Below are 576716 nucleotides of genomic sequence, written 5' to 3'. Positions count from 1 at the left end.
GGTTATTACTTTTCAAAATTTGTTCAAGAAATAATTCCTTGCCTGAAGATTTCTTCTGTTTTCCTCTAAGAGCTTTCTAGTTTCATCTTTCACGTTTAGTTTTATAATTCTCCTGGAGTTGATTTTTACATATGGTGTGAGTTAGGGATCCACTGGCATTTTTTTTTTTTTTCTCCATGAATACCCCATTGTCCCACTACAGTGGGACAGACCATCCTTTCCCCCACTGGTCACCATATGTGCGTGTGTCTGTTTCTGAGTTCTACTGTTTTATTTTTCCTTCTTTGAGCCAAGACCACACTGTCTTAGATCTACAGCTCCACTTGATCTTAGCCAAAAGGCCGAGAAGCGATTGGATCTACAGCTCTAAAATAAGGTGTGGTGTCTGGTAGAGCGAATTCTCTCACCTTGTTTTTCTTCTTCAAGAGCGTTTTTGCTCTTCTTTCTCCTTTGCATTTCCATATACATTTTAGAATCAGCGGGTCAAACACCAGAAAAAGAACTTGTTGCGATTTTGATTGTAGTGACAATGACTTTTAGAGTAATGGGGGAACTGACGTTTTTGCAATGCTAAGTTTTCCATTCATGAACACGGAATATCTTTTCTTTAATGCTTCTCAATAAGGATTTCTAGTTTTTCACATAGTAGTCTTAGTATATGTGCTACCGAAGTGAGCACTTTCTTTTTTTTTTTTTTAAAGATTTTATTTATTTACTTGAGAGACAGAGAATGGGAGATAGAGAGCATGAGAGGGAAGAGGGTCAGAAGGAGAAGCAGACTCCCTGCTGAGCAGGGAGCCCGATGTGGGACTCGATCCCGGGACTCCAGGATCATGACCTGAGCCAAAGGCAGTCGCTTAACCAACTGAGCCACCCAGGCACCCCCGAAGTGAGCACTTTCTTGTAGTAGTCTTACACATCTTATGCTGGATTTATCCTTCAGAGATTGATGTTTTTGATGCTGTTGTAAGTGGTATCTTTTAAAATTTTTCATTTTTTAGTTTTTTTTAACTGGTAGACTATAATAGCACAATTGATTTTTGTATATTGATTTTGTATCCTGTTATTAATTCTAATGATTTAAATGCAGTTTCTTTTAGGTTTTCTATGTTCAAAATTATATCATAGGTTATTTTCATACCTTGGCTATTGTGAATAATGCTGCAACAAACATGAGAGTGCAGGTATCTCTTTGAGATGGTGATTTCCTTTTCTTTGGATATATATCCAGTAGAGGTTTTGCTGGATCACATGGTAGCTCCATTTTTAATTTTTTTGAGGAGCCTCCATACTGTTTTCCATAGTGGAATTTACATTCCGCTGACAAATACAAGGGAGGCTCCACACTTTGACTTTTATCTACGTCCCACAAAACCATCACAGTCTCAGTTTGGATTTATAGATTTTACTTTCTCTTGGCACACGCCCCAAGGATGAAGGAACTTTGAATGTTGGGCTTATCTCTCTGGGCTCTGCCTTCCCCTAAATGTTGTCCTAGGGCTTCCTTACTATTGTCTTTGTTCTTTAATACTTCCAACTGAAAGGTCTGTTTCAATATCCTATCCAGTTTTAAATATTGTTCTCAAGAGGAAGTTCGTTTCATTGTAATGGCTTTCGTCTAGTATTTAAAAAAATTTTTTTTTCAGCAGTGGAAATAATTCTTCAAATGAAATCTTAGGCAGATTCACAGTAGACGTAAAACATGACAGAGAGAGAGAGAGAGAGAGAGAGAGCGCCAGGCTTAGAATTACACAGGCCTCAGTGGATCATGTCTCCCCAAGATTCCTTTTCCTTCTGGGATCAGGAACTGCTTCCTGCTTCCTATTTGGATCTGGAATGACCTGTATCTGTTTGGTACTATTATACTCCCAACTTCTACCCTAATGACCTTAACCAGGACCCCCGCGAGGTCCTGATATCTTAAAATATTAACAAGCAATTGTCAAAGGGCATCACAAATATCATGATTTGTTGAAATTGCTTATCTAACAATTAACACTTTGGTGAAAATGTGGACTGTTGACTCCCCCTCCCTGAGCACAAGGTCTGGGCCTAATGTTCCCCCCCCCCAACACTTTTCTTTTGATCACCTACAATATCCTTTGGCTGCTCTGAACCCTGCTCATTGCCCATTGCCTTCAGAAAGATGGATTCACACACCTGGCCAGCCACGTGGCCCTTGTGGCCTCCTGCACTCCCTCCCTCCCTTCCTTCTAGTAAGTTACTGATTTTTGCCATTAGTCTCATGAACTAGTTTTAAACCACTAGAGCATCCGACCTCCCCCGAGACTCTGCTCTAAAGGAACTCGTGAATATAATTTTTAAAAGACGATGAGGTGACCAATTAAACTCTTCTTCCGTGATGAAGGGGGATGGAGAGTGGTGGGGGGCATCACATGCTCCCTGACCCAGGGTTCTCTGATGGCCAGGACCTCTGTTCAGTGACATGAAGCCAGAGCTGGGCTTAGGGACATTCTTGCTTTAGGAAGTGGGTAAGCCCTATGCTTCCTGCTTCCCAAGCCGAGTGGAACCCAGGTGGATGTGTAGGAGTCTCCAACGACCCATTAGGACATAATTTATTCATACATTTCTCCCTCCCAGGCCGTTTAGGGAGAAGAAAACCGTGGTTTGTTTTTCCTTTCAGTGAAGAAGATGAAAAACCAAACAAGCAAAACTAAACAAACATCTGAAATCCAGTTCCTAAAATGACAGCTTAGAGTTTTGCCAACAAAACAATGTTGTGAGGGGACTTGGCTACAGAATTAAGGCTGCAGGGGAAACCGGTGTACCCCCAGTTCTCAGCCCGGTGTTTTGATGTCAGTGACCCCTAGCAAAGAGGTTGTCAAGCATTATTTTCTAAAGTTTATTATGAAAACAATGCATTTCATTTTCTAAATGTCACAATGTATTATGATATTGAATGTGCTTTTTAAAAATATGGTTCCTTGCCCCCCCACCGCCCCCATATTGTCCCCTTCTACCCCTCACCCCCTGCTTGAGGATCAGTGAACAACAGAGGTCAGCTGCCCCGCTCATCACACCAGAACCCACAGCCAATTCTGGTGAAGGTTCTCCGGGTATGTTCCACAGGAATTCCAACAACAATCTTCACGATGTTAAATAAGTAAAGCAGGGGAAGTTTGGTGTTTCTCTAAAAATATAATGCACAGACCGTGGTCTAAGTTTCTCGAGACACTTAAAAATCATCACTCGGACATGAATTATGCTCTATGGGATCTATGACATTCTAATGGGCTATTAGTATCCTTATGATTGTTTCCTGAATGAGATTTGTCATTTCAGCTCTCCCTAAGCCTTAGAAAGAAGCTTCTCATTTTTGTATCTTGTCCTGTGGCTAGAGAAATAGATCACTGGCTAATGAGGGAACAAGACACAAAGAGGCAAATTTGTCTCAAGTCAAGAAATAAGTCCAAACCAAGAATTCTTCACAATTCCTCGTGCCTAATATAGTGCTGGGTGTGTAGGCGATAATCAGTAAATATGTTTAGACAAACAATTTCCTGCCGAGACACACATACTTGAGGGCTAGTCTTGCTGATTTTGGCGGAAAATGTTGGATGTGGTAGCAGAGGTATAGAGAGAGAGAAGAAGAAGAAGACAGAGATCTTGGTTTCAAGTGCATCTCTGCCTCTTAACTACATGACCTTGGAGAAATTACTTAGCCTTCTGAGCCTCGATTGTATCCTCTGAGAAATAGGAATTATAATAGTTTGCAGGATTATTATTTATAGGGATTATAAATAAAGTATGGGAAGCGCTGGACACAGACTCGTTTCTCATTAAGTGGTAGCTATTTTTATGGCGGGTAATAAAAGAATAACAATATTACCTTCAGCATTCTTCTTTTAGGGACAATTTCCCCAAGCTAACTCCCTCTTAAATCCCTATAGCAGAGTCTGGCTTTACCCCAAATTTCTGAAACATGTAGCCTTGGTGTGAACTCTGCTCCCAGTCCCTTTTCTGTAATCCTCAGAGACCCCCAAGTTCAGCTGACCCCAAAGGGCCTTAGTCAGAAGGGAATTAATGGGATATTTGGCCAAAAACTCTAAATGGAGATCTCCAAGGACAGAACATTCTGGAACCCATAGAGTTTTATATCTTCTTCTTACAGTGGCTGGGGTCAGAGCAAAGCTAGAGGAAAACTGGTCTAAGGAGATCCAGACCTAAAAAAGGCTAAGAGGTTTTTTTGAATTCATGTGTTGTAAATAATATGGATCGGCATCATGTTTAGGTTCCTTTCGGCACACTGGCCGATCTTGTTAACGGTGATGTTAATTTGGAGAAGTGAAACAACTTTTAGCAGTTGAAAAGTAATACTTTTATAAAGAAATTCACTTTAATGATGTAAATATCATTTTAATGTTATTATGTTAATTTTATAAGCTATGGCTCCAGTGAGAGTCATTGTCCCATTTAAAATTTGATCATCTAATATTGAGAGTCAAATAGCTGATAAAAGTATTCTCTTAAAAATTCCCTGGGGTTGGCGGGGTGGGGGGGGGGCGGCTTGTTGGGGGGGAAGGAATGTTTTCTTAAACTGTCTTGGTTAGAAGACAAGTACTTTCTTTTATTCATCTTCGGATCAGCAGAACCTACTTAGCTTCGCGACGGACATACAAAAGGTAAAAAATAAATGTTTGTGGGATAAATGGAAGACCAAACTGTGAAGATACAGCATGAGGACAGTAGGATAGACACTCTAGGATAGACACTCAACCGGAAGACCTCCGTTTTGGCCTTCGCTCTATCACTCATTTGCTGTGTGACCTAGACAGGTGACTTAACCTCTCTGAGGCAGACTCTTCTGATGGTGAGGCAAAGCAGTAGTAACACCCAAGGGTTGTTCTGTTCCCGTCACCAGACTGACGTTGGGGTGCAATTGAAATCCTGGACGTGCTTTGTAAACCAGAATGATGATAAAAAAAAAAATATATATATATATATATATAGGACTCCATGCTGTTTTCTTTCTTTTTTAAGATTTTATTTATTTATTTGACAGAAAGAGAGCACAAGCAAGGGGAGCGGCAGGCTGATGCGGGGCTCGATCCCAGGACCCTGGGATCATGACCTGAGCAAAAGGCAGACGCTTAACCGGCGGAGCCACCCAGGCGCCCCATCTTTGCTGTTTCTTAAGTTTTTAGTCAAGTTGCCTATTTGTTTCTGAGAGGCCAACCAAGTTGGGAGTAGCTAATATTCTCACTTAGGCCAGGCTGTATAATGACTTAAATAAGGATAACAATATTAATATTATCATTTGTTGAGCAAGTATCATAAGCTAAATATTGTGCTAACCACAGTCCATTATTTTTAATCTGCACAACAGCCCTATAGTGCAGGAATTATCATTATTTTACAGACAATAAAATGGGGGCTCAAGTTGCAGCCATCATTTGGTCAGTCTGACTCCAGAATTCATATTCTTTCCACAATGTCATAATGTCCCTCACAGAAAGTGTTAGCAGGTTTAGTGGTCCAACGTGATAGAGCTTCTGCTACCTAGGAGATTCCGCTGGGGTCCCCACCACAACCAGTGAGGTAAGGTGTACTATGATCACCCCCCTTTTATAGATAAGAACACCAAGGCACAGAGAAGCTAGGTAACCAGTTCTGGCTGATCCTAAAGCACCCTGGGTTTATGCACAGTGCCCGAATTAGTGACTCCTTTTGCGGTGGGATTATATAGAAAGAGTAGGATTTACTTACCTCTCTGTTGCCTGCAAAGACAGGAACTTTGTCGTACTGTGTAATATTCCTCTCCTAGCAGGTGACATTTTTATCTGTAGGAAGAAGTTAAGGCATAGCATACGCTCCAGAAGAAATCTTTCTGTCCAAGACAGAAAGAGACCTAACGGTAATTGTAGCGGGATTTGTGGGTAATGCTTGCCCTCCGAATTTCATCCAGTCTTTCTGATTGGGGAAAATGTTTGTGTTGTGAGTCGTAACACCCCGGGCGCCACAAGAGTCTATACCCGGGCTCCGGTGAGGCTGGGAGGTAGGCACGGACCTAGGACCTACGTCCTGCCGGTTGCAGGCTCCTGGTAAGGCATGTGTTTGGAGGGGAGGGAGCACAGGGGAACGGGCTCCCTGGGCGGCGGAGATGGATCTTTGCTTTATCCTGGGGTGCTGCCGGCTACCTGGCCCAGAAGGAACAGACCCTGCCACGGGGATGTAGGGGAGCTCCTCCCAGTTACTACTTGCATATTCTCATCCTGCTCTGGGACACGCTGCTAGCAGCCTCAACCTCACCTGCTTTTCTAACCCCACAAATCGGGGAGCCTGTCATAAAATGAAGTTCAAAACAGCCCCCTCCTGAGTAACCTAGCCACGGTGCATTGGGTGTCTGGCAAAGAAAAACCGCCCGAGATCCGTTGTCATGAAGTTTGGTCGGTAGAAAGTCTCGGCCACTGCAAACAAGACTTCTGCCCCAGGCGGGCTCTGAGCATGACCAGTCCCTTCCACGGTCCTGTGGCCCGAGCAAGGGGGACGGGAGCCCCGTGTTTCTCAGACTGCTCCTGACATCGTGGTGTGCCAGAACCTGCTTGCAGCCATTTCTGAGAGCCAGCTAGTTAATTTATTATTAATTGCATTTTCAGGAATTTTTTGAGGCCACTGCTATCAGTGGTAGAAATCAGCGATGGGGTATTTATATCACAAGCAGGCAAATGCTACCAATCAGGCCTCTCTTACCTTCTGGAAGGTTGAACATGTACCAGCCCATCGCTGTCCCCATACCTTGTCATTTTGTACTTTCTGCTACAAGGTACTTTGTGAAATGCGCTGCTAAGTTTCATTCAGTGCCCAGAGCTTCCTAAGACTTTCGCTACGAATCCACCTCAAATTCGAAAAACATGCCGTGTAAGAACTCTGCCAGTTTTATTTCCTAACCCTAGAAGCCCCTCTCATTGCCCTTTGTCTCTGAAACTTCAGGATCCAGAACGAACGTCACCTTCTTGGGCCTTGAGGGACTCCTCAGACAGAATCAATTACTCCACGTTCGGAGCACCCGCAGTGCCGGGCATGAACGCACTCACCTCCTTACCGCTCTTTGTAAACAGATCCTCCATGCTTAACGCGTGCTCTGCTCTCTTCTAGAGGCTCACTCGGTCCTCATAGCTGCCCAAGAAGGCAAGTGCCATCATCAGGCCCATTCTACAGGTGAGGAGACAGAAGCACCGAGTTTAAGTAACTTGTACATGGTCGCGAGGGTTCGCGCTTGCCTGGTCTGGCTCAGAGTCTGTGTTCTCAATGCTCTTGTTCCTGTATCCGTCTCCCCTGCAGATGCTGAAGGTGTAGGGTTTGTCCTCTTGTTTTGTGTGTTTTGAGGCCACGGTCTGGGTCGTGCTGACTTTGGGGTCTGCGCATACCTACCACGCTCTGTGCACTTAACCCTATGCGGTAGAGGGGTGAATGGTTCCATAGTTTCTTGGCCGTCTCCTTTTGCAAATCCTTGCACGGAAGTACTGTAAACAAGAGAACCGGGAGCGGAGCTGCTCTGGAAGAGAAATGGGGCCCCTTGGACTTTGCCATGCCCCTCGAGGCAGCCCCTCAGCATCTCCCCAGACCCTCTGGCTCCCACAGCACCGTTTTGTGGACTGCCCACTTGGAGCACAGCTTCCAAGTTTCTCCGTAGGAAATAGGGTCTCCGTTTCAGCTGTTATGGCTGAAGTTTTAGTGCCGTCGAGCTCGTGGCACGCCCGTGACTTAGGGGGGTTGGGCCAGCAAGGAACTGTGAGGGAAAGCCGTTTGCCAACAATGAGGTCCTCCCGTGGAGACAGCCAGTGACTCCCTGCGGCGGGACAGAACCGCAAGAAGGTCATCTGGGAGGAGGGGAGACGGAGACAGGATTTGGAAGGAGGGCACCCCCCGCCCCCACTCCGTAGGAATACTGGATTTGCTGGGCTGCGTGAGCAGCAGAGCCCACTTGCATCCTCGAATGAACGGGCCTCCCGAGGTTAGGCCTTTGCGCAAGTGGTCCCCTTCCCTCTGACTGGTGGGAACATCTTACTGATCGTCCAGGTTCCTGCGCACACGTCGGTGTCTCTGGGACGCCTTCTCTTTTCCTTGTGCCGCAGCTACTGGGTAGATCATCAGCATCTTTGTGGAATCCATGAGTATCTAGGACGATTGCGGCTACAGCAGCACTCAGTAGTTGCTTGCCGAATACCCGAGCCAACGCCAAGGCCTGGGGGTACCCTTCATGTAGTGGTCTAGAGGAAGCCACGCTCTCTGCTCGCACAACCAGCTCAGCTCTCCACCCGGTGATGTCCCTGGGGACATGGCCACAGGTGCTGCTTGGAAAGCCTGCACCCAACACCCTTCCACCACCTTCTTTCCTGGCAGATGGTGGGACTGGGATTGTGGGAGTCATGCTTGGCTCCCGTGGTGGGGGTATGGGAGAGCGTGTTGGGGGGTTGACCCGTCCTTCCTGCTGACGTCCCGCCTCACCAGACAGCTCTCTCTATGTCACACGACAATGTCTCTGTTTGTATACATGACCAGGGCAATGTTTGCCATCCAGCAAGCTGTGGAGAAGAGCCTATCCTCCAGAACGCACTAAGCCCAGGTGAAGCATGCCAAGAGATGACCAGTGATAAGCCCAGGAGCAAAGTTCTGATCAGTTTGATCTGTAATCAGGCAAAATTCTTTCCACCTTCCACCTCTGGGATTCCTCTGGGAACCAGTGGTTGCTTCCCATGGGTCCGTTGGGGAAGCACGGGCGTGCAGATCAGGAAGGAACCCAGGGTGGACACAGCATGCACAAGTGCTTGGCTTACTGTTGGGCTCGGTAATAGCAACCACATGGTGCTGCAGAGGCCTTGCCATGCCTGGAGGGCTTGGGTCCTGTTCTTATCCAACAAGATCTCTGACTACAGCCAGGCTGAAAGTGACATGGCCTGCTTAGTAACGCTCGATATCCTCTTACGGGATTCTCTGACTCAGAACTCAGACAGGATGTGATCTCAGCCTCTTGCAAATCTTCATGCACATGGGCACGGCCGTGTGCTTCCTCCAGTTTTAACTGGGGTGGGAAGAAACAGTAAGCATGTGGGTGTAGAAGACCAAGAGGAATGGCTCAGGGAGGGTCTTGGGGAGCCTTGGGGAGCTCCAGAGGACAGTTTCTTCTTCCTGACTGCTTGCCCTGTCACCGAGCCCTCAGGACTTTATGCAGGGGTGACCACCCAGCGGGCACCTGGCTGGCCTCCCTTTCTTTAGTCTCTCCACCTCAACACATCATCTGCACAGGTGCCAGAACCTCCATACTCAAGCATTGCTTCATCGCATCCAGCACTTTCTGTCACACCAAGCCCTCCCTTCCCCATCCGTTCTGGTCAACAAAGTTGTCCACCAACCTGCCCACATCCCCACCTTCCCTACTTCCTAGCATCCCTCTCTCTTGCTTCTCTGCTGCCAGCTTGACAGTTTTCTTGTGGTTGAAACCATCTATCCTGTTAGCTCCTCCAACTAAGACTTGAAGCTTATCCTTACTGGAAAAGCCTGTGTGCTCCACAAAGACCTTCCTGAAATTACCACCACCATCGTCATCGACACATCACCATGATTATGTAGCACTTCCTTCACATCAGGCCCCGGGGTAAGGACTTTTCAGGAATGATTTCGTCTTCAGAATTATCCTACGAGGTACGCACTATTATTACACCCACTTTACACACGAGACGACCAAGGGTCAAAGAGATGAGATGATCTGTCAAGGGCCTCAGGGTATTAAGCTTACACCAGATCAGGGATGTGAACTTAGATTTGTCTGTTGTCAAAACCAGAGCTCCTAATCATGATATAAGACACAGTCTCCCTAACCAACCCCGTGCGTTTCTTACCTTGAACCCCCTCAGGGTTTAGTTCAGGGTCCACCCTTAGGCACTTGGGTTGTTAGAAACGGAGGAGAGATTTTTTTTAAAGATTTATTTATTCCTTCTTTTTTTTTTTTTCTTAATTTGAGAGAGAGAGTGTGAGCGGGGGGGGGGGCGGAGGGAGAGAGAGAGAGAATCTCAAGCAGACTCCCTGAGCCCAGAGCCCGACACGGGGCTCGATCTCACGACCCTGAGATCACGACCTGAGCCGAAATCAAGAGTTGTATGCTTAACTGACTGAGCCACCCAGCCGCCCCAACAAGGAAGGATTTTTGAGATCAGATGGTACAGAACAATTTTTACATTTTTTAATTTAATTTTTTTTTTTTTTTTTTTTAGTATTTGAGAACATTGAGGGGCAAATGGACTGGAGGGGCAAAGAGACTTGTCTAAGTGGGTTAATGGAGGAAGCAGAATCTTACTGACTGAACCTCCTGACTCATTGCACAATCCAGTGCTTGTACCGGTTGAGCAGGTGTCATTCTTTCGTAGTCTTGAAAATTTGTTCTTCACCCACTTAAAAGTGATAGAGCCTGCCTTTTCAACTACAGTATTAGTTCTTTAAGGAGAGAGGTTATGTTTTCTACTTTAAAAATATGTTTCCAGTTTCACGTAAGAAGTTGAAAGTAAGACTTGAAGGAAAGCAAGCAAGCAAGCAAGCTGTTCGGTTGAGAAAGGGCGCAAAAGTTTACACGGTGGTTGTTGAATGGAAAATGCGGGAGAGGCTGGTAGGGCCTGGCGCATAGTAAACACTCGGTAAGTACTTGTCAAGCGAGTGAGTGAATGAATTAAATCACGTCAAGGACTAGAGTTGAATTTGGTGTGGGTGGTGGTGGTGGTGGTGGGGGGGGTGTTTCCAGGAATATGGATGAAGTTTTGCAACAAAGGACAAATAACCAGTTTTGAACGCTGCTGACAAGCTAGTCTTTAAAGAAAATTGCAACACATGTGTATGAAGAGATGAGTCAGTGGAGAAGAGTTATAGAACCTGACAGGCATGGCGAAGAGATCAGCAGTGGTTTCGGATTGCTCAGTGAACATGGTGAGCATCTGTACAGCATCCCCAGAACCATCTCTGCCTACTGGCCAGGCAGATGCGCCTGTGTGTCACATGGTGGCCTTTCGAGTTTGGCATTGCTCATCCCAGGGCTCTGAGAGATGTGATTACTGCAAAGGGTAAAGTGCCAGGTGTTTTAGCCACGCTGCTATACTGTATTCTCCAGCTCAGTGCTTTTCAAACTTTAATGAGCATATGAGTCACCCGAGCATCTTTTTAAAAGGCTAACCCTAATTTAATAGGTTTTACGTGGAGCCTGAGATTCCGTATGTCTGACGAGCTATCAGGTGATGTGGAGGCTGCTGGTCCATACTTGGAGTCACGCGGTTCTAAATGAGGCGTGGAGAAGCATGTGAGAATTCGTCTGAAGGTGGCTCTCTGTTCTGTTCATGGCACCCTCCACTGACCAAGGATTGCCACTCCATGGGCCAGCTCTCCAGCAAAAGGACGGCCTCCCACTCGGCTGGTTATGAGCCTTCCCTGGGGACTCTGGATCCGGGGGCCATGGGGTTATTATGGGAACACCCATCGAGGAAGCCTCAAAACTCCTACTTCCTAGAGATGCGCACCAAACATCCACCCAAGGAAGACCTTAGTTACTCAGAAATTCGTGTTTATATCCAGGGCCTGGTGCATCGGAGACCATCCCCAAATGCCAAATGAATGAACAAAGGGTATGGGAGGAGCCTTTTGACAAAGAATGTACAGTCACACTACATCTTATTAAAAGTAACTCAATGACAGGATTAAGAACTAAGCCAGAAAGTCACCTAAGTAAGCAAAAAGAGATGTCCTAAAGACCATACGTTAACTCTTGGGCATCTGACTTATGGGGGCATCCTATGTCCTCACTCAAAGCCTTATTTGTGCTTTCATATTTGTTAGTGAGAGTGAAATAGTTTGTTATCAACGTAAACAAAATGATGTGGCATGTCACCTTTTGTAAGATTTCATAGTCTGCAATTTGCTTAAAAATAGTTTTATCGAGATCTAATTCCCATATCAGAGAACTTACCCTTAAAAAGTGTTGTTTGTACTTATGTTACAACTGATTTTACAAAGCCTGGCTGTCTATAATAGAGGAGGAAAAGCAGCTGAACATGAGACAGGATAGGCAGGCGTGACTCCGAGAGAAAAGCTAGTGCTCATGGCGAGAGATAAGACAAAAATAATACTAAAAGAAACACAGAGAAGCCCTAAGAAAGCCCAGTAATCTGGAACAGTTTAGTTCAGTGGAAAACCCTTTCTAATGTGCTTCAAAATGTCCCAAGAGGATGACGGTATACAACCCAGTAAATAATGGATGTTCACGATGATGTCCTCAGGAGATCCTGAGTTACACTCCGTGTCCTCTGCTTAAAAAGGCAGAGATGTCTGTGATCCATTAACACATTTGCATTAGAGTGGTAATAGTAATATATTTTTTTAAGTTTTGGGTGCTTTAGGAGTAAGTCCTCAACTCCGTCCACAATGAGTCAATCCACGGGGCTTTCAGAAAGTTGGTATTTTACAGTGTGAGGGGAGAGATGTGACCAGAAGGGCCGTCACGCACACTGGGCCCTGCGGGCTCATGGAAGGGAGTTCCTACCATCACTGTGTGCGTGAGCAAGAATGCCCGCGCGTCTGGGGCGTGTCTTTCTCCCCCAGATGACCCCCTGCCCTGCCCTTTTTGGACCCGGCTGTCTCCTGAGACCCTCCTGACCGTAAAACTGAAAACTTTCTGGGTGGGAATCAGAATGATCCCAGCTCTTAGCTGCAAAGTGAAGAGCGGAAGATATTCTCTCCAATTTTCCTTTGGTTTAAAAATCTGAAACTCATTTGCTCCCCTGAGCCTTCCGCAGCCGTGACGGGGTACAAACATGGACACGCGACGCCGGGACGCCACCGTTCAGAGCTCCCTTACTCTGATTGTGCAATGCATTTTCTGGTCTTCTGAGGGTCTGCGCCCTTGCACTATGAGACAAACCACTTTCTGACCCTTAATTTCTTCACCTATAACACGGGGATGAGAGTACCTGCCCTGGGCACCTCGCAGGGTCTGTCTGAGATTTGTTAATAATTTTAAACAGTAGATACAATGTAATGAGCACTTAGTATTTTTCCAGGCACCCTGTGAAGGGCGTGGCCTATGTTACCTCATTTAATCCCTCCGTGAATGCTTGCAAGTCAATAGTCTCATTGTCCCCATTTTACAGAAGAGGATGATCCCACGGGGGGAGGTGCCGGCTCAAGATGACCACAGTTGAGACTTGGGTTTGAAGGCAGGGCCTCTGAGCCCAGAAATTAAATACGATAACGGCTACAAAAGTGTGTTGGAAGCTGTAAGCGTCTCAACACTGTCTAGGGTTATCCGACGGGACCCCATTAGAGTCTGCTTCCCACATCCGCCTTCCTAACCTGCCTTTCTGGCTGGCCCCTTTTGAGGCCACAGTGGATGCTAGGACCCTACCAGCCTCTCATGTTGCTTCTGATAGCTCTGGGCCGTGGGCCTCTCTGACTCCGGGATCTTGGGGATCATCACTAGGATCTGAGCCTTTGACATCACTGTTTTTGACATATCACCGGTTTTGGCCTGATCCTCACCAGGGAGAAATGCTGCCTCCAAATCTTCGGTAAGGAAGCATCCATACTATCTCTCCTTTATTTCTCATCACTGGGGAAGTGATAAGAAATATCACTGTTTCCCCGGGTGCTTGCTCTGCACGGAAGCAAGGGAACGATCTTCAGCTTCCTTCCAACGGTCGATTCTACTCATCTTTGCCCGGCTGTGTGACTCGGTCTGAGAGTATCTCAGTTTTATCCAAGTTCATGCAGCTTGTAAGCATAAGTTACTTCTTTTCCTACTATATAATATATTATACTAATGTTGCAAACACTCAGCATGGCTTCCTCTCTAGGCTCACAGCCACACATTTATAGTGAAACGTGCTCAATGCTACTTGCACTGTCTTCTGACTTCCATTGGTCAAAACCTCTGATGACCCCAATCCTTTACCAGCGCCATCATGCAAACCTCTGACGTGCGAGGATCCTTCTGACTGTGGTGGCCAGTTCCTCGTGCAACACCGTCTTGACAGGACGCCGTGAGCTCTCCACCTTCACCATCCCCGTCCAGGACCACCAAGTTCTGCTCCTTCCCGCCCTTGCCCTGGATCCTGTTGCTCCTCAGACCAGGGTTGGGAGGAGCTGGTGTGTGCACAGAGCCCACAGCTGGAATCAGGGAAGCAAACGAGACATCCAGATGATAGCATGACTTTTCCTCAATTCAGTAATTCACTGTGAACCAGGAGGTTTGAAGAAATTGAGACTCGGCCCGACGCTGTTCTTTATAGACAAAAGAAAATGAACAGAGGTCTAAAACAAAATATGGTTTGGGACCTGGACCAAACAAAATGAAAACAGCTCGCAAAGTGATGAAGACTGTATAAACTTCTTTATGTTTCAATGGGATTGCTTTTGCAAAACGCAAGGGCACGGCTTATATGTTGTTTCGAAACCTATCTGTGTTACATAACACAGTAACTGTGCCTTTCACCTTCTCCCTGCATGAACGCAAGTACCCTAAAATCATACATAATGTTCACGCTGCAGTTTAATGGAAATCAGAGGCTTAAGGCACTTTATCACAGCAAATAAAATGCCCGGCAAAGGAGGTTATTGTCCATACACATGAAGATAGGTCCTATCTTCCTCCAGATGTGGTCACCAGGATCAGGAATTTGGGGAATGGCTAACCAGCTTCCAATGCCCGGGCAGCCAGAAGTGAGCACAACTTGGGCCCCTTTCCTGCAAATGCGCCCTCCCCGCCAGGCCTATTTCCTGCTTGTCCTGCTTTCTCTTTCTCTTCTCTTAGTCCCCTCGTGCTCACGGGAGCTCATGGTTACTTGCGACCCCTTGGCCCTTGCCACAGTGCCCCTCCCCGGACAGGTGAATATCTCAGCAGGCTGCCTGGGTCACTCCCAGGAGAGTTTATGGGTTTGTCTACGGAGCAGAACCTCTGCTGGCCCCCATTTCCCCAACATGGCTCCCGTGTTCTGCATCATCATGGCCAAAGCCTGGTCTCAGAGCCCCGGGGTCTGAGGGATTCGTGCCAAGTTCCTCCTCGCCAAACCCGCTCTCAGCTTTGCTGTCACGAGCCCCTGATTTTCTTTTTTAATTTAGAAGATTTTGCCAGAGTATTGGCAGGTTTTCTTGCCCTGCTTCCTCTCTCTTTGTTCTTCTCCCTGTCTGCATCGCCCTGTCAAAGTTCCATACACGCGCCGATGTTACATGGAATATCTGCTATCGAGTAGTATTGTCACTTTATAGTAAATTCAAAATAATTCTTTTTCTATAAATGGGAGGGGACCAGAGCTTGAAGTCCAGGAGACATCTAGAATCTGAGACTGTAACCTGAATGGAGAAGGGGATGTGGAAGAACAGGGCACATGGTTTGGACTTAATCCCCCCACCCCTTCTTTTCCTCTTCTGGGTTCTCTCCTCTTTTACAGCTATTATTCCAATGTCTAGCTTTTGTTTTTGTTTGTTTATTTATTTATTTATTTACTTATTTTTAGAAAGCGAGCACAAGCAGGGGGAGGGGCAGAGGGCGAGGGAGAAGCAGGCTTCCCACGGAGCGGGGAGCCCGATGCGGGGCTCCATCCCAGGACCCTGGGACCATGACCTGAGCCGAAGGCAGACGCTTAACCCACTGAGCCACCCAGGCGCCCCCCCCCCAACCTCTAGCTTTTAAAGAGTCACCACCTCCATGCCTCTATGCAGTGCATACTCTGTTCCAGCCCGGGGCAAAATCAAAGCCCTTTCTAAAAAGCAAATGTGGACTCATTTTCACAGCAGGGGAAAGGAATTTAAGAAATTAATTCATTATGCTGCTTTTGACATCTCTACTTTCAAGGATAAACATTTCTTTAATTACGGCCTCTCGAGAAAGTATTTTGTTAAGACAGGCTCCTGTTTATGAAATAGAAGGTTCACAGACCACCACGGCCAACAGTCCTTTAGTGATGACGATGAGAATTTAAGGAACACACAAAAAAAATCTAAGGAGCGCCACACAAAAATCTTGAAACTTGTTTGGAGGGAGAGATGTACATTGAGAGCGTTTGTTACTTGTTTCCATTGAAGATGCGCCAGAATTTAATCTCAAATGTGTTTACATGCAAACCTGCGCAAAGCAGTTTGCGGCCCCTGGGCTCACCGGGCTTGGGTTCTGCCTATTGGACACTCATTGCTGATTTAGTTTGGGGGCAGGGGATTGTGGTATTTTTCTTGCAGGGAGAAAAGAATCTGATATCAAAGACTGCATGTCCTGAGTTTGACCTTGTCTTTAAAGAACTTCGGCAAGGCTGCTATAAATACATTTGTAGTCACCTTCATCATGAAGATTCCCATCCCTAGAAATAGGTTTGAAACCAAGAAAAGCATTTTGTCATGAACTGGCCTGAGCAGCACTCACTCTCTATTCTTGACCAAATGTGTCTACGTCATACGTATGTCTTAACGCTTTGGCCTTGGTTTTCCTTTGTGTCTAGATTTAGCTGTTGGCTCTGCAGATCCTCATGATATTTTAGATCAATTTTTAGTCTATTTCTTTATTGTTATTTAGAAACTGCTAAGAAAAGAGCCCATCAGGGCCAGATCTGCCCGCAAGATTACATATCTATATAGCATTTGATTTGCCACCTACTTCTCTCTATCTAAGGACACCGCGGCTTATGCCAGGCACAGATACCTTTTCAAACTCTAATTTGACAAAGAAGTCTCTCTCTTTTTTTGAAATATAAAAGCAACAGAACCCATAAAATCGATAGCTCAGTGCTAATTCCTACAGTGCTATCGTTTAGAAGTGACTGAACAGATATTGTTCAAATTGAGGTTATTTGATTTATTTCCTGCCTCGGATCTTCTGTCAGTCATTACTGAATTTCTTTTTGGCTTTATTTGGCTTGGTTCTATGGTCCGTCCAAAGAGAAACCTAACGTCAAAATAATGCTGAAGTTTTAGGAAGATATTTCATTGTATCTCTTACAATGAGGAAAAAAAAAAAGATTTCAGTGTTACAGACGATGAAGCAAGAAAATTAGCAAGGCAAAAAAACAGCCAAGTGATCCCCAAATGGAAGATTATGGTATAGATGCATACCTGAGTAGAATTTTTGACTATCTTGGGAAAGACTCAGGGTTCTGTACTGAAAGCCACAGCCGTGGATAACCTGGTTGTGGCTGCTCTGAATAAAGAATGGATTTTACCCAAGGCGGTGGCCCGCTCTCCCAGCATTAACCAAATGAATCTGCACAATAAGTAAGTAACGTTTCTATGGCCAAAGGTATTTGAGACACAAATTCACAAACACATTCGCAGCCAGAAATCACTTAAAACACTGCTTAATGCAGCCTTTCTCAAGGCTCTTCCCCTGTTCCCGTTCCCTTGTATCATACCTACTTCTGTCCCGTGGATGTCCCATGGAAGGAGAGCCTCACCGATCACACAGCGGCAAACAGCCATGACATTTTCTTCCTTGTGTCCTGAGAACCACATCATTGTCAGGTTGTGTTTAGGAAGAGGGAGGGGTTCTCCTCCTAAAAGTCCAGACCACTTTCTTACAAATCGATTCTTACAGTCTCAATTCTTCGACTCTTGGCAAATGGCATTTATGATTTCTCACTGAGAAAAAGGGGGGAAGGAAAGTTGAAGACGTCCTGATTCTACTGTAGAACTGTGGGATTCTCATCCATTCACCCAGCCCTCTGTTTGTTTTCTTCAGCAGTGACTATAGTCACTGGACGCTGGGCTCCAGATTCCCTCCCATCCCCAAGGATTCCCCCAGCTCTGGTCTTCTGTGATTCTGAGATATTGTTCTAGGTTCCTTCTCCCCCGTGTCCTCATATCTGCGAGTCATTTCCCTGTGGCTTTACAGTCTGGTCAATCCCTTTCTCCTCTTCGGCATGGCCAGTAACTGGTTAGAGGGGGTCAATGGACCCTTGTCATGACTTCAGAGAGCCTGGACTGAATGTATTCTTGTTGGATTTCTAGTCCTTCCCCTGCAAACTTCTGAGCCTCTCTCTTCCTAGAGATTGAGGCTGGAAGTTCGTTTCCATGGTGTAAGTGGGCAGGTGCGGTGCCATGATCCAGGTGCGGCGCCATGATCCAGGTGCAGTGTCATCAGGTGTTACGGTCTGTGTGTCTTCCAGGCAGGCGTTGAGATGGCTGTGAGCTTTTCTCTCTTTTCTTTCCTTTTTTTGTTTTATTTGAAATATAACCCTGAACAATTACTTTTCTTTTCCAGTTTGATTTCAATGATATTACCTATTTATAGAAAATATGGGAAATCACACACACACACACACACACACACACACACACACACACACATTTCCATGTATTCATGGAAGAATGTAGAAATCATCCCTAATTTTACCACCCAGGAAGAACAACTCTTGACCTCGGGTCTTTGTCTGTCATGTAGCTCTGTCTCTGTCGTCAGGGGGAGTTTTTTTTCCTGTTTCTGCTGTTTCTTTCCGTGTTGACGGATGCTCTCTAGTCATGACACTGGTTCTTCTGCCACCCCTGCCTTGACTCCTGGGGAGGTGGGGTGTTCCCAGACAGGGAAGTTTGGGAGAGCACCTGGGTTTGAACAGCTCAGCTCCTCCTTCTCTTTGCATATTCGAGGGTGCTATTGCCAAGGACACGTGGGCCACTTGCTCTCCATCATGCAGCAAGCTCAGTGGTAGGTTTGTGGGAGATCTGGGGGAGGCCAGGTGGTTCAATCTGGCTGACCAGGAGTTCGGGACTAGGAAGTTCCTTCACATGAAGATGTATGCCCCAGTATATGAGAACTAGTTGTTGATCAGCCCTTGCAGCAGTGAAGGTGATACCTGAGTCTTCATCTGCTCTCCTCTTCTGGATTGTCTGGAACCTAGGGCAGAACTCAGCAGGAGCGAGAATTGTTGGTTACGGGCCCCCTGGAGTACCAACATCTCACTCTCTAGCTCACCTTGAGGTTTGTTGGATGGGCTGAGCTGAGGACCAGGCGCAGCTGGTGCTAAAAGCAGACCCCCCGCCTCTCCCATCCCTGGGAATCTGTTTGCACATTATGGCACAGAGGGAGTTTTGTTTTACCATTGGTGAAGGAGGGGAGAGTTTGGATTAATGGAGAAAAGCAGAAAAGCTGGTGTGAACAGCAGGGTGTCTCACCCTTGCTCAAGCCTTTGTTGGGACTTGAACTTCTGTGGTCAGAGGGATGAGGGCCCCAGATCAGAGAACTATTCAATAGAAAGTGCCAGTCTTTGAGCCAAGCAGAGCTGCTTTGGGCCCTAGTGACAAAATATGGTACAGTATTGGAGAGGGGAAATTTTTCCAACCTCTGAATCAAACTCAGTGGTACTTGGGTTCTCCGAGGATTGGAAGTGAGCCGCTGGTGCAGATGACAGCATTTTGACTGTAGGCAACAATGTCACCGATGTTTCCTGGGTCGGAGGGTGTGGCCAGGTGGACTGGCACAAGGAGAGTTGGGAAGATGCTGAGCCTGATCCACGGTGGGGATACATAGGACATTCTTTCAGAGAGACCCCCAAATTACTGGGGAATATTTTGAGAGGGCCCACTTTCTAGAAAGAATTCTGACAGGAGTCTGGGTTTTGATGGCTCTCCGTTTACCTGATAAAATGCATACCATGAGCCAAATATTCTTTTAGGTTCTAAGAATATCAAGGTGAACAAGATAGATAAAGCTCTAACCGGAGAGACAGGGAGACAAACTTAATGATGACGATAATGGTAATGAAGATGGTTACTTCGGTTTGGTGAGGTCTGGGACATTTGTGTGTGTCTACATGTGTAATACTTGTGTATGGTATATACATACAGACATAAGCATTGCCAAATTTTTAATGCACTTAATATATCGTTATCATTTTTTGTAATTAAATATGTACCAGCACACCATTTTTATTTTATTTTTTTCAAAAGATTTTATTTATTTATTTGAGAGAGAGAGAGAGCACATGGGAGCGAGGGGCAGAGGGAGAAGCAGACTCCCTGCTGAGCAGGGAGCCCGACATGCCACTCAATCCCAGGACCCGGAGATCGTGACCTGACTGAGCCACCCAGGCGCCCCCCAAGCACATCATTTTTAATGCCAACATGATATTTCCTGCAATGGCTGTGTCCGCCCTGCTATAAACCCTCTCTTTGTACGGTTGGTACATCACACTATAAATTAGGATGTTTCATCCCGATGACCCGACTCCAGCCCCACCCCTTAATGGGCCTGAGATTTTCTCCGCATCCCTGGCAGCTGACCTCATCTGTGCCCACACGGTGCCCCTCCCTGTCTCTTCTGATGCTCAGCGGCTTTGGCCATCCAGGCGACCCCTCTGCGTGGCTTGAGCAGAAGTGCAGCCTCTCTCACTGCTCAGGGCACAGTCTCTGCCCAGCCAGCGGCTGCCGGACCCCTCGCCCTACCCAAACTGTGCAGCCTCCTGAGGCAGAGGGGGAGGAACAACCCTTTCGTTCACCTCACTTACCCTCTCCCAAAAGTATTCACGGCAGTGTCCCGTGGGCCCCCGAGTGTGGCACAGTTCGGTGACATGACTCGGTTGTCCCTCCTAGCCCTCTCTCCTCCTAGGCCTCGGACAGGCCTCGAGGTCCTGGGTGGTGGCCGATGCTAAGGAATCACCTTCTCCTGCTTTAGCCTCTAAGGTCCAAGTCTTTACGCCAAGGCCTGGTTCACTCCCTCTGGCTGAGCTGTTTCCCGGGATGCTTTTCAGCCCCTCCTGCCTGCCCCCCGGCACCCCGCCCCAGGCGTGGACTTCTGTGCCACCCCACCAGTGTCCCTGACAAACCCTGACAGCTCCTTCTCCACCCCAGTGGTGAGCCCCGCTCAGCTCAGGCTCTCTTGCGGGACGTCCAGCCAATGCTCCAAACATACTCAGACCTTCCTGAACCCCCAGCAATAAATGTAGCATGGCAAGAGGCTATCCCTGCTGTGATGGACTTAGTAAGATTATTTACCTATATATCCCTGATTGTTTCTTTTTTCTCATTTATTTATTTATTTGAGGGAGAGAGGGAGAGAGAGAGAGAGAGAGAGAACGGAAGCAGGAGGGAGGGGCAAAGGTAGAGGGAGAAGCAGGCTCCCCGCCGAGCAGGGAGCCCGATGTGGGACTCGACCCCGGGACCCTGAGACCGTGACCTGAGCCCAAGGCAGATGCTTAACTGACTGAGTCATCCAGGCACGCCATCCCTGATTGTTCCTTATGCTAAAATTCCCCGAAGTAGAATTTCTGGGCCCAAGAATGTGACCCATTTTAAGGATTTTGGTCCGCGCTGCCACATTCGGCCTGATGTACTGTGAGTGGACCAGGCCGGCTCCGGCATCAGACGCCAAATGAATAGAGGCCCCGTTCTGTTTTGAGCAGGAGGGCGTCCGGGGCACAGACCTTATGTAAAAGCATCCACATCAGACCTCTTTTTGGCAGAGTGACACAAGCATCAAAACAAAGCTCAATGGGGGGAGAAGTCACAAACAAGTCCCTCATTTTCTCCTTCCCACTCAAGGCGCCTGTGCCTCCCTACCCCCCCGCCCCCCAGCCCCGTGGTCACACGGTTTCCCAGGGCTTCTGTCCAGCCAGGTGGGAGGGCTGGGCTCTGACCGCCAGACAGATGGTTCCAGAGGCATCTGAGGAACAAAGCCACTGCTCCCTTAATCAGCCTGGGACCAGTGCCTTCGCTGGACGGGGCTGCTGAGGAATTCCTGTGCAGGTCATCAAAAGATCAGGCCCTTTGAATTCCTTCATCTTTCTTTTTCTTTTCTTTTCTTTTCAAGATTTATTTATTCATTTATTTGAGAGAGAGAGAGAAAGAGGGTGGGGACCTGAGCCGGGGGCGGGGGGAGGGGAGAAGCAGACTCCCCGCTGAGCAGGGAGCCTGATGCAGGACTCGATCCCAGGACCTTGAGATCATGACTTGAGCTGAAGGCAGGTGCTTAACCCACTGAGCCACCCAGGCGCCTCAAGGATTCTTCCATCTTTCTGAAAACATTTGCTAGTGGTTCTCTGGCAGTAATGCCCAGCACCTGAGGATGCTGTTTGCTGACTGTAGGGGGGGAGGGCTGAGGTGGACACCCACCCCCGCCCCCCGCTCTGAAGTCCCACCTGCGGCTGTGGCATTGAGCGTCCCAGGCAAAAGGGGACAGTTGGTCTCCCTGTTCCCACATAAGCGCTGGACCGAAAATCCCCCCGTTCGGGATACTAACCAGTTAGGCAATCAGAGGTTGAAGATGCTTTCTCCGGGGGGGGGGGGTGGGGGGCTAGTTACAATGCGGTTGAAATAACTAGGGGCTGAAAACCGGAGGCCCTGGGCTGAGGTCCTCTCTTCCTCTCAGGACGAGCTCAGCCCGGAGACCTTGGGGAGCTAAGCTTCCTCCCCATGTTCCATTTTTCTCATCCGGCAAGCCCGGGGAATGAAATCGCCCTGCCTACCTCCCGGAATAACTGCAAGGATCAGACGTGATGTTGCCCGAGAAAGCCCTTTGTAAACACCAAGAGCTCGGTCAGCACAACGTGGTTTTATTGTTTTAAGGTATTTATGGTCAATGACACGTGAGTTTCGGTGGTGATTTATCCTATTTACTCTGAATTCCATTTCTCCGCCTCACATTGGGCTCAGGGTAAATAAACACACACGTCCGATGCCGCAGTCTGTGACTGGGGCAGAATCCAGACAGGGGACCAGGGGCTGGGTTCCTAGCAGAGCAAGAAGGAACCTCAGGGAGCTGCTCGGAGGCCATCCCGGTGACAAGGCTGCGTGTTTACTTCTGGGGCCCACAGACACCCCCACCATCTGTGGCCTTCTCCCCGCTGCTGTCTCAAAGGAGAGAGGATGAGTTTGGAGTGAAGGTGGACAACGATTAATTCAATTCTGGCCGTCACAGGACAAGCTTCTCCCAAGAGCAGTCATGACTCGAGAATGACAGAAAGGGGATGCGTTGCCCTTTTTTCCTCCTCTTCCTTATTTTTCCCATTTTGTAAGAGCCCAATTTAGTAAAATGGGCCTTTTAGCGGGATGCGTTTTAAAGGAGACACTCTGTGGAGCACAAAGCATGATGTGCAATGTGAATTGCTTTTTGTGCTCGGCGTTTCTGGTGCCCACATTCGCCTGACTGTAGCTCACTACTTGAGAGAGACGAAGAGAAAGGAAAATGCTGTAGGCACTACAGAGGGCCCATTATCTCAAAATAATTCTTCCCTTTTAGAAAGTCACCGCAGCAAGGCTGGGGGCAGAGAACAGATGTGGCTCCTAGTCAAGAATACTTAGAACCCAAACCAGAAGGCAGACTATGGGGAGAGTTGACGTCCAGCACCACGAAAAGGCCATCCTCGGTTCTTACCGAGCAATAGTGTCTAGCCCCTCGAAATGCAAATGCTCTTGTTTGCAGCACAAAAGCCCTGATTTTCCCTTCAACAGAGCTTGTACTATTAAAATAGCATGTCTTGTGTGTAGTTCCCGCACATTCTTTCCATTTTTTTTTTCTGTGTGAGTCAGAGTGCAGATTCTCGACAAGGCCGAAAAGAAAGAAAGCCATCTAATTTACATGGGCACAGAGTATCCACATCTGGACGGAGTTAGCGTGAGCGGGAATTACTCGCAGCATTTAAATATAGGCGTGCAGAGCTTCCTGCTCTTGACCATATGAGGCATTCCCATATAATTCCATGAAAGCAAAACCTAAAAGTCTACTTCTTATTAAAAGGGGCTGTCACCAGGGTGATTCAACCATTACAGGAACTGACCCCAACTCCCAGGAACTGACCCAAACCTGAAGGCTGACAATGAATGGCACACGGCCACTGGCCTCTCAGCACCCGTCTGATGCCCCGAGTTACCCAAGATGCTAGATACCCGCCATGTCCATGCCAGGATGCTGGCGTGATCTGAGAGCTGTCCCACTCGGCACTTCCAAGCATGGTAGTGAGCTGCAGCTGCCGGGAAAGCCGGATGGAAACCATTGATAACATCAGACCCCATGCTGGAGGGATCTTGTGCATATTCATGCCAGCTCTGACCGACATGTTTTCAGTTCCAGTTAAATGTGGAGGAAGGGAATATGAGCAGCAGATCCCTAGGCACCAGGGAAGAGACTCTCTGAAGAGCTGGTGTCGGCACTAGGAAGACGAGGGAAAGAGAAATTGAGGACACTGGTAGGCAAATATAGAAGATGATTTTGCCAGAGGGCTAACAGTGCAGCAAATAAATACCATTTTATGGACTTGTTCTCGAACCAACTCACAGAGTGTTAAGATGATGCTCAGCTCTACGGATTTGCTGCATCCCCCTTTCTCTGCGTTGGATTTGTGTCAGGTGACATCTGGCGGGATTTTAGGCATCTGGCCTTGATTTCTCTATCTTTCCTTGGGTCCCCTGACAGCTTCCTGAAGCAGCATAATAATATTACTGCCTTTGCAGTTGGCTCTGCCAGAGTTCCTTCTAAGGAGGGTATCGATCTTCATTTAGGAGAAGTTCTTGTTTGTGTTAAAAGTGAAATTCTGAGGCATGGGTTCACAGGGTTGGAGGGCAGGGGAAAGAGAAAGAGCCTGCTTTACACTGGATGTGGGCTGACACATAAGTGAGTGAGAGGGAGAAGGTATGCAGAGAGGGGGCGAGGCGAGAAAAGACAGCGAGTGGAGACTGGACGAGGCCCCAGCACCGTGGCTGTCGGTGGGGCAAGGAAGGCAAGAACAGAGACGTCCGCCATTCGATTTGAGGTCGAATCTACTGTTGGGATGGAAATCTTGCTTCCCCAGGCCATGGCTTCAGTAAACCAACTTGTACAAATGTAAACTGCCCGAGCACGTGGATTTGGGGGATCAGGGAACTGGTCTGGTGTGCAGAAATAATGAGTGCGAAGGTAACACATTAGCTGAGGAAGCAGGACTGTGGAGGCAGAGGCGTGGTAAAGGCTGTTGGCCGAATCTTAATATCCACTCCTTTTTCCTATCTTAAAAAAACTTCAGCTAATGCTGAGTTTTAGCTAGGAACATCCCTTTCTGGCTAGAGAATACGTTTCTAAGCCTTTCTTGGTGTTGCGTGCATGTGTGACATAGGGGGCCTGTGGACAGGGTAGAAATGCTAGGGATGACTTCTAGGTTGTGTCTTTGCAGGGAATGAACGTGCACTTCCCTGACTCTTTCCCCATTTTTACTGGCTAGTAAGTGATGGAGCAGCTACCTTGGACCCAAGTAGGGCAGTCACGTGTTCAGGATGAAGCAGTTGTCCTACCAGTCCTGGGTTGTCAATGTCTGGACTGTGGTATGAGTGAGAAACCCCATCTGAGATGTCATAAATTGCAGAGCACTATTATTTTATATAATCTTAAGAAGAAGGACACACATAACCAATTAAGCTATGATGCAATGCTAAGATGCTATTGATTATAAAACACATTCCCTTTTTAGAATTGTTCAAAAGTAAAAAAAAAAAATGTATTTTAAAATCACTAAAATGTAATATATCTGTCTTGTTTAAGCCACTGCACTGTGGGGTCACTGTGACAGCAGCTTAGGCCGTATCCTACCTAACAAAGAATTGGCTATCAGAAGTGGGGTGTTGCAGTAACATAACCAAAATTTAAATGACTTAGTGCTGGGTAGCAGGAAGCAAAGAAAAACACTGCAAACTGGAAATCTGGTGATTCTTGTTATGCCATGGCAAAATATTTGGAAAAATTGTCTGTAATGAAATCTTGGAAGGCAAAATGTATGGTGCGAGATCCAGAAACTTTAGTGAAACTGGTTGGGAAAACTGGAATGAGCATGTGTTCTAGAAGCTTCTTGATGCTTTTAGATTGATGACTTCAGGCAAATGACAAAAGGTGACTCATATTCTAAAGGGGCTGCTTTAGCAGACGATAATGTTATAGACCCAAGATCTCCCCAGTCACTTCCCACTGACACTTGTGGTTCAGATAGTGGGAGCTAAGTTGGAAGCAAAAATCAGATTAAGAACACCGTCTTCCTACTCAAACCTATTGTTTCAGATAGTGAAATATCTGAAATATCTGAAACCTATTGTTTCAGATAGCTCATCCCAAGTGAGCTACAATGAATCAGAAAGAGGGAAAGAGAGAGAAAGAGAGAGGGGAAGAGATAGAGAGAAAGAGGGGGGGAGGGAGGGAGGGAAGGAAGGAGGGGGGAGAAAGGAGGGAAGGAGAGAGAGGTGGAAAATAAAGAGGAGTAAATATAAGATCAGTTAAAAAAAAACCCTATTTTGATAAGCTCTTCGGCTGTAGTTACATCCACATGGAACCAACTGGAACCAAATAGCCAGAAGTCTGTAATTCTTCCATCCCTAAAACCCTAATCCCCCAAATATGTCCCAAGCAGGAAACGCACTGCAAAAGCTGTATGGCTTCCAAGGAAGGTCTGCTCCTCAACACTCACTGCAGATGTGACAAGTGAGAAGAATGGAGAAGGAAGAGTGTCCCCATGGGCAGAGGCAGGATCGAATCAAGGAAATTTATTCGATCAGAGGAGGGGAACTTTGGTCATCGCTATGGACAAGTGAGTGCTGTGTTTTCCCATCTTCCCTTTTCTACTGGGAGTTTTACCCGGCAGTTCCTCTGCAGGTTGGGCCCCATCATTGTGCCAAGGGTGTGTGCATGGGCAAGGGGCAAGGAGTGCTCCACTAGACCCCAGACTATGGAGAATCCTGGTCCTCTCTGGAGAACCCAGACTTAGAGCTGGATACAGTGCCCCAAAGGGATGTGGGCTCGAACCCCACACGTTCCATGCCGTTGTGGGAAGAAGGTGTGAGTGGATATTCAAGGGGCTGGAGAGGCGTGTGGTGGTGGAGACTGTGGGTGCTCTCCATCCTCTGTCCTTTCCCTAACTTTACAGATGGAATTTCCCTTTTGTGGATGGCCCAGCTAATGACTCCAAGGTCAAGCGTCTTTTGCGGCTGGTTGTGCAGTGTGGTAAGTTCCAGGCCACGAGAGAGATGCATGTTGCTCTCGGCATGTGACTTTGTCAGGTGAGGGCACACGCTCTGTGCCACTCTTCTCTCTCTGTGGTCCGGGAAGCAGGTGTGGTGGCCGGGGCTGCACCAGTCGCCTGGTCTACCAGCCTCTGCAGCATTACTGAGAGAGAATAAACTCTGATTTTGTTGAACTCAAGTAACAAAAGCAGTAACCCAAAGCATGCCTAACCCATGAATTCACAGAGATCTCATGGAGGGCTTCTGAATTAAGGATTCAAGCCACATCTTACCTACATCTCAAGGGGCTGATGAGGAGAGAAGATAAGATCCAGATCTGTGAGCCATCTACTTCCCAGAACAGGACAGAAAACCTAGACAGGAAGTGGAAATGCTAATATTTCCCCCACAGCCAAAAGCTGATTCTCTCTCCACCCAAAGATGGGGTGAATTTTAGATGGCCCCTCTCCGACACTATGGCTTATAGGCCAATATTTTACATCTGTCAGGGCAAGGAAGAGAGGCGAAAACACATTTATTTCTACCCCCCCCCAAACAGGAAAATGAATCCGATCACTTTTAAACCAAGAGAAATGCAAAAGATACTTATTTCTCAATTTGTCAGTCACTGGACTAAACTGGGAAAATTCTGCTATGGGTTTCTTGAGAGATGTTATGCAAGGACAAATACTTACAGAGCATCAGCTACACGTCAGGGGCTACTGAAGTGCAGAGGATGTAGCAGGAAGGAACAGACAGAATCTCTGTCTTTCTGGGACTTACAAAACAGTAAACACAATAAATACATTATACAGAATGTTAAAAATGCAGTAGAAGAAAAGAAAACAGGCGAGGGGCTTGGGGAGGGCTGGATTGGGGGCGGTGTAGAATTTTAAATGGGATGATCGGGGTGGGCTGCATGGAGAAGTAATTACTGCAAAGTTCTAAATGGGGTAAGAGAAAGGACTACGCAGGTGTTTCAGGGAGGAAGCACCCGGTGGGGCAGGGGGTGGGGGAAGCCAATTCAAAAGTCCTGGGGCAAAGGGGAGCCTGGCTAGTTAGCAGAATTTTAGCTTCTTACACTGTTTGTACATGGTCTCGATTCTCTTGAAGATCCTTCCTTCCTTCCTTCCTTCCTTCCTTCCTTCCTTCCTTCCTTCCTTCCTTCCTTCCCTCCTTCCTTCCTTCCTTCCTTCCTCTTTCTCTCTCTCTTATGAATGATCAATAACATTCAAGATACTGCTGTCTCCTTACATGCCTCTGCGGCAAGTGCTATTGATCACATGGACCTGGCGGTGCTCTGAGTACTTTATATGTTTAATTCATTTAAACTTCATAACAGTTCTAGAATGGACACAGTATTGTTACATTCACTGTATAAATCAGAGCATGCGGAGGTTGAATAACCAGCCCCTGGTAACACAGCTGGTAAAGGCCAGAGACAAGATTCAGGCCCAAGAAGGTTGTCGCCTCAAGGATTTTGGTAGGAAAGAGAGCCCACACTTTCAACCATCACGCTCAAAGCTGCGCCACTGATCTGCTAGGACACTGTCCGCTGTCTCATCTTAGGTAGGGGTCAAAGTCTTTGCCAGGTCTTCTAAGAATGAAGCCCACACTTGGAGGCTGATTCTAAGTATGATCCCCAGGGTGCAAGCGGATCTTCCATAAACAGGAATGGTTGCTGAAGGGGATAAAACACCCTCTGTTTTCTTTAGAACAGAACATCCAAGTAACATGGGAATGCACCACATGATTTTTGTGAATTGAAGTCAATTTGGCACCAGCAGAAATAACCTTAGGAACAAAGTTTGTATACAGTATGTTCTTACGGAAACCACATTGGAACGTAGAGTAAACTGTTAAAGATAGACCCTTCTTTCTGGGGCTGCATTAGCTGTCTCTGGGTGGGGATAGCAAATTGTTTCGTTTATAAGCTTTGTACATCAAAAACTAGATCTGCTTACACTTTAAAACCAAAAGGAGGAGAAAGACTTATTTTTAGCTATCTGAAATTTAAACCAAACCCAACGTTGACATATGGATGTTTCAGGCGGCACCATGTCAGAAGATTTCTCAGAGATGACATGAGACAATATATTATTGCAGCTGAAGAGAGTCAGAGAGGTTCTTTTCTTGTAACTTGGTTTAATAGCTACTGGGCCACTGGGCTAAAGATACTGGATTTCTCAGAATTAGGGCAGGCTGCCAGGGATTGGGGTTGTCATGTGGGAACCCAGTTCAGTCCCATGAGAATGAGAATATCACTGGAAGAAACAGATTTTGGTGTTGTGGGTGGGTCCATTGTGTGACCAAAGGGCTCTATACTTCTAAGAGAAAGGTTTAATTTTAGTAATTTTATGTGTGTGTGTTATAGAAGCGATACTTAATCATCTACGTAAATTCAAAAAAAGATCTTAATCTAAAGAAACTCACCCCCACCTCAAATAACCACTCCACATTTTGGAGTAGACCTTTCCACCTTGATAGATTTGTAAATATTGAATAGATGAATAGATTTAGAGATACAGATTGATATTTAGACATATCCAATTATAGATTATTTTTACTCTATAAAAAATGGGCTGAAACCATCCATACAATCGGGGAGCCTGCATTTCTTCTATTTCAATGTTTTTCAATGTGGTATTTCACTTAGCATTTGTCCATGCCATTGAATATTTCTCAACACCATTACTTTTATTTATATTCCATTTTGGTTCATGCACGTCCCGCGCTGTACTCAACTGAGACCTATCGTGGTAGAGACCCCCAAAGATTGACATGCTCTGATCCCTGGGATCTGTGACTGTGACATGACACCACAAAAGGAATTTTTACAGATGGAATTAGGGTTGCCAACTTTCAGATAGGGAGATTATCTTGGGTTGTCTGCTGGCCCAGTGTAATCACATGGGTACTTCCCAGGGCAAGAGGGAGGCAGAAGCCCAGGTCACAGAGATGTGGGGCATGGACTGGCCCCATAGTTGCTGGCTCGGAACACGGAAGATGGGAGCCATGGACCAGCAGATGTGAGTGGTTTCTAGAGTCTGGGACTGCCCTTAGCTGAGAGCCAGCAAGAAAATGAGGAGCTCAGTTTTGCTATGGCCAGGAAACTGGGACCGATGCTCCCCTACAACCCCCAGGAGAGAGTACAGCCCAGGTGACACCTTGACCTTAGCTCTGTGAGACTCAAAGCAGAGAACCCGCCAAGCCTGCTGTGAGATAATGAGCTTGGGTTGTTGCAGTTCCTGAGCCGGTTGTGTTAATTACAACAGCAGTGGGAAGATTATACACCTATTGTTGGGTTTCTATGACTTTTTCAATGTTTCACTAAGAAAATAATGCCATAATGAACATCTTTGGGCTACACCTTGATGTGTATCTTTGGCTATTTCTCTAAGATAAGTTTATTTAAGGGGAACTCCTGGGTCAGTGTATATGAAAATTTCAGGCTTTTGATGTGCGGTGCATTGTCAAATTTAAAGAGCATGATCTTCAGATTGGGAGTGGGACAAAGGACTAAGGAAGGCCACCATATCTTTTTTTCAGCTCTTGGTTCTGGCCATTGGTTTCCATAGTGTGTACAGGGTAACTCTTTCTTTCTCTTAGCTGGCCACAGTGCCTTTGTGTTTTCTATGTAGATTGAAATATTCTTATATTAGTGGAATAATGGCCAACTCGAGAGCTGTTTGAGAAAATCTCCATGGTGCAGCTGCTCTCTAAAATTTGGAACATTAGTCAAAGTGCATCAGACGATGCTTTGAATCAAAATGGAATTTGCTTTCTCTTCAAACACCACTTGTGCTGGCGTTAGGGAAGGGTGGGGGTAGGTTAAATACCCATTACTGGGCAAACAACTGAAAGTGTGTTTGTTTTACGGGTTCTCTCCACACATATTAGTCTGAGTTGGTCAGAGTTGGTCAGAGTTGGTCAGAAGCTAACTAACCCTTTTAAAAGCCTCAAGGGTGGCTGTGCTCAAATATATTTAAACACATCAAAACTTAGAATTGCTGCTTGAGGGGCGCCTGGGTGGCTCAGTTGGTGAGGCGTCTGCCTCCGGGTCAGGTCATGGTCCCGGGGTCTTGGGATCAAGCTCCGAGTCGGGCTCCAAGCTCAGTGAGGAGTCTGCTTCTCCCTCTCCCTCTGCCCCCCATGCTCTCTCTCTCTCTCTCTCAAATAAATAAATAAAATCTTAAAAAAAAATTGTCTTTTGGGAGGCTGCTGATAAAGGTGAAGCATTTAGGAAAAAGTGTCACCCTGGGTGACTTGGGTGTCACTTTAGCTGTGTCCCCAGCTCTAGGCCAGCAACCCATCTTTCATGTTTAGGATGGCTTACAGTTCGAAGCAACATTAGGTTTCAGATGATGTATTTCACATTTTTGCTGTTTATTCTTCTCTGGAGCTACACACTGATCACACTGTTTTTGATTCAAAATGCACGGGTCTAAAGCCTGAGGACTACTCAGTGATATTCATGTCTGAAATAATGAACGATAAATCATTAAGTAGCCACATTAAGAAATTTCACTTTATGGAGGAGCCAATTCAGTGTTTTTATTTTTTTTTTTTTGATGATTTTATTTATTTGTTTAACAGAGAGAGAGAGCACAAGCAGGGGGAGGGGCAGAGGGAAAGGGAGAAGCAGACTCCCCGCTGAGCAGGGAGCCCTACTTAGGGCTCCATCCCAGGACCCTGAGACCGTGACCTGAGCCGAAGGCAGACACGTAAAGACTGAGCCACCCAGGCACCCCTCTGTTCTTTTAAATGCTGGAAGTCTCCAGGGCATCTAAAATCACACTTAGTTTTCGGAACTCAGAAGTATACATAAGTAATGTACAGTAGGGGTACGTCTCTCTTCTTCTCTGTCTTTATTTCTGTCTGTCTCTGCCAGTGTTTCTCTCTCTGTGTGTGCGTGTGCGTGATTTTTAAGTTCCCACGACTTAGACCAGCTATCGCTTTTTGCCAGTCAGAAACTCCTCCCTGGCAGATAACTTCGTCAATGGTGAATCTCTCTCTTTTTTTTTTTAAACCGGGACTCTAGTCAGTGACTGTGGAGACGATACCATTAGCAAGTTGAGATGTGGAAAGGTACAGGCTGATTTTGAATTCTACGTCCCTGACATTTACCAGGTGTTTTTCTTAGGGGTATTTTCTTTAAACTCTTCGAGCCTCAGTTTACTGCTCTCTGAAATGGAGACAATATTCACCTTGCAGAGTATATTTATTGTTTAGCTCACTGCTTGCTACAGATTTGGGGTTTGGTGAAGATGTACGTGTTAGTTTTCTGTTATTCCATAGTAATATTCAGGTGCAGGGGGCCAAATCCATATTTTTCTTTGGATCCAAGCAATGATGGTTGGAACGCCTTGCATGTAGAAGGAAGACTATAATAAAGGAATGGATGAGTTATAAAAGAAATGTGGGGCTTAGGGCGCCTGGGTGCCTCAGTAGGTTAAGCGTCTGCCTTCGGCTCAGGTCATGACCTCAGGGTCCTGGGATGGAGCCCCGAATCGGACTTCCTGCTCAGCAGGGAGTCTGTTTCTTCCTCTCTGCCTGCTGCTCACCCTGCTTTGTGCTCTCTCTCTCTGACAAACAAATAAATAAAATCTTTAAAAAAAAAAGAAATGTGGGGCTTCTCTTTACTTCATCTTACATTCATTTCAACCAATGTGTGAAGTTACTCTAATAGAATTCATTTATCAGACAGATCAAGCCTTCTTTTACACTTTTCTGTAACTTCATGAATATTTAGAAAACTTTACTTGTGGGGTGTCTGGGTGGCTCAGTCATTAAGCATCCGACTCTTGGTTGCAGCTTAGGTCATGATCTCAGGGTCAGGAGATTGAGTCCTGCATTGGGATCCACACTCAGTGGGGAGTTTGCTTGAGATTCTCCCTCTCTCTGCCCCGCCCCCACACCCACTCTCTCTTTCTAAATAAATAAATAAAATAAATTCTTAAAAAAAAACCCATACTTGTTTACTTGTTTGTATATGAATACTCTCAAACACACTACTTTCCCATAAATATATAATCTTAATGCAGCTAATAAACTTTCTTCCCCCGAAAGAGCATTTTTAATCGGGTATTTGAAATTAGAGTGTCATTTGAACCCAAACAGTTCAAAAGTCTTCAGTGATCTCCCATGTTTTGCAGCAAAAATCCATACCATTTATTTGCTGATCTTACCTCAGTACTTAACTCCTACCATATTTTTCATAATTCTAATAAGCTGTCTTTTGTTGATCTCAAGTTGGTCTATACAACATCCAGGTGAGTTAATACTATAGTGAACATCTCTTATTATGTCTTTTCAATAATATCCAACAATAGCCAGTTACATTTGGCCCCATTCCCTGGATCCATAGTAGGCACATAGCCCAGACTTGACTGATCAGTGTATCTTATTTTCCTGACCACAGGGATAGTTTGGGCATGGGTAGGTAACCGAGATGGTCCAATCAGAGGCAATCTTGAGATGGATGTGCTAGAAAGAAGTGGTATTTCCCGCTGCTCTGCTGGGTCCATGGAGGAGAGAGAGAGTGTGAGCCTACAGCCGATGTCAGCTATTTTTTTGCAACATTTCAGAGCCTCCCTGAATATAAAGTCAACACAGAGAAAAGCAGAACTGACAGATGGAGAGAGATCACGTTCTGGTGGTGACACGTAAGTCCCTAAAGAGGGAACCCTGTACTTTTCAGGGACATGAGCCAAAGAGCTCCCTCCCTATCTTGAGCCAATCTGAGTTAGATGTTCTGTCTGATCAACACAAATGCTTTCTTGCTTGGGACCATGCTTCTCACTTCCCAGATACTCTATCTTTTGACTTCTTTACTTGCTAAGGATCTACTTTTCCTTGAAGGCCTCATTTAAGTTCCAGCTCCTTCATGATGCCTTAGTCAACAACCCAGGGGCACTCTCCTTGTAACCTATTGAGAATTAGCACATATTTCCTTGAACAGTCATTCAGCTCTTTGAGCGTATGTTCTGCTTTCTGATCTCTCCAGTGTCTTGCATGATTTTCAGTGAGTGTTGAATGGGATGACAGTGGAATGGAATCATCCATATATGTCTTTCCTTAAAGCCTGGCTTGAATAGTCATGCTAGAGAACACAGACAGGTCCGTTCTTTTCTTTCCTTTTCTTTTATCTCGGCCAAATGCCCGAGAAAAAAACAGAGTTTAGTTACAGAGTCCTTCTACACATTCTTGAGAACCATTATTATGACTGTGGGCTCAGTCCACTGAGATGAGATAACCCCCCTTTTTAGTTCAATAGGCCATCTAAGCAGTAGCCCAAGATTGTTCAGACACTGCAATTAGTTGAGGACAAACTGTAAAGTTCTTATTCTTTATGAATGTCATGCCGAGACCATCTAGTGATACATGGATTCAAATAGAAATTAATAATATATTCCAGTTTATCTCTAAAGCTCAGCTCTCTAGAACGCTCTGTTGCAACCATGCTTCTGCCCCGAGGAGCATCTCTGTGGTCCTGAGGCACTGCAGGTCTGAAGTGGTCAGATAGTTCTTTGGTCACCAAGGTACCGATGCTCAGAGCTATGGAGAAAAATCAGAGTTTTCAGTAACCCCATTTTTTGTATATGGATGCCCTGCCCTTGTTCTATGTGCAGGCTATTGAGATAAGGGAGGAACTAGTTTTTTTTTAAATCTCCTGTTGCTTTGCCTTCCCTTTAGCATCAGCTGATCGAAAAAATACAGATCCTAGGGCCATGGTTACTGGCTTCAGAGACTGTCATACGTAAAATACAGACAGAGGCGGTCAGTGATCCAGTAAATACGGACTGGGCGTGCCATCAAAAAGAAGTATGGGAGCGGGAGGGGATTTAGAAGTATTGGTTTTGCCTGTTACCATCAATACGATACACATTTGTTCGTTAATCATTTGCCTCTATGATTGTCACTTTTCAGTCCCTATCACCTCTACCCCATTGGTTACTAAGATCTGATCATGTTATCTGTGAGACATCGCTCCGTCTGTCTCCCTGTCCTTCTTTTCATTGTCACTGGACTAGCTTTGGTCTCACTTAAACTACTGTCCCCTTAACTGGCCTTCTTTCCTTCATGTTCTTTTTTCAATCCATTCTTCATACTGGCAAACTTACTTTGTTAAAACAAAATATGGCCTCAAACCCTCTAAAGGATCTTCATCTTCTACTTAACACATTCTAAACTCCTGGTCATGGTCCTCAGCATTTTCCATGATGTGGTTCCAAGCTAAATTTCACATTTTATTTGGTTCCTTTTGTCACGTAAGGACATGGTGTAGAGTGAGCATTGTTTTCTTTACTCAGTGGACATGTTCTTTGACTAATCAATGAAATATTTTGAGTCAGTGCTATCCTAGATTTTTCGAGAACTCTTATGTGATGAGGTGTTAGAGAAAAAAAGAAATGTCAGGCTTAATATAATAAAGAAATGTAATTCTTAAAAATACACTATTAAATCTACATCATTGGGCTACAAAAATAATACAAATTTAATCAATATCCTTTGAAATAAAATGTTAGCACATTGAAAAACATTGCCAAAAGCATCTTCTGGTCTTGATTTTACTAATCAATTTTAATGGAAAAGTCTTTTCTCACCAAGGGTCTGTTAATATTTCCAGGAAGTAGGTCCCCAAACTCTTCTTTCCTGGAAAGTGTTGCTCAACTGTGCCTTTCTAATGTAATGAGCCCAGAGATTGTAAGTGAAGACCAGCGGAGATAAGGAAAGTCATAGTCTGAGCAATCTCAAAGTAAATAAATAAAATCAAATCAGCTGTTAAAATGAAAAAAAAAAAAAAAAGATTTTCCAGCTTGGTTAGCAGACACAAAGGCGGAAGGTTTAAGCAGACTTGAAACAAACCCATCACTTTTTGATAACGGAACAGTGACCAGGAAGTTGAACACGGGATTCTGGGGTTTGAGGGTAAGAGAAGAAGTTATCTTAGAAGACCAGTCTTGTTAAATAGATCTCAGCAGAACAAAGTAAAATCTGTTAATCCCGTCTTTTTTTAAAACCACAAGGATGGAGTTAACATCTCCCATAAAAGATACATATCGTGTATGTGCATAGCCAAGTCCTCACGCCTTGCTATTAAAATCACATAACACCCTCCCTTTCCTCAAAGAACATATATTTACACATGTCATCTCTGTTCATCTCTTGCCTCTCTGTAGAAACCCAGCAGAGCAATGTTGAGTGACTCAGTCAAGGTCACAGCACGATGAAAGTGCTTGGGAGCTGGAAGGGAACCCAGGACACCCATCCGGTACCACCCGCATGAGTTCACACGGCTGGGTAAGGCTCATTGCAATTGCATGTATGTTTAAGTGATATATCAGTGTTAAATGGTAACACATGTAGTGTTTCCCACTGAAGATATGTTCTTGGCTAACTCTGTTGGAAAATATTATATGGAGATTTCTCCATGGTAAAAAAAAAAAAAAAAATTTTTTTTTGAGCAAAGTTTAAACAAAAAAGAATAAGATCTGAAGCCCAGAATATTCCCACCCCCATTTTTCCACGAATGGTAGTGGCCCTTGCAACCTCACTTTACTGAGGATGTTAAGTAGGAAGGTAGAATTGCACAGTTCAGGTATTCTTTCTAGAGAAAATCATCAAATTAATGTAAGCAAAACCAAGTCCTGAAGTAGAAAGTAATGTAACAAAGCAAATTCTGCATGGAAAGAAACAAAAACCTTTGACAACGTTGTGCACTCAGGAATCATAAATGCCCTACCAGGGTGTCCCCGGGGCTGGGAGCTGTGTAGGTACCGCAGGAGCTGACAGTCAGTCAGCGCCTAGGAGCCCAATCCTCTTGCAGGTTGAGAAACACTGATGTCTGCTCAGAAGGCTCTTCAAAAATGTGATAGGACTAAAGCATTTCAAAGCTGAGGTGCTAGGGCTGACTCAGTCAGTAGAACATGTGACTCTTGATCTCAGGATGGTGAGTTCAAGCCCCCCATTGGGTAGAGAGATTACCTAAAAAAATAAAATTAAAAAAAATAAAAAAAAAAAGCCAATGTGCTACCTTGAGCTTTCTCTTCTTTTGCCATGGTGACCTTGAAACTATGCACCCCAGATTTCATAGCTATTACATGCAAGCAGATTGAGTCGTGAGCTGCCTGGAAGGACCTCTGCGTAGGCAGAGATTTTGTGGGGCTGAGAAATAGGTAAACCAGTGAGATTTAGGAAAGGGTTTGTTACTACAGCACAACCTAGCTTATTCAGACCAATACACACAGGATTGAAATCACTGTTGTCGTAGGGAAACTTGAATCATTGTCATTAACATCTCACTTTTTTTTGGATTTAACGCCTATCTGACTTTCTCACTCTTAGGACACAGGGTTATAATTATAAAATCTCAGTCAATCCTTTCACATGGACAGTAAGACCCTACATTTGGTATTAAATTTACATAAAAACAAATACACACTCTTGCAATATTGGCCCTGAAATATTTGTCTGTCTCTACTGGACACATGCCTTGTTCTTTATTCGAAAATAAATCCTCAGCTGTGTCTTTGCCTTGAAGTTTTTTCAAATGCACTGATCGATTTGACATTCAGTGGATTTCATTCTTTTTTTGGTATTCATCTACAATCTCTTTGAAAACATCCCTTCTTACCATAGCATTAGGGATTTTTTTTTTTTTTTACTCAGCTGTTAATATGACATTTCTGATGTGAGACATACTCCATTACAACAGATATTTTATAAAATCAGGCTTTACGAGCGGAGTGTTCAGCCATAGGTCATTGTCAAACAGATAGTGGTCACGTGGCTTGTCCCTTTGGACCACACCCCATGAGGGCCAGAGCTACAAGGATGCACCTTGTCAAGGGTCCACACAATGCCCCAGTGGCTGAACTTTCACAGGGTCACAGGCCAAACACGAATTTGCATGGCTTTTTGGGTTTACTTCAAAATGAATTATTTAGCTTTTGAGAAAGCCAGCTTCGATATCTAGGAAATCCGCAATAGAGACAGTTATTACTACAGTCACCAGCTGAAGAATATAAGTAAATAGAATATGTGAGGATTCATTGTTCATTTGATCTCTATTTTGCTAATTGAAATTATCACACTTTCGCAGGCTCTTTTTAAAAAAAATTTTTTTGAGTGTAGTTGACACACGTGATGTTAGTTTCAAGTATACAACAGAGTGGTTCAACCATCCCGTGTGTTATGTTGTGCTCACCACAAGTGCCGGAACCATCTATCACCACACCACACCAGTGCGGTAGCGTTGACGATATTCGCTATGCTGTGCCTTCATCCCAGTGACTGACTCACTCATTCCATAACCGGAAGCCTGTGTCCCTCACCCCCCTTCACCCATTTTGCCCATCCCCCCACGCCACTTCCCTCTGGCAACCATCAGTTTGTTTTTCTGTATGACTAGGTCTGATTCTGCTTTTTGTTTATTTGTTTGTTTTGCTTTTTCGATTCCACATATAAGTGAAATCATATGGTGTTTGTCTGTGTCTGACTGACTTATCTCACTTAGCATAATGCCTTCTAGGTCCATCCGTGTCATCGCAAATGGCAAGATCTCATTCTTTTTTATGGCCGAGTAATATTCCATTGTATATATAAGCCACATCTTCTTTACCCATTCATCTATCGATGGACACTGGGGCTGCTTCCATAATTTGGCTATTGTACATAATGCTGCAGTAAACATAGAGGTGAATTAGTGTTTGAATTAGCGTTTTCGTTTTCTGTGGGTAAATACCCCGTAGCAGAATTGCTCGATCATATGGTATTTCTATTTTTAATTTTTTGAGGAAACTCCGTACTGCCTTCCACAGTGCCTGTTTTGTTTTGTTTTTTTTTTTAATTACTCATCTCTTAACAAATCTTTGATCAGGCACACAATGCAGCAAAGCACTAGGAGATAGAAGTTCATGGCACTGACGTTGTCCTCGGTGTAAGAAATGTTTTTGTCCATTCATTGCATCTTTATAGGTATCCCAATTAAGAGTGGTGGGCAGATTTCTAACCCTGACTCACTGCCCCTTCAACACTGCCCAACCCCCCTTCAAAATATCATAACCACACCTGTGTCTGTCTCCTTCTGGGCCAGGGATGACTAACTGGTAGCAGGAAGTGTGATCACAAACAAAGGCTGAGGGCTGAGGGCATTCGCCGGGGGTCTGCCCTAAGTTTGGTGTTCCCGCTCTTTGGCACTTTTCCTTTAACTTATCTGACCTGCTGGGCTCTGGATCTTTCCTGTCTTCATCCTAGATTCCTGTTTAACTCCTCAGGATGTATTTGTCTCCCTAGATTTTCAGCTGATCATAGAGGCAAGCGCTTATTCTTTCTCTTTCTCGGACCTGGACTTCTCATCCACCATCTGTTCTGATCTTGGCGACTCGACTGAGATTTGGAGCCAGGTCTGAATCCTTGGCTGTACACTCTTCTGCTGTCTACACCCTGACCTGACCCATGGAGACAAGACAAACATAGGCGATGCAACTGGAGACCGTGGCACAGAAAGGGGAGGTCCGTGTGGATATCAGAGACCAGAGGAGATTTTTCAGGGGAGGTGGGATTTAAAGGGTGGATTAACTCTGTCTTCCCTCTTCTCATCGGGGAGAAATGTTGCATGAGCCCACGTGTAGTCAAATGGAATTTCTTCAGTATGCTGAACTATTGAGCCTCTTTGAATTACCACCAATTCCCTTCCTAGTTTCTGCTTATTGTAGGATTTTTCTGCTATAAACTTCTTGTGCTTTGAGTTGGTTGGGCATAGGATTCCGTTCGTGTGTTCTCCCCTTCCATCTCCCTCACTTGCTCACGCACATCTGTGCTTGTTTATTTTTCATCTTTTCAGGTCATGGTTCGTGGCCCAGAAAGCTCATCTCAGAGTTGGAGCAATCCAGTCAGCCGTGTCTGCCATATTGTGTGCAGCCATCCACGTTACATACCGAACAGTGAGGTCCAGGGTGGGTCTGGTCCAGGGCAGAGGAACGCTTGCAGGGCCAAGTGGCAGGCCTGCCCTGGCTCTGTCTGGTCTGATTCAGGGCTTGGAAGGGGAGGCAGAGAACCGTGCCAGGAGCTTTCTCTAAGAGCTCCTGTTCTTAGACCTGGCAGGCCTGGCTCGGGGACAGTGACATGTGTGGGGGCAGGACATGTACTCCTTTACCAAGGACTTTGGCAGCTCCTACAGCTTGGGGGGGGTGGCTCCCTAGTCTTCCCACCCATGCCAGCTTCACGGGGGCTCATCTCTTACCTCTCATGGACTCAGCAGCTCCCTTGTCCCAGTGAGCTTTGCCTAGTGTGTCTACCTCGTGTAGCGAGTAGGAGATTTTTGGAGAAATTAAGACATTGCAGCCTGTCTTGTGCTTTGGAATCATAGTCACAGGGAATTCCATAGGGTGAAAAGTACTTTGCTCTTAGGAAAAGTATGCCAGTTCTTTTGATTTTGTTCCTCATTTTAAGGAAACCAGATGCAGCGGTTGGGGGGCCAGGAGGTAAGTGAGCTGGGCCGTGCTTTCGGGCTGAGGCATCCTGTGCTGGTTCTGTGGCAGCAGAGACCAACTTTTGACGGCTTCTGACAGCAGAGTGACTCAGTCTAAGCTACTCTCCATCTTTAAAATTAGCAGCGATGGAGTGACGGGTAGGAGAAAGTCTGAGACCAGGAAACAGGTGCCCAGCGATAACTGTGAACCAGGTCCAGGTTCTGCACTTGGGTGTAAAATGAGAGGCATGGATGATGCTCCTAAAGTCCCGTCTGAGGGACCAGTCTGGGATTTAAGATGCTGACTCTGACTATAGTCCACACTGTCCCTTGCTTTGTACACCCTGTTGGCAGGTGTTCCCTAGTCCTCTCAGCCTGGGCTGGCTAATAGGTCTTCTCTACCTTTGCCTTTGGCCCATTACGACAGAGAGCTTTTGTTCAACCAGAGCATAGATACCAATGGGGTCCCTGGAGATTTCACAAGTAGATAAGGGAACTCCTCAAATAAAGCAGCCAGATTCCCCCATGTTCTTGACCGAACCCTTAGGACACTGTATTTTTCACACCACGTTCCAGGTATCGGTTTAAAAACTTCAACTGTGGAGCCTTGATGCTCGGATGACACGGGCAAAATAACCTCTCTGGCCCCCTGTGCCCCTGCCTCATACCTCGGTTTTCTTATCTGTAAAATAAACCAATACTGTCTACCTCGTATGTACAGTAGGAGGATCACACGGGCTAATATTTTGTAAAGGGTTTAGAACAAGACCTGCTCCACCTCTGGATCCATGAAACGTAGCAGGTATGCTACTTAAAAAAAAAAAAATCAATGAATAGGTCCCCAAATAAAATAAGTTTATCTGGAAAATCTGGGTTGATCAAAGTCAAATACATTTTTTTTTCCTTTTTTAGTACTCAAAACACTTAGTGTGATGCTCTACGGGGGAATTTTGAAACTTCACTGGAGATTGTGGAATTTTTTGAAATTTCCCAAGTTTTCTTAACTATGGAGTTGTTTTTATGGAACACTTAATAGTGCCTCAGGGAACTCAAGTGTGTCGCATGGAACACAGTTTGAGAAATGCAGCTCCAGGCACCTAGAACCTGCTTCCAGGCCTGTGCAACTTTCATCAAAGGTCTCTTCTGCCGGCCCATTGTATTGTCTTCTATTTATACCTTTCATAGTTGCATGAAAGCTGCCTTTCATGTTATACCTTTACTTGAGCAATTACTTCCGAATTTTAAAGAGTGAGGATAGCTTAGATGGAGCCACTCTGTTTAAAGAAGCAACCAAAGATTAGTCTCGAGGGACATGGAGTTAGCCCGAGTGGCCCCAGCCCAAGGTCATGGCCCAGCTCACCTCTCTCTGCCTGTCCCTGAGCTGACAGCCAGGTGCTGGCTCTGTTAAGAAGGAGAGGTGGTCTCTCAGCTCCTGGGGTTAATGAGAGCCATGCACCTGTCTCCATGGTGTTTAGGCTAGTGTTGTTTTTGTATAAGCTGGAAATCCTTCTTCTTATACTTCTGCTGTGGCTTCTCAACAGCCGAATGCTTTTACCTGTCACTTGGCTCAGTATTCCGCAGGCCTTCTAGAGAGCCCAGTGAGCAGCTGAAGGTGTGGGGGCTACACCTCCGGGGGAAGTACGCGCCCCCGTGTGCCTGTGGACTCTGCCCGAGGACTGTGGGAACCGTAAGGATTGCATTAGTAATTAGAGCCTCTTGGGACAAGGACCAGGGTGGCCCCTTATTACCCGCAGAACGAAGCCCGAACACATCGGCCCGGGAGGCCGACCCTTCCCAAACCAGACCAACTCACTTCTTTCCCTCACCTGTCGGTGACACCTTACTGCTCACTTGCTGGGACCCCCTCCCCAATGCCACCCTGAGCTGTTTTGCCTCTGAATCTTGGCTTGAATAACCTTGTTCTCATGCCTTCTGTCAAAATCACACGGTCTTTAGACCAAACTCAAAATGATCACACATGCTTCTCCAATGTCCACCCCTTCTCCGTCCATCAGGAGATTTGGGGTTCCCCTCTTCTCTTTACACAGGTCTTATATGCTCTGTATTCAGTCCATCCCTCCCTCTGTCTGTTCTACATCCTGGCTCTTGGGGTAGACATGATCTCCACTCATAGAAAATAACGTCTTTGAGGGCAGGGACTGTGCTGTTTTTATCCATGTCCCCAGCCACATCTTAATGGGTTTGTTCCAAAAGAAAATTTTGCTAAGACAATTAGAGTCCATAATGTGGTTTCCTCACTGTGTCGCATGCAACATACATACGTCTGCTAAGGGCTATTGAATTTGTACTGTTGATCAGGACTTAGTCTCCTCTGGGCTAATTGTTTTGCAAACACAGGTGATTTTTCTTAGTCTTCTAAGCTCACTAACTATGGAACAGTGTGTACATGCATGAGAATGGCATTCAAGATTCTCCACTTCCTGGCTCATTATACCTTTAAGCACATGGAGGAGCGGGGTAAGCTCTCCAAATACTCTTTGAAGGATAGCTGGGTCTAAAGTGGGGTTTCTCAACCTCCACGTGATTCACATTCTGCGCTGGGTCATTCTTTGCTGTGGATAGCTGTCCTGGGCGGGACGTTTAGGAGCTGCCCCATCTCTACCCACCAGAATCAGTAGCACCCTTCCTCACTCCCCACCCCTGCCCCGCCGGGAGAATAGTAACCGGAAATGTCTCCAAACATTGTTAGACGTGGAGGGCAAAATCACTCCTGGTTGAGAACCAGTAATCTAGAGGGCTGCAGTGTTTTTCTAACAACTCAGGAGATACCTCCGTCATCTGGAACCCACAGCAAATGAACATGGCCAGGGTTAGGCAAATGCTTTCTCAAAAGCAGGAATAGGCAGTGCGCTGTCTACAGCTCACTGGTGGAGTCAGAAATAGATCACAGTACGAGGGACGTCAGGGTAAACCAAAGAAAACCAAGAGGTAGTTAGATCGGTGCTTTCCAAAGTTGTCCCTGAACCACATCCTTCAGAGGAAGGATTAAACCTGGAGATTCCTGGGCTGTTCTCTGGGTCCGCTATACTGAAATGTAGATTTTTAACAACTTCCCACGGGATCCTTATGTACCCCCAATTTAAGAACCACTGCATTAGACAACGGTGCTTATTTATTTCTTCATCTTTTAAAACATTATTTTTGAATAAACAGAGACAGTGTATTAAGAGCACACACACACAAATGGCGCTTGGCTTTGCTATAATAAAAAGTAGTGTACCTTAACTTTGTTTTCTCTTTTCCTTTTTAAACTTAACTGCCTCCTAAACACTAACACAATCCATATGTTCGTGGAAAGAAAAAAAAAAAAACCCTCCCTCGAATGCGAGGCTGGTCAGGCACACTTGAAGGAGGCTGTCCAACCCCGAGATCTGGCAAAAGTTGGATCCACGTTGCTTCTTCAGGGCCGTGGGGGCACCCAGAGCATGCATCACCCCCTTTCCCAGTCTGCTCGTTCTGTGCTTCTTCTTCCTGACCCAGGAGGAGGTATTTTGGAGACTTAAAAGGAAACATAAAAAGGAAAGCGAGCCCAGATAAGGTGCTTTTTTTGGCAAAAGAATAGGATAAAATGCATTGTAATTGCTTCTAAATTAGTTATCTGATTTGGGTCTGTGTTTTTATAAGCAAAGGCCTAAACTCTTAACCCCCAGCTCCCCAGCAATTAAAGTTACCTCAGCTCTGAAGCTAATGAATGCATTTCTGTGCCGAGAGTATGTATTGTTGGCATCCTTCGCTACCCTTCCACTGTCCAGCAACAGGGCTTGGACATCAGGAGATCTCTAACGTTTTGCTGTTTGCAATTCCGGGCTGCACCGCTTCGTGGGCCCTACAGTTTGGCACCAAAATGCATCTGGATATCGATCTGTGCGCTAAGCTACATGGAAGATTTTCCTAGGGCTCATGACAGATTGGGAACAGGAGGGTACTCGGACATGGCCTGGACCCCTAGAAAGAGTTCATTCAGCGTCCTTGCTTCCTGGAATCAAAATAATTAGTATCCTGGAGCTTGTGGGCCTAAGAGAGGAAACAGACAATGATGCCAGGGGAGATCTTTATTGAAAAGACAGACCAACCCGGTGTTGCATTGGAAGCATGTCTCTGGTTCAAAAACAGCCCCATCATCACGACTGCTGAGCCAACACTTCGAAATGTAAACACAGCTCTATTCAGTAATGTGCTCCCTTGGAGGCCGTCCCCGGCTTTCTGGCCACAGTCTCCTCCGATTTATGTTTCTAGGGCTTTCCTTTCTTGTTATTAGCACACTTATTCTTATTTGTCGAGCAGTTAGGCTGGTGTCTGTGTGTTTGCAGATTACAGGGGCGTAGATAGAATACCAAATGGAGACTCAGAGACCCAAAGGCAAAGGGATGCATTTTTCACAGACATTTGCTAAACGCTCCTCTTATTGATGCTTGAGACTAGAGACTGGAGCGATCGCTCCTGCTAGTCAGGCTCCCCGAGTATTCCGGCATCCTACAATTTTGTAGCCTTCTTAAGGAAAAGGGAAAGGAAAGTGGCAGGGTGGAGTTGGGGGTGCTGGTTTGTCTTTCAGTCTTTTGGCTGGGGAAACAGGGAGATGTGGTGTTTTACTCATAGGCAAATTCTTCCGGCAAACCTTTTGGAAGCTGGAGGGATTTTATAGATCTTCTCTACCACTCCATCCCCTCTATGTTAGCGACCCCCCCAAGTCAGAAAATGTCTTTGGTGGATGGAATGGTGAGCTTCGATTCTTTATCCACACCCTTTGCCATGTGGCTTGGTCGCCCCTCCCACAAAAGCAGAGTAAACTTTCCCGTGGGCTTGTGACCTGCTTTGGCCAATGGGGTGTGACCCTCAATGACCGTGCCTAGGTTCTGTACTTGGGCCTTAAGAGGCATCACTTCTCCCCTCTCTAGGAGAAGAGCTTTCCCCAGATAGCTGCATCCTGTCTGCCTGGGGCCCAGATGGATACATAGGGAATCTGTAAAATGGAGCCAAGTGCAGAGCCACCCTCAGCAGAACCCAGCCTCAGTGAGCAATACCTGGCTCACCCGTGGACCTTTGAGCAAGAATAAATGATTATTGTCTTAATCCATTTGGATTTAGAGTGAACCACGTGTTTTGCAGTAACAAATTATAACCAACCAATGCAATGTCCTTAATCCTTCTATCTCCCAAGTTCACACAATATACTCCCAGCTCACTATGTTTAGGGGCAAATGGACAAATTTTCTAGCCCCTTCAAAACGCTGCAAGAGCTGATTCTACGCATCGGCTTGGGTGACAACACTTTGCTAGAGACCAGCTCCTCTTTCTAATTAAAAATGATTTCTGGGGAAGGGATAATGTCTTCCGATCTCTGTGTCCTAAGCACGGAGCTTGCACACGAGACAGTTGAGCCCAGGGGAAAAGGCGTGGGTTGGGATCCAACAGTCTTGGAATTAAGTCAAGCTTTTGCCACTTAACAAGGGTGTAGCTTTGGCAAGGTGACATAACTCCTCTGAATCTTTTTCCCCATCCGGTGAGGTCACTGGGAGAGAGTTAGCAGAAAGAATGTACATGAAGTGCCCAGCACATAGTCAGTGGTAAAGAAATGGTGTGCAGAATCTATGCGTGTGGGTTTCTGGCTGTGCTGGGGACCTGGTTCCCACCTCTTCCTTCCTGCCACATTCGGCACCTGCCCTGGGCTCTTTCCAGCGCCTGGCCCGTCTGTAGTCTCTTCCGTCTCTAGTCCCCACTCAGTAAACTCCTCTGCGCTTGGCTGTTCCGGGCAGATGGTGCTGACCATTCCGTGGAGGATCTCATTTTATTTTTAGAGAGATCCTATGCTATGGACTGAGTTCTGTCTTCTCTCTGCCCCCCAGTTTCTACGCTGAAGACTGCACCTCCGATGTGAGGATATTTGGAGACTGGGCCTTTAGAAAGTATTTAAGCTCATGAGGTCATAAGGGTGGGGCTCTGATCCCAGGGGTTGGTGTCCTTCTAAAGGGAGGAGGGGACACAAACTCATTCTCTCTCCTTTTCACTCTCGTGCTCTGTCGGCATGTGCCCAGAGGAGAGGCCAAGTGAGGACACAGCAGGAAGGAGGCTGTCTGTCTGCAAGCCCAGGAGAGGGTCCTCATCAGAAACCAGCCATACTGGCACCTAATTTTGGGCGTCCAGCTTCCAGAGCTTCCAGAAAATAAAGTTCTGTTGTTTCGGCCACCCAGTCTGCAGTGTTTTGTTACGGGAACCCCAGGCGGACTAACACTCCCTGTGTGGTTGATACTGTCTCCGATGCATTTTGCAGTGAAAGAATCCGAGGTTCAGCGAGATGCCGTAACTTGCCCCACTTCTACCTCCCCAGCCGTGAGAGCTGCATATTCCCACTCCCAGCCTCGCTCCAGAGCCTGTGCAGGGACACTCTGCGGTTCTGGGTCCCACCTGCTCGGGCCCAGGGCAGGGAACGCACAGCCAGCCGCCCGTGGAAGGCCCGATGCCAAGGGGGCCGAGCCCCGGCCCTTAGCTCCTCTTTCAGAGGTGGAGAGAGGCCAGAATGTGCTCTGGGTTGGAGTGGGACTTCGAGAACAGCCCAACAATACTAGACAGGAATCCACCTAGAAAAGAAGACACTCCTCCAAGAAACTTCCCTTTTTCTGTTTTTTTGTTTTTTGTTTTTTTAGGGTAGTAATAAATTCTTTATAGTGTAAGTAATTCCATTTGATGCATATTTTATCAAGTCTCTGCCTGGCATAAGAAAAGTAGCTGGTTATATAATATTTATAAATATTAATAAAAGTACAATAGAGAATTTTTGCAGTACCTCTCAGTTTATCTTCCCTCAGCGATAAGTTGGTTTCTCTCCCTGCACTTTTTTCACCATGGAGTCCCCAGAGGCGGCCCCAAGGGCAAAAAGCATCTTGGAAAGGAGGAGCAGAAAATGTCAGGGAAATTTCTGTCACACAAGAGAGGCTGGGGAAAGTTCACCGTTTTGCCTCCAGTGAGGTGTGGGGACAGGAGAGCCAGGCAGACCCAGGTGGGGAGGTGCCCATATCCCTACCTCCCTGCTCACTCCAGTCCCAGATAAAACCCTGGGTTAGTGGGCAGGAGAGGGAGCTGGTGCTGTGTGGGAGAAACATCTAGAAGGCTTGCGGTGACTGAGATTCTTGCATCTTGTGGCCGGCTTTCCTCAGCATGGAGCAGGGTGCTGTGAACCCCTGGGATAGATTTTTCTCAACCTCAGCCCTCTGGACACTTTGGGCAGGCTTATTTTTGTTGCTGGGGGGCTGTCCAGTGCGTTGTCAAATGGTTAGCAGTATCTCTGGCCTCTACCTACTAGATGCCGATAGTGTTTCTCCAATTGTGACAACAAAAACTGTCTCCAGATATTTTTCAGTGTGTCCTGGAGGCAAAATTGTGCCACCCTCCCCATAGGGACCACTGTCCTGGGGACACCCAGTCACTGACTCCAGGCTCCCATGACAGTAATGCAGCAGCTCAGGTGGGAGGAGGTCCATGGGTAGATGAACTGAGGGGGTTTCTGACTCCCTAGGATGCACACATGGTGAGCAGGGAACCCAGAAGTTCCAGTTGGCCCTGACAAGGGGACCCAGAGGGGCCGGGATGGCCAGGGGCAGCAGGGAGAGCTGAAGTGATGGCTGGATCCACAGTGGGCAGCATAGCCGATGGCGGTCCGGAACCCCCCACCCCCACTGCCAAGACAGCCAGGACCAAAACAGGGCTGTGGGTCCCAGGCCCTCATCGTGCATTCATGTTGGCTCCATTCTTGGTGAGAGGCACCGGCAAGGGGAAGCGCTCTATTACTCTTATTACTTGAAAGCGCAACATCAACACGATTGAGCCATCCCTCCCCCCCAAGTATTGAGCCAACTCCCCCCGCAAGTATTCAAACGAGAGAGAGCGAGGTACCTTTAACTAACAAATTTAAAAATCCCTCCCGTTCTTGAGGGAGGGGGGGTGGGGGGATGGGTTAGCCTGGTGATGGGTATTAAGGAGGGCACGTTCTGCGTGGAGCACTGGGTGTTATGCACAAACAATGAATCATGGAACACTACATCAAGAACTAATGATGTAATGTATGGTGATTAACATAACAATAAAAAACCCTGGAAAAAAAATAAAAAAATAAAAATCCCTCCCCAACTACCCGGTGCAGTGGGGGAGCTCCTGAGGAATATTAGATCAGATCAGTAAGGAAACAATTAAAAAACTACATTTTCTGGGGCGCCTGGGTGGTTCCGTCAGTGAAGCATCCAACTCTTGGTCTCAGCTCAGGTCTTGATCTCAGGGTCGTGAGTTCAGGCCCCAAGTTGGGCTCTGCGCTGGGCATTGATTCTACTTAAAAACAAAGCAAAGCAAAGCAAAACAAAACAAAACAAAACGCCAAACACTACATTTTCTTTGCACACCTGAAGAGCAATGTGAGTGTGTGTGATTCCATGATGTGGTAATAATAGTAATAAGAACAGCAACACGAGCATACATCAAGTGCCTACTGCATGTTGAGCACCTTGTGAGGATCAACCCGTTGAGCCCCCAGCGAGCAGCTCTGGGAGGTAGATGTTTCTGCGGGTCTTTTTCTTCCTTCTGAAGAAAGGGAGGTGCAGCTGAGCTCAATTCTTGGTCCAAGGTGTGGTGGCTATGAAGCGACTGATGGAGCTTGGACCCAAACCCAAAGCAGGTGACTCCAGAGCCCACGTGCCTCTCTGCTCCGCCATGCTGCCGCTTTATTGCCGTGGTGTTTTGTGTCAATGTCCCGAATTCATATATTTGTTAATATTCCTGAACCTTTAGGATGAATGTTGTCATTCCATTTCTTTTCCTTAGGCATGCTTAAAGAGAGCATTTCTAGCATTCGGTTCCTATTGAGCACTGATTTCTTTTCTCCCAGCAGCTCACATACTCTCAAGACGGAGAAGGAACTGAAGGGAATGCTTGTTGCACTGGATTATTCCTGGTAAAGAATTTGCTGCCCCCAGAGCAACAAAGATCTGTTTGTGTGTAGGCTGCACGGGTGTGTGTCACACTGAGTCACGCTGAGTACCATAAGCAGAGCGCCGGGCGTTGAGCTTAGCCTGTGGCCCCATGAAGGGGCCTCACCAACAGTGCTTTGTAGCTAGAGTTACTAGATGCTTCTTAGCACTTCCCTTGCCCTTCTTTCTAAAATAGCCAAGGACTCCATGTTTTCAAAGCTAAGCATTAACTACAAGAAAATGAGTCTTTTGTTTGTTTTTAATAGCTATCATTTAAATGGTCACCATAACAGGGACCTTCCTCAGCCATCCCAGCTCCTTGTCTGGGTATGAAAAGTCTGTAGAACAATCCTTGGATAGCCACAACAGCCTTTTCGTTTGAAGAAGGCTAAATCTTTAGGGTTTTGTGAAAAAAAAAATTTTTTTTTTGACTCATTGGTGTCGGGTAGATTTAATGATGTTGGGAATTAATTTTTTTTTCCATTTAAATGTGGACTGTGGTAGGTTAAGGACGGCTGGAAGTTTTCTAGTACTCCTCCCATTGAGCGGTGGATTCTAGTTCTCTGCCCACATCTGGGTTGGCTTGGGACGTTTGACCAATAGGATCCAGTGAAAGTGATGCTGTACCAACGCTGGGCCTCGCCTTCAAAAGGACTAGCAGCTTCTCCCTTGGCCCACAGGAACGCCGCAGAGGCTCCATGTGGGAAGTCCGACTCCCCTGAGGCTGCCATGCTGTTAGAAACAGGAGCCACGTGGGGGGCCCTGGAGCATGAGTTGCCAAGTATGCAGACAGAGAGAGTGGGGGGAGAGAGGATGGGGGGGGAGGTAGGCAGACACAGCTGAGTGAAGAACCCATCCCAGAATCCTGGAAGTGGAGCCTCAGCCCCAGCTGGAATCTGAGATGAGTCACCCCGCTGAGCTCTTCCCCAATTCTTCACCCACAAGATGGCGAGCAAAATACAATGGTTGCTTTAAGCCCCCAAGTTCGGGTGTAGTCTGTTACACAGTAATACACAACCGACTTTTCAACTACTAAAGATCATCATCGAAGCGAATTCTAAGAAACTTGTCAGGCACAGCCTGGGCAAAACATTCGTTTTTTAGGATGGGAGAGGTGGAAAGGGTCGTAGAAAGCATTGCGTCCAACATGGTTATTTCACAGAGGAGGAAACTGACATCCAGACACGTGAAAAACAGCAGGGCTCAGCCACTTAGTCGCAGAGCTAGGGGCTTAACTTTCCAGATAAGAGCGTTTCTTGGTCTTCAAATGTCTTACGAGGATATTCACTGAGTTCAGAATCTCTCCTCACCCCCTGCACTCTGTGGTTGGCTCCTTCTGAGGGTCCACGGTCTCCTCCTGCTGCCCAGGGCCCTTCCTCCTACTTTCCACCGCCTCATCCGTGAGCAGAATGTGTTCAACTTCAAATGCAGGGAAGGCACAAAGGACACTGATTCCTGTTAGGAAGTTTCTTCCTGCAGGGTAGGCACCAGGGCCACTCAACTGGAGGCCAGGGAAGGGCAAATCCCAGGACAGCAGGATCGGGAAGCTCCTGGGTTACCCGCCCCTTGACTGGCTGCCTGGGTCTCTCTGGTCCCTCTGGTCCCTTTGGTCGCTCTGATCCAAGTCGCAATTATACGCAGCTGCTAACCCATGACCAACTGAATTCTCAGAACCCCCCTACCCTCGACACACACTGCTCTTTCCGCACCCGTGTGGTCTATGCGGAAGTTGACCATGTGGCTTTCCCACTAACAGGGAAGGGCAACTTGGAGAAGACCCAGCTCAGCTGACTTCCTCAGCTTTAAGTGCTTTTGGTGGGGAAACCTCTCTGATACTCTATGACGTCTAGCTGAGGTCCAGGATAAAGTATTCTCCACCACATAGGCCCCAGCCCTAATCCATAAAAAGTCACTTTAGCTTTCAGAGAGTAAATAGTTTCCAAAAATGGGGGCCGGGAATCCACCTGTGCCACTGATGGGAATTTTATGCGTAGTGAGAAGACTGGGGGAAGTGGTTAAAAGTCATCCCCAAATGAATACAAGGACAGAAAAAAACGGAAAGAGAGACAAACATAAACCTTAGCCTAGCACTTTTCAGAGCCATTCAAGGACCATTTGCATCACAATGACATAGGACGCTTGTTAAAAATAAAGATTCCAGAGCTCCATTCTGGACCTACTGAATCAGGCTCCGTGGGGGTGTAAATATATATTTTCACCAGCTCTCCAGGTGGTTCTCATGCTCACTGAAGTCTGAGAATGGCTGCCTTAGATTTGTTTTACAAACAAATTTCATGAAACATTTTCTGGGGAGTCAATGCAAATTTCAGCTTTGATTTATTGCATCCGTCCTAATGCCTGCATGTGCACACGAGCATGTGTATTCACACACACACACACACACACACACACACACACACGAGTTTTGTAAGCTTCTAATGGGAATGGGAAGAAAAGGTTGGAAGTGGGCTAATTGAAATCTTCATGTGTGGTTTTTAGACCTCAAGACCCATCCCCCCCTCCACTTTGGCTTATCTTCTCCCCTTTAGCATTTCTTTTATGCATGAAGCATCACCCGCCCCCCCCCCCCTTCAGGTTTTCTGGCCACAAGGGAAATTCCCAGGTGCAAGAACATTCAGTCCTCAGCCTCAGGAAAGACTCTGATGTGAATCTTTGAAGATGGAGGAATTGAAATATTAAAGGATCCACCAGGTGCCAATAGAGTGGAGCTGGAATCCCAAAGGGGAATTTGTTTTCAACATAAATACTAATAATACAGTAATTGTGAAGTGAATATTTATAGTGTGTTGAGTGCTCTGATCAGCAGGGCCCTTGTTCTCTTGGGGGATGTCAGGGTGGGTAAGTCAGGCCAAATAGGGGAAAAGTGGTGACCTGGGGAATTTGTGCTGAACGTGCATTCCTTTGTCTCCTTTAGCCCTGACAGTTTTTGGTTCCAGGCCTCAACCTCATTAACCCTTCGGTAATGGAGCCTTCTGCAAGAGGTCTTACCCACTGGAGGATGTAAAACTTAGAAACGATTAGAAGCTTGGAAAAGCAGGTTTAAAACACCTGTTTTCATTCCTTAGACACCAAATAGCCCAATGGTGCTCAAATGCTACCCAGTCTTCAAGATTTAGCTCAAATGCCAAATTCTCCACGAAGCACTGACCGTGTTACAAATAGTATTATTATAGTCTTGGTTTTATCCTGATTAATGTTACAATATTAGCTACAACAATACAGAGATATGTATAATATCCTAATTTTAAGATGCTTGCAGTGTTACCATACTATATATTAATACCTATAATAATACTACTGCTATCCAGTTAAAATAATACTAGCCAGATAAGAGTAACAGTCACAGGGGCGCCTGGGTGGCTCAGTTGGTGGAGTGTCTGCCTTCGGCTCAGGTCATGATCTCAGGGTCCTGGGATCGAGTCCCGAGTCGGGTTCCCTGCCCAGCGGGGAGTCTGCTGCTCCCTCCCCCCTGCTTATGCTGTCTCTCTCTCTCTCTCTCTCTCAAATAAATAAATAAAATCTTAAAAAAAAAAAGAGTAACTGCCACAACAGCAATGGCTGACATTTATTGAGCACTTACTAGGTGTGATGTCCAGCCTGCCACAAGCATCATTTAAAGCTTACCACCATTCTGTAAGGTGGATACTTAAGGTGCTCTCACTGCAAATGAGACAAAGCTTCTGTCAGCCACTAAATGATGAGACCACAGTTTGCACCCACAGCCCCTTCTCCTAATCATCAGGTGACCCTCCTCACCCCCTCGGGTCCAGACCAGCATCCGCACTTTGGTGGGAGCACTTTGATGTTCTGCCTTTCCTTATCGTGATTTAGGAGCTGCCAGCACCTGGAGGACAGAATATGGTTTACCTCTGAGAGCCTTAGCCTTGTGCCTTTCCAATGTCTGTTGAATAGGTTAAAATTCCTCACTCCAACAGGGTCCAGGCTTGCAGATGGCAGTGGCCACCCATCCTCTCCTGCATACAGCTCCAGGATAGCACTGATCATTTACAACTTATTTCTAGTGACAGCAGAAGGTAATTCCTACATGATTTCCATGCCAGTTTCTTCCCGCAAGGACCAAGGCAAGTATTATCCAAATATTTGCACAGTGTCAATCAGATTTATGATGAGTCCTATTGAACTATATAATAATATAATATGGTATGATACGATATAGAATAATGTACAGCGAGCACCTACCACATGCTGAGCATTCTGCTAAAGCCTTTACAAAATAATCTCATACCTCTTACCACAACTCTTTGAGGCAGATTATTATCTTTTCCCTATTGATGAAAGTAAAAAATCTTGCCCAAAGTTACTCAGCCAGTGAGTCACAGGGTTTGGACTTGAAATCCAGTTTGACTCCAAAGTCTGTGCTTTTAATCAATTAATCACTATTCTAACAACCGATTTTACCCTTCCTTCCTCCTTGCTTTCTTTCCAAGAACACTTAATTGAATGCTTCCTCTGTACGAGGTGTGTCCGGTGAATACTGTAAAGGTGAGCAAGCAAGACATGGTCCTTGCCCTGACAAGATATTGGGCAGAGTCAGGAGATGAAAGAAGCTATTATGAAACTCTGTGAGGAAGGCTATGGTAGAGTCTGCAGGGCAGACTGAGAATAGAGGCGGCTAGCCACGAAGCCCGGGTACCTCGCTTGGCTCTCGAAATGCAGGTGAATCTTCTCGGCTACCCTGTGGGCTCCCTGTCAGCAGCCCCCCTTGTGTGTGATGATGCTGAGTTTCAGAGAGATCCGAACACTGGCTCAAGGCCACACAGACGGCAAGTGGCAGGGCTGCTCTTCAAACCCCCATCTGTAATACCCAAGGCTGGTGCTTTCCTTAGTAGACCAAGTCACCGGGGACTGATAGAAAGTAAGCTAAAATGGAATGGCCGCTTTTTTCTATGGTAGACAATGTGTTTTCTACTAAATAAAATGGAGTTAAATTTTTCCTAGCCAAACCCTCATCCCTCTACATACTTTGGTGGGGGGGAGGGAAGTTCCCAAGCCCTGTGTTTTGATGATTCTCTCTGTGAGGGCCATGGAGGAAACCCTTAAGATAATCAACAGACCCCCTGATAGTTATTTCAAGTTCTGCTCTCATGGAGTTTGCTAAGCTAGTTATTTCTCGGTTCATAATTTAGATATCAAGCCTACCCACGTTGGATTAATAGCAAGAATCAGCTTCATTTCGGGCTGTGATGAACTGATCAAGGACTTGCACTCGATGCAGAAAGAAACGCCAAGGAGCTGCTGTACTTCATTGCTGGTTCCAGGGTCTTCAGGCCATCGCTGTGGGCTCACCACAAGTCTCGAGGCATCTAACTTCTTGCTGGTCCTCTGAATTTTCTCTATTTTTTGAAAAATAAACACAATGGCATAGACTGGCTTCAGAAGAAGGGTAAACTATCCTGCTGATTTGAGAATATTACGTATGCCCTGGAAGAGCATATGAAAGTGGTTCAGAAGCAAGATTCTTTAATGGTAATGGAAAACTTCCACTTCTCTGAAAATGCATTTTACAGGAATCCAGTCCTGCTTCTGAACCATTGTGGCGACGATCAACAGAGCAGCAGATTCTGCTGCTCCTTGTAATTCGTAATTCTGTGCTCCTTGATCCAAACCAGCATCTCTGCCCTCAGAGCCGTTGTATGAGTTCACAGAGCTGTCTTTACTCCTTTTGAGTTCCTGAAGTGGGTGGCAGAGGGTCCAGCAAAGCTTTTCCCCAATAAAAGTCTCTGTTAAACTCCTGCCGTCCCTTGTCTTCAGACTGCTCCATCTACCCGGTGACATTCTCAAGCGTCTAAGTTCTTTGCACACATCTCATATTCTGAACTGCACCCTGCATTTTCCTAGTGTCTGATTACATTTTTAAAAACTGTCCTTGTGAACAGAGTTTGGACATGAGACAACTAATTTCCTGCGTCATGTGTGGATTTTCAGAACAATGCCAGAGGGGCTAAGAATACTGCTTCTCTGTTGACTACAAAAAATGTTTTCAACATCTGCCCAGGGCCAGAGTTTTATCTCTCCCAGTGTATTAAAACTCTTATGCTGGAGAGTCAGTGTTAAAGGAAGGATATTTAATTAGCCAAGTGCTTTTGAAATCATCTTTTTGAGTTCTGAGATAGTGCCGAAGAAAAAAGGCTCCAGCTGGCGCCGACCCTACTTACCTGAAAGTGATATTCAAACAGAAAAGTCTGGTTTCCCTCTGCCCTTTCCTCTTCACCCCATCCCATCTACAATTGTCTCATTTGTTGAAGCTCAGCAGCAGTTGGCCGAGGTGGTAGGCTGCCAATTCATTGGACTAGTGAAAGTTACTCTCATCAGACCAGAGTCCAAGTAAGTTCAAGCTCAGCAGAGCTAAACCATCAGCTCTTCTTCTTAGTACTCAATAAAAACATTCAGTCCTCCCAATAGGTCTTTAAAAAAAAATTACATTGATCTTCTGTATAAGGAAAAGATGACTCTGAGCAAGACTTATCACAGTTTCTTGTGAAAGACGCTACCTTGTAGAAGAGTTAAGCAAGGGCCTTGTTAGCCTTACATGATACAAAATTAAGGATACGAGGGGTTATGCTGCAAGTAAAAGGCTATAAACAGGTGACTCCCGGGCTACATGGAGCCCTAAATGTGTCTTGTTTGACTTCCACTGAACTAACATTTAAAATAATCTCCAGCTTCTGAAAGGAGGGAGGCAAGAAAACAGGAGAACATCTTCACGATCTTGGGTTAAGCAAAACTTCCTTAGACGGAACACCAAGATCATGATCCATGAAAGGAAAAAAAAAAAGAAAAGCTACACTTTGGCAAGATTAAAAACTTATGTTTTTGAAAGGCACTCTTAGAGCAATGAAAGACAAGTCACAGACTGGGAGAAGTACTTGAAAATCCCATATCTGGTAAAGGATGTATATTCGGATTAATAAGGAAACCTCAACACTCAACAATAAAAAATAAACAAATAACCCCATAAAAAGAGGCAGAAGATGTAAATAGACACTTCACCAAAGATGTATGGACAGCAAATCAATACACAGAAAGATGCCCAACTGAATTAGTCGTTAGGGGAATGCATATTAAAAACCATGGTGAGACCATTGCGCATCTCTGAAAATGACTAAAACTAAAAAGGCTGACCGTACCAAGTGTTAGCAGGCATGCAGAGCAAATGAAATCTCACACCTTGTGGGATGGGTGGGGAATGTAAGGTGGTACAGCCATTCTGGAAATTGTTTGTTTCCTAAAAGGTTAACTATTTAGCTATTACATGACCCCGCTGTTCTGCCCCTAGGTGTTTATCCAAGAGAAACAAAAGCATATGTCCAAAGACTTACTTTATTCTAGCCGCCCCCAAACTAGAAACAACCCAAATATCCGTCAACGGACGAATGGATAAACAAATTGTGGCATATGCCTATAATAGAATACTACTCGGCCGTAAGAGGGAATGAACTACTGATACACACACATTATAAAGGGTCACAAAATAACTCTCAGGCGCGGTGGATATGTTCACTATCTCCAGTATGGTTCTGATTCACAAGTGAATGTACTTATTAAGTTGCACATTTTAAATATGTATAATTTATCGTATGTCAATTACATTGCAATTCAACGGCTAAAAATGGAGAGATCCATCTGAATTTTGTGGATGCTACATTTCTCTTAAAAATCCCGCAGCTGTGGGCCTGCATTCATGTAGGACACCAACTGGCTGGAGCCGGGAGCCCTGCTAGCATTCAACATGGCGTCCCTCCGTGCCCACTGCTCTCTTAAACTAGCTCGGCTTCTCCTCTTGAATGAAGGTGCCTGTTTGGCCTTTGCGGGCCCTGAGTTTAGACCCCTCAGGCTTGCTCTGCCTCTTGCAGCCATTTCAGTCTTTAAATGTTGTCTTTGCTTCCCAGATTAAGTTCCCCTTAGATAAGTTTTTCTAGAGTGAGCCTGGTGTCAAAGATCACTATGACAGAAGGGAATCTGAGAACTTCAGGAGGGCGACACACTTCTCTGGGTTCCCACAATTGTTCCCTTGCCTGCTTGGGAGGCTGATTTCAACTCTTCAACTTCCATGAATAACCCTGGCTAGCATGAATCAAAAGAATGCTTTATTGAAAGAGAAGAGTTGATAAGGCTTCTATAATCTTCTATAGCTAAAATCACAGGGTTTGAAAGTTGAGCAGGGCATTCCCCCACATGACAATCAGCCTGTCCTTGGTTGAAGATTTTTTACAAGCTGGGACTTGGCTGGCCTGACTCTGTCCCACAGTTTCCTGTGGCTGCTTCAAGAATACCTACCTGCTTCACGAGGGCCTCCGGCAAAGTGTCCTTGGACTGTCTAGATTTTGGCAGGGGGAGGCCAGGAATACCTGTGCTGATCTGGGCAATAATTATAATACTTCCTGCTACCAAGGGGCAGATTAGGACTTCCCTTCTTTTGAGATCTATGCCTTTTGGTTATGGCATGGAGGCATGGGCATAAACAGCAGACCGTGGAGACCCTAGCATGGGGTCACTGTGTCTGCTCGCCTTGACACAGCCCAGTCCTTTGAAGCTCAGAGCTCTGTCTACACTACAGGCTAGCAGCATACCAAGTGGCCGAAAACTCTCCTCCAACCCTCCTGTGCTTCTACAAGGGAATTCTATGGCTTTTCCTCAAGAGACCACTCCCCATTCACAGCAGTGCAAATTTGCTGTTGGCTTTCTCTTTCAGAAGAGTCTCGGAGCCCCTGCCGTCTTCAGGTACTCCTGCCTTCAAGTCCCTAAGTCCTTAGATTTCGTTTTTAAGAGCTGGTCTGGCTGTGTGGGCTACAGGGAAATGCCCCACCATTTTGAAAGTCAAAGCTCCGTAGTCATCTCAGTCTTCCAGAACTTGTCTCCCCCTAGAATCTGCCTTCTTCATTGGAAGAGCTTCACCTGAGGCTGGAGAACCTCTTCAACTTTCTGTTTGCATCGAAAGAAACTAAGTGCTGCCTATCTATAGAAATTTATGCTATTTCTGCAATTGCAAACTGCATGACTACACAGAGCTTGGACACTGGGGTTGGGAAAGGAGTTACTCAGCTTGAATCTCTTTTTGGCCAGATCAAATTTAGGGGAAGAACGCCACGTTCATTATCATTGTGATGGTGATTCCTTTTTGAGGGAGTTACTCTGTTAGTGCCTTGAGGTGAGTGTCACTTGGCAGCGCAAGCGTGCACGAGTACATTCTCCGTTCTACATTTTTTGGGGGGACAAAAGGGTGGTTTAAGGAGAGTTTTAAAATCCTACAGATACACACAAAAAGTCAGAGGTGATGACTTCAAATTAATCCCAGTTGTGGCCAAGCCATATTTTCCAACAAAGTTGCCAACTGACGCTGTCTTTAATGTATCTGGAACTCTTCTTTTTACTATCTTTTTTTTTTTTTAAAGATTTATTTATTTATTTTAGAGAGAGAGAGACAAAGAGAGAGAGACAGATTGAGAGAGAGAAGGGAGAGCATGAGCAGGAGGGGCAGAGGGAGAGAGAATCTCAAGCAGACTCCATGCTGAGTGCAGAGCCTGACAGGGCTCAACCCCATGACCTTGAGATCATGACCTGAGCCAAAACCAAGAGTTGGACTCTCAACCGACTGAGTCACTCAGGAGCCCCCTTTTTCCTACCTTTTATGAAAAACCTGCATTAGATTACTTCGAATGTCCTCAAGAATGTAAAGATCTTTGGTTTTTGTATTTTGATTTTGGGGACTGTTCTAGGTTGAATAGTGAACCCCCAAAATTCACATCCACCTGGAACCTCAGAATATGGCCTAATGTGGAAAGAGTCTTTGCAGAGATGTTAAGATGAGGTCATACTGGCTTTAGGTGGAGCCTACATCCTATATAACTGGTACCCTTATGAAGAAGAGAGAAGGGAAGAGATGCAGAGACAGAGGCATAAGGGAGAAGGCCATGGGTGAGGAAAACAGAGATCAGAGTGCTGTGTTTACCAACCAAGGAATGTCAAAGGATTGCTAGGGACCACCAGAGCTAGGAAGAGGCAAGGAAGGATCCACCCCTAGAGCCTTTAGGGAGAAACATGGCCTTGCCGGTACCTTGATTTTGGACTTCTAGCCCCCACAACTATGAGAGAAAACATTTCTGTGGTTTAAACCACTCAGTATGTGGTATGTGGCATGGCAGCCCTAGGAAGCTAATACAAGAGCTGAGCTGGATGACTGAAGGAGTAATCAAGCTCAGTAGCTCTGCTGCTGATCAAAAAACACTATGATTGGGCATGTGGGTGGCGCAGTCGGTTGAGTGTCCGACTCTTGGTATGGGCTCAGGTCATGGTCCCAGGGTCGTGAGATTGAGCTCCACATCGTGCCCTGCACTGGGCATGAAGCCTGCTTCAGATTCTCTCTCTCCCTCTCCTTCCGCCCCTTTCCCCCCTAACAAACAAACAAAGAAACACGCTGTCATTAACCAAACACGACAGATTTTATATTGTAGATCTGACACTGATCTTAAATGATGCAATAGGTAATGGTTGGCTCTGGTGGCCAGCACTCCAAGACTAGTATCTTTAGCATTATCTCACTGGTTCTCAAAAAACTGTGGTGTGGTATCTTATTTCCTCTTCACAAGAGAAAGAGTCTGAGGAGTTTATAGATTAAGAAACTCGTCTGTGATTATGCAGCTGGTAATGGTCAGAATTCAAAGTTTATGTCTCTTTCCCTACACCACACTGTGTCTCCATGTCTGAGGGTGGCTTCCAAAAATGTTTGAGCAACAGACCTATCTCCGAACTAATTGTACCATGCCCCAAGGTGACGGATTTGCAGAAAAGTTCTCTTGAACAGTAAGCTCTGGTTTTTGTTGGTTTGTTTAAAAAATTCTCTGTTACTACTTTGCAGCCACACCTCGTCCATATTATGTTGGATGCTTTGCTTGCCTAACTTATATTACCACTCCTTTAGGAGAGGCTGGGACTTCTTTTCCATCGTATACAGAACTGAAGAAGCTGTCAGCGCTTCATAAATAATCAGTATCCGAGCCAGCACAGTGATCCCTACAAATTATGACCCTCAGGCTCTGAAGACGAAGAAAAATGTTCAATTGTGCAATTTTCCACTCTTTTAATAATCTTAACAGTGTGGGTCATGTTAGTCCTAGTTTAATATTATAATCCAAACAATATTTGACTCTGAATGCAGAACGAGGCTCAGGAACCACCCAGGCCAATGTATTCTAAGACGACTCATGGTAACTGATCAAGCTGTTTTGACCTTTTCCAGTATGTGCAGAATGGCTGGGCTTTTGTCCCTCCACTGCCTACATGCACTCACCACGCACATAATAATAGAACAATGGTGCCATTTTCCATTCTCTTCTTCTTAACATCTTGTTAAGAAGGACCAGCTCAGCCTTGTAGGTTAGGTAGGTGGGGGACCACCTTGTGTGTTTGCTGACACTCCACTTTGAGTGACTCAAGCTTGAGAGGGTCCATCTCCTCTACTCAACTGTGACTTTTTATCATTCTCGGCCCCCAGTCAAAGAAATGGTGTGCACCTTAGGTGGATAGGGTGATCTACAAACTGTCCTTGGGACGTTGCGTGGCTCTCTCTCTACCCGTGGTGTGTCTGGGGGAGGCATGTACTAGGGTTTACAACATGGCAGTAAGGGAGGATGGCCTGGGTTTGATTCTGAGGACCAGCTTTGGTTTGCACCTAATCTCAAAAGTCCCCACATGGTAGTAAATTCTGTAAGAAGCATTTCTAGACCATACGCTTGATTTCCTGCCTCCTTCTTCGAAGACCTTTCTTTTTGTGAAATAAAATCTTTGACTTCTTTCATTTTCCAGTCTTCCTTTTCGATAAAGTCAGTTATATCTGTTTTTTCTTTTGAATATCAATTCCATCATCTCTTGTTTTGTCACACTTTGTGTTAAAAATTGGTTAATAGGTAGGTGCTTTCAAGGTAGACTTCAGAATCCCGGACCTATCGTTCAAGGCCCACCTGCTCCTCAATCCCTTCCCAGTTTGTGTGACATTCATGGATTCAATGAGAGGCTCATGTGCTGTGAGAGAATGTAGGTGGGACACGTGACGAAGACTCTGAGGCCAAGAGACACTTTACAGAGGAAGTGATGTCTACGCTGAAACCCGACTGTGAGTCAGAGTTACCCGGGTGAAAGACAGGGAAAGGTGTTCTTGGTGGGTGGAATACCATGTATGAAGCCCAGAGGGGAGACAGCATAGCACACTTAGGAGCTAAAGTCAATGTGGCATAGCTGGAGGGCAGAGTGGGGTCGGCCAGAGGCTGGGAAGGTGAGGACCCGAGGCAGAAAGCAGGGACCAGATCCTGTAGGACTTGAAAGCCTGGTGCGTTAGACTTTGTTCTAAGGTCAGTGAGGAACCGTTGTGGGGGGTGAGGGAACTGTTAAGACTGACCTTTTAAAAAGATCATTCTTGCTTCCTTGAAGATGGGAGATCAGAAGACAGCAAGATAAACAGACTGAAAACCCAACTGGAAGCTGTAATTCAGACAAGGGATGAAGTAGGAATGTGGAGAGTAAAGAAATATGAAGAGACTAGCGATATTTAGGGTTCAGGCTGGTTCCAAATATGTCACCTGATAGCATTCATATCATCCACTCCTCTGCCAAGCCACCCTTGCTCCTATCCACGGATACAAATCCTACCCACACCGATGCTCTCTCTAGGTGAAGCCTTCTCCGACCTTCAGCCCCCAGAACCCGTATATGTGCTCATAAGCTTTTGCCCCCTGTGCCCCTTATTTCACTAAGAGAACTAATTTACAAAGCTAGTTCTTGTTTCCATCATGTATTTCTTTTCTCCAGTGGATGGCAAGCATCAGGAGTAGAAACCGTGTCGGTACATCGTCCTATGCCCTCCTCCTTAGTAATTCCCACTTCACCTCGTGCAATGTAGAGAGACCGTCACGATCTGTCCTGCTGAACACCTGTGATCTTGCTCCGCTTCCAAACATTCTGCAGGTTGTTCTCGTGCAGGTCTCATTTTAAAGGGCACAGCCAATGGGTCAGTCTAATGATCCATCCATCCATCCATCCATCCATTCAGTCATTTGTTATGTTATTCTTCATTCACCCAACATATCCTTACTAGGTGTCTGCTATGTCCCAGGCACCATTCTAGGGCTGATTCTCTGCCTTTGACTGAACCCTCCATTTCATCTCGGACACTGCGTTTCTCAGCACAAAGCCAGGCCCCTTCTCCCATGTGCCACATTAAATGTCTTTCTGCTATAAGCACTGCTTAGCACGTGGTACCCAGATGAGTCACAGCAGGGGAAGGAGCTAAGGTGTGGAAAGTTCCTTTGGCTCCCCAGGTGGAGCACTAACCTTCCTGTAGTTGGCAAATGTCCTGCCCACGGGACTCAAACCTTGGTATTTGAATGTGTACTAGGCTGAGTTAATCCCATCCTTTTTTAAAAAAATTTTTTTAAATAGTTCCTGATGTCTACCCAGTTGAAAGAGAATTAAAGAGTGCCAGATACTCCCTGAATGCGTGAATCAGAAGAATGTGGGAGTCCTAATGCAAAGTTCTTAATGTCAAGAACAATCTTGGCTTTTGCCCATGTCACTGTCCCAGTTCTGAGGCTGCCATTACCCTGCCTCCGCCCTACCAAGAATGGGCACTGGACTAACTGTGGTTTGGGAGGGAAGCTTCTGAGTTCCCAGATTCTTCTGAACTTCACTTGCTTTAAGTGATTTTCACTGTAGCGTTGCATCAAAGCTCTGTTTTTGGCAAAGAAGTTGCCATATACGATTAAAAATAATTTGGGGGGCAGGATCTCTACCAGGAATTGAACAAACAATGTACTGTCTGAAGCTGGTTCCAAATTCCTAATGCATCTGTTTTGTACAGTCCCCATTTCATAAAACTACAATTCCTCATTTGTCTGAGTTCTTTCTGCTTGTGCGTTACAAGGGTCACACCCCTTTATTTCTGGCCCCAGAGGCACCTTCCCAAGTTTGGAAAAGCCTCTCATTTGAAGTCACAGTAGCCCTAAATAATGCAGTTGTTGCAAGCATCCCAGTTCAGCATTTAGCAAGCTACCCTACTGCTTTTCTTGACCAGGGCAGATGTTGGAAAACGTCTGACTCCTCAGTTGATTTCCTGGAGAGACTTCCCAGCCCTGATCCATTTTCTGGCCAAAGCCCCATCTTGGATTCTGATACTTCCCCGAGTTTCTCTCTTGAAACTGTCCAACTGAGCAGATATGGTCGCACAACCAACATCAGATGTTTTGTGTAAATATTTTATCTCAAGGTGAATTGCGAGTCTATGGATCAGAAGTTCAGCTGTTGTCCTGGGTTTTAATCTCCACTGTGACCATAGAAATTTTCCTGATGTAAACTTAGAGTTTGATTTTGTTTGTTTGCTTTTGATCCTGACTCTATATTGTTAGGTGACATTAATTTGCAAGTAACAAAATCCTAGTCTAAACTGGCTTATACACAAAAAGGAATTCATTGACTTACAGAAACTGGAGCATTCAGGGGGCGTGTTTAGGCACAGCAGGATTCAGAGTTCCGAGGGGGATTTTTGGGACTCAGTTTCTCCCCATTTCTTGGCTCTGCTGTCTGTGAGTGTGGGCGTCAGGCTTGTGTTTCATGAGTGGGAGTTGTAGGCCTTTGCAGCAATAATGAGCACAACCTCTTTTCAGGCCGGTGGAGAAAGGTGGCTTTCTCTGCCGTCGATGTTCAGTGGAATCCTGAACCTGACTCTTGTTGACCCATAACCATCCCTGAACCAGTCACTCTGGGTAGGGGTAGGCTGATGAGCATAGGACATCCCTGACGGAAGGAGATCAGACTAGAGCCCGGGCAGAGAGCCCTGAACGCAACAGAAAGAAGAGACACCCACTTGGGCTCCTAAGTCAGGTGGGAACCGGGACCCCCTTTCTCTCCCCTTTTCGCCTGCCCCAGGCTCCAGGGGTGGGTTTAAAGAAGAGCCCACACTGTAAAACCATTTAAAACTCAGTCAGCAGGGTCTGAAGGAACCGTAATCATACACATGTGTATGTCATGTTTACATTCGTTGACGTGACTCCAGTTTCTGTTTGGTGGTTATTGTGACTTTTTCCCTCCGGTTTTGATCTTCAGTTTTCTTTCCCTTTTATGCCATATTTTAAAAGTGGGGTATTCTAGAGTACATTTTCAAAATTCTTCCTTTAAAAAGTTAATATGCCGCTTTGGATGCCATTTGTAGAGGCTGAACAAATAAATGGGATGTGGTAGCTTTTATAAAGTTTATATAATTCAACTGTTAGAAGAGATCTGGTAGCATTATCTGAAACGTGACAGAATTGAAAGTAAGCAGAGATTAGTGTACAAGATCCTGTGAGGGTTTGAGAAATTTGGCTTAGTCAAGTACTTTGTACTGGCCTCAACAAAATTGACCAAAATGACCTTCATCCCCCTAAACGCTGCATGCGAGGTGAGGAGAACACCAAGGCCTATCTGTGCTGATTATTCTTAATGCTCTTTGGTAGGCCTGAATTACACACGTGAAATTTAAATAGAAGTCAGCGAACTCCTACTGCCTCTGTGATTATTAGTATTATAATTACTATTACTAATACATGTACTAATGATGCCGCCCAATTATTGAGTGCTGTATATACTGACTAGAGGAAGTACTTAGACTTATCCCTGAGTGGTTCTGGAGCGGGCCTCACTTGGCTGGTGTGTAATGTGTCCATGGTCACCCTTTGGGGATCAGGCATAGTTTTGTGCATCAGCGAGGTCCTATGTTGTTGTTCCTCACATTTAGACCTTCATTATCTGTCAGTCCTCACACAGGTAAACCATCTGTAAACGCTGCTACTTGATCACTATCTTGTCATGTTTGGGACAGAAAAGCTTAAGGATATTGATTAAGATGGGTTGGTGATGGGTATTGAGGAGGGCACGTTCTGCGTGGAGCACCGGGTGTTATGCACAAACAACGGATCATGGAACACTACATCCAAAACTAATGATGTGATGTATGGTGATTCACATAACAATAAAAATTATTAAAAAAAAGATGGGTTGGAAATGATAGCTGTCTTCATAAAAGCTGTTATTTCTTCTATGCTGTGTCTTGATCACTGGAAAAAGAAGCAGGAACCAATCCATTCCTGGGCATTAACATATCAAGAAGAATAGGAGGCTCTCTCTGAAGAGTAGGCTCAAAGTTCCAAGGTATCAGCAGGAGAGGCTGCAGCCTCGCTCAAACTGGCTTGAGCAAGAGAGGGAATTTGTTGGCTAACATCATTGGAAAGTTCAGGCATAATTAGCTTCAGGCACAACCAGGGTTACAGGCTTAAATGCAGTCATCAGACATCCGTGTCTCTCTCCCTTTCATCTCTGCTTTTCTCCCTTGGCGCGGTACTCCAGAAGGGTCTCCTCTTCCGGTGACAGAATGGCCACCAGAAGCTTCAGGCTTACTGTCTATCAGCTTTCAAGCCCAGTGGAAAGACAGTATCTCTTTCTTAAGACTTCTAGCACAAATCCCGAGAATGACACATTGGCTTGGTTTGAGTCACACACACACCTCCTGAATCCATTCCTGAAAGCAGGAAAGAGAACTAGCCAGACCTAGATCGTGTGCTGTCCTCTGGAGCGTAGGAGTGGGATGAACCCTTCCACGGAAATGCCGGAAACGTGTAGAAAGGTGGTTTTCCACAAGAAAGTCAGGAAGAAGGAGGATCAAGAGAACAAACCAGCAAACAGACAAACCCAAGCGTCCACCATGCTTTCTCCAGAACTCACTTTCTCCATCTGGAAGTGAATCCAACTCCCGAATACCGCACTCCCGCTACCCAGTGAGGTGGCGAAGCCGGCGAAGAACATGTGGGCTGCTACCAGGCGCTGGTTAGGGGGCCAGAGGAGCGCTCTGGGCACTCTTGGGATCCAGGAGGTCTGGAGGCTCCCATAGCAGAGAAGAGAGTGGGGTCCTAATTAGAGGGATGGGTAGAAGAGAGTGAGATTAGTCCTGAGGAAAACCAGATTGATTCTCAGACATCCATTTGGGGTGGTTATTAAGTAAGCTTTCTAGAACCCCTGAAAGGCCAGCATTGTGCTATGCCCCCGCGGGGCTGCATTCTCAAGATGTGACATTGAGAAATCGCACCCACTGTCACCAGTGACTAGTGAATGGGGACGAGGCAACAAACGACAGCAGCGCTAAGGACAGTCGGGAACAGGAGTGACATGGGTGGCACTGAGGTAATTAGAGGTCTTCTGGAAGGACGTGCATTCATACGCTTTGCAGAAATCACTTTTTTGTCAGTGGGGTAAAAATATTAAAAAGATCTGTGGTTTAGGTTTCAACATTTTTAACAAAAAGGAAAGATACTAAAATCCAAAGAAATATCTTGTATTCCCAGTGGCCGAAAAGTGATCCTCACTCCTTGAGTGTTATTTGGTATAGAAATCCAAGAAACCTTTGGTTTGAAGCAGGGAATCCTGGGTACAGGGTAATAGAATAAATTATAGGCCATCCAGGAAAATAAAATAGAGGACCTTGGATGCAAAGAAAAACCCACGTTGTGGAGCCGCTCTACATAAAATTCTTATAACTTGTAGCAAAATAAAAATTCTTATGACTCCTCTAAACTCAGAAACTCAATTCAGTTTGATGGGTAGAGAAAAACTCTTGTTGCTTTCAAATTAAAAAAAAAAAAAACAGAAAAGAGAAACAATGAAAAGACACCCTATTTTTTTTTTTTTTCTTTCCTGCGCTGTGATTAGCACCAGAGAGCCGGGCTTTGGGGGCTAACTGATGCCACCAGGCGGGAATGGGTCCCCAGCCAGGGCGGCTGGCCTTCGGCGTGGACTGGGGGCAGCACCTTCATCCTCAAGTGGAGGTTGGCCAAAGCAGCCAGCCCCAGGCCTGTCAAAATATAAGCTAAGTATGGCATATGGGATTAGAGAGGGATCATGGAACCCCAGACATTTCCAAGAAAAATGAATAATATAAGCCCAGGCCTTGGCCAATCTGCAGCTCATTAATCCCCCCCTTTCCACAATGGTGGGCGGGCTGCCGGGGATGTGGGCTGCAGATGGGAAGCACACTTTCCTGGGGTTTTGTTCTATTCTCTAGGCTCCTCTTAGGCACCAGAAGTATCCATTTCCTGGCACGAGCAGGGATTTGGAGTACAGGGGTCCAATTCACTCTCTGCGTTACTCGCACGGCCGTCTGGACCCTGAAATACTCGAACGGGCCAATGGGAACCCACGGTTCTGCCTCTGGATCACTAGAGGGGGCCTCTGCTGACCTGTCGCTCTTCCACTCTCAACTTCGGACCCACTTCGAATGTTGCCGCTGGGTTCACAGTCCTAGAACGATGCATTCTGTCTTAGGAGTCAGCAAGGACGCCCCTTTGCTTCCAGGAGAGCCCTGGAATGCCTTCCGCCCCGACAGGCCCACGTTCCCTCCCTGGTATCCTTCAAACATTTTGCTTCTGCCTCTCTTCAGATCTTTGCCACTCTCTTCCCTGGGCCTGGAATGTTCCCTTTGCACCAGCCCTAATCCCCCAATCACCCGCCCTATTCGGACGGTCCCAACTCCCAGGGATTGTCCTTTGACAGATTGCTTGGGTCACTGGTCCTTGGGACATCAATTGCGTCCTATTTTCTATTTCTTTTTTAACACATTTTTATATACTTATGTTGGCAAGACTATCAATTTCTTCCTCTCTTGTATCTCCCAGAAGGGTGAACACACAGGAGATATTTACAATTATTTATCGAGTAGATGAATATGTAACTAAATGGTATCGGAGAGCACTAAAAACATTCTTGTTATTTGAGGAAAATAGAGGTCAGGAAAATGGTAACCTACCCCCATTTTGGCTACTTCCAGATCTGCACTTGATGTGCTCATGGTCAGTGTGCCTGCCCACCCCCCACCCCCTTGTTCGAATCTGCAGCAAGAGAAGATACTAGAAGTATCTGCCATCAGAATATTCCCGCTGTCCATTCCCTGCTTACAGACCTACAGTGCTTTCCTATTGGCACAATGTCAAGAGCAAACCAGCCCCTCAGCTTCTCGGGGTGGGGGGGGGGCGCGTCTCATGGCTGCTTGTTTTTATCAGCTCCCGGCAAGCTTAGTGGCCTGGTTCCCACCTTATTCGATTTCCTGGTTCTGACCTCCTTTGAGGGGAGGGCTGCTCAGCCAGTCTTTGCCACCTCCCTCCCCGAGGCAGTGGGCTGCCCCCCCCCCACCTCCAGGGCACAGAGCTGGGGCCTTCTGAAGTTTTGGGGTTTTTTTTTGCCCCATATTACATTTTATTTATTTACTTCTTTTTATTATGTTCAGTTAGCCACTGTATCTTTAAAGCCGAGTAAAATCGCCTTTTCAGCTGGAGTACCAAGCCGGCGGGGGAGGGGGCAGAAATCTGATTTACCATTCAGGGTCTGTGACTTGCTGAGATTAAAAAATAAACAAAAGCAGGCATATTTGAAGCATTAAAGACACATCAATGACTTTCAACTCGTGCTCTTTTCTTTTGAACTCTCATCTTGTGAATGATATTGTCTCCCAGCTCCTGAGCGCCTTTGTTTGCCCCCTTCTGGGGTCTGAGCCCACCCTTCTAGGGATTCTCTGCCGGGGACGGGAAGCCGGGAAAAGCACCGCTGTCCCCGAGCTGAGCTGGCACCCTTATGGCTCAGCAAACCCGTCTGCCCGTCCCCTTCCAGCCCAATGAGCTGGCACCCTACCTGCAGGCTGCAGATTGGGGTCTAGGGTGGCTGGAGCACCCAGCAGCATGCCCCCCCCACCACCTGGCAGCCCCTGATTCACAGGTGAGGGGGCTGACAGCCTTGAAAGACAAGCACTGCCTTCTCTGAACTTCCCTGGGACTTCAGGGTCACGGGCAGGACAGAGCCCCGCTCACGGTGGCATCTCATAGATATGAGAAATGCAGAGGCCAAAAGAACATTCCCGTGAAAGGGATCAAAGAAGTCCGTCTTCCGTCTTAGATGGATGAGAAAACTGGGGCCCAACTCTTCCTGTAGAATCATTCTTGGGGTTGCTCATTCACTCATTCATCCCTTCTGCAAATATTTCTTTAACGCTTGCAAGGTGCAAGGCAGAGGGTCCAAGGGCGTGTGCCGGTTTGAAGCAGAGCTGGGGACCAGAACTCGGAGGCTCTCATTCCTGGCAGTACTGTGTCCCCCCCGACATAGAACAAGGCTGTATGTTCATTAATTACTTGACTTGACCATCTGCTCCCCACCTACCCGATTCCAGGCGCTGCATGCCGCTGTTGGATGTAATTATACCATCCTGATGGATACAGGGGGCGTGAGGGCACGGAATCCCAGGGAGCTTGCACAGTGTGTGGGATCCCACCCCTAGGAAGGGGAGGACCTAGGACTGAGCTGGAGGTCCGTTGGACTGAGACGTCCCCTGTCCTCTCCTGGTCCCTTTGCTTCTCCCCAGACTCCATGCCACCTGCCCCCCGCAAGGGCTGCCCCACTTTTCATGACCACGCCTTGGCAAATGCAGATCCCCCACTTGGTGGCCCCTCTTTTCTCCCTGTCTACCTGTGCGTCCTCATTTGTCCCCTGGGACTCCCATCGTGATTGGCTCAGACGTCGGGACTGCTTAGGGATGATGAAATCCGGCCACCAAGGCTTAACGGGGCTGAGCTGGCTGTTCAGGGAGACATCATTCTTTCCGATGCGTTTTCGTTTGTCAGGCTCTACTGACAAGCCTGGTCAGCCCAGCAAGCAGGCACGAACGAACACGTGTCACTGGCCCTTTAGGAAAAGAAGGAAGACCTTGACCTGTTCTTTCCTCTAGTCTGGAATAAATTGCTACTTGCCTGGGGCGGGGGCGGTTATAGGCTATTATGCGGCCGAGTCAGGGAAGACTGAACAATCAGATATTCCAATGACTAGACTTAACATTTCGTGGGTCATCAGCTTTCAAGGAATTAGAAGAAACACGCTTAACACCAATACTGTACTAAGCATAATGTGATTTGCTTGCTGGTTTTTTGCTGCTGGTCCTGTGATCACCAATTACCCCTTGACAGGAGTTGAGGTGCTACAGAAAGCACTGGAAGCCAGGCGATTCTGCCACTAACCTGCTAAGTGAGTTTGAGGCATTCAGCCTTTCACTTCAGAGTTCCATTTCCTCTTCTGTAAAACAAACACGTTGGATGAGATTCGGTTGGGTATGCGTATTGCATGCCTGCCACCACTCTCTACCCCTGGGCCCATCGCAGACATCACTAATCGATTGTGGCACTTTTTCCTTTGATCTCTGACAGCCGCTGGATCCTTCTAAACCCAAGACTCCAGCGGCGGCCCTCAGAAGATTGGAGTTGGCACAGGAACGAAAATCTATTTGCTAGATGACCTCCAGCGCGTCAGCTCTCAAGAGTTGCCTCGGGCGAATCGTGCTGGATGGGAAGCTGGATGGTGTGTAGTTTGTTGGTATTATCAAGCACTAAGTATTTGACCACTCGGCCAACATGGCTGCTAAAAACGATGGCAGGAATATATCTAAAATCCTGGGTGGGTAGGCCCACGTGAATGGTGACAAGGGAGGTTGGGTCGGCAGGCTCTACGCCTAAGACTTCAGCTTCTCTCTGAAGCCCTCTTTCCTAGTGGGAAGAGGCAGAAATCGGCAAGCCCAGGTCCAAATCCCCCCAGCCCACAGCGGTAGGCTGGGACGTGTCATTCTGTTATGGTGAGTGGGATGTGAGATAGGACCCTCCTAGCAGATTCTAAGCCCCTTGGAATCAGGGAGGAGGTTCTAGTTCTCTTTTGGATTCACAGCCTGATTCCACCACTAATAGGTTGTTTGACCTCCGATAAGCTACTTGACTCATTCCTGCCCCAGTTCTTCATTCATTAAATGGAAATAATAACAGTCTATAGGTTAGGGGTTTGTCCTGAGCATCAGGTGAGATCATGGACTCAAGGATTTGGAAGATGGCCTGCTATCTAGCTGTTTTTGTCCTTGTAAAAGCATAGCCTAGCACAATACCTGATGACATAGGGTGCTAACATATGGGGACGAATTTCGTTTTTCAGTGACCATCAGAGGTGAGCATCCACCCTTGAAGACTGACCCAAGAACCATTAGGAAGACAAACAAGACAGGATCTGTCCACAGGCTGGTGGGGAACCGAATGGCGCAGAGTCAGAGCCAAGGGTCTGACTCCATCTGCCTCTAAGGCCATCAGAAAATGCTGAGGGGAGTCACGTGGCAAGGGAAGAAGCTCTAGTCAGTTTTCTGGGCTCAGGAAGTTTTTATTCTTATAATTAGAGTCTTCCATTTGTTGACGCATATTCAAAAATCCCGAAAACGCTTGTGTGGGCACACAGCACTTTTATCTCATTGGGTCCTCAAACAGCCTTGTGAGCTCAAGCTCAAGGCAGTATTACCCCTGTATGACTAATGAGGGGAGGCTGAGGCCCAGAGAAGGTATGCAACTTGCCCAAGGACACACAGCTCGTGAGGGACAGAGCCTGGGCTCAGACTCCCGGCTCTGCTGTCTCCTCCACTCGTCCTGGTTCCTGTTCTCTCTAGGAACATATTTCAGTTGTGGGTTTCCCAACAGTTTTTTTTCTAAATGGCATCAAGAAAAAGCAATTTTATCAATTGATTAACATAAACAATGTGTCAGTAAGGGACTTTTATCTTCCTCAAATTCTCCAACCCATGTCAAATGTCAGATTTATTTTGTGGCTTCAAGAAACCATAAATGTAGAAATGATCAAAACTAGTCCTGCAAAAGGAGTCTGCAAAGCATGCCTGGGCGTGATCGTGGAAAGAGGACAGGAACAGCATATAATGCTTAATGAAACGTGTTAAGGGACGGAACTGGGCTTTTATTCGAAACACGATCTTCATTTTGCTGCCAAATAAAATAAAACAAGTATGAAACAGGCACGGACCACTGTTGGGCGTGTTTCCCAAAAGACTTGGACACAGTGTGAAACCAGGAGTTTGCATGTTGCCCTTTTACAAAAGAATACAAGGATACGTACCTTCTAAGCAGACACAACTTTCGGTTTTCTCTTCTAGGCTGGGGGGAAAATTGCAAGGGACCATCCACGATTCATCCCTCGTTCCTCCTGGGGACCAGGACTTGCAAGAGACCCATTTTCCAAAGCTATACCCCACCACGACTTGTGATGAGTGGGTCTGGGTCACCAGATGCCCCCATGTCTTGGCAGAGTGCAGGCACGCTGTTTGTTAGATAAATTATTGATTAAGTAACCCTCCTTCTCCGAGCTACTTTGAGTGGATGTTTGCTCCTGATATCCAAAGAGGTTTTGATTGGCATGATCCGGCTTTCTCTAACGGACACACAGGTTGGCGGCTCAGTCCGATGATCAGGCAAGTGCTCTTTATTTTAATTTTTAACGTGATGATTTATGGTGGGTTTAGCATGCTCCAGAATTGGTGCAAAATATTTTCCTGCAGGATCTCATTGAAGCCACATGACAATTTGGGTCAGTACATACCATTTAGCACACACAACCATCAGCGATGAACACCACTTTAACCGAAGCTTACAGAGTAGAAACTAAGCGTGAGAGTCGGGACAGGTGATCTGACCCAAGTTCATGCACGCAGTACCTGACAGAGCTGCTGTCAGAACCTAGAACTGGGAGCATCATTTAACCTTTTTTAGCTTTGGTTTCCTAACTGCAAAATGGGACAATAGTATCTGTGAAGAAGAAATGTTTTCAGACCTAAGGACACACACATGTTAAAGTGCCTAACACAGTGTCTGATACTCAGCACTTGCTAAATATTTGTTTAAAATGACAGTAAGGCAAGGATTCTTTTTAAGATATTTTATTTATTTATCTGACAGAGAGAAAGAGAGAACGAGCACAAGCAGGGGGAGTGGCAGAGGGAGAGGGAGAAGCAGACTCCCCACTGAGCGGGGAGCCCGATATGGAGCTCGATTCTAGGACCCTGGGATCATGACCCGAGCTGAAGGCAGATGCTTAACCTACTGAGCCACCCAGGTGCCCCAAGGCACGGATTCTTAATTGGGGTTCATGCATGGGCTCCAGGAGATCTGATTACTCCCTCAAATTACACACAACATTTTATGTATATATCAATGTCCATTTGGGGGCGGGGTAGGGGGGAGTGTTTGCTTCCAACGGTTTTCACACAGGTCTGTGCTCTCTCCCACCGCCCCCTGCAAAATGTGAAAAATATATACTTTAAAGGAAACCTAAGTTTCTCCCTTGCCCCAATTCATTGCTCTCTCAGTTCCGAAAATGAAGAGTTTTGCTGAGTTGCGAGCGAGGTGGAGATTTCACGTGATTGGTAAAGAAGAGAAAGCCCTGATTTCTGCCCGGGGGACCTGGCCCTCTGGGCTGTGGCCCGTGTCGGTTCTTTCACCCGGGGATCTGTGTGACTGATACTGTTAACACCGGGCCCTTCCCTCCTGGGGAGATATTGGGAGAGGTGGGGCCTTTTAGGTCCCCCTGTCCCAGGTGAGCAAATCCTCCCAGGTACACGGGTCTGGGCCTCACTGGTCAGGGATGGGGGCCAAAACTTCGGGTGTGATCAAGTGTTTCTTTGCCAGATTTCCTTATCTGGATCTCACTGGTGGTGGCTTTTAAGCAGGAGAGAATTTGGAGATCGAGATTCCATCTGATGTCTCTCTGTCTCTCAACAGAATAGTTTAGCATTTTTTTTTAACCATCCTTTGTGATTACACACACGCGCGCACACACACACACATGCGCGCGCGCGAGCAAAGTCTCAGATGGAAGGTTTCCAACCGTTCAACTGCCTTTAATTGATAAAGATCTAGGCAATTTTATTTCCTATTTTAGCTTCAAAATTTGGGAAACAATTTCATGAATAAAATCAGCCATTTTTGTCTCTTTTTAACATATAATCCAAATAATAGTACAAAATGTTTTTTGAGCACTTACTTTATGTTCACAACTGAGCTCGTGTGTTACATACATTATTATTATTCCCCCAAGTACCGCCATGAGATTGCACATGCTATTATCCCCATTCATAGATTAAGAAGTCTTGGAGAGGATAAAGAACACATCCAAAGTCTCTTGATGGGTGTCTTATTGGAAACTTCAATTGCTAAATTGTCACTGATTCGCCTCATGCAACAGTAGGAAGTGTGTGGTGAGGGCGTGGAGTGCCATCGGTGAGGACACTTGGGTTTAATTTTCATCTCTCCCCCAGCAGGAAATACCAATTCTCAGTGTTTCCACCCAACAAAGCAGGTATCCTGATAGCTGCCTCCCACCACATCAATGATGTGACCTCTTCCTGAGTATACACACACACCCCCAAAAGACAAAGGGTCATTCAGCTCAGTTCATACATTCTAGATTCTTAGAGGTCGGCCAGCGATGACCTACCCTCTGAACTCTGTGCAGAAGAAAATCCAGATTTGTTATTCTCTATTGAGCCAGCAAGTGCTGGAAATTAAAGTTTCAATAACGCCCTCTATCTTCTCACTTCCCTACTCATTACATAGTAGAATTATTGTATTGGTCAGCTTGGGTTGCCATAACAAAGTAGCATGGGCTGGGAGGCTGAGACAACACACATTAATGTCTCGCCGTTCTGGGAAGTCCAAGATCAAGATCCGGGCCAGTCTGGTTCCTGGTGAGGACCTTCTTCCTGGCTTACCAATGCCACCTTCTTGCTGTGTGGTTTATCTTTTCTCCTCTTCTTTGAGACCATCATGAGGGTCCCCCACCCACCGTGAGCCCATCTAACTCCCGTTGTCTCCCAAAGGCCTGATATCTCAGGACACCTGGATGGCTCAGTCGGTTAAGTGGCCGGTTCTCAATTCCAGCTCATGTCGCGATCTCACGGTCATGAGATTGAGCCCCACGTTGGGCTCCATGCTCAGTGTAGGGTTTGCTTGAGGATTCTCTCTCTCTCTCTCTTTCTTTCCCTCTCTGCCCCTCCTCTGTCATGCTCTCTCTCTTTCTCTAAATAAATAAATCTTTTAAAAACAAAACAAAACAAAGACCTAATATCTCTAAGAACCATCACACAGATGGTTGGACGGGACCCAACTCAGTCCATAGCTATTGTGGTTTAAGACAACTCAGGACCAATGTAGGGCTGTTGACATTATTTTACTGAGTAACTAATTCTTTAATTAAAGTTAATTAAATTTGATTGATTAACATGGGAATAGACTGGAGGAAGGCCTTAAAATGAAATGCATCTGGCTCTATAAAATATCTATGCCAGTGTCCTAAATTTTTCACCTCACTGTGGACTCAATAAACTTTGTCACAACATGAATTTTGTGAACCACTGCTGTTGAAAGGTTTCGTGTGAGTTTACAATTAAAGAGCTAGGAAGTTTGCTTTGTTTTTCAACAAATGTATTTCGAGTTGGACTAATTTGTGCACACAGTTTTCCTAATTTTTGAACTGTTGGGGTTCTGCTCTGAGGGGAAGATATTGGGAACAGTCACCGATGGACATTCCAAGCTAAGACGGGTTTATTCAGCCCCTTCCAGGACATCCAAGTGGACAACTTTAGCTCTTTATCTATTCATGGTTCGTACTATCCTTGATTATTCAGTGTAAAATGGTAATTTCAATCTTCGATGAACAACTAGACTCAGAGGTATTAACCCCTGCAACTAACTTCTATCCCAACGAACCATAGGCCTCTGGATATCGTTGGAAAAGAATTTCAGTTAAGACTCATGACGTCTCAGCTCCAGCTGGGACTTCAAATCTTATTTCCAGAACACAAAGAACACTTGATAAAGCTGGAGAGAAATATTTTTTGAAAATGTGTCACCAGGCAGCTTGGGAGTGATTTAACAGAACCATCCTACAGGGTATGAATTTAACCTTTGATCTCTGAAATGAAGGTCAGCAAATTTGTTTTTACTTTACATCTCTTATAATCAACTCAATGCCTGGGTGAATCAGTTTCTGAAGAAGAGGCTATGTTTTCGGATAAGTGATACATTTGCCCTACAATTTTTAGCTATTTAACCCCCTCTTCGCTGAATTAAATTCTACTGTTTCCCTCAACCTTTTTTGTGCATGAGAGAGAAATCTAAAATCTTAAGATGTAATATATTAGAAGGGGGGGTGTCATACTGTTGTCTGCAAAAGAAATAAAGTGTCCAACAAAATGTTGTAGTTACTTTTTTCTCTTCGGAGACAAACACATGAAAAGATACTGGTGTTTATCTACCAGTTCACCTGATGCCTTCTTGCTAATCCATACTTTCAGTCAGGGTTGGCAACCTATCGCCCATGGGCTAAATCCAACCTGCTTTTTTGTAAATAAAGTATTATTGGAACACAACCAGGCTTATTCACGTAAGTATTTTCTCTGGCTGCTTTCATGCGGCAATGACAGTGTTGAGTAGTTGCAACAGAGATTTTTATGTCCCACAAAGCCTAAAATATTTACTTTCTGGGCCTTTACACATGACGTTTGCCAACCCATGCTTTTAAATCAAAGAAAGAGGCTTGGAGTGGCGACATCAGGAAAATACATCCTTAGCCCAGATACACCAATGGCTTGGAGGGTAAATGAGGATGGACACCGGTTTCAATCCAAATATTCACTTTGCAGAAACAGAGTCAGAATAACGTCAAGCTGATGGAAAGAACAATAGTTGGGCATCCATTGCAATGAGGTATAGGCATAGCAGATAAATGTATTCCTCTGATTCTCCGGCAGCCTATCTAATAAAAATCCGCTATGGTAGAGATGAACCCAGAATCTTCAGCTAATGTCAGCCATTTGGGAATACGCGTTCCTTCTCTGCAGCAGATGTGTGGCTCAAAGTTCATCACAAGTGCGCTCACAGGGAGAGCACAGCATGTGTTGTTCTGTGGGGGACCAGCACTGGCCTGTCAATGGAATAACGAATTTGGGTAAAGGACACTGGGAAACAGTGGAGGCGGGGGCCAGGCGAGAACTTAGAACAAAACAGTTTTAACCCTTTCTGGGCATGACTTAAGTTACTTTTTAAATAACGATGATTCTGTGTAAGACATGCCTATAGAATTTAAAGCACAAGAATGAGATGCATTCAGTGGGTGTCCTTGCCAGTCATCTTTCAGGGGTCTGGGATTCCAAGCTCCAACCTCCACTCCCCTGTCTAGGAAGTGGAGTGCGTAGGCTCCCTCAGCTTCCCTCTCCAATCCAACTACCTGGGTACTCATCTTGGGCCTGGATTTGTACTTCTTTTCTGGAAGAAGAAGGGCACAGACCCACTGCTGGCTTATACATTGCCATATTTCCTGCTTTCTGCAGGACGTTGCTTTGTCTTCTTCAGGTCCTTCCTCCCTACAGACTCTTTCCATCTCCCTAACATGCTTGGGTCTCACTTGCCCTAAAAATATGAAAAATCAGGGGCGCCTGGGTGGCTCACTTGGTTAAGTGTCTGCCTCCAGCTCAGATCATGATCCCAGGGTCCGGTACTCTGCTCGGTGCGGAGTCTGCTTCTCCCTCTCCTTCTGCCCCTCACCCCACACTCGTGCTCTCTCTCTTTCTCACTCTCAAATAAATAAATAAATAAAATCTTTGTAAAAAAAAATGAAAACTCAAAACCCAGAATAAAAGCACCCCTTTCTGGACTTTGCCGTTCTCTTTCCTACCTTTCTTCCTGTCATCTCTCTGTTAGCAAGGATAGGACTGGGTTATGATGACAAACAGCCCCTCCTTCTGGGTGGCCTGACAAGAATGTATTGCTTCTTCATGCCCATAGAAGGACAGGTGCACTGAGAAGCACCATCTTCCACATGCTGGGAAGGGGAGCAGAACCAGGTACCGGTGAATTCAGTAAAGCTTTCCATAGGGACCAGACTTCTGTAAGGAGGTGCGTACATGGTGTCTTAACTTCCTCAGTGTTCAGTCGCTGCCCCCTTGGCTCATATCTTCTGAAATCTGGCCTGTGTCACCATCACTCCACTCAAATTCAGAAACAACCTTTTCTTATACTGGCCTCCTAGTTGTATATCTAAATGTATTTTCTGGGCTATTTCTTCCTTGTCTTCTGTAGAATTTGACCCAAACTTCAATCCCCTTCTTCCTGAATCCCCTTTTTGGCTTGCATGACAGCATTTACAGCATTTCCCAGTTTCCCCTTGTCTTTTTCAACCTCTTTTGTTTGCAGAATCCTGCACTCCTTTCTCTTGCTCTCCCTCCCGGTTCAGTGGAGGAAGTCCAGGAGACTCCTCTCTGCACTCTGTCTTTGCACTCCCTTGGGCTTCAGCCTTCTGCTGTAAGTAACTCCCCAGTCCATCCACCCATCCATCAATCCATCCATCCATCCATCCACCCATCCATCAATCCATCCATCCATCCATCCACCCACCCACCCATCCGTCCATCCATCCATCCATCCACCCATCCATCAATCCATCCATCCATCCATCCACCCATCCAACCATCCATCCACCCACCCATCCGTCCATCTGTTCATCCATTCCTCCCTCCATCCCTTTCTCCAGATCTTGAACCACACTTCACGTTTTCACTTGCATTACACTTCCACTTCTAAATTAATGTAAATGCATAGTTTCTCTGAAAACCAACTTTTCCCCTGACCTAAAAATTTCTGTTAATGGAACTGTATCAGTTAGAATGCTATGTTATGTTATGGCTAGAAGTGACAGAACAGCCCAACTCAGTTGGCCTAAAATATAAGGAAACTTATTATTCTAGGTAAGGAGAAGGCCAGGGGCTTCTCTGGGCTCTGGCCTGCCCTGCGGGTCAGTCCTGACTTGTGTTGGTTCCTGTCATGGTGGGTAGACATCCACAACAGCTCCGGGGATCATATGCAGAGAGGTCAGCCTCCATCAAGAGAAGCCAACTCTTCTCTGTGCTTCTTTTCAAGAGCGATAAAACATTTTCCAGAAATCTCCCTAGAAGTCTTCCTTTTGGTTTTCTCAGGAAAAAATTAATAACAGCTTTATTGAGATATAATTTGCCTACCAAATAATTAACCTATTTAAAGTGTACAATTCAATGGTTTTTAGTATAATCACAGAATTGGCAGCCATTACCACAATTAATTTTAGAAGATTTGTATTACCCTTGAAGAAATCTTATATCCATTAACAATCACTTCCTATGCTCCTCTTCCCCCAACCCCTGACAACCACTAACCTACTTTCTGTCTTTAAATGGATTTGCCAATTCTGAACATTTTGTTTAAATGGAGTCATGTAATATGTAGTCTTTTTGTGTGTGAGTTCTTTCACTTAGTATAATGTTTTGAGGCCTCTCCATGTTTTACCATGAATCAGTATTTCATTCTCTTTTTATTGTCACATAATATTCCATTGTATGGATATACCACATTTTGTTTAGCCACCCCTACTTGATAGATATTTGGGTTGTTTCCACTCATTTGCTTCTTTTTGCCAAGAATTTTGCCATATATGCTCGTGCCCAATCTGCTTCCCGGCAAGAAAATGGAGCCACCTGAGTGTCTTAGACAAATCAATACCCACCCCCACCCCCTGGGGCTGACGATAGGTGTGCCTTCTATGAAGCAGTGGCCACTTAGAGGAGGGTGAATATTTGAACAAAATGTTGGAATGGTGGGGTGATGGCAAATGTGGGATGGGAAAAACAAAAACAAACAAACCAGGGTCTCTGCCACGGGCAACAGCCAGAATTCTTTTAATCCTGAAGCTTTGGTTCTTTCTTCTTCCTGACCAGTGATATCCAGTTGGTAGCCAAGCTTGCATGTTTTTTAGGATTTATTTATTTATTTGAGAGAGAAAGGATGAACAGGGGGAGGGGCAGAGGGAGAGAGAGAGAATCTCAGGCAGACTCTGTGCTGAGCGCAGAGCTTCATGTGGGGCTTGATCTCACGACCCTGAGATCATGACCTGAGCTGAAATCAAGAGTCAGACACTTAACCGACTGAGCCACCCAGGCAGCCCCGGGCTTGTGTACTTGCTTTCTTCAGTGCCTCCTCCCTCCCTGCCTCTCCCCTTCCCTCCCAACACTTCGGTGCCCTCCCCAAGCCCATGGTCATGTTACTGCCCATCTGCTTTTTCCACCTCAAGAGCCTCCTGCTTACCCCAGTCTTTCTGTGGCGTCCACCTTACACATCTTGTGAGAGCAAGCTTTTCACAGCATAGGTTTGCTGGAAATATCACAGGCCCTGTTCAAACTCTTCCACAGCAACACCGCCTGGAAAACCAGGTCCCAATTCATCCTTCACACATTTAAGGTCGGCTTCATCGTAACTTCAAATATTTTTTTCTTCTAAGTTACAAATTCCTTTCTCTCTTTATGAAAATCCTGCCCATTCTTTGAGGTGTCCCAAATAATAATAGCTAACATCGATTAAGCTGTTGTTATTTGCCTGCCCTGTTCTAATACTTACTGAGATTATTTCATTGATTCCTCATAAGAAATCTCTGAGATACCCTCTCCCTCTTCCTCACGTCAGTGATTCCCTCCCCCCCCTTTCTCTCTCTTTTTCTCTTTCTCTTTCCCCCATTTCTTAAAGTAGACTTCAGACTCCCAGTACATGTTTGTGGTGACCGAATGCCGGTCCAAGTAGTCATCTGTTCACTGACCTGACAGGTGGTCAGTCGGCCAGGTGCTGCAGGACTGAAGGAGGCAGGGCCGCAGGGGTCACGATGGACCCATCTTTCCCCCAAGCCACACCTCCTGGTGCACAAGGCTTGATGACCTTCTGACATCTGTGTTCCCGTGTTTCCAAGGTCCAGGCTTGAGGAGACTCAATCCCAGGTGCCACCTGCCAGGTGTGACCTAGCAAAGACAGGCAACAATAGTAACAAGACTCAGATTAAGGGAGCCCTACGCCGTGTCAGGCACTGTGATGAGCGCCTTATGTGCTCCGGTCTCACGTGACCCCTATTTCACACCCGCTCCCGCCCCGCCGTGAGTACCCTCATATCATCAGTGCAGAAAGCAGTACCCAGAGAGGGTAAGCAACTTGGCCGATGTGGCACAGGCAGGAAATGGCAGAGACAGAATTGCCAGCCAGGTCTGCCGGACTCCAAACGCCTTGCTCTTTACCTCCCAGCCCACAGTTGGCGGGCCTGGATGGACCGTGGTCTGCAAACAATTAGCTCCAGCAGCTCTCCAGCAAACCCAAGAAACAACCCAATCTGTATAAGGGGAGGGGAGAGCCATCTTAAAAGAGAAAGCTTTTTTTCCCTCCCCAGCTGGCTGAGGGGGAGCACTTTGCCACAGGCTGCTAAGGGCAAGGAAGGGGCAGAATGTTCACTGAACGCTCATTCTCCCAATTGTTTGTCGATGACACTGAGCTCACACTCCAGGGAAAATGTAGGGTCTGAATTGAAATGTCGTCCAAAGCCATTCAGCTGGGGCTTTAAAAGAGGCTTTTGTTGGTGAAAATCTCTTTACTGTCCTGACTCTCCCTGGGCTCCCGGTCGCCTGATAAAATACAGGATAATCCGTTCAACTTGAATTTGAGATCAACACCAAATGTTGTTTCAGTGTAAGTATGTCCCATGCAATATTTGGGACATACTCATACAAAAACGGTGTTCATTGTTTATCTGAATTTCAAATTGAACTGGGTGTCCTGTATTTTTATTTGCTAAACCTGGCTGGCAACCCTGCCTGGGCTTGGAGGAGAAGGCTGAACCCTTCTGCCTTGTGCCCAACTAGAATCCAACAGGGTATGTCATTCCTGTGAAGGAAGCAGAATCTCAGGACACGTTCTAGAAGCTTCACGCCTGTGCTTACTCTACCATTTTTCCTTTAAGAAGACTTTTTAAAAATGACACAGGCTTTGTAAGTCCTAATACCAGTAACGATAATAATCCTTTCAGGAACTGGGAGATGTCCTGAGGGTTTGGGGGGAATCAAGCTTCCCACTGAAGTTCCTGGAAACCGCACGGTGCCATTCGTATTTAATAAAGGGCAGACAGCGTCGCTGCCCCAGCGTCTCGTGCTGGAGTGGCGCCGGCCTCCCCGGACCCCAGGACGGGAGGCCCCTCTGCAAGGGCCCTGCCGGTGGAGGATCAGGTGCAGGAGTGGGAGGGGCCTTCCTCCACGGCAGTGCTCCCCGCTTCCCTCTCCGCTCTGCATCTGAGAGCACATTCTTGGCATCGAGACTCTCCTACTTGGACCCTTTCTCTTTTCTTGGTTCCTGGCACGGTGAACTTGGCCATTCGCTGCCGTGATGGCCCTTCCAGGGAGAGCCCCATCTAACCATCAGCAGGCCAGCTGTCAGAGCAGCCTCTTCAAAAGAGAAGACACCCTGGGAGGGAGAGGATTTGCCAAGCAACGAAGTGTCTCCGTGTTTCCAGGTGCTTAGTATATGTTTGTGGGTGTGCACAGTGGGGAGTACAAGGACCCATTGTGTTCTGGACTCTGAGGCTGGCCGAGGGCCCAGCAGCCCGGGTGCGTCATGACGCACTGCAACTCAACGCATTTTTATTGAGCTTCAAGCCCGACGCCCTGCACTCAGCCTGTAAGAAATGTAGAGATAAGACTGATCTCTGCTTTCAAGGGACTTAAACTCAAATAGGGGATAAGGCAAAGAGACAGCCCTGTAACATGCAGAGTGGGATAAGTAGCCTCAGAAGGGGAAAAGCCAGGGTTTTTAAGATGTTCAAGAAAAGAGTGAAAACATTTGCTTGGAGAGTCCAGGGAAACATGACAGAGGAGGTGGCATTCGATAGGAGCTCTGTTGGGTGGATGAGATTGCATCAGGCGGGGCTTGGAGGGGAGGGCGGAAATGACAATGAGTGTTTTGTTGTGTTTCATGGGGGAATACACCCATTCCTAACCTAGATCCAGAATGAACCACTCACGGTGAGCATGGGCATACCAGGGCTAGGGCTCAAAGCAGAACAGCGCGAGCAATTTTATTCTCATGCTTCCTCACCTTGCTGTAGCCTTGACTGGCATGGTATCAGTGGTATTCAGCTGGTCTCAGTGACTGGCATGGACAGCTAGACCAAAACACCAAGCCCACGTGGCAGACATTGTGTTAGGTGATTGACATAGTTTCTTACTCCAAATGAGTAATATTCCTGGGCAATAGCGTCATCTCAATCACCAGATTCAGAATATGGTCAAGTCAGTTTATACAAACCCACTTCTTCTGCCCGTCTGCCTACATTCAGGCTTTCTTCCATTATAACACGGTTGGTCTACTCCTTTCTTCCCTCCCAGTTTTTTTTTTTAAGGCTTTATTTATTATTTGAGAGAGAGAGAGAGAGAGAGAGACAGCATGAGTGAGGGGAGGGGTAGATGGAGAAGCAGGTTCCCCGCTGAGCAGGGAGCCTGATGCGGGGCTTGGTCCCAGGACCCTGAGATCATGACCTGAGCCGAAGGCAGATGCTTAACCATCTGAGCCACCCAGGCGCCCCTCCCCCCCTTTTTTTGGATATACAGTTTTTGTCCATGTGTAGATTCGGTAAACATGACCAATACGACTCATGTATAACCAATTCCTGTCAAAGTCTTACCCGAGTGGAATCCTGTTGCAGTGAATTTCACTACAACACGGGTTTTGGATTTGTGAGCCACGGTGCCATTTTGAACTCTTGTCATCACTCTGGACTGCTTTGTATGTAAGCATTACACAGTTACTTAATCAAGAAATCATGTAGAGTAAATTTTTGGTAGCCTCCGGTCCCTCTCTTTAGAAATTTTTGATCTTTAAGTGGCGTATTTATGTGATGATTGTTACTGAACACCTGTATTCTGTTGTTTACTTAATTAGATATTGCTGGAAAATGGCGGCATTTAGTCATAAAGTTCTGGAGAAGAAATGGCCACCGCTCCTTTCAGAAAGAGGTGGTGGGCTGTGGCAGCCGGTGAAAAGCAACGGCACACTCCTTGGCGTAGAGACCACTTTCCTTGTCAACGAAGCCTCGAGAAGGGAGGAAGAGGTAGAGCTCTGCGTAGGCCCAAGTAACCATTTCCTGATTTAGAAAAAGCGGTCATAGGGAAACACTGTCATACAGACCTAGTGGTTGAGCTCTCTTCTTAGCTAATCTTCAAGGGATTGAACGAGGTTTTTTTTAAACTAACAGCAAAAAGAAACAATCCCCTTAAAAGTAACCCCCTGGATATAACGCAGACTGGAGTCCCTAGGCACATGGCTGCCTTCTCCCAGGAGGGCCCTGTGCTGAGGCCAGTCAGAGAGACAGTGGCGTGAGTGAGGGCTCTCCCAACAGCCTGGGCACGTTACTTACTCTCTTCATATTTCACTTCCCGTGTCCAGTACATGGGCATCATATTGTTGCTTCCCTGGGCTGATAGGAAAATTCACTTATTCAGGACAGAGGGAATGGGCTCGTCCTATGTGCTGGCTCTTCGCACAGACAGCAGACGGCCCCTGGCTTGATGGGCTGGCTAAAGGAATGGGCGCCTTCAGGGTCAACCACGGAGCCCACACAGGATTGAGGAGGACTGCTGTGCCAGTTATGAGAAGTACAGGCGTCTGTACAGGCCCATTTCTCAGGCTTCGTTCAAAGAACATGCTCATGTGAAGCACCGATGAGTAGAGTGTTAGTTTGAAGGTCTAAAGTTGGGGCAGACCCCCAGCGTGAGCTTTCTGGAGGCCCGGAAACAAGATGCAGTTGGGTTAAGTGGTCATTGATAACAGCAGTGTTTCATGGGGGAAGGATTTTCCAACTAGAGTCCTAAGGTTGGAATTTCTCTCTTTTTTAAACTCTTCTATAATGACGTATCTGTTATATATAGGTACATGCTAGAAGTTAATAAGTGGTTAGATCATGTATGTGGATATTTTCACAAATAGTTTTTTCTTTTGTTCTTTCTTTACCTTTCACCCTCCCTCCCTTCCTCCATATGAAAAGTATCAAGACTAGATCTTATACTTTGAAAAGCCTAATCAGTTCATCAACAAAGGACCTGTCATAACTAAGGCTCCCTCCATCTACTATAGAAATGGCAGTCATGGGGCACCTGGGTGGCTCAGATGGTTAGGTGTCTGCCTTCAGTTCAGGTCATGATCTCAGGGTCCTGGGATAGAGCCCCATGTTGAGCTCTCGGCTTAGTGGGGAGAAAAGAAAGAAAGAAAAAGAAAGAAAGAAAGAAAGAAAGAAAGAAAGAAAGAAAGAAAGAGAGAGAGAGAGAGAGAGAGAGAGAGAAAGAAAGAAAGAAAGAAAGAAAGAAAGAAAGAAAGAAAGAAAGAAAGAAAGAAAGGAAGGAAGGAAGGAAGGAAGGAAGGAAGGAAGGAAGGAAGGAAGGAAGGAAGGAAGGAAGGAAGAAAAGAAATGGTGGTCATGGTCCTATTAGAAATGAACCAATGTCTCTGTCAACCAACAGAAAATGTTACTGCAGTGTTGCCATATTTGTGGTAACAATATTTATGTACTTGCTATCTTATCTCCCCGCATAAAAAACCACATTATTCCCTTTAAATATAGATGTCCAAGGTTAACTTGAGACCACAGAAAAGATCTTCCAAGACAACATTTCTTCTAAGTACTATAAAAAAGTAGCAGAGAATGACGCTTTTTGTGTACTGGAGTTTTAACTGCCATATGGTGCAAACTAGACTGTATTTCTAACATATATCAAGGAACAAATCAATCAGTCAACAAACAGTTATTAAATATACGAGTATGTGCTTTGCTCAGCAAGACTCCATGTTGGATCCTGAGGCAGTTACCCTCCAAATTTAAGTAGACAAATAATAAGACAGAATTTTTCCCTTGGGAATCCATGACTTTGGGGAGATCACAAGAAGTTAATTAGCAATTCAAAGTCATGTGCATGTGACATTGCTCCTTTCGAACATGACAAACAGGGGAGCCCTGGGAGGGCTTTGTGAACACAGGTAGGGTTTAGGTGACTCATTTTCCGTAACTCGTGTAATGACAAATCAGGGACAAATGTCTTCCTAGCAGTTTCAGCTGCCATGTGGTACAAGACAGACTGTATTTCTCATATTTATCAGCTAACAAATTCATCCATCAACAAGCATTCCTTGATTATCTGCTTTGTGCAAGAACCAATGCTGGATCTTTTACATTTGTTTTTTAATTTTGGAACTTAATGATCTTCAAAACATATGTGTTGAGTATTTGAGGACAGACTTTCAACCTCTGTACTGTTCTGGGAGAAGTTGAGCCTCGCTCCCTAGAGCCAGCCTCCCCCTCTCTTCCCAGAGGCTCAGAGGCTATGTATTTGGCATCCCCCAAAGTATAGATCATTTGAAAGCCCAAAGTGTAAGAATGATGGCATCCCGCTGAGCCTTTCTGTACTCATGGGAACTTGGCATCTGAGTAAAAGGGAAGTTGAGGTTAGGAGGCTGATGAATCTTGAGGGACTATTTCCTTAAACTTTAAAGAAGCAAAGTTCCCAGCGTCAGATGGTGGAGTGGCTTTTGTTTAGAAGGAGCTCATGCAGAATAACCTGGTAACTCCCAAAGCGAAAATACGGACTTGCTCCTTGTTCATTTCCAGGTCTGCTGGACCTGAGCCGGAATGAAGGGGTTGGATCCTCAGGAGGGACAGATGATGGGACGTGCTGTGGAGTGGCCATGTTTGGTGAGGCTGGGCGTGGCTGACACAAAGTGCACACAGTGAGGAAGGAAGATGTTTGGAAATATTTTTCTGCTTAAAGCCCTGAGATTGCAAGGGTTTTCTTAGCCCTGTGGAATTCCTCTAACTGCCTGGGGATTTCTAGGTTTCTAAGAAGCTTGAGTGGTTGTTAACCTAATACACAGTTGAAGGGAGCCAAGACCATCTTTCCACCCAGCTGTGTGGTAGGGCCCTCTTCTTAAAAGGCTCTTTAAAATCAGGCATGTAAGGGAATCCTTCTTTCTTGAACTAGGGCCTCTGAAACTGGGTCAATGGTTCTCAACCTCATCTTCCAGCTTGCTCTGCTGAAGCACAGTGTAAGCAAATAAATATCAATGAATTGCTTAATGATTTTCATAAGGCCCCATATTTTCAAGGCAAGGGGCTCTCCTGAAATGTTTGATCTACTCCATATGAATCTGTTTTCCAAATGGCCAGCACATGTCGAGGCCTGCTGTCCTCCGGGTTACAGGAAGATGCCTTTGATGGGTTAACCGCAGAGCAAGTGAGCTCTTTTCAAGTCCTTTTCAAAAGTTCCTTTGTCCTGCTGTGGATCTTGCCACTTGCTTCAGATCAGCAGGAGACTGCTCCCGGCAAAGGGTTCTAATACATTCTCACTCTGATCTGGGTTGGGTCCCTGGGTAATGCCATCTCTAATCCGGAGTCCCAAAGGTTGAGGTTTAAGCACCAGGCAGTTAGCAAACAATTACCAAGCTCTGGGGGGGTGGGGGGGGCACTCACTTTTCCAGCACTGTCCACCCAACTTAGGCCTGAACGAATTTCCTTAAAGCCAAATGAAATCATTGTCATTCTCAACCGTCTCGGGGGGAAGACTGGTCTTGCTCTTAACGAAGCTTTTGGTCAGCTGCGTGATGCTGCCTTCAGTGGGGTATCACTACATTCGAAGGCCTTCCACGTTCTATGGTCTTGTCCATTCTCTCCCCAGGCTAGGCAGAAATGTTCAGATGATACCTTTCTTGACACTTTGCACACACATAGTAAAAGGGTGACTTGGCTTGGTTTATTGCTACAGATTTTTATACATATTCAGGTCACAGTGTGATGAGTGGACATACATGGATATTATGTAGTTGGGAGGCCATATTAGAGAATCGAAGACGGGGCAGAAAAAGGGAGTTGTGGTCACTGCCCGCATGTGGCTACAGTGCACTGGGGACACAGGGATCGTTGAGGGCCAAGATACTATATCTTGTTATGTTCTATAAAAACTAAACCTGTGGTGAGCAAAGCTGAACTTTTATAAAAAAAGATTTATTTATTTTATTAGAGAGAGACAGAGAGAGCAAGCAGGGGGACGGTCGGAGGGAGAGGGAGAGAGAATCTCAAGCAGGGTCCCCGCTGACCTTGGAGCCCGATGTGGGGCTCCATCTCAGAACCCTGAGATCATGACCCGAGTCGAAATCAAGAGTCGGATGCCTAACCAACTGAGCCACCCAGGCGACCCCAAAGCTGAACTTTTAATCCAAGAATGTCATAACTATTTATAAAAACATAACAAAATGTACAATAGAGTATGATTAAAGAAAATAGAAATATCTTTTCTTTTTGCTGTTTTGAATATTTTTTATCGCTAATAATACCGTTATTAGGTACCTCTTAACCCTAGATTTCCTATATGCTTTCAAGATAAACTTTGTTTTTTCTTCCCAGCTGTGATTCTGGGTATTCGAAAGCAACAACTGCTGACTTCTCCATACACGCTGCAAACTGCTGGTAGCTTTGGCTCAGTCCAGTAAACAGTTATCAAGTGGTGACTTTGCCGCACCAGGTAGTATCTTGGCCTTTAAAAGCAGATAATGTTTCTTTTGCATGTTCCCTCTCTCTCTCTCTCCTGATGTTAACTGAAATCCAGTGATGACCACAGCTCTTTTTCAGGCTGCTGACACTTGGTTCTCTTAAATGGTTACTTCCCCCTCACGCAAGAGAGCCTTGCTAATTTCAGACAAGCCTTCAAATTGCATTTTTCTGTTCTGATTAACTGAATCACCGTCCACACAGCCACCTAGTCCAGAAAGCTAGAAGAGGTCCTCTAGACAAACCGCGTCCCTCTTCCAGCCAGTCACCAGCTTCTGCCGGTCTTCTGTCTTGTTTAATGCAGAGGTCCGCCCTCCTGCCCGGCTCTGCCGAGGACTCTTCAACCTCCCACGTCTGTAGCTTTTACCTGGATTTGCTTCCAAATGATCTGCTAATGGTTCTCTCTGCCTGGGTCCTCTTTCCTTTCCTCATCCATTCTCGGCCTTTCTTGTGCAGAGCTCAGATTGTTTTTGCCAGAATTAAAACACAATAACTAGTAAGTCATGGAGTTATGATTCAAACCCATTGGCAAAGACTTTTTTTTCCAAAGTATGATTAGGTGTTGAATTTTGCTGAGTGTTTTCCATTTTCTATTGTAATAAGTCAATGAAATGAGTTATATGATTGATTTTTTAATGTTAAACAATCCTTACATGCCATATAAAATGTATTTTATATGCTATTTATGCAGCTCATTTTGGATTTCTTGCTTATATTTATTTAGTAGTTTTGGGTCTCTGCTTATATGTGAGATTGAGTCCTATTCTGCCCTTGTCTGGCTTTGACATCAGAATTATAATGGCTTTATAAAACATGTTGGGGGGATGCCTGGGTAGTGCAGTTGGTTGGGCACCTGACTCTTGGTTTCAGCTCAGGTCATGATCTTGGTGTGGTGGGATAGAGCCCCGAGTGGGGTTCTGCACTCAGTGCAGAGTCTGCGTGAGATTCTCTCTCCCTTTCCCTCTGCCCCTTCTGCTCGTGCTCTCTCTCTCTCTCCCTCTCTAAAATAAATAAATCTTTAAAAACAATATGTTGGGGAGTTTTCCCTCCTTTCCTATCCCTTAGAATGGTCCTTTGTTAGGGGTTGTTATTTCTTTCTTGAATTTCCGAGAAAAATTATTTGCAACATCTTTTGGAACTAGTACTGCCTGTGGTATATTTTTGACTATTGAGTTAATTTTTCCCCCCTTACTGGTTATAGGTTTATTCAGTGTCAATTTCTTCTTGAGTTAATTTCCATAATTCATGCTTTCTAAAAATTGTACAGTGTATCTAAAGTTTCAAATATATTGGCCTGAAGTTGTCCATGTGATTATCTCATGATTTTTTAAATATTTACTCTTTCCATTTCAATGTCTCTTTTCATATCTGGTACTGTTTATTTCTGCCTCTTAAAAAAAATCAATCATGCCAGGAGTTTGTCTATTTAATTACTTTTTTGAAACAACCAGCTTTTCATTTGGTTGATCAGATGACCAACCGCTCACTCTTGACAACCACCACAAGAGTAATTCTTAGGGAACTCAAATCCACGTTTGAAGACCTATCTGCGGCTGGCCACCATGCATCCAGGCTCTGACCCCCTAGCTACTTCACCAGCTCATCTCTCCACACTGCGCCCCTCTGCTGTCCCCTCCAGCAACGTCAGATTCCTTCGGGGCCCCCAAATGTCAGCTCATTTCATGCTCTTTGCTTTTGCATAGACTTTTCTTTTTTCCTCCCCCCCACCCTCCTAAATTATTCTTTTGGTCGAAGTCTTTAAATTCCAACTCAAGCTTTCCCCCTGTGCACTGCTTTTGTGCCTGGTACACATTCCTATCTTTTTGCCTCCTCTTCTGGACCCTGAAATCCTTGAGGGTAGGGGCAATCTATTTTCCATCTTTATTACTGGCACTTTTAGCTTATTTCTCTCACACCATGTCACTCCTTTTTCAAACAAGAGGCGTAAAAAGGACAGACAAGATTACACTATGTCTTTTTTTCTCTACTTTAAGAGAGGTCAGCATCCAAACACTCCAACTAAGATGCTGACTAAATTAACTTCCCTCTTCCTGCTTTGCCAACATGTACTTAGCATTGGCTCACCTATTTGCTTACATCTTTAACCTTCCGATTTTCTAAGGCAATATTTTCCTCTTAACAAGTTCCAAACTTTTTATGTCTGGCCATTTCAATGTACTTCAAATACCAGACCAGATTTGAATCAGGCTATCTAAAGACTTCCCATCAAGAGTTTATTTCTAAAATTATGTGCTGTTTAATGAAAAGGGGGTGATAATATTTCATGAGCAACCCCGCTACCTTCTTATTTAGGCGACATAGTGCAAATAGGTAATTCAAAGAAAGCTCCATTCTAGGTCATAGCTTTTCTCATCTAGAAACTTCTGAGAACCCAGCTCTACCACTTCACACACCAGCCGGGACTTCAACCAGTGAAAGCATTATCAGTACAAGAGCGATAATGATACATGACCCACCAGATTCTCATGAGGGCTAAATCATGGAGTTGGTGGGGAAATGCCTTGCCCAGGGCCCAGAACATCGTGAGACGCACTGCACTTCTGTTTAACTTGCGTGAGGAGAAATCCCAACTAAACCCACTGTGCAGATGGTCATTTCTCATTGTCAACCTTATGACCTAGGCATCCAGTGTTAGTCTAATTAAAGGAAATCCCACTTTCTGGGAGGCTCCATTTGCTTTCCAAACTTTTGGGCCTGGAGCAATACCCTTCACTAGTGCATTTTATTTTCATTGTTTTAATCCAAGGACGATGAATCAGATACTGGGATCTGCAAGTCTTGCGTTCTACTTGGAGCATGCACGCACTGGCCAGTTTGGACAATCGGCCCCATGATGCTCTTTTGCTACCGGTTTTTGGGCACCCCAAGGTGTCACAACATTCTGTCCTGTTCCTTCTTTCTGCCTGCTCAGCACTAACTTGGCAATGCTTATTACCCCAAATCGGGCCATCGATGTTTCACCTCGCAAGACAAATCCAGTTCATGTGGTATCTTCATCCCTCTGCTAACTGTGTGTGTGTGTGGGGGGGAGGGGGGAGGCGAGTAACCAAGCCGAAAGGTTCAGCAGAAAGCATTTGCCAACATCCCTTTAAAGTAATGGTCTCTCCTCAAGTCCAGCCGCTCTGACACATCCTGCTGTTGGGAAGAAAACGTTTTCCACACTCTCTCTCTGCCTCCACCTGAACTGCTCGGGAACGCAAAGTCATTTGGTTTTGTCGTTACCCTCACAGCTCCTTGCACATTGCCCATTCATTCTGCTGTCTAAATCGGGGGTGAGGTGAAGTCTCCGGGGGGAAGCGTGGAGAGCCAGCAGCTGCCTTTGGCCTGGCCAACTGAACTCGGCCTGTGCCTTGGCCCCGCCCCAGGACCGCTAGAGCTTCTGCTCCCTTTATATTTCCCCAGCATTTGTGAGCAAAACGGAAAGACCGCCCTAGCCTGTCCTGATGGCCTCTCTGTGTTCTTTGGGCCTGGGTGGACTTGTTTGGGGCAGGAAGAGAGGGAGGGGACCTGGGCCTGGGCCAGGGTCTGCACACTTCCAGTCTGCCTGGAGTTGTCCAGAAAATGCTGACCTATATTCCAGCGACACAGACCAGTTCTGAGGAGGACGCAACTGCCCCCTTTCCTCTGCCAGGAGGGCAGCCAGACCTGCACATGCTGTTCTCCCTCGTCAGCCTTCAGGCACGACGGGGCACAAGGGGGCCACGGGGGTGGGGGCGTCAGCCCCCATGGCCTGTGCCTCAGGACCTCCCCACGCTGCCTGCCCTCCACGGGCACAGCAGTAACAGAAGGGCACAGAAAAGTCCATCCCCTGGGTTTGTTCAAAATTATTTCCTTCCAGCCTTTGTCTTTGGAATGCTTTGCTGCATTTCTTTAGAGTGGGCAGATGGTAGGATGCTGGAGGTGTAAAGCAGTGATGAAAACCGAGATGATTCAAACAGAAGGAATATGTATAACCCCTGCTGGACCATCCTGATAGGAATCAGGAGAAGTGGTGTTTTGTTTTTGTTTCTTTTCTAGGATCTTTGAAGTTCTCATGCTTTCCCACCCCTCCCCCCAACCCCCTTTTAGAAAGAAGGATGATATGTAAATGCGCCACTTTAAGGGCTTGGTGGGGGGAGGGGGGCACTGGTTTCGTGTGTGTGTTTTTTTTTTTTTACGTTCAGTTTATTTTGAGGATGAGCCCAACTGAAAGACTTCAGGGCAAGACCAGTCGCTTCGAGTAGATGGCCGGAAGCGAAAATGGGACTCCCAGAGAGAAGAGCCGACGCCGGGCAACCAGGGATGGTGCCATCCAGAGCACAGGAACTGTGCTTAAAAGAGATAATTTCAAGTTGAGCTGTGGTTTACCACAGTGTCCTCGTGATCAGTCGAGTGGTCAGATGTCAGGGGTGACTGAAAATAAGTTCATTTTCCCACAGTGGAAGAGAAGAGAAAAAAAAAAAAAAAGCACAGCCCTGCCCGTAGGAAACAAATATTGCACATTTCAGAGTTTGGCTGGAGTAGGCTTGAACATGGACCGCCATCCATGTGACTTTTGGGAAGAAAGCTGAAGAAACAACAGTTATTGCTCTTGATTAGCATAACATGTTGCCCATCCCCCCCTCCCTTCTTCCATAATGATCACAAATAGACATTCATGGCCTGATTTCTTTGCCCCAGTGTTCCCCCCCTTTGAAAGATCTCTCGGGAGTGAGGGTTGCGTGTCTATGGCATGATGTCGCTGGTGGGAAGAAGGGAAGGATGGCGGGTGAAGGGTCCGGTGATCGATCACGCAGTGCGGGCATGGGAGCTGAGCACTGACCCAGGGTCTCTAGACCTTCCAGCTTCGGCCTCGGGTGGCGCCGGGCTTGGCGGGCCGTGCCACCTGCCGAGCCCTGTCTTCATGCCGTGTGTGCCGGAGGGCTCTGGGACTCAAAGGGTTAAAGTGTCATCTGCAATGGGCAAAATGGCTCAACCCCAGATTCATCCTGTGTTGGCCTAGTTATGTGTCACTGTGTGTGCGTAATTTTTTTCCCCCTTTTCAAATACTATTCTCTTTCATGAGCTCATATCCTAAAATGTCTCCTTTCTAATTCAGCAAGAGGGATTCCATGGTTCGCCACCCGGAACAGGGTGCTTTCTTCCATCACCCAGGCCAGAAAAGCACTGAAAATCTCAAAGGTGGAAACACAGAGCATCAAAGCATGGATTGGAAGACCAGAGGCTTGATTTGGAAAGCACACACCAGGCAGCCCCAAATCCCACATCCCGATGCCTTTTCTTTCTCTCGTCCTTTTGTTCATAATGCATGCATTCTGACCTCATCTCCTCCATCCCACTGAGCCCGCACCACCTTGAGCGATTCAGTGGCTGTAAACTCCCCTGCCGACTTTGTTTTGGCTGGAATTGCAACCCGTATATGGGAGAATCAAGCTGAAACATCACAGGGCTAACGGCGCGCCTCTGTGCAGTGGTGGCTGGTCAGGAGAAAAAGGTGACATCATGGCTATTCCAGGACTTTGGGTCCGCAGCATAAGTGACTTCCCTGCTGCACAGCAGAGTCAGAACCTGGACCCGCGACAAAAACAACTCTCCCTTCCCATAAATATCTGCGCTGGGGCTCAAAAAATATTCTAAGTGCAACGGCTCAGAAATGGTCCCTTGCCTTGGAGACCCATCCGATTTTCCAAATCCAATCACAAACTTTTTAATAGCATGTCATGAACCTCTCAGCTCATTATTTCTCTTCAAAGCCCTCCGGTTGGCCAGCTTGGAGCCTGTGAACTGTTGTTTGATGATGTGTTGCACCATAAATAAACGCATAGGACATACTAAAAATCCATCCTTTACTACTTCTGGCTTTCCCACTAGGAATACTGCCATATAATCAGGGATGTGTGATTTGCAGCAATTGCTCTGAATTGTGGATGCTTTTTTTTTTTTTTTTTAACATGTCCAGTGTGTGATGTAGGTAATAGAACAGATTTATCACGGTTACATAAATCTCATTTTTTTTTCTCTTCCTGTTCTGTCCCGTCTCCTCCCACCCCTCACATGGTTAGGACGTTGGGAGCCAAGAGTAAGAATATAGACAAACCCTCTAAAAGAGCAATCACAGCTCTAACCATGCCTCCCAGTAGGAAATCAAGGCACTGGATAATTTACTATGCCTTTAATATCCGTTGTTCCCTCTGATGTTTTTAAGTTGTGAGCAGACAACCGTTTTACATGTGTAACTAGCCATGAAGGTTGGCATACAGAACGGAGGTTACTGTTGTAATCAAATAAAGCTCACACAAGCTAATCGGACATGTGTTGTGACTAACTTCTTTTCACTGTATGGTAATTAGGCAAACATGAGAAGCAGTCAACCCGAATAACCATCATTTGTACTGTTTTGCTGTGAATTGTGGGGAGATGAAGATGGTGTTCGGGGGCAGGGACAGGAGAACACCCGAATCCTGTTCTCAATCGGGCTCCTTCCCCACCCTCATGGTCGCAGAGGGTAACATATGCACAAAGCTATGCACAGGAACTTTTCATTAATACCCTACGGCTGTGGACACAAAGCCCATCACATGGCCCAAGAAGCATTACTAGAAAAATTGTAAAGTGAAGTATGTTAAGGCTTGGTATATAATAAGTGTATTAGGGAGTATTAGGGAAACAGAACCAATAGGAATATATATATATATATTCCTAAATATATATATGTATATACACACATATATAAAACATATACATTTATTATAGGAATTAATTACGTTTATGGGGAACCACATGGTTATAGAGAACCCCAGGAAGTTCCACAGTCTGCCATCCGTAAGCTGGAGAACCCAGAAAGCCAGTGGTATAATTCAGTTCAAGTCCAAAAGCCTGAAAATTCGGAAAGTGAGTATGGCGTCAAGCCCAGTCTGAGTCTGAAAGCCTGACAACTAGGGGTGCTGGCGTCTGAGGGCCGGAGACAGATGTCTCAGCTCAAGTAGAGGGAGCAAATTTGCCCTTCTCCCACTTTTTTGTTCTAATAGGCCTTCAACAGATTGGATGATGCTCCCCTGTATTAGTGAGGCTGATCTTTACTTAGTCCACAGATTCAAATGCTAATCTCTTCTTGAAACATCTTCCCAGACACACCCAGAAATCATGTTTTGCCAGCAATCTGGGCATCCCCAACCCAGTCAAGTTGACCCATTAAAATTCGCCATCACAGTAAGTACGTGTGGTAGATAGTGTCTTTGGCCCCCTCAATATGCCCATGTCCTAACCCCCACATTCTGAGAACATGCCATGTCCCATGACAGGGAGGAATTAAGTTTGCTAATCAGCTACCCTTAAAAGAAGAACCTTATCCTGATTACCTAGGTGGGCCCAATATGATCCCAGGGTCTTTTACATGTGGAAGAGGGAGGTGGAAGAGTGATTTTCCAGGTGACTGATGCCGTTGCTGGGTCTGTAGGAGGAAAGGTCCACTAGGCAAGGCATGCAGCAGCCTCCAGGAGCAGCAAAAGGCAAGGCAGTGGACTCACCAGAGCCTCAAGAAAGGAATCCAGTCCTACCAGCAGGTTAATGGTAGTCCCGTGGGACGCATTTTGAATTTCTGACCCTCAGAATTGTAAGATAATAAATTTTTGTTGTTTTGAGCCACTAAGCTTGAGGTAACTTTTTACAGTAGCCATAGGAAACTCTTCGGGTACTTAATGTTAGCTAGTGATTTAATGTTTTCCCTTATCAAGTGACATCCTTTTTGAGGATCCGTTATTATCTGTTATGAGTGAATTCACAGAGATCCGCATCACATTTATGGATCTAGTGTCTCAGTGTGGATTCATTTTCACTTCAACATCTGCCGCGTGTTCTGAAAATAAACGCTAGACAGAGCAAGCAGTTACGAGCACAGGATCTTGGCGTATCATTGTCTGATTGCAAGCAACAGAAACTGACCATCTGACTGAAGCAGGAAAGGAAGTTGTTGGCAAGATATTGGGTAGTTCCCAGAATTAATTAAGGGGAGGATCAGACTTAGCAGAAGTCCAGAAAGGTCAAGATGTGGGCAATAGAGTCAAGGTCAAAGCTGGCAGCGTTTGGAGGCTGCCCCTAGACACTCAGCTCCAGTGCTTCCAGACTCCCAATGGTACCACAGCTTCTGTTGAATAATTGTTGAACTCTCTATCTTTGTGTCCCTCAAGACTGCAAGTTCTGGACAGAAATGTCCAATGGGGCTCCTGCAGCGCGGACAGAGGTGGGGCCCCTTTGGCTTTCTCGGTGGCTAACAGGACTCTACCTGCCGCCAAGACCTAGACAACAAGGTTCTCCTAAGTGAGAAGGCATTAGGGCCCAGATAACTCCCCAAATGACAAATGTCTACTACACTTAGTCCATTCAGGGGGTCGTAACAGAGCACCATGGTCTGGGTATCTCCTCAACAGCAGAAATGTGTTCCTCACAGTACTGAAGTCCGGGAAGTCCAAGATCAAGGTGCTGGCAGATCCAGGGTCTGGTGAGGACCTGTTTCCTGTGTCATCAATGGCCACCTTTTCACTGTTTTCATGTGACAGGAGAGACAAAGGAACTCTCTAGGGTCTCTTTTATAAGGGCACTGATTGCATTTATGGGGGTTCCACATTTATTACCTCATTGTCTCCCCAAAGCCCCACCTCCACATACCATCATACTGGGGATTGGGTTTCAACATATGAATCTGGGGTGGGGTGGGGGACACAAACATTCAGTCTTGTCCCTACAGTGGGGATAAGAATTTCTACCGATCCTATGCAAAGTACGTTTCAACTATGGGGGGCTACTAGAAGTTTCCCGAGCATGAACACGCGCCTTCATACCTCTGTTGTTTCTTCTGTCTGAAATGTCATCCTTCTGGATGTGTCTTGTGACCTTCTACTCAGTCTTCAGTAACTGGTGTGCTAATGCTGGGCCTGTTCCCTTCATCCATTTTTTTGTCTTCCTCTGCTCTGTTCTGCACTGGAAGGGACTGACCTTGGAGGGCTTGTGTTTTTGAGACGTGGTTGCTTTAGGCCAATGGGAGGCAGTAGCAGAAGAGGTTAGGGCAGGAAGAATAAAGAAACCTATTATACCCTTTTCCTTGGGCGGTATCTTTGGTCCCGGCTGTGTTTCTTCTTTCTGGAAGGCCTTCCTTGGTTCTAACTTCTGCCAGGTGACCTTAAACCCTGAGCTTCATTAATGCCAACTATTCTCTTTGACCCTCCGGCCTAGAGATGCTCTCTGCTGTTGCTAATCCGTGGGTTGTCCCCCTGTCGTGTTTGGCTTCTTCGCAATTCCATAACTTGCAGTTCCTGCTCTTGTTTCTATGTCACAAATTATCCCCAAGGTCAGGGGCTTAAAACAACCATTCTATGGGTCAGGGGTTTATGAAGGCACAGCCAAGATGCTTTATCTCTTGTCCGCCCTGTCCGGGCCTCAGCAGGAAACACTGGGGGTGATGTGACACCTGGGGCTGCAGTGGTCAGAAGGTTATTTACGCACATGTCTGGTGTTTGGTCTCGGATGACTCAAAGGCTACGACCGCCGACCAGAGCACCCACACAGGGCTGCCCGGGGGACAGGGCTTCCTCACAGCACGACAGCCTGGGAGCAGTCCGTCCGCGTCCACAGGGGCTCCGGCTTCAAGGCCAGTGGTCCATCCAGCGACAAATGGAAGTCCCCTTTTATGTCCCGACTTCTGAACGGGCCCAGCATCTCTTTCCCCCTTCTCTGTTAGCTGAAACAGTTACCCACCGGCCCAGATTCAAGGGGCGTGGGCAAGTTGGGGGTACAGACCACAGCCTTCAATGGGGGGATGTCAAAGACGTTTGGGGTCATGTTTTAAAACCACCATAGCTGGGTTACGAATTTGCAGCATAAAACTGCTCCGTTCTCCTAGGTCTCCTCCGACCTAGAATGTTTTCTGTTTCCTTAGTTGGGCCCTGAATATGCAGCTCGGTTATTATTTGCTCTATTAAAATTCCTGAAATTCCCCTGTTAATGTTGGTGGCTCCCACCTTCGGGCTACCATGACTCACCATAACGTTTGGATAAACCATTCTAATCACTTACATCTTTCTCTCCCTCACTGGGACTGTGGGATCCTAGAGGGGCTGAGACTTAGGTAACTCAGTGTCTTCCATTCTCAGCACACGCCTGGAGCATGGTGGGCAATGATACATATTCAGTGATTGGACACATATTTTACTCCGACCCCACTGATCACCAGAACGATGCTGGACTCAATGCGTGGAGAAAACTGCCTGGAAGTGTCCAGAGCTTTGCGAAGACTTTGATCCCTAATATGAAGCAAAACGGGTGAACTCAAATGACGGCAAGGCTTCACATGTAAAGAAAAGATAGCAGGTGGATGCAGAGCGTAAAGCAGGGGGTGAGGCAGGCCGGTGGCCAGTGTTTGCCCTGTTGAAAAGGCCGCCCTGTGCACAGCCCTGGCCAGTTCATGCTGCCTTTGAGGGAGACTGTGGCTCAGTGTTTCAAGAACTTCTGAGTCCGTAGGAGAAGCTAGAATTCTTCATTTTTTTTTTTTAACAAGAGAAAAGCATACAATTTTAATTATAGTTTTTACATGCACATGGAGTCTTAAGAAACTTTTAACGGAACTATAGTTGACATGCAATATTATGTTAGTTTCCTGTGTACAACACAGTGATTCAACGATTATATACATTATGGGATGCTCACCACGGTTAAGTGTAGTGACTGCCACTGCGCGAAATTATTACATGTTATTGACAATATTCCCCATGCTGTGCTTTTGATCCTCGTGACTTACTTTATAACTGGGAGTTTGTACCTCTTAATCCCCTTCACCTACGTTGCTTGTCCCCCTGACCCCCTCCTCTCTGGCAACCATTAGTTTGTTCTCTGTATTTATGAGTCCGTTTCTGGTTTGGTGTCGTTGTTTTTTATTTGCTTGTTTATCCATTTGTTTTTAGACCCCACATATAAGTGAGATCATACGGTATTTGTCTTTCTCGGATTTATTTCACTTGGGACGTAGAAAGTGTTACATTAAGTAGAATCTTGACTTTTATACAATCTCCTGATTTTTAAGTGTTGTGAAGTAATTCAAAAATTTTAAAACTCTTGGGGCGCCTGGGTGGCTCAGGCAGTTAAGCGTCTGCCTTCGGCTCAGGTCGTGATCCTGGGGTCCTGGGATCAAGCCCCGCAATAGGGCTCCCTGCTCAGCGGGGAGCCTGCTCTCCCTCTGCCTCTGCCTCTCCCCATGCTTGTGCTCTCGCTCTCGCTCTCTCCGACAAATAAATAAAGCCTTAAAAATAAAGTTTTAAAACTCTCGTGTGGGCCAACATTCTGCAAGCCAAACCAAACATAACCAAAGGCAGGGTTCATCTAGGACCATTCATTTGGGTCCCCTGATTTAGAGTTCCTCGGGAATAATCCTCAGATAACTTCATTAGCCCACACTTTAATAACCCGAGATCATCATCCTAAAAATGTGATTTGTGAGAGAGGCATATAAGTTTGTTAACTAGTTAGACTCTAACTAGTCTAACAAAAGAGGCAATAATCTAATAGGATAATAGAGTCAACTGCACTTGAACTTGTCCAGTTTGCTTCGTTCTGCCAGCCTGGATTACTTTAAAAGCTGTAAACCTAAAATTCACCGGGGCTTTATCTTTTGAAGACAAACTATTTCCTCCCTATTTTGCAGCTGATCAAATGCTTGCGTATTCAGGGGAAAGAGACAGATTGTTATCAAGAGATTAGGTCACTCTTCCAGCCCCTCATAAAGATGACGGGCAGGCTGATGCCTCTCACTTACCTACCTGAAAGAATGTAAAAGGAGAGCGCTGGGCCAGAAGTCCGAGTATCTGCCTTCCAGTGTTTGGCTTTGCCAGTGTCCCGCACAATGCCTGACGCCTGGTAGGCACTCATGAATCATACATGAAAGAATGGGGAGCCGTGAGCCTTTGCACAATTCAACCAAGCTCTTTGTGTCCCCCAGTTTCCTTTACGTGTAACATGAGACATTTGAAACAGTCATTTTACTTTTATTCTCCTGGTGAATATGCCCAGCATATGCTCGGCATCATAGGAAACAGGTTCTCATTCCATTCCTCTGGCCCCCGCTCTAAAATTCTATAAACAAGGGATTCCAAATTGTAGAGAAGGCATTGGCTGATCATGGAACTACCCGAGGGACATCTCTGTCCTCTCCTTTGGAATCAGGAGGGTAACGGACAGAAATCCGAATATTCATCAAAAGTCTCAGCCTGCACACCCTGCCACGCATGCACGCCCGCGTGCACGGACCGCATGAAGCTGGAATGACACATTTGGGGATGTGACATCTTCTTGTGACTTAACTCTGTATGTTTAGGGCAGATGCTCATAGCACTTAAATGCCCAGACCCCCTTTTTGAAGACCCCTTCACTCCCTCTTTCAGGGAAGCATTGTGAGATCTCTGGCTTGAGCCAGGAACCTTCTCTCTCTCTCGCAACGGTGTGCCATACTGCAGAGCGGTCACCCCACCTTTGAAGCCTGCCAGGGACAACGGGCGAGAAATGCTGTAGTTGGCTGAACTGGACGTCTTCTTCTACGTCTGCCCATCCCCCGCCCACCTCAGCAGGGACGAAGTTGCGAGGGACCGGTGGCCAGATGACCATCCACAGGGAGGCTTCCCCTGGTCAGTGTTGTGGGCCGCCTCCTTCTTCCATAAGTTTCCCCTTCCTGTTACTTACCCCCCTCCCCAGACCCTGTTCCAGCTCTCCTCTCTCTCCTCGCTCTGTCCTGCCCCACCTAATCTCTCTCCCGGCCCCTCCACGCAGTACAAAGTAGGCCCCCTCATATCTGATATGCTCTTCGGATGGACCTGAGTCACCTCCAGCACGAAGTGCAGGCAGTCGTCTACGCTGCCGATCGGAAAGTCAGGTTTTGTCATGATTCCTGGAAGGAAAACAGTTGTTCTCCTTTCTGTGCGTCTAGCTGCCCACACCGCCCAGCCTTTCACGGAGATGCCCAGACCTGCTGCCTCCCCAGGGCAGGCTCGCAGCGGGACTTCGTGAGAAAAGGTGGGCCCGCGGCCACGGCTGGGGCGCCGGGGTGTGCGGTTTTGTTCCCTGCCTTCACCTGCCCGCCTCCTCTCCTTCCTGTCAGCCTCTGCCCATCTGGTCTTTGCTGTAAGGCACTTACTCTGGCCCTTTACCATGCAGGGGACTGCCTGTCAGCCGTGTTCTGTGCCCTACGAGCACTTACCTCCCTGTGCTGTCATTTGCTTCTCGGGGCATCTTTCCCCCTGTCTGGACTGCAGATACCTTAGGGCAAGACTGAGCCTGATGCACCATTCTGTCCTCAGCGCCTAGCCCACTCCCGGGTGCCTAGTCGGTGCTTGGTTAATGGACCACTTTCATGAACTCTGTAGGTTACACCTCAGTGGCCACGGAGGCCCGGGGCTGTGGATAAACGCTGCTTTGATCACACAGGTTAGGGGTGCGACGGGTTTCAGTTCAGACCATAGTCAAGGTGGGGGCAGAAAGGAAGGGTCTCTAGCACCAGAATTCTGGATCTTCTCACGCCTGGGCCTGGAATGCTCACCCAAAGCCCTCAGGCTGCACTGAATTTTTCTGGGGCTTTGGCTTTATAGAGCTTGGCGGAAGAGAAGAGCAGGGTTGAAGGGAACATTTGAGCAGTGTCTTGGGGCAGTCAACTTGAGCTATCACAAAAAGAACACTTCTTCTCCACCCACCAGGCTGCGGATGAGATCCCCGCTGCGCTTCGGAGCCCCGGGCCCGGGCCAGGCCAGGGGCGTGCAGCCGTATCTGGGGTCGGGGCTAAGCTCTTACAGAGCTCTCCAAGTTGCTTCGTCAGTATTTGGCTTGAACATGACAGTGACCCTCTGTCCTGCCCCATCCCCGACGGGAGTGTAAGAAGCTGCAGGACCTTGATATTCAGGTTGGAGGAAGTGGGGTGCCAAAGCCCGCATGGAAAGACTTTCCCCAGCTTGTCCTCAGTGCATCCAGAGGTGGGAGCCCAGGACAGAGATCCTCGTGGTTTCTGCTGTGCTGGGCATGGGAGTACCTGGGTCTATAGACCTGTTTCTATAGGAATCCAGAAGACCTTGGGAAATTAGCACCAGCCTTGCCCTGAAAACCATGTGGCATTCTTTCTTCATGTCCCTGATGCCCTCTTATTACCAAAGGAGCTCTCAGGGATCTAGCTGCCTTTTCTCTGGCCTGGAGTTCACTGACATTCCCTGAAAATACGACGGGGGCTTCAGAATTCGAAGCCAGGTTTCTGCCTTTCCACGTGGAGGGCTTTAGTACCTTGTGAAGAACAAGAAGCTTGCCTCCAGTGCCCGTGGCCCTTTGCTGCCTCTTTCCTTATCTCCTCCCGGCCTGGATCTGTCCCCTGGGGACTGGCTATCGGCCAGTTGTCAACTAATCCTTGCTAAGGTGTTAGGTGGCAAAGGTTCAAGCGTTATTAATCCTTGCAGGAGCTTTCCACATTAAACAAAACTTTGTTATTAAATCAAAGGGCATTAAAAAATCATCACCAGGGGCGCCTGGGTGGCTCAGTCGTTAGGCGTCTGCCTTCGTCTCAGGTCATGATCCCGGGGTCCTGGGATCGAGCCCCGCGTCGGGCTCCCTGCTCGGCGGGGAGCCTGCTTCACCCTCTCTCTCTCTCTCCCTGCTTGTCTTCCCTCTCTCGCTGTGTCTCTCTCTGTCAGATAAATGAATAAAATCTTTAAAAAAAAAAAATCATCACCATAACACAGGAACAATTTCTTTATGCTCCCTATAAATCTTTACCTTTACAAATGAATGTCGTTATGATTACAACCCATATGTGATATTGGGGTGGGTTTTTTTTTTCCACAGAGAATTACATTTCACACATTTCTAAATGTCCCATTTTCATCCTCCTAAGAGTTGGAGGGTAACTTTTGCAGCATCTGCCCGTCTCACGGTGATTCCGCCACAAAGCCGACAGTCCTTCTCTGTCTGCCTGCCCAGCAGTGAAGTGGGCCTGGGCGGAGGCCTTGGTGTAGCCGCGACTTTGCCCCCACCGGTGCCTAGCCTCTGCCACTGCTGAATGAGCAGGACCAGAGCCAAATTCAAGGTGAGTCAACCTGAGTCTTTCCCCTAGAAATTAATGTCAGGAAAAAGACTTGTCTTGGGCTCTTTTGGGGTAGCTGAACCCACGACTTGTCTGTTCAGGAGCTGAGAGGGGGGCTTGCCCCGACAGTGATGTGCAGAGAAAGGCCGAGACGACAGCTCCTCCCTGAGGCCCAGGTACCTTCCCGCTTCCTGGTTTCCATGAGACACACCTGGATCCTTGGGTTAAGTCAGCTTGGGCTCCTTCTCGCCACTCGCAAGCAAGAGTCCAAACTACTTACAGTAATGATGGTAACAGGGAGGCTACGCTGAACATTTGCCGGAGACTTCACTCACATCGGCTCATTTCATCCCTTCGGTTGCCTAAGAAGTTAGCTCAGAGATGCCGAGTAGTTTTCCCAGGATAATCCACCTTAGTGACTTCGGCAGTGGGATTTGAACCCTGATCTGTCTGATGCTACAGTCTACGGTCTTAACTATTTATTACCTTACATGGGTGAGCGTGTCAATGCTCAGGAGCGGAAGGGTAGAGGGAAGAATCCAGGCCTTCCAGGAATAAATTTCAACCGATCTAATTTCAGGGGGGCAGAAAGAAGACATGATGAAGTAGAAACCACCAGCTGCCCGGCCCCCTCAAACAACCCCATGTAGATGGAGCGCCTCTTCGTGTCCTAGCCCCTGGCTACCCAGAGCCTGGGCTCTGGCATCGCCTCAAGCAGACTGCCTTCTCTCCAAAAGGAAGAGAAACGAGTGTTGAAGCCAGTTCCCCACACGGGGCTCTGATCCATTTGGGATTATCCAGGGTGCCTTTGTGAGGGCTCTCGTCTTGCCACCCACGCATGCCTGGACCACCTTTCCTTGCTTCTAGACAATATCTTCTTAAGCTGTTCAAACTAGGGGCGCCTGGGTGGCTCGGTCAGTTAAACACCTGCCTTTGGCTCAGGTTGTGATCCTGGAGTTCCGGGATCGAGCCCCGTGGTGGCTCCGGGCTCAGCTGGGAGTCGGCTTCTCCCTCTGCCCCTCACCCGCTCCTGCTCTCTCTCAAATAAATAAATAAATAAATAAATAAATAAATAAATAAATCTTAAAAAGAGAAAAAAAGCTGTTCAAACTAGTGCCAACCGGTCTATCTATAAAATGTCAGTTGGCCACCGTCTACGGCCTGTCCTGATCTTGGGCATGGAGGACAAATCAAATGCCATCTCTGTCCCCTGAGAGATCTCAGTGGCATTTGAGGATACTCCCTAACGACACCACATGTCAGTACCAGATGAGAGGTACACCAGCTGTCTCGGGAGTGCAAAGGAGGGGCTAACTAACTCCATCTGCGGAACTGGACTCTGGAAGCTGTGAGATTTGGTACTAGCCTAAGTAAAGCGAATTCACAAGTTTTAAGTCTACCGTGGTAAATCTTCTGTTGGGAACCCACACTGAATTTCAAGGCTATGTTATCCCTCAGGGGTGCCATGATCTCCGGAACCGACAAGATGGGTTACAAGCCCCCACATGTGCTAAGGGTTCCCAGACAATCATTCGATTGCCCTCAGCCAAAAGAGAGTCTTTGAGCAGAGGCCTGGCTTTATGGTTTTCCAAACAGCCCATGCCTTCAGAAACATCATTCCAGTGGAAGAAAAAAGATGATTTTCCACATGCTAGATGTCTTCAAAGATGGTGACTACGAACCACAACTACGTGCAAAACTTTTCTCCCTTCAGGATGGGCACCGTGGAGCCAAGTTGTAGCTGGACCAGAGAGGCAGCTCAGGGTAGAGAATAGAGTTTCAGGAAATTCAGACAAAACCACTCCGTTGGGAATACTTTTTAATTCCAGGCAACTGATCAGATAGGAAAACAATCCGTGTTCCCAGTATAAAGACTTGCCATTCCAGTATTGATCTTGCGGCCATTCGCAAAGCCGTTTTCAGGGAAATGGCCACTCTTTCCCTTTACATAATGTTCATAAATGTGCAGGCAAATTAAATGTGTCATAGATGAAACTGCCAACCAGAATACCACCCGGCTGTCTCATGTGAGTGTGGTTTATGGATCCCGGGTTCTCCAGCGAGCATCACAAATCCACATCATGTTCCCGAGTGCTAAATTTGGAGCCCTGATTTAGCTGACAGATGTTTAAAATCACATTGAGTTGGACAACTCCCCGAGGAGGATACAGCTGCAGATGTGAAAGAGAGCAAGTTATTTCCAGTTAAGGTCGGCGGGAACTCAACTTGCAAACTCTTCTGTCTCCATCCGCCTTCTTCAGACGGGATGGGATGGGGGAAGGAAGGTTTGCCTGCTGACTGCACCCACCTTGGGCCAAGCCTCACCCTTCTTGTTGAACCACTGCCAAGATAAATGCAGGTGGCGCATGTTGGGCAAGTTATGGGTGCCCCAGTCAGCCTTCATTGAGTATAAAGGGGGCCGCCAGCCCTCTAAAAAGCACCACAAAGCCGCATTTTTGATCCCACTTTGCCCCTCTGGCGGCATCTTAAGCCTGCAGATGAGGATGATTTTGGAATTCTGCACTTAGAGCTCAGTTATTCAGGTGTCAACCGCTCAGGAGAGGTTGAAGTGCACGTGCTGAATGAGGGACAGAGACGAAACGGTGCTATTCTCCCTCCCCTCCCTCTTCCGACATCCGAAACAGTTCCGCCTTCCTTTCTTAAAAACAACAAACTTAAAATTATCCTAGAACTTTCTTAACAAAATCACATATTTTAGACTTGTTTCAAGACCCAGACTGAAATGGATTTGTTTAAAAAAAAATTGTCTGTGCATTTGATGTGGGAGACTAGTGACCTTTGGTATTCTGTGTTAAAAAAAATTGTTTGATGTCTAAAATTTCCCTACTGGGCTTGTATTGTTTCTAGTCCCCTTCCGTGATCTTTCCATCCTACATCATTCCCCACATTCAAAATCGGTTCTTTATTTACTCAACGGAGGTTTTGACATAGTTATGAGCTCATCTTAATGGCAGCCTCAAATCAATGCAGATCACATTATGATGTCAAAATTGATGTGATGTGAGTGTAAGTTAAATGATTATAAAACGATCTTAGGACAGAGCCCAAGAGACACTCTCACGCTGTCAGGGGAATGGCAGGAAGGGAATGACAGAAGACAGGCTTTGTATCAGGGAGTACTGTGTGCACAAGGACTTCACTCCCAGCTTCAAGTTCTTATAAAGTCATCCCTACAGACCATAAAGTATCATCGGTGGAAATTGATGGACAACTGGCTAGGGTGACAGGGTGGATTTGGCTCACAACTTTCATGTACTCTGTTGAACAGATACTATCTCAAGTGGGTGACAGACTGGGAACAGAGCAAGCTCAGCCAGTGCCAATTAATCCTGGGAGCCTACTTTGTAGATGGTCAGGTTGGGAGGCCTCCCCCTGGGAAGAGTAATTCAGGCATAGGATGAATAAGAAAGGCAGGATTAGACTCTAGGGCCAGTGGGAGAATTGCGGATGGGCTCCTGTGCCGAAGTTTGTCAAGATCATACTTCCTGGCTTCCTGGAGGAAGTACCTTTTACTACCTGACTCAGTCATGGATTGGATGGAAATCCAATGGATGGAAGGTTATATAGCAATCCATTACCATGGACAACCTCAGAAGGATTGGAAGTAGAAAGGGGCAAGTGATTAATCTCAAAAACAGATCTGGAATATTTGGGTTGTTACAACAAACACTTATTCTTTTACCTAAAAAAATTTAATAACATAATTGAATCGCTCATGCATAAACACAGTCCTCCTCCCAAAAGAAATTTCAGTGGATGAAGGGTCAGTCAGGAAACTATGATTGACTAGACAAATTCTTTCACCTCATCTCTGAGAAATCATAGTATTTCTGGGAGGATAAAATGCATCAGTAGATACAGATAGTCCTTTGAGAAGTTGAAAGGGAGTCTGGAATGCAAAATGTTACTGCCATTATTCTTGGTAAGACATAAAGGGTAGTTTATAAATCTTGTTGACTGACTGTGATATTAATGGGAACTCCTCTAAGAGAGTCTTTTACGCATCCATTTTCAGAAGACTTTGGACACAGAAGATAAATGTTTAGGACTTTGCATTGAGGACTCTGTTTAACAAAATCTAATTTGACTTTGGGAAAGCACAGTCTTTAAAGTCCAATTTGAACCCTGACTCCACAACTCACTTATTCTGACACCTGTGGGAAAATTAGTTAATTTCTCTGAGCCTCAGTGTCCTTGGCTGTCAACAGAGGATGTAATAATGCCTTCCTCCTAGGGCTGTAGTGAGAAATACATAATAGGATCAATATTCACTGTGTCACCCTGGTGTGTATGGGAATCATAGCCACTCACTTCACTGGGAGATCGCTAAGTGAAGGGCAATTATTATTTGATGATCAGAAATAAATAGTCATTCCTTTGTACCAACGGACAAACTGAGATAGTGGGGAAATGATAAACTCAAAGTTTGCCAGGTGAATTAAGGTCAGAGTTAGGAACAAATCCCAGGCCTAAGGTCTGACCATTAGGTCATGATAGAAACCATTATTTCTGTAGATGTAACACTTACCTTAGGAGTGTTCGGGGCTTACGATGTCTGGAGGCCGAAAAACAGGCTCATTTTCTCACCAGGGACCTAGGGATTCTTGGCACAGGGATAAGGAGGAAGTGGGGAAAGAAAGTGGAGTCTCCAGTCCTCTGCTACTGCTAAGCTCACATCCCTCAAGCTAAAGAACATTCTGGAAGCCCCAGGTTCTCCTAGACATTCATCCTGTGGACTTCGTTCATTTTCTAATTCTAAATACAAAGGTAACAGTTGACAATGCCCTCATATAGTGGTTCCTTCCTACTTAGCATTAAAGTACGGTGTGGAGCATACCAAAGGATTTCAATCGTCGTCTACGAAAGGACTGATTTGGAAAAGTACCAAGGAGTTGGCTGAGAGCAACTGGCTGGGAATCACATCCGTGGGTCTCACCTTGGGACCCGTCAGTAAAGTGAAGTGACCGAGACAAAGGAAAAAGGAGTTTCCAAAGATTCCCGCCCCTAGCGGAGTGAGGACGATAATCCCCATTTCCAACTTGGCAGAAGCCATCACATCAATATTTACAGGACATTAATTTTAATTTTAATTGAAGCCAGAAAAACGGGTAGTCCCACAAATGAGGAGGAAATATATCACTTACCATCACTGTGGAAGAGTAAACTCCAGTGCTAAGCCTAACACATTTTCTCAGTTTAAAAGGACTTTAAGGATGTGACTCTGCCGGTTCACCTCCTAATTTCTTGAGCCAACAGATTGCTCAAAGAACAGGAACTGTGAAGGTGAGTGAACTTAGGTTGGTTTCCTTGAGTATTACAGCCACTTCCTCATGATACCATTGTGATTTTTCTTTCACCCAAGCTATGCAGATGGGCAGGTCTTATTTATGGCTGGCTTAAAATTTCTCTTCGCCAAAGGCAACCATGCCAAGGGCTTTATCAGCATGAACTCATGGATGTAATCCATATAATAACGACATGAAGGTAGCTATTATTTGCTCATTTATACAGATGATAAAACTAAGACTCCAAGAGGTTAAATGATGTAGCCACGGTCAAAGAACAAGGCAGAGTTTGGACTGGAACTCATTTGGCTTTGAAATCATGCTCTTAAACACTAGCTTGTACTAACCTGACTTCCTGGAGAACACTATGCTTCAAGCCTCCACGGAAGGGTCCTTGGGCTGAATTAGACAAACAACAGTGCTTTCTTTAGCCTTGAATTTCTTTCTTTCTTTTTTTTTCAATTTCTAATTAACTAATTTATTTATTTTTGAGACAGAGAAAGAGAGAGAGAGAGAGAGAGAGAGCAAGCACAAGCAGAGGGAGGGGCAGAGGGGGAAGCAGACTCCCTGCTAAGCAAAGAGCCCGATGCGGGGCTTGATCCCAGGACCATGGGATCATGACCTGAGCTGAAGGCAGACGCTTAATCAACTGAGCCACCCAGGCGCCTGAGTCTCAAATTTCTGTTTCCTTCATCCAACCTAATTCCAGTGCTTTACCAACTCACTGATGCCGCTAGAAAAGAGAATTGACTTTTTTTTTGTCTTTTTCAAGTAAAAATTTCTTTAAGGAAACCAGAGCAGACCTTAAGGACATGGTGCTAAGTGAGATAAGTTAGACAAAGAAAGAGAAATACTGTATGATATCACTTATATGTGAAATCCAAAAAAGCCAAATGCATAAAAACAGAGTAGAAGGGTAGTTACCAAGGGCTGGGGGGTGGGAGAATAAGAAAAATGTTATTTGAGGGTATAAACTTGCAACTAGCAGATAAATAAGACCTGAAGATCTAATGTACAATGTAGTGATTATAGACAATAGTACTGTATTAAAGACATCCACCTCGCTAAGAGACGGGACCTTAATTATGCCTGTCACCAAAAAAAAAAAAAAAAAAAGACAATTGTTATATGATAGAGATGTTAGCTAATACTGAAATAGTAATCATATTGCAATATATAAATGTGTCAAACCAACATGTTGTACGATGTTATATCAAATAAAAATAAATAAGATTCAATAAAAAATGAATAAAATACATAAAAAAGGGAACCAGAGCAGACAAAAACATTTGTGTTTGACATTTAATGAAAGATACTACGTTTGCTTAGCAGAAAGTAAAAAAGAACTCTTTTAATGACTTTATTTTATTTATTTTTTTTTTTTAAAGATTTTATTTATTTATTTGACAGAGAGATAGAGAGCACAAGTAGGCAGAGTGGCAGGCAGAGGGAGAGGGAGAAGCAGGCTCTCTGCTGAGCAGGGAGCCGGACATGGGGCTCGATCCCAGGACCCTGGGATCATGACCTGAGCCGAAGGCAGCCGCTTAACCGACTGAGCCACCCAGGCGCCCCCTTTTAATGACTTTAAAAAACCTTATTGCAAAACGGACACATCGATAATATGCTCTTTATTGCTTTTGGGAAAAGACAAATACTTAATGTGGAAAAACCTTGTGGGGTTGCTGTGAGCAAACTCCAACAGCCGAGGTAGAATTAGGAAATGGATATATAAGAGGATCTGGGAAGGAGTTAGACGAGAATTTCCCTCTCTATCCTGCTGTAGCAAACATAAAATATCAGTGATTGAAAACAACAAAGACTTCTTTCCCGCCCATCCTATGTCCAATGTGCGTCAGCAGAGGGTGACTGAGCCTTCACCACCTTATGACCTTGCCTGCCCAAGACAAGACTTTTGGGTCCACCATTGCAGGGGCAAGCTGCGCTCAGATGATTATACATGGAGGTGATAGAGATCGCTTCTGCTTAAATGTCGTTAGTCAAAGTGAGTCACATGGCCACCCCTAACCTGGAGAGCAAGAAATCTTGGTGAACACCGGTAATGTACGGGTGTCCCTACCACACTTTCCCTTCAGGATTCTTATAGGGATTAGATGTTAATTATTACTGTTACCATATTTTTCTGTAGTCACTAGAGGGTGGCCATTAGATGCTTATAAAGATGAACAACATTGGGGGCGCCTGAAGGGCTCAGTTGGTTAAGCGACTGCCTTCAGCTTGGATCATGATCCCGGAGTTCCGGGATCGAGTCCCGCATCGGGCTCCCTGCTCAGCGGGGAGTCCGCTTCTCCCTCTCCCGTTCTCCCCTCTTGTGTACTCTCTCTCTCTCTCTCTCTCATTCTCTCTCTCAAATAAATAAATAAAAATCTTTAAAAACAAAATAAAAACAAAATAAAAAAAATGAACAACATTGGATCTCTGGTGTTAAGCAGCTCAGAGTTTAATGGAAGGAACACAATTAAACCAAGAACCAAAACACAATGGGGTAAGTGCTCAAGACTTTACAGCTGTACGTGAGCAAATAGAAGAGGGATCAAACTAATTCTTCCTGGATGAAGAGGGGTCTTTACCAGAAGCTTCCCTGCGAAGGTCATGCTTCTGAGTCTTGACAAATGAAGGAGCTCATCTGCTGGAGGACAAGAAGAAAAACAATCCAGATGGAGACAAGAGCTTGTATAAAGGCTAAGAGCCATGAGAGTTGCTATGGGCCAAGTGTTTATATCCCCCTCCCAACATTCATGTATTGACATCTAATCCGAGTGGGATGCTGTTTGGAAGCGGGGGCTTTTGGAGGGTAATTGGGTCATGGCAGTGGAGGGAGCCCTCATGAACGGGTTAGTGCCCTGATAAGAAGAGTCCAGAGAGCTAGCTCCTCCTCTTTCCACCACGTGAGGATGTAACAAGGAGTCAACAGTTTGCAACCTAGAAGAGGCTCTCACCGGATGCCAAGCATGCTGACACCCGGGTCTTCGACTGCCAGCCTCTGGAACCATGAGAAATCAATTTTGTTTTGTTTGTTTAGAAGACACCAGGTTATGGGATTCCGTTAGAGCAGCCCAAGCTAAGACAAGAGTGCGTAGTGAGTGTTTTCTGGGAAATACGAGGACCAAGAGTCCATACTGAGGATCTGTGGGAGATGATGGTGGATAGATAGGCAGAGCCCAGACCGATGGAAACTTTCCATGTCTATATCGTAGACAGAACTTGTTTTTTAATGGCAGGATTCCTGATGCCGTGCACATAACCTACCTTAGCCACAGAACAGCGTGGTGCAGTGGAAAGTTCTCTACCCATCTGTGTTCGATTAGTTTGTTAAGTGAATGATGTTCATTAGCTCTGTGATCTTTGGTATCCAGGGTCCCACTGCCCTCATGTGTAAGTGAAGGGTTGAACTAGGTAAATTTTGAAGTTCTTTCAAACACTGAAGTTCAAGGAACATAACTCAGATATGCACTCTCCAGGATGCCTCAGCCCCAGGAAGAAGACTGCCAAGCCCGTTTGACCAGATAATTTTATACACACACACACACACACACACACACACACACACACACACACACACACCCCAATCCCCTCCCCCGCCTAGTTTCCTCAGACACCATTCCTGGCTAGTTTTTCAGGGGTAGCACCCCTTTCTGGGACCCACAATTTGATAATTACTACAAAAGCATAATACTTATGCAAAGTATTTGAATTGAGGCTTTGTTGAGCTTATTCTTTGGCCTTCAAAATTTGCAATCCACGGGAAAAAATGTATTTCTTATCATTAAATCACACATTGTCAAGGTCTTCTATGTCTCAGAATTGCTGATTTGACTTGAAATACGTTTTTGCTCTTACACTATTCACACGTGCCCCGAAGAGATTCTGACCTAAGTATTGAGTCGGTGACTTACAGAACGTCTAGCCTTGATACTTGATGCTTTATCAGGACATTGTGGGGCACCTGGGGGGCTCAGTCGGTTAAGTCCAACTCTTGATTTCGGCTCAGGTCATGATCTCAGGGTCCTGGGATCGAGTCCCGCATTGGGTTCCCTGCTCAGTGGGGAGTCCGCTTCTCCCTCTCCCTCTACCCCTCTCCCTGCTCGGGCTCTCTCTCCCTCTCTCTCAAATAAATAAATAATTTAAAAAAAAAAGAAAAGAGAAAAAGCAATTGGCACTGACCAGATAAGGTCATACTGGGACATGGGGTGGAGAGAGGGTTGACTCCATGGCTCCCACGTATTGTATCTCTCTCTCTCTCTCTCTCACTGGAATGAAAGTTCCTGAAGGCCAAAGACAACGTATGTCACTTTAGTCCCTCGTGCCCACATGGCGCCTACCACATAATAGCTGGTCATGGCTATGGGATCAGGCACGCTGGGGTTTAAATTCCATCTCTGACACTTGTTAAGCATCCGACTCTTGGTGTAATTATTATACTTTATTCTGGACTACATGAAGTTTTCTTGGCTAATGTCTGATTTACCTGGGCTGCTCACAGCCCCGTGGTGTGGTGGTTAAGTGTGCACATTCCAGAGACAAACTGTTTCATCGCCCCGAGCCCTAGCTCCTTCGGCCGAGAAGTGGCAATGGTACAAGGTTTTGTTTATGGGGCGGTGAGAACAAAGATCAGAGCAATGCCTGGCACACATAGTAATGTTAGCTATAAGTATAATAATTATGAAGAAGTTGATAGTGAGAGGCACCACTAAAGATGCAGAGATAACTTGAAGAGAATTGGAGTTGGAGCGGGTGGGGCATGCGTCGGAGGCAGAAAAATCACATGGAGGTGGGAAGGGTGGCACATGGGGTCTCTGACTGCCTAGAACAACGATTGTCATCAAAGTCAATTCTAAAATCCTAAACCAGCCCGGTTTTCCTATATTTGGATTTGAAGAAGGGTTATTCTTCTTCCTATTAACACTATTAAGCATCACAATCAAAAGGGGATTTACTGGCAAGCTAATGAAGCTTAAGCTTCAGGCTTCCTCATTTGCGAGGACCCCTTCTAAATTTATTTTCATTTTAATGAGGGTTGCTCCCCCAAATGTATAAGCTTCCGGCCCCCAAAACTGGATCTGCCCTGATCACAGGGATTGGGTGATAGGAAGGTGTGGGTAGGGTACCAGCTCTGAAGTCAGAACAGCCGTTGATGCCTGGGTTAGTTTAAGCAAATTACTTTAGCACGTGAGCCCAGGAGTCCTCATCTCTCCAAGAGGAATTATGAAAACCCTGTCTTGATAGGGCTGTTCTAGTTAGAAGATGAGATCGTGCAGAGTGGCATAGTATCAGTCATCATAACTGGTTTATCGTTCCCTTTGGAGTAGGAGGAGGGTCTGGGTGTGCTCAGCGGAGATCTGAGCAGGATTCGCCAGGCCTCCCTGTCGGACTAGCATCGTGCATTACTTTTTTGAATCCCCGCCAGCACCTGGCAGCTCGTGGTAGAGGCTTTGACATAGTAAACATTATAAACCTGATGGTCATTTATGAGGCTTTCTTCTAGGGAGTTACTCTGCTGGCAGACAACGGGCTCCTAAGATTTGGTTTGCGTAGGTAAACTCTGCATGCTTTTTTACCAGGCTGAAGACTGTGAGTCATGAGGGCCCTCGGAGAGGCAGGCAAAGTCACTTCCCAGAAAAGCGCACCCCCTCTAATGACAGTGATCTGCTTCTCTGCAAGCTTCCCTGAGAAGGTGAATGCCAGATTTGTAGCAGATTTGCGCAGAAAGCCCTATGGAGAAAGAACCGCAGGGAGTAGGAAAGCGCTCTCCAGGCTTGTGTTCTTCAGAGCTTTGGACCTCAGCTGGTCATGTCTGGGTCACTGAAGAGGGCTACTCCCGAAATAACCCTCCTGATTTTGGGCCAAAACGGAGGACTTTTCTCCCTCTCCGATTAACACAACACGTTGGGTGCCCAGCCATCCCAGAATACTTTGCAGTCTTGGTATTTCCAGGTCCATTCCTTTGGAAAGTGGTCAGCCAGGCTACGAGCCCCGAAGTTGGGGGTGAGGCTTGGTCTCCCAGACGGAAAGATTCGCTTTGGGTCTTACCATGATTTTATCATGTCACAGTTCAGACCCTAATTTTCAAGGCAATCTTCTTTCTTTTAAACACACACACACACACACACACACACGCACTATATGACGAATGACTTCCACTCTAAAAATACCCACAACACCGTGTGTGGCCACCAGAAGCCTGCTGGGGAAGGTAGCTGGCTAGAGGCCAGGTGCTGAGCTGAGCAGACCAGGGGCCCAAGAGCTGGGCCACTACTACCCAAGCCATTTCTTCCTCCCACGGGTGACCTTTGCCCCGGTACTCAAACGGCCAGCTTGATCCCATCTCAAGGTTGCGCTCTCTGGCTCTTCCTGCCCCATCCTCCCTCTCCTCTCCTTTCACAGATGTCAGACCTACATCACCGTCTGGAAGCTCTCCACGCCTGCATGGGCTCCCTGCACTCTTTATCATTCAGAGGCACTTCCCTTCTACATCTAATCTCATCTCAGTGTCTGCTTTTCACAGCGCCACACTGATGCACCGCAAATTCTCTTTTTAATGACTTACAAATCTCCCAGAGTGAAGACCCTGGCGGTTGGGCTAATATTTGAGGATACGTGGCTGCAAACCCAAGAAGCAGCGTAGAAGCAATGCTATGTTGGGGGGAGCGGTTGGGTTCCTGCAGGACACGCTGGTGATATTCCCTCTAAACCGAACTAGGAAGCGCAAGTAACCTACAAACTGTAGAAATGTGCACAGTACGGTCAGACCTTCACATTTTGGGTTTGAGTACATTTTTCAAGAGATGACCAATGATGGAAGGGGGGCATTAAGAAGAAGCGGGGGAAGAGAAGGGAAATAGAGAATCTGGATATAGAGACTGGGGAGGGTAGACATGATCCAGTATCCTTGCAAGGGGCTCATCAAGGCCACACTTGGAAAGAATGAGAGCTGGCCACGGGCTGGGCTATTCTCAGAGAAACTTGGTTTTTTTTTTTTAAGTTTTTAAAAAAATTTTTACTTGCTTATTTTAGAGAATGAGAGCATGAGCAGGGGGAGGGGCAAAGGGAGAGGGAGAAGCAGACTCCCCACTGATCAGGGAGCCCAAAACAGAGCTCAGTCCCTAGGACCCTGCGATCATGACCTGAGCCGAAGGCAGATGCCCAACCAACTGAGCCAACTGGGCGCCCCGAGAGAAACTTGGATCTTAAATATCTTGGGGAGGAAACAAAATTCAATGGGCTTCTAATCATAGGGAGAAACTTTGGTGTAAGGTTTGCTTGTAAGCAGTAAAGGTTCTGTGAATGGTTGGCAGCCGGATGCGTTGGGGATGACACTATGTTTTATTAAGTGCTTTTCATAGATTTTGGAACTTTATTTTTATTTTTCTAGTAAAGCAACACTAATGGCATCTCTTTGCATATCTGCCACCAGTTCTGGGGTGGAATATTTCAATATCTAACTTTACCCTTGAGGGTCTCTCAGTGGTGGCCTATTGACACTTGATGGGACTATCCTTTGTTGGGCGGGACCATCCCGCACCTTTCAGACCATCTAACATCCCTGGCCTGCGTTCACTAAATCCCACCAACTAGTCATTGTGACAACCAGAAAACGTTCCATATATTTCCAAATGCCCTCCCCTGCTTCAGGAATGCGGTACCATGACTGGCTGAGAAAAAGAGCAATTGGCACTGACCAGATAAGGTCATACTGGGACATGGGGTGGAGAGGGGGTTGACTCCATGGCTCCCACGTATTGTATCTCTCTCTCTCTCTCTCTCTCACTGGAATGAAAGTTCCTGAAGGACAAGGACAACGTATGTCACTTTAGTCCCTCGTGCCCACATGGCGCCTACCACATAATAGCTGGCCATGGCTATGGGATCAGGCACGCTGGGGTTTAAATTTCATCTCTAACACGTGTAAGCTATTGTGACATTAGTCACTTCCGTTTTCTTATCTGTAAAATGGAGATGCGAGTACCAGTGAGGGGCGCCTGGGTGACTTGGTCGGTTGAGCATCCGACTCTTGGTGTTGGCTCAGGTTGTGATCTCGCCGTCATGGCATTGAGCCCCACGTCCGGCTTTGCACTCAGGGCGGAGTGTGCTTCAGAGTCTCTCTCCCTGTGCCCCTCCCCTGCTCATGCAGGCTCACTCTCTCTCTCCCTAAAATAAATAAATAAAATTCAAAAGCCTAAAAAAAAAAAAAAAAAGAGTTATCAATGAGATGATGTGTATAAAGCTGTAGTAGGGTATAGCGCCTGGGGGTAAAAGTCTTCAATACACAGGATTTATTACTGCTACCACCACTCCTATTACTACAGTAGTGTTAGTGGCCTAAACCTACAGAAGTCAGAAGCAGCAAAGGTTCTTCCTTTCTAGGAAGAACTCCACAATCACTGCATAAATTGGAACTCATTCTGTTACAAGTGACTTAAATAAACTGAGTCAGGCTGGCGTAAGTCACACGAGAAATTTATCAGTTCACATAATTTAAAAGGCCAGGGCCGGATTCAGCTCAAATGAGGTCTTCGGGTCAGAATTTACCTCCTCATCCTGGCTCTACCTTCCCCTGTGTTGGCTTTATTCTTGCCCTTCCCGTGGGGGTCCTGCCAGCTCCACAGGCTTGTCCTACATGGTGCCACGGCTGTGGCGGCTCCAGGGGCCGATCTTCTCAAATTTAAGTCCGGTGGGAAACTCCTGCAAGGCCCTGAGCCTCAATCTGATAGAAGGAGTTCATTTCATGTGTATTCTACCCCTCACTTGGCCGGGTGTGTGGCCAAGCCCATAGGAAGCACTCATTCGCTCCGGCCTAGGAATGATCCTGTCTTCACCCAGGGAGGAGCATGCAGCCCGCCCTAGACGACACGGACTCAGGATAAGACAAGCAAGGGGGCCCAAGCGAAGTCTTTGGAAGGAAAGACAGTGGATGTCGGGAAGATAATGGACCGATGTCCAGTAGAGTAGGCAGATCGTTGGAGTCTCTGATAAAAGATCAGTGAAATTCAGGAAAGCATTTCCTCTTTGGAGAAAAAGCAACAGAAGGCAAACTCCAGGTGAATCAAATACATCAGACTTCTCGGGCCCCTTGGAAAAAAAATTTGGTAACTGTGAGATTCAACAAAACGTTTTCATGCACAAGACCCTAGTTTGGCATTCACAAAGAATGGATATAAACTGACAGTTCTCTGAATAAAGGAGTATTTACAATGGGATTCCTGAGGACGGATTCTGTATATGTAAATAGGATTAGGGTCCTAAGCTAAGGTCCCGTGCATGAAAGCATTTTATTAGTTCTTTTTTCTCCTTCCTCAATTTCCTATTATTTTTTTTTTCCACTGCTTGTTGGATGCTGTGGCAGAAAACCAAAGTGACGGTGACATTAGCCCAGGTCTGAGTTGTCATTCTCAGCCATCATCAAACCAGGGCCTGGCCTAGCTCACTCCTAGAGGGTGTGTGTGCTGAAACAGGGGACTCAGCGTTCTCTGGGTCAGATACACTATGTGCCCAACCACCCCATGATGGGCCAAGGACAAAAGCCATGAATGTCTGCGGGACGTTCGCAACAGGTCACAGAGCTCCAGAACCAGGCTGGGAGGACCTGAGCAGTCCCCCTTATTCTGGGTTAAACTGTACCGTGAGGGGCCCTGGGAGGAACCCAGAGGAGGCCTGTTTCAACCTGAAGAGTTGCTTCTCCTGTAACTGGTTAACTTATGTACACGACAATAGAAATTGTTTGAATAACATCCTATGACTAAAGCAGGCTTTGAAATGTACTTACCTCACTAGAATCCTTCATATTTCTGGTGAGGGACTGAGAAGAGGCGCCTAAGCCAGCTGAGGACAGAAGACTTCCAAACTCTGAGGCCATTTTTAGATTCGGGATGGAGATGACCTCTCTGACAAGAGAAGACAGGAGTCCAACAGACAATGACGTCTGTTTCTACATTTACAGTCTCTATCAATTGACCTTTGTACTCCTCGGTGAGTCTTCCACTAAGAGATGCCAATTAGACCTGCCGCCCGCCCCCCCCCGCCCCGCCCCCGTCAAGATGTTCTTTCTATCCAACTGAGGGTCAGATTTTGTCTTCTGGCTCCTCTCCACACCTTTGCTCTGAGGACTTAGCTGGCTTTGCCTCAGTTTTCAGGTCAGACACTCCAAGGGCAATTTAGAGGCCAAGCCTTGCTTGTCAGACACCGGTTTCCTTCAGTCTCAGTTGCTGTCTTGGGCCTCAGGGGTTCCGAGGAAACTGGACGCGGGGGCCCGGGCATCTCCTTCGTGTGCCCTGACACTGTCTTGCGAGGGGAACCCATGCGTCGACCTGCTCAGTGCCCACCCCCACCCCTGCCCGCCATGAGTCTGGTTCTACGGGATGAGGAGGCCCCTGTGATGTCCTGCCAGGTCATTTTTTTGCTAGTGAGTGACCACATTTCTCAAATTCTAACTAATGTCTCACCACTGGACAGAGGGTAGGTGCCATCCTGACTCCCAAGCAAACACTTTTCCTGATGACCCCGGTGGAGCCCCCGGGCAATGAGCTCATTTCCCAGAAGGGTTTCTTCCCCTAAACATCAACTCCTTGTTCTGGGGGAATAAAACAATAAATGCCTTTGGAGTGTCTCTTCTCAAGCTTCTAGAAAGCCAGGCTTCTGCATGCTGAGGCGGTGAAGTGGCTTCCATGCCCTTCATACATAAACTGCTCTGGGTGGCCTGTTTGATAATCTGAGGTCTAGCAAAGATTTAGCTCTAAGAGGTCACCAAGAGGTCATGGTCTCAATGATTTCCTCTGTTACTTGTCTCTGGCTTGCGGTATTGGCGCCTGCCTTTGATAGAAGGCCTTTCTACCACCACGGCACCGAAGCAAGCATTTCAGGGCTTTGGTTTGAGGTGAAGGGTTGGCTCCTAGCGCCGTGAAATGTCTCTGAGTAAATCTGAGAGTATCTAATTCTGTCCTCTGCTGATGAGCAACTTCATTTCTGGGGGTTCACCAGGGCGCTTCCCAGGCTCCAGTCAGGAAAGGGATCGTCTTGGTGAGGTCGGCAGGTTTTCTTTTGAGTAACTCAATTCTCGGTTCCTTGGGAGACACTCCTTTTGCGGTGAGATGGAGAGGAAAGCGTTTCTGAGGCCTCCAGAGTGCATCTCTGCTTTCTACACGGTTCGCGACTCCCTGGCCCCGGCCACTGAGGCCGACCTCGCCTTTGGATTTCTCTTCTTAGTGTCAGCAAACCTTCTGGGCAGCTCACGAGCAAACCACAGGGGCATCCTTGCTCTGGAAAGCTCAGCAGGCTCTCGGGTCCCCAGAGTGCTGGGGAAGATTTCTCAGCTCATTTCCTGTTCCGTTGTGATTTCAGACACCTGTTAGCTCCCATCTCGGGCAGAGATGCCAGGATTGCGTAGGATTTTGATCAGACACGAGGGGCCTGAATCCAATACCCGGCACTTTGGCCCGGAAAATCGGTGGCATTATTTATGCCCTCTGTTCTTGTTCCCTCAAAAAAGCATCCTGGCCCACGGAGACACGCGGTCCCTTTCTGTGTGACGCACCACCCTCTGCCACAGCGGGCAGAGACCATGTGCTGAGCTGGGCCACGTGTATCAGAGGAGAGGATGGGCCACGTGCTGGATCCCTGTGCTCCGTGGGGGAGGAGAGCCCTGGGCGCTGCCAGAAGCGCGACGAGTGCATAAGGGCAGGGAGGTGTCCAGGGAGGCGAGTCCCCAGCACAGCCTGTCCCTTCTCACGGCAGCCGGCCGGCCCCAGCCTCCCGGGCCCTCCAGGTTGGGCCACAAGCGGAACTGTTGGGCTAAACAAGATGAGAGCAGGGATGTACTTCACGGACCCTCTTTCATGGCAGGATTTTCTAGACGAAACCCGGCTTACATAGAGACCCAGGGCACCGAAGCCAACGTATTACGAAATTATGGCCACTCTTCACCATGTGTCAGCATTCTCGATCTTTCTCTTTCTGTTATTTTAATTAGAAAAACAAAACAAAACAAGACACTTTTTGGCTCACAAAATTGCTATTACAAACCACGTCTGAGTCACAGCCCATATTTTGAAAAGCCCCACAGCACTCGTGCGTAAAGCAACACCCAGAAGCCTTCTGTGATCTGGGTCCCCGGGCCCTTCCCCAGAGATTGTAGCTCAGTCTCAGGGCCCCAGAGCTGCATTTTGTGCTCGCCTAACTCGAACAGGACCATGGTGAGGGCAGGAAACTGTTTCGATCCATGTTCTTCCCCGCGTGTTTTGAATGGAGGGCCCTTGGTCGATGTTGGCTGGATAAATGAACGGATGGAAAAGCAGGCCTGGTGATTGAGATTCGTGCCCCAGAGATTACTACTGTGTTTGATATGCCTCTTAATTCTTTTTTTTGTGGGGTCACATTTTACTTGACTATAATTGCAAGCATACAGAAACGATGCAAAACTAAGACAAAGACCCCCATTTACCGTTCACCTAAATTTCTAGTGTAGTTCCTTTTGTATGTTCTCCCTTCCATCCATCCATTTGGCTACCTACCATCTGTCTACCAATGATCTATCATCTACTTACCGATGTATCCGTGTATGTATGTATGTATCACCTATATATCGGCCTTAACCTATAGGTAGATATAACCAATATTCTTTTCTTCTGAACCATCTGAGAGTTCATTGTGGACAAAATGCCCATTTACTGCTAAATACTCAATATATATTTTCTCAGAATGCAAACATTCTCTCCTGCAGGTTACAGTGTGAGGCCCCTTAGACCAGAGGCTAACTGCCAAATGCTACACAGTGGGCAAGGCTGATCTTCAGCTAGCTTCACTGGTGACTTCAAATGACTCCATCCTCCCTCCGGCCCCATCCAGCACACTTCCGTATCTGTATTACTGTCTTGGATCTTATAATGCAAATAGTCAGATGATCTCTAGGCTCAGCATTTGCTTTGAGATCCCACACTGGAAGCAGCTTTAAATCTTCTAATCCGGGGATTCCTAAGTGCAGAAATTATCTGACTGCTTCCTCTGAAGGCCCTGGGGAAAGTCAAAGCAAATATAAATTTCCAGACCTCAGTCCTGGAGCTTCAGTTCAGGTAGATGGAGGTGTGTGCCCAGGAATCTGTATTCTACCACCTCCCCCTCCCCTCGCCAGATGGCCGGAGTCAGCCAGGCCTGGGAAGCAGAGTCCTCACGACCCGTTCCCGCTGTGGAATACTCCAGTGGGTGGTCACCCAGCCTTTGATGGGACACTTCCCAGGATGGCAGAGAGAAGCCCCCGGAGATCTGCTCCACGTTGGACATTTCTGCTTGTTGGAAGTGCCTTTCTGATAATACCAGCTTCACTTGTTCTCCTGCTGCCCCTGGTCCTAGCTCTGCCCTTTGAAGCACCTTAAAACAAGGTCAGTTGGCTGCCTGTCTGCTCATCATGAAGCTATAGACAAAGTATAAAACAGAGAAAACAAAAACAGAAAAAGTATAACAATTGCTCAAAATCCCACCACCGTGAGCACCTTGTTAAGATTTCAGTGTATTTCCTTTGGTCTTCATATATGTCTACACAGAAATGCACATTATACACACCGTGTGTTTTAAAAGAATGAAGATCATAATATGTTCCGGTCTGAATGTTACATATTTTGGGTTTCCTCTCTTAATGATATATCATAAGAATTATTCCAGATAGGTAAATGTGCTTGGGAAGCACCTTTTCAAGTGACTACATTAAATGCCACTGTTTTGATCTATTGGAATTGATTCAAACACTTCCTATTACCGTTGACTTCGGTTGTTTCCAGTTTTTCACTATTATAACTAGTACTGGAAATGCACATATTACAAATAAATCATTGTCTGCATCCTTGATTATTCCTTTGAGCCGGATTCTTAGAAGTGTGATTATTGAGTCAAAAACATGCTTAAGAAACCACATTTATACACACTGCCAGGTTACGATGCAGAGAGGCTGTGAGCATTTTAACTTCTGTCCCTTTTGATCTCTTTTTAGAATTTAGTAATTTTTTAAAAGATGCTAATTTGCATTTCACTGCAGTTTTTAACCTGCACACTTTTGTTTACTCACGAAGCAGAACATGATTGTATATATATATATATGTAAGTATATACTATTTATACATTCTTGTATATAAAGTATGTATTTACACACACACACATATATATGTATACATAGACACACACACATCCATACATATGTGTATATATTTTGATTACTTACTAGGCAAAACATGTTTATATATATTGATTTGTGTGGGTATTTTGTTCCTCTTTTTTGGCCATTTCTGTTAAGTCGGACGTTAAGTAGAAAAGAAATATAATGAGAGAGGGGGCCTCGCTCTCATAGATTGGTAAATGGTCTTCTCCCCCTTTTGTAAGAAATAGCAATTTCTTCTATCTGTAAAATTCTTAAAAAAAGAAAGAAAAATGCCAAAATTTTAACTTCTTTTTTAAGATTTTTTATTTATTCCTTTGAGACAGAGAGAGCATAAGTAGGGGAGAGAATGCAGAGGGAGAGGGAAAAGCAGACTCCCTGGTGAGCATATAATATACTTTTACTATAAGTCATTTTAAAGTAGTGTTTGAATAATTGATCTGTTTTAAATATTTGTCTGTATTTTCCTCTGTTTTTTAGGGGAATGCCTATTTATTTATATTTATCCATTTAATCCATCTGGAAATTATTGTAATGCACGGTATAAGGATAGAGTCACATTTGATTTCTTTCCCTTCCTTCCTTCCTCCCTCCCTTCCTTCTCTTTTTCTTTTTCTTTCTTTCTTTCTTTTCTTTCTTTCTTTTCTTCCTTCCTTCCTTTTCCTTCCTTCCTTCCTTCCTTTCTTCTTTCCTTCCTTCCTTCCTTCCTTTCTTTCTTTTTCTTTCTTCCTTTCTTTCTTTCTTTCTTTCTTTCTTTCTTTCTTTCTTTCTTTCTTTCTTTCTTTCTTTCTTCTTTCTTTCTTTCTTTCTTTCTTTCTTTCTCTTTCTTTCTTTCTTTCTTTCTTTCTACCAAAGAGCTAGCCAAATTTCCTCAAATCATTTATTGAATAAATTGTCCTTTCTCATTCCTTTTGAATGTTCCCTTTATCACATTGAGTGCTTTTACAGCCATTGTTTTCATTGTTTTTTGTCAATTCTAGAACCAATGGTAAAGTTCTTCATTTATCTAATTTTACAGTATGTCTTAATAGCTGATAAGTCCCAGGTTTCTGACTTTCTTGCTCATAAACTATTAGATATTTTCACCTGTAAATTTTTTTGATGAACTTTAGAATTATTTTTTGTGTTAAAACTGTCTATTGTGATTATGTTTAATTCATAAATTAATTAGAAGAAAGTGAAAAAATTAATAATATTTACTATTCCCCTTCATGGATATGGTATATCTTCCTACTTATTCAAATGTTTAAAATATATCATTTGGCAAAATTTCAAAATCATTTCCTTGTATAAATTCTGGATATATCTTCTCAGAATATTCCTTTGCATTCTGTTTTTTGTTAATAAAAATACATACAAGATATATTTGCATTGATTACACGATTAAAAGTTACTGGTCTTTGCATATTTGTATTTAGCCTCCCTAGCCATTTCTCATTAATTACAGAAGTTAGTTCAACTGAGTTTTCTCGGAGTATAAACATATTGATGGCAGTCATAACTATTTTGTCTTTTTTTTTTTTAAGACTTTATTTATTTATGAAAGAGAGAGAGAGCAGGGGGAGGAACCCAGGCAGAGGGACAAGCAGACTCCGCGCTGGGCGCCAAGCCGAGGTGGGGCTCTCTCAAGACCCTGAGATTATGACCTGGGCTGAAACCAAGAGTCAGAAGCTTAACTGACTGAGCCACCCACGCATCCCCTATTTTGTCTCTCTTTCCCTATGTTCACATTTTAAAAAGTGTTCCATGCCTTAATGCATTCCCTAGAAATTTCAAAACAGTGATGTGAGGAGCTTTGACTTCTTCCCAATTTAATGTGGATGATTCTAGTGATTTGTTCTTAATTGCGATGTTTGTTATGGTGTTAGAATAGTCTATCCCTCTAAGGTAGTGGCCCCCTTTTCTGAGTTCACCATAAGCCTTTACCAGTAATCTATGTTAATTTTATGACACAATTTTCAGCATCTATTGAAATAATTATAAGGTTTTTATTATTGCAACTATTAACATGAATTATCGAACGAATGGATTTCCTAATTACAGGCACATTGTCTTAGGTCTTTCCTGTAACACAGAGCTTAATTTTCTTAATTGAATGACATTTACCGATTTTTTTCCTCCACAATGGTCTCTGTACCATTGACATTTTGTTTTGTGACAATCTTTTGGTTTGCAGCAAATAGTTTATTTTCCAAAGGGTAAATAAACATGGCCTATTGTAATGGTTAAAACCATGCGTGAGTTTGAGGTTGTGACTGTCTGATAGAAGAGAGTACTATACTAGGTCTAACTTTCGCCACCTTTAAATCAATTCTAATAAAAGAATACCAAGAAAATGAAAACGTAAGCCAATATTCCTTCATTGCCTGTTATTGGTAGGTAATTAACCACAGGAGCAGAAGTTGCTGCCACGTGAGCTACGCTGTTTCCATGGGGAAAGCATCACCTCGCCCACTCTGGCTCACAATGTGTTCGCACAAATACACCAACTACACAGAGACGGACCCTCCACAGGCTGTCTTTCTAGAAGTTTCTCCTGGCTTTTTTAGAATGTAGTGCTCGTTTTCACTTAAACGTTTTCTTCTTTTAATCATTGAATTATTCAAGAAAAATATATTCAGGGTCTACTAGGTGACCTACTGTGTGCTAGGTGTTGGGGAAACATTTTAGATAATGTAGACATGATCCCTGTCTTTACAAAACTTGCTTACGTATCCACCAGTAAAGACTCAAAGATTTTTCATTCTCATTTTTTGTCCCTTGTCAGAATTTAGAAATTGTTTTCCATTTCTTTTGCTACACATTTTAAGTACATAATCTAGCTTCCTAATTGCTGATGGTCTGAATGTTCTCGAATTAGTGTTCAGTATGTGCCAGGCATGATTCTGGATACTGGGGATTCCACAGTAAAGGAAAAAGACAAAAATCTTTGTCCCCACGGAGCTTGCTATATTCTAGTGAAAGCCCAATGCCCATGCTTTGTAAGATTTATTCAACTTTAATATGCTATGTATACCATATACCACAATATGCTATGTATAGGCACTAAACAAAAAAAAAAAAAAAAAGAAAAGGAAAAAAGAAAAGAAAAAGTGAAGCAAGCATTCTGGAAAGACAGCAATGCAGAAGTTGGTGCAGAAAAGGGATTTCTGGTTCATAATTATTTAAGTTTAAATTCACATAACCTCCTTCTCCAGGTAATTCAATTATCTGTGGTTCTAATAAATTCCAAAATATGTATGTCTCCAGCTTCTCAGGTAGGATAGCACAACACAGACTCAGCAGGCTTCTGTAGTCTGGCATATTACTTTGCTCGATTTTTTGGCTTCGTAGGCAGAAACCTTTAAATAGTAGGCAAAATGATGAGAAGTGAAGCATAAGTGTTTATTAGGCAGTTTCAAATGGTACAGCAGCGCTCCCACATCTTCCCACCCTCCAAATAAGGACTTGCCAAATACTGGCAGGCAGCATAAAGTAGGAACTTTTTGAGATCACCTATGGACTCTGAAGAGAAATGATGTAGGGGGAGTGGAGAGAAGGTACTGTTGTGACTATCTCCTCTGTTGCGGACAAGGCTGGTGCATTTTTGTTCCATGGGATCATTCTGTATCGCCAATGTTTCCCTTTGGTACTTACTAAAATTAGAATAAGAAATGTTAATTAGTTGAATTCATTCATTTGCTGGATCAACGGATTTTTGCTGTGTACTTCTTATATGTCAGGCCCTGCTTTTGTGGGTCTTGTGGTTTGGGTGGTAGGTAGACGCTGAATGAGTAAGTATACATGTGATTGGTATCACAAGGGAGGGAAGATTTGGTTGGCTCTTCGGAAACGGGGTGCTGTGTATGTTAAATAGCACAGCAGTAAGCCCTAAGAGCATTTATTCATTCATTCACTCAAGAGTCAACAAGGATTTCTGAACACAAGTGAATCTGCGCCCGAACTTACAGAGGCACCTGAAGATAGTCCCTGGTGCGTTTTGTAAACACTGACCTGGCTTCCTAGCTGGGGTCTAATCAACTGAGCCACCCAGGCGCCCCATCTAGCTGGGGTCTAAAGCGTCTATACAAATGCAGTGGTGGTTATGAGAGAAGATTATTTTCTTTTCCTTTTTTTTTTTAAAGACTTTTATTCATTTATCTGAGAGAGAGCGAAAATGAGAGAGATCACAGAGGCAGAGGGTGAAGCAAACTCCTTGCTGAGCAGAGAGCCCGATGTGGGGCTTGATCCCAGGACCCTGAGATCATGACCTGAGCCGAAGGCAGATGCTTCACCGACTGAGCCACCCAGGCGTCCCAAGAGAGGATTATTTTCAGAAGTCATATTTCACTAATGACAGTAGTAATAATAACAGCTAAAATGTATTGAGCATGTTCTAGGTGCAGAGCACACGCTAAACCCTTTACATGGATATTCTATAACCCTCAGAATAACCCTAAGGTAGGTAAAATTAGTATCTCCATTTTACAGATGAACACCCTGAGGCTTAGAGACATAAGAAACTGGCCCAAGATCACGCATCTAGTAGGTAGTGTATTTGAGAGGTCATGGAGCCCACCACCATGTCAGGGGAACTTACCAGGAGTAAGGTTTCATTTTAAAATGAAGGCCAGGGACAGGAAATGAATCTGCATACTTAGCCAAACATGTTAAGAATGTGAAAATAACTCACTCCTAGTTTTTACAGTGTTTCAGAATAAATAATCTGAAGGAGCCTGTCCAAGCATGCAGCTTTTTGCACACATGCTTGCAAAGGAGAAGACAGTGTTCATTGCAGAGAATGTTCCTACATTTTACACCTGCCCTACTCCTGGTAATGACCTGTCCTGGTTTCTTTTCAAGGCCTGCAGCTGAGCAAACCACTTCACCTCCCAAGGGACAGGTGTCTGCTTACCACTTGGAGCAGGACAAGAGAAAGTGGCCCATAGCTGGTCTCAGGTAGACACGACCATTATGTTACACAAAGGCTGGAAGAAACCTAGAGCTTTTAAGCTTCTGTGTTTCGCCGTATCTGCGATCAACACACGTGCTCACCTTACCATCCACTCTCCCGAGCGTCCTATGTAAATGCAGAGGAAACTGGCCTTCACAGGAGCCTGGAGGCACCAGGAGGATCGGCTCCTCCTCTTCCTCCTCTTCCCGTTCATCCTTGCTATTAACCATTTATTAAGCACCCACTGTGTGTCCAGCACTCTGCTAAGGATGTATGCACGTTCATGCCTCACAACAATCTTATGAGATAAACGAGATAAAATTCTTGAACTCCTTTCTCAGATGACGAAGCAGGCTGTGAGGTTATTTAACTGCCTCAAGGTCCCACAATGAGGAGCAGTCTGGATTAAAACACGGATCTATTCAACTTCTGAGGATGCGCTCTTAACTGCAAAGCTACACGGCTTGCCTTCAAGGATTTACACTAAGGCATAGGATCAAGGAACAATGGACCAGATGTGTGGATCTAAGATAAGCCTGTATTTACATAAAGTGATAGGGCTGAGATTTAGAGGTTCTTAATCTGGGGTCCACAGACCTCTGAGTATCTAAAAATAGATTGCAGAGGCCTGTAACCCTCTAGAACAGGAGTCAGCAATTTTTTTCTTAAAGGACCAGATAGTAACTGTTTTAGGCTTTGCAGTCCCTATGGTCTGTGTCGCAATCACTCATCTCTACTGTTGTAATGCAAAAACAGCCACAGACAATACAAAAGAATGGGCAAGGCTGTGTGCAATAAAACTTTATTTACAAAAATAGGCAGCTAGCCAGCAGGCTCTAAAATGGTGTGTGAATTCTATGTGTCTATGTGCATTTTCATTGTCATTAGGTGAAGATTCATAGTTTCCTTAGTTTCTCATGAAGATTCAAAATCCAAGACGGCTAAGAACCGGTCTGAATGGTCTCCAAGCCCGTCCAAACCCAGACATTCCCAGATTCTCTGATTCCACATGTGTTTTAAATCAACTCTCTCTTAAAGACTCCCTCTCACTAGCAGGCTCATCTAAGGCAGATGAGCCTCTTAAGTGGATTGTAATCACCGTCCCGTGGAGAAGGAAACAAAGAACATAATGGAATTTCCACCTTCCCTGGCTTACCTGGCCGGATGGTCCTGGCAGGAACACAAACACATTCCCCACTGGAATACAGTAGCTCAGTCCTGCCCCAGGCTCGTGTGAGCTTTGCTGAAGCTTCTTCTTCCCAGAGATCACATTCTATGTTCCACTGAGCCTTCTCCACTGAAAGCACTCAGTTGTCTTAACCACAGCGATGCGCAGTTTGGACTCGTGGAGTCAGCCAGGTCAGCCCAGCTACGGTGCGGAGGGCGGGACGTTGTTGGATGCGTTTGACTGACACATCTCCGCATCTGTTCAGGAACCCCCTCCCAAGAAAACCTAGTTCTTTCTCCTTGGATTCCCCAGCTTCTTGAGTTAGAGCAGCTTATCTACTGCCTGCAATGACACCAAGGCGGACCTTTACCCCGCCTCCCACTCCATGGGACTTGTCTGCTCCTAACCGGACTCTTTGGGTGGACACTGCTGATGATGGTCCCTTGTTTGTGTCCACCGCAGAGCCTGGTACCATGCATGCTTTGCGTGTATTTTTTAGGTTATTAGTGCCAAGATCCCCGAAAGCTTAGCCAGTTTTAAATTCTCGCGTCACTTCTGAAAATCAAAATAATGACTGTCCAGTCACCTCGAAGAAAAAGCCAGGTTGACTGCTTTAAATTTTCGGGGGGAAAAAAAGCGGTATATTAAAACAAGGAATCACAAATACTATGAAATCACAACGTGATTGCACTTCGATTCCAGGTTTCTGAGAATGGAGGATTGGGCCCGGAGGAAGAAGCAGGAGAAAAAGCAGAAGGGGAGAAAGACAGGACAGAGGGCAGGAGAAGGGCACAGGGAACGACGAGCCCGACAGGTTCACAGAGGGAAGGACAGGTGCGCAGGGGTCCGCGCACTTAGCCAACCGCGCCTGCGCTGAAACTCAGCGTCGCCAGGATGCAGCTCTTTGTCAGAGCCAGTGACCCCCGAGGAAGGAAATAAGGCAGCAAATGAGAATCACGGGAAGATCCATCATTCAGCCAGGACTTAGGGAGACTTTATTCCGTATCAGACGCCTGTATCTATCACATCAGCGTTAGTGTTAGCTCTCTGAAATGAAGCCTCATGAGAGAGCCACATACATATAGTGAGGGCCGTACCTCCAACTAATATTTTGGTTCGGCTCTGGTGACCACGTTCATCCAGCAGCGGTGTGGTGCCTTGTAAATAGAAACGGGTTATAGATGTGTGGGCTCCTCTTCTGGCATATTGTTATGTATATTATATACAAAGTATATACCCGCACACACACACACACACACACACACACACACACATATGTACTTGGATGAGTATAAAATACCAGATAAATGTAAAATTGACCTTGTTCTTTTTACTTAACAAGGTAGTGGGTAGACGAGGGGGTGGGGATGATGGCATTTTGCACAGAAGGCTTGGTGACTCAAGGAACTGTCTTTTTTTTCCCCTCGGTAATATCTGGTCTGTGATTATTACTGCTTTCTCGATGTTTTTAGACATACTTCTCCCCTTCAGAAATGCCAAAGGTGAAAAATACTCTTCCACTGTTATAATTTGTCAACCTTGCTTTCTGAGCAAGAAAGATCTGCATAGACAGTTTAGTAATTAAGCTTTTCAACACTGCATCATAAAGTTTTATTCTGGCGAAGGCTATATTTATCAGCTAACAAGTATTAAATCACCCCACCGCTCCAGCCGTTTCTCAGTTAAGCATGCTCCTTTCAAAACAGAGCAGCTTTCCTTGCCTGGCTTGATTTAATAAAAGTTCTTGTTTGCAAATACCACGGTGCTGTGGGGTCCTGCGGGCTCACATACATCCACCTTCGCAAGTGCTCCAGATGCTTGGCGACCCCGACTTCCCAGGGGCATCGGATGCCCTCGCCCTGGGTCTTTCAAGGCATCCTGGCCATCTGAGTTTCAGGGCCCTCTAGGATGGCCTCCAGCACAATATATTTTTCTTCCCGGTTCAATTTCTGAAGGGAAAGAGGTGAATGAAAATAAAGAACACAAGCAGTGGATACATTTTATTTCCTTATTTGAGCGGCAGGCAATTGGCCTCTTCCTCACAGAGATGGATCTACGTGTAAAATGAGTTTTCAAAACGACTTAAATGGCGAAGTAACGATGATCTACATACTAAGCAGTTTTGAGCCTTTTCCCGTATGTGCCATAGATTTTTCAAAACAGATGCGGAATTATTAGGGAATTAGAAGGAGTAGATAGTAATAGTCATCAGCAATGACTTAGACGCATCTTTTCTCTAAGTAACTCACCCCACCTTCATAAGTCCTTTTTTGCTCTCTTCTTTGGAGGATGCGCGCTCATGAGACGAATACAACAATTGTTCTTAAGGCTTCAGGAGGTTATTAATCCACTGGCTCCAGAAGGGCATCAGTTAAACACAAGATAGTTAACACATTTGAATGTCTTTTCTGCCATGCTTCCAGGGTAAAACCCAGAGAAAGACAAATGTTAATTAAATATGGGCCAAAATGATGAAACAAATCTCAATATCAGTCATCTCATCAAACCAGAAATCACACGCAGTTCCCCCTTCCTTTAGTGACAGGTAGTGGTTTAGAAGGCAGGGGATCAATTTCTGTCCAGCCAGCAAGTGACGGGAAGCAGGTGGGTCACTGAAGCATGTGGGTGATATGCTGAACCTCTAAGTTGGCAAATATTGAACTATTTTAAGTGCATCTATTTTCCAGTTCAGTAAATTTTCTTGTTGTATCAAATTCATTAAACTCGACACACTCTAAATGCCACGGAACATCCCAGGGACCACCTGAAGTTAACGGCACCAGCCATCCGGTAGAGCAAGAGGTAAAGATCAATATATTGCCTCTCAGCTTCTATTTAATTTTTACCTTTCATGTTAGGACTGAATTCTTTTTTAAGGTTAAAAACTATGATAGGACTTGGAGAGTCAAGTTGCATCTGGTTATTATGTGAAAATTTGAAGAGGGGTTTCTTTGTCAGTCAATTGCCCTCCAAACGATATTGTCCTAGAAACAATGACATTCTATGACCAACGATTCAGGATCATTCAATAACTAGAGAGAGACAGAAATTACACTCCGTTAGCCACAGCTTGGGGGAATCCTGTAGTTCAGCAATTGGCAAAAACACTGAATCAAGGACATACTTGAAGATCAAAAATGAGGATTGGATAATTATTCTTTATTTGGAATGGAAATTTTCAAAAGAATAAGGATTTTGGAACATGAACCATTACTCTGACTGGACAGGCTTTTTTGGGAGGCCATCCATTTGTTATTCTTAAGCACTGTTTTCCTCTAACAAGGCGTAGTCATGACAATTCAGAAACACCATGAAAGGTGCATGGTACAAGGCATTTTCATTCTAGCATGGGTTGTAACTGTCAAAATCATAAAATCAATTTTATACTCCGTATGAAAAATTTTCCAGTAATTTCTCTCAACAAAATAGAAAACAAAATAATCGATAACAGAAACTTGTGAAAACAAAAACCCAAAGCTCACGCAGAGGACAAAGATACAGGTGCTAAACATGGTTCTTTAAGGCTTCTAGAACACACCGGGCAGAAGTGACGCAGCCATCGAAGCTGGACTGGGTGAACGCATCCCCTCCACACACAAGGAAAGGTTTGAGGTGAAGAGTCAACTGGCCATGGGAGTTGACGGCAGCATTTGTAACCTAAAAAGGTTAAAAACAACAACAACAACAACAACACAAAAGGATTGTGGTTGACATTCCCTGCCCTCTTGTGCTGTGATGTCAGCACCCACCTGAAGAAATCGCCATGTCTCACAAAACCGAGACCCCTAGGTCCCTCTCCTCACCCAAGTAGTCAGGCTGACCTTCTCAAATGTTGACATTTTCAGTTAGTTGGCAAACTTATCAGAACTTGAAAATTAGTAGGTCATGATAGGCTCAATTAGCTGGAAGTACAGTGTTTTTTTTTTTTATAAGGGGGAAATGATATTCATGAAATCATTTACCAATAATGGAGTCCCTGTGACGTGCTAGACAAGGGAAACAGAAAAGAGAGAAGGAATGTGTCCTTAAGGATTTTCCAGGTCAGCACAGAGTGTGGGCATATGACAGCAACTAAGGGCTCAGACAGGGTGAGTAAGAGGGCACTATGGGAACACCTGGGGGTACCCAACCCAGCACACCCAGATAGAGAAGCCTTCAAAGGGGAGGGGACGGGTCATATCACTTGAGTTCTGACGGACACGGAGGAGTTTAAGAAACAGGAATAGGGCTTTCCAAAGAGAATGAGCAGCAAGCATAAAGGCCCCATAGTCCATGGGCAAGAGAGGAAAAAGTGTGTTTTGGAAAGGGGCTAATCAGAGGAAGGGACATGGCTGAGAGGCAGGCTAAGAGGCACTTAGTGTTTCGGAATTAAAATGCGTAATACTTCTAAACAAAAGTCTATTAAAAATGTAGAATTTAAAGAAGAAGATAGCAGGAGGGGAAGAATGAAGGGGAGTAAGTCGGAGGGGGAGACGAACCATGAGAGACGATGGACTCTGAGAAACAAACTGAGGGTTCTAGAGGGGAGGGGGTGGGGGGATGGGTTAGCCTGGTGATGGGTATTAAGGAGGGCATGTTCTGCATGGGGCACTGGGTGTTAAACGCAAACAACGAATCATGGAACACTACACCAAAAATTAATGATGTAATGTATGGTGATTAACATAACAATAAAAAATTTTTTAAAAATGTAGAATTTACTACTTATGAGGGGCACCTGGGTGGCTCAGTCAGTTGGGTGCCTGATTCTTGGTTTTGGCTCAGGTCAGGGTCGTGAGATCGAGCCCCATGTAGAGCTCCACGCTCAGCGGGGAGTCTGCTTGAGATTCTCTCTCTGCCCCTGCCCCGACTTGCATGCTCTCTCTCTCTAAAATAAATAAATAAATAAATAAAAAATAAATAAATAAATAAATAAATAAATCTTAAAAAAAAGAATAAAAGGATTTACTATTTATGAGCCAAAGGGGAGAGAGTTAGCTAAAGTTTGGGATTTATTTTATTTTATAGAACGAGGTTTATAACATTTGAAATGCTGAAAAGGCATAGAGGTTATTTCCTGGAGAAAAATATTCTCAAAATTGGGAAGGATGTTGCTAATAAGCATTCGCAGCCAGAAGAATGAGCAGGCGACAGGGGTGTGTGAATACAGTCATCTTGGACATGAGACAGTTTGGCTCCTGGAGCACCAAAACCCCCTAAAAAATAAATCACACAAACTTATTATAAAGGCAATCTCGGGGCACCTGGCTGACTCAGTTGGTAGAGCATGCGACTCTTGATCTTGGGGTCATGAGTTCGAGCCCCATGTTGGGGGTAGAGTTTACTTAAAAAATAAATCAATAAAATCTCTTCCTTTATATAAAAAAAAAGTCAATCTCACTTGTGGTTGCTTCCCTGCACAACTTCAGGGCATGACATTCACACAGATTACAACGTGGCGGTTCTGGTCTCTTATACAATGTGTTCATGGAAAGTTATAGGCTAAGGCCCACGAGGAGTTGTTTATTTAAAAATTACTAAAAAAAAATCAAGAAATGTATCAAATGCTATTTGGATTATGGGGTTGAGATTTGGTTCTAGGTAAGCTGAGTTAGTACATGCTTGGACGATTTTTTAAAACCAGAAAAAGTTTGCATAGATTTTTTTATAAGCCATATTTAGCCTTAATAAGGAGGTTAGTTACAATTATTTCTTCATCGAATCACTAAAGGTATGGATGTTTAAAGTCCTGTGTCACTCAGATACGAATGTAAAATTTTAAGAGCATCCTCTCATTTTCCTGGAGGTCACTTGATAGGAGCACCATCTTTCATACACACTGCAGATAATCTTCTTTAAAAGTTATGCCACAGGGCGCGTCTGGGTGGCTCTCTTGGTGAAGTGTCCAACTCTTGATCTCAGCTCAGGTTTTGATCTCTGGGTCTTGAGTTCAAACCCCTCATGAGGCTCCACACCCAGCGTGGAGCCTACTTAAAAATTATACCATAGTTTTATTGTGTTCAATTGCAACTGAACACAGCTTTATTGGAGTGTAACTGACAAATAAAAATTGTATATATTTAAGGCATACAACTTGATGTTTTGATATACATATGTATACACTGTGAAATCATCACCATAATCAAGCTAACTAATATATCATCAGCTCAGTTATCATTTTTCCTTCCTTTAATCTACTCTCCTCACTTCTCTCCCTTTCCCTTTCCCTTTCCCTTCCTTTCCTCCCCCGCTCCTTTCTTTCTGGTGAATCACTTTATGATCTATCGTCTTAGCGAATTTCAAGTCCACAGCACAGTACTGGTAACTAAGTCATGTCGCTGCACATTAGATCCCCGGAACAGACTTACCCGTGTAACTGAAACTTCGTACCTTGGACCAACATCTCATTCCCCCCTCCCACCGGCTCCTAGTCTTCACCATTCTACGCTCTGCTTCTATGAGTCTGACTAGTTTAAATTCTGCATAGAAGGGAGCTCATGTAGCATTTGTCTTTCCATAGCTAATAATCAATAACCTTGAAATCGGCTCACAAGATCTTTGAGTAGTTAAAACAGACAACACAGAGTGTGGACACTGAAGCACAGACTCGGGCGTTCAGTCAGAGCCTTTAAATTCCTACTTTATTTTATTTTAATTTTTAAAGATTTTACGTATTTATTTGAGAGAGTGCTTGTGCAAGCAAGGGGAGGAACAGAGGGGGAGGGAGAGGGACAAGCAGGCTCCACACTCAGCGTGGAACCCGATGCGGGGCTTGATCTCATAACCCTGAGATCATGACCTGAACTGAAATCAAGAGTTGGACGCTTAACCAACTAAGCCACCCAGGTACCCCTAAATTCCTACTTCAGATAGAATTTAAACAGGTTGGATTATTTGATTTCCCAGTGAAACACTAAGGGAAAACTGTTAGGTTCTCATACATATTAATGATTTCAGAGTGTGATAGCTGGTAGTCTGAAAACAAGGGATGTTATATAAACACTCAAAAACCAGACAAGACTGAGCAGAAGCTTGGCAGTCTGGGACCGTTGAGTAGAGGGGCAAATCATTTTCTGACTTTTAATAGGCCATGAGGGTACCAGCTATGTCTTCCCACAATCATCAGTGCTCATGATAAGGGCCCCAATATTCAAGAACCAGTTCTAATATGCACAAAGTATTACTTGTTAGCATTTCTTGAATGTTTGCCACATACATATGCTTTACATGTGCACCCATTTAATGAACACAGCCACCCTATGAGGCTGTTACTACTATTCTCCTTTTATAGAGGAGAACCCTGAGACTCAGAAAGATTGTCACCTGCCCAGGGACAGAGAGCTAGGAGGTGAAGAAACAGAGATCCGAACAGAGCACGCGGACTCCAGAACTCACCCCTCTGACACTTTCAGAAATATTTCCGTGAAGACTTTATTTATTTATTTATTTATTTTTAAAGATTTCATCCATTTATTTGACAGAAAGAGACACAACGAGAGAGGGAACACAAGCAGGGAGAGCGGAAGAGGGAGAAGCAGGCTTCCCGCTGAGCAGGGAGCCCGATGCGGAGCTCGATCCCAGGACCCCGAGACCACAACCTGAGCCCAAGGCAGACGCTTAACGACTGAGCCACCCAGGCGCCCCTGAAGACTTAATTTAAATAAAACAAACAAAAATGTTTGATAGTCACTGATAGTTTTATGCATCTGAAAATTCATATAAACAGGGTAACTCATTCATATACATATACACGGATGGACATCTGTTTGATAGAAAATAATGCATGACCATATATATGTATGGTTTTTTAAAACAAAACAAAAACGTTTGATGGTCTCTTAGCTTAATGCATATAGAAAATCACATAAATGGGATAACTCATTCACATGTACTCATATATACATACACGTGTATGTCTATATAATTTACACACACACACACACACACACATAAATCTCCATTTGCGGTAAAGTTATGACACATTCCAGTTGACATCCTTGTGCAGATAAACCATCACTACTGCACATTAACAGGTATTAAGCAGGAGGGAGCTGGAGGGAGAACGTTCTGCCCAGGGTGAGGTAACAATTTGTCGGTGCCGTGTAATTCCATTTGATGACTGGTACATGCCAGATGCTAGGTCACGTGGCTGGAAGACTGGGTTGCTGACTGGCCAAGTCTGCAGTTTGGGGAGGAAATCAATCTCACGGCATTTAGGTGGACTCCCCTTGAAGCGTGCTTCAAACATGCCCTTCTTTGTCATGTTTCTGTGACTTTGAGCCAGCCGTCCTGCGGGGTGATGGTATACCATTTCCCCCTTGTCGCTGCCCTTCTAGAAGCAGCACAGATGTCACCTGCGTTGAGGTCTTCGTGCTCTGCCAGGCAGGGTAAGAGCCTTTACAGCATGTTATTTTATCTGTGATGTTACTTGCTGCTTTGCACTGGAATTACGTCCAGATTTGTCTCCCTTCCTAGACCGCATGCCTCAAAGAGCAGGAGCTGGGCTGCACCAATCCTTGTATCCAAGGCTGGGGATGGTGCCTAACCTCTATTATGTATGCAATGAATGTTTATTGAGTTAAAAAAAAAGACAATATTGTACATGCAATTGATCAAATGAAGGTCTTCAAAGGGAACCATCTACACAAAAAATGTTATTCAGAGGCTCCCACTGAGCTGGCAGAAGCTCAAATGGAAGAGATACTGTATTTAGGATGCTTTCAATAGCGACAAATTCAGGGCTGTCCTCTAGTCATGTGAACTGTTTCACGTGAACATCTCATGTGTCATGTATGAAGCAGAACCACACAAAGCTGCTGATTCTGCAGGTCACAGACGTTAAATATTGTCCATCTTCACATGGCTTAACTTAATGGGTTCTTTGTGTTGTGACTATTAGCTGTAAAAATACACACAAGGAGTCCCTCTGGTGTGAGGACGAAATTAAAGATGACAAGAGAGAGGAGCAGACCAGAAGGCTAACGGCGACTTCAAAATGGAGATTGTCAACAACATGAAGGTGATAATTAGCAAGAAATAATCCAGCGACACACTTGGTGACATGCATTCTTCCTTCTGCACCTCAGCTGACGGCGAAAGCTCATCCTCGGACTGTCAAGGCATCTACCCAAACGGAACAATCTTGCTGTGTGGCCTCGAGCGTGGCCATATTTGATCCATTCTAGTTAGCTGTCCAGCCCATGATTTGGTTCCTTAAAACCAACCTTTCCGAAACGTGGCACTAAGGGACATCCACGTGGGCACAGCAAGATGAGGTCTCACAGGTTCTAATCCTAGATGCGCAACCAACCTGATAAGAAAATGTGACAACATTTCAACAATTAGCTTCTTGCTCCTGCATTTCCTCACTTGTCACAGATGTAAATTATACCACACTTCACTGAATCTAAGGCACGGTCAACCGGAAGAAGCACAAGTATTTTATGCGCCAGTGAGGAAGAAAAATGGTGGCAACATGACACATAGCTTTATATTTACTAGAATAGTTCTCTTGTACTTATCTACAAGTAGTTCTTTTGCAAAACTAGAAAGGACATAAAACAGGAATACTGGTTAAGCCGTTCTAAAAATGTCTTCGCATGTAGAGCGTGACTTCTCCACTCTAACTCAGAGTTGTCCACATCCGTGCTCCTCCCCACATCACAGTCTGTCCTCTGTGCCTCCTAGAGCATTTCTTACATGAGTGCTCCACTGGATGGTACTTTCTGGCATTTTCCCCAAGCCACTGATACCGTCTTGCAAGTTCTGGTCATGCACTTTCTCTGTGGCAGGGAAGAAAGGTTTCCAGACAGCGACCAGGACTCATACTCTTTTCTCAAATGGTCCTCACATACTTTTTTAATTAAAATATCAAGGGGTTGCAGTGGCGGTCCCAATGCTAATCCACCCCAAATAGCCGTGTTCATATGTGTGAAAACAACCTCCTGACTGTGTCCTGGTGTATACCGACTCCGCGGCGTCTCACAAGCAATGAAATATGGCAAATATAAAATGGGGTAAGGGGATGGGGTGATGGGCATTAAGGAGGGCATTTGACAGAATGTTATATATACAACTGGGTGTTGTAGGCAACTGATGAATCACTAAATCCTACCCCTGAAACTAATTTAAAATTTAAAAAATGGGGGAAGGGGAGAAGTATGGCAGGTACTTAAGATGAGTAAACGCATAACAGGTCCAAAGATAATGAGCGGCAGGATCCTTGAAGCAGAGCTTTTTCTGGTCACAGCATCTCCGGGTCCCTATGCGACTGTCTTCAGCGTTGCTAGTTTAAACCCTCCACGTTCTCAGTTCATCCAAAGGAGTAGCCTCAGGTGAAACCGACAGAGAATCGATCCGTTCCTTTCCAAAGGTAAACGTACGGATTCCAGGACCACGTGTGGTTGTCTTCCCAACCCATTCATCTCCTCACCCCTGCGATCGGGGTGACCCCTGTGCCGCATCTCCAGACAGATGTCACTAATTGATTGTGGCATTCTTTCCCACGGAGCCCAGATGTGGCCGAAGCATCCTCCCTACCTGATGGCTTCAGGCAGATCAACTGGACTTGGCACTCGAGAGGAATCCTATAAACCCATCCTGGGTTCGAAGCCTACAGAGCAGCCATGTAATTACAAATAAATGAATTAAATATTCTTCACTGTTTTTTTTTTTCTCTTTTCTCATGAAGCCAGGAGAGTATGATGCATTGCCTTTGTCCAAACCAGACATGTTTCAGAGCCAAGAATTAGGAGCACATCAGGAGCGATTTCCTTTAGATGATGCCAGACGCCCACTTCTCATTTCTTCTAATAATGACCCCCAGTCCTTAATTCCTAACGTCCCTCCATGCCTTTGTCCCTCCACGGGTCACGGTGGGGCTTTGACTGCCATGTGAAAATAAGACAGGTACTTGGACTCCGGCCACAATACTACAAAACTATCAGGGTTCATGGGAAAATTAGGGTTGGAGCAGACAATTCAAAGCCTATAGAACTCTGACCCGAGCACTAACACAAACAATATGCATCATAGTAGAGTGACCAGCACAATGACGTTCTCCCAGCCTCTGCATTTAGTGACATCTCTGTAGCCTGAAGTCTGGGGCTTAGGCTTCCTCCTTCAAGATACAGGTCCTGGGGGGCAGTTGCTCCTAAAAGACTACTTTTTAAAAGATTTTATTTATTTATTTGAGAGAGACAGCAAGAGAGAGAGAGAGAGCACAAGCAGGGGAAGCAGCAGAGGGAGAGGGAGAAGCAGGCTCCCCGCTGAACAGGGAGCTGGATGCGGGGCTCGATCCCGGGACTCTGGGATCATGACCTGAGCCGAAGGCAGCCACCCAACCAACTGAGCCACCCAGGCATCCCTAAAAGACACCATTTTGATCTAAATTTAAAATATCCAGGAGGTAGCCTTCATCAATTCAGATTTCACTGAGGGGGAAATGTCTTTGTGATTTCGTCACCAGCACCGACAGGTTTGCTGAAGAGCTTACCAAGGTGGGAAAACCCAGAAGAGCTTACCAAGGTGGGAAAACCCAACAGTTGTTAGGGCCACCATGACAACCACGGTTTGTCCTAAAGGAAGGCACCTCTGGAGGTTTTCAGGTTTTTTCTTCAGACCTCCCTATTTGCTAAGGCTTCCTCTTTGCTTATGAGGAAATTTACCCAGAGCGCTTGAAAACATAAACATGTCCGAGACTGATACTATTGCCTGTGACACTGATTTCCTAGTTGGCAATTGCATTTGAAATAATTCACATTAAAAACAAACAAACTATAAAAGGTGCTATAAAAGACTGAGTCCTTTTATGGCTTTGTTACGTTGCCTTATGTTCCTGAGGGTCACGTCAATTGGACTTGGGTATGCCTACGTCTTGGGCAAATGGAGATGTCTGAGCCCTCCCTTGTCCTTTTGATAATCACACTGAATTTTTATTTATTTTATTTATTTTTTTAAAGGTTTTATTTATTTATTCATGAGAGTCAGAGAGAGAGAGAGAGAGAGAGGCAGAGGCAGAGGGAGAGGGAGAAGCAGGCTCCCCGCCTAGCAGGGAGCCTGATGCGGGACTCGATCCCAGGACCCTGGGATCATGACCCGAGCCGAAGGCAGACGCTTAACCATCTGAGCCACCCAGGCGCCCCCACGCTGAATTTTTAAAATTGATTTCTAACAATCCCAGTGTCGGAGGGTGGCTCTTACCTCCGACTGTTCCTGGCATCCAGGGAAAGCTTACTGTCTCCTAGTTGCACACTAACTTGACTGGGGCAAGCTCTGAGTGACAGTCCCCTTCTGAGCTATGGCTCACATTGGCAATATGACCAGCTAGAAGGGCTGAGATGATATGGGGCTGATTCCTACATTTGTTCACTTCCTCTACTCTGCAGACATTATAAACCTGAACCCACGCCATGGTACATAAACAGCAGCCAATTGAATATTTGGTCAACTTATTGTTTTATGGCCTCGATGCAAAGCTCAAAGATAGTGGTTCCCAAAAGTCAATCTATTGCAAGAAGAGAAAAAATAAGGAGAATTATGAGCTTTTTCACAGAGCGAAATGTATTCTATTTTATAAATTGGTTATGAGGTTCTATCTTTGTTTTTTTTTTTTTTTTTGGTTATTCCTTCCATTAAATTCTTGTGGCCGTGTTTTTGCTTTTTAAATTCTTAATTGCAGAATGCAAAGATAGCAAAATTATACTGGTTCCCAAAACATTTAGAGGGATTTTACTGGTCCATGAAATAAAAACGCTTGGAACCACTGCTGTGCAGTGAGGTGCTTGATGTGGCTCATGGCTCAGAGCACAGAGATGTTCAGCCTGAGGAATGTTTTCCATAAAGGGGTGGGGGTGCTGGGAAGTGGAGGTCTGCTTGCAGAAACCACCAGTAATCTCAGGTAACACGCATAACCTTCGTTTGGACTTGGTGAGTGGGTGAGTGATTTTTAAAAATGGAATAAAATCTTATGTACGACTCATTTCCCAGAAACTTGTGCAATCTCTCTTCTATCCAAATATTCATCTAGCTAGAACTAGAATCTGGGGTAACACATCCTTCATCTGTTCACCTGCAGCTAAATACTCAGGTAGTAAACTTAAGGCTGTAGAGAAAAATTGGGGTTAGGGGAAAAGGCTTCATCAAATGCAGGATAAATGCCTACCTTCAAACTGCCTGAGGCTGGGGAGAAAATGTGGTCTGTGTTGATTCTATGTATACATTTCCCCATTCCTACCACGTTCCCAAGGCACTGGTTTGAAGCATCTATCATATTCCTGTTTACAAAAACAGGGAGAAATGTAAACAAACGGACGAGAGACCAGGGCTTGTGCTCATGTTAGTGGAAATGTCTGTTTACATCTTTATAGATGGGGATCCAGCCCGGCTGTCTGAAAGGATGAGACTTCATTGATGGGTCAGTGAAAAATAATATCAACCCCTCAGCATTGTTTTCTTGAGGAAAAAAAAAATGTGTGCTATTGGCTAAAATTAAAAATGTAGTGTTTCTATCCCTTTCTTTTATCTTTTAAAAAAAGCCCCTTTGGGGACTAATGAAAATGCCGTAAAAGGTTGCTGATTCCGCTACGCTTAACTCAACAAATTGCAATCTGGTAAGAAATATTTGTTATTTAAAAGCCTTGCAAGTCCTCAGAAACAGGGAGCTACGGGGGTTGTTTTGTTTTGTTGAGGGTTATTTTTTTTTCATTTTCATATTCCCTGCATCTCCTCCTCCATTGTACGCGGCTAGTGTTGAGTAAATGTTTGCTCAAAGGATGTGTGCATGTGGGCCCACCAAAAACTAATTCAAACTTTTCAAAGTTTTAAATTCTCTGTGTTCGAATGGTCTTTAAATGTGGAGGAACTTTTTTTTCTCTCTATGATAATAATTTTCTTTATTGTTGTTTCAGTCTCTGAAATCTCCTTTACCTTCCGATTTATCGTGTTACTTACTTCCCTCTGTGTCATCGCCCTCGACACCTGCCCGTTCTAACTCAGCTCTTCATCATTTGCACCGTCCAGGGGACCACTCCTCTTTGGGTACTTACGCTCCTTTCTCTGACCCCCAGAAAGCGGGACTTGCAGCCTCAGGCTCACCTGTTGTAGATCCCAGGCCAAGGCCCCGGGGGTATCTGACTCAACCTGAATTTCAAAACAGCAAGTGAAGACAGTCTCCTACCCAGACAATTCTGCCTCACCTCATAAAATGGTACCATGAAGAACACCCTGGAAAGTGTGTAAGACAGAACTAGACGAGTGTGTATGTGTGAACGTGTGTGTGTGTGTGTGGGGGGGCGTCATAGGACATACAGATGTTTGTCTTTACTTTTAAAACTGGAGACCCGAGTGACCCAGTCCGCGATGTTTCTAGTTCCCGTCAAAGTGGCAGTGAGCCTGCACAGACATAAAGTCTAAATATTCCTTTAAATAACTTTCTTTCCTGGGACACGGGGAATGCACTCTAGAGAGCTCTAGGTGTCAGGGAGGAAAGAAACAATTCTTCTGGGTGACCTAGCCAACTTATGTCTTTATCTTTTAAAAATTCCCTCTTAGAACAGTCAACCCTCTGTGCTCAGAGGTTTGTGGCATAGCCCCAGGTCCTACACATATGGAATATATTTGCCGTATGATTAAGACAAGTGATGATACGGGTTATTTCTTAACCATACGCTGCATATTATTGAAGATAAGTGATACTGAGAACTGGGATAATAATGATAAATGGGAGGGCTGATTATTCCACTTAGTCTATTTTTAGGCATATTTCCTTAAAAAAAAATTGCACTTCTTGTGGCCACCGGTGTTTGAGAGTTTCCTATGTTACAGTCCTCTGTGTTCACAAAGAGCTTTATCAACAACCGGGTGCTTTCCCGCAGAGATGGTACATTGTTAATTGGTTCTTATGCGTTATGTTCATCCTGTCCTCTTGCCTCTGTTCGACACGTCTTTCCGGTGTTCTATTATGTTTAATGGTGATTTCATAAACCCATTTCTTTGTTGTGCTTTAGGGAAAAGGTTTACTTGTGCTGTGGGCTCCCGGCTGCAGAACTCTGTGTCTGGGACTACAGACAGTCGCTGTGAAATTACTATTGGTTGGAATACCCTAGGTGTGAAGAAAGTGATGTGGTTTGGTCAATTCTCAGGGGAGCTTTTCGCTTTATTGGTATTTGTCTATTCTATTTTAATAAACTATGGGGCAGATGCAAGCAGGAAGCGCCACAAATCAATTATATGATCCACGTAGCAGCTTTAGTGGGGCTTGAATGGTGAAGGACATACTTTGCTGAAACCGTATATTCAATTCTACATTCAATCTGTTTAGATCTATTCTATGTCTCAGAGTCCTGAAAACACTGGAGCAGTCTATTTCGACGAGGAGTTGTTCACAAGCACACAATCAAGAATGAGATACTGTTTTCTCTAGTAGTCCTGCAGTAATAACAAACAAAATGATGGTCGCGTTACAGTCCCCTTTGGAGTTTTTAATTTAATAGGAAGTTCTCCTGCCCTTCAGCAAGGTTTAGTATATTCATGCATAAACTCTACAACTATGTGCAGGTGGTGAGCCTGCGTAGGGTGCTGGGGGCACAAGCCAGAAGGTGATCGAACAGACTGGAATCCTCTTGTTTTCATCTAAATATAGATGTTGTGCCACAGTCTCTCCAAGGATCCAATTGCTTGGGATCCTAGGATGCAGAAGGGCAAAAACGCTTTGGATCTGTGAGTCTAGACACGAAGCTAAATCATCTTTCCTGCTCAAGTGGGCCTGATGACGACTTCTCCCCCATTTAACAGCAGCTCGGTTCCCCGCCAACTCAATCCTTCTGCATGCCTTCTCTCACTCCATTTCCCTTCCTTTTCTTGATGACCCAGAAGCACAGCTATTATTTTTCTTCTGGTCCTCAATCGTGTTGAACGAACCCAACGGCTTTTGGTTCGTGCTGTGAGATTTTGGCCGAAAGATTGCCGCCATTTTGATCTTCAGATCCAGAAACAACCTCCTCCTTTCTACTTCCATTACTGTGAAATTAAAAGAATCAACGCTTGTGCTCCTCAGAGAGGCAATAATGGAGGATAAAAAACAAGTGTTTTGAGAAGTCAGCTTAATTGAGGTATAAGTTATATATGGGGAAATTCAACCTTGTTTATGTGTACCGTTCTATAAATTTTGACAACGTACACAGTCGTGTTAACTACCACAACAATAATACAGAGAACATTTCCCTCGCCCCCCGAAATTTCCCTTGGGCCTCTTTGTAGTTCATCTCCTTCTCCTAGTCACAGCCCCTGGCGACCACTGATCGATTTTCTGTCCCTACAATTTTGCCTACTCCGGGAAGCCACACAAGTAGAATGCTAGGATAGATAGCCTTTGAGTATGGCTTCTTTCACTTAGATAATGCTTCTGAGATTCACTCATGTATTGCAGATAGTAGCAGCTTGTTTCATTTTATTACTGAGTAGTTTTTCATCTATGGAGGTATAACCTTTTGCCCATGCACCAGGTGATGAATATTTGGGTTATTTCCAGGTTCGGGGCAATTATTGATAAAGCTGCTATGAACCTTTGCAAATAAGTTTTTATATGGATGTATGTCTTCATTTCTCTGGGGTAAATCCCTAAGAGTGGGGCCCTTGGGTCAGATGGTAAGTGTGTATTTAACTTCGTAAGAAACTACGAAAGTGTTTTCCAAAGGGGCTGGTGCCATTTTGCATTCCCGCAGAGATAGGTGAGGATTCCATGTATATCCTCACCAGCCCTTGGTACCTTCAGAGTTTTTGATCTGAGCCACTCTAGTAGTTGTGTTATGGCATCTCATTTTAGTTTTAATTTACATTTCCCTAATGACCAGTGATGTTCAGCATTTTTTTGTGTGGACTGCCATCCAATCTCTTCTCTTTTGTGTGCGGTAAAATACATATGACATTAGTAGTAGCCACTGGCAAACACTTACCTGCTTTCTGGTAAGCTATGGATTTCTAGGGATTTGCCTATTTGAGATACTTCATATAAGTGGAATCATTCAAGATGTAGTCTTTGTGTCTGGTTTCTTTCACTTAGCACAATGTTTTCAAGGTTTATCCACATTGTAGCATTTATCAATACCTCATTGCTTTTTTTTTTTTTGTCCTTCAAATGTTTAATATGTGTATTTCTATATAATTTCCCATGGGTCCTCTTATTAGAAATATGTTAAAGATATAATTTCCCACCTAACAGTTGATTTATTTTAGAGAGAGAGAGAGAGAGAGAGAGCAGGGCGGAGGGGCAGAAGGTGAGGGGGAGCCCAATGTGGGGCTCGACCCCAGGACCCCGAGATCATGACCTTAGCTGAAATAAAGAGTCAAATGCTTAACCGACTACCCAGGTACCCCCTTAATGATGGATTTTTTAATTGAGGTATAATTCATTGCTTTTTATGCTTGAATGATAATCCATCTTATGGATATACCATATTTTGTTTATCCATTCATGTCCATGATGGACATTTGGCCTACCTCCACCTTTAGTTACTGTGAATAGTGCTGCTATGAACATTTGTGGACACAGTTTTGTTTGAACAGAACACATGTTTTCCATTCTTTTGACTATATAGGAGGGGGATATTTTGGTCATCCTGCAATTCTATGTATAACTGACTGAGGAACTGCCAAACTGTTTTCCACAACGTCCAAACTATTTTATATTCCCACCAGCAAGGTAGGAGCATTCTAATTTCTCCACATCCTTACCAGGATTTGTTTTTCCGTTTTCTTTCTTTCTTTCTTCCTTTTTTTTTTTTTTCAAATTATATTCATCTTAGTGGGTATGAGATGGTATGTCATTGTGGTTTTAATTTGCATTTCCCTAATAACTAAGGACACTGGGCATCTTTTCATGTGCTTGTTGACCATTTGTATCTCTTCTTTGGAGAAATGTCTATTCAAGTCCTTGACCCATTTTAAAATTGGGTTGTCTGATTTTTTGCTGTTGAGTTGCAAGAGTTCTTTATATATTCTGGATTGTAGACCCTTATCAGATAAGTGATTCACAAATAATTTCTCCCATCCTATGCGTTGTCTTTTTACTTTCTTAATCTTCTGATGCACACAAGTTGTTAATTTTGATGAAGTCCAAGTTATTTTTTCTCTTGTTGCTTATGCTTTTGGTATTATATATAAGAAACCATTGCCAAATACAAGGTTGTGAAGATTCACCCTTATGTTTTCTTCTAAGATTTTCTGATTTTAGCTTGCATAGTTGGGTTTTTAATCCATTTTGGGTAAGTTTTTGCGTGGGGTGTGAGTTAAGGGTCCAGCTTCATTCTTTTGTATGTGGCTATCTGGTTGTCCCAGCACTATGTGTTGAAGAGACTATTGTTTCCCATTGAATGTTTTTGGGAAACTTAACAGAAATCAATTAACCATAAGGGTGGGTTTATTTCCCGACTCATGGTTCTATTCCATTAATCTTTCTGTCTATTCTTATGCCATTACCACATTATTTGGATTAGGGTAGCTTTGTAGTAAGTTTGAAAATCAGAAAGTGTGAGTCCTCTAGCTTTGTCCTTTTTTTGAGATTGTTTTAGCTATTTGGGGTCCCTTGCAACTCCATATAAGTTTTTGGGTTAGCATTTCTGCAAAGGCCATTGGGAATTTTATAGCGATTACAGTAAGTCCATAGATCACTTTGGGTAATATCGCCACTTAAAAATTATTAAGTCTCCCAGGGGAGCTGGCTGGCTCAGTTGGTAGAGCATGTGCCTCTTGATCTCAGGGTCGTGAGTTCAAGCCCCACGTTGGACCCAGAGTTTACCTAAAAAACAATAATTAAGACTCCCAATCTATGAACATATAGTATATTTTCCTGTATTTAAGTCTCCTTTAATTTCTTTCAGCAATGTTTTATAGCTTTCATTGTAGAAAGCTTACATCTCCATGGTTAAATTCATAACCTCTTCTTTAGTAAAGTGCTCTTCCAAATCTTTTGTCTATTTTTAAATAGTTGGGCCATTTGTTTTCTTATTACTGATTTGTGACAGGTCTTTATATCATCTGGATACTAGTCTCTTATCAGATACATGTTTTTACAAATGTTTTCTCCAAGTCTCTGTCTTGTCCTTTCATTTGCTTAACAATGTCTTTCAAGGACATTGTTTTTAATTTCGATCAAGCCCGATTTATCAGTTTATTTTCTTATGGCTTGTGCTTTTTGTATCTTATCTAAGAAATGTTTGCCAAATTCAAGATCATAAAGATTTTCTCCTGTTTTTATCCAGAAGTTTTATACTTTAAGGTTTTATGGTCTATGATCCATGTTTAGTTAATTTTTGTGTACAGTGTGAAATGTGGACTTTTGTATCTAAAATGAAACATTCCAATTTCTATTTTGCTACTTACTAGCTGCATCACATTAGGCAAAACCATGCAACGTGAACCCCAGTTTCTTCATTTGAAGCAAAGATAGTCATATTTACTTCCTGATCTGTTGGAATTGTGAGGATCAAATGAAAAGAAGTAGAAAAATGCTTTCTAAAATCAGAGCATAGATGTTAACTATTATTTCTAGCTAAAAGCAGCAGAAGAATGATGATGGAAGAATGTGTCATAATTGGGGGAAAGCCAGAGCTCAAACAATTACTGGCAGTAGAGTGAGGTGTTTGAAAGCCCTGGCTTTTAAGGTACTGAGCCTCTATTTCCCAACTTCCTCATCTGTGCAATGGGGAAGAAGCAGACACTCCACAGGGTGCTTGGAGGGTGAAGTGAGTTAAGTACAAAGCCCAGCGAGCTACACAGACTAGGGGATTAATAAATGCCATTTTTTGTGGGGTGCCCGGGTGGCTCAGTCCTTTGAGGGTCTGACTCTTGATTTTGGCTCAGGTCATGATCTCGGGGTCGCGAGGCTGAGCCCTGTGCCGGGCTCCGCACTGAGCCAGGAGTCTGCTTGAGATTCTCTCCCTCTCCCTCTACCCCTCCCCGAACTGGCACATTCGTGCTTTCTCTCTAAAATAAATAAGTAAATATTTTTAAAAAATAAATAAAAAATAAATGGCATTTTTGAAAGACAGAGAATGAATATATAGAAAGAATATATAATGAATACACACACACACACATTTACACACTCAGTGTAATAAAATGATGATGTGGGCTGTCATGTTTAAAGAGGTACTTTAGACCAAGGTGCAAAGACCAAGGTGAAAAGAAAGAATGCACCTTGTGCTCTCCCACCTCTGGGAAAGTGCACCTGTTGTTGGAACATCATTCCCTCTGCCAGTCTGACTTCATTTTGTAGCTCAAGTGATGTCTTGTCTTAGGAGGCTATGTGTTACCACTCTCCTCAAACTTTCTGTATTCAGGCACCTGGGTGGCTCAGTTGGTTAAGCATCTGCCTTCAGCTCGGGTCATGATCCCAGGGTTCTGGGATCGAGTCCCGCATCGGGTTCCCTGCTCAGCGGGGAGTCTGCTTCTCCCTCTACCCTTCCCCCCTGCTTGTTATCTTCCCCCCTACTTTATATCAAATAAATAAATAAAATCTTAAAAAAAAACCTCCCTGTGTTCACAGAGTATATTATACGTACCTTTCCAAGAGCAAACCACATTATCTCATGATTAGCGGCTTTTTGGTCAGCTTTGCTAATTATATAGCAAGCTCCTTGAAGGAGGGGAGCTGTCTTTGAGTCTTTAGAATCCTGCATAATGTCTTGCATAGAGTCAGAGCTCAGTATAGGTGTGTGAAATGGAAACATGGACATACATTATTAATTTCTAATGTGGATATAAATAGCTTTGGGCAACTGAACTTTTTTATTTGTTAGTTTTATAGCATAATACTGATGTCTCTCCTAAAAAGATCGAGTAGACTTACCCTTTCTGGGATAGTGCTGGAATCAGGCCTACTTCTCTTGGGGTGTCCACACCCATACAATAACACCCATCATCAAGCTTTAAGTAGTAATACTGACTGCAGATGAATATATATAGCATTTGTCCAGGAGAAATGACACAGACTGCTTTAAAAAGTTTTCTATAAAGTAATGCTGCTCAAAATGATTAGTTCTTCTGAAAAAGTGTGATTCTGAATACATGGCAGGGTCGGTCTCATGAGTACTTAAGAAAAAATGATTTAATTACATTCCTATGTGTTAAAACATTTAATAGTTTGCATAATATGGAATTTTGTGAAGAGGGGAAATATTTGCTCATAGAAACTTCAATTAAACTGTGACTGTACATCCCTAATTCCATGATCAGAACTTCTCAGCCAATGATCTCACATACATGCAGCTACCTCATAAGAAACTGAAGCAACTTGTCAGTAATGAACCAGTGACAAAGAGGTGGGGGATTATGCAATGGAATGGTCAGCTTAGTGTTGACACCTGTAATGTGTCTTGCTGTTGATGGACTGGGTCATGCCAGAGTCCACTGATCCCAAAGGTCCCGTTTTGGCTCTCCGTACATTACCGGAAACTCATGGCACATAGGCAAGAGCACTCTTGTGGCCATAATGTCATGCCAAGAAATGTTGACTCATGGTGTAAATGGCATAAATATGTTTAACTACCAAACACTAAAGAATGTGCAAGTCACTGGGAATAAATAGCAAGGAGCTGAAAAATATATAAGCTTAACAAAAAACAAAAAACAAAAAAACAAAAAAACAACAACTGACAAGAGTTCCTTGCATCCACAGAAGTCCACTTCTTTGGTCTCACTTTGCTCTGATGTTATTCAACAGTCCCTATGGCATGACTAAGTGTCATAGTGCCTGGCACTGAATCAGTCCTTCAGGAACATGCCTTGTCCAGGGCTATTTGCAGAAGTGAAGCAGAGAACACAGAGAGAGAGGAACTCTGAAAAGAGAGTGTGAAAAATGAAAAGGTAGGACAGCAAGTGGCCGTGAAGAGAGGTAGTCAGGGGGCGCCTGGGTGGCTCAGTCGGTGCAGCGTCTGCCTTCGGCTCAGGTCATGATCCCGGGGTCCTGGGATCGAGCCCTGCATCGGGCTCCCTGCTCCGCGGGAAGCCTGCTTCTCCCTCTCCCACTCCCCCTGCTTGTGTTCCTGCTCTCGCTGTGTCTCTCTCTGTCAAATAAATAAATAAAATCTTTAAAAAAGAGAGAGGTAGTCAAGAAAAGAAAGCAAGTGACAGGGACGCACGAGCTCAGCTTCTAGGAAATGACCCCATGTCCTCTCTTCCTCCTCTTGCTACTCGTTTAGTAATATCTCCAAAGAACTTGCTTCGTACCAGCATCTGTGGTAAATGTTTTCCACCGTGTTGCCCCGTTTCCTTCCAACCACAACCCTATGAGCCATGTTCAACTGTTACTGGTCACAGATGGGCCCTGAGGCTTGGCGTGCCAGTCTAGCCCGCTCAGAGGTCCACCAAAAGCCAGGCTTTCAACCTAAATCTGTCTGATGCCAGACACCAAGATCAGAATCACATCATTAAAAATCCAGAAATTATAAAGCACAAATATGGGAGAAAAATCAGAAGGACAAATAGAGTATGATTTTACTGTGCACATAAACTACCAAGCAACACACGTAATGCACTTGAACTGATAAACACAACGGTTATTTTTCTTTTCAGAGTACTTATCCTGGGAGGCTGTATGTTTGAATCTGTAAAGTTTAAGAAAAGTGTCAAAATTGACCATCCATTTTATTAAAAAGATTTAAGTCCAAATGGCTTTGCTCCTAAAACATCGGGCGAATTCAAGCTCAAATTCTAAAGACCTGATCCAACCAATGATAGGCCGAAGAATGCATGCCAGGCTCTGAAAGACGTGCCCCATCTTGTTGAAATAAGGGTGTAGCTTATCAAGGTGACTATTTTGAAGAGGACAATCCTTGGGGTTTATAATTTTGGTATTTTCGTACAATCAGTCACTGCCTTCTAGTTCCAACCCACGCAAAACAAGATAACGAGGGCGATACGCCAGGAAATGGGTAAGAAAGAAAAAGAAAAAAATGAGAATATGAATTGCTACTTGACCTTCCAGGAATGACCTAGACACCATCACACACCCGAAATTAATCTCACGGGGCAAGAATGTAAGTACTAGGTGGCCGCTGGCTCTTCGGTGTGTGCACCTTCTCCCCCCACCAAGCACAAACAACTAAGGAAAATTCTGGCCATAAGCTGTTGTACATTCCTTCTTTTCTCTTTTATTCTTTCTACTCCTGGCAAGGACTATGCCAACTGAGGTAATGAGGAAGCCAAAATGGGAAATTTGCACTAAAAAGGGCGAAGAGTTATTTAAGAAAAAAAAAAAGGTTATAGAGTTAAAGTGAAGAATGTGAATGGGAGCTTGAAAGGAGGACAAACAGGAAGAGATGAGCCCACAGGGCTGCTGGTCAGGGAAACTTCGGTGGGGAATTAAGAGGTGAAGGTGCACAGGGAAGGTGTGGGGGAGCTTCCAGAAGCGGGAGATACAGAGAACGAGAAGAGAGACTTCCAAAAGTGCTGGCAAGGATGACAAATGTTGGATATTCTTTAAAGTTTCATAAAAGGTATTTGTAAAGATTGGAGTTACAGGCCCACCTTGGAGATATCACGAGTTTGGTTCCAGGCCACCACAGTAAAGCAAGTATTGCAATAAAGTGAGTCAAATGAATTCTTTTGGTTTCCCATGCATGTAAAAGTTACGTTTACACTGTACTGTAGTCATTTAAGTGTGCGATAGCATTAGGTCTTCAAAAACATACATACCTTAATTTAAAAATATTTTATTGCTACAAAATGCCCACCATCATCTGAGCTTTCAGAGAGTCATAATCACTGAGCATAGATCACCATTATAAATATAATAATAAGGAAAAAGTTTGAAATATTGTGAGAATTATCAGAATGTGACAGAGAGCCATGAAGTGAGCTCATTCTGTTGGGAAAAAAAAATGGCGCCTATGGATTTGCTCAACCCAGGGTTGCCAGAAATCTTAAATTTGTAAAAAAACACAGTTATCTATGACATTCAATATAGTCAAGTGCAATAAAATAAGATATGCCTGTATTTTAAATTTCTTTTGGTTGTGGAATTGTGTTTCTTTGACTGCAACACAAGACTGGGCCGAGAAGAGCTCTTGATTTATGCAGGATATAGTAGAATAAACTTTATAGCAGGTACTCTTAACGTGGGACTCATGGGAGGACTTTAGGTTGTTTATAAATCCTCATAATTGTATGCAATTTTTGTGGCCATGTGTACATATATATTCTGAAATGATGAGAACCTTCATGCTCATAGTCTTTATCAGATTCTTTTTTTTTTTAAAGATTTATTTATTTGAGAGAGAGTGTGTGAGATCGGGGTGGGGAGGGGCAGAGAGAATCTCAAGCAGACTCCCGGCTGAGCGTGGAGCCCAGCTTGGGGCTCCATCTCACGACCCTGAGATCATGACCTAAGCAGAATCAAGAGTCCAATGCTTAACTATCTGCACCACACAGGCACCCCAGCTTTTTTTTAGATTCTTAAAGAGTTCATGATTCTTCTTAAAAATATGAACAGACTGCCCCTGGGGAGAGAGAAGACATCCTCTCAGAGTAAAAGACCAAGTTAAAAAAAAAAAAAAGTAACTACAGGAGATACCTGATTTCTAATTGTACTGCAAAAGCTTAAGAGGTTAGTCTGGATCCATTTATTTTGCCAGAGATACCAACATCTTCCTTCCCTCCCCTTAAATTCCTCTCCTGATTTCCTTGGTATTTGAAAATACATTCAGTGGTTTTTTTGTTTGTTGGTTTGTTTTTGTTTTAAAGACAGTACTCCATGAGTGTGCTAAATATATCGGGGGAAAGAACCACTGGCATTTTCGGGGACTCAAGAAAGGTGGGGGGAAATCAGAGTTCAACTCACAAGCAAATCACAGACATTTACGATAGTTGGAGCAAGGCATCGTGAGAAGCCCTGAAACAACGGAAAAAAGCACAGCAAACAGCAGTGAGAGTCTTAGGGTCATCGGACTGCTCACCTGTCCCGTCGAGGTACACAGAAAGGCATTTGCAGCAATTACTCTCCTACTAAAGGCATTAAGGCATCACGCTGGTCTCCGAAGCCTTCATGCAATGCATCACAGCTTAGACATCCAGTTCTATGAGCTGGATAAACATTTCAATTCTGGAGGGCAAAGAGTGCCAAAGGGAGGCCTGAGGACCCTGAAAACCTGCCATTGCTTTGCTAGGTTTGTTCAAACCACCTCCTCGGGTGTTTTATGCGAACCCGAATGGGAGACACAGAGCAGCTCCCAAGTCTTTGACACACGCCTTCCTCCTTCATCCGCCTCTTTCTTCCCGGAGGAGCAGCACCCACAAGAATGCACCGTGATCTTACTCAAGACCAAAAATTCAGCTCAGTGTCTTTGAAGAAGGCCGTAGGCAAATCTTAGTCCCTGGGGTTCGGAGAGCCGGGTCCCGGGCATGCCGCGGGCATTCGTTAAATGCTTATTGAGTCAATGAGTACCTAAATGAGTAATGAACAGACATCGTGCACCCCTTTCCCATCACTGTGGGTCTGTAACTTTAGAGGCAGCCCCAGACGTGGGAGAGCAGCAGTGGGGAAACTAGCACGCCCCCCTCCAATATGCCCTTACCCCTTTCCCATAGCAGCAGCCACTTCCTCAGAGGAGCTGGAGCCTGGAAGGGGGATGCTCTCCCTGGAGCTTTGATGAGGACAGCAGGAGGTACTGCCTCATGAAGGCACCTACCAAGGAAGTCTGGAGGGAAAAGGGTGTGGTAGACAGAAATCACCCTCCCCCCATCCCTGTCCAAAGATGGCCACATCCCAATCCTCAGCACCTGCGAATGTGATGTCGCGTGCCAAGGGAGAATGAAGGTTGCATCTGAAATAAACGTTGCTGATCACTTGAGCCCAAGATGGGGAGATTTTCCTGGAACATCCAGGCGGGCCCAAAGTAATCACAAGGTCCTCAGAGGAAGAGTAGGGGCAGATGCAACAGCCAGAGGGATGCACGACAAGGATGTGACCAGCTGTTGCTGACTCTGAAGGTGGAGGAAGGGCCCCGAGCCAAAGAATGTGGGCAACTTCTAACAAGCGTAAAAGGCAAGAAAATGGATGCTCTCCTAGAGACTACAGAAAGAAATACAGCTTGCCCACACTTCGATGTTAGCCCATGAAACCCGTCCTGGACCGCTGATCTCCAGAGCTGTAAGATAGTAAATTTACGTTGTTTTACACTCCTAAGCCCGTGGTGGCTTGTTTGTAGCGGCCTCATGACACAGCGGGTCAGTGACGGGCAGGGAAGGACAGGAAGGTGGGAAGACTGGTTTTGTCCTTACGAGCCAATGGACCTTCGGGAATTTATTTCATGGCTTTGAGGCTTCGGTCTTCTCGTCGCAGAGGGGGTTAAAACTAGCAACCTCATCAGACTACTTTCAATGCGAAATGAGATCACATGTTTGAATGGCCCAGCTCCTGGCTTGCACACTACGGGTGCTCATGATTTCTGATCCCCACCGCCTTCTCCTCTACCCTTGACAGGGCAGGGATCGCAGAAGAAGAGAAAAAAAGGGAAACATCAAATGAATGGAGACAAAGGGGTCTAGGATGGGGAATCCACGCCGCCCACTGCTGCCTGGGGTGCGGGACGCCAGTTCTGTGGTCTCCCGAGGATTTCATAAAATGAGGGTTTGAAGGGCTCTATCATTTGTTTTGTCAGAAAGAGGGGGAAGTGGGAAGAATAGGAGACATTTGGGGTGGAACAGGAGAGGGGGAGGAGGAAAATAAAAAGAAGATAGGGTGGGACCCAGACTAGAAGACATGGCTGGGATTTCCCCAGCACGGGGACTGCGCCTCTGCTCAGAAATGAATGGAAGTTCAAAACCAAAGGGTGCTTCCTCTTTCTTTTCTGTTCCTGTTCCTACACAATCCTTCCCTTCAGTCTATGCACGTAGTAGACCATATCCACACACGCGCATCAATGAGCTTATTGAAGGTAGAGCATGTGCTCCGGGATGGCAAGGGAAGAGGGGTGCACACATTTATTTATGTCAAATTTCAAAGGCTACAATGGACCTCTGAAAAGCACCGGCGAAATGTTCTCCTGGGAATAATAACCGAAAACTAGTTAAATCCTATTATGTCTCTGGATCTGTCATTCCTTATTCCTTTTTCTGAGGTGATATGGGAGATTATCTACCTATCATCTATCTATCATCACCGTCATCTATCTCACAATGTAGGCAAGATCTCTGCCATAAATGGCAGTGTTATATTCTGTAGGGTGATGCTCAAGGTACTAGGAGAAGGGTATGGATACTGGAAAATGCAAACTTCTAAGTTTTAATGAAACAACTTACTCCCTTTTCGACTTTGCAGCCAATGTAGATTTTGTGACAACAGAGCTGTAAATGCACTGGGTTAATTTCAAAAGAGAACATCCAAATTGTAATAAAAATCATGGCTAGGGTTTGGATGTACTTTGTGTTCAAATATTTTTTTATTAAATTTTGTGATATTGCACAAACTTTGAGTAGGTCATTTTGTGGTTGGGGCAAATCTATTTCTATTAACACATTTTAAGTTTGAAGAAATAAGTTGATTTTAACCCATCTTTTCAGCTTATTAAATTATTTTGCGGAAGTCACAAGAAGAAACTCACAAACTATTGTTCCTTTTAAAGGAATATTTATAAATTGCAAAAGGACTTGCCGTGTAATACATCTAGCTTCAAATTACAGCAACAAGTTGATTTCCTTGTCTTCTTTTTAAAACCAACCTAAAATTGAGTTAGTAGCACATAAAGACATTAGCTATTGAGATTTTTTCAATGCTTTTAAAAGGAAAAAGTAAAGTCTTCTAAAGTGACCATGATACGTTTAAGTAAATATTTTCCCCAAAGTTCCCTGTAAAATTGAACTTGGGAAGACACGGGTAAACACACAGGCATGCTGCAGTATTTTAGAAAGTAATTTACCATTTCCTCTGATTTTTGGAAAGCCCTGCATGTAAAATATACAAAATCTGCTGCAACTTCTCACAACACCATTTTTTCCTAAAGGTTTCCCAAGTTGGGTAACCAGCAGCGTGGATAAATCGGTTAATCCATGGGCTCAGAGATCTTGGGGGAAAATAGTCACTGCTGCTTTTCTCCTCTGCCCTTTGCCCCAACTGTCCCCAAACGGCTTTACAACTGAGTTTACAGATCAAAAGACTTCTTCTACAAATACTCGCAAACTTCCGTTGGAATATGCAGAGATTTTCGGAAAAGTCAACATTTACTTAGTGCAAGGAGCCTGAAGTCTGAGCTAGCAGAGCGATCAGCAGGTTTATCTAACCCAGAAAAACAACTCAAGTAGCTGAATTATACAGGTATTCACCTTTGTCCCCCCAAGGAGCTTTGCTGGCGGCAGTCAAAACCAAAGTGGGAACTTAATAAAAATGAAAATTGTGGTAGCAAAATACACTTACAAGGTTAATTTGACATACTGCAAAAAACTGGGGAGGTTAAAGTGGTTTCTATGTAACCACAGTCCTGATTTAGAAAAACCCCAGAGAAACAGCTGTACTATGATATATAACCGGCCTTGCCTGCATAGGAAACCCCAGCTTTTCAGGGTGTGTAGGTCTCGAGATGCTAGATTTTGGGGAAAATTGTACGCAGCTCTCATCGAGAAATAATGGGCTAATGAGACCTGTCGAAGTTTACGGTTACACATGAGGCAAACAAATATTTGCTCCAGAGATCACATCGTTCGTTTCTTGAACTACCGAGTGGAAGAGATGAGAAAAAGGGAGTCCATTCTGCTGACTCAGTCAATTCTGATGAAGAAAATCGCGTCCTCACCCGCATATTCTTTGCTTACCTGAGAATGTCTCCATTTCTGGCATTTGGTCGCAACTGGTCGCGGCAGGCCTGGCAAGATGTCTTCCAGATGCTGGAAGATTAGCTCCTGCACAGCCTCGGTGCTGTGCTCCAAGTGGGTGACTCCAAACGGGACAGTGGTGTGAACCACAAGGGAAGGCCCGATTTCGGACGACTCTGGTGTGATGAGGAACACAAGCACACATCCTGAAGCAGGTTAGAGCGAAGCATCTGCCAACATTTCAAGCCAGCTTTAAGAAGGAATCACAATAACCAGACAATAAATAGAGGGCAAACGGACTCTAATCTTGGACCACCCAATTAGGCTAACTCTGAAATTCAAAATCAAGCTTCTCTGAAGAGGAGGACAGAGTCACAATGTATTTCGGAGAACAAGTCTTTAGCTCTCGCTAAAGAACTAGAAGGAAGGGGAAGAAGAACACCTAGGAATTTCTGCCTTGGGTAAAATCCAATTGATTGGTGTGTTCATCTTCTCTCATCCACTAAATTATAAGTTCTCCAGGGCAGGAGCTGTTTCTTATATATAGCTTATACTCTCCTTAAATTCTGGGAACAAAGTAGATGTTCAGTAAACACTGACTCATTTTCTGTTAAACGGATTGCAAAATATTTTGTTGAAATTATATTAATGCCAGAATAAAATATCTTTACCACGTTCAAAAAAAAAATCAAGCTTCTCTCTAAAAATGGGCTTGACTTCTCTATCTCTCATTCTCTCTCTCAAATAAATACAATCTTTAAAAAAATAAAAAAAACGGGCTTGACTTCATAATATTCTTTATCTTTGAAACAGCATTAAGAGTGATTCATCACATGGAACTACTTTCCATTTTTGTTTGCCATTGAGGTTTTTTGTTTTTGTTTTTGCTAGATTTTCACAATTTCAAATAATGCACGTCAGCTTTGTACCTTTCACTCTTTCGTGGAATACAGGAAATCAGATGAAGTTTTAAGTTGAAAGCAAAGTGACCGAGGCATTACAAAACACAGTGTTGGCAGGAATGTTAAGAGTTTGCCTGTTATTACAATTTCAAATCATGTAGAAGGGAAAGTTGAGGGAAAACAATCATAGATCTAAAATGCATGAAATAGGGACGCCTGGGTGGCTCAGTTGGTTAAGTGTCTGCCTTGGGCTCAGGTCATGATCCCAGGGTCCTGGGTTCGAGCCCCTCGTCGGGCTCCCTGCTCAGTGGGGAGTCAGCTCCTCCCTTACCCCTCCCCCCTGCTCATGATCTCTCTCTCTAATAAATAAATAAATAAAATCTTAAAAAAAAATTAAATGCATGACATAATAAGACGGTTGGTGCTTTCCCCCACCTTACTGAAAGAAGAGAATATTGAAGTACATAAGGTCCTGACAGGGGTTGGCAAGCCTGATTCTGGAAATTCTAATTTTGGACTGTCAAGGGTAAGACAATGATCTATTTGGGGCAGGTTTGTTTGAACAGTTTTACAAAAAAAAAAAAACCCGTGGCACAACGTTGAGCCACTTACTTGCTATATGTCCACCTGCCCTCTTTCCATTTTGGCGTTTTTGTTTTGTTTCGTTTTCTCTAACATCAGAATCTTGGTACCTTATCCCTCAGGTCTGTGGTGGGGATTATAGAACCTGACGCCCGCAAAGTGCTTGGCACAATTTCTGGCACCAAGCCGGGCTGCATCAATGTGAGCTATGAAAACAGAAGCAATACACCAGATATAGACCAACAAAAAGGTCCCGTGGTGTTGCCCACATGACACGGTGTAAGGTCCGTAGAGCGTGTGACTCTCGACCTCGGGGGCTGTAAGTTCGAGCCCCACATTGGGTATAGAGATTACTTCAAAATAAAATCTTAAAAAAAAAAAAAATCTTGTCGCTTACCTCGCCCCAGGGAGTGTTCTTTTGGTTCCCAGTTAATAGATTAAGGCAGGCTTGCTCCCAACAAGGGGGTGTCAACCCCACCCCCCTTCCGTTAGGTACCAAATCTTCCCAAAGACAGGGAAAGCTACTGGGTCGACCTTCTGAAGCATAGAGTTGGGTTCTGAGCTGGCTTATCAATGGCAGGCTTCCAAGGCAAGTGAATGCTCGCCACATGCTGAGAATCTGAAGGTGGCACTGACCCAGCCATTTGCTCGCCCGGAGCCGGGGTGGGGGGTGGGGGGGGTGCGGTGGTGGCTCGTAACATTACTGAGGGTAGTGATGGTGCCTCGCCAGCTCTCTCCCTTTACGTTAGCCATCTACTCCAAGAAGAACAGTAAAAAAAGGAAATTTAAGACCCCAAATGAAACCGTTCTCACATGACAATGAGAGAACAACCTGGCTGCTTGTTTTTATTGGAATCAGACAAAAATTTTCCAGAATTTAGATTAAAATTTGAATCGCTGCAACCCGAAACCATGAGTTTTAAGGAAAAGCTCCCTCTGCCCCCCCCCAAATTAAAGGGTATTTTTAGAAGCTAACGTCCAAAAATACAAACAGCCAACCAGACTTTAAACGTGACTCAGGTTTGGAAATAGAGCACGGTAAAGAGCCACAAATGTGTTAACAGGATTCAGAGCATCGAGTCAGTATAATCAGTATTCTTTGGTCACTGGGAAGGTAGTAATAATGTCATCTTTCTTCTTCTCTTCTTTATTCAGTTTAACAAGTCCAGCACTTAGCTTTTGGCATGTCAAATGGAAGTTCACGGTAAGTCGACAACTATTTCTGTGCACTGGGAGATCAGGAGCTTTAGTCGGAAGGTAAGTACTTGAACCTGGGCATCCTCACAGCCCAGTGGTCCTGGACAACTTAGTCTCTCGGGCCTCCCCTTCGTACATCAATTAAAAGGGACCAGGACTACTTCCCTTATAAGCCTGTCACAAGGATTAATGGGTTAGGACACATAAAAATCTTTCTTCAAACATGAAGTGCTACACAAATGTAACGCATCCCCAGATAATATTCTCGCTTTGACCTCTACGCCATAGCAAGAGCAGCTTTGGAAAGGGATAACAGAGTTGGCTTCTCTCCAAGTATTAAGATTGATTATTATATCAACACCCCAGGAACAGTGGCAGACTATTCCTGGATACAGACACAGCAGTTTTTACATGTTTTTTTAATTATTGTAGTAAAACAGACATAATCTACAATTTACCACTTTAACCTGTTTTAAGTATACGGTAGTAGTAGTCTCGCATGTAGTACACCCACACTGTCCTGTAACCGTCACTGCCATCCGTATCCAGAGCTTTTTAAACTCTCCACATTGACTCTACACCCACGAAACCCTGACCCCCTCCATCCCCGTTCCCCCCTCCAGCCTCTGTCAACCACCATTCTATTTCTCTCTCTGATTCTCACTACTTTAGGTGCCCCACAGAAATGGAATAATATGATATTTGTCCTTTTATGACTGGCTTATTTCATTTAGCATGCTGTCTTTAAGGTTCATCCATGTTGCAGCAGGTGTCCGAACCCCCTTCCTCTTTAAGACCGCATAATATTCCATTGTGTGGACGGACCACGTTTTGTGTATGCATTCCTCTGTCCATCCATTTATGCAGGCTTCCACCTGCTGGCTCTTGTGAATGATACTGCTATGAACATGGTGCAGCCATATCTATTTGAGGCCCTGCTTTCACTTCTTTTGGGTGTACGCCCAGACGTGGAATCGCTGGACCATATGGTAATGCCACGTTTAAATGTTTGAGGAATCACCGTATATCAGGTTCCCACAGTGACTGCACCATTTCCCTGTTCCCACCGGCAAGGTACAAAGGGTCTAATTTCTCTGCATCCTCATCAACACTTGTTATTTTATTTTATTTTATTTTGTTATAATAGCCATTAGTCTACAGCTTTGAGTGGGGTCAAGGCGCTAGGAGTTAGTAACAACAGCAGAAGCCCCAGTGTCAGAGGTGGGGCAGAATTTCCTTCCACGGCTGATAGAACACTGAGCTCGAGAAGGCTCTCGAGTGAAATACTTACAAAACTGTCCCTTGTCCTCCAAACAGAAACTGAAATTTGTCTTGAAATGAAGGACATTAGCTGCCTCAGATCCATGGTCATATCAGCCATAAAAATAACCACTAACAGGTTAAAACATGCTTAAAGGGGATGCTTGGGTGGCTCAGTCAGTTAAGCGTCTGCCTTCGGCTCAGGTCATGATCCCAGGGTCCTGGGATCGAGTCCCACATCGGGCTCCCTGCTCAGCGGGGAGCCTGCTTCTCCCTCTGCCTCTCCCCCTGCTTGTGCTTGCTCTCTCTCTCTCTCTCTCTGACAAATAAATAAATAAAATTAAAAAAACAATGCTTAAAGACACGATGCTACTTATAATAAAATACATTTGTTTAAAGATTTTATTTATTTATTTAGAGAGAGAAAGCATGAGTGGCGGGGAGGGGCAGAGGGAGAGAGAGTCTCAGCCAAGATCCACATCCAGCACAGAGACTGACGCTCGATCCCACGACCCTGAGATCATGACCTTAGCTGAAATCAAATCAGACGCTTAATAGACTGAGCCACTCAGGTGCCCCAATAAAATACATTTTTAACACAAATCCTAACTCAGTTGTGTTGCTCGAAAGAATGGGATCTGTATGATATTTTAAGATCTCTGGAATGGCTTCATACATAGTCAGTTTTCGTAAGTGTTACCTGTGTGCTTGAGTAGAATTAAATTTAGTTGTTGAATTAAATTTTAATAAGTCCATTAGGACAATCTTATCAATTGTGTGGTTCTAATCAGCTAAATTCTTACGAATTGTCTGCTTGATCAATTACTGAAAGAGGTATATTAAAAATCTGTCCTGATTATGGTAAAATTTTCCAATTTCTCCTTTAAGTCCTGACAATGTTTACTTTATACTGAAGTTTATGCCAGTTTCCGTCTATTTCCTGATACCTTTTAACAATACGCTGTGAACATCTTTATATACATTTAGAAATGCCTTGAAGTTTATTTTCTGTTTTTTATTTGTTCCACTTTTCCAACATTTCTTTGTTTCTTTTTAAAATTAAAAAAAAATTGCCTTCTTTTTGTTTAAACCACTTTTGCCCCTTATTTCATTTTTCCTCTTTACTAGCTTGGACGTTATACACTTGGTTTCTGTTTTTAGGGATTACCCATAGACTTAAGCATCCAAATTAAAGTCAAAAGTTAGTATGTTTATCCTTCTCTAGAATAATATAAGAACCTTTGAATACTTTAATTCTGATTTTATGTTGTTGTTTTTTTTTTTTTTTTTGGTCCAGGTTTCACGTATTCCGCTTTATTTTAATACACTCAACGTTTGTTTATATTTATCCACAGCTTCCTTCATGGATCTCACAGCTTGTCTCCAAGGTTATTTTCCTTTTCCCAAAGTATCTCATGTTGAAGTTCCTTAATGAGGTTCTGTTGAAGGCTTTTGTTTTTCTAAAAACGTCTTTATTTCACTGTCATTTGCGAAAGATCGTTTTCCTTGGCATTTAATACCACATTGAAAATATTTGCTCTCAGCACTTTAAAGATACTCTTCATATAGTTTAGCTTTTACTGATGCTGTTAAGAAGTCAACTCCATTGGGTTGCAGGTCCTCTGCGGGGCGTTTTCCTTTTGTATCTGGATGTTTCTATTGTTTTCTCTTTGCCTTTGGGGTTCTGCGGTTTTACTTGGATATCTTGAGGTGTGAGTTTCTCTTTGCTTCCCTTTTTTGACTCCCTTGAGTTTTCTCAATCTGGGGACTCATTTTTGTCATGAATTTTGGAAACAGTTCTCCCTGTTCTTTCTGTTCTGTCTTCATGGAACTCGGATTAAAGAGAGAGCAGATGCTCTGATTCTATCTTCATGTGTCTTGGTCTCTTTTTAATATTTTCCATTTCTATCTTTCCATGCTAGACTCTATGTGATTTCTTCTGATTTATCTTTCAGTTTACTGTTCTCCCTTCATCTGTGTTTATTCTGATGTTCAATTGGTCCCTTGAATTTCAAATTTAAATTATTTTATTCTTCATCTGTAAAAGTTCTGTTTTTCAGAACTGCATGATCCATTTGGATGGTTTCCTTCTCTTATTTCTCTAAACACAGTCAGTGTATTATACTGTGTGTTTGATCACTCCCAAATCTGCGGTCTTTATGAGTCTGATTCCCCTTCACGTTGTTAAGGACGGCTACTGCCACACGCTCATGATGGTGTTTTCCTTGTGCGTTCTGTGATTTCTTCCCTTCCTTATGGTGAGCCTGAGGTTCTAGCAACTTCATCTGAGAAAGTCTCCGAGGCCTAAGCTTCAAGAGTGTTCCTTTGGAGATGTACTTTCGCTTCTGCCAGATGCCTTGGCGGTAATATTGCCCATGACTACTTTAACTAGATTTTTGGAATACATACTGGCAGAATGAATTCTGGCATCAAATCTGCCTGAGGGTGGATATATGGTTTGGCATCTCAGGGGAGATATTTCATTTCCTTTTTCTGTTTGTTTGTTTTTTCCACCCCACTCCAGGACAGACAAGCATCCCCACTGCCTTATTCTGCCAGATAGGATAGATCAGATACAGAGAAGTTCTTTATTTTATTTTATTTTTTTAGAGAGAGAGCGTGAGAGAGCAAGCACCAGCAGAGGGAGGGGCAGAGAGGAGAGAGAGAGAATCTCAAGCAGGTGCGGAGCCTGACCCAGGGCTCTGTCTCATGACCCTGAGGTCATGACCTGGGCTGAAATCAAGAGTTGGACGCTTAACCCACTGAGCCACCCAGGTGCCCCGCATGCCGATAAACTTTTAAGTCTTGAAGAAACAGAGTGATTTTTCTTGGAAAACAAAAATTATCAAAATTATCTCAACATAAAGGAAATCAGTATAAAGCAAAATATATAAAAGAAATTGAAAACACGGCCAATAAATTAATTTTTAAAAATGACTTCAAGGTCTGGTTGCTTTACTTGTGGTTTGTTTGAACTTGTCAAACTAGTATAATATTTATTATAGACATACACATCACATTTACACACAGAGTAAAATCAGCATAAACCAAGGATGCTTGGAAAGACTGGTGGTACATAACACTGCTCTGGTCAGTGCATTAAGATAAAAAACAGAAATAAAATCTGTAATACTAGAAAGAAAGAAAATCATATGGTTGCAAACCATAGTGACCCAACATGAAACTTCAAATAAATTTAAAGATCTTGATATTAAATCGGTTTGCCTATTTACCAGCAATAATTGGCAAGAAAAAAAATCTTAATTCCACAAGAGTTTTTTGGAACTTAAAAAAATGACCTTAAAGGGAAGAGTAAAGCAATGAGAACATTTTCATTTTCTTTCGAGAAATCAGTAAGTGAAGACTTGTTTTGCCATATATTTAAATACCCTCTAAAGCCACAGCAATTAAAAATGCCTGATACTGATGGATAATACTAGTCAATGAATTAAAATAGATATCTCTGGAAAGAAATCCTAAAACAGATTAAGAAGTTAGTGGACAACAAACTTAAAACAACGGAGAAAGATGCATTTCTTACATCGTGCTAGAAAATCGGATATATAGAAAATACCTTAGAATATTCCCCTCCCACTTCTGATCCAAATTTGTGACCATTTCTGCTTTCCTACCTACGTAACCGTTCTTTGGTCACGGGCAAGCTCAAACTCCGCGGACTACCTCTCTTCACATACAAAGATCTCAGAGACCTCTTCTATCTGATAAACTTCCCCTTTTTGGCAGGACCTATCAAGGGACAGAGGTTGGGTCATCGAAGGACGGAAGTGTCAGGCCAGCTCTAGGTCCCACCTCCCACAGGGAAGTAAGGAGTGGTGCACACCGTAGGGGCAGGCCAAGGGCATCGAAGAACCGGTGAAAACCTTTCTTTAGTTCCTGAGGCAGACAATGCGCGTGGGGGTGTCTAGGGTGGTGTTTGGTGCTGCAGGAAGGAAGCGCATGGACGGCTTCCAGGGATGACAAAGACGGGGAGGGAGATGACACACACACAGGCTGACCGACTAGCGAACCGTTACCTGCTAACTGGCAGGGTGTTGACGGTGCACGGCTGTGAGGTTCAGCAGACAGATGGATGCACGTGATGAACAGGGGACGAGACAAGAAGCAGTGGCAAGTGTCCCTCTCCCCAACTCCAAGCAGAACTGGCTCAACAACCCTTGCCTCGTAGCCATAAACGTTCTGATTACAGGTGGCCTTTTTCTTTTTAGTCAGCACATCCCCACGTGCAGCAAAGCAGTCCAGCTCCAGCTCACCCGGAGGAGGGAACACTAGCAGGATGAGGGATGGATGCCGCGGGGCGGGGAGGGGAAGGGAGGCTGAGATGAGAAGATGCACCCCTCTGAGGTCTTCTTCCCTTCCGAACCTTCCTGGCAGAGCCAACCCAAACCAGCTCCTTGATGGCGGGTTTGCTGCTCTGTGTGTCTGTCTTGGGCCCAGATTCAGGAACGAGGCGTTGCTATCCCAAAGGACCACCTGCAGATTTCGTTTGCTCTTTAATAAGCCCAACCTGTTTGTTACGGAGAGTGACAGAGGCCCGAATTCTTCTGAGCGCCCTACCCATGTCACAGGCCATTTCATCCCCTCCTACCCGGAGCTCGACTGGTGGGCACCTTCCTGATCTCCGGCTGGGACTGCAGCCGTGATTGTGTAACAAGTATTTATAGTCAATAGACATGGTTTTCTGGTTGTAACTGAGGAGGAAGGTTCCAGAAGTAGAGATGGCTGAAACGACGGTGGGCCAGGCACGCAGGAAAGATGGGTTTACTCACAGTCCTCCCTCTTATTTCATTTTTATCCTATCAGTTTTGAAGAGAAATAGTGGTTTTATTTTCTTCCTTACTCTTTCCCTGTAATAGGGGACTGGATTAATGGATAATAGCGATTGCTTTAAATATCCAAGGAAAAACACTGAAGAGGTCTGAGAGAACAGCCTCATTTCGGAGACATAAATGGCAGGAAGTATAACTCAAGTATAATAGTGGATCCCCCCCCCATGCCTATTGAAGGTAGTACCTCACTCTTCTAGGAAACTATCATCTATCATCTAAGATTTACAGAAAATTCTGGAGTGCTATGTCCCCACCTAAGGATCAAGATAAATTTTATTTAGTATGAATGAATCAGATCCCCTCCTCCATCCTGATGGCACAGTTTCTGAAGGACATCAATTGAACTTTGGATCTTGACTCAGAAATTCTGTCTCCCACTGCCTGGCTGTATGACTTTCGGCCGGTCATAATGTCCCTGTGATTCCTTAGGTCAGTGTTGCCTCCAGATGACTCATGTGACATATTCATAGTTATTAGGCAAAGCAACAACAATGAAATTCTTTGGTCAAACATATTTCTGAAATGCCTGTTTTAAACAAAATTAAATAAAACTTCTTAAAGTCCCTAATAGGATTACGCCCAGTGTGATCCTTTAAAGGAAAAAAATAGTAGGACGTTATTTTTGGTGGCTTAAAACTACTTTTATTTAAATTAAAAAAATGTAAAAAGCAAAAAGGGTACTCAGACACTGTGAAAAGGTATAAAGTGAAAAATAAATAAAAGTACTGCTTCTACCTTAGCCCTGGCAGTCCCAGTCCCCAGGGTAATGGCTGTCAATAGCTTCCCGTGTATCCTTCCAGAATCTTCTACCCATGAGCCTGCCTATCTACTCCCCTCTTCACAATGGAAATACCCTCCTACTACATCTATCGTTCTTGAACTTGCTTTTGGTCATTTAACATATCTTGGATGGCTTTTGACCAGTTCACGTGGATCTACTTAATTTAATAGCACGGGATTACCACCGTTTATTATTGGTCATCCTTAGCTGGATATTTCTTTTCCCTTTTTCCCAGTTTCTGTGACAAGCAATGAAATGCCGTAATGAGCACATTTATTCATGTACCTTTGTTGCACTTATGTGAAACTATCTCTAGGATAAATTGCTAGAAATAGGATTGCTGAGTCAAAGAGTAAGCACGTTTAAAATTATTTCAGATATAGCTAAAGGGTCCTCCAAAAGGTCAGTCTCCCCAGGAGCAGAGGAGAGGTCTGGCCTCTACATACTCTTTACCAACAGAGTGAGTTTTGCTAAACTGCTAGGTTACAATGTATCTTATTTATCTTTAGTGTCCAGTTAATTAAATGTGAATGTGGTATTTTCGCATATAAACCCAATTTGTATATTCTTTTCCAGTGATGTGCCTTTGTCTTGCCCTTCTGGTGACCCTGGTGCCAAGCTCAGGATCCCGGCACAGATGAAGACCACGTAAAGTGGTAAATTCAGAGGCTGGTGCTCAGGAAATGTTCCTCAGGTGTCGCTTGGAAAACCCACCCATGGAGGCTGACTCACTCCATCTCACAGGGCTCGAGTTCCCGAGCTTCCGTTGAGCTATTGCTCGTGCCTCACACCTCGCTGATGGGAAACCTAAATCTCAGAGACTGACGCATCATGGGAGGAAACAGAGTATTAATGACAGTGTCTTTTAATTGTCTGTTTACTTGCCTATTTTCCCTCTAGACTGAGAGCTACTTGAACTTACGGCTCCTCCCTCAGGACTGGGGCACAGGGTGAGCAATCCGTATTTGTTGAATACCTGGATGAACAGACGGATGAAGGAACAGTTATGCTGTCTGTCCGCACCCACGGGGGCACGGAGGGGGGGGCAAGGTCTACTGTTTGTGCAACGAACGGGATGGGCTCAGCTCTCCGGGACAGAGCGACAGTGCATTTAGCATCTGACAGACCTGAATGCTCACTGCTGAACAATTACAGACCTGGTTCTATATGGGACCCGAAGAAACTTTTCCATCAGGGAGTTAGAAATACTAGCTTTAAAAAACGACTGACACACCTCTCAGTTTCTACTCTTCTTTTGGTCTTTGACTTGTTTATTCTAGGCCTGGGGGTGTGCATTTGCCGTGAGTGTCTTTCCGAGCTTATGTATCTAGGGATGCGTGCATTTGCCTTTATTTAAATAAAGGGCAGAAGGGGAATTTTAAAAACCAACGCATATGTATGTTTGTAATTCTTGTTATCCCAGGCTACATATGTTTGGATTTCTTATGTTTAGCAAGACACACAGACATCCTCCAAACAATCCCCTATAAGACGACCATACTGATAGGCGTTTAGTCTAATATAAACAAGTGTGTAAAACCCCACACGATGAACTGAACGTAAAATGAGAATTCCCCTCAAATTCGTACTTCCAATTTTAGAAGATGTTTCCCCAGAGCTCCGGTATAAGTAAATGTATACAAATTCAGGAAATAACCTCCCAGTAAACAATGGAAAATTGTTCACAGAAGAGTGTGTTCTGCCTTCTCCGGCCAGCTGAGAAAGTAAATGATAACATTCGCCAGTAATCCGAGCTACTTGAACAATAAACAATATATTGCCCATTTCTACCGTACCTGTGAGTGCTGGAAGCAAGAGGCATTGAGATGTGGTCAGGGGGGTGGGGACAGGGGCTGGGCTGGACCACTACCTATTAGAGAGGCATCCCCAAGTCCTGATAGTGGAGAGAAGATGTGAGAAGGCAAATTTGAGGCAAATCGTCAAAGTCACCAAGGCTTCTTTTTTTTTTTTTTTTAAAAGATTTTATTTATTTGAGAGAGAGAGAATGAGAGATAGAGAGCACGAGAGGGAAGAGGGTCAGAGGGAGAAGCAGACTCCCTGCTGAGCAGGGAGCCCGATGCGGGACTCGATCCCGGGACTCCAGGATCATGACCTGAGCCGAAGGCAGTCACTTAACCAACTGAGCCACCCAGGCGCCCAGTCAACAAGGCTTCTTAACAGACAAGGTGATCAGTGGAAAGAGCCGACCTATGTAGGGGGGAAGGATGGCCCCAGGACTGGGTGTGGAGGATGGGCAGGGAGCACTCCCAGTCCCAGGAGTAGGAAGAAAAAATACACATTGCCTACACAAATTCATTTTACTATTTCTTTTCCTCTTGGACTGACTCTGGGTCTTATAAAGGGGCTCAAACCAGGTCATAAATGGTGAAAGCCTTCTACCTGGTATTCTACTTAATAGACTCAAGAAGCCCAGGACCTTAAAGGGAAGGCATGGTAGAAGATAGTCAAATACTGACCTCCAGGCTAGTTAGGAGGATCATGTGTGGTGAACACCACCTGCTCAGCAGCTCCTGGCTCTTCTGTGGCAACAGTACCCAAATTTTGATTTAGGGGATTACACACCTTCCCCACTTTGAGCCCCAACAAAGGTGGCCGAGGCTGAACAGATCAGTTAATCCATTCCCCCTGGCCACAGTGATTGGTTTAGCACTGGGTTCAGAAGCCAGGCCAATCGGCCCATGAGGGTCACTGTCCAAGAATACTGTTGAGCTTTTGGAAAATGGGCTCTCTTTTTTTATAACTTGGCACTGAAATTCTTGGTACCACCTGGTAGTTCACCATAAATAAACTTAAGTCGGGGGAAGGTAGAGTCAAGAAACAGACAGAAACAAAGTCTTTATGATTTTGGTTCAATCAATCCAGGCAGCTTTACTGTCTTTATGTAAGATCCCGCAGCTTTACTCCTAGATTTTTCAGGAACAATACCAATAAATCCCCCCGGCCCCTTTTTTCTTGCACAAGCCATCTGAGTTGGGTTTTCTGTCACTTGCAATCTAAACGATCTTAAATGTGTGAGGCATCTAGAACTATGTCCAGCACATGTATGCTCGCTCCCACAAATATCAGCTTCCTTTCCTGTTCCTCTCCTGCCTGCTTACCTGCCTTGAATCTTTCTTGGTATCTCCAGTATATCAAGGTTAGATCATATAGCAGTTTCTTTAAAAGCTTGACCAAGTAATTATGGGGAAAACTCTTCCTGGGCCTACTCCATTCTTTTGAGATCCCTTTCAGCTTTAATTTTCTATGAGTCTCTACAAATGGAGGTCTGGTCGGCAGGGGCAGCGAGAAGGAAAGCCGATCCTTTCCCCATCCACTCCCTGCTGTCACCATGTACAAATTCCTGGTCCTCAGAGACTGAAACTAGGAATCCACAGGACCAAGGTGATGAACACATGTTCCTTCATCTGAGCTTTCTCAACCCTTGAGTTTGCTCCAGACTTCAGGACCTTAACTTCCATCCCACTTTTGAGCTTAAACATAGCGAGCTAGTTCGTAGTATGGTGAGAAAAGGTACCACACAGTTTAAGGATGTCTTGGTCTAGTCACAGCTCTGATAGAACACCTACAACAGTTCCAGGACCACTGATACTGGATTCACGCACTGTAATGGAAAAATAATTCTCAGGTGTCACAGCTCTGTGCGAAATCATGTGTAACTAACAATAGCTAAGTGAATATACCCAGAATTGAGACTATGTCGCTTTGTGAAGATATATTAAGATGGAGTCAAGTTTATTCTGAAAATAACATTAGTCTCGCCCACATGTATTTCGATGGATGTGATCTTGAAAGAACACCAGGCCCCTCCAGATTCGTAGTAACTTGAGTTACTCCCATCAAGTGTGCCATGAGTGTCAATGTCATTTGTCATGGGAGTGTCATGGGACAACTGGATTTCCAAGTTCTTGCATGGCCGGGGTTCTTGACGGCGGCCGGTGGCGGTGGTGCTGGGAGCGGGCTGGTAGGGCTGGACGCGCACATGTGCCCACGAGCGTCTGGAGAACCCAAATCTGGGAAGCGGAGGAGGGGAGGAGCAAGTGAAACCTCAAATGACACATTTGGTGTTACAATCTCATCTTTAGGAAATGAATTTTAAAAGCCACTGTTATTTTCAACATGACAGGAAGTATATAGGTTGGGGAAGAACATACAAAGGAAGAGTCTCATTTCCAGGGAAGGATGAATCTCAACGTGTTGAAGGGCGGGTGGTGGAGCCAGAGAAGTCTCCATGGGGAGTCTTCATCAGGATCTCCAGGATAGAGATGTTTACTTTTATCACAAAAGTATGATTTAGAGACAAAGAAAGCTCCAGCTGAAGTCATGGTTTTACTTAAAGCTTAGAGCTTTAGCTTCCTCATCTATAAAGTGGGGAGAGTATTTACCTCACAGAGTTGTCGTAAAGATGAGATGTGATAAAACGTGGAAAGCACTTAGCGCTGCTTAATAAAGATTACGGGGATGGAGTTTTCAAAGGTTGAACAACATCATTCTGGTTTTCATTTTTTTTCTTTGTACTTTTCAAACTCCTGACTCAGTTGTTCTACATTCAGGCTATGGATAGCTCTTTGCTTTTTTTTTTTTTTTTTTTTTAATAGAAACGAGTAGTAATGGAGGAAAAACATATGTTGTTATTTGTAATTTAAGACCTAATCAGCACACACCCAAGCTGCTATGTATGCATACACTCACACGGCAAGAGGGAAGGGGGAGACCCATGGTATCCCCAAACCCAGATATATGTTGTGTATGTCAGAGCTCAAAACTCATATGTATTTCTACAACAGGAGGGTCTGAGGTAACATTTCCCTTGCTCCCCATCTCAGAACTTGAGACTTTGACTTCTCCAATCACATTTACTACTGAATTGGAAATTCTGATCATCTTTCAAATAATTCTGACCTTTTCAGAGGAAACAATTTTTTAAAGCTTTCCATTGTGGCAAACCAGGAGGCAGATTTCCGGATTCCATGGCAAAGACAAACCCATGCCGATCAACAGAATCCCTGTTACAGGGCCCTCAGGAGGTTCTGTACAAGGGAAGTTCGCCACTTGGCCAACAAACTCCTGTTTGAGTCCAGGGCTCTCCATCATTCCTTAGGTTCCTGCATTTATTTGCATGTGCGAGAAGCAGATCTGGTTTTGCGCCAGAGACCAGTCTCTCCAGAGGAGTTCTTCCAGGCAAGCTATGTAAATAAGGAGGATTAAACTCAGGAGGCTGATTTCAAATTATAGAATTGTTTCTACCTTCTTTGAGGGAGCAGATATGTTTATTACTGTCCCTTTAAAACAAGGTACATTTTTATATTCCTGTCAGTGTCACTCAAGGATTGCCAAAGACCCAACTAGGATTACTGGCCAGATGAAACCACGATGTCGCGTGGAGCTACGGATACTTCAATTCCGCAATCATTACATACGCTTCAAAATATATATCCTCCAAAATTTTGCAAAAATAAAACAAGGAAAAAAGAGAATATCAGGTTAAACACTGTTGAAATTTTCCTTACAAGGAATCCTAACTTATTATCATGTTAAAATATATTTTAATGGGGCACCTGGGTGGCTCAGTTGGTTAAGCGTCTGCCTTCGGCTCAGGTCATGATCCTGGAGTCCTGGGACTGAGTCCTGCATCAGCCTTCTTGCTCAGTAGGGAGTCTGTTTCTCCCTCTCCCTGTCATTCCCCCTGCTTGTGCTCACTCTCTCTCTCTCTCAAACAAACAAACAAACAAAGAATATGTTTTAATATTCCCTGTTGAATGCAAGCACTAGAACTGTCTCATTCACTGAATACCTAGGACAATGTCTGGCCCAGAGTTGGAAGGCAATAAATACTGATTGAATGTATGACTGATGAATAAACTATGCAGACATAAATAATTTGGGGGGCAAAGAGAAAATGCATATATTTCTTTCCTTGTAAAGGGCATTCTCCTGCAGTCAATTTTTGGACTTGACTTTTCCTTTTAAAAAGAAATGTGCCATAGGGGCACCTGGGTGGCTCAGTCAGTTGAGCAGCCAACTCTCGATTTCAGCTCAGGTCATGATCTCAGGGTCTTGGGATGGAGCCCTGGTCGAGCTCTGTGCTCACTGAGGAGTCCGCTTGAGGGTTCTCTCTCCCTCTGCCTCTGCCCCTCCCCCCGCTTGCACTTTCTCTCTTTCTCTCTCTCTAAAATAAATAAATAAATCTTTAAAAAATAATATATTAAAAAGAAATGTGCCACAGAATTATTTTAAAATCACCCAAACTTATAAAGTACATAGAAAAGTCATGATCATAACATGAAATTATTACAAAATGAGCATTTTCTTCTCCTAAACATTAAAAGTCATTGTAAAGAAGTACCTGAGGGAGACAGGAGATAAGACACTAATAATTACCACCAAGTGGGATCTTACCATAAACGAGGTAAATTAACATATGCGAAAAGCTTTTTTAAATTGGTAAAATAGATCATTGGTAGTATGCCAATCTCTGGGCTTTATAGTACATTCATGCAGCCACTTTTATTTTATATTAGGGAATGTACTGAACCATTCTTTATGTTCTCTGGGAGAGCAAGTTCATTCTCCCCAGATATTCTGTGTGTTCCCGGACAATTCCTTTTTTTTTTTTTTTTTTTTAAGATTTCGTTTATTTATTTGAGAGAAAGAATGAGAGAGAGAGAGAGAATGAGCATGAGCAGGGGGAGGGGCAGAGGGAGAAGCAGACTCCCCGCTGAGCAGGGAGCCAGACTCAGGGCTCAATCCCAGGACCCTGAGATCATGACCTGAGCCGAAGGCAGATGCTTAACCGACTGAGCCACCCAGGCACCCCCGGACAATTCCTAATCCACTTGGTGGATAAACTGGAGCCAGGGAACTAGTTTTGGTCGGTGGACTATGAGGGGCAGTTGAAGTGTGTCACATCCAGTCCACCTCCACTTCCTTCTTCCCTCCACCCTGACCCTGGGGGCTCATGTTCCAGAAGGCAGAGAGCCACAAGATGAAGTAAGTAGAGCTGCCTGACCTGCCAACGACTTTGTGTAAGCTACAATGTGTCAAGCACGGTGCCCCTGTAGCACTAAGATCTGGGGATAGGCCTGTTAATTACCCTGACTCCCACTTACTGCCTATTTCAAGTGCAGAACTTTAAAAATGAAATACCTTGGAAAGAAACGGACTTAAAGCATCTCATACTTCAGATCTGAGCCCAGATTGTTATCTTTTGTTTTCTTTCATGTTTTGATTAGATCTCATTAATTCATTCTTAATGTACCAAACATTTAATTGAGAAATGACTGTGCGTTAAGCAGTGTGCCAGGTGCTGGCGATACAAAGATGAGCAAAGCAAATCCAGTCTTTGAATTCACAGACCTCCCAACTTGAAGGAGAAACAGACGTTGAACAAATGCAATGTACAGTTTCTGACAATTAAAATACAGGGAGCTATAAAAGGGCAATAGGAACACCAAATGAAACGTGGGAGTGACATTTACACTGACACAGTCCCACGCAGAGAGAACGGAATGGGGACAGTGGTCTTGAGTGGGCAACACTCCGGGGGGAATGAGAGGTGTGTCGGGGGGCTAAGTGAGCTAAGGGAGTGAGGAGGTAGTGAAATCGGCACGTGCCCGGTCAGGGGTTGGCCAGCTAAGGTCGTGGGCCAGTCACTTGTGTTGGTAAATAAAGTTTTATCGGAACATAGCTGAACCATGAGAGACGATGGACTCTGAGAAACAAACTGAGGGTTCTAGAGGGGAGGGGGGGTGGGGGGATGGGTCAGCCTGGTGATGGGTATTAAAGAGGGCACGTTCTGCGTGGAGCACTGGGTGTTATGCACAAACAATGAATCATGGAACACTACATCAAAAGCTAATGATGTAATGTATGCTGATTAACATAATAAAATAAAATTAAAAAAAAAAAAGAGGAACATAGCTATGTCCCATCCTTTATATAATGTCTATTAGCTTTCGTTACACTGGTAGAACTGAGTAGTTGTAGCGGAGACCGAACAGTTCACAGTCCACAGTATTCACTCTCTGGCCTTTACAGAAAAAGGCTGTGACCCCTGTGCTAGATCATTCAGGACCTTGCAGGTCATGATAAGGATTTGAGATTGAAGCCTGTGCGCACAGGAAGAGCAGTGGAGGGCTCTGAATGGGAAAGGGAGTGGTGTGAACGGATGTGTGTTTTAAGAAGACCGTGTTGGCCCCGTGAAGAATGAACTGGAAAGGGACAACACAGAGAGACCAGTTAAAATAAGGTGCTGTCTTGGCTGAGACAGGGATGACGAGAAGGGGGTTCGATGTCTGTTCTGGAAGCAAGATCAGTATGATCTGGTCATAGATCGGATATTGGGGTAGAGGAGAGGAAGAAACCAAGGATGATTCCTGATTTTTGGCTAAGGAGCTAGCAGACTGGTGGCTCTGTTTTCTGAAACACAGAAGATTAGAGAAGGGACAAGTTCTGGATTTTGAGGCAATCAAGGCACAGTGCTTCACGCGTTAAGTTTGATTATAACATATATGGTTTTTTGTTTTTTTGTTTTTTTTAAGGGAATAATTCTACTCCGGCAAGCATATTCTGAATTCTATTCCCTGTCCAGGGCTGGAATAATCTTTCCTCTATGTTCCTCACATTAATTCTGTAAAAAAATTCCATAAATTCCATAGATTCTGCCCATTTCAAGAAAGGGGCCATGTTTAGTGGGACAGCATACATTTCAGGATCTGTTTGGGAGAAGTTTTTTCTTTGGCCAAGACCTCCCAAGTTTTATGAAAACATCTATTTATCCTGAGACACAAGAAGATTTTCAGCCTGTTGCAGCTTTTATGGGCACTGCCAAAAGGAAAAATGGAAGGATTTCAATAGTCCTTTAATTGGGCCCTACCCAGGTCCCCAGAGCAGAGGATTTGTCCTAACTGGCACTCAGAGCTCCAGGCCCGTGCTGGAGTCCTTCTGCAGTGTGAAAGCCCCATTTTCCTCTGATGACAACCCCCTCAAGATGCTCCTTGCTTCCCCACTACTCGCCAGCAATAAACAACCATTTTGTGTGTTAAGTGGCATTATGATTGAACCCTTTTCCCAAACTGGGCAAGGTTTCCCCCTTGAACCAGCAGTCTGGTCTGCCTCTAAGAATATGACTTTATCGCCGTAGTTGGGAAACTGGGGTCAGCTTTAGATTTGCAACTATTCAAAAGGATTCTGCGAGTGGATGAAATAGATCTCTGGGCTCGAGGATTTGACCTAAAGCTTTGCTCTAGTTCAACTGGTACATTAAAGGGAAGTTTCGGTCCTAACGTTATAAAATGTTGAATATGAAGAACTGACACTAATCAGATGGTGAAGATTTTATTTATGATTGTGTCAAAATATTTCTGGCTCTTTTCGTAGAGGAAATTTACTGGTTTACTGTGGACACTCTTATCTCCTTTACGAATAAGACCAGTGGAATTATTCTTTCTGTTATATTTTGACAGGAAAAAAAAAAAGAGATCGCATCTAGGTTTTGGCAAAAGTTCTTAAATCAAAGGGACTGTAATCTTTATGATATTGTTAGCTACTCTTGAGAAACCATTATTATGAATATAGACAGTGGAAAAGGGAACAAACAGACATTTTATTTTTGATAAAAAACAGTGAATTAGGTTCGGTTGAGCTCAAGGTTCTAAAATGCCCTCCCCGTCACTATTAAATAATGTAAGGATACATAACCTCACCAACAAAGATTTCACCAGGTAGATGGGTAATAGAAACCTATTTCAGTGAGGAAAACTATATTTTAAATTCAAGGATGCTTCATTCTTACAAACATGAATTTGGAATACTTTATCCTGAAGAATTCCCTTAGTCCCACAGATCGGTTATAAATATTAATGGCATTTCAATATATTCTTTTCAGATCCCAGTGTTTAATATTCATTCATATTAGGCAGGGAATTCAATGACCTGTCCTCTACACGGATTCTTCTCGTTATCTAAATGAGCACATATATGAAGTCTGTAGGGGCAATGGTCACTAAAACCGGTAGGGCCCACATATGATCTTTAGAGGGCATATCAAAGCCCTCTCAGCTCACTCGATAACAAGAAAGTCACTGGTAATAAACCAAAGGGTTCTTTAGGCGAAATTGACTCAATCACATCACATCCGGGCACAATGATGGATTGGTGCTTCTGGACAGAGTTAAAAATGCTAACTGATATAAAGTATTTATGAAACACAATGCAGCGATTTCCTGTGGTGGGACCCTGCAGTCCGACTCGCAAACCTGCTCTTACGTTTGTCTCAGCCCTTTGATCTACTGATGGCTTAACTTCAGGGTCTTACTCTTTTCGGATATGCTGCAGTGCAAAGTTTTTTTGTGAACAATTCTCATGCAAAAAAGTCATCTGAGATTCCATAAAAAGACAGAAGCAGCACTACATCTCATTTAATGTTCTCCCAGCTTAATACCTTCTTCAGGTACAGAGATATTGTTCACCCCCCCCAACAACATGTGTTATTATTTTTAACAAAAGATAATATAACTTAATTAAACTAGTACCGTTGGCAATTTCCTTTTCTCATCTCTTTCTCAGAATCGAAGAAGTTTATGTAACTGATAGACTGAGACCGTAAAATAATTCATGTGACAGCAACTATAAAAGTAGCATTTACTGCCCTACTATGTGCCAGGCTTGGTACTAGGATTTTCAGAAGTACCATCACACTCAGCCCCTGAAACATTCCTGGGAGATGTTATTAACCTTATACCTACAGTACAGGTAAGTGAAACGCAGAGAGATTATGAAACTTATTCATGGTCAGAGCTTTCTAAGGCTGAATCATGTGAAAAGGCTGCCATTCAACCAAATGGCTCAAACTAACTGGAAGAGTTGAGTTATAATTCGGAGCTAGGTCTCTGTGAGTGCAAAGCCCACTGCATCATGCTGGATAGTACCGGTTGTTTTAGACCATCCATGAGAATAAAAACTGAGTCGTGAATTATACAGTAAAGAATTCACCATTCCCCGAGCTTGGGTTAATATGAACTCATCATTTACGGCAAGGTTTCTATGCAAGATAGCATTTCATTTTAATACCATCGGGATACAAAACAGAGACATGATTGCTAAACTGTGGCAGGGAAATGACACATTTGCAGAGCTTATCACATATTTTCTAAGTTCAGTATTTCAGCTGGAGCACAGTTGTTCTTTATCCAAGTATTAAAAAGAACTATCTTTCACAAAGAGAACAGTGGGCTCCTTTGAAGCGTAACCTTGGAAATCAAGGTCTGTGTTACAGGGCATCATTCAAAACAGATGTATATTCTCTAGAGACCATGGTAAATTTGTTGCTGAGAATACTTGTACCTCTTTGGGGAGAAGGCTCCATAAAATTTCCAGGTCTTACTGGCAATCCCTCTGATACGGTCTAGTCAACTACCCCCAGTGTTCGAGGCACGGAGAGCCTCCCAAAGAGGCTTCTGATCATTCTGATTGCCAAGAACTCACATGTGCTTTTCAAAGGCTTCCAGATTCAGAGATTACAAAGGGAGCTCATTCGTTTTATATGATTCAAAGGGCTGTGCTAACAGATCCCTAGATTGTCTTAGGGATGAACAATGGGCTGACTAGCTATTAATTTTCCTTGCCTGCTAAGTGGGTGACCAGGGCCGAAGGCTTAATTCTCAGTGTCAGCGGAGCATTAATTCTCAGGACCAGGGAAGGGCATCTCAGAACTACACTGAGGATGATGGGCTCAGCAAATTATTGAGCTCCAAGTCCACGCTCCCGTTATGCCATGATGTTCGTGTCTGTCTCATATCTTCAGGCTGGATGCAGGTAAGAGAGACCAGCTAATGGATAGCGTGCATGATGGATCGTGGCATGTATCCCGCTACAGGGGAGAACTTCTAATTCTGGAGAAAGCAGCAGGCTCTGCAAACAGGGCATATCAATTCTTCAGCCCACGAGACATTTAGATTGACCTGAGGTGGAATTCTCGACAGGCAGGAAAATGGTGAAATCTTTTCTGAGGGAGCTCTAGGCAAAGAAAGGTCCCCCACCCCTTTGGGTCGATGTCATCACAGGGCCAGGTAAAAATGGACCAGAATTAAGACCTGTCAAGCTCTCATCCAGCTCAGTGGTCTACACAGCCTCTCAGGACCCGAGGCTCACAAGGTGACGGGGTGCTACAGAGCTTTACGAGACTGTTCTCGACTTGCCGAGGTTTTGAGATGCCTCCAGGATGATGAAAACCACGCACTTGTCCGGGAAGCAGAGCAAAGCGCATCATTTTGAGCCTTGGCTTCCAACGCAGGGTGTTGACAGTTTCACTTCAGACCACAGTGAGGACTTAACTTCACGATCCTTCGAAACAGTTCAGTCCCACAGAGACAGTCTTTTCGCAATTCCTCGTCCCCCCAGCGGGTTGACCCAGTCGCAGGTATAATGGAAGCAGCAAGTCAGACTTTGCTTTATTCGAGGTGCAGAGGACGAGGAGTTCTGTCCTGATTCAAAATATGGGTTCTCAACACAAGATGTGGGCCTGCCACCCTCCAAGGGCCCGCTCGGAGACGAACCTGAAGAAATCTCCAAGCTCCTATCACATTTCCTCCTAGATACTCCCCAGAGTGCCTGGACTACGCTGCCTTCACTCAACAAGTCCCCAGTAAAAAAGCAAGCACGGATTTAAACCGGTTGCTCAATCCAGGGCTGTGCTGGGCTGTAGGGAGCTGTGGGAGCGGTCACAGAGTAAATCATCCAGCAAAGAAGTTACAGAGCCACGCAGTGATCCCTCGGGTCAAGTCAGAGCCTTCCATCATCCAGCTGGCTTTTTCCTCTTCCCCTTCTCTGCTCCTCCCCCTCCCCCTCCCCATTGTCTCAGGACGTCTGAAATTTTCTCCTCAATTAGGCAAAGCAATTTAGCTCTCCCTGTTTCCACTCCCAATTGGCATCCCATCCCTTTCAGGTGCTCAGCGGACAAAAGAACCACCCCTTAAAAAGGACTGGAGTCACAAATAGCCAAAATTAGGTGTTATTACATTTAATAGAGCAGTTTTTTATCAGACAATAGCTACCCACCTAGTTCCGTGACCTTTGTTAGCAGAGCGGACAGAAAGACCATGGCAAGTCCCACCTGGGCCCCTCTGCGGATCTCTGCCCCATTACCGTACACTGACCTCCCTCCTCTCCTTACCAAGCCGAGACAGAGTTCTCCCTTGCTTTTTCCTTTCGAAATCGGCAGCAGGAATGGCAGCCTTTGACAGTCTTCTTGTTGCTCTCACCTACGACCTGTCAATTTCAGACCCGTACACCATCGCCTGATTCTCGCTCCCACCTCCCGCCCTACTAACCGCGGATAAAACCACACTCGGTCACCAGCGCATCTGGCTCTTGCGTTCGAGACCCATTCTTGGCCAACGTGAAGGTCTTCGGTGAGTCTCAGCCCTACAGCCACAACTTCAGGCCAACAGCCCAAGAGAAAATACCGCTCTCAGAGGGCAGGGCAGGCAGAACACAGAGGGGGAAGGTTGAGAAAAAAGGGACTAAGGCTTTTCAATCCTGCTCAACTTCTCAGTGTGGCTGTTCTGTACATTTGGAATTTGCAACTGTTTGTAGTTACAGAAATGCCAGGAAGCTACAGACTCCAGACTGTCCTTACCCTTGTGCTCACTGCCTCCTGGACATTTCATGACTTGCTCGTATGGAACTTTTTGGCAGCCCCAGGAGAAAGTTAAATAATAGGCTGGGCTAAAGTTTCTGATTTATTCATGGATTGAAATGTTTCATGGCTCCCACCTCTCATTTCTTCACCTAAAGAAAGTATTGGCTCCATGTTGACAAAAGGTCTTAAGTGTTCTTTTAAAAGCTTATAATATTGTCACGAGGCAACACGATTCTCCCCGGTTTTGATTACAGATGTGAGTTAATGGTCTCTATGTTGCCTCTGTCCTTGCAACCATGTATATTTAGGAGGATGCGTCCTTGACTCCAAGTCACTCGTCCCAACAGAGCCTCTGTATCTCTTTCCTTCAGAATTCCACATTCGAGCAGACCACGGAACTTTGTTTCCTGAGGGTGGGGACTAAGAGCCCCTAGTTCTTAGCACAGAGCCATTCAATACATATTCGTAAATAACTGCTCAACAAATTGAGAATGGAAACATATAAAGCAAATATCTGTGAGTTCAGTTATTCTAAAAGAAACGTCCATAAAATATCTTTCCCGGTAATACTCTCCACAGGATATTTTTAAAGTTTGTTTTTGATGTTATATATTTCACCGCATTTTCCAGTTTCCCTCCGTCTCTGGCATTGATTTTCACATGAGTTAATTTGCTTGGCAAGTGGGAGGGCACGTGCTCTTGGGTGTAAATCGTTCCCCTTGAGGACAGCTTGAAAGGGAATGCAGAGGCTGAAAGGGGTCTGCTGTTTGTTTTTACTTTGTGTGCAAATGTTCTCCTTACAAGATGGGCTCAGTAATTTCATTCTCTCATGAAAGTCCTTTTTGTTTTGAGAATTGGCAAATACTATGTGAAATGAGATCAGTGCATTTTATGATTTGTGCCTATTGATTTAAGTGACAACAAACAGACATTTAGTTTTACGTGTGTGTGTATACACACGCAGACACACACGTGTATTTTTTCCTTCCTGGGAGATCGTCCCAAGATTTCGATATTACGATCATGTGACATTCTGGGGCATCACTGTAATAATGAGATGGATATTTGTAATTAGTATTGGCTATTTAGTAAATTGTCTTAACAGGTTGATCTGGGCAGCGGCAGCTACCTAACTGAGTCACAAATGACTACGGCTGTTATACAAAAGACAGCGTATCATGCACCTTGTAACTGGTTATTGCTGGTTATTTTAAGACAATGATTGCTATTTTACCTGGGAGCTCTGCTTCTGGAGTTGGCATTTTAAAACAAAAGCCCGAACAGGAAACCTAACCATTTTTCATGGTTGGTTATAAGAGCTGTAACAGCTCTTTGTTCCTTTCATTCCCCCTTACACTACAGTCCCCTTTCCTTCTTCTCCCTTCTTCTCCCTCTTCCTCTTTTGTTCTACTTCAAAATGTTACCTCTCTTGGGGCGCCTGGGTGGGTGGCTCAGTGACTGACTCTTGGCTTTGGCTCAGATCATGATCTCATGGGTCGTGAGATCGAGCCCCGCATGAGCAGGGAGTCGGCTTGAGGCTTCTGCCTCTCTCTCTCTCTCTCTGCCCCTTCCCCCACCCGCCCGCCACCCCATGCTGGTGCATGCACACTCTCTCTAAAATAAATAAATCAGTTTAAAAAAACCCCAAGCGCTACCTCTCTTGATTACATTTTCTGCAAGTTTAAGGGCAAATAATTCCACATGTATTCGCATCCTAAAGCAGACCACTCTGTGCTGTGAATTGCATGGCTGTCTGCTTAACTGGAACAAGCACAAACTCCCTTAAGTGAACCCAAGGTGACTGGATTTGAGGCCCCAGGCTCATCCCAATTATTTACAGGATTTCATATTATGCTCTTGCTTTTTATAAAGAGTTGATGGAATCAACAGCTCGGTGAAGAACATTTCTGCATCTTTTGTCAAACAGCTGTTAAAGGCAATACACATTAGACTAGTGTTTGTTACTCAAGGATCCCTAACAGTAAAGTCCTGGCAGGTGTAAATTCCATGTGATGAAAAAGTTTGTTCATTTGTTTGTTTTCTTTGGGGATGAATTGAATGGATTCCTTTGATGAGTTATCGTGTATTTATAGTCATTGGCCATCGACATTTCTAGAATTGCAGATTATACTAATCTCCTCAGATTGCTGCCTCTTGGCTATTTTACTATCGTTAATACTCTTCCTGATGGTGAACAGGGAAGGATGCTAAAATTGTGACCAACCATTTTCAGGGTAACTTATATATCTTACTTATTAAGGCCACCCAGCCTCCTGTCTGCACTGATATCAGAGGGCTGCATTCACCAAAGGGAGGCTTTTATATTTATGCCCTTTGCTTTGGGAAATAAAATATCCAAATGCAAGAGTGGCATTATTAGTTGTAATAAAAGGTGCTATAGATACTGACTTATCACTTGCTAAGTGCTATATGAAACTCCTTCTATATGTTAAAGCCATTTCATCCCCGAATCTTTGGGGTTGGTCTTGTTTTCCTCAACATACTGATCACTAAACAGATAGTTTAAGTAATTTATCCAAAATCAAACAGCTATTAAGAGGTAGAACTGAGTTGATTCTAAGAAGTTACTCCTGGCCAGGCTAATTCCAAATATAAGATCTTGAGAGGGATCTCTTGGGATCTTCTTGGGAGATGTGAAATAATACAATATATATATATATATATTAGTCTCTCCCCTTGGCTCCTGGCGCAGAGCTCCTAAAATCTTTGTAATTTCCCAAGTGATAAGAGCATGAAAAACATCTTTTGTTCAAATAGTTGGTCTTTGATCCTGGTTCCTAACACAGAGCTCCTAAATCCCTTGGAATTTCTTGAGGGAGAGAAGTTATCTCTCTCTTTTTTTTAAAGACTTTATTTATTTATTTGACAGAGAGAGAGACTGCGGAGAGGGAACACAAGCAGGGGGAGTGGGAGAGGGAGAAGCAGACTCCCCGCCGAGCAGGGAGCCCAATGCGGGGCTCCGTCCCACGACCCTTGGATCATGACCTGAGCCGAAGGCAGCTGCTTAACTGCCTGAGCCACCCAGGCGCCCCAGAAGTTACCTTTTGTTCTAATGAGGCAACTCTTGGTGGGTTCCGGGGTAGCTTCAAGTTTCTTCCATCTCTTAAAAAAAAAAAAAATCAGTATTTTTCTATTGACGGCTTCCAGATTAGCCTTTGCCACCCCCCTTCGCTGGCCTACGATTCCCTTGCAGGTCAGAGGCACAAACGGTGATGTCAAGTCAGGGTTTCCCAAGGGTGTTCAGGGGCACCATTTCTGTTGGATATTAGTAGGTATGGCACTCAAATAAAATACCCCTGGTCAAATACATTTGGGAAATTTTAGATTACATGAAGTGAGAAGGTGGCTTTTTAAAAATAGGAATGCCTTCTAATAGAGCAATATGACCTGAAACTCTCTAAATTCGAGATAAAGTTGGTAGCATTTTGCAAATGTATGTGATCACAGAGCCCCTTCCCAAAGAGCATACCAAGGAACTCATGTCCCATAGAACGCATTTTGGGAAACACAAACCTAAGTACGGTGGCTCCCACCCCTAACTATAGGTACCTGAAGCTGGGTCTAACATGTCTTGGAATTTAGCCCCTCTGCCTAAGGAGATCTGGGCTCTCACTGTGGCTTTCTGCATGAACTGCCTATTCCCGACATCTGACAAATGACTACTCCTTGACCTTTGTCTGGTCTGGCCCACGAATCCTTCATCCTCCGGCTCTCTTCAAGACTTAACAACAGACTGCATTTTGTGGACTCAACCCTGCCACTTTTTTCTTGCTGCTGCCTTACCCCGACAGCACAAAAACGCTCCCCCTCCTTACTTGACTGTGTGTATTTACAGTATTAATTCTAGATTCAATCAGACACTCCAAGGACAGGGTGGGTGCGGGGTAGTGTTAGCAACATAAAGAGACAACTCTTACTGGCCTACCTAAGTATCAACGCCAATAAAATACAGCAGAGTTATTCTATGTGGACATTTGTATTGTATGAATTTGACTAGACACACATAGCACGCTGGCCCCAGATAGTGAGAAAAAAAAAAAAAAGTTTAAATGCAAGGCAGTTAGATTTTATGTTAGAGGATGCCATTACTGGAGGCCTCCCATAATTTAAAACTCGCATAATCCAAGATTAACTTTCCATAAAACTGGCAAAGAAAGGCAAGCATTTCGTTGCTGTCTGAAGAGACCCTGCTGTAGCAAACCGGGGTTTCCAATCTACCTAGCCTTCCCGCTTTAAAACTCTGTGGTTGTTAATACAAAAAAAAATTTTTTTTTAATTTCTCTTCCTCCAGATGCTGCCGATCATGTGAGAATTTATTACTATGTTTATCTTGCGCTCTTCCAAAGTTGCGTACCTCTTTAATAAATTGCTACTGCATTGTACTCTGGGTGCTGTCACTCGCCGCCCCACTCCGTTCGTACAGCGATTTAATCTGTTAGGAGCTACGACCGCTATTTCTTTCTTTCCGTGCGCCTTTCACAGTAGAAAATATCACTCTGTCCTATAAATGCAAGCCAACTATTTCATCGGGCCTTACCCAAAGAAACTGAAATCTATGGGATGTTGGAACGATGGCTATCCTGAATTTACTGAAAGGTATTTCTCTCTCCAAAATGTCATGTAGACGTAAGTGATTTTCAAAGATAATTCTGAATCTACATGGTTCTTCTCTCTATGTGTCAACTTTAGAAATTTACCTCCCGTCTACGATGTGACTCGACTTGAAAATTCACGATGGGCGTTACGTATTGCCAACCTAGCATCTGCTACTCCCTTCTTTCCTCTAAACAAAACCCTATTTTATTCAGGTATCTGCCCCTCATCTGACTCAAGGAAAATGATCCTACCAGCAATTCCAGGAGTAAATCTTGATCTGTCTAGTTCATCGTGACAGTCCCGTTCCCCCCGCCAGTGAACGATGACTTTCAGACTGGTCGAGTAACCGAATTCTGACCTATGACATACAAGATGATGTCAGTTGAGGGGGCTCTGGAAAGAATTCCTTGATTCTTAGAAAGAAGCAGAAGCAGAACGGTCCCTCTTCTTCCCGAGCACATTGTTGGGTCTGGACGTGATTCCAATGGTTAGTGCCATCTTGCACCAATCCTCTGAGAAAGAAGGTCTCTGCCTCAAGAGTGAAGAGAGCAGAGAAGGATAATTCTAGGTCCTTGAAAATATTGCTCAGGTCTCGAATCGATCCTTCCTGATGTCTCCCCAACTTCTTCCTCTTCGATAATGTGTCAGTCAGCTTGGACCGGAATAACAAAATGCCATAGACCACATGGCTTAAACAACAGAAATGTATTTCTCTTTGCTCCAGAGGCTGGGAAACTCAAGATCAAGGTGCCAGGCGATTGGGTTTCTGTTAAAGCCTCCCTTCTTGGCTTGCAGAGAGCCTACCTTCCCACCTTCTCACCATCCTCATTCGACCTTCCCCTAGTATGTGCACGAGGAGAGAGAACTCTCTCTTCCTCATTTTGTAAGGCTGCCAATCATCCTGGATTAGGATCCCACCCTTATGACCTCACTTAACCTTCATTATAGACTAAAAGCCTTATCTCCAAATGTAATCACACTGGAGATCAGGGCTTCAACACATGAATTTAGGAGGGATACAATTTAGTCCACAGCAGATAATATAACAAATGATAATAAAACATAACTCACACCCTTATGTTTTTTAAACAACTTTAAATTGGTTTTTCTGTTACGTATTACTGAATACACCCTAACAGATATCATACCTTATGAAGCAGGACACAAAGGATAATGTCCAATTCATGACATGTAACATGAGAAGATCAAGGGCTACTCTTCTCTCAGAACAAAGAAGTTGTAGAGTTAAAAATGGTTAGTCCATTGTTGCTACAGGGCATTTCATGAACTGCTGATTGTACATATATGTGGTATCATGTTAACATAAATAGTCTAGCCCTGAGGGAGTTTTAAGTTATAAAAGAAACATTTTTCTAAGATCAAGTACTCTGATATAAAAACCATACTCCAGCCCAGTTCTATCATCATAAAGTTCTGCCAAGCCAAGAGACATTAGTTGGTGATTTTATCAAGCAAGACTTCTAACTAATGGCTTGGTGAAACCATCACTGCAACATAAAACACCATAACAAACTGAAATGACAATTCCCTGCAAGAAGTCAGTTGTTTCCGATCATTAGAGCTTATTCTTCAAAAAGCAGTTATCTCAGGGATCGTTCTAATCCTGCGAAGAAGAGGACACTTTCTCCTTTATTCCTGAGATGAGCGTTATGTTGATTCTTGCAATTCCAACCTAATTTTAATAACTACCTTCAACAAAAAGGGTGGAGTGTAGATGTTAGCCCATTCTAGTGAAGCTCTTACGAAACAATTTACCTACCATTTTCGTCATATTGTACACAAAGTAATTTTATGTAGTCTTCCAGATGAGAATCAAATAAATAAGATGATATTGAAGTGAAGGATTTTCATAACATAGTAAAATTCGCTTTTTATTTCTAGCTTGGGAAGTGGAAAGAGTAGCACTTAGCAAATTTTAGAAACAAAGCCAAACAAACAGAAAACAACTCCACCAAGCCACAAAGGAGGAGAGATTCTTCTGCATATAGATGGACCCATAGTAAAGCAATAGAACTTGAGCCATTTTGAAATCTTAAAACTTCTGACACTATTTTCATGAACTCAGTAATACAAACCATGTGGTGAAGGATTTTCTGAAAAACTTTGCTGGTTTCGCTGTGTATTTTATTATTGGCCAAATGTGACATTAAATTTTATCCCCTGTGGTTTGGAGTTAAATGCTTGCTCTGTTCAGAATGGCAACACTCAATTAAACAGCACTTTTCATGATCTACACCCACCATTGTTACTGTATTTAAGGGAAATAATGGGGGTACTGACCTATATTGCGTTTCTTATTATCAATGGAGATGAAGCGTATGCAGGGATTACTGGTGATGTACTGCCCAGCCCAAGGGACATCAATCTTCGTGCCAGCTTCATAAAAGAGGCCCAGAGCGTAGCGAGAGGAGTAGCTCACAGACTCCAGTTGCTGCCTTTGGCATTTGCTAATTACTGTGGAAGAAAAAATACAGGGCATTAAACTTGAAAATATCATCTTTCCTTTTAGTGCATCAAATATAAAAAAGTCCTCTAAACCAGTTCCAACTGTGCCCCTTAACGCCGTCTCACTCACGATGAATTTTGAAAGGTAGTGCAAAACAACATCAGCTCTAATTTCTTTTCGCCATGATTACTGACCTTGGCACAATTGTTTTTAACCAAGCTGAAGGTCCAATTCTTCTATGTCATATAGGTTTTTTTGTCTGTCATCTATCTGTCTTGCAGTGGATTACAACAATTCCTTAAACATGGTGACCACACCTTAGGCATCTCTGTCCTAAGCCTCTACCCTACTCATTACACGAATACCAAAAAATGAAAGCATAAAGGAACAGAAAGGCAAACACAGACACACAAAGTCAGTCAAAATATAGGCGGTAAATCCTCAATCCCCAAACGGAGAAAGACCGGGAAAGGAATTAGGCAGGTTTGGGTTCAAATTCTGACTCCACCATGTGACATTGGTCAAGTTACTTATTCTAAAGTAGTCTATAGTCTTCTTGTCCTATAAGCAGCAATGATAGTACAGGATGTTGTGAGGATCACACCAAATAATGTGTAGCACTGTGCTTGGCATAGGATACGTGTTAACCAAACAGCCACTTTTTCTATTACAGAGAAGAAAATATTTGTTCCATCCGGGACGGCGAAGGAGGAGATTTTCCCCCCTTTTCAATCTCCATCTATCTTCCTCCTCTCAAGGGTGTCAGGGAGTTGCTTGTTCATATATGCACAGCATTAATGATGTGGGTTTCAGAGAAGGCCACAGTTCTATTCTGAAGGCCTAGGCAGGCTGGTTCAGATAGGAAACATACACAACTTTTTCGTGTAATTATTGAAAGCTGTCCGAATCTACAACAGGAGGGATACGCAGACCTCAGGGAGGGCAGTACTTCAGCTAAACCTTAGGGAAGAGGCCTTAGGAGCTAGGGAGGTGTGAAGGTTATTCAATGAATTATTTAAGCACACTAATAATCCTATACATTATCGTATAGCGTATTCTTGGCTACAAAATATTTTTAGAACTAAGACCTCCTTGGATCCTCACAAAAGCCCTGCAAATTACGTGTTTTTACCATCCTCATTTTACAGCCCTAGGAAACCGATATTCAGAGAGGTTAATGAACCGGCCCTGGGTTACACAGCTTCCAAGTCGTGCGGCCAAGGAAACCAGAACTCCTGTACTGGAGTCAAGTATATATCCTCATTACTCCACGCTCTCCCCTCCTGAGCTGTAATTCTGAGCTTCAGTGTGAAATTTGGCATTGCTTTCTCCTCCGACAGGAATGCCTATTTTGCACTCACTCAGAAGTAAAGGCATCATCATTCCCTCTAACCATCATTGTCTGCCTCATTAAAAGATTGAACTACTTGATGAACAAATGATCTGACACTGGCCTTGTTATACTCAGTGTCTCTTGGGGTTCATTTTATTATTTAATCTGCTGTTACAGTTATGGCTTGATGTTATGCTCACTGCTTTCTGAGAGGAAGGAGGGGAAGGAGACTCTTACTGGCCGTTGAGCACATACCGTGGACTTTGGGGCTTATCACTGTTTCTCATTTTTTCAATTAAAAACCAAAGCAACAAAACTGTGTCATGAGCTATGTGGTAACCGAAAGGGCCAGAAACGCTCTCTCTTTTTTTTTTTAACCCAAATTGAAGGGCCAACCAGGTTGACAACCAAACTGGACCTCCCCCTCCCCCTGCTAACATGCACACATTTCACCAGTTTTTAGACAAGCTGCCAAGTGGCAGACCCCACTGGGTGGCCCTGTGAAAAGGAAACTGGTCAGTCCCTATCCAAACACAGAAATTAACCATAAACACCCTCGCCTGCTCCAGGAGCCCCACGGTTCACTCTGAGGACAGGGAGGTATGACTTCTGACGGAAACAATCTCAATTTCTGGACATACGCACCTACTACAATAATTCATCATCAGGGCCTGAAAAGTTTTGAATTGTAGAGCCTAACAAAATGGTGTTATTTTGTATGAAAAATGTTCTTATGCAGAATGCTGAGGGGAGCATCCCTAGGTTCCAAACACATACACTTTTTGGCAAGAAAAATGATAGGTTTTTTTTTACTATCATGTATTCAAAAGGGCCATATATCCACAAAACAAGTTGTGGAATTTGTGGAATAAAAATGCCGAATTCCAGGATAATGAATCTTTACCTGGATGTCACCCTCACTGAATTCTGAACCACCAGGGTTACGTAATTACATCGCGTGTGTGTGTGTGATGCGTAGATATGGGGGAGGGCAAAGGACAGGGAGAGAGAGCGAAACAGGCCTGAGCTGTACTCCTGAATTAAATCAAGTAATTTCATTTTCTTGTTTCTTAACCTATAAAAGAAACCTAAACATGCACATTCTGCCTATTTCCTATATACTTTTTAAAAAATATTTTATTTGTTGATCTGAGAGAGAGGGAGAGAAAGAGCGAGCATGAGCCGGGGGTGGGGAGGCAGAGGCAGAGGGAGAAGCAGACTCCCCGCCGAGCAGGGGGCCCGCTGGCGGGGCTCGATCCCAGGCCCCGGGGATCATGACCTGAGCCGAAGGCAGACGCTTCACTGACTGAGCCACCCAGGTGCCCCTATTTCCTCTATTTTTTTGGTGATCGTCTCGTTCATTCATTCGTTCATTCATGGCCTACTCTACGCCAGGCACTGTTGTAGATATCAGGGACATGATGCCGAAAGCTAAAGCCTCTGCTCTCATACAGCTCACATTCTAGTCGGAGAGAGGCCAGTCATAAACTGAGAACCAAGTCAAGGGTATGTCAGCTGGTGAGGAGAGGTATAAAGACAAATGACGCAGGATAAACGCATAAACGCGGCAGGTCCGTGTGGTGACGCTGTGTTATACAGGCCGTCGGGGATCTCTGTCTCCTCTGACGATTTTATTCTGATTGACATGGTAGTTACAGCTGGTTGTGAGCCAAAGACAGATACTACCCAGCCTCTGTTTTAAAGACTCTTACTCTGGCTGCAGGTAAAGACTCCAAGAGAGGAAGTGGGTAAATAGCTATTGGAGTCACGTTAGAACGGAGATAACATACAGGAGGGTCCGAAGTGGTTACATTCTGGATGGAATATATATGCGCGTATGTTTGTGTGTGTGTATATATATCTATGTGTACATAAACACATTTACATCACCTATTTTATATGCGTGTGTATTTACATTTATAAATATTTATATTTTATTTATACTTATATTTATAAATATATATCATGTAATTTTTAGTTTTCATACAGAGAAGGATGCCTTGATGAATTTTCCTACCAACATACCAGTATAACCACCAGCTAGATGAAGAAACAGAATATTACCAGAACCCCAGAAGCTACCTTGGCCCTCCCTGCCAAAGGGAATCAATACTCCTGAATTCTAACCCCACAGACTGGCTCGGTTGTTCTCCAACGTCACATACACAGAATGATGTGGTGTGTACTCTTAGCGTTCGGCTTCTTTCACTCAATACTAAGCTTGCGATATTTACAGATGCTGTTGTACGTAGTTGTAGTTAGTAGGACATTTCCTATCATCCTGTCATTTGCACAGTTCCTACTGTGGATGGACATTTGGATTGCTTGTAGTATCTGGTGATGACAAACGTAATGTGAAGAACATATCATGTGTTTCTCTCGGGTATATACTTAGCACTGGGGCTCCCCAGCATGGGGTTCCCTTCCACTCAGCCTTCCCAGATCCTGCCAGATGTTTTCTAAAGTGATTGTGCCAACGTGCACTCCCCCCACCTCCGCCACCCCGCAGTGAACAGAAGTTCAGTTGCTCCACATCTTTGTCCATGTTTGCTACTACCTAACCACCTCCTTAATTTGGGGGTGTAGTGATATCACACTGTGGTTTTACTCTGCATTGCATGGTGACTCACGTTTGGAAAACCTGCCGTGTTTATTTGGATATCCTTTAGTGATCTCCTGTTCAAATCTGTGCTCATTGTTCTCAGGGTTGTCTGCCTTTTTCTTATTGCTATGTAGGAGTTCTTTACATAGTCTGGATAGGAGTCTTGCATATGAATTACAGACTTTCTTCTCCATGGCCTGCAGTTTTACTCTCTCAATCACGTGATTTTGTGAACAGAGTTTTAACTTTAATAGAATTTACCATTTTTTTTTCCATCTGCAGTTAGCATGTTTGTGTCCTATTTAAGAACTCTTTACTTACTTCAAAGCCTTGAAGATATTTTATTTATTTACTCTTTCTGAAAGCTTTATTGGTTTACCTTGCATAGGGTTTTAGACACATTTGGAAGATAAAGCAGCCGTGATCCCTGTGGGCTTGGAAAGGTGGTCTGAGGGAAAGAGGTCAAATGGGGAATAGATGTGACGTTACTCCTCACTCACTCTAGTTAAGCAACAGCTTTCTTACTATCTAATTTTTGAACTGAGGTGGCTCAGTTGATTAAGCAGCCAACTCTTGGTTTCAGCTCAGGTCATATTAGGATCCTAAGATGGAGCCCTGCATCGGGCTCTGTGCTGAACAGAGTCTACTTCGCCCTCTTCCTCTGCTCCTTTCCCTGCTCTCTCTCACTCATAAATAAATAAATTTAAAAAACAAAACAAAACAAAACAAAACCCTCACTAGACTGTAAGCAAATTCAGGCAAGGGCTGAGCCTCAAGAACTTTGTGTGTCCAGGTCCTCCCAACGATGACTGGTACAATGTGAGCATTCAATAAATATTAACGAATGCATCCTCATCTTAGAATATCTGGATAGTACACAAAGGCATAAAGAGGCAAAAGGGGAAATAATCACTATAATCCTCGCTGTCCAGAGAAAAAGCAACTATTATTAACATTTTGATATTTTTTTCTTCAATATTTTCCTGACTTTTTTCTTTAAGCATGGCCATGGGGATATTATACATACGATTTTGCATACTGCATTTTTGTTTACCCTAGGACAAAAAATGACATTGTGAATATGATTTTTAATGCCCCCATAAAATGTGATAGAATGGACTTTGTGTAATTCACTTAACACTTCTACTAATGTTGGACATTGTTTCCTTTTTTTGGTCTATTATAATTAAAGCTATTATGTATATCTTTGTGCATTGATCTTTATCTGTGTTTTTGATCATTTCCTTAAAACAGAATAACGGAAGCAGAATTGTGAAAATTGGTTTTCAGAAAGACTGCACCAGCTTCTACTTTCACTAACAGTGTATGAAAGGCCCATTTCCCTGTGTCCTTGCCCGTGTTAGGTACTGCCTATTTTTCTTGAATAATTCAGTAGGAAAACGAGATCTTATTTTGGTTTTAACATGTACTTCTTATGTTCGGATGAGACTAAACATTCTTCTATGTATTTTCTCTTCTGGAAATAATTGGTCCACGTTGTTTTGCTAATCAGTCTATTAGATTCTTCCTGTTATTATGTGAATTTTTACTAATGGGTGATATATTACAGAGGTTCTCCATTTATTGCATGTTATAGAAGTTCGCCTCTGTGCTGTTTACTTTCTTAGTATCGTATAATATAATGATACGTATGTAGATAATCTGTCAGTTGTTTTCTCTCTCTCTCTCTCTCTCTCTCTCTCGCTCGCTCGCTTGCTTGTTTAAACACGGAGAGACCAAACCTTGGTTTGTACTGGTTATTCCTGCTTCCCTACATCCACCCCTGCCCTTCTCTACTCTGCTGCGGGCCCCAGGGTTACTGCGGAATTCCCTTGAGCTCTGGTTTCTGGAGGGCTGTGGCCAATAGGCCATAGACAGGAGGCGGACTGCAGGTGGAAGGAGACAGGTTGGAACATTGATTGCTTCTCTCCTTCCTGCCCCGCCAGATGCTGGCAATGCTGAGCGCCTCTACGGTTGGTTAAAGTTCCTTTCAGGCAGCCCTCCTTCAGTGGTTCCAACCTGCATGGGGCATCAGACGCCATGTTTTCTTCCAGCTTAGGAGTAGCAATGCTCCCTGCTGCCACTGTCCCGAGATGCCACAATATTCTTTGCTGGTGGCCTTACCCTTAACCACCGTTCTAAATGCCCTTTCTTTAAATTCCTTCAGTTAAAACCTTTCACCATCTATTTTTTGCTGGGACCGTGACTGAAACACTATTAAAGCATGCTTCCTTCTAGTTTCTTCTAGCAAAGCACTCTATTTTTTTTTTTTTTAAGATTTTATTTATTTATCTGACAGAGAGAGACACAGCGAGAGAGGGAACACAAGCAGGGGGAGTGGGAGAGGGAGAAGCAGGCTTCCCGCCGGGCAGGGAGCCCGATGCGATGCGGGGCTCTATCCCGGGCCCCTGGGATCGTGACCTGAGCCGAAGGCACACGCCCAACGACTGAGCCACCCAGGCGCCCCTAGCAAAGCACTCTAAAAAGTAAAGCATGCTGTATTCTATTCTCGCGGACGGGAGAGATCCACCTCTTGAAACCAAATCCCTGGGCCCAGGAGTATGCTGAGTGAGAATATCTTGTGGTCAAGAAGGTCTGTGTTTTCACAGGTAAACAAAGCACTGCTGACCACTGTATTTCTCTTAATCTGATGCTGACTTTTTGGCACGACGACAAATATTTCAATGTTAATAGTAGAACAGACACCTTCTAGCTCTCCCTTGGTGTTCCTTATCAATTCATTATCAATAGGGTAGTTCATGGTAAAATCCTGCTCAATTTGATGGCTGGTGCTCAAAGCCTTAACCTCTTTCCAGAAGTTTTGGTGCTCACAGCCAATTATGGAGGATTGCTAATTCGCTGATTTGCCACTGGATATAAAGAATTTCAGCGCAGGGACAGTTGAAATTAGGAAGTCAAAATTGTATTTAAACATTTGTTTGTATTGTATGTAAATACAATAAACATTGTATTTAAGCGCTGCACTGGGGACACTAGTTGCTCTTGGTTTGTTTATTATTGCTTTTATTTATTTATTTATTTTTAAAGATTTTATTTATTTGACAGAGAGAGACACAGAGAGAGAGGGAACACAAGCAGGGGGAGTGGGGGAGGGAGAAGCAGGCTTCCTGCCGAGCAGGGAGCCCGATGCGGGGCTCGATCCCAGAACCCTGGGATCATGACCTGAGCCGAAGGCAGACGCTTAACCGACTGAGCTATTCAGGCACCCTTAAATTTTAATTTTAATTCCAGGTGTACAATACAGTAATTCAGCACTTCCATTTTGCTTTTTTTCCAAGAAGGGCAAATTTTATGCACCAACTCAACTCCTAACATTAGACTGGCTAGTCCTGTGGGTAGCTGAAGCCAATAGTATTTTCGCCAGATGAGCTGGTTCCTCTTTACTCAAAGTGGCTATAGAAACAGGGCTGAAAGACCCATTTTCCATAAATAGTTCTCCTAGCAGCCCAGTACAGAGTTTGAAATTTTACCATTCATGAGTCATTCCTTTCCTGTAAGAGCATCACAGGCTCGGTCTCGTTTCACTTCACTTGGAATAAACCGAATGTTCCCTTGGACTGTATAGGTATACAAGTCCTTAAGCCTGGAAGGACAGTTTCAAAAATAGTTTTTGGCAAGCAATAAATCTAGAGTTTATTGGTGACAGACTTCAGCAGTTATATATCAATGCGGATTTCCCTGGGGAAATATTTCTTTCATCCAGAGAGGCGCCTCTGGAGTCAGAAACATCGGGGTTTGAATTCTGGTTCTGACATTTATCCATGTGACCTTGGTCAAGTTAGCTAATCCCTCCAAGCATCTGTCATCCAGTAAAAGGAGAATAGTAATAGTGCCTGCCTTAAAGGATAGTTAAGAAAATTAAATGAGGTGATAGTAAGTGCTTAGCACAGTAATAGGAAGTGCTTAGCAAAGTGCCAGGCAGGTAATCAGGGTATTGCAAAAACCCAACATCATCATTCTTGACTTGAAAAGCCTTGAGAGGTGTCTATGTGGGTATTAAACTTTAGAAAAATGTTTTAAAAAAGGCTTTAGAGGTAACATCCTAACAGTTCAAACCTATCAGGATAGTACAAAGTCGAAACTCCCTGGCTACTAAAGTATACTCGATACGCTTCACTTGTCGGAGTGGAGGGTCAAAAAGCCAAAATTCTTCTTTGAAAAGTAAGGAGTAGACAAGATGCCAAAAGCATTTCAGACAAAACTCTTCTTAAAAAATTTAACATAAATCGTGGAATTCTTCAGCTAGCGAATTCAGGATGCCGGACGTTTAAAGATGTATCTTTTGGGAGGAGTGAAAACCCACACTCTGGGTGATCCTTAGTGTAGTCTGTCTGCATTACAGTTTCTAAATCCTAATCCTATCCCATGATTGTATAAAAACAGGTGCCCAAGAAATAGGTTTCTCTGCACTGACTTTTCATTACTTGATAGAAAATTTCTTTAAGAATTTTTTTTTAAGATTTTATTTATCGAGAGAGAGAAAGAGAGAGAGAGAGCACAAGCATGGGGAGGGGCAGAGGGAGAAGCAGGCTCCCCGCTGAGCCAGGGAGTCTGACTCGGGGCTCGATCCTGGGACCCTGAGATCACGACCTGAACCGCAGGCAGATGCACCCGATAGAAATATTTTGACAAAAATTTAGGATTTAAGTTGGTTTTACACTCATGTGTTCAGGGAGACTGCTAATCACTACACGAATGCAAACTTTAACGGGTGCAGTCCATCTAGTTAGGCAGAGCTGTTTTTTGGATTCCTCAGAATGCATTAAAAAGCATAAGCATGTTAGGACAATTAGGTTCATATCTAGTAAGAGAAGTTTATCCTCATGTTTCCCCAACTTTGGGGAACCCTAACAATCCATGCATTAAGTGGCATCAAAGAGGGAAGAAAAGAACATAAAGATACCTAAAGTTTCTAGAGTATAATCCTATTTAATTGATCCTGACTTGATCTTATTTTGTTTCCATTAAGGATAAAAATAAACCAGGCATGCTTTTAAGGAGCAAGTTCTTAGGTGTCCAAGATAAAACAGGCAATCCTGCCATACCAGGGGCAGGTTTTATGCTAAAAATGTCTTTGCAATACTGGGACCAGCCTTCGTGATGAACCTGGTCCCCCACCACCCCCAGCCTTCTCGGCAATCCAGGAGAGATTTCCACCCCCTGCGCCTTCCCCATCTGTGAAATCATAAAGACGAACTGTCACTGGGGGAAAAGAGATAAAGTTTTCTCCCTGCTCTCTGCCTCTGCTGCTTTCCTGCGGCTCCACCCCGGTGGCCTTTGAAAGCGACTCTCCCGCTACCTAGACGTGCCTGTAGCTGGCTTTCCATAAAGCTTCTGCCGTTCCCGCAACCACAAGGAGTCTCAGCTGCTTTACAAACTCACTACCCACTCTTCCCTTTATCTGGATGGAGGTCCTGTGAAACTGAGAGTCAACTGTTTCTATGGCAACGAGTTCTAACCACGGGATTAGAAAAATAAACATTTTTTTTTTTTTTCCCCGTGCTGGAGCTGTTTTCTCAAAGAATGTGGGGTCATCGCCCCCTGGCCTGGTTGACCCGCTGTGTGCCCAACCCTATGCCGGGCACTGAGAAACACCTCATAACACAACGTTGCAGAGTCTGGGGCAGATTGTGGCCTGAGACCTAAGATAATTTTACCCCGGTTAGTATCCATTTTCTCCTTGGGAGGCTTCTTTTGGGATTTCAGAACAGAAATGTAGTTGGCTTTTGTGTTGTCTTTGCGCGACATATACAGTAAGTCCCCAAACCATGATAATGTTGGAAATGCTAGTTGTATCTGCACGCGTTCTCAGCTTTTAGACTACTGTTGCCGTCATTCTTCTTGTAGGAAGAGCGCTAAGTTTCAGATGAGAGAGAAAGTGAAAATAGGCACCGTGTACGCCATGATACAAAATGTCACAGAATATCATGCATATTTTACAATCACTCTTCCCACCCTATCCATTTAATTACCTTATGGCCCTGCCGTTCATGAGCAATACAGTCATTCTAAAATTCATAATAATAAAAACTTTATTACGTGTCACCTCATATTTTTCTACAGACACCTATTTTTATATTTATGGCCAGAGTTACTTTATACAGAGGCGATGACTTGGAGAATTAATATTCCAACTCAGGACTCGTAACGTTTTAGAAATCACAAAGCCATGTTTGCAAGGGCCTCGAATCTAGGGTATTGAGGCAAAATGTCAGAGTCTGATGGTGTAAGCTCTAGGACACTGAGAAATATGTTCATCTTGTACTTGGCAAATCCGCTAGCTTCCTTTCTGTTTACATAATAACAACTCTCCCCACAATGCTTCGCTAAAGCCAAAGCAAATAAACTGGACATGGGGGGAAAAAACCGTGTAAGTGGTACCCACAGATAGCATTTCCCTTGCTTTAAAATCAGCACACTCCCATCACCAACGTAAGTTGCAGTCTGATGAAAACACGGTTATTTTGCCTTCATATCAGCTTACCTTTTCCTTATAATAGTTTTAAAATTTCTTATAACCATATGCTACTCTGTACATAGTAAAATATTGCCCTTTTTGCTTTGTTATCTCTGTTCTGTTTCCATTTTATGCACGCTTTTGAGCTGAACGTATTTTACTGCCGGGTTTCTGTCATTTCTCCCTATTTCTCTGACTTTTACATCACCGCAGATGTTTAACCTCAACGATCGGACGAGAGGTCATCCTTAGCCAAATGCTCGCATTTCTGAGCCTCGGCAAAAATGCTGATGTGTATAAGTAAGGGCATCTCGACGTAACGTGATATACACATTTCTCCTCACTGAGCTTTAGTTTCCTTATCTGTTCAGTAGTGAGGGGTGTGACCTAGCTTATGGGGTGGTTATGAGGATTAAACTGGAAATTTTATATTCTACCTATAATAAAAAATTACGGATATATAAAATACCTGGCACAGAGTAGGGACAAATAAAAAAAAAAAAAGAACCAATGATAATGATTGTTGTGGCTGTCACCACAAGGAAAGGGATGAATGAAACAGTCTTAACTGGTACAGGAAGGGATAACTCTTAACAGGAGGTTCACAAGTGGGAGCCAGGAAGGAAGAATACGAAGAATTTTTCCCGGCTCATCTCTAGGAAGACATGTTTTTATAGCCTCAAAGTATTTGCTCCTGATCTATAATGTAACTTTAGTTAAATACCATTTTATCACGAAGTTTACTCTAGGGGCACCTGGGTGGCTCAGTTGGTTAAACGTCTGCTTTTGGCTCAGGTCATGATCCCAGGGTCCTGGGATCAAGTCCCAAGTTGGGCTCCTTGCTCAGCGGGGAGTCTGCTTCTCACTCTGTCTCTGTGCTCTCTCTCTCTCAAATAAATAAAATCTTTTTTTTTTTAAATAAAAAGAACATGGGGCGCCGGGGTGGCTCAGTCGGTTAAGCGTCTGCCTTCAGCACAGGTCATGATCCCAGGGTCCTGGGACCGAGCCCTGCATCGGGCTCCCTGCTCGGCGGGGAGCCTGCTTCGCCCTCTCCCTTGGCCCTTATCCCCTGCTCATGCTCTCGCTCGTGTTCTCTCTCTCTCAAATAAATAAAACCTTAAAAAAAAAAGAAAGTTTACTCTATTAAAAATTTTTGTTACCAGGTATCTGTTTTTACTAGGCCTCGGGTATCAATCGGAGTTAGTATCTCATTGAACACTAATGCAATTAACAGAAGCACCCCTCCAGCCTGAACCACGATAGCAGCTTTCTTCCTTGTTATGACCCATGGTTCTATCATTTGTTGGAGAATCAAAACATAAATTCCTCCTCGGCTTTCCTGCCCTAACACACCCACCTCACACACCTGTTTACTCTTGCTTGCAGGTAAACGTGTGCATCTGCTAGGGTGTGCTCTCCATGATGGGATGACAGACGGGATCTCGTCACTGCGGTATTTAAAGAGCAAATTCCAAAGAGCAGACCTTTCTTCACACCTGTGTCTGCTCAGGGACATTCAAATGGAGCTAGTCTCCTGCATGACAAGGAAATTTAGAGTAAAAGAACCGGGTCACCTACTGAAATCTTTTTAGACATACCTGGTTTCATGGATATCCCACGTGCACGAGAATTCAATCATGGATCCTCTTTCGAAGCTTCCACCCCACCCGCCCTGCCCCCGGTTCAGGCTTTGGCAGCAGACAGGCTGTCCGGCTCAGACGCACCCCCGGTGGCTTACGCCAGCCACCTGCTTTCCTCCACTGCGGTGCCCAGTCATCTCCTCCCCGCGTGCCCTCCTTCTCACCAAATGGTCCTGCTGTCATGTCACAGGAAGATCTCTGGTGAGCTCACCCATTACCCTGTCTCCCCTTTCCCTTTCACTCTACTTAGGAACGGGACACGGGACCACTACCACCGCAGCAGGATGGAATAAGTCCTTGCCCCCAAATAAACAGAAAGTGGCTTTACTAGTAGGCGATGCAGGGATAAGCAAAGCCACAGTCGGTATTGAAATCAGAAGAAAGGACCCTTCTCAGAAGGGTCCCTGGACGTCCCCTTCCGAATCTCATGAAAGACCCCATCGACGTCCTTGTCTGGCACTTCCTCAATAACCAGGGTTCACTAGCCATTAAACAATTGTACCGTTCTCTATTTTATTTGAGCAAACGGAAGTATGTCTATTTTGTTCACGATAAATGAGTTTTCGTGGGCAAGACTGAGATCGCAGATGAGAACGTTGGTTGTGTGGGAAGACACAGTCCTAATTTGAAACAACAGATAACCAACAGAGCCTTTATCACCTGAGAGCTGCTGGAATGCGGACTCATTTAGGCTCTGGTTTCTCACTCCGCACCAATTTCACTGTGCTCGTATGTCCTCTCGCATCAAGATTCAGGGACATGGTGCAAGACGAGAAAATCAGAATAGGCAGCCCATAAAAAAAATTAATTCACCTCTATTTCAAATAATGTATATTGAGAAATTGAATTGAATGATGCAGCGAATAAAATATTTATTTCTGATATGCAATATAGATGAGTCAATGTCATTCTGAGAAATTTAACTTTTTAATTTGCTAACTCGGTGTTTGCACTTTATTAGCAGTTGCAAAAGAATAATCTATTATTCTCTTGCAAGTGTCGAAGAGAAGACGTTGTGGGGAAAGCAGCTCCATCTATTACTCCAGCATGGCTGGGAAAAGTATGTACTTTTTACTGTTCTTTGCTAGGCCCTGAATCCCCGGCCATTATTTCTGGGGTGGCAGATACCAAAATCGGGGTGGGCTTATGAGTTTGCATAACAGTACGTACAGCAATTCAGTGGTGTGAAATGCATGCAGAATCTTCTGATGCAAACTGTGGAGTTGGTGAACCACACAATTAACATTTGTAACTATCACAGGTACAGTAAATAAACATAAAATCATACATTTACATTAGTAATATGAAAAGAACCCAGATGGCTTTGGTAAAGAACATAAAACTTGCTTTCTTTCTTTTTTTTCTTTTTAGATTTTATTTATTTATTTGAGACAGTGTGAGCAAGAGAGAGAGCATGGGCAGGGGGAGGGGCAGGAGAGGGCGAAGCAGGCCCCCCGCTGAGCAGGGAGCCCGATGCGGGGCTCAATCCCAGGACCCCGAGATCATGACCTGGGCCGAAGGCAGAGGCTTAACCGGCTGACCGAGCCACTCAGGTGCCCCAAAACTTATGTTCTTGTTGGAAAAATTTTTCTGTTTTAATGGTCTTGGTAAAAATACTACCCTACAGGTTAATGCACTTAGCACATAAAAAAACAATATAACACCTTGCACTTCACCTGAGATATCAATCCATTAATTACAAATCATCTATTAGACTTAATGAATTCTTTTATACTGGAAAATTCTCTCGGAACAAAATAATATCTGTATGGCTCATTAAAATCAGACAAAGTTAGCTACACTTGAGCTTCTTACTTTCTTGAATATAACTCAAAAATAGTCTTTAAAAAGCTCAAATACAATATAAGGTGTATTCTCCACATCTCTCTCTCATGCACTCTCACACACACACACAGAAACCAATTTTTTATTTACTGCTAAATTTATTCATTCAACCCGCAGTAGAAGACAACTATATATAGTAAGTACTATAGGGGAAGAAATGCAATTTTATGTTCAGTAGAGTGTGTGCTTTAATGTTCAAGAGTGAGTTAAATTAAAGAAAGGGGATTGCTTGCTTTTGTTTATTTAAATGCGAAAATGTATTGCTATTGAAGCAGAGTAACTTTTTTCACAGTAGTTTTTTCACATTCTAATAAAATGGTCAGTTTCTAATAACATTTTAAGAAAAAAGAAATTCTTCCCTCACCAAGGTTTTGCTTTTTTATTTTTTGGTTTTAAATTGTTTTGAAAGATTTTATTTATTTATTTGACAGAGAGAGACAGTGACAGAGAGAGCGAGAAAGAGCATAAGTGGGGAGGAGAGGGAGAAGCAGGCTCCCCGCCAAGCAGGGAGTGCAACGTGGGGCTCGATCCCAGGACCCCGGGATCCTGACCTGAGCCAAACAAAGGCTGACGCTTAACTGACTGAGCCACCCAGGCGCCCCTGTTTTGTTTTGTTTTGTTTTTACACCGGGGAAAAACAGTGTGATAAAATGTAGTCCAGTATTTTTGTTTTGCTCATTTCCTTTCTATCCCTTCCCTTGCTCTTTCTTCCAAAGAATGAATGACACTGGAAGAATTATCAACCTGACCTGTGACACGTGCTCTCACGGTATCTGCCTTGCATTTTCCTGACAACTGGCGCAGCAGGTAGATTTTTCCCATTTGGTTGCAACGATATCCCTCATCCACCGTTCTCTTCTTATATCCTTTCTAACAAGAGGTAAGGTCTCTATCTCCTTCTCTTGAGTCTGAGAGAGTTTGGCCTAAGGCAGAACTGACACTATGTGACTTTTGAGCGAAGTCATAAAAAATGATACGATTTATGCCTGGTTGTCCTGGGACACTCAATCTTGGAACCCAGCCGCCATGTTAGGAAGAATCCCAGGCCACTTGAGAGGATACATAGGTTTCCGGTTACCAGCTCCAGCTTATGCCAGTATCAACCCACAGACATGTGAGTAAAGATGCTTCCAGAAGCTACTACACCCCAGCTCTTGAGTCTTTCCAGCTGAGACCCCCCCTCCCCGACATTGTGGAGCAGAGATAAGCTGTCCCCATTGTAAGGTACCCAAATTCTTGATGTGATACAATGGTTGTTTTGTCACTAAATTTGGAGGTGATTTGTCACACTGCAACAGAAAACAGTAACAGCCAGGGAGGTCGATCATCTTTTCATATGTTTACCAGCCATTTGCATTTCTTCTGCGCATTGCCTATTCATAACCTTCGCCCATTTGGATCCTGCATTGTTATTGTTTTGCTCATATATTCTGCATATAATCCTACAGTTGTTATACATATTGTAAATATATTCGATCGGTTGCTTGTTGGGTGACAGAACAGTTTGAACTTGATGTAGTCAAATTGTTCAATTCTTTTCCTTTTACAGTTTGGTATTTTGTGTCTTTTTGAAAGAAAAGCTTTCCCAATTGAAGGTTATAAAACTAAGAAAAAAAAAAGAATCTTCTATTTTCTTCCAGTACTTTTATATCTCTATTTATGATCAACCCGATCAGCCATCTTTAATTTATTATTTGATATGGTATGAGGTAGGGGAAACTGAACTCTTTTAAAATGGATAGTCAGCTTTTCTTTTTTCTTTGTTAAGTTTTTTTTTTTTTTTTATTAAGTAAACTCTACCTCAAACTCATGACCCCAAGATCAGGAGCCACATGCTCTAGTGACTGAGCCAGCCAGATGCATCCTAGTCAGTTGTTTCTCTACCCCTTATTTAAATAATCCATTCTCCACTGATTTGAAATGCCTCTTTTATCAACTATATTCTTAAACACAGGTTTATTTCTGGACTCAATTCTGACCCATTGATTAATCTGACCATTTCTACCAAAATGCTATTTTAATTTCTATACCTTTTTGATATGTCTTGATATCTGGTAGAGCAAGTAACCTGGCCTCTTACATTTTTCACCCCTATACTTTCTTAGCCAATTTTATTTTTTTAAACATTTTATTTTTAAGTAATCTCTACACCCAGTGTGGGGCTCGAACCCATAACCCCGAGATTAAGAGTGGCACACTCCACCTTCTGAGCCAGTCAGCTGATTCCCCTTGAATTTCCCCTGGCTTGTAGATGGCCATCATGTCATTTACAAATAATGACAGAATTACCTCTTCCTTTCCAAAATGTGTAACTTCAATTTCTTTTCTTTGCATGATTGCATTAGCTAGCATCTCCTTATGTCAGTGCATCTCAAACTTTAATGTGCATGCAGATTACCTAAGGATCTTGTTCAAGTGCTGACTCTGATTCTACCAAGCTGCCAGATGATGTAGACCACATTTTGAATAGGTGGGTCTCTCCTATGTTAAGTAGCAGTGATGACACTAGTCTGTCTCATTTATGACCTCAGTAAGAATTCTAATTATCTACCCCATTTATATGGATGAAGAAACAAATTTAAATATATTAAGTTGCGTGGCCAAGTAGCAAATGTCAGAGCAAGACTTGGCCCCACATGAACAATTCCAAAGCCCTTGTTCTTAATATTTACACTATCTCTCTGTGACAAAACAAAGAGTAACATACATCCAACAGAGCCTATTTTACAATGTAGATCGTGTGTTACCTATTTTAGAAAAATTTTCATCAAAGTTTTTACATATTACTTATATATATTCGTTTTAATATAATACATTTACATATATTAGTTTTAATGTTTAGTTACTTAGAATAGGGTTTGGTAAACTATGTCCCATGGCCCATATCTGATTCCTGCCCATTGTTTTATGGCCCTCCAGCTGACAATGGTTTTTAAATTTTTAAATGATTGCAAAACATCAAAGGAAGAAGAATATTCTGTGACACAGGAAAACGATAGAACATTCAAGTGTAGTATCCATACATAAAGGTTCACTGGAACCAGACACGCTCATTTGTTCTCTTACGGTCTCTGGGCTGCCTTCCTACTACCAAGGCAAGGTTGGGTGGTTGAGGGCACAGATTGTAAACGCTCTCTGACCACGCTGCAGTGCAGGAGAGTAGGTGCACCGTGAACCACTGACACAGTTATAACTGGACTTTGGTTCAAGTGCTGTGCTGTCCTGGGACATCTTTTAATATTCTTTTTTAAGTAGCGCCGCATACTCATCATGTCACAGCAAGAAAAGACAAGCAGACTTTCCATGGTATGGACAGTGGGGTGCGGATGACTTTGTTATCAAATTAGTTGACCAAGCATTGCATTTACTGTGGGATGACACCACAGCTAATCCAAACAAATTCTGTTTTCATAGGAATTAGTGGGCCTAAACACTCGTCACAACTCACAGGGAAGCAAGGTCATAAAAATAAAATAAGTGGAATATCTCATCATAGCAGAGTTTTTTTTTTTTTTAACAAAGATAAAAAGTGCAAAATGAGGCTGCAACAGAAGTGAGTTTCTAAGTGGTTCGCTTGTTTCTTAAGCAAGGAGAGCTGGTTTGTCGATGGGGAGTAAATTAAATTGGGCTTGGCTGTAGCAGTCAAAGAAATTGTTCTGGGAAAATGAGCCTGTTTAAGACTATTGGCTTTTCAGTGAGAACAGTTGCTTGAAGAGTTCACTGTGTCAGAAGCAACGTCGTTAGTCAACTGAACAATGAGGCAAAAGATCTTGAGTGGTTTTCCTTGGCTCTTGATGCGCTGACATTGTCACTGACACTGCTCAGTTGTTATTATTTGAGGACTCAGTCCTGCCTTCGAAGTGACTGAAGAGTTGGCCTCTAGGAGCAGTTTGCATTGTAAAACAATAGGCAGGAATATTTTTAAAGAAATTTGAGAGGTCACTAATTCAGTTCCATCTGAAGGGGAATCTTCTAAGATGTGTTCCAGATTGTGGTCGTAAAAGTATTTGCTTTTAAGCAGAAAAAAGACTTAGCTGAAAGTAGTAGGCATTTGAAGCCTATGGATACTCGCTGTATTATTCACCAGCAGGTGCTTTGTGGGAAATATTCAAATCTATCACGTGCAGTTGAAACAGTGTTAATGATGAGCTTCATTTACTTTTGCGGACCTAAGCATCATCAATTCTGAATTTGTCACAGAAGAATCTGAATATCCTACTTCTCTACTATGTCGCAGACCTACTGCTAAAATCTGATGGTGGTGTTTTTTGAGGGCCAACGTTGAAATTTTTGTGAATGACATGTGGCGCTGTCAACTACAATAAGGTTTTGGAAATGAGCTTTTGTTGCCGAATCGATAGTTTCTTAATGAATATGACCTAAAATTACAAGGCAAAACAGCACTTCAATGTGAAACTTATACTGTGGAAAAGTCATGTCAATGACAACTAATGTTTGAATCACACGAAATGTCAAGCTGCTTTGTCCATTTCCTGTGCTGGCACAAGTGAGAACAAGAAGCAAGGCCTCGACTGCCACGCAAACGTGTACCAGATATATTTCTGGAGCTCAGATGACAGTTCCAGTGGTGTTTTTTTGGACCTTGATGCAAGTGCAAATGAAATTTCCACATTTCAAAATCCATTTAACTGTGAATCGAGGAGTTTCCACCTACCCTTCAGTGGTAAGTAATTAATTTCACGACATGCTCAAAAAGCAAATACCAAGACAGGAATTGAGTAGAATTCTTTAAGTGCCTTCCACGCGATGAATGTGCTCAACTACAATCATAGGCTCATGGACAGACACCAGTATTTGGCAGTGCTCATCAGTATGAAAAGGCATTTTCAAAGATGAAATATGTAAAACCTCATTATGAATCAGCATTAACAGATGGACGTGTGGAATCAATGCTGATGATAGGAAACACTAACTTTGAGCCCCAATTAAGTGAAATGTTACACCTCCTCCACAACAGAAGAATTCCATTCACTTATTAATAGACTTACGTTACAGAAAATTGTACTCAGTCATTATTACGCTTACATTTTCAATTTCATCCATAAAAATTTGTGGAGATTTGTGCTCTCTTGTTATGTAACTGCCTCCATAATATCCTTGATTTTGCCTCTTGGCCTCAAAGCCTAACTTATTTAATCTCCGGCTCTTTACAGAAAAATGTTGTCAATCCTTGATCTAGTGTATTCTCTCATGTCTCTTATTGTCACAGGTGCTGAGTAAAGACACTTCTCAAAATCATTTCATAAGCTCATGTCTGTTGAGTGCTCACTATGTGCAAAGCTTTTTCTTTGTGGGAGAGGCACAACTATTTCCAATTCATGGTGTGGAGAAATTGACGTTCAGAACCTTTCCTAAGGATGCATGCGAGGGGTGGGGGGAGGAGGGAGAGGGAGACAAGCCGACTCTCCGCACTGAGTGGGGAGCCCTATGCAAACCCTGAGATCGTGACTTGAGCCAACATCAAGAGTTGAACATTTAACTGATTGAGCCAACAAGGCACTCCATGAACCATGATTAAAATCTGGTCTTCCTGGCTGCAAAGCTTAGGCTGTGTGACCTTGGGAAAGGTACTTAACCTCTAAACCCATTTCCTCATTTATAAAATGGACATTATAACTACAGTACCACCGGTATCATACATGGGCTTGATTTAAGCATTAAATTAACTGATATGTGGAATAGCTTCAGGGGAGAGCAGTCATGACGGGGGCTGGAGGTCCAATAATAGGAAGGAGATCAATAAAATAGTTTATTATTTAGAAAGAGTTGATAGTTTGCAATTCAGCAGGCAATTAGAGCTTTTCGCCTACTATGGAATCTGTGCTATTTGGTTGAGGCTCATTATGAAAAAGAACCTAATAAATTAGAGACATGCAAAAATTAAGCATTACATTTAAATCTGACCAATGCAGAGGCACTAAAGTAGTTAAGAAGGCCAGCTGGATTCATACCCACCTAGCTTATTCCCAGCTTTGCTCCTTGTTAGCTGTATGACCTTGGTCATGTCACTTAACCTCTCTGATCCTCAGTATCCTCCTTTGTAAAATGTGGATTATAAAGAGTCTACCATACAGAAATGTGAGGATTTAAAAAAAAATGTATCAAAAGCACCTAATGTAAGGTTGGTTTAAGAATGAGCTCAGTAAATGCTAGTTCGTTTTCCCTGGACTGTAGCCCTTGTACACTGACCCACAGATTAAAAACCAAGTGCAGCGGGGGCCTGGGTGGCTCAGTTGGTTAAGCGACTGCCTTCGGCTCAGGTCATGATCCTGGAGTCCCGGGATCGAGTCCCGCAGCGGGCTCCCTGCTCAGCAGGGAGTCTGCTTCTCCCTCTGACCCTCTTCCCTCTCGTGCTCTCTATCTCTCATTCTCTCTCTCTCTCAAATAAATAAATAAAATCTTTAAAAAAAAAAAAACAAGTGCAGCTACACTAAACAACAAGAAAACTAAACCAAGGAGGGGGGGCGGGGAAGAACACCCAAACAAGCAAACAAAACTCAACTTACCGATTGGGTGTTGGAGGACAGGGAGACTCTAAGAAAAGAGCAAAATCTGAAAGCGCCTGACCGGAGTTCCCAGCTAAAATAGAGTGCATCCAGTGAAATTCGAATTTCAGAAAAAGAGTGAATTTTTCATTTTAGTATGTCACAAATACTGCATGGGGGCATAACTTATAATACTAAAGAAGTGCTTCATTGTTCATCTAAAATTCAGATGTAACCGGGTGTCCTGTTATCTGACACCCTAGACATGACAAAATTCAGTAAGAGATCTCTTAACCCTGGACAGCCAACGAGGCTCAGAATTCAAAAGCGCCTAATCCAAGTCTCTAATTGCAAAGGTGTCAGGGGCCAGCCTGACTCCCACCCTCTCGGTCTCTGCCAAGCAAAAGAAGGGCCCAGACCGAAACCCCAGGTGGGCAATTACCCTCCTGTGCCCCTTCCGAAGGAGCCGGGGCGGAGGTTGCCTGAACCACAGTGACAGCAAGCCCAATGCCCCCTTGGGTCCCTCTGCCCCAGGCTTTCCTGCGGGTGGGGCCCTGCGGTTACAGTGTGGGGACGCTTTGTCTCTGCGTCTCTGCCACGCCCTGCTTCGTCCACCTGGGGGTGGGGGTGGAGGGAGAAAACAGGTTTGGAGGAGGGAAGAAAAAAAGGCTTATCAACTTCACATTCTTCTTAGCTGATGTGTGCTTTGCGGCTCAGGCCTGCAAAACTTTAATTACTACTTGGACGCAGACTGTCATTGCCAGGCCTGATTTAATAGCCTGCTTGCACAGAGCCCGACACGGATTGCTTTTTGCTGCACTTTCGAACAGCTCGTGAGGGTAGCTGTTTTACGTTAAGGAGGAAACTCTGTGGTTAAACTGTAGCCTAGGTATTTTTAGAGCCGTTACCATGTTAACCGAATTTCGTACATTTCACCTGCAGGATATGCAGTAGTGCTTAAGGCCTAAACTCTAACCAAAAAAAAAAAATATATGATTTAACAGTTGTTAATACTGTGTTTAGGACCCACTCCGTGCTCTCAGAAAAGCTACTTGCCAAATAACGTGGGCTGCTCAGAATCCCTTCTTGGCTGGGTGGTACTGAGCCACCCGGGAGTATTTTTTCCCTCGATTCGTAAGGATTTGAAGGAACCTAACCAAACGGCTAAAATTGGTTAATTCTAAAGGTCAGAGCCTGAAGGCAGTGACCCATTCGTTAATCATTAAGCTTTTCTAAGCTGTCTCTGACAGAATTCTGGCTTTCGGCCACTTCTCTGGTCATTTTAAGCTGCAAATTCTTGTACTGTTTCAGTTTTTAAGTAGGTAGCAAAGGTTATGAGAAAGACATCACTTGTTAGTTATTTTTCCTTATCAAATGTCTTCAGGGTTTTGGAAGGCAGAGCTGTTCTGTGTTAAGGGAATCTTCCTAAAGTCCCCAGCTACACAGCCTTTTAAAGATGGACCATAGGATCCTGGCAGGGGTGGAGGTGGGGGAGGGTTTCTGGCATTATTCCCTTGTTAATTTGCTTCCAAAGAAGCAGGAAGCGAGAGGACACACACGTGGTGATTAGGTATGAGTTCCCAAATCACTGCTATCCCTAGGTGGTTTTTTCCAGTAATCCCAGCACTGGAAGTTCAAGAAACGGGAGCATAATGGCCACAATATATTTATTATCTTCTGTCATCGGTTAAGAGCTGGAAGAGCTTTAAGATATTTTGAATGAAAGGTGAAGCCCAATGAGGTTTAAGTGATATGACGTTTCATTCCCAAATTTAATGCAGGCTTATACTCTGGCCTATCTGAATTAAAGTTGATTTGTACACCCCCCCCAAAAATAAAATAAAATAAAATAAAAAAACCTTCCCGTAAACAAAACTAAATGTTATGTAGCCAAGGGACATTAAGCTGCTAAAACACTTGTTCCAATATTGAACATGGAATAGTTGTTCTCTATTTCTCAAGGGAAAAAAATACACAGTCAGACCTTGCTTATCCGTAACCTAAACTTCCGGAAGGCTTAAGTATTTGGAATTGCTCCAAAGCCTGAAGGGGGAGGGAGGAGAGGGATGGAGAGGGAGGGACAGTGGGGAGACAGGCTGGGGGGGGGGGGGTTGGGGAGGGGAGAGGGAGAGAGAGAGAGGGGATGAGAACCAGCAGAAAGCAAGTCAGCTTTTAGAAGTAGACCTGAAGCCTTAGCAACACAGAAGGGAGACCTGGAGGTTACATCTGATTGGCTTACCAGCCAGGAGGAATGGTGGGCTCTGATTGGCTGGTGATGATGTCTCCAAATAACCAGCCTTTTTCAGGAAAGCCAATTTGTGTGGCAGAAGGGACAGGAGACAGAAGAAGCAGGCAAGAAAAAAGGGAAGAGAACAGAGCAAAATAAGTGGCAGATTATTTGGAACGGGAGTGATGACTGTGATTTGAAGGAGAAAAAGAATGACAGCGCCTATTGATGGACCTGCGTGCCGTTCACCCGGGGCTCTCACAGGCAATCATTGGCATTGTCTTTCCCACGACCTGCAGGGCTCCCAGAAGTTACATCGCGCGCTGCAGGTCACTCAGCCACCAAGAAAAGCAGCTGAGGTTTTCTGGCCATAAATCCAACGCTTCGGATGACACGGGGGTGGGTGGGGGGGTGTTGTCTAGATAGGAGGTAGGTGGTGATGTGGAGTCGCCTTCAGGAGCAGGGGCTGCAACTTCTTTGATGGCAGAAGAGAGAATCAGAAGCCACATGGGTCTGTAGTTAACAGGAAATGCAAAGGGGGTGAAGGGCTCTCTGCCCTTGGCCGTCGTTGCAGACCTTGGCAACACAGACGTAGGGAACAGCTCTGTGGGTATTTGGAAGGGGACAGAGTGGCGGGGCCCCTGAGACCTGAGCTCTGGCGGCGAGCTCCTAGGGCAGCTCTGAACACATGTCACCGGGGCGTAGCTCGGGCTTCTGGCGCTTGTCCTGTGCGGGCTGGCGCCTAATCATTCGCCCCTCCTCTCCCCGAAAGCCGCTCCTTCCCGCGGCTGAGCGCACTCCGGCTCTCCTCGCCCCGCCACGCAAGCTGGGCACCTGAAAGTCATCTTTGTCCCTCCTCTCTCCCCACACCGCGTTCCCCAGCACGTCACAAAGATGCCATTTCCAAATCGCCCCTCGAACCAGGCTCCTCGTGTCCATCCGAACAGCGGCCACCCCGGCTCCCTCCCGGGGCCGCAGCCTGCCGGAGGATTTGAGGATTTCTCTCACTCCGGGGCTCCCCATGCTCTCCACTTCCTCCCGTCCCTCCCAACCCCTGCCCCGCACCCTGTCAGCTCCCCGCTTCAAAGGTGCCCTGAGAATTCAACTGAAAAGCCTTCCTGTGATCCGGCCCCCGTTTACTTGGCGACGCTCTGCCTGGAATGGGCCACCCAGGTCACGGAGGCCTCGTTCTGGTTAGGAAAACACGGCCGTCTCACCGGCGCTGCCTCTCCCCGTGTCCCCGTCCGTCCTCAATGGCTGGCTGTGTCTCCTGCTTCCCGTCACAAGCCTGTCTAAGGCAGTCATTCCCTTCGTTCTCCCTTCACAGTACCTGCTGCTTGGCTTCCTCTGATTGCTCACTCTGGAATTACATATGTTTATATTTGATTCCTTCTTTATCATCCTCTCCTCATGGGCCTAACCCCCCAGTCGTCATCAGGCTCCATGAAGGCAAAGAGCACATTTGCTTTCCCTCGTCACTGCGTCCCCAGAGCCCCCAACAGTGGTACGTGGGAGGTAGTGTTTGCCGGAAGGGTGAATGCAAGCCAGGGCCTTAACATCACCTGCAGGGCGTATCACCTCTGTGCTGGGACACTCTGTGTCCTGTTTGTGCCCTGTCATCTGTTAGGTCCTGTTGCGGCTAGGGACACTGATGCAGCTGTCTTCATTCGGGCAGTTTCGTGGAATCTCAACAGCATGATTTCCGGAGAAGGGACTAGAATCTTGTTTGGAGTGGGACTCGGGGGGGGGGGGGGGGGGCGGGGATCGTATAAATTCACTCCCAAGGTCTCTCAGTAGTAAATGGCTGAAATCCATCCTAAATAGGAGCTGTACGAGATAGCTGCTTTGTAGCACGTAGGAAATTGTGATATTGGGCCGGCCTCCCGGGAGGCATGTGCTGAAAGGCATTCACTCTTTTTTAGAGCCAGAAAAGCAGAGGTCCCCACTCCCCGAGAGTCAAGAAAACTGCACTGCTTTCTTGACAGTCTGAGGAGCTCACACACTGGCCAAAATAAGGCCTTTCTCTATTTTCGATTTGCCGAAGTTGTGCCTGTCAATGATGAACACCTCTCCTCAGCAAAGTGAATCATTCTGCAGAGGTTTTAAAATCAGGATGGCATGAATATCTTGATCAAGGTATTGCTCCTTTAATTACATTCATTTTGGTATTCTAGTTTTAGGGCTCTTAGCCGACCTGTTCTGGGTACCTTTGAAAATGAAGTTTACCATGGTGCCCTCTGGTGGAATCAAATTTGGCCATTTTTTAAAACGAGCCTCATCTAGGCAGAATGCATCACTCTGCATTACAGGAATGTAAGGAGCAACTGGAAATAAAAATGTGCATAAAGTGTAAGAAGCTATCTCTTGCTCTTGGGGGGCGGCAAGAATTATATGCCTCAGAACATCTGCTTGCCGTCCAGCTCAGAGGTTGAGTTTATAGGAGCTGCAAAGGAAGGGCCATCATAAAAATGCATTCAATTCCACATCCATTAGAATGAAGGCCAGGAGCCACGGCATTTCAAATCACCTGGTTCCGTGCAAGCTGACTAATTAGGTGTTATATTCAGAAGGTCAAAAGAAGGTTATAGCTCTTAAAGGATTTGCAATACTCTTCATAAATAGTCATGAACTCAAGAGGGAAGTAGAATTTTGTTGCAGTTGACTAAGAACCAGCCCAGATTCATTCCCTAGGACCATTATCGTTAGAGTCCTTAGAGTCGCTAATCCCAACCACAGTGTGTCCGTCAGAGTGGCAAGGGTCACGGTGTTTGCCACTTGAAACTGTGGTGACCGTGAAATTTAGTGACTCCTTCATTTAATCTCCACAAGGGGACCAAGTGATGGTCTCTTGGACACAATCTGGATTACATACCACAGGGATCCTACTCAAGGAATTTAGATCATTGGACCAGCCAACTACAGAAAGATGTCAATTGGAATTTAGAAACAAAGCCCTTCTCTGAGGACTTAGGGTCTTAAGACAGAGAGAAGCAGCGTTATTCCGTGTAGACCAGATTCTGTATTTGTTCATCTGAATGCACTAAATAAAACTACCATTCAAAATAAAAATTGAAAAGAAAAAAAAAAAACCACCAAAGTGTTTGAACATCTAATGCATCGAAGGGTCTGCAAAGCATTTAGTGACTATTTTATATTCAATTTCCTGAAAAGCAGGGTGTGGGGCAGAGTTAATAGTGAGCTGTGTGTAGAGCACCCTTACATTTCATCATGCGTGTTGCTTTTCTTACTGGGGACCTTTCTCTGAAACTTGGCATACCTCCGATTAAAACAAAGCCAAAAACAACTACCAGCCAGGCTAAAGCAGAAGTTCTCAAAGGAGTGGTACTGCCCCCTAGGGGGTGTTTTGGGACGACTCTCTGTGGAGAGGGAGTCTCAAAGTGTCTAAGTAATTATGGGGCTGTTACTGACATTCAGCATATAGCAGCCAAGGATACGAGGAGCAATTTGGCATCATGCTAGATTTTCCCGCCAACCCTTCATGTAGATAAAAAACCCATTGGTAATTATCTAACCCTAGCACAAAGTTCAGTTTTATATAAAAACACCAATATTTTTTGCAAGGTTTTAATTTTTCAGAAATGCAAATCCCATGTAAATTGAAGGAAGATTAAATTTTGTTTTGTTTGGAACTTGACCAAGAATTGCTCAGCATTTTTTTAAAAACTGTGATGTCAGTGGCCACACACGGTATTTGAGTACTCCAAGAGCACCAGCGTAAGCACCATTTTGATTTGCAATGTCCAACTCAAAGAGATTCTACAAATAGGTGTAAATGTCTGACTCTTTCCTGGTGTCTTCTAGTGTAGTGGCACCTGGGCATTTTCAATTATTACTACCATATTCTTTCCTTCTTGATATTGTAGTTAGGTAATTATACTGACAGTTTTGAAAAGATGTGTATTGGTAGGTTATATTACCTATGGTTATATTACTATGGATTGGTAGGTTATGTTACCTATAACCTACCTATGGTAGGTTATATTACCTATGGTAGGTTATATTACCTTAGGATAGCAAAGGACATTATTAAAATTATTTGTCATTAAAAGTGGACATTGGGGTGATAGTGAAAAACACCAGGGCAAGGAACTCTGAAAACCTCGTCCTCCATAAAAGCAATGAAAATACTGGCAAAAATTGTCAAAATGTACTTCGCAGAGCTCTGGAAATTAAGCATAGGCTTGCAGCAATCAGGGGAGCTCTTATTCCAGAAAAATGGCTGAATATCAGTAAAAACAGTGAAATTTGTTTGATTTTTACCTTGCTCTGTTCCCACTACTCCCTTCCCCAGCTCTGCAATAAACTGGAAAACCATCCACCTGCAATCATGATAAAAACCAGCAGCCTGGAAGCCAAAAGAGGGCCAGAACAGGGGTAGAGCTCCTTCCAAGCCTCATTCCCAGACAACTATCATTATTTGACCTGTCTGGTGGTTCCTTGGCATATACCGCTCAGAACACTGTCTATATGCGACTTGACTCAGAGCTCATCCACGCATTGTAAACTGCCTTTTTCTCATTAGAAACAATTTTTTTATTGTCTGTAGGAAAAAAGTCAGGGGAAATTGTTTAACATTACAGTTACCAGAGGCAGTAGATAATAGGCAAATAACAGGTTTACCAAAAGCTTAAAATGAAAAGCTATGGGAAGATATGCCCATAGGGATATTTGAAAAGCAAAGGCATATTACTGGGCATCTAGAAGGCTGAGCGCATGCATAGGGATGTGAGCACATCCATGTTCAGGGAAGACCTGAAAAGGACCTAAACTCTCACTCCTGCCTCACCTTGATGCTCTGTGCAAGCAGGAAGTAAAAGCAAAGGCAGAGTTGCACAGTGCCTGTTAGGGTGTTGAAGATGTGCCCCAAACACACACAGGGTTCCTTGGCAGTGACTGAGGGGCTTATTGGCTCCAGGCATTTAAGGATATCTTTGTCCAGTTGGAAGCCAAACACTGGTTAGCCAGCAGACTCCGGTGGCCACCCATAACAAAGAAATCAGACCTTAAAGAATTAGTTCAGAAAAATCAAATCAACCAACAACCAACAGCAACTACAACAAACCATTGTGAGGTGGGGGAATCTGACTTCAAGAATTGCCACATTATATTATTTAAAATGTACGTTTTCAACAAAAAATTAGACATGCAAAGAAACAAAAATTGTGGCCCACACACAGGACAAAAGCAGTCAATTGCCCTTGACAAAATCCAGACATTGTACCTAGACAAAGACTGATTGATTGATTGATTGATTGATTTTTAAGACTTTATTCATTTATTTAGAGGGAGCACAAGCAAGGGGGAGACGCAGAGGGAGAGGGAGAGAGAGAATCTCAGGCAGACTCCGTGCCAAGCACAGAGCCCGAAGCGGGGCTCAAACTCATGACCCTAAGATCATGACCTGAGCCGAAATCAAGAGTCAGACGCTTCACTGACTGAGCCACCCAGGCGCCCCTAGACAAAGATTTAAATCAGCTTTTTGACTTGTGTTCAAAGAACTAAAGAAAATTGTATCTTAAGAAATAAAGGAGGGGGGCCTGGGCAGCTCCGTTAGTTAAGCATCCAACTCTTGATTTCAGCTCAGGTCATGATCTCAGGTTTGTGAGATGGAGCCCTGAGTTAGGCTCCACGCTCAGCAGGGAGTCTGCTTAAGATTCCCTCCCTTCCTATTCCTCTGCCCCTTCCCCCTACTTATGCTCTCCAGCACTCTCTCTTTCTTGCTAGAAAGAAAGGAAGAAAGAAAGAAGAATGATTTCTCACCAAATACGGAAGACCAATAGAGAGACAGAAATTATAAAATAGAGCCAAATGGAAATTTTGGAGTTGAGAAGGAAAATAACAGATGTGAAAATTTCACTCGAGGGGCTCAAAGAAGATGTGAGCAGGCAGAAGAAAGAATCACCAACTGGAGAAATATGAACACTGGCTAGCTATTTGATGATGTTAAGCAATCATGGGACTGGATACTTGACACTTAGGAATTTATTAATATTTGTGGGTGTGACAGCTATTGTGGTTATGGTTTTGGAAGAGCACCCTCATCTTTTAGAAACTCACACTGGACTAGATGAGATGATAAGAGGGCCTGAGATTTCCATGAAATAATTATGGGGGAGATGGGTCAACTGATATTATCAAGACTGAGGAAGAGAAAGAAAAAAATAAATAAAAAAATAAATAAACAGAGCGTCAGAGACCTGGGGAACGCTAACAAGTGTACCAACATAGGCATAATGGGAATCATGGAAGGAGAGAAGAGAAACCAGCAGGAAGAATTTATGAAAAAAAGGCCAAAAACATTCCAAATTGGATGAAAACCATTAATCTACATGTCCAAGTAGCTCAACAAACTCTAAGAATAAAATCCAAGTGAGTCACCCCGAGACACATCATAATCAAACTGCTGAAAAACAAAGGCAAAAAGAATCTTGAAGCCTTAAGAGAGAACGACTCATCATGTACAAGGGACCCTCAATAATATTAGCATCTGATTTCACATCAGAACCCACAGAGGTAAGAGTGAAGTGGCAATGACATATTCAAAATGCTAATAGAAAAGCCCATCAGCCAAGAATTATATATCCAATTATATATCCATCAAAAACAAAGGTGAAATCAAGACATTTTCAGATAAACAAAACATTGAGAGAATTCGTTGCCTGCTGTACAAGAAATACTAAAGGGAGTCTCTCAGAATAGAATGAAAGGTCAATAGACAGTAACACAAATCCAGATGAACAAATAAAAAGCACTGCTAAAGATAACTATAGAGATAAATATAAAAGACAGTATAAATATGCTTTTTGTTTGTACCACTTGATCTGATTTAAAAGACAAATTGTAAAAAAAAATGAAATGAATAATTATAAATCTGTGTCAATGTGCACATGAAATAAAATGTAGTTCGTATGACTATGAAACAGCATAAATGAAGGGGAAGGAGATGGGGTTATAGAGGAGCAAAAGTTCTGTATACTACTGAAAGTAAGCTGATATTAATCCAACCTAGATCGTTCAAAATAAAGACGTTAACTATAAGCCCAGAGAAACCACTAAGAAAATAATTTTTCAAAGTGTGTTAAAAAATGACAAGGGCATTAAAATGGCACACAGGAAATTACCTGCTTAACACAAAAGAGACAGTAATGGAGGAATTGAGAAAAAAAGCCTAAGATGTATAGAAAACACATAGCAAATTGGCAGACATGAATCCTACCATTTTAGTAGTTACATGAAGTATAAGGAGCTTACACATTCCCATTAAAAGGCTGAGATTGGCAGAATGGGTACAAAACCTGATCCAACGCTATGCTGTCTACAAATTCAAAGACATAAATAGGTAGAAAGTAAAAGAATGGAAAAAGATACACTATGCAAAAGAAGACCAAAATAGAGCTGAAGCTGTTATACTAATACCAAAATGACTTTAAGACAAAAAAATGTTACTAGAGACAAAGAAGGACATTTTATAATAATAAATGAATCAATCCACCAATACCCCCCTTTTGATAATGTATAGAACTATCAAACAGAAGATCAGTAAGGAAATAGAGGATGGGAACAACACTACAAGCCAATTCGACTTGACAGACATAGAGAACACTTCACACAACAACAGCAGAATAACGCATTCCTCTCAAGTACACATGGGTCCAGATTAGACCCTGTGTTAGACCATAAAACAAATTTCAGTGTATTTAAAAGGATTGAAATCATACAAAGTATGCTCTCTGATCACAATGGAATAAAATTAGAATCAATGAAACTCACACATACGTGGAAATTAAACAATACACACCCGAATAATCAATAAGTCAAAGAAGACATAAGAAAAAATAGAAGATACTTGGAGATGAATAAAAACTAAAACAACATATATCGAGTGGTATGGGATGCACTTACGGGGAAATCTGTGGTTGTAAATGCCTGTATTAAAAAGAAGGAAGATCCCCAATCAATTACCTAAACTCCCACCTTAACAAACTAAAAGAAGAGTAAACTAAACCTAAAGGAAGCAGAAAGAAGAAAATAATAAATTAGTGGAAATAAACCAAACAGAAAAATAATAGAGAAAATCAATGGTCTACAGATTCAAAACAATCTTCGTCAAAACCCCAACTTCCTTTTTGTTTTTTGCAGAAATTGACAAGCTTATTTTAAAATTCATACGGGAATTCAAGAGACACAGAATAGCTAATGCAAAGTTGAAGAAGAAAAAAAGAGTTGGGGGACATACACTTCTCAATTTCAAAACCTACTACAGAGCTAGAGTAGTCATGACACTATGGTACTGGCTCTAAGGATAGACACATAAATCAATGAAATAGAACTGAGGGTCCAGACATAAACCCATATGTCTAAGACAAACTGATTTTGACAAGATGCCAAGATCGTTCAATGAGGGAAAGAATGATGTTGTCCATAGATTCGTTCTGGGCCAACCAGATACCCACATGCAGAAGGATGAAGTTGTGTTTTAATATATGTTTGATAGGTTTTATCATTATTTAGGTATGTCAAGGCCAAAAGATCAGGAGATGACTAAAACCGAAGACAGTTTGTTATGCTCACAGTTCTGAACAGAAACTGGCATGCTACCACGTACCACCATGGGATACCACATGGGGAAGCAACAGGGTGAGTCAGGAGGCAGAGGAGGAGGGGAAATTGTGGGCAAGAACCTTTACTGTGGTTTCTATGGGAAGAAAGAAGTGAGCCAGAGTAAAAAGATTTAGGATTGGCTAACTGAATAATTTTAGCTGGCTTGGTTGCATAGTGGCTGTGCCTAGTTGTATGCTACCTGGCCCTGGAGTAATTAGGGAAGGTGAATAGTGACCTGGAGTGAGAGAGCCTGATAAAAAAGGTGGTTGGGTATATGGCCGCTGGACTGGTTGGCCTGCATTTGAAAAAAACACTCATGGGTGAATTGCTAGGGACTGGCTGACCTTGGGGGCCAGTCTTTGTAGGGTCCACAAGGCCAGAGACGTCAGTCATTAGAATACAGAAAGTAAGAGGTGCTTCATACAAGTTGGACCCCTATTTCACACCATATGCAAATATTAACCCCAAATGAATCAAAGATATAAATATAAGAGCTAAAAGTATAAAACTTTTGTGAAACTATAAAATCTTAGAAGAAAACACAGGTATAAATCTTTATGATCTTGGCTTTAAGCAATGTCAGACACAAATGGCCTAAGAGTGGGGCACCTGGGTGGCTCAGTCGTTAAGCGACTCCCTTCGGCTCAGGTCATGATCCCAGGGTCCCGGGATCGAGCCCCGCATCGGGCTCCCTGCTCCGCGGGAAGCCTGCTTCTCCCTCTCCACTCCCCCTGCTTCTGTTCCCTCTCTCGCTGTGTGTCTCTCTGTCAAATAAATAAATAAAATCTTTAAAAACAAAATAAAACAAAAAAACCAAATGGCCTAAGTGACTAAACTAAAAAGAGATAAATTTGACTTCATCAAAATGAAAAACTTTTGTGCTTCAAAGGATACGATTAAGGAAGTGAAAAGACACACACAGAATGGTAAACTACTTGCGTATCATATACCTGATAGGGGACTTTTATCCAAAAAACATACAGAACTTATAATTCTATAAGAAGATAACCCAATTAATGGACAAATGAATCTAATAGACATTTTTTTTCAAAGAAGATGTACAAATGACCCAAAAGCATATGAGAAGATGCTCCATGTCATCTGTCAGTAGGAAAATGCAAATCGAAGCCACGCTGGGATTGGAATGGTTATTAAAAAGGGACAATAACAAGTGTTGGCAAGAATGTGGCAACATTGGAACCCTCATACATTGCTCTTGGGAGTAAAAGGTGGAAGTGCTTTGGAGACCCATTTGGCAGTTCTTCAAAAACTTTTACACAGACTTGCCACATGATTTAGCAATTCTTCTCCGAGGTATATACCCAAGACAGTCGAAAATACACGTCCACCCAAAAACTTGTACATGAATGTCCATAGCATTATGATTCATAACAGCCAAAGAGTTGACGCAACCAAAATGTGCATCTACCCATGGATAGATAAACAAATGTGGTTTATCCACACAAGGGAATATTATCCATTGAGAAACAAAAATGATGCACTGATTCATGCCACAATACAGATGATCCCCGAGAACAATGTTAAGAGAGAAAAAGGCAGGCACAAGAAGCACGTAAATTGTATGATTCCACTTATATGAAATGTCTGGAATAGGCAAATCCATAGAAACAGAAACTGGATTAACAGTTGCCAGAGGTGGGGGCGCCTGGGTGGCTCAGTTGGTTAAGCGACTGCCTTCGGCTCAGGTCATGATCCTCGAGTCCCGGGATCGAGTCCCGCATCGGGCTCCCTGCTCGGCGGGGAGTCTGCTTCTCCCTCTGACCCTCTTCCCTCTCGTGCTCTCTATCTCTCATTCTCTCTCTCTCAAATAAATAAATAAAATCTTAAAAAAAAAAAAAAGTTGCCAGAGGTGGGAATAAGGAGTGACTAGTAATAGGCATGGAGTTTCTTCTCGGGGTGATGAAAATGTTCTGGATTTAGACAATGGTGATGGTTGCAATCCAAAACCACAACTTTATGAACATGCTAGAAAAAAACCCCACTGAATTGTGAACTTCAAGAGGGTGAATTTTATGGTACGTGAATTATCTCTCCATGAGTAAAAGAGGCTGCTGGGTTGGTATTAGTTTACAACGACTGCTGTAACAAATCCCCCCAAGCAGAGGTGGCTTCAGACAACACAAATTTATTTTCTCACAGTTCTGGAGGCTACGAGTCCAAAATCAGTTTCACTGGGCCAAAACCAATTTCTTGGCCAGGCTGTGCTATCTACAGAGGCTCTGGGAAAGAAGCTGTTTCTTGCCTCTTCCAGCGAGCAGCGGCTGCCAGCACAACATTCCTTGACTTGTGGCTGCATCACTAATCCCCACCTCTGGGGTCCCATTGCCTCCTCCTCTTCTGTGTTTATGCCAAATCTCCCCCTGCCTCTCTTAGAAAGGCACTTGTGATTTGATTTAGTCCACCCAGATAACCCAGGGTAATCTCCCCAGCTAAAGATCCTTAACTTAATCACATCTGCAAAGACCCTTTTTCCTTATCAAGTAACATTTGCAAATTCCAGGGATTCAAACCTGATATGTTTACGTGGCCATTATTCAGCTTACTACAGATCTGTCTGAGTTGAGAACCACCAGTCTACAAGATCACGGCTCCTTAGTATAACACGCAGTAATCCCGGCTTTCCTTCCTTTATAAGCTTTATCGCTTCTTTGTGGAGTCTCTGTTCTAGTCGCACTGAACTTTATGCCAGGCTTTGTCCAATCTCCGTAACTTTGTATATCGCTCTCTCTGGTTTATGGAAAGCATGTTGATTTTTATTTATTTTTTGTCACACTGATTTTACAATTGATTCTCTCAAGTGCATTTCTCCTAATTGGTGTCTCTCCTAAAGGCAAAAGTTACCCCTACAAGTCAATGGCAGCCTTGGGGTAATAAGGAAAGGGAGAAAAAGTTGGAGGAAGGTCCCAGAATTTAACATCCAGTATAATTTGAAGTTTTGTTTTCTGAAGGAAAATTAGTGTTTTGTTAAAGGACAGAAGAACTGAATGTTATCTGAATACTAAATATCCAAGAAATAATATTAAAGAAATTATACAAAACAGCACATTGAGGTATGTGAGTTACATATCCGTATTCGTAAGAAAATAAGACATCCTTCTAAACACATAAATGTGACACAGAACCATTGGGATAACTCTCAAAAACTGAGAAAGCAGGATCTCACCATAAGCCATGGAAGTCCTAAATGAGTCGAATTTAATTTAAGCCTGCTTCTAATGAACAATGACTGCTCAGGTACTTACAATGGCATATTGATAATCAACTGTTAACTCATTCATTCAAAATACATGCATTTTAATGTCTTTTAGATGCCAAGTCCTGTGCTTAACACATATGTCGATTAACATGATATTGTCCCTGCTTTGAGAAATATGGTCTGATAAGAAAACCAAGCATGTAAACACATTATTTAATGTATGTCAAAACAGTAGTACTATGAGAGTAAAGAGGATAGAGATGTCACTTCTTCCAGAAGTTGTGAAAGGGCTCAGAAAGGTGACTGGTAAGGACCTGAAAGACTGGGAGTTTGACAGAGAAGGGGCAGAATAAGTTCCCTACAGATGGTAAAAGCATGCCAGAGAGATGCCCGAAAGAAGAAAACCAGGGCAACGGAATAGCACAAACACTAAGCATGGTCTTTTTAAAAGAAATATGACAAAACCACATATTGAAAGAGCACATCACAACCCTAAAAAAAAAAAATCAACCAAGAACAGTCACTGCTGAGACATAGTCTAGTCAAACTTCAGTTTTAAAGCTAAGTTTCTTTTAAAACACAGTAATAAATTTTTTGAGTATCCAAGCAAAAAAAAAAAAAGTCATTTATAAGGAAAAGAAATTCAGATGGTCAGACTCCGTGACAGTAATATTTGATGCAGACAACAATGAAGTATCACATTTAAAACACTCAAAGGAAGAAAAATGTGAGCCATAGATTTTATAACCAGCCCAAAGGATCTTCAAGTAAAAAGACCATAGGCAAACTCTTGCAAGAATTCAGGAAATATTGTTCACATATAAAATAATCTCTAAGAGAACAGGCACTTACTGAGGAGATATTGACAAGAGCAATGAAGAGCAACCCACAAGTTCATGAATGGAACGTTCTTTAGTACAAATGTAGCCAACAAAGTAAAATAGCACGTTTTTCGAAATTTCTAATGAATTAATGGATCTTGGCAAAGATCATCAAGAGTTGGTAACAGCTCACTTCCTGATAGAAGAATATACTGTCACCTCTGAGGTGGTCTTCTCTGCCCTCCAGTGAGTCTGAACATGATCAATCTTCTATACCTAACCGTCAATTTTATAGGAAATACACAGGTTTGGATGAACATGCTAAGTGACACCATGGGGATGTGTTCACCAAAAGGCACTGTTGAAACGATACAAGATAAACAACCCCTTCTCTTCAACAGAAAACTGTAGGGGGAAAAAGAAAAGGACAGGGAACCCAAAGATTAAAAGGGACTAAAGAGACATATGTAAACTGCCTACCTTGCAATTGCAGTTATATTGCAAAACCTTATTTTGATCTCGATCAAGACACAGACTGTTACACGTACACACACAGATGAAAACTGAGGAAATATGAACACTGGCTGGCTATGTGATGATATTAAGCAATCATGGGACTGGATACTCAACATTTAGAAATTATTGTTACTACTTGTGGGTGTGACAGCGATTGTAGTTATGGTTTTGGAAGAGCACCCTCATCTTTTAGAAATTCACACTGGACTAGATGAGATGATAAGAGGGCCTGAGATTTCCATGAAATAATTATGGGCGAGATCGGGACTAGAGCTAAAACGAGCTTGACCACATACTGCTAATTACTGAACCTGGATTCATTATTCTGTGCTCTTTATACTTACTTGAACACACGTGTACACATTTGTATCCGGTTCAGTGAGGGAGAACCTATTTTGATTAACTGAAGGGTTTCGTAGATTTTTTTTGGTCTGGCCAACCGAATACACAAAATTTTCCATTATAATATGGCATGAAAGTCTAGTTTATAGTGCACATACTATTCATTGGTAAGATCATACTATTTACAATAAAAGCAGTTTTCTATGAAATTCCTTCGGACTTATAATTTCCATACCTTTCTCGTTGGGCAGTGTAACATAAGGCATGGCTACAAGGCGTCAGTGTGTTAGAAAAGGGCGTACAAGGGAGAACCAGATGATCTTGGCCTCAGTCCTGCCTCTGCTCCTGGGAATCTCTGAAGTCTGGGGCAAAATGTTTAATTCCTGTGAGTCTTGGTGTCATCACCTGAATAATGAAGGAGCTGGACTTACTTTCTCTACATTTTAGACCTCTACTATCTCTTATATGTGGCATATTTTTTTGACATTTTATTCTGCTGAAAAAATATGAAAGGATTTTCCTAAAAAAACAGAGAGGTAGGAGTTTAGAACTATTTCTAAATCCTTAAGTCATGGGCCAAGTCATTCCAAATAAAAGAGTAATTTACCCAGAGAAGGAAACCTAATCTTGAGTTAGAGAAAGGGGAAAACATGACTCATGTTTAACAGGAAAGATCCGAAGCCCGAACTTACTGGGAAGCAGCACAAAGGTAACACAATGGACAATTCAAGGTTGATAACGTTATGCAAGGTGCGTCAGTAACCACAGCAGAGAAGTCATGAAGCAGTCCAGAGACTCGACTCACATTGCTCAAAGTCCATCTCGCTTATTCCTAGGTAATTCAAGTGAAATGCAGTATACTTGGGGATTAGCCAAAGGACAGATGTAAGTGTGTGGAAAGGGTCACAAAACAGGCAAAGCTAAGGGAACCAGGATCAGTTGGCTATGGGAAAAGAACGCTGGAGTGCAGGGAAGCTGTAATGACAACCTTCAAATAGGCAAAGAAATATTATCCAGATGAAGATAAGTTGCTGTGTTAGTCAGCTGGGTAGAGTTAGGGCTTACATTACAAAAGAAAGAATTTTCTTTAGGCTTAGGGGAAAACTTCCTGGCCCCCCGGGAAATTGGAAATGTTCCTTCTCTGAGGATCTCTGAGCACAGGGAAGACAACGACCTTGAGATGATTCTAGTGAAGGCTCTCCCTTGAAATGGTGAGGGTAACTAAAAGATGTGAATCTAGGGATTTACGTTCAAATCTCATAGACGTGGGTAAAAATCATCGCTTTGGTGTGGACTGCAGATACAAATCTGGCCGATATAGATCAGGCCTCATTTCCTCCTCTGATTCTTTCAATTTCCTGCTCCCTTGAACTATCATCATCGTCCACATCAAAAAGTTCTTATTAAGCTCTAGGTGCACGTGGAATACGCCAGCCCACTACGGATGGAAGGACATAATCTCCATCCTCTCAACTGCCCTAGTCCCTCTCCCCGTGAAGAAACACGGCACTGAAAGGCTGGCTTACAGTTCTCGTTGCTAGTTTGGTCTGGTTTGTGATTCTTCTCTCCCGTGGCTACCGTGTCTTGGGTCCCTTTACGATCGAGAGTGAGAAAACGAGAGATGACCACGCTATATACAACTGATGTGTTAGGCGAGAATTAATACTAGTACAGAGGAGGAGAGCGCCATGACCGTGAGCGAAGGTAACAGGTGCAATCATCATAAGGGGAAAATGGAGGAAAAGCAGCCGGAGTCAGGGCAAATAAACCAAGAAAGGCCAACGCTAGTTCCGTTAGTAGGTCAACAAATGTTTTTTTTTAATTTTTTTAAAAGATTTTATTTATTTATTTGAGAGAGAGAGAATGAGAGAGAGAGAGCACGAGAGGGAAGAGGGTCAGAGGGAGAAGCAGACTCCCTGCCGAGCAGGGAGCCTAATGTGGGACTCGATCCCGGGACTCCAGGATCATGACCTGAGCCGAAGGCAGTCGCTTAACCAACTGAACCACCCAGGCGCCCTCAACAAATATTTATTAAGTGCCAGGAGCAAAATGCAAATAGAACGGGCGTACTTCTAGCCCTCATGCTGCCTACCACTGTCCGGCTACAGCTGTCGGCCTAAGGAAGGGGATCATAATGACTGGGGCTAAGGAGGACAGCCAGGTCTCTGCTCCGAAAGTCATTATTAGAGCCCTCGGGTTTCAGTATTAGCATTAACCCCATATTACATGGAAATCCGTTTTTGTGGATGAATGACATTGGTGATGTGAACTGGCAACGTGGGTTAACGTGGGTCATAAAAATGTTTCCATCTCAGGAAATCATTATTAGGATGAACTTTGGCTTTGCTGTCCTCTCTACTGATTGGCTGGATTTTTTATGTTGCTTGCCTTACTCCCATCCCCCCCCCCCCGCCCCCCCATCCCAGCAGTTTCGGGATGAAAAGTGAAAAAGGCAAGTTCTTAAAGAGACAGGACACATATCCCAGAAATGCAACTGCTAAGTGTGTTTAGCACCTCAGCTAAGGATGTCTAGAGAGTGGCCCAAGTATATCTTAAAAAGATAATCAAACAATGAATCATGGAACACTACATCAAACACTAATGATGTAATGTATGGTGATTAACATAACTATAAAACATTTAAAAAAAAGATAATCACGGTGGCTTTACAGGGAGAAGAGCCGTTCAATTAGATGAGAGAGCTTTCCTTTTCTTTTTCTTTTTTCTTCTCTTTTAATCTGTGAGGACTCTGCAGGGAGATGAGACTTCTCCCTTTCCACATTTTAGATAGTGAATGATCCTTTTTCCAATCTGGTATTATACATAATGTATTTTTTAATTTGGAAATACTTTTTTTGCTTACTGTTTATTTTTTATAACTCTCCTCGAATCCGAAAGGATATGAGTTGGCTTATTAGTAAATTATGTTTCTCTATGAAAAGTGTGGTTTGTTTTGATTGTGAGTATGTGTGGTTTTTTTAAGATAATATATTGAGAAAAGAAACCTTATTTGAAGACCCATTTCTGGAATACAATTAAAATTAGTAGGAAAATATGATCCAACTTATAAAAATGTTATTTTATTTCAAATTGTTCAACTGTTCAGGAAACTATCTGCTGTGTCCATTTTTTTTTTTTTTCCACCTTTGGTGTGAGTAAGAACAAATAAAGATCTATACACAATGTCGTTCGGTGTCGTTCGGCCATGATGTCCCATCAGAGAGATCAGAAATGACTTCTCATTTTCAGATACTGCTGGTGATCATTTTCACAGTAATGTCATTGGGAAGTTAGTTTAATTAGCCTTACTTCCATTTGGTATCCAAAAATCAGGAAAAAGAACACGTGTGAGAGCACACATCTCAACCCATTGGAAATGCATTTCTCCACCCTGTGCCGTGAGAACAAAGCCCATGCACTGATATTAGATGAATCATGACTCCTTTCTTACTTCTGCGAGAGCCATCGCATATATGAATCATTAATTTCAGTTTCAAATGATTTAAATAGAGCCCAGAAAGATTTCTATGAGTCATCAGGGCCCCTGACGTACAGAGTGATTTTATATCTCATCTTCTCCACTTTCTTATAAGAAATCAGTTCTAGATTGCAGACCATCACCCCTGTATCTCAAAATGAATGCCACTTACAGTTTTTAAAGGATTAAATAAAGTAATAGAGCCAAATAACTCACTATGAATATTAAAATGTCCCTTACATTAAGCTTCTAAACATAGTTGGTGGTAGGCAAGGAAAACTACAGCTAGTTGTTAGAAAACATTGCTGGTGGAGCTGAAATTCATTTTGATAGCTGGTAGCTTTTTCTTTCTTTTTTTTTTTTAAGATTTTTTATCGATTTATTCGGCAGAGAGAGAGACAGCAAGAGAGGGAACACAAGCAGACGGAGTGGGAGAAGGAGAAGCAGACTCCCTGCTGAGCAGGGAGCCCGATGCGGAGCTTGATCCCAGGACCCTGGGACCATGACCTGAGCCAAAGGCAGCCCCTTAACCAACTGAGCCACCCAGGCGCCCAGCTTTTTCTTTTTAAGATCTTTTCCTTTTTCACTTTTTAAGATACATTGCCCTGGAGTCTGTGGGCACAGTAGCTCTGGGTTCTACACTCTGAAGAACAGGCTTTACTTATTTGGCTTAATAACCACTGTCTTATCAAAGACCAGCATCCTTTTTCTACAAAGCGTCAGATGGTAAATACTTTAGGTTTTGTGTGTTGTATAGACTTTGTTACATTATGGCCCGACAGCAGTCACAGACAATACATAAATGAGTAAGTGTGCTTGTATTCCAATAAAACTTGATTTGCAAAAGCGGGAGTTAGGCCAGATCTGGCCCATGGCTGTAGTTTGCCAACTTCTGGTCTATACAATGGCAATATTCACAAAACAGTGGAGAATACAGGAAACTTTCTCTGCCAAGTATAATAAAGGAGTAAAAATCCAACGGCCTCTCCTAAAATACATTTTTCCAGTTTTATTGAGATATAACTGATGTACAAAATCGTATTAGTTTTAGGTGTACAATCTAATGATTGATATACTGTGTATGTACTATGTTGATATACATACTGTGTTGAGAATTGTGAAATGATTACCACAATAAATTTAGTTAACATCCATCACCTTGCATAGCTTCGAATGTTTTTTCTTGTGATGAAAACTTTTAAGACTCTCCAAGCAACTTACGATATACGATACAGTATTGCTAGCTATAGTCATCACTTACGTTACAATTGCAAGTTTGTGCCTTTTGACCACCTTCATCCATTTCACCCAACTCCCAGCCCTGACTCTGACAACCACTGATCTGTTTTCCGTATCTCTCAGTTTGGTTTTTTAAGATTCCACATAGAAGTGAGATCGCAAAGACCTTTCCATAAGTTATTAAAAAACATTTATGATTTTAATTTAAATAATTAAAAACATTTATAAATTTATAATTTTATTCAAATGAATTAAACTAGAGAACTTGAAATTTTGGTCATAATTTAATATTACAATTAATGATTTTACCCCTATAATTATTCTATTTATTAGTTCCCATTTCTTTTTTTTTTTTTTCATTGCAACTTCAGAAAAGAAAACTTGAGTTTGGACCATATCAATATAAAAGCTCCAAAGGGTTAAATTTACAGTCACCTGTTGTCCTCTCTAGACATTTTGCTACTAAGTGCAAACAAGAAAGGTGTTCTGAGGGCTGACGCTAAATTATAATTTAGGAAGTCACAAACTAAACGAGGCCCCACAAAAATATGATGAGGTCTAAGACAGAAGCTCAATGGTCAGTGCTAAAATATAACAGTTTGAGACATTTAACAACACAGCATCACTAGCTCTTTCTCATGTATTGAGGTGGCTTAAGGGACTCTTTTGACAAGAATTAAAAGACATGCAAACGCACAAAGAAACACAAGATTCCAACATCGTTCTTCTATTGGAACTCTCATGTGGCTAAGCTCAGATTCCTTCCTCCAAGTTGGCTAACTTCTCATGATTCCAAGACACAAGGAGATTTCCTGCAATACCTTCTGCTATTTCTCATCTCAGTCAATGAGTTCTACAGGAGCTGGTCACTGCACACTCTGCTGGTCAAGCCACAGGGATCCCTGTGGCCCTATTCTGTGAGCTCCAAATAATTTACATATGAGCATTTGATCATCGTTTCATGTTGTAGAATGTACATACACCTAAACATTCCCTTGCTTTTGAAAAGGTTGAATCTGCTTCCTCACTGGGCCACGTTAGATACACGTTGGCTGTTACGCAGACTCTAATTTTGTTATGCACTGCCTTCATCATTGCTACCGCACATCTACCCACTTACTCCTGGTTGACTCACTCTGACATTCATACCGGCTCCAACTCCATGCTCTATTTTTTTTTTCACTCTGTCCCTGCCAAAACACAAATTCATTGTTTATGTAATTAGGTCAACAAACATGTATTGAGCATACTAGGTGCCAGGCCCTATGAGAAGAACAGGACAGAGATACAGTCTCTCATGGAGCACACACCTAATTGGGAAGACAGATAAGCAAGACTAACGGTGAAAACATGATGTATGCGTTAGATAATGCCAAAGCACTGCAGAGATAGAGTCAACTCTGCTTGCTTTAAGAAGAATTTAAAAAGATGGAATGGTGAGCTGGATCTTAAAGAACACACAGAATTAATCCAGCCGGGAAAGGAGGCAAAGGCTTTCAAAGTAGAGCAAGAGTCACATGCAAAGGTAGGAAGGCATGTGAGCACACAGAATACTCTGGGAACTACGGGTAGCCCAGGATGGCCAATGTGAAGGGTGTGGGAGACTCCTGTGGCTGTTAATGAGGCTGCAGAGATGAGCCTGGGTCACATCATGCTTAGGAGTCTGGAATTCGCTTATCTTACAGGTAACTGGGTTCCACTGATGAATTTTAAGTAGGATGTGACACGATCAGATTTGTATTTGAGAAAGTCCGCAGGTGAGGAACAGAACGGAGTGATGAGCGACTGAAGGCAGGGGGACTGGTGAGGAAGGCACTGATGTAACTTGGGGAGGAGATGAGGAGGACTTGAAATGAGATAGGTAGCAGGGTGGATGGAGAGCGAAGCGAAACCCAAAGAGAACTTGTATGTTGATCTCGTGCCAGGCACCATGCTTTACGTTCATGAAATCCTCACAACAACATAAGGAAGGTGATGAATGAAGCTACAAGCCCCTCCTTTTACAGATGCAGAAACTACCTTGGGGTTTAAATAATTTGTTCAGGTTTCCAAGACGATGAAGGGAGATCTGTACTCATATCTCTGTGGTTCCAAGCTCACTTTATAAATATTTAGAACACGCTACATCATCGATAGGAAAACCAGGCAAGGCAGAAGTTTTAACCAAGAGGGAATGATCATTAATATCAAATGCTTCAACCTAAGTTGAAAGAAAGAAAGACCTGAACAGTGTCCAAAGGTTTGGATAGTCGTGGATGACCTTAGAGGAAGCTTGAGAACAGATAGCATGGGGAAGAGAAATGAGGAAGGGCTGAGGGGGTTACACATGTACCTCAACCACTCTCTCAAGACACTTAGCAATAATGAAAAGAAAGGGATTCTAAATATTCTGTGGTTTCTCAACTGCTCTCTGTAGATAATGCCTCAAACTACTGAACTACTCAACATAGAGAACACTTTAGCCATGCTTTGAATAGAATCTGTGAAACAGTGGGCGCTCTCTAAATATCTGTTGAATGAATAAATGTTCATCCTTAGCACTGATTCTGAAGAGAGACTAGAAATATTTAACATCTATGATTTTGGACACAGATCTGTTGATGGACATCCCAGCCCCAAAGAAGTATTTACTCACTACTGTGTTTGAGGAATCTCTTATGTCCCCTTAAAGTCTGGAGAAACTATGAGCTCCTGTCATTAAGAGGAAAATATGAAGTTGGATTCTCTTCCCAAGGTCAAATAATAATAACACACGAAGGCAGAGGTTGAAGATAAAGATCTGGTTCCCCCTCAAATCCCAGATCCTTCTGTTATGGCAATAAATGTCTTCTTCTTGATCTTTGCTTCTGCCCCCTTCCTCTTCACCAATCTAGATCTTATGTTCCACTTCTATTAATAGCTTTTGCTGGCCTGTAGTTTCTTGCATTCTTCCCACGAGCAAATTGGAACTCCACTCCCAACATTACCTGACATTCATTCATTCAACAAATATCAATTAAGCACTGCTTTTGGCAGTGGGAAAACAGCAGTGAGTGACAGTGTGTTCCCCTGCCTTAGAGAGATGAGGGTCCTTGAAGAATTTCTCATCTACTTGGTCTTACACTGACTTGATCTTATGTCGACTTTATCTTACACCATCCCTGCTTCATACTTATGATCTTCCTTCTAGTAGCCAACCAAATGCTCACCACTCTATTTGCAGCTTGGCCCAAACAATTAATTAAGCATCACTAAGGTAAAACAGGGGTGGGGGTGGGTCACGTTTTCCATTTAGGTTGAAGGGCCTCTTCCTTCCTTTTTCAGATGTCTCCCTTTCTGTACTTCAGTGGTTTCCTTGGTGGGCAAATCAGACTCTTTTGCTTTGTCGCCAATTCTCACTTTCAGATATGTTTCAGACAATTTATCTGAGTGGATCTGACCCGTTCTATTTTCTGTTCCTCTTGCAGGTGCAGATAAAATTTCCTCACGTCAGTATCTCCTACTCATCGTTTGCGATTAATAGGTAAGCCACCGAGAATCCTGACATTACTTTGGTCCTCTCATTTTATATTTCGAACCAAAAGAAAACAGTCTCCACATCACATCTGTACCAACATTAAAGATATGGAAAATACTTTCTATCTGAAGGAATTAGTACAAATAACATAAGTCATTTCCTTATTTAGGCTGGTTCTCTATATCCATGCCTTCCACTTTATTGTTTATTTTAGAGAAGAGGGAGGGGCAGACAGAGAGGGAGAGAGATAAGCTCAAGCAGACTCTGCACTGAGAACGGAGCCCAATGTCGGGCTTGATCTCATGACCCTGAGAGCATGACCTGAGTGGAAATCAAGAGTCAGGGGCTCAGCTGACTGAGCCACACAGGCGCCCCACACGCCTTCCACTTTAAAGAAATTGTAAGGAGCTTGTTTTGTTTGTTTTGTTAGTTTGTTCTTGGCACCTGGTTACCATGAAGCAAGTAGCCCAAATCCACCCGAGGAATACAGAGAAGGTTTATAATTGGGTCTTGCGTTAACCTGAGTTTGTCTTGCGAGACTGCATCATGACCCCTGCAGCGGCGCAATGAAACCTAGCTTTATGCGAGTGTAAGAAAAAGGATGGTCAGAAAGTCCTAGAGCTGATGGGACATTAAAGATTGCGAAATTCAAATCACATGATTTTGGGGAAGGGAAGCTGGGAAGGATGAGGTTGTTCATTTAAAGACTGGTTCAGGGAATAGTTCTCATTTCTTTTCTTTGCTCTACAACTGCTTACACCATGGGATCTCACGGCGGTATCCACATGTGTCTGCGTATACACCACTTATCAGATTCATACAGACGATTAAGATGGCTGTTTGAGACTTAATTTTAGAGGCGCAGCTTTGACTATGATGTCTTCTTAATGTGAAATCCTGAGGTATATGTGCGCATTTTGCTTACTGTTTGTATGGGAAAATCATCAAAGCAGGAAGGCTCTTTTGAAGTTTCCAGCCCAATGCATCCACTTTGGACCTTGTTAACTTGACTTTAATGGCATAAGGGTGGGCGTTAGGGGTTGTAAGTAGTGAGAAGACTCTCTTGCTCAGAAATGACCCCGCCAGTCAACCTGCCCATTAGGGATTCATGTAGTTAACCAAACTTGTCCTGGAAATTGATTGTAATTAGCTCACGAGAACGCTTCTGTACTTCTCAGATCCACCACAATGAGTGCACTGAAGCTGGATCTCGGGCTGGGAGGACTACTTTTGAGAAGTCAGGTCGTGGGTGGCTATAACTCTGGAGATGGTAGAAGTATTAAAAATCTTTTCTGGTTTTCTTTTTCTTTTTTTTAAAGATTTATTTATTTTTGAGAGAGAGAGAGGGAGAGAACGCGGCGGGGGAAGGGGTCAGAGGGAGAGAGAAACCCAAGCAGACTCCACGCTGAGCATGGAGCCTGATGTGAGGCTAGATCTCATCACCCTGAGATCATGACCTGAGCCGAAACCAAGAGTCAGACACTTAACTGACTGCACCACCCTGGCGCTCCTTGGTTTTCAATGCTGCCTCCAATGGAAAGCACACGGATGTACCCAGACGGAAAGCACACAGATGCTGTAAGATATGTGTGAGCAACTAGGCAGGCCATGCTCTGGGCATGGTAAGAAGTCTCACTTGAACACAGACACTCCAGGGTGCTTGGAGAGGCAAGAGAGGGTCAGGGGGAAAGTTCATGAGCATATGAGCAAATGAACCTGTAAAAGATGGTTTTGTGGGATGGAAAATATTAACTTCTCTTTCCCTGTTAACGATGACGGTTCCCACCTCTCCCCAAATAAACGACCCATGTTGGAGATAACTCGAGCTCATTATGAAGCTTAGGAAAGGTGTACGGCATTTGAAAGAACTGGAATTCAAGAGTGCATCGAGGTTTTATTCACATTCAAACAACAGATTACTACTTGGCCTTGACTGGCTGGACTGATGATTTCATAATCAAAATCTCAACCATGCCATGCCATTTATGAAGCTGAGTTGATGTGTGCTTTTTTGAATGGCTTTCTTCACCACCCCCTCCATCAATAAGGTGACTGTAATGACACTGGTCTGAGCGCCTAGAGAAACACTCAAAGAATAAAAGTGGACTTCAGACGCATTTATTAGTTATATGATTGAGCAAATGACTTGACCTTTCTAAGCCTCAGTTTTGCTCTCTCTAAAATGGGGATAATAGCAGTCCTGTGTCATTGGGTTGCTGAATCTCATTAGGATTCAATGAAATGTGCACCACAACCCTTAGAATAGAACCCGGTACATAGCAAGTACTCGGTCAGTGTCAGCCATTACATTCTGTAAAGACAATCTGTTCCCTGCTCCCAGACCAGAATGCACATGAACTGGCTAATCTGAAGGTCAAGAGTGGGTAGAAGAGGAGGACACATCATTAAGGCTTCATGGGCAGCGGTTCTGGTCCTCCAGATCTCCTCTCTGTGACTGACCTGACTTCTGAGTTCTTCTGTGAGTCTGACCTGGGAGGCTCCTCCCGCCGCTCTCATTAGACCTTCAGCTTTCTGACCATGGTTAGCATGACAAAGCCTGTCTGTGCCCTTGCCTGACCCTGACCTTGATTCCTATTTCTGTATTTACATCACACCAACTCTACCTTATGAGTGGAAGCACATTAAAAACTCCCACTCTCTTTTCCTTAGAGAAAATGCTACAGCGAATTCTAAGTAGGTGAAGGTTTCAAAATTATTCAATCGCCACCTGATAACCTGACCTCATTTTTCCTCTTAGCTCTGTGAAGAGAAATATGAGAATTGTATTAACTGGCAAAGTCTGTTAGATTTTTTTCCCAGGGCTTTCTCCCCCCCACCCTTATATGCATTTCTATTTTTCAAATGTTTTACAACAAACCTATGTCACGTTTGCAATTAAAAATCCCCTACATAGGCGAGTATGTTACCCTTCTGCCTAAAATTTGGTTAGTCCTATGTGTCCTGATTGAAAACTGGATTAAAAAAAGAATGGGGGCAATTTTATAAATACCCATATGTCCCTTTATGGCAATAGAATTGCTGAAAAAACCCACCGAATTTTCTAGAGCCCAGGAGAAAATGTACTGGAGCCCCGAGATTATCTTTCCCCAGTTAACATCGGGGGCTTCACTGAGGGCAAAGATCATATCTTAAAGAATTTTATGTTTATTGTTTATAAACCAGATTCTCATCCTACATAGCTCCATGAGAATTTCCGCGAGGGAGGTTTCTGAATTCTTTTGCGGATTTCCCTGTGGGAATTCTCACAGAATTACATAGGATGAGAATCTGGCCTTCCTAGACATTATGTCTGGAGAGAGGAGTGGGAGCTCAGTGAGGTTATTTTTATTTTCTGCTGAATTCTTCTGGGGGAAGTTGTACTTTTTGAATCAAGATCTTATATGTTTCAAAATTTCCATAGGCTTTTGAACAGCAGGGTCTAAAGAATGTAGTTACTGTTTGGTAGCCTAGAGGTTGGATTTGTACAATGTGGTTTGAGAAGCTATTTCCCCAACCTTTCAAACTGACTTTTCTTCTTATGTGTTTCCTATAGAAAATCTTGGTATAAAGCACCATATTCAAGTTGAAATTTGGACTTAAAAGCCTGTGATTAATGAAGTCGTTCTTTTCTAAATGACAAGAAGCCACATTTATGGGGAATTATTATCAGTAAAACTTTTACATAGAACAGCTGTAAATAGTCAACTATATTAATTTGACAGGCAAACTGTGTATGATGTGGAAGATAATGCATGTTTTCCAAAGAGGTCAAAGTGCCAACAGTGCTGAATAAAGTGGTACTCTTGTTTCTTGAGACAACTTGGAGGCCAGATCCTGAAATATGAGTTGCATATTTAAATATCTATGTTATTGTGACAATGCTGAGGACTCAGCCATAACACCACCATCTGCCCTGGAGAAGGGGAACAAAGGAAGTGCAATAAGAATGTTCTTCATTTTCAGGGCACCTGGGTCGCTCAGTTGGTTGAGCATCCGACCCTTGATTTAGGCTCAGGTCGTGATCTCAGGGGTGAGATCGAGCCCCGCGTCGGGCTCCATGCTGTGTGTGGAACGTGCTTGGGATTCTCTCTCCCTCTCCATCTGCCCCTCCTTCCCTTTCTCTCTCAAAAAAAAAAAAAAAAAATGTTCTTCATTTTCATTTCATGAAATTTCAAGTTCAGGACCTCCACTGGTTATGGTCTCTAGAATCTTTATGATTTTTGGTTTTTTGTTGCCCACATGATTTTATGTACTGTAGATGTTTCTTTTTAGAGTGCAGATGTGAATACAGTTTTATGTGACAGTGTTGACATCCCTGACTCACTTTATATTCATGTATTGTGTAATTACCCACATTCCCTTTGGAGTTAGTGATCTGAAATGAAAATCCATGGACTTTTAAAATATACAAAAATACCCACATAAAATGAAGCTGAGGTTCAGTAATCATCCAGTAAATTTAGGGCAACAATGAGCCTTGTCTTTTTTTGTTGTTTTGTTTTGTTTTTAACTCCTTGCTGGAGATGCAGAAATAAGCAGCCATGGTTTTGCCTCGATGAAACTAATGATTCAACAGAATTTTTTTATTTACCACCTGTATGTGAGAGATGCTTTCACATGTTACCTCATTTGCTTCTTGCAACAACCCTGGGAAGTAAGGATAGTTAATCCTATTTCACAGTTGAGGAAATAAAGGTTCAAAGATAAAATGACTTTTCCCAGGTCAGCTAGCTGGTGCATGGCACATTTGGGAATGGAGTCCAACCCTAAAATTGGGTTCTGCCCACTATAATACAGCATGGAACTTGAATGGAGTACATTAGAGAGTTATTTTGGGGAGCTGTAGAAAGCATGCATTGTGTATTCCTCCATTTGGTGCTATACGTGTGCACACCGATTTCCTTATGCCGTCACTGAAAATATGGCACTAAACTTTGGCCATCTAAAATGGTAGAGTGTTTCATCAAAGGCTTACAAAATCTGACTTAAGGAATCTCCTGAATAAGTGGCTAAAGAGGTTCTCATTCAAGATAAAGATCAAACAGACACTGTTCCTCATCTGGTTCCATTAGCAAGATTCTCACAGAATTGCACAAGGAGTGAAAGTGACCACGAGGTTAAGTTGGTGACACGTCTCCATCTACCACTTCTTGCCAAGGACTCCTGGGGTAGGTGTGTATACACTAAGGCATCAAGTACGCATAGCCTTTATGTTCCTGGGCTAACATCTTTACAGATGTTCTGGAGAACATTAGGGCTGATGGATAGAGGCAGCTAATCTGCCGGACCTCAGGGAAGCAGGCTTTCTGGAAAGGACTGTGTCCTTAAGCATACTATGGACACCCCCTGAAAAGCAATTTCCTAAATGACTTTACTCTGAGAGGTTGGCCTCTTTTGTCCTGCTCTAGCAACCCTGATGGCTAAACCCCAACTTAAGTAGAGTTGCTTAAACACTCCATTGGCTGGGCTGGCAGAATAGCACCAGGGCTGGAGAGACCCAGATTCCTTAGGGCTCCCTGCAGCTCTGACGGCTCCTCAGAGTGTTTGCTAACGTCTACTACGGGGAGAGTGCGGCTCGAAATGGGGCTTCAGCAGCCCCCTCGCACCCACAGACATACCATCTACTACCAACAGTATCTTTACTACGCAACTGGCATTTCAAGGAGGTCCCCTAGCTCTTCCTTCCAAGCTAACTGCTGCTTCTGCTACCTCGAAAGCCAGACCCGGGGCCAGCCACTAGGGAACGTAATGCAAGAATTCTGTCTGAGGTCCTTCATGTGGCCACTGCCAGAACGTCCAGGCAACGGGTCTGTGGTGGCACCACACTCACTCCATCAGGATCTGAGGACACCCGTCCATCCAGAACTCTCTCTGCCCTCTCCCTGGTGGACGACAGAGGAGGGGAGTGGAGCAAAACACGGCTGGGCCCACATTTTCTTTTCCTCCAAGTCATTGTCTTTATTTTTCAGGCCCAATTCCTGTTCCTTCTTATTCTTTTGCCTTTCTAAAGATGTAGCAATCAGAAGGGGGGAAGAGAAAAAAACCTATTCAAACATTCAGATGCCTTTTGCAAAACAAAAACAAAAACAAAAAACCATTGAAGTTAATTGCTCTATTTTCTAATTTTGAGAAGTGTTTTCCTTGAGATCCTGTTCTTGCACACGTGTCACATAATAGGGAGAGCATCAGACTGAGCCAAAAGGTCCAACCTTGGCCCTAGCTAGATGTGTGGTTTTAGCCTCATTTGGTTAACTCTTTCATCATTTGTAAAATGGTGGTTTAAACTGATTTCACTGGTTTTTGGAGAAAATTAAATGAGATGATGTCTCAGGAACACCCTGATGGAATGCCTAGTATACAGTAGGCACTTATTTCATAGAACCAGTATTGTTATTATACATAATACTATGCCTAGCCCACATCTGTCTCGTTGGTCACCACCATGCCCTATAAATCATTAAGACTTATAGACCATGAACTATAAAACTGGCTGAGGCTAACTGATTTTTAAAATAGTTATCTTAGTTTCTAGGTCGGCTGTAACAAATTACCACAAACATGATGGCTTGAAACAACAGAAATTCATTCTCTCCTCATTCTGGAGGCCCAGAAGCCCCAAAAGAAGGTGTCGGTTGGGTTGCACACCCTACCAAGGCTTTAGGGAAGAACCTACTCTGTGGTTCTTCTAGTTTCTGGCAATCGCTGGCTTTCTTTACTTGTGGCCACCTCAGTCAACTCGGCCTCTGTCACCACAGACCCCCTTCCTCTGTGTTTCTCTCATAAAGGCATTTGCCATTGGACTCAGGGCTCACCTGTATCACCTCTTCACCTGAGCATCCTTAATTTACATCTACAAACCCTCTTTTTCCAAAAATTCACAGGTTCCAGTGACTGGGTTGTAGATTTTTTTTTATTTTTTTATTTTTTGGTAGGGGGCACCATTCAATCTCCTCCACTAGCAGTTAGAGCTTAGGCACTAATGCTAGGTTTGGGAAATATCAAGGTGTGCTTGGGTTTGGCTGTGCTTTGCCATGGAGGTACTTGTGTCTGAGTAGAACATCTCCTGAATGCCTGGCTACTCTTACTCACATCAGGTCTCTACCAGCAACCCCAAAAGAGAGAGAACCCAATGGTGCCCCGTCAGGCAGACTGAGGCCAGGCCCTGTGTGTGATCCACATTGTCCCTGTGGCATCTGTAAGAAGATGAGCCACGTGCCCCTCCTGTCTCTCCGGATGAGAATGGTGCCAGTCTCCTGGGGGCCAGGGGCTGCAGGCATGAGCCCACCCCCCTGTCCCAGCATAGCAACCACCTGGAGAGGTGACTGAACTGCTTCTCTAAGGACCCCCCCCCCACCCCTTCTATCCCTCACTGGCCTCAAGGTGGACTGGAGCATTGTTGATTCTGCTGATGACATTTCACCTCTACCTTATCATACTGTGGGCTCTGTCCTTTCTGTGCAAAGGCTTACTCACTTGGAACAAAAAAGAAGCTGTTCTTCGTTCACCTCTGGAAGAAAAAAAATACCTTTACTCAAACTAGCAAACATTAACAATCAAGGATCCAACATGCCTCTGGTTACTCGAGCTCTAAAAAGAAGTCATTCTTGTCTCTCAGGCAGTCACTCTCCAGACGTCCCCATGTCTCCAGAAAGTTGCTTGCGTGGATCCACTCTCGCCGCCATGTTCCCAGTCTGCACTGCCACACACGTGGAGTCGTGAAGTGGTTTCCTAATCATGTCTCTCGTCTTGAAACGCCCTCCTTTCCAACCTGTGTTGCGTCTCATAGCACGTGTCGGCTTTTGCCCCATTCCACACAAGATCAATCGAGACCCTCTGATGGCTGTCCTATTGCTGAGCAATGGAAATTCCAATCTCGGAGGCTGGCATTTAAGGCTCTGTAGGACCCTGTCATAACCCATCATTCCTGCCTTTGTCCTGCTCCAGCCTGTGTGGCCCATGCAACGTCTCCACCATGTTTTCTCCGCCTTTGCAGCTGGCCACTCTTCTGCCTAGAATGTGCTCCATCTTCTACTCCTGCTCTTTGAAGAAGACCTCACGAGCCCTGCACATGCATGTCCTCTTTACTCTCCTGTCACAAGTTCACACAGCCTATTTCATCTTTTATGTACCCATCTTGTCGCCTCATCTTGACTTGGTTCCTCAAGGACAGATTTTTTTTTTTTTTAATCTTTCTAGGCCCGACATGTCTACCATCCTTCTTCATAAGTAGCTAACTTCTGATAAGGATAACGCTTCTGGAGGGAGAAGCTCTGCCTTTATTTCATTAACTTCTGCTCTATTTGAAATTTTCACTTAAACATTAAATGATCGCTCCAAATATTAGACGTGGCTTTTGTCCAGGTAGAACGAGCATGCACTCTTCCCTGATATTTCATCCTGTTTCCTGCTCACACTGCCTTATTCATTGCATGTGTGATTTTAAAACTATCTTATATTGAACTATGGGACATATGAATTAGAAACCCAGAAGAAAAAAGGGGTTTCCAGTCAGGGTATAATTTTACCTCAGACAGTTACTGCTTCAAAACCAATCCATGGCATGTAGCGAATCACTGAACATATAGACGGTCTTTTCAGTATTTCTTTCCGGGAACTGAAAATGGAATTTTATGATGGCCTGGATCGCCTCGAATGCAACATCAGCGGCTTCCTCGTACTTTCTTCCAGACACCCGGAAATTCTGAGGATTAACTAATTTAAACTTCATCAGGGTCTTCTGTTTACTAATTGTGAGTAAGCCTCAGAATGTATAGCTGATTCGTTAGTGTTCCTACTCCATGATTCAGCTTTCCTTGTAAGTGAGAAGTTGGATAGAAATCCCATAAAAGACATGATTAAAAAAAAAAAAAGACAGTGGAAGAAATCACTTTCTTTCTCTTTTTTGCTTTCATATAGTTATTGCCAGTTTTCCAATTAGGTGTTTTTTATAAAGGCGAACACTTTACAAAGTGCCGGGGGGGAGGGGCGGGCACTGGCAATGAATCCAAAATCAGTGAATACTGGTTCTGTTTTAAGGGAAGGCACGCTATTGTCTTCATGCTTCCAGGCCATTTACATGAAGCTAATTCCTATTTTCCCTAATAGCACTGTTAATGGCCCTGCATTGTAAAAAGACAGCCTGGTTAGGCCTGCCCTGTGTTTGCATTTGCGCTGCGCGTGCACACACTGCGACGCACGACCTGTCAGCATCTTCCCTATCTCTTACCCTGTAAGGGCATGCTCCATTTTTTGCACCCAGGACTATTATTAATAGACGCCGTGGTGGAATCAGTGCTCTTAACACTTCTTTAGAAACGCATTTCGCCGGCATGCACAGAGTGACTTTGTTAAGGTTCACTACTTAGTATCTGCCACATCTGAAGGAACAGTGACTGAGCTGCTTTATGGAACAAGGAATGTGATGCTGAGTTTATGGGTTTAAGTCTCCTGAAACGGGCACTGCTTCTAATTGTGGTAGATGTACATCAGAAACAATTATTTCAAACAGAGAAATTTTATGTCAGTGCTTACAAAGTCTACTGAGGTGACTGTCCTGGCAATCGTGGTACTTATCTGTTAAATCCTGCTTGTTGGTCCATCTGTTTTCAGTCAATAGGACTGGGCATTGGCTCGGTGCATTCTCGTTGATTCCTTGGGTTCTTGCACCATGTGACTTCTAGCCGTGTGGACCTCTCCCGGAAATACGCACGGCTACCCATTTTAGGATGTATTAGGATCAAGAGCCCAGCTGGGCACAGTGGTGGAGCCTGGGCTGTCGAGCCAGGTGGCCTGGTTTCTCACCTGGCTTGGCCACGCACTACGTAAGTGTGACCTTGGGCCAATTACTTGTCCCTCCTTGCCTCAGCGTTCTCCTCTGTCATGTGAGGCCTTGCCTCTACACCCCATCTCCTCCCCCACCACCCAGCATTCTCCTTTACCCCGTTGTATGCTCTCTCCCAGCTCTACGGCCACCTGGCACATGTGCGCTTGTCTGTTCCCCCCACCACCACCTGACTCCCTCCCCTGCAATGGAAGGTCCCCGGGCGCTGGAACTCTTGTCTTCTTCCCCCGATACACGCAATGGTGCCCGGCACAGCAGTCAACCTACAGAATGCTGGGACGACGGACTGGAATATAGAGACCGATGCTGACGTGCAACATGTCGGTTCTCTCTGATGCTCTCTGATGCTCCAGCTGAAGCAGAGAAAAACTGATCGCTTATCATTGAATGGGGGAAATGAATGATCCAGGAGTGGGGAGAAAGGGAGCTTGACCATGAGTGGAAAGAAGACAGAAGAAGGGGCACGACAACAGTTTGACGGATGCGCGTTGATGGTGAGGCTCTTAGAGGTGGGCGGGGAGCAAAGCAGGGTGCCAGGCCGCCTGAAGCAGAGCCTAACTGGAGGCCCCAGCTCCCTGCCTAGCTGATGACTTGGGGCAGCCCACACCAATTGGGAAGTGTCCTGTCACAGCCTAAAACGAATGGGACATTATTCCCTCCTCTGTGGATACACAGTTGAAGGCAAATGTTAACAAGGTGATGAGTAAAGGAGGCTGTTGATCTAGCCGCACACAATGCTGACGCATTACCCAGGTGCTGATATTCACACAATGTAGAGATATACAAATTTTGATGCATGAATGCAGAGTAAGGAAAATGCACGGGACCGGATGCTCTTGGCAACTGGGGCAGAGGAAGTGTCCAGCATCAGAGACAACCTTGGTCCTGGGCACAAGATCCTCTGTCATCGTGGCTGCTCTGAGATTTGGAGCGATGGTTGGTAATGCGTTCCCCTTTGCCTGCATTTTTTTTTTTTTTGTTTCATGATAAAGATGGAACTTCTTTTTTTTTAAATTTTTATTATTATGTTAATCACCATACATTACATCATTAGTTTTTGATGTAGTGTTCCATGATTCATTGTTTGTGCATAACACCCAGGGCTCCACGCAGAACGTGCCCTCTTTAATACCCATCACCAGGCCAACCCATCCCCCCACCCCCCTCCCCTCTAGAACCTTCAGTTTGTTTTTCAGAGTCCATCGTCTCTCATGGTTCGTCTCCCCCTCCGACTTACTCCCCTTCATTCTTCCCCTCCTGCTATCTTCTTCTTTTTTTTTCTTAACATATATTGCATTATTTGTTTCAGAAGTACAGATCTGTGATTCAACAGTCTTGCACAATTCACAGCGCTCACCATAGCACATACCCTCCCCAATGTCTATCACCCAGCCACCCCATCCCTCCCACCCCCCACCACTCCAGCAACCCTTAGTTTGTTTCCTGAGGTTAAAAATTCCTCATATCAGCGAGGTCATATGATACATGTCTTTCTCTGATTGACTTCTTTCACTCAGCATAACACCCTCCAGTTCCATCCATGTCGTTGCAAATGCCCTTTGCCTGCATTTTAAAAAGACGCACCTACCGGGATTTAAGCTACGTAGCAAGAATTTACGTGACCTTCCAGCATCCTGTGCATTGACATGCGGCTTTGGATCTGGTCTCTCTGTATACTGTCATAATCAAGATGCTCAAAGACATTGTCCCGCACTGTAAATTTGGGTGATATCCGCACCATGTTCCTGAAAGGTTTGAAGAGGAGGAGGGAACTGTGCATATAACACTTGACCCCCCTCCCCCGCTCCCGTCTACGCCTTCCCCGCACTTCTTCAGAACAGATGGCAACCGGGTATTGGTTGTCTCATGTTTTGTTTTGAAAGGTTTCATTGTAAAATAAACAATTCTGTAGGATGGTTTTTATTGGTTAGTGCATGCGACGACACTTAAAAAGTGAAATGCTCTCACCCCATGAAAGTGAAATGCTCTAACCCCACTAGCTCTGCCCCGAAGCCCACGCTGGACAAAAATAAAAAGATGCAGCAGACCAAACAAAAATAAAGCACAAGAGTAAAAAAGGAACGAATCAAGCTCCAATTCCACCTGCAACTTACATTTCTGTCCCGATGTGTTTCACACATCGAGTCTTCCTGTTTACCCACAAATTAATGTGTCATCATGTTACACGCACTTGTATTTTGCATTGCAGTCTGTTGAAGGAGGTTTAGGCCAAGTGACCCCAGCAACAATTATGTAGCTGTTAGTGCACTGAGTGTGAGCTGCAATGCTGGGTAGAGATGTTTAAGATGTGCCCACTGCTCCCAGGGATTGAAAACCCAGGAAAGGATTTGTCTCATATAATGATAATGAAAACCACACAACAGTATTGAATGTTAAGGGACAGCTCATTGGTTCAGACAACAGTTGAGACAGGAGGCCAGAGAAAGGGGAAATGCTTGGGGTAGAGAAGGAAACGTTTGCGGGAGGTATGAGCTGACACTCGGCTAAGTAGAGACGGAGGGAAAGGCATTCCAAATGTGAGAGTAAAGCACAAAGACCACAAAACACAAGTTACGTTTGAGGGGAGACAGCGAATCATGGCAAGCATGCTGAAACTAGGAAGGGAGGAAAGACCAAAAACAGGATGCGTGAGAGCAGCCCTGAAGATGGCGAAGTTCTAGGATCATCCCGAAACTAACTTGGGAGTTCCCTCTGTTGCCGAACACAGGGCTCGCATACTATGCTTTGAATGTGATTCCATCCATTCATTCATCCAGTCGGATGGCGGCATACTGAGCATCACTGGCTATGGATGTAAGAGGTGTTGCTGCTCTAAGAAGTTAGGAGTGGTCCTTTGCCTTCAAGAAGATGACAGCCTAAGAGAAATACATAACCATGTCAACACTGGAGCACCTTTTGGGCGCCTGGGTGGCTCAGTCGGTTAAACGTCTGACTCTTGGTTTAGGCTCCGGGCATGATCTTGGGGTCGTGAGATTGAGCCCCATGTTGGGCTCTGTTCTTGGCGGGGAGTCTGCTTGAGACCCTCTCCCTCTGCCCCTCCCCAGCTCTCTCAGTCTTAAATAAATAAATAAATCGTTTTAAAAACCTGGAGCACCTTTGGTAGTCCCCTAAAACCCTGTTTTAATGAAGTGGGCTCTTGGGAATGATGAGGAAGCCCAGCACGGAAGTCAGGAAGGGACTCATCGTCACTCATATCTTCAATACTGCAACACAGGATGACTGTAGTGACAAATTTAGGGGCTGCAGGTTGTTTGCTGATAACACTTTGCCCTCTTTCTTTGACTATTGGGTAGAAAGGCAAAAGGGAGATCAAGGGGAAACAGTCCTCACAATAGAAAGTCCGGTCTCCTGAATAAAGAGCAAGAGAGAAAGATGAAGAGAAAACGATGCATGCATTTTGTGACTCATGCTTGCTAGCGTTTACTCATGGCTGGAGATTGCAGATCATGTATCTCCCTTGCCTGACACTGTTCTGGGTGCTTTACAGGTATTAACTAAATTATCACAGCAACTCCAGGAGATAGGCACTATTATTTTCCCCTTTTTATAGCTTCCTAGGGGTCGAATAAAGCTGCCCAAGGCACCAAAGTCAGTAAGAAGAGAATGGAAGATTCAAACTCAGCCATGTTCTTAATCCGCATGGCACACAGCCTTCTTGCACAGGTGGGGATCCCACGGGGCTGCAGGGAAAGGGGGTGCTCCACAAAGAGATCCAATAAGGATCAGTTACATCTAAGAAAAGTTAGAACAGGTGGAGCAAATTGATGTGAAGAGCCCACATTTATCTGACCTGGTTTTGCTTTTAGATTTTTTGTTTGTTTGTTTTCATTTCCTAACGCCGTGGTTCGAATGGAACGTAAACAGGGAATGGTTTCTTTTAGAGAACTAACAAAAGTAGCATTTAATATGGATTGAACATCTCTATATGTGCCTGGCACTCCACAGGGGTACCATTATAATCACCATTTTACATTAAAAAGAAAAGAACAACGAAGAGACTCCTATTAAGCAGAGAGAGGTCTGTCCAATCTTTATCACGATCCACAGAGTTAGCAAGGACTGGAACACAGGTGCGTCGGACTAATCTTTGCCATCACACTGTGTGTTAACGATACCTCCAGGTTATTGGCCTTGTGGATTCTCTGGGTTTGCCTTTCTTCTATTAGTCTGCTAGGGCGCCAAAAGCCCTGCTGTGCATTGAGGGGAGAAGGCTGTATTTCTTGGATGGGGTGGCTGGCTCTTTATGGCATTTCAGAACCAGAATTATTTGGGAAGGACATGGGAGGATCCATGCCTCTTTGGAAAACCGTGGATCTCTTTCCAATATCTAATATGTAATATCCTCCTTACTAACTACTTTCCCTTAAGGTAAGATATCTTACCTACCTGGCACATTCTAAGTTATACGCTCCAGAAAGGGAACTGCGAATCACATCTCATTTCAAGTTGCAAGAACAGAGAGCCATAATCATCTGAAAGACAGGAGCTGGAGATTGCATGATTTCTGTTAAATTTCTGACTGCCAAAGAAGAACTTACTTACCGTTTGATCTGAATAAAGGTACACATATCAACAAGGGTTTAGAACAGAGAGAAATCAGTCATATTTTTAAACTCATTAAGGGGAAAGAAAAAAAATGATGCTTATTGGATGTGTTCTATATGCCTGTCTTTTCACATGCTTCACAGTGACTCATCTGGTTCTCGCAAGGACCCATGGATTGTGTCCTCATTGTATACATGAAATCATTGAACTTCAGCATAGTTAGGTAAATTTCCCCCAGGCCAAATAACTGACAGGTGGCAGAGGCAACTTAGACCCATCGATGCTTTTTTTTTTTTTCTTTTCTTAACTACGCTGCCTCTGCTAGGAGAAAGTAGAGAAAATAATTCTTTGTTCCCCCCAGAATTGTTACAAGGATCAAAATACCCTGAACGATAAGAAAAGAATAGAGGTTTATAGGGAGAAATAATGCAAATCAAAAAGGACAGAAACTGTTGTTAGAGTCAGTGGAACATGAAGTAAAATATTTCACTTCTAGGCATAATCTTCCAGATCTCTTGCCCCATGTCTGTTTCTGGGACACCATGCAGGGAGGATACTGAATGTGTTTTCCTCGGGAAAGGATTAGACCAGGACTGACAAGGAAATACAGTTTTGCGCTTTTCTGGATAGCGTCATAAAATGCACCCTGCTGCCAAGTGTTTAAATGCCTGACCACGATATGAAAGGCTCACTTTTATTCATTTACCTTTCTCGAATGTTGTCTTTTGCAATAAGCGTACTGGCCTAAATTTGATTCTGTTAACGACACTCTCCTTCAGCTTTCAGATGGCTTAACTGTGTCTAGAAGCACAATTGAAGAATAATCTGACTGAGACTGATAAGACTGTTCATGTGGTTTTGACCCTTACAGAGGATGGTAGGAGGATATTATCCTTTCTACTTCGTGCCATTCTCAGAGGATGGTCACAAATGTGTAAACAAATGTGAAAGAGAAATAAAGGAGACAGCCAGATTGCCAGAGATCCATTACTTTACCCCTGGGGCATGTGGCTATTACAGAACTGGGGCCAATGCCAAGAGCACTGAATTCAAAGGGAGGCTCCCTGAAGTGAGTCATCTATTTAGACGACATCAGAGGAATAGCGGGTCAGATCCTACTGGGTGAAGAGGTTACACCACGGGCATCTGGTAGTCACTTTGGGTATTACATTAATTTACGGCAACCTGAGTACAGTGTGGCAAAGTGTCATCAAAGACTAAGGCCAATTTATTTCTGTTCAGAACAGTGGGGGTGGTTGGTCATGTACCTTTTCCCTTCAGCCCTCCACTTACAAACATGGATGGCAGCCATGATAGGTCTGAAAGATAAAGGATAAATATCTACTTTGCCCAGTAATATCCTGGGGTCCTGAGAGAGTTAATGCTGTCATTAATCTTCTCATCTACCAAGAAACAGCTTCTCTTTAAAGATCAGGGTCCAATTTACCATTCTGTACAGAGAGGCAAAGTAAGACACTAGAAAAACAACCAGACTCTAAGGTCAGGGAACCTATGTCAGAGCTGGGCCATACCACTTTCTAGCAGGGTAACCTTGAGTGGGCAACGGAATCTCTCTGAGCCTCAGTTCCTCACGTGTAACATGGACATCAAACAGAACATAATCTCTTTATAAAGTTGCTATGTAATTAATTAAGATGATATATAGAAAATCCGTGTGTAACCTGAACAGTGCTTTACAAAGGATAGTCATTACTACTGTATTTAAAAGGTAAAAAAAAAAAAAAGAAAGAAAGAAAGAAAAAGATTGCTAGGCAATGTTAGTCTAGATTGCAGTCTCCTACACAGGAGTGTGGAACAAAACTGGAGTCTGAGCTGATCTGCCCTTCAGGGCTGGGAAGGACAAGGGTGGCTGGAGCCATATGCTGAGCTCAAGTCTCATTAATGGATCATGCTTTTGGTGTTTTCTTTAAGAAATCTTTGCCTAATCCCAAGCCACAGAGATTTTTCCTATATTGTCTTTTAGAAACTTATTTATTTTATTTTATTATATTATGCTAATCACCATAAAATACATCATTAGTTTTTGATGTAGTGACTTCTTAATGTTAGGTTTTATATGTAGGATCTATGATCCACTTTGAGTTAATTTTCCCATTTTGTGAGTTGGGGATAGATTGGGAGTTCTTTGTTTTTTTCTTTTAAGTGTATAAGCTATCCAGTTGATCTGGCACAACCTAATGAAAAGATACTGTGTTTTTCTTCACTGAACTGCCTTTGCATCATTGTCAAAAATCGACTGTCGGGCGCCTGGGTGGCTCAGTTGGTTAAGCGACTGCCTTCGGCTCAGGTCCCCACATCGGGCTCCCTGCTCAGCGGGGAGTCTGCTTCTCCCTCTGACCCTCCCCCCTCTCATGCTCTCTCTCTCTCATTCTCTCTCTCACATAAATAAAATCTTTAAAAAAATCAATTGTCCATGTATGTGTGGAACTCTTTCTATTAGGTTCTGTTAACCTACTTGTCTACCTTCATGCTAATGTCACGCTGTTTTGATTACTCCAACTTTACGATATTCCTGGTATCAGGTAATGCTAGCCCTCCAATTTTGTTCTTTTTTTCAAGTTGTTTTCATTCTTCCAGGTTCTTTGAATTTACACATGGATTTTAGAATGTCAATTTCCACAAAAAAGCCTGCAGCGAATTTGATTGGGACTGAATTGAATCGGCAGATCAATGTGGGGGAAAATACCGAGTCTTCCAATCCATGAAAAAGATATATCTATTTATTTAGGTCTTCTTTACGTCTTTCAGCAATGCTTGTATAGGTTTTAGAGTATGAGTCCTGCATATGCTTTGTCAGATATATCTCTAAGTATGAAGTTTTTTTCAACACTATTGTACATGTATTAAATTTTTTTTTATTTCTGATTGTTCATTGCTAGTGTAGAGAAATATAATTAAATTTTGCATATTGATCTTATAGTTTGCAATTTTGCAAAACTCACTTATCAGTTCCACTGCTTTTTTCTGGAGATTTCACTGGACTTTCTATATAGACACTTATGTTGTCTGTGAATAAATGCAGTTTTATACATTTCCGTCCATTCTAGATACTCCATATTCTAGATACTTTCTTGCCAGACTGTAGTGCTAAATCTCCAAGTATAATGTTGGATAAAAGTAGTGACAGCAGTCAGTCTTGTCTTGTTCCTGATCTTAGTGATAAAGCATTTGGTCTTTTATTATGAGACGTGGTAGTAGCTATAGGCTTTTCATAGATACCATTATCAGATTGAGGAAGTTCTCTTCTATTCCTGGTTGGCTGGACGTTTTATAAATAATGGATATTGTATTTTGTTAAATGCTTTTTCTGCATCTGTTGAGATGATCATCGATTTTTTTTTAAAGTTTCTGTATATGGTGAATTACATGGATTTTTTTGTGTGTGTGAGTTAAATTAACCCTGCATTCATGAGATAATTCTCATTTGGTCATGATTCTTTTTATACACAGTTGTTACCATTTGCTATAATTCTGTTCAGAAATTTTGTCTTCCTGTTCATAGGGATATTGGTCTGTGGTTTTCTTTTCTTGTAATGTCTGTATGCTTTTGGTAGAAGGTTAATAATGCTGGTCTCGTGGGATGAGTTGGGAAGTATTCCCTCTACCTCAATTTCCTGGAAGAATTATGTAGGATTGATATAACTTATTTCTTAAATGTTTGGTAGAATTTCCTCAGTGAAACTGTCTGGTCCTGGAGTTTTCTTTGCGAGAAGGTTTTAAACTATAAATTCAATTTCTTTTGTGTGTCTAGGGCTACTCAGCCTTTCTTTTTCTTCTTGAGTGGGCTTTGGTAGTTTGTGTCTTTCAAGAAATGTGTCCATTCATCTAAGTTGTCACATTCACAGGCATAAGCTGCTCACAATATCCCTTTATTATCCTTTCATATCTGTAGAATCTATAATGATGTTACCTCTCCCATTGCCGATATTGGCAATATGCGTCTTCTCTCGTATTTTCATCATCGAAGTCTGGCTAGAGATTTTTATTTGATCTTCTCAAAGAACCAACTTTTGGTTTTATTGATTTATCTATTGTTTCTTTTTCCTATTTCATTAATTTCCACTTGGATCTTTATTATTTCCTTTCTTCTGCTAAGTCTGGCTTCATTTGCTCTTTGTTTTTTAATTTTTTTTAAATTTTATTTTATAATGTTATGTTAGTCACCATACAATACATCATTAGTTTTTGATGTAGTGATCCACCATTCATTGTTTTCGTATAACACCCAGTGCTCCATGCAGTACGTGCCCTCCTTAATACCCATCACCAGGCTAACCCATCCCCCCACGCCCCTCCCCTCTAGAACCCTCAGTTTGTTTCTCAGAGTCCATAGTCTCTCATGGTTCGTCTCTCCCTCAGATTTTCCCCCGATCCTTCATTTTTCCCTTGGTGGTATCTCAATGTGGTTTGGATTTGAATTTCCCTGATGGCTAATGATGATGAACGTTTTTTCATGTGTCTGTTAGCCATTTGTATGTCTTCTTTGGAGAAGTGTCTGTTCATATCTTCTGCCCATTTTTTGACTTGATTATTTGTTTTTTGGGTGCTGAGTTTGAGAAGTTCTTTATAGATCTTGGATACCAGCCCTTTATCTGTAGTGTCATTTGCAAATATCTCCTCCCATTCCGTGGGTAGCCTCTTTGTTTTGTTGACTGTTTCCTTTGCTGTGCAGAAGCTTTTTATCTTGATGAAGTCCCAAAAGTTCATTTTTGCTTTTGCTTCACTAGCCTTTGGAGATGTATCTTGAAAGAAGTTGCTGTGGCTGATGTCAAAGAGGTTACTGCTTATGGTCTTCTCTAGGATTTTGATGGATTCCTGTCTCACATTGAGGTCTTTCATCCATTTTGAGTTTATCTTTGTGTATGGTGTTAGAGAATGGTCGAGTTTCATTCTTCTGTATATAGCTATCCAGTCTTCCCAGCACCATTTATTGAAGAGACTGTCTTTTATCCATTGCATGTTTTTTCCTGTTTTGTCGAAGATTATTTGATCATAGAGTTGAAAGTCCATATCTGGGCTCTCTATGCTATTCCATTGGTCTGTTTTGGTGCCAGTACCATGCTGTCTTGGTGATCACTGCTTTGTAATATAGCCTGAAATCGGGCAATGTGATGCCCCCAGGTTTGTTTTTCTTTTTCAACATTTCCTTGGCGATTCAGGGTCTTTTCTGATTCCATACAAATTTTAGAATTGTTTGTTCCAGCACTTTGAAAAATGTCATTGGAATTTTGATTGGGATGGCATTGAAGGTATAGACTGCTCTGGGTAGCACAGACATTTTAACAATGTTTATTCTTCCGATCCATGAGCATGGAATGTTTTCCCACCTTTTTGTGTTTTCTTCAATTTCTTTCATGAGTGTTCTGTAGTTCCCAGAGTATAGATCCTTTACCTCTTTGGTTAGGTTTATTCCGAGGTATCTTATGGTTTTTGGTGCTATTGTAAATGGAATCGTTTCTCTAATTTCCCTTTCTACAATTGCATTGCTAGTGTATAAGAAAGCAACTGATTTCTGTGCATTGATTTTGTGTCCTGCCACACTACTGAATTGCTGTATGGAGTTCTAGTAACTTGAGGGTGGAGTCCTTTGGATTTTCCACATAAAGTATCATGTCATCTGCAAAGAGAGAGAGTTTGACTTCTTCTTTGCCAATTTGAATACCTTTTATTTCTTTTTGTTGTCTGATTGCTGTTGCTAGGACTTCTAGTACTATGCTGAACAATAGTGGCAAGAATGGGTATCCTTGTCGTGTTCCTGATCTTAAGGGAAAGGCTCTCACCTTTTCCCCACTGAGGATGATATTCGCTATGGGTTTTTCATAGATGGATTTTATGACCTTGAGGAATGTTCCCTCTATCCCTAAACTCTGAAGAGTTTTAATAAGGAAAGGATGCTGTATTGACAGAGAGAGACACAGAGAGAGAGGGAACGCAAGCAAGGGGAGTGGGAGAGGGAGAAGCAGGCTCCCCACCGAGCAGGGAGCCCAACGCAGGGCTTGATCCCAGGACCCTGGGATTATGACCTGAGCCGAAGGCAGACACTTAATACTGAGCCACCCAGGCATCCCTGCTCCTTGTTTTTTTAAAGTTGAAACTGAGGTCCCTGATTTGAGACCATTCTTCTTTACCAGTATAGGCCCTTAGTGCTATAAATTTCCTCCTAAACACTGTTTTAGTGGTATGTTCAAAATTCTGATATGTTGCATTTTCATGTTCATTCAGTTCAAAATACTTTATAATTTCCCTTTTGATTTTTCCCTTATCCCATAGGCTATTCATCCAGAAGTGTTATGTAGTTTCCAAATATTTGGAGCTTTTCCAGAGAGATATCTGTTACTGATTTCTAATAAAATTCCACCCTATGTAGTCAGAGAACATATTTGGTATTACTTGAATCCTTTTAAATTTACTGAGATTGCTTTTATGTCGCAGGACATGGTCTTTCTTAGTAAATCTTCCATGTGTATTTGAAAAGAATGTGTATTCTGCCGTTGTTGACTGGAGTGTACTATAAGTCAATTAGGTAAAGTTGATTGATAAGTAACATTCAAGTGTACTACATCATTGATGATTTTGTGTCTCCTTTCTTTTTTCTTTTTTGTGTGTAGTCTCCTTTTCTATAAATTATTGACAAAGGAAAACTGATGTCTCTGATAATTATTGTGGATTTGTCCATTTCTCCTTGCCACTCTATCAGGTTTTTTGTTTGTTTCAGTTTCGTGTATGTTGAATTCATTAGGTATATATGCATTTAGGATTCTTTGATCCTCTTGAATTGATCCCTTTATCATTATGAAATGACCTTCTTTTCCCTGTTAATATTTTTTGCTCTGAAATGTATTTTGTCTAATACTAATATAGCCACTCAGCTATATAATATAGTCACATCAGCTATATCAGTTATATCAGCTTTTGATTAGTGTTAGCATGATATATATTTTTCATACTTTCTACTTTTAATATATTTCTGTCTTTACTTTAAAATGTGCTTCTTTTTGGCAGCATATGGTTGCATCTTGATTTTTTACTTCAATCTAACAATCTCTGCTTTTTAATTAGGACAATTTAGGCCATTTACATTTAATGTCATTATTGATGTGGTTGGATTTAGATGTATCACTTGCTATTTGATTTCTATTTTTCCTGTTTCTTGTTCCATCTCTCTCTTCTTCTTCTTTTTTTTTTCTGTCTTCTTTTGGATTCAATGACTTTTTTTTAATGATTCCTATTTTATCTCCTTTGTTGGCTTTTGAACTATAACTTTTGGTTTTGTTATTTTGGTGGCTATAAAGCACTTTTTAAAGTCAAAGTTTTCAAATCAAATACCAAGGAGGATATAAATCTGACCCCCTGCAAGGAGTCTGTGGTTACGTATCTCATATTCAATTTTTGGAGAAGCATTAAAATGAATGGGCTGAAATGATCAAGCTGAAATGAATGTTTGCAGTTCATAATATTTTAAATGGAGCTAAAATGCCAGAATACATTTTACTGCTTTTAAACCAAATTCAATCATAGCTGGTACAGAGCTGAAGTGAGATTTTGGAGCCAGCTGAAAATTCTTATTTTTAAATAATGTGTAGTTCTTAGTAGTGCCATGCTGAATTTCTTGATAAGTTTTGAATATCAGAAATTGTGTTTACCCAGGCAAAACATTAACAAACGGCACTCAAAATAAATGACTAAAAACTCATGTTAATCTAGTGACCACAAGAAGGAAATTATTATTTTAGTAACATAAGGGGAAACACTAGACTCAATATTACATATCTCTGTGATTTCTTGGCTGAGCACATTGGTGGGTGTGATGAGTTGAGCTGGGGGCAAAACAGAGGAATTCTAAGAGGTCTGTGGTGTTAGTGAATCCTAAGACCCATATAATCTATAAGGTGAACATCTCCATATAAGGCATGGAAATCAGTATAGAAAAACCCAGTGGTCCAGACTTGTTCTTCTGAGTTTTACTGGAGAAGCAGGGCAGTGCTCCATCAGCATGGGAATCCAGCGACAGTTAACTGGAATATGAGTCTTTATTTCATCACTTGATCTGTGCTCAGGGAACTGGGCTACCCAGGGTAAATCACTTAACCTCTCAGAATATGTTTCCTTATCTCAGTATCTAAATATCATAATTTAGATATTACTGAGATATCATAATATTTGTTTTACACTATTTTGATGAAGACAAAAAGAGGCAGTTTTATAGACAATTATCTATGATTAATTAAGCAGTATCAAATGTAAATGATCATTCCTATTATTTATTTCCTTTGTGTTTCATTAGTGAAGAAGCAGAAATTAGGCAGTAATGAATAGGACAGAATTCCATTCTTGGAGCCCAGATCGTCATCTCAATAGCTCGGTGAACATATGGTGGCTACCATTATTACCAGTGTTATGAACAAGTCACTAATGAAGGGGGTAAGTGAGGACTTAGAGCCAATCCCCTTATTCAGCAGAGGCAATGAAATTTCACTTCAGCCGTGCTACTCAGTGTTGATATCTAATGCTTTCTGCTTTCATACTCTCCCACCCAGAGTACAATGACCTAGGTAATAGTACTGAAATGAAATTAATATTTGTAATGTGCTTATAATTGTTTTATTACAAGCTTGCTAGTTTTTCTCCAGTTAGCAATGAGTCTCTTGGAACTCTTCAGGGCAATGTGACTGCTAAACAAAAGGTTGGTGTTATTTGAAGTGTCTACTGGCACTATTAAAAATCAGCCTGGTCTACTAGACTCCCAGTTGATTAGATTATTTGGTAAGGTTCTCACTTGTCAATGTATTCTCTTTGATTGAGCTAGTTCTCTCTCTTTTATGTCCAAGCACATTACATAGCTACCTTAAAACAGAGATGTATAACTTTGGAGCACTGAGGTCATATTGGAAATCTTTTGCAAACCTAAGGGCTAATCCTCTGATGTTTACTTGTAGGAAACATCAATGTATTATTGGAGGTAGTCATATCAAAAACAAGCCAGGTCTTGCCATTTGCAATCTCCCAACAGAGTAAGGGTGTGTTTGTGTGTGTGTGTGTGTGTGTGTGTGTGTGTGTACGTTAACAAGGTGATTTTGAAAAAGGGATAACAACAGAACCAAGGAAATCATGATAATGAGGCTTAATACAAGGGTGCTTACTTATTAGATGAGATGCAAATTAGGAAACTTGGATCCTACTTTAGGTTGTATTCTGTGAGGTCTTGGGGTTTAGGTGCATGATGTTTTTCTCTGTATCCTGAGTTCTGACTGTGTGCCAAGCATTATTTGCTGCACATGTAGAACTACTTTATGCCACTAATAACAACCTAGAAGAGAATATAGAGGATAGCAGGGCCATAAAATAAGGAGAAACTGTTATGAAAATGAAACAGTGCAAGAGTCCGGGATTTAAAATTTCCAGGCAGCATAAAAAGTGTCTCCAGAGATGGCTAGAAAGCAAAAGGGACACAGCTGCAGTTCAAAAGGAAAAGAATAGCAAGGGATTATAATATGAGGACAATAACAGTGCCCACCTTTGGTGTTGTTTAGAGGATTAAACAAGAGAAAGCATGTAAGATTGCTTAGTAGGTACCCACATAGTAAAGTTACAATAAAGAGCTATCTTTTTATTATTGCAATCATTAAAACCACACTGCCTAATTCTTAGTTACTAATGTTATTACTGCTATTATATTATCGCTAGAATGAAGTCTCCCTAGTTGATCCATCAGCAAGGCCCTAGATGATGAGCCGATGGCGTTGAGGTTGAGATCAAGAGAGGCAGGAAGGAGCCAGGACATGGAGTGCCAGGACTCTGCGGCAGGGTGATGACCCTCACCAGAGAGTTTAGGGGAGGGACTGTAGGAAGCAAGGCGTGAGTACGAGAAGGAAAGGGGCATGGGAAGGTAAAGAGGAATTCCTTACCTGACACTCAGGGAGGGGCAGCTTCTGGGCTGGTGGCGTGGGCTCCCTCTGGGATCTGGCACAGTAAGCTGCCATGCTAGTGGAGTGAAATTGTGATAGTATTGGGCTGGGTGGAGGCCCTACATGCGTTGGATGCCACACAAGAGGCCAGCATTAGACTCATCCTACAGCTTCTTGTGCCTTGCCCACCAAAACATCTCTGTGGCTCTTATGGATCAGAGACAACCTTGGACCAGATGGGTCTCCCAGGATGGTTCTAAATTAGAACAAGAACTCCAGGCCTCTGTCCTAGAGCAAATCTGCAGACGTAAGAAGGTTTTGTATTTTATTTCCATCAAGGTTATGAAACCACTCACAGTTATAATTTCTTAGTCAATCAAAGCTTCTACCACTTAATATGAATATTGGCAGCAAAGTAATTTTCAGTTTGCTTGCGAGAAATGTTGCCAGGCTACAGACCATTATATGCATCCAGAAAGCTCTAACGCACAGCAGCCCCCAAGTACCTTTTAAGAGAGTTGTTGCTTCCTTAAAACTCTCTTTTGGGTTTCAAGTTGGTCTCTGTCCCTCAAAATTTTATCATTTACCCCTATAGCTAAGTAAATGTCTTTACTTTTAAGAGAGGGATGCAGGACAGCTAGGGATCCATTTCTAGACATTTTATCAAGAACTCATCCAAGTATTATACTTCATTACCAGTAAGTGCCCAATAATAAAATCGATTTGCAGATACCATCTACATTTCCATATATTATTTATACAAGCTTGAGGTTTGTAATTTCAAGACCAAAAATGTTGATCGAAATTTGCATATTATTGAAATGGCATAATTTATTGATGAGGCACACAAATAATAGAGGTGATGCTTACAGCAGTTTGGAGGCTAATGCATAATTTACAAAACAACTTCATGAACAAGAGTGAAAATTGCACATTAGGTCCTGCCTGAGAAAATATCAGCTATAAAACTAAGGCATTTTAGCTCCAGTTTTTGTAACAAGGGTATTTTCGTGGGGAACGGATAGACCGTTGGCTTTTAATCTGTGAGCAGCGTAAAGAGGCATCAATCTGCCTGAAGACAGAGGGCAGGCAGTCATCTTCCTGCCCATCTGCCTCTCCCGTCCTCCAGTTATACCAATCTTTCATTAACATTTGATGCAGAAAGGATATCCACAAAAGATTGCACCTAAAACACCATATGGATGGGGCTGAATCTTATACCGAAAATGTTATTCAAATGTGGTTTGAAATAATTATTTTAAAATCAAGATATTGATATGATAGTAAGAATTACTGCAATTATTGTATCCACGGTTTATGTCTTAGGGAGAAATCCAATTCAAAGTTTACCCAGTGGGCCAGTTTGCTACAGAGAATTTCCAGATCCCAGGGTAATGGACTATGTTGGACACTGCTGAAGTCTTCCCAATTCTCATTCCCATGCCCTGCCTTTTTTTTTTTTTAAGATTTTATTTATTTATTTATTTGAGAGAGAGAGATAGTGGGGGGATGGAGTGACAAGCAGACCTGCACTGAGCATAGAGCCTGACGTGGGGCTCAATCTCAGGACTCTTAGATCATGACCTGAGCTGAAATCAAGAGTTGGGTGCTTACCCGACTGAGCCACCCAGGCAGCCCCCTACACACACCCTGCTTTCTAATAAAACTTTGAGTTCATTCAAAGTAAAATACCCAGTCAACCCGCATGAGACTCATGACTCATGCAAGGCTGACTTTATCCCCATTTTCAGGGACTGGGAGAAGGATTTTATTGAGCCTAAGCAAATCATACACATCCCATTTCCTGTGCTTGTGGATGCTCCTGAGGTTCAAATCTATTCAGTGTGATGTGTGTGCTGGGGTACTTCTGGGAAAGGCTTCTTAACTCTGAGAAAGAAACTCAGGAAAAGAAGGCCTCATTCCCTTTCCAGATTTGCCACATCTGGACATATATGATGCCTGAAAATGCTGCATCCATCTTGTACAATCCAGCCAAAGGCCGACATCAATCCACTGAAGATGGTAGAGGGGGGGAAACTGGAAACACTTGTGACTTGGTAACTTTCAAGAGCGGCTGATTCAACCAGTCTTAAAGACTGCCCCAACTCCGGACTTCTTGTAATATAAGCTAGTAAATTCCCCCCATATTCAAGTTAAGTTGAGTACAAATTTAAGTCACCCGCAGAACTAAAGGTATCATAACTAACCTATGGATAACATGCCATTTTTTGCCTGCCTACCATCTGTTCCCCATCCTAATGCCACCCTTTATGACCGATGTGTTCAAGGTAATCTTAGTGGGAGAGTATGCTTCCTCCTACAGAAGCAAAAAAGATCAGATCCTTTCTTTTCTCTCTCTAGGAACATCAAGGGAATAGGCAGGTCATCTGAATTTTGGCCAAAAGTATGTTTCACCCCTGGCCTTTAATCTTAAACTGCTAATGCAAGAATATAAGGACCATGGCCAATAGTATTTACTACAACTGTGGTGACCAGAGGTCCACCCAAGACTTTGGCTGCCCCTCCCCCTCCTCCGTGGCTCACTGGAAGACCCCTGGTTTCTGCACATTCCCAAACCCCGTTCTCCAGGCTCTTCTTAATTCTTTCAGCTGCCCTCCACATACACATCCATGTTCTCCCAGGAAATTCCCTTTTGCTTAAGTGAACCAGAATTGATTTCTGTATCTTGCCAAGAACAACAACCAGGACTGGCTGAGTTCACCAGGGAGATCCTAACCTCAGCACCAAAACCCAAAAGTGAACTTGTCCTGATCTATACAAGTCAATCCAATCTATTCTTAAGTGAAACACAATAGTTTTCTCCCTGTTACATGTTGTTTTATTTTTCCTTTCTCATATTATCAAAAACCACTTTAACCTTAATAGAACAACACCAAACTCCAAACTCTCTTTAGTCATAAAAGAACAGGCAGTTATTGTTACCGTGGCTGCTTTAAATCTCAGAGGACTGCTGGGGGATATTTAGTAAGAACATGGAATCATAAACTCCAGGTGTCGCTGGTGCCATTTAACGCCATCTTCCACTTAGTGCTAGTGTTGTAAGCTCCAACAATTCCAAGTGACTCTATCAGACAGTAGAAAATATAACAAATGTCTTTCTCTTTTCCTCAGAGCAATTTTGGACTCTGAAACCAGCAGAGATGTCTCGCCAGCAAGTTTGTTCATAGGCGAGAACATTTTGATGAGTTAGGACAGTTCCTAGGACCTACTTAAAACACCACACACACTAGAAAGGAATATAGAAGTCCCTGATCAGGGTCAACTTTTGGCCAAAGAATATGGTAGCAAAATCTGAGGTTAAAAAAAAAAAATGAAGCAGGTTGTATACAGTATTGGCAACTCTTGAGGCGCTTGAAGAATCATGACTCTCAGAGTTGGAAGATGCCCGATAGATGACCCAGCCACACTCTCAGTTTACAGATCAAGAAACCAAGGTCTAAAGTGGTGGGAAGTAATGAGCCCAACGCAACGGAGGTGTACCTCAGACTCAGACCTCCCAGCTGTACCGCAGGACAACTCTCCACATCAAGATCTTGTCTTATTGTTTCTTTCAAGCAGATATTCCAACTCTCTGGACTGTCCTTTCTGTACCGCCTGCCCAGATCCTGAGAAGATGTCATTTCCTGTCTGACAGTTTATCCAAGTCTTCCTAGAAACAGTGATCCTGCCTGCAGTCAAAGCTCTCTATTTACTCCAACATCAGGGATTCATTCATGAGCTGCTTGTAATATGGCTGACTGTGTGCATGCACGGCTGTTACCCCCACTGGAGAATATATTCCCTGAGGGCAAAGATTGTGTCTTCTTCATCTGCAACTTCATTTCTTGATAGATCCTAACATATTATATGTGATAAATGTTGGTTGAGTCACACCTACGTGTACCCTATCAACACGTGCATTCCCAAAAATGTTTGTGGGGATTCAGGGTTGAAGATGTCAGTCGCCTTTGGCATCCTAACAAGCACATCCATGGATACACAGTGCTCTAGCCTAAGGCCGACATTAATGGCCAAGATTGCAGGTCTGGCGCTAGGCTGGTAGAAGAGATCATCCGTGGCTGGTACTCCTCCAAACAAAGCACTGAGGCAGACAAAAACTTCAGTTACTTGTAGGGTCTGCCCAGACACGAATATAAAATGTTAGTCATAAATGTATCAATTCAAGATGCTTTCAGATGCAAAGAAAGAAAAGCCCCATTCACTTTGACTCAGTTAATAAAGAAATTAATTCTCTCACATAACGGGAGATCAACAGGAGGAAAGATTTCAAGTCTGGCTAATTCACTAGCCATAGCACGTCCCCTTGGGCTAAATTCCTTTTATCCCTCTCCTCTAGAATCTTTGGTGTTGGCTTTTTCCTACATCTGGAGTCTCTCCTCTTCATTAGGTACCTCTCTTCTTCATTAGGTATCTCCGGCTAGCAATGAGACTACACGCTTTCTTATTCATGTCTGGCACAAGAAAGAAAATCCATCTCCCAACTATGCAATAAAAATCCTTCTCTGGGGTCTCAATCTAGGTCACATGACCAACTAACTAGCCCCATTATGGTAACTACAGGAGGGCTGGATCCTGCCTAGTTTAGAAATTCAAGACTGACTGAAACTGGGGATGCATTTAGCTTCCCCTCAGTCTCCTGGGCTGCTTGGGGGAAGAGGTGTATAAGCAAATAAATGCCAGTTCTGTTTAGAAGAAAGAAGGGATGGACGCTTTGTAGGGAATCATCCATATACATGATCTCAGAATGGCAATTCTTCAAACTCCCCATGAGCACAAATAATTTTGAGTTAAGAGGAATTTTTATTGAATTTTGAGTTCAGAGAAAGAAAATCTCTGTTTCTTCTTTTTTTATAAATAAGCATGTGTTGTAAAGAATATACATTTCAGTGTTATCTTTCCATTGGATCAAATGAGTTCTATCCTGATGACTTAAGAATTGACAGATCAGGGAAAAACTCTTCTTCATGCTTGGTGATGAACTTTGGGAACCCATGGCAATCGAGGAACACCAAGAAGAACAATTTCTTTTTTTAAAATTTTTTAATTGTTATGTTAATCACCATACATCATTAGTTCTTGATGTAGCGTTCCATGATTCATTGTTTGTGCATAACACCCAGTGCTCCACGCAGAACGTGCCCTCTTTAATACCCATCACCAGGCTAACCCATCCCCCCACCCCCCTCCCCTCTAGAACCCTGTTTGTTTTTCAGAGTCCATCGTCTCTCATGGTTCGTCTCCCCCTCCGACTTACTCCCCTTCATTCTTCCCCTCCTGCTATTTTCTTCTTTTTCTTTTTTCTTAACATATCTTGCATTATTTGTTTCAGAGGTACAGATCTGTGATTCATCAGTCTTGTACAATTTACAGCGCTCACCATAGCACATACCCTCCCCAATGTCTATCACCCAGCCACCCCATCCCTCCCACCCCCCACCACTCCAGCAACGCTCAGTTTGTTTCCTGAGATTAAGAATTCCTCATATCAGTGAGGTCATATGATACATGTCTTTCTCTGATTGACTTATTTCACTCAGCATAACACCCTCCAGTTCCATCCACGTCGTTGCACATGGCAAGATCTCATTCTTTTTGATGGCTGGATAATATTCCATTGTGTATATATACCACCTCTTCTTTATCCATTCATCTCTCGATGGACATCTTGGCTCTTTCCACAGTTTGGCTATTGTGGACATTGCTGCTATAAACTTTGGGGTGCACGTACCCCTTCGGATCCCTACATTTGTATCTTTGGGGTAAATACCCAGTAGTGCAATTGCTGGATCGTATGGTAGCTCTATTTTCAACTATTTGAGGAACCTCCATACTGTTTTCCAGAGTGGCTGCGCCAGCTTGCATTCCCACCAACAGTGTAGGAGGGTTCCCCTTTCTCCACATCCCCGCCAACATCTGTCGTTTCCTGACTTGTTCATTTTAGCCCTTCTGACTGGTGTGAGGTGGTATCTCACGGAGGTTTTGCTTTGGATTTCCCTGATGCCGAGCGATGTGGAGCACTTTTTCATGTGTCGGTTGGCCATTTGGATGTCTTCTTTGGAAAAATGTCTGCTCATGTCTTCTGCCCATTTCTTGATTGGATTATTTGTTCTTTGGGTGTTGAGTTGGATAAGTTCTTTATAGATTTTGGATACTAGCCCTTTATCTGATATGTCATTTGCAAATATTTTCTCCCATTCTGTCGGCTGTCTTTTGGTTTTGTGGACTGTTTCTTTTGCTGTGCAAAAGCTTTTTATCTTGATGAAATCCCAATAGTTCATTTTTGCCCTTGCTTCCCTTGCCTTTGGTGATGTTTCTAGGAAGAAGTTGCTGCGGCTGAGGTCGAAGAGGCTGCTACCTGTGTTCCCCTTTCGGATTTTGATGGACTCCTGTCTCGCGTTTAGGTCTTTCAACCATTTGGAGTCTATTTTTGTGTGTGGTGTGAGGAAATGGTCCAGTTTCATTCTTCTGCATGTGGCTGTCCAATTTTCCCAACACCATTTGTTGAAGGGACTGTCTTTTTTCCATTGGACGTTCTTTCCTGCTTTGTCAAAGATGAGTTGACCATAGAGTTGAGGGTCCATTTCTGGGCCCTCGATTCTGTTCCACTGATCTATGTGTCTGTTTTTGTGCCAGTACCATACTGTCTTGATGATGACAGCTTTGTAGTAGAGCCGGAAGTCTGGAATTGTGATGCCACCGGCTTTGCTTTTCTTTTTCAAGATTCCTCTGGCTATTCGGGGTCTCTTCTGCTTCCATACAAATTTTAGGATTATTTGTTCCATTTCTTTGAAAAAAGTGGATGGTATTTTGATGGGGATTGCATTGAATGTGTAGATGGCTGTAGGTAGCATTGACATCTTCACAACGTTTGTTCTTCCAATCCACGAGCATGGAACGTTTTTCCATTTCTTCGTGTCTTCTTCAATTTCTTTCATGAGTATTGTATAGTTTTCTGAGTACAGATCCTTTGCCTCTTTGGTTAAATTTATTCCTAGGTATCTTATGGTTTTGGGTGCAATTGTAAATGGGATCGACTCCTTGATTTGTCTCTCTTCTGTCTTGTTGTTGGTGTATAGGAATGCCACCGATTTCTGTGCATTGATTTTATATCCTGCTACTTGACTGAATTCCTGTATGAGTCCTAGCAGTTTTGGGGTGGAGTCTTTTGGGTTTTCCACATACAGTATCATATCCTCTGCAAAGAGTGAGAGTTTGACTTCCTCCTTGCAAATTTGGATGCCTTTGATTTCTTTTTGTTGTCTGATTGCTGTGGCTAGGACTTCTAATACTATGTTGAATAGCAGTGTGGTGATAGTGGACATCCCTGCCGCATTCCTGACCTTAGGGGAAAATCTCTCAGCTTTTCAGAACAATTTCTTTATCAGAAAATTCACTTTAATTTTCCCTTCCAATTCTTCCAAGTTCCTATCTATGCAGCACATAGAGAGAGCTCTTCCTTCCCACCCACTTATATACAAGTTGGTAGTGATTCTCCAAAGCTATGCTGACCATGGTGATTATGGAAAGAGGGGGAGGCATTACTATGCTGGGAAGTGGGCATTTTTCTCCAGATTAAAAAAAAATTTTGATCCTGAAAGACAAATTACCTCCGGGTCTTCCAAGTCTCCCGGCATATCCGCAACGCTCAGCATGGAAATGCCAAATCTAGGTGTGTCGTGATTTAGGATATTTGGAATTGATTCTGTGTCCACAAACATGGTTATGCTCTCTTTAGTCTCTGCTTGCTTGGTAGGCACAGTAGTGAGGGCTGCCTTTTCTTGGCATGCAACGTAATGCAGGGGTACATTTCCTGGGGAGAAGAAATCATTCTCTAAGCATCTGAAATATAATCGAACAAACATCTAAGATGGGTTGGGGAGGCAACGGTGGCTCTCAAATGTTACTGTTTATTCCATGACTAATAAACACAGAAAGGAAGTGGGAAACCTTGACAGGTCTCAGTGGGGCTTCTGAGGAAGACAGCTCCCAGCCATGATGCTTTCATTTACTCGAAGCTTCTCGTATGCAAGAATAGCTCCTTAGAGGTGGCAGGGTTACTATACCCTCCCAAAAGCTTCTCTGCAACAGGAATGACAAGCATGCATAATATGACAAGAGGCTGGGAACAATTCTTTGGAATTCGAAAATTGTTCAGAAGCCCTTCAGCTGAGACAGGGATTCTCGTGGGTCCTTAATCATAGGACATAAAACTGAGAAGGGGTTGATTCCCTTCTATGCAAGATAATACAGTTTTCTGTAGGATCTTGCTGTTGTTTAGTTTGGGGGCGGGGGGGGAGTACAGAAAAAGCGAATAGTTTACTCCTGCGGAACATGACTTTCCTAAGTATATTTTGTACATACTATATCAAAACTTTCTTCATTTAGGAAGGCCGTCTATATATACGCGTCACTAAAGCGGGTTTCCCTTATATTCACGTCATGATTGGACATTCGCCTGATTAAAACTGTGTTTTAATGCTGAGAATCTGGTTTAAAATGAAGGAAAAAAAATCCCCATTGATTCCCTACACCCACTTTTCTTTCATATTGATCGAGAAAAAGCAGAACTCACTACCTATTCTTTCCTGAAGCCATGGACTTCTGATATTCATGTCTGCACTTGCTTCCTCAGTACTATTTTATCCTTAATTCACAGGAACCATGTCATAAGCAGCTCTGCTGCCCACAGGCTCTCTCTTATCTCTCTCGTCTCCTGGATTTTGTGCCCCATCTCCCTTGGCTCTCCGCCTCTCCTCCTTGAGGGTTCCTTCTTGCTGGCCTCTGAGGCTTCCTTTTCCTTGGCCTACACCAGGTTCCACAGGATTTTCTTCTCTGTCCTTTGATTCTCTGTGCTTTCACACTCCTCCTGATTGATCATCTTGCCCACACTCAGGCCTTTAGCAATCACACCAACGCTTCTAATTCCCACACTTGTGTGGGCCACAGATCCTCATAGGAAGCTCTCCAGCGGACAGTTCTTCTTCAGGTCCTGTGGACACGTCACATTTAACAAGGCCAAATCTCACCTTGGTATTTCCCCTCCATATGCCCTTTCCTACTGAAGAGCCTGAAACTACTCTTCACAATCACTCAGCAACTTTAGAAACTTCCGTGCCCTCCACGCTCTCCTCCACTCTCACATACAGGGCCTGAAGATTAGGCCTCTCTCCCATCCTCTGTAACTTCTCCTCCATGTTTCACTGTCTTTATCCAGGTTCTTACCACTCATCTGAATTTGGCAATAATTTTCTCACTTTCATCCCTTCTAATGTGAGAGTTCCCTAAAAATTCAATTCAGTCTCTGCATTTTCCACACTGGCCAGAGTGACCTTTCTAAAAATCCTTTCTAAGAATTTCCTTAAAATCCTTAAATCCTTTTAGAATTCTTCATGGTTTTCATAGTTAAGTTCAAACTTCTGATGAGCCTGATCTGTTTAGGGAACACTAATCCCATCCCTCCACTGCCTTCCCCCTCTGACCACCGAAGACTCTTTATCTTTCCTGGGCACAATTAAATAGTTGCGATTTGCAAATATGCTCCCATTTATTCATACGTCCAGCTCCCTACGGATGGAATAAAAGTTTCCTTAATGTTTACCTCACCGAACCTTCGAAAGTCAGCTCACGTGTCACCTTCTCTAAGAAGCTGTTTCGTTTTGTTTTCTCCCTCATTCTGATTTATATTCTTCTCCTTTGAGTTATCTTGCTTTACTTTCTACTTTCCTTTTATTGCCTAACAGTAATTCTTATTAACTTATGAACTCATGAAGGGCAAACACTGTTGTTATTCATCTTTTTGTCAACAGCTCTTGGTATTCAGTAAATGTTTGCCTAATGAATGAATGTAAAAAGGAACCCAGGTGCTCTGAGGAAGACAAAAGACATCTCTGACTTATGCTCTGCCTTAAATAATCTTAAATTTTTCTCACTAGAGTTAAGAAATTGGAAGACAATTACAAAATGGAAGAGCATATAAGTAAATATGGAAAGTGGGTATGGCGACCAGTATAGCAAAATCACATTATAAAATCCAATGTATTTTTCTTTTTCTAAATTTTTATAAAAAATGTTTTAGCTTTTCTAACATTAAACGCTTTGAAGAAGGCTGAAGCGTTTTGCTTCAGGGAGCGTAGGACACAAAAGCAGCATCGAGAACAAAAAGTCCAATTCTTGGCCTTGAGTTTCAAAATAGGTCCTTGAAATTCATGGCAGAGTCAACAGTTTTGAAAGCCAGAGAGCTTTTGATTCGCAGAGCTGGGCCTTTTGAGAGGAAAAATATATTCATAAGTTGCAGTAGAGTCTGGAAGACTTAAAACATGGACATCATATCAAGAATCTCAGAGTAGGGAAAGCTACGGAACTTGATGCAAAAAGACAGAGAGAGGAAAACAACACCTTTCTTGGGACAAAGGGTGGGGCTCAGAGAGAGGCAGGGAGGGGGAGAACAGGATGCGACATGGGTGCTGGATACCACCGGCTCTCCATTCCCCAGCCGGGGTTGAGGCTTTTCGAATCAGATGATAAAAAAGAGAAAAAAGATTAATTGGAGAGGTAGGTTCTACAAAAGGATCTCAGGGTAAAGCCTAAAAAAACCTGCGCATTTCAGGAAATTCCCACCCTAAGATGTCTCTGTAGATGGACCTGAGGTTAGGCGCACAAAATTCTGCATACCTCGGCAGGAGGTAGGAAGAGCAGCTCAGAGATTTCAGAGCCTTTCTGGGACAGGCCCACAAGTCCTGAGAGGGGTGTCAGACTACAAGTCCCAGGAGGACCATGACTATCAGAGGAAGCCAACACACAGCGGTGCACGCCAAAGTAAACTGACAGAGGTCAGTGAGGAAAGGAGGCACACGGACCAATTCCTTCCATAGAACCCAGACCATCTATCACCCAGGAGAAGGAGAAGAAGGGGAGGGGAGGCAATCTTGAATGATTAACAATGTTCAGGGTTAATTGGCACTTAAGTATCCTTCAAGACATCCTTTCTTTCGACGTTCTTTCTGTACATCTCCTAGTTTGATCTGAGTTTTCGTGTTGTTTCCAGAACATTCCCTGGGATATCACCACTCCACTCTGTTTACACATCCGTCTCTGCTACTAGTTTGTTTCTTAAAGGTGGGCACTCTTGTCTCTGTATCCCCACTACTTATCACCACATTACTACCACAGTAATTTGTCAATAAATATTTGTGGAATTAAAAAAAAAAGAAGAACATATTGATCTGGAATATGGGTGGTGGTCTGGAATGATGATGTAGATTTCACAGAGTTACTGGAATACAGACAAGAGTAGAAGCTATGGAATCGGATGAGATTGCTGATGAATGATTATGCACAGAGTGAGAAGAGAAGATGGCTTATCACAGAACCAGGAGAAATGTCAACTCTTCAGGGGTGAACCGAGAAAGAAGAACCCATGAAAGAATGGTTGGTGAAGGAAAAGAGAATCAAGGAAGGGTAATATCCTGGAAGCCTGAGGCACAGAAAAATTCGAGAAAGGCATATTCAACAGAACCAAATAACAATTATAAATCAGTGAAGACCAAGAAATGACTATGGGATTTGATAACTGGGAGACCACTGGTGACTTTTCTAGGGACATTTTGGTGGTATGGTGGAAGGAAATACATTCCGAGTCAGTTTTGTAGATCTAACTTTTCCTATGTGTGGTTGTTCCGCGGACGTCTGAGAAGTACGAAGCATCACCTTCAGCTTCCTGTCCTCTGGTCGCACTTCAACGGGGGGCGGCTTTGTTCTTTAGGAGGCTACTGGGGTTCCATTGATATTGCTTTCATATCCACATGGCTCTCTGTATCTATTTTCAGTGGTAGAATTTAGAGAGGTCGGATATATGATTATAACCTTCAAACCTCCCACAAGGTCAACTCTTAGTGAAAGCTATAAAGCCTAACCAAGAATTATTCAGAGCTCAAATAAACAGAGGTGGTTAAGTCACTCAAGGGAAATATATTAAAGTCAATTATGGCTCAATATGAGTAGGTTTATCAGATTTCTTTCCCCTGTGACCGAATAAGGAAGAGGTAGAACTTGTTCCCAAGTGTGGGGATGGATGTGGGGGTGCACCTGGGGTTGATGGAGAACACCTGAGCCAGGAGCACAGACAACCTGTGTCTACTTCCCTGAGGCTCAGTTGATCAAGCCCGGACATGTTTCCTGCAGTTGAAAGATCTGATCTAGGTAAATACTCTTAAATTCAATTCACCCAATACTTACGAAGTACTGTTATCTGTCAGGCACTACGACCAAAAGGAACTGAGAAAAAAAAGACCGAAAAATAAAAACATAAAAATAAGTAACACGGCTTCTGTCCACAAAGAGTTCACACACTAGCAGCTAGAAGAACAACAAAAATTCGAAGGCACTGTAAGAGTGGGGCGCACAAAGCGGCCGGGCACCACGGAGGCACGGAGGCGGCCATATCCAGTCAGCCTCGGGCGGGAGGGAGCTGAGACCGGAAGTGCCGCGGGTGTGGGAGCTAGTGCTGGTGGGTTGATGAAAACGGAGGGATATCAAAGTGGATGGGGAAAACGCCGTTATTTTCCAGAACTAAAAATTCTTTAGAAATAAAAGTTCTAAACCTTCCAGGGCAACACATTCAAGTCGCTGAAAACCTGTGCAGGGAGGGAATTATTCCTATAATTACTTCCACCTTGATGGCCTCAGAATTCATTTTAATCTGTCTCCTTTCTCTCTTTTCACGGAGGAAAAAACCCAGGAACAGACCGTTAATGTGGTATTTACTTTTCAGTTAGAAATCTCTCCCAATGACTCGGTTATTTTCCAGAAACCAAAACAAAAAAACCTCCCCAAATCACTTTATCCCAATGCACACCCGTGCATCATTTAGTCTTTTTGTTTTAAAGTGAATACTAATCTACCTCCATTAAAAAGGCTCCCAAGGGGCCTTAGACCCAGCGAACACGAAACAGTTTTAACTGATGGGCTTAAAGGATGGAAGAAGCTGGACGAGAAGTCAGCAAGAACATTCTCTGATAAAGCTAGTCCTAATCAGAATTCTTAAAATTTGGAAAGGGAATCCTGTTTGCTTTACTACCAGGGGACTCTCTTATTTCCCGTTTCAACTGAGTGAATTAGGAATGGTTATTTGCATGGCAATTTCTCCCCATGCTGGGCCCTAAATCTCCAGTTACTCTAAACTGTGTTCCCAAGATGGCCGAATAAGCACCCAAAGTTTTAAGAATTTAAAGTTCTTATGGCTTTCCTGAGGTATACTTCCAGCTCACTTTTGTTGCTATTACATTTTTCCTTGATGAGCTATATATATACACACACACACATACGTGTATATGAATATGTGTATATGTGCATATATATGGCTACATATATGTATGTGTATTTATGTGTGTGTGTGTGTGTGTGTGTGTGTGTATATATATGCTTTTTCTTACAATATACTACTATCTTGGGTAGTTGGTTAAGTGTCTGACTCTTGATTTCGGCTCAGGTCATGATCTCAGGGTGGTGGGATCAAGCCCTGCATTGGGCTCCCTGCTCAGTGGGGAGTCTGCTGGAGATTCTCTCTCCCACCCCCTCTCTGCCCTGCCCCACCACTCACACACTCTCTCTCTCTAAAAACAAAACAGAACAAAACAACAAAAGCCAGTGTACTACTATCTTGGTAATGACTATGAAATCCATATTCAAAAAATCTCAAATAATATGGGGAGACAGAGGATACAAAAATGACTATGAGATCAGCTGAGAAGTAAAAGGGACTACAGGCAATATTTACAGACAAGGTAAAACTAAGGTTCTATGACTTGCCCAAGGTCAAGTAGCTATTTAACAGAAGAGCTGAGGCGAGCATCCAGGTGAAGGAACCAGGTCCTCTGTCAGCCATGCTGTGCACTGCTCAACTCAAGGGACGGCATCCACTCAGTACGGGCGGCGCCATGACACCCTGGACACACACCGGGGACCAGGCCTGGAGCCAACCCTCGTGGGGGCTCTCCTGGAACCCTCAGAGCCACCTATCAGTGGCCTCGTCATTCTTCTGTTGGAGATGCCTGACTAGGTGCTAAGAAGTCAAGGTATCCTGACAATTTTGTTCTCTCTGTAGGATCGGTTTCCTCAAGAAGAGGGAGGCGGCCTTGTTGTTGGCCAGTGCACCTCACCATAATAACTCTTAACGATTTCCAATGTTTTCTTCACCGTCTTCTTGCACAATACCAGTGGCTTTTGGAAAGAGCCTACTGAGTCATACTTGTAGGATTTATATAGCAAAAGCCTTCTAAGTGGTTTGATAAAGCAGCACGCAAAATAAAGGCTGCCTCCCTCCTCCACCCACATTTAAAAAAAAAATGCACAAGTTTTAGGAAAAATCCCAGCTCTGGCTGAAGTCTTTGAAGGCCCGGGGAAGCCTCAAGAGTTTTTCTTGCCCGCCCTGGGACCTGCACCGTGATGGCACAGCGGTGGCGTGAGGAATGTGACCCGAGGCAGCCCTCCCCAGTGACGCTGTTGCCTGAACGTTGTACTGGATGCCCCACTCCACAGTGTGGCACCCACTCGACCTAACGCAGAATGGTTGCTTTTGTAGAGTCTGAGGGTTTATGTGGCTCAAGGAGATAATACAGTGCAAGGAAATCATCATACTCAATGTTAGCTCATTATCGGAAGCATCGGTCCACCTCAGTGAGGAAAACATCAGCAGGGGGCTGAGAAGAATGACGACGGCCAAGGTGTAAATCATTAAAGTGACCGTTGGCCACATCGGCGGCATGATGAAGCCAGCACTGGCCGGCCAAGCCCCACGTCCACGGGACACCTAAGGGATCATCTGTGGTATGAATGCAGGGACATTCAAACCAATGCAGTGTGTTGTCTCTGGTGGCAGGTACAGTATAAAAGAAAAGGACGTGGGGTCTATGGGGTTGCTGCTGGGGATAGCTTGCAACTTCTAGCAGAGGGCTGACGTTTTAACTCAGACCCAGGAGGTGCATTGTCCTAGAATGAATTCCTGGTCATCCTGTTAGTCTTCGGGATCTAGATGTCTTCATCAACAAAGCCTCCTGAGCAGTGGCGAAGGTCGTGAAGCTAGATTTGACCTCGGAGGGGGCAGGCAGTGGGGGGGAGGCATGCCACCTGCCGAGGCTGAGCGTCCTTCCAGGGGCACGGAGCTATCAGGGCGTGCGTCTTCTTCCCTCCATCCTGGAGGGTCTGGGACCAGCCAGACTCTCCGAAAATAATGTCCCCTTTTATATGCACCCTTCAGCCTTTTGAGTGTCTCTCCTGATGTCTCAACCGACTCCTTTTCCCCCTTAAGGAGCCTGAACTCCTAGGACATCCACTAGCAGATGAGTTAGAGGTACCCTGCGCCCCTCCGGGCTAGCCTTGCCTTCCGGCCTGGCCCATTAGCCAAGCATGTGTCAAGCTGTCTCCGTTGGTCACAGTGTCCCCCTTGTACTCCAACCTAGGAGCCTGGCCACCTCCACGCCACAGAGGTCGGGCACCTGTGTGACAGCAAAATCTACCACGTGCCATATGAAACAGCTGGCTCTTTTTGTCCATTCTGTTGGGCAAATTCCAGTGGGGAATTTGTTGTGAAGCAAAGACCCTTGTGCCTAGTTCTTTCCTCCGCTGGTAAGACCTTCCGCCTCCTCCCTGCTTCCTCTCCAGCCTTCTGTCCCCAACACTTTCCACATGCACAAGGCCCAGCCCTCAGGAGGGCTCCCTACCGTTCTCAAGCTGCATGAGCCATTCTCTGCTGAACGCCTATGGACACTTGCGGGACAACTGTTTCATGGTTAAGGACACACCAGCTGGTTGGCCGATTTTCTTTTCTTCTAATATAGATGTTTTGAGTTCAACGTGCTATAAACCCCCTGGAAAATGGGACGTTGCCTAATATGTCCATTCTTTCTCCCTATAGAATACTGCACACAAAGGTTCAAAGGAAGAATAGTACATATTTGTCTACGGATTAAGACAGAGAAAAAAACCATAATAACACTCCTCAACCCAGCTTTGAAAAGAGCAAACGTTCTAGTTTTGCCCTGGTTGATATTTTAGATATGAGCCTCTGGCTAGAAGCCAAAGGGCACATTTCCCCAGGGAACACGAGAACATGGCTTATATAAACAAGCAGCCGAAGACTTGTCCAGTGAGGAAGGAAGGAAGGCGGGAGGGGGGAGGGGTGGAGGGAACAGAGAAAAGGGTCATGGAGGGAGGACCACAGCGTAGCCCGGGCCCTTGGATCTGTAACTTTAACTTAATGCTTCCAGTATTTTTTCATAAACCAGAAAGTCACTGTTCAATAGAAACATATGGTGTGAAAGCTTCTTTTTGTTGCTGTTGTTGGATGGTGGGTGTACAGAGTACAGGGGATCCGGTGGGATGCGGGAGGAAAGGGAGCTGGGAGAAGAAGGGGGAAGGACTGTTTTCAAAAAGATTCGAGCTTTCTCTCCTTCCCCCCCCCTTTTTTTTTAATTTGGCTGTTAAAAAGATGCATGTTATAGCTTCTCTGTTTGCCAGCAGTCCTGTTCTGATGGAAGCATGTTCTGACGTCTATAATTGTCAGTGGGTAAATCCGGTGTTCGATTTAAGAGACAGAACCACAAGACCAAATCCGCCACCTTTTGTTGGAAACATCAGATCAGGGAAGAGCGGCAATTCATTCGTTTTCAGCCTATCTGGAACAGTTTGCTCTTTCTGTCTGTTCAGTACCGTAGTGCGGCAGAAGCGTTCCGTGTAGTGTCTCGGGGAAGAGACTCCAAACACCCAGGAGCTTGCTAATCAACTTTGGTTAGAGTCAACAGAGCCCAAGACACTGTTCAGAAATTCAAGGTTTTCAGTGATAGTTGAAAAGGAAAACAAAAGATCTGGCCTGCTCTTCTCCGTGTTTCCACTGCTGGGCGGCGGACAAACAATGTTTACCCCAGACTGGGACTGCCGTGTGCCCTTGACTCCTTTCCAGCGCGACTGAAACTCTCAGGTCGGCCGCTGCTCAGTGCCAGGCACCTGTGCCCCGACACAGTGATGAAAGGGCACTTTCTCAGTCGCATTCTGGCGCTGGCTCAACGAAGAGTAGGGACAGCACCTCGAGCAGTCGTTGTGGGGTACGAACGAGACAGCTCATGTTATCCATACACCTGCATGCCTTTCTGCAGAGCTGCTCCTCTTACTTCATGTCTTAGCTTAAATGTCACTGCCTCCAGGAAGCCCTCCCAGGTTACACATCTGAACATGCGTCAACCCCCTGACTTGGTATCACATTCCACTTACCATCGTCATGGCCCCCACCCCAATCTGTAATTATCTGACTGTTGTCCATCTTTCCCTCAGCAGGTGGCCTCTGTAAAAAAGGACCGTTTCTATTTGGCTTCTGCTCTCCGCCTGGTGCTTAGCTCAGTGCCTGGCATGCAGCTGCTGGTCCCAAATACCACTTGAGTGCATGCACGATAAGCCACCTAGAAACGGAGGGCCGCTGCAGGCGTGGAGGTTGCCCTCTTCCCCTCTGCCCGTTTGCAGGTTCGCCCCCCCCCCCGTGCGGCATCGCGTCCCACCCCAGTGAGGGGTGATCCCCGATCATTTCAGCTGCACTGCAGCTGACGCAGCCGAGGAAAGCTGACTTCACTCCCCCTCAGCAGCCAAAGAACGTGGGCTGCTTTCCTCTTGTCTTAGGGGATAGGCCTGTCTATTTTGGACCCGAGTGAAGGAAATGTAGGTGGGCGGAAATGGAAGATCTCGGGACTCCTGGTCTGCGGAGGGCTGGAAAGCCTTAATCACGGCAGGGAAGAAATGGCCCCCATGGTGCAAAGGAACCTGCTCTGACGGTGCCCCATCCACCTCAGGGAGCTTCTGAAAAGGCTCCTCCAGCGTGGCTAGCTGCTCTGGGTGTCTGGGTCCTGGTAACAGTCCAGAGTCCTCCGTGGATCCTGAACTTCTTTCTAAGCCCAGGTTCTGCCTTCAAGGTTCAGGATCTATCCAGAGCTCAGGCCGAGGAGTGGGACCAGGCCCTCGGGGGCTTTCGGTTGGGTATATGCAACCCTTGAAATTGGTGACATTTCAGCTGTCACTTCAGAGTCAAGCCCAGGTGGAAATAGATGGTCTGACCATCCCTTTAAAGTAGCCACAAAATTTAAAGCAAGCAGTGGGGCACCTGGGCAGCTCAGTCGGTTGAGCGTCCGACTCTCGATTTTGGCTCAGTTCACAATGTCAGGGTGGTGAGATCGAGGCCCGCGACCGGCTCCGTGCTCAACGGGGAGTCTGCTTGAGATTCTCTCTCTCTCTCCCCCTCTTCTGCTGCCCCTCCCCCCCTCAAATAGATAAATAAAATCTTTTAAAAATACATTTAAAGTAAGCAGGCTTTCTCCATGAAAGTCAGCTTCTCTTGTACTTAGGTAACTAGTCAATAATCACAGATCAAAGCACGGGTCAAATATTCCTAGGCCCTGCCAAGCCGTCTCTGACTGTCTCTGTGCCTTTTACAGAACTTACCTGTTCTGTGCCCTCGTCATATTCTTCTGTGTCTGGGACCGTGTCCAGGTTGTGGTCCCATGGAGGAATGTGTCTCATACACTTTTGCAGCCTTCAGTCAAGACCCTAGTATCTTGTCAGATGCTAGGAATACAGTGAGTGCACAATACATAGTTGTAGGATATATATTTGAACAAGGAGTTTTGGAGCTTAAGGTGACCTTGACTAGTGGTTTGATATTTTATAAAGGCAAAGAAAGATAAAGTTATTGCCCAAGGTAGCTACAAAGTAGCAGATGGGATATACTCAAGTAAATATTATTTGTTACTTGAAATTAACATTAAATTAAATTGTCATGATAAAGACTTGCCAAAGGTTTTAAAACCTAGAACAATCTGAAATACTTTCTATCTAATTATAATGCTTAGACTTTAAAAAAAAAAATCACAGGGTTTCAAAAGACCATGTTTTATACTTCTGAGAATTTCAAATAATGATTGTCCTGTAAAAAGTGTTGGCTTTTCTATTACCTTAAAAAAGTATCTGCTCGATGAATACTAATTGGGTTAATTATTTGTGTATGTTGACAAACCACTGATCAGACACTGGGTATACAGATTATATTAGATAAAATCTGACATGGGACTTCCTCTAGGTCTAAAATAATATGCCTCTACAAACTCTTTTTTTTTTAAGATTTCATTTATTTATTTGACAGAGAGAGAGCACAAGCAGGGAGAGCGGCAGAGGGAGAGGGAGAAGCAGACTCCCTGCTGAGCAGGGAGCCCGACGCGGGACTCGATCGCAGGACCCTGGGTTGTGATTTGAGCTGAAGGCAGGTGTTTATCCGACTGAGCCACCCAGGTGCCCCAGCTCTACGAACTCTTCTATGTTGATCTCACCCTTAATGAACTTTTATTGGATGTTTAGAGTATCCCAAGCATTATGTGCCAGACCCTATGCCAAGCATTGGGGAAATAAATAAACGTTGTTTTATAAATAAGACGGACAACCCCTGTCTTCAAGTTACTAACAGTCTAATGGAGGAGTCAGGCATAAAAACAAAGAATATTTTGATGAATGCAAAAGTACTGTAATGGAGGCATGTACTTAGTATTGTGGGGGCATAAAAAAGGGAACAGTAACCTGCATAGAAAGCATTAGAGAATGCTGTCTTCTAAATCACCTTTTAAATAAATTGGAGTTGGAAGCTGAGGATCAAGAACTTATCAAGAATTCACCCAGAGTAAACAATATTTGTTCTGCTAGGGGAAAAAAAAAAAAAAAACACAAGAGGAAAGCCTGTAAAAATCAAGCAGTATCTGAAGGTGATGAAACTGTTCATTACATTCTTAATCTCCAGGTAGTGTGGTCTTAAATTATAGGGACTTTATTTAAAAGTATATGATGGGTTTAAGGGTATTAAATGATTAAGTTAAATACTTGCTACTCATATTTTCTTTTCCTGATAGACAGGAAACCATATTGTCTATATTCAGGTTTTCCCTATTTGATAGAGCTAATCAAAGAACTAACATTTTCTGAAATAGACAGTATTATGGGTTGAATTCATATGTTGAGGTCCTAAGCCCCAGTACCTCATAAACTGACCTTATTTGGAAATAGGGTCACTGCAGATGTAACTAGTTAAGATGAGGTCATAGTGCAATAGCGTGAGCCCCTAATCCAACATGACTGGTGTCCCTTTACAAAAGAGGGGAACCGTGGACACAGACGTCCACATAAGGAGAATGTCATGTGAAGTTGGAGGGCAAAAAATTGGGATGACGTTTCCACCAGCCAAGGAATGCCCAAGACGGTCAGCAAACCACCACGAACTAGGTGTTATGAACTGGATGTTTATGTACCCCCCAAATTCATGTTGAAATCCTAACACCCAAGGTTAGGAAGCAAAGCCCTCATGAATGGGATTAGTGCCCTTATAAAAGGGGGCCCCCAAAAGAGATTTCTTATCTGTGAACCAGGGAGCAGGCTCCCACCAGACAGAATCTACTGGTGCCTCGATGTTTGGGCTTCCCAGCCTCTGGAACTATGAGAAATAAATTTCTGTTGTTTATAGGGTGCCCGGTCTGTGGTATTTTGTTAGAGCAGCCCGAATGGACAAAGACACAAGAAGAGGCTCAAGCAGGCGCTTCCTTTCAAACTTCAGAAGGAACCAACCCTGCCGGCACCTTGATCTTGGATGTTCAGCCCCCAGAACTGTGAAACATCTAAGTCTGGTCATTGAAGCCATGGTTATTTGAGACGGTAGCCCCAGCAAACTAATCCAGAGCGTAAATTCTTTTGAGGGACTGTCGGAATTTTAGACTAGATTCTACACAATACTGAAAAATGAACTCCATGAAAAAAAGCTAAGGGAGTTGAAAGATTACTACCCCTTTTTCAGTTTCTGTATACAGTAACTCCCTAAGAGCAGTCAAGTACGTCACATATACTTTTGTTTTGTTTTACCCTAACTTTAGGTCAGTCCAGTGTTTGGCTGGAAAATAAAAGACGGGTTTTACACTGCTTTCTGCTAGGCTCCTGGGAAGCCACTTGTGGTTGTGTGTGTGTGTGTGTTACTCCTTGGGAACTTAAATCTATGAGGACTTGGAGCTCTCAAGATAATTGGATTTTCAGCAAGTGAATTTTTCTTTAACTTCTCTTGCAAAGGCACAATATTGACCATTATTTCAATCAAATCAACTGTGAGGGTGTGGAACAATGGAAAAAAACAATGAATTGGATGTCTGGGGACCAGAGTCCAGCCTCGGTTTGGACCCCAACAAACTGTGTGGCCTTGGACTGGTGCTCACTTTTAAACTGCTATCAACTCAAGCAAAACCTGGGTCAGAGCAGCTTTTGATACTGGCTATGATCCACTGTTTGCAAAAAAAAAAAATTAATATCCATGCTTCAAATGGGAAAGAACTAGCAGAAACCTTGTAAGAATAGCACTGCAAATCACTATCGTCATCATGGAAAAGAAGTAAGGATGAGAAAAATACCGATTTTTTTTTCATTTCACCAAAGAACCCCGGCTTATCGTTTTCCCCTTCTCAGCGTATAGAGGCAGCCTTAAAATGTGAGTTAACAAAAGCAAACGATTCAGAGCTAATATTTTGTTGTCCTGAAAGTTACAGCAGCATCAAATGATTTTATAGCCCAGTGGGGCCAGAAGCAGAGTGTACCTACGTGAGCAAGTTGTACTATATAAAGTGGCAGATGATCTTAGACAATTACAGAAACCTTCATGTCTCAATCGGTGCCCTGGAGACAGCCGATAATGTTGGCATATACTGCTAAAACTGTCAGCAATAAGATGTGAGGAAAACCCAAACCAGAACTTTTAACAAATTATGAGGTTGTGGAAAAGAGCAGACACGTCTTGGTAATGACTTACATTAACAATACAGCTGCCCTCCTCAAGCTCCTCGAGTCATAAAACACTAACAGCGAGGGACTGAAAGAAAAACATGTGCATGTTACAAGGAAATGAAGATCAGAGAAACGGACTTTGCACGGGGGTGTGGTGGTTGCCAAGCTAAACGCCAAAGAGCGGCGGTCCCCTGATGTGAAAACAGGGTCAACCATGACACGCACATAGGGAAGGCCGCCCAGCGGGCCTGTTTATCTCATCCATCGAGCACAGTGACTAAAGGTGATTCGGGTGGAAATGGCTGGGTTTGAACCACCAGCAAAAGCAACATGAGCAAGCAGCTCGGTCTCTTCATCCGTCAAGTATGGCCAATGGCGGTACCCACCATATTGGCTGCTGTGAAGACTACCTGAGTTTGCACAGGTAAAGCCCTTTGAAGAGTACCTGGTGACTGAACCCTCAGTAAATGTTAGCTATTACTACTCTTGTTCCTACTGCTACTGCTAGGAATGAGCCCTTGTCAAACAAAACCAGACCGTTTTTTTCCAAATACGTAGATAAAACCAGAAAGTAGTATAGGATACCGGCAAACAAATTCAAGAGTTGGTTAGGCATACGTCCCTCTGTTTCCACGTTGTCGGTTTATTCGTTTGGTTACTGACTTATACAACAAATATTTATCGAGTGTGGTACTGGAGCAGTGCACTATGCCCTAGCATTCTAACAGTGAATAAGATACATAGTGTCTGAGGCCAAAGAACTCACGGCCTGGTTGGTGCGGAGCAGACAGACAGGACATTCTGAGGAGTTATGTTTGAGGTAAGGGAGGGTAAGGTGGAAGGACAAAGAGGGAGGAGGAAGGAGGGAGGAAAACTTGATCCAGACCGTCAGGGGGGAGGTGGGTGGGCCGTTGGTCAGGCATCGTTCCCTAGAGGTGATGCCCGAAAAGAAATGTGAGGCTCTGCTGTTTCAGTTAGAATAAAGACGGCCAATCAAATTGAGGGTAACAGCCAGAACACCTTGAATTCCCTGCTATCACTGACAAAGAACCTAAAGTGTGTTTTTAAAGTTAACGCCTACCTTTGTTCTTTCTTCCATTGGTAGTTGCTTATGGGATCTATATATGCCATGATTTTCTATTATCTCCTCTTTCAAAGGAAAGGCTACCTTTATTTATTATTTATTATTTTTTGAGAGAGACAGAGAGTGCCTGCAAGCGGTTGGTGGGGGCAGGGAGGAGGGTACTGGGTTGGGGGAGAGAGAGAATCTTAAGCAGGCTCAGCACAGAGCCTGACCCAGGTCTCGATCTCACGATCCTGAGATCATGACCTGAGCCAAAATCAAGAGTTGGACGCTTACCTGACTGAGCACTCCACAAAGGAAATACTACTTTTAATGACAACGGTATAAATTTATAGATGGTAATTTGCCACCATCACACCATGTAAGGTCCGTTGGGACGCATGAAGTCGCGCAGGGCCTTGGGTTGACAAATACTGACCACTAGTAAGGTTGTGCAGACTCAGAGCCCTAGGACAGTGCCACCGTGGGCCCCAGTGTGTGCAACTGGGTTTCCGTTACACCACAGTCAGGCGGGAGGTAAAGGTGACTGCTGTTGCATCCACTGTCAGAGGGAGATGAAAGAGAGCGGAGAAAGGAACTCACTGTGAGCAGAAAGGATGCTCATGAGGCAACAGCGGAGTTACTGTGACAAATCCAAGACTGTCCCGCTCAGTATGCCATGGGAGGAGCGACATAAGCCAGACAAAGGTGGCGGTTCCCTTCCGCGTACGGGAAGAGAGCGACCTCAGAAGAAGTCCTTGACACCAAATGAACAGAAATCAAGATCTTTTTTATCCTGAAATTGACCACTGTTTATTTTAACGTGTACTTATGACAAAGAGACATTTTAGAAACCCCTTGAGAAATTTTCAGTGAAAGCATACACACATAGTGAGTGTGCTTCCTGTTGTTCAATTCAGCTTTCTTCTTGTGTAACTCCCCTTTTAAAAAATCAACAACAGACTGAGGATCTTCAAAGAACAGAATTCTGCTCCACCCTAGCTATGCACATCTGAAAAATAGGAAAGAACATTTTCCTTCCTTTTTATTGAGTTGTGACCCTCAAAATGCATTTCCTTAATTCAAAGAGTCCCTCAAACATTTGGTAGTTTAAACATTTGGTTTAAAATATGTGAATAACTAGGCTTCATTTGTTGGGAATCAAGACCACTTGGAGAAAAAATAGAGAGAGATGCAAAGAATGTCTGAGAATAGTGGATATTTCATTCCTTTAAAAAACCACACTTCACTTGCTCAATGAAAAATAAAAACCTTTTATTTTTAAAGCTTCTTTCAAGCTGAAATTGTCTATGTCCAAGCCATAGCCTAGAGCAAAGTTTTACAGCTGAGTAACAAACCTCTTAAAACAGGGATTTATAATGGAAATGCTGTCCGAGAGTTAACTACAGTGGGCTCCAGAAGGGTATAATTTTTTTCATCAGTTTGGAGAGAACGCCAACCTGATGTGACCATATTTATCCCAAACCTCAGACTCCATTAGTTCATTCCACTGGGCTGTACAGCAAAAGCCAGCGTGCAGGTCCCTCCTTTTTTTTTTTTTTTTCTTTTCACTTTATAGTCCTAGTTTGTCCAAAGGTTTCAGAAAAAGAAAAGTTCTTTCAATAGAGGCCAGTATCAATAACAGGAGTTTTAAATTAGGATTGCCGAAGAGCGAGAAAGAAGTCCTGCCTGTTCTTAAGGGAGGAAACACAAACACACTCTTAATAAAAACGAAGTTTAAAAGTCTTAAATATTAACTACTTTAGACTTCTTTTAGGACTTTGACAGGGTAAGGTTCTCTTTTCCTAGGAGGTCTGTTTTCTGAAAGTGCACCTGCTGTCTCATCAATGACTACAGAAGTTAGCCTGTGACCAAAGGGACTGGACGAGACCATGCACCAAAGAGTAGAATTACCAGGAGAATTTAAAAAATATATCTGCCTCAGGCCCAGCTCTAGAGGTTTAGATTCAAGCAGCATAGGGTATAGCCTGAGGGTGGTCAAGAGATTTAAAAGTTCCCGTGTGGATTTTAACAGGGGGCCCAGACTCAGAATCAGTGCCCCGTGCCCTTCTACGAAAAGTGGGGACCATGGACCAACAGTGCCCGCGTCACCTGGAAAGTTAACAGAAAGGCAGAATCTCAGGCCTCACCCTAGACCTGCTGAATTAGAATCGGTATTTTAACAAGACTTTTAGGGGATTCCCAAGGGCATTAAAGTTTGGGAATCAGGGCCCTATACTACAGCCATTCCAAACAAACTCCTGAGAGTCTCAGACTCAGTCTTATAGGAATTCTGGAATACCCACTGAAAATATGATCTGCCCGACATTCCATGAAATAAATATAGGTAGGGAGTATTCTTTCACCCCATCAGAGTTGGAGAAGAACAGAAGGATGGCACCGATGAGATGGGCGTCTCTATAGCTTTCTGGGCTGCAGATCCAGGACACATGCAGAGTCAGAAAGTGGGACAACGGGAGGGAGAGGGAGACGGTGGTTGAAATGAGCTATGATTCATCCGTGTTCATAGTGTAGCAGTCATTAAATATTTTGAAAATCATCTGTTTTTCTGTTTTGGCCCACCCCAGAGCGTTTCTTGTCATCACCTGAAACATGCCAGGCTCTTTCCATCACAGGGTCTTTGCCCTAAGCTCTACTTCTGCCTGGGATGCTCTCCTCCAAATCTTTGTGGGGCCAACGACTTCTTGGCATACACATCTCAGCTCGTCACTTCGGCAGCAAAACCCTTCTTGACTACCAGTGAGCGTAGCCGCCCAGCATTTTATGACATCATCCTCCTTTTCATTCTCTTCACAGCACTTATTCCATCTTGTTTGTTGGCTCTCTTATTTGTTGGTTTATCCTCTCTCTTCCCTCTTTAAGATGTATTCTTCGTGAGAATAGGGACCTTGTCTTAATTCAGTGCTCCATCTGCATTCACTCACTCATTCAACCAGTGCTTCTTGTTCACTGGACCACCTATTATGTGCAGGGACAGTTCTAGATGCTGGGGATGGAGTAGTTTCAGTAGTGCCTGCCCTATAGTAACTGTTCAATGAATCTTTGTTGTTAAACTAATTCATGCTCTTCAACAAATGTTTTTAAAAGGCCATTATAGACAATTCAAAGTGCTCTGAGCTAGAGAATTACAAATGTAGTTTCTAACCATAAAGAGTTCATATTCTAGTATAGAAGACAATAAGACAACCTGAAAAGCATTAAAGTAACCTTTGGAACAAAACGCTTTGGGAAGGACAGGGGTGAGTCAAGGATTCTACTTAGGAAAGAGTTGAGGGGAACCAGTGTTTGGAGATCATTCTGAGAGGACGTGACATTTCTAGAATACTCCTAAAGGGAAATCAGGTGGGACCAGGCAGAGAAATGATAGAATATTCTAGTCAGGGGACGAGGCTAAGCAAGAAATGTTAAAGAAAATGAAATGACTGGAATGGTCAAGAGGCTCATGAGGCCAAGGGGAGAGTGACATTCAGGTAGAAAGTGAAAGTGATGCTGGAAAGTCAGGTGGGGGCTCGACTATGATAAGTGTATCACCAGTAGTATTTTAATTTGGTCTACCTTTCTGGCAAATAATTTAGCTGTATGCACCAGGAGTTTTTAAATTGTTAATTCTCTTGGACTCAATATTCCCACTTTTAGGGTTTTTTTTAAAGAAAATAAGCCCATATATCTGGACAGTGATTTATGTTTAAAATGTCTGTGGGTAAAGGGTTTATAAAGTCTTTCCCTATTTCTGCATGAGAATTTGACCTTCATTTACCTGGTAACGTGATGAAAGGGCACATCAAGTATGTTGACAACTAGTCAACATGACTTAGAGTAAACCTGACCATGGACTGTTAAGTGGCCTCGAGGCTATGGGAACTATAAATAACTGATGGGAACTATAGCTTCAAGCTTCTCTGAGTGTGTGTTCTTATAACTGGACATGTCCTTTACAAGGACCCTGAAACCTGTCCCCATGAAATTGTAAGAGCTACTGGTTCTCTGGGGGGCATAAGGCTTCTAAACCAGGACAGTTCCTGCACTTACTTGAGGTGCATTTCATCTCTTTGCACATGAGCTTCTGGGGACCACTGCAAGGCCCCCTATAGGAAAGGAGTGGCCATTTTTGCCCTTCCAGCAAGCTGTGTTCTCATCCTACACACTTTTGAGTAGAATGGTGTCAAATGTGGTCTTGTGACACTGAATGCTGAGAACCAAGAAGAATGCTTGATGCTGAATGTATAAACCGGAGCTTTTTAAAACCAAAAGTAGGGACAAGCTAAATACCTAACCATAGAGGAATATAGTTTACTCATAAAATATAATTTATTCAACTAAGCAAGGATAATCTATTGGGATTACTTCAAAATAAAAAGCTGAACAGCAAAGGATATGGATCGACAAAATTAAAAGGCAACTTATTGATTTGGAGAAGATACCTGCAAATCACATATCCGATAAAGGGTTAGTATCCAAAATATATAAAGAACTTATACAACTCAATACCCAAAAAACAAATAATTCAATTAAAAATGGGCAGAAGACATGAACAGACATTATCTTCAAGGAAGACATACAGATGGCCAAAAAGACACATGAAAAGATGATCAACATCACTCATCATCAGGGATATACAAAGCACAACCACAATGAAATATCACCTCACAAGCTGTCAGAATGGCTAAAATCAACAACACAAGACATAAATGTTGGTGAGGCTGTGGAGAAAAAGGTACCCTCTTGCACTGTTGGTGGGAATGCAAACTGTGCGGCCACTGTGGGAAACAGTATGGAGGTTCCTCAAAAAGTTAAAAATAGAACTACCTCATGATCCAGTAATTGCACTACTGGGTATCTACCTAAAAAACACAAAATCACTAATTCAAAGGGATATATGCACCCCTATGTTTATATCAGCATTATTTACAATAGCCAAATTATGGAAACAACCCAAGTGTCCATCACTAGATGGATGCATAAAGAAGATGTGGTATATATACACAACGGAATATTATTCAGTCATTAAAAAAGAATTAAATCTTGCCATTTGCAACAACATGGATGGATCTAGACAGTATAATGCTAGGTGAAGTAAGTCATTCAGAGAAAGACAAATACCATATGATTTCCCTCATATGTGGAATTTAAGAAACAAAACAAATGAGCAAAGGAAAAAAAGAGAGAGAGAGAGAGAGAAACCAAGAAACAGGCTCTTAACTACAGCGAACACAATGATGGTCACCAGAGGGGAGGTGGGTGGGGGGGGATGGAGGAAAGAGGTGATGGCGATTAGGGAAGGCACTTGTGATGAGCACCATGCGACCTATGGAAGTGTTGAATCACTATATTGTACCCTTGGAAGTAACACTACACTGTATGTTAACTACACTAGACTTTAAAATAAAATTTTAAAAAATAAATAGATACACTTCATTCATAAAACGGAACATGATGCAGCTCTAAAAGCTCATGTTTCTGAAGAATATTATCAATGGAAAATAAATGTTCATAATGTTAACTGAAAAAGCATAATTTGAGAAGGAATATATGATATGTATATATAATACATATTTTCATGAAACACAGAAGGCGTTCCAACCAGAGTATAGGAAGAGAATAAGGCAGCATATAAGGACGTCTTGAATTTTTGTCATCTTTTCCCTCCTCGCTTGGTGCAACTAATTTTCCCCCCTCAGATATTTGTGATTCATGCCATTTGGGCCATCACAGAGCTCAGTGCCCTGGCCACAGTGCCCAGCTTATGACCAAGGTCAACTGATCAGGGCATCTTATCCCCTTCTCCATAGTCACTGCCTGGGCACGTGGCTCAGGGGGAGTCACTTAGGGGCATTCCTGCAGATCTCGAAGGTACAAATACTGGGGCAAATAAACTGAAGCTCTTGATTTGTTTTTGGATGAAAAGATAAGAAAACAGTTGTTTCTAGTGCCCAGGTTCCTGCCATGGCGGGGGTGGGGTGGGGGAGGGGGCGGAGGCGGGCAACAGTCACCTTCCATCCCGCGGGCTGTCCAGGGAGGGACAGTCAACTTGTGTGAGAGTTAGACAGTCACACAATCTAAGAAATCGTGAATAAAGAAGGGGTTTACTTCAGGACTTCTTTAATAAACACATCTGTACCAGAAGAAGGAGAGGATGCGACATGCGTTTGTTAAATTTAGTTAAACAACAAAACTTTTCTTTTTTTTTTTAAAGATTTTATTTATTTATTTGAGAGAGAGAGAATGGGAGATAGAGAGCTTGAGAGGGAAGAGGGTCAGAGGGAGAAGCAGACTCCCCGCCGAGCAGGGAGCCCGATGTGGGACTCGATCCCGGGACTCCAGGATCACGACCTGAGCCGAAGGCAGTCGCTTAACCAACTGAGCCACCCAGGCGCCCACAACAAAACTTTTCTTTTGCTTCTCTTCTTTGGGAAAACCTGCTAGCATTGAGGTCCCTCGGGTCTGCTGATATGATCTAGTCTTAGAACCCAGAAAAGAAATGCTGCTCTAAGGAAATAATGGGTCGGGCCATGGGATCATGATTTTCTTCTTGTGCTTTGCTTCATTTTCTAAAATTTTTTGTGCTTAATATATATGCTGAACATAGTTTATACACAATATGCGTAGACATATATGTATAGCTTATGAGATGGTAACATGCAAAATAATTTCATTATTTTCCTTTCTAAGCTTAATAATGTGCCATAAGCATCCTTCCATGCCAGCACACAGGGCTCTATGACTCTGTTAATTAATCACTCTTTACTAGCCTCGGATGAACTGATGGATGCAGTCATGGGGATCTTGGCCACGTGACCTCATTTCACCGCTAGGTGTCTCAGTGTTTGTCTAAGTGAGGATAACCTACAGAGGATTTGGTATAAATATAAGTGAAATACTGTAAGTAGAGCCCGTAGCACAGGGCTGGAACAGGATGCTCTCAGTAAGTGGGAGCTCTGTCACTATTACTCTTAAGGAATGATCATTCCATTAATATTGTCATCAATGGATAACTGGGTTATTTCCAATTTCTGCTTCAACAAACAAGACCGCAACACACAGTTTACCCTTGTGTGATTTCTGTAGACTAAACTCCAAAAAGTGAAACTGTTGGGTCACGGTATGCCTCAGGCATACAAATTGGTGTTTCCACCCCTAAATACAGCATGGTCCCAGGCCTTTGTTATACAAAAACACTCTTATGAGGAAGACTATTTCAGGGGTTCAGAGGTTATCTCTTGGCCAAGGGTTAGTCCTGAAGACGCATTTCTTTGACAAGTGCACGGTCTGAACAACCCAACAACCCAACCCTTTTCTGCCCATGGGGAGATGGCATGAGCAAAGACAGAAAGGTGGAAATGCATAACCCCTGCTTAGGGTAAACCAGTAGAGTTAAAGAGAAGGAGAGGAGCGAGAGATCAAGTGGGAAAGTCGCTTGGGCCAAACCATGAAGAGAGTCTTCGATGTGCATGAGCATGGGAATAAGGATAAGGCATGTGCGGGTGGTTTCAAAGATAAGCTGGAGGGAAGAGTCTGGAGTCTGGGGACGCTGCCAACACACCCTGGGACAGGAGGGCCTGAAAAGCAGTGTGACGGTGGTGGGAATGGAGAGGGCCTATGCAGGAGACCGTGAGAAGCAACCACAGCAAGACTTTCAGAGTCACCGAAAACAGGTGGACAAAGCTGAGGGGCTGAAGAAGGTTCTAGGATTGTAAGTCCGTGTGGTTAGAGGTAACAGCCTCCTGATAGCAATAAACACATCAGAGAGCCTTTAGATACACTCAACAACCATTTATCAAGGGCCTACCAAGTGCCAAACGAATCGTCTTCAAAGTTTGGTTCATGACCCACAACCCACTCCATCACCTGAAGAGCTGATCGACAAAGCATACTACTCCCCCCAAGAGCTACTAAATTCAAGCCTCTAGTGCAGGGGTTGGAAATCTGCATTTTTAACCAGCTCCCCAGATATTCTTACCATTAAAGTTTGAGATTCTCTGTTCTCTGGTGCCCAGAAAATCATCTACACTGGGAATACACTGGGAATTCAAATATATCTCAAGCTGTGAAAATAGGGAGGAGAAAAACTAGAAACCAATAGACACAGGGTTTTTTTTTCCCTCCAGGCAATTCAGGATGGGAGTCCCCCATGTAAGGCTGAAACTACTGCTGAATTTTTCTGAGTGGCAAAAAAAAAAAAAAAAAGGATATATGGCTTTGCTGTTAGGAAAGGAAAGCTAAAATCTGCAGACAAGGAGCATGTCCAAGTGCATGGCCCCATGTGTGATCTGCAATGAGGCCAAGCTTCTTTTACCAAGAGTGACAAGGTCTTTGCCCAGCACAACCAATGACCACTACAAAAAATACATGGCATTTATTTTGGAAGTAAGCACGTTAAAGAGATGCCTCTATATTTAAATTAGGGCAACCCTTTAGAAGGTCTATGAGGGAGATACTTAAAAGCGAAGTTTCAGAGGAAGCAAACGTTAGAAGTGACAGCCCAGAGCTCAGGATGTAAGCCGAATTAAATAAAAATCCAAGGATGGGTTTTGTTTCTTTTTCTCTCCCAACCTCCTCACCTAGCTGACTCCTCCCGTTCCCCCAACCTTCTTGTTTCCTAAACGAGTCCCTTCCCCTCCTGGTCGACAGTGAAGAAGGCAGCGTGTTCCAGAGTGTGCAGTTCTCTTAATCTAATACAGCGTTGATGTTTTCTTTCATTAAGTTTTAGCATCCTTCTGAAAATCTGGTGAATCCTATGATACATGCTATCTCCATTAAATGTATTAAAAGAACATTCAATCAGGAAATTAGTTAACTATTCTCTAAATAAATTATATTTGCGATGCTACATATAAAATATGATGATTCTGAGAGCAAATCAAATTATACATCATATTTTAATGTTCTGTTGAAGAGAGTGAACAGAGCATGAGCTTTAGGGCCAGACAGAGATCAGTTTGATTTATGGCTCTAGATTCGGGGAAGTTATTTAGGCTTTCTGAAGCCATTATTAGATTCTCATCCATTACCATTGTCTCCGAAGGGGGCATTATCGGCATTTGAGGCAGGATAATCTTTTGTTCCGTGAGGTGGTTCTCAGCCTTTCTCACCACTGTCTTGCTCCTTTTTCTAGCTATTACATCCAGTAGCATTCCCATCTCCAGCTTTGCGCTCACCGAATACCCCTACAAATCTTCAAATGCCCCCTGGGAGGGTGGCGATGCTCCTAGCTAAGAGCAGGTGCATTAAATGGATTATGATAATGCCTCTTCAAGTTGGAAGCATTTTCCCGGCACGTTTGGGTAAACAAAGAGGTAGCTTAGTCCCAGCCCAGTCCATAGGGGTGGCTGTGTGGAGCAAGCTGCTTCACCTAAGCCTGAGCATCTTACCGGTAACATTACAGCAGGAGTCAGACCTGACTCCGACGATTATTGTAAGAATGCAATGAAGTATCGCGTGCTAAGCACCGAGCAGCCGGGCAGGTGCAGAGAAAGTGTGCAGTCGAGTCAGCTGTGGTGGGTGCTGTCCTTACCACTATGAAAGCCAGAGGCCTGGGAAGAAGGACAGGGGAGCTGGCCAGGAAATCAGTTACCTGGTTTAAGAAGTTTTGCCAAAACAGGGAAGCGGGAAGTAAAAAGTAGCTGGACAGTGTCGAGTTGCTAGTTTCTCCCCGACCCTGCCCGAGAGAGGAAAATGCTGCGTGTATTTGAAGGCGGAGGGGGATGATGGAGAGAGCAAGGCTGGGCTTCAGGAGGATGTAAAAGGCCGCTAGGGGAGGCGAGGTGATGAGGAAGCCAGCTGGGCACACAGAGACAAGAGATCACCGGCGTTCTACGTGGCTTTTCCAAACTCCAGGCTGTGCTTACATGCTCGCGGACCGTGTGCACTTTCCCCGAGATTTTCACCTGCTCCGCACTCTGTTAGCACCCCGCTCCGGAAGTGATGGCCGGCACTCCACAGAGCTGCTTTGATGTGATCAAGCTCAAGAAAAAGGAAACTGGAATCGATAGCGTGCCGGCTAAATGAGGAGGATGGATCTACCAGGAAGTGAAGCATCTCCTCCCTTCAACCTGTTGCTGGCACCAGACCTTGGCCTCAGAGTGCTGGTATCTGATAGTGGTTCAAGGACCACTTTTATGTTTGGTGTTTTTTTTTTTTTTTTAAGTACATTTTCGATGACTTTTTTTTAACCCTTTTTTCCTCTACCTTCTGTGAGTAGCACTAAAAAACTCTGTTTGTATCTGATTCATTCCAGTACCCGTTCAGTTCCTAATCTCACCTTCCTATGCCAAGAAGTATTTTCCAACACAGTTATTGCCAAGTCATCCCTCACATGATCTGCAGAGGCTCTTTCCACATTCTCTGTGATGATCCAGAAATCATAGGGAAAATGTAGTCCCTGGCTTCTAGGAGGCGAGACTTTGTCTCTTTTTGATCAACCGGTCAGTTTTGTTTTGTTTTTTAACTAAATGAAAAGAAACCCATGATATTGGAAAAATGGTAACATGATTACAGGGGTTACATTATAGCTCGTGTTTCAGGAATTTAAAAATGAGGGAAAAATTAAGTTTGAAGAATTCTAGTGCTTTGCTAATGCTGTATAAAAAGTGACTGCAAAGTTTAAGACCGCTACGGAAGAGGGGCGGCTGGGCGGCTCTGTCGGGTGAGCAGCTGACTCTTGATTCCCACTCAGGTCATGATCTCAGGGTCGTGGGATCGAGCCCCGCCTCAGGCTCCTTGCTCAGCGTGAGGTCTGCTTGAGATTCTCTCTCTCCCTCTCCCTCACTCTCTATCAAATAAATAAGTCAATCTTAAAAAAAAATAAAAGCTATGGAATACTAGCTCTTCATAAAGGTCTTCCATAGGACAGTCTTCTTTGCAGATGCTTTACAAATCCAGGGTTTTATAAGATCAGAGGCTTACCCTACCCTTCTCCTGGAGGTTTACAATGCAGTCTCAGAGGATCCCTAAAGACATGAATTTACCTGACTTACTTGATCAGTTCCTCCCAAACCTCTTGAAGGATGGTATGCCCTTTTGTCCTAAACCTATTCCTATCCTGCAGAATTGGTGTTCTGTAGATCACTATGATAAAGGACAAGAATTTTGTTTGTTTGTTTCTGTTTTGGTTATTGTGACTGTTTTTGTTTTTTTAAACTTTTAATCAATTGGTAACTAAGAGTTTTGCTAGATACAAGAGCATGTGTTTGAATGTCATGCCTATGTCCCGTTACTATGAAACGTTCTAAGCACGTACTCTCAGTATCTGATTTATCTTGTCTTTGACTGGTAGCAGGCAGTTTGCAGGTATGCACTGGTCCACAGATGGTACCGAGGAGTAACTCAGTCATTCGCTGTGAACCACACTTAACCTTGGTGGAATGCATAGCACTAGGAAGAGGAAAATGGCATATATAAAACAAGCTTCCACACCCACCAACATGAATGTATAACATATGGAAACACACTATTCCTTTCTCTTGAATGCTGGTCAAAGCCACTTCCTAAATCAATGATCCAGTAACATTTCAAAGCCAAAGTCTGGACAAAAATATAAGCCACCTCCCTAAATTGTTGTTTAAGAACATCTCTTCACACGAATCCCTTTCTCCACAGACGTTAAGTATTTAGCAATAATAAAAAGATGGCCAAATTCTTTCCATTATCTGTTTTTTTTTTTTTAACCTGCACAAATGCTGTTCAGAGGCAGAGAAGAGGGTCCAGCTCTCCATTCCTTGTTTACCAGTGTACTGACGTTCATAAAACATGCAAGCACAAAGCATGATAAAATAGTAATTGCTTTTTCAAGCAATTAACTTGCTGTAATATAAACAGGACTCAAGTTCTTGGAGTAGCCCCAGTGAGAATAATTCCAGCAAATTATATTTTTGTATCAATGTCATTAAATGATGGATAACTATCTATTATTAGAGCATGAAGAGGAGAATGACACAGTGTGACCTAAACTAACAACAACAAATTGGGGCCTGCTCCACGTCTAGATTTGCCTCCTACATGGTAACACTCAGGACTTGTTCACAGAAAAAACTGACTCAGAGAGCAACAGAGTGGATGCCCATCACCCTGCAGAATTCCCACCGTGGAGGCCAAAACGGACGGGGCTGTGGGTGGCAGCGGGGGTGACGGTGACGGTTGTGAAGGAGAGGAAGATGGTGAACAGGATAGTGACGGCGACAGGGGTGACAGTGGTGATGGCGACTCAGAGACGGTGTCCGTGGCATCTGACTCACTGATCATCTTCTGTGTGCCTGGCACTGGACTAAAGACTCTCTATACATCACCCCCACTTAATTCCCATGACCTTCCCGTGAGGTGGGCACTGCCACTGTCTCTGTCTCACAGCTGGGGGATTTTAGGGTCCCAGAGGGCCAGCACTTTGCGAGTTCACACAGCTCTCCAGTGCAGGAGCCGGGATGTGTCCCAAGTTCTGCTCGACCCCGGGGCACATGCTGTTGCTGACGTAGCCTCACCACCATCCACTACCTAACACTGTCTCAGGATGCGTAATGCACATCTGTTAAATACACACACGGAATCATATAAGGTCACGCGGTACCCCACCTGTCTCAGACTGATGTTTATCTTGGTTAAATTTTTACCTAGTTTCTTTGTAAAAATGTACAAATATTAAAACTTGAGCCCTTGAAAATAATGCTGCCATTTCTTACTCTCTTCCACTTGGGGAAAAGTAACCCAAATATCTTTCTTTTGCCCTTATGAAGGACCTATTTTCCATTCATCGTCTTTTCATATCAGCCATTTCTTCTCTGTGCTTTCTTTTCGGTTCTACTTTTTTAGAGGTATAATAGAAAAAAATGGACACAATATATGAAGAAAAATTCACCAATAGATCTTAATAAAAAGATTCCTTTTTAAAACTTGTATGTCACATTTTTAAAAACATATTCTTGCATCGTATCAGCTTCTTACATTCATCAAGTCTTCACCCATTATTTAATCTCTTTTTCTCTTAAATTTATGAGTCAGTCTTGATCCAGCATATTCTTATATTACTGCATTTTTTGCACTGTACTTGCTTTGCCAGGACTTCATTTAATTTGTGTAGGCATATTTTCCTGTTAATAACATATCTTGAATTTTAATTCACCCTTTGAGAGCATTAGAAATGTCACCTCATATGGGACCTTTAAATCTGGTAAGCATATTCTGAGTGCTGTTTCCTGGGTCATCAATTAAGTACAAGTTCTTTGACATGGCTGTGGGCTGAATTTGATAGGTTCTTCAAAGTTGATGCCTAACCACGGGTAATTATCCTTTAGGAGAAACCTTTTGTAAAATTCATACTTCTCTAAGATTATTATGAGACTTTAGTCAATTTCCTACCTCTGTAAGACTTAGGAGAAACCTTTAGTCAAGTTAATGCTTTCATAAAATTCTTATGGAACTGCAATCTGTCTTGTTCATTCCAGTGCCTGTGTGTGTGTGTGTGTGTGTGTGTGTGTGTGTGTTACATATATTACAAATAAAACTTATACTGGTCTAGTATAACATTATTTTAACAAAGAGATGGCTGATCATATCCAGATATTTTATGTTTTTAGTTGGTTGAAATTAATCAATTCTTTTCCATGACCTGTTCCATTCCTCCTTTCAATTCTGTCAGTTTTTGCTTCGTGTATTTTTGGTACTTTATTGTTAGGTGTGTATTTATATTTATAATTTTATATCTTCCTGGTCTACTGCCCCTTTGGTCATTGTGAAATACTCCTCTTTCGCTCCAGCAATATTTTTTTGTCTTAAAGTCTATTTTGTGAGATATCATTATAACAACTATAACTTTCTTACAGCTATGGTTTGTATAATACATCTTTTTCCATCATTTACTTCAAATAAATTTGTGTCTTTGGGGCACCTGGGTGGCTCAGTCATTAAGCGTCTGCCTTCGGCTCAGGTCATGATCCCAGGGTCCTGGGATCAAGCCCCGCATCAGGCTCCCTGCTTCGCGGGAAGCCTGCTTCTCCCTCTCCCACTCCCACTGTTTGTGTTCCTGCTTTCACTATCTCTCTCTCTCTGTCAAATAAATAAATAAAATCTTTAAAAATAAATAAATAAATAAATAAATAAATAAGTAAATAAATTTGTGTCTTTGAATCTAATTTGTGGTCTTGGTAGACAGCATATAGTTGGATCCTGCTTTTTAAATCTAGTCTGCCAAGATGTTTAGACCATTCATATTTAATGTAAATGGTTGGATTTATATTTTTTTCATTTTGCTATTTGTTTTTTATATGTTTTTTATATGTATCCTGTCTTTTTTTGTTCTATTCCTCATTTATTTTTGGCTAAGTATATTTTGTTGATTTTTCTGTGATTTTATTTGGAATTATTGTCTTAATAGATGCTCTAGAGGTTATAATATGCATTCTGACTTATCAAAATCAACTGCAGACTGACAGTCAATTAATTGCAGTAAAATACAGAAAACTGGATCCTTTACAGCTCCATTTCCTCAACCTTTTTGTGCTATTATTGTCATATATATTACATATATATGAATGTGTACCTATGTATGCAAATACAATAATATAATATTATGATATTTAAATTATAGATTATGCCTTTTTAAGAAGTCATAAGAAGAAATGATAAAATATACTTACAGAGCCTTTCATTTATTTCTTATTTATTTTTTACAGAGCCTTTTATATTAACCTACACATTTACTATTTCTAGTGCATTCCATTTCTTTTCACGAATTTGAGTTCTCTTCTGGTATCACTTCTTTTCAGCCCAAGTCACTTCCTGTTGTATTCTCGAAAGGCAGGTCTACTACCAATGTGTTCTCCCAGTCTTTTTCTTTTATTTTTTAAATCTGGGGATGATTTTATTTCATCTTCATTTCTGAAGGCTAGTTTTGCTGGATATATAATTCCTGTTTTGTTTTGTTTTTTCCTATCAGCACTTTGACTATGTCCTTCAGCTGTTTTCTAGACTCTGTTCTTCCAAATGAGAAGTCAATCATTAATGGCACCAAATCTTCATGTAATGAGCTATTTCTCTCTTGCTGCTTTCCAGATTTTCTCTTTTCCTTTGGCTTTCTACAGTTTGACTATGATATGGCTAGGTGTGGATAATTTTGTGTTTATTTTTTATAAGATCCATTGAGTTTCTTGGATCTGTAAAGGTAGTTTTCAAATTTGGGAAGTCTTGGACCATTATTTCATCAAACTTTTTGGTCTTTTTCCTCTGCTGCTTTATCTCTTTCTTCTCCTTTTGGGACTCCCATTACACGTATGTTGGTATTTTTGCTGCTGTCCCACATATCTCCAAGGCACTCTTTTCTTCAGTACTATTTGTGTGTGCTTCAGACTGGATAATTTCTATTGATCAGTCTCAAATTCACAGATTCTTTCTCCTGCCATCTCCAATCTGCTTTTGATCACTCTAAATTTTTCATTTCAGGTCCTGTATTTTTAACTTCAGAATTTCCATATGATTCTTTTTTAAAAATAATTTCTATCTGCTTATTGAGATTTATTACTTGTTGAGTCAGAGTGTCATAATTTCCTTTAATTCTTTAAAAATAATTTCATTTAGCTGCTTTGAAGTATTGGTCTACTAAATCCAACATTTGGGGACACTCAGAGATAATTTCTATTGACTGCTTTCTTTCTTAGTCACACTTTCCAGTTGCCTTAACTTTTTGTGGTAAACCGAACATTTTAGATAATATATTATAGAAACTCTGGATTCTGATTTCTCTCCCTGACAGTGGTGGTTGTTGATTTTTATTGTTTGTTTGGTTTGTTTGTTTTTTGGCAAATTGACTGGGCTAACTCAGTGAAATGTGTCTCCCCATGGAGTATAGCTAGTTATGTCCATGCTTGGCTTTCTTTTTATTCTCGTTTTCATTTTTAAACCTGGATTCCTAGGCGTCACCCTGGCAACTGCACAGTTCAATAGTTAGCCAATGATTGGATTGAGGTTATGCTCAAACATCCTAAACTAGTAAAGTTTCCATCCTCTGATGGATAGATCCAACAGTAAATAGTTTTTCAAGAATAAAGCTTCTCAGGTTATTGTACGCCTTTGGTTGATTCTACAGCACTTAAATTTTTTTTCCAGTTTTATAACTGTTTTTTTGAGAAGAAGATTAACCAAGCTTCTCATTTAGTCACAGTTGGAAGTCCTTGAAATCAAGATCTTGACTTTTCATCTCTGCATTCCAAGGCTTAACACATAGTAGGCTTGTAGAAACTGTTGGCAGAGGAGTTCACTTTTCAATTTCCTTTTTTTTTAAGATGGATAAATTTCCTAAATATTACATGGATAATTATCTGTTACCTGTGATTTTTCAAACTGATGGCTACTGATTCCATGGTAGCACTTGCAGGTTCCTTAAATGTCATATGATGCATGTCACAGAACTTGCTTACTGAATAAATTTAGTCTTTCTTAGTACTCTCCCCCATCCCGCCCAGTTTTATTGACAAATATTCTTCAAAAAGATAGGCTTCCCTCTTGAGAAATGTGCTTCACATATGTTCTGAGTATTCACTGATAAGGCACATTAACAAATTTGGAAGGTAGCATTGGATAGTTAAATGTGCATATTTGTACTTTCCTACTATTGCCGATCGTCATTCATCTATGAAAATGCAGGACATGGAATGGGAACAAAAAGATAAGTGAAATCCCTAAACACAACATTCAATCTCTTTTTCCATAAAGGCTTTTAATAACAATGACAAAAGAATTTATGAGTTCAGTCTCATTTCTTCTCTCTACCCCATCTACCCCAAAAGACACTAATGAGAAGAGAAAGTGCCAGAAGGTAGACAGAAAAATGGAAGAAGAGAAAGAACAAAGTGCCTGAAGGATACATAGAGTACCTAATGATTCCATGAATAATTTATTGTAAACACAAATTTTTCTAAACTGTCCATCAATCACTTTTTCATTAGTGACCAAAGGTAGAGTCAAATAGTACACCTTTAAAGTTATTATATCTTAATTTCTTCAAAGTTGGACTACAACACAGAGAGGAAGAAAAAAAAAACAAGGCAAATAAAGTAGAGCAAAATTTTTAAATGGTCAGTTGAAGCATATCTCTCTGTGTATTTAGATATTTAACTTCTGTCAGCAATGTTTGTGGTTTCAGGGTATATAACTCACACATAGTCAGATTTATCCCTAAGCATTTCTTGTTTGATGCCTGTTCATGGGTCAAAATACTCAGTTCATGAACGATGTCAATTGTCTCCAACTTGATATTATAGAGTCAAGAAAATCCCAGTCAAAATCCCAGCAAGTTTTGAAGCAATTGAAAAACTGATTCTAAAATTCACCTGGAAATGCAAAGAACCTAGAATTGATGAAACAACTTCAAAAGGAAGAACAAAACTGGAGGAATGACACTACCTTATTTCAAGATTTATGATCAAGCTACAGAAGTGAAGACGGTGTGGCATGGGTGCAAAGACAGACAATTAGGTTAATGGAAGAAAACAGAGGGTCCAGAAATCAACCCACACATACAAAGATGATTGTTTTTTTGACAAAGGTTCAAAGGCAAATCAGTGGAGAAAGAACAGTCTTTTCATTAAGTTGTTCTGGAATAACAACTGTATGGATATCCATATGCATAATATGACCTTTTTCCATACCACACACTAGGTATAAGAATTAACTCAAAATGGGTCATAGGCTTAATGTAAAACCTAAGGTCCTTAATACTTCTTGAAATGAAGTTTGAGAAAAATCTCTGGGATATCAAAGATATAATCACAATAAATAAATTCACAAATTCTCCTCCTTCAAATTAAAAGCTTCTATTCTTCAAAAGATACTGTTAAGGAAAAAAACAAGATAGTCACGAGCTGAGACAAAATATTTGCAAAGCATATATTTAATGAAGAACTTGAATCTAGAACATCCAAATAAAGAATTCTCAAGACTCAAAAATAAAAAACGCAACTGAATAAAAAATGTACAAAAGATAGTTAAATAGACACTTTGCCAAAGAAGAGAAGCAGATGGCAAATAAGCCCATAAGAAGATGCTCTACATCATCTGTCATTAGGCAATGATAGATGTAAATTAAATTAAATGTAAATTAAAATCACAACAATATACTTCCACACACCTACTAGGATGGCTAAAATGAAAAAGACTATGCCATGTGTTGACAAGAAGGTGGAGGAACTGGAACTCTCTCAGACGCCGCTGACAGAAATATAAAATGGTATAACCATTTGGAAAAGAATTAGACAATTCCTTAAAAAATTAAACCTACACCTCTATGATCCAGCCATTTCATTCCCAGCTATTTAACCAAGAGAACAGGAAATACATGTTCATACAAAGACTTGCACATGAATGGTCACAAGCAGCGTGTTATAGCCCCAAACTGGAAACAGCTAATTATCCATCAACAGATAAATGGATAAACACACTGTCGCATATCCATACTAACAATCAAGAAAAAGGAATGAACTCTTGACACCTGCAAAAGCAAGGATGACTTTCAAACTACTTAGGCTGAGTGAAAGAAGTCAAAAAAAGGAGTACGGTCTGCATGATTCCATTTATATAAAATTCTAGATAAGTCAAGAGTCTCTATGGAGATACAAAGCAGATCAGTGGTCACCTAGTGATACAAGGGGGGAGGGGGTGATGGGGGTGGACTGCAAAGAACCATGAGAAAATGTGGGGGGATTGTGGATACCCTCACTGTTGTTAAGTGGTTTTGTGAGTGTACACACACATAAATCTTATCAGATTGTATACTTTATTTTTTTAAAGATGTATTTACTTAGAAAGAGAGAATGCATGCAGTGGGGAGGGGCAGAGGGAGAGAGAGAGACAGAGAGAGAACCTCAAGCAGACTCCCCACCGAGCATGGAGCCCGACGCAGGGCTCTATCCCAGGACCCTGAGATCACGACCTGAGCTGAAATCAAGAGTCGGATACTTAACCGACTGAGCCACCCAGGCGCCCCCATATTGTACACTTTAAATATGTGTTTATGTCAAATATACCTCAATAAATTTAAGGAAAAAAATAGCCAAATTACCTGTTGAAAACTTCAAAGAGATGACTGTAAGGAAAAGACCAATAAATGAGTCAGAGAAAATAAAATATAAAGTATGAGAACACAGGTTGAACAATGACAGAACCATGAGGAAAGAGACGTTAAAGCCTAAGAAAGCAAAAGGACCAGAAGCCAAATTTTCCATGATTCTTGTCACAGCAATGAGTGTGTTACATTCTTATGTAAAAGCAGAAAGCAAAATAATTTGGCTTCAATTAAAATGTTTCAGGGAGGAATCTGGGTCATAGTTGTGAATGGCGAAGCTGCCAACCTTTAAAATGAAGTGTATGCATCTGAATATTTAAAAGACTTAAAAAAGTATTATTTGTTAGTTCCGACTGCATGGCCTCTTTTAAACTGCGATGTGCTTCCTCTTCGGGCCGATTGAGTGATTCAAGCAAGGATGGTGGTCTGTGATAAGACCCACTCTACACGGGGGTCTGGCTTCTTGGAAATCCAAGAGTTCTGGGTCTTGGTCCCAATTCCATTCTGGACCTGAAGTCAGCTTGAGAGCAAATGATTTACCTTTTCAATATCTTCCAATTTAAAAATGGGAAAAGAGAGGCCTGTGTTCTACGTGGGGAGAGGCCAATTAGGGTTCTCAATACTTTCAGTTCCCTGCAGATAGTCCCTGCCCGGGTGAAGTTATTAATTAAATGGCATCTTTGCCTTTATCACTGCTGTCCTCATAACGTAAATGTTAAGTGTCCTCTTCCTCTCATCGCTTCTAAGAAGACTGCTTTTGTCTGTTCAGAAAAGGAAAGAGAGAAATCAATCCTCCAGTACACTGACTGATCACCTATGTATTTCAATGGCACTTAATCACCACGGTACCCGGGTACTTGGACCCCAGCAATAAATTGAGAACAAGAACATCAAACCCACAGCTCTGCGTGACGAGGCCAGTATGAAGTCTAGGACATGAGTCCTTTGAGTCCGTTCCCTCTGTGTAAACAAGTAGCAGGCCAAAATGGATGCGGAGCTTATGGTTCCCAAGGTTATTCAAATTGGGAACTTAATAGCAAGGACCTCGTCAATTTGAGCTCCCCATTTTCTCGCAAGAACGGATAACCTCTTGCAGAGAGGGCCACACCAATGTGTCAGGCTTGTCTCGGAGACACTCGTGGCAGCAAATTCAACCACACGGCCACGGCTGGTGGATGCGGAAGACTCGGTTCATCATCTGAGATTCTAAGACCATCAGTTGGTATTCCTGAGCTGTTTCTACACGCGAACAATTCAGAATACTGAATCAGAGTACTCAGGCTGTAATTTCTTGTGAGACAAGAAGGAAAATTCAAAAGCCTGGCCTTGATCAAACTACAAACTCTTTTCTGAAATACTGATTTTCTGTATAGAGCGGCTAGGCGCGACAATGCGAGACAGCTGCCCATTGCTTGGCTAAAGGGACTCCCTGTATTGGAAAATTGATTAGAATAACATTAAAAATCTCTTAAAACTCTTTTGAAAATAACCTCTCTGTATGGATTTTTGGCTAGATTTTATGGGGAGAAAACTATGTGGCAGAATGCTAATTTCAATTTGTTCACTTAGCCATCGAAAGGACATGGTCTAAGCTGATTTGGGAGTAAGCTGTAGCAAAACATTTACCTTTTAGAAACTGAATTAGTGAAATTATTTTGCAGTGCCTCGAGGTAATTCTCTAAGATGTAATCTGTAAGTTTATTAAATATCAAGTATTCAGAGGTTATTTTAAAAGAAGCACATGTAGTAAGCCGTTACTTTAATGGTGGCTAGTCCTTTACTGTGTCATTTTCAAACAAAAGATTTTCTTCACTCTTATCTATGAACTTTTTAAGCTCATAAGTGGGAGCTCCTACAATCTTTACATAAAAGAACCATGCGCACACAAAGTGAACATTAGCCAGGATTACAGCAATAAATTACTCAACAAAATCAGATAATATACAAAGTTGTCTATTTTTTTAAGGTCAAGAATCCTGTTTATTCTTAGCAAATGTAAACATGGGTTTTTGCAGGAGTAATGTGTTCTAGCTCTCTTAAAAATAACTTTACAAACTGCAAGTCACAGTAACAACCCATTTAAAAAATACGACATACTTACTTTTTAAATTTGATTTCTTTTGATGCACAGCCTGTTCAAATTCTCAGATTTCTAAGGTCATATGATACAGCATCAAAATATAAACCTCTTCTGACCTAAAACTGGGATTTTTTTCAAAATTTAAAATTTTGTTTTTCTTGTAAAATTTCTTAAAATGACTACAGCTATGCAATTCAGCCACAGCATACAAACTACGTAGGAGTTGTAACATAGTAAAGCCTAAAACAGGAGGGAAAAAACAAGGAAAGCCCGGGGGCATTCCAAACCCTTGTCATAAGTATTTTCCTGTGTCGTGGACCCTAAAACGGATTGAAACGGACTCTATTCTATCAGTTTCCATTGTCTCTTGAGTATACATGAGCTAACTAACTAACGTACAATTCCCAGACAGCCCATTTAGTTCTCTGGCCCATATTTCAAAACTGGATTTAATGTATCAAACTAATTTCTTATTAAGTTACTATTTACGAAGATTTCCTCATCATAATCGAATAGTGCTGAGAGTACTCCATCCACAGTCCTGTGTGTCTGTGGCATATGTGGAAGGAGAAGGAGCATTACTTATAATTACCTCTATTATAATTACCCCTGATAGCACTGCAGAACTTGAGGAGCTAGGGATGATGTGACAGAAGGTGATGAAGGACCACGAAGATGAAGGGCAGTCCAATGTTTTCTGAAGAGAGACTGCTAATTCTCAGAGATGTTAAAGGATGTTAGAGTAAAAATAATAAAATAAAATAAAATAAATAAAATAAGTAACATAAAAGTTTGGTAAAAACAAAACAACTCAGAAGGATGTTTGAGAAAAGCGAGGATAAACAGAGTTAAATAATTTGTTTGACAGCAGAACTTTCCATATACTAATATGCCTCGTGTGTGTCAAGAGGACGAGACTGTGTGAGAACCTGCCAATAGTATTTTACCGGGAACTCCACCGCCCCCATCCCACCGCCCCTCAGCCTGCAGAACACTTCCTGGGGTGCCCTCAGGGAAAATGTGCCCACTGCATTTTAGAAGGTAATGTTTGAAGTAGCATTCAGTCCTCTTAAGAAACATCAGGAAAAGTCCAAAAGGTGGCTATTGGGGCAGATGTGGGAAATGGCATACAAGTTGCTATGTATTTCTAACAGTAAAATGTAAACTACTGGGAGCCCCTGGGTGGCGCAGTCGTTAAGCGTCTGCCTTCAGCTCAGGTCATGGTCCCAGGGGCCTGGGATCGAGCCCCGCATCGGGCTCCCTGCTCCGCGGGAAGCCTGCTTCTCCCTCTCCTTCTCCCCCTGCTTGTGTTCCCTCTCTCACTGTGTCTCTCTCTGTCAGATAAATAAATAAAATCTTTAAAAAAATAAATAAATAAATAAAATGTAAACTATTGACCTGCTTTTGTGGGCTTTTTATATTTTCTCAATATGACTCTCCTGCCCAGTTTTGTGTGAGTGCAGTTTTCTCCCCGGTTTTCAATCTCTTCATCCCTGAATATTTACAAAAAGGCGACCTGTAGATGGTCTCTAGAAGTAGGGAGGCAGGATGACCAACCCTAGAGATATCATAGTCTCTCTTCCCTCCCTGGGTTTATGGCAGTCCTCTTTCTGCACAGGACGAAGCTCTGAGTGTGGGATATTTAGGTTTTGAAACTGAATAAGGTATGAAACCATTTAAAAATATTTTATAACCCAGAACATCTGCAGATGAATGCTACCTACAATAACTGACCTTTTACACTAAACAACTTTTTCTGTTGTACGAGAAATTAAATCAATGCCTATTTTTCACTGTCTCACCAGCATGAGTCATCCCTGGCTTTGGCATGCGTTTATTTGCAAGCCAGCTTCAAAGGAACCATTACGATAAATCTGATGTATAGTTAGGAAGAACAATAAATGGATATTTAGGAGGAGATACATATAATTTTTTTCATCGATGATATATATTCTGATATCCTGGCAAAGTAAGTGGATATTTAGTAGGGGCTTAAGCAGATAATAATCTGGTTTTTCCCCCACCTCCTGACAAGTATCTTCTGAAGCTATACGGCAACAGAAGGAAGCATGAAAACTGAACAGCAGTCACCAGTCAATGAGTAGCCACAGTATGACATCAGGTAGTCTGTGATTTTGTATAACGCTCGGCAAAGTGTCCTCCCCTGGTTCATTTTTTAATTTGTAAGTTTTCCAGGTTTTCCCCTGAACATTATTTTTTAAACACTGAGTTCTCTACTAGTCCTTATCATTTCACAAGCCAGCTCAAGACCACTGTCTTCCGTCATTGAGGGGATATGCCTATGAATTTAGGTCTGTTCATATTGTGGGCGAAGAGTTTCCCTTCCTTTTTCTCCCTCTCCTTCCCTCTCCTCTTTTTTTACCTTCTCTTTTCAAGCAACAACTTGAAAGGCACAAATCTTAACTATCCTGATGGTTTCCTTCACTGTGATGTGGGATGTGAAGTCACTCAAAGCTGTGTTTGTCCATGTTGCTTTTTACCACTGCTGATGACTGGGTTACAAAAACATTCCCAAACAATTCTGAACACGAGCAGAGCATAAGCAAGATGTAAAACACTGGAAGCCATTCCAATGACAAGCTCTTGCCCTGTGACTCTGAAATTAACCCAAAAGAAAACGGATTATCCTTTGTCATGAGAGTACAACATGGGTGCTCATGCCTGATATCCACAGGAGACACACACACAACATCAGGTGACGGGGGGGGAAAGAAGTCGCATATGGATTCTGTTAAAATACATGCAGGGACAGAGACAGGTTTTTGAGAGGAACAGGGAAAGCAGGAGTTGGGATGTTTAGATTCTGAACAGTGCTGCAGTCGGCCTCAGAGTGGAGAAAGTTCCACGACAGGAAGTTGTGTGGCACCGTGTTTGACGATTACTTGCTTGCAAAAAAGTGAAAATATGAAAAAAGTTTTGTGACTTTCACTTTCTGGATCATCAGCATGCAGATGGAATATGTGTTCACCTATCCATTCAGCAAAACACCTTCTCCAGTCATGCCGTGAACAGGCTCTGCTTTGAGCCAGTGTGGAACACGGGGATAACCAAAGAGCTTAAACAGGCATGAATAAAATTAACAGAAGATTCTGCAATTTAATGGGACTATATGTATGATCACTTTTGCATTTAGTTAAAGGATTTATGTGAAGCTCTGTTTACTTTTCAAAAAGTAGTCCTTACATTGTTTTTAAGGTGACCCGAGGTCACTGGGAAATTATGGGTGAGGTCTTTCTGAAGGTGAGCAGTGCCATATTGAAAAGCTAGCCTGACAGAGGGACTATTTTCAAAGGCTAATATTCCCAGGGATGGTGAAGCTACATCAGAAGACCATCATCGGGGCGCCTGGTTGGCTTAATCGGTTAAGCGTCTGCCTTCGGCTCAGGTCATGATCTCAGGGTCCTGGGATCGAGCCCCACATCGGGCTCCCTGCTCAGCGGGGAGTCTGCTTCTCCCTCTGCCTCCTCCTCTGCTCCTAACCCCACTTGTCCTCTCTCTCTCTCTCTCTCTCAAATAAATAAATAAATCTTAAAAAAAAAAAAAAAAAAGAGCACCAGATCTGGGACTGGAGAACGTGGCCCAGGTCACGGTCCTACTGCTATGCCAGGTGCGTAATTTGGGGCAACTGTAACAGGTACCTCCCCAAATCAGTAGTGAATGTTCCTCTAGGCCAGCCTTAATTTTCAATTCTTTTTGATTAAACAATTAAGCAGAAATCTCAGGAAACCAAGACACTAGCTAAAGTCACTTACATTCTAGATCCTAGAGAGTAATAAGCAACATTCAAGTATTACCTGTTTTTTTTTTTTTAAGATTTTATTTATTTATTTGGCAGAGAGAGACACAGCGTGAGAGGGAACACAAGCAGGGGGAGGGGCAAGGGGAGAGGGAGAAGCAGACTCCCCGCGGAGCAGGGAGCCCGATGTGGGGCTCGATCCCAGGCCCCCGGGATCACGACCTGAGCCGAAGGCAGACGCTTAACGACTGAGCCACCCAGGCGCTCCGAAGTATTACCTGTTTTTTATTTTACCACTAAATAAAACGAGTGTGACAAGGGAACTCTGGGTCTGTGGCAACTGGTTGTGTGGTGTTGGACACGTTAAACTTTTCAAGCTTCGCTTACTATCTTTCTAAGATGGAGCATATAGTACATTTGCTCTCAGTACCTCACAGAGACTGTGTCACAACACATCATCTCCATTTAAGTAAGCGGAGCGCACTGCAAAGAAGGGAAATCAAGAGGTGCTGCCAGAGGGGGTGAAGGAGCAGGGAAGACAGGAGGAGAGAGAGGAGGCAGAGATGGAAATGAGATGGCCAACACGGGGGAGGGGGGAAACGCATGCCCCGGAAGGAGCAGCGAAGACGGGGGCGGGGGGGAGAGAAAGCGTGGTTTGGGAGTAGCTAGGGCAAAGCTAACCGACAAAGGAATTCAAGAGTAAGAGCGACAGGAGCGGAAATGGGACAGTGCAGAGATGCGTATCCCAGCATTTTTCTTTTGGTTCAGGGTTTTGATAAGTGTCAGCTTCGAGGGGCCATTCTGAAAGGAAGAAAAGCTGGGGCAGGACAGAGACAAGCAGTTCTTACAAAGATGTGGTGCGGGATGCAGAAGACAGTAAAGGGAAAGGGGGCAAACACTGTTCACCTGTCAATTTTGCCCTCCGTATGCATCACGGAAGGCACAGGAGACAGAAGGAAGAGGGCAGGGAACACTGACGTAGCTTCTGGAAGGGACAAATACCCCAGCAGGACACCTGTAGGGGAAACTGTTCGCAATCATCTGCCTCTGCAACAGGAGAGCAACTGCCCAGTAGAACAGAGTGGTTATAGGCTAGACTGCATGAATCCAAACTAATGCCCCTGGAATTCGGGAATTGATAGGACTTTCAAACTGCAAAGCTGGGTTCTCTTGGGAGAGTACATGGGGGGGAAAGGATGGGAAAACTCCAAGAGAACGCTTTAGAATTTCATTAGCCTGGCAAAGGCTAACCCCAGGACCTACTCTGAGAATGGCATGGAAGAGGAAGACTCTGGGCTTGATGATTTACTTCTTTAGACGCTGAAATGCAGAAGTAGTAGCCTGGCTGGCTTTTAGACCAGAGAACACGAACTTAAACCAGAACTTCAGAACGGGAGGCGGGATGCTTTTGAGAATTTGATGAAACCATAAACCAAGAGAAATGCACAAAAGTCTGCACACAATTTCAAGGACTTCAGAGGCTACCTGTGATCGTGTGCTATGTCCCTTCACCACACACAACACACAACAAACTGGATTTCTTCTAAAGACTTGATTTCATGGAAGGGAATGGTTAAAGCCAGGATAGGCAAATATGCTAAACAGCTCAAGAAGTGGTAGTTGCCGTTCAAAAAAGCATTTCCCTGTGGGATGCAGCCAGGGAAGGTTTCAAGTTTGAGAACTACCAATCGACCTAGCATTTCTTAAGAGGGAGACTATGTGGAATGTTTGCAAGAATACAGACAGAGGTATGGAGGTCGCCAAAGCACAGGACATGGTAAAATGAAGGCAAGAACAGGTACACTAAATTGAACGTATTGCTTCCCTGGGAAACATATCAGAATGAATACGAAGGGAAAGCTGTATAAAGGGCCACCGTGAGAATGAACTTGACTGCTTGCAGTCTCACAGGTGGGGGAAGGATATGCAATCTGAGGTAAATGGAAAAATGAATAAACTATTTGTAAAAACTGAGTTCAGAGTTGTTCTGGAAGACAAGCTGAAACTGGTGAAAATATTGAAGAAACATAACCTAAGGGAAAAAAGCAATAATACAGATTACGAACACAGAGGTCCGTTCCCTGGAAGCAGAGGCGCTATATAGGAAGAGTACAGAATTCACTCATTTTTGCATTCTAGTGTTCGAGGACATAAGATGACAACCACTGGGGCACGGGCTTCAAATTCCCGCAGTCCGCATGCAAAGAGATCTTAAAAGGCTTGATGAAGGTGATCCTCCGAAGCTAAAACAGCAAAGGTAGAAGGAGGACCCAGCAAAGAAAATGGAAGATTTGGAAGCTAAAAGCCATGGTTATAAAACAACAGTGACTAACAATGGGAAAATCTTTTATGAAGGGAGCTGTTAAATGCCAAAACTTGAGAAACAGAAGTAGACGTGTTTCAGGATGTGGGCATTAAAGAGAAAAGATTTTTGTTTAAAACCAGGAACAGGCAGGAGGAAAACTAGGACAAAGCAGAGATGTCATGTGAAATGTCTTACATAACAAACTGATGGCTGAAGCCAGTACAAGTTTGGGAGAGAACAAGCACCTGTCCAAGGGGCAGGAGTGAGAAGGAAGAGACACCCCACCACCTGGTCTCTGAACATACCATGGAAAGATATCGGGACACAACTAGCTAGAATTTTGGGAGAAACTCTGAGTAAAGTAGACTTATAAAATGGTGTTTCTGAGGTCATTCAGGAGAGAAAGAAGCAAAAAGTCCTGGTGAAAGCATAAAATTTATCTGGATATGATTCAGGCAAGAATCATCAATGGATGCTCCAACCAGTGGGTGAAAGAAACAGGATATTTGCATAGTGTCAGAGTTTCTCCCTACAAATTACTTATTAATTACACACAGACAAATTGTAACTTAACAGTGGAGAAATCTGACAAACATCCCCTTAACCAACGATCATCACCAGTTACCATCACCAAGTTAACGTGATGGTTAAGTTAACCCCTGGTGGGGTAGGGCAGCACCATGTGCCTCGTAACATAATGTTCTGAGAACACACATCACGTCCAGCCAAAAAATGCAAAACCTGAATCTAATCAGGAGGAAACATCAGACAAACCAAAATCAGGGGACACTTTGTATTACAATTGTTCAGTACTTTTCAACTTTTCAAAAATACCAAGGTCATGAAAGACAAAGACTGAGGAACTGTTCCAGATTAAAAAACAAAACAAAATAAAACAAAACTAAAAAGACATGACAACTTAATGTAACATGTGATCCTGGATTGAATCTTGGCACATTAAAAAAAAATTAATATTTTTCTGTTGTTATAAAAGGCATCACCGAATCAACTGGCAAAATTTGAATAAAGTCTGTAGATTAGATAATATTGTATCCATGCTAATTTCCTGGTTTTGACAATTGTACTATGGTTATGTAAGAGAGTGTCCTTGTTTTAAGGAAATATGTACTGAAGTATTTAAGGATATGAAATATCACTTCTGCAACTTACTCTCAAACAGTTCAGAAAGAAATAACAATTTCATATTATACATATACAGAGAGAAAGACCAAGACAGACAGAGACAGAGAGAGACAGACAGACAACGAATGGGGTAAAGTGTTAACATTTAGGGAATCTATGTGAAAGATACATAGGAATCCTTTGTATTATTCTTGTAACCTTTTTTCTAAGTTCTGAAATTATTCCCAAATTAACAATGAAAAACTCCCTAGGGGGAAAAAAAACCAAACAAACTAAAACAATTCATGAAATGGGCCTGGATCCTGGTTGGGGCAGGCGGAAAACCCAGCTGTAGTATTTTTGAGAGGATTGGGGAAATCCAAATAGAGACAAAACATGAGGTGAAATTACGTTAACAACTGGTTTTTCTCAGGTTTGACCACGGCAGTGTGCTTGCGTAGAGTGAGGTTCTCAGTCTTAGGAGATGTGCTGGAGCAATGATAGGAAAAGCGTCCTGTGTGCAGAAGGCCCCATCGTTGCTCTTCCCATCAGGGAAGGCATAGTGGCAGCCGCTCGGTATTCGCCAGTCTGTCCTGCTTCCCCAGGCTCAGGATTCCCTTTGTTCCTTAGGTTGGGGACAGCATTTCTCTGCCGGTGACGGCCTTGATCCCCAGGGTGCAAAGGCGCCCACCTGATTACTACTTTTTTAGATGGGCTTTAAAGCAGGATGTCTTGGTTCTGATGAGTTCCAAAATGTAGTGAAAATGGCCCTTCAGCATTTCCTTACAGTTCTCTCTCTCCCTAGGATTTAGGCCTGTGTTCGTAATAGCTAACATGGTACAAACTCGTAACAAAAACTATTTGTTACTGTGACTGCTTTCTCAGGCATTTTTTCTTGAAAGGGGAGCGCATATGTTGCATTCTCCCCTACTCCTACCCTCTCCTAGGAGGCTCCTCAGTGGCTCTGTAAGTAGGTTTATTTGGACCACCCCCACAGTAACCAGGTAGATATGGATCCCAGAAGTGGACACAGCCTGGGTTATTTCTCAAATAGCTTTTCAGGCTCTTCTCCCCCCACCACCTCTGCAATCAGTTTCTGCCAGTTCTGACCCAGCACATTTGCCCTCGGATCCCTGAAGCCCAGCAGTGGCTCCTGTTTATCATCCAGTTTAGATCTGAGAAGTACACAGAACAAATAAACAGATAAGTAAGAAAGATGCACTGTGGTCTAAAGAAAAGTGTCAAACAGATAAAAGAGAGAAGCAGTAACTTTTTCCATATATTTATAAGATATGCGCATTTGCAGAGATTCTCCAGGTAGCAAGATTAGGCATGGGGAATTATGAACATGTATAATCATAAATATCCTTTACAATGAACCTGTAATGATTTAAAGAGAGCAAAGTTCTGCTTTGGTTAGAATACAGCTTTCGTAGTGTTTTCTGGCTGCCATTTCTGTTGATGCAACAAATAGAACTTTTGACTAAGGGGACACGAAATTTGAGGGCTTACTCTCAAATGCCCTAGCTATAAGTTACCTCCTGTCTGTCTGAACAAGAGGCCGTCGTTTCATTATTTCACCAGAGGAGTCGTCTCTCCCACCATGTCCCTGCAGGCAGTAAGAAGAGCCACATGCCTCACTTTCAGCATTGGAATTTAGACAGACCATTATATAACTTGTTCCAGCACCGATGTTAGACATATTCTAAAGCTGAATGAACTCATCTGCGCTCAAGAGGCCTGTATTTGCTAAACCGGACGCTCTTCTCTAGAGTGACTTCAGGCTTTACTGGAGTTAGTTCTGGCCTATTGTTCAGGGACACATAAGGAGTTGTTAACGCTTCTGTGGCCACCTGGACTTTTAGATACACTTCAACTCTTCTATCTTTGTTTAGTTTCATTCAGGATAAAAGTAGTTCTTCAAAAGCACAGGGAGAAACGAAGGCAAGCAAATCACGCTATTTAGTGTTGACATTTCTCTGAAATTGGGGTGAGTATTCAATCCAATCATCAGTATTTAATCCAAAGACATAGTTTAAATCATCATCCTCTTCAAAAGTTTGGCTTGGTTGCTTTACTTTTCCTCTGATCTTACTCATCCCTTTAAGAGACTACTCACAAGTGCGGGGCACCTGGGTGGCTCAGTCAGTTAAGTGGCAGACTCTTGATTTCAGCTCAGGTCATGATCTTAGGGTTGTGAGATGGAGCCTGGAGTTGGGCTCTGCACTCAGAGGGGAGTCTGCTTGAGATTCTTTCTCTCCCTCTGCCTCTCCACCTTTCCCCGCCCAAATCTCTCTCTCTCAAATAAACTCTTTTAAAAAAAAGATTATTCACAAGTGGGAGATATGCAATAAGAGTGTAACTCAGTGTAGCAAACAGACAAATTAGATTGCTTTTCCTTACCCTAAATGAACAGCCACCATATAATGAGATTATTGTCTTAACTCGAGACAATATATGATGGATTTTTATATACCGAATACTACCCCTAATTCATAAGTGCTCAGTAAAAGTTAGCTATTATTATTTTAATGCTACTGAACTAGGAGTGTTTTTTGCCTGCTTGGCTATTAGAAAAACTTAATGCCAACAATATTAATTTAATTTCACACTACCTTTGATTTTGCATATTTTATATTCAAAGCATGTGGATGCTTCTTTAATCAATAACCTAAAGCCCTGGAACTTATCAGAAATGTCATCTACAAAATGAACAATTTCCACCATTTGACAAGACTAGCTTGAAACATCCAATTCTTTAGAAAAGCAAACAATGATGTATTCTTCTGTATTTTCAGAGCTCCTGTTATATTCTGCTCACCCAAACAAGAAATCTGTCCCCATATGATCTTCACTCCTTACCGAGAGCTGGTAGGATAACATGGAATCAGCCTAATTCTTTATACTCCTGTTATAATGCTTTATGCGTTGCCATTCTTTACTAGTTGGCAAGTCTCCTTCGGAAATACAGCAGAGTGTAAGAACCTTGCATTCATCTTTCTATCACGCTGCTTTACTCGTAAAAGGGCCCTGACTGGAAATCCACAGAAGAGTGTATATCAAATTGGGACCCATTTATCACTGGAATCAGAAACACCAGGGGTATTTGCTTAAAATGTAGACTTCCTTATTCCACTGAAATTGTCTAAATGATAATTGCTGGTATTGGGACCTAGGGACATTTTAACAAGCTCTATAGGTGATTCCTGTGTATTTACCATATACACAGCTTGTGGACTCTGAAGGGCTAGATGTTAGAAATTGGTGGCTCTTTCTGATGACCAGAAAAGTTAACAGTTTTGAGAAGAACAGCTTGTGGACTCTGAAGGGCTACGTGTTAGAAATTGGTGGCTCTTTCTGATGACCAGAAAAGTTAACAGTTATGAGAAGAACAGCTGTGTGGTTTTTTTTCAATGATCAAAAGCACTTATATACCCCTTATTGCAATAAATCTCAGGCAGAAAACTAAAATTAAAATGAAAAGGGATAGGTTTTCTTTTTCTCTTTCTCCTCCCCCCCTTTTTTTACTTTTCATATTGGAAAGACTAAAAAGTATATAAAAGTAGACAGAACAGTACAATGAGCCCCAAAGCTTCTTTCCATCATAGAGCTTCAACAATCACCAACTTATAGTCAGTCTTTTTTATCTATCACTCCAGTCATTTCTCCCCATGCTAAACAGGGTATTGCCTCTTCTTTGTTTTTTGCTTTTTTTAAATCATTGTCCCCAAAACATTAAAACAATAACTAAGACACTAAGTAGCACAGACGTGTAAGATGGTTCGCTAAACTGTAATATAAGGTGTATAGTCATAGCAATTGATTTACAACCAGGAAACTCATTAAAACTATAAAGTTATGATTTGAGAGATACGTGGTTCTTCTCTGGAGCAGTATACAATAGTTGTTAGGATTACATGAGATAATGCTTGCGACATCATACAGTAGAAGTGCTATCATGGAATACGTGTTTTGAGATGAAGTCTCTGCATTAGGCAATGTGGTAGTTTTAAAAATCTGTTCATACATTTTTTAAATTTAATTTAATTTAATTTTAAATTCCAGTATAGTTAATATACAGTGTAATATTAGTTTCCGGTGTGTACAATATAGTAGTTCAACAGTTCCATACATCACCTTGTGCTCATCAAGACAAGTGCACTCCTTCGTCCGCATCACCTATTTCCCCCCACGCTCCCCACCCCCGATAGCCATGAGTGTGTTCTCTAGAGTTAAGAGTCTGTTCCTTGGTTTCTCTCTCTCTCTCTTTTTTACATGCCTCTCCCCCAAAAGGTAGAACTTTTTCCCCTTCTCTTGAGTGTGGTCTGGGCTCCACAACTCACTTCTAGTTTAATAAGATACAGAAGATATGATAAATGACACTTCCAATATTTGATTATAAAACGACTGTGGTTTCTGCCTTGGATGCGTGCACAGGTGGGTGCATGTGTTTTCTGTCATTATGCATACTGGCGGAAGACAGCATTCATGTCAGAAAGTGGCCCAGGGGAGAAGGAAGCCAACTGTTATGTCTTGAGCTACCCAGGCAGCCTATGGATAGGCCTAAGTGGCAAGAAACAAAGCCCTGATTTGCAACGATGTGGATGGAACTGGAGGGTGTTATGCTGAGTGAAAGAAGTCAATCAGAGAAAGACATGTATCCTATGACCTCACTGATATGAGGAATTCTTAATCTCAGGAAACAAACTGAGGGTTGCTGGAGTGGTGGGGGGTGGGAGGGATGGGGTGGCTGGGTGATACACATTGGGGAGGGTATGTGCTATGGTGAGCGCTGTAAATTGTGCAAGACTGATGAATCACAGATCTGTACCTCTGAAACAAATAATGCAATATATGTTAAGAAAAAAAAAAGAAGATAGCAGGAGGGGAAGAATGAAGGGGGGGAAATCGGAGGGGGAGACGAACCATGAGAGACGATGGACTCTGAAAAACACACTGAGGGTTCTAGAGGGGAGGGGGGTGGGGGGATGGGTCAGCCTGGTGATGGGTATTAAGGAGGGCACATTCTTCGTGGAGCACTGGGTGTTATGCACAAACAATGAATCATGGAACACTACATCAAAAACTAATGATGCAATGTATGGTGATTAACACAACAATAAAAAATTTAAAGAGAAAAAAAAAAGAAAGAAAGGCCTGCCAGCAACTATGTGAGTGAGCTAAAAAGTGGATTTTCCAGCCTCAATTAGCCATAAGATAACTGGCCCATGGCTTGATTGAAACCTCTTGAGAGACATGAACCAGGCCAGCTAAAAGCCACATCACTTACCACAACATAATTTTTGAAATGAGCTAAATGTTCATCTATAAGACACTGAATTATCTACAGTGCACAACGGGGTATATATGTTTTTGAGAAAGAATGAGGAAAATCTTTATAAACTGATATTAGAGCAATTCCAAGAATATACTGTCAAATGAAAAATAAAAGGTACCAAAGAAGATATATAATATTCTCCTCTTGTATAAGAAGGGGAAATGTACATACACTTATTTTTGTCAAAAGAAACAGAGGAGAGAAAAATAAACCTGAGACCAATAAATACAAATGGGATTAAAACTTTTCAATTCTTATATAATTTTGACCTTGACCATATAAATATTTCACATATTCAAAACATAAAATTAAATCAAAATAGTTGGGAAAGAAATCTAAAATGGAATAAAAACAGCAATAACTACAATAAACTGTCTATCAAATTGATAACACAAACACAAATAAAAGATAATTTAAGAAACTCTGGAACACAGAACTCAGACTATCTACTGTACTCAATACTAGACACTATAGGAAATTCTTTTTTTTTTTAAGATTTTATTTATTTATTTGAGAGAAAGAGAATGAGAGACAGAGAGCATGAGAGAGGAGAGGGTCAGAGGGAGAAGCAGACTCCCCGCTGAGCAGGGAGCCCAATGCTGGACTCGATCCCGGGACTCCAGGATCATGACCTGAGCCGAAGGCCGTCGCTTAACCAGCTGAGCCACCCAAGCGCCCCTGCAGGAAATTCTAAGGACACAAAATTATAAGGAAATCTGGTTTTCCTAGTAGTTCCATTATTGTTGGTCGAAGTACCACTGTTGCAATTCTGAATCTATTCTGTATGTACTGGAGCAAATGAGCAAATATGCATATACATTTATACATATATTTATTTATATTTATATATATGTACATATTTATATTTATAAATACATATTTACATATTTACATTTATATATATTTAAATGGTTTAAGTAAAAGATACTATTTTAGAGCATCAGAGTTTTCGCTGAGAATGCATGTGGGTACCAATGGGGACCAGAGGAAGGTGAGAAAGAACACTGAGGCTGCATTTGAATTGAAGACATCAGTATCATTGCTTCCGAAGAGATCAAATCTCGGGTCCGTCCTCTGACAGCAGTGACATTCCAGGACAACTGGAACCCCCCTGCACCCAGATATTGGCTTCTAACTGATATTCCCGACTAAAAGGAGCCAGCTCTCCTTAGAGAAATGGCAGGTTCCGGGTCTAGAGCAGGAAAAGTGCAAGGCGAGAGCTGAACATCTTTTGCCAGAAACAAGCCGATGCCCGATAGTAATGGCATCGTTTCAAAAGGACCCAGAAGGGGCTGTTGCCGGATAAATCTGGAAAATTTTAAGACCCCCAAATAATAACGATAGCAATAAATTATAATGTACCAAATTAAAAAAAATCTTAATCCAAAGTGAAACTCAGAAGCAGGGCAGGTGGGAGGAAGAAAGACAAGAGGGAGAGGGGAAGAGAGGGCAGGGAGGCAGCGAGCGCGAGAGAGAAATTGTATGTGTGTAGGCGTGCAGGGAGGGGAGAGAGACAGTGAGAGAGACAGGCTGTGAGGGAGAGTGTAGGGGTGTCTGGACAGGGAGAGTGGAGGAGGAAGAAAGAGAACTGACGATTGATTCAGGCGAGGATTATCACTGGGTGCTAAAAGCAGGTTGCTAAGGAATAGAAATTCACATGGCTCCCTGTAGATTACTTATTAATTACAGAGCATCGTTCCATAGATAACTTACTAATTACAAAGGAGAAAAATGATCTTCTACATCGGAGAGATTGAGCAATCGGTACCTTAAGCAAATGATCAAGCTTATCAACAGTAGTGGAACAAGCTGCCACCTTGAGCCCTGCCCTGTGTTGCAAGAAGTGCATGTCAGTGATGTCAAAAAGGTTTAAGCCTATGGTTTTCAAAGTGTGGCCCCAGGCCAGCAGTATCAGTGTCTCCTGGGGCCTTGTTGGAAATGCAGGGAGTGGACCCTGACACAGACCTATTGAATCGGAAACCCTGGGGCAGGGCAGGCAATCCGAGTCTAGAAAGCCTCCCGATGATGCTACAGCACACTAAAATTTGAGAACCCCTAGTTTCACCTGAATCTAGTGAGGAGAAAATCAGACAAATTCAGATCAACAGATCTTCTATTAGCCCAAACTCTTCAAGAAAGTCAAGATCACAAATAACAAAAAAGTAGAGCCCGGGAGGGTTTGTGAGAAGAAACCGTTAGATTAAAGCTAAAGAGCTAGGGGTGCCTGGGTAGCTCAGTCGGTTACTTGTCTGCCTTCGGCTCAGGTCATGATCCCAGGGTCCTGGGATCAAGTCCCGCATCTGGCTCCCTACTTAGCGGAGAGCCTGCTTCTCCCTCTGCCCCGCTATCTCTCTCTCAAATAAATAAGTAAAATCTTTAAAAAATAAATAAATAAAACTAAAGAGATATAACAACCAAATGCAACGAGTGACTTTTAACTGGATGCCGAATTAAAAAAAAAAAAAAAAAACCCGTCGAGATGTCCGCAACTTACCAACTTACTTTCAAATGATTCAGGAAAAATAAATAGTAAACAGATAAATTAAAATCTATATATATTTATCTGTACATAGAAAAACCTCAATCTGAAACAATGCTAACAACTGATGTATATAAATGTCATTGAGTTTTTTCAGCTTTTCTGCAATTCTGAACATTTTCCTAAGAGGTTGAGCCAAAATTAATGCCAACAGAGATCTAAGAACCGAAAGAAAGGGGGATATTCTAAAAAACCAAAAGCCAAGAAGTCAACACGCAGAATGATTCTGTGCATGCATTGTTGCAAAGTACAAGACTGAAGTATCCCGAAACAATGAAATGCAGAGCTGAGAGTACTGGGGTAGTCACTGTGAGTCCCTGGGAGGCTCCACAGCCACACACACACACACGGACTATTGTTAAAATGCTGTAGTTCCAATTTTCCCCTTTACTACAGAGGAAATGCGGAGAGAGTTAATAACATTATCAACCATAAGCTTGTAAGGTTCAGCATCCCAATAAAACCGAGGAATCTCAACTTGCAACCTCAGCAGTTAAATTACTGCCATGAAAATCACTTGCCAATGGCCAAGTGTATGAACGAATAATTATACATGTTTACTGTTAGCCATCAGTCAAGTCCAAGTGCCACGAGATGAAATATGAAATGCAATTAAATATGAATGCATAGTCTGAGGGGTCTCCCAGCCCCCCCCCCCCACACACACACATAAACGAAACGAGTGTAAGAATTTTCTTTGGATATTTTTCCTGGTAATTTTAAAAGGCTATTGAAAAGTACAAAATATAAGTCCGAAATGACATCCTTCAAAGAAGGGGTCCAATCAGCTGCAAACAAAGCAGTAAAGAAAGCACTCTGTTCATGGAAGTATTAAACCCTTCATTTCACGATCATCTGTTCTTGAGAAACTCTACAACTGACAGCAAGATGCTCTCCCCATATTTAAAGTGCATGATTTACGACTGACTTTCTTCTAGAGCTTTTATGAGGAGGCGTTTTTTAGCTGTCCCATGTGAGTTGCTAACATCTGCACTGATGAAAGAATTGTAAAGAGCAAAATTCACAAAGGATTACCACTATCAGATTTTTTTAAAAGAGAAGCAATATATTATAATTTGATGTACTGATAGTTTTTGAAGTACTTTCCAATGTAAACTTCAAAAGATCATAATGAATATTTAATTTCAATGCAGCACACATTGCGAGTTCAAAATTACTGGCCACTAGGAAACTAAATCCACTGATAAAAGAATGTAACCATTTATTACATCCACAGGCATGATTTTGAGCTGTGATTATATGTAAATCTAATGTCTCTACAATTGATAACTGTGGGATTAACCAGATATTTCTGCAACCTTAAAAGAGGGTAAACAGTCAACAGTGAGAGGAGTTAATCAGTTAATGGATAGCAGTTGCAGCTGCAAAATGAATCACCATTCTTTGAAAATCTGGATTTTAATCTTGAACGGTCTCTATACCGTAAGTAAGCACTATTTTGAAGCCTTTTATTAGTAAATCTCTTTTCCTGTCTACAGTTGCCAGTTGTGTATCCATTAGACTTGGGGGAAAACAGCAAAGCCCAGCTGGAGATCAGCGGGAAACAGAGGGTTCCTGAGTGAAGGTTCTCCAGTGAAAACGGGGCTGCAGAGCGGAACCGCAGACTGCGGTTATGACGGTGTCCCCCGCGGTCACACAGACCTGGGTTGGAATAAACCCACCACTTACGAGCTGTGCAACCTAATGAAAATCACATCAGTTTTCCATGCCTTTACTTCTCCATCTGTGAGATGGGGATATTAATAATGGCCTACCGCATTGGTAGGCTGTGATGATTCCACGAGACAATGTGCCTTTGGAGCATTGCCCCATCACTAGCTTGTGAGTCGGTTGGTGGTTAAGGGTGTGGTGGTGGAGGCGCAGCCGCTGTAGGGGTGGGGGAGCTCTGTGTCTTTTGGCGAAAGCCAGTTTCCTATAATCCCCTCCACTGCTTTCCCTGCCTTCTGGCCCATCCAGGAAGGTCTATTTGAGAACTTGTGTATATGGAAGCAAACTGTGCAGAAACTTAAAGACACACTGGCACCGACAATGTCAAATATTCCCCCTTCCAGCTTAATCCCGAAATATAACTGCTGATTTACTGAGTTACTCTCCCCCTTCCCCAATCCTTTCTGGAAGACACTGCATACTTCCCTCCAGAGCCCAGGATACAATCGTTTTTAAATGTTCTTCTTTTGGTAAGGCACTTTTCTGGGGGTGGGAGGTTCTAGCTCTTAAACCTCTTCTAAGATTGCCCCCATGGAGCTCTCCTGCATTCCTAAACTGAATTTCCCTCTGGTTCTTATTTGACCCCCAGCGAAGTGATACTGAACACATGCATAACTCTGAAGGTCAATGACATGACACAACTAAGGGCCTAGACAGACGCATCACTCTCTTCTCTATTTGTTTGATGATGATTCTGTGATAGTCTGGTCTCCAACACTGGCACGCAGGTGATGACTGCCCATTATCCCAAATGAGGGACAGAGCTGCCTTTGTCTGTGCGCGCCACGGGACAATGGACCACATAGATCCTGTTCCCCACCACACTCCCAACACCTAGCAGAGCGGCTGCTGTGGCTAGAGATCGGGAAAGCATTTACTGAATGACAGAATAAATGGCAGAAAGAGAGTAAGAGAGAGAGTGGACAGAAAAGGCAAAAGGATGGGCAGAAGGAAAGGAAAGGACAGTTCCAATCTCACTGCTGCACTCAGAATGAAATCTATAAACCATCTGATTACCTTTTTAAAAAAATGCCACCCAGGGGCGCCCGGGTGGCTCAGTCGGTTAAGCGTCTGCCTTCGGCTCAGGTCATGATCCCGGGGTCCTGGGATCCAGTCCCACGTCCCACTCCCCGCTGAGCGGGAAGTCTTCTTTTCCCTCCGCCCCTCCCCCCGCTCTTCCTTTCTCTCTCTCACTCTCTCTCTCAAATAAATAAATAAAATCTTAAAAAAAAATGCCACTCAATGGTTAAGTTAAATGTTTAAGAACAGTTTAGGTCAAGAAAATGAAGGATTAGGGGAAAATTCAAAAATAATTGTGGGGCGCCTGGGTGGCTCGGTCAATTAAGTTTCCGACTCTCGATCTCGGCTCAGGTCATGAGCTCAGGGTCATGAGACTGAGCCCCGCATGAGACTCCACGCTCAGCTTGGAGTCTGCTTGAGATTCTCTCTCTCCTTTGGCCCCTCCCCACACTCATTCTCATGCTCGCCCTCTCTCTCTCCCCCTCTGTCAAGCGCCTGTGCACGTGCTAAGTAAATAAATAAAATCTTTAAAAATAAATAAATGCAAGAAGTGATTATATAGGTGAGCTGTTCTCTACCAAGAACACAGTGTTAGCAAGGAGGGAGGCTAACATGGTAACACCTGTAGGGAAGGAGCCCCTCGCAGCTGACCATTCAATACTACAATAAGATACCAATGGGTCATATAATCTTTCCTCCTCAAGCATCTTTGAAAACAGGAAGAGTGATACCCATCTGCCTGAAACAATTTAGGACTGTTTCTGCCAAGATGACTTATCAAGCCCCATTCCAGTGCTGATAAATTTTTCATAGTCTCCTTTCTAGCTATGTCCAAATGGCCATTGTAAGTAATCTCCTAGGATATTAACATTTGGAGTACATGTGCCTACAGAGGCTTTTAATATAAATGAACATTTAGAGAATAATTTAGGATTGGAAGTCTCCACCATTTCACATTTCATGAAAGTATGTCAAATTTATGTCAGACTTTCAGATGGAGGACTATATTTTTTCCAACAGAATAGCATGGCATGTATATGAATTGAATGCACACTTGGGAAACTATGCAACTGCTGGTTTAACCCCAGAGGGGACTCCTTTTAAAAAACAAAACCAAAAACATTTGGGCAGATAATTCTAACCATCCTGATATAAACTTGTGAGAAAATAGCACAGAAAAAGATAAAAGAACACTTTAAAATTTTTTTCAATTATTCAAACTAGCAAGGAATTATTTAACAGTGTCAATTAAAATTTCCACTGACTCACATCACAAGCAGCTTCAGAATCAAGCTTTTGCCAAACATCTACTGCCCCTAAAATGTTTCACTCAGTAGTGAACAGCTTATAGCAAAATCCCTGTTAATAAAGAGGACATATTTATATCACCAGAGATGAAAATAAATAACAGGTAAGCAAGATGATATTTATTAAAGGCTTACTATGTGCCAAGCACTATATATTTTTTAAAGATTGATGGGCTTATTTTAGAGAGAGAGAATGTGAGGGGAGAGAGAGGCAGAGGGAGAGAATCCCAGACTCCCTGCTGAGTTTGGAGCCCAACTCGACCTCACGAAGCATGAGATCATGACCTCAGCTGAAAACAAAGAGTTGGACACTTAACTGACTGAGCCACCTGTGCCAAGCACTATATTAACTAACATCTTACATACACTTAGAACTTTAATCCAAGACCATATGAAGGGAGGGAGTGCCAGCAATCAACGCTCAAGTACCCCAGGCGGGTCAAGTGTGATGAAGGCTGACAACTGATAGCTGGATTATACAACCTGATCACTGACATCCTTGAGAAACTGACAGTCATGCTGTAGATATAATTTTGTGTCCTGTTTTCTTGATTTGCCATTAAACACTTTTTTGAAACCATATATTTTTTAAGTAGGCTCCATGCCCAATGTGGGGCTTGAACTCACGACCCCCAAGATCAAGACTTGTCCACTATACCGACTGAGTCAGCCAGGTCCTCCTGAAACTCTATTTTTAATGACTATATAATATCTCTTAATATAAATGCATGATTTATTTAATCAAATTGCTATTGTGGATCTTTACATTATTTCCAATTTTTTACTTTTATAAATAACGAAGTGAAGTCATCCTTTTTTTTTTAATTTTGTTATGTTATGTTAGTCACCGTACAGTCCATCATTAGTTTTTGATGTAGTGATCCACGGTTCATTGTCTTCGTATAACACCCAGGGCTCCACGCAGAACGTGCCCTCCTTAATACCACATCACCAGGCTGACCCATCCCCCCACCCCCCTCCCCTCTAGAACCCTCAGTTTGTTTCTCAGAGTCCATCGTCTCTCATGGTCCGTCTCCCCCTCCGATTCCCAGCCCCTCATTTTTCCCTTCCTTCTCCTAATGTCCTCCAAGCTATTCCTGATGTTCCACAAATAAGTGAAACCATATGATAATTGACTTTCTCTGCTTGACTTATTAAAGTGAAGTCATCCTTGAATGCCAATCAGTAGTACTATATTTAAGTGAGTCCATGTGAGTATTATAGTATGTGCTAAAGTGGTACAAAATACAAGGGAAATGTTGCTACTAAAGAGCATATTTGTAATAGTCATCATTCAGAACTTTTGTATTATTTAATTATAATAGTTAGTTCTATGGTTTAATATTAAATAGCATATTTAGAATAATAATTATATAATTATAGTTACAATATTGTAACAGAGAAGTTGGGAAATTCTGGCACATGGTAAACCCTACATACTGCCAACTACTTCTATTAGCTATTATTATTACTTTTTAAAATTACTCTTTTCTTTTTACAGGAAGGTGGGATTTAGCGAGAGAAGTGTTGGCAGCCTTTTCTGACAGGAACAAGTCCCCTTTGGCCATAATTCTTGCTGCAGTAACTTGTGGAAGTTCTATTTGGGAGGTGTCTGTTACACACAGGTAGGGTCTTCAGGCATGCATATAAAATGGAGGCATGGCCACGTACAGTGAAAAGCACTCTAACTTCACCAAATGTTCCCCATTCCATCACTCGACTGGCACTCAGAAAACAAGGGCAGCAAAAGCCCCCCATGAAGCCGGATGTCGGAATTTGTCAGGTCTCTTCTCTCTCCCTCAGCATCCACGATTGCAAAGTAACTAATCTTGAACACCAAGCACGGCTCCCGGCGTCTGTAAGATGGAGGACACGTGTCTTGATGTGGGTCTAGGGTTCCTCTATGACCTGGCCTGTCATGTTCCCTTTCGTTCCCTGGCACTCTTCACGGGCGTTCTGCGCCACGGCGCCCTGCACTGGTTCGGGTCTCCGGCGAGAGCTTCCCCTTCCAGCAGCTGCCTCCCCCGCTTGGAATGCAGGGCTCTTACCCATCACTACTAAGCAGATGCCAAGGGCAAAGGGTTGGGAATCAGACAGACCTATGTCCCCCCCTCTGCCTTTTTCATGTGCTCACTGTGTGACCTCGAACAATCATTGAGCTTCTCAGAAACCTTTTCCCCCCTCTGCAAGTGGTGCCGGTGACATCCCCATCTTGCAGGATGGCAGCTGACGATTACATAAAGTAAGACATCAAAAGTGGCCCGGTAACTACCCCTATGTTTTTAGGCTCTGGTTTTGAATCGACAGTAAATGCACATGATTCAAACCTCAACAATATATCAAATAACAGATCTCCTCTTCACTCCATCCCCCAGATGAAGTTCCCCTACCAGAGGCTATATTTTTTTTCCCCAAGTTTTTGTGCATCCTTGTGGAGCTATTATACACAAATGGTGGTGTACAAACATAGCCACTGACATTCTTCTTCTCTCACTTCATAATGTATCTTGGAGGGCCTTCCCTGTCTGTACACAAGCAACGGTCTTCTTCTTTTTTAAAACAGCTGTAGTGATCCAGGGTACGGATGCACCATCAGTAAAATCAGCCACTCCCCTCTGGAGAGATTTTAAGATTCCTCGTCATCTTCTTTCTCAAACACATTATTATAAAAGTTTCCAAACATAAACAAAAGTTGAATTTAACAGTAAACACACATTTGCTTACCAGCTAGAGTCTATAAATAGTATTCTATTATATACTTGCTTCATCCATCCCTCATATTTTTATTAATTTCAAAATATGTTGCAAGTATCATGATGCCTTCCTCAAAATACTTAATGCATATCGTTTATTATTAGGTAGTAAGCTTTCACCATTACAGTCAGTGCCGCGGTGAAAACCTGTAGAAACACTACTTCACACATGCGTGGCTATTTTGCAGAAACTGGATTCTTGGGAATGTGTACTGATAATTTTCAGGGATACTGCCAAATTTTCCTCTATTGAGATTGTAACACTTGACACTCCCACCAGCAATGTAGGCGAGTATCTGTTTCTATTTACCTTTATAATATTATTATCAAACTTTTATCTTTTTCATTTTTTTAAAGATTTATTTGAGAGAGAGAGAGAGAGATGGAGGGGGGTGGGGCAGAGGAAGAGAGAGAATCTCAAGCAGACTCCATGCTGAATCCGGGGCCTGACACAGGGCTCAATCCCAGGTCCCCAAGGTCAAGACCTGAGCTGAAATCAAGAGTTGGATGCTTAACGGGCCACCCAGGTGCCCCATATTATCAAATTTTTAAATATTTGCCAATACCAAAGGTAAAAACGTATGGTTTTATTTTGCATCTTTTTTTCATATGTGTAGGAACCACCTCCATTTCTTTTTCTTTCAATTCTCTATTCTCTGCCTGTTTTTGTACCAGATTACTGGCCTTTTCACACCGAGTGGTACAACTCCCTATACTGAAGAAACTAGCCCTTTCTATTATGAGTTGCAATTGTTTTTTTTTTTTTTCCGAGTTTGTCATTTCTATTTTGATTTTAATATGACTTACTTTCCAATCACAACTTTATTTTCATGTTAATTTATTTCCAAGCAGTCCTAAATACTTAGTATTTCTCCAATACTTAGTATTTCTCTGAGACTGCCCCAGTCTTGACCTTCACTAGAATTCTACTGAGTTATTTGCAGGGTCCAACTGTCCCACCACCTCCCCCACCTACGGGCTCTCGTGGATGTCGCTTCTTTGTAGAATGTTCTCTCAGTTTTTTTTCCCCTGGCCGACGGCTACTGGTCCTTCCAGACTGAGTGAAGAGGGTGCACCTACAGTGCAGATGCCCTGATTCCCCGAGGCAGGTCTTGGTAGTCTTGCCCTGTCTTGTCACAGCGCCTTATGTGCGCCCTGATCAGAACACCCTCCTTCTCTGGCGCGATGAGCTACTTCCTTGCTTTTTCCTCCAGATCTGTGAGGAAAAGGGCTACAGTTTATCGTTCGTTCATTATTGTATCTTCAGCTGCTAGCTCGGTACCGGGCATATATGTAGGTGATCAATAAATAAATAATTGATAATTAAATTAAATTAAAAAAAGGAAAAAGGCAAGGAAACAGGAAAAAAGGGGAGACGCAAGGGAGAGCGGGAGCAATGTGTACAGGGCGTTGTGGGCTGAAGTGTGCCCTCCCCAAATTCATACGATAAAACCCTAACCCCCGGCCCCTCAGAACGTGGCTGTATTTGGAGACAGGGCCTTGAAAGGGTGGTTAAGGCAAAATGAGGCTGTTGAGGTGGGGCCCTAATCCAATCTGACTGATGTCCTTACAAAAAGAGTAAATTTGGACCTACAGAGAGATGCCAGGGATGCATGCACATGGAGAAAAGACCACGTTGAGGACACAAGGATGCGGCTGTCGGCAAGTCAAGGCAAGAGGCCGCGGGAGCTCCCACCAATACTTTGACCTTGGACTTGGGAGTCTCCAGAACTGTGAGAAAGGATATTTCTGTGGTTTAAATCACCCGGTCTGTGGAACTTCTGCTATGGTGGCCCTAGCACGCTCACACACAGTCCCAGGAAAGCCATACAGAGGCTTAGAGGGTGCAGAAGGGAGGCTGATGGGTTGGGGACTGTCTAAATGTAGACCACCAGAGGCACGGGGAGATTCATACTCTTGGCAAGTCTGTCACAATTGAGAAGGAAAAAGTGGTTCTTTATTTTCCATTCAGAACAAAGAGATGAGGCTGATTTTAAACTAAAACCTCTGTTCTCTAGATTATAATGTGAACATATAATTAAATTTGATTTTGATTGGGTAAGGCTCTCTCAATTATAATTCTCATGGATTTAAGTCATAAACTATAATGGATTTACATGGTGTGAGAAGTTAGTCTGATTATAATAAGCCACTCAAGCTGAAGGAGGTCCACGCATTCGCGGCAACACTGCGTTGTTGGGACTGTTGAAAAATCACTATAATTTTTAGTCTGCCTATAAAGTGGAATGATATTTTTTCAGATTTAGTAGTTCCCTCTTTCCTACTGGGTTAGTTTGTTTCACAGAGATGCTTTCCTTAGAAAATGAAATCTGATACACTGCCATACTCAATGGCACTATGAAGAAAGAAAAATTCATCATGGGCCATGAGGTCCTTGAGAGTGCTCTTGTGGCCATGCATTTCATCTGCGATGATGATGGCCATAATTTTGTATTAAAAACTATATGCCAACTTTGACAAACTGTTCATTTCCCTTCATAGTTTGGGTAAGTCAATATATCTACGGCAGAACATAAATCATTAAGTGAAATCAAGTAATGTCTGGTTTTCACTTCAAGTTATGATGGAAACATGTGAAATTATATTCTGTCTCTATTACGGTGGCTATGATCTGGAGGCTACATGGTTAATTTCCCTGACAGACTATAAAATCACCCAGCCAGGGACGGTGAAAGCTGTTAATCAGGAAGATAACCTTAGAAAGCCTTACTCCTTTCATAATGGTTGCTAGTTAAATATGAACATCTGGGAAATCATTATGAATTCACTGTGCATAAATCTATTGCCCTATGTACAGAACTCCTTTTTATTACAAACAGACTTTACATAATAAGGAAAGAATAAATGTATCAATGTTCTTTTTTTTTTTTTTTTTACCACGCACGCACATATTTGATGCACCATTTGTTAACAAAATTCGACATCACCCTTGGATGTCTATAACACTGGCTATAAAATGGGGATAATGATATTTAGTTGAGAACATATCGAAAAGGTTTAATGTTTTAGCAATGCTTTGAGAATTTAAATGCTTTAAATGTGCTAATTTTTATGATGCAGTCTCAGAGGTTCATTTTGATATTTATCTTATGTATACACAACATAAACTGAGCGAAATAGCCTTTTGTTTTATACGTACATACATACATACATAATACAAGTTGACAAATTTAAGAAGTGATTTCCACAAGCCATTCTCTTCTTCTTCAAATATTTTTTACTGGTAATCAAGAATCTTCCAGCATGGGCATCTATACCATTCAGCAAAGAGATGTCTTCTAGATTTGTTATGGACACAGATGTCTGCCTAAGTTACTTCGAAACGTGAAAACTGAATAAAGATTTTCCCACCTAACAAAGCTTGATCGCCAATGCCAGAATATTTTGAGAGGCAATTCTCATGCCATTTGAAAAGGAACACTGACTTTTACACAATGGGAAACAATGACCAGATTATAGTTCTGCCTAATGGTGTCAGGACACTAGGACTGTTCTGTTATAAATCTTAATTTTCTGAAGTATGTAACTAAGACAGGCCCGAATCCCAAATGAAACTTAATTGAAAGTTGTTTTTAAAAAACATGGTAGGAGAGACTTCTCTTTCTAGTGTTGCCAAATAAAACTGACTCTGGACTTTTCTTCATTGTCACTTCAGCCAAGTTAGACCATAATGAGAACCAGTCTTTTTGACTTTAACCCAACAGCTTAAATAAAATTTAAAATCTTGATTCTTTATTAAAATACATTAAAAAGGGTTTTCAAAAAGCTTGGCATTGTGTACATATTTATCCGTAATAGGAAGTAACATCCATATGTAAATATAACTAAGGGCAAAATATAGTGTGCATTTGTTCATTTATACTTGTGGATAAGGGATTTCTATTCCCTCCAATAAGCTTTCCTGCATTAACACTGGAGAAAAAAATTAGTTCAATACATCAATATGAAGAACAAAATGTAGCTGAAACAGAAGGCTAACATACTGTGTAGATTAGGTCAGAAAATCTTGTTAGGGACCCCTCTAACATGTAATTTACATCTGTGACACTGACAAAGTTGTAATTGAACGAATATTGGTATACTTGGTTTGTTGTTCATCTCCCCCATTAGACTGTGAAAGGGGGGAGCTAAAGCACTTGTTTTGGAGAGTAACTGTTTACCTAGAGAGAGGGGCAGAGGATACCTGAGAGGAAGTAATGGTCATTGTCTGTCTATTACAGGTCAGCTTCCTATGGTAGAGTAGCTTCATTTCCTTTACTGCATCACAGCTCTGGACAGCAAGAATCAGAGTCTCCATTAAGCTGCTGAGAAACTGGGAGAAAAGAGATTAACTGACTTTCTCCCTTAGCAGAGCTGAGTCCAGGACTAGACCTCAGTGCCATACTTTTTCCATCTGACCATGGTGCAACCTCAAGGGAAGAAAAGATAATCCTTTTGGCTTTGTTTTTTATAAAGCAGAAAACCACCACTTTCTCCAGCCTCCCATCAATGGTTCATCAGCTTGGCTGCTCATCAGAATCATCTGAGGAACACTTTAAAAGTATCTGGGTCCCCTAGCCAGAGATCCTGATTCGGAAGGTCTGGGATCCTCCCAGGCATTTCTATTTTTAAAAAGCTCCACAGTTGAATCTGATGCATATTCAGGCTTGAAGTTCTGTTCATGTCCAAACCTAGCAAATGTTATATCCCTATCCTCCCCGAAATTATAAACATCTTTCTGGTTGAAAGGAGAAGATTAGAAGTGTATGCACAGTAATACTTAACTGAACATCTACTTAAGTTCCTGGCACTGTATAAAAGGATTTTGTAGATATAGATCTCGTTTAGTAGGCAGTAAACGTCAGATCAATGCTTCCACAGACCCAGTTACCATTTCTTTAAGCTTATTAAAACAAAAAATGCATACCTTATTTCTAAAATACACCTTATCTTGCTCTTTAAAATTTCAATTATCATTCATTTCAAGAGTTCCATAACAAACCATCCATCCAACCAACCAACCAACAGGACAAAGCCTTCTTCTAAGCCCAAGACGCTTAAGAATTCATGTGGTGCTGCCTCTTGATCTGACCTGTTAAAACACAGCATCTCTGATGCCCTGCAAAGCCCTTCACAAGTATGTATGATCTCTAAGGTTTATCTCATGTGTGCGCTCTTGACCAAGCCCCGTGAGCTACTATACGGGGCCTGACGTTCTCCTCTTCTGTTTTGGCTACCCTCCCATCCCCGTGATGTCTGAAACTCAGGCTCTGAAGTCTTCGCTAGTGTCTGAGTGTATTTACTGGCTGACAGATCACTGATTTGCCACCATAACTTGCTGCATGCTGCTGCCCCTGCCAAGCACTGTGCCCATTTCCGATGGACACCACTTTCTCCCGGTGCTTTTGTGCCGACGAGCCGGAGTCCTTGAAGAGCTAAAGTTGCGCTGGGCTCTCTGAAGTTCATGAGATGCAGAAGTCACTGTACGTGGCATGAAAAGTGTATGGCTGGCGGGGAATCCCGCACTCTTTGATTCAGTGTTGTATTTTTCCACACGAGTACTAGAGCAGTGTTGCCCCATAGGCTTCCAAGACCGTAGTGCAGAGCTCTCTGTTTTTCTTTCAAGTTCCCTCCTGCCTATGTCTCCATAGGATTCACCTGGCCTTTCAAGTGGGAATGGCTGGTAGACGAACCAAGCGATGGCTACTGTGATATTCTCAGACAGTTCACTCCCAGCAATCACTAAAGCTGTATTATCAGACTAAGTCTGTCTAACTCCATCCACCCTGTGAAAGCGTTCTCTCTCCAGAAGTTCTGACCCATCTTTCCCATGAACCGTCTGCCAGCTGGTCAGTTACACCGGCCCAACGAGACAAGCCCAGACGTGTGTGAATTTGGGTAACGGGCCTGGCTTCGGCTCAAGCTGGGGACCACCACGGTGTCTCTACATCAGTAAGAATGTGCTTCCGAGTGTGAGCTAAGACAGGAAAGGGACTATTGAGGTGGTGAAAGAGCAGGTGGTCCTCCACGTGGCCTTCCTGTGCCTGCCTCCGTGTCTCACACGCTGAGCAGGGCCAAGCCACAGGGTGAAGAAATATCTTACTGAACAGGTGCAGAAAGGCTTCTACCAAGAGGAAAAGCTCTAAATCCTGAGCAGAACTATGTCCCCTAAATCCTGGCCTACTGAAAACAAGCTTGAGAGAGTTGTAGGAAGCCAAGTCATCAGAAGCCAAGGTTCTATGCAAACACCCATTTATACTAACTTACCAGGCAGCCCTGGGGCTTTCACTATTTTTTTTTTTTCCCTCTAGACGTCTATGCTTCACGCCCTCCTCCGTCGCTCTTGTTCTCCCTCTTACGGTAGCTTATTTATTTCCTGCCCACGTGCACTGTCTTCTGTAGGCCTTGCTAGGAAACGTGCTTAAACTCTCTTCTGTCCAAATCATCCTGTTCTTGAATTAGCCTTTTCCGGTTCAGACCCTAACCACGGGTACTCTTTTTCCTTGTCCTGACTTTCAAAGGTTTTGCCCTTCAGGGAACTGATTGGATGAATTGGAAGGGAGCTGGGGGCAGTGACAGAAGCGAGGCTCTTTAATATTCTGATCCCGTTTTGCTCCCAGGTTTGTGTGTCCTGAAATGTGACTCCGTCCTGTAGATGACAGGGAACCCCTGGAAGGTTTGGAGAAGCATGATATGATGAAATTCAGTCCACCCGTAATGGTTAGTATGGATTATGATGGGGGGACACCAAGGCAGGTGATCCTGAGAGAGAACAGAAGGAAAGAGGGGCAGAATAATAAAAAAAAAAAAAAATGAAGGAGGTTTTAAGTGAAGGATGTATATGTCAGCAAAAGAATGCAGCTATCAGAACTGGCCAATAATTTGGGAGAGAATAAAATGTACTAAATTTGAGATAGAACACATTTCAGATAATGGTCTTTGAGACTGTTAACGGTATAGGACCGAGTCTTGGATAGGGAAGATATAAACATAAATACAGAGAAAAAGAGTTGAAATTGTAGCACAGGCTCATATTACCCAAGGAAAGAACAGAGAGAACCAAACACCAAGAACTAAATAAACCCTAGGAACACCCACAGTTACCAGAATGGTAAGTGAAAAAAGGAGATTCAGATTTTGACCGGCAAGTGGACGCGAGAGGGTGACTTCTCTCGTAACTCTTGTTAATTGGTATTACCCAAGAAACGGTTAAGTGTGGCTTCACTTTTGCCCCCGGGGTAAATGCTCAGACCAGCCCTGGCAAGCTCGGGTCACTGACTGCTCCAATATCAGAACATCACCCTAATGTGGTCTTTTCAGTCTCTCGTTCTAATGAAGACCTTTTTATGCTTTATTAACTACACTTCCCTAAAATGAGGCCAATGCACTTTTGCCTTAGGCTGCAACGAAGTGGTAGTGGTGATTCCAAAGTATTGTGATCGATACATTAAAAATGCGCACGGGCAGGACAGGTAGTGCCTGAAAAAAAAAAGGGGGGGGATTCAATAAACATTTGTGGAAAGAACCAATGAGTACCTGAACGGGGACAACTTTCATTCTGCACAAACTGGGTGGAGAAATCGGAAGACCGAATAAAATTCTAAATGGCAATGGTGTTGCAGAAGTTGGCAAAGAGATGCAACAATAAAGATTCAACAGTGAGGATTTCTCTAAAGAAAACAGTCCTCAGCCAATAAAGGCTTATTAGCAAGCCTGGTGTTGAGTGTCCACAATGAGAAAAAACAAAACAAAACAAAACAAAAAAAACCCATGCCCCTGAAAAACAGGGTTAAACAAGCCAAGGATGCAAGGATGCTACACTATGATTTTCAAAACCGAGTTCTGTGCAAGTCTCTTCAGCATGTAACTGATGATTGATGGCAATCTTGCCCCGTCAGGCTCAGCACCGGGCTAGCCTTTGTTAAGGGTAATGATTAGCTTCTGTTTTACGTCTGCAAACATCTATAGGATTTGGAAGGAATCCTAAGAAGACTGATCAAAGAGATTAAGGGAATAAAAAAAAATGATAAGAAAATTGGCCCCAAAGAGAAAGACAAAAAACGTGGTTTATTTAACCTAAGAAAGAGGAGGCTGATAAGCAAAGAATCGTCTTTAAGTACTTTGTCAATGTGGCAAGCAGCTGGTCCTGCTTCCTTGGAGGGAACACAAGAGAAGACGGGCTTCCCAATGGGAGACACCAAAGTGGTTTTCCCCCCAGGAACTGCCTGCGTGCAGGAGCTGGGGTGTGCTGTCTCACTGTAACAGGAAGTAGCATTTCTTTCTCTGGACCCTCCTTAGCATGAGGATACAGCTATGCATGCAAACAGTTGTCCAGGGAAGAAGGAAAAATTCCAGAGACACAGAAATCCTGTTCTATCTTTACAGCTCTGAAATCCTCACATACACTCAGGCATCAAGAGATGTGAGAAGGAACTCTCACAAGAATATTTTTTCTTAGGAAGCTTAAAAGGGTGGATTCTGAACCTTTAATCTTAAAGATCTTTTTTTAACATTGCTGTTGATTAATTATAGGTTTGCTCTGCCTATGTCCCACTGTGCTATCAGAAAGTAACTGTATTCAGTTTTCTATATTTTTAACCAAGTGCAGAACACTCTTACCGTCTACTATCCCACAAACCTGAACATTCACAGACTTTTGGAAAGTAAGTGACAACTTTTCTGAAAGGAATTATTTGCATGTCAGTTTCAGCCCCTAAAGCAAAATGACTAGAGAGTAACATCTTTATTATTGTTCTCTTCCCATTCTTGTCTCCCTTAGAAGTCAAGGGCCACTTTGTATATCAGGTTCCAAACTTGGGAACATTTGGCTACAGTCCATCCTTTGAGTTCAGAAAATTACAAAGAACAAAACAAAAGATCCTTTTGTTACATTCCACAATCTCAGACTCATGAGTCATGTAGTCTTTTGGTCACAGACTCAGTTAAAAAAGAAGCCAAGAAAAGTCCTTGCTAGATATTGTATGGAAATGCAGAATCTAGCCAGGACTCTCAGGACCAGAGGGGTTTCAGAACGGCTGGCAAAACAGCAGAGTCACTGTTCATATCACATATTCACCCTGCCCTCCCCTCCCGCTGAGCCAGGACACTGTGTATGGGAACGAGTGAGCGGTGGGCTCACACTTCAGTCAACAGACATCTGCTTGCTAGATGGATTTCATCCGCGCTTAGGGTCACTCGGCTGTAGTTTGGAACAACATTGTATCCTGGTTGAACAATGGTCTCCTGGGATGTGCCATTCACGCTGCTAATCTTGAAACAATTTCTACTTGATTTTGGCCCTTGTTTCTGTTTTAGCTTCTCGAACTCTATCTCCTGGTTAATTTTTGACATACATCATTTTTTTCAAACTGATTAGGGCTTCTGTCCTCTGTCCTTGGCTGTAGGCAGTGTCCCTGATGGCTTTCTGGGCCATGTTCTTCTTTCCATCCTGTTCTAACCCTAACTGGTCAGCTTCACATAGATGTTGTGGCCTTACAAAGTTTTCATTTATTTCAGGACCAATTCAGAAAAGTTGCTGACCTCAACAGGTAGCATAATACAGTAAGTAGAGTACTTAGTGAGTACTTAATATTTGTTGAATCGGTGTGTGAATAAATGACCTGTGTCATAGTCAAGCTACTGGCAATTTTCTGTTTTATAAACTAGACCTGCTACCCAAAATAACTGTATTCTGCTATCTACATTCCCAGGCAATTGTAAAAGAATACTCTATTATCTATTAGCTATTTAAATTTTTTTTTGAGGTTCTTAGTTTATTGATCAACCCTCTCCTGAACAATCTGCACTATCACCACAGATAAAGTCACTGCAGAATCCTTACTCCTTCTGTTGTGCAAACTCTAGCTCACTTGTTACCAGCACCAATGCTGGCTTTCGCAGTCCTCCTGACTCTTCATTCTGTTCTTGCATTCCTTTGGCTGTTTCCTTGAGGTCCTTTTCTTCTCATAAAGGCTATGTCTTGCAAGTCTATGTTTGGGTTCATTTTTCCTTGCATAATCCAAGGAATCCTAAATCATGCCAAAGCCAGTTGTCTTGCCACCACCAAAATGGGTGCAGAATCCAAATGCAAAGATGGCATCTGGTGTGGTCTTGTACATTGTGGCTAGTTTTTCCCGAACTTTTGTCCTAGGTACTGTTGCCTTTCTGGGATGAAGAACATCAATGACCATTTGTTTCTGCTGAAGTAGTTGGCTGGTCATGAACTTCCGGGTTGGGATAGTTACTGTTCCGTTCATGATGGCGGCGGGCGAGCTTCAAGCAGCCAGGGAGGAAAAGGCTAGCTATTTAAATTTAAATTCATTAAAATTAAACAAAATTTCAATTCCTCAGTCACACTACACATATTTGAAGTACTCAACAGCCATATGTGGCAGTGCCTACGAGATCCAACAGTGGGGATATAGAATATTCCCATCCTCACAGAAAGTTCTACTAGATAGTATTGGATTAGACCGTTTTCAAATTTATCAGTACAATATTGGCTCTCTGGATAATCTTGTGCCAAATACTGACTCTATTTAACCTCTCAATGCACCTCAAGTACTAAAAACACTCGCCCTAGACTGAAAGCTGATCACACTACAATTTATTTTCCCAATCCGACAACCCAATGGTAAGAAACATCAGCAAGGAGAAACTTGACTTTTCTGTCATCTGAGTAACAAAAGATGATGCTGCATTGTTGTTGTTGTTGTTGTTGCTGTGTGTGTGTGTGTGTGTGTGTGTGAAAGACATTTGAACCAAAGACTTCATATCATCATTCATTCTTTCATTCTACATAAAATCCTCAATCCTCATACGAAATACGTTCTACAGAGCATAAAGAAATCTGTAAACCCCCTCCTTTCACAGGGCGATCAATGTTCTTCACATTTATAAAGGCTCTGGGGACATCCTAATAACTGCCTGTAGAGCGCCTAAGTAAAGAAACAGTTCAGGTGGTGGAATCTACAGCAATGCAAGACAGCCTTCAGCACCAAGGGAAGGGGATCTTCTCTAAATGGGTTTTAGCAAGCCTCATTTTTTAAAATTTTCTTTAGTTACTTTTGTTAACAAGAACTGTGTTTACAAATAATACTGCCTGAATCTGCAATCATAGCTTAGATATGCAATTCTACCCATAAATACACATGTGTACACGCATGTGCACACACAAGCACATGCAAACACTTACTGATATTCAAACAGATCCTGTGGTGAAAGAAGTAATCCTCAGCCTTCTAGATCACCGTATCTTCTTTTTTTTTTTAAAGATTTTATTTATTTATTTGACAGAGAGAGAGAGACAGTGAGAGAAGGAACACAAGCAGGGGGAGTGGGAGAGGGAGAAGCAAGCTTCCCGTGGAGCAGGGAGTCCGATGCGGGGCTCGATCCCAGGACCCCGGGATCATGGCCTGAGCCGAAGGCAGACGCTTAACGACTGAGCCACCCAGGCACCCTAGATCACCGTAATCTTATTAAATTAGATATTCAGGCTTGTAATTAAGATCTTACAAGTACATATTCACCCACAAAGAAGAATCACTCAGGTCAAGTGGGTGGTAAAGGGTATTACTTTCTATTGACTGGCCAGAGTGCTGCTGCAGAGTACAACCAGGCCAGTAAAGACGCGATTTGGTCGAGTGCGTCTCTGCATTCATTTGCAGCATTAACTCACAGTTTGAGCAGACATTAGAGATTAGAACCCCTCCTGGTCATGGTGCAGTCATGCATTAGCTGTCCAGCTCTCCTCAGATCCTTAGGAAATCTCAGTAGGATATTCACACACACACACACACACACACACACACACACACACACGCACACAGCCCAAAACCCACAGGGGCCAATCGAGATTTGTGGGATGACATGAGGTCCGAGTGCATGAATGTGCTTACCAAGATGGATCCAGCAAAGCTGTTCCTTCACCCTTGATTAAATCTACTTCATCGTCACAATCTTGCAATGGACCCCAACACCCAGCTACTGCCAATGAAAATCAGAAACAGATTCTGTGCAGTAAGCCTTTTAATTACTTTTTTCAAAAGATCCAGACAGTAAGAGCAATGCAACAACTAGTCCTGGGGCACCTGGGTGGCTCAGATGGTTAAGCGTCTGCCTTCGGCTCAGGTCATGATCCCAGGGTCCTGGGATCGAGTCCCGCATCGGGCTCCCTGCTAGGCAGGGAGCCTGCTTCTCCGTCTGCCTCTGACTCTCATGAATAAATAAATAAAACATTAAAAAAAAAAACAACAACTAGTCCTGAGCAAAATGCATCAAATCCTTAACTACCAAATTTAGAACTCATACCAGAATGAGTAGATGCAAAAATTTAGTAACACAGAAACCTTGACCCAAATGATAAAGAAGTGATGAAGTTCCAACAACGAATTGAGCATCTGTGCTTGTTTCTACTTCTTTACCATTTCCTACTAAATGACATTATACACATAAAAACAAAACAAACACAAAAGGACAAAGAAAATTTGAGAAAACAGTAGGTGAGGCACAGCAACAGAAGTCGGAGAGCCGTTTAGTACATGGATGCAGGGAAGTCGCCCAGGCTCATTAGAGAGAGCCTGACTTCTAAGTCTGCAAAGCAGGTAAGACGTGGGAAGCCAGCAGAGATGCAAAAGTCCAGGAAGATTCTGGAACTGTGTCTTGGAAGGAAGCAGGGAGGGGTGGACAAGAAAATAAGAGTGTGGTTGAGCACTTGGACCCTGGGGATTCCCCCCATTTCCTCTTCTGCCCCTCACGACCAGAAGACTTTGTGACCCCATCATGGTGGAGGGCTGGAAGCTCACTCTCTGAAGATGCTGAGTCTGACAGGCTTGGGAATCTGGGTACTGGTCGCCCTCCTTAGTGCAACAGAGGATTACGGGAAAGTCCACCTATAGGGAAAGTCTATATATTCCCGGTGAGACCTTCTCCCCTCCCTGGCTTTCTTCCTCTGCTTGCCTCCTGGAACTCTAGCACCAGACCTTTAGACTCTCCCCACCCCCACCATCCCATCAACCTCGCCCCCAGGCAGAACACTAAGGGTCTGAGGAAAAAGGCAGAAACACAGTAACATTTAGGAACTGGGCCCTCACGTTTCTCAGGCTGTTTTCCATACAAAGGACATTGCCTGAGGGGGTGAGTAAAGAATGAAATCCAGTCTTTACCCAACTTGGAGGGGGCGCTACCTTTTTCTAATTAGCATGAAGGCATCCACCAGTCAACTCACACACGCCCGGGGATCCTTTTTCTGGTTCATACAAAGGTACTGAATGGGTTAACTTCAGCCCTGTTGAGTGGTCTCCTCTCAAATGGTCAGAACTTTGCCTCCTTCGGTGAAGTGTGCCAGCCCACATGTCATCACTTCCCACACACACACACACACACGAAACTTTCAACTGGCATTGTAGCAATGTGCCTTTAAAATATAAATAGATAGGGGCACCTGGGTGGCTCAGTTGTTAAACGTCTGCCTTCAGCTCAGGTCATGATCCCAGGGTCCTGGGATGGAGCCCCGCATCGGGCTCCCAACTCGGCGGGAAGCCTGCTTCTCCCTCTCCCGCTCCCCCTGCTTGTGTTCCCTCTCTCTCTGCGTCTCTCTCTTCAAATAAATAAAATCTTTAAAATATATATATATATATAAAATATAAATAGACAACCAAGGGTCACCAGCCACGAAGAACACCAAAAGCAAAAAGCAAAAACAAACAAAAAAAGCAGGAACCAAGAGGAAAGATAAAGTAAACTTGAAAAAAAGTTTGTTATCCTCAGATGGGTAAGAGAAGATAATTGTATCTTAAGAAAGGACACAAACAATAAAAATAAAAGAGTAAAAAAAAATGCAGCAGGAGGACAGAAGGATAATATTGAGGTAGCCTTAGAAAGTAGAAAAAAAGCCCCAAAGATGGAAAACAGTAGGGAAGAGGGGGAGAAAGATGCTTCCAGAGAGGCACGGTTGAAAAATGGATCTCCCATGTACCTGTTCTTAGGAAATCACTGTGAGATGTACTCCACCCCAACGAGGGAGTAATGCAAGCAAGCGGGAAACGCGATACAACACCAAGCAGAGGTGGTGGAATTATCCCAAACGATGGTGAAGAACAGCACCTCTGAGGCCGACTCACAGAACAACTCGTTCAGAGAAGAGTTCCAGAACAGAGAGCATGAAGGGAGAGAGTCTCTCAGAAAATGAAATAATAAATGAATACACAGGTGAAAATAAGTACATAAATTAATTGGTTGATAAGAACATCTGCTGTGGTTGGATGGATTGAGAGAATGTTTCCAGGTGGGCCACGCAGGCTATGAATTAATGATACTGACTCGGGTCCTCAAAATTCCTCATATTCCAAGCGTCCAGAAGCCACAGAAGGCAGATTTACTCTTGTTTGAGGAGGCTGGCGAGGGTTATGGAAACATTTCTTCCTTACTCTTCAGACTTCCACTAGGATAATGTTCTCTAGAAACTTCCAGCTTCTCTTGCACGCCTCTGTCGTCCACAGTCGTGAATTTAGGCCAGAGGGGCCACGGGGAGGAGCTGGGTATACAGAGCTCAGCGGCTTCCTCCCTCCTGCAGGAAAACTCAAGTCTGGTCTTGCGGCTCCCTGGCATAAATTTCAGAGGCGCAGGCCCTCCCTTCCAAAGGTCCACGGTGCTCCAGGGCTGCCTGCTTGGCTGGATAGACCTGTTCAGCACCGAAAGTCCACTTTTGCCACACACCCCATCACATTCTCCAAGATGTCTTGTAAGTAGCAAATGGTGAGAGTTTGATCTGCATTTGGCCTGACTCCTTTGTCTTTCTCAATTTGGTTCCAAACTCCGGGGGGAGGAAAGGTCTGTTAGTTATTGCTCTCCCAAACAGCAACACTGTTACAGTTTTGTTTTTTTTCTTTAAAGATTGTATTTATTTGACAGAGAGAGACACAGTGAGAGAGGGAACACAAGCAGGGGGAGCGGGAGAGGGAGAAGCAGACTCCCCGCGGAACAGGGAACCCATTGCGGGGCTCGATCCCAGGACCCCGAGATCAGACCTGAGCCGAAGGCGGATGCTTAACAACTGAGCCACCCAGGCGCCCCAACACTGTTACAGTTTTGTATATGTACTAGGATGGGTAGCAGTATATTTTACAGAATGAGCAATATGCAAAAAGAACAATTTAAAATTCAGGATTCAATGACTAATTTCCTAGAGTATAGAAGACAGAAAAGTCTCCTTCCTCTGTTTCTTTGCTTTAAGAGAAAATATGTTAATTGTGAAATATTCCAAACATACAAAAAGAATAGAAAACACTGTGAAAACACTTATGAATCATCATCCAGCCGTAATAAACTGTAACTTTTTTGCCATGTTTGCTTCATACCATATATTATTTTTTAAAGATTTATTTTCTTATTTGAGAGAGAGAGACAGTAAATGCTTGGGGGCATGGCAGGCGGGGAGAAAGAGAAGCGGACTCCCTGCTGAACACAGAGCCTGATGCAGGACTCAAGAGCTGGACGCTTAACCGACTGAGCCACCCAGGTACCATATGTTAAAACAGACCACATGTTAAAAACAAATACATAACGGATATAGCTGAAGCCCTCTGAGATCACATGCTTGTTTCTTCTCTCTCTCTCTCTCCAAAGATAACCACTATCCTAAAATTGGTAAGTATCGTTCTGTCATTCTGATGAATGTGTTTTCCCAATACTCTTAACCTACACGTATGTATATACCATATAGTATTGTTTTATTGGTTTTCACGTTTCAATAAGTGGTATCATATTGGATATGCAATTCTGCAGCTCATATTCCCCAGGCAACATTACCAGTTGAACAGTGATGCTGGTGGACAGTCGTAGGCTCAAGAGTACCTGACCTGAATCAAATCCTGGCTCCAAACCTATAACCTGTATGACTTCTGGCAAGAGACCTACTCTCCCTGCACTTCAGTATCCTCGTTTACAGAATGGGGGTAATAACTGTCCCCTCTCGGTGGGCTGTCGTTAAGAGTCCATGAGCTGCTCTGGATAGAGAACTCAGAGAATGGTGTACCTGGCAGGCACCAGAGCGCTGCAATGAGTCTTCCTTCTCAGTGGGACTGATATGTTGACACGAGGTTGACTACTAACACGCTGAGCTTACATGTATCATCTTCTTCTGTGTTTTCTCTTTCCTTTGGTCATTTGCTCTCTTTTCCTGACTTTTATTTAACTAATGTTTCCTAAATTCTGTGTTCTTCCCTCTGCCAGTTTAGAAGCTGTAATTTTATCTAGTTATTTTTTTCTGGCACCACAAACTTAATGACCCATTGAATATATGTATATGCAAGCTCCTTGGTGTTGTCTAGTATTTTGGTTTAATGTTTAAAAAAATATGAAAAAATAGCTATTTGTTTGCAGTTGACAATTAATTACATGTACAGATACATTTACAAACCTCTGTGCTCACTATTGCTCTTGTGTGTCATATTTTTTTCCTTTGGTCTTGCTTTTCTTCCTGCTTAAGTATATCCTTTAATAAATCTCATAGTGATTGTATGTAAATAATAATAATCCTTTAGTCTTTGGATAACTGAAAATGTATTCTTTTTCTCACAAAATATGGCTTTGGTCCTGGATGAATGTAATGCCATGTGTAGTGAAAGCTTTCTTATAATAAGAATGTGCTGATGACAGAATAAATGAATGGATGAGTCCATAGGAAACAGAAGGGGGCACCAAGGCAGGGTCATCCAAGAGGCCTAATGTGATAACATATGGTTTCCAGAAATGCATGTTGCTTTACTCTCTAACAAATTGTTTCAAATGAGAATTTGCTGGAAAAAAAAGTGTGATGGTAAGACCAAAGAAGTTTGAATGAAGTATTACTTAATAGGAGTTGAACTGAGCAAATGTTTCTCGATAAATGCTCCTAAAGTCACGGGTCCTAATAGCTGACCCAGCTAAAGGTTAGGAAATAACACCTTACAACTGGGGATGAACAGAGAACAGCAACTGATTTCAGTTGTCATGATTATATGGAGACATCGAGAAATACTCAGAAGGCAGCCTTCTCTATAAAGGAGACTGCAAGTTAACAGGAATGCTAGGGCAACAAAGAGAAACTCGAAGGCAGAAGGATATTATTTGGGTACTGAAAAGAAAGGGAAGTATTAAAAAATGGTTTATAAACTCATTTTTCGATATGTTATCTATTTTAATTTGACCCCAAATTATATTTATCAGAATATTTAGAAAAACCCACATTAGATCAGGTACACTACAATTCTACTTAGAGATAAAAGTTTTCTAAGAGAGAGCAATGACATTCAAGTTATGGAGGCAATTCTTTTTTTTTTTTTCCTAGTTAGATGTTAGCAATGCAGGTGGTCACCACCTCAAGCCACTGAATCATAGCCATATACTTCCTACCATTCTTGGATTTTTGCCACCTTTATTCATTCATTGATTTTTGTATAACGGTACATGCTAAGTCAGGGCATTATCTTTTGCCGGAAATTCCCTTTAAAATGCCCATTCCATTCCAAAGACCTGGTAATAGTTTTAATGGTTTTCCAATGGTGTGTGAAGTATTCTCATGACTAAATATCAAGGAGAATGACATGACTACTTTTTGCTCTTGTGTAGAATTTATTTGTTCTCAGACTGAATGGCTTTAAGTTGAATAAGAAGAGGGTGACTGGGGAAAATGTTAGCTCAGCTCTTAGCAGTAGAAACAAAATTATTATCACGTCCCCAAATGGGGACTGAGTAACCCCTGAAATAGGACGAGGCAAATCTAAGGTCAACAGAATTGTCAGCTTCTCCCAAACTCAATCTCTACTTACTTAGGAGTAAAGGAAGTAATCTGCTTAAGGCATACTTGAGTGAGATTTTTTTCATTTTTATTTATTTATTTATTTATTTATTTATTTATTTATTTATTTTTAAAGATTTTATTTATTAGAGAGAGAGCACACACGCACATGAGCGGTGGGGGGGGGCAGAGGGAGAGGGAGAAGCAGGCTCCCCACTGAGCTGGGAGCCCAGCATGGGGCTTGATCCCAGGACCCTGGGATCATGACCCAAGCTGAAGATAGCCTCCCAGGTGCCCCTCGAGTGAGATTTTTTAAAAGAATCAGGTTATTAAGATCATTTTCCAAAGTCCCTTCTAAGCTTTGGGCAGAGAAGAGAATGTTGTTAATTAGAATCTTAATTGATTTTATGATGGTCTTTATGCTTGTGATAAATAGTCTAACTTATACCTTTACATTTTTTGTACATATTATAACATAAATAATCATTATACATGATATACCACTAAACATTTTACAAGACTTGGAATACATGTTTTACCTGTTATCACAGAAGATTTTAGTTACTATATCTTTTATGATACACTCACTATTGGTTGTATCTGAAGTTGAGTCTTTGATTTGGAATGCAAATTCTTATTAGTGCACTGCGTTTATAGAAAAAACAAATGGTCCATTTTCCCATAAACTAGTTTTATGGCATTGTGTCCAATGATGAAATGCAGCAAAAGGCAAGGACTGGTTCTACTGGGGAGCCAACAGAAAACAGAATTCAACAAATACTTATTAAATTTTTACTATGTACAAGACATTTCCAGGGATTCTGACAAAGGTACAAAAAAGAACGAAGCATTATTCTTGCCTTGCAAGAAACTTAAAACCCGGTAGAACAGATATGTACTCGAAATGCTCAGACCATGGTAAACACCATAGAAAACCTAAGGAAAAAGTTTCAGGTCATCACAGGAAGTCTCGCAAATTGCTTAATGATTACAACATCAATAGTAATCTATTGCTAAGTGTAGATATTGAAAAATAAGCACAGTTGCATAAAGTTCAATGAAAGTAGAGATAGGGAAGAATCACTCAAATTCCATGCAAAGACACTCATAAATGAGGATCTGGTAGAGAGAACCCAAGTAATTAAAGAACTGATAAGGGACTGACATGGTGCTTTTGAAATGAAATGAAATTAAAAGGTGCTCTAAATAAAACTGAGTTTCTGAAAATTTTTTTGAATCATTTATATTTGTGCTGCAAAAGTCAAAAGCAATGTGATTGAATCATTTTATCTCATACTTGTCAGAAAATCATGCCAAAAACTCAATACTTTAACTACTCCTTGTACTTTCCAAGAATTAGCACATAATTTCATTTATAACCTAAATTTTATTAATTTTAAGGAAAATAAGTTTATGTTTATAACTTATAATTTTTAGTTACATTTTTCAAGTTGAAGTCCCCGATAAACCCTCTTATTCTTGCCTAGTATAAAATGTTGGTCCCATTCCCTATTTGAAGTGGATTCCCTTTGAATGGCCTTTTCCCTAGTGTCTATCATCCCTGGTTTAAAAGAAAGAAACAGCATTAGGAAAAGACTCAGAAATGGGAAAGTGTAGACAAGTCAGGAGAAAAAAAATAAACTAATTTGATTTGAAAGATCAGTTGAAATCAGATAAAAAGGGGACACTGACAGGCCAATTTTAGTTGGTGGGCACTGGGTAGTCCCTCGAAGTTTATTATTTGCACAGGAGAGTAAAATGACCCGAGGTGCCCTTAAGAAGATGATTTTGGGGGCGCCTGGGTGGCTCAGTCGGTTAAGCGTCTGCCTTCGGCTCAGGTCGTGATCCCAGGGTCCTGGGATCGGGCCCCGGACTGGGCTCCCTGCTCCGCGGGAAGCCTGCTTCTCCCTCTCCCTCTGCCTGCCTGTCTGCCAACTTGTAATCTCTCTCTCTCTCTCTCTCTGTGTCAAATAAATAAATGAAATAAATCTTTTTTCAAAAAAAGGAGATGACTTTGGTTTCAGTTATGAGGATGGGTTAAAGTAGAAACGGGGGCCAGGAAGGGCCCTTATAAAAGTGCAGGTAAGGGGCACCTGGGTGGCTCAGATGGTTAAGCGTCTGCCTTCAGCTCAGGTCATGGTCCCAGGGTCCTGGGATCCAGCCCCGCATCGGGCTCCCTGCTCCGCGGGAAGCCTGCTTCTCCCTCTCCCACTCCCCCTGCTTGTGTTCCCTCTCTCGCTGTGTCTCTCTCTGTCAAATAAATAAAATCTTTAAAAAAAAAAAAGTGTAGGCAAGAGGTCAACGACACACGGGGTTGTGACAGAGAGGACGACAAGCCAATGGGATGACCCCGCACTGAACATAAAGGGCGGAACAGGTTTGGTGAGGAAAGCGAATGCCAAAATTAGCTTTGCGCGAGTTGAATTCCACAAGCAGCCCGAGCCCCGGGGTCTAAATCATTTAGTAGAAATCTGGGCTAAAAATAAAAAGACATGGGATCTTCTGCACAGAAGGTCCTGGGGTATATGAAATTGCTGACAGAGAACAGAAAAAGAAGAGACTTCAAGACAAGCCTTGAGTACTGCCTGTATTGGAGGAGGAAGGGGGAAGAGTCATTTACAAAGAAGAGAAAGCATGATCGCAGTTAGAAAGTAAGCAAGGGGAGTTCAGGTCCGGAGCAGACAGGGGCTTGTGTATTTGTTGGCTGAATGAATAAATGCCGGCTGGTATTCTTGGGGAAAAAAAAACGCTAAAACAGGATAGAATCATTCCAGGAAGAACCATCTGAAGGAGGTGTGACTTTGAAATAAATACAAAGTATGAGGGGGAGGGTAGAGGTTACAGGGACACTAATGAAGAGTCTTCTATCCTCTGGGTTCTATTATCAGCTCTTTCCCTTAATGTTCGTGCGATGTGAGCAAGTCATCTCATTCTAAATCTTGGGGACGGGAAAAAATGGAAGCAAAAATGGCAGACTTTCTACATAAATTAAATCTGAGGGTTGAGTCCATGAATGTTAACTACATTGTTCTCAGTCCTTGTTTTGTAGATTTGTATCATAATAATCATAATTTTTAATTATTGATCAATTAGGACAATAATATTTGTGTCACACGAGAAAGATGTGAGGGTCAAATAAAATAATGTAAAAGATATCGTAACTTTTTTCACATGGTTAGTGCTGAATACACAGTTGCTATTGTTATTTATCACTGTAAGTATTATGACTAGACCACTCTAGGAGACAGAAGTACTAGCAAAGAGGGAGGAGTAAACATGAGTGAGTGAACAGTGTTAAGTCTTCGGGGCAAGAGGAAGATGGTGCACAGGGCGGAAATGAAACGAGCTTGACTGAAACCAAGAGGGAAGCCTGGCTAACTAAAATGCTAAGTTTCTATGATTTAGAAAAAAAAAATTATATCAACTCAACAGAGTCAACTCTGCTTGATTCATGCCGATCAGACATTCTCAGTGATGTTTTTCATCAATAAAATTGAAAAAAATAAAATATCTTGATGATCTCCTATGCATATATCCAAGAGAGACATACACAAATTGCTCACCAAGGGAAACCCACAAGAATGTTCACAGGAAGGGCACCTGGGTGGCTCAGTCGGTGAAGCATCTGCCTTCGGCTCAGGTCGTGATCCCAGGGTCCTGGGATCGAGCCCTACATCGGGCTCCTTGCTCAGCAGGGAGCCTGCTTCTCCCTCTGCTGTTCTCCCTATTTGTGTTCTCTCTCTTTCAAACAAATAAATAAAATCTTTTAAAAAAGAATGTTCACGGGCGCCTGGGTGGCTCAGTCGTTAGGCATCTGCCTTCGGCTCAGCTCGTGATCCCAGGGTCCTGGGATCGAACCCCACATCGGGCTCCCTGCTCGGCAGGAAGCCTGCTTCTCCCTCTCCCGCTGCCCCCGCTTGTGTTCCCTCTCTCGCTGTGTCTCTCTCTGTCAAATAAATAAATAAAATCTTAAAAAAAAATAAAATAAAAAAGAATGTTCACAGGAGCAAGCACTATCTGTAGAAGCATCAACAGGAAATGGATAAAACGCGCTAGATCCCTCCTATGCAATACTACACAGCAGTAAGAAGAAACAATTTTAACTACATGTATCAATAAGAGAACTCTCACAAAAAAATGGCAAGAGAAAGAATCTAAACACTTAAGTGCATGTACTGTTTGATTCCATTTAAATGAAGCATAGAAACAGTCAAGAAAAAAATCTATGCTTAGAAGTCAAGCAAATAGCTACTGAAGGATGGGAGAGCCAGTGACTGCCCAGGAGTGTGAACGGGGGGCTTCTCAGGGCACTGGTGTGTCTTGTTTCTTGGGAGGGACACTGGTTATATGGGTGTATGTTCAGTTTGTCAGAATTCATCAAGATGTGCACTTAATACATGTGCATTTTCCAATATGCGTATTTCAGTAAAAGTGAAAATAGAAGGCAGGGGGAAACATGGTGTGAACGATGACAGTTTTATAAGTGAACTCTTTCCAAATCTAGGGTCCCCAGGGGACCCTGGAGGAGAAAAAAATGACATACTTGTTGAGTCACTTGAGAATTTCAGCAGTGGAAAAATAAAATTTATGTTCAGAGATGGTTAACGCAGCACAACTGCGTGGAAATACAGAATTTGTCTATGAATTCAAAACAAGCCTCAGATGCAGAGATCCAGATGGGGACTTTATTTACTTATATGTGATTCCAGCTGGAAAAAAAAAAAATCCATCTTTGGAGATTAACCTGGAGATTAACTCCCACAAACAACGGAAGTGTCTGGCATGCACACGGGGAGATTCACTCGGGGCCCAGAAGTTTGCTGATTTTGAAATGGATGCACTACAAAAGAACTTTATTTAAAAGAGTTGACTAGAAACAGCCGCACTTTGTCATCAGAATAAAAATCCACAAGTATTCTAAGACTTCAAAAAATACAACAATGTGACCTCATTAACCCATAGAGAAGACATTTCTGCCATGCTTGTGTTTGATCACCTCAAAATCTCTTGCAATGACTGCCTTTTAGAGATGCCTCCAGGAAAGTTTTTAAAAGGGGCAGAACTTGAAAGAAATAATAAAATACTTCATTGCCAGTGTGCTGATTTTTTTTCTTTTCTGAGGTTTTGAGCATGCTCGGTTGCAGTGAATCCAATTGCACAGTTAAAAGGGCTTAACTATGGGTTGAGGCACTTAAAATAAAAGCAAAACGATAGGAAAAACTGAGGGAGATTTAGGGGTTAGTTTTAGACATTATCCTGTCATGGCCTTTGTTCCAGTTTTCCCCAAGAAGGAACCTACTTAAGAAAACATCCGTGGCTGCTGACTTAGGTTACTGAGGGAAATTATAACTCCTTGATGGAAAATGTTTAAGAAAAAAGTTAACCGGCCCTTTTTTAATTATTTGGAATTACTTCTCCCCAAAAGGCAGTGGCCAAATAGGGTGTCTTCCAGATTTATGACTTCATTTTGTTCCCTGTTTCCATAAACAATATTGAGAGTCTCTCTTTAATGGGGTGACACATTCTGTGCCCACTAGAAAAACATAAGCCCTAAACCATAGTGAACGTAAACTACAGTTTCAAGGGATTTAGAAATTGTTTCTACAAAGACTAAGTGAGGTGGACAGTTGATAAATTAACCAGCTAATTCAGGCTAAAGTACCTCCAATTTTTGAGAGGGAGGAAAAAAGACCTGCAGATTAGCTGTTGTATTATCTGGGTAACTGTGCGAGTCTACACTGTCCTTCGTGCAGATACAGCTCAAATGTTTTCTGGTTGCATAACAACACTACCTTGGAGTGAAAAGATTTTATTCATTCACAAAACGCTTCCACATAGAGTACTCATATTTAATAGTACATTCTGAAAATACTAAGAACTTGGGTGTGGGTAGAACTCTATCACTTAAGAACAAAGGAGAATTCAGAAAATCATAGCATGTATTCCGAGAGAACCTTGGAGACCATGAGTCCAAATTCATCACACTTCAAAATAGAAAACAGAACCCAGAGATCTGGAATGAGAACACTTCCATGGGATCAGAGTTGTTGCGAAGACTCCTAGTTTAGCTGATCCCGTCTGGAGCCCACAGTCACTAGGGTAAGCTCCATGGAGTAAGTACGCTGCCTGTTTTCCTAGCATCTAGTGCATCATCTGGAACCACAGAAATTACTCAGCACATATGTGCTGAATAGGATAATTTCTGTAAATATCTAACTTGCTTTGTAATATGAGCATATTCAACGCCTTCTGGAATCCGATTTCAGATTCGTAATTTCAGAGTCAGTGTAACATGTTCAAAAGTTAAATCATTCAGAATAAAGATTTACAAAAGTAAATCTGTATTTACTTTTGAATACTCCATCAAGCTATACTGTAATGCATCAAATGTTCATGATCTAATTTTTCAATATGCACATTCATTTATTCTATCAGTGGATTTTTAACCACCATTCATGAACAAAATACTCTGTTATCATTTTAATAACATAAGCCCAAACTAATAAAGATGAATTAAACTGGATACCACCTCCACCAGAATGTTAATATAACTGTAACTATAAAATTTATATTGTGATAAAAAATACTTCAAGTAATCATCTAGTTTTCAAAATATAATATTTTTTCCTATTTTGTAAAGTCTTGCTTTGTTAACGTGTTTTCACTACTAAAAGATGTCGTTTTGAAAAATGCCTGTGGAGCAACTCTGGTAGGTTATGCTATCATGACTCTTGAAAATTTACAAGCCAAAAGCCAAAGACAAGCATTTCATAAGTTATTGTGGCAATGAGAACAGCAACTGTATTTGGGTTCAAGGAAGTGAAAATTTCTAAAACAAGGCATCCACTACTTCACTATTGCACATGCAACTATAAACTATTATATTTTTTCAACAAATATGTAAGAACTAACACATCCAGACAACTGCACTGTTTCAAAAATGATGCTGTTATACCAGAATTGTTACTATTACTCTAAACACTTTGAAAAGTCCCCTTTCTGGAACTGCTTTTAGAGAGTGCAGCTCATTCTTTTACTATCTGCAAGGATAGCAAATCTTTTTCCTTTGAAAGTGGAAAATTGTCTGAGAAGAGTCAAAAATTTTTCAGGCCATGGCTAGAGAAGTAGGTGTGTATCTGAAAGAATGTGTGACTACAACAACAATTTGAAGAATTTTTCCAGGGTGGCTCCAAATTCCCAAATCCATGTTTATGTAGTTTCAAAAAAAAAAATACTTTGTTCTAGTTTTATTTAAGAGAGTTGACAATAAGTTTTCTTTAAAAAAACTTCCCAAAAATCTCAAGAAAATATTTGAGAATTATATAGTAAGTACAAATTTCCAGAGAAACTCTCTCAAGGACACACATTGTCTTTTCTCTACACATCTATTCAATATTTTGATTGTGATTCAAAATTGCTATGCTTGTTTTACATCAACTGCATTTTTTTTCTTTTTACTTTTTGACCCCCTTCACCCATGTCTCCCACCTCCCCACCCCCTCCCTGCTTCTGGCAGCCACCAATCTGTTCTCTGTACCTATGAGCTTGTCTTTTTTTTTTTTTTAAGATTCCACATATAAGAGAGATCATACAGTACTTGTCTTTCTCTGTCTGACTTAGCTCACTTAGTATAATACTCTCAGGTTTCAGCCACGTTGTCACAAATGGCAAGATCTCATTCTTTTTAGTGGCTGAGTAATATTCCATTGTATATATACACACCACATTTCTTTTTAAATATTTTATTTATTTGAGAGAGAGAATGAGATAGAGCATGAGAGGGGGGAGGGTCAGAGGGAGAAGCAGACTCCCTGCTGAGCAGGGAGCCCGATGTGGGACTCGATCCCGGGACTCCACGATCATGACCTGAGCCGAAGGCAGTCGCTTAACCAACTGAGCCACCCAGGCTCCCTACACACCATATCTTCTTTATCCATTCATCAGTAGATGGACACCTGGGCTCTTTCCATAGTTTGGCTACTGTAGATAATGCTGCAATAAATATAGGTATGCAAATATTTTTTTTTAATTAGTGTTTTCATTTTCTTTGGAAAAATACTCAGCAGTGGAATTGTTGGGTCATATGGTAGTTCTACTTTTAATTTTTTGAGGACCCTCCATACTTTTTCCATAGCACAAGTTTACATTCCCACCAACAGTGCACAAAGGTTCCCTTTCCTCCACTCTACCACCTGTTCTTTCCTGTCTTTTTATAAAAGCCATTCTGACAGATATATGGTGCTATCTCATTGTGGTTTTGATTTGCATTTCCCTGGTGATTAATGATGTTGAGCAGCTTTTCATGTATGTGTTCTCTGGAAAAATATCTATTTAGATCTTCTGCCCATTTTTATTTTTTATTTTTTAAAGATTTTATTTATGTATTTGACAGAGAGAGAGAGAGCACAAGCAGGTGGAATAGCAGGCAGAGGGAGAGGGAGAAGCAGGCTCCCCGCCGAGCAGGGAGCCCGATGTGGGGCTTGATCCCAGGACCCTGGGATCACGACCTGAGCCGAAGGCAGCCGCTTAACCAACTGAGCCACCCAGGGGTCCCACTTCTGCCCATTTTTAAATTGAATTGTTCTCGGTTGCTATTGAGTTGTACGAGTTCTTTATATATGTTGGATATTAATCCCTTATCAGATACATGACTTACAAATGTTTTCTCCCATTTAGTACATTGTTTTTTCATTTTATGGATGTTTTCCTTTGCAGTGCAGAAGCTTTTTAATATGATGTAGTCCCAGCTGCTGATTTTTGCTTTTGTTGCTTTTGCTTTAGGCGGCAGATTTAAAAAAAATCATCACCAAGGCCTATGTCAATGAGCTTACCACTTATGCTCTCTCCTAGGAGTTTTATGGTTTCAGGTCTTACATTCAAGTCTTTAATCCATTTTGAATTAATTTTTTGTGCATGGGGTAAGATAGTGGTCTAGTTTCGTTCTTTTCCACGTGGCTATCCAGTTTTCCCAACACCTTTTAAGAACTGTCCTTTCCCTGTTTGACTTATTTCACTTAGCATAATCTTGTCCAGTTCCATCCATGTTGATGCGAAAGTTGGGTATTCATTCTTTCTGATGGCTGAGTAATATTCCATTGTATATATGAACCACATCTTTATCCATTCATCTGTTGAAGGGCATCTCAGCTCTTTCCACAGTTTGGCTATTGTGGACATTGCTGCTATGAACACTGGGGTGCATATGGCCCTTCTTTTCACTACATCTGTGTCTTTGGGGTAAATACTGAGTAGTACAATTGCAGGGTCATGGGGTAGCTCTATTTTTAATTTTTTGAGGAACGTCCACACTGTTTTCCAAAGTGGCTGTACCAACTTGCATTCCCACTAACAGTGTAAGAGGGTTCCCATTAGGAGAAGGAAGGGAAAAATGAAGGGGGGGAATCCGGAGGGGGAGATGGCCCATGAGAGACTATGGGCTCCAAGAAACAAACTGAGGGTTTTAGAGGGGAGGGGGGTGGGAGGATGGGTTAGCCCGGTGATGGGTATCAAGGAGGGCACGTATTGCATGGAGCACTGGGTGTTATATGCAAACAATGAATCATGGAACACTACATCAAAAACTAATGATGTACTGTATGATGACTAACATCATAAAATAAAATAAAAAAACAATAAAATAAAAACTGTCCTTTCCCCACTGTATATTCTTGGCTCCTTTGTCATAAATTAATTGGTCATATATGTGTGAGTTTCTTTCTGGGTCTCTATTCTGTTCCATTGATGTGTATGCCTGTTTTTAGGCCAATACCATACTGTTTTGATTACTAGAGCTTTATAATATAGTTCAGAATCAGGGAGTTCTCTCCCATGATAAGGCTGCTGACTGTGAAAACTGCATGAGTGTCTCTATTATATAGAAAGTAAATATTTATACTTTGTGAGCAGTTTCAGAATGCAATGAAAATCAATACATAAACTGAATTCTCTAAAAGTTTTCTACACTGCAATGAAAAGTGTAATACTTTTTTAAAAAACAAGGCTACTCTGATAACAAGTGAATGGAACAATGTGTCTGTGAACATGTCTTAACTCTTTTTCACCATGATGTAATTCATTTGCTTCATGTTGACTTTTGGCAGATTCTTGCTTTTCTCAATGAAAACAGATACTTGGCCATAATCTAAAATTAAATGCTGAAACAAGATGAAACGTATCCTTGAATTTCTACATATCCTTTTTTATCAATATGTAGTGTGTTATGCAAATGACCTGATGCATCTGACACATTCAACCCTTTTGCCCTTTGACAAGTAGCAACGAAATAAGAAGCACATGAACCTTCTAGACTGTTCCAAGAATTAGTCTTGAGAACACACTGTACTACAGTGCACAGGAAATCAAGGCAGGAAAATTATGTTTGTCAAAGAAAAGAATTCTAACCTTCTTAAGCTTGAGAAGACAACTGACCCTAACAACAGCTCCTTCGTTAGCCTTACAATTTATATCTCTATATTCTGGTCAAATCTGGGTTTGGGTCAGATTGACCCCTGAGGCAAGAAGAAATATCCTTGTTCCACTCTGAGTCAATGTAGCAAACTAACTAACAAGGGACTTCCTGCTGATGATGTTTATTTGAAGATTTTTTTAAAAGATTATTTATTTTTTAATTTATTTCGGGGACAGAACGGAAGAGGGGAGAGGGTCGGGGTGGGGGGGCGGGGGAGGGACAGGGTCCCAAGCAGACCCCCACTAAGTGTGGAGCCCAACACGGGGCTCAGTCTCACAACCCTGAGATCGTGACCTAAGCCAAAAGCAGAGCTGGGTGCTTAACTGACCACCCAGGCGCCCTTATTTGAAGATTCTTTACGGAGGAGGAAGCCTCAGCAGCTGAAATGTCTATCTGGTGAGGGTAGAGGTATGGGGGCGGGGGCCTGGGGGGCTGAGGGCATTAAATGAAACCCTCCACCGCCCACTCCAAGGACCAGATAAGGCTCTTCTGAGAGGTAGGGGTGCGGGGGCAAAGAGGAGAGAGACAGCTTTGCATTTTGCTTTGGGGATCAGTCATGTGACTGTCAGAGTCTCCATCCACTAAGTTTCTGCTTAATTACAAGGCTTGATTAAAAAATAGATCCCTGTGATCTAAAAACTCAAGGTTACAGTGAGTGGAGAGCTAGCACATCAGATTAATGCAGACCCCTTGACAGGTCCCCCTCACCCACCCCACCCCTTAAACCCAGAATCTTGGAATCAGCTCTGGGAACCTAAGTGTGAGGCTGAATTTGAGCATGATTATTCTGTGCTGCAGGAGCCAGAGCTCTGGTGAGAAGAGAAGAAAGCCCAAGGAGCCCAGCAAGTGACTGGGAATGAGGAGTATGAACCTCCATTTTCGGTTCTGTTGTGGGCTCGGTGCACTTGGGAAAAATAATGTGCTTTTATTTGCTCTCGCTCCTTCATCTGAAACGACAACATGCACATTTGGGGGGGGGGGGATGTTCACAATTCCAGCACAAACTTTCTTTCTGTCAATGTGAAGCCTTACTCGGTGTGACACCAATGACCTCACAGGGAGGCCTGAGCATGGGGTGGAAAAGGTTCAATGATTAATTTGCCAAATTCAATTGCTAGGAACAGATGGGACAATTCCAGGCAGTATAAATCAGCTACGCACTTAGAACCTATTATCAGGACCACTACACAGCACGGCAGGACGGTCTGCAAACCACGGTAATGCTGAAGCAGTGAGCTGCCCGGCGGCCAGTGGCGCAGGCGCCATAATAGATGCTACAATTCCTGCTGAAGAAGCATATTTGATTACGAAGAGACCCAAGAGCAGGAAAGCCCTTGGAAGGCTTCCCTCTGAGTTTTACAAGAAATAAGATAAGCGGCATCTCCAACTGTAATTACAAACTAGAATACAAATGCTCTGGGCCCTCACAGGACTTGCAAGTTAACTCTCCCTCGAGTGAAAGAAAACCGTTCCTTTCCTAGAACACGGTGATGAAGACAGCTACCCCCAAAGTGAGGCAAGGTCCAGCTGGTGACGCAGATGACTCCACGCAGAATATTCTTGAACTGTGCTTTTAAAAGAGGTGGCCTTCTTTTAGTTGACCCCTGTGCATTCCCACGTCTCTACCTTTTTCCCCTTTGTCCTCAGGCCTCAGATACAATCCTTTGCTCAATATTTCCAGCCTAACTCCTCATGTTATCTGGTGACCCCATGTGGCTGCTAGCAGTCGCCCACCCTGACCCCTCTGTCTCCTGCCCTTCCCAGCCCCTAGGCCGTTCCTGCCCTGGGTCCTGCCTAAGGTCTCTCTCTTCTCACTTGCCAAGTGGACACTTCAGACAGGAAAAATTAAAACCTACATGTGAAAGGGATGCCTGGCTGGCTCAGTGAGAAGAGCATGTGACTTCTGATCTGGGGTGGTGAGTTCAAGCCCCATGCTGGGTGTAGAGATTACTCAAAAATAATAAAATCTTAAAAAAGAATAATAAAATCTACCTGTAAAGAAATTCAGGGGAAAAAAATCCAAACTGAAATTGGTTATCTGGAAATTCTCCATCTTCTTCTGAAACTTCTTCCAATGCCACTTCACACTTTCTTGTTATATATTTTAAATTTAGATGGACCGATGGGTTGTCTGGTGGTTGTCCAGTACAATCCAAATGATGTTTTAAGAAATTATGTCTGGGGGCTCCTGGGTGGCTCAGTCTGTTAAGCCTCTGACTCTTGGTTTCGGCCCATGTCATGATCTCAGGGTCATGAGACTGAGCCCTGCGTCGGGCTCTGCTCTCAGCATGAAGTCTGCTTGGGATTCTCTCTCTTTCTCCCTCTGCCCCTCGCCCCAATTCTCTCTCTCTAAAATAAATAAATCTTGAAAAAACAAAAAGAGAAATCACGTCTGGTTAAGAGAGACACATAAGAAGATGAAATGCCTCTGGAAAAGTAAACCTAAAATGCACAAAGATGTTTATTAAACAGAAACAATTGGTTAAAAGGCATTAAATAGATAAAAACATACTTCACACACCTTATACGATATTCATAAGTTAATCAGAACGAAATGCAAAGATTGTGAATGGGTTCAAATGAGAACAGAAGGTATCTTTGACCCCTGGGTTCCGACAAGCTAAGTCTACATGAGAACCGGTTCCTAAAATAGGTCTTAGTGGCCAGCTGATTACTTGAAATCTGAATGACCAAAGAAGCATGTGTCTGAGACACCAGAAGAGTTTTGCTTCTCAATGGATAAAGTCATGGATATTAGTATTTATGATTCTTCAGACAACACTGTCCTCAAAATACTTGTTTTCAGTGACGTCCGACAAATTCAAGGTACAGCCCTACAGTGAGGGGTGTAGCCAGATAGCCCAGGCAGGAGTCCTTGAGCAGGCTCAGTCATTTACAAGCTCTGTGTCTACTTCACGTCTCTGTCTTTTGGTTTCCTCATGAAAACGGGGACAATAATATGAGGATTGATGCTAGAATTAAGGTAGTTAATATACTTAAAACATTTGGAGAGGACCTGGCAAGGACTATGTAAGCTTTAGATATCCCTCGTTTTTTCTCTTTTTCATTCAGAGAAACAGGATTTCTCTACATCCTTCTGTTTGCCTCATTTAAAAATACCTAATGGGATAAAGAAAGGCCAACAGCTGCATATTTCTGTCCTTTTTGACTGGTCTGTGGCAGAGATGAATGCACTCTGGCACACTCCCTCCAATTTCTACCAGTTGGAAGGGCTGCAATTTGTCAGTCTTCTTTGCTTGACATGACGCTTCAGCCCTTTCCTCCTGTACTCCTGTTATTCTCATAGTACATTGGATAAAAATTTCGTGAGCTTTGAGTAGGGAAATACATGAGGCTATCTGGCTATCAAACCAAAGGTTTTGACTTTCAAGAATCATTTCCAGGGTCCCTCTGCATTCTGCCAATCCACACATGACTTCAATTTAAAAATGTCGAGTATGGCGCAGAGATGAGCACTCTGAGAAGCAAGGATGCCCTGAACTGCTGGATTCTGAAAAACCAAACAGCACGGGTGCCTGAGTGACCCTATGGCCATTCGAGGACACTCTTTACGTGTATGTGGATGACTGGTGACTTCTGGTCTTCTTTCATGATGGAGGTAGGAAATACCACTCTGGAAAGGATGCTCTTATATAGAAGATGGAGTTCTGTTTTGTTTGGAGTCCGATTATTTTTAAATAAAAGTTGGAACGATGGTATGCTGTTTGTGCTATACAGTACAGAATGCAGAATCAACATTCCAGTCCGGTGACCCAGGGGGCCCTGGGATAATCCCGTTTGGTCGCTGTTTGATAACGACAGTAACACTCCGGCAAGTCCTCCCCTGGGTACCTCTGCTCTGTAGGTCTCCAGCAGCAGCTTGTCTGAGAAGGTCCCAGGCCGCAGCACTGCCTTCCTGGAGAAGCCTCACTTCTGAACTCACTGCTTCTCGGGGATTCCACAACATAATCTGTATTTTCAGTATAGCAAACCGCTGAGAAGTTCCTTGTGTCTTATCCCGAATTTTTTATCTTCAGTTTTCTAGAGTACTGACCCAAAACTTAAATGGAGAAAGACTTCAGTGAAAAGGGGAAAAAAGTAATAATATAGAGTCAATATAAATATAAACTGAACAGCATGATTCGGCATTACGCGGCTCTTAACGTTAACGAGATGGCAGGAAAGTTCCCAGAAGTTCATTTTGTCAAAAGATACTGTTTTTTGTTTTTTGGGTTTTTTTTTGTCGGTTTCTGCCATGATGTATCATTCTACATCTATCTCTATTTAGGAACAGTGTGAGACTTGCTGTTTCAGGGAAAAATATCCAAATGTATGCACTCTGATTAACTGGAAATTTTTTTTTAAAGATTTTATTTATTTATTTGAGAGAGAGAATGAGAGAGAAAGAGAGAGCACATGAGAGGGGGGAGGGTTAGAGGGAGAAGCAGACCCCCTGCCGAGCAGGGAGCCCAATGCAGGACTCGATCCCAGGACTCCAGGATCATGACCTGAGCCGAAGGCAGTCGCTTAACTGACTGAGCCAGCCTGGCGCCCCTAAAGTTAACTAAGAGAATCATTCTGAGGTATTCCAAGAATCTGAATCACCATTCATTCCATAAATAATCACTAAATTAAAAATTAAATATACGTTCATGTGAAATGAAGTGTCCTAAATTTGGGGGTGGTATTGAGAAAAAAATACATGTCTGGCATGTCGAGTGCTACTGAAAAGTAATAATAAAGAATGTAGAATATATTCAATGTTTACATACTTTAATGGCAGGAGATTTCTGCAAATTACTTTCACGTCAAGATTGAAAACAAAAATCCAAACCTACATATAATTCTCTGTCATAAGTATATTTGCCCGCCGATGGCCTCTTCATAGTAATGGATAAAACTCTATATTCACTTTCTATATTTATCTTATTGTAAAGTCATTCGTAAATAATATTCTGGCACTGTTGCCTATTCAGGACATTTTAAATTATGATAAAAAGAAAAAAAATGCCTCGCTGATCTTTTCACCTACTTGAACCAAAAATGAAAATTCTAAAATTCTAAAATAAAATACAGAGTTCACTGATTGACGTTGAGCACAATTAAGTAAAAGGATGAGGCTGTGCCCTTTGCGCTTATTGCAAAGAGACGCTGTTCTTATTTTTCTCACTTTCATATAAGAAACAATGAACATGTCAATGAACCCTACCACTGGAAAAAAACTTCTCATAATGATAGTGGTTAAAAATAGTTGATTATTGGCTTCATGCTGGGGATGAATAGAAATGTTATCATCTAATCCATGATTCAGAAAACTGATGTCATATGTCGATGATCAAACAAGAGATTATCGAGGCAAGAAATGTTAAAAATCCTTCTTAACTAGCCATAAACTTACTATCATGCAGGCTAAATAAAATTTCTGCATAACGAGTGATAGAAAAATCCAACAATGTTACTTCAAAGGCAACATGAGTTTTCAAATCCTAAATTGACTTCTTCCCAAGAAACCAAGATGATGATTAGATAGCAGGCTGAGGCATGTAAATGACAAGGAAGGACTTGTTGGGGACCGCGATGCCCCAGCAACAGATTGGCGGTGTGCGTCTGTGCACACTGGTGCACTGGGGACGAGACGCTGAGCACAAGTGAGCGTCGGAAGCAGTGGTCCTAAACGGGGTTATCAACCCCTTGAGATAACCTTCAGAGATATTACGTCCTTAGTTCAAGATTTCCTTCTATTTACTTTCAAATTGTTTTCTCTTTTCGTGTTGATTTGTGATGGCACTAACCTAAAGCGCACACTCCGAATCTGAGGTCACTCAGCTCCAGGTGGAAGGAGATGGGAAAGTGCTTCCATCTGCCCGTGCTGGCATCTGCGTGGTAGTTTAGGTGTGCTTCCTGGAACTTTATGAATTTGGAAACCACGTTTCTCATCAAATAATTAGTGGGGTCTTACAAAACGTACTGACAGACACATCCTTGCAACATGCAAAGTGAAACTAATTGCAGATAAAATAGATTTTATCTCGGGTGAAGTAAATAACAGTTCCAAAAATATCAGCATTTTGAAACTTCAAAGCAATTTTGGCTTTCCCAATAATGAACAGGGTATAAGTAATCCGCTATGAAGGGGCAAACCCTTTTCACCATAAAACAAAACAAAACAAAATTAAGAAACGGTCTCGGCTCAGGTCATGATCCTGGAGTCTCTGGATTGAGTCCCGCATGGGGCTCCCTGCTCGGCGGGGAGTCTGCTTCTCCCTCTGACCCTCCCCCCTCTCATACGCTCTCTCTCTCTCTCTCTCTTTCATTCTGTCTCAAATAAATAAATAAAATCTTTAAAAAAAAAAAGAAACGGTCTCATTAAAAGGCCTAAATAAGTTCTTAGGTCATTTCCAAGTAAATTGCTCTCAAGTTCCTTAGAACTAGTTACGCGATCAGTACTTGACTTCACAAAACTGTAAGGATGTAAAGATTCTTTCAAACTGTCAGAGAAAGTAGTCGATTGGAATCATTTATAAGAGAGACGAGAGATAAATTCCTCACAGTTCCTACATATTCAGTTAGTAATGATTATAATGTTCAATATTATGATCATTCTCAGATGAGAATGAGCTAGTATCATTAAAAACCATTAGTACTAATGAAAATAATTCCTGGGAATTTTAGTTTTCTCATGCTGCTATAACAAATTACCACAGACAGAGTGGCTTCAAATCACACAAATACATTGCCTCACAGAAGTCCAAAATAGGTCTTACAGAACTAACAACATGGTGCCCACAAGGCTGTGTCTGCACCTCTGGAGGCTCTCTGAGAGAATCTGTTCCTTGTCAAAGGCTGCCCATAGTTCTGGGTCGCCTTCAAAGTCGCCAAGAGCATCTTTCTGAACTTTACTTTCACATCATATATCATCTGCCTCTGATTCTTCCCGCCTACTCTCACTTACAAGGACCTCTGGGATTACAGTGGGCCCCCTGGATAATCCAGATCATCTCCCCATCTCCAGATCCTTAGCCACATCTGCAAAGTCCCTTTCGCCAGGTAATGCAACATATTCCCAGGTTCCAGGGATTAAGACGTGGACATCTTTGGGGGGCCATTCTTCTGCCTACCACACTGAATATGAAAGTATGGGAGGTGAACAACTGTCCATCTTGCCCTTATACTGTGGTTCTTCCACCTGCAAACCCGTGGCTCATTTGTTGGGTATGAGAAGCACATAAATAGTGAGAAGTGTGATGGAATGGGGAAGGCCCAGCCCTTGGATGCAGCCTAACTGGGTCCCGAGGCCAGCTCGCTCATTAACTGTGCCACCCTGGGCAATTTTCTCATCTTTGAAGTGGGAATAATAAACATACTTAGATCTGGGGCACCTGGGTGGCTCAGTCGGTGAAGCGTCTGCCTTCAACTCAGGTCATGATCTCAGGGTCCTGGGATCAAGTCCAGCATTGGGCTCCCTGCTCAGCGGTGAGTCTGCTTCTCCCTCTGCCTGCCACTCCCCCTGCTTTTTCTCTCTCTCTCAAATAAATAAATAAAATCTTAACTTAGATCTTTTTCTCAGGGTTGCGGATCAGAGAACTGTTACAATGCTTTAGAACCTTTGCTCATGTTGAAACTATGAAATCTTCTGAGAGTTACCTACATAAGACACAGTTTTGCCAGCAGTGATTTGAGATTTTAGTCCAATTTTCAAGTAATCGTCATCCTCTATGGCAGTGGCCTGAGGACTAAGCATTGCAATACTGAATATGATCGTGAAAATTTAACAGAAAAGCTGAATCAGATGATGAGATTCCTTTTCTTAAATACCTTTATCCCAATGTGTCCCCAGATCTCTTCAAACAGATCCCGTTGGCTCACGGCGTCCTTCTGTTGAACATGGAAGAGGGGCTGGTGAGGGAGGGAAGCTCCTGAGGCTGGATAAATGAACGCGGGTGTAGACATCTGTTTCACGGAGCACCTGGCTCAGCTGTGCTGTGAGTTCTCTCCACTGGACTGCTTTTAAGGGCAGAGACCAGATTTCACTCTATGACACAGAGTAGGTGCTGCACCAGATAGAAACACCTGATGGGCGTTAAATATCAGTTTCCTTCCCTCCAAATAATTCATGCAGTGCATTTCATTAGGAGTTTTAAAAACTCTGAGTAAGCTACTAGGGACCACGCGGTGGAAACAGAAACCACAGTGTCCCGAGAAATGTCTCCAAAAGCCAAAGTGTATTTATCAATACATTCTCTGATCCCAGCATCCTCACAGCGTCTCTGGAATTTCTTGGCACAGCTGCATTTCAGCGGTTGAGAGAGCTAAGAAAATCGTTCTCATTACTTTCCAGTCATGTTTTGTTTGTTCTTATTACTTTCCAGACCAGCTTCCCCCGCTGGGTTGTCTGCTTGATTTAGTCATCGGCCAAGACTCTGGGTGCCCGTCTCCACATACCAAAGGGCCATGACCCACCACCTCATCAGGCAGTGGTAAGGGCCGGCGAAACTACAGCTGTGGCAGACGCATTCCAGGGCAAAATGCTGACAAGGTGCCACAACGACCCCGACATCAACTAATTTAAGACACACACCGAGCAAATCTAAAAAATTCACTTAGGTGCACCTCATGAGATAATTAACTACGTCACACTTTCACATGATTCCTAATATGTCCCTACCTATGGATGAGGAGAGGTATATTTTTTAAAAATCCACACAAAGACCAACAAATGACAGGAGGGTTCATTTAACACACAGGTGGTGTCGAGCCTCCAGAGGAAGAGCGTGCGTGTGGATGAAGGCTGCCTCCCTGCTGTGTCACGTGGCAACAGCATCAAGAAGCATGACAATGGGCTTCTTCAGAACCATTCATAAGGCCAGCAGACTGTTGCATGTGACTATATGGCTCAACAGCCAGGCTAGGTCTCATTTCACATTTAGAGGAGTGACTCGGGTACTGCTGACAGCAGACGCTGACAGACTGTGTCCAGTGTGACAAATCCTGGGGAACGCCCGCATGCACGCATGCACGCGGGGCCACGGAGCGACGTGGGGCTCCTTGTACACCTGCTGCCGTCTACTGCCTCATCACCTAACACTTGGTCCCATGTATGCAAAACAAAGAACACTGCCTGTGCCCGTAAACATAAGGTGGAAACATATCCAATTTGCTTATGATTCTACGTTTGTTTCATAAGAGAAGCTACAAAAGGGGAAAGTAAAAAAAATAAATTATTTTTGTTTCAAAGAGATAAACAGGAGGGAGTGAGAGAGCAGGGGAAGAGCAGCGTGGGAGAAATACCACTCGGGGGTCGACCCAGAAAGCACTGGTGTCAGGTGTCAGACTGGTATCAGACACCAGTGTTGGTATCAGACTGACAGGCTGATTTACAAAATCAGCGAACAGTTTGCTGCATCGAGAACCTTAGCCATCGTTTACCCCAACCCTCTCATGTCATAGTTAAGGGGACTGAGGCCCAGAAAAAGAAGTGCTTTCATCTTTTTCTTTTCCTACATTCACAAATTGAAACCCAGTTTTTAAACTTCTCCATGTATAAAACATTATCAGATTTAAAACAAATAATATTGAAACTTACTACTGTAGGACTCAGTATTAAACCCATAAGTTGCTTCAGGATATAGACCAATAATTATGACTTTAAATTCCATTCCTCCTTCAATACAATATCCACACCTCACACCCACACCTACCCACCTATCCACTCATCCACCCACGTAATCCCCAAACTTCCTTTGGTTTTGGTTGTTGCTAGGTTTTATTGTTGCTTTAGACATACCTTTTGGCCAATGGAGAAAAGGATCTACCCAAATTCCCGCTATATTCCTTCTGGGTCCTACTGTACAAGTAGAACTGCTTTATAGAAATATAGATTATTTATTTATGTTTGTAAAACTTCCAAAAAATCATTCAGCTAGCCATCAGAAATAGTCATTTGCTTTTCTCTAATGAGAGTTCAGTGAGGGAACAGGCTAAGAGGAAGATCTTTTCTCTTTGGGTGACTGATTTTTCTTCCTTCAACACACCACAAGTAGCTAGCAGGTGACGGGGTAGCAGAGGCTAAAAAGAGCACCCATTGAAGACTTTCTCGTAGTCGTCCGCACGTGTAATCAAGTACACTGGGGATCTCATCACTCACTTTATAATACAACTCATTCCAGAAATATTACAGTGGAAGGTGGTAGAGTTAGACTCAAGGAACTCAAGCTTAGTGGATGAAAGAGAGAAGTTAAGCTTTTTTTTCTTTTCTTTTTTTGAGAGAGAGAGCTCGGGGGCAGAGGGGGAAGGGGCAGAGGGAGAGAAAGAATCTCAAGCAGGCTCCACGCCCAGCACACATCCCAGTGTGGGGCTCGATCTCATGACCCTGAGATCATGACGTGAGCCAAAATCAAGAGTCAGACGCTTAATCAACAGAGCCACCCAGGTGCCCCAATTTTTTTTTTTTAAATTTGAATCTTGGTTTGAATATGAGCAGCCTTGTTCTTTCCTCCCCCCAAATCTAATGTATTCAAGAAAGGTGCAAGCTTGCTAACCAAGGTGTTTGTAAACAAGGTTGAAATATTTCTCTCTCACTCACCCACTTTAACATTTTATAAACACCCTTTCTAACATCTAAGTCCTATGAAGTGACATTCAAGGAACTCACATTTCAAGCAGCAGTTACACACACACAACAACCTTTTTGCAGAATCATTTCAGATTAGATTGTAGACTAAATTTTAGATGTGGAAGAACCTTTGGAGACCTAGAAGTCAATGGCCTCATTTTACAGAGGAGGAACATGAAGTCCAGAGAGACTGGCATTTGCCCAAGGTAACCATTTAGAAGTTGATACAAATAATTCTACATAGAATTCTAATTATTCTAATTTAATAGTTTGTTCAGTCTCTTTGCAGAAAATACACACCCACAAGCTCCTCTTTTTCAAGTCGAGGACCCTTGCTACACTGCACTCAAAGGGCAATGGCTGAGCAATTGAGCCACTTGGGTCAGCTGTCCATCTCCTTAATTGTTTCATCTCTTTATGGCTGATATCCTCAGGCTACCAGGGACGGAGACATACATACAAGGTAAAGACAGAGAACTACTCCACCAAAGCAAACACAGATTTTCACCAAAGTTTACTACTTACAATTAAAGGAAAGTCACGATATCAAAACAACCCTTTTATTAAAAATCAAAGTGATAGAGGCACCTGGGTGGCTGAGTCAGTTAAGCGTCTGCCTTCAGCTCAGGTCATGATCTCAGGGTCCTGGGATCGAGCCCTGCATCGGGCTCCCTGCTCAGCAGAGAGCCTGCTTCTCCCTTCTCCCTCTGTGACCTCTCTTGCTCTCTCTCAAATAAATAAATAAGTCTTTTTAAAAAACCAAAGTGATAGGGGCGCCTGGGTGGCTCAGTCGTTAAAGCGTCTGCCTTCGGCTCAGGTCATGATCTCAGGGTCCTGGGATCGAGCCCCGCATCGGGCTCCCTGCTCGGCAGGAAGCCTGCTTCTCCCTCTCCCACTCCCCCTGCTTGTGTTCCCTCTCCCACTGTGTCTCTCTCTGTCAAATAAATAAAAAATCTTAAAAATAAAAAAAGCCAAAGTGATAAACTTTTATCAGAAATTTTCAAATATTTCCAAAAGTCTAAAGAAGAAATGCACTCCCTCCCCCACCCCCTTTAAAAATAATTCGACTTTCAGTTGATATGGAAAAATCAACTGATGCAGATGGCAAGAACTGAGAACTATTTGGGTAACTCTGGTCTGTCCGTGGGCTAATAGTCATGCTTATTTATATAAACGCAGATCTCTACATCTTAGCTTGTTAATGACGTCATCAGGCATCCGGCTTTTGAGCCTTTGAGCCTGTGCTCAAATGAGATTCTACTGCTTGTGATTATAACACACTCATTTTTCAAAAAAAAGAGAAAAAATTAGAGCACTTAGAGTTAGAGGGGAACTTGGAAACAGTGTGTGGCAGTAAAAAGGTGACAGGCTTTAGAGATAGTACTTTGGTTCTTCCAGTAGGTAGTGCCTCAGCTGTAGACAGCGATTCTTATCTTCCGAGTCTTCCCCCGAATGGTGTGGGTAATAACAACACCAGGTCGTTTCAAGGATTACAGTCACGTAAAATATCTGGCCCATAAAAGGGGCTCATGAAGTGGAGCCAGCCACTGCGAGGCACTCTGCTTCTAAGTTCCCAACTAGCCACTTGCTTGAAGAATGGATCAGCAGTGAGGGAAGGAAAGGGGATGAAACCTTTGTGGCCATCAGCGCCAGCCACATGCCCAACACAAGAGAAAAGGCAACAGAGCTTCTTCCACTGACCCCTGATCAGGCACCAGCGGCGTACACGGTGCTTTAATACACGATCTCATTTACTCTTCCTAGATGAATGCCCCGGTGGGATTGGAACTGTCATCTCAACCGTACAGAAGAGAAATCGGGGATTCGGGGAGGTTCAGTCGTGTGCCCAAGGTCACCCAGCTACAAAGGAGCAGAACCAAGGCGGGGAAGAAAGGCAGAGAAAACGACCAGACGTTGCCCACAGCTCAGCTACACACAAAACAACACATTTCAGAAGGACTGGAAGGGAAGTCCAACAGAGACCAATATTCCCACTCCGAGCTCCTGAAGAACCGGGGTGAGGGCTCCGCAGCCCATGTGAACTCAGAGGCCGGGACAATTCCTGGATTACAGTGAGTGCTCAGTAGACGTACGTGGGACTGTAATGAACTGGAATGCGACCGGCGATGTGGGCAATAAGGAATCGCATCCTCTCAACGCAAAGTCTTTGCAACGAAGAGTAAATACAAAAGGTGGAGGACTACTGAACACATCCACGAAGGACAGCAGGACAGCAGTTACAGACTAAGAATACCTTCATCTACCTACTGCCTGATAATGACTACTATGTTCACAGAGCTTTTCCACCGGTATATTATCACGTAAAGATTTCAATCACCAAGAGTGGCGTTACCCTAAAATGTAAAGGACAATGAAGAGCATCCACACTTGTGCCTGCACGCGCGCACACACACACACACGAACATACACACACATCTGCATTTGGGGGATGGCTTAAATTCACTGTTGTATGTGCTATATGGAAATAATTCTCCATGAAAGCTGTAAAAGTGAATCAAAAGCTTAGTTTTCTTTCTTTCTTTTTTTTTTTTTAAGTAATCTCTATGCCCAACATGGGGCTCGAACCCACAACCCCGAGATCCAGAGTCGCTCACTCCACAGACCGAACCAGCCAGGCGCCCCAGCTTATTTTCCTTTTATTCAAATAATATCTATAACTTACAAGTCATGGCAAAATAAATTCACAATCTTGTCAGGTATGTGCAGCCACATGCATACAAGTGGAACCTCAGTAATCTGATAGCTTGCTCTTTTGGGGGGGTGGAGTGGAATTATTATGAAAACAAAGAGAACCGCGGTCTCACAAAATTTTCAAAGAAAATATCACTTTGGCCAAACCCAAATTCCCCACAGCCACATCTAGTGACTGAACTGTGTTTATGCTTCTCTTAAGCAATGGAGTTCACTCTGACAATTTATCTACTAAGAACTGTGCCAGAAAACTGCCTATTCATTTTCTATATTCTGTTTGGCAAACAAAGCATGACACATAGCAATATAAAAGAAAAATATAATCCCGGGGTGCATTTGCAATCATCACTGGGAAGTGTTCTGAATTGTCTGGGGCCTGCAGCACCGACTTCCCAAACAGCATTTAAACACTGCCCCCTGCTGTTCATCTGTGTCCTGCAGCCCGCGAGCGCCAGGCCTGGCCTCCACGGAAGGATGAATCACAGGCTGGATTTATAAGGCTGTTAACTCTTCGCAGCACCAACTGGTCTTGAACGAGGAACATGCACAAACCTTAAGAATTACTAATTCTCTAGTTAAGATTCTGTGAAACACACCATTGTATTCATGACAAAGCAGTCTCTATGAGCATACTGTTTCCTGTTGGAAGAGCAGAGAATCTACCAGGAAGATTTTGGATATAATGGATTGAATTTACTAAGGTGTGTGAATTTTTTATTTTACAAATTTCACAACATTCTCTCCTTATCAGTGCACATTTGGTGTGGTGCCGCATAGGAACCACGCTCCTTACGTGTATCGGTGTGTGCCTAATTTTAGATCCTCTAGAGCGAAGGATAAACACTTCACTTCTAAGGGCAGTGCAACGTCAAGATGCCTATAAGGTACTCCAGGGTAGGAATCATGTTAGATTCAGTTTTGTCCTTTTGTGCCTGATAAGACAGGAGAAGCTGAGAAAAATCCCTGGGGAATGAATAAATGGATGAATGAACAGGCACAGTTCAGAATTTCAGATATTTCTACAGAATGACTACCACATCCTCAAAGAAACTACCATGACATTTGGTTTCCTTTGTAACGAAAATAACGTATGTAGATAAAGATTCAAAACTATTGGTCATTTTCACCTCCTCTTCCCTAATTCAGCAGCAGCGTCAACCAAAACAAAGGCACTAAAAATCCATGTTCATTTTCGTTACTTTGATCAGAAGAGCTGAACTAAGGTGTGCAATTCTATGTTCTTATCTGAAGTCCTCAATTCTAACCAAATCAAGCACAAAACATCCCAGTTAAAAACATCTAAGTGGTACTGTACTGTGTGCCTGGATGGCTCAGTCGGTTAAACTTCTGACTCTTTGACTTCAGCTCAGGTCATGATCTCAGGGTCGTGAGCTCAAGCCCTGCATCGGGCTCCGCACTCAGTGTGGAGTCGGCTTGAGATTCTCTCTCCCTCTGCCCCTCCCTCAACAACCGCCCCCCCAACTCACATTCACTCTCTAAATAAAAAAATAAGTAAAATCTTAAAAAAAAAAAAAACATGCAAGTGCTAAACTGAAAAAAAATCTTAGGTAGCATGCAGCATAAACTCAATATTAACTCACTTTATTCATTTATTCATTGGCTCAAATACTTGAAATCTCTAAGGCAGTTAGGGGAGAACATGAAAAGCATATTGACTGGTCTCATCTTCAACTGGTAACCACTGACTTTAGCACTGCTTAAGCTAGCCTACCATGTTCTACTCAGGTCACTCCCCAAATGACGACATTACTCCTCTGCTCCCCCTTTAAACCTTCGAAATCTCTTGCCCCTCCTCCATCTCAGCTGATGATCTGGCTTCTTGTTCCACCGCGAAAACAAACACATCAACCAGAGGAGACGTCCACAGGCTCACCTTCAAAGACCACATCCCAGCCTCACCTGTGCTCAGCCGCTGTGTGCCCCCTGCTCTATCGGGAGACCCGTCAGGCCCTCATCGAAGGCCCTGTCCTCTAGCTTTTCCTGAAGACCCGGGGTTACAGAGCTGTCTGACCTCATTCTTCATCAGGTTTCCCCTTCCTACTAAATTCTTTCCATCAGCACACAAACATGTTATAACATAGCCCATCTTAAGAATACAAAACAATGAAGGCACAATCCAACCTCCTTCTCTAGCCTCCAGTCCAATTCCTTGCCTCCCCCACCAAAGGAAAGGCCCCTCTAAAGACCGTCTGAACAATCACCCCATTCCCAATCGGGGTGATACTGCCCTCAGTGGGCAAAAACCAATTCTTGTCGGGTGAAAAATCTTTACTTTTTATGCATAAAGCAAATACGTGTACATACAACATGGAACAAATACAGAACATATCAGTGATATCAGAATTTCCTCAACAATTAGAAAAAAGTGTCTAAAAAAGCTCCTTAGAGAGGTAATAATAAAAATAAGAATGACAAACACTGGTCTAAACCTACAATCTCAATGCTTTCTCTTCCTGTTTTTTCTCAAGCTTTCTTCCATCTGTTTTTCATTCCCAGTACCCCAGAGAAACTATTGTCCGCATCACCCCTGCCCTGCCATATTCCTAAATCCAATGGCCAATTCTTAAACGAAACCGTGGGCAGCATTTGGCATAGATGACTACTTCCTCTTTCTTCAAACACTTTCTTGGCACCGTTCGTGAGTGTGTGATTTTTCTCCCTATCTGAACCCTTGAGATCTGATATCAGGAGCAGAATTGATGCAAAAACTAGGGTTTCTTGTACACTTGGATTGCAACCATCCTTGGACACACCATCAATGCTGCTCTAGTCCAAGCCGCCTGCATTTCTGGCCTGTATTTTTATAGTATCAGTCTGTCTGGTCAGGTCAGTCCTCTTACAGTCTAACTTCCACATAACGGCAGGAGAACACCTCCTTAATCTAAGTCAGATCACATCATGCCTTCGAAGGCCTTCCGTCTCTTGTAGAGTAAAAGCCAATGTCTTTATCAGAGCACAGAGCCCTCCACGGCCAGGCCTTGCTTCTGTCGGCCCTCATCTCCTACCACTGGCCTCCTTGAGGGACTGCTCATTCTTTGGGCTTTTCTACATGCAGCCATTTCTGCTTGGATATTCCTCCAGATACTGCCATGGTTCCCATTTTCACCACCTTCAGGCCTCTGCTGCTCACAACTCCCATTGTCACAGAGCTGCTCACACTGCGTACAAAAGTACCCCTTGTCACTTTTAATCTCTCTATCCTGCTTCATTTTCTTTCCCAGCACTTACTATCATCTCTCCTAGGTATTTCTTTATTTCTCCTCCTCCCCCCGGAACAGCATATTATAGGATATTCTGTCTCCTTCCACTGGAATAAGAGATCCCAGAGGCTTTTATTGTTCAGTTCACTGCTGTTCCAAGCATCCAGACAGTTTCTACCACATAGTGAGAGTTCAGTAAATATCTGAACAATGATAAACCTGATTTCAACATCTAAATAAAAGACTACAACTACCATTTTTTAACAAATAAAACTGGATTTTATTTTCCCTTCCTGAAATAAAGTATCATCTCATTGGCCTGTGGCAAATAAAACTATAAGATGCCAAAAAGAAAAAAAAAAAAACTAACAACTCACAGAAATGGAAAGCAAACTCTGCTTTGGCCAGAGTGGTTTTCCTTGGCTATTATGTCATGGAAGAAGTTTTAGGAGAGGCCAACATTTAAATAGTTTCCTCAAACCAACAGAGACTTCTATACCGGTAAACATGAGATGCTTTTTTAGATGATCTCCCTCATTGTTTTCTAGAAACAAACATTCAAGTCAAAATGGGAAAATGTCAGACTCTGGAAATAGCACTTTGGAAGAATAAGAGAGGATCCAAATGTCCAGTCGGCCTAGAGCCATGTCTTGTAGATCTGGTCCAACAAACAAGAAACTTCTTACATGAGATCCGTTTGTGAAAAAAAAAAAAGCTCTTGTTTGGGAGAAAGTGTGTGCATGCAGAATGCTGGTGTTCCTTCATTTCCATCTTCCCCTTCCTCTCTTTCAATCTTAATGTTTACAGTTCCTTACTTCCAAATTAGTAGTTGATGGCGGTAATACTTTCTTCTTTGTGGGTAGCACATTTTACCTGAATCTTCAGAGATTGCTGCTGGAAAGCTAAAAATCTCGGTTCTCAAATTTCTTCTCTCTTCCAAATGCCTTTGCCAGCCCAGAAGGGAAAAGGTTCCATTCAAGTCACTTGGTGACCGAGTCGGTGATAATGACGCAATTCAATAAATTACAGCTCTTTGCTCTTTCATCTCACCCCGTATCTCGTTGTGACTTTTCCTTTTAAAGCCTTTCTGTTCTCGAAGAACTCTGAATGGAAAGGAGAGTTCCAAGTCCTGAAGGAAGCGCCCAGTCATCAGAAGGCCAATTTAGGAAGGGATCTTTTCTTGTGTTCAAGTAGCAACCTGGTGGGCTCGTTTCAGACATCACAGAGCTAACGACAGCATGTGTCCAAGAACAAAGGGGCCCGAATATTAACATCACTGATGCATTTATAGTAAGTGTGGGGAGATCACATACACCGGTGTTGGGTACAGGGGCCAAAAGGTACAAGGCCTCCGACACCAGAGCCTGGAGAAGACTGGATTCCAGACTGCCACCCAACAGCGCCACAACAGTTGTGACCTAAGACAGGTCAACGTAACCTCTTAGAGTCTCACTTTCCTCTACTATAAAATAGGGGTAAAATACTCACGAGACACTTGTGAAGAGTAAATGGTACGGTGAAGGTGAAGTGGTTGACATAATAAGGACAAATGGCTTTCGATCTTCCAGATCCCCTCTTACTCTTCAGTAAGTCATTTCCCAGAGGGACACGTATGGAAGGAGGGAAGCTCGCTGTCTCCTGGAGTGGGCAATCAGCACAAGAAGGAGTGGTGCCAGATGGTTCTAGACTCCACGATGGGTGCAAGACTGTTGTCATTTCTGCTGCCTGCTGGGTTTCTGGAGAACAGCAAAGATTAGCTCGGGTTGCCTCTTGGGCACTAAGAAAGAGAAGGAAACATCAACCAGAACCAAGTCCCACTCTCCAGTACTTTGCAGGTAATAATAAAGAAAAACAAGTAGATGAGGTAGATATAAAAGGCAAAGATCGAGACGTAACAAACAAAAGGAATTTAATAGTAATAACTGGTTTTTCTAAAAATTGAGATCTCAGTTCATAAGCTTGCAGGGTAGCCCAACAGAGCAGTTCATATCTGAGGACGCTTCGAAACTGAATTATCTCCCCTCCTATGGAGACGGTCTGCTGGAAAAAGCAATGAAGCATGTTACTTGATGAATAAAGGACCTTTGTTTCCTGTGCTTTTAATCAAAATCTTTTCACCAAAATGTCAGAGAAAAATGAGGAATTTCAACTTCTTTTAGCAAAAAGGAATTGGCTCTCATTTTTCCAACAAAGATAATGGGAGAGTCTAGCAGTTGTAGGAAGGAGATTGAAGGTGTTCATGGTGAGCAGTATTTATCATTTTATTCTATAGTACACGATAGGTTCTGAGATTATGTATTTTTACAGTTCGGTTTACTGAAGTGCTAAGTGTCTATTTAAGGAGAGTGAGTCTGTTAAGATGAAAAGCCTTTCGAACGACATTCCCCCAAGTCCTGCAAATGTTTTCTTCCTCCCAATCCAATTAGGTAACTTTATTTATTTTCAATGTACCCAGTCAGGTTTTAAAAGGTAGATTCTATGTTTCTGATGAACTAGGACTTCTGTTCAATGGATGTTCACATCCGAAGCTCACCACACTCTGCCCCAAGTCCCCATTTCCATCTTTATCTCCCTAAATTCCCCACCACAAAGCCTTCACTCTCACCAAGCCAGTCTATTTTCAGTCCCCAAAATATAAGATAAGCACCTCTACTTCCAGGTTTTTGCTAAGACCTTTTTTCTTCTCCAAAGCATTCCCTTCCTGTCCCTCTGCCTGTTCTTCAAGACATACCTCAGATCGTGCCATTCATGCACTCATTCATTCAGGAAACAGAGACTGAGAGCCAACCACAGGTCAGGGGATCCTAGGAAAGCAGGAATAGATAAGTCGGAAAAAGTTCCTGTCTTCGTGTACTTTCTGTTCCTCCAGGAAAGACACACATCACGCAGTGGATTAAGTCATTAATTAATTACAGTTGTAGTGAGTGCTAAGCCTCTGAGGCACAGAAAACTGGGATTACATCTGGTAGGAGAAATGGCCTGGTCTCGGAGGTCAGGAAGACACCCCTGAAGAAGTAGTTTTGCTTCAAGCTGGGAGGATGAACAGGAGGCTAACAAGTCAACTTTCCTGATGGGTGCACGGTGATGATTAAATTGGGATATATTCACAAAGGCGTGGGAAGGAAATTCTTGCCTTCTAGGTGTTAAAACTGCAACGCCAGGTCTCCCCATTGCCCTGGCTCTCTGTGAAGCTGGGGACAAAAAGCACTCATGATGCGACAGCTGAAGTTCCAGAGGCCACCAGGAAAAGGACTTAGCCAACTGCCCTGAGCGAGTTCTGAGAAATCACCAAGTAAGACTTGGCCTTGCTGCTCTGGGCCCCACTGCCCAGTCAATACAAAGAGAAAATTCAACGGGATGTGAAATGCCAAAGCTCAGCTTTATGGGAATGCCAATATTCCTGGAGAGAAGCTCTTCCTCCAAATCCTGGGAGCCTCCCCAGAGAATGATCCAGAAACACTCCCTGGAGAGGGAGCTCCAAGAAGGAGGGGCCCTGTTTTCTAACCAGGTACTTGCTGAAGGGCAGACCCCACAGGGGCTCAGGCGAAGCTCAGCCGGTGGAGCTGCCTGGGAGAGACATCGCTGATCTAGCCCCGGGAAAACAGCCCTGGGAAGGTTTGGTATGAAGCTGAAACCTGCCCTCTGGGCCAAGAAAACACACCCCACCTTGTCTACGTGTAGACCCATCACCATGCGTCAGACAACAGGAACGAACTCCAGGGAAGCCAAGGCCGCCTGCCTACCAGCACCAAGCAGCCAGTCACGGGAGAGTCTAAAGGAAGGAGTGGGTGGATATTCAAAATCAGAACCCAAATCCACTCTGCCACCAGCCCTTGGTACCAGACAGGCCTACTTGGCATTAGGGATGGAGCCAAGAGCTCTGAATCGAGACTAAAATAACCATGACTGAGCCTTAAAAACCAGCATGGGACTATTCCAACAGCCAAGGGTGACTAGAAAGTTGTCCCAAATGACCAAGACGCCATTCAGGCCCTTCCTCTGTGGAAAGACATGAAGTTCACACAGGAGAGTTTGAGGGCCGTTCCAGGGGACAATCAAGCTTTCTCATGCTTACACCCCACACATACCAACCACAAAGTGACTATAAATCAAATAGTGTTGGCATTGGCACAGGAATAAATAAACGGAACAACACAGATATCCAGAAACAAATGTAAGTATATATGGAACTTAACATATGGCAAATAAGGCATTTCAATGTAGTGGGAAAAATAAATCTTATGATGTTGATAAAATAGGTATTTCCATGCGGGGGGGAAGCCCCACAAAGCCCAACCTCTATCTCATACTTTATTTTTTTATTTTTTAAGATTTTCTTTATTTATTTGAGAGAGAGAATGAGATAGAGAGAGAGCATGAGAGAGGGGAGGGTCAGGGGAGAAGCAGACTCCCCGCCGAGCAGGGAGCCCGATGCGGGACTCGATCCCGGGACTCCAGGATCATGACCTGAGCCGAAGGCAGTCGCTCAACCAACTGAGCCACCCAGGCGCCTATCTCATACTTTATAAAACACATATGACAGATAAAGATTTAAATGTAAAGCATGAGAATTAAAAGTATTAAAATACAATTTAGAATATTTACAGGACTTCAGAGTGAGGGAAATAATAAGCAAGTCAGGAAATCCAGCATCCATGCAAGATAAACATGCTTAACTAAATAAAAAAATCTTAAGAAATTATTATGGCAAATGACATTTTAAAAAAGCAAAAGACAAATAAATGATAGTCTGGGAAATATCTGTGATACCACATGAAAAACATTAATATCTTTTATATATGAAATGCTCCTAAGAGACAAATAGCCCACTAGAAAAACATAAGAGATGACCAGGATATTCACAAGAGGGGAATCTAAACGACCAATAAACATAAAAAGAGGCTCAATCTCATTTTCAAGGGAAATGCAATTTCAAGGGAAATGCAAATTAAAACAAGAATAATGTACCTGTTTTCACTTAACACTATGGCAGAAATCTTAAAAGATGAATAAAACATTAAAAACAACCACTGCTAACGAGTATATAGAAAAGCAGGCATTCTCAAACATTAAGAATGCCCATCATTATAAAATTTTTAGAAAGTAATATGGCAATATCTGTTAAAATGTACAGATCTTTTGAGCCCAAAATTCCAATTTTGGCACTTTATCACTCAATAGAGCAATAAACAGGAATAAACAGAAAAAACCTGGAAACCACATGAATGTCCATCAATATACAACACGGGATGAAAAATTAAATTCTAGGACTTCCAAACTGTAGAAGATTATGCAGCCATTAAATAGAAATAAATAAGATGTGTTTATCTGTGGAAATACCAAATTTTTAAAAAGATTTTATTGATTTATTTTGAGAGAGCGCGCGCGTGTGCACACGCACATGAGTGGGTCTGGAGGGGCAGAGGAAGAGAGAGAATCTCAAGCAGATACTCCCTGCTGAGCACGGAGCCCAACATGGGGCTCAATCTCAGGACCCCGGATCATGACCTGAGCTGAAATCAAGAGTCAGATGCCCCTGAAGAAATGTCAATTTAAAGAGCCAATTTCAAAACAATACATTTAGAAGGCACCCCGGGACACTCACCACACCACTAATATCAATTACCTCTGGGGAGCAGGAAGGGCGGACAGTGCAGGGAATGAATTATTTGTTCAACCTCTGATTGTTTCATTTGTGGCAAGATTACTGATCAGCTTTGTCATTTAAAGTGATAAAAAAATATTTTGGGAGAAGGGAAAGACTACTTAATTTTTTTACTTTTTTAAAAAAAATTTTTATTGTTATGTTAATCACCATACATTACATCATTAGTTCTTGATGTAGTGTTCCATGATTCACTGTTTGTGCATAACACCCAGTGCTCCACGCGGAACGTGCCCTCCTTAATACCCATCACCAGGCTAACCCATCCCCCCACCCCTCTCCCCTCTAGAACCCTCAGTTTATTTCTCAGAGTCCATCATCTCTCATGGTTCGTCTCCCCCTCTGACTTACTCCCCTTCATTCTTCCCCTCCTGCTATCTTCTTCTTTTTCTTTTTTCTTATGTTGCATTACTTGTTTCAGAAGTACAGATCCGTGATTCATCAGTCTTGCACAATTCACAGCGCTCACCATACCACATACCCTCCCCAAAGTCTCTTACCCAGCCACCCCTTCCCTCCCACCCCCCACCACTCCAGCAAACCTCAGTTTGTTTCCTGAGATTAAGAAATCCTCATATCAGTGAGGTCATAGGATACATGTCTTTCTCTGATTGACTTATTTCACTCAGCATAACACCCTCCAGTTCCATCCACGTCGTTGCAACTGGCAAGATCTCATTCATTTTGATGGCTGCATAATATTCCATCGTGTATATATACCACCTCTTCTTTATCCATTCATCTGTCGATGGACATCTCGGCTCTTTCCACAGTTTAGCTATTGTGGACATTGCTGCTATAAACATTGGGGTGCACGTACCCCTTCGGATCCCTACATTTGTATCTTTGTGGTAAATACCCAGTAGTGCAATTGCTGGATCGTATGGTAGCTCTATTTTCAACTGTTTGAGGAACCTCCATACTGTTTTCCAGAGTGGCTGCACCAGCTTGCATTCCCACCAACAGTGTAGGAGGGTTCCCCTTTCTCCACATCCCCGCCAACACCTGTCGTTTCCTGACTTGTTCATTTTAGCCCTTCTGACTGGTGTGAGGTGGTATCTCAGGGAGGTTTTGATTTGGATTTCCCTGATGCCGAGCGATGTTGAGCACTTTTTCATGTGTCTGTTGGCCATTTGGATGTCTTCTTTGGAAAAATGTCTGTTCATGTCTTCTGCCCATTTCTTGATTGGATTATTTGTTCTTTGGGTGTTGAGTTGGATAAGTTCTTTATAGATTTTGGATACTAGCCCTTTATCTGATATGTCATTTGCAAATATTTTCTCCCATTCTGTCGGCTGTCTTTTGGTTTTGTGGACTGTTTCTTTTGCTGTGCAAAAGCTTTTTATCTTGATGAAATCCCAATAGTTCATTTTTGCCCTGGCTTCCCTTGCCTTTGGTGATGTTTCTAGGAAGAAGTTGCTGTGGCTGAGGTAGAAGAGGTTGCTGCCTGTGTTCTCCTTTAGGATTTTGATGGACTCCTGTCTCACGTTTAGGTCTTTGAACCACTTGGAGTCTATTGTTGTGTGTGGTGTAAGGAAATGGTCCCGTTTCATTCTTCTGCATGTGGCTGTCCAATTTTCCCAACACCATTTGTTGAAGAGACTGTCTTTTTTCCGTTGGACGTTCTTTCCTGCTTTGTCAAAGATGAGTTGACCATAGAGTTGAGGGTCGATTTCTGGGCCCTCAATTCTGTTCCATTGATCGATGTGCCTGTTTTTGTGCCAGGACCATACTGCCTTGATGATGACAGCTTTGTAATAGAGCTGGAAGTCCAGAATTGTGATGCCGCCAGCTTTGCTTTTCTTTTTCAAGATTCCTCTGGGTATTCGGGGTCTCTTCTGGTTCCATACAAATTTTAGGATTATTTGTTCCATTTCCTTGAAAAAAGTGGATGGTATTTTGATGGGGATTGCATTGAATGTGTAGATTGCTCTAGGTAGCCTTGACATCTTCACAATGTTTGTTCTTCCAACCCATGAGCATGGAACGTTTTTCCATTTCTTTGTGTCTTCTTCAATTTCTTTCATGAGTATTTTATAGTTTTTTGAGTACAGATCCTTTGCCTCTTTGGTTAAATTTATTCCTAGGTATCTTATGGTTTTGGGTGCAATTGTAAATGGGATCGACTCCTTGATTTGTCTCTCTTCTGTCTTGTTGTTGGTGTATAGGAATGCCACTGATTTCTGTGCATTGATTTTATATTCTGCTACTTTTACTGAATTCCTGTATGAGTTCTAGCAGTTTTGGGGTGGAGTCTTTTGGGTTTTACACATACAGTATCATATCATCTGCAAAGAGTGAGAGTTTGACTTCCTCTTTGCCGATTTGGATGCCTTTGATTTCTTTTTGTTGTCTGATTGCTGTGGCTAGGACTTCTAATACTATGTTGAATAGCAGTGGTGAGAGTGGACACCGCTGCCGCGTTCCTGACCTTAGGGAAAAAGCTCTCAGCTTTTCCCCATTGAGAATGATATTGCCTGTAGGTTTTTCATAGATGGCTTTTATGATATTGAGGTATGTACCCTCTATCCCTATACTCTGAAGAGTTTTGATCAAGAAAGGATTCTGTACTTTGTCAAATGCTTTTTCTGCATCTATTGAGAGGATCATAGGATTCTTGTTCTTTCTTTTGTTAATGTATTGTATCACGTTGAGTGATTTGCAGACGTTGAACCAGCCTTGCAGCCCAGGGATAAATCCCACTTGGTCATGGTGAATAATCCTTTTAATGTACTGTTGGACCCTATTGGCTAGTATTTTGGTGAGAAATTTTGCATCCATGTTCATCAAGGATATTGGTCTGTAGTTCTCCTTTTTGATGGGGTCTCTGTCTGGTTTTGGAATCAAGGTAATGGTGGCCTCATAAAATGAGTTTGGAAGTTTTCCTTCCATTTCTATTTTTTGGAACAGCTTCAGGAGAATAGGTATTAATTCTTCTTTAAATGTCTGACAGAATTCCCCTGGGAAGCCATCTGGCCCTGGGCTTTTGTTTCTTGGGAGATTTTTGATGACTGCTTCAATTTCCTTAGTGGTTATAGGTCTGTTCAGGTTTTCTATTTCTTCCTGGTTCAGTTTTGGTAGTTGATCCATCTCTAGGAATGCACCCATTTCTTCCAGGTTATCTAATTTGCTGGCATAGAATTGCTCATACTATGTTCTTATAATTGTTTGTATGTCTTTGGTGTTAGTTGTGATCTCTCCTCTTTCATTCATGATTTTGTTGATTTGGATCCTTTCTCTTTTCTTTTTGATCAGTCTGGCCAGGGCTTTATCAATCTTGTTAATTCTTTCAAAGAACCAGCTCGTAGTTTCGTTGATCTGTTCTACTGTTCTTTTGGTTTCTAGTTCATTGATTTCTGCTCTGATCTTTATTATTTCTCTTCTCCTGCGGGGTTTAGGCTTTCTTTGCTGTTCTTTCTCCAGCTCCTTTAGGTGTAGGGTTAGGTTGTGTATTTGCGACCTTTCTTGTTTCTTGAGAAAGGCTTGTATTGCTGTATACTTTCCTCTCAGGACTGCCTTTGCTGTATCCCACAGATTTTCAATAGTTGTGTTTTCATTTTCATTGGTTTCCATGAATTTTTTTCATTCTTCTTTAATTTCCTGGTTGACCCATTCATTCCTTAGTAGGATGCTCTTTAGCCTCCATGTATCTGAGTTCTTTCCGACTTTCCTCTTGTGATTGAGTTCTAGTTTCAAAGCATTGTGGTCTGAAAATAAGCAGGGAATAATCCCAATCTTTTGGTACCGGTTGAGACCTGATTTGTGACCTAGGATGTGATCAATTCTGGAGAATGTTCCATGGGCACTAGAGAAGAATCTGTATTCCATTGCTTTGGGATGGAATGTTCTGAGTATGTCTGTGAAGTCCATTTGGTCCAGTGTGTCATTTAAAGTCTTTATTTCCTTGTTGATCTTTTGCTTAGATGATCTGTCCATTTCAGTCAGGGGGGTGTTAAAGTCCCCCACTATTATTGTATTGCTGTCAATGTATTTCTTCGCTTTTGTTATTAATTGCCTTATATAATCGGCTGCTCCCATGTTTGGAGCATAGACATTTACAATTGTTAGATCTTCTTGTTGGATAAACCCTTTAAGTAGGATATAGTGTCCGTCCTCATCTCTTATTACAGTCTTTGGTTTAAAATCTAATTTGTCTGATATAAGGATTGCCACCGCAGCTTTCTTTAGGTGTCCATTAGCATGGTAAATGGTTTTCCACCCCCTCACTTTCCATCTGGGGGTGTCTTTTGGTCTAAAATGAGTCTCTTGCAGACAGCATATCGATGGGTCTTGTTTTTTAATCCAATCTGATAGCCTGTGTCTTTTGATTGGGGCATTTAGCCCATTTACATTCAGGGTAACTATTGAAAGGTATGAATTTAGTGCCATTGTATTGCCTGTAGGGTGACTGTGACTGTATATTGTCTCTGTTCCTTTCTGATCTGTGCTGCTTTTAGGCTCTCTCTTTGCTTAGAGGACCCTTTCAATATTTCTCGGAGGGCTGGTTTCGTGTTTGCAAATTCCTTTAGTTTTTGTTTGTCCTGGAAGCTTTTTATCTCTCCTTCAATTTTCAATGAGAGCCTAGCTGGATATAGTATTCTTGGCTGCTTATTTTTCTCGTTTAGTGCTCTGAAGATATCATGCCAGTCCTTTCTGGCCTGCCAGGTCTCTGTGGATAGGTCTGTTGCCAATCTAATGTTTCTACCATTGTAGGTTACATATCTCTTCTCCCGAGCTGCTTTCAGGATTTTCTCTTTGTCTCTGAGACTCGTAAGTTTTCCTATTAGATGTCGGGGTGTTGACCAATTTGTATTGATTTTGAGAGGGGTTCTCTGTGCCTCCACGATTTTGATGCCTGTTTCCTTCCTCACATTAGGGAAGTTCTCTACTATTATTTGCTCCAGTATGCCTTCTGCCCCTCTCTCTCTTTCTTCTTCTTCTGGGATCGCAATTATTCTAATGTTGTTTCGTCTTATCGTATCCCTTATTTCTCGAATTCTGCCCTCGTGATCCTGTAGTTGTTTCTCTCTCTTTTTCTCAGCCTCTTTATTTTCCATCATTTGGTCTTCTATATCGCTGATTCTCTCTTCTGCCTCATTTATCCTAGCAGTTAGTGCCCCCATTTTTGATTGCACCTCATGAATAGCCTTTTTGATTTTGACTTGGTTAAGATTTTAGTTCTTTTATTTCTCCAGAAAGGGTTTCTCTAATAACTTCCACCTTTTTTTCAAGCCCAGCTAGTATATTTAAAGTCATGATTCTGAACTCTAGGTCCGACATCGTACTAATTTCCGTATTGAGTAGGTCCCTGGCTGACGGTACTATCTCTTGTTCTTTTTGCTGAGGTGATTTTTTTCGTCTTGTCATTTTGTCCAGAGGAGAATGGATGATTGAGAGAACAAAATGCTAACAGGTTAACAACGTCCCCAACAAATATACTCTATACAAATCAGAAAAGACCTGAAACCAAGGGAAAAGAAAGGGAAAGAAAGAAAAAAGAAAGAGAAAAATATTAAAAACAAAAACAGAATACAAAAAAAAAACCGAATATGATCAAATATGATCAGGCTAGTGCATAGATCAGTTCCGCACACTAGATTTTGGGTGTATTTTGGTCTGTTAGAAAAAAGTGCTTCCTAAAATTTTAAAGGAAGAAAGACTTATATATGTACAAAATAAGGGTTGATACAATGAAGGGATGGAAGATGACTGTAAAGACGAAAATTATAAAAGATTTTATGAAATGAATTGATACGAAAGTTTTTTGAAAAAAGAAAGAAGATTAAAAAAAAAGGGAGAGAATGTAATCAGGCAGGAGACTAGAACAAAGCCATACACTAGTGATTTAGGGTATATTTTGATCTGTTAGAAGAAATTGTATCTCAAAATTTTAAAGAGAGAACAACTTATATATATATGCCAAAAATAAGGGTAACTACTATGAAGGGATAAAATATGACTCTAAAAATGAAAAAAAAATAAAAAATGTTTTTTTTTTTTTAAAGGGATTTATAAGATGTTGGTTGAAAAAGGGAAAAAGAAAAATAAAAAAAAGTCAACAAAAATTAACTTTGATGAAATAATGAATCATGGTAAAAAAAAAAAAAAAAAAGAAGCCATGAATCTATGTGCAGTATTCCCCTAGCGCTGGAGTTCTCCTATTCTCCTTGATCGATCAACTTGGTCTTGGCTTGCTGGCTGTTTGTGCTGATCTTCTGGGGGAGGGGCCTGTTGCTGTGGTTTCCAAATGTCTTTGCCGGAGGCGGAATTGCCCCGCCCTTGTCGGTCCGGGCTAAGGAAGCTGCTCCAGTTTGCTCTCAGGAGCTTTTGTTCCCTGCAAGCTCTCGGTACAGCTTTGGAGGACCAGGGCAGAAATGGTGGCCTCCCAATCTCCGCCCGGAGGAGCCGAGAACTCGGGGCCCCACTCCTCAGTGCGCCCCCAGAGAAAAGCAGTCCCTCCCGTGTCCCCGGTCTCCGGCCGCACTCCGTGCTCACCCGGCCTGTGACCAGCGTTTCTATCTCTGGCACCCGACCCCGTGTGGAGTCTCCAAACCCAGCAGATTCCTGCGGTGCGCTCCCGCGCCGCTCCTCCCGGGGGAGGAAGGGGAGTCTCCCCAGCTCTGCCGCTTGTTGGGTCCCTGCTGGAGGAGCAGTGGCCCGACTGGGCCGCGGATCACAGTTTATGGCCACCCCGAGCTGAGAGCCCGCGCCTCGGCTCCGTCTCTGCAGCCGGCTTCCCCGCTCCGATCCCTGGGAGCTCTGCCGCACTCAGGCACCGCCGGTGTTTCTGTGACCCCGAGGGTCCTGAGACCACACTGTCCCGCGAGTGTTCCACCCCCCTCTTAGCCACTGGAGCCACGTCTCTCCGCAGAGCCGACTTCTAAAAGTTCCGATTTTGTGCTCCGCGGCTCTAGCACTTGCCAGAAGCGGCCGACGGAGGCCCCTCCCCCGCCGTCTATCCTCCCGAATATCGCCTCGGATTCACTTCTCCGCACGTCCTACCTTCCAGTAAGTGGTCGCTTCTCTGTTCAGAGAGTTGTTGCTACTCTCCTGTTCGATCTCCTGTTGAGTTCGTAGGTGTTCAGAACGGTTTGATCCCCATTCAGCTGAATTCCTGAGACCAGACGAAATCCAGGTCTGCTACTCCTCCGCCATCTTGCTCCGCTCCTTAAATTTTTACTTTACCCGACAACATCTAATACAGCAGGCATTCCAAAATTATTTGTGGAATAAGGCAGTAAGGAACGGGGGGAGATGATACAGGTTTAAACATGTTTGTAAAGGATAAAAAGATAGGCGTTCATGGAATGACGCAGCACTGTAGATCCTATAAATAAACAGTGTAAGAAAGGGAAAAAGGACTCTTGATAAAGTTGGTGAAAAGAAGAAAATGGAAAAAAAGTGGGCAAAAAAACCAAGTAAAATAAATAACAGACATCAGTGGAAAAGATAAAAGCAACACACTATTTACCCCAATAAACATAAAAGGGTTTAACTCCACTATCAAAAGACACAGCCCTCTCATTGTGGATTTAAAAACAACTAGGTGGTTTTCTCTGAAAAAACCTAAGTAAACATAAAACAAAAGTGATATTATTCACATTCTCCACAGATAATCATCCTAATAATAAATATATAAGATCTGAAAAACTACAAAATTTTACTGAAGGACATGAAAATTCCTAGAGAACTGTTTTGTTTTTGCTGTTTTTTTGTGTTCTTTTGGATAGGAAGATGCACTATTGTAACAGTGTCCTTCCTGCCGAAATTAATGCTTAAGTTCAATGTAATTCAAATCAGTATTCCAAGAGGAGTTTTTTAATGAAACCAGATTCTAAAGCACACAGAAATAAAACATAGATGAGCCAAGAAAACTTAGAACAAAAACCATCAAGAGGGCCTTACTCTATGTTAAAATTAACTGTTTCCATGAGGAAAGGAATTTAGTGGAGAAAATCTTTGTTTCAGATTTGCACTTATCAACACTTCGTGAGCATTCTGCGAGCAACACTTTGTAAAACTGGAAACCTCCTACATGTCCATCAAACCGGTTTAACACATCAAGGTAAATCCAAAGAACAGAAATATTAGGTGTATTAACAGATATATTAAAAATATATCCTGAGCAATTCCATATACCCGAAGGGCACCAGTAAGGGTATCTGAAGCCAGACTGTCTAGGCAGAGGCTGGACAGAAGAGAATGCAGGACAGCATGAAGAGTTTTGCTTGCTTGCTTGCTAGGACACCAGTGTGGGGAAAGGGGAGGAATGGTACATAGACACCCACTGAGGAAGTGGATATTCACTAGGGCATCTTTACAAAGTTAGAAATGGACCCCCAAGATCTTTAATAGTTCATCAAAAAACCCTGCATCTGTGAATTTACTGAAATTTTTTAATGATTACATTTCGGGTGAACAAGTCATAATTTTTTTTATTAAAGATTTTATTTATTTATTTGAGAGAGAGAATGAGATAGAGAGAAGGAGCACGAGAGGGGGGAGGGTCAGAGGGAGAAGCAGCCTCCCCGCTGACAGTGGGGAGCCCGATGCGGGACTCGATCCTGGGACTCCAGGATCATGACCTGAGCTGAAGGCAGTTGCTCAACCAACTGAGCCACCCAGGCGCCCCACAAGTCATAATTTTTAAAATATAAGCAAAGTAAGCATTTCCTTTAGACTCAGTCAAACAAATAATATTTTGTCAGAGGGCAAACTTCTCTACAGTGAATTAAAGTGCATACCCTTAATCTGAAATTATCTACTTTAAGGCTTCAAAGTTGCTGTTCCACGTTTGGTAGTTGTATTCTAGAATTTTAACAGCAATTCTATGTTCTCCTAATTTATAATTGAATATACACCTATATGTCTACACATACCTAAAACTATTGCCATTGTAGAGCTGTGGAGCCTTACATTTCTCCATAAAGAAGTTTTCACTTCTTTTAGGCTATATTCATATATACATGTGATCCTTCAGTTATTACAATTTGCCTTCTTGAGATCTTCTGTAGTTTTACTACATCTTTGCTATCATATAGCAACCAGAAATTAAAGAATTTACCAAGATGAGTTATTTAGGGAAAACCAACTCTCCCTTCCCCACCCTCCAATCTAGGGAAGAGATGCTCAGTGGTGTGTTTCTTAAGGTTGGGATGACCCCCAACCTCACCCCACATGCAGTCAGAAGGAAGTAAAGTGTCTTTCTCTTGCAGGATTGTAAGGTGGACCAAGGTGGTGGATCCCTGAAAATAGAAAGGTAGGGGCTGCACATCAAATGTCTAAGGGGCAGGGCTTTGGCGGGGGGTGGGGGGGGTTCCTGTCCAGGTAGAGACCTGGCTCCCACTAGCGTGCCCTGCCCAGGAGGCAACTTGCCGCAGAATGTGCGAGGAGCATGCCTCTGGGTCTGCAGAGCCTCCGGGTCAGTGCAGGTCAGTGTCCCATGAGGCATCCCTGAGTCCTTCCAGGCTGACTGATGTCAGAGGACCAGGCTGGGCCCAAGCCTACACAGGAGAGGAACACCAATAATTCTGGCAATCTTACGCACTCAGCGCCACGCCTCCCCCATATCCTGGCACTACAGAAGCCTGGAATTCCCACGTGACCCCAAAGGGAAGAGAAGAAGCCCTAATGATGACGAGGGAGGGTTTTCTATCAGGTAGGTGGAGAGGGTAATTTGTAAACTTAGAGGAACAAAGAAACAAACATCCCTTGCACCGTAGTGTTGTAGATTCTAACGCAAGTTGACCACACAGTGTTCTGGATACAAAGATGCCGTTGTTTTGCATAAGGGCAAAGCAATGATCCCCACTGTGTTTCCAATACCCTTACTGATACACGGGATTTGTCTGGCTGCCCTAATCCCCAACACCAAGCATTCCACCCCTTAAACAGACACCCAGGCCTTTTCCCTAGTGGTAAAGACGTCACAGACATTAAGAAGTCACCAAGAGTATTAATAACAGCAATGTGCTTACTATGGGTTCAGTGCCCTGACAAGGTCTGTACTCAGAGTGTCTCACTGAGTCTTCACTATGATCCCACGTGTAGATCATGTTTGTTATCCTCATTTTGTACACAAGAGCTCAGGGAGGTTAAGTAGCTTGCCCCAAATCACTCAGACTGTGAGTGGCACGGCTCGGTTACAAACTCTGGCTCCCTCCGTCAGTGCTCTTAACTTCCTCGGCAGGAGAGCCGATGCCAAGAGCTAAATGAGTATAAAGAAGCAGTGCTGGAGAAGTCCTGAGACACTTCCCCTGAAGAACAGAGCTGTCAGAGAAGCCCGGGAATTCACGGGCCCGGGGCTGGGTCCCGAAGGATGGAGACCAGAGCACGTGTCCCAGTATTCCAGGCAAGGGGAGCTTTAGGAGCAAATGCACGAAGAATGTATGGTTCATTCCAGGGGCCCGGAGTAGACCGGGATTCCTGAAGGACGGAGACTAACTGTATGACTGTCCCTGCCTCTCCCTCGGCTTCCTCTTAGGGACCCTTCTGATGGGTTCCGTGTAGACCTTTTGCTCTCATTCATTCACCTCTTGTAACGTCAGGCAGCTTGAGGTCTCTGGTCTAAAATTAGCAGTGTTTCGTGGGGTCAAGGCAGGGAAGGACTAGCATGTTTCCCCCCCGGGGGGTATCTTCCCATGTTTCTGCTCAGATGAACACGGTTCTCACCTCCGGGCAGTCATCTGGTGGGAGCAGGAGGGAGTGCTCCCTAGCATACAAGGGGAGGAAGGGGGGTGCTCCCCGAGGTGCCAGTACCTGACCTGGCTCGTTCGTTCGTTCCTTTCTATCTCAAAAAAATAAACGACCATTCTGGTGTTAAGGATGGGAGACAGCATACCAAACCATTAAGGAAACATATCCATCAGGAGACCTTTAAGGTACACGTTCCTTCCATCTAGGCATGTGGGAGGCAGCACGGCACGCGCAGCGGAACCTTCCATGCTTCTCGTGCCTGAGAGTCACTCACCACGTCCCACCCACTTTATTCTACACTGTTCACCCCGCAGTCTCTCCACTGCCTCTGCTTCGCTCCTAGCGGAGGAGCTGACAACTCGGGCAGGGAATCCCCGTATGTGGATTCAGACCCAGATGCCCCATTACAGCCCAATGAAGAGTTCTATTTAAATGTGTAGGAAACATGGGGGCGCCCGGGGGGCTCAACCGGTTAACTGTCTGACTCTTGGTTTTCGCTCAGGTCATGATCTTGCTGTCGTGGGACCGAGCCCCTCGGGGGTTCTGTGCTGAGCATGACGCCTACTTTGGATTCTCTCTCTCCTTCTCCCTCTGCCCCTCCCCCCCAAATAAATAAGTATTTTAAAATAAATAAATGAATAATAAATAAATGTGTAGGAAACATGAAATCAAGACAATAAGGATATTTGAAAGGTGCCTTTTCCTCAGCCACACTTTCTCCTGTGTGGTCCCCACGAAATTGTGTGATCATGTAGAAGGCAGATCACATCTGAAAGTCCTCATCTCTAAAGTCAGTGTGGGGGCGCCTGGGTGGCTCAGTCATTGAGCGTCTGCCTTCGGCTCAGGTCATGATCCCGGGGTCCCGGGATCGAGCCCCGCACTGGGCTCCCTGCTCGGTGGGGAGTCTGCTTCTCCCTCTCCCACTCCCCCTGCTTGTGTTCCCTCTCTCGCTGTCTCTCTCTGTCAAATAAATAAATAAAAAATCTTTAAAAAAAAAAAATAATAAAGTCAGTGTGGAAGAAGCAATGAGCCCGAGGTCCCGTCCAGTCTTGAAACTCCCTGGTCTACCCAAGCGTCACCCTTTTACCCCAGCAGCCAAACGGGGAACCAAGCCCAAACCAGTGGACTCCAAGGTCATCTGACCACAAAGAGCTTATAATCAAGTTGGGGATTAAAACAGATGCTGTTCCTTCAGCCAATGGTGTGTGCATCCGTGTGTCACATGGTATTTGATGCTGGGTGGGGACAGAGTGGCCACGGGACCCCTTTCCTCGTGAATTTTTATGGCTCCGTGAAGACACTGAAAAACAGGAGTCACAATGAACTCCGATGAGTGTTAAATAAGACAGAATCCCAGATGTAACCAGGAGGGGTGCTGATTACAGATGCAGATTCCTGGGCCCTACCCAAACCCTAGGAATCAAAATCTTCTCAGAAGCACCCCTTAAATTTTTTTTTGACTTTATTTATTTATTTGACAGAGAGAGAGAGCACAAGTAGGCAGAGTGGCAGGCAGATGGAGAGGGAGAAACAGGCTCTCCGCTGAGCAGGGAGCCGGATGTGGGGCTCGATCCCAGGACCTCAAGATCATGACCTGAGCCGAAGGCAGCTGCTTAACGGGCTGAGCCACCCAGGCGCCCCTTAAATTTTTTTCATCAGCGATCTTCATCAGGCACGTTCAGAAAACACGGTGATCGGGAGTGCGCAGGACACTACGGGAACTCATCCCTACAGGAAATCATTAGCAACAGGCGGTCTAAGGTGAAGTATGTCCAGGATAACCGGGTGTAAGCAGTTAAGAGTATGGGCTCTGGAGTCTCACCAACAGGTTCACATCCGAGCATGGAAATACCAAGAATGGAAATAATCATCATAATAATAATGTCTTAGGATCGTTGTGAGGATTAAGGGAGATAATCCTGTGATATTAATGCATACAGAGCAGCACAGTTATAGAGCCGGGAGGTGAATCACGAATTATAAGAGGTGGTCTACATGGGTCCACCTGGAATAATGTAATAAATAAGTAATTATCAAAAAAAAAAAAAAGTAGTTCCGTGTCTTCTGTAAAAAGCAAAATAAGGAGAGAGCACTGGGTAGGGAAAAATCCAGACCACGTGTAATCAACAGGGAAGTCTTTCACATAAGAGATGGTATTTGTCCTGATCCAAGAGGGCAGACCTGATTTAGAAGCGGGGCGGAATGAGAAGGAAATGCAAAGAAAGCAAAGGCTTGGGGCTGCTCACAGTTTGTAGGAAGGCAAGGCCTGTCACTGACTAGCTAGGCACTCCTGGGTAGGTTAGTCAGTTATCGTGGGCCTAAGTTTATTTCCCTGTGACACTGGGGTTTTGTGACTTAGAGTCACAGTTTTATGTATATTCTATTGCCTCACCTTCAGAGTCCACTCTAGTTTAAAAATTGAGGGGAACTGCAATACACAGAGGCTCCACGAGGTGGCAGCACGCGGCTTTGTAGATGGAGGTCTTCCTCGAGGGACCTACGACGTAACCCGGTCATAATCAAACAAGCAGGTATCTAAGTCTCTCCGGAAAACACAGACAAGAAGACATTAACAATCCTCATACTGAGCTCAGTGTTGAGATTTACAGTTTAAAGAGAAAGCAGATGTTTTTAATCCCTTTGTTTTAGGGGCGCCTGGGTGGCTCAGTTGGTTGAGTGTCTGACTCTTGATTTCGGCTCAGGTCAGGATCTCAGCCCATCGGGCTCAGGGCTGAGTGGGGAGTCTGCTTGAGATCCTCTCCCTCTCCCTCTGCCCCTCCGCTTGCACTCTCTCTCCCCCCTCTCAAATAAATAAATAAATAAATCATCCCTTTGTTTTAGACCCATAGGTGGTAGAGGGTTATTGTTGGACATTTTGTTTTAACCCTTTACGGCCAGGGTGGCTTTTTTCATAACAATGAACTAAACACAGACTTATTTGCATGGGGTCCAATTCTGATTTGAGCCAATACAAAACCCAAAGACCCTACGCTCAGTAAAGCGTACCAAGTCAATCGTTTGTAAACGTTTTATTTTTTTTTAAGATTTTATTTATTTATTTGAGAGAGAGAGCATGAGTGAGGGGAGGGGTTGGGGAGAGGGGAAGCAGGCTCCCTGCTGAGCAGAGGCCCAACGTGGGGCTCGATCCCAGCACCCTGGGACCATGACCTGAGCCAAAGGCAGACGTTTAACTGTCTGAGCCACCCAGGTGTCCCTCGTAAATGTTTTCGTCATAAAGAGCCTACATATCCCACTATACACCTCCAATAAAAAGGAAAAGGAGAAAAGTTCTATTTCCTTTTCAGCGTGGTATATTTTTTTAAATGGTATCAACAGTACCATTTTTTATAGTCAAAGTAAACTCTCCCTATTTTTTTTTAAAGTTATGACTATTCAAAAAATTTTAAGGAAGAAAATGAAAATCATCTTCAAGCAATAACAATATGTTTCTGTCAAACTATTTTTGGTAGATGGAAAAGAAACAGATGCATCTACACACCTTTTCTAGTTTAAAAATACTGTGGAATCTTTCCATGTTAATAAAAATATTATTATATTAATGATCAGTAGCATCCAATCGTTATGATCACTAGCAACCTACTTTTACTGAAATGTCTGGCCTTTCCTGACAACACTATTCTTCGTGAAGTCGACAGAAATAGAGCCGTGGAAAGATGGGTAACAATCAGAGAGGGACAGATGCAGACAAAATAAGGAGGACAACAGAACGTAACAGAACTAACAAATGAGCTGATGAAAAATACATTTCAGAAAAATTTGGCCGGAAGCAGATTAGTCCAACAAACACTGAGGCAATGACCTGAAAACAGTAAAGGAATATATGATCTCTCTGAAGCAAGAGCTCAAGGAAGGAAGCAAAAGGAACCCCTTCAAGGCAAGCTAAGTATTTTCTAGAAGTCAATGACTTTGCGGTGTCAGGCTCAGCCAGACATGATGGGAGACAGGGAAAAGTCAGTGAGGCAAAGCAGAGCCAAAGAACAGCTTTTCTTAAGAATCCAGGAAATAGGGGGGCGCCTGGGTGGCTCAGTCGTTAAGCGTCTGCCTTCGGCTCAGGTCATGATCCCAGGGTCCTGGGATCGAGCCCCGCATCGGGCTCCCTGCTCCGCGGGAAGCCTGCTTCTCCCTCTCCCACTCCCCCTGCTTGTGTTCCCTCTCTTGCTGTGTCTCTCTGTCAAATAAATAAATAAAATCTTAAAAAAAAAAAAAAGAATCCAGGAAATAGGGAAATCTATCGAGACACAAAGTAGATTATTGTTTGCTTAGGGCCAGGACAGAGATAGAGATAGAGGGATGGAGTCGAATGCTTTAGGATATGGGGTTTCTTTTCAAGGTGATGAAAATGTTCCTAAGTTGACTGTGGTGACGACTGCATATATAGGTAAGTATACCCAATACCATGGAAATGTACACTTTAAATAGATGAACTGTATTGGTCTGTTTGTACCAAATATCTCAAAGCTGTTTGTAAAAAAAAAAAAAAAGGAGTGAGAGGGGGCACCTGGGTGGTCCAGTCAACTGAGCGTCCAACTCTTGGTTTCGAATCAGGTCATGATCTCAAGGTCATGAGATCAAGCCCCATGTCAGGCTCTGCACTCAGCATGGAGTCTACTTCAGATTGTCTCTCCCTCTCCCTCCCACTCACTCTCTCTTTCTCTCTCTCTCTCCAAGTAAATAAAATCTAAAAAAAAATTAAAATTAAATTAAAATTAAAAAAGGAGGGGGAGAAGCCAGGTAAAAGGTGCTCCAACAAGTCCCAAGCCCAGGCAAGAACATGAGATTCACACTCGAGAGCAATCCAAGATGAGGTCTGTCAGGGGTTGATGTAATCAATTCTTTACTTTTCTTTTTAAGATTTTATTTAATTATTTGAGAGAGTGAGTGAATGAGAGAAAGAGAGCACAAGCAGGGGGAGGGGCAGAGGGAGGATTTCCGCTGAGCAGGGAGCCCAGTGTGGGACTCGATCCCAGGACCCTGAGATCATGACCTGAGCCGAAGGCAGATGCTTAACCGACTGAGCCACCCAGGTACCCGATGTAATTAATTCTTGTATCATAAAAATCTTCTTATCTCCAGAATGGCCACCAAGAGACTGCGCTTCTCTTAGGCCAAGCAACTGCATGTCCCTCAAAAACATTTATTTCTTAAAGGCAAGGGCAGTAAGAAAAATGTTCAAGTTTTTACTGGTTAAAAAAAATTTCATGGGTTTCAGTTTGACCTAGACTAATATCACGAACAAGGCCATAGTATCAGTTTTTAAAACACGCAAATCAATAGAATCCATAATACACCGTTTGCTAAGAGACTTATACTGAATTCGGTATAACTGAACCCCCGGCGCAGTCCAGGGCCCACAGTGAACCCCCCATGAGAGGAGCCCCGCTCTCAGGTGGACGGCGCAGGCCGGGGCCCACAGTGAACCCCCCATGAGAGGAGCCCCGCTCTCAGGTGGACGGCGCAGGCCGGGGCCCACAGTGAACCCCCCATGAGAGGAGCCCTGCTCTCAGGTGGACGGCGCAGGCCGGGGCCCACAGTGAACCCCCCATGAGAGGAGCCCCGCTCTCAGGTGGACGGCGCAGGCCGGGGCTCACAGTGAACCCCCCATGAGAGGAGCCCCGCTCTCAGGTGGACGGCGCAGGCCGGGACTCACAGTTTGCGACGTCACCTTGAAGCTGCAGAATCTGAGGAACTGGCATCGTGAGGACAACAATGTCAAACAGCTCGGGGGGACCTTTGTCCTTGGAGACTTCCCACTTGTCATTTCGCAGGTTGATCTGGGTCACACAGTGTCTGAAGTAGACATCAGCACCTGTTCCAAAAGCGAAGTCATGTTCACATAATCAGGATTTCCAGTATGAACGAGGAGAAACAGAAGAGTCACACGCTGAATCCATTCAGGCGAATTAAACAGTGAAGTCTCTCTTCTAGGGGTTCCCTTTCTCATTCTGTAGAAATTCCTCTCCTTCTGGCACCTTGGACCTTGGGATCGATGCCCGCCCCTGGGTACAAAACCCTACTGCTACAATCAATACCAGGAATCCCAGCTGTCTTTCATTAAGCAGCTACTATATGCCAAGACTATAATAAGTACTTGATATACATAGTATCAATTAATTTCACAAACAAGGAAACAAATTCAGAGATGTCACTCCATGATATAAAACTATATCCACCCGAATCTAAAGCTCACGACCTTCGTAGAGCAGGAATACACTTTAGTGAAGGCGTTAACAATTCTAGAAATAGCGAGAAGAGCCATATTCCCCTATTAAAGAAATTACGATTCCCTCTTAAACCTGAAAAAGGGGTCTGTGAAAGAAATCCTAGCCCTCGTTGGTGGATCAGTTACCTTCATTAAGAACTGGAATTAGGAGAAATACAATCGAGAATGTCCTCTCATTGCACTTTTCTTCTTTATCACCAAAATATTTTGGTAACTACTTGAGTAGTTATTTGATTAATATTTTCTTCCCTATTAATCTGTGAGCCCACAGGGAAGGAACTATGCCTGTTTTGTTTCTGTGAATACCGTATCGCATATGCAGTAGAGTACTCAGCACATACCAGGGATTTAATAAGTACCTGTTGAAGAGAATGAATCAGGGACTGTAAACCAAAAGATAAGAAAATATAACTGGATCACTAAGTCTCCTTGGGACCAAGCACTTCCCACACATGTCAACTTTCAGAAAACTTAATTTAAAAACAAATCTACTTTTATGCAGCCTCAGGAACAGAAAAGGAAGAAATTATAATAAAGAAGAAGATAATAAATAATAAAATAGCCCGTTGGAAGATCCTGTTCATCATTACCGGGGACACCTCATGATCCTAGCCACTCAAAATCTGGCTTAGGTCCACCCTGGGCCCTGAAGCTTCCTTCCTGCGGGTCCTCCAGCTCAGTGTGATGCTCCTCACCTATGAGGTCCCTCCACCATCATTCGGACATTGATTCGAAATATCTGCATGTTTCAGGTATGTCTAATCTATCTGAAAAACCCCCTTCTTCCACGTCATGTCTCCAGAGCTCAGACACCTTCACTGTCCCTGGAATAATCCTGAGACAACATTGTAAACGTTCACATTTTTTAAATCAAAGGCAAATATATTGGAAGGAACGAGGTGCTCACTAGGCCCAGGGGTCCATCTCTTTCAGGCCAACTAGCATCGTTCTGTTCATAGATGAGAGCACGGGCTAGGAAACAGCCTCCAACCTGCCTGAGGCTTTCCCTAAGGCCCCTGCTTAGGGAAGGTGCAGATAACTGGAGCTTCCAACTCCTACCCATGTCTCCACTCCACCCTGAACAGTTTCCCCTCACCTGGTTCTATTTATTTAGAATGTCTCACCCCGACCTGGTCAACTTACTCGCCTCACTCTGGTCCTGGCCCTGATCTGGACCTCTAGTAAGTCAAATTATTTTATACGCTTTATTCTGTTGTGTTTTCACATAATATTCCCTTGGGAAAGAGCTCTGCATGGTTATTGGTCATGGTGAGCAGGTGTGTGTGTTTCAGGGAACTGAAGTCTACTGACCTAGAAATTCCCCATACCTGGCCACATGTCTTGGACATGTATCCTAATGGTCCCAAAATATTCTGCGAGGGGTATGTCAGTGGTTCTCTTAAGTGTGGACCCCAGACCAGCAGTACCAGCAGCACCTCAGAACCCGTTAGAAATGCACATTCTGAGACCTAAGCCAGACCTACTGGATCAGCATCCCTGCGGTTCAGGCCGCTGTTCTGGGAAGTTGTTCTAGTTAAATATTGGCTTTAGAGATTTGAACGCATTCTAAAGCACACATGATTAGACATATCCCATACAGATAATTTCCCTGGAAGGCGGGTCCAATCTAAACGACTACTGGTTCGTCCAACAGATTGCGGGGTTGCAAACTTTATCGATTCCAAACTGTAGAGTATTTTTGGAATGACTTCACAATTTGGGTTCTTATGCAAAGGTCAACTTCATTCAAGGAGATTATTTTTTAAACCAACATTTATCAAGAGGTTCCTCTTTACCTAGCCTACTATTTGCTTGGGTTGACAATGAATGCATTATATCCCTTAGTCCTCACGATAACACTTTGTGGTGGGTACTGTTATTACTCTCATTTTTCCAGTGAAAGAACCAGGGTATAGATTTTTAAACTTTCCTATTATTACATAGCTAGGAAGGGGTGGCAGAACGTTAATTTCAGTCCAGGTCATTCTGATTCCAAAAACTCTCTCACTTATGTTGTGGAAACACTAAAACACTTTGGTGGACCATTTAGTGGAGAGAAAGCTTTACAGAAGTTTAAAGGATGTTTAAAAGGATACAATTGTAAAATTTAAAATAGTACAGATAAGGTCTATATATTCTATAACAACAGATCTGGGTAAAGAGGGGAAAAGACTTGAAGTATTACAAAGATAATATTAAAATAAACAAATCATTTATATAAACTCAAATTATACAGACCTTGAACTCAATTATATAAAAATTCATTTTTTTAAAAAGCAGAAAGTAGGTCACAAAATGGACTTATTGTTGATGTCTATAGTGACATTTTTCTTGCTATTTTTCTGTGTCTTCCAAACTTTCTTCCAGTATGTAATCTTTTTTAAAAATTACGTTTTGAAGTAAATAATATTTTACATAGTGATAAAAAAAATCTATAAAATCATTGTCTCAAGAGGCTGTACAAATTGAAAATATAAACAGGTTTTTACTAAGAATTGGTTAAATTAAAACTGATAATCACCTAATATATATAACTATATTAAATATATTTAACTATATTAAATATATTTAACAACTCTAATATATGTATGTTACATATACATATATAGAATTAGATACAGAAATCTATATATCATGATAGCTACCTGGTACATACAGGGGTACTGTTAAATTTTATGTGAGCCACAAATAATTAAATATGACCTCTTTTCCCAAGAGCTTCCAAAGCAAAATTGTAAGATAAAACATATCTCCTCCCAAACACCTCCCAAAAGAAGGATGTAGGTACTCTGTATTCAAGGACTGTCCCTCTGCCAGAACATCAGCTATAAGAGGGCAAGGACTTTGGTTCTTGTATCCTTAGCATCTAAAACAGTGTCTGGCATACAGCAAGTACTCAGCAAGTGTTTACTGAATGGATGTGTGCATGCATGGATGGATAGATAAATAATACGGTTAGTAAGTACTCGAGGATTTCAGTAAACATGCACATCCAAACTGGGTCAAATCATGATGGAAATGAAATTTTTAAACGTTATATGGAGGCAATCTATGAAGCTGATTGGTGACATTCTACAAAATATCCAATGGTATCACATTCTGTAATGGTTAATTTTAAGCAATAGTTTGGGTCATGGAGTGTCCAGATTTTGGTCAAACATTATTCTGGGTCTGTCTTTGAGGGTGATTTTGGATGACAGTAACATTTAAATTGGTAGACTAAGGCAGTTTACCCTCCCTACCTAATGTAGATGGCTCTTATCCAGTCATTGGCTTGAATAAAACAAAAAGACTGACCCTCCCCAAGAGTGAAGAATTCTTCCTGACTGACAGCCTTCAAACTGGGACAAGGGTTTTTTTGGGGTTTTTTCCCCTTGTATTCAGATTTGAATTGAAAAATCATCTCTTCCTTTGTCTCCAACTTGCCAGTTCATCCTGAAGATATTGACACTTGCCAACTTCCATAATCACATGAGCCAATTCTTTATAATAAGTCATATATATATGAATATATCCTATTATATATATATATATGTATATACACACACACACACACACAGACACACACACATATATCCTATTATATCTACCTCCTTTTGGCTCTGTTTCTCTGGAATATCCTGAGTAATACACCATTGTAGACTCAATTCTAGATGGAGAAATGGTCTAACCAGAGTGACCTCTACTATGTTCCCATACTGTATGTATATTCAATCTCACTGATGTCTCCCTTGCCTGCTATCAGGGATTCTTGGACTTCTCAATAAGTAAAAGTTGATGAAGAAAATCAAAACGGTAATTATTCTACAAATAGCTTTTGAAACAAAACTTCTTAGCACCTTTCGTCAGTGATCTTGAATTGGGCAATTTACTTAATTATGATTCATCAAGAAATTTACTTCTGTTTAAAAAAAATAAATTGTTGGGTGCTTGAGTGGCTCAGCTGGTTAAGCGTCTGCCTTCGGCTCAGATCGTAATCCCAGGGTCCTGGGATCGAGTCCTGCATCAGGCTCCCTGCTCAGCGGAGAGTCTGTTTCTCCCTCTACCCCCCAACCCGCCTTGTGTGTGTTCTTTCTCTCTCTCTCTCACAAAAATAAACAAAATCTTTAAAAAATAATTTCAAAAAATTTAAAAAATAAAAAAATAAATCAATTTCTCATCCAAGATCATTTATCATCTTTTTAAAAAAGGTCATTTTCAAAACATTCAGAAACATATAAAGAAGAAATGAAAATCCTAATAGAAAATGGGCAAAGGTTATAAATAAGAAAGTCACAGAAAAAAGATGGAAAGAGCTCGCTAAAAACATAAAGATGCATAAACTCACTCATAATTATGTAAATACAAATCAAAACACAAAAAGACACCAGCTTGAACCGATCACACTGGCAAAAATTAAAAATCTCCATAATATCAACATGTATAGAAAGAGATATTCTCATTCACTGCTTTTTAAAAAATTTTTAAAAATTTTTTTAAAGATTTATTTATTTCTTTGAGAGAGAGAGAGAGAAAGAAAAGTGGGAGGGGTGGAGGGAGAGGGAGAAGCAGGCTCCCCAGTGAGCTCAGAGCCCGACGTGGGGCTCCATCTCACCACCCTGAGATCATGACCTGAGCCAAAACCAAGAGTCTGATGCTTGACCGACTGAGCCACCCAGGCGCCTCCTCATTCACTGTTGATGAGATATTCTTTAAGAGCAATAGACGGCACCACCTAGCTTAATTAAAAATTCACAATACCATCTGACAGAGCTACTGTCCTGTTAGAAATTGGTCCTACAGATATACTTACAGCAGCGTGTCAGGGTTAGACAGTGCAGTCATATTGTATTAGCTAAAACCAAAACAACCCCTCACCCCCACCAACAACCTAAATATTTTCCAGAAAGCTAATGCTTACATATACAATGTATGTTTATTTATAAATAATGTAACACTGAACAGGCATTGAAAAGAAAGAAGCATACTGAATTTGTTGTTATGAAAACAGACCTAAGATTTGATTCAGTCTAGGCTGTATTAGGCTTCTCCAGAGAAACAGAACCAATAGGAGGTAGACAGATAGAAAACGGGGAGGCGAGGACTGATTTATTATGAACAGACCAAACAAGGTGTCGGTTTATGAAAAATAATCCCATTTGTATACTTAAAAAGAATAAATATACACATACATGAATAAATAAATAGAGGCAGTCATGTAAATCAAGAGATGCACAAACTTTTTTCTAGAAGCATACACTGAAAACTGTTATTAGGGATTACTTTAGGAAAAGAAAATTAGCTATTGAGTGGTGAAGAGGAGAACACCTATTTTATAACTTTCTTTATAGTATTAATATTTAATTATGTATACGACTTTTATCTTTAAGTGCCAATTTTAAAAGAAAGCAGAGCAAATCCCATCCCCACCTGATTCGTCCAAGTAATGCTTAATAATTGAAGAAACTCCTTGAGGTGCCACAAAGTTACAGTCTCCCTCTTTCATCACCATCCCTTCAATAGGAGAGGTCAGAGGCTTCAAAATGCCAAGAGCTAACAGGTCAACATAAAAACTGAAAGAAATCAATATATATGATATAATTATATACCACGGTCAGTTAGCTTAAAAACACTGTATTTTCTTCCAAGAATTCTTAGAGTAATCATTCTAAATAACTAAAAATCTTCATATGGTCAACTCAATGTATGTTTCGTGTTAATAAAACATAATTCAGTAGAGCACGCGACTCTTGATCTTGGGAGTCGTGAGTTCAAGCCCCACGTGGGGCCTAGAGCGTACTTCAAAAAAATTAATAAACCATAATTCTGGTGAAGAACAGAAACGTTTTGAGAATCCATAAATCTTCTGCTGACATTAGCTGAAGGCCTATTTTCTTGTATCTCTCAAAATTAAAGGTCAGTGAAGATAGAAAGGTATGCAGTCCACCCATTTTGAATTTGGTGAAGACTGACTAGTTGTCTCTTCCTCAACACAACACAGTAATTCATATTTAAATTGAGCCCTCAGGATGTAGCATCTCAGGTGACCTTCAGGACCACACCAGGAGGTAGGACTCCCTGCCTCTTGCTGCTAACGCCATCAACAATGATAATATTATTTATATCTTCACTGTATGACAAGAAGCAACGTGTCACCCTGTTAAAACTGGATGATTTCTACCTTTTTACATCCTACGGTCACCAAGAATGACTCCTCCCCTTTCAACTAACTCACCTTTGGTGTTGCTGGGCGTAATGAGGTGTGCAGGTGATGTACTGGGCACCCAAGTCAACTGTGCTCTCTGGATTGCAGGGACTCCTGGCGGTAGTCATTCTTCCCCCTTGGATTCATTCACAGGAAACATCTTAGTGCGTCAGAAGGAAACCTTCTGCAATTCACGCCTCAATTATTCACCTCAGGTTAGGCCAAATGGATTCTGGCTGTATTTTTTAAAAAAGGACTTTGTTGTGCTTTTCTGGTTCAGTTTTGGGCTTTGCCAGGAAGTAGTTCACAGAGACAATGTGGTCACCGTGAGGTATTTTTAAAGAGGACACACGAAGAGTGCAGCGGTGTTCAGCGCTGTGCCTAGCCCCTGGATTCACACATTTAAACAAAAGGAATGGGTGCATGGATAACATAAAACGAAATAACGCCAAGAAATGTCAGAATGAATCACTCTTGCAATCGGGTTTACTGAGAAAAAGAGGAGTCTGTAAACTAGATCTTCGTCCCGGTCCAAGGGTACTTTGGGATCCTCCCGATGGGAAGGCAGGGAGGGCATGGCCAGACCAAGAAAAAAGCCCGCTGACCAGCGGTGGTGGCGGAAGGCCCAAGCTGGGCAAACTGCCAGAGCTCCTTGCAGGCGCTGAGCGACCCTGACGCGGGGAGGGGGGCTCCTCCCGCTCCCCGCGCCCCCACCCCCACTCCTCCTGCTCAGGGCTCCTCCTGCTCCCCCGGGACTTGATCCGGGCTCCCTCTCCTCCTGCCCTCCTCCAACTACCCAGGGCTCCCCCCTCCTCCCTAACCCCAAGAAGAGCTCCTCCCGCTACCCGCCCACCCACCCCCACTCCTCTTGCCAGGGCCTCCTCCTTCCTCCCGCTCCTGACCCCGCGCGGGGATCTTCCCACTTCCCCTGACCCCCTCCTCCTGCCCGGGGCTCCTCCCGCTCCTCCCGGACCCTGACCAGGGCTCCCTCTCCCCCTGCCCCCACTCCTCCTACCCCAGGCTCCTCCTTCCTCCCTGACCCGCGCGGGGCTCCTCCCCTCCCCGCCCACCCCACCCCCACTCCTCTTGCCCGGGCCTCCTCCCTCCTCCCGCTCCTGACCCCGCGTGGGGATCTTCCCACATCCCCTGCGCCCCCCCTTCTCCTACCCGGGGCTCCTCCCTCCTCTCCGACCCCGCGCGGGGCTCCTCCCGCTCCCCGCCCACCCACCCCCCACTCCTCTTGCCCGGGCCTCCTCCCTCCTCCCGCTCCTGACCCCGCGCGGGGATCTTCCCACAGCCCCTGCGCCCCCCCTTCTCCTTCCCGGGGCTCCTCCCTCCTCTCCGACCCCGCGCGGGGCTCCTCCCGCTCCCCGCCCACCCACCCCCCACTCCTCTTGCCCGGGCCTCCTCCCTCCTCCCGCTCCTGACCCCGCGCGGGGATCTTCCCACAGCCCCTGCGCCCCCCCTTCTCCTTCCCGGGGCTCCTCCCTCCTCTCCGACCCCGCGCGGGGCTCCTCCCGCTCCCCGCCCACCCACCCCCCACTCCTCTTGCCCGGGCCTCCTCCCTCCTCCCGCTCCTGACCCCGCGCGGGGATCTTCCCACAGCCCCTGCGCCCCCCCTTCTCCTTCCCGGGGCTCCTCCCTCCTCTCCGACCCCGCGCGGGGCTCCTCCCGCTCCCCGCCCACCCACCCCCCACTCCTCTTGCCCGGGCCTCCTCCCTCCTCCCGCTCCTGACCCCGCGCGGGGATCTTCCCACAGCCCCTGCGCCCCCCCTTCTCCTACCCGGAGCTCCTCCCTCCTCCCCGACCCCGCGCGGGGCTCCTCCCGCTCTCCGCCCACCACCCATCTTCCTGACCGGGGCTCCTCCCGCTCCTCCCGGACCCTGACCCGGGGTCCCTCTCCCACTGCCCCCCCCTCCTACCCGGGGCTCCTCCCTCCTCCCTGACCCCGCGCGGGGCTCCTCCCGCTCCCCGCCCACCCACCCCTACTCCTCTTGCCCGGGCCTCCTCCCTCCTCCCGCTCCTGACCCCGCGCGGGCATCTTCCCACACTCCCCGCTCCCCCCCTTCTCCTGCCCGGGGCTCCTCCTGCCCCTCCCTCCCTGCCCCGCGGGGCTCCTCCCACCGCCCCGCTCCCCGCGCGGCGCCGGGGTCACCGCCCACTCCCGCCCGCCTCGGGCCTTTCCGGGGATCTGGAGGCTCCGGGCACGTGACCGGGCGCGCACCCGGCAGGTCGCCGCCGGGAGGTGCCGGCCGCGGTGGCTGGATTCTCCCACAGACCTCCCGGGGTGGGCCGCCCGCAGGCGCCGGCTTCCTTTCCCAGGTTTCGACCGCCCGACGACCCACCTGAGTCCCCAGCCTCGTCCCACACCGCGAGGTGCACAGGACGGGGCAACTCCTTCCTGATCAGCGCTGCGCACAGGCTTCCCGTCAGCCCGGCGCCCACGATGAGCACCCGCGCCATGGCCCGGGGTCTCGCGGCGAGGCCGCGCCCCGCTCTCGGGCTCCGCGCTCCAGGCCCGCCCCGCCCGCGCGCAGCCCCGGCGGCCGGCCTGCAGGGGGCAGACGGGAGGCGAGCGCGCCGCGGTTGGGGGGGCGGGCCGCCCCTGGCCTCGCCGAGCGGGGCAGGGATGCAGGATGGAGCGTGGGAGCACCGCCCCCCACCCCGGGCCGGAGTCGCTGCGGGCGTGACACCCCAGTCCGGCAGTGCGCGGGGAGGGCTCGCACCCGCGAGGCGCGGGAGGCCGCTGCTCCCCTCCTCCAGAAGCACGTGCGAATACCGGGGCGGTCCTCAGACTGGCCCCGAGCTCTGTGGCTGTCCTGTAACCCTGAGCCTCAGTTTCTCCATCTGCGAAATGGGAACAGTAACATCAGCGTGTCAGGTCTGTGACGATTGCGGTGGTTTGGTTCACGAGAAAACTTGAGATCACTCAGCTGTTCAGTAAATTATTTCTAGGTCAGAACACATTCCAAATGCTCTCAGGGATATAAAGATGAGCAAGACAAGGTTGCAGGCCGTTCTCACTGGTTGATTTCCCCCCAACATTGTCCTGGAAATTCTCAGTGAAACAACAAAAAGCCTTGAGAGCTATGAACTATTAAAAAATAAAGAATTCAATTACCCTAGATTGTAGATAAATTATCACCTGGAAGATTAGAGAAACTGAGTAGCTATGAGAAGTGCTAAGAAAGTTGGCAATGGTAGACAATGTAAACATTTAAAGATTAGTTTTACTTTATGTCCCCGTCATAAAAAATTACCATACATCAAATTGGTGATGGATCAATATTACATATATCTGATAAAAGACAAGAAAATATAGATGAATTACAGCCTGTAAAAAGACATAAAAATAAAAGATGGAGCTGAACAGAAAAACATTAAATACATAGTTATTTACAGCTTGTATGCTACAAAATGCGCAGGACAAAATATAAATAGTGAGCAAACTGGAGTACAGTTTGATAACATATGTAAAGCCCTAAAACTGTGTCCTTTAAATGAGACACACCAAGTCTAGACATTTATCTTGGGAAAATAATAGATAGATATACATTAACATTTACATAAAAACGTACTTACCTCAATGTTATTAGAAACGTTGACGTCTACAACCAACAGGGGATTTAGCTGATTTGATTATGGCTATCCAAACTTCTTAATGAAGCTACTAAGAAAATATGGCTTTAAATGTTTAAGGATCTATAGAAAATTACTCATTCTATAATGTTGAAAAACTGGCTACAAAACTAGTGAAATCCCAGAGTTCTGTAAACATACGCAGAGACAAGTACATACGCAGTATTAGAAAGTCGAGAGGAAACAGATGGATTTACATTTTTCTATTAATTTCAAATGTTTTAGAAAGTCCATATATATCTACTAATTTATTTATTTTTATAAGCAAAATAAAGCTGATATGCTAGACAAAAGAAGTTAATCAATCCCTGCCTTAAAGCTGTTTACAGTCTAAGAGATTTCACAACCACATTCTAAAAATCTCAGAATTGTCTGGAAAGGAGATTTGAGGTAATCTATTTCGACTGCCCTCTGCCACCAGCATTTTACATCATGTAAATACAGACACTAAGTTAAAGTGAGTTTGCCCAAGTTCACACAGTATCTCAAGGATGAGACCAGGGCACGTCCTCCTGCATTGTTTTGAGTCTGTTCTGCTCATGTCCACCATCTCCTGCTTCCTCATTTCTTGTATAATCAGGCCTAAAGCCTCATGGTCATCTTCAGTAGCTTCTCTTTTCCCACTCTTGTTAACTATTAGTCCTCTGGTCTTTTTGACCTCTTCCCCTCTGTCTCTTGTATTCAATCCCATGCAATTCTACACCAGTAAAATCCAGCTTTACTTTTTTTTTGAGGAAGAGAGCATGGGTGGGGAGGGGCAGAGAAGCAGGGAGAGAGAATCTCAAAATGACTCTGTGCTGAGCTCGGAGTCCGACTCAGGGCTCAGTTTCATGACCCTGAGATTGTGACCTGGGCTGAAATCGAGAGGGGGATGCTTGACCAACTGAGCCGCCGAGGTGCCCCAAGCAGTCATTACTTCTTAACTGGATTATTAGAATGACTTTCTACAGGCTCTCCATTCCTCATCTGTGTTCTCCACTGAGCTTCTGGTTCGGTCACTCCTACTCTCAGAAAACTTGCAGTGGCTCTCAGTTTCATACCGAATCAAGTTCAACTGCTTGGCATAAAAAGTGTTCAGTGATATTTCCCCAACCTATATTCATATCTTGTCTTGGTAATCTTCATATGTCCTGTGCTATAGCTAAAGAGAATTATCTTATGTTCCCCAAACATATCCTCAGATTTTCCACATATCTCTGAAAGCAGTAAGCCTTTGCTTATGTGGTTCTTGAGTGCAGAGCATACTTTTTTGACTTGTGTTTCCAGTAATTGTTCATTTGCATTAATTCTTCGCTCTTTTCCTGTTCTGCTGTGATCAACAATATGTTCTTTAAAAAGTTATATAGAATTTGGGATTGTTATGACCACTGAATAGAGGTAGCCATGGTGGCTTGTGATTTCTCATTAGTCTTTAAGGACTAGTATAGCCACCCACCTTAGCCCCCAACCCCAACCTCCAGAGTAGGTTATATTAGTCCAGAGCTATAACTGTAGGGTTGTAAGTCAATCGTTGGCTACTGGCACTAGTGTATCTTTCTGAGAAATTTGAGAATGGTTAGACAACTAAAGAAAGTAGGATTGCACAATAGCTAGAACAGGTGTGTTTATATTTACTCTTCCTAGTCACCTTGACCTTTTCTCTTCGTTCTTATTCCTGATCTTTGCAAGGCTGACTATTTCTGCTCATTTAAGTCCCTCTTAAAAGTCATCTAAAGGAAGCCTTCTGTAACCATTTGACTTAAAACAACCACCCTGTGACTCTATTCCACTAACCTATTTAATTTTCTTCATGTCACTTACTCACTTTTAGAAGTTATCTTGCTTTTTGCCTACTTGTTTATTGTTTACCTAATAGAATTTAAGCACCAAGAGGGCAGAAACATTGTCATAGTCAATACAGTGTCCATGGCAACTAGAAGCAAAGTTAGAATTCTCAGGAACAGAGCTCACCGTTTACCTAGAAGGTATACAAACCTTTCAAGGATAATGCTTAAACTAAGATAGGCCGAATGGTAATTCAGTGGGGCAGTTTCAGTATTGAAAATACTTTCTCAGAGAGTGCTTTTTTATGGTATAATATGACTGTAATAATACAAAAATATCATGTGAGTCAGCAAAGGATGTCTATTTGTGTGATGCATGGCTCTGTCCTCACTGTGTTATTGATAACTTCAATAATCATTGATGGCAAATCTAACAGTTTTTAGATGGCATAAAATCAAGATGAATAGCTTCATTGGGTTATTTTAAGATCAGGAGTTTAAGAGATTTCAATAGAAGTCACTGAAACATTTAACAACAACAACAAAAAAGGTGGACAAGGTTATTTGAAGTCTTACCCTTGTATCTAGAAAATAGTTTTACAGAATCAGGGAAAGAAAGAGAGCTTAGAATTTTACTCGGCCTGGGTGCCTGGGTGGCTCAGTTGGTTAAACGTTTGACTCTTGATCTCAGCTCAGGTCTTGAATTCAGGGTTGTGAGTTCAAGCCCCGTGTGGAGCCTACTTAAGAAAAAAAAATTATACTTGGCCTTAAGTTCATTAAGATTTAACAGTATAATAGAGCTGTCAAGACAAAAAGTAAATATAAACCTAAGCTATGATAAATGAATTACAGTGTGCAGAACAAGAAAGGTGATAGTCCCACACTATTTAGACTGGTCAGATCACATTTAGAATACTAGGTTCAATGCTGGACCCCATATTTTAAGAGGACCATTCAGAAAAGGGTACCATTCCAAAGAAAAATGTCCAGGATGATAAGTGAACTTGAAATTATCTTACTTGAATACGTAAGAGGGATAGAGATTTCCAACCTGAAGAAAACTTCAGGAAAACATGAAAGCCATCTTCAAATATGTAAAAGACCTTAAGAGAGAAAAATAATGGGATATATCAGTATACTAAAATCAGTTGATGGGAATTATAAAGTAGATTCTGGCTTAACTCAAAGAAGATATTTAAAGAATAATTTTAAGTAGATACATCTAAAAATGGAACACATTTCCTCATGAAGTAGCTCTCCAACTGGGACACCTTCAAACAAAACCTGGATGAGCACAATGGGGGATATTGCAAAAGGAATTGAAGTATTGGATAGGAGAGTAGTCCTCAAATGGGGTACGTATAAGTAAATGAAGATGTTCTAAATGGTAGACAGTTATAGTTTCAAGGAAGTCAATTTCCACATTCTCAACTGCTGGAAGTACTTATTACTAAAATGCAAAAGGCTTTGTGGTCAAGCAGATTCTCCTTTCCTACCTTTCCTTTCACAATTGCTCTTTACTAGCTTTACAAAAGAAATCTCAAGATTTACCACCACCGTGAAACATTAGAGTATTCTGAATTTAACTATATATTTACCTTACCAGTTTTATAGTTTCACATAATTTCCTGTTACTTATTATCATCCTTTCATTTCAGCTTAAAGAAGTCCCGTTAATGTTCATTATAAGGCTCATCTAGTACTGGTGATAAACTCCTTCAGCTTTTACTTGTCTGAAAAACTATCTTCCCTTCAATTTTGAAGGGCAACTTTGCTGGGTTGAATATTCTTGGTTGGCAGGGGTTTTTTTCCTTCCTTCCTTCCTTCCTTCCTTCCTTCCTTCCTTCCTTCCTCCCTCCCTCCCTCCCTCCCTCCCTCCCTCCCTCCTTCCTTCCTTCCTTCCTTCTTTCCTTCCTTCCTTCCTTCCTTCCTTCCTCCCTCCCTCCCTCCCTCCCTCCCTCCTTCCCTCCCTCCTTCCTTCCTTCCTTCCTTCTTTCCTTCCTTCCTTCCTTCCTTCCTTCCTCCCTCCCTCCCTCCCTCCCTCCCTCCCTCTTTCCTTCCTTCCTTCCTTCCTCCCTCCCTCCCTCCTTCCTTCCTTCCTTCCTTCCTCCCTCCCTCCCTCCATCCCTCCCTTCCTTCCTTCCTTCCTTCCTTCCTTCCTTCCTCCCTCCCTCCCTCCCTCCCTCCCTTCCTTCCTTCCTTCCTTCTTTCCTTCCTTCCTTCCTCCCTCCCTCCTTCCTTCCTTCCTTCCTCCCTCCCTTCCTTCCTTCCTCCCTCCCTCCCTCCCTTCCTTCCTTCCTTCCTTTCAGCACTTTGAATATATATATATATATACCATGCCACTCTCTTCTGACTTGCAAAGTCTCTGATGAAAAATTTGCTAATGGTCTTATAGGGGTTCCATTGTGGATAGCAAGTTCTTTTTCTCACTCTTTTAAGATTCTCTCCCTGTCTTCAACTTCTGACAATTCAATTATAACGTGCTTGGTGTGGTCTTTTGGGATTCATCTCTTTTGGAACTTACTTGGCTTCCTGGATCTGAATGCCTGTTTCTTTCCCTAGATTAGGTAAGTTTACAGCTGTTATTATTATTGTTGTTCTTATTATTTTAATAAGCTTTCTGCCCATTTCTCTCTTTCTTCTTCTGGGGCCTATATAATGTGTATATTGGTCCACCTATTGGTGTCCCATAAACCCTTAAACTATCTTTAATCTTTTTCATTCTTTTTTCTTTTTCTCCTCTGATTAAATGAATTCTACTGCCCTGTCTTTGCTAATCTTTCCTTCCACTTGATCTAGCCTGCTATTGAAACTCTCTCTTGAGTTTTTCAGCTAAATTATTGTATTCTTCAGTTCTGTGATTTCTTTTTGGTACTTTTAATATTTTCTGTCTCTTTGTTGAGATTCTCACTTTGTTCATGTATTGTTCTCCTGATCTTGGGGAGCATCTTTATGACTGTTATTTTGAACTCTCTATCAGGTTAGTTACTTGTTTATCCCCATTTCATTAAGATCTGTTTCTGGAGTTTTATCTTGTTCTTTTGTTTGGATCATATTCCTGTGTTTTTTCATTTTCCTTGACTCTCCTTATGGGTTTCTGTGCATTCGATGAAATAGATACCTCTCCTAGTCTTGGTAGAGTGGTCTCATTATAGGAGATGAACCTCATCAATAATCCCAGCCTATACTCCTGAATGTCCTTTGCGATCACCCAAGCGACCTTATTTATTCTTAGTGGCTCCCAGTAATTGAGGCCATGCCAAAACCATCAGTGTCCTAAAGAGAAGGATCACAGTCAGTGCCCAGATGCAAGCTAGGTCATCAGACAGCAACAGGGAAAATATGTATTTAGGCCCCTTCCAGGGAGAAACTGGTGGATGGGCATTTTTGCTTGCTTCCTCTGCACTGGGCCTGGCTGTGTAGGAGAGGAGAGCGTTGCTCGTGAGCCCACTAAGAACTTCTTCTTTGTTTGTTACAGCTCTGTGGGATTTTTCAGTGTGAGCCCCATTTGTTATCAGAGCCAAGCAATCCAGGGGCTTGTCCCTCAAGAGACAACCACAAAAGCTGGGGTGCTAGATATGTGTACTAGACTAGCAACTTGGAGTGGGCTAGAGAGAAAGGGAGATGTCCAGAGGCTTCCATGATCTCTGGGGAGCACGGCAGTCTGCCCCTAGATGTGTGCTTAATTAGAAGCCTGACCCTCAGGCAGCATCTTTTAAAGTATGCAAATAGACATGTTTTAGGGTAAAAGTGAGAGATGGGTATTTTTGCCTACTCCCTCTGTACTGAGCCCTGGGGTGATAGACGGGGCAAGTGTTCATATCTACTAAAAGCTGCTCCTTTGTTTGTCATAGTCTTGTGGGTCTTGAGGATGCAAGGCCACTGGCTTTCAGACTTAGGTGTTTTGGGGGCCCATCCCTTGGGTGTGTGACATAAAATTTGGGGCCCTAGATGTGGTGTTCAAATCCTATAATCCTCAGGGAGAAGCTGGGAGTTTGGGGATCCCTCCCTATGGTATGGTGTTGTGCAAAGTGTGTCTCAGCCTTTCCCACCAGTTTTGATGTGGGTACTTTCTCATTTGCCCAATGTATAGTTATTGCTCAGCTAGTTTCTGGATTTCTTTCAGAAAGAATTACTCCATGTGTAGCTGTTCATTCAGTGTGTCCATGGGAGAAAGGGCATTCAGGAGCGTCCTCTGTTGTCATCTTTAAAGATTGCCCAAGTCACTACTGATATGTAACCCAAGATTTCATAAATGTTATCTCTTTTATTGGCTTATTATTTATGCTTCTTAAAACATTTTTGGTGGTCTCCCTAGGGTCTACAATATACATTTTAAGATAATCTTAGCCCATCTTCAAATAATGTTACACTTTCTATCATACGGCTTGAGTAAAAAATTGAAAACTTGTTCATGTTTTCCATAGGGATAAATCTTCAAAACCTAGTAATACTTTTAAGACTATATTTGAACTGCTTTACACCAGTCATAGACTATATATTTACAACTCACTGCTGTTACTGCAGTAACTGCCAGGCAGAAGAAGAGAAATCTATTTCAGGTTTTTAAGAGAACTGGAATCATGTCTTAATAATTTTAATTTTTTTAAACTGAAGTCAGTGGGAAACTACCACTAACAACCATTGTAGATGTGCTCTCATTTTTGTGAATGTTATTTAGAATAGCATATGGGAAAGTAGCTTAAAAAATGATAGGAGGCTGGGTTTGATATTGCACTGAAGTTGAATGTTCTCATTTTATTTTTTCTTCTAGAACAATGTTCTTTTTTTGGCTCCCTTATGACTCTATTGCTAAAAGGAACACAATCTATGATTGACTACTTTGAAGACACACACATTAGGCACCTAAAATCAACAAGAACAGAGAGGTATGGCTATAATGTTTTTCATTGTTGTGGGGTATGTCTAGAGTCAAATTAATCACTTTAATGTCAGAAGCTGAAGAAAAATAACCCTCAAATCAGCTTTTAGGAAATTATATTTGGTTATAGATGGGTGTTATTAGTAATGCAGATTTTTGGTACCTTCATATTTTTTTTAAGTACTTTTGCTAACTGGGTGATAATCTTTAAAAACGATTATTTAAAATTTTGGTTGCCTTGAATTTTAGTGTTCTTGTACAAAACTCAATTTTCCATTCTACTTTCATCTTTAATATCTTATAAAAGTTTGCCCTAAACAGAGCAAAGCACCAGGGATTGGTCCATGGAATAATATTTCACCAGGCAGCCAGCATGGATGGAAAATTATGGTGAGTGACTTAAACTGATGTAATAATGATAATCTGCTGTGTTAGGTACAAGGTTTGCAAGTAAAAGTAACATTTTATTTTATTTTAGTAGGAATGGCTAATTCTATAATATTTGTGTGACTTTAATAGTGACCCATTATATTCAGATTATCATTTCAACATGCAACTATTATAAAATTATTGAGATAGTTTACATTTTTTTGTATTAAGTCTTTAAAATCCAGTGTGTAATTTACTCCTATAAAAACATGTCAATTTGAGAGCTAAATTTTTTATGAGACATAGTTGATCTGTGTTTAGATTTCATAATATTTATGCTTAGGGGCACCTCGGTGGCTCAGTCAGTTAGGCGTCTGCCTTCGGCTTGGGTCATGATCCCAGGGTCTCAGGGTAGAGCCCCACATCAGGGAGCCTGCTTATCCCTCTGCCTCTACCATTCTGCCTCTCCCCCCACCCCCCAGCTTATGCTCTCTGGCTCTCTCTATCTCTGTCAAGTAAATGGAGAAAATCTTTAAAAAATAAAAAATAAAATAAAATAAATTTTATGCTTAAAAGAGTAGTTTCACATATCCAAGGTGTTCCAAACATATTTTAAAATTGTTCAATAACTAAATTGACTACAAATAAATTATTTTCCTTGCATATTTGCATCTAGACAGTTTAAAAGAATTTTTCAGGAGAGTTAATTTGGCTTTGAAGTGGTATACCAATTTGAAAACTACATCTGTCCAAAGTGAAGCTAATTTGAAAGCTCATGTTAATTAGTCTTATTCATATCAAATTCAAATTAAAGTTTAAAAGAAACTCTAAATTTATCAGTATCACACAAAGTGTTCCTTCAATTTTTTTGTTAGTTTTTGTAGATAATTTATATAATGATATTAGTTAGAAATAAATCCACATATTGATTCATGTTATAAAAATCTGAAATCATTATTATTGATTGCATTATGGAAAGTTTCCACTTACACATAATTTGTAGTACATTAATAAGGTAATAAATGAGCTTTTTTTCCCCAGCATATCGATGAGAAGAGGTTAAGTCACATTGCCATCATTTTTTTTCTTTGATTACTGGGTCTTTGGTAATATAGCTTTTGTTTTAGAGCAGTGTTGAATTAGAGTTGGCGGTACACTAAATCTTTTAAAAATCATCCATGACTCAATGAATGACCTCTGGCAAAGAACACAAGACTCATTTTTTTTCTATTTCTTTCAAGAGTTCCATAAACTGATCATCATTCTTAGCGTTTGCATATACATATTGAGTGATTTTGACAACTGTATCCATGACACTTTTTATAAAGTCTGCTTCAGAAAACTAAGCACACATACTTTTCAATATGTATTACACAGTGGAATGAAACAATAAGAGAAATACTACTCCCTTGGGTTAAAAATTCCAATGAAAAGAACCAAGTTGAAGGTTTCACACTTACTGATTTCAAAACTTACTACAAAGCTTCAATAATCTAAACAGTGTGTTGGGGCGCCTGGGTGGCTCAGTCGTTAAGCGTCTGCCTTCGGCTCAGGTCATGATCTCAGGGTCCTGGGATCGAGCCCCACATCGGGCTCCCTGCTCCGCGGGAAGCCTGCTTCTCCCTCTCCTTCTCCCGCTGCTTCTGTTCCCTCTCTCTCTGTCCAATAAATAAATAAAATCTTTAAAAAAAAAAAATCTAAACAGTGTGTTACTGGCATAAATACCGACACATACCAGTGGAATAGAATAGAGAGCCAGAAATAAACCCTGCATATATGGTGGGACGATTCTCAACAAGAATGCCAAGACCCTTCACTGGGAAGAGGACAGTCTTTTCAACAAAAAGTGCTGAGGTAACTGGATATCTATGTGCAAAATAATGAAGTTGGACCCTTACCTCAAACCACGTACAAAAGTTAAATCAGATTGTATCAAAGACTGAAGCATAAGAACTCAAATTATAAAATTCTGATCATAGGGAAAAACTTCATGACATTGGATTTAGCAATGCTTTCCTATATATGATCCCAGAAAGCACAGACAACAAAAGAAAAAATACATCAGTTGGATTTCATCAAATTTTTAAAGTTTTGTGCATCAAATAACACCATCAACACAGTGAAAAGGCAACCAATGGGATGGGAGAACACACTTGCAAATCATCTATCAGAAAGCAGATTGGCATCTAGAATATGTAAAGAACTCTCAAAATTCACAGCAAAAAATAAAAACAAGCACCCTGAATAAAAAATGGGCAAAGGTCTTGAATAGGTATCTCTCCAAAGAAGACGTACAGATGGCCAATAAGCACATGAAAAGATATTCAACATCACCAGTCATTAGAGAAATGCAAATCAGAACCACAAGATACCACTTTTCACCTATTGAAATGGCCATTAAACCCACACCCACACACACACACACACACACACACACACACACACACACACACTTACACAATAACAAGTGTCATTGTGGCTGTGGAGAAATGTGAACGCTTTGCATTGCTGGTGCGTGTGTAAAATGGTATAGCCACTGTGGAAAGGGCTATGGCAATTCCTCAAAAAACATAGAATTACCATATGTAACGGATTGAATGTTTGTGACCCCCCCCCCCAAATTCATACATTAAAGCCATAACCTCTAATGTGATAGTATTTGGAGATGGGGCCTTTGGAGGGTAATTAGAGTCATTAGGTTGGGTCATGAAGGTGAGGCCTTCTGTACAGGATTAGTGGCCTTTGAAGAAGGATAGAGCCATTTCTCTGTGCTCCCTGAGGACATAGTGAGAATGTGGTTGTCTGCAAGTCAAGAAGAAAGCTCTAACCAGAAACTGACCACACTGCTAGCCTGGTCTTTGACTTCCAGCCCCCAGGGCTGTGAGAAAATCAATGTTGGACAAAAAGGCGACCTACTGAGTGGGAGAAGATATTTGCAAATGATATATCTGACAAGAGGTTAATATCCAAAATATATAAAGAATTTATACAACTCAACACACAAAAAAACAAACAAAATGATTTAAAGATGGCCAGAGGATCTGAATAGATATTTTTCCAAAGAAGACATCCAGATAGCCAACACACACATGACAAGATGTTCAACATCACTCATCATCAGGGAAAGGCAAATCAAAACCATAATGAGATGTCATCTCATACCAATCAGGATGGCCAACACACACATGACAAGATGTTCAACATCACTCATCATCAGGGAAAGGCAAATCAAAACCATGATGAGATGTCATCTCATACCAATCAGGATGGCTAAAATAAAAAAGACAAGCAGTAACAAGTGTTGGTGGGGATGTGTACAGAAAGGAACCCTCCTACACTGTAGGTGGGAACGCAAACTGGTGCAGCCACTGCGGAAAACAATATGGAGGTTCCTCAAAAAATTAAAAATAGAAATACGGCACGACCCAGTAATTCCACTACTGGGTATTTACTCAAAGAAAATGAAAACACTAATTTGAAAAGACATATGCACCCATTTGTTTGTGGCAGCATTATTTACAACAAGATAGGGAAGCACCCTGAGTTCACTGATAGATAAATGGATAAAGAAGATGTGGTATATGTATATTATTATGCAGCCATAAAGAAGGATGAGATCTTGCCATTTGCAACAACGTGGTTGGACCTAGAGGGTATTATGCTAAGTGAAATAAGTCAGACTGAGAAATAAAAATCCAATATTATTTCGTTCATATGTGGAATCTAAAAAACAAAACAAATGAATAAACTAAACAAAGCAGAATCTGACCTATAAATACGGAGAACAAACTGATAGGTTGCCAGAGAGAAGGGGGTGGGAGAATGGACAAAATGGGCGAAGGGGACTGGGGGCCACAAGCTTCCAGTTATGGAATGAATAAGTCACGGGAGTGAAGGGCGCAGGACAAGGAATAGAGTCAATGGTATTGTAATAGGCTATGGTGGGTACACTTGTGGTGAACAGAACAGAACACATAGAGATGTTGAATCACCGTATTGTACACCTGAAAGTAACGTAGCATTGTGAGTCAACGAGATGTTGACATTGTGAGTCAAATAATTTTTTAAATTATTTTTCTGCACCTATCATATGATCATATGATTTTTCTCCTAGTTCTGTTAAAAAGATAGATCATATTAGCTGATTTTCGAATGCTGAGCTTTTACATTGCAGGAAGACAACGTCACTTGGTCATAATGTTTTTATTAGTGGACTAATAAATTCCCATTATTTTATTTAGAATACTTTAATTCGATCGTCATAAGGAGACTGACTGGTAGTGTTTTTTGTGGGGTTTTTTTGCTGTTGTTTTTGTGCAAATTCTGTCAGGTTTTGGAATTCATTTCCTCCATAGAAAGAATTTGGAAGATTTATATTTTAAACCATGCTCTGGAATAGTTTAAATACTATTAGGATTAACTGATCTTTAAAATTTTACTAAATTTCTATGTGAAATTGAAAGAAAGAGAGAAAGAAAGGAAGGAAGGGGGAAGGAAGGAAGGAAGGAAAGAAGGAAGGAAGGAAGGAAGGAAGGAAGGAAGGAAGGAAGGAAGGAAGGAAGGAAGAAAGGAAGGAAGGAAGGAAGGAAGGAAGGAAATGATGTTTAAGCCACACACACTCTGGTATTTTGTTATGGCAGCCCAAGCTGACTAATATATCATATGATCCAATCCCGCTTCTGGGTGTATACTCAAAAGAAGCGAAAGCAGGGATTCAAACAGATATGTGTACACCCATGATCCTAGCAGCATTATTCACAATAGTCAAAAGATGGAAATAATCCAAGTGTTCATCAACACAAGAATAAACAAAATGTGGTATATACATGCAGTGCAATATTATTCAGCCTCAAAAAGGATGAAAGTTTTTACACATGGTACAATGTGGATGAATCTTGAAAACATTATACTAATTGAAATAAGCCCATCACAGAAGGGCAAATATATATAATTTCATTCATGTGAGGTTCCTAGAGTAGTGACATTTATAGAGAGACAGAAAGTGGAATGATGGTTACCAGGGGCCTGAGGGAGAGAAGAAGGTGGAGTTAGCATTGAACGGATACAGTTTCATTCAGGGACAATGAAAAAGGTCTAGAGACTGATGGCAGCGAAGGATATACACCAACATGAGTGTACTTAATACCACAGAACTGTACCCTTAAAAATGGTTAAAATGGTAAATTCGTTGTTACGTATACCTTATCCCAATAAAACCACAACAAAACGACACAAAATAACAAGTGTTGCTGACGATGTGGAGAAATTGGAACGCCTGTGCCCTGTTGATGGGAATGCAATGTGGTACAGCCACTGTGGAAAAGAGTAAGGCAGTGCCTCAAAAAGTTAAAAACAGAACTACCCTATTAACAGCAATTCCACTTCTGGGTATATATATAAAAGAATTGAAAGCAGGCGATTCCCATATCAATTAATGAGTTGGATATGATAATTTTCATGAGTTCATTTTGTTTGAAAAAGAATCACAATATATCTTTTTAAAAAAATATACTTTAACAAATAAGACTGTTTTGTTCTCATGAATCATCAACACAATGCAACTTCTTTAAAGACTGTCTTGTAAGCATTAGGTTTATGAACTATGAGAACAGGGGGGCGCCTGGGTGGCTCAGTCGGTTAAGTGGCTGCCTTCAGCTCAAGGCCTTGATCCCAAGGTACTGGGATCGAGCCCCACATCGGGCTCCCTGCCCAGCTTCTCCCCTCCCTCTCCCTCTTCCCCCATCCCCCTGCTCATGCTCTCTCTCACTATCTCTCTCTCTCTCTCAAATTAAATCTTAAAAAAAAAAAGAATTGAAATCAGGGACTCAAACAGATATTTGTACACCTGTGTTCATAGCCTATGCCTCAACAGCCAATACATGGAAGTAACCTATATGTCCGTTGACAGATAAGCAGATAAAATATGGTATGCACACATAATGGAATATTATTCTGCCTTAAAAACAAAGGAAGTTCTGGCACAGGCTACAATATGGAGGAAACTTAAAGACATTTATGCTAAGTGAAATAAGCCAGTCACAAGAAGACATATACTGTATAATGCCACTTACATGAGGTAAATGGAATAATGAAACTCACAGGACAAATACAATGGGAGTTGCCAGGGGCTGGGATCAGGGAGGAATGGGGAGTTGTTCAGCGGGTATGAAAAATTTCTGGAGATTGTTTGCCAAACAATGTCAATATACTTGACACTATTGAACTCTACACCTTAAAACGATTATCATGGTAAATTTCATTATGTGTATTTACTTACCACAATTAAAAATTCGTTAAAAAATACATGTGATAGAACTGCCAATAAATTTTGGAAAACTAAAAATATGAGAAAAGTCTAATAAATCTGGATTTCTGAAACAAGATAGCTGGAGCACTATCCATTGTGATAGAAACTAATATTTTTCGTATCTAGCTGAAATTATTTAAGAGATGTAAAAGATTTTTAAAATATTTGCACTATGAGCTTCCTTATTTACAACTCTCAAAATGATATTTCTTTGGAAAGCTGGAAATCCAACACAAAATTATCCAAAATATTAACTGTACTGCCTATAACATTGCAAACTCATCTAAAAGTAAAGAAAGGTACAAGAAATCTTCAAATTTTGAATCGATCGATTTTTATATTCTTAGGAAGTTTGGGCATTGTACAGGCAATGGTTTGGTGGCTTAATTGAAGATCTTTCTTCAACTTGTAAAATCTCATTTTTAGGCTTTCCCTCATAATTTAGTAACAAAATTTCCCCAACTGTAATAATTTTTGTGTAGCGTTTCACCATCTAAAAACAGTTTTCTTTTCTTGTGCAAGAATCCAAGGCATTTTACAGAAGTCTAAATTTACAAGCCCAGATTCTGTTAAAAATGCTTTAGAAATGTTTTTTCATCATTAAGTTCTGATGTCAGACAATTTTACTGATTCTTTTTTGACTTTTGTGTAGAAACTCTTTATCAAAAAAAAAAAACCTCTCAAATTCACTATATATTTGCTGAAAATGTCTCTTAACGTTGTTTACAATCTTTAATATTTCTTTATTAGAAGAAAAAATAACTTTAGATTTTGCTCTGTGGTGGCAAATGATAATTGCCCTTCATTTTGAAAGTGGAGACATACTCTTTTGTCTTATTTTTCCCTTTACCGGTCTGGTGTAATACTAGCTTCTACACCTCCACTCAATTTTGCATCACTACTATGCTGTCATTTAACTTAAAAAATTGTCTATACTTAATTTATAAGCTAACAAATAATTAACCGAAATAAGTATTTTAATTCGAATACCAACTATGATTTATATGGGTACTACTGTAATTCATGCTATCTATCTGCATAAAATGCTCAAACATGTTACTATGTTACATCAGTGAATAAAAGAAATAATTACTCAACCTGAATAAAATCTGCTGACACTGACTAGACAGGTGATGTATTTTCACGCAATATTGGAAAAAATCACATATACCCCATATGTGAAATATAACAGCACAGCAATATCTTACATAATGCAACAATTCAAGTGACATACAATCTTACCAAAACAATGAAGTTGTGTTTAGGGGAAAAGTATTTTTTTTTTTACACTGTCTTAGTTTATAAATCAAAAATAATTTAAGTGAAATTCAAATTTCAGTTCCTCGGTAGCTACACTTCAAGGGCTCAGATGCCTTATATTGAACAGCACTGATCTAGATTTCAGTGAACTTTTTCACTAGTTGCTTTATACAATTGGTAAATCACTGTAAACACAAATAAAGTTAATAATTTCATTGAGTTGTAGGGCGCCTGAGTGGCTCAGTCATTAAGCGTCTGCCTTTGGCTCAGGTCATGGTCCCAGGGTCCTGGGATCGAGCCCCACATCGGGCTCCCTGCTCAGCGGGGAGTCTGCTTCTCCCTCTCCCACTCCCCCTGCTTGTGTTCCCTCTCTCGCTGTGTCGCTCTCTGTTAAATAAATAATAAAATCTTTAAAAAAAAGTTTCATTCAGTTGAAAGTTTTCCCTTTAGTGGTTGTTAGAGCATCAGCAACCATATGTCCAAGGTTCATCCTTCTCCTGTACTTTATCAGGGTAAAATTACCAAAATTTGGGGAAGTAAGGATAAAAGTTGGGTGACCGTAAGTCCTACTTGCCTAGGGCAGTCCAGTTATGTCTGTTTCCCAAGTTAATTATTAATGTCATTTCATTTTCAAAAATTTCTCATTTTGGATGATAAATACTGCACATGTTCCAGACATAAGGCAAAGTACTTTAAAATCTCTGCTAGGCAACAAGCACTGTATATTCAGTAAGCTTCAAAATCCAGTTAAAACAGATAGTTTCCACGAAACTATTTGAGACAGCCCAATGAGGACAGAGAACCAAGTAGCCTTGCTACCTGATAGCACTTTTCCAAGAACACATCCAAAGAGGAATATCTAGATTGTGACTACACATGTTATCAATGTTTTACCTAAGCACATTAGCAAATTTCTCTCTCTTCTTTGGGAGAAAAACTTGGTAATAATGTTTTAAAATTTGCTTTTTGCCTTCACTAAAGAGCACACATATTATACCAAGTATAATACAAACCTAGACCAAAAGGGGAGAAGTCCAGTTTCCATAAATTAAAGCTTTCGATTAGAAAGTACATTTTAAAAAATAAATATAGTTTAAAACTTACAAATCTAGATACTTTGTAACAAGTTGTTAAATTATTGCACTGGAGACTAGCCTAACAAAATATAGAAGAGAGACATATCGATTATTTGCATGTAAATTACTTCTCTTAGTTGCTGGTATTAGTTAGTTCTCTTAAATGAGGAAATCTAATATACATTAAAGATTAGCTATATGACTGGTATTCTACTAACAAAGCATCATATCACATTTACCAACTTTAAGTTTTATAACAACCCTGAGAAGTAGCTATATTATTCACATGGTATAGGTAGAGAAACTGATGCTCAGAGAGGGGAAGTAACTTCCTTTAAGTCACAAAGCTCGTGAGTGGAAGAGATGGACATTTTATAAACTCTGCATAATGTCCTTCCAGGCATAAGGTACAAGGTTCATGAGATCCATAAGTCATGTTTTGAGAGAGAGAATGTGAGTAGTGTGACCTCAGTGGCTCCCTGGTTTCTTACTTTTCTAGAAAGAACTTAAGAGTCCTGGCTTCCCAGAATCTAGGATACTCCCCAAACTCCCATTTCTATATGCAATAAAATCTAGACACTGAAAGGCTGGATAAAAGTTAAATTATCCAAGCTTCCTAATCTCCTCACCCATCCCCCTTCCTTCCCCAAAACCCAACAACCTTTAACCATACTTTAAACAAGTGTTAGTCCAGGGACACCTGGGTGGCTCAGTCAGTTAAGCATCTGCCTTTGGCTCAGGTCATGATCCCAGAGTCTGGCATCTGGCTCCCCATTCAGTGGGGCATCTACGTCTCCCTCTGAGCCTCCCCCTTCTCATGCTCTCTCCCTGTCTCTCTCTCACACACACTCTCTCTCAAATAAATAAATAAAATCCTTAAAAAAAAAAAACAAGTGTTAGTCTGGTAAGAATATCATTACATCATTAATTCAGGTATCAATTAACTTGCAGTATATGATAAAGCTTTTGGAACTGGGCTTAACAATTCTATAATGGAGACATCAAAGAGGGGTTTGTGCTATAAAAGAGGGTAGTTGGAAAAGTATGGATCTGGGAATGAAGCAGGAATGAATCAGAATCTTGACTGCCAATTATACATTGTGTGTCCTTAGAGAAGTTACTTAATTTTTCAAAGCTTCGGTTTTCTTACCTGAAAATGGTAATATTCCCTAACTCACAGAATTATTTAAACAGTCAAATGCTATCACCTCCTGCAATTTTAATAGTATTAACATCTCCTTTTATATTTAGATCCCAAATGTCCTACCTTCTCAAAGTGATGTCTTTCGTTTTAATTCTTGGGACTACTCAAGGTGCCTTTCAACATCGAAGAGCTAGGAACCCCGAAGCGACCATGAACATTGTAAGTTGCTAGGAAGTAAATGCTAAGCTGCCAAAGTAACAGGGAATGCTACTCTTTAATTGGGGAGGGGCAAGCTTTTATTTTAATAGATCTGCAGTCTATATATTCATTTACTATTCTGTAGCTCACAGTTTCCCCTTCACCCTTATTTTGTCCCTGGATGAAAACATATATACATACATTTAAATACCTTTATGGAGGACTTATGAATTCTCTTTTGTATACATGTACACACATACAAATTCCAGATATATGTACACACATATATATTCCAGATATAAACTTAGCTATAAGCAAAGACATGCAAACATTTGTGGATAAGTATATATTTTTAAATTGTATGTGGCTGAGTAGGTAAAAGTTTGAGTGATTAGTAGTTAGGAAAAAAGTAATGTATAAGACTGATGCTTAGTAGATGTTCTAAAATATCAATTACTGAATGAATCAGTGAACTAGTAAGAAGAAATAGTCCTGAGGTTGAGAGACAATACAAAGGTCCATTATTACATTAATAGGTTAGATTATTATCAGGTTCCATTAACTGACCAGAAATCGTATCCTAAAAGGCTTCCTTTTTCTTTATGTAGAGCCAAATTATTTCCTATTGGGGCTACCCAGATGAAGTATATGATATTGTAACTGAAGATGGTTACATCCTTGGCCTTTATAGAATTCCTTATGGGAAGACAAACAATGACAGTTCAGGTAATATTCAATTCAGAAAAATTTGGTGACTGGGCCCTGAAGGCCTTAACTCTTCCATTTCTTCTTAGTGAGTTTCGGACGAGAAAAGAATTTAAAGATTAAGCGTATAGTTAACTTCTCCTACATGTCTCTACATGTCACTAGAAGAGAGCCAGGTTCTCCCCTGGCTTCCTGTTCACAAGGTGGTTTTAGAGTGTGATGGAAATTAAGCTGTTCCAAGTGTTCTTTGTGGGTCACTTTACTCATTTCTGTTGATTCTCTCCAATCTCATTGTTTCAGGAGGGGTTAGAAATGGTAACATGGTAACATAGGTTTGAAAAACGGCTGGTAAAAAGTCCTTCCTTGTCTTTACGGCTGTCTCTTCTAGTAATAACAAAGAGAGCAGGTTGGTAGCAAACTCTGGTTCTTTAACCAACAATAGGTACATCATTATCCGCAAATGAAGTGAAAAAAATAAAGCACTCGAATTTGTCCCTAGGGTTATAATCCTGTATCGGCCACTTACTAGCAGAATCTGTAATGGATTACTTTTCCTTATTCATCTAATTGCTCAAATAAAAGCCAGCCTTTTTTTTTTTAGTTTTCTCTTTAGATTTTCTCCCTGAAAAGAATTCAGGAGTTCATGGAGCGTCTGGTCTATAAAGGTAGACATATAATATGTCTGGCAATCATATTATAAAATACCCTCTCAAGTTCTCATTTTAAACATTAAAGTATATTTCACGGAAGATACTAATTTGAAACAACCTCAATCAATGTAATTTTGGATCCTTATAAAGGTCAGCGCTACTAGACAGAAAATGTTAACATATACTTAACATAATTATAGTAATCATTTTTCATGGTATGACCTAGTATCATGAATACTGTGATACAATATTGAAAGGTAATTTAAAAATAAAGTAAGTGCTTCAGAGTTGTGTGGAAATCAGGGGAGGGCAGGGGAAGGAGCTAAGGAAGGATGTGGCTCAGCTAAGTCCAGCTGGAGTCTGATCTCAGGGGAGCGCATGGATCCAGGAACTGCAATACCGAAGTGGTCCTGCCTTGAAGTTAGGCAGCTAGCCTTTTGCATTGCCTCAGCAGTTAGTCATTGCTTAAGGCTTCTCGTAGAAAGAGGTGTATTCTCACAGGTGAGGCAATTGCCATTTTCCTGGGGGGCAATCCTACAGAGAGAGGGGCAATAATGAACACTTAGAAAGCAACACCCACAAGAGCTAGGAGCATGCTCCACCTGCTTAGGAAAGGAAGTCTAGGTGGGGCACTAAAATAACAGAGTGCACTTCTTGCATTACTCAGATCCATTTGTTTTTCACATGAAGCTTATTTCATCCAGGTACAGGTTTTCCAGAACTTGGATAGGTCAGAATTCCTGGGGAAACTTGCAAGAGGAAGGTGAGTGGAACAGAGTATGACATCTGCCATTGCAACTGACCCTAACGCCATGGTTGGTACTCATAAATTCTGACCTCTACTACCCACTATAGACTCCTCTCCCTCTCTGCCATGTCCCCTGATGTGGCAAGCCAGGCCCTTATCCTGAAGGGCTACTGTGCCCAAAACAGGTCATGGTTGCAGTACTTGTACATTTCACAGGTAAAGCAAGGCATGGGAGTAACAAAAGATGTCCCAGTGAATCACGTGAATGCCAAATATGTTTTTCCATCTTCATTTTGTATCAGAGGCCCTACCTTGTCATGGCGATCAGGGCCAATTATTCCTGCCAATAGAGCAATTCCTTTCTTTGCCACCCCGTCCCGCCTCACGGTCTTCTATCATGAGGAGCCCAAAGTCTAGCCAGCCAGCAGTCATGGCTTTATTATTAGTTACTGCGTGAACTAGTGGAAGTGTTTTCTGTCTGGGAACAAGGACCTCTGGTCTATAGAGCCTTAAATTGTGAGGACAGAAAGTATAAGCCCTGGAGTGAATTACTGGATGATAGTGAGTCTTAATCCTTCCCCTCTTTTTCTCAGGCTCATGTGTTCTACCAATGAGAGGAAGTAGCAATATATTCTGGCCATTTGTGTAAGGTATATAATGAGTCCTTAGGATAGGACCCATGCTTATGGGATGTCATCTCCCAGATGGCATCTCCACTGGGTGGTGGTTTCATTGCTTGGTTGGGCTGGCGGCCTTTTGATGGTAGTTATGTGATAAGACCAGTGGCCTTCCAAGGCCATAATGCTGATGAACGCACCATCTTTGACCTGCAGTGAATCCCTTCATTTGAGGTATGTCATGAGGGGCTCCGTATTTATAGACCAGACACTCCATGAACTCTTGAATAGTAGTGCTGGCAGGCTGTGGTCCTGTGTGAAAAGAAAGGCAAATCATAGCCAAAATATATCTCAATCCCTGTCATAGTGAATTGTTGCCCTTTCCAGGAAAGAAAGGGTCTGGTGCCCCCAACTGGTCTCCAAGTGGCTGGCTTGGTCTCCTTGAGGGGATGGTACCCTGTGAGATTTCCTTTGCAGGCAGGTCAGACATACTTTCTTAGTAGCCTTGGTGAGCTACCCACACTGGGGGGCCAGGTTAGCCTACATCTCTCTCATCATGGCTACTCTTTTTGTGAGCCCACAGCACAGCACTGGGGCGGTTAAGACCAGTGTCTGGCTGACGTCTACTGGTTGAGACATCCTATGCACTTTTGGTTGGTTAGTGTATCCTATGTAGTGCTCCTTGCCCTCCCTGTGCCCTCCGCCCCCCCGCGATTGAGTATTGCTCTGGAAGGCAATTGGGGAAAGGATCAGAGGAGAGCGTCTTGCCCCTCCTGTAATAACTGGTGTTCCCCCTCACAGATCTGTCACAATGGACACTTTGGCAAGACTCTTCCCAATCTTTTCTGTGAGGTTCATGTAGGGTTCATGGGACAGAGCTTGCAGGAGGATGTAGACTTCCTCCTTTTCTACCAAATCCCGTCTTTCACACTGTCCTTGGAGCTTATCCCTGGCCTTCACTAATTCTTCAATTATTCTACCTAATCTATTGAGATTGTGTCTCCCGCCTAAGGGAGGACTTATGTCTCCTCTCTCCTTGTAAGCACCTGTCTCTCCTCAGATTTGAGGCCCGACTTTTGCTCTGTGAATCAGCTTTTCGGTGAGTTTTTTAAAATTCATGAATTTGAACATAGTTGTTTGTTTGTGTTTTTTTTATAAGAGTGGGAGCAATACTTTTCCAGTTTATTATACAGCCCAAGATGGAAGTCGAAGTTCTCTACTTCTGAGTTTTTAAATTTTGCTGATACCCTCATCAGTGTATTTTTTTCAACCTACTAGATGAAATGTCCTCTGGGCTCAGCCAAGGCACATTAATCAATTGGTGGGTGTTCTGGTTTTATTTATTAGATTAGCATATCTATGTCTTGAGCCTCTGTATCTTTTTCCTTCCCAATTTGCTTTGCTATTCTGGAATTTTCTAAGCTTCTGAGAAATCTTGGCAGAGTGTTGAGATGGACCTCTCAACCATTGCCAGTGTGTAAAACCTTGCATCATAGGATATATATATATCCTACATAAGATAGAGAGATATATACATAAAATATATATATACCTTTCTTTTCTTTTCTATCCAACACTTAGGCATACTTTTCCAGATTTTGTAGCTCTGTTAGTGTACAATCTCTCTTCTCCCTCAGCAGGCCCAACACTACCCAGACCTCATAATCTTATTTCCCCTGTACCTCTTAACTGTGAGAGATACTGCACAAGCCAGTCATTCCTATCCTGTGCCATCACAGGAAACACGAGTATTTTAGCCCCTGGAGTGCCACAACATGCAAAGTTCTGTCAGTACTCTCCCTACAATTAATGATGTCAATGGTGCAGTCCTCAATGTCAACCAGCCAGCCAGCAAGTAATCCAACTCCACAATTCCATCCACAAATGTCTGCTTCCTTGGTCACTTTTAGTAGTAACTCTTAGGTGAGGTTCCCTAGAAACAGAGCCTGTGACAGGGATTTGAGTGCGCATGATTTATTGAGGGGATCTCAGGGGAAAGGAAATGGGGGAAACAGAAGAGAGCAGAGGAAGAAGTTAAGCAAATATGTGGTCTCAACTGGATTCTAGCCTCACCCTGGTCTCTTGGGGAAATACAGAGCATGAAGTACATCGGAGCTGGTCCAACCCTGTAGCAAGGGAGTCAGTTTTTTGTACTTTTGTGTCAGCTGGTCAGAGAGGAGTTTGTCTCCTTCCTCCTCCAGTGTGGGAGCTCCTATTTAGCCAATAATGCCAAAAGTACCTCTCCGGAGAAGGAACGGCTGTGTACAGTTGGTAACATGATAGCTGGAGTGTAGCTAGTGGATCTGTGCGGGACACCCACAGCATCACCGCAGTAGATGACAATGATGTGTATTATTATGTGTGTAAATGACAACTTGGGGCTTAAACAAAGTTCCTAAAGAGCACACTTACATTATTCAAAAGGTGTTGTTTCTCAAAAACCTTAGAAGTGTAATTAAGGTTCTGGGAATTCGGTTAGGTAACTAACAGTGGTTCTAATGATGACACCTATATTGAATGTATCTGGGAAAATGTGATTATAAAATCATTTTATGAAATGGAAGAGTGGAAAAATCATGCAAAATATAATATTTTACGTAATGTGTTATTTAAAATGCATATGAGGAGAGCATGGGTGGCTCAGTTGAGTATCTGACTCTTGGTTTTGGCTCAGGTCATGATTTCAGTCAGGGTTGTGAGATCAAGCCCCACATTGGGCTCCACACTCAGCGTGGAGTCTGCTTGAGATTCTCTCTCTCCCTCTCTCTCTGCACCCACTGCTCTCTCCCTCTCTGAAATTAAATTAAATTAAATTAAATTAAATTAAATTAAATTAAATTAAATTAAATTAAAATGTATATGAGTGCTCACATTACTATTAGATATTTGAATGTTCTGATCTTAAAAGTTTATATATTTAAGTGAGATATAACCTAATTGTACAATTGTACAACTTGGTCATTTGAAAAAAACTCTTTGTAAACTGTGCTAAACAACTGACATACAATGAGGTTAAACATTAATAATTTACCCTACTTATACAATATAAAATTAAAAAATATTTTTAAAACTTCAAACTGTCATGTTTTGAAAGATTGAATTGCAGATGAGCTATTTATGCAGATAATACAACATTTAAAAGAAATTCTCTGCATTTTTTTTTTTCTAGCTCAGAGGCTTGTTGTATACTTGCAACATGGTTTATTTACATCTGCCAGCAGCTGGATTTCTAATCGTCCCAACAACAGCCTGGGCTTCATTCTAGCAGATGCTGGTTATGACGTATGGATGGGGAACAGCAGAGGGACTACATGGTCCAGGAAACACACGTACCTCAAAACAAATTCCAAAGAATTCTGGGCCTTCAGGTACAAACAACGTCAAGTAATGTTTCATTGTATTTTATAAGTGTGTCAAATTTTTTTGTGTGTTTGAATGAAATAAAGTAGAATAGAAGTATCTTTTCTCAATCAGGTCTTTTAACAGACCATAACAATTTACGTCAATTTTTGCTTGAAAATAAAGAGTGATTGTTTGATCTTAAGCATGTTTCTTGTTTTTCAGTAGTAACCTTTATTGGCTAAACCCACCCTTCCTTTAACCATTGTTTTGTTCCATAACCTGTATTAGTTTATCTCCCTGTATGTAGAATAAACAAACAGCATCTTTATAAGACTATCATGGGACTCTTCTAGTTTCTTGACTTTGTGTTCTCACATAAGTCTTTATTCGGTAGATACATTATGCCATGTAACTTCCATTTTTTTAAGATTTATTTATTTATTTGAGAGAGAGAGAGAGTATGACTGGGGGGAGGGGCAGAGGGAGAGGGAGAGAGAAGCTCAAGCAGACTCCACACTGAGTGCAGAGCTTGATGAGGGCTTGATCTCATAACCGTGAGACCACAACCTGAGCCGAAATCAAGAGTCAAGATGCTTAACCAACTGAGCCACCCAGGCGCCTCATAACTTCTTGATAATACCTAAAGAGAGTTGAAAATTGTTTCATGCACTTACCTATTCATCATCTTCAAGGGTTAGCATCACATTAGAAGTAAGGGATTTCAACTTCCCTTTTTCTTTTGTAGTTTTGATGAGATGGCAAAATACGACCTCCCAGCCTCCATTGACTTCATCGTAAAGCACACGGGACAAGAGGAAATATTCTATATAGGTCATTCCCAGGGCACCACTATTGGTATGGCCAGAAAGATTGTCGCTATAGTCCACAATGACTGTTGTAGAGTTTGCAGACACACCTCCTAAGGACGTGGGCAAGCTCCCCGAGCTACAAGTGACACAAAGCAGAGCTCTGAGAGAGGAGCGTCCCACAGCCGGGCCCTGGAAGCTCACCCCCTCCTTACTTCTACCTTATCTTCTCCAGTCACAAAGAACTCATTGTAATAACAGGTTGTTGGCAGTTGTCTTTGTTTCCAAGTGTTCAGAAGTTGGATATCCATCTTGGGATCAAAGTGAAATCATAACTACAACTTGTTCCACAAATAGGAATTTCATACTTAGTATTATGGTCCTTTAAGTGTAGCATAGGACCTCATGAGGAAGAGACATGAGAAGGCCATTTATGTTTATGCATTTAGGACAGATTAAACTTTAGATAAGCAAAGTCTTCATATGTTTAAAGAGACTAGAAAAGAACTTCTGTCAGCTCACAACAATGCTTCTATCTAATGTGTGACAACTTCACTTTCAGAAAAGAAAAAAATTCTCTAAAACCCAACATAATTCTCTTACATGGTGTGGTAAACCTTCTTACTCCTACTCTTTCTACTGTGGAAGTTACAAAGACTATTTTATAATAGCAGCCAGTATTCACTGAGTCTTTTCTAGGCTGAAAATGATCATTTTCTTATAGGAATAATCCACTTCCTGCTTTAAAAAAAGTGTGTTGAACAACAGTCTAATCCAGTTTTCCATAGATCTTTTCTCTGACATTTATTAACCATGTGCATGACTTGGAGTCTGGATTCTCCAGCTGTTCAGTTATCTGGAACCAGGAATCTTGGAAAATTATTAAATAAAAAAAAAGTGGGTTATGTGCTAGAGTTTACCGACTCATAATATGTTATATGATTCTTTGGTTGTTTGCCTTCTTAGAACCCAGAAAACAGAAAAGCTGTAAAAATAGACATGTGCAAGAATGTAGCTTGATAAGATGTCATAAAGGGGAAAACTATTTGTCATATTAATAACTCTAAACTAACAATAAAATACAAACTAGTGTTTGGTTATCTCCTGTACAAGAAGGCAAGGATGTTTCAAAATTAAATATTGAAACAATTTGACATGTATTGAATCTCTCACCTAAAGTGTAAGACTCAAATATCAGAAAAGCTCACTAACTTATTTTCAGCACTGCCAGTTATAGAAATGTTCAGTATTGTTTCTGATTTCTCAACTGTGGGGTTATAAGACTCTTTTAGTGTTAATTTATCATTATTTATGGCCTAGACATTGTTTGTTTGGTTTTTTTTAAAGATTTTATTTATTTATTTATTTATCTGAGAGAGAGAGAGAGAGAGAGAGAGAGCACATGAGAGGGGGGAGGGTCAGAGAGAGAAGCAGACTCCCTGCTGAGCAGGGACCCCGATGTGGGACTAGATCCAGGGACTCCAGGATCATGACCTGAGCCGAAGGCAGTTGCTTAATCAACTGAGCCACCCAGGCGCCCTAGACATTGTTTTTAATATTAATCATCAGTATGCTATTGTGATCAATATGCATGTCTCATACTGGGTGATTGATAAATGTTTGATAAGGGAATTAAGAAATGAATGAGTCAATTAAGTGGTCATAGCATATTGAATTTACTCTTACTTGTCATGATGTCATTTCTTACATGCTACTAATTGTGTAAGAATAGTTCATTTCTGTCTTATTTTCTTCCAGCTTTCATAACGTTTTCCACAATACCAAAGATAGCCAAAAGAATCAAAATATTTTTTGCCTTAGCTCCAGTTTTTTCTATTAAATACTCAAAGAGCCCTTTAATTAAAAGGGCATACAAATGGAAGTCAGTGATAAAGGTATGTTATTCCTTTCCTTTACATAGTTGATAATCCAAATGACAATGATTCTGTCCTTTCAAAATAAAAAGTCTTGACTATATTTGTATGAATTTAATTTTCTGGTTTCAACGACACTGGATTCTTTCTTTTGTTTTTACAAAGAAATAAGATTTTACTTATAATACCTTTGGACATCTCATTGTGAAGGAAAATCCAGTAGTCAACTTATCTCTATCTCCTGCTTCCAAGTTTTGTCCTTAGTTTAAATTTTTTTAAAGATTTTATTTAATTATTTGTTTTAAAGAGAGAGAATGCAGGAACGAGTCGGGGGAGGGGCAGGGAGAGGGACAAGCAGACTGGTCTGAGTGTGGAGCCCAACACGGGACTCCATCTCACGACCCTGAGATCATGACTTGAGCCAAAATCAAGAGTCAGCCACCTAACCGACTAAGCCACCGAGGCACCCTTCTAATTTAAATGTTTTAAACTAATGTGAGACAGTGCATTTGATTATAAATATAATGAACTCATTGCACCATTTCTTTTGGTCTTTCAAATATGAATAAAGTAAATTTGTTTTACAGGCCTTTTTGGGCAACAAAGACTTCCTACCTAATACCTCATTTAAAAGATTTGTTGGTTCAAGGCTGTGTCCACTGAAGACTATTGGTAAGATTTGCCGTGATATCTTGTTTATGATATATGGATGTGACCTGGAGAACATAAATATGGTGAGAACAAGTTGAATTTGAAATATATCTTGTCAATTTTTAGAAAGCAGCTCTTAATAGTACTTACTTTATGCCTTGTGTGTCATTTTATGATTTATCCACATATACTAATAGTTAGATTCTTAGCCTTTCTGGTTTTGGGACTATACCAACATTCTGAAACTAATCAGCATGAACATGCGGGGATCATTTTGCAGTCAAATTTGTCTTGCTCTCTGTAAAGAACAGAGAGCAGGTGCTGTGCTGGGTCTTTTTATTGGCCCTTACTATTGGATGTTAGTTTCCCGAAGTTTCTTGTATTTAAGTTGTCTGTTATCACTTGTTTTTCACAACTCCTGCTCTTATATCTTGGTTCCTAACACTCCTTCCCTTTCTTGTTGACCATTTTGTAATTAGCATTAGTGCCTGTGAAATATCTTACATGCTTCTGGCATTCATCAAAATTCCTGGAGTGGGAAACTGTTTAAGGGCTCAAGCTACTATTACCAAGGCCATATGGATTGATGTTGTTACAGATGTAGGCATTCATTCTAAGACTTTGTAAGCACATTAAATTAAAAATCCAGATAGGGCAAAAGCAGGTGTGGCATTTAGACTACCGGTTGTTTCCTGCACCTGTACCATTTAATAATTTCTCAGCAAGAATCAATTTACTCATTCAAAGAAAGAGAAGTTGTCAAGATGTCCATTCTTACGAAATTAGTCCATAGATTCAATGCAATCCTAATCAAAATCCCAGCAAGCTATTTTAAGGATATTGACAAATGACTTCTAACATTTATAGAGAGAAGCAAAACCCAGAGTAACCAACATGGTATTGAAGGGAAAGAAACAAGAAGATCAGTGCAACAGAATAGAGAGCCCAGAAATAGAGCCCTATAAATATCAACAACAGATCTGTGACAAAGGAGAAAAGGCAGTGCAATAGAAAAACAATAGTCTCTTCAACAAATGGTGTTGGGACAACTGGACATCCACATGCAAAAAAGTGAATCCAGACACAGACTTTATACCCTTCACAAAATTAACTAAAATTTGGATCAAAGACCTAAATGTGAAATGTGAAACTATAGAAATCCTAGAAGATAACATAGTGAAAAACCTAGATGACCTTGGGTGTGGCAAGGATCACCAGAGTGGTACTTTTGTTACAACTGATGAACCTACATTGACACATCATAAGTACCCTAAATCCATAGTTTATGGTATGGTTCACTCTGGTGTTCTACATTCTGTGGGTTTTAACAAATGTATAATGACATGGATCTACCATCATAGTATCATAGAGGATATTTTCACGGCCTAAAAATCCTCTGTGCTTTGTCTGTTCGTTCCTCCCCACTAAAGTCCTGGCAACCACTGATACCACTGATCTTTTTTCTGTCTCCCACAGTTTTGCCTTTTCCAGAATGTCATGTAGTTGGAATCACACAGTTTGCAACCCTTTCAGATTGCCTTCTTCCATTTACTAGCGTACATTTAAGGTTCCTCCATATCTTTTCCTGGCTTGGTAGCTCATTGATGTTTAGTGCTGAAAAATATTCTATTGTCTGGATGTACCACTGTTTATCCATCCACCTACTAAAGGACATTTTGGTTCAAGTTTTGACAATTATGAATAAAAATGCTATAAACATCAATGTTCAGAGTTTGCATGAACATGAGTTTTCAACCCCTTTGGGTAAATACCAAGGAATGTGATTGCTGGATTGTATGATAAGGATACATTTTTTTATTATTTTTTATTGTTATGTTAATCACCATATATTACATCATTAGTTTTTGATGTAGTGTTCCACGATTCATTGTTTGTTCATAACACCCAGTGCTCCACGCAGAACGTGCCCTCTTTAATACCCATCACCAGGCTGACCCATCCCCCCACCCCCCTCCCCTCTAGAACCCTCAGTTTGTTTCTCAGAGTCCATCATCTCTCATGGTTCGTCTCCCCCTCTGACTTACTCCCCTTCATTCTTCCTCTCCTGCTATCTTCCTCTTTTTCTTTTTTCTTAAAATATGTTGCATTGTTTCAGAAGTACAGATCTGTGATTCAACAGTTGGATACATTTTGTTTTATAAGAGACCACCAAACTGCTTTCCAAAGTGGTTGTACTATTTTGCATTCCCACCAGCAGTGAATGAGAATTCCTGTGCCTCCACATCCTAACCAGCACTTGGTGCTGTCAACATTTGGGGCTTTTGTCATTTTCATAGTTGTATAGTGCTATCTCATTGTTCTTTTAAGTTGCATTTCCCTGGTGACATATGATGCAGAGCATCTTTTCATGGTCATTTGCTATCTCTATATCTGTTTGGTGAGGTGTCTGTTAAGGTCTTTGGCCCATTTTTAAATCAGGTTATTTATTTTCTCATTGTTGATTTTGAAGGGTTCTTTGTACATTTTGGGTACTAGTCCTTCATAGATATGTCTTTTGCAAATATTTTCTTCCAGGCTGTAACTTGTCTTCTAATTCTCTTGATACTGTCTTTTGCAAAGTGGACGTTTTTAACTTTGTTGAAGTCCAGCTTGTCAGTTATTTCTTTCATAGATTGTGCCTTTGATGTTTTATCTAAAAAGTCATCACTAGACCCAAAGTCAACTAGATTTTCTCTGCTATGTTATCTTCTAGGAGTTTCATAGTTTTGAGTTTGACATTTAGGTCTGTGTTCTATTTTCAGTTAATTCTTGTGAAGGGTGTGAGGTCTGTGTCTCAATTCTTTTTTTTTTTTATTTTCCACGTGATTGTCTAGTTGTTCCAGCATCATTTGTTGAATGATGTCCAACATCATTCGTTGAAGAAACCACCATTGTTTCTCTGTTGTATTGCCTTTTCTCCTTTGTTGAAGATCTGTTGACTCTATTTATAGGGGTCTGTTTTGGGGCCCTCTGTTCCATTCTCTGGGTCTGTTTGTCTATTCGTTCACCAATACCACACTGTCTTGATTACTGTAGGTTTACAGTACATCTTGAAGTTGTGTGTGCCAGTCCTCCAACTTTGTTCTTCCCTTACAATATTGTGTTGGCTGTCCTGGGTCTTCTGCCTCTCCATCTGAGAAGCAGTTTGTTGATATCCTTAAGATAACTTGCTGAGATTTTGATAGGATAACATTGACATTATATGTCTTGTTCACTGATTGAGGTTCCCAGGGACCTTGTAGGCAATACAAACTTAGATGACAGATTGACACGAAGGCTGCTCTGTTTCTGATTGCTTCACTGGGAGTTGTGTAGAATTTCAGGAGCCCAGTTAATCATGGAAAAGGTTTCCTTTTAAAATCTCGTAACTGCTCTTGGCAGTTTCTGGGCTGATTTTTTTTTTTCCTGAAATAGCTGAGTTCTCACAATGAAACTTCAGACTCTCTGGGATTGGCAAATAACTTGAAGGAAAACTGTCTTTAGTACTTAGCTTTTTGGAGGGTTTTTTTGTCTTCTCTTTTCCATTTTTCCTGGTAATTTTTTTCAGTCCTTTCAGTTCTTTAGTGTGCAAAAGGGGTGTGTGTGTGTGTGTGTGTGTGTGTGTGTGTGTGTGTGTGTGAGAGAGAGAGAGAGAGTCCTAAGAGTTTTGATTGTTTTCGGTATGGGATGACAGACTACATAACTTGGAAATCCAGTAATAGCTTCTACATTAATGCAAAAATTACACATTTAGTAAGTACATTTGTGTCCTTAATTAAAATATAATTTTATCTTTTTATTTATATTGTTTACTTAAAAATAACTTTAAATTTAATTGAAATTATTTAGTGTAGTAAATATCAAAGATTATGCTTTCTCCAATTTAACCAAGTATAAAAATAATTTTTTAACCCCTCAGAGTCGTGTGGATGTGTATATGTCACATAACCCAGCAGGGACATCTGTTCAAAATATGCTACACTGGAGTCAGGTATAACTTTTCAAGTGCATTTTGGTACAATTTTAGTACAATTTTATTTATACTTTATTCATACCACTCAGTTCTGCCCCTTTTTCCCTACTGCTTTCTCCCGTAATCACTGACATCACCCTCACTGACCTTTCAGCCATGCCTCTCAGAAATTCTCCTGACTAAGGGGAAGAATGAAGGGGAGTAAGTCGGAGGGGGAGACAAACCATGAGAGACGATGGACTCTGAAAAACAAGCTGAGGGTTCTAGAGGGGAAGGGGTGGGGGATGGGTTAGCCTGGTGATGGGTATTAAAGAGGGCATGTTCTGCACGGAGCACTGGGTGTTATGCACAAACAATGAATCATGGAACACTACATCAAAAAAAAAAAAAAAAAGGAAAGAAAAGAAAGAAATGCTCCTGACTAAAGGGCTTTGCATTGGCTATTCTCTCTGTCGTTCTGGGAGTCATGCCATTGCCATAGGATGATAAATTTAGAAGGATAAAATGTAACAATTACATATTTGTGTAATTATTTATAGTTTATAATATGTTAATATAACCTATTAGGTCTTCTAACCCTAAGCAATGATCAGAGCAATATAATTATTTTGTTTTACAAATGAGAAACCATGAATTTGGAATAGTAGACTAGCAATCATTAAGGTCATGTTCATCGCTTGACTTGCCCAAAAATTCAGAGCTATTCCTTTAAAAAAAACCTAAGACTAAAAAAAAAAATAATAATAAAACAAACAAAATTAAAAAAACCTAAGACTAGAACACAGGTGTCCTAATGCCTAGTCTCTCACTAGACTACACTCTCTCCCCTGTTCAATTGTGAACTCCATGAGGACCATGAGCAAGTTTTCTTCACTTCTACATTTGCAAGACCAAGAGCTCTGGGCAAACAGCAGATACTCAAGAATATTTGTTGCATGAATATTGATGAAGAAAAAAGTCCAGTGTGAATAGCATCTTAATGTTGAGAGCCAAGATAATATCTTAGAAAGAACAGTATACTTGAGATAAAAATATCAGACACTGAATCCTTTCTCTGAACCTCACTGACAGTGAGACACTGAGCAAGCTCATTTAATCTTTATGAAGTCAGTTTCCTTACTTTTAAAAATGGAGTTAATAGTAATGCTTTGATTTAACTAACAAAAATATTATGAGAGTTCAACAGGGTGATGATTATGAGTGTTCTTTAAACTTAATAAACACTAATGAATTTACAGTATCATTGAGATATTGGTAAGAGCTTTCTCATTTAAAAATGTTTAAATCTACTAAGTGGTTGTTTTGAGGTAAATTATTAAAAATCTTTACCTTATGTTTAGATTTAGTTCATTCCAGTGATAGGCCAGGAAAATCTAAGCAACCTTTGCATCTATTCATCCACTGAAACAATATTTATTGAGTACCTACTATGTGCCCTGTACTGTTCTATGCTCAGGGTATATATCAGTGGACAAAATATATATTCTTGTCCTCTTTAAGCTTACATTCTAGTGGTAGATATACAGATAGTAAACGTTAAGCATAGCAAATAAGTAAATTATTAAAATTTTAGAAGGGGATAGAAGCTATGGAAAAATAAAGGAGAAAAGGCAAGATAAAGAGATTAGGCATACTTGGTAGTGGGTTGTGTTTTTGAATAGAGAGGTGAGGCCAGCCTCAATGAGATGGTGACATTTGAGAAAAGATTTAAAGGAGCCAAGAAAGTTAGCAATGTGTACAACCTAGAGGAAGAACATTCCAGACAGAGAGAATAGCCAGTGCAAAGCCCTTTAGTCAGGAGCATTTCTTTTTCTTTTCTTTTCTTTTCTTTTCTTTTCTTTTCTTTTCTTTTCTTTGCTTTGCTTTGCTTTGCTTTTCTTTTTTTTTTTTTTTGATGTAGTGTTCCATGATTCATTGTTTGTGCATAACACCTAGTGCTCCACGCAGAATGTGCCCTCTTTAATACCCATCACCAGGCTGACCCATCCCCCCACCCCTTCCCCTCTAGAACCCTCAGCTTGTTTTTCAGAGTCCATCGTCTCTCATGGTTCATCTCCCCCTCCGATTTACTCCCCTTCATTCTTCCCCTTAGTCAGGAGCATTTCTGAGAGGCATGGCTGAAAGGTCAGTGAGGGTGATGTCAGTGATTACGGGAGAAAGGAGTAGGGAAAAAGGGGCAGAAATGTACTAGAGCCAGAAAGGGACAAGTACGTCATTGTGAGGACTTTGGCTTTCTGGCTGAAGTGAGTAGCCACTGCAGGTTTTTGAGCAGGGAGGGGACATGATATGATTTACGTTTCTAAAGGAATACTTAGGGGATGCCTCGCTGGCTTAGTCGGCAGAGCATGTGACTCTTGATCTCAGGGTTGTGAGTTCGAGCTCCACGTTGGGGTAGAGTTTACTTGGGGAAAAAAAAGGGGGGGGAATGCTTTGGGTGCCATGTTGAGTAGACTGAAGTGGAAACAATGATAAATTAAGGAGCTTACTACCATAATCCAAACAAGAATGATGATGGCCTGCATGCGATGTGTTCCCAGGAAGGGTGGTGAAGAGGGTTGGGTTCTGAGTATACATGTGTATTGTAAACATGCAGGCACAGACATTTAATGATGGATTCTGAGAGAGGAGAGAGAAGAGAGTCTTGGATGACTCCAGACCTTCTGGCCTAAGCAAGGAAAAGATGCAATTGCCATTAAAGGAGATCGGGACGTTTGGTGGTGGTGTAGGTTTGAGGGACAGATAAGATGTTCAGTTTTGGAGATGTTAAGTGTGAGACAGCCCAGTGATTAATTTGAATAAGCAGTTGTGTATAGGAGTCTAGTATTTAGAAGAGACTTACAGAAGATAAACATTTTAAATATGGACGCCATTGAAAGCCAAGAGACTGGCTGAGAACACACGGAGTGAGTACAGTTGGGGAGGAGAGGAGCAAGGGTTTTGGGATGAGACATGGCAAGATTCAGAGGTCAGAGGGCAGCGGCTGGATGAATACAGCAAAGAGACCAAAAACGAGCAGGGAGTGAAACATGAAGCTCAGGAAATGAAGTATTCCAGAAGCTAAGTGAAGAAAAGCTCTCAAGGGTAGAAATGGACACCTAGGTCAAGTGCTGCTCATAGGTAACGTGAGGAAATTCCTCAGAATTAACAAGTTTTACAAATGTTAAGGTCATAAATAACCTCAGCTAGTTTTATGGCAGGAAAGAGCTATAGGAGAAGTGTTCTTTGGGAGAGTCAGGTTGTCCAGAGAGCAGGAAGGTAAAGGAGCCCATCAGAGATGGGTTTTAAGATACAGGCTAATGATGGAATTCCAGATGGTAGAAAGAGTTTTAGGAGTTGGGGGGAGTTGGAAGGAGATAAAATGGGGGGGTGCATGGAGACCTGTCAGATTTAGAGTCTCAGAAAAGGTGGGTAAACTGAGAGTCTGAACCTTCCTGCAATGAAAACGTTATTAGGGGAAAAATGGACGCAATCAGATTAAACTTAATAGGCTCACCGAGTTAGTGGTGGTGAGGCTACAAGTATGGAAGGTGAAGCAAGGGATGGCTTCTGGATCATGCTCTTGAGTACTGTTATTTGGAGCAAAGGTGTTTAGGGAAGTGTCATTTCAGTCCTAATGCACTTAGTCGTAGACACTTTTTGCTGTTGTTGTTGTTGTTGAAGATTTATTTATTTGTTTTAGAGAGAAAGAGAGAGAGCATGAGCACGGGGAGGGGCAGAGGGAGAGGGAGAGAGAGAATCCCAAGCAGACTCTGCGCTGAGTGTGGAGCTGACACAGGGCTCAATCCCACAACCCTGAGATCAGGACCTGAGCTGAAACCAAGAGTCAAGACGCTCCACCAACTGAGCCACCCAGGCACCTGTAGACACTCACTTTTGACCTCTGTGGATGAAGCTGAGGATTTCTGGGGAAGGCTGATGTTGCCCCAAGCACAAAGGCTCCCTTTAACAAGGTAAAAGGCCTTGGGGAAATGTGCATTTATATGAAGATGATAGAATCACATTCCGTAGATTCCCCTGCCCCCCACCACTTCCTCCCTCTTCCATTTCTTGCCCTATGCAAAGGAAGGGAGAAGCAAGGAAGTCTCCCTGCACATATACCCACAGGCCCAGTACAAAGGGGCAGGCAGTACATGAAATGCACACCTCACATTCCCAGCTATGCTGTAGCAAACAGATGAGTATAATCTTGCTTTTAAATTTTTTCTTTCAGCTTTTTAATTCTAGCCAATTGAGAGCTTTTGATTGGGGCAGTCCTGTTCTGAACTTGGCTCATTTTAATCAGGTACATAATTATGTATAAGCTAAAAACTATCTCCTTGATCCTGTTCAGATGATGTTGCTACAGAAAAAGGCTCATGACAAGTAAAAGTTATTCTTTTCCACCATCTTTTTCTGCCTTAGCTAAACTTCATGCCTAATGTGGTTAGCTTATGTAAAACTCCAAAGTAAAATAGAAAGATCAAAATCAATAAAATCAGATTTGGCTTCAACTGCCAATGTTTACCATTTATTGATGAACATACTGGCAGTTATACAGCCACGGAAAATTTTGATTAAAATACTTTCATGCCTTATAAATAAAACTGAAATTCCCTCTGAGGAATGTTTGAATACCCTGAATTAGAGCAAACGGTCTAGTTTTGATTTGTATCTGATCTATTTCTAAGTAAAAATCATAATAATGATTCTTTCAATATTCATTGCTTTTATAGTAGTAATTATTTTAGATTCAGCTTATTTTAAAATTGTATTAACTCATCATTTAAAGGAAAGTAAAGAACACCTTTTATGTATCATTTTCTGTGAAAACCCTCTACATTTAGTCCACTTCTCCATTTTACGACGTGAGGAACATGAACGTATCAACAGCAACTTGGAATGGGGGCAATGACTTGTTGGCCGATCCTGAAGATGTGAAAAATCTACTTCCTGAAATTACAAACCACATTTACCACAAAACTGTTTCTTACTACAATCATATAGACTTTTTATTCGGATTAGACGTATATCAGCAAGTTTACCGTGAAATCGTTGACATTATTCAAGGCAATCTATAAAGAACTATGGTACTCTGTGTTGAAGGATCTATATCATTTCTCTTAAAATCCAATCACTTTTTTCTTGCTATGCATGTTTTCCCAGTTATTTAAATAAAATCTGGCATTTTTCCCTACTTTTTTCACTGCCCCAGGCCTTCCATTCATTAAATCAGTGGCGTTTATTATATGAGGGAAATGGCAGATTCTAACTCAGCCCAAAGTAGTCTGTTGGGTGTCTACATGCAACATAAATAACTAAAAGCATAATTTTAAAAGGGATGACTTTTTGAAAAGGTGCTTACTTTTCTTCAAAGAAATATGAGTATATATGATATTAAAAGAGTTTGGGAGAATGCTTGCTGATATGAAAGCTAATTTTTCTCTATGCTGAATGAAGAGTAGAAACACTTTTGTGCTATGTAAAGGAGTTTGGGGGAAGAAAGAGGGAAGAGAGAGAGTTTGGATGCCAATGTAGTATTCCTGCTTTTGCCCCACTTCCGGCCAAGCTTCAGAAGTAGGGAGATCGTAAAAGCCATAAAGGGTTTGTACCTCACTTCCCAGGGTGTATAGCCTACCTTTCCAGCAAATATGTGTAAAGAGTAGCAATGGTTGTCGGGGCGCCTGCGTGGCTCCATCGGTTAAGCATCTGCCTTCGACTCTGGTCATGATCTCAGGGTCCTGGGACGGATGGGCATCAGCAGGCGGTACAGGGTACATCACATGCAAGGACTTAGACAATAGTCCTTCCGACTCCTCCATAATGCATAACATCACGGGCTTTTCTTAATCCCTGAGGACAGCAAGAGGAAAGGGAGAGTTCTAGAATTGAGTGTAAATTTACCACATAAAGACTGGGGAAGAAAATCTATTAATTTCTTGAATTGGGAAATTAAGTTTCCTGCCCCAAGCAAAATGGAGGTTGGAAGCCAAGCCAAGTCTGGTTCGCTCTGAGGTCACTAACTCTGTGCCCCACACATGCTTATGGGCTTTAAAAAGTGTTCTACAAAAAATAATGGAATATGCATAGATAGTGAGAAAAAATAAAATCTATGCATAGGTTACTGGAATGCAGCTAAGAGAAGACACATGACTTTAAAGGCCACAGTTCAGGCTACAGCTCAGTCCTTCCTTTCTTTGGTAACCCTTGGTACCAAAAAGTAGAGCACTGAGAATAGATACACACTTAGAGATGTCTTTTTAAAGAGTTCAGGAATGTGTATATAGCATAAGTGTTACTTCAAAGTTTTCGAATGATCCTTCAAAAAAGACAAATTTGGAGGGTAACTATGCAGAAGAATTACTCGTGCTGAGATTTAAAAAATACGTTGGAGTTTTCTGGTAATGGTGGACGGAGTAATTCAGACCTGAGACAACGTGAAAAGCATTTATTTGAAGACAAGGAGAGCTAAAAATGCAAGGAAGAATTACAGGGTCAAGAAAAAGAAGTCCAGGAAAGTAAGTCTAGCATTTTAGCTGTTTATGTCCTAGAAACACCTGCTTTGTCCAGGTGTATAATTAAAATCCTGCAAACAATTAGTTGAGAATAAAAATTGTAATTCAGCTTGCCAAAGGGAAGTTTCTCTGATAAACCTTGATCTTCGGGCTTTGGATTGGAACCTCAAAGTACTATACCCTAAGAATAAAGTCAAACTAGAAATTGCTCACCCTTTCAGAAACTGTAGACCACCTTTGAATCATAAGAATTCTTAATGTACAAAGATAATTTGGGAATACTGATGCCCTAGCCATCTGTCAGAAGCAAAAGTCAGGCTTCTCTAAAGGAAGATCAAGTCATCTAGGATGCTAGAGATAATGCTAAAATTTTGCAATGTTTCAAGGTAGGTTGGATACAAAAATAAGTTGTGTATTTATATACTAGTGTCAAATGATTGCAAAATGATATTTTAAATATACCATTTACAATATTACACACAGTTATAATACTTAGGAATACAGATAAACAAATATACTCAAGTTGAAAGACAATATCATTAAGATATCCACTCTTCAAATTTATCTGTATATTCAAAGAATTGCAATAAAAGTTCCACTAGGCTTTCTTTTTTCTGAAAATGGTTATACTGAGTCTAAACTTTTTGTAGAATTACAATTAATCTAGAATTACCAAAGTAATTTTGAAAAGTGTTGGAGGATTTGCACTACAAAATTGCAAGACTTAAATCACAAAGCTGCATTAATTAAGACAGTGTGGCATTAGTATAAAAAGACATCTAGGGGCGCCTGGGTGGATCAGTCGTTAAGCGTCTGCCTTCGGCTCAGGTCACGGTCTCAGGGTCCTGGGATCGAGCCCCGCATTGGGCTCCCTGCTCCGCAGGAAGCCTGCTTCTCCCTCTCCCTCTCCCACTCCCCCTGCTTGTGTTCCCTGTCTCGCTCTCTCTGTGTCAAATAAATAAAATCTTTAAAAAAAAAAAGACATCTAGATCCTTGGAACAGTACAGAGTTCAGAGATAGACTACACGTATGTAGTCAGTTGGTCTTCAATGGGTAAAAGATTGTGTTTTCAAAACTGGATATGATTACAGAAAAAAAGATGAACTTTGACCTCTACATTACATCACACATAAAATTTAATTTGTAATGAACATAGACCTAAATCCAAAACCCAAAACTCTAAAACTTCTAGAAGAAACAGAGGAGAAATTCTTTGCAACTTTGAGGTAGGCAAAATATCTTAGATGAAACACAGCATGAGCAATTATAAAGAAAATTTTGATAATTACAATTAAAATCTTCTGCCTATCAAATGACACTTAAAAGAAAGACAAGCCACCACCTGAGGAAAAATATATACAAAAAATATATCTGACAAAAGCTGTTTATCTGAAACACATAAAAATAACTCTCACAACTCAATAAGAAGAAAAGGAACCCGGGAAAATTTAAGCAAAAGACCTAAACAGATTCTTCACAAAAGATATAGGAATGGCTAATGAAACAGGCATAGGGAAAGGTGCTCAACATCATTAATCATCATGGAAATGAAAATCAAAACCACAATGAGATATCACCTCACATCTGTTGGGATGACTATTATCAAAAAGTCAAAAGATAGCAAGTATTGGCAAGGATGGACAGAAAACAGAACCTTATATCCATTGTTGGTGAGAACGTAAATTGGTAGGGTCACTATAGGAACTATTATGGAGGTTTCTGAAAAATTAAAAATAGAACTACCATATAACCCAATAACCTCACAACTGGCTATATATCCAAAGGAAATAAAATCACTATATCAAAGAGATACCTGCCCTCCTATGTTCATTGCAGCATTATTCCCAGTGGTTGAGATATGAAAACAACCCGTGTCCATCGATGGATGGATGGATAGAGATCATCTATCTAGATGTATATATAGACATATACGTTTATGTACTAGCATCATGTTTATGTATAATCATCATTATCTATATAATAATTATATATGCATATAAAATTCAGCCTTAAAAAAGAAGGAAATCCTGCTATTTGCAAGGACGTGGAAACATGGATGAACCTGGAGGACTTTATGCTAAATGAAATAAGTCAGACAGAGAAAGACAAATACTGTATTACCTCATTTATATGTAGAATCTAAAAAAGTCAAACATAGTAACAGAGAACAGAATGTTGGCCACCACAAGGTGGGAGATGTGGGGAGATGTTGGTTAACGGATACAAAAGATCTAGAGCATGGTGACTATAGTTCATAATATACTGTATTCTAGAAAGTTGCACAGAAGGTGGATCTCAAGGGTTATCACCACACATACAAAAGATAACTACGTGAAGTGATAGTTTTGTTACTTAGCTTGATTGTGGTCCTCATATCACAATGTATACATATATCAAAAATCACAGTGTACACCTTAAATATACACAATTTTTGTCAGTCATACCTCAATAAAGCTGTGGGGAAAAAAGAAATGGCCAATCAGCCTCTGAAAAGATTTTCAGCATCACTAGTCATCAAAGAAACACAAATTAAAGTAGTACAAAATATTTAATAGTCCCTAAAATAAGACATTAAAAGAAAGCTATTGCTAAGTATTGGGAAGATTGTAGAATAATTAGAACTCTTATACATTGCAAAACAGCCCAGTGATTTCTTATAAAAGTAAAAATAGACTTAACATGTAACCCAGCCATTCCACTCTTAGGTATTTACTCAAGAGCAAAGAAAATGCCTGAATGTTGACAACCAGTCTATGAAAATCACCATGTTAAGAGTATAATGGGGAAGTGGGGAGCCATTCGATCATTTTAATAAATGGGAAGAGGTATTTAACAGGATTTAAAGTCTATTTATGACAATAACTCTTGAAGTAAGAATAAAGTTTCCTTAATCTGACAAAGAGTATTTAGAACAAAATCTACATCAAACATCATAGTTATTGATGAAGAATCAAAAGCTTTCCTGCCGAAACCGGGTGGACTGTAATGTCCCATCACATATTCATGTCAACGTTGTAGTATAGATCCTAACCAGTAAAATGAAAAACGAAGCTCCTTATTCTCAGCTGACATGACTGAATAGATAGAAAATTGAAAGGGATTTACATATAAATCATTAGAATTAATCAGTGAGTTTAGCAAAGTTGCTTTGACTTAAGGTCCGTTTAAAAAATATTATATTTATATGGACCAATTATATGGAAGCAAAACTGACACTTCGCTTCAGCACTGTTGTCAATAAACACACAGTACATCTAATGGCCAAAAAGGGGGAAAAAAAAAAAAGGCTTTGTACCCTGGGATAAGCAAGAAAGGATTCGGTTGCTCTATCTCAGAGTAGTTCTCAAAATAAATGTAACCTTGAGTTCCTCTCATAAAATGTTGACTTTTGATAAAAAAAAAAATCTTTACTACCATCTTATATAGTGCTGTTGTCTGAACAAATTTCACAATCTTTGTGGATAGGATAATTATATGAAAACACTGCTGTTTCTCCAGCATGAATGAGCTAATATAACCAATACAACCTTGGTCATCTTGTGTGTTTCTCCTTATTTAAAGACTTGTTATATTTCTTATTTAGTAAGCCAGACCCTCTAAAGTCTGTGCTTGCACCTTTATGAAAGAAAACCCCCAATTTTCTTTTCTAATATAATTTCTCTCTGAGTTATCCATCCATGTCCAGAGAGACTCACCTACCAGAGTTGAAAATGACAGTGTGCCAAGTGAACCTTCCATTGGCCCCTCACATCGAGGCAAGGCTTTTCTTAGCTTTCGAGGTGATCTTATGCAGTCATAGAGTTCTCTCTCTTTTCCCCCCACCTTTCTATTTTCTACCTCTTACCCTAATTCGGTTTCAGATTATGTCCAATTCTCGGTCCAGTCTAGTTCTGGTTCAGGGACTGGTTTGTGTGTGGCCAAATATGTCCCTTTTGATGCAAAGAAGAAGAAATATACCTCAAGGATCTGATAATCTGGAGATCACTGTTTTTGGAAGAAATGTAAAAAAGAACCTCAGTAAAGGACTGCACGAGTTACTCCTAAATATTGATTCTACAGCCAATAGATGAATAGTTCTTGTCTTTGGTCAGCCAGTTGATGTGATCATTACAAACGGACAGTTGTCAGACTGTCCCAAGGGCTGTAATCAGGAATTACAGCACAGTTTCCATGCAGAAGCTGATTACTTTCTGGAGAGAAACTACCTAACTCAACACCAGGTTAAGAATCCATTTACCCAGGACAAAACAGACTCTAACGAAAAATGTCTTTCTCCATAATTTTTGCAGTGCTGATGTCTGAAAAATATGATTTCTGTGGATGTGATAATTATGTGGAAAAAGTAGCTATTTTTCTACCATAAACAGTCTGATGATAATCTTGCTATTTTTTTAAACACCTGCTGGGTTTTTTTTTTTTCAATTTGATAAGCTGGTTCTTCTAATTTCTGACTTCTTATATTAATTGCAAGTAAACTTCTCTAAAAAAATGCTTTTGCCTCTAGTTCATTATTTCCAACCAGAATAAACATAAAGTAAATTTTTCAAAAATATGCTATGTATAATAACATCAGAAATATCAAATATCTTGGAAAAAATATAATAAAAGCTGTATGAGACCTCTATGCAGAGAAAACTATTTTCCTAATAGGTTTCTCACTGTTTAAAGATAAATTATGGAGTGCATGAGTTAATGGATAGATCTACCATGTGCAAGGATTGGAGACAATAACATTGTAAAAATGTCAGTTCTCTTATTATAGAGCCACACTAATTGATGCCGGGATTATTCAATGGAACAGAAGTAAGAACTTCTGCTTATCAAAGCAGTCAAGATAATAAAAAGCCAATCACATAGCAGGAGATAAAAATTATAGCACAGGCAAGCGAAATGGGCTCCAATCCATGATTCTACAAATCTGTACAGGCAAGGGTTAACTTAGCAGGCCAGTGTGGCTCAAACTCTGCACAGTCCCAAGAAGGACTTGTTTTCAAGATTAGCCAAACTCTGAACCTTTGGAAAATTCTACCTGATAAGACTATTTTCGTAGACCTGAGACCCGGGTCATGCAGTACGAGTTTGATCAGGTAGTTTGTGCAAAGAGTTGTGGCTTACGGTGATGCCTGTTTTTCTCTGAGGGCTGGAGTCTGAGTAGCTAAGGTCAGTCATGCAAGCCCTGCATGCCTACATAGTTCCACGCATTATTTCTGGGAGAATGAAACATAGCCCCATGTAACTCCACTTGGAGGAGACAGCTGGAAACTTGCACCTGGTTTTTCCTCAACTTCCCCCCGGTGTTTTACCTTTGCTGATATTAGTCTGGATCCATTCTCTGTACGGGTATAACTGTTTTTCTGTGGCCTGGGAGTCCTTCTAGTGAAACACGCAGCCTACGCATGGTCTGGGGGACTTCCAACACAAATCAAAAAGGAAATGACAGATAATCCAATAGTAAAAGAAGCCAGAGACTTGAACAGACTTTCATAAAAGAGAAAATCCAAACGACCATGAAGCCTTTCAAAACAGGATCCACATTTGAAAGCTTTGAAAAGATGACAAATAAAACTATAATGAGATGAGAGAAATATCCATCAACAGGAGCAGAAAGTGTAAATGAAATGTTGCATTCGTACAATAGGATATGCAGTAATGAACGTGAACAAAGCGTTGCTACACACAGTAACACCTAGGAGTCCCAAAAGCCTAATCCTCAGTAAGACCAGACATGAGAATGCTTGGTTTAATTAATACAAGCTTCAAAAACAAATCTGTAATGTAAGAAGTCGAGATAGCTAGAAAGAGAAGGGTCTGGAGAGACAGCTGGGAGTAAATGGGACAAGGCTTGGGGTCTGCTTCTTGAGTGTCAGCAGCATGGTGTTTATTGATCTGGATGGTGGTTACACAGCTGCATTCATCTGTGATCTCATTGATTTGTGCCCTTGTGGTGTGTACCTTTTACTGTTTGTGTTATACATCAACCAAGAAGTTAAGAAAAACTTTAAAAAATAAAGACCTTAATTAGAATTATGGGAAAAAATCAGTTACGTGATTCTTAGGGGATGACTGATTATAATGAGAATGTAGCTAATTAATTGGTGGGGCAGTACAGGAAATATTAGACATAAAGAACCCTTAAAGCTTGTTATAAGAAAATGGTGGCCAAAAGAATTTTTAGGAACTTAAACATGACAACCTTCTTATACAGTCTTCCTATGAATAAAGTGTGGTCACTAGTAACGAAGGAAATAACATTATTCTTTTTATAGATTTTATTTTTAAGTAACCTCCACACCCAACATGGGGCTCAAACTCATAACCCCAAGATCAAGAGTCACATGCTCTATGGACTGAGCCAGCCAGGCACCTCAGGAAATCACATTATTATCTTACAGAAGAGTGAATATTTGTTCATGTATTAAGAAGCTATATTGAGATACGTGAAGGCATAACAAATGCACATTGTTTTCTTCTTCTACATTTGTTGTTATAACTTTCTCCATTAGGACTTGGTGTTTGCATTCTGCTCTGATAGGGTTTGTTTTATATTTGGCTTAGTTTTTCTCATACGTTTACTCCTCCACTATCTTTCTCACAGTATTTATCTTCTCCCACTTTCAAATATTTATTTAAGATCTCTATTGTTTAAACACATGCTCCTGGCGCTGGGCTGCCCTACTGAGAACATAGAGAACACTGAGAATTGGAAACCTCTTCATCTTCTCCCTCAAAAGTGTAGGATGCCTTCATTTCTTCATCCTTTCTTTCCACCCTTCCCTCCTTTTTTAAACTATAGTCCCTGTCCCTACTGATTCTAAGACCTGTACCCATATTCTTTCTCTTCCTCCTTTCTTTCTCTTCTAGGCTCTCATTCTATTTATTTTATCATCTCCGTTTTGCATCTTGAGCCAGTTTTTTGTATACAATGTCATTTTCTTCCATCAAATGATATGCTTAGGTCTTCACAGAACTGACTACATAACCTACAGAGTACAGTGCAAAAGAAAATGCAGGCCCCCTTGCTCTAAAATTAATAAATTTTTCAAGTACTAAGTGATAGTAAAGCATTAAACCAAGGATGAGCCCCCTTTAAGGTGGGACCCTGTGTCACTTCACAGATCCCACCTCCATGATACCATCGCTGGGTTTTCATGGACTTAAATGAAAGTCTACTCAATTGCATTGCCCTCTGTAACTGCTCTCCTGCTTTAGTCCTTGTCGTTTCCAGGATGGTAGTGCAGGATACCCTCTGCTGAAAAGAGATCACATCTTCTTGATAATGCAGTAAGAAGGAGAAGGATGGCAAAACTCAGAAAGTAATTATCTTGTGAAAATAAAGTAGTTACTCAGTTTTTAATAGGAATGTGTTATAACAAAATGTGATCACTCGGTGAGTAGTTACAACTAAGTCGACCTGAAACAAATGTATTTATATGTGTCAACCATCTCATCTATACCATCCAGGACCTATTTCAGAATCACCTATTTAAAAAAATAAACGCTAGTTTTCCTAATGGCATGCTGACTTTCAGCCTGTATTTACTTATAAAACTACCCTTCCCTTATGCTCCACTCCTGAACCTCCCAGAGAGATAATGCAGGGCTGCCTTGGAAAGGACTAAGGTGGGAAATTTCCTAGAATGTCTGGTATGGGATGAACAAGGGGAAGATAATAGAATGTGGACATCAAGGTGATAACAGGGGGTAAGTCAGATGGTGCAGGGTCTTGCAAGCCCTCGTTAGAATGTAAGTCTTACCCAGAGTGGAATGAAGAGCCTTTGCAGTGGTTGTAGCTGGGAGGCACAAGGTCTTAGTAAAAATGTCTTAAAAGGGGTCACTCTGGCTGTTTCATTAGAATGGACTGGAGGAAATTCAGGTGAGAACAGAGAGATCAGTTAAGAGGATATGGCAATAATCTTCAGGAGACACAGTGATGGCTTGCTTAGTGGAAGCAGCGTAGGTGTAAAAATAAGTTATTGTCCTAGCTAATGCAATAAGACAAGACAAAAAAAAAAATAAAAGGTATGCATATTGGGAAGGAAGAAATAAACTCTCTTTGTTGGCAGATGACAGAATCATTCATGTATCAAATATGAAAGGATAAAAAATCCCCTAGAAGTAATAAACAATTATAGCAAGGTTGTAGGATACGACATCAATACACAAAAGCCAATCAGTTCCTTATATGCCAGCAATTAACTACTGGAATTTGAAATTAAAGGCATAATATCATTCAAATAGCACCCAAAAATAAAATACTTAGATAAAAATGTCACAAAATCAGTACAAGATCTAGACTAGAAAGGCTACAGAACTCTGATGAATGAAATCAAAGAACTAAATAAATGGAGAGATATCACATGTTCATGGACAGGAGGACTCAATGTTGTCAAAATGTCAGTTCTTCTCAACTTGATCTCCAGTTTTCATGCCGTCCCAGTCAAAATCACAGCAACATATTTTGCAGATATTGAAAAACTGATTTTAAATTTATATGGAGACGTGAAGAGCTAGAATAGCTAGCACAATATTAAAGGAGAAGAACAAAGTTGGAGGGCCAACATTACCTAACCTCAAGACTCATTCTACTTACTTATAAAGCTATAAGAATCAAGACTGTGTGGTATTAGTGAAAGAATAGATAAATAGATCAATGCAACAAAATAAAGAGCCCAGAAACAGACTTCTGTAAATATAGTCAACTGATCTTTGACAAGGGAGCAAAGAGTCATTTCAACAAATGGTATAGGCATAAACATACGCACACACAAATAAATCTAGACACAAACATTATAAATCTAGACACAAAAATCAAAGTAGATCCTACCTGAATATGAAATGGAAAACTATAAAACTCCTAAAAAATAACATAGAGGAAGTATAGATGACCTTGAGTATGTAGATGACCTGGGGTATGTAGATGACTCTTTAGATACAACACCAAAGGTATGATCCATAAAAAAAATAATGGAGCTCAACTCCAATAAAATTAAATTCTGCTCTGTGAAAGACCGTGTCAAGAAAATGAGAAGACAAGAACAGACTCGGAGAAAATACTTGTAAAAGACACACTCTTCATGGGGCGCCTGGGTGGCTCAGTTGGTTAAGCGACTGCCTTCGGCTCAGGTCATGATCCTGGAGTCCCGGGATCGAGTCCCACATCGGGCTTCCTGCTCGGCAGGGAGTCTGCTTCTCCCTCTGACCCTCTTCCCTCTTGTGCTCTCTATCTCTCATTCTCTCTCTGTCAAATAAATAAATAAAATCTTTAAAAAAAAAAAAAAAAGACACACCCTTCAAAGGACTGTTATCCAAAATATACAGAGAACTCTTCAAACTCAACAATAAGAAAACAACCTGATTTTAAAAACAGGCCATGGGGCTCCTGGGTGGCTCAGTCATTCAGCATCTGCCTTCGGCTCAGGTCACAATCCCAGGGTCCTGGGATCGAGCCCCGCATCGGGCTCCCTGCTCAGCGGGAAGCCTGCTTCTCCGTCTTCCACTCCCCCTGCTTGTGTTCCCTCTCTCGCTGTGTCTCTCTCTGTCAAATAAAGAAATAAAATCTTTAAAAAATAAATAAAAATAAATAAAATAAAAACAGGCCAAAGATCTGAACAGACACCTCGCCAAAGATGATACACAGGTGGCAAATAAGCATATGAAAAGATGCTCCACATCAAATGTCATCAGAGAAACGCAATTTAAAACAACAATGAGATACCACTACACACCTATAAGAATAACCAAAATCTGGAACACTGTCAATATCAAATACTAGTGAGAATGTGGAGAAGCAGGAATTCTCCTTCACTGCTAGTGGACACATGAAATGGCACAGCTACTTTGGAAGAGAGTTTGGCAGTTTCTCACAAAACTGAACATAACCTTACCATACAACCCAGCAATTTCACTCCTTGGTATTTACTTAAAAACAAAAACAAACAAACAAACAAAAAAACCCGACAATAACAAAAAAACATATCCACATAAAACCTTCACACAAAAGCTTGCAGCAGCTTGCGAGTCTTCCTTGTACATCCATTTTACTCAAATAGTAAATTATGTAAATTCTTATCGTACTGTGCATATGTGTGGACTAGAACGCAAAGTCATACGAGTGTTGAAGGTCAACTGAGAACTTCCAACTTCTCAGTTGAGGAATCCCATCAGAGTGTGACAGGATTAGGAAACCATTCTCCCACGAGTCTAAAGTTGGAGAGCACTAGTGAGAATTATGTATTTATTTGGTGGGAGAGGGAACAGCAGTATGCTGGAGGATATTTCACATCTGTCTCTCCAGGGAAGAAAACACCCTGATTTGTAGGGTTTGACGATCTTCCTGGTGAAAATAATTCCTGGTAGAACTGATTTCAAGCTACCACTGTGGAGTGACCCCATGCAGAATTGGTAAAGGGAGCACTCCCTTGGTTCTCCTCCATCCAGTAGGAACAGGTCCCAGCATACCACACCACTGGATGGGAATCGGGAAGAGGCTGGAAGTGAAGGAGAATCACGGAGTGTCCTCTCTGCTAAATTTTATCCTGTCAGCAACAGAGCCAGACATACACACACACACACACACACACACACACACACACACAGAGTGTGTTTTAGGACATATGGATTTGGTTTCATGTTATAATATAGAAATTTCACTTCTCGAGCAAGATGAAGGAAAGGCTGTCTCTGATACCAAACTGAGCAAAGGTGAGTTGGTAAGGGTGTAACAATCCGGACAAGAGGGAGAAAGGACTGGATAGAGTAAAGGAAGGACAGCAAAGTGGGAGAGGGATGACAATAAGAGCTCCTCCCATCCCCGATTAATGAATTCATCCAACAGTTCCTTCCTGAGCACTCACACTAAGTAAAAGAAACAAGGAAATCATAGAAGGGGTTGGAAAGAGGTATGTGCGATGGGGGAAAATACGGGGGGGCGGGGTGGGTGGTATCAGACTAGTGCTATAATTTTTAATGAGATGTTCCAGTTAAAGTTTCCTTGAGACAGTGGCATCACACTCAAGACTTGAAGGAAAGGTCTGAATGACAATTTTATCTAAAGGGTAAATTAGATCTAGTAGCGGAGAACACATTGAACGTTCGAAACGGTCCAATGCACAGACTCAGAGTTCCCATACTCACCTCTTAGGTAGGGGCCGCCGCTGATAGCAGAGACTACAAGGTCATGTATGTGGGTGTGGAGGGAAGGGAAGGAGTGTTTGCTCCGCCTGACACTCAGCAAAACGCTCTGATGGAGGGCAGGAAAGGCGAGGATCAGCCCCAGCACCCCAAGATGAGGGGCTTAGTCAGGTGAGAGTGACACAAGGACAAAGCTGAAGGACAAATATTACCTTTTACACTTCGGCTACCCTTGTCACTGTGAGAGAGGTTTTCAGGAAAGCAGTAGGTCCGGGCTATACTCAAAAACCATGCAGGGTCCAGTTAACAGGTTTCTCATGAGCCTTTTCTATCTTTCCTCTGTCTGTCACTGGTCATATACCAGTTTCTCATGTGATCGGAAATGCAAATGTTGTTTTGGAGATTGATTATAGTGTATGCTCCTCTTTACTTGTGTTTAGGGATTCTTGGATCAGATAGTTTAGATCTTGCGGGACTTTGTAACTTCAGATCGGAGGTCTGCTGTCTCAGAAGTATCTCCACGCTCTCCCCACACCGGTTCTTCCCCTTAACAATGGGTGAGTATAGAGGATTTCTCATTTAAGAGTGAGGGTGCCTGCAAGGCTCAGTCCATCAAGCGTCCAACTCTTGATTTTGGCTCAGGTCATGATCTCAGGGTCCATGCTCAGCGTGGAGTCTGCTTGAGATTCTCTCTCCCCCTCTCCCTTTACCCCTCCCCCCTGCACATGCTCTCTAAATAAATAAAATCTTTAAAAAAAGGAGAGCGAGATCTCAACAGACGTATAAGGGACATCTCTGTCCATTTCATAAAGTAAGTATATTTAATTAGCTTTTGTGTAAATATTTCTTTCTACAGACATCAAAAATGTTGAATAGGTAATTATTTACAATTCTATACCAAAAGTGCCTGACTTTGCTGTCTCTCATTGTGATTTGGGAACAGAACACATTATAAAAGCCATGTTGATTTTATGAGTTAGGGAAGTGAATGAAGAATGCATAATTTGCAAGAAATCTCAAGTCAGTCTGAAAGAGGCAGCCGAATGCAGTAAAAGGAACAGTGGCCCTTTCCTGAGTCAGAAAAACCGGTTTTAACCTCTTACAAGTCACCAGTCTTTTCCTGTGCTGTGATGAATTATCCGCAGTCAGGATTGTAGAAACGATGACATTTATTTAGTTCTGTATTTCATCCCCAAGTTCTCCACGTTCTATTCTCAGTACGACATTCTAATCAGAGACTAGAAGCCAGGGGCTCACAGATGTATTCACTGAAGTCGTAATTACTGTTTGTGTCTTACAATCCTAGAATAATCCCAAAGCTTGTAGGAGCACATAAGTTTACTTGAAACACTGCCACTCCCTAAGCAATCCAACATAAGGAGCACCGTAAACAGTATTACGTTTACGTAATTTTACAGTATTTATTTTACACTGTAAATACAGTATTTACAGTATTTATTTTACACTGATGACATTCTCTATATCAGAAGGATAAAATTCATATGATAGAATCAGTTGTATTTGCCTACCTGACTGTCTCTCGCAAGCCTGTGAGCTCTTCAGAATAGAGAGGGTCTCATCTAAGATGTTCAGAACTTGTCTGAGGTTGAGAGAAAGGCGTAGAAAGGAAAAGAGAAATCAAAGAGAGACACGTGATGCCATTCTGCTTCAAAAGCTTGTTCATCTCCAATATTCTTGTGTCCAGACCCTCCTTATACCCCCCACCCCAGATCCCCAGTGTACCTCTCCCTCCATCCTGTTACCTCCCACGTGATTGGGGCTGTCATTGGTTACCTCCACATTGAAGACTGGAGATGGAGCAGGGTAGCTGGCGTCTAGAACAGTCACGTGACATGTCTATGAGGACTGGGGTAGCAGATACAAAGCCATGAGTTACACAGCAGACCCAGGCAAGGATTCCCAGGTCACGGGGTGGATGCGAAAGCCTCCAGGATACTCTACAGGCCACACAGAGGATTCAAACAGAAAGTTTCTGCTAGGCTCAAACTTTCCTTTCTACTCTGGGGAAAAAGGAAATTTTCCACACGTTTTCTTTCTTTCATTTGTGAAATTTGAATTCTGCCAGATCACTCATAGAATTGCTACCGTTTGGAGTTTATATCTGTCTGTCTGTCTTCCTACCTACCGACCTACCTATCCCTGGCTTAAGATTGATGTTAAATGATTGTTTCCTCCTCTATACACCTACCCCAATTTCCAATACTTACCTCTCCTTAGATTTAATTCTTTTTTTATGTGTGGGACTATACTTAATATTATAAGGAATAAGCAACATAATAAGAATATGTGCATAAAATGAATGAATAAACTTTATCATCCAAAGTGAAAATTTTCTTATAGAACAAGTTTGGAAGTTTTCCTTCCATTTCTTTTTTTTTAAATGGCTTTAGTAGAACAAGGATTATTTCTTCTTTAAATGTTTGGTAGACTTCCCCTGGGAAGCCATCTGGCCCTGGACTCTTGTTTTTTGGGACGTTTTTGATTACTGCTTCTAGTTCCTTGCTGGCTATTGGTCTGTTCAGATTTTCTACCTCTTCCTGTTTCACTCTTGGTAGTTTATAAGTTTCCAGGAATGCATCCATTTCTTCCAGATTGTCTAATTCGTTGGCATATGGTTGCTGATAATACCTTTTTACAATTGTCTGTATTTCCTTGGTATTGGTCATGATCTCTCCCCTTTCGTTCATGCTTTTATTAATTTGGGTTCTTTCCCTTTTCTTTTGGATAAGTCTGGCCAGAGGTTTATTGATCTTATTAATTCTTTCAAAGAACCAGCTTCTAGATTTCGTTCTGAGGCCAGTATTACCTTGATCCCAAAACAAAGACCCTATCAAAAAGGAGAATTATAGACCAATATCCCTGATGAACATGGATGCCAAAATACTCACCAAGGTACTAGCCAATAGGATCCAACAGTATATTAAAAGGATTATTCACCATGACAAGGTGGGATTTATCCCTGGGATGCAAGGGTGGTCAGCATTCACAAATCAATCAACGTGATAGAGCACATCAATAAAAGAAAAGACAAGAACTATATGATCCTCTCAAAAGATGCAGAAAAAGCATTTGACAGAATACAGCATCTTTCTTGATTAAAACTCTTCAAAGTATAGGGATGGAGGGAACATACCTCAATATCATAAAAGCCATCCATAAAAAGCCCACAGTGAATATCATACTCAATGGGGAAAAACTGAGAGCTATTCCCTTAAGGTCAGGAACATGACTGGAACACCCACTCTCACCACTATTGTTCAACATAGTACTAGAAGTCCCAGCCTCAGCAATCAGACAACAAAAAGAAATAAAAGGCATTCAAATTGGCAAAGAAGTCAAACTCTCCCTCTTCACGGATAACATGATACTTTATGTGGAAAACCCAAAGACTCCACCCCCAAATTACTAGAACTCATACAGCAATTCAGCACTGTGGCAGGATACAAAAGCAATGCACAGAAATCAGTTGAATTTCTATACACCAACAATGTGACTGAAGAAAGAGAAATTAAGGAATCAATCCCATTTTACAATTGCACCAAAAACCATAAGATACCTAGGAATAAACCTAACCAAAAGGGTAAAGGATCTGTCCTCTAGAAACTACAGAACACTTATGAAAGAAATTGAGGAAGATACAAAGAGATGGAAAAACATTCCATGGTCAGGGAATTGGAAGAATAAACATTGTTAAAATGTCCATGCTGCCCAGAGAAATCTACACATTCAATGCCATCCCTATCAAAATATCATTGACGTTTTTCACAGAGCTGGAACAAACAATCCTAAAATTTGTATGGAACCAGAAAAGACCCCAAATTGCCAGGGGAATGTTGAAAAGGAAAACCAAAGCTGGGGGCATCACAATGTCTGACTAGAAGCTATATTCCAAAGCTGTGATCATCAAGACAGGATAGTATTGGCACAAAAACACACATAGATCAACGGAACAGAATAGAGAACCCAGAAATGGACCCTCAACTTTATGGTCAACTATTTTTTCAACAAGGCAGGAAAGAATCTTCAAAGGAAAAAAGACAGTTTCTTCAATAAATGGTGCTGGGAAAATTGGACAGCCACATGCAGAAGAATGAAACTGGACCATTTCCTTACACCACACCCAAAGATAGACTCAAAATTGATGAAAAACCTAAATGTGAGGCAGGAATCCATCAAAATCCTAAAGGAGAACACAGGCAGCAACCTCTTCGATCTCAGCCACAGGTTCTTTCAAGACACGTCTCTAAAGGCAAGGGAAACAAAAGCAAAAATGGACTATTGGGACTTCATCAAGATAAAAAGCTTCTGCACAGCAAAGGAAACAGTCAACAAAACTAAAAGGCAAACTCTAGAATGGGAGAAGATATTTGCAAATGACATATCAGATAAAGGGCTGGTATCCAAGATCTGCAAGGAACTTACCAAACTCAACACCCAAAAAACAAATAATCCAGTCAAGAAATGGGCAGAAGTCATGAACAGAAACTTCTCCAAAGAAGACATACAAATGACCAACAGACACATGAAAAAATGCTCCACATCACTTGCCATCAGGGAAATACAAATCAAAACCACAATGAGATACCACCTTACACGAGTTAGAATGGCTAAAATTAACAAGACAGGAAACAACAAATGTTGGCAACAATGTGGAGAAAGAGGAACCCTCTTTACACTGTTGGTGGGAATGATAGTTCATTCCTTTTGATTGTTTAGTATTCCTCTGCATGGGTATACCCGTTTGTTACTACATTCACCTGTGAAAGACATTTGGGTTGTTTCAAGTCTTTTACGATTACAGATAAAGCTGTAATGAACATTTTTATACATGCTTTGTGTGGAAATGTGTTTTCATTTATCTTGAGCGTGTACCTCGGAACAGAATGGTCAGGTTATACAGAAGGGGCATATTGAACCATTTAAGAAACTGTAATACTGGTCTCCAAAATGGTTTATATTCCCATAAACAGTATATGGGAGTACCAGTTCCTCTACATCTATGCCAAAATTCGGTATGGTAGGTCTTTTTAATTTTAGCCATTGTAATATGTAAGTAGTAGTGTCTCATTGTGGTTTCAATTTATATTTTCCTAGTGGTGAGTGACTTTGAACTTCTGTTCATGTGCATATTTGCCAGACATATATCTTCTTGTTGAAATACCTATTCAAATCTTTTGCCTACTTTTAAAAATTGGATTGTTAGTCTTCCTTTTATTGCATTTTAAGTGTGCTAGATCCAAGTCCTTAATCAAACATAATTTGCAAATATTTTTTTCCCAGACTATGACTTGTCTCTTCTTAAGTGTCTTTTGAGCAGCAGTTTTAAGTTTTAATGAAATCAGTTTATCAATTTCTCCTCTTATGTATCATTCTTTTGGTATTTGTATTTAAAAAAAACTCTTTGCCTAATCCAAAATCACATTTTCAACAATATTTTCTCTTAAAATTTTTATCATTTAGGTTCTACATTTAAATCCATGATCCACTTTGAGCTAATATTTGTGTATCATGTGATCTATTGATTAAAATTTGCTGTTTCATATAGGAATAACTTTATTTTGGCAACATTTATTGAAACAACTATCTTTTTTCTCTGAAATGTCTTTGCAACCTTGGAAAAATCAATTCCTCATAAAGATGTGGAATTATTTCTGAACTCCATCCTGTTCTATCAATCAATTTGTGTATCATATCAATTCCATTATCTAACTTTAAAATATATTTTGAAATCAAGTTATGTGAGTCTTGAACTTGTTCTTTTTCAAAATCACTTGTCTCTCCTAGTTCATTTGCTTTTCCTTATCAATTTTAGAGTTAGCTTGTCAATAGCTACAATAGGATCCACCAGAGAGTTTGATTGAGACTGTGTTGAATCTATAGATTAATTTAAAGATAACTACACCCAGTACAGTGAACACAAAATATTTCTTCTTGAATATGATTTATTTCTCCATTGATTAGGTATTTTTCATTCTTTTTTTTATAGTTTCTGGCATATAGATCTTGCATCCATTCTTTTTAAACTTATAGTTAAGCATTTCCTGTTTTCTAGTGTTATTGTAAATGTATTTTTAAAATATTTCCATTTGTTTTTGCTAACGTATAAAATACATTTGATATTTTTGCATCCTATGACCTTATTAAACTCACATATTATTTCTAATAGCTTTTTGGGGTAGGTTCTTTGGGATTTTTAACGATGACAGTTATCTACAAATAGAGGCAGTTTTGCATCTTCCTTTTCAATCTTAGGTCCTCTGATTTTTATTTATTTTTTTAATTTTTTTGTCTTTCTATATTGCACGGGCATACAGGTGGTGCTATACAAGTGGTGATGCTGATTCAGGTGGTGAAAGGAGACATCCTTGCTTTGTTCTATATCTCAGGAGGAAAACACTCAGTTTTTCACAATTAAGTATTCACAACTATACCTATTAAGTATTCACACCTATATCTAAAAATCAGACATACTTATAAGTAAATATTTTTAAGTTCTTAACTTTTAGACAAATAAAGCAAATCAAGAATTAACTATTAACATAAAAAACTTTGTAGGTATAATATCTCATAGAGATTTCAAGATCTTAGTATGCTAGGATACTAAACCAGGTCATTATACAGAGGTAAAATTAGGCTAATGGACTATATGATTTGAGAAAGTGATCAATTTAGCTTTACCTGACCACTCATTTTATTTTTTTAAATAATATATATTTTAAAAATAAAATGTTTATTGTAAATGCACTTTATTAGTTTGATTTTTATTTGCTTAAATAGCATTCCATTCATGTAAGCATAATTATTTTTATAACTGAATTTGATGCGACTGGCCTTCCCCGTTCTTAAGTACATTTGTCTACATTAGAGGTAAGTGTGGATTTTTTTTTAAGATTTTATTTATTTATTTCAGAGAGAGACAGCGCAAGCATGAGCAGGGGGAGGGGCAGAGGGAGAAGCAAACTTTCCGCTGAGCAGAGAGCCCGATGTGGGGCTCGATCCCAGGACCCTGAGATCATGACCTGAGCCGAAGGCAGATGCTTAACCCACGGAGCCACTCAGGCGCCCCAAGTGTGGATTTTTCTAATGTCCCCAAAGGACAAATAATTTTAGTGGAGTTATATTCTTTTTAGTAAATATAGAAGAGAAAGTTGAGATTATCTCTATGTGGACAATAATTTCTCAATTTTCTGTTTGATTCCTTTAGGCTCATTTCTTTGTGACACTTTCCTAAGAAAAAATGTAATTCTTGAATTTTAAAAGAATAATTGTTTTAATTTACTCTTTAAAAAATATTAGGCAATTTCTGGTAATCACAATGTTAGAAGACATAGCTGGAGGAGTTCTATGTTAAATATCAAGGTCTATAGTTAAGTCTTTTCAAGAAATAAAACTAGAAATTTTGACAACAAAGAAATTCATAAATATCTCACTAAATGTGGGCTCTGAAGTTGCTTATTTAGCATCCCATTGTTCCAGCAGAATCTTTCAGAAAAAAGAATTTCCCAAGTCTTTAGAATTCTGCCAGTTAACTTTCTGATTATTCCGGTGCATATGACAACCGTTGGTTTTCCCCCATGTATCTCTAGATATGTGAAGATTCCAATCTTCTGATTTCCTCCAAGGCACAAAATTTCCAATCAAGTTGTTAGCCTACTAATTCAAGGTCCATAGACTCTTGAACCCTAACTCCCTCCAATGCCAAATATCCCATGTGGCTTCTGTGATTTTGGAAATCTGAGCCAGCACTTCTGATCCTGGGAAGACTCATTAATTCATAATAAGAAGCAAGTTCATAAGCCAAGTTTGGAGATTGGCCTCTCATGTGTTTTGCCTTGAAAATTTTCTCAGAAGTCACTGTGAAATGAACTACTTACACTTGCTGGCTTTATAGGGGCCCTAATCCAGTATGACTGGTGTGTTTATAAGAAGAGGAGGTTTGGACACAGACAGGTACAGAGGGAGCACGATGTGAAGACACAGGGAGAAGGTGGTCATCAGCAAGCCAAGGAGAGAGGCCTCAGATGAAACCAATCCTGCCAATACCTTGTTGTTGAACTTCTATTTCTATTGTTGAACACACCCAGAGTGTGGTACTTTGTCATGGCTACCCTACTAAGCGCATGCAGTGACTTTTGATAGGTGCTCCAGAGAATCCCCAGGGTCACGCAGAAGGTGAACTATGTCTACAACCTGAAGCCCTTCTCCTAGCTTCTCCAGTCACTAACTATACACCCTTAACCAAACTAACCTCCCTGAGCTGGTTTTCTCACCTGTAAATTGGAGATGATACCTACTGACTACCTCACAGTTGGCTCTAAAGATTGTGTATGCTAATACAAGTAAAAGCACATATAAATTGCAACGTGTCTTCAGAAGCTAACAGAGTCTTAATATTTTTTAATCTCTTCAACCTTCTCTGAGCATCACAGGACACAGCCCAAGACAACTTTGTTCTCATGCTTCTGTCATAAACTTAGATACTGACTGAGGCAGCAGATTCTGCCTGTAAATTTAGTCAAAATATCCAAGAGTTTTTTTCTCCCCAAAGTAGTTTTCCATAATTCTATCTCACTACCTCTCTCTCAGCCAATGCCCCCTCAATTTCCTTCCTCTACTGTCTCCACTTGCCTTCATTGTGTTGTTAAGGGACTCTTCTCAACTTGTCTTACCCAAGTGGGGGCAGCACAGGAGGAGGGCAGGGACAAGCCTCGGCAGGGTTAGGGCAGGACTTGTTGAATCTAAGAGTAGATCAACACCCTTATCTCTAGACCTAAAGGATCAATTCAAGACCAATTGGCCAGAATAGGAAAATAGCTATCAACCCAAACTGGTTTTTATCTAGAAATTCCAAAACACACCTCTCTTTGTTTTTTTGAGAGAGCCAACAAAGCAGATCCGGTTTGATTTTTAATCATCTATTTTATTGTTGCTTTAAAGATTACGAATAAAAATAATATCTCTCCCCTAACATCTGTCGGTGTGTAGAAGGGCACCAAAGCTTGCCAGGTATAGTGGGGCTACTCCAGTATGGAACTTTACATTGGCTAATGCATGTGGGGCCTTTTTTCTAGATGCTATATATTTTAACATCAACTCACTTTCACTAATAATAAAAATAACATAAATAAAATACACCTCTTCTAGTGAAACAGTTTTACAAAGACCCACCGTTGCTTCTAAGTGCGATTATTTGTGAAAATTCTTTGTGTTCATTTAGCTTGCTCCTCCACGGTACTGTGTGACTGAAGGCTGCTCTGTGGTTGGAAAAGTCCTGTGTCTGAAACTAAGGATGTCAGCAATGCGCTGTGTCAGATCCCTAACCTCATTCACCACCTGTCTCTACCTCCTACAATCAATTGGATTGGATCTGGGGACATGGAGCACTTCAGGGCATTAACTATGAAATTTACAAAATTGTTGTCCCAATAAAGAAAATTTTACCAGATGCAAAGTTCTGGAATTTTCTTAATTGACAACGGAATTGTTTTTCCTTAATGCTACTGTTTTTTTTTCATACTCTTTCACAGTATTTCTTAAGTTTGACTGTACTATTTTGGTTCTATGAAATAGTTACAGAAATAATCATTACTATATCTATCACCAATACTATTTTTTTCAGTGCTGACATTGAATTCTTAATACACATAAAATAACCTTTTACATCAGGTCTTTTTTTTTAACCTAGAGGGAATCCTTCTATCATTGTGAATATTCTGCTTTTCATTGCCGTTCAGACTTATTGGACATGCATTTATTGAGCATTTTGTAATTGTTATAGGAAGGATTGTTAGACATGACCCTAGTCTCACTGATTCTTTTTTTTTTAAGATCTTATTTATTTATTTGTCGGGGAGAGAGAGTGAGAGAACACAAGCAAGGGGAGCGGCAGGCAGAGGGAAAAGCAGGCTCCCTGAAGGGCAAGGAGTCCGATGCGGGACTCGATCCCGGGACCTTGGGATCATGACCTGAGCCAAAGGCATAGTCTCAATGATTCTTAACCTTTCTATAGATGAAGGATAAATTTGAGAATTTAATGGAAGTCATGGAACTACTCGCCTTAGAAATGCATATGTTTACATGGGCCGCAGGTCATGAACATCTGTCCCTTACAACGTCAGTCCCTTACAACGTCAGTGTCAACTATTCAGAGTAATGAGGTTTCTAAGAGGAAGTTTCTAGGTTTCTAAGAGGAGTTGTAAAGACAATGTTATCACCCCCAAGTGATAAAGAAACTTTGGAATTTTATGAGGAGAGTCAAATAAACTCATTTCCCAAGCACCAAGAGTTGCCTCATGTATTTGTGAAATGATGCAGAAAATAAGCTAAAATTCATTAATATCTAAGCTACTAAGCACCTGCTGAGTGAAAAGCCCTTCACCATGTTCTACAGTGATATAAATATGTGTTCTAATGAAGTTCATCTTGTTGAATTAATAGAGCATGTTCTGGAGTCATTAAGAAGCAATACAAAACAGCGGAGACATATGAGCCAAAATGAAATTTACTATCCCCAAAGTACAATAGAAAATCATAAGAAAAAGAGAGATCAGTTGGGCCTGGGAACTTTAGGAACACTCCACTCCTGGAACAAAAGAGTTCTCCAAAAATCCCTATTCCGTTGATGAAATACATTCTTTTCTGTCTAAACTCCATTCTTGGGAGAGTGGGAGCCATTGCAAGTTCTCAAGCCAAAAGGTGATACCGTTGAGCTTCAACTTTGGACTCAAATTGGCCTTGTCCAACTGGTTTCATACATGTCAACTGGCTCAAAGCTGAGCGGTTGCCTCTGCGTTAATGCTGGATTCAAAGCTGAGCTACAACATGAGTGTGAGTCTTCAGTTACTACGTTGAAAGCCCTTCTGAGCTGGAAAGACCAGGATTAAGAACAGTGAACGTTGGCAGCGAACGTGGGAGGAGGCAAAGAATTATACTCTATGGAGTGGGAGAATTTGAAATACCTGCAAAAGGACAGATGTTTCTGGAGCAAATCATTTCCTGTTCTACGGCATTGCATGTAAATGTCAGAGTGGAGTGGAAGCTCTTAGACTTTTTGATCCAACCAAGGAACAGCGAAAATGTGAAGGAATCATGAACCACATGCTTCCCTCACTTCTCCCATCTTGTGGCAACAAATAAAAGAAAACATCTCAGAATGTGAGGGAAGATTATGGCCACTTCTTAGAATGTGAGTAGTCGATGGAATCGAATAAAGCCCTGAGGCAGGCCACATTTGATTGATGATCCAGGCTGCACTGTGACTCAGTGGGAAGGTCACTGCATCAATTAGGCATCTGCACAGAACAAAATTAACATCGACCCCTCCTCTCTCCAAAGATAAAAATTAAATTGACATGGATCACAAACCTAAATGTAAAAAGGTAAACCAATAAGGTTTTTAAAGGAAAACAGAATTTCGTGACCTTGGTGTAGACAAAGATTTTTTACATGTGACAGAAAAGCACCATAAAAGAATTGAGAAATTAGATTTCATCAAAATGAATGGCTCTTTCCGCAAAAGATACCATTCAGAGACTGTAAAACAAACTCCTGGGAAACAAGGAGAAAATATTCATGACACATGCATCTAACAAATGACCACTAACCAAAATATAGAGACAATTCCCACAAATCAATAATAAAAAGAGATAATTCAATTAAATTAACCTGAAGATTGAAAGAGGAATTTCAAAAGAGGATCAAAATGTCCAGTAAGTCTACGAAAATGTCTTTCATTATTAATCAGGGAAAGGAAAATTAAAACCGCAATGAAATATCATTTCACACCTACCAGAATGTTTAAAAATAAAAGGAATGACCGTACTACGTGTTGGTGAGTATATAGAAAAACTGGAACTCTCATTTATTGGTGGGGAGGTGTAAGTTGGCACAACTCTTTGCAAAACTGTGTGTCACGATCTAATTACCTTAAAAGTGCACATATCCTAGTGACACAATAATTCCATCCCTAAGAATGGACCTAGTAAAGGTAGAAACAGATGTCCATCAAAAGACATGGATAGCAACTTTATTCTTAAGTGCTGATAAAATAGAGACCCAACCACCTCTCAACAGAAGAGTGCATGAATTGTGGCAAATTCGTACAATTGCAAACTATAGAATTAGAAAAAGAACAAACTACTTATACATGAAGTAATGATGGATGGAGCTCACAGAAATAATTTGGACAAAAAAAGCAAGACACAAAGAATACACCCTATAGAATTCCACTGATAAGGAGTTTAAGAATGTGCAAGATGAACCCATAGCTATATAAGTCAGAAAAGTAGTTACTTCCTGACGGAGAGGAAGATATGAACCTCCAAGGAGCACAAGAGATCCTTATGGAATTTGGGAAATGTTCCATATCTTGACCTGGACGGTGGTTACTCGAGTATGCACATGTACACAAAGTAATCAAATGTGGAACTGAGATGTATATGTTTTATCGTATGTCTATATGGTTCAGTAAAAAATCAGTATAAGAACACTATCTGTCCTCACCATACTTGACCCCTTAGTGACCCTGAAACCAGTTAGCCACACTTTTTCAAAACAGTCTCGTCGAGGGGCCCAAATCTGTTTCCGGGCCTACCTGGCTGCTCTTTGTCCATCCCCTTTGCTAGGGACCTCCGGTCTCCAAGTATTGCCATGCCTCCGAGCCCAATCTGGGACCACCTTCTCTTCTGTCTACACTCTCTCCCTGGGGCGGTGGTTTTCAGGTCTCACAAATGCATCAGAGCGAACATGAAGTGGTTTTTTGTTTTTTGTTTTTTGTTTTTTGGGTTTTTTTTATGCTAGGGTTTAGTTAGCACCCTAAGGCTTCTGATTCAGTCGTTTGGGGCTGGAATCTGGCCATCTGTACTTAAAAGTTTCCCAGATGATTCCAATGTGTAACCAAAATTGAGAGCCGCTCTTCTAGGTGATCCCATCTGTAGGTGCCATTTGTATACCCACATTTGTGCCCACATTGTATTTACAATATGGTATTTCTTGAACTCCAGTCTCATATGAAAATGGCCTCCTTATAATTATCATCAACATGCCAAATATATAAAAAAATGAATGCTTTGGCATCCTACCTTCAACCCTCATCTGTTCATTCCTTACACTCCTCGTCTACGCAGCTGTCACCATCTTCCCCCCAGACGGTCAGTGCAAGAACATTCGATCACCCTTGTTTCCTCTCTTATCCTCACCCTGACCCTTGCCAAATCTAATGGGTTAACAAATTCTGGAAGAACAGAGTATATCTTGAATCAGTTCTTCTTACCTTCTCTTCTACCACTCTGATCAAAAACTCTATTATCTCTCAATGGAACATTGCAGAAGCTTCCAACTGGTGTTCCTGTTCCCATTCTGACCTCCTTTTCCCCCCATTTTTTTTTTTACACAGTTTCTAGGCTGATTGTGAAAAACATATAACAAGTTAAGCCCTCCCCATCCCCGGCTCAAAACCCTTCAACTCTTCAAATGAAGTCAGAATTGCTTATCACAGACTAAATGAGCCACATAAGTGGATCCTGTCTCTCACCCTTGCTCATCAGATCCCTGCCACACCAGCCTCTTAGATGTCCCTCCAATGTGACAAGTCCTTGTGCATTTCATGGTCTTTGAACTTGCTCTTACCTTCCACCCAGAAGGATTTTTCACTGACTCTTCACAAGGCTGGCTCCTTCTTGTCACCCAGCCCCAGCTCTGTCCTCAGAGAAACGTTCCCAACCTACCTTTTCTAAATACTATGGCTGTTCTCTTTCACAGAGCACTTTACTTCTTCAAGCCCTTTTTACAAGCCACCAAAATTGTATCCATTTCTTGAACATCTCTCTCTGCCCCAAAATAAAAGATTCTAGAGAGCATGAACCTGGCTCACCATTTGTAAGATTTTCTTCCCAGCTTCTGAGAGTTTCAAGCATATAATAAGCACTCAAAAGAATAACTGAGGAATGAGCCCTTCAGCAATTGGTCAAATTGTTCATTATGAAAAATTTAAAAGATCGTTTCTTAAGTATCTATGTCGTGCTCGATGCTATGTAGAGTGTATAACTTATCTAATTTTTATAAAAGCCATCTGAGTGGTAGGCCACTGTCATCCTGATTTTATAAATGAGAGAAGTGAGAGGCTGAAACTGATGTAAATCCATCGAGACAACAGGTGACTGTGCAAGAATTTGACCCTAAAGCCATGTGTTTAGACATGTGCTATTCTTCCCTCTGTCCAGAAACAAACATGAGAAATTCCCACATTATTTTTGGGACAGCATCTGCAGGCTGGTGTCACCTTAGGGATCTTATGGTTCTCTAGTAAAGCTAACACAAAACACTACTGAAAACACTATCCTATATTTGCTTCTCTAGCTCTTTAAGTTTTCCAAAGCATTCGCTTTCATATTATTTCCTGTGATCTCTATCATGCGTTCATTCATCTGTTTATCTGTTATGTCACTCAGCAGACATCGTCTGGACAGGAAAACAGCTTATATTTAAAATATGGGAAGTGCCAGTGCAGGGGGACCAATAACGACCTAAAACAATGAGGAGATAAAACCACTAACTCTACAGGGAGATTCAGATGTCACCATGGAGGTGACATTTGAAGTGAATCCCGAATCTTGAAGAAAAGATAACAAGCAACAAAAGGAAATCAGGACATTTATGTGAGAAACCTACCAGGTAGTTGGGTGGGTATTGGTATTGTCATAGAGTTTATTATACAAACTAAGGCCCAGTCAATAAGTGTTTTGCCTTGAATCACCCAACATAGGGTTATATAGGTACAACCATTCCTCCTGCCCTTGACCTCTTCTCTCAACATTACAGTCTTATTCGAAGACACTTTCCACACCAGATTCGTGTTTTCATTTGTTCTAATTAAAGACTCAACCATTAATTGCATCAATGGATTCTGATAATGACTACCCCAAAGACCATGGGGTCAGGGTGGTTTCCACGGAACAATTTGTACAACTCTTAAATTACGACTTTTCTTTCAGCAGCTTATAAATGGCTTTCTGTTATCATTAGTAAAATTTCTTATCATCAGCATAAAAAATAAGAGATAGTAATAATTTAATACATATACTTTTCTCATGTATTTTTAATACCCTCTTTTCATTTGAGTTACATTAAATTAATCAGATTTTTTTATATTCATCAGGTGGTTTACTATTACAAAGTGTATTTGGTATGCTTATGCAAGTGTATAGATGATTTGGCAATTCTTTTTCTTTCTTTAATCATTTTTTTTCATCAAATATCTATGGATCCTGTACTTTGTTCCAGACAAGGGGTAGGCACTACTGGGGATAGAATATTGATTAAACAAGATGGAGCCCCTACAGTTAAAGAGGTTACATGTGTGTGTTGTGTGCAAGGGAAGAGATCTAACAAAGAGCCCATCTATCAGTAAGTCCTATAATAGGGATGACCATAGGTCTCCATTGTAATGCATATAATAGTACCAAGCCCAACATGGAGAGATGATAAACGGTGTCAGGGAAATACAGGCTGAGCTGAGACCTGTATGTACATAAGGACAGTTGCAAGGGAAAAAGGACAGTGAGCAGGGTGAGGGAGGTTAGTGGGGCTGATACAGCACAGAAGGCAACATGTTTCTGCATGGCCCTTAGCATTCGCTGCATACTGGAACCTAACTCTTCTTTCCTAGTTTATATGACTACCACAATGACCCCTAACAAATCAGAATTTAAGGTCCTTATAAAGAAGCAAGAGTGAGTGTGTTTGGCTAATTGGCTGCATTGTCATGGCAAGAATCACGGATCTCTTTAAAAGACTCCTAGTGTTCCTTTATGCCCAGACTCGGACCTCAAATCCTTTTCAACTACAGTAAAAGGCCAAGGGAACACATCCTGCATTCTCTTGTTTAAATGTATACAAACAATGACATGAAAAACATGGTCAAGCAGTTTCCCACCTGCTGGGGAAGTAAATTCAGATTGCATTAGGATAGCGAGCAAAACCTTCTTGTTCCACTTCAGTTATGAGAATGTACCACTCTCTCCTCTTTTCAAAAATCTCCTATTGTCAATGACAATCAACCAGAGTTGAGTGAAGCTGAGGTATTAGGAACATAAATATACGCGGATGCATGTGGTACTTAATATACCCTAACTTTTTCCTAGTTTGTTCAAACCAAGCAAATCTAGGCAATTGTATTATGGTACTTGGCGAAAAGTTGATGGGTTATAGCCTGCCATTGTGTTCTTTCCAGCAATAATTATTTCTTCACTATTTCTGCTGGCACTTTAAGTGCTACTAAAAAACTGATGATTCCTAAAAATAAATTGCAAACTATTTTAAGAAGTCAAAACAGGGGGTGCCTGGGTGGCTCAGTCATTGGGCGTCTGCCTTCGGCTCAGGTCATGATCCCAGGGTCCTGGGATCGACCCCCGCATCGGGCTCCCTGCTCCGCGGGAAGCCCGCCTCTCCCTCTCCCGCTCCCCCTGCTTGTGTTCTCTCTCACTGTGTCTCTCTCTGTCAAATAAATAAAATCTTTAAAAAAAAAAAAAGTCAAAACAGGACACTTTTTCTCTCACTATAAGCTACGGGTGCTCATGTTGGTTGTAAAGGATCAACTATATTTTTAAATATTAATTTTTTAATGCACAAGTCATTTATTAACACAATTACATGGTTTAAACTCCAGCTAGTGATGTTATATGTAGAAAACGACACCACCCATATGTTTTTAAAGGGCAGCGGCTGGGGTTTTCTCAGATAATGAGTTAAATCATTATCTGCTGAGTTAGAGACCCTGATCAAAGACCATAATATAACACTAATCCTTGCTGATTACACTCATTTGCAGGAGGTTATGTAAGTACCCATTCAGAATAGTTTATGTGCTGTACTTTTTAAAGAACAAGAGGAGGCCTTTTGTCATCTTAGGCCCCTTTATCTGAGCTACACTACATAATCCCTTGTCTTATACCTTTGGCTCAACATTTTCTATATGTTTAAGCTATCAAGAATCATTTTTAATGTTTCCTAAATCACTTCTAGGCATAACTCCTTTGGCCAATATTTGTGGTTGTTAGAAATTAAAGGTGTGATCTCAATACTATGTGAAAATCAATGCAGTATTTGATTTTTAGGTTTGTCCTCTGATAAATAGATGATGTCCAGATATAAAGATTTATGGAATGTTATCAGTAGCTGAGTAATTCTGGCCATTATTGGAAGTTTTGTATATAAGAAGCAAATGCAACGTTAACCAAGATACTAAACATCAAGAGAAATATAACCTTGTTTCTGAGGAGACCGTGAGTATAACTTCTGCCGGGCAAAATTCATATTTGAATTATTGAACTCATTTTTTCCTATAACGCAACTCTTGCATTTTTTAAAAGCTTTCATATTTGTTGCATATTCCTCTTTATAAATGTGTCTATTTAAGTTAGGGCTCATTCTTCTAAGATCTTATTTATTTTTTCCTGGATTTTTTTATTTATATGTGAAATTATTAATTACTAGATGATAGATTTGCTTATTACTTCCAGTGTTTTTATAGCGAGTGCCTAATGTGAACACTTCTGTCTCTTATCCTTCCTTTTGAGAAGCAAAAATCAGTCCTCTAGCATCATATGGGTTAGCTGTATTACTATACTCTATGAAATAATTTACTTTTATCCAGGTGCTATTGAATCAACCTTTATTAAAAGTTGCCAAACTTCAGAAGCTGCTAATGAATTTCTTCAAATTATACACCCCTCCAAACAACTTTGGATCAAATTATATAAACCCCTGGCGGATGCCCCAAGCAGTTCCTTATAGACATTGGCCTTAGGTCATCCTAAAGAAGCGTTATAGTGGAGAACATAATCATTGGAAACAGACCACCTAGTCTCAAACATGGGGTCAATTGCTTTCAACCTACCTATTGGGGAAGCCCTTTTTTTTAAGCCTTGCCTTGTTTATCCATAAAATGGGGACTGAAGTGTTGTCTACTTCGAAGGCTCATCATGAGAATCAAATGGGATGACAGTAATAATAACTGTATTTATTCAGTGTTTATGACATGCCTATCATGTTGTTAAGAACTTTCATTAACTTCATGGGTTTTGATAATAACTTTGGGACATGCACCATTACTTGATGTATTTTCTCGAACAGGAAACCATCTCAGCGAAGGCAACTAACTTCCACACTCAACATGCTGGACACACTCCCCAGTACACAGTGAGCCCTCTGCAAATGTTAGTTACTGGTATCATCTTAGAGCTGGTCCATGGGCATTTTGAGCACACTTAACCTGCCCCTGAACATCTTTGAGCCCATGTTTCCAACTGGGTTGTTGGGACATCCTATAACTTAAACCATAGGTTAAGTGTCCTCACTTTACAATGCCAAATCACTTAATGAGGCAATAGATGGTATAAAATTATGGCTCCTTGAAATATGTGGTCAAACCCTTCTGGCTTGAATGTTAGAACACTGCTGGTTGGTCTTTATGTACTTTCTAAAATATCTTTGTAAAGACATGGTTAAAATTCCATTTGTAAGGGACACTATTATATCTAATCCTACACTAAATAAGTGGCCAAACTCTTAGACCAGAGGGTCAGCTTGAGGTCTGGAGAGCTTCAGTCTGGCTTTCCTGTAAGTTGCAAAGTATGCTAAGTGTTCTACATGAATTATGACAACTGGTTATACTGCCTGTGTTGAAACATCAGCAACTGAGAAATCACTACTTTCCAAAGAACCCCACTTGAGTCCAATGATTCGAATCTTACAAAGCTCTTCACAATACAGAATTAAAATCTTTCCACGTGTGACCTCCATATATTGCTCCTAGTACTCAGTAGTTTTTTTTTTAGATTATTTATTTGTTTATTTGAGAGAGAGAGGAGAGAGAGAGCACGAGTGGGTGGGAGGGGCAGAGGGAGAAGGAGAAGCAGACTCCCCCCTGAGCAGGGAACCTGACGTGGGACTCGATCCCAGGACCCCGAGATCATGACCTGAGCTGAAGGCAGATGCTTAACTGACTGAGCTTCCCAGGTGTTCCAGCACTTAGTAGTTTCTTAACAAATATTTATTGAATGACTTATTTCGGACTCACTAAACATGAATTGATTTAAGACTGTCCGCCATATGGCATCTCTTCAAATATTTGAGGACAAATATCACTTCTCCCTTGAGGCTTTTTCACCAGCTTAATATCCGAAGCTTCTCAAACATGTAGTTGGTGATTACAACATAGAAGGGGGTTTAGATGGTCTGGGTCTAATGTCAAATAGTTTATCTATGCTGAGAAATAAGTGATAATTGCCATCACAAGATCAGAAAAGTAAAGGGCTATAAAAGTGGTCCTTTGGAAAAGGGTTATAAATTGTAATTTCAATAAAAGCGGAAAAATGGAAAAGAACATCAATTTAGTTCTAATAAGTTTGAGTGTAAGGGGGATTCTTTATTGTCCAAGAGAAAATGCTGACCAGCTGCCCCAAGCATCACATGTTGACAAGCAAGTCTGGTAAATTTTAAATTGGGCAACTCAGTTTTTCCAGGTAGCTCAGAGTAAAAAAATTAATTCATTCATTTTATAGCAAGCACATTTTGTCACTGGGCAGTATTGCTTTATAACTACAAGATGCCTAAAAATTTTGTTGTTCTAATTTTACTTTTCAGATGAGACCTTTTTAATTTTATAAATGGTACTACGTGCACTGTACTACATACACCAAAGGAACGATATTCTGTGCCTTGTTTTTACAATCCACCTAAGATAACTTTTCATATAAATACATACATACGTATCTCACTTTTTTCTCTTTGGGGAGAGAGTGTTATAGTATTTTCTTCTTTTTATTTTTTAATTTAAATACAATTGATATATAACATTTATATCCGTTTTAAGTGTACAGCATTAATGATTTGCATATACTGTGAAATGATCACCACAATAGGTGTAGTTAACATCCATCACCACACATAGTTACAGAATTATGTTTTCTTATGATGGAAACCTTTAAGATCTACTCTCTTAGCAACTTTAAAAAATACAATACAATATTATTATCGCCTATAGTCTCCATGCTGTACATTATATCCCCCCGATTTATTTATTTTATAGCTGGGAGTTTGTACTTTTTAATCTGCTTCTTCCATTTCGTTCCTCCTCCACCTCCCTGCCTCTGGTAACCACCCATCTGTTCTCTGTATCCAGGAGTTCAGTTGTTTTGCTTTTTGTTTTGGTGTTTTTGTTTGTTTGTTTTAGATGCCACATATAAATGAGAGCATACAGTATTTGTCTTTCTCTGACTTATTTCACTTAGCAGGATGCCCTCGAGGTCCATCCATGTTGTCCTATATGGCAAGATTTCCTTCTTTTTAAAGGCTGAGTAGTATTTCAGTGTGTGTGTGTGTGTGTGTGTGTTTGTGTGGCATTTTCTTTATCGATTTATCTATCAATGGACACTTACATTGCTTCCATGTCTTGGCTATCGTAAATAATGCTGCAGTGAACATGGGGGTGCAGATATCTTTCTGAGTTAGTGGTATTTGTTTTCTTTGGCTAAATATTCAGAAGTGGGATTGTTGAGTTATATGATAGTTCTATTTATAATTTTTCTGAGGAACCTCCGTACTGTTTTTGCACCAACTTACATTTCCATCAATAGTGAGTGCCCAAGGGTTCCCTTTTCTCCACATCCTTGCCAACACTTGTTGCGCTTGCTGTTTCTTGTCTTTTGGTAATAATCACGCACAGGTGTGAGGTGGTATTTCATTGCAGTTTTGATTTGTGTCTCACTTTTTTTTTAAGCAATATGCATGACATTCTGTTGTATGGTTTACACAATAATTTATAAGATTATGTTCTCTGCTGATAGGCACTTAAGTCATTCCCAATCTTTCCTATTATAAACAATGCTGTAGTGAACATCCGCAAACATATAGATGGTTTTAGACACATCTGTGGTTATAGACACATTTGTGGAATCAAGTAGAGTGAAAACATGCGAAGCATTAAAATACTTATGCTGACATCCACATGTCCCAGTTTATTGCCCAACAGAATATAAGCAAACCTAAGCCTTTCTCTACTTTGCATGAAGGTAAAATTAGCACAAAAATACAAGTATTATGAAAGTATAATGGGCTAGTCATGGCACTGGTTACTCTTCTTTTTCAGGTAAGACAAAAATGTGGTTGCTATTAACAGTGACAAGTTTGATATCTGCACTTGGATCTACACATGGTTACTTTGGAAAATTACATCCTATAAGCCCTGAAGTGACTATGAATATTGTAAGTTACCAGGGTTGGGGGTGGGGACACTATGGAACCAAGAGCAAGTGCCATGACTTAGAATCATGGCCAGTTGAAGCTTTTACATGACAGATCAAGAATAACTAACAGCATCTACTTACTGGACGCATTTAAAAACTCAACTAAATCTAAAAGCTTTTGTTTTTCCTCATCAGAGTCAGATGATCGCCTATTGGGGATACCCAAGTGAAGAGTATGATGTCGTGACTGAAGATGGTTATATACTTGGGATCAACAGAATTCCTTATGGGAAGAAAAATTCAGAGAATATAGGTATAATCCTCCCTCCCTTCCTCTCTCCCTCTCTCTTTTCTTCCTTTCATTCCACCCTTGTTTCTTTCCTCCCTCCCTTCCTCCTTTCATCTCTCCCTAAGGACTTAATGAGTCTTGCTCATTCTGGAAATGCAGCAATGACAAAACCTTATCTCCGGTCTTCAAAGAGATTACCATCAAGTCAATGAGATGCATGAACAGATGGTTATAATAATACGTGATAAGTGCAAAGCTAGAACTCTCCAGAGGATATTGAACTGGAAGTTCTGGCAAAGGTGCCTAACTCAGCTAGTGGAGGTCAAGGAAAACGTGCTCTAGAAGTAATAACTAAGCTGAGTCCTGGAGGACCAGGAAGCGTTAGCCAGGATGTGTATTACAGTAAGGAGGATGGGGAGGCGATTTGAGGCTCATTTCCCAAACAGATAAATGTCACTTAAATAAAAATTTATCTTGTTTTCATCGCGGGAAAATTGTGAAGTACAAAAGGATAAAATTAAGCAACATCACGTATCACTTTACCAGTCACAATCCACTTAACATCACGCTGAACTTCCTTAGAATATAAGTTTTTCAATAGCTTTCTGAGGTATAATTGGCCTACAATAAACTGCACATGTTTAAAATGCACAATCTGATACATTGTGTCACTTGAGAAACCACCACCACGATTAAGATAATATATTCAAATATTCAACTCAATCAAGCAAACGTATTTAATTCTAGTCGTCTGAAAGCCTATTTCTGTCTTCGTGTTTATCTGAGAATGAGGAATGAGTGTATAAAGCTTGGATATGATTTTCTCCCTCAGGCCGGAGACCTGTTGCATTTTTGCAGCATGGTTTGCTCGCATCAGCCACAAACTGGATCTCCAACCTGCCCAACAACAGCCTGGCCTTCATTCTGGCAGACGCAGGTTATGATGTGTGGCTGGGCAACAGCAGGGGAAACACCTGGGCCAGGAGAAACCTATACTTCTCCCCAGACTCAGTTGAATTCTGGGCTTTCAGGTAAAGAAAGGGGACAGGAAAGATGGACAATGAAAAATAAACATTGAGTCTAAAAAGCATGGGTATTCATGAATGCATATTCCAGTCCAGTCCCATTTTAATATATTACACTCTCGGTAGGAAGAAAGCAAGTCATTTTTATTCTAATACCTTCTTGGATTCTTCCATACACCTCAGTCCAAGGGTAGCTTTTCCTTCACATTTTCTATGATCTCGGTATGCATGATTAGCCCAATTTCCTGAATATGCTTTTCCAAATGGAATGAGAGAAATGACCGAAGTATGGAAATTCGCTGCCCGCCGCAGATTCCAAAAGGAACATCCGTGGAGATTTGGGAGGATGTCCAAATTCAGTTGGGGGTTCAAGAACCCAAGTCACCATCGAAAGTGAGGTGGGGGAGGGGGCGTGAAATCGGACACCGTGGAAAGCTTTTCAAGGGTTTCCTATCTCTGGCCCTCTTGTGCCCCATTCCTGGAAAGTGCTGATGGAAGGGGGAAAAGAAGAGATTTTGGTGATGCTGCTGAGGTACAGAAGGGCTCTGAGTGTTCCAAGACCTGAAAGGAAGTCCATGTCTCTGGAGTGGTGAGAAAGAGAGATAGGTCAGGTGGGCTCCGCGGGCCATGCTGAGGGCCTCAGAGCTCACCCTTCACGCAAGGAGAAGCCACTGAACAGTTTCCAACAAGGCAGTGGCAGAATCCCATTTTCATTTTCAAAAGATTATTCTGGCTGATCTCTGGGGAGTAAAAGAGAGGGCAATATGATTCATCTCAATTGGCACCGGAACACTGCATACAAATGATGATTAAGTCTGACATTCATTTTTAGGGATAAAAAGAATCCCCACCTACAGATGCTCTCTTGTTTGGATTAAGTTGCAGCTGTACTGTTCTGCTTCAGAAATGATGTCAGCTCTTGATAAAAAGCCACCCCCCCCAAAAGCACCTGACACTAACTAATGGTCTATAAGCAGCAATGCTTAGAGAATCCAGGTTTCTCTTTCTCAGAGAGAGGTTTAGCTATAAATACGCTTGACTTTTAGAAATTATGGCAAGGAAATGTATTCAGTGTTATTTTGTCTTTGTTTTTCTTGCAGCTTTGATGAGATGGCTAAATACGACCTTCCAGCCACGATTGACTTAATTTTAAAGAAAACCGGACAGGATAAGCTACACTATGTTGGCCATTCCCAGGGTACCACCATTGGTAGGTAAAAGCAGCTGAAGCAGGTGGTTTTGTTTGTATAGACCCAGGCATGTTGGTCATCTCGCTAATCGCTTTCCGTTCATCATATAAAGGAATGGCTGCAACAATCCAGTGATATAGGGACAATTACTGGTCCTACTGTATATATGGGGAAACAAAACACGAGGGTAGATAATTTGTGCAAGGTAACACAGGTAGGGCAAATAGGGTAGCTCAGATACCAGCTCAGGCTGGTATCAGGACTCCCAAGCCCATGCCTTGAGATACTGCACCTCCTGGCCTCTGGACTGAATGTCTTCCATCTATTCAACCACATTTATGGAGCACCTGCAATGTGTCCTAAGAATATAGCAATAAATAAAGGAGATGAAAATTTCCCTCCTTGTGCTACAGATACTCCAGTGGGGAGGCAGAGAAAGTAACAAGGATTAAAAAGTAAAATATAGAGTAGGTTAGATAATGGTAATGCTTGGGAAGCAAATAAATCAGGAAAGCCTATTAGGGAGCATCAGAGGGGACACAGTGAGTTCAGATAGAGAATACCACCAGCTCTCTGAGTAAAGGCGTGAAGGAGGTGGGCGGTGGGGGTGAGCCATGTGTACACCTGAAAGACTGATGTTCTGGGAAGAGGGAACAGCAAGTGCAAACTGTCTGAGGTTGCAGCCAGTTCAAGGAAGGGTGATGAGGTGATTCATTGTATGGCTGAATCAGACGGAAAGCAAGAGACGAGATGGGGGTGTGGTCTAAGGAAGGAGGACTATTCGGAGCTTTTTGGCTGTTAAGGGGATTGCAGCTCTTACTCTGAGTAAAAAGGGAAACCAGAGTAGAGTTTTGAAAAGAGGAGTACCAGGATCCGACCTCAGGATCCTCAACAGGATTAGAAGTTACAAGGTCCTGTTAACAGGATCCCCCCAGTTGCCAATGGGGAGAAAGAACTGGGTAGAGGACCTAGGGAGAGGACTCTTAGAATAACCCATTCGAGGCATGCTTGTGACCTGGATGCGGGTGGGTAGCTGTGGTGCATGGTTAGGTTCTAAATGTGTTCTGGAAGTGGAACCTACAGGACTTGCCTCCACATTGGATACAGGGTGTAAGGGAAAGAGAGGAGTCCGGGATGACACAAGGTTTGTGGCCTGAGCACCTAGAGCAATGGAGATGCCCAACCCACGAGGGGGTCGGCTGTGAGAAGGGCTGATATGGTCCAGGGGCACAGGGGCTCTGTTTTCTCGCTGTTGGGTGTCGGATACCTGTTGGAGATCTAAGGGGAAGGCCAAGCAGTTGAGTAATGATACAAATCTGGAGTTCAGGAGAGAGGACTGGACTGAAAACACAAAATGTACGTGAGACAGGACGCAATAACCAATGGAGTGAGTTCAGGAAAGAGGAGGAGCCCGAGGACTAAGCCCTGGGCTGCTCTTAATTTAGAAGATGAGGAGGAGTCAGACAAAGGAGCTGAGGAGTCATGGTGACAGTGCTATGATGGAGCCAGGAGTCCCTGGTGTTCTGGAAGTCAAGGGGAGAACGTGTTTTAAGAAGGAGAAGGTGGTCAACTGTGGAAGAGACTAGTGATGAATCACGTGAACTGAAGTCTAAGAAGGGACCATTGGATTTGGCAGCCGGACAGGTGTAGGGAACCTTCCTAACAGCAACCTCAGAGGAGTGGTTGGGATGAAAGCATAATCCGGTGAGTTCAAGAGCAGACAAGAGAAAGCTATAAATGGAAGGAAAAGGGTGGAAGCAGAAGGCGAAGGTGGGGTCACAGGGGAGGAATAACGATGTGTTTTTACACTAGTCCCTACTCTCAGCTGATGACCTGAGTCCCTGCCATGAAGCTAGGCAATCAGAGCGTCCATATATAGACATCTATGCAGGGAAGTGGATGAAGTTGGTGGCGGGCACATGGATCTCACCTACAGAATTTTAAAGAGTTGATTTATTTATTTGAGAGCGAGTGAGCATGAGTGGGCAGAGGGAGAAGCAGATTCCCCGCTGAGCAGGGAGCCTCACATGGGGCTCAATCCCAGGACCCTGGGATCATGACCTGAGCCGAAGGCAGATGCTTAACTGACTGAGCCACCCAGGCACCACTCTCCTATAAAATTTTAGAGAAAAATGTCAGTGACAAAGAGCTTCCCAGTGTCCTTTGTCATTACATCGTAGGTCATGTTCTCAAGGAGATGAGGATTAGTATTCAGGGTGTTTTATAAGTAAACACTGCTAGGGTAAAGGGCAGAAAAGCAAGACTAGGCAGAGGGAGAAGCTGGGACATGACGTGGTCCCCAAAAGGTGTCTGCCAACTCTGTATGAGATGGCTCTTCAGAGTCTTTGAGTGGGACTAGGTGACCCACTTGCTGACCAGCCATTCAATGCAGACTGCCCTGGGAGGGGATTCCCTTGAATTCGTTGAGAACCTTGGATTCTCTTGGGCAAAAGTAAAATTAGAGAGGAGTCACAAACTTCCCTGCCTCTAGGGTTGAATAAATGCCTCGGACATGAAGAAGAATCTGGACAGTGCAGCACAGCATCAATCACATGTGGTCAGCAATCGACTCAAATCCTTTTTTTTTTTTAAGATTTATTTATTTATTTATTTATTTTAGAGAGAGAGAGAGCATGCGCACGTTTGCGCGGGGAGACGGGCAGAAGGAGAGGGAGAATCCCAAGCAGACGTCCCACTGAGCATGGAGCCTGACATGGGGCTTGATCTCACAACCCTGAGATCTATGACCTGAGCTGAAATCAAGAGTTGGACACTCAACCAAACGAGCCACTCAGGCACCCCTCAAAATCCTTTGTTAAAAACGGGGAGATGTTCTAGATTACTAAAATTGACTCCTTCAGTTTCCAAAACCATACAAAACTTTCATTATTTTGGAGGGAAGTCTGCCTTAACTTAAGACACACTGCTGCATCTTTAAAGAACACCCACTGAACAGAGTTAACCTTTCCTTGATGATCTAAGGTTATAAAATTATTGCCTTGAGATGCAATGCAACAATTTCCTAGGATTTATTGAGATGAGTAGAACTGACACTAAATGACACCAAACTACCGCTCTTTGGGGTCATGTGAATTTTGAACATTCTACTCTTCTTTGTCACTAATGGATACCTTGTCATTGCTGTTACCACACTCATAGATTTCTGGGAGGTGTTTCTGCTTTGAATTTGCATCTTTTAATCTTCTGTGTACTGGAAAGTCAGATAAGTATCCTTGTTAGGATTGTGTCTCAAATAGGATTGTTTATTCTGAGCAAGCAAATGTATTCGGGGAAGTCACCTGTCCTGACAGTGAGGGGACCTATAGACACCCAAGCTAACTCTTCAAGTGTGATTCTTGCTTTTTCTGGGTGATAGGCTTGCTGTAATCTGCAGAATTAGGCAACCAAGAACACCATTCTTCCTTAAGCAGAATTAGGCTGAGGTAGGTGAGGTAGGTGTTTACATTTGAAAGTCTTTTTTATTTTTTTCAGGTCATTCTTGTGTCTAATCAATATGCCATTATAAACCATGGGGAGAGATTATCCTATGTAGTTTGACTGTATAGAGTTTAGCTTAATAACTCTTTGATCACATCCGAATCTACTAATATGCTACCGTTCATAAGAGCAATCAATTACAGTCAAGAGTTGAGTATATTTACCGTGTGTAGATGTTTGAATTATTGTGTCTAGTCACTTGTCCAGCACTTACAATGTGACTAGTGTCCTGATAAAATACCTTCTATAACTCGCCTCACTTGGTTCCTAAAAAAACCTACTGAAGCACTCATTATTATTAGCCCCATGTTTCAGATGAGAAAAATGAGGCTTGTAGTGCTTAAGTGATTTGTCCAAGGTCACAAAACTGGTAAACCACATAGCCAGGATTCAAATCTTGTTTGGTCAGATTTAAAACTTTTTCAATCTTCTCACTTACATACCCTACTCATATTAAATGCTAATTATCTCATTGTGATGACATGAATTTGAACTCATCAAATCCTATATGTGGTATAAATAACTCTTTATCACCCCATGCGAATTGTAAGTTGCCCTGTTTTCTAATGTGGTGATGAAAGAATTTATTTTAACTTTTTACAAGTTCTAGCCTCATGCATGTTCCTAGAGAGAATCTATGAAAATAAAACAAATACACTAAAATGTGATCACTCTGAACAAGTTTCTCTCTCTTAGTAAATGGCACTCTGAGTAAATCCAAAATAATGTCCACTTGTAAAACACACACACACACACACACACACACACACACACACACACCTTCTTCACTGGTTCCTTGTCATTCTGTTTCAGGTTTCATCGCCTTTTCTACCAATCCCAAGCTGGCTGAAAGAATCAAAACCTTCTCTGCATTAGCTCCAGTTGCCACTGTGAAGTACACCAAAACCCTGCTAAACAAACTCATGCTTGTTCCTTCATTCCTCTTCAAGGTATGCGATTCGCTTTAACTGAATCTAAGATATCAAATTGTCCTCGGTCTCAGAGTGAGGGAAAGAGAAGAGAAACACCACGTGGACAACCATGTTTCTGGCCAAGAGTGGAAATGTGCACATGCGTGCTTTAGTTCTTGACTCGCACTGACCATGGAAATGTGCACATGCGTGCTTTAGTTCTTGACTCGCACTGACCGTGGTTGAATCCCCATTACAGCCGCTGAGATCCCCCTTTCTGCATTCTCAGTTGCTTTACATAGGTTAGCAATACTGGGAGTGTTGGTCCCCTTCACAAACGTTTCGTTTCCTTCATAGCTGTATGAAAACCATGATTCAGGGAAGGAGAGATAAAAACAAAACCAGTCAAAGAAGAAGCCTAAATCACCTGCACCAAGAAAACCAGAAAGGGGAAGGGTAGAAAAAAAAGCGAAGGAGAGGGAAATAGAGAAAGAATGCTCCTTGAGGCAAGCACCTTGAGACCCTTCATCAAATGCCCTTGGCTTTCCAAAACTTTTCTTAAGAGCTTCCCCTTTAAATGGGGTTCCAGAGGGCAGGAGTGTGGATTGCAATAACCCGTAAATATTAAGTGTCTTCTATAGTAGGCACACATCAGAGGGAATTAAAGATCTTTGTTTTTCCAGCACTTAATCACCTACATGTCCCACTTACCGAAACCAACGCACACAGACACTGACACAACTTCCTTCAGGAAAACAGTTTTACTGCAGGCCCTAGAACATAATGATTGCTATTTCCTTCTGTGGTTTTGTACTATTCATTTCTTTTCACTCTGAACTAACTTGTATGTCGAAAGCCTGAGACTTTATCTACAGTCAAACTACATTTGTAAAGCTTTTGTTCAAAACGTGAAAATTTGGGATGAACTTGAGTATCATGACTGGCTGCATTAATGCAGGTGTTTCTTTCCTTCCTGTGCTCAGATTTTCTGATAGGCAGTGTAGATAGTTGGTTTAAAAATAATAATAATAAGTGTTAGACCTTAAGTCAGAGGCTTGAGGTTTGGGTCAGGATGCTAGCTTTAGAGAATTTATGAACTTTATAGTCAGATCTAGTTCGCACAAGATCCGAACTATTTCTTAGCCTCCCATTTCCTCATGCATAATATGGGGATAACCAAATGTCTTTTCCTCAAGAAGAAGTTGAGGCAAATCCTTCCAAAGTCTTTGCTGAAAATATGGCTGAGTCACCATTTTGGCTCCTGATCTTGTCATGATTTATTGCTAAAATAACACATCTTGACACTTAGTTATGACATCCTGCCACGTTGTTTCATGATTTTATTTCATAACACTTATTAGCCCAACTAGACTGTAACTCTTTGTGTCTTATACTTCTTCTCGGCAGCCACTACGTTTCTCAATGGAACAGTAAATATTCAAGGTTGGTCATCTGCCCTGTCCATTCCCCAACTTTATTGTGGGAATTAAATGAGAAAAAGTATATGAAATTCCTGAAACAACATAAAGAAATATGAAAATCTCATCAGCCATTTCACACCTGTACCAGTAAACTAGACAAATTAATGAGTCTTCTCTGCTGCTTAATTTTTACAAACCTCTACTGATGCTTTTATTTTTCAGCTTATCTTTGGTGACAAAATATTCTACCCACACCACTTTTTTGATCACTTTCTTGCTACTGAGGTGTGTTCCCGTGAGACGGTGAATCTCCTCTGCAGCAATGCCTTATTCATCATTTGTGGATTTGACACTAAGAACTTGAACATGGTTTGTATGCGTTGACATTTCTTTTTTTTTTTTTAAGATTTTATTTATTTATTTATTTGACAGAGAGACACAACGAGAGAGGGATCACAAGCAGGGGGGGAGGGAGAGGGAGAAGCAGGCTCCCTGCTGAACAGGGAGCCCGATGCGGGGTTCGATCCCAGGACCCTGAGATCACGACCTGAGCCAAAGGCAGACACTTAATGACTGAGCCACCCAGGTGCCCCTGCATTGACGTTTCTATTCTGAATATTTTGAGCAAATTTTGATGACTTGTCCTACCATCACTTAGACATGGTATTCTAAAAAAACAAAAAAACAAAACAAAAAAAAATTAGGAGTAGTGGGTGCCTGGGTGGCTCAGTTGGTTAAGCATCCAACTCTTGATCTCAGCTCAGGTCTTGATCTGAGGGTCGTGAGTTCAAGCCCTGTGTTGGGCTCCATGCTGGGTGTGGAGTCTCCTTAAAACAAAAACAAAACAAAAAAACTAGGTGTAGCTTCAGAATTGTGTCCATGCTATGTAGATAAGCCCAAGGGAAGTCACGTCATTGCTCCCAGTTTCATTCCCTCCAGCTCCCTGCTGTCACCCAAGTGCCCCCCTAAAGTAAACACCATGTAGAAAAAGTAGTAGATAGTGAGCACTACTCACTTCTGACCACCTAAGTAATTGAGGTAACATTTCAATTCTGTGAGGGGACTCAGTGAACCATATATTTTGGCAGGCTCCTCTGCCGATGTCTAAGCATTGAATAAATGTCCTTAATGCTGATAGTCATTCCCATAAATTTTATAAAATTTATTTCACAGCAACTCTTTATGTTAGCTTTTGTCCATGTTCTTTATCTGGCTATTTCACTTGCTTTGAATTGGGTTTGGGTTTTAAAACATATATGACAAAGTGCAGTATCAAAAGTAGTGAAGAGTATGGATTCAGGGTAAGAGCCTAAATTCAAATCCTATCTTTGGAGCTGAGTCACCCTCATCTGTCTTGGTTTCCTTGTCCGCAACGTATTATTGTGGAGATTAAATGAACTAATACGTGTAAAGCATGGAGAATATAGTTCAAAGCATATGGCTCATAAGAATAGCATATGTTTTGCTACTAATACCATTATATACTGACAATTATCCTCCCTCAGAGTTGTCGGTTAAGTTATATGCCCTTGAACACCTAAGAAAACCAAGTTCATTGACAAGAAGGTAAAATTCTACCTTCAGGTAGAATACTCGCTAAACAATATTTATTGGGGCACTACCAAGTGTTGTAGCTACTGGGAACACGAAGGTGAAAACACAGATACGTTCCTGCCCTCATGGAAATCAAGGATATCCAGTCCTCTTTCTCAATGTTGATCAGAATCTTTGGATATTTTAAAATATATATGAACAAAGGGAATTTTCCTTAGTTTCTATTTTGGATGGCAAATAAAAGTCTCATCCTTCTTTCTTGCAAGAGAGTCCCTCTCCATGGATTTGGGAATGGCTGCCATTTTGTATGTGGAGTATGACGGAGCCATCTACCCTTGTCACACTAAGAAAAGGCAGAACAAATTACTGCATTCCATTCATAAGAGCCTTCTGAGAAAAACCATAGTAAAAATAGAGATGAGGAGCAAAGGAAATTAGAGATTTCATCCTTCTGCATGAACATTATGTGAAGAAAGATTTCATTCTTCTACGATAATGGTCAATTTGTTTGCCATTAGCCATGGTCCTCCATAGAGTGGCACTAAGACCCACTATGAACTAGTCTATGCAAGCTGAGACACGGATTTCAGTTTGTTGTCTGGGGTCTGATCATGGTGGATTAGGACACTGATAGGATACCAGGATGGAACAACCATTGTAAATATCCTGTACGTGTATACTGACCATCACATATATGATGTGTACATACATATGTCTCCTTATATATGCATACAGAGGTCTGCAAAGCAAAAGGCTTGTGTGTGGACATGACATCTACAGCACTCCAGCACTGGGTAGAGAAGAATGGAAGCTGAGAATTTAGAGATCTAGATTAAAGTCTCTGGCTCCACCCTGATAATGAGCTGCATGACATTGGACATTTCTCTAAACTTCTCTGAGCCCCGATTCCCATTTTGATAAAAGGGATGATGAGTTCTCCTCATTGAGGGGCTACAAATCAAACAAACTGGCTCATGCAATTATGCTTTGCAAGATCTAAAGCAGCATACAACTGTGTTGCTCATCTCCTTTGGTAAATGCTGCCTTTAGGCACTTGACCAGGATCAGAAAAATTTAAATCTTAGCTGTTTTTAAGAAACCAAATATACATCTGTGGGTGCCTTTGCTTTCTAGAGTCGCTTGGATGTGTATCTATCACATAATCCAGCGGGAACATCGGTTCAGGACGTCCTCCACTGGTCCCAGGTATCATTTCTCAAATGCTGTTAAAACTTCTTTTGTGTACCGGAACCCCTGGCACTTTACCAGGGGCACTGAAAATAACTATCAGTCCATGTGAATGAAAATCCTATGAGGGGCTCCTGGGTGGCTGAGTCAGTTGAGCTTCTGACTCTTGATTTTGGCTCAGGTCATGATCTTGGGGTCATGAGCTCAAGCCCTGCCTCAGGCTCTGTGCTGAACGTGGAACCTGCTTAAGATTCTCTCTCTCTTCCTCTCCCTCTGCCCCTCCCCACCCCTCTCATGTGCGTGCATTCTCTCTCTCTAAAATAAATAAATAAATAAAATCCTATGAAAACAGTCACTTTGGGGAGCAAAGAAACGAATGATTTTTGATGACTGGGCATGTGAGAAAAAAGTATTTCAAGTAAAGCCACATTTAAACTTGTATAAATATCTGGTCCTGGATGGTCTTGGTTTTTGGAAGGAGAAATATGTTTCAAAAATTGTTTAAATCGAAAATAAACTAACTGGAAGTGTCTGAATTTTGTTTTTCACATAGCAAGGAGAGTTTTTATTTCCCTGTGTTCTTCATTTCTCTACATTAGGCCGTTAAGTCTGGGAAGTTCCAAGCTTTTGACTGGGGCAGCCCGGCTCAGAACATGCTGCACTATCATCAGGTAAGCTTCTTCAAGTTGAAATTGTTCACATTTTGAAAGACAAAGATATAAAAGGTTAAAGGTAAAATTATGATAATCATGCATATATTTTCCAAAGGAATGTTGGTGCCCAGACTCATCCTTAAGGAAATTAGAAAGTAGACAATAATTTCCTTGGAATCCCTTCATCATGCCAGACATCACCCCGTCTCCGTTCTCCCTCTGTACACTCTGCTCCATCAGCTGCGCTCAGGGTACCACACCACCGCGTGCAAGAACCTCCTAGAACACATCACCCCTCACCCCCTTACACAGCCCTGTCCTGTGTCCCAGCCGTCCAGCACACAGTCCTCTCCTTTCAGAAGTGCAATTCGCTGATACAACAAGCCAATAATTCAAACTGTTCATGAGATAAACCTGGAATCTCTGGTCTTCTTCAACAATAGCCCCTCCTTTGTCAACAGCCAGAGAAGTGATTCCACCATATTCCCAGAGGTAAGATGTTAGGATGGCGTGCTTGTAGGTCAAGGCTGGAGATATTCCTCAGCAGACAGGGGCCTTCTTAGAGAGGCAGACATACTGGCCACCCCCTTGCCCTTGCTGCTGCTTTGGAGTCCATCCTCTCTGGGGCCCCCCGAGGCGTTGAGACAGGAATTGCTTCATCGCTCCACCCAGATAGGGAATGAGGCAATGTCTGCAAGCCCTCAGCTCAGGGTACACCCTCAGACCGTCACTGGCTACATTTGAATGGAGAGATACTCTGCAGTTTTTATAATTTTCTTCTGTTTCTTCTTACCCCACCCCAAATTTTCCACCCAAGTATTGGCCGAGCAGCCCTACTGACTTTCATCTGCTTCCACAACTTGATGTTTACAAGGGATTTCTATCTCTTCACCACAATATCTTACGTGTAGAGAAGACGACCCCCCTTTTGTGACATTTTTGATGTCTTTAAAGAGGTACCATCAGATCAAACATTATTGAAAACACTTTCCCCCCCAACCATTGCCTCCTCAAACCCCCAAAACAGTCATTCTTTGCATCTACCTTTCTACCGGGCTCTGTCATCAGAGACTTTCATCTTAAAGGACCCAAAATAACAAATCCCAAGCCCACCCTCCCTCCAGCCAAGCCACAAAACAGCGCAGATGGTCTTCAACTAACTGAGCAGTGACACTAATTTAAGAGCCAGAAGCTAGCATCTGGAAAACTCTTTGAACAATGGAGCATGAATAAAGGAAAGTGGGCTTATTATTATGGGTATTCTCCACACCCCTTTCTCCACTATAATAAAGTGTTAAAATACTATAGAAAATTATATGTGGTGAAATATTTTGCTATGACACAAGTTGGCTATTACATAAAGTGAGAATATAGAAAATTGTAGTATATTGGATTAGTGATCTTGAGAATATGATCTAAAAAGCTAACAAAGTTCTCTGTGGATAGTGGCAAAATTGGTGATGATTTACTTATTCCCTTGCCCTGCTTTGTAAACCTCTTTAAAATCTACGTGTAAATGGTGATCTTCTAGAAATAGCAAATGGGACTGATGATAGCTTTTATCAGAATTTTAACCAATATTTAGTAAAATCAGGTAAGTATTCAACAAATGCAACCCCTTCAATGAACTGACTGACCTACCAACTGACCATACTGGTGAATCAATACAAAGGCAAAATAAATGACTCAAGATATTTCGAGATCATACTTTAGAGTGCCTGGGTAGGAAACAGTCTATTACAGTTAGAATCCAATCAAATCCACTCTTCTTGAGCTTGGGTAGAAATCTAAGTTTTTAATTTGTAAAGAATTGTTACCTAAAGCCTTGCTATTCAAGGCATGGTCCAGAACCAAGAGGATCAGCATTCACCTGGGAATGCAGAATCCCAGCTCTTCCCCCAGATGTACCGAATCTTCATTTTAACAAGATCCGCAAGTGATTCACAGGCCCTTTCAAGTTTGAGAAGTACTGACCTAAAACATATCGCATCCACTTTGCTGTGTGGATACAGGTGACTTTCTCTGAGCAATCACTGGTAAGAATCTCCTTCTAAAACTCCATCATGCCATGTGCAACAACATGGATCAAACTTGAGGGCATTATGCTAAGTGAAGTAAGTCAGACAGAGAAAGACATATACTGTATGATCTCACTTATACGTGGAATCTGGAAACAAAAACAACGGCTGAGTTCATAGATACAGAGAACAGATGGCTGGCTGCCAGAGGTGTGGGGGACACAGGGTGGGTGAAATGGATGAAGATGGTCAAAAGGCACAAACTTCCAGTTTATACAATAAATAAGTCCCGAGGATGTCGTGTACGGCATGGTGACTGTAATTAACAATGCTGTATTGTCTATTTGGAAGTTACCAAGAAAGTGGACCTTAAAAGTTCTCATCACAAGAAAAAAATTTGTAACTATGTGTGGTGATGGACATTAACTAGACTTATTGCGGTGATTATTTCACAATATATGCATCTATTAAATCATTATGTTGTACACCTGAAACTGATACAATGTTATGTGTTAATTACACCTCAGTAGAAAAAGTCATCAGCCAATGCAACATCCTCTAGCAAAGGAATAAGTATTGGGCTTTAAAGTGTAGTTACCTATAAACACTAGGGTTCTTTCTCTCTTGTGTTTTAGCCCACACCTCCTTACTACAACTTGACGGACATGCATGTGCCAATTGCAGTGTGGAACGGAGGCAATGACTTGTTGGCTGACCCTCAAGACGTTGACCTTCTGCTTTCCAAACTACCCAACCTCACTTACCACAAGAAGATTCCTCCTTACAATCACTTGGATTTTATCTGGGCCATGGATGCCCCTCAAGTAATTTACAACGAAATCGTTTCTATGATGGGAGAAAATAATAAGTAGTTCCCCATTTAAAGAATTATCCATTTATTGTTCCGGAATAAGTTCTTCTCTCTCACATGGTGTTTGGGATACAGGGATTCTTTCTGTAATTTTGACTTCAGAAATATATTAGCATCAACGATCTTTCCAGTTGTCATTTTGAATGTCAAAAAAGTTTTACATTTTTTTATTTTTCACTTAAGATGGGTCTTGAAACACTTGGAAGAACACATTTGTGGGGAGGTGAAATGTCTCTCCCAGTCCTTCCAACCCAATGATCTTCTAAACTCAACACGGATTGTGAGACATGAGTCATGAGTGTTACCAAAAGATAGTCATGGGATAGAATACTGACCTCTCTGGTGCATGCTTGAGATTGAGTACATTGCCTTCTGTGGTCTGTTGTTGCTGAAGCTCACTCTGTCCCTCTGTACGCTGGTGATATTCCTTGCTGTTTTGCCTATTTAACCCCATGAAAAGGCAAATTAAGCTATCAGCTGAATGAAGGTCAGCTCACTTTCACTTCCTAGAGGGAAGAGAGCAACTGGCAATAGGGAGCTGTGGTTCTGGAAGTTGGGCTACAAGGTGTGTTCTCCATCCTTCCTGCTGTTCTACCCCCTATCTCTGGACTTTGGCCACAGAACATGCGACAACCAACCGTAAGATTTTTTACATTACCGTCACCATTCTGGCAACCACAGGATCCAGAAACACCCCCACTGATAATTTAAGTCAGAAGATACAACCACCACCAGTTGGTGCACCCACCCCCAAAATGGCTCCTCCAAATTTCCAGAATCTCCAGTAAGCACAGCCTCACCTGAGAAATTCTATCAACCCTGTAATATCGTGACCGCATATTTTATAAAAGCTTTTCGGGTCACACATATCATGCTATGGATAGGGTTTAATGTATGAAATACAAATGAGATCAAGAGTATCTTGTACCCACATTGTATATAGAACATAGTGAGTAGTCACAAAAATCTGTTAATGATTTTTATTACACTGCCACGTCCTTCAACCCTTTGCTAGAAAAGCCCGAAGCCTTCTTGCTTGTTTCACCCCCTTTATTTTGAAAGTGGCAACAAGAGATTGTTAAAAGAAGATCATTTAAAAGTCTTTATTTCAACGAACTTTGTTGGTGGGCTTTAACAAACTGTCATGAGACTCTCAGGGACTAGTGACCAATATTCCTGGTGGCGGAGCTGGTTAAGGAGTCAGATGCTTCATCAACTCGTCCTTCTCAAGAAAAGAACAATCCTTATATTCGTATAGTCTCCTGTGCTTTTGGAGCTAACTGCCTTTCTTTTAGACTGCATTTAGCAAACAGGGGCAACTTTGGTTTTGGTTGTTGAACACAAGTAAATACACTTGTTCCTACAGAAGCTCTGCTCATATCCCTCATTCCTAAATCTGAACTGTCCACCTCTCAGCTGATCTTCAAGGATTTATTTCTCTAGCTACTACCTTGCTCCCCATATTAACTTGAAGGAAATTTAAGACATTACATATTTCACCCATGAGTATTACAGGATGTATTTCTAGAAGATCAGGTCTCTCTTTTTAACATAACAAAACCATCATCACATCCAAAATTTTCCTAATATCATTAAACATCCAGTCAGTGTTCAGATTTCCAATTGTCTCATAAATGTCAAATTTTTTTACAGTTTGTTTGAATCAGAACCCAAATAAGCTCTTCACTTTTTATTGGTTGATCTGCCTCTTATCTCCTTAGGTCTATAGGTCATCTGCTCCCTCTCTTTTTATTTCTTGAATTTTTTTTGGTTATTGTTAATGAAACTGTATCTTTGGCTTATAGTTTCATACCGTTCAGATTTTGCTGATTATATTCCAGTTGTATTATTTAACATGTTCCTCTCCACTTCACATCTCCCATAAGTCAGGATTTCTAACCCCCAACACTGTGGACATTTTACTTGCAAGATAATTTTGCCCAGATAATCCCGGGCATTCTAGGATTTAGCAGCATCTAGGTAGGTGGCCTCTACCCAAATTAATGATAACTAAAAATGTCTCCAGACATTGCCAAATATCACCTTAAGGGGAAAACTGTCCATCGTCCCTGCCAAGAGCCATTTTTGTGAATTATAACCTTGATCACATCGAGATCATTTTTGGAAAAGCTACTTCATAGACGGTATTGTGTTTTTCTAGAATGAGGATCAGAATGCAGAACTGCTCATCATTCAGGATGTCAGCAATGTCTTTGCAGCACCCAGATTCAGCTGTTCACTAGGGGTTAGGGAACGATGATATTCTAGCTGAATCATTTTTTCTTCATTTATTAGCCGGGATACTTCTGTAGGAGAAAATTTTCTTCATATATTATTTGGCTACCCAAAATATATGATTCTTTCCCTTTTTCAATTTCCAAAATGAGTTTTCCTTCTTTTAGTATCGTAATCCATTAATGTTCCTTTGCATATTTGATGTATTTCAATGCAATGCAATTTTTATCCTTAGAGATATTAAAATTATTCCCTTCTACTGCTTGTGAGAGCCTCTAGGAATGATTCCTGTGCCCTTTAGACCTGTCATCTTGTGTATTTGCCTCCCCTGCTCTGGAATCAGTTATTTCTCCAAGAAGCCCTGGCTCCTTTTAAGAAGCCTCATTCCACTAGGGAGGGTGATCATTGTTACTGGGTTGGTCATTGTTTTTAGGCTTTTTCAATGAAGAGAGCTAGGTAATTTTTTTAAGATAAACTACATCACGGAGTGTCTAGGTGGCTCAGTCGGTTCAGTGCCCAACTCTTGGTTTCGGCTCAGGTCACGATCTCAGGATTTTGAGACTGAGCCCCACATCGGGCTCCACACTTCTTGCAGTCTCCTTGAGATTCAGATTCTCTCCTTTTCCCTCTGCCCCTCCCCCCATTCACACTCTCTAAATAAATAAATAAATAAATAAATAAATAAATAAATAAATAAATAAATAAAATCTTTACAATAAAAATACATCAGACTTTTATATCCATTTTCTGTCAATTTTTTAAAAATATTAGCTCTTCATCCTCAGCTCCACCATATCTGTGAACACATAATGCTTGAACTGGTGCAGTAGCATCTTAAATGACCTTCCTTTCTTTAGTCTCTGTGCTTAATATTTCAAATTGATTCCTAAGAGCCTCTCCATTCTTCAACTCCTTAAATTCAAATTCCTCAACCTGCCATCCCATGTCCTCATAAACCTAGAATTACTTATCTATAACTAACTCTTCCCCATCTACTTTAACCAGTAGCCTCCCTTCTAGTCAAATCATCTCTTCCTTGTGTCTCAAGTATCCCTCTTAATTTGCACCTTCATATCATTGCTCACCTTCTCCTCCAAAATTCTTCCTAATTTATTGTGGGGTTGCAAGTAGGTTTCTATGTTCTGCATATAACTCGCATGAAGACCAATAAAAATGAACAGAGAAGTGTGTTGTCATCTAAAACTTACCAGAAATAATAAGACTCCTATTTTTAAACATCATGGTATTTTAAAATCAAAAGAGCTAAGCAACTACCCACTTTAGTCCCAACATTCTCCCAGTGAGGTTATTAAAGTTCACAGAGATTGAGTCCCTTAATAAGTTGACACCATCAGAGTTGGAATCCACATACCCTAGTCCAATTATTCTCTTTTTGCTGCACAAAGATGACATAAATAGCTCTGTTATGTTCCCAAATTAAATGTTTCTAGAATTATCTGAGGCAAAGAATGAGGGAAACTGCTGAGGGTTTTGTGAAGTATTATTCAGGCTAATAATACTGAATATCTGAGCTCCTAGGCTCTATGCACATATCTTGTGAGAGAAAAATGCCAGTTGAATTAAGTTTTCCCTGAAAGTGTGAAAGGAAGTAGAAGTAGCTGGATAGACATTAGGATGGGAAAGAAGAGGGGCGCCTGGGTCACTCAGTTGGTTGAGCATCTGATTCTTGGTTTTGGCTCAGGTCATGATCTCAGGGTCGTGAGACTGAGCCCCGTGTCAGGCTCCACACTCAGCGGGGAGTCTGCTTGGGATTCCTTCCCTCCCCGTCTGCCCCTCCCCTCGCTCGCGCACACACACACACACACACACACACACACTCTCTCTCTCTCAAATACATAAATAAAATCTTAAAAAAAAAAGAAGAGAAAGAAGTGGAAACAAGAAAAGTCAAGAGAGCAAGATATTGAAGGTATGGGAAGGATTTAAACCTCCAGATGCAAACCTCACCTGCTTTGCCATGTTTCAATTGGGCATTGTCCTAGCCCAACTCAGAGACTGTAAAAGCCAAATAATCTAAGCCAACAGAGAAAAGCATTTCAGGCATACAAGTAAGATGCCATTCTACAATTTTCTTTTGAAAGCAGCACACACACACACACAAATACAGATGAGATGAGCTATCTGCTCAAATAACCCACTCCAAGAAGTAGTTTTCAGACAGGCTGCTGATAGTAGCAGTGAGTCCAAAACCTCATCGAGAATAGTAAATTAAAGCTAAAATAAACTATAAAACAATTTAAGGTATCATAACATGCTGATGTCGTAATAAGGTCTACAGTAAGTAGGGATATATGGGAACTTAAAACCGAGTGTATTCTAGTCAATTTGCAAGTAGAGAAGGGTATATATTTTTTTCAAGCAGCGTAACAAAATTGTGGTAAACATGAACGAAGAAGTCAATGTGACCTGAGTTCAAGTGTAGATCAATGATGTATATTACAAAAAAGATGTTGTCTTCCCGAGACTCAATTTCCTCCAGTGGAAATAATGAAAATATTTACTTCATGGAGTTGCTGTGAGGATTTCCAAATTCATTTATTGAACAAATATCTATTGCGCTGTTTCTCTATGCCAGATATTCTAATATACCTAGTGCATGATCCCTGGTAGCACCCAATTAATATCACCTAATATTACTTTTATAGCTCCAAGGCACTATCTATTGAGATCACTTTTCTTTGCTCTTACATTCCAGACAATCTTCTTATAGTAAGTTAGCTTCAAGATAGAATAACTACTGGGGTGCCTGGGTGGCTCAGTCGGTTGGTGTCCAACTCTTGATCTCAGGGTCAGGAGCTCAAGCCTGGCATTGGGCTCCACCACTAGGGGCACAGCCTACTTAAAATAATAATAATATATATTTTTTAAAAAAGATCCTGCAAGATGGAATAACTACTAAGTGAGAAGCTTGTAGAGTAGCAATGTAAGCGTCAGATCGACTACATAGCAGGTAATTTCTCTGCACACATAAAGCATTGATATTCTGTCTTATCAGGTCTTTTCTGTGATTTTGGTTAGCGTAAATCAGTTCCTCAAAGCCTAATTATCTTTAAGTAAACTCATGCAGTCACAGTAATAAAAACAGAGAGCCAAAGTTTATGCACAATTATGGAGCCAAGTTAGACCCGATCTTGGGAGCCAGCTGGCCTGCATCTGATTATTTCATTTTAATAATTACACATTTTACATTTCTTAATGAATTATCTCTCTCTGAGTTTTAACCCTCTTGTGTAATTATTTCAAGGTGTATTTCCAAGACCGAAAAGCATCTGGAAACTTCTTTCTTCTTCCTGCGTTCATTTGGTTTGCCTGCTCATTCTTCCCAGCTTCTCCTCTACTGTACCACCCAGTTGGCTCTCCAGAATAAGGCTCCTTAACTTAACTTGCCGTATCTGTGAGCTCAGCCTTTAAGAGGAGCATTAACACTTTTTTTAAAGTTCCTCAGTTCAAGGTCTCCCCACAAGTTCCCAACAATCCACTACTCTTTATTGAAGTGAGCACAATTCGTGGATTCCAGTAGATTCAGTAACACCAGAGCACCTAGATTTCCATCCCTGTGTTGTTCAATTTGTGCTACTGTAGCAAGGTCCGTCCCTACCGAGTACAGAGGAGAATTGAGTGGTTCTGTTTGCGAACGCTTATCTCTTTATCTTTATTTTAGATCAGCTAACAGAACACTGAAGAATATATGCACATTGTATGTCTAAAAATATACATCTAAGTATAAATACATATATTTACAAATACATGTTATATATTTTATGTGTGTGTATATATATTATACATAATAAACTTTGTATAATATATACTTATAAGATTATACATATATTTATACACACATATATTGATTAGAATATGTGTGCACAAACACAGGCACACGGGAAAAAGAATTAGTTCCCTTTGAATAAATATTCTGCCAAACAATTTTAATTATCTAAGCATTATTATACCCTTTCCAGTGACCTTAAGAGTCTGTGTTTCACACCTTCATTTTGAAGCATCTCACCAGAAAATGTGGCTGAACTTATCAAACAGGAGAAAACGGATCTATCAGGTTAAATTTTTTAAAAAGCTTCTCGGTCTCTGAAACCTGTGCTGCTTGTAAAAAATATTTATATTCATTTAATAAGCCTAAGTTACATACAATATATTACATTCACATTCATTTAACAAATATTTATATTCAATAAATAATTACAGAGCTCAACGCTGTTCTAGGTGCAGGAACCAAAGACAAACCCCTGGCCCCCATAAAGCTTACATTTTAATGGGAAAGTTTGGTAATCAATTATGAATAGATGTATATTATGGTATCAGGTAATAGTAATCACTGATAATAAAGATATAGTAGGTGGGAGAGTAGGAAGGACACAAGGCAGTATGCTAAACAGAGACACCAGGAAAGTCCCCTTTGGGAAGTGACACCTGAGCAGAGAATGGACCAAAATGAGAGAGATGCAATGTATTTGAGCATTTGGCCCAGTAGCTCTATACCATCAAGGATGGAGATGGTCTCGCAAGTTAGCGAGGTAGCCTGCTACAATGTCATCAATGCTGGCAAAAGACAGGAAACTCCCAGGTCAGAGACAAAGGACTCCGTTGCTCACAGCACAGCAGGCCTCATGACCTCCACCTTGCCCTTGTTCCCCAAGTCCCGGGAAGATGTGAAAGCTGACCCAGGTGTACGTTGCACATACAGTGGGTCTACACCACAATGGAGAACCCCCAAGCATAGGGAACCCCCAATCTTATAAAGGGGGCTGCTAGCAAACCTATCCGATCTCGGCCCCAGAGAGGGACACTGTCTTTATTACACTGGTCAGGAACAAACCTGCCCTGTCTCCTGAAAAGAGATACTACCACTGTTTTCTAAGGCAGAAGGTTTTGTCTGCTATGCAAGCATCCTTGAAAAGAATCTGGAACAAAAATTGATCTGAGATGTGCAGACACATCCTGGAGAATTGTCTCCTCATGTCAACTTTTAACAAACATCAGAATCACCTGGAAGGCTTGTTCAAACACATATGGCTAGTGCTAACCCCCAGTGTTCCTGATTTAGTCTGTCTGAGGTGAGTCTCAGAATTTGCATTTCCAAAAGTTCCCAGAAGATAGTGATACTGCTGATCGGGAATCCACATTTTGAAAAAACACCGTTTTAAGTCTATTAAACAGACCGTGTCTTGTTGTGTTGTCCCTGATTTGCTTTCATTTCGCTCTGCTTTATAATCAGAGAATCATAATTTTAAATTGCTTCTGCCTCTTGGGATCTTTTATTTCATTAAATCTGGTAAGTAGTGTATCTCTTATTAGAAACAATTGTCATGGGGCACCTGGGTGGCTCAGACAGTTAAGCGGCTGTCTTCGGCTCGGGTCATGATCCCTGGGGTCTTGGGATCGAGCTCCTCATTGGGCTCCCTGCTCGTCGCGGAGCCTGTTTCTCCCTCTCCCTCTTCCTGCCGCTCCCCCTGCTTGTACTCTCTCTCTCTAATAAAAAAAAAAAATCTTTAAAAAAAAGAAACAATTGTCATATCTCATAACGTGGTTCAGCTTACTGCCTTTTATATGTCCATTCCAGACACAAAACAAAGGAGACGGTTGAAATAATAGAGAAAAAAGAATCTTGCTTATAAAATTACCTCAATAATCTTAATAGGAAGCTTGTGCCTAGAGTTGGTATTAATGGCATTCCGGTTTTTTTTATTATTTAATTTTTATTGTTATGTTAATCACCATACATTACATCACTAGCTTTTGATGTAGTGTGCCATGATTCATTGTTTGTGCATAACACCCAGTGCTCCACGCAGAATGTGCCCTCTTTAATACCCATCACCAGACTAAGCCATCCCCCCACCTGCCTCCACTCTAGAACCCTCAGTTTGTTTTTCAGAGTCCATCGTCTCTCATGGTTCGTCGCCCCCTCCGATTTCCCCTCCTTCATTCTTCCCCTCCTGCTATCTTCTTCTTTTTTTTTCTTCTTAACATATATTGCATTATTTGTTTCAGAGGTACAGGTCTGTGATTCAACAGTCTTGCACAATTCACAGCGCTCACCATAGCACATACCCTCCCCAATGTCTATCACCCAGCCACCCCATCCCTCCCACCCCCCACCACTCCAGCAACCCTCAGTTTCTTTCCTGAGATTAAGGATTCCTCATATCAGTGAGGTCATATGATACATGTCTTTCTCTGATGGACTTATTTCGCTCAGCATAACACCCTCCGGTTCCATCCATGTCGTTGAAAGTGGCAAGATCTCATTCCTTTTGATGGCTGCATAATATTCCATTGTGTATATATACCACCTCTTCTTTATCCATTCATCTCTCGATGGACATCTCGGCTCTTTCCACAGTTTGGCTGTTGTGGACATTGCTGCTATAAACATTGGGGTGCACGTACCCCTTCGGATTCCTACATTTGTATCTTTGTGGTAAATACCCAGTAGTGCATTTGCTGGATCGTATGGTAGCTCTATTTTCAGCTGTTTGAGGAACCTCCATACTGTTTTCCAGAGTGGCTGCACCAGCTTGCATTCCCACCAACAGTGTAGGAGGGTTCCCTTTTCTCCGCATCCCCGCCAACATCTGTCATTTCCTGACTTGTTAATTTTAGCCCTTCTGACTGGTGTGGGGTGGTATCTCAGGGAGGTTTTGATTTGGATTTCCCTGATGCCGAGCGATGTTGAGCACTTTTTCATGTGTCTGTTGGCCATTTGGATGTCTTCTTTGGAAAAATGTCTGTTCGTGTCTTCTGCCCGTTTCTTGATTGGATTATTTGTTCTTTGGGTGTTGAGTTTGACAAGTTCTTTATAGATTTTGGATACTAGCCCTTTATCTGATATGTCATTTGCAAATATCTTCTCCCATTCTGTCGGTTGTCTTTTGGTTTTGTGGACTGTTTCTTTTGCTGTGCAAAAGCTTTTTATCTAGATGAAATCCCAATAGTTCATTTTTGCCCTTGCTTCCCTTGCCTTTGGCGATGTTTCTAGGAAGAAGTTGCTGCGGCTGAGGTCGAAGAGGTTGCTACCTGTGTTCTCCTTTAGGATTTTGATGGACTCCTGTCTCACGTTTAGGTCTTTCAACCATTTGGAGTCTATCTTTGTGTGTGGTGTAAGGAAATGATCCAGTTTCATTCTTCTGAATGTGGCTGTCCAATGTTCCCAACACCATTTGTTGAAGAGACTGTCTTTTTTCCATTGGACGTTCTTTCCTGCTTTGTCAAAGATGAGTTGACCATAGAGTTGAGGGTCCATTTCTGGGCTCGCGATTCTGTTCCATTGATCTATGTGTCTGTTTTTGTGCCAGGACCATACTGTCTTGATGATGACAGCTTTGTAGTAGAGCCGGAAGTCCGGAATTGTGATGCCACCGGCTTTGCTTTTCTTTTTCAAGATTCCTCTGGCTATTCTGGGTCTCTTCTGGTTCCATACACATTTTAGGATTATTTGTTCCATTTCTTTGAAAAAAGTGGATGGTATTTTGATGGGGATTGCATTGAATGTGTAGATTGCTCTAGGGAGCATTGACATCTTCACAATGTTTGTTCTTCCAACCCATGAGCATGGAATGTTTTTCCATTTCTTTGTGTCTTCTTCAATTTCTTTTATGAGTATTTTATAGTTTTCTGAGTACAGATCCTTTGCCTCCTTGGTTAAATTTATTCCTAGGTATCTTATGGTTTTGGGTGCAATTGTAAATGGGATCAACTCCTTGATTTGTGTCTCTTCTGTCTTGTTGTTGGTGTATAGGAAGGCCACTGATTTCTGTGCATTGATTTTATATCCTGCTACTTTACTGAATTCCTGTATGAGTTCTAGCAGTTTTGGGGTGGAATCTTTTGGGTTTTACACATACAGTATCATATCATCTGCAAAGAGTGAGAGTTTGACTTCCTCTTTGCCGATTGGATGCCTTTGATTTCTTTTTGTTGTCTGATTGCTGTGGCTAGGACTTCTAATACTATGTTGGATAGCAGTGGTGAGAGTGGACATCCCTGCCACGTTCCTGACCTTAGGGGAAAAGCTCTCAGCTTTTCCCCGTTGAGAATGATATTGGCTGTAGGTTTTTCATAGATGGCTTTTATGATATTGAGGTATGTACCCTCTATCCCTATACTCTGAAGAGTTTTGATCAAGAAAGGATGCTGTACTTTGTCAAATGCTTTTTCTGCATCTATTGAGAGGATCATAGGATTCTTGTTCTTTCTTTTGTTAATGTATTGTATCACGTTGATTGATTTGCGGATGTTGAACCAGCCTTGCAGCCCAGGGATAAATCCCACTTGGTCATGGTGAATAATCTTTTTAATGTACTGTTGGATCCTATTGGCTAGTATTTTGGTGAGAATTTTTGCATCCATGTTCATCAAGGACATTGGTCTGTAATTCTCCTTTTTGATGGGGTCTTTGTCTGGTTTGGGGATCAAGGTAATGCTGGCCTCATAAAACGAGTTTGGAAGTTTTCCTTCCATTTCTATTTTTTGGAACAGTTTCAGGAGAATAGGTATTAATTCTTCCTTAAATGTTTGGTAGAATTCCCCTGGGAAGCCATTTGGCCATGTGCTTTTGTTTGTTGGGAGATTTTTGATGAGTGCTTCAATTTCCTTAGTGGTTATAGGTCTGTTCAGGTTTTCTACTTCTTCCTGGTTCAATTTTGGTAGTTGATACATTTCTAGGAATGCATCCATTTCTTCCAGGTTATCTAATTTGCTGGCATAGAGTTGCTCATAATATGTTCTTGGCATTCCGGTTTTTATCTGCAGGATGCTTTGATGGAAGCGCAGATGTCAGCATTGTTTCAAGAGCACCAGTGATTTTCCACCTACTATCACATACTCTCGGTGACTGCAGCTTTAAACAAGTTTTTGAAGTCAAAATTGAGCTTTAAATGACCTAATAATATTATGTATTTCAGATAACACACAGGTCCATAAATCTATACCATTAAAACATAAATACGCTTCACGGCTATATTCAGAATTGTAGCAAACCCGGTAGGGTTTTTGTTTTTTTTTATAGCTCGAAAATGTAACTGTTCTATGAACTTAATTCCATAAGTGCACAGAAATGCGGTTTATTCTTATGAGAAAAACACTTACTGCTATTTAAAATATTTCCATATTCACAATCTATTTTAACAAAGATATTTTGTAGGAACTATCCCAATACCCAAATTTGCCACTAGAAGGTGGCTTGGGAGATTTGCTTGTGATTTCTCTCTTAATCCAAGGCATTGACTCTATTTAATCAGTAGATGGCGCTTGTGGCCATTTTACTTAGCATGTTAAGGCCCTGTACTAAAAATTGTGAAAACTTCAATCTCTAAAAAAAAAAAAAATAGACATTAAGTCTTAGAGCAGTTCACAAACTTGCACTGTGCTAAGCACTTTACATATGGCATCACAAAAATACTACAAAACTGGTAATACACTGATTTCACAAAGGATGCAAAGAATAAATTGTGTGTGTACATTCTCCCTGCAAATAGTGGAAGCAGGATTTGAATTCAGGTCAGCCTGACCCAAGTTTGTCAATATCTCATACCAACACATCAAGTCCTAATACACATAAATCCTTCATGTGATGCTATGCTACAAAGTACATTCTGGTCTCTGTTACCATTCTTCCCTCTTTGTGTTAGGCAGCAGGTATGAGTAACAGTTTTTATCACTGCTTTGAATTTGTAAACTGTCATTTCAGGGAACCCCAGGGCTGCTTCTCATTATATGTTCTCTGCTGCCATGGCTCAGGAAGACACATAAAAGCCCTTGTTTCATCGCCAAAGCTTATCATTATGTCCTTCTCTGATACCTTTACTAGTTGTTTACTAACAAATAATTCATTTTTTTCCATGTAGCTAACCTGTCCATTTCTTTAATGTGTCAGGTTCTCTTAACATCACATGTAAATAGCAAACCCACTTGGGATTGGCTTACATTGCAAAAGTATTCCTAAACTTGATACAAAATTTACAATGCCCTGAGTTTGATTTACTTCATCATCTTATTACTAATTTCTTTTTAAAACTTTAACTTTAGGGGCACCTGGGTGGCCAAGTCAGTTAAGCATCTGCTTTCATCTCAAGTCATGATCTCAGGGTCCTGGGATCAAGTCCCGCATTGGGCTCCCTGCTTGATGGGGGGTCTACTTCTCCCTTTGCCCCTCACCCAGCTCATGCTTTCTCTCAAACTCTCTCAAATAAGTAAATAAATAAAATCTTTTAGAAAAAAACCTTTTTTTTTGAAGTTTTCAAGCACAAAAATTGAGAAAGTGGAGCTCCCAAAGATCTCTCAGCCAAAATGTCTATATTTTGGCCTAAATTACATGGCCAATTTTATTTCATCTCTATTCCCAACACAACCAGCAACGGATTGTTTTAAAGCAAACTTCCAGACATCATATCATTTCATGTGGAAATGTTTTTTGACATAGCTTTAAAACATAAAAAAAATTTAAAAACATAACCACAATATCAGTATCACCCCTAAAAACCAAGCAAATAATGAATTCCTTAATTTTATCAAATATCCACACAATGTTCACATTTCCATGATTGGATACAAAACAAATGTGTTTTTTACAGTTTGTGCAAACCAAGAATAAATACTCCTATGTACTGCATTTGGTTTATAGGCATCTTAAGATTCCATCTGGATCACTTGGCTGGTAGAGTATGTGATTCCTGATCTTGGGGTCATGAGTTTGAGCCCCATGTTGGGTGTAGAGATTACTTAAAATAAAAAAAAAAAAAGACTGTCTACACCAGTTTCCTTCTACTTTTCTTATTTCTTTATGCCCGTATGTTTACTGATGATATCCCCCAATCCCAACAATGTAATCTATCTTTGAGAATACTTTCTATTGAATCCTTTTCTGGCAAGTGCAATCTGTTTCCTCTAAGACCATAAAGTACATCCAATTTATATCCCCATTTTACCTTTTAATGTTCCTCTTCTTTCCCCAAATGGCCACATTAAACTCAGTCTATGCAAGCACTATACTCCTAATACAATTCCACCTCTCAGTCACTCCGAGCAATCATCTCCTCCCATGCCATGTCAACACCACAAGGCTCCCATCCTCAAACTCACACCAGAAACGGAATACCTAAGGCTCCATTTTGTGACTCCCTCTTTCCATCTGTTGATCAAATGCAACATAAAGAAGCCTCTCACACCTTCTATCATTTGACTTACCCCAGCAGAGGGCTTACTTCCTAAATCAGAATCAAATTTATTTCTGAGTTTCTCCTGAAAAGGTCTTTTTCCATCATGATAGGATAGATTCAAGAAGGTGTTGCCATTCCCTGAATTTCCACCCTCCTATCAAAATATCAAGGTATGCCTTTAAGAATAATTAGTATGTGATGGGAAGGGTTTTCTTCCTGGTCTTGTTTGGTTACTCTTTTTTCCATGTCAGGATTTGATTTCATTTACACCACCTCCAAATGAGCTAACTATCTTCACTGACTACTAAAAGCTGTTTCTGGAATCTCTATTGGAATGAACAGCATGGTGGAATCAGAAAGACCAATCTGCCCAGAGGAACTCTGATCATCAAGGACGCAGTAAGGTGGTTGCTTGAGAAGCAGGACAAAATCATTCATATATGTTCCCAAGTTATTAAACAAATGTTCTCATTCAAAAGTATCTCTTAGATGCTCCATTCAAATGGTCTGGGATAGAGCTCTTGGATTTGAAAGCTGAACTCTTTTTTTTTTTTAAAGATTTTATTTATTTACCTGACAGAGAGATACACAGTGAGAGAGGGAACACAAGCTGGAGAGGGAGAAGCAGGCACCCCGCTGAGCAGGGAGCCCGATGTGGGGCTCGATCCCAGGACGCCAGGATCACGACCTGAGCCGAAGGCAGATGCTCAACGACTGAGCCACCCAGGTGCCCCAAAGCTGAACTCAGCACATAGCACAGACAATTGAGCTCTTAATAACAGAAACTTTGACCATTAAAATAGTTGAAAATACTTATTGATCTTAAAGCCATGGTTGGTTTGTTCAGAAGATATAAACACGAACTGATGAGAACATTTTCCCACTGTTTATTCCTTATCATTTTTGTTTTTATTGCAAGGAAGGATAGTAGAACACAGGCTTTAGAGCCTGCACTGAATCTAGATTCCAATTCATGACTAATCAAGTCCATTTTTGATAAGTTTCTTATCATCTCAAAATTCATATATATATTTGAGTAAAACCCATCTTGTTACTCTCACTTGAATATTTTTAACTAAACAGCCTTAAATTAATGTTCTCAAATAGTCTTATCCTTTTATTCTTAGTAGATTTTATACTTTCAGCAAGTTTGCAAAAACAGTCACTGGGATTTTTATTAAAATTGCATTAAGCCTTTTCAATAATTCTTTAAAAATTGGTACTTCTTCAAGCAGAATCTTCTTCAAAACAGTGTTTCTGGACTTCCGTTCAAGTTGTCTTCTATGTCCCTTAGTAAAAGTATGTAGTTTCCTATATATAAGTCTCTCTCATTTCTTACCCAAGAAATGGAATTTTATGATTTTGTGGGTAGCATGAATTAGATTTTATTCTATTCTTATATGTCTAACAAGCTATCACTGGTGTAGAGCTGTGACTATCAGCCAAGGTGTTACAAAATCACTTGTGGTTTTTTTTTCCAAACTGTATTTCCTTGATGCCCAGGGATTCTGATACATCTTCTAGAATACAGTTTCCCCCCACCACCTCACTTATGAGTATATATATCGCCCCTCAGGATCAAGAGCAGGGAGCAATATTAAGTGCACTGAAGTAAAACAAAGCTATGGGGTCATTGTTTTTGCTTTTCGTTTGTTGTTGCATGTACTCACTTTATTACTTTTCCTATTCTGAGAGCTTTTCTTTTGCATTGAGCAATTGCTTTCCAAAATAAACCTCAAACATTTCCTCTATTAATCAATAACCAGTGAATGTATGTGTGATAAAGCCTGTGCTGAATGTTTCACGAATACACAAACCTGAACGTCTGAATTTGCCTTTGATCAATCAGGTTTGGGGAGGAAGTGGTACCTAACAGTCGGGTTAATGGAGCTAAGCCAAAAACAGAGCAACAGAGGAAATAAGCATGTGCGTTTTCATGAACCCTACTAATAGTCTGTCCTTCTGCATATAGGCATCAGGAAAGTAAAAATAATTGCTGAAGGAGGGTGTTGAGGCAGGAAAAAACCTAAATTCTGAGAAAAACAGTCAAACTTCAGCATTTCTGCACATCCTGTAATTTCATTTATATATATATAAATCAGATGCACATGGAACCCTTATGTTGACCAAGGATGTCCAGCCTAAATCATTCTCTTGAGGTTGGAAGAGGGGAAGGGGAGGCTTTCATGTCTGATGTGGCCCTTGGAGACAGCGTCCATAGCCCTCTACCTCAAAGAAGGGGTCATCTCTTCATAAAGCCAACACTGCCTACACTAATAACGGGCAGTCTCTGAATGCTGATTTCGAAATGGTTCATTTGGAACTTGCACCACATTTTCCTATGAAAATGATGCTTTCTAGCAGAGCTTCTCAGACTTCAGGCCAAACCATAGTCTCCTAGAGAGCTTGGTGAAACACAGAGACACCCAAGCCCAGGATGCTGATTTTGGACATCTGGAGTGGGCCCCAAGGAAATTGCATTTGTGTGGATTGCCAACAAATACAAACACACACATGCTCTTTTACTGCCACATGGAGCCTCTCCTCCCTCCACCCAGCTTCAGGCAACCTTTAAGGGAGGTGCAGAGCCCCTGACAGTGGTCTTGCTGCTGGTCAGAAAAAAAGGGGGGGGGGGTTGGTGATAGGAGAGGATTAAGACATGCAGATTGAGTGGAAGAGATGTCAGGAGTTGCTCCACTGAAGGATTAGGTGGGAGAGAGGAAGCTTGCTGGATTGGGCTCCCTTTGGTAACTACTCTCAGCAGATCCATGGGAACTAGACAATGAGGGGATATGCCCACCAATCACAATGACTTCTCGGCAAATGGAGTGGATCTAGTGGGAAGGGAAAATGGGCTGCCCAGAATGCCCCGTCTCCCAGTTCTTGTCAATTCCTGATGATATCCACACCCTCCTCAAAGAGGAGAGGGGACTGACATTTATTTAACGCCTACTAAACATCAAGCAGAATCCTAGGCACATGTGCACACCATCACACTCACTTTTCATCCTCATTTTATGAACAAATCTACTGGGCAAAGAACACAGCTCGCACCCCTGCCTGGTGAGTGGCTTTTAATAAATTACTTGACCTCTTCAAGCACAGTTTGTTTTTTAGTCTGTAAATGAGAGCAATCATTCATAGTTTCTAGGGATTATGGTGAGGATTAAAATATATAGGTCAAAAACTCAGCACAGTGCCTAGCCCATAGTTGATGTTCAATAAATTGTAGCTAGATCATCATCATGACCATAATTGTCCTCATTATCAAAAAACAAGAACCAAAACAAAACAGAAAAGACACCAAGTGAAGCTTGCTTAAGCAACAGAATCTAAATTCAAATCTAGGCACTTTTTTTGCCTTCACGCTAACCTTGCTACTCAAAGACTAGGCCAAGTTCTTAGTAGCTTACTAGAAATGGAAAATCTCAGATTCCATCCTGACTACCTGAATCAGAATCTATGTTTTAACAAGATCCCCAGGGGATCTGTATCACATTAAAGTTTGAGAAGCACAATTCTACAGAACTTGTGCATTTATTTACTTGTCTGGTAGAACGTTATGCTTAAATTGATGCTGAAAACTAGCTTTGTGCTCTTGGATATGTCTAGAATGTAAGTTCAACAAGGGTAAAGATTTTTATTTGCCCATGGCTGAACTCCACTGCCTGAAAAAAAATCTGGTATATATTGTAGAAGCTCAGTAGATGTCTGGTGAGTAAATAAATCTGAGGCAAAATTGGTGGGGGGGATATTTCTGGCAATGTTTTACGTACTGAAGCAGAAGGAAGCACTGTTCCATTGGCATAATTAATTGCCAATCAAGGTACTGATAAATTGGTGCTCCCCTTTCTATTTGCCAAATACTGGAGGAAAGGAAGAAAGAACTGGTATTCTTGCTGCCCTAGCACGTTACCTTTGTGCAGACAAATTTGCACATCACCCAGAAGCCTAAAGTTGTCAACATACTGCTGTGTTCAGAACATTCCTTTCAGAGCACTTGGTTTCCATGATCAACCCCTGACATGTCTCTTGTGACAAACGGTGTTAAAGCTTGTATTCCTCAATCACTTTTGAAATGAAAACCTTTGTCACAGAGACGCCTAAATTTAACAAATACAACGAACACCCAATGATCACTAGATGAATTTCTGCTTCGAAAGGTGGTTGTTCACTATCAGGTGCACCCAGCGTTTTGAATGGACTCACGTCCATTGAGCAAGCATAGATAGTACTCATCAAAACAACAACAAAAGTGACCTTATGAGTTTTGTTATAGTTACTTGTGTGCATTTCAAATTTCTACCGCCAAACTATAAGTCTCTAAAAGAGTAAATCTCTTTCAAAAATATTATTGCCCAGTAATATTTGACATATTCAAAAGAATACATGCAACTCGTGTAAGCTATAAAACATAATAAATCTAACACTCCACATCCAGACCCGACATGAGAAGAAAGATGGCCATTCTATTGCATCCACCTGCATGCCTGTGGTTGGCTGGGGGAAAAATGGTCCCTCAGAGATAGATTTACCTCACAATCTCCAGAATCTGTTAATGGTCTGTGAAGATTCTGTGTGTGCACGTGTCTGCATACAGTGATATGCACATGTAATATCCCTGTCACTTTCAGTTATGGGAGATAGTAATTTAGTAAAACTAATAACAAACCCGAAATCAGTTGTAGCCTTAGCTCTGACACAAGCTTTCAGTTAATTTTAACTTCTTAAAAGTGCAACTTTTCTTGAAATGAAGAAATATGAATACATAATCTCTGAGAACCGCATAAGCCCTAAATACCATGATTCTATAAAGAAGTTTTGTGAAGCACCTGAATGAAGACAGACAGAGAGGAGAAATAAGTTAAAGTTTAATATGGCTGTCCATTGAATTTGGAAACAAACCTCTTTTCTCTTTTGACATAAAATTTACATGCAAGTAACTAATGAAAGAAAAGTGATAAACAATTTTTTATTGACACTTCAGAAAACTGAACTGATTGTTAATGCATCAGATACCTATGGAACTGCTTTCTTTAATAAGCTCAAAGAGGGCAAACTTTAACATCGTAAACATTCTTGCTTTTATACTTTACTGCACTTGAATGAAACAATAGCCATACCCTTAAGGAGCTCACCATCTCGTGGGAGAAAGACACAAACATATGGATTATGTGTTAGCATCCCATTGCTGGACACCACAAACACTGACTTCACACAACACAAATTTACTACCTTACAGTACTGGAGGTCAGACCTCCAAGATGGGCTTCAGTGGGCTAAAATTAACTAATAAATTCTTAGATGTGTCATAGCGGGAGGGGGTGTTAAAATGGAAACTTCTATTGAGACCCAATACTCCAGAGTGGAGGGTTAGAGTCCCAGGGAGGACCTGCGCTGAAGGCAGGAAAAATCATTTGACTTTTAGAATGCTGTTTCATGGGGTGCCTGGGTGGCTCAGTTGGTTGAGCGACTGCCTTCAGCTCAGGTCATGATCCTGGAGTCCCGGGATCAAGTCCCACATCGGGCTCCCTGCTCGGCGGGGAGCCTGCTTCTCCCTCTGACCCTTCTCCCTCTCATGCTCTCTATCTCTCATTCTCTCTCTCTCATATAAATAAATAAAATCTTTAAAAAAAAAAAAAGAATGTTGTTTCATGAACTGCCCCGTCCACAGAGGATGAGGAGAGACCGCTACAGATTGGCAGGTGGTGGGGGTTTTTTGGTTTGTTTTTTGGATGTCATTAGCTTATTATAAAAGAGAGACATGGACATATTCACGGAATGACCGATTTCAGAATTTGGTGGAAGGGGCAGCTTCATGTGATGCCATCTCAATAGTGACTTACTTCCGTCTCCATACTTTGCAAGAGTATCACCCCTTCTAAATAAGAAATGATCCTGGCCATCTAGAACTACTTTGGTGCCTCCCTATTCTGGGAGGATGATCCCCAACTTTCATGCGAACCAGCAGAATCCGTCCACCCTTTTCTTCGGAGCCCAATCCGACAGCTACTACTGTTGCCTGCAATGCTTTTCCCTGAGATTTTTCTGGAAGCATAACGCCTCTTGGTTGATATTTCGGCTGCACCCCTTTCAGCTAAAACTCAGTCAAGGAGGGGACAAAATTTTCTAGATGCCTGTCTTGCTAGCAGTCTGTAGCCTGTTCTCAGACCACTGGGATGGTCGGGGGCAGGCTTAATAAGCCGAGAAACTTACTTTTCAAGTTTGACTCAGCTGCCGCAAGGTGAGTAGATCTCCACACACGAGTTTAAGAATCTTAAAAGTGGCTAGAGAGGCCTTACTTGGATTCAGTGCACGCATGCAGTCCCTCGGGCTCAACAACCCATGAGCTCGGTAGGTTTTGCTCCTGGGCAGGTTCCTGAGTGGGGAAGGTGAGCAGAGCACACGGTCCGAGGACACGGAGGAGGCGAGGAGCCTCCGGGTGCTGGGTCCAGCTTGGGTCCGGCTTGCGGGTCAACTAGGGGTCATGTCCTCTCGGTGACTGCCTCCAACACACGTCTCAAAGCTCTAAAAAGGTCAGAGATTGTGGATTTCAGGGGCGGGCTTTTGGAGAAATGTGTTACCGCGTTGTGATTCCTACCTCTTCTTCTCCTTCCCCATTCTTCCTCTCCCCAGGAACAGGGATGCACCTGTTTGCCCCTCAGTTCAGGCCAAAAGGGTGACTTGGAGAGCATAATGCATATACCCTGCACTTTAGGAATCAGCAGCCTGGTGTCTGACTCCAACTGCAAAGCTAAGGATCGAGGAATGCCCTGCATGGCAGCTTTCTAGTCTAGGAAAGAAGTGGGCTACATGGGTCCCGGGAGAGACAGTCACCATATGCTTGTCTTTCATCTGGAGGACCGCCTGGAAGACAAAGAACCATCAGCGGGAAAAGGCCGGAGGTATCACCAAATAACTTAGAGCTGCAGAGGTAAATGAGCATCTGGAATAGAGACGCATGTCCCCTATCCAAGGAGCTACAGATAGGCTTCTCCAAAGAATCCCACAAGACAGTCAGTTTTCAATATAATCAAGTCTAGAAAACACTAGTAATACAACAGGACAAGTAGTAAGAACTTGCTCCCCTTTTATCTTCTGTGTCCCAACTCAGTGGACCAGAAACCAAAGTTCGAGAACTCGAAGAGGAAGGGTAGAAGCACCCGGAGAGAGTGTGAGCTAACATACTCCCTTTCCTAACGCAAGCTTCTGATCTCAGGCTGGTTGGATACAGGCTCCAGTGGGGAAGGTGCAGAAACTTTAATTTTAAATCTGGACTGAATTGTGATCCTTCTTGGTGAAGTCGGGGGATTTCCTGAGTTTTCATCCAGATGGGAATAATTAGCACTGTATGGCAGATTTATAAAAGTAGTAACAGATAAAATGGGCTTGTTCCACATACACATCGCTATTCAGTGTCATGGCTTTAGAAGTCTGGGCTGGAAGTCCGAGATGCTTGATCAGCCAGCCCTCATCCTTGACCCACACCACACACATAAACTCCAGGTGATGCCGCACACACAGGGCGTGTACCTGCTAGGAAGCTCTTAGCCTCACCCGGCTCCCAGACCTCTACCATTTGCTCTTCCAAGGCCACTGATACCCATTGAGCATTATGCTTTATACTGGCTAATTTTATAGGATTTCTTAATGCGTGATTTTGCCCTTCTATCATTAATAACAAATTTGAACATCCATTCATGCATATGGTCTCTATTTATATTTTGCCCACGTGAAATTTTTTATATCTGAACTTTTCCCACTTTTTCAAATTATGTTCTGTCTTTTATTTGCCGGTTCCTAAGTACTCCTTATATATAAAGATTACTAACTCTATTATATAAGCTGTAAATATTTTTCTAAATTCATTGCTTTTGGAAATTCTCTATGCTGCTTTTAGGAATGTAGACCTATTGAAACTTTTACATGGCTTAATTAATGATCTATTGTCATGATTTCTGCCTTTGGTATCATATTTAGAAAGCCCTTCCTCATTCAAATATTATAAAAATATTTACCTACCTTTCCTACTACCTTAATATTATTATATTTTGCAACTAAATTTTTAATTTACATGAGATTTCTTTTGATATTTGGAATGATGCAAGTATTTAGCCTTATTGTGTTCCAAATAGTCAATTTTTCTGATGTCATTGGGGAACAATTCCTTGTCCACACATCTTAAACAAGGTTTTATTGTGTTACAAAGTCTTGACATTTAGGAGCGCCTGGGTGGCTCAGATGGTTGGGCGTCTGCCTTCGGCTCGGGTCATGATCCCAGGGTCCAGGGATCAAGCCCCACATCTGGCTCCTGGCTCGGCGGGGAGCCTGCTTTGTCCCTCTCACTCTGCCTCTCCCCCAGTTCATGCTCTCTCTCTCTCTCTGTATCTCTGTGTCTCAAATGAATAAATTAAAAAAAAAAGTCTTGACATTTAGATGCATTTCATAGTGAAAGTTTTCATTGTATTCTATACTTTTGCATAGCTAGAATGAACCCATGGTGATGTATTATATTTGCTAATTTTTTATTTAACTTTGATGTATCACAATTTATAAGTAAGCATGGTCTGTAGTTGCCTTTAACTTTTTTTCATTTTTTTTTGTTTGTTTGTTTTCAATGAGGGTTATTCTAATCAGATGCATTAGAAAAATCTTTTTGATGCTCTGTAATAGTTTTGATAGCCTAAGAATTGTCTGTTCTTTCATGATTTGTTAGAACTATAATCTATAGCTTCTTTAAGTATGATGCCTTTTTCACGAAGGGATTTTTACTGCCTTTTAAATTTTTTCTAAGATCTATTTAGGTTTTCTATTGCTTCTAGAGTTAATGTTAATCATTTATATTTCATAAAAAAATTTACATTTCAACCAAAAGCGTCCATAAAGCTAACGTGTGTTATGAATCTCTAAGAGTATAATATAAAGTGTTCTTAAACGTTTCTGGCTGGGAATCTTTTGTTGTTGCTTAACTAATTTTTTGTAGGACTATTGTTCTAAGTTATACACTTTGGAAAATGCTAATACCATGTCTTAGAACATTCCTTTAAATTTGTTTTTAAATTCTCTCTGCACAAAGAATTGTATTCCCTTTCTTACTCTGAATCTCGTATATTGCTTTTCCTCTCTTTTATACAATTATTTTTACTCAAAGAAAGAGCTTTTGAATATATGTGTTCATTCTTCTGCTTTTCAACTCTTAAAGTTTTTTTTTCTCCCTTAAGGGAAAGGGGAAGAGAAATTGAAATCAGGAATTCACCAGGAATTTGTTTCAGAAAACATAACTGGATGTACTTTTAAGTATTTAAACTGAATGAAATAAAAGGAAGCTAGAAGAATGAACAGATATACAACATAAAGGTTTTAGTGACAAATATTGTGAAATGATTGTCATAGTAAGTTCAGGTAATATCCATCATCTCATACAAGTACAATAAAAAGAAATGGAAAAAAAGGAAAAAAATGTCTTTCCTTGTAATGAGAACTCTTGGATTCATTCTCTTAACAACTTTCTAATAAGCGATACAGCAACAATAACTAGAGTTATCATGCCGTACTTTACATCCCAATTCTTATTTACCTTTTAAGTGGAAGTTATCATTGGACCACCTTCTCTCGATTCTCTCTGGCCCTACCTCCCAGCCTCTGCTATCCACAAATCTGATCTCTTTTTCCATGAGCCTGTATTTTTTCCCCTTAGACTCTACATATAAGTGAGATCATATAGTATTTGTCTTTCTCCATCCGACTTATTTCACTGAGCATAGTGCCCTCAAGGTCCACCCATGTTGTTGTAAATGGCATGCTTTATCTTTCCTTCTTAGGATTGCTTTGGCTATATAGGGTCTTTTGTGGTTCCATATAAATTTTAAGATTGTTTTTTCTACTTCTAAAAAAACGTCATTGGAATCTGGTTAGGGGTTGCATCGAACCTATGGATAGCTTTTGCCTGTATTGACATTTTAACAATATTATTTCTTCCAATCCATGAACCTGGGATACTTTTTCATTTATGAGTGTCTTCTTTGATTTCTTTTATCATTGTCTTATAATTTTCAGAATAGAGATCTTTTACCTACTTGGTTAGATTGATTCCTAAGTATTTTATTGTTTTTGATGTCATTGTAAAAGGCATTGATTTTATTTTTATTTATTTATTTTTCAGATAATTCATTGTTAATGAACAGAATGCTATTGAATTTTGTATGTTAATTTTGTATCCTGTAACTTTACTGAATTTGTTGATTAGATCTAACAGTTTTTTGGTTGCGTCTTGGGCTTTTGTATATTAAAAACATGCCATCTGCAAATACAAACAACTATACTTCTTCCTATTTAATTCCAGTGCCTTTTATTTTTTTTCTTGTCTGATTGCTCTGGTTAGGACTTCCACTACTATGTTGAATAGAAGTGGTGAAAGTAGGCATCCTTGTCTTTTTTGTGATCTTAGAGGAGAAGCTTTCAACTTTTCTCCATTGAGAATGGTGTTAGCTATGGGCCTGTCACATGTGGCCTTTATTATGTTGAGATATGTCCCCTCTATACCTGATTTGTTAAGTGATTTTATTGTGAATGGCTGTTGAATTTTGTCAGATGTTTTTCTGCATCTATTGAGATGATCATAGGTTAATGTGGTATTATCACATTGATTGATTTGTGTATAATGAACCATCCTTACATCCCAGGGATAAATTCCACTTGATCATGGTGAATGATCCTTTTAATGTGCTGCTGAATTCAGTTTTCTAATGCATGGTTGAGAATATTTGCTCCTATATTCATCTAGAATATTGGCCTATAGTTTTCTTTTGTAATAATGTCCTTTTCTGGCTTTGGTATTAGGGCAATGCTAGCCTCCTTTAAAAATATTAATTCTCAAGTTGTTTATAAAGATAGGCACCATAGACAACTAGTCGGTAGATAAAATATTTTGAGTGGAAGAGAAATTCTTTTCTCTTTTTGCCTCTTTCCATTTTGTAAAATGGACAGACTTGATCCTGTCTGTACATATAGCTTATTGGATAATAACACAAACATAGATAAACATTGACTTAGAAACCCCATTTGGGCTGAATTATATTTTTTTCTGTATTTCAAAACATACGGACTGTCTACAAATGGCCATTTGGACTATGAGACCTATAACAAAATATCAAATATTTACATAATAGGATAATTCAGGCATTAAATGTCTTGGTAAGGGGTAAAAGATTTTATTATTTGTCCCCCATCAGCCAGTTCTCTAAAAATTTATAACTTCTCTGAATTGTTTCCTCACCTGTAAAATGAACATCATAATATCTACTGAGCAGGGTTTAGGTGACAATTTGAGTTAAGGGCTTGGTCTCAGGACCCTTTCCCAGTAGCTATGGCCTTTTGAGGCCCCTACAACATTTTAAAAAGAGGTCTTTGGGGCTTGCAGAATCTTAGGTGATTTCACTTCATGATATACCAAACCATGCAAGTGTTTTAACCCATAGATATATCTGAATTGTGAAGCAAATTCTTACAAAGATCTTGTGGTCTAAACCTTGTGATTTAACTCAATGTGGCTGTATTATAATAAATTATATTTCGTTGATTTCAAAATGCTTTTTAATTTTTTTTTTTACATTTTCATATCTCATTCCTCAGAATGCTTCTTACAATCGATGTCTTACAAGTATGGCCGATGTTGTGTTTCTTTCCTAGGAGTACATAATATGATGAAAGTTACATTTTACAAATGAGGACATCTGAGATTCAACAAAATACTGTAAGATTTTATATCCTGCTACTTTACTGAATTCCTGTATAAGTTCTAGCAGTTTTGGGGTGGAGTGAATTTTGATGTTTGTTTTGTCCATGGGCCTTGTTTCCCTGTGACTCATAATCTCCAATACACTCCAGTCAACAAGATACCAGGTGCCTATACACACAGGCACGTACAAAAGGTCTTCGACACACAGCTTTGGAGGAAGACATACCCTAAAATAAAAATCTTGAATCTCACAGATAGCCTAGGTCCCTACCAACCCATAAAAATGCAAACCCCAGGGGATAGTACACAAAGGCAATAAACCAAAACAATACAAGTCAGTCCAACATTACACAAATACCAAGGCATATAATCTCATTGATGAAACAATGCCAGATTCCTGGCTCAGATTTAAAGTCACAGATTTTTTTTTTTTTAAGACAATGTTTTTAGCTCGGTTTTGGTTCACAGCAAAATTGAGAGGAAGGGACTTAGATTTCCCACTTATCACCTGTCTCCACAGGTGCATAGCTTCCACATCATCATTATTCCCTGACCAGAGTGGTCCATTTGTTACAACTAATGAACCTACTTTGACACATCATCATCACCACAAGTCTGCCCTTTATATTAAGGTTCAGTCTTGTAAATTGTTGTGAATTTTAGCAGTTTCAACAAATGTATAATGACATGTATACAGTACAGTACCAGTCTAGTACAATACAGAGTATTTTCATTGCCCTCAAAACACTCTGAAGGCACAGATTTTAAAAAGTGTTCCCACTGGGGGCCCAGCTCCAATCCACTGTGAATGTTGCATTCCCTTTAAGACTTCCCTAATCCCCTAGCCCCTAGAACACAGTTGCTGGATACACATACTCACTACCAGGATGAGCCTATAGTGTGAGTCAAGCAGGGATTACTCTCTTCTTTCCCTTGCTCTGTCCTAACACCCTGGAGCTTTTAAAAATCATGATGAAAGAGGAAGGAAGTGTTCTTGAAAGAACACCTACCCGTGCAGCAGAAGGCAGGAAGGAGAAACAACAGAGCAAGATGGGCCCCACGCCCTCTGCAAAGGGAAAGTAGCTTTGCCCTATTATTTTGTGATCTAGAGGTTGGGAAATAAGTTTAAAGAAGATCCCAAAAGCACAAATATGAATGGAAAAGTAAATATGTAAACAGAGTTGGATTTCTGTTCACTGAGTCAAGTCATAGATGAACGGAATAGAGAAATGACGGATTGACAGAGATTGACAGGTAAGAGAAATAAATGGGTACTTCCAGTACTGTGGATGGGAGCACGCAGCCTATTCTAGAACAATCTGACAGCACATAGTAAAATTGAGCAAACTGTATGACCTATCACCAAAGATCTCATCTCTAGAAATACATCTCAAAGAAATTCTCACACATTCCATAATGGGGAGTGTAAATGCTGATGTTTTTAACAGTGGGGATTTTGAGGAAATAAAATTACATGTCTGACTCGGGGAGGGGGGACGGGATACTTAAAAAACAGATATTGTGGAATTCCGTGGGACAGTAATTACAAACAAACCATATGTACAGATGGGAACATGCTGTGTTCTCAAAAGCAGGGCTGACTCGATAGGTATGTCACATATGCAAAGCATAGGGCCCCATCCTTGGAATGTTCTCACATTTACTCCTCTGCTGCCTACAGATTGAACTTCTTCATTGTTTTTAAACATGGCATCCCATATTGTCATTTTGCTCTGACTCTCGCATATTAGGTAGTCAGTCCTGTTCATGAGCACAGCACAGAGAAAGGTAAAAATGGGTTGAGATTTATTACGAAATACCATTTGGAAAATTTGTGTACTATATTCTTTACAACGATGTGTTAGAATGACAGGTTAGGGTAGAATGGAGGTCAAGTATGTGGGAATGGGGATCTGAGACAAAGGTTAAAGTTAAATAAGAATAAACAAAACCACAAAGGGCCCTTATATGGATGAATAACTCATCCACTGTAAGTCTCCAAACAACAATGATTTGGATTTTCTTTGGGTGAAGGGTGCCCTGCAGACAACTCTTGGTAAAATTGTTTAATATCAGCTAGGCAATACTTGAAAGCTTCACCTTTCCACTTCTTTTTGCTTAAGGGTATCTCATTTTCTAGCATAGACTAGATTCCAGTTGTTTCTATATTGCCAACACATGAACCGTCTTTTTGGTGGGTTTTGTTTTTCTTCTCAAGACTCAAAATGGCATGCTGGTAGGGCAGACTACTTTGTAAATGGAACTGCCTGTTAAAAACATAGGGATATAAAACTTTTCTAATAAGACAAATCCATCTGTAAAACATTTTAATTAACTGCCAAAACTATTACAGTAACAGAAGCAAAACCAATGCTGACTACAAATTTGAATCAGATAGAGTCCAAGTGCTTTACTCACTGACAAAATCCAAAGAGACTTGAAGGTATTGAAATCAGCCTCATGCCACACAGTCCTGACTGCCCAACTGAAATGCAAGTTCTGCTGTTGTATTTGGGTTTTTTTTTTTAAAGATTTATTTATTTATTTGAGAGAGAGAGAGAGAGAGAGAGCACAAGCAGGGGGAAGGGCAGAGGGAGAGAGAATTTCAAGTAGACTCCCCATTGAGCGCAGAGCCTGATGCAGGGCTTGATCCCACCACCCTGAGATCACGACCTGAGCCAAAGTCACAAGTGGGCTGCTTAACTGACAGAACCACCCAGACACCCTGCACATTGTGTTGTGAGTGCCTTTGCAACCATCCCTTGTGCTCTGAGTGGCCACAGAGATGCCTGAACCAATGGGGAGAATTCAGGAGCTAATTCAGGAATACTTACTCTTCTTCAGCTGACTTTTACCCATGTAAAAATGTTAGTGTTTGCATCGTTTTAGAAGTTTGCTTGGTGTAATGTCGTCAGATTGGATCTGCACCCTCACAGTTGTGAAAACAGAACGCAGGACTCCATGCAGGTCTAATATTCCCTGCAGGTTATGTACCACCCCCTCCCAGTGCAGACACAGGAACTGCTCATCCAGGAGGAAAGACACTGGTTGGAGAGAGCAAAAGCCCCTGGTTCTGCCTTTAGCTGGCTGGAGATCTTGAATGAGACACTGTGTTTCTAGGCTTCCGTTGAGAGACTTGGATATACTTTCTCTGTTTCCTGCCCCCGTCGGATTTTCAATTTACCTAAGAAGGTAGAGGAAATTTAGGAAAGCCAAGGCAGGAATTGGGAATGACTAGCACTCTGCGTGTTGTAACTGATGGTGCAGGGGGCTGAGGCATTTTATGGAGATGCTTGTATGACTGTGTCGTGGCATCCATTCTTGGGTGGAATTATTTTCTGGATGGAGAGTCTATGTTCTGCTGAGAAGCTTCCAATCCACCTGACCCTTGAGGCACAGAACCCGGGGACTGGCTTGGCAGGAGCGAGGTTTTAGACCATTAACACTTCTTTTTTCCTCCCTGACTAAGAACTCACCTGACAAGGTTGCCTGGGTGGCCTCTGTCATATTTGAAGCCATGATTAATCTGCCCCCAGTTGAGAAGTTTCTGGTTGCAACATCTCCCGGGCTGTTTGGAACAGAGCATGCTCTCCTGGCAACTGCTTCTGGAAGGAGCTGGAATCAATCTGAAGCTCCCAGGGCTTGAAGACAGCAGACTCCCCCTCCCAGAGATTTCAGGGATCAGGTAATGACTATTGATCTATTTGCAGAGCCCAGGTCCTGGTATTTCAATGAGACTTGGGAAATACTTGGAGGCACAGAAACTTTACATGTTGGTGAGGGAAGCTGTATGTGGTTCGACCTCGTTAAGCATGAGATAGTGAGAGTGTAATGTGACAACCGAGAAGATAGAGTGCAGAGTTTTCCTTAGAGAATGTCATAGTGAGTTTCAGAATGCTGTAGCATTTAGAAAGCATATTTGAGTCTCCTCGAGAGGAGGTATTGTTAAGTCCACACCTGGGAAAAGCAGGTGGCAGAGTTCATGGATTTAAGGGACCAATCTCTTAGATGGTGCCTCTAGGGATTTGGGAAAGAATGTTTGGATAGTGTTTTAAAAACTTTTTGGGGGCGCCTGGGTGGCTCAGTTGGTTAAGCGACTGCCTTTGGCTCAGGTCATGATCCTGGAGTCCCGGGATCGAGTCCCACCTCGGGCTCCCTGCTCAGCAGGGAGTCTGCTTCTCCCTCTGACCCTCTTCCCTCTCGTGCTCTCTATTTCTCATTCTCTCTCTCTCAAATAAGTAAATAAAATCTTTAAAAAAAAAAACTTTTTGGAATTTTCAAAACACCTTTTATTGTCTCATTCCAACGGCTTTGAGCATGAATATTCCTTCTTAGGAGCAGGCTCATCTGTGGGGAAAATGTAGGGCCAAGTGATTGCCCGGCGTTGTTGTTCTAAGTGACATTCCTACTTATGGAAATTATGGACGTTCTTCCAAAAGTTTGTGAGGACATGTCATTCTCTTTTTCTGTTGCTTTGTAATGAGTAGCTGCACTGGCTCAGGAGTGAAAGAGTGGTTCCTGTGAATACGGATTAAGAGTCAGGTGCCCCTCCAGCCCTCATAATTTCAGACATGCATGAACTCCTGGGACATGAGCATGGGCCAGCCTCATGGATTCAGATCTCCCTGGGAGACGAAATGATTGTCCTCTCAGTCTACATGTCAAAGCCAAACATTTATTTTCTTGCTTTTACAATATGCTTATCTTTTTTTCTCTGTTTTCAGAAACAAGAAAGTTGTTACCAGACTTTCATGTTTGGAAAAAGGAGTCAATTTTACTCTAATACAACTAGCTTCAGTGTTCCTTCGCTGGCCTAGTCTATGTCTCCTTTACTTTGTAAAAGAAACTGAGGGATCAAGTATCTCCTCCAAAGCTCCTCCTTTGTTATCTGTTTTACTTTTTTTAAATTTTGAGGCAGCAGTCTTCCGGAGTTCAAGGGCTTTGTCCTCAACCTAGGACAATATTTTTTTTACGAAGAGCCGTGAAGATACGATGCCCTCTAGTGTTTGCTCTTTTTCCTTTTCCCCCTTGAGCATTCCATTCCCCATTCAGCGTGAAAGTCTTTTCTGCTGGGCTCCCCTGGGCTTGACGCCCAGAGATATTGGGCCCCTTACCCCATTTGAAGATCCTGCCTGTCAAAGCTGTGGGAGCCCTTCTTCATTTGACACAAAGTGCTGGATCCTCACATCCCAGATTTGCGGGCCTGGATGTCCTGTTGCGTAATGATTTCCTCCCATTCACTTGTTGATAATAATGTCCTCACTCTTCCTGATTCCTTCCTTCACTCTGTGGGTGGAAGACTTCAGAAAACAGAGAACGAAATTAGATCCAGATTCTGATCAACCTGGCTGCTAGAGTTGTGTAACCTTGTGAGTCACATTTCTTTCGTAAGAGATAAGAATATCAGAGCTTGGTGAAGGATGCTGAGGTAAGGACGAGACAGAATTTAAATTTTTGTAAACACCCCAGTTGGTTTTGGATAGAATTGTCTGACAAAAAGGGAAAACGTGGCAAGCACCAAAACGTCTTCATTGACAACAGTCTTCTGGCCAGGAAGAACATTGGTATTACTGCCCAAATCCTGTAATAAACAAAATGTGAGGTGGATGGAAGGAGATGTTCATACGGTTATTACAAAATAAAAATACTAAAACTTGTCAACTTGGCCCCATCAGAAGACTTCTAGTGAAGCAGGAGAGCGAGGTTCTTGTCTCACTGGGTCAGAGAATGAATCTCACAGACAAAGGCGAGTGAGCAAAGCGATAGAGTATTATTAAGCAAGGATACAGAAAAAGCTCTCAGGAGTGAGAGGGGTCCCCACTGGGTTGGCAATGTGGGTCCCCATCCACAGTCTTTTATTGAGAACCAACGAGGGAGCTTGTGGCCTTATCATTCTTATGATGTCTTGTTTTGAATGAGGACTGGTGATAACATTTTTTTTATTTTTTTATTGTTCTGTTAATCACCATACATTACATCATTAGCTTTTGATGTAGTGTGCCATGATTCATTGTTTGTGCATAACACCCAGTGCTCCATGCAGAACGTGCTCTCTTTAATACCCATCACCAGGCTAACCCATCCCCCCACCCCCCTCCCCTCTAGAACCCTCAGTTTGTTTTTCAGAGTCCATCGTCTCTCATAGTTCCTCTCCCCCTCCAACTTACTCCCCTTCATTCTTCCCCTCCTGCTAAATTCTTCTTCTTTTTTTTCTTAACATATAATGTATTATTTGTTTCAGAAGTACAGATCTGTGATTCAACAGTCTTGCAAAATTCACAGCGCTCACCATAGCACATACCCTCCCCAATGTCTATCACCCAACCACCCCCTCCCTCCCACCCCCCACCACTCCAGCAACCCTCAGTTTCTTTCCTGAGATTAAGAATTCCTCATATCAGTGAGGTCATAAGATACATGTCTTTCTCTGATTGACTTATCTCACTCAGCATAACACCCTCCAGTCCCATCCACGTCGTTGCAAATGGCAAGATCTCATTCCTTTTGATGGCTGCATAATATTCCATTCTGTATATATACCACCTCTTCTTTATCCATTCATCTGTCAGTGGACATCTCGGCTCTTTCCATGGTTTAGCTATTGTGGACATTGCTGCTATAAACTTTGGGGTGCACGTACCCCTTCGGATCCCTGCATTTGTATCTTTGGGGTAAATACCCAGTAGTGCAATTTCTGGATTGTATGGTAGCTCTATTTTCAACTGTTTGAGGAACCTCCATACTGTTTTCCAGAGTGGTTGCACCAGCTTGCATTCCCACCAACAGTGTAGGAGGGTTCCCCTTTCTCCGCATCCCCGCCAACATCTGTCATTTCCTGACTTGTTAATTTTAGCCCTTCTGACTGGTGTGAGGTGGTATCTCATGGAGGGTTTGATTTGGATTTCCCTGATGCCGAGCGATGTTGAGCACTTTTTCATGTGTCTGTTGGCCATTTGGATGTCTTCTTTGGAAAAATGTCTGTTCATGTCTTCTGCCCGTTTCTTGATTGGATTATTTGTTCTTTGGGTGTTGAGTTTGATAAGTTCTTTATAGATTTTGGATACTAGCCCTTTATCTGATATGTCATTTGCAAATATCTTCTCCCATTCTGTTGGTAGTCTTTTGGTTTTGTGGACTGTTTCTTTCACTGTGCAAAAGTTTTTATCTAGATGAAATCCCAATAGTTCATTTTTGCCCTTGCTTCCCTTGCCTTTGGCGATGTTTCTAGGAAGAAGTGGCTGCGGCCGAGGTCGAAGAGGTTGCTACCTGTGTTCTCCTTTAGGACTTTGATGGACTCCTGTCTCACATTTAGGTCTTTCAACCATTTGGAGTCTATTGTTGTGTGTGGTGTAAGGAAATGGTCCAGTTTCATTCTTCTGCATGTGGCTGTCCAATTTTCCCAACACCATTTGTTGAAGAGACTGTCTTTTTTCCATTGGACATTCTTTCCTGCTTTGTCAAAGATGAGTTGACCATAGAGTTGAGGGTCCATTTCTGGGCTCGCGATTCTGTTCCATTGATCTATGTGTCTGTTTTTGTGCCAGTACCATACTATCTTGATGATGACAGCTTTGTAATAGAGCTGGAAGTCCGGAATTGTGATGCCGCCAGCTTTGCTTTTCTTTTTCAAGATTCCTCTGGCTATTCGGGGTCTCTTCTGGTTCCATACACATTTTAGGATTATTTGTTCCATTTCTTTGAAAAAAGTGGATGGTATTTTGATGGGGATTGCATTGAATGTGTAGATGGCTCTAGGTAGCACTGACATCTTCACAATGTTTGTTCTTCCAACCCATGAGCATGGAACGTTTTTCCATTTCTTTGCGTCTTCTTCAATTTCTTTCATGAGTATTTTATAGTTTTCTGAGTACAGATCCTTTGCCTCCTTGATGAAATTGATTCCTAGGTATCTTATGGTTTTGGGTGCAATTGTAAATGGGATCAACTCCTTGATTTGTCTCTCTTCTGTCTTGTTGTTGGTGTATAGGAATGCCACTGATTTCTGTGCATTGATTTTATATCCTGCTACTTTACTGAATTCCTGTATGAGTTCTAGCAGTTTTGGGGTGGAGTCTTTTGAGTTTTCCACATACAGTATCATATCATCTGCAAAGAGTGAGAGTTTGACTTCCTCTTTGCCGATTTGGATGCCTTTGATTTCTTTTTGTTGTCTGATTGCTGTGGCTAGGACTTCTAATACTATGTTGAAGAGCAGTGGTGAGAGTGGACATCCCTGCAGCGTTCCTGACCTTAGGGGAAAAGCTCTCAGCTTTTCCCCATTGAGAATGATATTGGCTGTAGGTTTTTCATAGATGGCTTTTATGATATTGAGGTATGTACCCTCTATCCCTATACTCTGAAGAGTTTTGATCAAGAAAGGATTCTGTACTTTGTCAAATGCTTTTTCTGCATCTATTGAGAGGATCATAGGATTCTTGTTCTTTCTTTTGTTAATGTATTGTATCACATTGATTGATTTGCGGATGTTGAACCAACCTTGCAGCCCAGGGATAAATCCCACTTGGTCATGGTGAATAATCTTTTTAATGTACTGTTGGATCCTATTGGCTAGTATTTTGGTGAGAATTTTTGCATCCATGTTCATCAAGGACATTGGTCTGTAATTCTCCTTTTTGATGGGGTCTTTGTCTGGTTTGGGGATCAAGGTAATGCTGGCCTCATAAAACGAGTTTGGTATTTTTCCTTCCATTTCTATTTTTTGGAACAGTTTCAGGAGAATAGGTATTAATTCTTCTTTAAATGTTTGACAGAATTCCCTTGGGAAGCCATCTGGCCCAGGGCTTTTGTTTGTTGGGAGATTTTTGATGACTGCTTCAATTTCCTTAGTGGTTATAGGTCTGTTCAGGTTTTCTATTTCTTCCTGGTTCAATTTTGGTAGTTGATCCATCTCTAGGAATGCACCCATTTCTTACAGGTTATCTAATTTGCTAGCATAGAGTTGCTCATAATATGTTCTTATAATTGTTTGTATTTCTTTGCTGTTGGTTGTGATCTCTCCTCTTTCATTCGTGATTTTGTTGATTTGGGTCATTTCTCTTTTCTTTTTGATAAGTCTGGCCTGGGCTTTATCAATCTTGTTAATTCTTTCAAAGAACCAGCTCTTAGTTTCGTTGCTCTTTTCTACTGTTCTTTTGGTTTCTAGTCCATTGATTTCTGTTCTGATCTTTATGATTTCTCTTCTCCTGCTAGGTTTAGGCTTTATTTGCTGTTTTTTCTCCAGCTCCTTTAGGTGTAGGGTTAGGTTGTGTATTTGAGACCTTTCTTGTTTCTTGACAAAGGCTTGTATTGCTATATACTTTCCTTTGCTGTATCCCAAAGATTTTGAACAGTTGTGTTTTCATTTTCATTGGTTTCCATGAATTTTTTAAATTCTTCTTTAATTTCCTGGTTGACCCATTCATTCTTTAGTAGGATGCTCTTTAGCCTCCATGTGTTTGAGTTCTTTCCGACTTTCCTCTTGTGATTGAGTTCTAGTTTCAAAGCATTGTGGTCTGAAAATATGCAGGGAATGATCCCAAACTTTTGGTACCGGTTGAGACCTGATTTGTGACCTAGGATGTGATCAATTCTGGAGAATGTTCCATGGGCACTAGAGAAGAATGTGTATTCCATTGCCTTGGGACGGAATGTTCTGAATATGTCTGTGAAGTCCATTTGGTGCAGTGTGTCATTTAAAGTCTTTATTTCCTTGTTGATCTTTTGCCTAGATGATCTGTCCATTTCAGTCAGGGGGGTGTTAAAGTCCCCCACTATTATTGTATTGTTGTCAATGTGTTTCTTTGCTTTTGTTATTAATTGCCTTATATAATTGGCTGCTCCCATGTTAGGGGCATAGATATTTACAATTGTTAGATCTCTTGTTGGATAGACCCTTTAAGTAGGATATAGTGTCCTTCTTCATCTCTTCTTACACTCTTTGTTTTAAAATCTAATTTGTCTGATATAAGGATTGCCACCCCAGCTTTCTTTTGGTGTCCATTAGCATGGTAAATGGTTTTCCACCCCCTCACTTTCAATCTGGGGGTGTCTTTCGGTCTAAAATGAGTCTCTTGCAGACAGCATACTGATGGGTCTTGTTTTTTAATCCAATCTGATAGCCTGTGTCTTTTGAATGGGACATTGAGCCCATTTACATTCAGGGTAACTATTGAAAGGTATGAATTTAGTGCCATTGTATTGCCTGTAAGGTGACTGTGACTGTATATTGTCTGTGCTCCTTTCTGGTCTATGCTGCTTTTAGGCTCTCTCTTTGCTTAGAGGGCCTCTTTCAATATTTCTCGGAGGGCTGGTTTCGTGTTTGCAAATTCCTTTAGTTTTTGTTTGTCCTGGAAGCTTTTTATCTCTCCTTCAATTTTCAATGAGAGCCTAGCTGGATATAGTATTCTTGGCTGCATATTTTTCTCGTTTAGTGCTCTGAAGATATCTTGCCAGTGTATGGCACTGGATAGGTCTCTGGATAGGTCTCTGTGGATAGGTCTGTTGCCAATCTAATGTTTCTACCATTGTAGGTTACAGATCTCTTCTCCCGAGCTGCTTTCAGGATTTTCTCTTTGTCTCTGAGACTCGTAAGTTTTACTATTAGATGTCAGGGTGTTGACCTATTTTTACTGATTTTGAGAGGGGTTCTCTGTGCCTCCTGGATTTTGATGCCTGTTTCCTTCCCCACATTAGGGAAGTTCTCTGCTATTATTTGCTCCAATATACCTTCTGCCCCTCTCTCTCTTTCTTCTTCTTCTGGGATCCCAATTATTCTAATGTTGTTTCGTCTTATCGTATCGCTTATCTCTCAAATTCTGCCCTCATGGTCCTTTAGTTGTTTATCTCTCTGTTTCTCAGCCTCTTTATTTTCCATCATTTGGTCTTCTATATCGCTGATTCTCTCTTCTGCCTCATTTATCCTCGCAGTTAGTGCCCCCATTTTTGATTGCACCTCATGAATAGCCTTTTTGATTTCGACTTGGTTAGATTTTAGTTCTTTTATTTCTCCAGAAAGGGTTTCTCTAATAACTTCCACGCTTTTTTCAAGCCCAGCTAGTATCTTTAAAGTCATGATTCTGAACTCTAGGTCCAACATCGTACTAATGTCTGTATTGAGTAGATCCCTGGCAGACGGTACTACCTCTTGTTCTTTTTGCTAAGGTGATTTTTTTCGCCTTGTCATTTTGTCCAGAGGAGAATAGATGAATGAGAGAACAAAATGCTAACAAGTTAACAACGTCCCCAGCAAATATACTCTATACAAATCAGAAAAGACCTGAAACCAGGGGAAAAGAAAGGGAAAGAAAGAAAAAAGAAAGGAAAAAAAAAAGAAAAAGATAAAAACAAACAAAAACAGAACAAAACAAAAAAAAACAGAATATGATCAAATATGATCAGGCTAGTGCATAGATCAGTGCCACACACTAGATTTTCGGCGTATTTTGGTCTGTTAGAAGAAAGTGCCTGCTAAAATTTTAAAGGAAGAAATACTCTTATATGTACAAAATAAGGGTTGATACAATGAAGGGATGGAAGATGACTGTAAAGATGAAAATTGTAAAAGATTTTATAAAAGGAATTGATAAGATAAGAAGTTGTTTGAAAAAAGAAAGAAGAAGATTTTAAAAAAAAAGAAAAGAAAAAAAAGGGAGAGAATGTGATCAGGCAGGAGACTAGAACAAAGCCATACACTAGTGATTTAGGGTATATTTTGATCTGTTAGAAGAAACTGTATCTGAAAATTTTAAAGAGAGAACAACTTATATATATATGCCAAAAATAAGTGTATCTACATGAAGGGATAAAATATGACTCTAAAAATGAAAAATAAAAAATGTTTTTTTAAAAAAAGGGATTGGTAAGATGTTGGTTGTAAAAGGGAAAAAGAAAAATTCAAAAAAAAACAGTTAAAAAAATTAACTTTGAAAAACTAATGAATCATGGTAAAAAAGCCATGAATTCTCTGTGCAGTATTCCCCTAGCGCTGGAGTTCTCCCGTTCTCCTTGATCGGTAAACTTGGTCTTGGCTTGCTGGCTGTCCGTGCTGATCTTCTGGGGGAGGGGCCTGTTGCCGTGGTTCCCACATGTCTTTGCCGGAGGCGGAATTGCCCCGCCCTTGTCGGTCCGGGCTAAGCAAGCTGCTCGGGTTTGCTCTCGGGAGCTTTTGTTCCCTGCGAGTTCTTGGCACAGCCCTGGAGGACCAGGGTGAAAATGGTGGCCTCCCAATCTCCACCCGGAGGAGCTGAGAACTCGGGGCCCCGCTCCTCAGTGCGCCCCCAGAGAAAAGCAGTCACTCCCGTGTCCCCGGTCTCCGGCCGCACTCCGTGCTCACCCGGCCTGTGACCGAGCGTTGCTATCTCTGGCACCCGACCCCGTGTGGAGTCTCCAAACCCAGCAGATCCCTGCGGTGCGCTCCCGCGCCGCTCCTCCCCGGGGGAGGGAGGGGAGTCTCCCCGGCTCTGCCGCCTGTTGGGTCCCTGCTGGAGGAGCAGTGGCCCGACTGGGCCGCGGGTCACAGTTTATGGCCACCCCGAGCTGAGAGCCCGCGCCTCGGCTCCGTCTCTGCAGCCGGCTTCCCCGCTCCGATCCCTGGGAGCTCTGCCGCACTCAGGCTCCCCCGGTCTTTCTGTGACCCCGAGGGTCCTGAGATCACACTGTCCCGGGAGGATTCCACCCCCCCGCTTAGCCACTGGAGCGACGTCCCTCCGCGGAGCCAACTTCTAAAAGGTCCGATTTTGTGCTCCGCGGCTCTAGCACTTGCCAGAAGCGGCCGACGGAGGCCCCTCCCCCGCCGTCTATCCTCCCGAATATCGCCTCGGATTCACTTCTCCGCACGCCCTACCTTCCAGTAAGTGGTCGCTTTTCTGTTCAGAGAGTTGTTGCTACTCTCCTGTTCGATCTCCTGTTGAGTTCGTAGGTGTTCAGAATGGTTTGATCCCTATTCAGCTGAATTCCTGAGACCAGACGAAATCCAGGTCTCCTACTCCTCCGCCGTCTTGCTCCGCCCCTTGGTGATAACATTTTTAATGGCTTACTTCTTCTTTGGGATCTGATCACAATGTGACTGCCATAAAAAGACCCCACCTCTGACGCCCAGAGCAGGGTGGTTTGGTTTGTTCCCTTATCTTGGTTTCGTTGCGCCTCAGCATTTCTGGGATTTCTGTGAGCCTGATCCTGTAGCACCCTACCTATCTCTTCCTACTTAGCTCCACCTGTCCCTTACTCAATGAGACCCTTCAGATGTATATCAGTGGGTCATATATTTGGGGGGTGATTGCCAACATGTATCTTGAGGGCAGAGATAAAGTAATTTTCCAAAGGAATTTTTATTTGAAAGTAGACTTACAGGATCCTGCAGGTCAGGCTAAGCTTGCCTTTTGCCCTTAGCCAAGTATTAACATCGAGGCAGTTGAGTCCCTAGAGGAAGGACCCTCTGCCTGTTTCAAGGACTTGTCCATGGGCTGTAGATAGTAAGGAAATTTAATAATTTTTCTTCTGCCTTTGTTTCCCACCTCACTAGGGCATTTACTGTGGTCACTGGGTTTAAATTTACACCTAATCATTTCTAAATGTCTTAAGTATATTTTTATTATGAGTAATTAACCTAATAAAGTCATCGAGGATAATGTATAACCAATAAGTAGCAAAAGAGGGGAAATTGTTATTCCTAGAATCCAAATAAAATCATTATCATTTTGGAATAATCCTTCCAGTCTTTTTGTTTGTTTGTTTGTTTGTTTTAAGATTTTATTTATTTATTTGACAGAGAGAGACACAGCGAGAGAGGGAACACAAGCAGGGGGAGTGGGAGAGGGAGAGAAGCAGGCTTCCCACCGAGCAGGGAGCCCAATGCGGGGATCGATCCCAGGGCTCTGGGATCATGACCTGAGCCAAAGGCAGACGTTTAACAACTGAGCCACCCAAGTGCCCACCTTCCAGTCTTTTTGAAGATCACACTTTTTCAGTTCATTTATTTGAGATATTTTAAATATATATATTTAAAAATGTATCTGTAAGTTGCTTAAAGATTGTTTTTGCCTCTGTCCCCCCAGACAAATTGTGAAAAACTCCATAAATATGTACAAAGTTTTAGGCTGACATATAAAATTTTTAATCATAATTTTAAATGGTTGCAAAGGATGCACCTTAACGCACATTGTAGACAGTCTAAATTGAAATTGTTATGCAATTTTTAAAATATATCCAATAGAACAGTGATTTGAAACCTAATAACATCCATTGGAAAAAATCTCTTATTTAATGGATTAAAAAATTATATATTTTGTTTGTTCCTTGAATTCATATTCCCATTCCATTTTTTTTCTACAGGTGTTTTATATATTTCTATAAATATATATACAAATGTATTTGTATGCTTCAAAAGTCTTTTATTGATCTATTGATCCTCTGCAACTAAAACAGTGGATATGCATTGAAATTAAAATTGTTTTCATTTTGTGATCATAAATTTGCATTTTCTTTTAATTTTTTAAAGACTTGCCATTGTAATTTTTATTAGCATATAATTGGTCAAAGAATCATCAATATATTAAAAGTTTAATGAATAATTATTAAGCATTAAAACCAAATGTTATTAGGAATGAATCTCTTAATGACGTGAATGGAACTTCTTTTTTTAATTTGTACACCCAGTGATGATTATTATTTATTAACGGATGAAACAAAATTCAAACATCAGTTGTTTTCCATTTATTAAACAGATGTAAGTGCTGAAAATCCACGTTTATATAGTGCTATTCAGGTCCTTGAATTCTTTTTGAAGCTCTGTGTCACAAATCAGATAGAGTTGCATCCACAAAAATTATTTTTAATGATCTGTCTCCTGACATCTCAAGTAGATTCTTTTCCAATTTTTTGAAAGCAGAGAATTAAACATGAACTCATTTGCAGAGGTGACTTGCCCTTGGAAAAGGACTGCTACTTTATCAACAATGCCTTTGCCAATACCAATGTCGATGTTGTCAAGTGTTCCTCTGTACTCTTCACAAGGCTAAGATTCAGGAGATGGAAGAGGTAGACTTTCCCTTTGTAGAGGTGAAAAAGGGGAACGAGCTTGGAGCTAGAAATTCACAGGTTGTATCAATTTTAGGAAAGAATATATACAGGGGTCAAAGATCTATAATCTGATTTAAAAAAAAAACTATTTGCATGCCTATATATTTCTTGGAAAGTCATTGCATACCCTGGAGTGAAGACCACTGATATGCACAATTCTGCCTCCTGACCACTTTTCCCCTACTTAACGCAATATCCGAAGTGTATCTTCCTGTTATTATGTAGTTTTCATGAACATTTTAATGGTTTTCTCTACAATATTTGATTAATCATCTGATACATTTAATTAACATTATATGTTATTTAAACACCCCTTTACAATTGAACATCTGTTTTTAAGTTTTATTTATTTCAAATAACAAGCATGAAAACAACTTTGTAGAAAAGATTACCCCCCCACCCCACCCCATCTTCAAGTGTAAAACATATTCTCTTAGTATCTATTTATTGAGTGGAACCTCTGGGGCATAAGATGCAAATAGTCTTAAGATGTCCTGGTAAGTGTAGCAATGTTGTTTACCAATTGAGTTGTGCTATTTTACACCAGAACTAGTAATCACTGAGAACACCTGCTTTGCAACATAGTTTCCAGTTTCTTTTAAATCAAGTTGTAATTACATACAATAAAAATGCACAAGTCTTGGGGCGCCTGGGTGGCTCAGTCATTAAGCGTCTGCCTTCGGCTCAGGTCGATTCCAGGGTCCTGGGATCAGGCCCCGCATGGGGCTCCCTGCTCCGCGGGAAGCTTGCTTCTCCCTCTCCCGCTCCCTCTGCTTGTGTTCTCTCTTGTGCTGTGTCTCTCTCTGTCAAATAAATAAACAAAATCTTAAAAAAAAATGCACAAGTCTTAAGTGTGCAGTTAAGGGAGACTTGACAGTCATCTGGTCAAGATACAGAGTACTGCTATCACCCAGAAGCTCTTCTACCTTTCCAGTTTAATGCCACCACCAAGTAAACACTGTTGTTTTTTTCTATTCCAATACATTTATTTTACCTGTTTCTTTTTTCTTTTCTTTCTTTTTTTTTTTTTTGTAAGATTTTGTTTTTAAGTAACCTCTACACCCAACGCGCCAGGCTCGAACTCACAACTCTGCAATCAAGAGTCACATGCTCCACTGAATGAACCAGCCAGGAGCCCCTCATTTTATCTGTTCTTGATCTTCATAGAGAAAGAATTATCAAGTAAGCATTCTTTTGTGTTTGGCTTCTTTCATTCAGCAAAATGTTTGAGATTTATCTATGTTGTATGTGTCAATGAGTTCCATTGTATAAATATAACACAACTGTGTATTCCTTCTATTATTGATGGACATTTGGGCTATTTTCAATAATTTACTATTATGAATTAAGCTTCAAGGAGCAAGTTTGCAAACAAGTCTTTGTATAGACCTATATTTTCTTTTATTTTGAGCAACTACCTAAATATGGAATTGCAGTCTTATAGAGTTTTAAGAAATTGCCAGTTTTTGACAGTTGTAATATTATAAACTCCCCTCAGCAATGTATGAGAGATCCAATTGCTCCTCCTTCTCCCCAATTTTACTAGTATTGGTTTGTTTTTGTTTGTTTGTTTGTTTTTAAAGATTATTTATTTGAGGGAGGGAGGGGAAAGGACAGAAGGAGAGGGAGAGAGAGAATCCCAAGCAGACTCCATGCCCAGTGGGGAGCTCAATGTAGGACCCTGAGATCCCAGGACCCTGAGATCATGACCCAAGCTGAAACCAAGAGTTGGATGCTTAACCCACCGAACCATCCAGGCACCCCTATTGTTGGTTTTTTTAATCTTAGCCCTCTAGTGGGTATGCAGTAGTAGCTCATGAGGGGTTTAATTTGCATTTTTCTGATGACTAACAATATTGAACATCTTTTTGTATGTTTATTGGCTCTTCATATATCCTCTTTTGTGAAGTGACTATCCAAGTATTTTGCTAATTTTAAATTTAATTGTACGTCTTATTGTTACCTATATCTTGAAAAATCCTAGACATACGTACTTTACTAGATATCAATTGAAATGTTTTCATGTTGTCTGTGATTTGCCTTTTTATTTTCTTAATGGTGTTATTGGTGACCAGAAGTTTATTTTAATAAAGACTTGTTTGTAATATTCTTTATTTTATAATTAGTTGTCTATCCCAAATTTGCAAAGATATTATCTTCTGTCTTCTTCTAAGAGCTTTATAGTTTAGTTTTTACTTTTATATTTGCAATACATCTCGAGTATATTTTTATGTCTGGCTTAGGAAATGTAGCACTTTTTTTTTTTTCAAAACTGATATCAGTTGTTCCTGTGAAATAATTATTGAAATTTTTCTCTTCTCATTGGACTTCATTAGAGCATTTGTCAAAAGTTATTAGATCACACATAATTTGGTCTATTTCGGTACTCTGTTCTTTTAATGGATCTTTCTCAATCCTTTTGCCAACACCACATTGTCTTGATTACAGTAGTTCCACAGTAAATCTTAAAATTTTGTAATGTAAGTCCTCCAACGTAGTTACTTTTTAAAAATAGCTTAAGCTATTATAGGGTCTTTATATTTCTATATAAATTTTAAAATCTGCTTGTCATTTTTTATTAAGAGGGCTGCTGGAATTGTCCCTGGAACTTAATCCATATATAGTTCAATTTGGGAACCGACGGCTTAACAATATGGAGTCTTTTATGTATAAAGTAGGTAATATCTCTCCATTTATTTAGGTTTCTTTAAGCTTTGCAATTTTCAGGGTGAAGATCTTGTTGGTCTCTTGTTCAAGTTGTTACTTATTATTTTTGTTTTTTGTGCTATTTAACTCATATTTTAAAATTTTTGTTTTGTAAGCATTTTTTTTGTTAGCACAAGATAAACAATTGCTTTTTTTTTATATTGACCTTGTGTCTGGATACTTTCCTGCATTTATGCAGGAGATCTAGTAATTTTTGTGCAGATTAGTTAGGATTTTCTAAATGCACTATCATGTCATCTGCAAATACAGTTTCACTTCTACTTTCCCACCTTTCTGCTTTTTGGTTTTGTTTCTCCTTTCTTTTTACGCTATTTTATTTAATGACACCTGCTGTACCATGTTGAATAGACGTGATAAGAGCATATCCTGTCTTTTGTCCCATTCTTAGGATGAAAGTATTCAGTATTTTACTGTTGATTCTTTTTTTTTTACATTTTTTATTTTTTAAAGATTTTATTTATTTATTTGACAGAGAGAGACACAGCGAGAGAGGGAACACAAGCAGGGGGAGTGGGAGAGGGAGAAGCAGGCTTCCCGTGGAGCAGGGAGCCCAATGGGGGGCTCGATCCCAGGACCCTGGGATCATGACGTGAGCTGAAGGCAGATGCTTAATGACTGAGCCACCCAGGCGCCCCCTTACTGTTGATTCTAATTACAGGTGGAGAATTTTTCATAGGAGTCTTTCAACTAATTGAGGAATTTCTGTTTCTACTTTGCTGACAAGTTTTGGTTAGGAAGAGGAGTTGAGTTTTGTCAAATCTATTTTCCAGTTTTGAAACTGAGCTTTTATTTATTAATTTGATTAATTTCCATATTCTTCTAATAATCTTGGCTACCAAGGATCTACCCAGAAGTTTAAGAACAATTTATCAGGAAGGAAAGTACTCCAACTGAGCTCTCTCAGTTAAAATCAGATTTTCTTTTGTCACTTTTTAAATATGTAAGAAAGGTACAATACATTTCAGTAATATTTTCAGCTAAAAGAGTTAAAACCATCAATGACAACAACAACTAAAAATGCAAGTAATTTACATTTACCTGCTTACCATTCTGACATTTATTCAGCTAATCCATGTTGTGGACCTACCAGTGCCACCTGTTAACGGCTTGAATTTTCGTCAGTGGTGAACAGATAAAGTGCTTGCTGTAAATACATTACAGCATCCTCAGAATAATTCCTGATTATTCCAGACAGTGTGTTTTTATTATTCCAGGCTCCACACAGTGAGTCATTTGAACCAAAGTTTGTTTTCCTCTTCTCATTAACCACAGCACCTGTTCAACCTAATTACAGCTTTTGTGGGTATCTAAATCTGATTTATCTGTGCAGTTTCCACTTTCACTTCTGTTTATTTGCCTCAGAGAGAATAGTCCTATCTGAAAGCCCTTTATTTTTTTTAAGATTTTATGTACTTATTTATTTTAAAGAGAAGAGAGAGGGAGAGAGAATCCTCAAGCAGACTCCCCCCACTGAGCCCCATGCAGGGCTCCATCCCACCACCCTGAGATCATGACCTGAGCCAAAATCCAGAGTCAGAGGCTTAACCAACCGAGCCACCCAGGCACCCCCAAAAGCCCTCCAAAACCCAAATGCTGATGTGATTCTTCCTGCTACAGAGGCCTGATCCAAAGAATGCTCCAGCACACACAGACGAGGCAGCACAGAGTGGTGTTGGACTGTAGTATCTTGAATCAAACGATCTCCATGTAAAGCTCAGTGCCAGCAATTACAACCTATGTGAATTTAGCTAATGTACTAGCCTCTCGGTGCCTCAGTTTCTCCCTCTGCAAGACAGACAAAAAGGAGATAATAATACCAGTACCTACCAATAAAATTGTTCTGTGGATTAAATAAGTTAATTCATAGAAACTGCTTTTAAAATCTCCTGGCACAAAGTTCTTTACAAAAATTATTATTTTTGAAATAATATAACCATAATAATATAACCATACTAAAATTGATAGTGGGGGGTCCTGCGTGGCTCAGTTGCTTGAATGACCAACTCTTGATTAGGGCTCAGGTCATGACCTCGGGGTTGTGAGATCGAGCCCCGGGTCAGGCTCTGTGGTGCTCAATGGGGAATCAGCTTGAGCTTTCTCTCTCTCCCTCTCCTTCTGCCCCTCCCCCATCTGCTTGCACACGCTCTCTAAATAAATAAATAAATAAATAAATAAATAAATAAATAAAATCTTTTAAAAAAATTATAGGTTATTATTTTCATTGAATTTTATTTTTTCATGATAAATGTTACTAATAATAGCACTTTGATGGGTGATGACTGGAAAAAGAGAGAGATGAATATTCAAAGCAAAAATATGTATTCCTGAAAGAAACATGATTTTATGGACTGGACTTTCTGGCATGGCCACGGTTCTGCGCTGTTACTGTGAGTGCATGACTAATCGTGGCCTGAGAGAATCATTTACCAAGGAAAGACCAGTATCATTTCTCTGCAAAGGTTATATCCAAAAAAGAAATCTGTTTGAATAATATAACAGCACGTGGCGATTGCATGAGCTTGGCTCTGTGACCCATCAGTTGAGTTAGAACCTAACAATATTGACAGGTATCTAATATGTGCCAAATGTAAGTTCTCTTTGAGAAACTAAGCCTGGAAATCTGCCCTTTCAATGAGGATTGAGAGGTGAAATAGAAAGCAAGTGTCAAGATAGTTCCTCGCTGAACAGTTAAATGTCAGCCAAGAAGCGAAACAAAAGAGCAAATTGGGCTGATGCTCTGGAGGGAAGTGTTGGGTTATTTCTACAGACATTATAATTCAGACCTCATTTGAAAAGGCTAAGAATTCAATCTTACCCAGTTACTACTGAAATATGTACTGTTCATCTGTGAAATGTTTCTGAAGAAAGGGTGGGACAAGCAGCTAGCCATATAATTTAGGAGACAAGAGAAATTAAGCCATTGGAAAATGATTGGGTGTTTCATGGTGTCACCTTCAAACTCATTAGAAGAACATTTCAGAGCAAAGGGCAGTCAGAGAATGACTCAAAAGAGTTGAACCAGGCAAGAGGGAGAGAGTCTGGAGAGATGTAAGTGGGGACATCACAACTGTGGGAAACAAGAACACAGAGAAATAGGAATTAAATCTATCTAGTGATGTGCTTCTCCAAGTGTGAATTTGGGGCCACCTAGATCAAGAACCACCTGGGGTACTCATTAAAAATGCAGTTCTCAAAGAAATAGATAAAAAATAAAAATGTAGCTATTGAGTCTCTACTTCACCTTAGAATCAGAATCTCTGAGAGACAGGGTTGGAGATCCCAGTATTTTTCACAAATACGAACAAGGATTCTGAGGTTTGAGAGAGGGAGTGGATGGAACCAACATGGAAAGGATATTGGACCATTGTGGTTGCTTCTTCTTTTTCTTTTCAACACTTCTTTGAGGTATAACTTGTATATTGTAACGTAGTTATGTGCTATAACAGTACAAGCCACGACCTTTGACAAATAAATCCACGTAACTGCCATAAGATCAGTCTTTCATTTTTAAGATTTTATTTATTTGAGAGAGAGAGAGAGAGAGAGAGAGCATGCACAAGTGTGGGGGAGGGGCAGAGACAGAATCAGGCCCCCCCCTGAGCAGGGAGCCCGATGCAGGACTCGATCCCAGGACCCTGAGTTCATGACCTTAGCCGAAGGCCAACACTTAATCAGCTGAGCCACCCAGGTGCCCTGCCATAAGATCAGATTCGATATAAACTGTCATCGCCCTAGAAAATTTCTTCATGTTTCTTTGCTGCCTAGCCCCAAGTCATCTTCGATCTAATTTCTGTCCTACACATTAGTATTGACTTTTGTCTAAAATTTCATATAAATATAATCATTCTATATATACTCCTTTGTATCTGACTTCTTTCTTTTGCTCAAGCTAACGTTTTTAAGTTTTATCCATGTGGTTATGTGTATTAGCTGTTTGTTCCCTTTTTATTGCTAAGGAGTATTTCATTGGACCTATGTACTGTATCTCTCTATCCATTCCATAATGACAGATATTTGGGTTATTTGGATCATTTCTCTTGGTAAGTACCTAAGGGCAGAAATACTGAGTCATGTGGAAATTGTATGTTGTATATTTAACTCTATAAGACTATATAAGACAATACTAAATTGCTTTATCTAGTGTTTTTTCCATTTTACAGTTCTATAAGCAAAGAAAGCATGAGAGTTCCACTTGTTCAAAGTCCTTGCCAACTGTTGGGTCTTTTTAATTCTAGCTATTAGAGTGGGTGAGAAGAATTATCTCATTGTAGTCTTAATTTGCATTTCCCTTTTGACAAAAGATATGGAGCACCCCTTCATGTACTTATTAGTCATTCATACACCTTCTTTTGTTCAAAGCTTTTGTCCATTTTATTATTGGCTTATTTGACTTCTTATTGAATTGCAAGAGATCTTTATGTATTCTGGATAAAATTTCTTTGTCAGATTTTTGTTTTACAAATATTTTCTCAAAGTCAATGGCTTGACATTTAAATTTCTTAATGTTGTCTTTTCAGCAGTACCGTTTTTAATTTCAATGAGATCTAGTTTATCATTTTTGTCTTTCATGCTCTTTGTGTCCTAAGATATTTTTGCCTACCCTGAGGTCACAAAGATCTCTTGTGTTTTTGTTTAAGCTTTATAGTTTTCGCTTTTATGTTTAGGCCAATAATTTACTTTTAACTTTTATAAATGGTGCATGTTAGGGGTTGAGCTTGATTTTTTTTCTTTTATGCACAGTTCTAGTACCATTGTTGCACATATGATTCTTTGCCATTGAATTATAAGCTTTGTCCAAAATGAGTTGACTCTTTGTGTATGTGTATATTTGTGCACCAATTTTTGTACCCCATTGTACTAGGTATTTGTCACATGACACTGCCACACAAACAGTGTTGATTACTGTAGCTTGTAAATCTTGCAATCAGGTAGTGTCAGTCATCCAACTTTGTTTCTTTTGCAAATAAGTTTTGGCTATTTAGGTCACTTTAGAAGATAATGTGAATTTATTTGGGCTTCATAAAATGAGTTAGGAAGAGTTCCTTGCCTTTTTTTTAAAAATTTTTTGCTTAATTATAATAATCTCTTCCTTAAATGTTAAATAGGATATTCACTAAGGAAAACCATCGGGGTTACTTTTTATTATTATTTCTATGTCTTTTTTTTAAAGAAATTCTTTATTTAAAAAATATTTATTTATTTGTTTATTTATTTATTTGAGAGACACTTGGCGGGGAGAAGGGCATAGGGAGAGAGAGAATCCCCAGCAGGCTCCATGTCCAGCAGGGAGCCCAAAGTGGAGCCTGATCTCATGACCCTGAGGTCAGGACCTGAGGTGAAATCAAGTCAGAAGCTTAACCCACTGAGCCACTCAGGTGCCCCTATTCATAAGTCTTTTTAATGATCAAAGTAGAACATGGCCCAACTCAAAAAAAATTTTTTTAACAAATAAGACTAATATTTAGTAGTCAAGATACTCAGAAGTGGGATTTTTGTTTGTATGTGTGTAAATTCTTCTGAAAACAAATTCAATTTCTTTAATAGAACAGGGCTCACCAAATGTTCTATTTTCTCTTGAAACAGAAATAGTTGAAGTTGTTTTTCAAAGAATTTGTTCAGTTAATCTACTTTATCAAATTAATTGGCATTAATTGGCATATGAGTTTTCCTCATATTCTCTTATTATAATTTTATTATTTATGATATCATTCATGATATTCATTCTTTAATTTCTGATTCTGGTACTTGATATAACTTTATTTTTTTCTTGATTAGTCTTCCTAGTGCTTGCCAATTTTATAAATCTTTTCAAAGGACCAACTTTGGGATTTGTTAATTTTCTCTAATATTCTGTTTTTTTATTTTATTAATTATTTTCTCTTATCTTTATGACTTCTTTTCTCCTACTTACTATGGGCTTTTCTTTTTTTTACTTAATAAGGTAGAAACTTGCAGTATTGATTGCGAGCTTTTCTCTCTCCTAATACAAGTTGATATACATTGTTATATGTTATAAGTTAACATAATTATATTTCATATTACTAATTTTGACATTTAGTATTTTTTTATTCACTCAATTGCAAATATTTTCCTAAGCAAGCTTTGGAAACACAGAAAAGCCAGTCGCTACATCTCTCTGAGGAATCTCAGTCTGCTCAATGGTAAAATAAATCTAAAATTGACCTCTTTGTATATTCTGGCCAACTCTCACCCCATTTTTGCAGCGTAGTTAAGAATTGGGGTGTGTGGGCACCTGGGTGGCTCAGTTTGTTAAGCAATTGCCTTCAGCTCAGGTCATGATCCTGGAGTCCCGGGATCGAGTCCCACATCGGGCTCCCTGCTCAGTGGCAAGTCTGTTTCTCCCTCTGACCCCTTCCCTCTCATGTTCTCTGTCTCTCATTCTCTCACATTCAAATAAATAAATAAAATCTTTAAGAAAAAAAAAGAATTGGGGTGTGGATTCACTGAGAATGCTGTCCAAGCATTAACATCAGCCCTGGTTAAATCGTTGCTTGATAAGCTTGACAGTAACATCATGAAGCAATGAGAACAGTGGAATGAAGCTCTCTGTTTATTTCTATTATTTTTTTGTTGAGAAATTGGTACCCTTGATGTCATCATCACTGTGTCCATCAATACAAAATGCATTACTCACGAGAGTTGCTTACATTAATCTACATGCACTCGATATAAAATATTTAAACCCAATATGAAACAGAAAATGCAGCAAGGCAATATTCTTTTGAAAGTCTCCTATTTCTCCCTGGTTGCCCTAGCTGGGGGGAAAGACAGAAAACAACCATTATTAGAAATTCTTGAGCAAGGGAGGACAGTCTTACAAGTAGTCCTATTGCTAGTAATACCTTTTCCCAGCCAAAGCTGGATAAGTCTATAGCAGGTCTCACCACCGTAGAGGGCATCTGCCTGTGGAAAACTTTTTAAAGATGAGTTTCCAGTTTGGGGCTACTTATGTCATTTTAGTCTTCCCTTGATTATACACATTTTTTTTTTTTTGGTGTAGTGAATAGAAAAAAATATATATATATATACATCCATATGTATATATATCTGTGTGTGTATATATATGTGTGTGTGTGTGTGTGTGTACATATATATATACGTATATATGTATATGTGTGTGTGTATATATATATATATATAAAAACAGCATTTCCCAAGAGTGTTCCTTAGAAATTTGGGCCATAGTATGTTTAACTGGTGTTATTCAAACAGTAAAATTTCAAGAGCAAATGAGATTGCAGAAGAGTCGATTATAGTAAAACAGGGTCAGGATTGCAGGACTACGGTGACCCTTAATTATAATAATGTAAACTAAGACTTCCAGAGCAAGTCACTATATAGCATTTGTATATATATGTACTTATGAGGATAGCAGTGTCATTCACCCTAGGGGACATTTGAAAAGATGGGGATGCATATTTGAATAATCTAATGGTGGCTATTGGCATTTAGTGGGCAAAAACCAGGGTTGGTAAACATACTATCGTATGTAATTTTTATATATGATATAAACCATGTAGACATGCTTTCCTGTGAGCTCTTCTAACAAGTAACATCTTTTGGGAGTCATGTTTCATAGAAAAGAGTGTGAAATGCTGATTTAGAGTGATAAATCAATATAATTTATATGTAGATTATATATATATAAGTATATATATATCTATAAACCTAAAATATATATAATTTATGTTGATTAAGTCTGGAGACTTGAGGCCCCAAGATCTCACCTTTAAGGACGGAGAGCCCCCTGGAATTTATCATGGCTGCTTTCTTTCTATGCATTCGTGTGGGCCAGCAGGATGTCAGTGTGAGATGCTTTCGTCAGGGAGCTGTCATGGAAACCCATCAAAGAAATAAGAGGACTCTTGGAGTATCATGAAGGAGAAGTGTCTAAATCAGGCAGCCTCACCTGACAATTAGAGGTAATATTGTGAGGCTCAGATAGGGCAGAGCAGGTTAATACACCCCTTGAAAGTACAAGTCAGAACAGCCCTGGTGAGAGATGCCTGAAGAGAGGTTGTTTGGTTAGAACCACTGACCGAAATGGAAGACAGAGACTGCTCTTGTCTGGACATGTCATCCTTCCAAACCCAGATCCAGCACACCGAGGTATGAAACAAAGCAACCCAATGGGCTCGATGTCATGGCTGCACAACACAGCCCGTCATGACTAGGACAGTCTTGCGCCATCCCTTAGGACAAGACTCCAGTTCTTCCTATAGGCGGCACATGGTCCAGCTCCTCTGCACCAGCCCAGGCCCCAGAGGCTCTCCAGCAAGCCCATTACAGAAGGGAACTGGATGCTCTCTAATGCAGGGGCCCTTCACGGCTGTGACTGTAACTCAGAGGCCCAAAATTCCAACCACTCCACAGAAACCATGAAATTGTGAGTGCTTTGAGAGAAAAGACCACTTTTAAAATTTTCCCTCATGCCTTCCCATAAGATAATCCTGAACTGAGGACATAATCAACTCTCAAAGTTTACTATAAGAGAGGACCAGTGGAGCAGTGTGAAATTGTTACTGATCGATCTATCACAGTGGCTAACTCAGAAAACAAACAGCTAAGCCACTCCCTCTGGGGGCCCAAAGGCTGCTGGACAAGTTGAGAGCGTAGCTCTGGGCTGGGTTGCCAACTCTGTTGCCAAACAAATTCAGATAAACTCGGCTCAAGAGAAGCCAAAATCTCATGAGACAACGGTTTGGAAAAGAGAAAAAGATTTATTTTGGGTACCAACAGGTGAGGGAGGTGGCAGGCCCCTCTCTTAACAACAGACTTCTCTGCGGCCAAAAGGAACACCTTGAGTTTTACAGGAGAGTTTGGGGGTTTGGGGAGAACAGGGTATATGTGCAGGGGAGCAGGCAGAGAGCACCTAGTCATGGATAGGAGCTGTATGCGTTTAGCACGTCATCACGGGCTGGGAAGGGGACCTGTAGGGTGTGGTCTTCTAGACATTTCATTGCTCTCAGGGTTTTTCTGGTTCGTGATTGGAATGTTCTGGTCATCGTAAAACGTCTTTGTCAACACTTCAAAGAAGTATGATAAGGAATCAGCACAATGGGTTTTAGTTAGAACGTGAGTTGAGCTGCCCTGTCTATTTCTCGTTTTATCCGTTGGGGTCTACAGTTGAGCTCTTGCTCAAAATGACAAAATGAAACGAGGCAAAAAAGATATAATGCAAAATGGCAAGTCAATGTGGGGTCATCTTTAAGATTAAATGACGTACTCATTCAGTCTTTCACCCATCTATTTAACTGACAAATGTTTATAGGAACTGATGGAGTTTTGGATATATACAGGTGAGGTTTGGTGGGGTCCGGAGCGGAGGGCCAAGAAGGAATTCTTGAGACTTCTTTGGTGCAAAAACGTGGTTTTATTAAAGCGCAGGGACAGGGCCCGTGGGCAGGAAGAGCTGCTGCCCCAGGATTGTGAGGGGCAACTGATTGTATACTTTGAAGTTGGGGGAAGTAAAGATAGGAAAGTTCCAGAAGGATTTTCATATGCTAAAGAAGACTCACAGGATACCTTGCTCACTCAAGGCCTCACTCACAGGACGCCTTGCTATTGTCAGACTACGGTTGCTTTTCCCTCTAGCAAGGCATTAACATTGAGTTGGGAGCTTCCTGGAGGAACATTATACCCTGCCTGCCTCAAGTATTTGTCAATGGGCTGCAGGTTATAAGGACATTTAATTTTATCTATGTTTCATTCTGCCTTTCTTTCCCACATCAGGAACCTCCACGCGAGGTCTCAGAGGGACAGAAATAAGAACAAAAGTTTATTTTCTCAAGGAGTCCAGGCAGTCTAGTTGTTCCTCACAAGTTGGAATGCATATGAATGAATCACTTGGAATGATGGCTGAAATTGCAGATCCCTGGCCACACCCCCCCCCCCAGAGTCTCATTCAAGTTGGCTGGGGTGGGGTTCTGAGTCTGTGGTAATTATGATGCCTGTGTTCTATGGTCTATGTGACACCAGTCAGGCACATAGTAGCCAGAGGGCCCTGGAAGCCTACTCCCAATAGACCAAGTGGTTACGAACACAAAGCTCAGGAGCATTTCCTTCAGAGCCTGGCAACAAGAGTCAAATTCTCAGGCAAATGACTTGACCTCTTTAAGACCTAGTCTCAGTTGAAATAAAATGGAGATAATATTTCTTATCCCTTGGGATCAGTTTGAGAATAAATGAGACCATGTATGTCTGGCACCTAACTTGGCACATAATAGGTGCTCAGTGGATAGTTGCACTAGTAATAATAATTACTACTATTGGTACTGTTATCACTACCAATGTGATTCACCAGAATTAAGCTGTATCAATCAATATGAGTTATGTATAAATATATTACATTAATATAAAATACATATTTACCACATTGATCATATTATAATATAAATTAATTATATTAATACATACAGTCAACAGAGATTATGACCTTGATATCCAAGAGAGACATTCATGGAAATTTCTATAACAATACTGGAACATCTTCTGAAAAATCCTCCCATTCCCTACAGGGTGAGACTTACCATCTGTCTTATATTGAAAAAAAAAAAAGAACATACTGACAGCTAGAGTGTGTTTTCCAACATAAATTGAAGGTCTTCACTTTGTAAAGACTGTAGTAATGGGAAGTCTCCTGCAAAGTGTCCCCCTGTGTTATTTCTGCAGTTGTTTACTTGTTTGTTGCTTTTAAACTTAAGTGGTTTCAAAGCCAAATGGGGAATATAATCATCTTTTCTCCCCCACAATTTTGACAATTTTCTACTTGAAAAGTAACTTCTTTCTTATGATAAAGTAATACTGGATATAAAAAAATTATAAAGCATGGAAAGTCCTAAAAAATGAGAAAATGGTCAACCCAAATATTCACCATCTAGACATAACCATAATTAAAATTTGGTGTTTATGTATCCGAACTAATGTTGAGTTTGCCCCTTGATGAGTCACAGGTAGAAACTATGCCGAGTGAGTTGTCACACAAAGAAAACTTTATTTGCAGCAAATAAGGAGATCACGGGGATTAACTTCCAAAGCTGGGACCCCCGAGCAAGGTGGGTGGGTTCCTTTTATTCAGGGTTAGGATGAGTATTTAGATAGAGGAGCCTTGTCATTCGATGTAGAGGCAGGGATGAGGTTGAGCCTGCACCTTAAGGGACCATGCCTGTACACACTTTGCATTTTATGTAAATAGGCTTGTGTTCCTCCTTGGGTGGAGATTTTAGTGTTATAATGAGGTGGAGGTAACTGTGGATCATTCCATGGTCCATCTGCGCGGGCGTGAGTCGAGGTTTAAGTTCACAGTGGTCCGGGTGCTCTGGGCCACGGGAGCTCTTCCTCTGGGCAATCCTTATTGCTTGAGGGGTGGTTTCAGTTTCCATCAAGGGATGTTGTGCCTATAATGTCTTTTTCCTGAGTTAAGAGATAGGCTGGAAGAAAGAACTTAAGGAAAACATGGGACAAATACAGATAGGTATATACAGGTGGGCAGTCAAGGTCAGATCTTGGGGTCAATCATGAGGAGTTTGGCAGGTGACAGTCTTTTTGTCCTCTTTATCATTTGTTTTAACATTGGGCTCAAAACATATGCACAATTTACGTTTTTCCCCTAATATTATATAATAGAGATTTCACATAACACATATAAATATTATACTTGGTGGCTGGATAATACCATTTTTCCTCACCCATAATTTCTTTTATCAATCTCTTATTTGGTAAATTTCACTATATTAAGATATATAGTCAGGAATGATTTTAAAATAATTATGTCTTTTTTATTATGTATATTATTTTTCCTTTGGATAGACTGCTGGAAATAGAATTGCTGAGTGAAAAGTATGAATATTTTTAAATTTGTAAGTCATGTTAATAAATTTCTCTCCATAAAGGTTGTGCCGATGCTTACTCCCATGATTAGAAAAAAGGAATTAATTCATTTGGTAACTAGAGATATTGAACGTGCTTTATTAATATATTGGCCATTATATTTCTTTCTCTGCAAATTCTACATTCCCTTCTTTTGTCCAGCTATCTATTGGAGACTTATTTGATGTTTATGCTTTCTTTCTTCCTTCCTTCCTTCCTTCCTTCCTTCTTTTCTTCTTTCTTTTCTTACTAAAAATTCATAATTTCAGATTTTTCATGGAATGAGTCTTGAATATTAAGTTTATTGCTTGCTAAAGCACAACCTAGAAGCAGGTTTCTACTCTCTCTTACAGTCGTTTTATAGGATTGCACCAAAGTTCACTTGTAGAATTCTCTTTGATGACAAATATATTAATATTTCCTTTCCCAGGCAGACCTCAAATGTGGCAGCTTTTAGCAGCAGCATACTGGATGCTCCTTCTTGGACCTATATATGGTTATCACAAGAAAGGAAGTGTCACAAATCCTGAAGCTAATATGAATATTGTAAGTCCTTCATTAAGAAGAAACCTTAATATAAGGAATTATTAATTTATCATCATTTTATTTATTTATTTATTTTAATTTTATTATGTTATGTTAGTCACCATACAATACATCATTAGTTTTTGATGTGGTGATCCACGATCCACTGTTTTTGTATAATACCCAGTGCTCCATGCAGTATGTGCCCTTAATACCCATCACCGGGCTAACCAATCCCCCCTCCCCCCTCCTCTCTAAAACCCTCAGTTTGTTTCTCAGAGTCTATAGTCTCTCATGGTTTTAGATCTAATTGGTCTGCTTGTCTACAACCAGTTCTACATTGACTAAATCTGTGTTCACTCCCCTATTCCCTGGCATGGCTAACCAGGAGCTGGAAGTTGCTAATCTAAACTTTGAAAGACTTGAGCCAAGGTGGGGCAGTAATATTCCCTTTCCTGGTGGTTTGAGCTACCGTCTGATGGTGGTTTCCTGAAGAAGTTTCGTGAGTTCATACTGATGACCTCTACAGAGTATGCTTGCATCCTCCATAAGGCTTTTCCTAGAACAGTTTCTTTAATTTGTGAGCTGTATCAGTGTTTTTCTTAGTTTAATAAGCCAGACATGGTTTCTGTTGTTTGCAAGTGAAAGTATCTTAACATGCAGAAATTTGTGTCAGTAGTGGAAAGGAAAAGAGTGGAATGGAATAGAGCTAATGAAAAAGAAAGAAAAAGAAGAAAGAAGAAAGAAAGAAAGAAAGAAAGAAAGAAAGAAAGAAAGAAAGAAAGAAAGAAAGAAAGAGAAAGAAAGAAAGAAAGAAAGAAAGAAAGAAAGAAAGAAAGAAAGAAAGAAAGAAGGAAGGAAGGAAGGAAGGAAGGAAGGAAGGAAGGAAGGAAGGAAGGAAGGAAGGAAGGAAGGAAGGAAGGAAGGAAGGAAGGAAGGAAGGAAGGAAGGAAGGAAGGAAGGAAGAAAGAAAGAAAGAAAGAAAGAAAGAAAGAAAGAAAGAAAGAAAGAAAGAAAGAAAGAAAGAAAGAAAAAGAGAAAGAACGGAAAGAAAGACAGGCAAATGACCAATTTCCACCATAGGCTTCATTCCAATGGGATACTCCATACTCTTGCATAAATGGTGCACTATTGATGTCCTCACCCAGGTCAAGGCTGTGTTAGACCTTTAAGAAGAATGAAACTGTCACAGTCTCTAATGCGTGTCTCCTGTTGCTCCTTTCTCCACAGTAAGCAGCAGGTATCCCTAACCCCCTACACTGCTGAACTCATAGTCTGTGCCTATATGTCTTCATATCGAAATTTCCCTCTTTCTCTCATATTCACACACATTATCTTCCTCTCTGGTCTGGGTGCTTTTTGGTTCTTAATTATTTTATAAAGATAATAAGAATAATAAACATTTACAGAGCACTTATTTTGTGCCAAGCATTGATCTAGTTACTTTCTGTAGAGTCCTCAGAACAAATCTGTGAAGAGATACTAATATAATTTTTATTTTACAGTTGAGGGACAAAACGGTTAAATAACTTGCCCAAAGTTGTACATCCAAGAAGAGAAAGAGCTAGATCTCGATGCCATGCAGTTTGTCTCTAGAATCTACGCTCATCACCACCGCTTTAAATAGCCCCATCAGATATGCACACCTCTCGAGCACCTTGCATGGGCACATGCGTAATCCTGTGGTAAAGGCATGCGCTTTGGAGCTAAGCTTCCTTAGGCTTTAATTTTGTCTTTCTCTCTTCCTGGTGTAAGATCTCAGATAGATTATTCGTCTCGCTGGAACTCCGTTTTCTCAGCCATGAATGGGTATGATCCCATCGCAAAGGCTTGGTGTAAGGATTAACAAAGCAGAACATATACACCATGCCCTGTGCAGACGACCAGTAAACAGTACTTGCTCTCTTTGTATATCTGTGCAGGAGGTATTTTTCATTTGGGTTCAGTCTCTCTTCTTTACATCTTCTTTACCCTCTGCCCAAGAAACTGACCTGTAAGAACGAGGTCAACAAGGTCCCTTGACTTCGGCTTTCGGTTCAGTTCAGTCCATTGAAATCTTGAGCAGGAGATCAGAAGGAGGGACGACGTTGAGGTCCGATGATTCGTTGTCCTGGTTCCCTCCATGTGGTCACCTTAAATGGCCTTTCTGCTTCCTCTCCATGTGGCTCTTTCTACCTATCTCATTCTGGGCCTGGGCACCACTCTCCCACCTCCCTTCAGGGTTGGCTGGCAATAGCTAACTTGTTACTAGCCACGGGGCCCCGTGGCTTCCCTCATTAGCTAACCATAAACATTTGTTTTCAAACATTTTGTGAGTGAACCCGGGTGCATTGGTAGTTCTCATTGTAACTCTCAACCCCGGCTGGGCAGACCAGGAGGTAAGGTCAACCTCCCTCACCTTCCGATGCCTCTGCATGCAACCTTCTTCTAAAACCGTCCTCAAGGGATCCTGAGTTTCCTGCTGCATTCTGTCCCAGGACTTAGTTGAACAGTAGCTTGTGTAACTCAAAGGACTATGTTGCAACGTAGGTATAAAAATCGAGAGCTGACATCATGGACGTGTCTGTTTTCCTCTCCTCCTTCCAGAGCCAGATTATTTCCTACTGGGGTTACCCTTGTGAAGAGTATGATGTCGTGACGGAAGATGGTTATGTCCTTGGAATTTACCGGATTCCTTCTGGAAGAGGATGTCCCAGAGCAAGTAGGATTTATGTTGTTATGGATGGAAGACTGCCTCCAGCAGAGATTCCTCGGTGTGCTCCGAGCATTCCTAGAGCAGCTGGGCAGCTTTTGGTCTGAAATAGGAAACTCATCACCTCCACCAGTCCGGCTCCATTTTGCTTGTAGAATCCTCTGAGGTTTTTCAAGCATTTAGATACACAGTTGGCTCAAACAACATGGGAGTTAGGGACACCACTACTCCCCACCACAAGCAGCTGAAAACTCACATATAACTTTTGACTCCCCCAAAACGTTAACTACTAATAGCCTACTGTTGACTGGAAGCCTTGTCAATAACATAAACAGCCAATTGACACATATTTTGTATTAGGTTAGATGCATCATATACTGTATTCTTACAGGGAAGTAGGGTAGAGAAAAGAAAACGGTAAGAAAATCATAAGGAACAGAAAGTACATTTATAGGACTGTACTGTATTTGTCAAAGAACTCCACACATAAGTGGACCCATGTTGTTCAAAGGTCAACTGTACACTCCCTATTTAGTCTTTTCTTCCTCCATGACTTTGTCCTTCCCCAAAAAAAGAAACCATGAAATAAAACTTAGTCCTGTTCTGAAGATACCCCCTTCGGGCTTAACAACCAGACCCCTAGGAGTTATCTTGACGCTTTCTTGTCCATCACTTCCTATATGCAGCCGGTCACCAAGATCTATCAATTTTGCCTCCAAATTTCTGTCTCATCTGAACACTTCTCTCTGCTTCAATATCCCTCAAGTCTAGGCTTGGACATGATCATCATCTTTTGCTTCAGCTATTCCGACAGCTTTCCAACTTACTTCATTTGTAATTAGTTCTCTTCTTAAGTCATTGAGACTTCATGTTTTAAGTAAATCTGACCCGATTTTAAAAAAAGATTTTATTTTTTTTTGTTTATTTGAAAGGCAGAGAGAGAGAGATCACTAGCAGGGAGGAAGGGTAGAGGGAGAAGCAGACTCCCCTACTGAGCAGGGAGCCTGACATGGGGCTCGATCCCAGGACCCTGAGATCATGACCTGAGCCGAAGGCAGATGCTTAACCAACTGAGCCACCCAGGTGCCCTAAACTGGACACGATTATTGCTATACTTAAACTTAATTAATGAACCATTCCTAGCTCCCTACAATACAGATTGATCTCTGTAGAGTAAGGGGGAATCCACCTGGCAAGAACTGTTTGCTTTCTTCTCTCAAATCTTAGCTCCTTTGATACTTTGGAGTCTCGTATAACGAAACTTGCCAGTCTCAGAATGGTTAATCATGTAAAGAGAAAAATCTAGATTCTAGATAACCCCATTACAATAGTCATGAGAACTTTGTCTGCCCAAACTTTTATTTCAGTTCTGCCAGCTAGCTGCTGAAATGCATGAGCTGGACAGCGGACTCTACAATGAGAAGCTGCCAGGGGCTCAGATCCGAGGGGGCCTATGGCCTATGACTGCTCTTAGGCAATAATTTAGCAGAATTAGTAAAACCTCTTCTTTCCGTTTCCTCCAAAGGTGGACTGAATGAACATAGACTTTAGTTTCTTGTGTCTGGGTGACCAAAGGCTCTCTGGGACCCCAGTGTAACCACCCGATCTCTGGGAGCTGGTCTAGCCCCAAAGGGAGCTGAGGGGGTCCCGGGTACCAGGACAGTAACAAACCTTTTGTAAAAGACAGGAACATTGTTGTTGCTTTTTTCTCTTGTCTGTGTCTTAACGCCACTTCCCTGCCTTCTTCTTCATCAAGCTGTCCCAATTCTACATCGTGAACAGGACTTTTCTATCAGATTAACAATTTCACGTTGCATAACATTTCACTGAACATCTTGCATTTTGCTGTTTTGCTTTCTGACAATGTGAATGAAACTATGTGGCGTGTGTAAAATCGAGCCTTGTGCCTGGCACTCAGTCAGTATTCACAAAGGGCATTTTTAATGTTTCTATTATTATTTCGAGAAAAATTTAGTTTGGTAATCAGATGCTTCGTGAGACATCAAATGTTATTGATATGAATAATAATAATAGAGAAATGATTCATTATGCCGACTGTCTTGTATGTATTTTTTAAAGATTTTTTTATTTATTTTAGAGAGAGAGCAAGAGAGAGTAAGGGGGGAGCAGAGGAAGAGAGAGAATGCCGAAGCAGACTCCCCACTGAGCGTGGAGCCCAACACAGGGCTTGATCCCAGGACTTTGAGATCATGACCTGAGCCAAAGGCAGCCACTTAACCGACTGAGCCACCCCGATGCCCCTATGTATTTTAATTCTAATTTAATTCTTATGACTACACTATGAGATAGCATTTGTTATTATTGCCCATTATACAGATAAGTTAACTGAGGCACAAGGGGTTAATGTGTAGCAAAATAGACTTTGAGCAAGAACAACCTGACTCCAGTACCTACAGAACAACATAAAACATTATATATAATCCAAATTTTACAAAGACAAAAACAAGACAGGAGAAGATAAATAACTTGCCCAAGTAAGGAGTTCATAAAGGACTCGAACCCAGATTTGCCTGGCACCAAATGTCATCCCTTCCCCTCTGTTCTACTAGAGGAAGTCAGGAAAGAGAATTCTCCTCCAGACACTGAGGGCGTTCGGACATGAGATTCTTGTTGCCCATGTGTTTTCAGCTCCGAGGCCTGTTGTATATTTGCAACACGGCTTAATTGCCTCCGCCACTAACTGGATCTGCAACCTCCCGAACAACAGCTTGGCTTTCCTTCTGGCAGATATCGGTTATGACGTTTGGATGGGCAACAGCCGGGGCAACACCTGGTCCAGAAAACACTTGAAACTCTCACCCAAATCTCGAGAATACTGGGCCTTCAGGTAAGGAGCTACATACTAATAAAAAAAGTATGTACCTTGTTCATGGACATGGACACCCTTGGATTTCCCTTTCTGTGCACACACAACCCAGTGGAATCCATGAGAAGGAAACAAACATTTCTTCCTCTACCCAGGCTTTCTTCACAGGCCCTGAAGAAATGCCCTTATTCATTGCATTGCTTTTTGTTTTAAAAAACCTGCTCTCTGGTGTGTGTGTGTGTGCACACGCGCACAAAGCATATATGCAAAAAAAAAAAAAAATCAAAATGCAAAGATCATCTTTAGAAAGGTTAATTCCAGGACTATCACTTTGCCACTGTGGACCCCAAAGGAAGTTTACCTGGGGTGCGTGCTAAAGAGGAAAACTAAAACTGATAGAGAAATGGGACTGGAAACAAGGCTCTGGGTGAAAATTTTGAGAACCAGACATTCATGATAAGCCAAGAGTGAGCCCCGGGTGAGTCTGCACAGCTGACCCCTCCAATGTTTATTCGCTGAGGAGTGAATGAACCATCCATCGGCTGGTGGGGCTGCGACCTGGCCCCAGAGTCGGGTCCTAGGGAAATAAAGAGAAAGCCTGAGCACAGAATAAGCCAAGAGCAGAGTCACCAGTAGCAGCGCCCTGGGGCATGGTCTGCTCTAGAAGCCACGCCAGCTTCGTCCCGGGGGACCCCTCACCCTGGCACAGGCACTAAGAAACATGCCTTGCAGGTCACTAAAGCTGTTTGTTCCTTGCTTCATTGCTGCCTTATTCCTCGAAGCCATTTGGTATTTCCTCATTCCACACCCCAATGCCGCCGTGTCATAGCATGATTACAGGTAACATGATGATTCCCTAGGTGAGCGTTTTCCCAACAACACATAGGAAAAGAAGCACCTGAGGTGACTGATAAATATGCAGATCACCCGGCCTCTTCCCCGGAAGTTCTGATTCAATCTGTCTGGGTTGACCCTTACAAATCTGTTTGCTTTAGTCTGCTTTTAAAATAAACATTCCAGATACTGTTCTTTTCAAGGCAGTTTGGTAAATCCACTGTAGAATTAAGTGAACTATGACTAGCCTTACAGGAAAATTGTCTCTGGGCCTTTGCAAAGCAGATTTTTCTGATTCTGGTCTCTTAACAATGTTACTCTTGCCATCAAGGGGACATCTTCAAAACTTGCAGAGATGCCTAATGTTCTACATTGACTCTAGTCTTAAATTGACAAAAGCTATGTCTATGTCTGTAATAAATGTGTCTAAACATTGCAGGCCTGACAATGAGTTGGGTTTTCTCCCCCAGTTTTGTTGTTCTTTCTCTTTGGCAGCGTGGACGAGATGGCTAACTATGACCTTCCAGCCACAATCAATTTTATCGTAGAGAAAACTGGACAAGAGCAACTCTACTATGTGGGCCACTCCCAAGGGACCACCATCGGTGTGTTTGGGGCAGGTGGGATCTGAGAGTGTCAGAGAACCTTCCATACTTCTTCCCCCTGTGCGGTCTCTAGCTTGAGGACTTGACCTGGGAAACCATTTCCTCTGACTGGTTTCTGAAGAGTAAATAAAATGAGGAGGACACCAGGGATTTCTGCCACTCTAGGACTGAATTTGGAGATTGATAAATAAACCTGAGGGAAAGGGACTTATTCCCATTGTACACCACACACAGTTGCCAGACACTGGTTTAGACCCTGGGAGGGCCGAGATAAAATGATATGAGTCTTTCCCTTAAAGAGCTTTCAGTCGAATGAGGACACCAAAAAGAAAGCAGAGAATTACAAATTGTGGACATCATATGCCACAATTACTGTTTCTTTCAGTACCTGGAGGCACTGGGAGAGGCTAGAGGTAGATGGCACCATGTTGACAATGCCTTGAGGCACTTCACCCCCTTCTCTGCTCCCCATGTAGCTAGACAGCTCAACAATATCAACAGCATCTCCACCAAGCTCTTTTCTATATCCGAATTCTAATCAGGTTTCTGGTGTAAAGTAGGTCTTTAGATGCTATGCATCTTACATACCATCTCTCATTGCAATCTACAAACATTTGAGACCATTATCATCCATGTTTTACAAATGGCTGAATTTGGAAATCCTTTCCAATGGTGAGAATGCCAAAGAATACCTTCAGTTTTATATATATATATATATATATATATAATTTAACCTTCAAAAGAATCATCCTGTGAGGATTCTATTTTCCACATTGACAGCTTGAGAAAATCAAGACTTCCCAGAGCTAGTGAATGAGAAGCCAAAATTATAGCCCAGTGTTGTATGATACTAAAGAGTATGGTCGGGGCGCCTGGGTGGCTCAGTCATTAAGCGTCTGCCTTCGGCTCAGGTCATAAGCCCGGGGTCCTAGGATCGAGCCTCGCATTGGGCTTCCTGCTCTGTGGGAGGCCTGCTTCTCCCTCTCCCACTCCCCCTGCTTGCGTTCCCTCTCTCGCTGTGTCTCTCTCTGTCAAATAAATAAATAAAATCTTAAAAAAAAAAAAAAAGAGTATGGCCAAGCTAGAATGGCCCTTGGAGTTTACCTGGACATGCCCCACAGTGGATGTTTGAACCCTTTCCGCAACACTATGAAGAGACATAAATTCTCCAGGGAAAAGAAAGTCACTGCATTTTGAATCAGCCAATTGCTTCCTTGAGAAGTTTAGGAAATTCTTCCCTACCAACGGTACTTATTCTGAGCTGTTTTTGTAGTTGCTGTTGTTGTTGTTTTTAATATGCCTACTTTTGCTACCATTTATTATGAATGAAGAATTGTTTTAAATCTATAAACTAGTGTGTTTTTCCCTTTCAGCCTTCATAGCATTCTCTACAAATCCAGAGCTGGCTAAAAGGATTAAGATATTTTTTGCGTTGGCTCCAGTCGTCACGGTGAAATACACCCAAAGTCCTATGAAAAAACTCACAGCTCTTTCCAGAGAAGTAGTCAAGGTATGTGACTCCTCCAAGTTTAAATCTGTAGTAACTAAAACTAGCTCTATTTTCACTGATTTCAAGAGAAGAGAACCCTAGACAAAATGGCATTTTATAAGCTTCTGAGACTGTAACAGATGTAAGATGTCCATGTAGATCTACTGATAATTTAATTTTACCAACAGGGTTCAGGGAGCTCACTCCGACACCATTCTACCCTATTGTCTAAATGTATATCAGGGGCTTCTATCCCATATCGTTCCTCACTCACAGATAAAGCAAATGTTGAGGTGACTAACTAATTTGTTTAATCTAGTAGGTTAAATTTCTCTCTAGTGACCTTTGCTTTTTCAGGAGCAATATGGAGTTAAGAGTTAAGATCACAGCATGGCACCAGATGGCATGGGGTTGGATCCTAGCGAGCTGGGTGAATTTGTCAAGACCTTAAATCTTTTGTGAATCATTTTCTTCACCCATAAAGAGGGGATGTGAATAGTTCCTACTCCTAGGGCTGCTCTGAGGATTGAGTTCAGACTTGTGAATCCCTTAGAACCAGGTTTTGCACATTATAAGCTTTTAATTAATGTCACCTACTCATTGCTGTCATGATTTGCTTAGAACATACTTTCCCCATCACTAAAAGTCCAACCTTTTTTTTTAAGATTTATTTATTTATTTTAGAGAGAGAGAAAGAGAGCAAACATGAGCAGGAGGGGCAGAGGGAGAGGGAGAGAGAATCTGAAGCAGACTCCCCACTGAACTCGAAGCCTGATGTGGGGGCTCGATCTCACAACCCTGAGACCATCTGAGCAGAAAGCAAGAGTTGGATCCTTAACCAACTGCACCACCCAGGCACCCCACTAAAGGTCCAACCTTACTCAACGGCCCACACTTCATAGACTCTCAGTCTGTCAACTTCTCAAAATCTCGGCAATATCCTGAACTGCAGATTCTCTCTGTGTGCTGACAGCTACCTAATCTGATCAGTTACTCAGTTGAAGTGAATTGGTCCATGAACTTTAGTGTGTTTTCCTCTTACAGATTGACATGGGCTTCTCCCATTGCAGACTAAAAGTGATCATTGCGTTCAGTGATTTCGATTAAAGCAGATGAAAGGGAGACCATTTTTACAGAAGCCAGGGATTCTGGCTTATGAGAAATAAGTAAATTAGCCCATGGTGAATCAATTCCATACCTATACAACCCAGAAAGACACAAATAAATAAAAAGATGCCCTGTGTCCATGGATTGGAAAGACTAATATCACTAATGTGTCCATACAACCCAGAGGGAACTGCAGATTCGGTGCTATCCCTATCAAAATTCCAATGGCAGTTTTCACAGAAATAGAAAAAACTATCCTAAATTTGTGCAGAAACACAAAGACCCCAAATAGCCCAACCAAACTTGTGAAAGCAGAGCAAAAGTGGAGACATCACACTTCCCAATTTCAAAGTCTATTACAAAGCTATAGTAATCAAAACAGTATTGTACTAGCATAAAAACAGGTGCACAGACAAGTGGGATAGAATAGGGAGCAAGAAATAAACCTACACTATGGTCAACTAATCTTTGACAAGGGTGCTATAAACACACAATTGTGAAAAGACAATCTCTTCAATACATGGTGTTAGGATAACTGGACAGCCGCATGCAGAAGAATGAGGGTGGCTGGGTGGCTCAGTCGGTTAAGCGTCTGCCTTTGGCTCAGGTCATGATCCCAGGGTCCTGGGATGGAGTCCCACATCGGGCTCCCTGCTCAACGGGGAGGATGCTTCTCCCTCTGCCTGCCACTCCCCCTGCTTGTGCTCTCTCTCTCTCTCTCTCTCTGTCAAATAGATAAACAAAATCTTAAAAAAAAAAAGAATGAAACTGAACCCCTGTGTTACACCACTCACAAAAATTAACTCAAAGTGGATTAAAGACTTAAACAGAAGATCTGAAACCATAAAACTGCTAGAAGAAAACATAGGGAAAAGGCTCCTTGACATTGGTCTTGCCACTGATTTTCTGGATAAAACACCAAAAATACAGTCAATAAAAGCAAAAATCAGCAAATGGGACTAACTAAAAAGCTTCGGCACAGCAAAGGTAGCAATCAACATATTGAAAATGCAGCCTACAGAATGGGAGAAAATATTTGCCAACCAAGTATCTGATAAGGGGTTAATAAACAAAATATACAGGGGCGCCTGAGTGGCTCAGTCATTAAGCGTCTGCCTTCGGCTCAGGTCATGGTCCCAGGGTCCTGGGATCGAGCCCCGCATCGGGCTCCCTGCTCGGTGGGAAGCCCGCTTCTCTCCCTCTCCCACTCCCCCTGCTTGTGTTCCCTCTCTCGCTGTGTCTCTCTCTGTCAATAAATAAATAAAATCTTTAAAAAATATATATACAAAACGCTCATATAATTCAATAGCCAAAAAGCAAGTAATCCAATTAAAAATGGGCAAAGGATAAGAATGCACATTTTTCCAAAGAAGACATGCAAATGGCCAATAGATACATGGAAAGATGCTCAACATCACTCATCATCAGGGAAATGCAAACCAAAACCGCAGTGGGGTATTGCCTCACATTCATTAGATGGCTATTATCAAAAAGACAAGAAATAAATGTTGGCGAGGATGTTGAGAAAAGTGAGCCCTTATACACTATTGGTGGAAATGTAAATTAGTGTAGCCCTGACGGAAAACCATATAGACAAATTAAAATGGGAAAATTTTAAATAACATAAAAAAGTCAAAAGAAAATAAGGAAATGCATTCATTTGCAACCTAGATGAAACTAGGGGGCATAGCGCTAAATGAAATAAGCCAGACAGAGAAAGACAAATTCTGTACTGAATCACTTACAGGGAGCATCTAATATTAAAAAACCAATTTCATAGAAAAGGGGAATAGAATGGTGGTTAGTAGGGGCTGGAGGAGGAGGAAATGGGGAGATGTAGGTCAAAGTGTACAAACTTACATTTATAATGCCTTTTAATGTCATTATTTAATGTCATTTATAATGTCATTAAATGTCATTTAATGTCTTATGGTATCAGTTATTCCTCAATAAAGTTGAAAATGAATGAATGAGTAAAAAAAATGGGTAAGATTTGTCAAGTTGTTTTGGAGATTCATTGAGATGATATATGTTTAAGCATCGTACCGGGCCTATAGCAGGTGCTCAGTAAGTACTGTCTAGCATTATTGAGTTTATTTTAGATTCAGCCTCAGCACTTGGTGCTTCAGATCTCCTGTTTGCCAATTACTTATCCTCTCCACCTCTCCCATCCCTTGTTTAGCCCCTGGGCATTTATGTGTTCTTACCCCTCTATTTTTTTCTGACCTATAGCTTGCTTTGACCCTTTGCTCTTTACGTGTTTTCTATAATAGTAAGGATTGTTAGTATTGTCTTCATTTTTTTCTTTCTCTCTTTCTTTTTCTTTTTTGGGGGGTGTGGGGAGGAGCAGAAGGAGAGAGAGAATCCCAAGCAGGGTCCACGCTCAGTGCAGAGCCAGAGATGGGCCTTGATCTCACGACCCAGGGATCATGACCTGAGTCGAAATCAAGAGTTGGACACTTAACCGCCTGAGCCAGCAGGCACTCTGTCTTCATATCTTAAAAGAAGAACCTGAGGCTCAAAGAGGCTAAGCACCCTGTCCCAAATGACCCAGCGAATGGGTGGTGGAACCAGAATTTGAACCCAGATCTGAGCAGGCCATCTATGGTCAATGTTCTTTCTTCTATGTAATTATTTACCCTCCTTTCCAATGCCAACCTGAAAAAGTCAGCTCTGGATCCTCATGCAGCTTTGTACACAGGGCCCAGCTCAGCAGTCCATTGAGAGCTGCATCCAGCTCATGTTCTGCTTGGCACACCATGAGACCTGGCACGGGGCCATGTACCCAGAAGAAGGGATATCTTCTTAAATTCACACAGTTACGGGAAGAGCCGATGTAAGACTGCTGTACTGTTACGTGACAAGCACACCCCCTCCAGAACCAACTTGGAATTACAGTCTCAGTCATGTTGACCGCACTGCAAGAACGGGTGTTCTATGGCTGGCTGGCCTGCATTACTATCCTCTCTTTTTAGGTTAGGGTGAAGGAGCAATTATCTGTGCCTGGGTAAATATAATGGTAGTTTTGTTGCATCGCTCATGTGTGGGGGTAGAGGTAGTGTGAAGTCAGAGACCGCGATGCTACTTCACCCTGTATTTGGAAACACCAGCTGTCAGAATAAAGAACAAGGGCCCTTTATGGCAGATATAACCTCTTTCTTCACATCATATTTTGATGGTTGGTCACATCTATGAACTGGCATTTCCTTTTCACATGGATTTTCTGCCAAGTGTGGATGATGAAGATATTGGTAATGAAAAACAAAAATGTTCGCTGATTAAAACCAGACCCTGCTATCTACTCTGATTACTTATTCATGTGTTAATCTATTTAGATTATTGCACTTGAGAACATAGAAGAGATGCAAACATTCTTTTATTTTATTTAAAGATTTTATTTATTTATTTGACAGAGAGAGATAGCGATAGTGGGAACACAAGCAGGGGGAGTGGGAGAGGGAGAAGCAGGCTTCCCACTGAGCAAGGAGCCCGATATGGGATTCGATCCCAGGACCCTGGGATCATGACCTGAGCCGGAGGCAGACGCTTAACGACTGAGCCACCCAGGCTCCCTGCAAACATTCTTTTAAAAGGTAAGTTCAAGGGTGCCTGTCTGGCTCAGTCAGAAGAGCATGTGACTCTTGATCTCCGAGTTGTGAGTTTGAGCCCCATGTTGGGGTGTAGAGGTTACTTAAAAATAAAATTTTGGGGGCTTCTGCGTGGCTCAGTCGGTTAAGTGTCCGACCCTTGATTTTAGCTCAGGTCACGATCTCAGGGTTGTGAGATGAAGCCCCACATGGGGCTCCACACTGGGCATGGAGTCTGCTAAAGATTCTCTCTCTCTCTCTCTCTCTCTCTTTCTCCCTCTCCCTTTCCCCACTACCACTCATACACGTGCTCTCTCTCCCTCTCAAAAAAAAAAAAAGAATAAGTTTTAAAAATTAAAAAAACGTTTTTTAATTAAAAAACATTTTTTAATCTTTCATGTGTCCCAGTGATTGTGACAAAATGAATGAGAGGCCAGAATGAATTAGATAATGTCTGCCATGATTAATTACTGCTTTCTAGACCTAAAGAGGTTGATTTGAACTATTTTAACACATTGTAGTCTCTCTTTCTTTCTCCTTCCCTTTCTCTGGCAGGAAGGGGTATATGAAGTCACAGTATATCACAGAGAACCTTAATATTCCATGGGATACCAAATATTCCATTAAATGAAGATGACCTTTGACCATATAAAGTAACCACTTTCCAAACTCAGAATTCAACCGACTATACCCAGTAGGAATTTACTGGTTCGAGTTCACCAAAGATACTGTGAGATCTCGTCATGCCTTAGTGCAATAAAAATCAATGCTAGTTGTTATTGTTCTTTGGTTGTAATTGGTAGTTAAAAAAGGATTCCAGGAGAAAGAGAAGCCAGTTTTTATTACTGTAAATAGAGTTTCCAAAAGGTTTAAGAATTAAAAAATATCTTTACAGGGGCTCCTGGGTGGCTCAGTTCGTTAAGTGTCTGACTTCAGCTCAGGTCATGATCTCAGGGTCCTGGGGTGGAGCGACCAGCCTTTGCGCTCAACAGGGATTCTGTTTGTCTCTCTCCCTCTCCCTCTGCCCCTCCTGCCATTCATCCTTTCTCTCTCTCTTTCTCTCAAATAAATATACAAAATCTTTTTTAAAACACTTTCATCTTTGTGTCTAAGATTATAAAACTAGTTATTGTGAAACAAAGACAAGTTTCATCTTCTGTGCACAGGAATGAGATATGAATTTGTGTCCTAATTCGAAGGGATTCCTAAAGTTCAGAAGGTAAATTCCACTCACTGGCAACATTGCCTGAAATTCCACTAGTAGAGATTGATTTTGGGGGGGTTAAGCTTTTGCTTCTGGAAAAGTTAGCTAGAATATTCTGGAATGATCGTCCACTAATTATAATAGTAGTTATTGTTTGGGGACTGTTAACCAGATTCTAGAAACTGTAGTAGGCTCCTTTTAAACATGACCTATTATCTTTACACAGTCTTACATACTGCATATTAATTCTCCATTTCATTATCCATTTCCGGATAATAGAAATGAAATACTTTCTTAAGGTATAAGAGACAGAGTCCAGAATTGAGCCAAAGTATCCCTGACTCCAAAGACTTACCAGTTTCCTACAGGGTCTAGCTTTTCAGGGCCCGTTCCAAAAACACCGCACGTAGAGGATCTTGGGAAAAGGCATCAAGAGGAAAGTTGGGAAGACCAACAAGGTGGGTTGGGAGAACCAAAAACAAAATTTAACAGGCCTCTCTGTTTCACTGAGGACTAGCATAGAGCAGATACCACTGCTGTCCAGCCCTTGTCTGAGTTACCACTCACTTTCCACTCTTAGCATCCTTATCCGTGAAATTTGATGGTATCTTACATTGATCTTGCAGGCTTTATTTGGTGACAAGATGTTCTACCCTCATACATTTTTTGACCAATTCATTGCCACCAAGGTGTGCAACCGGAAGCTATTTCGTCATATTTGCAGCAACTTCCTATTTACTTTGAGTGGATTTGATCCAACAAACTTAAACATGGTATGTGTAAGTAGTCGAAGCCAAGAAAACAATTGTTTTGTTGCACAGAGGTGAGGAGAGTTTGTACTGAATCACGTGGAAACCACATCTCAAGGGCTTTTTTTTTTTTTTTTGGTCTCCTGAATTGAAGTTACATGTTGGTGGTGTCCAGCCAAAGCTGGGGAGTCCACCTGCTTTAGTAGGAGGATCTGAGAAGAAGGCTGGGCCATTGAACATTCTCACCAACCCTTGCTGTTGGTCAAAGTGCCGCCATTGAAAAATCCTTCACTTACACTAAGGTTATGATTTTGAAATTTATCCTGCTGTGCCTAAACCCTATCTCAGACCTACTAAAGTAGAATCTCAGGGAGTGAGCTCAGGCATCTGTATTTTTTAAACCAGTTTTCCACTTTCATAGGTGATTTGGAAATTGTCATTTTGTGAACCACTTACTTCTTTAGTCCAAAGGGACCAACTATTCAAGGGACACGGAGAGGGATAAGCTGGGATTCCTGGTGAGTTCTCTGCAGCTGAAATCCTTTCCTTCCTCGGTCACCACTAGTTGACCCAAAGAGTCAGAGAGGGAGGAGGGGAAGCTACTGTTTATTTCCCTGCCAGAGAGGAGGCATCTTCGAAACCACAGGCAGGACAAAGCTGAAAAGGGCCTTCGACTATCTCACAGACTTCTGCCCAGAGCCTAGTCTCCCTCTGTTAGTGGAAGGTATTGATTGACACTTTTCTTGCTTTCAAGCAAGATTTCTAAAAGGCGGTTTATGGAAAGCATGCCTTAGTCACTGGCTTTTCACATTCCTTCCCTACATTGTTCTCAGTTTACTGAAGGGAACTGTGCTTGCCCATCACTTCGATGGAAGCATATCTAGGCCGAGCTAAGTAAGAAGACCTTCAAGCACACACAATAGAGATCATTTCAAAAGCACCCTCTCGACATGGCCTGAGAGTTTGCTAAAGAAAGACTTCACAAAATGGCCCCCTTGAACATTCCACTGAGGGCCTTTGTTATACATTTTTACAGTCAAATTGCCCTTTTTTTTCACTGTTGGGGACCATCCTATGGAATACTGTAGTCTCTACAGGATGTTTATTTTAGTGGAGGATAGGCAGGGATGCACAGGTAGAGTTTGTGGAACTTTGAAGAAATACACATGTCCAGAACTCACCCCTAGAGATTTTGATATTGAGTCAGTAGGTTTGGGTAGGTCATGAGGGGTTGTGTGTTTTTTATTTTAAAGCTCCGTGTGTTTCTATGCTCACTTCGGTGGAAAAATATAACCATGTATACAAAAAAGATGCAATGGAAAGTATGAAAAAAATCAAGTTTTTTTTTAATCCAGAAAAAATCTAAATGTTAATGGAAGTTACAATACTGGATGGATTACATTCGCCAAACTTTCAGAGAGCCCTGTAGAATATTTACTACATTCTTAAAATCAGAAAGCAAACATTCAGATCTTTTCTCAATGTCTCATGATAAACAGCTCTCTCGGAATGTCCTTTGGGACTTAACGCAGGGTGAGGAAGGGCACTGGGGCTTTTATCCCTTGACCCTTTGGATTCCTGGACCTGTCTGACATGAGGCTGGAGAGAAAAGATGTGTTAGCGCCTTTGACCAGCAGGATGCCCTCTGGACTTTAGGAAGGCTGCACGGTCCAGACTAGAGCCAGGGAGGAGAAAGTTCTTCAAGAGGGTAGGGTACATGTTTATTGCTGAGAGAGAGAGAGAATACTCACGGTTACCTGTGGGGTGGTCACATGATTAGCCTCCAGGTGAGAAATAATCTCTTTCTTTTGCAGAGTCGCTTGGATGTTTATTTGGCCCAGAGCTTCGCGGGCACGTCTGTTCAGAACATGCTCCACTGGGCCCAGGTACAAACTTCCTATTTCTGAAATGAGGCACACGTAGATCTCTGAGACCCCTGAAGAGCGCTCTCACAGAGCCCACCACAGGGTTATGCCTGCACCTGCTGCTGTCAGGTTGATGCTTCTGGAATCAGCATCAACTCATTTTGACTTCCTGTTCTGTCTTCTGTTCATCATGTCCTCAGTAGCGTCTGGTGTATGGGCCTGCTTCCCACAGATTCTGACTGAACTCTGATTTTTGGATCCCTCCAAACTGCCTTTTCTAAGGAAAGCTTGTATTTCCTCTTTTGGAAAATTGTCAGTTCTAACAGAACTTTATATAACATGACACGGGCTATTCCAGAAAGATCTGCTCAGCCTCCCATTGGTATGTGGGCCATTTCAGAGTATGGAAATCATGCTTTATTCTGGGCAAATTAAATGTTAGAGAGGGACTAAAGTAGATTAATGGTTTCAGGTTTTACCCTCAGTTTAAATTTTTTGTGTGTTCTACTGTATCACTCAATATTCAGCAAGTTCAGAGGTAAGGCACATTCGATTGGTATAGCTTTCTGAGCCAAATATGTATGAACCTGTCTGTGTATGGGGGGAGGGGAGATACAGAGGAGGAGAAAAAGGTCTTCCCAGAGTTTTAATGTATCTGAGATCCTAGGAATCGGCACTTTAACCTCCACCCTAGTAAATTTGTTCTGCGCTTTAGGGTTGAGAAGCACGGCTGTAGATAGCCTGAAATACTAGTTGAGGATTTCTGAACTCCTTTGAAGAGTTCCACCCCCTAGGAGATAAGCCTTCAAGTTCCTGCAGGAAGAAGGATGTTCAGGACATAGGGCCTCCTCCTGGTGAGGAGACAGATGGAGCCCATGATGAGCATGGCCTTCAGGTTTCAATTTCACATTTACTGAACGCTTACTATGTGTTCTTGCTACTCATACATGTGATTTCATTCAGTCTCACTGAATTCTTATAACAGTCTTTCCATGGAGGCATTGAGACCCCCATTCTACAAATGTCCTCACCAGTCCCTTACTCATCTCCCAGCTGACTGCTCTTCAAAAGATCTCTTCCTCTGTGACAGGAGGTCCTCTTCAGGACAGAAATAAGTCAGGAGGATGGGGGGAGGAGCTGAGATAAAATACGAGGTCATCAGTTATGCAGACAGGTAAGGCAAGGGTGATGATGCTGATGTTGATAGTGGTAATTTTGAGTCTTCTTAGGTGTTACACACTTTATAGGCATTACCCTATTTATTTATTTTACCTTATTGCATTACCCTATTTAATCTCCACAACGCTATGAGGAGAATGGTGTCATTCCCATTTCACAGACGAGAATTAGGGAAGATAAATAACCTGGCATGAATCACAAATGCAATAATCCTTTCAGCCTGGATTCAAACCAGCTCTGTTTGCTGCTAGAACCCAAGGACCTAACTAGTCCACGATACTGCTTCCCATTGCCAAAAACCTGCAAAATTCCAACAGCAGCAGACTACTGCCTCTGTCCTTAGAAATCACAACGGGAGTAATTTTAAACTAAAAATCCGGATTAAATCAACGAGGGAGGAAAAAAAAAAATCTGAGATTCAAGTTAAGAAAAAAAACCTTTGGAAGAGCGTGAGAATCATTTCATGAAGTGCTTGAGGCAGATGTGAACGTTATCTGCCTCCATCTGATACGGGTGGCAAATCACCGAAGAAGGAGCCCTTAGGCATTAGAGGCTTATGAAGGTTTCCATTCTAATAGCCGAAGCCTAAACATGAAAATGCAAATATGGGCATGCATGTTGTCCCAGACACTGAGCCTGTGGCCACAGGACAGATAACACGGGGGCAGGCTGCTTGACCACATAATGGGGGACAGCAACACTGTCCCTCAAATAGAAAGCACTGAGGATACTCTGAGTGAACATTCCTTTCAATAGCAACAAAAACGTTTAAGAATAAGGAATATGGTCATAATATCCTAGACCACCTGGCAAGGATAACGTACAAAGCTGTTTGTATGTAAAAACAGTCACTTTTCAACGTAGGAGACGTACAGCTGGTGCCTTTTAAAAAAAATATTAAAATTCCTGGAGCTAAGATATTCAAGAATCATTCCATCCAGCATCCTTGTGAACATTTCATAAACATTAGAACATTTAAGGACATTGCTGTCTGAGGATTTTCACGGGAGAAGCATGGGGGAGGGGATTAAAAGACTGTCAGTTCTGTGAAGTAGTATACCAATATTTACCATGTATATTACTGGCTTATTCCTCTTTATTGGGTTTTAGCTCTTGTGCCGAAAGAGTGGGATGTGATGTCATCCTCTTTGTATATTTTCTGTTTATTGTCTTTCAATGTATGTCGTTTTCTTATATCACTGTAATGCATTTTTATTTTTATTTTATTATAGGCTGCTAATTCTGGTCTGTTCCAAGCTTTTGACTGGGGAAACCCTGATCAGAACATGATGCACTTTCACCAGGTACAAAGATGACAATAATCATCAATAGCACCTGCAAGCGAACTAATAAAGTAGTATCCACTCCTTAAGCACCAACACTATGCCAGATATTTTATATCGATCAGATGTTACTTATTGGTTTCTTGCGTGTTCCATATCATTACTTTTGATCCTCATAAGGACCTTGCGAGGCAAATATGATTGTCTTCATTTGGCAGAGGCTCAGAGAGGTTACGTAAATTGTCAAAATTATTTAGCTAATAATGAACCAGAGGAGCCCAGGGGTTCCCGGATTTTATAACCATTCTTCTTCCACTGCTCTTACTCCTTGTCAAAGAAGAGAAACTCTCAGCACTTTGGGACAGTTCTTTGAGATGCCATGTACTACTCACTAAAAAAACAAAAACAAAACAATATATGGATCATTAAAGATAAACCAGACAGAAACATCACTCTTAGGAAGAAATACTGTTATCTGCCAGAGAATGGTGTGTCAAGATATTGCTTGACACAATCTCTGAAAAATTTGGAGCCAAAGTTCTATATTAAATGGCGATATGTTGTGTTCTATTTGTTGTTCTTTTTTTCCAGTACTTATAAGGAAATCCGTATGTGGTTTTGGCTTCGTGCTGATAGACCGAGCTCAAATTAAACAAGTAGTCATCAAAGATACATGAGTTTTTCAAGTCAGGGATATGGAAAAATTTGTATTTTTTTAAAAAGCAAATTTTCAGTGCTACCCTAACTGCAGTAGTGAAAATGCATAATTTTGGCTGGGGTGAAAAATCTGATTTTTCACCCAAAGTGCTATACTTTTCTCCTGAACTGCTAGCCACACACAAACTCACCCACTATGACCAAGTACCATTTACTCTTGTAATTAACCAATTCCTCGTCCTAGCAAGAGTAGATAGTTGCTAAAAGGAAAGTGTCTTGGATGATGAGCTTACCTGTGGGACTCACGTATCAGTTTGGTTGAGAGCTGAGTCACAGGGCTTACCATTGTGCTTGCGGATCTTCAGAAGACGGGGTGATTCAAGTTCATTTACATACTTTTGCTTGGGACCTTCAGAAGACGGGGTGATTCAAGTTCATTTACATACTTTTGCTTGGGACCCTGGGGGAATAATGGAAAACCCCAAACAAACTGAGGCTGAACAACATGCATGTGTAAAAAGCAATCGCTTTTGTCACAAGTATACAAAAGACCCATAAATTAGACAGGCGTGATGATCAATGTAATCACCAATCCTTTATGATTATGAAAGTAAAAAAGAATTTCTTGGCCCAAAGCCAACACGCCTTATTTGCATCCTGAGTTTTCATACGCATTTTTGCTTTGCCGTCTTCTGGGCCCCCTTTCATCCTTCACAGGGTCCTAAATCATTGCAGAGGGGCTCCGCAGGCCCATTCTGTTGCCATAAACCTTGCTAATATGTACCGCTCCCTCTGGGTTGTGCTGTCTCTCTATTCTTTACCTCTCTCCATCTTTGCATCCGAGTATTTGTGCTTTGTATGATCCCGCTAAGAAAAATCAGAGTCAGGAAAAGCATGCCTCTTCTTTGCCTTTGGGACACTGCGCGGGCTCTCCTGAGCCCTTCTGCTCGCATGCACTGCCGGTGGTGAGCACCCATCTGCACTCACAGACTTCTCTGCTTTTCTCACTCGGTAGCTACGCCTTCTCATTGACCACTTGCTCCTAAGCGAAAGGCCACGGTCTCCCAGCAGTATAGGGTACACGGGATACCCGTAAGATATTTAGTAATGCAAAGACCCAGACACCAACGCATCCAGGGCCAGTGACCTCTGTAATGAGTAACCCAGTGCTCTCTGCCTGAATACGGCCCTGCTCCGAAAACTCCTGGTGCACATTCGCCAAGTCGGGGACCTCCCCCGGTGCGTTTCTGGTCTAGGAAAGCTCTCCCCAGCAAGGTCACAAGTGCCTAAGGATCTTTTGTCCGTATAACCTTTTCTTCCTAATCTTGCTGCCAAAATTAATAATGGTGTATTTTCTTTTTTAAAGATATACTTAGTTGTTTTTAGAAAGAGAGAGCACAAGCGGGAGGGGCAGAGAGAGGGGACAAGAGAGGGAGAGAATCTCAAGCAGGCTCTGCTCTGAGCATGGAGCCCGACGCAGGGCCTCAGTCTTACGACTCCAGGATAACGATCTGAACCGAAACCAAGAGCTTGACGCTTAACCGAGTGTGCCACTCAGGCACCCCAACGGTGGTGTATTAATCTAATCACGCTGCCATAAAAAAAAAAAAAAAAATACCGTAGACTGAGTGGCTTAAACAATAGAAATTTATTTCTCATAGTCTTGAAGGCTGGAAGTCCAAGGTCGGGGTGCCGGCAGGTGGGGTTCTGGTGAGGACACTCTTCCTGGCTTGCCAAAGGCTGCCTTCCTGCCACGCGCTCACATAGCCTTTCCTCTGTGTTTGTGCTTGGAGACAGATCTCTCTCTTGCCCTTCCTATAAGGCTGCCAGTCCTAGTGGGTTAGGACCCAGCCCTTATGACCTCATTTAACCTTAATTCCCTCCTAAGAGCCTTATCTACAAATACAATCAAAGTAGGGGTTAAGGTCTCCACATACAAATTTTGAGGAAACACAATTCAGTCCACAGACTATGGTGGCAGTCCATAATCTTCCAGTTGCAGATAGCAGAAGACAACTTTATTTTAGGTTCAGAAAATATATACTGCTTTACTGAGCTAAAAAGTGTGGTGGGAAATTCACAATAAGTGGGAACTGCAATACTGCCTTCCGGGCTCTCCTGCTCCCTCAACCCCTCCCTCTCTCTCCTAGCTTCTGCTTGCCTATGCTTTCCCTTCTTAGGCTATTTTAAGAATAGTAGTAAAATGGTGCCTGGATGTACTTAGCTCATAGCATTCTTTCAACAGCAAACGCAAAGAAAAAGCCAGCATTTTTCTCAATTGCTCTAGCCAGAAGTTCCAAAGAGAACTCTGGCCTGGTTTTAGCCATGAGCTCATCTCTCATCCAGTCACGGAGGCCAGAAGGATGAAGCGCTGACTGACTGGCCTGGCCTGGCCTGGTCATCCTGGCCCGCTGAGGAGCTAGGGGATGGGATTTGCTGGATCCACATGAGAAAGGCTGTATAACCAGAGAGAAGGGGCAAGAGATTAATACCACAGCCCCTCTTATCTGGGACAGGCTGGCTCCTTCCTGACCTCATATTTCAGATGTTTTCATCTGTTGGTCTCAGGGCTCCCCCAAGAGCCTGCTCAAGTGTCAATAATGCCCCTAGTTGAGATTTCTGCATATGAGGAGAGGGATTTACATTTATCCAATCCATAAATACATCTATTTTGTTGGAAAAGGACATACTCCCCATGCAAGTGCTACTAGAAAGTTGGTCCTCACAGAAATAAGGGTCCCCTTCCCCTAGGATTCTTTCTTATCTTCCCCCCAAGTACAAATCAGAAATAAAACAGTTGTGGTTTTTTGGTTTGTTTGTTCCCAATTTAAATTATTGCATGAAAGTGTTTTTAATCACTTTTAACATTTTAATGTTTATATATCACTAAGTGTATTCTAACTGCACACTTTGAGCATTTGAAGAACTTGCTTCACAATTAATACTGAATGTTACTTCCATAAGGTGGTTTTCTGTAAAAACTGTTTTTTTTTCCTCTATCTCTTTAACTGTAATTAGCTTATACCTCCCGTATACGACGTTACAAAGATGGAGGTGCCAACGGCTGTATGGAGCGGAGGACATGACCGTGTGGCTGATGTCAGGGACGTTGAGAATTTACTCCCTAAAATTACCAGGCTTATTTATTACAAGTTGATTTCACACTACAATCATGTGGATTTTTACCTTGGACAGGATGCTCCCCAGGAAATTTACCAAGACCTTATTAGACTGATGGACGAATGTTTGCAAAATTAAATGCGTTTTCCTTTCTCTAAGCAAGTGGATTTTCAAAATAACAATGTGGCAGACAAACCCTAAGGTGATCCCTCCAGTGACCTTCACCTCCTAGTGTCCATGTGTTGGTGCAATCCTCTCTCCTTGATTATGGGAGGGCTCTGAGACTTGCTTCTGGCCAACAGAATTGGCAAAGTTGCCACATCCTTGGTTAGATCATGTTTATGGCAAAGGTGATGGGACGTCACTTCCTGATTGCATTATATTATATGAGAACTCCATTTAAGTAGACTGGAGAAGGGATTCCCCTTGTTGGCCTGAAGAAGTAACCAACATGTGCAGGAAGTCTACACGGCAAGGAATCGTGTGTGACCTCTAGGATCTGTAGGTGGGCTCCAGCCGACAATAAGCGAACAACTGGATTCTCAGTCATACAGCTTCGAGATGAATCACATCCAGATCCTGGATGAGCTTGGAAGCCCGTTAATCCCCAGTGAAGCCTCCAATTGAGAAAGCAGGCTGGCCACACCTCGTCTGCAGCCCAGGGCGGGCGGGGGGGGGGGTGTCCCTGAGCAGAGGAAGTAGCTGGGCCTTGTCCAGACTGCTGACCCAAAGCAAGAGTGAGAAAATAAATGGATATTCTTTTAAACCACCACGTTTGAGGTAATTTCTTTTTTTTTTTTAAGAATTTATTTATTTGAGAGAGAGAGAATGAGAGAGAGAGAGAGAGCACATGAGAGGGGGGAGGGTCAGAGGGAGAAGCAGACTCCCCGCCGAGCAGGGAGCCCGATATGGGACTCGATCCCGGGACTCCAGGACCATGACCCGAGCCGAAGGCAGTCGCTTAACCAACTGAGCCACCCAGGCGCCCGGGGTAATTTCTTATCAGCAATAGTAAACTACTATTGATAGTGCTAACAAACTATTATTATTATTATTATTATTATTATTTTGTCTCTTTGGTTAAAAGCTTGAGAGACCCTGTTCCTTATTACCTTTACTTCCTTATTTCTCTTGTTTTGACGAAGTTCCTTAGACACTTCTTGTTTTGCAGATCTGCTAGCTATCGATTCACAACGTTTGTCTGAAAAAGTCTTTGTTTTGCCATCATTTAAGGTCGAATTATATTCCGTTGTATGTATGCATAAAGTAAATCTTCTTTACCCATTCATCTATCAATGGACATTTAGGTGGTTTCCATATCTTGGCCATTGCGAATAATGCCAGGACGAGCTTGGAAGTACGTGTATCTTTCCAAGATGCTATTTTTAATTCTTTTGAGTGTACACCCAGAAGTGTGATTGCTGGATCATGTAGTAAATCTGTTTTTAATTTTTTGAGGCACTTCCACACCATTGTCTACAGCAGCTGCACCATTTTATGTTCCCACCAACAGTGGGTAACGGTTCAGTTCCCCCACATCCACGCCAACACTTCTCTTTCGTCTTTTGTCTTATTAATGGCAGTACTGTCATAACCATCCCAGCAGGTGCGAGGGAATATCTCATAGTGGCTCTGGTGCGCATTTCCCTGATGGTCAGTGATGAGTGGAGAAGGCACATAGCCCTGGGACCCATCCCCCAGGAGAGAGGAAGAGGCGTGGCGTGTGTACATCCTCAGAAAAAGTCTGAGAGGCCCCCAGAATCTCCAGCTGGGCTGATCAGCGAAGAAGGTATTTCGCCTTCGTTTCTAAAATTTTTTTTCTGATAAGAGAATCTTGGACTGATATGCTTCCTATTTTGTTATTCTCACAGGGCTTTTTTTTTTAAGATTATATTTATTTATTTTAGAGAGTGAGAGAGAGAGAGAGTGCACGTGCACAAATGTGTGGAGGGGCAGAGGGAGAGGGAGAGAATCTCAAGCAGACTCTGTGCTGAGCGAGGAGCCTGACTCGGGGCTCTATCCCAGGACCCTGAGATCATGACTTGATCTGAACCCAAGAGTCAGATGCTTAATGACTGACCCACCCAGGTGCCCCTCTTGTGATGCTTTTAGATGTTGTTCATTACTTCCTGGCATGTAGTTTCTGATAAACATGTGAGCTCTTATATTCCTTCTTTGTACTTAATGTAGATTTTTTTCCTTTGCTCTAAGATTCTCTTTTCACCAATGGATGTCTTGCAATTTGATTTCATTGGGTGGTTTGGTTGTGTATTCTGCTTGGAATTCAATGAGCTTCCTGAATCTGTGGACTTACAGTTTTCATCAAATTTATAAAAACTTTGTTTATTGTTTCTCCAAATATCTTTTTTTTCCCTTCAAACATCTTCTGTACCTTCACAGTCCCTGGGTCTCTAATTTATATGTTAGACCACTTGCTACCGACCCACAAGTCACTGAAGCTGTGCATTTTTCCCAGTGTTTTTCCTCTGTGTGCTTCTTTTAGATCGTGTCTACTGTGTGTGTTCATATTCACGATTTTTTTCTTACACAGGGTCTAGTCTGCTGGAATCCTATCTGGTACATCTTCTATTTTGGAGAGTATATTCATCTCTAGATATCCCAGTTAGGCCTTTTTGATATCTCCCCTTTTTCCCCTCCTTATTGTATGTTTTCCTTTAAATCCTTGAGCATAGTCAGCCTCTCTCAGAACCTATCTTAACATAGTTTCTGTTGATACAATTATCTTCCTCATTTATGAGTTCGTTGTACAGATGGATTCTCTCCTGTTGTGGGTTATATTTTCCTGCTTTGTTGCATGGGGCTTAATAATTTTTTTTATTGGATGCCAGACTTTGCATTTTGCATTGCTAAGTTTCATTGTATTCCTTTCAACAGGGTTGGAAAGTCTTTTGGCAGTCAGTTCGCTTGCTTGAAGCTAAGTCTGATTGCTTTGAGACTTGTTTTGGTTTGGGTTTTTCGCCTCCTCAAGGGCCCGTCTAGACTAATCTCTCCTCCAAGGAAGCTCTGCCCTGCTACGAGGCGTGCCCTTTCCCGAAGTCTCTACTGAATGCCCCGGTGTGCTCGGAAAGCTCTCTCCATGCTGGCTGGTGGGAATTCAGATGCATCCCTGTGTATACTAGGTACACTCTAGGAATTGTTTTGCTTATAGTTTCCTGGCAATTGTTCTTTCTCTGAAAGTTTTACTCTCCCCGCTCTGGTGATATTTTCCCTTCTGCCTGGGCGCATTATTATTTAGCCAAAAACTCAAGGGGATGCCTCTCCATATTTCAGAAGCCCTTTCTTTTTTTTTTCATTTTTCTTTTTCTTTTTCTTTTTCTTTTCCTTTCCCTGCAAAAAGTTTGTTCTGTTTCCATTTGGTCCACGGCTTGGGAGAGGGTTCCAGAGCGGCGGAGAGGGTTCCAGAGCAGCTAACAAGTTGCGTAGTGGCTGCAGGGAGAGGCTCAGGCAGAACCCCGGCACCGGGGGGATGCCAGAGGGACCCCTCAATGGCTGGTGGGCTCTGGAGGCTCCTAGTTGTGCTTCACGGTAAGCCTTTTGAAGAGATCCTCACCCAACCAGCCCCGGGGGCTGCCAGCCTGTGGCGGTGAGTCAGGTGCTCATCCATCTTCTTGATGAGTTTTACCTCCTCACCTGGGAAGTGGTTCTCCAGGAAGTGCCAGCGATGGGGGTCTGTGTGAGCAGAACCCAGGGCACACAGATCCAGAAGGGCCTGGCTCAGGTTCTTCTCCAGAACCAGTGGCTTCCCTGGCATCCGGGGTTTGACCCCACTCCCACCGAGCTTTCTTTGGGTTGCCCTACCTTTGCTGTGTCTAGAAAGGATCAGTAGGCAGAGCATTCAGGTTTTCCTAGAGAACCCTCTCAGTGATCACCCTCCTCTGCGGCCTGATTTCCAATGTCTGACAACTGTTGCTTATTACTTTGGCTCCAACGGTCTAGTTTTGACGGTAGATGGTAACTCCAGACCCTGTCGTTGTCTCATAGGTAGAAGCAGAAGTCAAAATTCTTCTTAAAGATTGTATCATTGTGCTAATGCAGCGCTAGCGTGACTCGACATAAAGTAACTAAAATAAGCGTAACTATTAACAATTTTAAAGTCCCTCTACGGTCTACCTAAAATTGTCTCTTACGAGGCGTATGTTTAAGTGGCGTGCCCAAGGTGTAGGAGTTAGTGAGCACCCTAGTGTTGGAACTGTATTTTCAGAATGCTGAGCCAATGTAGTATCTCTAGCGCGTCAGTTTTTCTGCACAAAAGCTTTATTCTTGGGGCGCCTGGGGGGCTCAGTCCGTGAAGCGTCTGCCTTGGGCTCAGGTCGTGATCTCCAGGTCCTGGGATAGAGCCCCGCATCCGGGGGTCTCGGCTCAGCGGGGCGTCTTCTGCTCCCTCTGCCCCTCCCCCTGCTCGTGCTCTCTCTCTTTCTCTTTCATATAAATAAAATCTTTTTAAAAAAGCTTTATTGCTTCCTCCTTAATATCTTTAATGATGAGTTTTTCCACTGATTCATCTTCCCCATTCCTCCCTCCAAGGGTGTTTTCACCGTGAAATACCATTGTACCAGAACTTACCGTGACTCCGCTGCTTTTTATTTTCTTCGATGAAGCCCTAACTGCCCTAGCTATATTTCAAAGTTCCCCATAACCTGACTTCACTTGCTTTTCTAGATACATCTGCCTCCGCTTCCCTAATCAGATGCCCATCTTCAAACGAGGTTTATATACCTAAGTCTTCCCACACATCTTCCTCATTCTCCTCGACACGATCTGCCCACGCTGTTTGCCTTAAACTGAATGGAATTTAATTAAAATTAAGTCACAACGTGGCATTTCCTAATCAGGTTGTATTTTCTTGCCTTTAGGGCTGTCTCCTAAAAATACTCTTTAAATTTATATTCTCAGTAGAAGCCTCAAGGTACATCACTATCACTCTCATCAATCATGTAAATGTCATATTTTTAGTTTGATTTTGTATTACGTGTTCAGGAATCTGAACGTTGGCAGCTTCCTGAAGGGAGAAACTTTTAACATGGAACCACTTTTCAGTTCTACCATAAGCCTACTTTGTGTAGGACTGGGGGGGCTCAGAGGTCTCCTTCTAGGGGTGTCTTTGTGATCCCTGACAAAGAAATTTTCAAACAACTCCTCAGAGTTACAAGTCATTCATTTAAATACATTTACTCTGCAGGGAGCCTGGGTCGCTCAGTCGTTTTAGCGTCCAATTCTTGGTGTCAGCTCTTGTCATGATCTCAGGGTCGTGAGATCGAACCCTGCGCCAGGCTCTGCGCTGAGGGTAGAGTGTGCTTGAGATTCTCCATCTCCCTTTTCCCCTCCCCCTGCTCACACTCTAAATAAATAAACAAATACATAAAATCTTAAAAAAAAATTTACTCTGCACCTCCTATATGTTAGAGGCTGGAAATAGGGCATTAAATAAGGAAAACGTGGTCCTCGTCTTATGCCTTATACGGAGTTTAAAGTATGCTGGGGAATTTCAACCCCATGAGGGTAGTAATAAAAAGAGCTAACTTTATTTAGCACTTACTAACTTCTTGGGCATTTATCAAAGGCATGGCCTGAGCCATTTATCTCTGCCCTTATCTCTGTGATAAAGGGACTAGGCTGGTTGTTTTTTTTTTTTTAATTTTGTATTGTTATGTTAATCACCACACATTACGTCATTAGTTTTGGGGAGTAGGCTATTTTAAAGACCACAGATGCTCAGAAGACTTAGAAGCAAATCTGGGTCTTAAGCCCAGAGTTACTAGAATCCAGATTCCAACCCTCAACGCTTCCTTGTGTTGTCTCCTTAAAGACACAGATGAGGAAGCCCAGGTGAGACCGTCTGGTCGGGGAGGCTCCTGTTTGTTAGGGGATTCCTGGGGCTTTGCACAATGGGCAAGGCCAGAATTTCATACAGATTTAAAGAAAACACAGAAACTAAAGCAAAATCGTTGTTACCAGAACTGCAGAGAGGGAGCAGACGAGCCAGCAACGGGGGGCAGAGTCAGGACGGAGCAGGTGGGTCCGTGAGTATGTAAAACAGGACACCCAAGTTCTGAGTCAAAACCAGCCCGGCAGAGAGGAGGGCCAGGTTCGCCAACCCGGTTGGTATTCGTCTGACAAATCTGTTGACAGGTGTGCTGCGGTGGCTTGTCAGAGCCACAGCACATCAAGGTAACAGCCGGGAGTCATCCACTTGGTCCCACGCAACCTGATTCCCATCAGGGAAGCCCTGCCCTGCCCCATTGGAGAATTACCCAACCCTCGACAAAACACTGCTCCCTCTGTAGTTAGGAGAACTGGAAATTTTGAGAGGTTGCCATCCTCTGCAAGAACACGCCTTTCCTTTTTCTTCACCTGAGCTTTCTTCTCTGAAGCTGCACATTTTCCCACCTTTGGGCTTCCATCTTCCAGGCCCCCTCTTTCAGGGATGGTGGCACCTGTGCATCCTGCCCACCAGTATGGTGTCGGATGGATGCATTCCGTTTAGTCAAAGGACAGTTCTCAGCCCTCCCTTTCAAGGACATCGTGGGTACGGCCAATAGTTATAAAGATCATCGTAACAAAAAATCGCCCTTATTTCTACGACACCTCATGCTCTTTTCCCAAAGTGGACTGATCTTGTGAGCACTGAGTAATGTATAAGGTTATCGAACCAGTATGTTGTACCCCTGAAACTCATATAACATTGCATGGCAGTTAGACTTCAAAAATAAGGAAACAGTAAAATAAAATGAATTGTAAAGTATTTTCACAGCATAATCACCTTTTCTCTTGACTGAGCAGAAATGTGGAATTGCTACGGAAACAATCCTCCTGGTAGTGTTAGACAACTTAAGTTCAGAGTTAGCACCACCATTTATGAGCTGTGTGACCCTGGGAAAGTCATTTCTCATTGATTCTAGCTATTTCCTTTTTTTTTTCTTAACAAAATGGAGACACTCATTCCTGTCTCATCCATATTCTGCCATCATGAAGACTGAAGCTGTTTATGAAGAATATTTGTAGAGTGCAGCACCTCATCGTGGGCCCTGAAGTCTTTAGGTTTGGTTCCTAGTCCACTGTTATCTTTATATCATAGGCCAGTTAATTAATCACCCTAGCCCACATTTTTCCTACCTGTAAAATGGAAATATGTTTAAGTGTCTCTATTATTGAGTTGTTGTGAGGTAATAATGCAAAAGAATTTAACACAATGCCAGTTCCATAGAAAAGGGTTGGTAGAGATTATTATTTATAAAGAGCTGGGTACACATAATGGCTTCATATTTCCAGTCATGACCTATATCCCGTATGGAAAAAGAGAATTCTTAATTCACATAGGAATTAGGGATACCGAGACGTTAAATGGCACATATGAAGTCATATTTAATCACAAGACCTGTTTCCTTGCCCTCTTGAGACTTGGACATATTTACCTGAGTAACATTAATAGAATTAATAATGTGGTTAGTCCTAACAGAGATGTGCTGTGAATGTCACATACTCATCAGATTTCAAAGACTTAGTGCAAAAATAATAATAATAATAATAATAATAATAAAAATAAAGGAAAGTCTCTTGTTAATATTGATTACATATTGAAATAATAATATTTGGGGTTTATTGGTTTAAATGAAGTATAATATAAAAATTAATTTCACCAATTTCCTTACGCTTTGAAAAATGTGGTTATAAGAAAATTTAAATGACATGTGTAGTTGACATCACATTTCTATTGGACAATGCTGGCATAAAGAAAAGGTTTAGGTTATTATCTCCTAAGAAATCTGGTTATTTGTAGGGAAAAAAATCTTGAATGATTCTGCATTTATGAGATTTTTTTTTTAATGTATGGAGAAGTTAGAGAAGAGAGATTGTGTGAAAGATACCAGACTGTGCCATAATAGATAGATTTAAGGACATATTGGAGGCTGAATGATAGCAGAAAAATGACTATCCAGTAGCAATGTTTTTTATTGTACTAGTATGTAATGCAATCTATGACTAATGGTGGAATTATTCCAAGTAGTACAAAAACAAAACAAGATTGACTTTTCCTATGAGTTTACTCTCTTATTAAATTTAATATATAACAATGCTAAGAAAAATGGTCTTTGAAGCATACTTAAGAGCAAAGAGATCTAGTAGAATTTATAGAGTAGAGTAACGAGGTAAAATACCTGACACAAAGTAAAGAGTAAATACTTAAGAATTCACTATTTTTATGAATAATAATATTATTATTCCTCAGTAATTAAGCAATGTTTTCTGGACTTCTTGATTCATCCGTTCATTCATTTAATTCGCTCACCCAGCAGATATGTTAGATGTTGATGGTGATTAGGAGAAGGATGAAATCAAAGCCATCGACCCATTTTCAGGGATGTTGGGGAGATTTGAAGGTGATTTAACATGAATTTAACACAATAGAAAATTAATTCAGAAAAGAAACAAGAGCATATGTCAAAATACCAGTGTTATCTTGTTTCCTTTCCAAATGCCTTTCATTTACCCACACAAATTGATAAGACTCTATCTAAAACTAGATACAACTTAAACCTCTGGCCAGGTGTTCTGTGCGTGTGTGTGTGCGTGTGTGTGTGCGTGTGTGTGCATGTTTAAAAAAAAAACATTTCAATTTGAACATACCTCCTACAGGAATTCAAATACAAAATGAGCTGTAGAGAATACCATACATAAATTCTGCGCATGAAGTAGGCAGTTAGGCAGGTAAACAGGCTTGGAGGATTGGATGCTATAAATCTCCTCCTATGAGATGATAGGGCCCCTCCTCTTCATTCCCCAGAAGCTTTGACCTTTGCCACGAATACAGTCCTGACCCTGCCACCTCCCAGGACGTGGAAGTCATCAAGGGCACCCACCTGCACTTTTGGTAATAACTTCTCTTTAAATGGAAGTGATCTTTCCTTTGCGCATTTTGGGTCGGGATGAGTGCACATTCAATTGGCTTTTTATGACCTCTTTTCAAAAAACCTTTAATATTTCAGTTATGTATGATAGAACTTTTTATTTGCCTTTTCTCTCTTCCAGCTCTCTCTCCTGCAGCCATACGGTGTTTGAAGGTGGGTGTGGTTTAGTGGGGTTGTTGGGGAGATTCACCGACACCAGCCAGCATTAAAGAGAGCATGCTCCATTCTGATAGGTAATTTCAGAAACAGCATTGTTTCTTATAGATGTCATGAGCATGGCCAACTCTGCTTTATGGGTAAAGAAATAAAATTGTTAAATGTAATTTAAAGTGCCTTTCCTAAAGCCAAAGTGGGCTAATCAATCATTGCGTGTGTGCACGCACACACGCATGCATGCTTACCACCCTGTTTGAATTTTAGGACGCATAATGAACTAGATAAGTTATCTGGTGAGCAAGCAACAGATTCTGTGCTCCTGTTCATGCAAAGTCTTTTATTCTAGGGTAAAAATTGTCTAAAGGGCGTAAGGTTTAATTATTTGTTTTTCCAAAATTCTCATTAGTTTCGATTTTTAACCTCGAGTTGCTTTCAAGGGAAAACGATTCCCCCTTTGATACAAAGTTGTGTGTTACCAAAAATATGGGTCTTTGGGCAGAAAGAGGCAAGCAAACAAAAAAAGAGGAAATGTAATAGCAAATGTATTTTGAATTAGAACATTGGAAGGAAAATAATAATCATTGTGGCTGATAGACATCAAGTTCAAGGATCTATGTTCTATGTTCAAGCATGTATTTTTAGCCACCTTGATATCTCAACGGGCAGCCATCATTAAAAAATTTGCTCAGACTGCAATATGAACTTTGGATCAAGGTATCAGGAACACCACCGGGTTTCAGAAAGGCTGCCCCCAAGATCATGTTCCAGCTCTAATATGATCTAATTTTATGCAGGGAAAAAAGTAGGGAAAATTTGAGCTTCTAGAGAGTAGGAGCTATAGTTTTGTATTTCACAGGGCCAAGGAAGAGTTGCAATGTGTTTCATTTTAACTCCTTTCAAGGTATTGACTGCGTCCAAGAGGGGTCTGAGAGGGCGATGATAGAGAGTTTTGAGATTCAAGCTGGTCTAAAACCTGTCAAGGCTGGAGACATTTAGCTCCATTCATGCTAGCTCCACACGGAGTATGGCCACAAATCTACATTAATACTAATAACATTGTGCCCCCTAGAGCTCCCCAGAGTCTGTTGAAGTTCTGTTTGAAGTGATTTTTTTGAAGGTTTTTTTTTTAAGGTTTTATTTATTTATTGACAGAGAGAGACACAGCGAGAGAGGGAACACAAGCAGGGGGAGTGGGAGAGGGAGAAGCAGGCTTCCCGCCGAGCAGGGAGCCTGATGCGGGGCTCCATCCCAGGACCCTGGGATCATGACCTGAGCCGAAGGCAGACGCTTAACGACTGAGCCACCCAGGCGCCCCTGAAGTGATTTTGAAAATCAGAAGCCATGCGTGTTTCCCAGCAGGTCCTCACCCCTCTGTCATTGGGTTGTCAGGGTCAGGAATGGTGGAGTCTTGCCTCAAAGGTGGAATAATCTGGGGGCCTGGGTGGCTCAGTAGGTGAAGCATCTGCCTTTGGCTCAGGTCATGATCTCAGGGTCCTGGGATCAGAGTCCCGCATTGGGCTCCCTGCTCAGCCAGGAGCCTGCTTCTCCCTCTCCCTGGGCCCTGCTTGTGCTATCTCTGTCTCTCTCTCAAATAAATAAAATCTTAAAAAAAAAAAAAAGTTGGAAGAATCCATAATCCTCTCACCTAGTCCAACAAGCCGAGTCCTTCCTCTCAGTCCATGTTGGTGTAATTGGCATGAAATTCCCCGTTCAAGTGGAACAGATCTTGAGGTTTGGACAAATGTGAGTAAGAGCTTTGTTTTTGAAAGGGGTGCCGGATGGGTCCAGACTAAGAGAACAGAAGCTATTGAATCTGCTAGGTAGGACTTCACTGTCTTCCCACTTCTTGTCCCCAAGAGATTCAGTTACTGCTGGGGCCCTAGAGGTGTACAGAAATACAGAGTGAAACAGAAACGATGCCTATGTGCCTCTGCTATTTTGGGGGGGAGGTTGGAGCTAAGTTGTCTTTATTCTCCTCTGGCCTCTGCTTCTATTTTGTTTTATGCGTGGGTTGTTGTTTTTTTTTTTTAAGATTTTATTTATCTGTTTTAGAGAGACAGAGAATGCAGGAGTGGGGAGGGGCAGAGGGAGAGGGAGAGAAAATCTCAAGCAGACTCCCCGCTGAGCGCAGAGCTCCACGCAGCGCCTGATCCCAAGACCCTGAGATCATGAGCTGAGCCGAAATCAAGAGTGGGACGCTCAATCAACTGAGCCCCCCGGGCGCCCCTGCTTCTACTTTGCTTTAAGTAGAGGTCAACTGGTCCGTGGTTCGGTGCTCACAACGGTCGCGGCCAAAGCTGACCCCGGGCTGCATCCCTTGGGCATATGGGTCTGTGTCCTCCGACGCTCCGCTGCTTCCAGGTCCTGCCTGGCCTCGGGAGCCGGGAGTCAGGATGGTCTCATCCTCACCATTTAGCCACAATCAGTCCCTTCCCTCCACACGACACGGTTGACATCAGTGCGTTTCCCAGACATCACTTCATCTGACCCTGACAGAAATGCCCTGGCGTTGAGAAGGTAGATATTGCTCTGTCTGCTTCTGTCCATTAGGATCCCGAGTCTGTCCAACTTCCCCATTTCATGCCAGGCTTTGAAAATGTAGCTGAACCCTCCCAACAGTGGCCCAAGGAAACTCCAAGGAAACATGAAGGATTCAGTCAAACTGGTTACTTGGCATCCTGCAGACCACTGTTTCCCAATCTGCAAGCATATCAGGGCATTTGGTGCGTCAGGAAGACGCCCTGGGTGGTGCCACAGCTCAGGGTTTCCTCATTTCCATGGGCTTCCTGTCTCTGTTCTCTCTAGCTTCTAACTGTCACTGCAACCACATCTCGTTCTTCAGCCTGAAGTCACGTGCAAAAGTTTAGAGGTTCCTAATCGGTGCAGACTCTTCGGGAGCAGAGGATGCTCACCGAACAAGGTACGGTCAAGAGCTATCACAAGCGGGAGGCGGGTCAGATGCAAGGGCGCTGCTGGGAGGCTGCCTGCCTTCCGGACCCGCTTCTGGCACCTGTGGGCTCTGTGACCTGGGCAGATCTGAAATCTCTCTAAGCTTTGGTTTTTTTCATCAATAAAGTGCGGATGATAGGACCTACTTCACAGAGTTTCTTTGAGATTGAAATAACACGCCTGAGGCATTTAGAAACATTCTCTGGGCAAGCTTAGCACTCAGTAGATACTAGCTGTCACTAGTTTTAACAATGTTTTCAATTATATGACATTTGCAGATAGATATGAAATCATCTTCAACCAGACGGCAAATGCATGGAAAGCTATTTAAAATCTTCAGAAGTAAAGCTCTAAATTTGATGTTACTTTCCTGATTAGGAAAAATGGTGAGAAAGGGCTGACTGTGTCTACTGCTTTATAGGTCCTTTGATCCTTCCTATAGCCCCGTAGGGTAGGTAACATTATTCTAATTTCACCTACAAAGAAACCAAGAAACAAAGCTGCTAAATAACTTGCCCAACGTCAGAAATCTTGGCGGTGGTGAGGCTGGACCTCAACGTCAGGTCATGAGTAGGGGGTCACAAGAGGGGTACTCTGGTCTGCCTTGAAGAGGTGCTTTTAAGCCACGCCAAGGAAGAGAGTGCATATTCAAATGTGCTACCTTCCCCACTGGGTGTCCACAAGAGAAAGAATCCGGTCACTGGAAACCGATCGTCAGCTTCTCTGCTCACTGTTCTTGTTTGTTTTGTGGGAAGCCGGTTAGAATAGAGAATAACACCCCTTTTCCTTTTGCTGTGGCTTTGGACACCTGTCCTCTGAGTCTTCGGGTACCCTGGCAATTTGCAGGTGAGCAAAGACGTAACCTCACTGAAAACCTTTGACGAAAGGACGACCAAAACAAAAAGGCTTGGTACTGGATGAAATGTCTTGCAGAAGTGAATTGGGTCAAAGCAGTTTCTATGTGAGGAAAGGATTCCCATGCTCAGAGTTAGCTCACTGCGTTTGCTTCCTTCCACACTTTCTCAGTGTTCCTAGGATGTCCGTCCGGTTTTCAGTAGGGCACTATTTTCATTTCTTAAAGCAAAGTTGTTGTATAAAATTAATCTGTGATTATTAAATGTCTTACGTCAGGCGTTCCCACGATGTGGCTGATTTTAACAACAACCTGTTGTTTGATCTGTGGAACTTTAAGTGCTGGTAGATTCTTTAATTTGGAAAAAGAAGCGAATCCTGAAGTGTGGATGAATATTGTAAGTCATGCCTAGTCCCAAAGGACATCACATAAGGCACATGAATGGTCTTGTGATAGCAGAGAGTCTCAGATAAGGGAACAGATAAAATGTAGGTGGCATTTAACATTTCTCTAAGAGTGAACCTAGGGACATCTCCCCTTTTGGCTGAGTAAATAACATTTTCTAGTAATATAAAGCAAAAAAGAATTTATAGGCCACCTCCTCTTTTGAATTTATATTTTAAAAATATTAAAATGTCTATTTTAAGCTGTTTGGATAATACATATAAATGCCTTCTACCAAACCATAAGGGGTCTCAAGAATCAACTGGAGAACATAGTTCTGTTAGAAAATACTAAATATTATCTCTACCCAACTACCCACCCCCAAACTTGCCAATAGCCGACATTTTTTAATATTCTGCTAATTTTTTATCAAGACTTCACATAGTAAATTGATTTTACAGTTACCTGGGGCTACAGATTTCAGATAATTCACCCCAATAAGCACACACCAGATGCTTTGTTCTAGTTCCTTCCTATCACCTCTGGAGAAGATGTTGAGCTAATGTCTGTGTTTTTACCTGGCAGAGTGAGATCATCACCTACAATGGCTACCCCAGTGAAGAGTATGAAGTCATCACTCAGGACGGGTACATCCTCAGCGTCAACAGGATTCCTCATGGACGAAAAGATGCCAGGAGCCCAG

At 42.3% G+C, this 576716-nt stretch overlaps 5 protein-coding genes, 1 long non-coding RNA gene and 2 pseudogenes across 12 annotated transcripts in view; 5 read left to right on the top strand and 3 right to left on the bottom strand.

Annotated features, from left to right (window-relative positions):
• The first annotated feature begins 86731 nt into the window (after nucleotides 1–86731).
• LOC114210237 (uncharacterized) lies at nucleotides 86732–95047 on the top strand. The gene is made up of 3 exons (XR_003609494.2): nucleotides 86732–86895; nucleotides 88600–88717; nucleotides 93842–95047. It is a non-coding gene; the product is annotated as an uncharacterized LOC114210237 (long non-coding RNA).
• Nucleotides 95048–131039: 35992 nt separating this feature from the next.
• On the bottom strand, nucleotides 131040–399159 carry RNLS (renalase, FAD dependent amine oxidase). The gene is made up of 7 exons (XM_088019871.1): nucleotides 399027–399159; nucleotides 396712–396817; nucleotides 395907–396049; nucleotides 389925–390083; nucleotides 188320–188493; nucleotides 158176–158351; nucleotides 131040–133053 (listed from the first exon to the last, which is right to left on the bottom strand). Exons 1-7 carry the CDS (start codon nucleotides 399142–399144, stop codon nucleotides 132901–132903), a joined length of 1029 nt encoding a protein of 342 aa, XP_087875997.1. The 5' UTR covers nucleotides 399145–399159; the 3' UTR covers nucleotides 131040–132900.
• On the bottom strand, nucleotides 332973–333363 carry LOC114210322 (small ribosomal subunit protein eS24 pseudogene; annotated as a pseudogene).
• Nucleotides 399160–417232: 18073 nt separating the features above from the next.
• On the top strand, nucleotides 417233–435766 carry LIPJ (lipase family member J). Of its 4 annotated transcripts, none has more exons than XM_088020112.1 (10): nucleotides 417236–417340; nucleotides 417928–418039; nucleotides 418439–418447; nucleotides 423209–423407; nucleotides 424127–424236; nucleotides 425946–426082; nucleotides 426649–426795; nucleotides 430611–430682; nucleotides 434875–434946; nucleotides 435488–435766. In XM_088020112.1, the coding sequence occupies exons 1-10, from the start codon at nucleotides 417236–417238 to the stop codon at nucleotides 435719–435721; spliced, it is 1197 nt and encodes a 398-aa protein (XP_087876238.1). In that variant the 3' UTR covers nucleotides 435722–435766. The 4 variants fall into 4 exon arrangements, with proteins under 4 accessions (XP_087876240.1, XP_087876238.1, XP_027960410.2 ...); XM_028104609.2 differs by lacking the exon at nucleotides 418439–418447 and adding an exon at nucleotides 419290–419298 and having other exon boundaries at nucleotides 417332–417340; XM_088020114.1 differs by lacking the exon at nucleotides 418439–418447 and having other exon boundaries at nucleotides 417233–417340; nucleotides 417928–418045; nucleotides 425946–426080; nucleotides 426629–426795.
• Nucleotides 435767–469462: 33696 nt separating this feature from the next.
• LIPF (lipase F, gastric type) lies at nucleotides 469463–484167 on the top strand. Of its 2 annotated transcripts, none has more exons than XM_028104612.2 (9): nucleotides 469463–469567; nucleotides 469744–469861; nucleotides 470769–470868; nucleotides 471963–472072; nucleotides 476364–476500; nucleotides 478105–478251; nucleotides 480571–480642; nucleotides 481224–481295; nucleotides 483931–484167. In XM_028104612.2, exons 1-9 carry the CDS (start codon nucleotides 469463–469465, stop codon nucleotides 484165–484167), a joined length of 1098 nt encoding a protein of 365 aa, XP_027960413.1. The 2 variants fall into 2 exon arrangements, with proteins under 2 accessions (XP_027960413.1, XP_027960412.1); XM_028104611.2 differs by having other exon boundaries at nucleotides 470670–470868.
• A 19117-nt stretch (nucleotides 484168–503284) lies between these two features.
• Nucleotides 503285–504214, bottom strand: LOC148162230 (10 kDa heat shock protein, mitochondrial pseudogene; annotated as a pseudogene).
• Nucleotides 504215–510379: 6165 nt separating this feature from the next.
• On the top strand, nucleotides 510380–563402 carry LIPK (lipase family member K). Of its 2 annotated transcripts, XM_088019904.1 has the most exons (12): nucleotides 510380–510584; nucleotides 512800–513015; nucleotides 525442–525587; nucleotides 539452–539567; nucleotides 542133–542247; nucleotides 544888–545086; nucleotides 546395–546504; nucleotides 547878–548014; nucleotides 554518–554664; nucleotides 556455–556526; nucleotides 558917–558988; nucleotides 562643–563402. In XM_088019904.1, exons 4-12 carry the CDS (start codon nucleotides 539463–539465, stop codon nucleotides 562880–562882), a joined length of 1197 nt encoding a protein of 398 aa, XP_087876030.1. In that variant the 5' UTR covers nucleotides 510380–510584; nucleotides 512800–513015; nucleotides 525442–525587; nucleotides 539452–539462; the 3' UTR covers nucleotides 562883–563402. The 2 variants fall into 2 exon arrangements, with proteins under 2 accessions (XP_087876030.1, XP_027960370.2); XM_028104569.2 differs by lacking the exon at nucleotides 512800–513015.
• A 10558-nt stretch (nucleotides 563403–573960) lies between these two features.
• The window catches only part of LIPN (lipase family member N), a 17867-nt gene continuing 15111 nt past the window's right edge, over nucleotides 573961–576716 (top strand). Inside the window, exons 1-4 of one of the 2 annotated variants that reach the window (XM_028104589.2) lie at nucleotides 573961–574344; nucleotides 574670–574747; nucleotides 575908–576026; nucleotides 576599–576716. In XM_028104589.2, coding sequence (XP_027960390.2) covers nucleotides 574732–574747; nucleotides 575908–576026; nucleotides 576599–576716 — 253 coding nt within the window. In that variant the 5' untranslated portion in view covers nucleotides 573961–574344; nucleotides 574670–574731. Of the gene's footprint in view, nucleotides 574345–574638; nucleotides 574748–575907; nucleotides 576027–576598 lie in introns of those variants that run through there. The other variant, XM_028104588.2, reaches the window with a different exon arrangement.

The sequence above is a fragment of the Eumetopias jubatus genome, unplaced genomic scaffold, assembly GCF_037043125.1.
Source record: "Eumetopias jubatus isolate StellerSeaLion01/CBP00866 unplaced genomic scaffold, mEumJub1_p1.0 scaffold_17, whole genome shotgun sequence".
In the NCBI taxonomy this organism is placed as follows: domain Eukaryota; kingdom Metazoa; phylum Chordata; class Mammalia; order Carnivora; family Otariidae; genus Eumetopias; species Eumetopias jubatus.
The sequence above is the reverse complement of the archived record's forward strand: the minus strand, read 5'-3'. Positions and strand labels throughout refer to the sequence as shown.

Excerpts from the sequence above, each read along its gene's own strand:
- LIPK (XM_028104569.2), top strand. The coding sequence starts at position 539,463 with ATGTGGCAGCTTTTAGCAGCAGCATACTGGATGCTCCTTCTTGGACCT. Across the intron at positions 554,665-556,454 it reads ATCCAACAAACTTAAACATG|AGTCGCTTGGATGTTTATTT; the intron begins GTATGTGTAAGT and ends TTTCTTTTGCAG. Across the intron at positions 558,989-562,642 it reads ACATGATGCACTTTCACCAG|CTTATACCTCCCGTATACGA; the intron begins GTACAAAGATGA and ends AACTGTAATTAG.
- RNLS (XM_088019871.1), bottom strand. The coding sequence starts at position 399,144 with ATGGCGCGGGTGCTCATCGTGGGCGCCGGGCTGACGGGAAGCCTGTGC. Across the intron at positions 396,818-399,026 it reads GGACGAGGCTGGGGACTCAG|GGGGAAGAATGACTACCGCC; the intron begins GTGGGTCGTCGG and ends AATGAATCCAAG. Across the intron at positions 133,054-158,175 it reads AGAAATGGAGACATTCTCAG|GTTACAAATGCTGCCGTCAA; the intron begins GTAAGCAAAGAA and ends TAACCTTTTTAG.
- LIPF (XM_028104611.2), top strand. The coding sequence starts at position 469,463 with ATGTGGTTGCTATTAACAGTGACAAGTTTGATATCTGCACTTGGATCT. Across the intron at positions 470,869-471,962 it reads GTTGAATTCTGGGCTTTCAG|CTTTGATGAGATGGCTAAAT; the intron begins GTAAAGAAAGGG and ends TTTTTCTTGCAG. Across the intron at positions 472,073-476,363 it reads TTCCCAGGGTACCACCATTG|GTTTCATCGCCTTTTCTACC; the intron begins GTAGGTAAAAGC and ends ATTCTGTTTCAG.
- LIPJ (XM_088020114.1), top strand. The coding sequence starts at position 417,236 with ATGTCCTACCTTCTCAAAGTGATGTCTTTCGTTTTAATTCTTGGGACT. Across the intron at positions 426,081-426,628 it reads CAAATGGAAGTCAGTGATAA|AAAGTAAATTTGTTTTACAG; the intron begins AGGTATGTTATT and ends TCAAATATGAAT. Across the intron at positions 434,947-435,487 it reads ACTTGGCTCATTTTAATCAG|TCCACTTCTCCATTTTACGA; the intron begins GTACATAATTAT and ends CTCTACATTTAG.